The following is a 576,716-nucleotide window of genomic DNA, read 5'->3' as shown; positions in this document are numbered from 1 at the left end:
GAGTGGCAGTGGAATATGGGGCAGAGGATACATGGAGAGGGAAGGTGATATCAACAGGAGGGAAGTTGGTGGTACTCTGTTAGTCCAGGGAGATAATAAAGGCAGGGCAAGGACTGGGCAGTTGCTGAGAATAGTGAAAAAGGGCACAGGATGGGCATTAGCTTGAAGAGGAGGCTGAGCGCATTAGCTTGAATAGGAACCCACAGAGCAGAGGGTGAGATGAGGATAGATTGGGATGTAAGGAAGAGGTTAGAATGTAATGGCTTCGGCTAGACCTCTGGGAGGGGGGGAGAGGCAGACTGATATCTCTATCCAATCCAAGGAAGCCAGCGAAAGAGGACGGTTAGGTGCAGAGACTTCTGAAGTCAGTTAAGTTCTGGTAGAGGGGCAGACAAAACAGCTAGTTTGTTTGTTTGTTGGTTTGTTTTATTATTTGTAATGCGCACCTAACCCAAAGGTAGCAGGGCGCAAGAGCAACAAGAGGATTGTATAGATTAGGTTACATAAGGCACTGCAGATAGAGTACAGCTATAGCTACAGTGCTGGACACAACAGCAACATAAACACAATACAATAAGTCATATTTACATACAATATACAGGATTTACAAGTTTCAAACTATAGTCGAATGTATACAGGGAGGCATAGGAGATCAGCGATATATAGACTAATTGTTATGTTCCTTGATCCAAAGGATGAGATTAGATCTAACTTGTAGGTAGAGAAGGTCTTCCCTTAGTGAGGGCGGGAGGGAGTTCCAGTGTTGTGCTGCTATGACAGGAAAGCTGCTCCCCCCAATCATAGTACGTTTCAATCTTGGCACCAGTGGAAGGTTGAAGTCAGCCTTTCTGGAAGGGCGGCGAGATACTTGTCTGGTGAATCTCGCTATGAGGTATTGAGGGGCAGATTGGTGGAGACATTTGTGAATCAGGGAGACAGATTTGAGGAAGATCTTGGTCTTTCGTGGAGAGCCAGTTGACAGATCTTCTGGCATCTGAAATGTGGGCTTTCTTCGGGAGACTTAAGGCTACTCTTAAGGCATTATTTTTCAAGATTTGAATCTTGTTTATAATATATATATATTGCTACCTATGTAGAGAGCATTACAATAGTCCAGCTTGGACAGGATCAGGGCTCTAGCTAAAGTAATACAGTTGTTAGGTGAGAGGAAAGGTTTGGCTGCTCTGATTAATTTGCAGGTGTAGGAGGTAGCAGAAGCCATAGCATTTACTTGTGTTTTGAAGGTTAGTGTGGAGTATAGATGAAAGCCAATGATTTTACCCTGCTTGGCCACAGCAATAATGTTATTATCGATTTTGAACGATGAATAGCTCTGGCCTAGTTTGTTGAGATTGGATGTAGTGCCTAGGATGAGGAGTTCCGTTTTGTCATCATTCAGGCATAGACCGTGTGAGGCCATTCATGTCTAGTGGGATCTGGCGAGGAGGTTGGTAGGCACTGAACTGCTGTGGGCTCTTTCGGCCTTTTATAAGGTGTGGGGTCGGGCAAGGGTGAGGTGAAGTGGGCCGAGTGACATCTAGAATGGTAAAGTGTCTGGAAAAAGGTGCAGAAGGCCAGGGAAGGGCCTGTGATGAGGAGAGAAGGCCTGCAAAGAATTCCCTAAGGAGAATCTGGAATAGTGTGATGCATGGAAGTCGTTTTGGCATGAGTTCCAGGTTCACCCACAGCCTGAACATTCCAGCAACATGTTCAATATCAGCAAGCGATCTGATTTAGCATGGCTCGTTGCGATATGCTAAAGGTGTGCAAAATCTTCCATGATGTTGCAAAATTATGACTTTATTTTAGAGTTATGTCGCTAGTAAATTTGCTAACAGGAATCAAACAAAAAGCAAACGTTTAGCATTTAAGAGCAAAATAATTGCACGTCTCAAAGAGTTTTGCTTTCACTTAGTTTGTTGAGGAAAACGCTAGCAACCTTCTGAATCCGTTGTTTTAAACTAAAGTAAAACTCTTGTAAATACTTGTCACTTAGTTTGCTCTAATAACAGTGTCCGAATATTTTGCCATATTTGGTCAGATTTTGAAACCCAGAACACCGTTTACGAACTGTATTTCACGCAATTGCACTGATTATATGTGTTCATTTCTGAACGCTTTGCCAATTGAGTGACATAAACAATAGTTAGTACAACATTTTGTGGACTTGCAAAAAGGGTAATTGTCCAAATGTGCACACCCCTACATTATACTGACACAATTTACCCAAACTAAACTGCGGTATTATCATGAATGGCGATCAGACATTCCTAATTGTACTGTCAGTTGTTTAGTTTATGCAATGCGAACACAACCATAGCGGAAACGGATGAAGGCTGGTTGATGCTTTTCTGATAGCATCCAGACGTTCAGAGCATCAGTGGGTGACAGGAAGTAAGCATACACTGATACAGCACAAGTAATAGAGAGTACCCAGAAGGCACACAGAAAGTGCCTGCCAAGGCCAGTGCAGGGATATTTGCCACTCTGGGTGAAAGGTCATGTTGTTGTCCCTCCTATACACGCTCTGTCCTGACTGTAGCATCTTCTCACGCAAAATGGCATGTCCTGCCTACCACAATCACAAGCACCGTTTTGCCATCATGTTTTAGAAATATTTTTCATAACATGGTCAAATCAAAATAATCTTACACACAACCCACCACTCAGGCAGGATCATGGAAAGTCTATGTTACCAGCTATAATTATAAACAATGACAATTATGCATCCCCACACTACTCCCCCTTGCACTAGTAAACCTTACCAACACACAAGCACACGTGCCTCTGAGAGCCAGTTTACTGAGCAATAGTGGATTACTTTCATGACCTACAGTTGACTTTTAAAAAGGGTGTGGGGATCGGCCATCCACTTCCTGCCACCAACCCTGCTTGCTCTCCACCAGCAGAGCACTGTCAGAAGCAATAGAAAACGTATTCACACACAGAAGCACAGCACATATATCAGAAGTTTAAACGGCACTGACATACAGGACATGTACAATATCGGTAGCATCAGAGCAAATGGCCCTCACACAAACATCAGACACAGCACAGGAGGCAGCATTGAAAGCTTCGCTCACACACTGGACAGGTACATCATACACAGCAACACTGCATGTAACTGTCGCAGTAGTGTTATATCGAGAGACCACCATTAACCTTGGGAGTTCCTTTTTCCACTCCCCCCAATCAGGGAGCCCTACTATAATTTGCTTAAGTTTTCTTTTAGCGCTGGCATTATTGAATACTCATACAGAGCCACATATACCTCCCCACCCTCCCCCCCCCCTGTGCCCACAGTGAGCCAAGAACTAGGTCGGGTATAGAAAGAATATATATTTATTTTAATTATAAGCTCAATGAATAATAATTTTGTTCAATCACAGCTGCCACCTTCTTTGTGGCAGAAACCACAGCTACAATTACAAAACACACTTTTTCTACATTTACTTTTGTCTCACAAACATGGAAAACGGGCTAAATAAATGGTCAAAACTCTTTTCTCATGAACCCCATTGTAAATTGCATAATCTTCGCGTTTCTGGCTGGGAGTTTTGTAGGGTCAAACATAGCACAACTTTTGTTTTATGAAAACGAGTTCACTTTCAAGGCATGATATATGGCGTTCCCTCCGCACTCAAAATGTTAGCAGTTTAAATTACAGATTTGTAAACATGCATATGGCAAATATGTCTTCCCCAAAATGTAGCTTAAGAATAGACAAAGGGTTGATTTAAAAACAAGACATACATCACAGGTTCAGTGTTGGATACAGGAGGTATCACTCTAGCAAAGCACTTCTCCCCCACCTCCAAAAACCAAAGCATCAACTACACGCAGGCCAACTCTAGGGAGTAGGGACAGTTTAAGAATTTCATTTTGCAGACCCCCCATCACTTAAAGGTCTGTGTTGGGGAGGATTGGACAGTAAAATGGGGATGATGATTAATTCTAGTTTTTTAGACCCCCTGCACTTAAAGGCCCATGTTGGGGAAGCTGGACAGCTGTGAATTTTCGTTTGTGTGGCCAAGTGCACCCCTTTGTTAAATACAATGTAGCAAGAGTGGTAACAATTGGGAATTTCTTTTTAAGAGATGGATACCTTTTATTTAAAAGCACATTTTTGGGACGAGTATCTTTTGGGTTGAAAGGCCAGGTTTAGTGAGGGTGACAATTATCAATTTTGTTTTGGTGACAAGAATATCATTTGTTTTAAACAAGTTTTGGTAAGGAGTTCAGTTGGGAATTTTCGTTTTACGAAAGTACACCTCTTTTCATTAGGAAATGTAGGCGTGAACAGGAAAACCAAGGCACCCCAATAACTTTAAACTTGAATCTTCTCGCTAGGAGAGAGGATGAAACTTTTTAATACTTCCAAGCTCCCCATGCGTCAATCTATTTGGGAGTTAAATAAATTAATATACATTCAAATATGCTAAGGGTCTACACAATTTAACCCCACCACCCACTAATGGAAGCAAACCCATTATGAAAGGGAATGGGTTAATTAAACAGATTCCCACGCTGACATTGCTGTTGGGCAATCTACTTACTTTTGGAAATCTCTAGGCTGTGTACTCAGGGAGACTGTGCAGGGGTTCGCTCTTCGGGAAAACAGGATTCTGGCCAGCACTTCAGTCAAATGGAATTCCACAGAAATCCTCCCTCCATGGTTCCAGGGAAGTCTCACAGCCTCTGTTTTCTAGTCTCCCCAGCAATATTTCCACCCGGATGAAATTTCAGCAGATCTCCTTTGGTGATTTTTTTGGCAGCTGTCCCTTGGTAATTTGTAGCAGATCTCCCCTCTTCCATAGTGCAAGACTTTTTTAGCTACATGGAAAAATGTTGTAATTAACAAAAAAATGTTGCAATTAACTAATAAATGCCATGATATATATATTACAGGGCCTGCGTTAGCGGCCCTGTAGTTATGGTTACATTCCGCACCCCATAGGAAGAGCACTTTCTGGGCAGTTTATAACCCCCCCCCCCCCCACAGACGGATCCTCACAAACTTTGAAAAAAAAAGTATATGGCCCGTCATGATTGATTCTGCAAAGTTTGGCGTTTGGTGAGGTTTCATGCAGGGGGGGCAAAGTTTTAGGGGGTCTCAAAATGTGTGGTTTTTCCCATACACACAATGGCAAAAAAAGAATTTGTGCACGCCTACAGCAGAAACCGCTGGACAGATTTTCACAAAATTTGCGGCACAAGTGGTGGCTTGGTCCCATAAGCATGCTTTTGAAAATTTGGTGTAAATTCGGCCAGTATTTCTTTTTAAAATGGTCAATAAGTAGGTACAAAAAATAGTGATATCTGGGTTCGGTCTGCGGACTCACTTCCCTGTTCACTCCCCGGACGGGCCTCCGATTTGTCCAGAAGGCAGCGTGATGTTCGTGGACAACAGGACTGCCTACTGATTGGATGGTGAAAAGCGTGAGGTACTTTAGATTTTTGGAAACACCCACCATGTTGGATATGCGGGCAGTGGCCATTGTCCGCAAACATCATGGTAAAAACATATTAAAAAACACAACATTGCACTTGTCAAACTAATGAAACAATCTCTGAAGCGGTGAGGGGTGATGAGGATGGGATGAGATATGGCCTTAAAAAGCCCAAAAAAAAGCTGTTTTTTTCAACTTCGATTGTACATAAACAGTCCAGATGTCCGGGGCATTCCTGTGATGTTCAGGGACATCTTTCTTTTTTCATCCTTCACAATCTGGTTTTCGACCAGGGCATGGCACCGAGAGTGTTTTGGTCTCTGTCATGGACGGCCTGGCATGGACTCAGGATGGGGGTGGCGTCAGTGCTCTGATTTTGTTGGACCTGTCAGTCGCCTTCGACACCATTGACCATGAAGTCTCACTAGGTCGCCTGGCCGGTGCCAGTCTCTCGGGCACTGCCCTGGCCTGGTTCTCCTACTTTCTTTATGACGGTTTCCAAATCCTTTCACTCCCCCCTTCTGCGGCCATGGCTATCTTCTCTGTTGTCCCTCAAGGGTTCTCTGTCTCTCCGGTCATATTCAACATCTACGTCCAGCCCTTGACCAAACTGATATTCTCCGACGGCTTCCTATGTTACTCTTACGCTCACGACATGCAGATCTTGTTTCATCTGGATCTTTACAGCCCTGAGTCAGCTGCCAGATTTCATGCCTGTCTGCAGGCTGTGGGAGAGTGGATGCATTTTAACTGGTCTAAGCTGAACAGTGATAAGACCAAGGTTTTGGTGGTGGGCCCTTCTGCTACGGCTTCTCGCTGGACACCCGCTTTCTGGCCATCCTCTTTGGGCCCCTTTGCTCAGCCAGTCTCTATGATCAGGGACCTGGGGGTTAAAATCACCTCATCCCTATCCATGGAGTCAGAGGTTGGCTCTGTTTGTCAGCGGGGTCATTTCTAGCTTAGGCTCCTGCGGCGGGTCATCACTTACATTCAAGAGCCCCTTCGTGCATCTGTAATCTCTGCTTTGGTTATGTCTTTGTTGAACTATTATAAAACTTTTTATCTTTGCCAGCTGGAGTATGTACTCCACCGACTGAAGGTTTTTCACAACGTGGCTGCTAGGCTGACAACCTCTACGCCGCTCGGCTGTCACACCTCTCCTGTTCTCTGTCGGCTCCACTGGCTGTCGGTGGCCAAACGTGTTCAATTCAAAGCCCTCTGTCTGGTCCACCAGGCTTTTTATGGCCAGGGGGCAGAATATCTTGTGGCAAAATGTGTGCCTTATACTACTAGCCGCGCCTTGTGGTCTGCTAATGCTTGTCTGCTGTCTGTCCCTCAGGCAAGGTACTGCTGCACTGGTGGCCGTTCCTTCTCAGTGGCCTCAGCAGTTCTTTGGAATTGCCTTCCTCTTTCTCTCAGAGCAATGCCTGCCCTTTTGACGTTTCGCAAAGCTCTGGAAACGTTTCTTTTGTAGGCTTTCACTTCCACTGATCTGTGGGGAGCACCAAGATGCCCTAAGGCGAACGTTGCGCTTAATACATTACATTCCATTTCATTCCATTCCATCTATGCCTATTTCTGCATCACAGGGTTGGCGAAAAGCAGTTTTTGGATGGCTTAGACCTTTGGCGCCACTCAATAAAACTGCATTAAATATTGGAATGTCAGTCTAGATCTGACTCTGAATGGTTCTGTAAAGTGTGGTGCTGTTTTGTCAAGAGGGAACAAAATTAGAGGGGTTCCCAAATTATTTTAAAGGCTTGTAAATGTGTTGCCATTTGACGAATCTGCACAAAATATTGTATTCCTAGATATAAATGTTTTTTCAAAGTTTGGTGGGATTTTGTCAAGTGGGGGCAAAATTAGGGGGGTCTCAACATTTTTAAATGGCTTATGACTATCTTGCCATTTGACAAATGTGGACAAACGTTTTTAGAAAGATTAGAGACCCAATCTTGAATGTTTGTGCAAAGTCAGAATGGATTTTGTCAAGTGGGGGCTAAGCTATGTCACTATTTTATGTATGTACATTTTGACAGTTTTTAACAAAAAAAAACTCCTGAGTGGATTTGCTGCAAACTCTTGTAAGGAGCACTGGCAAGGATCTGAAAGCATGGTTTTGCAAATGTGTCCGTGGGTGGTCGGTCAAAATACCGAAAACAAAATCTCGAACTGCAAAAATCTCAAATACAAAATCTCGAAAAAAAAAATATCGAATTATTTATTTATTTATTTATTTATATGTGTTTTTGGGGTCAGGTAAGTAAAAAAAAGGGTTAAAATAAAAAAAAATAGAAAAAAAGGGGGGTTAGGGGGGGAACCCCCCATTTCGAGAAAAAAACGTCATAAAAAAAATTCGATATTTTTTTTTTTCGGTCTTTTGTTTTCGATATTTTTGTTTTCGAGATTTTTGTTTTCGGTATTATCACTATAAACCGTGTCCGTGTTTTATTTTTTGAAAAGTGCCATAATCTAGATACAAAAAATGGTGATATACCTTTGGTGACTGAGGTATAGCCTGTGGCCATGACCACGAGGGACCAGCAATGGGGTCAAAGTGGGCATTGCCACCAGAGACCAGCTATGTGGTATGGTTTTTCCAAATTGGGATAGGTTTGAATGAGAAAAATAAATCTGCTTGTGGTTACAGGGTGAAGTGCTGGATGGGATTGCAGCAAATATGCATGAGGAGGGTCAGCAAGAACTTGAAAGCATGGTTTTGCAAATATGTCCTGTGTTTAATTTTTTTGAAAATGTGAAAATGTAAGTACACAACACAGTGTTATAAGATTGGTGTCTGGGCAATGGACCTGGCTGTCAGCAAGGATAAATGTGTGCTGTAGTTTGAGTATTGGAGCATGTAGCATGGCCGACGCGGTAGCTTTGAATGGGAAAACATATTCTTCTTGCGGTTACAGCCTGAAGTGGTGGACTAGATTACAACAAACTTGCGCGACAAGCATTACAAAGGACCTGCAAGCATGTTTTGGAAATATCTCTTGTGTTTTATTTTTCCAAAGTGTAAGAATGTAAGTAGAAAAACTAGTGATATATATTTGGTGTCTGGGTAGTGGGCCTGGTCCTTGGCAAACGCAAATGTGTACTCTGATTTGCTTATTGGGGAATGTGGCATGGCCAAAGCCCATGGCCCATGGATTTGGAGACTGGTCATGGCTGCAAGCCATGAGCACTGGCCATTGGTTACATTATTAGGGTATAGTGGACACTGAGCTAGAATGCAGGGTAGGTGCAGTGAATAATAGGGGTGGTTTGATTCGGCTGGCGTCATGGTGGAGCCTTAGGCTGTAGGCAATTGAACAATGATTTGCATCCACAGCATGCACTGTTGATAACGACAGACATAAGTATGTGTTGCAAAAAAATATGTTTCTTAAAGGAGGTTTATAGTTCTTTCATATATATGAAAAGAGGAATTATTAATAACTTATATAGAATGAATGTATGTGATCACTGCGCCGCCTGTAACTGCGTCAACAAAAATGTTGACGCCAATTACGGGGCAGCACAGTGATCACATCGATCACTGTGCTTGCATCCCCTGGCACACATTTCCCTTCCCGACCCCCCCACTTACCTTTACGGTGCCACACTTCGGTGTGTGCTGCCTACACCCTGCTATCCCTGTGGCATCAGTTCCTCCCACTAACATGGGTTAGAGCTGATGCCGCAGGGTGCTTTTCTTTTTTTTTTCTTTCTTGTCCCCCGCCTACCACAGTGGTAAGCGGGGGACACCCCCGCAACCCCCGACTCCCGTTACTGTGACCAAGTAGAACGGGCACACCCCTGCAACCCCTGCTCTGCTTGGGTGCAGTAAATGTCACCCCCATTTTCTGCACCCCCAAAGACGCAGTGACAGCGGGGGCGCACAAATGAGGGCGACATTTCAGTATGTTTCCCTTATATACAGTGATGTAACACCATGAAACATTTTCACTTATAAAAACCTATTAAATTGACAGAAAACACGTTGTTAAAGGGATGTTATGCTTAAGATGCATCCCACCCTTGGGACTCCTCTACTCCAGTAGTTCGCCAGTGGTGTCCCACCTTGGGATCACATATCTGGGCCACTTGTTTTTGCTTACTGACATGATTAGGCTCATTTTCTGTTTTTACTGACAGTAAGAATTTCCCAAATTTTAAAGGTACTATATACCTACACATTTATATGTTCTTAAAGGTCTTTCCTTAGAGCTCTGAGCTCATAGTGCACATACATGGGGCAATAAGCATGCCTCAAACACACAATTAATTTGTGTACATGATGATTAACTCTAATGTTATTGTCATTTTTTGGTGTTGTTGTTTCTTTCTTCCTTACTTCAGTTACCCTGTATGTGTCTCAAATTTGTATGCATTGTCCATTTTTATATGTATTTTTCTACTAAAACACTTGTGTGGAAAGTTTTCAGTTATTACCTATTTATTCCATGTTGAACATTACTCAAAACTCTCAAATGGTAGCATCTGTTAAAAAATATTGTACGTCTATGGTGCATGTTGCAACCATTGTCTATATGTATGTATGATTAGGTCCTCTACTAACAACAACACTAGAATATTATGATTTGTTTACATGAGTACATTCTTTAACACATTACGTAGTTCATGATAGTTCTCCCAATCCCCCTAACATATTGTTTCCAACATTATAAACTCAACCCCTTGTAGGGACTGTTTATTGAAATTATTTAAATTAATGAAATTAATTAAAGTTAATGTAATATGTGATGTCATCAGTGATGCCATCTTTCATGTCCTGTGTGTTAGTATTAACAGTGTGCGGTGGTGGCGTTAGTTATGGTTGCTTAGTTTACATAACTGGAAATTTCTGGGGGTTTTCAGTTTTACTTGTAACCATAACATATATATATAAAAACACAAGAAAAAAAAATATATAAATGAAATTCTCAAGCAAATGAAATGATGTAAGCACAAGATGTATGAGAAAGTTGGCAATACACGTTGTAAGAAAGCATTTCCAATATGGCACCCATGTTAACCAGGTTGCAATGCATTTTTTCACATGAAAGTGAAGAGGGACTATAACATCAGCGAAATGTTAAATGGAGATACCTGTTTTCTACGTTTACAATCTGACGAAGCCCGGAAGGGTGAAACGCGTAATTGTTTGTTCTCTCCTGAAACTGCTTGTCCACCGTGTTTTTCTGGCAAAATAAAGGACGTGTGATGGAGTTCCTTTTTGCATCTGGTGCATTTTTACTTGGGAGAAGAGTGCTGCCTAAAAAAGATTTCATTAGCTTAGTTTTTCTTTCTTTGATATAAACGCGGCCGACCGCGCATATAGGGGGGCACTCATGCTCTACATGCTAACTAGCACTCAAATCCAAAGGCAGAGCGTGACGCTTGAAAGTCGGCAGAAACTTTCTTTTTGTCCCAAAGGATCCGCGACGCAGCCACCATTCGGAGAAAACGTTCCATAAACGAAAGGAAGTGAAACACAAGGAGACCAGAAACATCGTGTAAACACGGCTCTACGGCGGCGCTACTCGAGTCGGAGGACCCGGACGGCGCATGTAAGGTAGGCAGTGTCAATGCACGATTGATCTTGTTTTCGTTTCAAGGCAGCTTGTCAATCAAATTGGGCAGACAGATTACCTGTCAAACATATTGCTGTTCCTTAATCGTTTACTTTGGAAACTCTGATGCTATAGCATGAAACTCCCAGATACATGTCAAAAGCAATGAAATAGGACTCAGGGCTAACACTGAAGCATATTGCTCTTTAATGAATCCAGAACTTTCGCACGCAGTAAGAAAGTGAAACTGTACATTGCTTGCAACCAGAGAGATATTTTTACAAATAAGAAATAAACGAGAACAATGATGGACAAGGAGCAAAGTAGGGATGCGGAAGCTTCCGCTTTGTTTAGTGAAAATATCAATGTCAAGAAAGCCATACAACAGGTACAAGGTGGGCAAACCAAGACATTACAGCAATCCATGGTAACTTTGGAAAAACTACACAAAAAAGAAATGAATAAATGGTGGGAAATAAAATCCCTACAAAATTACATTGACAACAAACGGATCCCAAGGGGCTTAAGAATCCTAACAATTCCAACCTATGAAGACCCGGATCCCCAGATGTTACAGGAATGGGGGGATGCCACCAATGAATGTTCTTTCAAAATGCTAACGACCTTAGTAAAATACGCCAAAAGTGACAGACTGAAAGCCCTTAATGAAATCGAGGCCCTTGAAGCAAAGGTTTACACAGGAGCTGAGTCCAACACAGCTAAAGAGTTAAGAATAAAAATGGATAAAAATGTCAGCAAGTACAAAGAGGAAATAAAAGAGAGAGAGCAGAGGAAGTTTCTTTGCGATAAAGAACACTACGGCAGTGGAAGAATATATACCTTTTCCAAAAAATATGATACAGTTAGAAAGGGACTACAGAGTCAAAAGAAAAATCCCACACCGGTAATTACGGATTTGGACTCAGAAACGGAAACAAGTGCAGGCTCATCAACCGATACCTCAACTTCAAGCAGTACCAATGAACCTCTTCCCAAATTAAATTTTTTAGAAGAAATGAAACTCCTACATCAAGTAGGGAAAATTACGCAAGGCAGGAATCAGCCAAGGTACACAAGAGGAAGAACAGACGGGGGACCAGAGGCCAACCCAAAAAAAAGAGGACAGTCAGAAACCCAGCCGACACGCTGTGGCAAGGCCAAAAAACAGAAGCAATAATGACAACTCAAATCCCACAAGTCATTAACTTTTCAGAGAAGATACTAACTGATGCAGAAACCAACATTTTTTCAAAGGGGCTGTCATTCTGTCCAATAGCAAACTTCGACTATGCCCAATGTAGTGTTGACGTGCACCTGTTCATCAGAAAAATCAAATTGGCCAAGTTCTTTGCCAACACAAATTATACTGAAAGATCTAATACTATAGGAATTGAAGTACCATCTGAACTATCGATCAGAGATATACCTACTCTATGCACATTAACATCATTACAAGAAGAAAACGAATCTGTGGCAAGACTAGTATCGCATGAGCTTGAATGGAGTACCAACATACCGGAGGATCTATCCACCAATATGCCGGCACCTAGTCTTTTAAGGAAAAAATCTAAATGTATTCCTCCAAACAACAACATGACATATATAGACCTTTTTGAGGACTTAATTATAGATGATTTAAAGAAATTGGCCTCCGCTAATCAAAAACGGAACCACAATGTGACCTCAGATGAACAGACAGCAATAAACAACTTGAAACAAGACAAATCAATTGTCATTCGTTCATCAGACAAGGGAGGAAATATTGTAATCTTAAATTCAAGTGATTACAAACGGGAGGCCATGCGTCAACTCAATCAAATCAACAACTATGAAAAGTTACCTGCAAATCCATACAAAATGTATGAAACAGAGTAAGATTTGAAACTGTCTAACTGGCAAGCAATGGGCTTACTAACTCCACAAGAAATGACATTCTTATCAAAAGATTTTCCCATCTTACCAATCATACATTTCATTCCGAAAATCCACAAATGCATGAGAAACCCACTGGGTAGACCGATAGCCGCATCAATTGACTCCCTGCTTGAAAATACATCCAAATATCTGGACCATTTTCTTTTTCCGTTTGTTCAAACTATGCCCTCCTACATCAAAGATACGTCAGATTTCCTCCAGCAGATTGACCAAATACCATGGAAACCAGGATATTTGCTCATAACCTTAGACGTTGTTTCATTGTACACGTGTATTGAACATCAAGAAGGCATGGAAGCTGCCAGAAGATATCTATCCACCAGATCTCTCAGTTTTAGAGATCACTCTCAGATGTTACTGGACATGCTCCATTATTGTCTTACTCATAATGCCTTTATGTTTGATGGACAACATTACAAGCAACTATGCGGTACTGCCATGGGTACTACAGTAGCACCGACATATACAAACCTGTTTATGGGCAACTGGGAGGCACATTTGCTGGCTGATAAAACAATGCATCTACATACCAACAAGGTAGCTCTATGGCGTCGCTATATCGACAATTTGTTCATAATATGGGAGGGCAGTGAAACAGAATGGATGTGTTTTTTCAATACCTTGAATGCACAGAACAGCAATCTCAAATTCACCCAACATCATGATCCAACAGAAGTGGTATTTCTGGACATTAAAGTCAAGATCAAAGATGGAGTGATCACTACGGAAACATATCGAAAACCAACAAGTACTAACTCATTACTCCATGCAGATAGTGCACATCTAAGATGCCTCAAAAACAGTATACCATATGGTGAATTTCTGCGTATGAAAAGGAATTGCAGTGAGAGTAAAACATTTGAAGAAAATGCAATTAGAACAGCGGCCAACTTTGTAGCAAGAGGCTATAAGAAGTCAACAATCAATAGCGCATTTAACCAATGTGCCAAACAAACCAGAGGGGCCATCTTAAGAAAAAACAAAGAGAAAAGCCAATTGAAACTACAGGACACAAACATTGACAATATAAGATTCATCACAACGTACAACAACGGGGCCAGAGAAATCCCAAAAATTATGGGTATACATTGGTCAATACTAAAGAGAGATATGGACATAAAAAAGCACATCCAGCCAAATGCAAGTGTGACATTCAGGAAAGCCAAATCATTACAATCAGAATTGCCGCCAAGTCTCTTTGTAACCCCTGTTCAATCTACAACACAGTGGTTAGCAAGCAACCAAAATGGGTTCTACAAATGTACCAAGTGCAAAGCTTGCAAATATGGGATTTCACTCAAACATTATATACACCCTCGGACACAGAGAAAGATAACAATAACTGAACACATTACCTGTTCTACATCTTACGTAGTGTACGTAATTACATGTGACTGTAACCTCTGGTATATCGGAAGCACAAAGTTGGAAGTAAAACTCCGCGTGTTGCAACACCTTCGAGCCATCAAAAATAAAGACCCATCTTATCCTCTCGCAAAACATTTTGAAGAAAAGCACAATGGGGATATATCTTCTTTAAAATATTTTGGAATAGATAAAATATCCCCACATCCGAGAGGCGGCAATCGGGAAAGAAAATTGCGACAAACAGAATGCAAATACATTGTTGATTACCATACTAAGAACCCGGGAAGTCACAACAAAGATGAAGAACTCTATACCTTTGTGGGGGAATAGAACATTCTAGGAACAAGCTGTGTTTATAAATGTCTTCCCACTCAGTCTCTATATGTATCCACAATATCCTTTCTTGAACAAGATATTTGGTTTTAAACAAGTATTAATTTTTGTATACAACTTTGCAAAATATACGGTTTTTAATATTTTTTTAAAAAGCTTTCTTAAATATATTGTAATATATGTGACAATTACAGGTCTCCAGTTTTACAATCCATTAGTCCATGTCTCAGACATCTTTGCATTTTTTAATTGCGCAGATCCTGGAAATATGACGAACAAAAAATCAATTAAAGATAACACCCTTAAAGAATATAATTCTTACAATTGAATAGCCACATAGTGGGACTGATCTAATGTTATGGACACTAGTTCTGAAATGCTAAGATGAAATTTAATCAAATTTATGGAACTTTGTCATTACTGGCCTTCAAAAGAAAAAATTAATGAAAGTTATGTATTAACTGTATGCCATACAAATTGTAAGCACTATGCACTTTATTGAGGCAAATATGGATAATAGCATTTAACTATTATTTTCTACTAATCTGTTCTTTCCTCATACAAAAACAACCGATAAACCAGGCCAACATGACAGCCCATTTAATTTAAGACCATTATCAATCCTTATACTACATATCTATATACCAACGATGGAGAACAATTAGCAATTGTGTAAAATATATGCAAAATGATAACATTGCTTTTAACTTCTAGCACCGTGCACTTTAAGCACTATGCACTTTAAGGTCATGATAAAACATTATGCACTTTACGGTCATGACAGCTGTGTAAACTGTGCAAAATATGTGCAAAATTATAACATTGCTTTTAATTTCTAGCACCGTGCACTTTAAGCACTATGCACTTTAAGGTCATGATAAAGCACTATGCACTTTACCGTCATGACAAAGCACTATGCACTACATGGCTAACATAATCCATCAGCAAATAACAATGGAAGGATTCGGATAGAGCATGGTCAAATTGTTAACACAATATCAATACTAAATATTCTATGCTAATATTATGGCAATAATGTTAAGGTAGTCTCCATGCAGGATCAGTTATTCACAGACTGCCATCATGAATCCCAAACAATCGGAATATTAAAAAGATGTGGTGTTCCAAAAATATCATATGCACTTGTGAATTCAAACAAAGATTATCTATTTATATGATTTTGATTTTGACCGCAGTCACGTCAAGCTTTTGTACAAAAAAAAAAGATAAATTATATAAATGAAATTCTCAAGCAAATGAAATGATGTAAGCACAAGATGTATGAGAAAGTTGGCAATACACGTTGTAAGAAAGCATTTCCAATATGGCACCCATGTTAACCAGGTTAAGTGCAATGCATTTTTTCACATGAAAGTGAAGAGGGACTATAACATCAGAGAAATGTTAAATGGAGATACCTGTTTTCTATGTTTACAATCCGACGAAGCCCGGAAGGGTGAAACGCGTAATTGTTTGTTCTCTCCTGAAACTGCTTGTCCACCGGGTTTTTCTGGCAAAATAAAGGACGTGTGATGGAGTTCCTTTTTTGCATCTGGTGCATTTTTACTTGGGAGAAGAGTGCCGCCTAAAAAAGCTTTGATTAGCTTTTTTTCTTGTTTTTCTTTCTTTGATATAAACGCGGCCGACCGCGCATATAGGCGGGCACCCATGCTCTACATGCTAACTAGCATTCAAATCCAAAGGCAGAGCGCGACGCTTGCAAGTCGGCAGAAACTTTCTTTTTGTCCCAAAGGATCCCCGACGCAGCCGCCCATCGGAGAAAACGTTCCATAAACGAAAGGAAGTGAAACACAAGGAGACCAGAAACATTGTGTAAACACGGCTCTACAGCAGCGCTACTCGAGTCGGAGGACCCGGACGGCGCATGTAAGGTAGGCAGTGTCAATGCACAATTGATCTTGTTTTCGTTTCAAGGCAGCTTGTCAATCAAATTGGGCAGAGAGATTACCTGTCAAACATATTGCCGTTCCTTAATCGTTTACTTTGGAAACTCTGATGCTATAGCATGACACTCCCAGATACATGTCAAAAGCAATGAAATAGGACTCAGGGCTAACACTAAAGCATATTGCCCTTTAATGAATCCAGAACTTTCGCACGCAGTAAGAAAGTGAAACTGTACATTGCTTGCAATCAGAGAGATTTTTTTTACAAATAAGAAATAAACGGGAACAATGGTGGACAAGGAGCAAAGTAGGGATGCGGAAGCTTCCGCTTTGTTTAGTGAAAATATCAATGTCAAGAAAGCCATACAACAGGTACAAGGTGGGCAAACCAAGACATTACAGCAATCCATGGTAACTTTGGAAAAACTACACAAAAAAGAAATGAATAAATGGTGGGAAATAAAATCCCTACAAAATTACATTGACAACAAACGGATCCCAAGGGGCTTAAGAATCCTAACAATTCCAACCTATTAAGACCCGGATCCCCAGATGTTACAGGAATGGGGGATGCCACCAATGAATGTTCTTTCAAAATGCTAACGACCTTAGTAAAATACGCCAAAAGTGACAGACTGAAAGCCCTTAATGAAATCGAGGTCCTTGAAGCAAAGGTTTACACAGGAGCTGAGTCCAACACAGCTAAAGAGTTAAAAATACAAATGGATAAAAATGTCAGCAAGTACGAAGAGGAAATAAAAGAGAGAGAGCAGAGGAAGTTTCTTCGCGATAAAGAAGACTACGCCAGTGGAAGAATATATACCTTTTCCAAAAAATATGATACAGTTAGAAAGGGACTACAGAGTCAAAAGAAAAATCCCATACCGGTAATTACGGATTTGGACTCAGAAACGGAAACAAGTGCAGGCTCTGATTAGCTTTTTTTCTTGTTTTTCTTTCTTTGATACATATATATATATTCAGTGAAAAAATGTTGTTAAAGGGACGTTATGGTTCCAAGTAAAACTGAAAAACCCTTGAAATTCACCAGTTATGGTAAGCTAAGCAACCATAACTCGCGCCACCACCGTGCACTGCTAAGACTAACACCCAGGACATCAAATATGACATCACAAATGTCATTGATGACATCACTGATGACATCACACGTGTATGTACTTCTCATGAAATATGAGTAGAAAGGATTCTTATTATGTTACGAAAAAAGTGTCAAGAATCATTGCAAGAAATATACCCTAATAAGTGCATTGAACGATGCATTGATATAAATAGCATCCTATGATGGGGTTCTATCTAGTATACTAAGCTACTCATACAGAAACATAACATTGTGTGCAGCGTACAAGATGAAGGTATGATATTCGTAATGTTAATATGTTGAATAATGAAATGATAATTGTTTTCTTAATAGCTTTTTGTGTACTGTGAAATATGTAATAAGTAGCTAATAAAACCCATGTATTACATAATTGCATTACTATAGACAAAACACAAAGACACAAGAACACATACCAATATGGGTATATACAGGGAAAGTGAAGTTAGCAAAAAAGCACAAGTAGTAGCAGAAACAATTCATAACTTAACTGATTCATTTCATGCAAATAAATGATTGCTCTGTTTCAAAGCTGCTATTTACCCTATGTATATGTATCACTTGATGTGATTGGACCCTAAGGAAAGTAGTGTGAGTACAATGTATACAAATATGACCATATACAGGGAAAGTACAGCCATAAAAAAAACAACAGAACTATCAGAAAGTGCTCATAAGTCTAGTGATTATCTTTATGCACAAAAAGGATTGCTGTCTTTCAAGCTTGTGTTTTCCCATATGTATATGTTTCATATGATGTGACTGTACTCTAAGGGAATTACTGTAAGAACCTACTAGAAGGATATGTCTACAAATAAAATAAAATTCTTAGTTTCTGAATGTTACTGAAGAAAACCATGTGGCCTAGATATGTCAGCAAAAGAAAAAATAGTGAGCCAGACATGTGATGTCATCAGTGATGTCATCAATGACATTTGTGATGTCATCTTTGATGTCCTGGGTGTTAGTCTTAGCAGTGCACGGTGGTGGCGCGAGTTATGGTTGCTTAGCTTACCATAACTGGCGAATTTCAAGGGTTTTTCGGTTTTACTTGGAACCATAACGTCCCTTTAACAAAGTTTTTTCACTGAATTTCATAGGTTTTTAGTAGTGCAACTTAACCATAACGTCCCTTTAACAAAGTTTTTTTCACTGAATTTCATAGGTTTTTAGTAGCGCAACTTAACCATAACGTCCCTTTAACAAAGTTTTTTCACTGAATTCTCAAATATAGTTGGTGTAAGTTGCTATGCAAATGTAGCAATGAATATTCTATTTCAATTACCACCAATTGTTGACAACATTTACTTACACTTTAGAGACCCATTGTGTATGCAAATGTTAGTACTTCATAGAAACGCAAAAAACAATCCTGACAACACATATAGGCCCTCATTACGACCCTGGCGGAATTCGGAAAACGATGGCGGAAATGCAATACCGCCATCGAATAGCGCTCGGTGCGACTATGACCCATCACCGCAAAGTACGATGCCATTAGCGACATCGTAGTGAACGCCAACGCAAACTGCACCAAGCACGCGCGCGCGCGCCATGCCAAACCGTAAACATCACCATGGCGCAACGGTACGCCAATTCCGACCCCAGCGGACATGTACCTAACGCCATCAAGCATGGCGGAATGCACCATTCCGCCATGGTGAGAAGTACGGCATCGCGAATCAACCGTAAACGGCTCCACTGACTGCCCGTACACCGCTCCCTGCCCACAAAGTACAACTCCCCGTAGGTGCAACGAAGCCACAATGCAACCAGTGAAATGCACAAGTCACCCATGCATGCCAACGAACAAATGAACCTCAAGAGGGGCCAATGGGAGCTGCAGGGCACAGATGGCACGAATACAGAAGCCATCCCAATGGACATGACCACAGTCCCCCACCAAGAAACGCACGCAAACACAGGCACCTGTGACCAGCAATATTCAGAAAATCACAACATTCCACCAATCCACCTGGCTGACCGGCATCTGTTACACAAAAGCTAATCCCCCGCCCCTGAGCATGACACCAATCAAACTGTCATATTGGCAGCCCCGATCCCTGACCTCACGGGCTTCGTAGGCAAACGCGCCCAGTACAGGACCACGCAACAAAACTCCGAAGCTGGAACCCAATGCAGATCCCCTCACAATACATCGCTCCCCAAATAGGAATATGCCACATCACTTGCAAAGAAGAACGCTACACGGCCCATATCAGAATAGAATTTTAATGCACATCAATATCACCAAGCCCATACAGCCATCAGGCCATGAACTCCAAAACACATTTCACCATTGTGGGCTGCATCCGCAAGAAATGACCAGCCACTACTTGTGTGACGCCCTGTTCCCTCATGGTACACAGAGCCACATTCACGTACGAAAAGGCAACATGGAAGCGCACAGAACCGCAGGGCCGTCCCAATGGGGAGGCACTAGTCCAGCTGAAAGGCCGAAATGTTGCTCCGAGCCACCAGTACTGCGTAGGGGCATGTGGCCCATTGGCGATCGTCCCATAAGATCGTAATGCTGCTCCAGTGATTAACACGAAGCAGCAGGTGTCGGGAGTAAAATCCATCTGCAGGAGTGGCATACAGATGGCAGTGGCAAAAGGGGAGGAGATACCTGTCAACCAAAAGAAAAGAAACAGAATAGAATGGCCATCAGAACTACATTCGAACAACTCACTTCAATGATCACACTAGATCCACAGCCATATGCATGCAAGCCCACTCCAAAGGATCATCACCACCCCAAAACCACTTGCGACACATAACTATCCATATCGAGGTGAAAACACCATCACAAACGAGTGTACCTGTGCATGCGCCTGTGAAAACAGAATCCTTCAGATGGGATTAGTAACGTGCATGGACACAAGTGTCTGAAGGCGCGTCGACACAGGGAGGGCTCAACAAGGCCAGATAGACGATGGGCCCACTATGGCAGCCCTGCATCACATAGCGCAGGGGGGGCGGACAGATCCCAAGAAGCCCTGTACATGGCAAACACTGTATCAAATCACCTGCCCATGCATCCATTCATCATTCCCTCATCCCGTAATGAAAACGCCTGAATATTTACTCACATAACATTAGAAATATCCATTGAGTCTGTGCGTTATGCAGCCTGCAAAATCCACAGTGCCCCAGCACGTAATTCCAGTCTAGTGAAGTAACATGTATTTGGGAACGTCCTGCCTTATCGTCCACTACGCAATTGCGCATCCCATACTATTCATATCAATCATAGCATTCTCGCCATGGCCCCTGTCCCAAGGACATTGAACAATAGAACGTTATATTTGCAGTCAGACCTGTGGGCATCTCCTCGCCGCTAGCTGAATACCGAAAGCGCCGCCCTTCGAATTCCTCATTTGCAACATCACGTCGAAGAGGCATCTGTGGCCGTTTGAAAACACTAATTAATCCATCGAGTGCGGCTGTGTGTGAAAATGGCAACTGCCTTCACCCACGAATGGGACGCCCCGCACGTCGTTGCAACTCGGTACAGTGATGAATGAGGGCCCACCGTTACTCGAGTACTACGTTCCACTGACCCTTCACAAGTCTGTTCGCGACTGCACAGATAGTATGTGAAACAATGGGACCACAACAGAATGTACATATCAACCAATGTTACACGGCCATCGGGTACAAATACAAGATTGCAATAGCAAGATGCCATTCCACGAATTGCAGCGTTGTGCGCGGGACGTGCTCGGCCAAAGGGGAGAGCAGTTTGCACAGGTGGAATGAATCACCACAGGTGGAGGCCATTCAGCCTGGAAACACATAAATTGCACAGCCAGTCTCCTCCCACAACCACACCGAAATGCTACCGGCAGGACTCGCGATGTTGGCCCTGGGGGACCTGATAGCACTGCAAGTACTCCAACTCCAAGAAGAAGACGAACACCAACTACAACCGGCCGCACGGAGGAGACGCAGGAGGAGGAGGAGGCCAAGGCAGGGCCAGCAAGGGCCGCCAGCACAGCCACTACCACCACGCAGGCAGCCCGCAATCCCACGCCTCCGAGCACATCCGTTCAACCTCACTGATGAGCAGATCCACACCCTCTACCGTCTGGACCGGGACACCATAACCGCCATTGTGGACATGACACAGGCTGACCTTGTCAGCATGATAGACAGCCCAACCGCCATCCCACCCCTACTGAAGGTGGTGTCTGTACTCCACTTCCTGGCCACAGGCACCTACCAGCACACAGTCGGACAGTTGCATGGCATTTCTCAGCCACTGTTCTCACGGACACTATTGCAAGTGCTCGATGCCCTCCTGAAGCACGCAGACGACTACATCTCCCTACCACGCTCGGAGCTGGAAATTACCAACACGAAAGTGGGATTCCATGCACTTGCCGGCATACCGGGTTGCATTGGTGCCATCGACTGCACCCATGTGGAATTGGTCGTCCCACATGCCATGGAGGCCCAGTACCGCAACCGGAAACAATTTCATTCTCTGAATGTACAAATGGTGTGTGACTCCAACAGGATCATTACACATTGTTGTGCCCGATTCCCTGGATCAACCCATGATTCTATGGTCTTGAGGAACTCTACAATACCACGCTACATGGAGCGACACGCAGGGAACAGATCCTGGCTACTCGGTGAGTCTCATTTCATGCATGATGATGTGGGGTATGTGATTCGGCAATGACCTGGCAGGAAGGGGGGGGGGTGTGCGTACGTAGCAATGGCATTCCACATCATACGTTTCTCGTCCACATACAGGTGATGCTGGATATCCACTGAAGAGATGGCTCCTCACACCAGTCCGGAACCCACGGGACCAGCATGAGGAGGACTACAACCATGCCCACTCACGTACCCGTGTAGTCATTGAACAGGCATTCGGCCTACTGAAGGGTCGTTTCCGCTGCCTCAGCAGGTCTGGCGGGGCACTCCTGTACCGCCATGAGAAGGTTGCAAAGATGGTGATGGCATGTGTCATGCTCCACAACATGTGCGTACGTAGAAATGTGCCCATGCCCCCTGACGCAGAACTGCAAGCACCTGAAGATGGTCATGATGAGGGTGGGGATGTGGCAGCACCTCAAGGAGTCTGCGAGGCACCGGAGGCCCGTGACATTCGTCAGCATCTCATTGATGTATGCTTCTAGCACTCACGCCTGGTGGCTGATACATGGACACGGGACTCGTGGCACTGTGTGTGTCTGGGACATGCACAATATGGACTGTACGCCTATGATGGCCTAGTACACAAAGATCAATGTCCACACATCTCATTGGTTGATCGTGCACTTTTTATGGCATATGTGATATCATGTTGTACACCCTATCGACCCGCCAACACACCCCCTCCACCCTCCCACCTCCCCCCCGAACACCAGTGTCCAAAGATGCTCATCGTCCGTGGGCAGTCGCTATTGCAAGCCCCCTCTGCGGGTATCAGGGGCACCCCTGCCTGTGGAGCGCAGGTTCCTCCCAGATCTACGTTGGGGGCTGCCCTGGACGGAACTTGCAACGGATGATGTCTCTGCCTGCTCACGTCCATGCATGTCCCTAAGGGTTTGCGAGAGCTCAGTGAGCACACGGCGCACTGCGGCAAGTTCAGCACATACGTCTTTGGACGTCGCATGCAGTTCCCCCCTCAGGCTCTCGGTGCTTCTCTCCATTTGGACTCTCAGGCTCTCGGTGCTACTCTCCATTTGTGCCCTTAGTGTCTCTGTGCCTCTCTCCATTTCTGCCCTGAGTGTCTCAGTTGATGTTTCTATGTCTGCCTTTGTGCCCCCACATTCATCGGCATGGTCCTTGAGGAGCGTGGCCAGTTGCTGCTGTTGCACGATTAACTGGTCGAGGGACTGTTGCCTCTGCTGGGCCATGGCCATTTGCGGGGGTGTCACAGAGGGGCTGTTGTCCTCATGTTGCCCTGCCACAGGGCTTGTGGGGGATGGCCAGTCGTCGTCTTGTGGGTGCCCCTGCGTGGTATCCTCATGTGGTACGGGATGGAACAGACAGGGGGATTGGGACAGGTCATGGATGGATCTGACTTCGACATCCCCGTCTTCTGTGTCGGAGCATGCTGCCATCAATGGGGTGTCACCTATGGTGCTGCTGCCACCGGAGGCAGTGCCTTCTGTGGCATCCGTTGGGGGGACCTGTGGTGGTGGTGTTGTGGGCATGCTGGCTGCTGGGGTGCCTGTTGATGTTCCCTCCTGTGTGCTGCCACCTGATTTGTGCTGCTGCCGTGTCTTGATGCGTGCAGCTGAGGTGGAGGGTCTTTGGCCGTCGGTCTTGGCCCTCTTTGCAGGTGTGCTGGTAGGGGTGTCCTGCAGCTCGTCGTTTGGATCGGACCCTGTGGTGGAGTAAAGGAGGGCGAGGGTTATTGATGGGTCTGTGGGAATTGGAATGGCAATGTATCACATGCATTGGGGTGGTACCTGAGGGTGATTTGGGTCGGGGCCTTGGAGGTGCTTTCATTTGTGTGTGGAGTGAGGGTGCAGTTGTTTGGCAGCCTGCAGTTAGGGTGTGCCTGCTGCACGTGTAGTGCGTGTTTTAGGGGTTTTTAATTATTTATGTATTTATTGTGGGTTTTAACGTGCGCTATCAGGCCAATGTGTGTGGACGTTCTCCTGGACATGTGTTTCTGTTGCACTATGGGGACACATGGTGCTTCACATGGATGGACTTTGTGGTTTTGGCATTGTTTCATTAGGCCCACCTACCTGATTCTTCGGATGTCTGCACTCCTTTCTCCATCCCTCCGACTCCCTCTATGCTCTCCATTCCGATGGTGGAGGCACAGATTTCTTCCCAGGGGGTCAGCTTGATTGGTGATTCCGACCCTCCCCCGGTGGCTGTGGCAATGTTGCGGTTGGCAGAGAGTATGCTGCGGACGCGTATCCGCAGGTCGTCCCATCGCTTACGGCATTGCTGTGGGGTGCGGGGTGCGGTCCCCACCGCACTTACCCGCTGTGCCACCAGAGCCCATATGGCCTTCTTGTTTGCGAGTGCCGTCCTGGTCATTTGCGTGGAGAAGACGACGGCAGCATTCTCCTGGAGGGTCTCTGTGAGTACGGTGAGTTCCTCACGGGAGAAGTGGACCTGCCGCTTGCGGTCGCACGCTTTCTTCGCTACTTTTCCCATTTTTCTTGGTTTCGCTAGGGTGGATGACGGGTTGGGTTGTGTCTCAGGGTGGTGATTTTAGTGGTTGTGTGGTTTTAGTGGTTTTATAGGTGTACGGCGGGTTGTTTCCCGTTCCGGGCCCGTGTTTTTACTTCCGTTTCCGTATATTTCCGGTCACCGTACTTTACGGTAGGCGCACACTGCGGTGTCCGCTGTGATGGGTGGCGGTATTGCACCTAGGGCGCCGTACGGCGGCGGTGTGGGCCGTTTTGGGGTCATTTCCGCCATCGCGGACTTTGCACTTCCGCCATGCCGTGGTGCTCGTGCCCGATGGGTCGGAATGGGCCGCACTTTGCTCCTTCTTGCAATGGCGGAAACGCTATTTACGCTGTGGCGGTCCGGTCAGTCACTTTCCGCCAGGGTCGTAATGAGGGCCATAGTGTTTATGGAATAAGACAAGAATTGGACTACTGTGCTGGAATGGTGAAATTAACTATAAACTCACAGGAAGATCCACAAGAATTTTTAATGTACTTACTACAAGTACTGGAAAACAAAAACATACCTATAAAGGAAATCTTCCAGATTTCATACATGTGGAAACATACATGCACTCTGTGCAACAATGTGACACAAGAAGAAATTTTCAATGAACGCTTCAATATATATATCAATACCAAATTGTGAATCCATTCCATTTCAGCAACTTGTACAAAATGCAAACCATGGTAGATTATGCTCTACCTGCAATTCAGATAATCGCTCCACGTTAGTAATACAAACACATAGTAAATACGTAATACTAATGCTTCTACGTTACAATGCAGATGGTACCAAAAACAACTGCAAGCTGACTGGATTCACACATAGTCAAATATCACTTGGTAAGAAAACCTTCACAACAATAGGTATAATCTACCACGCAGGAGCCACAACCAATTCAGGGCACTACACGGCATATATAAAAAAGAAATGTGGATGGTTTGAATGTAATGATAGTACCATTACTCTAAAGCAGAGATTACCAGCAAATCTTACAAACGCTTATTTGATGTTCTTAAAACCAAAAGTTGATAAATAAACTGTATTTAAACCTTTAAGTAAATTTGTGTTAAAAAAATATAAACTGTTAGAATACTCCAAAAGCTATCTAACTGCTCAAAGATTCTACAACAACTAATCAGATAAATGAATACCACTAAATTAGACCAGAAAATACACAGTTAGAATACGCCAATTGGTATCTAACTGTCCCAAAATTATAAATTTGTGTTAAAATAATATAAACTGTTAGAATACTCCAAAACCTATCTAACAGCTCAAAGATTCTACAACAACTAATCAGATAAATGAATACCACTAAATTAGGCCAAAAAATACACAGTTAGAATACGCCAATTGGTATCTAACTGTCCCAAAATGTAACAATATCCAAATAGATAAATCAAAACCACTAAAATATATTTAAATAAATAGACAGTTAGAATACGCCAATTGGTATCTAACTGCTCCAAAAATTTATAATATCAAAACAAATGAAGAATCTGTTACTGCTCCAAAAAAAATACAACAAAGCAAAGTATAAAGCATTAGCCAGAAACAACAAGTGAACACTGAAAACAAACAAACAAATAAACTGTAGCATAACAGAAAAAGGTTTTTTTTTTAATCCAACATGGATTTTATTTTCTCCCACAGACCCAATGATTTTAGCAACAAATACAGAAACTGAGCAAATTGCACAGTACTCTGATTTGTACTCTACTAAATATGAGGGTCGAAAAAAAATAAAAGTATATTGCTTATACAATGTAATAAGTCATTACAAAATACTATTTTCTTTTATCACAGAAATGAAGAAGAAAAACATGGACTCCCATTACTAGACCAAACAGTAAGTATACAATAATAAGGACAACCATAGCAGCATATCACATCCATAGTATCTAATACCTTTGTTCCTTATACATTTGTTTTTCACCCAAAGATATAAGCAAATATGAATGTGATATGCTGCGGTGGTTGTTGCCAGGGCATAGAGTCTTGGGTGCATGGCAAAATGGCCATTCACCCAAGACTCTATGCCCTGGCAACAACCACTGCAGCATATCACATCCATAGAGTCAAACATTTCAACTATGATCTATGGGAAACTTTTAATGTCCGCGAACAATGTGAGTGTTCTTAGAACACTTTGAACTTGCCAGCGAACAATACGGACGCTGTTTTCAGGACACCCCCTACGAACATTTCAGAACAACGCGATAGTTCTTAGAACACTTTCAACTTAACAACGAACAATACGGACAGCGTCCTAAGAACACCCCCTACGAACACTCCCCGGACGCCGCGAGTGTTCTTAGAAGCGTCTTCAGAACACCCCCATTTTGTTTATTTGCGAACATTTCAGGACACCGCGGGTGTTCTTAGAACACATTCAACTTGACAGAGAACAATACGGACAGCGTCCTCAGGACAGCCCCTACGAACACTCCCCGGACGCCGCGAGTGTTCTTAGAAGCGTCTTCAGAACACCACCATCTTGTTTATTTGCGAACATTTCAGGACACCGCGAGTGTTCTTAGGACACATTCCACTTGACAGAGAACAATACGGACAGCGTCCTCAGGGCACCCCCTACGAACATTCCAGGACACCGGGAGTGTTCTTAGAAGCTTCTTCAAAACACCACCATCTTGTTTATTTGCGAACATTTCAGGACACCGCGAGTGTTCTTAGGACACATTCAACTTGACAGAGAACAATATGGACAGCGTCCTCAGGACACCCCCTACGAACACTCCCGGACACCGCGAGTATTCTTAGAAGCGTCTTCAGAACACCACCATCTTGTTTATTTGCGAACATTTCAGGACACCGCGAGTGTTCTTAGGACACATTCAACTTGACAGAGAACAATACGGACAGCGTCCTCAGGACACCCCCTACGAACACTCCCCGGACACCGCGAGTGTTCTTAGAAGCGTCTTCAGAACACCCCCATTTTGTTTATTTGCGAACATTTCAGGACACCGCGCGTGTTCTTAGAACACATTCAACTTGACAGAGAACAATACGGACAGCGTCCTCAGGACACCCCCTACGAACATTCCAGGACACCGGGTGTGTTCTTAAAAGCGTCTTCAGAACACCACCATCTTGTTTATTTGCTAACATTTCAGGACACCGCAAGTGTTCTTAGGACACATTCAACTTGACAGAGAACAATACGGACAGCGTCCTCAGGACACCCCCTACGAACACTCCACGGACACCGCGAGTGTTCTTAGAACAGTTTCACTTTGCTTGCGAACAAAACGGACACATATTGAGTCCTTAGAATACCCCCCAGTCAGTTTATTTAGAACATTTCAGAACACCTGTGATGTCCGCAAACAAATCGAACACAAAAAGAACGTCTAAAACATAAAAAAACACAACTTTCATCCTATCTCATACACTCCCACCCTCCCCAAACACTCCTACACACCAACACACTCTACTAAATACACATTTTGAACAAATTTTCACCGCGCTGTCCGCGGACGTCTGCGAATCCAAGATGGCGGGTGCTACCGAAAAATCTGACGAGCTTCACGCTCCACGCCGTCCAATCAGCGAACACGTTACATGTCCGCGAACATCACGCAAGACAATTGGCCAATCAGGACACTGTCCGCGGAGCGAACAGGGAAGTGTGTCCGCGAACCGAACACAGATATCACTAATTTTTTTTTACCTACTTTTTGGTCATTTTAAAAAGAACTACTGGACGGATTTTCACCAAATTTGCAAAAGCACGCTTTCGGGACCAAGCCGCTGCTCCTGGTCCAAATTTGGTGGAAATCCATCCAGCAGTTTGGGCTGTAGGCGCGAGCAAAATTTTTTTCCCATTCAGTCTATGGGAAAAAAAAAGTTTTGGGACCCCCCCTATAACTTTGCCCCCCCTGGACGAATACTCACCAAACCTTGCAAAAGAATTCAGAGTGACCCAAATACTTTTTTGCAAAGTTTGGTGAGGATCCGTCCAGGGAGAGCGAAGTTATAAGCCACCCTAAAAGTGCTCTTCCTATGGAAACAGCAACTTAACCATAACTACATGGCCACTATATATATATGTATAAATATATATGAGAACAAAAATGGAATACCACCCATAGGCAGCAGGACCGCACACCAAGGTCCGGAGATGCCAAGAAAGATGACAAAAGTCTGTGAGTAAATAACACGGAAGATTTATTGGTAAAAACACAACAGAGGCAGGGTACAAACAGGGACAGAATGTCATATATGTATATATATATATACAGTTATGAACATGCAATTTAGGGGCTGATGCATGGAATTTTTTGTGCCGAAAAACAGGGATTTGTGCGCCATTCTGCCCGCAAATCCCCATTTGTGAAACAGAGATTTGCGGGCAGAATGGCGCACAAATCCCCATTTTTGAGCACAAATAATTCCATGAATCAGCCCCTTAATCTACCGATACCTCATTCTAAAACCCATCAGCTCTCCAATTCTTAAATCTGAGACATTTTTGGGACAGCCAAAAACAGAATTCAGGTGATTTCCAGAAACCGCATTTATATCAAATTTACATCAGAATAACCAGCTTATTACTAGATTTCAAATGACATACAAATGGATGCATTGAGACTTAATTGTTGCTGAGAAAATCACTACTTATGATAGTCCATTTAAAGTAATGGGCAATCTTCACATCTATGCAAATATTAGCTCTCCTTTCTCCAGGCAAGTTTAATTTCTTGACAAGCATGTGACCAGAGCCTCCTGGACTGAATATCTTTTTAAGGCTGGGGTAAAAACCATTAGCCTCTTTGTTGTTTGAAAGTTGGTGGGCAGAGGAGATCCTTATCATGCAGCAGACAGTTCATCTCTGTCCTGGGATGCCATAAGGCCATGGGGAAATCTGGCAGTTTGTTATCTGAAGTTGATCATAATTTTGATCTCAAAACTACATATTTCTTAGTGTTTTTTCCCATTCAGGGCCAGATCTATCTGTTGATCTGGCCCTGTCGTAAATACTTGGAGTATACATCAGTTTGAGATTTCCCTTCCAGATAAAGAGCCAAGCAAGCCTTTGAAAATCTGCCCAACAACAAGCATCAGGGTCTCTCTCGGGCCTAAATTAAATTTACATGTGACCCAAAGAAACAAAGTGGTCTTTTCTTTTAAATTGTTGCCGATATTTTGCCTGTGAAGCATCTTACCTATTTTAATACATTGCATCTTACCAACACACACCAAGGGCCTGATCCATAGAACGTTTCCTATGGCATTGCGCCATTATAAAACACTTCCATGAATCAGGCCCCAAGTCTTTTTCCTGATATCTTTATTTTAGAAGGGGAACATTTCGCTCATGTCCTGATTTAGAACTGCAAAACGCACTTTGCACAGCCATTTTAGTTTCAGTGTTTGAAAACCCTGATTTTCATGTAAAGGGGGCCTTTGCTTTCCTATGCTTAACCATTTACATAACATCTCCATTTTATCACAACTCCTCCTTGTGTTACTGGCAGAAGCACATGCAGTCTGAAATAATAGGCCTATTTTCAGTGTGGACATTTTTTTTAAGGTTGACAGGTCATTTTTCAGGTGGGCCTTTCAGTTAGGTTTGTGTGCACCTTTGATTAAACCCCACATCACAGACTGAGCAGGAACAGCATTGTGAGTAGCAGTGCCAGCTTTGCTCAAAGGTAACCATAACTGTCACTACATAGACAGCAGCACTGCAACGTCCCAAAAAGTAGGTGCTTTCCGCCAAAATACAGTGCAGGGAGTGTCTACAGAGTGTTCTGTGCTGGCGTGCTACTCTTTTGCAAGTCTTTTGTCCCTCTCTCTATAATTTTGGAGGCTTTCCTTGGATTGCGGGACACCCCAGAGACTCCACGCTCTTCCCCGGAGACCCAGAGAAGAGTGTAAAAACCCAAAGCCTCTGGGGTAAACCCGGAGACTGTGCAGCACCCATTGTGACCCCTGACTCAACCACATCCACCGTGGTGGCTGTGAACCCAACTCTATCCAGCCCTCTGGACCAGCCCCACCCGGAGCATAATACTACAAGCGGCTGTACTTTCTTACAGCGAGTCTAGAACCGTGACCCAGGTTCTCTCTCTTCTTTATAAACCTGGCTGCATCGTTACACAGTGCAAGAATTTTAATATTACTGGAAAAGTAGCCATTACGGACTCCGCCCTGTTCCTTAATTCTGTACTGGGGTGATACTATCAAATTACTTCAATCCTGCCCTGAGGAAGGCCTTTACTATTGATGCCAGTTTGGCACGCCGAAACATGATATCTATGTGTGTTGTTCCCTTCGGGAACGAGTCGGGAACGAGTTTATGATTTTCTTCTACATGTTGGCAGACAAACATGCGAATTCAGCTAAATTAATATTTCTTCTCTATACCTACCAGGGTAATTTTTAATACACCCTGGTGGGCCCCATGTTGTAGGAACAATTGGTATCCTGCAAGGATTGTTTTATTTCATGCTCCTTAACAATCCATTTTGTGATGTGATTAACATGGTGCTCTTTTGTACTCTATGTATTTATGATGAGTGTTATGTTTTATGTCTTTCTTCACCTGTTTCAATTGCTTTATTTAATTTTTGTTAAAAAAATTCTGAAAAATTCCGAACATTTAAGAAATTGTGTTTTCAACAATAAATTTATTGTCAGCATTTTCTAGACTTCTTCTTTGGTTTACCCTTAGTGATTTGCTCTGCAAGCACTAGATTCGAATTGTCATGGAAATTTGATTTGAATATTTGACAGAATTCAGGACTGTCCACAGTGTGAGTACCCCTTTGTCAGTTTTGTCTCTCTCTCTATAATTTTGGAGGTGGATCATTTCGGAAGCCCATTAGAAACACTCCCCGCATAGCGGAGCGTCTGCAGGGTGTCTACAGAGTGTTCTGTGCTGGCGTGCTACTCTGTTGAAAGTCTTTTGTCTCTCTCTATCATTTTGGAGGCAGATCATTTCAGAAGCCCATTACAAACACTCCCCGCATAGCGGAGCGTCTGCAGAGTGTCTACAGAGTGTTTTATGTTCAGGGTTCGGGGCTCTGGCACGGGCCTGTCCAAGGTCAGCGGCCCCTTTCTTTGGTCGAGGCTTCCACAGGCTTCTTCCTGTCACACGCAAAACAAAAAGAGTGTCATTGCCTCATCAGTCAGTCCTGACTCTGCATCTCAGGGGATGGGGTAAGAGAAAAGGGGGTGTAGAGGGTGGGGCCCTTAATGTCACACCACAACGCCTGACGTAGTTGCTGGATTTCTTGACTTTAGTGCTTGTATTTCTCTTTGGTCATACTATACTGCATTGACACTCTTTCAAACTCACTGCGACTGCAGGTTTGAGAATCTCTCTTCCCTTTGAGCCGTGTATGTGAAATGGAGTGCAGGACATGACCTATTAACACTTGTCTCGTCCTTTTCTTTTTGACATTGTATCACTGTTAGCATACGAGAGCCTTCATCTAACCGTGGGTCTGTACTCATAATTAAATCCTTACACCCACTTTAAGTTCAATTAAAATCAGCAAATAGACATTCTGAGGATTCTGAGGGGCTAGTTCCTTTGATCCTCGGAAATAATTAACAACAGTATGCGTGGCAAATCGAAGCGTTACCCACTGCGGAGGTCTGATATTCAGCCAGTGGGTTATTCCACAGAACACAATGGTGCTTTCCACGCAGAATCGTCTGGCACAAGAAAACAGGGAAAGATTCCTACTTTCTTCCCCCATCAGCCACCTAAACTATTTAGTCAAGTGATCAAGTAGGGGTGTACGGTGTCTGACAACACCTTACTAACTATAAATGAAACGCAACCCAATAAGGAAAACATGGACAATCCAGTGAGTGAATTTTCATGTCATGTTCTTACAGAAGGGGAACACCAGGCGAACACCATCATTTTTTAGACCTGTGTAAGCTTGGAGAATGAGATCCAAGCATTAGAAAGTCTGTGTGAATGACGTAGTGCATCTCTAGGCCTCTTTAGAACTCAAGACACATCTACTGAGGCGATCCATGATACTCTTAGACCTGAGAGCCAAGAAATAAATTACACTAAAACATCAAGAGATGGTAGTTCATGACCTTCCAAGGGAACGTCTCAATGAGTAATGAGTCAATGGAGGCGGATCTACATTTTTGGCTGCTCTCAATATGGTCTTGCAATCCTTCATTCGTCTCAATGACATTGTATTTTACGAAGTATGACTAAACACAGAGTTGTTGAATGAGATAAAATCACTTCTGATGAATGACTCTCATTTCTGTGTCCAGAAACGTAGCAAGAAGTCTCCTAATCTTGATTCAAACATGCTGCCATCAAAGCACCAAGATATGACAGATGTCCTGCATGATGAAGATGGTGCAAAATCTTCCTCAGACAAAGGTTCATGCAATATTTCCTTATCTAGATAGGCTGTCTTTTATCCTGCTGGAAGCGCTGCTTTTACTTGTTACATATGCTTGCTCTGCACTAGGTACTCTCTAACTTGTGCTGCTACTTTAGTGGTCTCTTGCTTTTAGCCTCCAATTTAGTCCTTTTAATAGTTTATACATTTTATAATCTTGAAGTGCCCACTACCTACCTTCATCTGGACACATTGCCATTATACTGGTAGCCACTCGTTGAGCACCGTAGTTGTAAAAGGCAATCTCTTGCCCTTTTTAGTAAAGAACTACTAGTCCCATCAGACTTGTAGTTCTTTTGAAAAATAAATTATCCCGACAGGCGCATCAGCGCCTGCGCATCGAAGACCGTCTGTAACGGTCCGTATAAGGTACGGATAAGTACGGGCCACATACCTTACTCTATTTCTCTTTTAAACATGGGACTGCTAGTAGTTCTTTAGGCTCTCAAAAGAACTTGTGAAGAGTCAGAGGTAAGACGTAAAATGTTTTGTTAAAACCCCTCTCTTCTTTCTGCCATGACGCTGGCAGACAGCTGGAACAGTAATGCCTGTGCATTCACAACCTCACTTATACCTAGTGTCACTCCCCCAATTTCATCTTCTGAAGCAGAAAACCCATAAATTGTAAGTATACCAGCGATTACTCTTGCTACAATGCCTACCTTGGATGCTGGTGTGGAGCTAGGGACCACTCAATTCTCGGTGCCCTTGCATGCCCCTCTTCCATTAAATACTCATGACCTAGCGATACCCTGGGATACAGACACCCCTCGATCCCGTGAGGTTGCTTTCAAGACCCTCGCGACGGAGGAGCCTCTACCACAGGTCCTTAATGCCAACTCCTCTAAGGTCACATTGGAAAATCCACCACACACAAGTCAAGGGAAATTGAAATGCTGTTTATTAAATATGCGATCCCTTGTTAAGCATGCAGTGGAGATTACAGACCTTAAACAGGAGCAAAATCTAGACATCCTGTTTCTCACAGAAACATGGATGACAGAAACCTCATATCATGTCCTGCTTCTGGTCACCCCTGATGGATACCTTGCCTTACAAACTATTCGGGAGGAAGGTAGAGGAGGGGGGGTTGCCATTATTTACAAGCATAATCTAAAGATTCATACATTTAGCAGGATAACTGTGAAGCTCTAATGGTGAAACTTAACATTTATTCTGTTTCATCTATTACCTTCATGCTTCTTTACTGCCCCCACCCCCAAGAACCACTCCCATGTTCGAAGAACAATTATTGGCCACAATAGAAAAGTTATCTAAGGACTCCACACCTGTTGTTATCCTTGGTGACTTTAATTTTTGGTTTAACAATCCTGTAGACGAAGATTCCAAGGATCTTCTACTGTCGCTGGAATCCATTGGCTTCCAACAAAAGATCCAATCCACAACTCATAGTGGCAGTAAGATCTTAGACTGGATTGTCACAAAAAACTAAGAAGTAATCGTTTTGTCTATAATGAACTGCATTTGGTCGGATCATCACCTTGTAAACTTTCAGTGTCTGACATATCCTTCTCAGGTTGACCCGTTAACTAAGAGAAAAGGTCTTAAATCCTGGTGAAACCAAAAATATTTGACCAAGGCTGCAATTAAGGAGCAGGTAACCCCACTCCTTCCCTCTCTCCAGAAGTATTCCCCCCTTGATGATTTTATTCATCTATTCAGGATGGCTACAAACTCTGCATTTGACTCATTGCCCCCCCTTAAATCAGCAAAAATGAATAAATCTACCAACCAAAATAAATAGTTTTCAGAGGACGTTTTGGCTGCCAGACAGACTAAATGTAAAATAGGACAACGCTGGAGAAAAGCCCCCTCAGCTGAAACAATGCACAGCTATAAACAAGCTGTTAAACACTACAAAGAATACATTTTTAATGCCAAAGCAAAAAACTTCAATACAAGAATTCATCAAGCAACGTCCCATTCTAAAGAAATGTTTACTATCTTACAGGAGTTAAAAAATGCCCCAGTTAATAGCCAGGAACAAGAAAGTAATGCTTGGTGTCAAGTAATCCATGAAGCCTTCACCAGCAAAACCGAAAAACATCAACTGGTTATTAAGGAACAACTAAAGACTTTCTCTATTGATGTCACAATAGCAGAACGCACACTCCATTCTACTCCATCCCGTCCTGAAACGTTTACCTTTAAAAGAATCTCAGAGACTGTGGTTCTTTAAATTATTCACAAACTTAGACCCTCCTCTTATAAAGGAGATATAGTCTTGGCTAAATTATTCAAGGAGTTCGCTGAGACCTTAGCCCCCTGGGTTGCTCACTTTGTAAACCAGTCCTTTGCTGAGTCCTATGTGCCAAGTAATATCAAAGAGGCATGGATCATCCCACTGATCAAAAAGGACGATCTTGACCCTTCAGTTCCAGGTAATTTTAGACCCATCACAAATGTGCCTTTTTTGTTGAAGATAATAGATAAGATTGCCTATAAACAATATCAACAATTTATAGAAGAAAATGACATCCTTGCCAAAGAACAATCAGGATTCCTTGCCAATCACGGCACTGAGACAGCTCATCTGGATTTACAGGCAAACATTATATCTATCATTGAAAATGGTAACCCAGCACTACTCCTTCTGTTAGATCTCTCCTCAGCGCTCGACCTGATGGATCACAATCTACTTGCCGAAAGACTGATTGATTGAATGATATTTTACTTCTATCGCGCTCGTACACAAGTGTTTCAGAGCACGACAAGGCACGGGAGGGGAATAGGGGGGAACAAAATAGCGATCTTACTAGGCCCAGTGACATTGATAATGTGCAAATGCACGGGAGAGGGGGGAAGGGAATGGAAGGGGGAGAGGTGTAAAGTGCGAAGCAGAGGAGAAACAGATAAATAACAATAAATAAATAATAAAGGCAACAAAGAGTGGTAATGCAGCCAGCAACCTGCAAGTGCTAGGTTTAAGGCAGCAGACAGGGTAGGTCTGATAAGTGCAGGAAGAAAAAGGGGGGGCTGTATGGGTACAGATACAGACCCCAGTGCAAGGGGTGGCCCGGAGGCAGTGCGGGAGGGTGGCAGGATGAGCAGGTACCTGGGCCCAAAAGACAGAAGGTGGCCAGGTGCACGGTGCCAAGAGAGAACAGATCAGCAGGGGAGAGGGGGAGTGAAGGCAGAAGAGAAGAGGAAGGTCTTGAGGTGCTTCCGGAACCGGAGATGGTTCTCCTCAAGTTTTAGAGTGGCAGGGAGGCTGTCCCAGAGGGAGGCCTCAGCCGAAGACAGAGATCTACCCCCAGCTCGTTTCTTAGAAAAACGACTGACCCTGTGTGAGTTGGAGGTAGAGGAGCGAAGAGCTCGAGAGGGGAGGTATTTGCGGAAGGATAGCTGAAGGTATTTTGGACCCAGGCCCCAGAAAGCCTTGTGGACAATGCAGAGGGTTTTTTAATTTAATCCTTGCATCCACTGGGAGCCAGTGGAGAGATTTCAGAGCTGGAGAGATACGATCACAGGGCTTGAGGCCAAGGGCAAGTCTCGCAGTCCTGTTCTGGATTAGTTGCAGAGGGCGGAGAGTAGAGGCAGGTAGATTTAGATAGAGGCTGTTACAATAGTCCAAGCTAGAGAAAACCAGGGCTTGAGATACCATGAGCTTCTGGGGGAAGGAGAGGAAAGGCAGAGTACCTCTGAGGATGTGCAGTCGGAAATTTGACTTTTTAGAGACCTCAGAGATGTGGGCAGAGGAGGAAAGGGTGGAATCAAAGATGACCCCGAGGTTCTTAGCCTCGCAGGTGGGGGTAAGAGGAGGTCCAAGGGAGGCCGGCCAGAGAGTGAGGGGAAAGGATGGTGAAGGTGTGCCGATGAGGAGGATCTCCATCTTGCTGGCATTCAGACAAAGATCATTGGTGGCACACCAATCTTGAATGGCAGTTAGGCCATCAGAGATGAGAGAGTGAGAGGATGTGGCAGAGGGCAGCCTGAAAATGAGTTGAGTGTCGTCAGCGTAGCACTGGAAATTTGAGCAGAAAATGGCAATGCAGTGGGCGTGAGTTGCCAGGTATTGGTTGAAGAGCCAGGGCGAGAGATTAGACCCCTGGGGAACACCACAGGTAGATAGGAAGATAGATGAAAGGAAGGTAGCTGATCTACCAGCATCTACCAACTGATAACAGTTGGTAGATTCTCCCCTATCGCAGCAGACTGGTTTAAATCCTTTCTAGGCCCTAAAATGGCAGCTGTTGTCAAGAGGGACTTTACCTCCTTACAAACTCTGCTATTATGCGTAGTCCCACAGGGGTCCTGTTTATCACCCCTTCTCTTTAACATCTTCTCTAAGCTATTATGCGACATGTTACGAAGCATGGGTGTCAAGTTTACAAACTACGCTGATGACACCCAGTTGGTATTTTCATTGTCAGGAGATTATGAAAAAGACGCTCAAAGAGTCAGAGAGGTGTTTTTAGTCATACAAAAGTGGATGACCTCAAACTCCATGGCCCTCAATGAAACAAAGACAGAACTCATGATAATGGGTACTCCTCAGAGACTAAAACTACTAGAGGTTTTATATCAAAGCTTTAAAATTAATAATAGCACTATCACAGTGTCCGATTGTGTAAGAATGCTGGGCATATTCTTGGATTCACATTATCTTTTAAAAGGCACGCCTCATATCTTAAATCCACTTGCGCCTTTTTTACCAGCCTTCTCTGGCAAATACGTCCCTACTCATCTAAGCCCAACCTCTCTGTAATTGCTGGGGCTATAATAAATTCAAAATTGGATTATTGCAACAGTCTTTTAATGGGCACCACAAAATCTAACCTAAGAAAAATGCAAACCATTCAAAATGGTGCTGTTAGAGCAGTAAATGGTCTTAGATGACATTGTAGAACCTCTACTGCTAGGAGGAACCTTCATTGGCTCCCAGTTGCTCAAAGAATTAAGTTTAAGAGTGCAGTGATGATCTTTAAATGCCTTACAGGTGCTGCACCAAAATATCTTGCTCGGAAACTAATAAAAGCCCCCATTAGGAGAAACCTGCATTCTAATAACAACCAAGACTTGCTGCAACCATGTCAACTCTTAAAAAAAATAGGTAATACCAATTTTAACTTCTGGGCGCCAACACTTTGGAACTCCCTTCCTCTGCCACTTAAGAACAGTGTATCTCTCAGCCTGTTCAAAAGGCAGGTAGAAACATGGCTTTTCGATGAAGGTGTAGAGTAAGTCCTCCCCCTTTCTGCCCAGTTGTTTCTGGTTCTTTAACCTCTCTGCTTATCTCCTTCTTTGTGTTTATGTCTGTGTTTATCTGCCCCTGTGAGCGCTTCCTGGCCTGAGGGTGATTTAGCACTATACAAAAATTAACATAGATAGATAGATAGATCAACAAAACTTCCCATTAGGAAAAAGCGACCCAAAACCCAATGTAAAGAGGAAGTTAATATAAATGTAACATAAAGGAAAACCAAGAATATGAAAGGACGACAGAAAACTTCTAATAAAGGATTTTGCAAGTTTCTGTGAAACATTTCACTGGCTGAAGGCACTGCCAATCGACAGAGAAGAGGTGATACGAATTTGAGCGACATCAGCTGTATTAATAATGAGAGTCAAAACACTGGCGATAAAACTGCCAAAAAGGTGAGGTTAACCAAAAGAGTATCCTCAGGGCCTAAGCGACTAATATCGTATACATTGGTTCAAAACTTTGAAACAGATTCAGCAATAAGAAATCATGCACGCGATATTCCAAAACAATTAGGGACACCATTTATCGCGGTTCTCAAGAATGGCGAAAATAGGAACAACAAAGAAACACTGAGAACCCAAAAAAACATGAAAGCCAACACCATCAGGAGTCTGATCCCTTTAATCGACTTAACTAAAAACAAACGTCAACAAACGAAGGCATGCTCTTACCGAGGTCAGCACACTCAAGAGGAAGATATAATAGACTTAGATGTGTGCACAAAGAAGAAAAATCATCAAGAAGAAGAAGAAGTGTCTGAAAGTCTTTTCCGTAAGGAGACTGATAATTTCCTAATTTTCGAATCTATACGCAGCACTGATCATAATATTCCACTTAATAGAAGCAGATTGTTAGCGCTTTTTACCTCCATTCAACAACTGAGCTCAATTTCATCGGCAGATATCAAATATGTACATCTTTTTGACCATCAACATTTAGGGAAATGTGCAGTACATTTCCACTCAAAAATGGTGGAAAACTTATAATTATCAACAGGAAGCCATTTTACTTCAAGGCTTTGTATGCTTTTATGCACGGCAAGCATAGGAAAAAGGCTTGGTCCAAGTTAAGCCAAGGCTTAAAATAGCTCATCACTTCGACTTGAATAGTAAACGAGATGGTTCCCGGAACTATGAATTGCCGAATTGGGGTTGGTTTTCTTCAGTCTTGCCAGCCTCAGCACGAAGCAGAACAGGCTTCATTTAACACATGGAATATTTCAAGTTGGAATTCCCAATGATATAACTCTGTTTTGAATGGGCAAATGAATGAGATGTGGGATAAATCAAACCTCATTTATTTGTAGGAAACATAGCTTAGGTCAAAGCCTGTATGGGATGGTTTTTACTGTTGTCTCTAAGTTTGCGAAAAAAAGGTACTAGGGGTAGGCCAATGGGAGGGCCTATTGCAGCTGTAAAGGTATCAAAGGGGCTGGGTGTGACTGAATTGGTGACCAATTCCGATGCTACATTGATCACAAGGATCGTTGACACAAGGTACCTTACAGGAGTTCCTTTGGCTCTTGTGATCAATGTATATTTCAACCCATTGAGTGCATCCCTTGAGGAGACTCTGAACGAAATTGAGGACACCTTGGATAGTTGTTTAACAGACAATCCACAAGCGGGCATAATTATAGCGGGAGATTTCAATTGTCGTTACTTGGTTAGTGATTTTGAATGGGAAGATCTGAACCAGGGGAAGTGACTAATGCCTGTTGTGTACAACGCAGGAAAAGTTAACAACGGAAAGGTTTGGTTGAAATTTCTCTCCAGATGGGCTTTTACACAGACCAATTTATTAAATGATGGTGTCCTTAAAGATGTACTGACATGGTCTAACACCTTTGCAACATCGGTCATCGATTATATCTTTGTGAAAAACTTTGAACTGAAGCAAATTGGATCCCTTGAAATTGTTAAAACAAACAATAGCAACAATGCAATTCTCCAAATAGCCCTGACAATTGACAGTTTTGAGGAAAATAGAGTATTAATGTCAGAAAAAACATTGGTAGTCTCTAACATGGGAAACAGGGTGGCTCAATACAGGGTGAACTGAGGAGATGTTAACTCAGGGCTCCTAGAGTGGTGGACAAATTTGAGTAACAGTGAAAAACAACTACAAACCCTCCCAGAAAGTTTTTGAAAATTACTTGATAGACTAAAAAAAACAAGGGAAAGAAACTCGCATAATCAAATATGCACTTCCTTCTACCCTAAAAGGTTGAATTATGATATCGCGATCCAAACTCGTAAACGTATATTGTGTAAAGATTTAAGAACGTTAAGCAAATGTTTTGATATGAAGTGGGAAGAGAAGGACAAACATAAAAAGATCATAAGACAACTGTATAAGAATTGTTGCAAATCACATAAAATACAAAAATATATTGAGACCAATAAAGAACTGCTGCATAAGATTGTGAAAAAAGATACGCAAGCCATTTGGTAGTTATAAAATAACAAAAATCAGACACAGGCAGTTGCCCAATCAAGTGGGGTAAGTGAAGGACAGTGGATTGAGCATTTTCTGAGCAAATATGATGCGGATAGCAATGGACCCTTAGGAATGCATAGTCCCTGTTCCCAATCTTTACCACTCGCTTTCGACCACCTTGACATAGAAATAATAATCAGTAAGCTAAAGAACTCGAGAGCAAGTGGCCCTGATGGAGTAACTAATGGAATATTTCAGGACAATCCTGTCCTTTGGGAAGATATTTTGTTTCATTTGTTCAAACATGTAAAATCAGATTACATTTGTCCTATGTCATTGTTGGAATCTATACTCGTTCCAATCTTTAAAAAGGGGAATCAAGTAGAACTGTTTTCTTATAGACCAATTTCCCTCCTGGACACCTCGTCAAAAGTCTTTGCCAACCTCGTACTCAAGGAATTAACATCTTGGGTGAATAAGATCAATTTACAAGTTTACTAAGTCCACTGCAGATTGGCTACAGAAAGGGTGTAGGCACCATAATCAGCAGACTAGCCTTAAAGGCTTGCCTGTAAGATGTAGGGTCTCACTCTGGGCGTACCCTTTATGTAGCAGCGATAGATCTCTCCTCAGCGTTCGCAACGTCAACATTTGTAGATTATGGTACAAGCTGCTGAAATGGATATTGACCCCTCTCTGTTCTGTTGGCATTGCTCCAACTGTTGTACTCAAACAATTCTACAAGAGTAAAACTGAATATCTTGGGGGAAGTGTTGAGGAAAATCCCACTGAAAACTGAAAAAAGGTGTACGTCAAGGCTGCGTCCTGGCCCCCACACTGTTTAATTTTTATCTGGCAGGTTTGTGGGAGTCCAGCAAGGAGTGGGGAGGACTTGTGTCCAAGTGGTCGGGACTGAAATTGAAGTGTATCGCATTTGCTGATTATATATTCCTAATGGACTATACCTCTGCCGGTCTACAGCGACAACTTGACGGGGTGGATAAGTATCTGAAAGAAAACTCCCGGCAACTAAATACTGCCAAATCCTACATAACGGTCAGTACTACTAAGAAATAAATGCAGGGAATATACATGGAAATTGAATAACTCTATAATTCAGGGAGTTGATACGATTCAGTACTTAGGCTATGAGATTGCAGTAAAGAAACAAAGCAAAATAGAAATTGCCCAAATTGAAGAAAAGATTGCATCATGTCTGTCACTCATAAAAATGGTAAAGAGCAAATGATGTGCTTATTCCATGGTTCCGCCAATAGAGTTCTATAATGCTAAAGTTACGCCTATCGTCATCTATAGGTGTGAACTGATGAACATCTCAAGTAGGAAGCTCTTTAATGTATACAAAGGTAAAATCTTAAAACAGATGTTGGGGATTAAAGTTTAAGTCCCTATAAGTGCGATCAGACTTGAATTGGGCCTTACATCTTGTTGGGCCCAGTATATTAGCAGAAGTCTATCTGCGATTCAAAATCTGGAAAAAGCAGGTCGAGAGTCCCTGGGGTTCTTCTTAAATATGTTATTACAGTAAAATACCAACCCATTTTTGACAAAAAAACTGAAAAAAAGATTCGATAACTTCAACATGATGAATGACCTGGATGGCTCAGAGTCAGAAACAGTGTTTAAAAACAAGATTAAAAGGTGGGATAAGTCGATGGATCTCTCGGATCTGAGCCGTTTAAATCTATATATGGGTAAGGAACTTGTGTATCTACCCCCATCCTATTTAAGATCTTATTTAGCCAAATTTCCCAGTTCCCATTACCATGACTGGTATTTAGAATGTCGGTTTAACTGTTTGCCGGCGCTAGAGGTTGTGGGTACCAAGTTGGGTGTAACCTGTGACCTGCGTAAATGCAGAATGTGTGAATCAAACTCTATTGAGTCCTTATTCCATCTAGTGATGTTGTGCCGAGCATTTTCCAACCATAGGGTACGTTATTTTGAACGGTTTGTTCACTCAACGTCTGGAGTGCTGATTAATGATCTATGGCACCGACGTATGACGTCCTCACAAAAGTCACTATTGATAGCCTTGGTAAAAATGCTATTTGAGATATTTGCAGAAATTAACAAACTGACAGAGCAACTAATCCAGGATTTGGCTAAAGTATGTAAATCTATCGCGTGAGATGCACATTTGTTGATTATAATCGCAAGTACTATTACGGGATTCAGACTGTAGTGCTGGTCTATTTGTGTTTCTTTCTTACCTGTTTTTGTGTTTGTGTTCAACTCCTCTGCTTTCTTACTTTTTTTTCTTCTCTCTTACTTTTTTTCTTCTTCTTTTTCGTGTGTAAATTATTTATAATGCAATAAAAAGTGCAATGATTTTATCTTTGTATCAGATTTGTGATATGTGAAATGTTAAAACTGATGTTTAAATTGTTTTATAAAGGTTTATGTAAATGTACAATGTGTACAGAAAACACAAATAAGAAATATACAACAATACAGTGCATACAATTACTACAATTACTACATGGGCAGTAGCAGGACAGGATTTGCTCACAAATAGAACAGGCCTAGCACAGGCACGGCCAGTACAACCCTTCCTCGGACAGGTATGGTGAGGACAGGGCCAGTGCAAGACTCCCTCAAACTATCAGGTGCAGCATAGGCAGGGACAATGTAAGTTTACCTCACAAATGGTTGGGGGAATGGGCAAGCTTCACTCACAAATGGTCCAGCACGGGTAAACTAAAGTGTTATCCCAAAAAGTAGAGCATGAGCATAGTCAATGCAAGTTTCTCTCACAGGTAACTGATGGAGAGGGCCAGTGCATGTTTTCTTCAGAAGAGCGTACAGGTTCAGCATGGACAAGGCTAATATATATTTCCCTAACAATGGATAAATGTGCAGCATGGGCAGGGCCAGTGCAAACATTGCTCTGAAATTGGTACATCATGAGCAGGATCACTGAAAGCTTCCTTCACAAAAAGGTACAGCATGTACAGGGGCAGTACATGTTTCCCCCACAAAAAAGTACAAGGACAGATCCAGTGGAGATCCTATGCAAATGCCTGCTGGTACAGATTGCTGAGGCCAGTGCAAGTTTCCCTTACAAATAGCTGTCTGCAAGAGCCTGTACACATTTCTCTCATAAATGGGTATAATTATAGCGTATCCAGGACCAATGCACACTTCCCTCACACCCTGGTACAACTACAGCAAGTGCAAGGCCAGGACAAGCTTTCCTTACACATGGTTACAGTTGTACCATGGTCAGGCCATTGGAAAAAAGCTTAAAGATGGATACATGTTCCGCAAGGACAGTGCCAGAGAAAGCTTAATTTGCAACTAACAGTTACAGCATGGCTGCTGGATCCATACAGCCTGACAATTCCCACGCGTATGGAGTTCTCTGCATTCAGACACCCCTCTGTCCCAAAAAGCGGCTTTTACTAGCAGCTGGCTAGAAAGAGGGGGAGGTACAGTGAGCATACTGTGCAAAAATGCCTGCTTTCTGCACTCTGTTTCAGCAATATCTCACTGTCTGTCATACTTCAGTGAGGAAATGGAAGGGAGAGGTGAAGAAAATGGAGCTGTAAGTACAACTGATATTAGACACAGACACACACACACGTCCCTTTGGTGCACAACAGCTAAAGCGCTATCCATGCCCCCTATATTCATTCTTTGTCAAGACCTGAGGCGAGCATTGTGTTTAACTCTTAATGCCTACTCTTCAGCAGCTTTCAAAACTTAAAACCTTAATTTTATTTCTTTTTTCTTTAAACTTTCAATATCTCAAATGCTTCAACCAAAAGGGACTACAAATCCCCATAGGTCCACTGTGTTATGTAGTTTTGTCCTATCTTTTCATCTACCAATCCTGACCCAGCAGCCCTTGTCCTGCCTGGGTCCCTTCCTCTTTCTTTTGCTGCTCTTCAAGCAGATAAGTCATGTTTATTTAGCCTGTGTGTTTGATGTGTTAATGTTTCAGTTGGTTGTACTAATATTATAGTCTGTGGCCAAGATTGACAGTGTGAAAGGGATCGTGCCGCAGTTGCGTGACGTTCTTCAGTCGCTTTAGTGCCTTTGATGCTCGCTGGCGTGGTTGTTAGAGTGGGTCGAATGGTAATAGGACAGCGGTCACTTTCAGGTGCGTGCAGAAGTTTTGTTAAGGAACGCAGACCGGAGCCATGAGCAAATGTGCTCACTTGAGGCAACCGGTTAGCGTGGCTACATTTGAAATGGTGTATTCGAGCGAGCGCCTCTGACAAAGGAGACACGCATTTAGAGTAAATGACCCTGAATTTGCTTCATAGTGCAGAGATCGAGCACAAGATGGCTTCTGTGCCCTTAAACGAATGCTCGTCGTGTGAGACATTTTTAGAGTCATAAAGCAGACGATTCCAGGCACCTCAAAGCTGAGGGAAGCCGGAGGGATAGAAAAGAAAAAGGAGAGCAAGCAGCCCAGGTGAATGGACATCTGCTGGACACCCCAAGAAAGGTGTTGAGAGTAATGGGGGGATAAGGCCTGGAAGAGATTACCCTCTTCTACTCCCCCAGGCCATATGAAGGGGGAAAGGGATAAGTCCCAAGATGTCGTTGACACTGTTAGTAAACTAAAGAGCGCATTTTCATCTACATAAGTAGTGCCAAACCGCTTAACCCCTTCACCAGGGGCAAAAAATATAGGTGAAGCAGGCAGAGGCACTACGCCTGATTAAGATGCTGAGGAGGAGGATAATGGTGATGAGGTTAAAAGAAGTGCAGAAGGTTGCACAAGAAAACATCCAAATACCGTAAACACTGCAGCTTAGTGAATGTAGATGAAGGGGAAGTATCAATGGCATGTTCGACCCAGAAGCCATTAGACACCCCAACGTGTTCCTATACACCCGTGCGGTGTATATGATCACTTTCTTATACACCAAAGTAAGCAGCTTCAACGTTGCAGAATGCAACAGGTGTCTATGAACACTTTCATATAAACCAAACAAGACTTCTTGTGGCACTCCTCCAGTTGAACGGCACCAAAATGGTACCGTATATGAGCACTATTTTAGCACACATATTAAACTGGAGGAGTGCCACAAGAATACCCTTCAAAAAAGTCAGGCACGAATGTGGTGGTTGCTAGGTTGGTTTACAACTCATCCTAGCAACCGCCACATGTATTCCGAAAGTGGCGCATTCCTTCTGACTTCAGAAGAATGCGTCACCTTCAGAATATGTCTTAAGAAATGAAAAGGTTGTTAACCCTTTTAACAACCTTTTCGGTACTTAACACCAGGATGAAAATAGGGCCCTCAGTGTCTTTACTGATTCAGAGACTTGAATGACATTTCCAGCAATTAAGAAGCGTTTATATTGTTGGCCAAGTTTTTTCAGCTTTTGCTGGGTACCAAGAATAAGTAGCTCAGTTTTTGAATTACTCAGAGCTAAGGAGTTGGCAGCCATCCATGACTGGATTGCCTGCAACACTACCTTTACTCTTTCCAAGTCAGTGTTATAAGACCCTGATAATTGAATCACAATCTGGGTGTTGTACGTGTAATTTTCAAATTGAACCCCCAGAGTGGCAAGAAGGTCGCACCATGGCTTGGAATAGATATTAAAGAGTAATGGTGACAACCATGAACCCTGGGACACACCACAAATTAGGAAAGTTCTAGAGGATTGAGCACTTCCTTTGACCACATTAGCAGCCCAGAAATTATTTGAACCACTGGGCTGCAATAGGTGAACAGCCAAGAGGTTGTGATCGACTAAATCAAAGGTGGCGGATAAATCCAATAATAGAAGTAGTTCCGTACCACCTCTATCAATTATTTCAGCAATATTGGATTATCCGGAAGTGCAGTGTCAGTCTCATAATTCACACGGAACCTAAATTTCCTGGGAGCAAGAATATTGTGTTGTTCTACACATTTTTGATACTGGCAACATGTTATTTTGTCAAGTATTTTTAGTGTGAAGGGGACGTTAGTGATGGGCCTATAATTTCCTGGATCTGCTGGATCCAGAGTTTCCTTTTTCAGGAGGGGTGTGATCAGGCCTCTTTAATATTGTCAGGGACAAAGGCTTCCTAGAAGGAGCGATTAACAAATCTAGTGACCCATGGAACAAGGGTCTTAAGAAAGTCCTTAAAGAGAGAGGCAGGTTGTGGGTTTCATCTTGGATACAATATCAGTAACTTCTCTTTCTGAGACCTCTTCGAAGACAAATAAGGGGTGCCCAGAGCAAAGAAATGTGCGCACAAATATGGACAGAGGACATCCCAAAACTGGATTGCAGCCATGGAGAAACTTGTAAAAGTGCACCAAGAAAAGACTTATGAACTGTGCATTTCCAATGAAGGAACTGTCTTTGTTGTCTCAAATGAATGATGTGACAGAACAGTGCTGATTCCAGAACTAAAGAACGGCAGAGCAGCACTGATGGACTACTACTGTGTGATTGGCCAACAAGTGTACTTGCACCTCCCGCCCTCATGGAGTGGCTATTGTGCGCTAGCTATGCTACACTCAGCCCTGTTAGTAGTCCCAGAAGAACACCTGAAAGGAGGGCCACTGCCCGACAAAGTACCCACAGTGCCCCCTAACGACCGCATCACAACACATGCTGCCTTTCCCTGAGAAAGAACCATATGGCCAGCTGCAGAGAAAAAAGAGAACCTTGAAATATATATCCAAAGACTCATCAGAATTCCTTCAAGGAATACCTGAAGAATACAAGCTGTTTACCTCAGCGGAGACATTTTTTGCTTCCTTATTGCTACCCAGTGTACAAGCACAGGATAATGCCAAATGGCTCCAAATTGTGTGCTAGGAGCTAGTCCAGTTGGCTAACAACAGTGAGCAGGAGTTCAACAACATAAGGGTCAAGCTGCGTTCTCTAATGCTAATGACGATGCAGAACTGCTACCTCCTCGATATGCTGATGGCGATGGAAGATGGTGTGTGCAAAAAGATAGGGAATTCATGTTGGACGTTTTTACCTTCCGCAGATGTGGAGAATTAGACTTTGTCCCGCGTCATTGCTTCAGTACATGATCTAGGGGCGAAGATGGAAAAGGATGGCTGGCGTCCAAGAAGAAGACTGGTTTACACTCGCCTTTATTTGGGCCCATCCTGGCTCACAACATTGGTGAAGATGCTGGAGCCCATCATCGTGTTTGTTTTGGTCATTTGTTGCATGTGCCAATTGGGTCTCCGGTGTTGTGCCAAAGCAGTGCCTAATAGCGCAATGTTGATGGTTTCAATTGGTGTTACAAAAATTCCTTATAACACAAGGGAGGTAGAGTACAAACTGACCACCTCACTCCCCATATGATCCCTACCCCCTACAGAGATGAAGTTGACCGATTGTACCACACAACCATTGTCCCTCCCCCAGGCCACAAACAGTATATGGAAGTATGGGTAGATTTGGCATGGGATGGAGGCTACATTTACATGACATGTACACCTGAAGAGTATGCGTGAGCAGGAGAAAGCTTACGACATGTGTGGAGGGCATGGATGGCAATAAAGGCCCCCCTACAAAGCTGCAGTGAGAAGAGAAAATGAGCGCAAATATGCAGAAAAATTGTTACTGTAGAAGTAACGAAAGGGGTAATGTTGGGATGGAAAACAGTCTGTGCCACCCCCCTAGGCGCTTTAGTGTAAGGCAAATCCCATAGGTAGCTGTGCAAAGTGCTAGGGGGAAAGAACTGTGTTAAAAAAACCAACACTGATACAATATTGCAGGAATTATAGATGCATAGATTTAGTGCGCGCATATAAAGAAATGCCATTTTGCAACCCTGCATGGCCTTACGGTAAAACATAAGTTTGATGGAGAAACCTGAACAGGCCCAACATTCAGAGGAGAGAAGCCTGCATGACTAGTTCTCACAGAAACTTCCCTTTGTCCCTTAACTGTTTCAATTGCTTAGTATTGCAGAAAGTAATGCACCCTGCAAGGCAATGAGACAGCACCAGGCTCCTCGCAGCGCCCATTCATCACAGCCAGGCCAACAAAAGGCCTCTAACCCCCACCCAGCCCACCAGGAGTAATGGCACCCACCACTGACCCAGTCCAACAGGCAATGCATTCCAAAATAGTGAATGATCCCAGCCCATCAGCTGTAAAACCAATGGCCATAAAAGAACTGAATATGTGCAACCATTTCACCTTGTCCCATAAAACACCCTTTGTAGTACGAGGTACAGGGAAGGATAAATTAAAGATCAAAATGAGGGTGGAAGGCTTGGGTGCGAGGGGTGCGATATAGCCATAGCACAGAATGTGTGGAACAGCATGATTCTATTTCTTCCCTCCCCCCTGGTGTCAGTTCATAAGCCTCCCAGGTGCATGCCATAATGATGTAGTAGTAATATTAGCTCACAAGAGTAGCTTTGGAACAGCAACATGTGAAGCGCCTGACCTTCAGTCCCTGAAGAGATGCGCCCAGCTGACCCACATGGGGAAAGACAGACGGCGGAGATGAGAACCAATCATCCCCTATGGAGCAGGACTTTGGGCCTCATCACGGGTCTGGCGGTAACCCTGCTCGTGAGACCAGCGGGTTGCTGCCAGACTTGAAACAATTACTGTCACCTGACTTCCCAGTAACAACGGGGTATTGCAACCCCGGCGGCCGGGAAGTAAGGCGCTGGTAATTCTGTTAATCCCCATTCCCATAGAGTCTGATAGGACTCTATGGGAATGGGTAACACAGAAGCACCGGCACCGTTAATAATGGTGCCGGTGCTTCCGTTACGGTCTGCTAACCGTGGCCGCTGCACCACAGCGACTCTGGCAGGCAGACCCGTAGTGTGCCAGTCCGGAAACAATGGTACCGGTAGGCTTACCGGCACTGTTGTTTCTCAACCGGCACACATATAATGAGGCCCTATGCATACTGTTTCACCAATCAGTTGTGCGGGTTTAGACCCTATGGATGACGTCCTTAGTGACGCTGTGGACTCTTAGAACTTACTGATGATGATAATTCAGGCAGAACGTTCTCGAGCAGCAGAGTCCTCTGCTGACCCCTGTACTTGTTGTACAATTAAACCGTGTTATCCTTGCAAGCAATCTCTTGGCCTTTTTCCCTAAAGGGTTGTATTCTTTCTGGTGTGAGCATAACAGGGACTTGCCTTCAAAATTTAGTTAATTGTGTTACTTATTTTGCCAATGGGAACTAAAATATATTTTTCCCTTCTCAAATGTGCATAGTGACATCATAAAGCTGTGTCATGGCAACCATCTGCTCGTCAATGAATCTTTAACCAGAATTTTGCCATCATAAATAGAACAATGATTTGCATCTTCTGGGATCATCAAGCCACTTACGTTTGGCCATTTGCGGTGCCCATAATTCAGATGAACATGCCAGCATTTATTCAATGAAGACATGCAGATGGCAACGTTTTGTTGTCGATGTGTAACAAAACCTTTTGTCTCCCAAACGGAATGATGATAGAACAGAATAAAATTATGTTTTACTCCACAGAACTTTGGATTGCGAAAATCAAGTACTGGGATACTGGGATTAAAACATCAAAGAATGGAATCAAAAAGATAGCATGGAATGTGACTGTCGACGCAAAAATTACTACTATGGGTTTGATTATGTCTGCCAAAAGTTTGAATGTTTTGTTTGATGAATTCAACCGTTTCGTTGAATTAAAAAATATAACAACTTGGTAGATTCCCAACCATGAGTATTTATTGAAAAGTGTACGTTGTTTGCAATTTTTTGTGAAAAACAAGTACACTTTTACTGTGTATATGTGTGTGTGCATGTGTGTTCATCTAGCAGGTTTTGCATTATGTAATGTGATGACATAGTTGATGACAGCACACAGTTGGCTACGCTGCACCAACGTCACGAGAAGAGGCCTTGCATATCGGTTTGACATGTTTATGTCAGCTTGATGAGCAGATGTTATGAATTATGGCCGTGAGGGCACTTGAACTTAGGGCGATTGATCAACGGATAAGATTATCACAAGATGGTGGTTTACGACCCTTGAGTTTCGCACCTTTAAATGTCAGAAACTCAAAGGTAAGATGGATTGGAAAAACATTTCTGATCAATCTATATATGCTCAAAAACACATGCCCTATCCATTGTGCCAATAAAATTCCTGAGATAACTTTTCCTTTAAATCAGAGGGTGTACCTTAGTGGATTAAAACAATGGTATTCACAAGATATCTGACAGTGCCAAAAATCACTTCTAGGTTGTAAGCAAACTCTTTGGGCCGCAGAAGTCAACTAATATGACTTCACTGGCGGGCAAAGCCAGTCCCACAGAAGGCCAGCACACAAGGCCTCGAACAGCAGTCTCTGCCGATCTTAGCCACGTTCAGCACAAAGTTACACATGGTTCACATGATGCTCTGATCAACATCTCCAGGGAAGCAGGTAAGGCTTACATGTCCTGCAAAGATGTACCACTGTGTATGTGTTTGCCAACTGCTGCGCCAGAAACGTGCTGCATTTGTCTCTTCTGTGTCTCCAAAATCCCTGTGCCACCCCCTACCACATTCTTCACATCGGCTACAAGCTATGCTAGTCTACTCCTGGATTCACAGTACGCTGTGTTGAAGGTTTCTATTCCTCTTGCCTCACACACTGATGCTGGCTCAGTAAGCCTTCCCAACGCCACCATGCACAGGGTAAAGCATTCTACAGAATCAGCAACTTGCATGGTCTGGGATATTGGCAGCACGTTACCTACATCCAACGCCCCCTCTGGGGATCAACTAAAAGGCTGTCCATCCGCCAGAACATGCAGCAAACGCAAACCCGCTATGCCCTGACCGCCAGCTTCATCAAGGGAACTACATCCCCCGGCAGACTTGATGACTGTGCATGTACATATTAAGATTCCATTATGCATCGTTCAGAGGAGAGTGACTGAAAGATCATTCGGCGCGGCCACACATACTAAAGCCTTGCTGCTCTGCATCTTTGTCCATGCTAATTCAACCATACTAGCAAATGCTGCGGAACGCAACCACATGAGCTATGGCCCACATAAATGGCCGCAACACCAGCCCAGCAGCCACCTAGCCACCGCAGTAGTCACCTACAGTCCACCGCACCTTCCACTTCTCTCCTCCCAGCCTCGCCTATGATCGTTGCAGATTCTATCTGACCCTTGGATCACTTCCAGGAACAATAGACTATGTTCTGGCTTCTGCAACAGCGTACCCAGAACACTGCCACAAGTCACAAAAACAAGGAACTTTTGTCTCAGGTTGCACACAGATCCTGTCACAACCAGGATTAACATTGTGACCCTCAGCCCACCTGCAGCTACCATCAATACCAGGGCAAGTGCAGCCCTGCCTTCCAATTCCTGCAGTAACTGTGCCTATATCTGCAATGTTGCATTGACCCCCACTCTATTATGCACTGCCTGTAACCTGCAACCCTGCCACATGGCTAGTTCCAACCATAATACTCCACCCACCTCCTCACAAACAGTAGCAAGCATAGGGGCAACCCTAAGCCCACAAATGGGACAAGCCATCTTATCACTGTTCCAAAGAGTATCCCCCACCCTCTTGTTGTCTCCAATGGGTGCTCCAACAAATGTAAGCCACTCACTCTGGCTGCTGGTATTGTGCTCAGTATTCTTAATGTGAAGAATGCCACCTATGGAGACATTGCTTTTACAGGCGCAACAATCCCTCATGCCTCCGCCAACTCACATGGCTGAATGCTTCCCATATCCCCTGTATAGGAAAAGGCAGCAGTCGCTCCACATGGCAGCTATCCCAACCCCCTCTCCAAGATACCAGCTACCTATCATCCCTACCTGCCAATCCCCTCCCACAGAGGGCACACCTACAGACCCTTCTACCTCGACCAAATCCACTAAGCCCCTCTTGACCTGCACCCTCATCAATGCTCGCTCCCTACCCGCCAATGCACTAGATATTAATGACCTCATCCCCAACCACAACCTTGATGCACCAGCCATATCTGAGATCTGGCTTCACAAGGGTTCTGGCCCTGCCCTATCCTTAGCCATCCCCACGGGCTATACAATCTTCTGGAACTACAGGCCCGCCAACAGAGGAGGTGGCATTGTCCTGATAGCTAGAGACTCCCTCCCATTCAGACAAATCAACACTTCCATTGAGGGCAACATAGACCTGTTATCGCTCAAGTTCTCAACCTCACCTACATGCAGCATCACCTTCCACCCCATCTACCGCTCACCTGGCCCTTTACAGAATTTTGAGGAAAACCTTCTCCACATCCTGCAGAATAACATTAAAGCCTCCTCCAAAATGATCTGTAGGGTATTTTGTGTAGATTTGGGGGGCTAGCGGTATTTTCTTACCACCGAAAATAAAAGTAATTTAGCAATAATCACTCCTTGCATTCAGATTGGGTTTGGTATTATAGTGGTATCGTGGCTATGCATTATTTCAGTACACAGATAGATTTAGTTGGTATGCATTTTGTTGTGGTATAGTGATGAGCATAATGTCTTATGTCTCATAATGCCTGTTTTATTTGTGGCCCCAACATACAAAACCCCTTTCTTTTGTTTAGACTGTTCTTGTGATCTCTAGAGGCCTCAGGCTTCTGCATTATTCAATAACACCACATTTTCATATGGAGTGCAACTTATGGCTGTTATCACTGATTTATCTACACCAGTGAGCTATGCTTCCATAAAGTATTCACAATAACATGTGGTATAATCACTAATTTATTTACATTAGTGAAACTATTTCCAGAGGCCTCTTTCTCTGCTGACTCATGTACGTCCAGCAAACTATCAGATTGTGTTCCACTCAGAAGTCACACACACATATACACTGAGTGGAACCATGCACACAGCTATTTATAATTACTCATAACATAACTTTTTCCACATGGGATGCTTGGCATATATTACCTAATAACCTCCCCTTTTATCAGGTGATATGGGCTAACTGCACCAGAGAAAAACAGAAGCAAATAGAAGCCTTTACACAGATTGTGATTTACATCAGTTTCATTTCAAAAATCATACATTACCAGTTTTGCGAGGCAGTCTTTTCTAGAATAAACATTAGAGAAATAATTGCAAAATATAGGCATTTCATTAGATTCTTTGCAACAATAAAAAAACAGTGCATCAGTTGACTTGCATTTCTGAATGGCAACATTAGAATGCAGCTATCGCTACGCTGCCTGACTGAAATAGATTTCATTCACACACCGCACTCTCACTTTTTGTAAGATAATTACCAGCAAATTGTAGCTGTTCAGCACGCAAACTCTCTGGGCTGGTCGCTTTCTTTAAATGGCTCAGGGCTTCCTTTTAGAGCACCCGACGAGGACATGCAGTTCCAATCTGCACTCTTTGGTCCTCAAGCTGGTGCTAATTGACTGGAATCTCCAGCCTGTGAAGGTCAGCGGTGCACTGGAACGACGCCCCTCAATCAGGCAACCCCACAGCAACTCCCGCCAAGTCCTCACTGAATCTGTGCAAATGTCCACTGCCTTTCTTTCTCCCCGGGCTGCTTCAAGAGACCTCTGTTACAGCCCCTAACGTGATGCCTGCCCAATAAGAATCCACTATGTCATACCCTCCTTCTTCAAACAATAGCTCACTTTTCAGTAAGAAACTGTATCCACTAATTTCCTGCTTATTCAAGTTTTGTTTCTTAGCAAGGACCGTGAAAAGCACAGAGAAAGCGAAAGGAAAAAAAAAATTCTGAATGTCTGTTTAAAATGAGTTTCAGCCTGCCTCATTTTGCACTTGGAGAACACATTATGATATTAAGAAGTTAGAATCATGTTAGTACTGTTAATTATATTAGTTCATTAATCCTCTAATGTGTCTCCTGCACCAGAGGCATTTCAGGTGAGAACAAAATTGGTGCGTTTTTAAATGTGAAAAAAAAAGATGTGTTTTTGACTGAGTAGCCTGTCTTCATTTACATATCCATATGTTACACCGGCAACACATGGCTTGTTGTACCGCATTATAGCAATACATTGATCCCATGCAGTGGTGCTGCACTCCAAAAACATGCTATATATTGATCCCATGTAGTGGTGCTGCACTCCAAAAACACGCTATACATTGATCCCATGTAGTGGCGCTGCACTCCAAAAACACGCTAAATAATCCTACATATCCCCTCCTTTTTCTGAGAATTTTGGCCATGGTCCAAGTCACAATTGGAAGAAATCCAACTTGCTCCCTTTCTTCTTTTTAAAATGTATGCGTGTTGGGATATCTTTCTCTCCCCGTTGTAGCCACTAACATGAGCAACATCTTCATTTTTACTGATAAAACAATCAACCATCCTCCCATTATTAGCACCAGGACAGCTAAACCCACTATAGAGCGTTCCCCCCAGGTTCCCCCAGGCTCCCAATTAAATCTTTCCACTTCTATTACACCCAGGTTACTAACCATAATATTGTTCTTTCTTAGATTCATTATATGTCACCTGTTTAACCACATATGTTCCACATATGAAACCACTGTGAGGACATGTACCTATATCAGCGCCTCAATGCCTCTGGGTTATATGCACGCTCTACAAATTAAATAAATCAGGCAGCCATAAGAATGGAAGAGAGTGTGCAGAGAACTGCAGCAGCGGCTCATCTGCCATGGGTGTCAAAGCCCTTGCTTTTTATTTTTATTATTAAATGATGCAGTTAATTCTGTTTCTGAAAGGAGGCCTGCTAACCAGACCTCCCTTTAAAAATTCTCTATGCAAAATCTATAGTGCACAAAGATGCAGTGATGTAACTAGTCTACTGACAATTACAGCTCCAGCTTTGCTCTGGCACATAACAGGTTCAAAGGTCACCTGTGCATCCCAGACTGCTGCAGGGACACAAAGTCACTGCAGGCAGAGGTAGCAATTTAACTTCTGCACCTCTGATCAAAATTATAATAACTGTCTGCCTTAATCAGTCTGCTGGCAGGTAAATTATTATATATATAACACCATGCCTGGTTGTGGCATGGTGATTGATGGGAGCACAAAATTATGAAGCCAAAGACATCTGATATCATACAAGTGCAGACTCTGTGGGCTGAGATGTGACACAATTGATGGGTATTGGCATCTAGGCTGAATGTCTCCACAGCTGCCATTCTGTCTTCTTTGATTGTCCAGCAGGAAGGGACACCTCTTTGCACAGAGCATTGAAATTTCCGCAAGGTGGTCACCTTAGAATGGTGCTTCATAGGTAGAACTGAAATAACAAAGACAGCCTCACACCAGGGTGCTGATCACTGGAATGTCATTAAAGCTAGCAAGCTTGAGAAAAGGACAGAGTTAGAGGCGCCAGAGAGGAGAGATAGGCCAGAAGAGTGCTTCCACCATCTTGCTTTCTGTTAGGGCTCTGTTCCTTTTCCTACTCCCTCCATTTCCTGCTAGCAAGGCACACTGGGTGTGATGCCATAAGCCAAAGGGTACGTGTTACAACTATGGTGATTGGAATCCCCAGGGCACAAAGGGGGTGATATTCAGCTGGCCCCAGGGCACACTGTGGCTGCCCTGGAATCAGGACCCTGTCACTGGAGGTGAAGGAAACCCTTTGGTGGCAGCAATGTTCCCTGGTGTGGGAGTGCATCAGAAGGACCCATCTTGTCCTGGAGCCACTGGATGGAATCTTCCAGCAACCTGAAAGTCCAAGAGCCAACGTAATCTCATTTTTAACTGCCTTGAGCTGTTTTTGAGCCACTTCGACCATGATCGATGCCTTTGATCCGATGCAGGACAAGCAGTGCTGCTTTTGGCAGTCCATGAACTTCGAGCATCTTATCTCACCTTCAAGCCATCTCTGCACCATCTCACACCAATGAAGATTTTCCCTGCCATGAATTTAGCACCGGCTCTCTGATGTGAATGCATCTGACTTGAAGCATCCCGAGCACCACATTGATCCAACAGAACCTTGTCTTGACCCGACTCAACTGCATTTTTTACCCACTGTAAGCCATCACGTCACTCACTGACTCAACCCAGTGGAAGCATTGTTTCAACCTGATACTCCTGCTGTGGGAACCCATAAACACACACTGTCTCAAGTTCTGACTAATCCACACAGAGTCCTATCTCGGCGCTGACCAATGCTATATCGCCAGTAGATCAATATGACTCCCTGTGTCTCCACACCAGCTGGACCACAGGAAAGCACATAGAAGCTTGGCCCTATGCTATCGGGTATCCACAAGTAAGAAGTAAGGTACTGTGAAGAGGTTCTATCCCTCATGTCCATTTTTTCAACCATAGTGACTTTTGAAGCTCCCCTTCGCTACCGAGTTCCTACAGGACACTGACATTGGGCCTCATTACGAGAGCCCCCATAGGGCTCAATGGGAATGGGGAGAGAGGTAATAACAGGCAGATTACATCTGGCCCGTTATTGCCTCCCTCTTCCCCTAGCTGGACCCGGAAAGCACGCCTGGTTTTACCAGGTGTGCGATCCGGGTCCCGCGATGGGAAGCTCGTAATCAGCGCTCCCGGAATGAAGGGGGGCGGTCCCGTACCGGCCCCCTTCATTACTGTAGCGCCAGCCTTATAATGAGGCCCATTGTGTTAATTACTTTTCTGAATACACTCTGCTCATCTGCCCAGAGTGCTATTCCACACCAGCTTGTATTTTCTGTGTTTCATTAAAGGAGTGGGTTATTGGTTGTCTTTTTAGTTGTTTATTTACATTGGTATTGTCTCCAAAAAAGTCGAAATGTTCACAGAAACTTGATTGGAATTATTTTGCTTTGGAGTCTTTGTACTATTGCTGTTTTGGTACCTACTGTAATCATCTCACAACCTTCCTGAAGATATAGCATGCCCTCTTGCTGCTCTACCACAAAAGACGATGGAGGTATACCTTTCATGCTCTGTTTTTTTATATGTATGATTGGGATCACTACTGGTTTAGTGGTAATGTGGTTAGTAGGTGATTTTGTCCATACCCAGCTCTGTACTACTGCATAGCAGTAGTCATTATGTCACAGACCAGAGTGACAAGCAGAACTTCAGAGTTTCATGTGTTAAGATGATACCAGTTGATGCTTATCAAGGACTGCATATGATAAGCATATATTATGTTTATGAAAACTAACAATGTTAAGGTTTAGATACAGGGAGAGGGCATGCGGATGAACCAACACAGAAAGAGAGAATGAAAGAGAAGGTAGGATATACAAAGATTAAAAGACGGGGAGCAAGAGAGAAAGAAGAGGCAGTGAGGGAGGAGAAAAGACAGCAACTGCTTGGCTCCCTCCAGGTCTTTCTACAAATTTGAGAAACAATTGACTATCATAAGGATCCATATGGTATTTCATATTATGGTGATTAAGGAAGTAAGATTGCAGGGCCATGCATAAAGAGAATCAGGATAGTTCTGAGCCTATGGGAATGCGGCGTGCACTCCGTCCACCCACATGTACCCTCGACTTGAGCCCTGGTGCTGGTCTGCTAATGGTTGAGAGGGAGGAGACAATGTTCACCTGCTGGGATCTATTAGCAAGGAAGAAGCCAAGGCAGCAGGAATCACCATGATGGATTCCATGGAGTCTTTCAAGTAGCCTAACAAAATATTATGATCTTACAGCCGCAGATAGATCAACTAAGGTCAAGGCAACTGTCAGCCCCTCATCCAGAGCAGAGTGGTTATTTGTAAATATCCACAGGCCCTTAATGACCACACATTTTCAGCCAACCATCACTTGGCTCACAGCATTTGTGAGTGCAATCATGTGGGTTTGGCAATTCAGGGCATCCTTTATTATCTGGATTGGCTGCCATTGTGTAGACTGACATGAGCTACTGTATGACACACAGCGCTTGAGTCTGTCTCCAGGATTGCTGCTCTATAGTGGGTTGCAAGAGATGTACACACAAGGAGGAGGACGCAGACAAGTTATGATCCTGATTACATGCAGACAATTCTTTAGTCAACCTGATGAAAGTTGGCGAGTGATATGTGCAGATTTTGTGGTCTACAGATGTTATAGAATCCTCCTTATTCTTGATATAATTGAACAAATTTTGCATTTGTGTGCGACAGCTCTGGTCAGTCTAAAGGCCTGATTCATGGAAATGTGTGCAGAAATGGTGCAAGGGCTGCGCGCCGAGAAGGACCCTGCACGAGCTGTGGCGCAGAAATTGTTTTGCGTGCCCCGGGTATTCATGGATTCCAAGACGCATTACTAGCCGTCGCACAAGTCACAAGAAGCTGTATGAGGAATGCCTACAACACGCCCCCACGCACACCAAAAAGTAAGCCAAAGGACTAACATGGGGCAAGACTCAGCGCCACCCCAGGCCCAGCATCCAGTACCCGAGATTTTGCACGCCTCACCTCGCAATCCCAGCCCACACCCCAGCAAAATCACATGCTTCACCTCACAATCCCAGGCCGCACCCCACCTAAAAACGTGTGCCCTCCCTCGCAATCCCAGCCTGCATCCCAGCAAAATTGCACGCCTCACCTCGCAAACCCAGGCTGCACCCCACCGAAAATGCGCGTCCTCCCTCGCAAGGCAAGGCCACACCCCAACAAAATCGTGCACCTCACCTTGCAATCCCAGGCCACACCCCACCGAAAACACGTACCCTCGATCACAATCCCAGCCTGCACCCCGCAGAAAATGTGTGTCCTCCCTCGCAATCCCAGGCCTCACCCCAGCAAAATTGTGTGCCCCCTCGTAAGTGTAGGCTACACCCCTTAGAAAATCATGAGTTCCCCCCTACACCCTTGGCACCTATCCTGTCCACATACCCCCCAACTGCACATGGACCACTGTAGTCCACACACCACCCCCAACCCCACTCACCTGTGACACACCCCACAGGAAGCCCCCTCCACATGGCCCAGCCCTCACAGGCAGCCCCCTCCAGACGCGATACCACCCCTCTGGCCCACCCACATATGACACCCCCCACAGGCAGCCCCCTCCAGATGGGACACCACCCCAAGCCCCAAACACCTGTGACACCCCCCATAGGCAGCCTCCTGCAGACAGGACTCCCCCCCACCGGCAGCCCCCTCCAGATGGGACACCAACCCCCAGGTTCACTCACCTGTGACACCCCCCACAGGTAGCCCCCTCCAGATAGGACACCCCCACAGGCAGCTCCCTCCAGACAGGACACCACCCCCCAGGACCAATCACCTGTGACATCCCCCACAGACGGCTCCCTCCAGATGGGACACCACCCCCCAGCCCCACTCACCTGTGACACCCCCCACAGGAAGCCTCTTCTAGATGGGACACCCCCGCAGGCAGCCCCCTCCAGATCGGACACCACCCCCAACCCCACTCACCTTTGCCACCCCCCACAGGCAGCCCCCTGGAGATGGGACAACCCGCACAGGCAGCCCCCTCCAGATGGGACATCACCCCCCAGCTGCACTCACCTGTGACACCCCCCACAGGCAGCCCCCTCCACATGGGATACCCCTCACAGGCAGCCCCCTCCAGATGGGATGCCACCCCCCAGGCCCACTCACCTGTGACACACCCCACAGGCAGCCCCCTCCAGACTGGACACCACCCCCAGCCCCAAACACGTGTGACACCCCCCCACAGGCAGCCTCCTGCAGACAGGACACTCCCCACTGGCAGCCCCCTCCAGATGGGACACCAACCCCCAGGCTCACTCACCTGTGACACCCCCCACAGGCAGCCCCCTCCAGACGGGACACCCCCCAGGCAGCTCCCTCCAGACGGGACACCACCCCCAAAGGCCCACTCACCTGTGACATCCCCCAAAGGCAGCTCCCTCCAGAAGGGACACCACCCCCCAGCCCCACTCACCTGTGACACCCCCCACAGGCAGCCCCTTCTAGATGGGACACCCCCCACAGGCAGCCCGCTCCAGATCGGACAGCACCCCCAGCCCCACTCACCTTTGACACCCCCCACAGGCAGCCCCCTCCAGACTGGACACCACCCCAGCCCCAAACACCTGTGACACCCCCAACAGGCAGCCCCTTCTAGATGGGACACCCCCCACAGGCAGCCCCCTCCAGATCGGACACCACCCCCGGCCCCACTCACCTGTGACACACCCCACAGGCAGCCTCCTCCAGGCTGGACACCACCCCCAGCCCCAAACACCTGTGACACACCCCACAGGCAGCCCCCTGCAGATGGGACACCCCTGACAGGCGGCCACCTCCAGATGGGACACCACCCCCCAGGTCCATTCACCTGTCACACCCCCCACAGGCAGGCCCCTCCAGACGTGACAACACCCCGCAGTCACACTCACCTGTGACACCCCCCTCCAGGCAGCTCCCTCCAGACGGGACACCCGCCACAGGCAACCCCTTCCAGACGTGACACCATCCCCCAGCCCCACTCACCTGTGACACACACAAAGGCACCCCCTCTATATGGGACAACCCCCACAGGCAGTCCCCTCCAGATGGCATACCACCTCAGCCCCACTCACCATGACACCCCCCATGGGCAGCCCACTCCAGACAGGACACCACCGCCCATCCCACTCACCTGTGACACCCCCCACAGGCAGCCCCCTTACCAAAGCAATGCATATATTTTGCTCACCTGAACTTCTGTGGTGTGACAGCACCATGAATTGCAACATGAACTGCAATCAACGAGGTCCATCCATGAGTGGAGCATCTGCTGTCACTGTTCTCAGATAACACACCTTCCTCACCTGATTCTTCTTCCGTGGAAATCACCTCCTCTTTGTGGATGGAATCGTGGATCCCTTCTTCTTAGACGTCTTCCTTTCCCTTGTAGAGATAAGGCCGACCCTGGGAGGTAGCCACTATGCCCACTGGATGCACAGCCTAGGCAGGAGGCTGACCTCCCAGGAGTGGCCAAAGGTGAAAGGAAAAAGCCTGAGGCACAAAAAACACTTCTTTCAGGAAGCAGGACAGATAGGCTTCCTTGATTCCAGTAAGCAGTAGTTTGAATATTGGTGGTTAAGACTTTGGGGTCCAGGAGAATCCAACATTGAAGCCAAGGCTTGATGGTGATCGTAAGTAGAAGGAGCGCCTGGTGAAGATCCCAGAAAGAGAGAGGAGAAGTCCAGAAGAGCAGACTGCAGATCAGGAAGGACTAAGAACTGATGAGACATGTCAGGAAAGCCAACCTGAAAGTGGAGCAGGATCCAGAGTATCTGGCTGCAGAGTTGTACATGTGGAGGAGCTGTGAATGAGAGAGAGAAATCCTGCACGAGTTCTGTAGCAGGATACAGAGCAGAGTGCTGCAGGGGAATGATTTGCCCTTTCCTGTTTTTTTTTGTTGCTTGAATTTCCTTGAGGTGTGCTTTTAACATCTCAAGGCCATGACGTTTGCAGAGGTGTACATGCAGGCATGCAAAGTGAGATCAACTTGCATGTTTGCATGGCGGTGCTCAGGATGGCATGTGCAGGTATATATGGTTTTGGTGTTCCATTGTACATGTGTGCTGTGTCAATGGTACTTCTCTATGCGTGTTTTAATGTGTTCTCCCATGTTGTTTCAGTAATCTGTGATCTGCCGGTGACAGCAGTCCCGAGGGAGACACCCTGCACCTTTTGATGTCCATGCTTGCCCGCCACCAGTCAGTGTCCCTCATGTACCTGTCCTGTCTTGGGAGGATAGCTCAGGGACAACATGCTCGCCTTGGAAGCAAGACGACACGGAGCAACACAGGTTCGATCCCCGGGTCCGCGCTTAGAAACCTCTGGTTATTAAGCGCGTTATTAATAACATATCATATCATATCATACCATAGGAGACACATTTCTAGGTGAAGGTCAGGTACTAATGTCACTGTGTTACCTACTTGTGTGTATTCTCTATGGCTGTGCTTACTGTGCTGTACACTCTCTCTCCCTCTCTCTGTTGTCATACATTGCACTCCTGGGATGATCACGCTCTATTTCCAGTCACCCTCTGGCACCCTGTGCTGCTCATGCAGTGGGTGGTCTCTGCATATTATCTGTATCAATTCATGTGTTGTCATGGATGTGCATGTTGTTTCTGTTGTTACTATGCATGTGACTTCCTTTAGGGGAAGCGTCGTGCGATGGTGCGCATCATAAACAAGGCAGGTGGGTTCCCTGTACAGGTAAGTGAAGGGCATTAGCAGATACTTTTGTGGTGTTTGCATGGGAGCGTAGCACTGTTTGTGTTCACTTGTGATTGACTTGTTTTGTGGGCCACCAGTACTTCTTAATGGGCGCATGTTTCACAGGGTGATCTTCTGATGATGGGTCTGGACATGGTGTAGGTTTGATGGATTTATGGGGCCACAGTTTTCACATTCTAAAATGTGGACATTTTAACTGTTGGGGGCTTTCATGGCTGTTTGGGAGTGGGTAGCATGGCTGACTGTTTGTGGCCTGTGGCAGGTGTTGCTGGTTGGGCTGATGTGTCTCTCATGGCACTTTAATCATGTGTAATGAGTGGCACTTCACATCCCTTGCAGTGTTTGTGGGTTTATGTATTGACGTAACATTTGGCTTGCCATTATTACGGATCAACCATTACGGTGTGCAGCAGCAGTTTAAAGCCACAAACATGTGGGTATTTATGCTTGCTTTTAGGAATGCTATGTTGTGTACCAGCACATTAGTGTTACTATTGTTGGTGCTTTCTCATGCATGTACCATGCATGCTGCACCATGGTGTTTGCAGCTTCACGTTCACCATAGCTGGGTGCATGGTACTGCTGCATTTGATTGAATGCAGTATTTGACCATTTGTATGCTGTGACAATGAAGTCTGCATTGACCATGCTGTTTTGGTTTACATCCTACTTTTTGCATGCATTTACTGTTGCTTTCTGCATCACATTGCTTTCTGTTGTCTGCTTACGTCTTCCATAGCAGTTCCCTCAGAGGCCAGCATGCCATTGTGACATCAAGCATGGTTCTGGTGGGAGTGCAAGAAGTGAGTATTTGTGTACTTGCCAAACCATCCACTGTATCTTCTGCGCCTACTCCTTCACAGTCCCTTTGTAATGCACCTGCATCTAATTTCTTTTTAGAAACCCAGGACATAGTAAACCTACTTGTGACAGGTTCTTCCAACACAACACTCCGCTCCTCTATCCCCCCTACCACTCACCCTCATTCCTCCTTGTCCTCCTTCACTCATGTCTCCCCTGAAAAAGTGACCAGAGTTGTAAACTTTATTAAAGTTTCATCCAAACTGGAGGGCCAGTGTTCATCCAGAATCATCAAGGGCTACATCTCATCTCTGGCACCTGCTCTTGCTGATCTCTGCAAACACTTCTTTGCTGTTTTTTTGTTTCCATCCTCCCCCAAGCACTCCCTTGTGTGCACCATCCTTACAATACCATCTGCAGAACCTTTGTGCCCAGCCAACTACCGCCCCATTTCAATAACCACCTTCATGGGGAAACTGCTTGACAAGTTTGCCCTCCCACAAATGGACGCCCATGACATACTTGTTGGCGGTGTACATGGACACCAGTGTGGATATCAACCTTCCTGAGCCATGGACACTGCTCTCCAGTACACCCATGAAGAAATGCTAGCATCTCTCAATTCATTATCCCATGCTGTCCTCATCCTCTTTGATATCTCATCTGATTTTGACACAGTGACCTATTCCATCCTCATTAAAATGCTCCATGATACACTTGTTATCTCGGAGGGGGCAGTGGAGTGACTTAGCTCATTCCTAACCAACCATTCCGACAAAAACATTCTATGCCCTTTCTCCTCCACTACTTCCTCCACCTGTGGCGTCTCGCAGGCCTCCATTCTTTTGCCATGCATCTTTAACATACACATTTCCCTGCTGCAACGCTTCATTGGCTCATTCGCCCACAAATTCAAGTCCTATACGTACGACACAATAGTCTTCAGCAAAGTTCCTACTGACACACATTCACCCTGAGTGCCTGTCAGCAATCCTGACCTGGTGCACTGCTAATGACCTCGGCTTGTACGGCATCCAAACTGAGAGTGCCCCTATTGGATCCCTGCAGCCTACTTCTGCCATTCACACTGCCCTTCCTCCATGGGCTCACCCCCTGCCCTCTCATCCGAAGGCAGGAATCTTGGAGTCATCTTCGACTAGACCATTTCCTTCACCCCTCATATTTGTGACATTGTCAAGAAGTCCCACTTTCAGCTCTTGCTTCTCAAAGTAACTGTACCCTTCCATACCTTCCCACAGACATGAAATGATACACATGCTCTGGTTCTCTCCAGGCTACACTAATGCAACAGCCTCCTCCTTAGAGTTCCTTTGTCTACCCTGCGACACTTCCAGCTTACACTGAGTAGGTCGGCAAGACTCATCATTTGCCTCGGGCCCAGGGACTGCATCTCTCCAGCACTAGAAAGCCTTCAGTGGCTCACAGTCTCAGCACGGATTACATTGAAATCCCTGTGTATCATCCACAGGGCTGTCTGGGGCCGGGTACCACTCTATCTTCAATGCTTATTGATCAAATACTCCACTTCTATATTCCTGCGTTTCTCTGCCAACTACTCCCTGCGGGTCAAGCACTTTGGTATTGAAAAGGCAGTTGGCGGATGCATTTCCTCTGCGTGCTGCCTTCTGTGTAATAGCCTCACTCTCCCTCTGCATCTTGAGCAGTACCTCCTTAAATTCACAATAATCCTCAAGTCCTTTCTTTCCCCACTTCCTTCTCCCCCTCTCTTCCATGCAGATTTGACAGTTGCCAGAATACATCATGAGATTGCCTGATTTAAGATTGTTTTTCCTTCCTTAAAAGTAATTACAGGCAATATGGGCAATATTGATAGCAATAATAATGTGGCAAACAACGAGAGAGCACCACGACATGCAACAAACTATTACTGTTGGAAGTGGATGTACTGGTACATAATATATACATGTATGATGTTCATTGCCATTCTTCCATCTCTCACAATACGCACTGCTTATTATGTTGGTCCACAAAGAATAGGAGATCCTACATATCGTCCTATGCAGCAGGAAAGTACAGGTATAGCAGTTGTGAGGCAGCCAAGGCCCTATGTGATATTTCCTACTGTAGTGGTCCATAAGGAGATATCTAGCTCTGTGGCAGTTATCCCTAGAAATCCTTATGCAGGAAAGACCCTCATTGATCTTATCACTGAACATCAGATACAAAAATTGAAAGAGAAACAAAAAAAGAGACCTAAGAGAAGTTCTTCCTGAGTCGGTCTGATTTTGTTGTTTGAGTATATTCTGCATCCCCATCTATCTCAGAGTATTGCTACCTCGTCTTAAAGGGCCAAGTGTTGGATGCACAGGTTCATGTGGTAGCAGAGAGATTATGGTTAAAGACACATTGACATAGTGAACTTTAGAGTCCCAGAAATATCAGATATTCCCCGCCATTTAGCTGGAGTAACGTAAAGCTCCCTGTGGATAGCAGTCACTAGTAGTAACAAAATCTTGCAAGTACAGGTGGGACGGGTCCCTCGTTTTCAGGCAGAATCCCCTCCCGATTTCTACAGGAAGCTGAGCAAACCGGAGGCTGTAGCAGCTGGTTGAGGAGGAGAGGATCCCGAGGGTCAAGAGCTGAAAACGCAAATGGTGAGTAGATTGAGTGAAATGGCAAACAAAGAATGAGCATTAAGTGATAACGGGGAAAGAGAAACAGAGGGTTGGTGGGGTATTATTAATTTTGGTTTAAAGACGAAGAGCGTCATAGAAAGTATATGGACAATGAGCGTTCCATTAGATAGCCCAGAGAACCTATGTCCAGGCACATATAGAAGAACCTGTTTTAAAATCTGAAGCAGATATATAAGCGACAAACAAATAGATTATGTTAAAGAAAACAGGTTAAACTCCCTATCGGGAGTCATTTAGGGGCAGAGTAGCCGCGAGGAGCGTCAGCAAGGATTTATGTTGGGGCCGGCCAGTCTGTCTGAGTTTGTCTATGTGTATATTATATATGTTGTATTTGGCAAAGAGATGACAAAATATTGAAGAGCAAGAAGGCAAGAGATTGTGGAGAAAAAATTGAAATTGTATTGTTTATTTATTTAATTGACTGATGGTGTTTATTGAATAGGTAGATTGAAGTAAAGTGAAAACAGAGGTTTTGAGCTGCGACGATTGGTGCATGCTCATATTGTATTATTTTTCTGAGAAGCATTTATTTGTGTAAAATAATGGTAAGTATCAAAAGTCAAGGGTGACTAGTCATAAAGGAGGATATTACTCTGCTTACACACTTGTGTAGACAGCTGTCATAATACGCACCCAAGCTCAAGCAGTATAGTGAAGAATGGGTTAAGGGTACAACAGATAAAATGTTCATGCCATGGTCACAAGGGGATCACTTTCCAAAGCAGTTTTGCAAAATATGATGACATTTTTGCATATATGGGGAAAAAGTTAGAAAAGAGGCTAGCGAGCTTAGAGCTCTCGAAGATCTACCAGGAGGAAAGGAAAGACCTGCCTCCTGATGACTGGATGCTTAACTAGTGCAAAGAGGGGGTGTTGAGCCTTCTGCTCCCCCTACCGCACCTGAAGCAAATGGCAATACTTCAAAAGATGAAGGAGTGTATCCATTAATAGAGCTTATGGCAGCGACAGGCTATAACAATCCAATACATAAGTCGCCTGCATATAGCAGCAACAAGAGTCCAGAAAAGACTCTAGAAAAGGATGTAATCTCTAAGGTCCCACAGGACAAAGAGAGAAGTGACCAACCAGGTTTGTCTTCAGCCATACAAAGAGAAATAAAGAGATGGAAAGGAGAGAAAGACAAAGCTGACTGACCAGGTAGCACTCACACAGAAAGAATGGATGGGTGGTCAGATATTGCTCAAACTTGATGAAAGAGCACTGACAAAGTGAGGCAAAAGGAAGATCAGAATAAATATGATTAAAAAAGACAAGGAACGAGAGAAACAATTGAAGGAAGATAAGGCAAAAAGAAAGAGTTGACAAAGACGGGAACAGCTGTATCAAGATGAAGAGTTGAAAACACAGGAAAGAGGGAAAGAGCAGAGGAACAGACAAAGTATGATAATAGTCAAAGAGCAATTGAAGAACGGGATAGGCTAGAAAAGAGAAGAGAAGAAAAGGAAGAACAGAAAATAAGGGATAAAACAATTCAAAGACAGAGAGATGAAGAAGTGCATAGAGCAAAGGAGAGAAGAGAGATAAAAAGTCAGGAATTGGAAATGGTTAGAGAAGAAGCTAAGAGTCAAAGAGAATTTGACAAAATAGAATGAAAGAGAAGACAAATGGCACGTGACATTGAACGCATGGAGAAAGAGTTAATGGAAACAGATCCAGTAGTGGCATGGGAAGATATAGAAGAGTTCTTCCCAATGCAAGAATCAATGCCAGGACCTTCTAGAATAGATTTAAATGATCATTTTGATATAGGAGCTATTGGAGACAGAATCGAGAAAGCTTATCAGGAGATGAGGACAAAGAATGAATAAAAAAATAACGGAAAAAACAATCGATTTGAAAGAGCTCAGTCACGAGGCAAAGAGGGGGGTCTGTTTAACCTCGAGCATAGAGCCTTGTCTCTGGACAAGTTAAGTTTAAACAGAGATGCGAAAGATGAGAGTCACACTAGTTGGGGACAAGATATGTCAGATGACGAAGACAGAGAAACCTTCTGTGGGGAAGAAGGTACTGGTGTTTCGAGGTGGACAAAGAAGTGAGATGGTCAGATCTGGACCTATTTAAACTGAGAACACCAGAGCCCCTGGCATGGCCAGATCGAACTAAAGGGCAATCCCATAGTGTGAGCAGGGATTCACCAACTTATGTAAACAGGCTAAGGTCACTTCCAGGAAGAAGGCGGTGTGGAACCATTGTCCGTGCTATGGACAGGCAGACGATGGGGGATGGGTGCGATTTTGGGATCTCGTAGTTCCCGTTGTTAGAAAAGGGAGGGGCAAGACCACAGTATATTCTGTGGACCCAGACGGATAAAGTCAATTTAAGGTGTAAACTCCCGACTCTGACGTCGGGTGTGGGAAAATGGATATATGAATTAGAAAAAATGACAGGAGGAAACACATTAGCTATAGGGGACATTAAGGGTCTTCTAGCAGCTATTCTTGGGGAGAGAGCTGATGACATTTGGTCAAGGGCAGGATATGTAGGTGTCACTGCGCAGAACATAGCTCCTGACAGAGCGCTATTTAATAATTGTAGAGTGGCAGTTTGGAAAGCGTTTAGAGTACAGTATCCTGACACGTCGGATATGGGAGTTATAATGGCACACAAAATGCAGGACGGCGAATATCCGCTTGCTTATATTCAAAATTTTAAAGAGCAGTGGTCCTTGGAAACTCGAGAAACATGGGGAAAGTCTATACCAGTGTTCTATCATATATTGTGTCAAGGATTGCAGGAACAGGTACAGAGACAGCGCAAGAAGCTGGTGGGTGTGGAGGCAAAGCCATGGCCAGAAATCCACTTGACCATTGCGCATCATTGCCTATTGTTGCAAGTGAAAAATCAGAAGAAAGAGGACAATAGGAAGATTGAGAAAGCTAAGCTAGCACAGAAGAAGCTACCGAAGTATGTTATAGAAGGGGTGATGTTAACCATTGAAGAAGGGACAGGAATACAGCAGACAACATTTGTGCCACAGGTGAATAACCAACAGTAATTCAATCAAGGAGGAAACAGGGTTGTACCGCGAGGCAGAGGAAAATTCTGTGGAAGAGTAGGCTTCCAGAATAATCAGGGACATTTCCAGAATAATCAAGGTAGCTTTCAAACTCTACAGAATGGTGGTCAAAACATGCATGGAGGGCAGATTAGAAGATTCTCTCCTGTGTGTTAGACATGTGGAATGACAGGTCACATTACACAAACATGTGGAAGCCAAGCCCCACTCACCTGTGACACCCCCCAAAGGCAGCCCCCTTACCAAAGCAATGCATATCTTTTGCTCACCTGAATTTCTGTGGTCTGATAGCACCATGAATTGCAACATGAACTGCAATCAACGAGGTCCATCCATGAGTGGAGCATCTGCTGTCACTGTTCTCAGATAACACACCTTCCTCACCTGATTCTTCTTCCGTGGAAATCACCTCCTCTTCGTTGGATGGTATCGTGGATCTCTTCTTATTAGACGTCTTCCTTTCCCTTCTAGAGATAAGGCCGACCCTGGGAGGTAGCCACTATGCCCACTGGATGCGCAACCTAGGCAGGAGGCTGACCTCCCAGGTGTGGCCAAAGGTGAAGGGAAAAAGCCTGAGGCACAAAAAACACTTCTTTCAGGAAGCAGGACAGATAGGCTTCCTTGATTCCAGTAAGCAGTAGTTTGAATATTTGTGGTTAAGACTTCGGGGTCCAGGAGAATCCAACATTGAAGCCAAGGCTTGATGGTGATCGTAAGTAGAAGGAGCGCCTGGTGAAGATCCCAGAAAGAGAGAGGAGAAGTCCAGAAGAGCAGACTGCAGATCAGGAAGGACTAAGAACTGATGAGACATGTGAGGAAAGCCAACCTGAAAGTGGAGCAGGATCCAGAGTATCTGGCTGCAGAGTTGTACATGCGGAGGAGCTGTGAATGAGAGAGAGAAATCCTGCCCGAGTTCTGTAGCAGGATACAGAGAAGAGTGCTGCAGGGGAATGATTTGCCCTTTTTTTTTTGTTGCTGGAATTTCCTTGAGGTGTGCTTTTAACATCTCAAGGCAATGACGTTTGCAGAAGTGTACATGCAAGCATGCAAAGTGAGATCAACTTGCATGTTTGCATGGCGGTGCTCAGGATGGCATGTGCAGGTAAATATGGTTTTGGTGTTCCATTGTACATGTGTGCTGTGTCAATGGTACTTCTCTATGTGTGTTTTAATCTGTTCTCCCATGTTGTTTCAGTAATCTGTGATCTGCCGGTGACAGCAGTCCCGAGGGAGACACCCTGCACCTTTTGATGTCCGTGCTTGCCCGCCACCAGGCAGTGTCCCTCATGTACCTGTCCTGTCTTGGGAGGATAGCTCAGGGACAACATGCTCGCCTTGGAAGCAAGACGACACGGAGCAACACAGGTTCGATCCCCGGGTCCGCGCTTAGAAACCTCTGGTTATTAAGCGCGTTATTAATAACATATCATATCATATCATACCTAATTAGGAGACACATTTCTGGGTGAAGGTGATTCGGGATTGACACCATGTCGGCGCAGTCAGTGGGTAAGCTTCAGCACTGTCTTGCATGTTGAGCATGCATCATTGGTGTGCATGTTTGATGCATGTCTTATATGTGCTTTGCATGCTAACATGCCGGTATGGTTATTTAAGTGGTACTAATGTCACTGTGTTACCTACTTGTGTGTATTCTCTATGGCTGTGCTTACTGTGCTGTACAGCATGTCATTGTCGATCTCCAATCCAGGCAGTGTACTCCTTAATCTGGCATTTCCTTGCCCTTCACTCTCTGTGTCACTCTCTCTCCCTCTCTCTGTTGTCATACATTGCACTCCTGGGATGATCACGCTCTATTTCCAGTCACCCTCTGGCACCCTGTGCTGCTCATGCAGTGGGTGGTCTCTGCATATTATCTGTATCAATTCATGTGTTGTCATGGATGTGCATGTTGTTTCTGTTGTTACTATGCATGTGACTTCCTTTAGGGGAAGCGTCTCGCGATGGTGCGCATCATAAACAAGGCAGGTGGCTTCCCTGTACAGGTAACTGAAGGGCATTAGCAGATACTTTTGTGGTGTTTGCATGGGAGCATAGCACTGTTTGTGTTCACTTGTGATTGACTTGTTTTGTGGGCCACCAGTACTTCTTAATGGGCGCATGTTTCACAGGGTGTGCATCTGATGATGGGTCTGGACATGGTGTAGTTTTGATGGATTTATGGGGCCACTGTTTTCACATTCTAAAATGTGGACATTTTAACTGTTGGGGGCTTTCATGGCTGTTTGGGAGTGGGTAGCATGGCTGACTGTTTGTGGCCTGTGGCAGGTGTTGCTGGTTGGGCTGATGTGTCTCTCATGGCACTTTGATCATGTGTAATGAGTGGCACTTCACATCCCTTGCAGTATTTGTGGGTTTATGTATCGACGTTACATTTGGCTTGCCATTATTACGGATCAACCATTACGGTGTGCAGCAGCAGTTTAAAGCCACAAACATGTGGGCATTTATGCTTGCTTTTAGGAATGCTATGTTGTGTACCAGCACATTAGTGTTACTATTGTTGGTGCTTTCTCATGCATGTACCATTCATGCTGCACCATGGTGTTTGCAGCTTCACGTTCACCATAGCTGGGTGCATGGTACTGCTGCATTTGATTGAATGCAGTATTTGACCATTTGTATGCTGTGACAATGAAGTCTGCATTGACCATGCTGTTTTGGTTTACATCCTACTTTTTGCATGCATTTACTGTTGCTTTCTGTATCACATTGCTTTCTGTTGTCTGCTTACGTCTTCCATAGCAGTTCCCCCAGAGGCCAGCATGCCATTGTGACATCAAGCATGGTTCTGGTAGGAGTGCAAGAAGTGAGTATTTGTGTACTTGCCACACCATCCACTGTAACTTCTGCACCTACTCCTTCACAGTCCCTTTGTAATGCACCTGCATCTAATTTCTTTTTAGAAACCCAGGACATAGTAAACCTACTTGTGACAGGTTCTTCCAACACAACACTCCGCTCCTCTGTCCCCCCTACCACTCAACCTCATTCCTCCTTGTCCTCCTTCACTCATGTCTCCCCTGGAAAAGTCACCAGAGTAGTAAACTTGATTAAAGTCTCATCCAAACTGGTGGGCCAGTGTTCATCCAGAACCATCAAGGGCTACATCTCATCTCTGGCACCTGCTCTTGCTGATCTCTGCAAATACTTCTTTGCTGTTGTTTTGTTTCCATCCTCCCCCAAGCACTCCCTTGTGTGCACCATCCTTACAATACCATCTGCAGAACCTTTGTGCCCAGCCAACTACCGCCCCATTTCAATAACCACCTTCATGGGGAAACTGCTTGACAAGTTTGCCCTCCCACAAATGGACGTCCATGACATATTTGTTGGCGGTGTACATGGACACCAGTGTGGATATCAACCTTCCTGAGCCATGGACACTGCTCTCCAGTACACCCATGAAGAAATGCTAGCATCTCTCAATTCATAATCCCATGCTGTCCTCATCGTCTTTTATATCTCATCTGATTTTGACACAGTGACCTATTCCATCCTCATTAAAATGCTCCATGATACACTTGTTATCTCGGAGGGAGCAGTGGAGTGACTTAGCTCATTCCTAACCAACCATTCCGACAAAAACATTCTATGCCCTTTCTCCTCCACTACTTCCTCCACCTGTGGCGTCTCGCAGGCCTCCATTCTTTTGCCATGCATCTTTAACATATACATTTCCCTGCTGCAATGCTTCATTGGCTCATTCGCCCACAAATTCAAGTCCTATACTTACGACACACTACTCTTCAGCAAAGTTCCTACTGACACACATTCACCCTGAGTGCCTGTCAGCAATCCTGACCTGGTGCACTGCTAGTGACCTCGGCTTGTACGCCATCCAAACTGAGAGTGCCCCTATTGGATCCCTGCAGCCTACTTCTGCCATTCACACTGTCCTTCCTCCATGGGCTCACCCCCTGCCCTCTCATCCGAAGGCAGGAATCTTGGAGTCATCTTCGACTAGACCATTTCCTTCACCCCTCATATTCGTGACATTGTTAAGAAGTCCCACTTTCAGCTCTTGCTTCTCAAAGTAACTGTACCCTTCCATACCTTCCCACAGACATGAAATGATACACGTGCTCTGGTTCTCTCCAGGCTACACTAATGCAACAGCCTCCTCCTTAGAGTTCCTTGGTCTACCGTGCGACACTTCCTGCTTACACTGAGTAGGTCGGCACGACTCATCATTTGCCTCGGGCCCAGGGGCTGCATCTCTCCAGCACTAGAAAGCCTTCAGTGGCTCACAGTCTCAGCACGGATTACATTGAAATCCCTGTGTATCATCCACAGGGCTGTCTGGGGCCGGGTACCACTCTATCTTCAATGATTATTGATCAAATACTCCCCTTCTATATTCCTGCGTTTCTCTGCCAACTACTCCCTGCGGGTCAACCACTTTGGTATTGAAAAGGCAGTTGGCGGATGCATTTCCTATGCGTGCTGCCTTCTGTGTAATAGCCTCACTCTCCCTCTGCATCTTGAGCAGTACCTCCTTAAATTCACAATAATCCTCAAGTCCTTTCTTTCCCCACTTCCTTCTCCCCCTCTCTTCCATGCAGATTTGACAGTTGCCAGAATACATCATGAGATTGCCTGATTTAAGATTGTTTTTCCTTCCTTAAAAGTAATTACAGGCAATATGGGCAATATTGATAGCAATAATAATGTGGCAAACAACGAGAGAGCACCACGACATGCAACAAACTATTACTGTTGGAAGTGGATGTACTGGTACATAATATATACATGTATGATGTTCATTGCCATTCTTCCATCTCTCACAATACGCACTGCTTATTATGTTGGTCCACAAAGAATAGGAGATCCTACATATCGTCCTATGCAGCAGGAAAGTACAGGTATAGCAGTTGTGAGGCAGCCAAGGCCCTATGTGATATTTCCTACTGTAGTGGTCCATAAGGAGATATCTAGCTCTGTGGCAGTTATCCCTAGACATCCTTATGCAGGAAAGACCCTCATAGATCTTATCACTGAACATCAGATACAAAAATTGAAAGAGAAACAAAAAAAGAGACCTAAGAGAAGTTCTTCCTGAGTCGGTCTGATTTTGTTGTTTGAGTATATTCTGCATCTCCATCTATCTCAGAGTATTGCTACCTCGTCTTAAAGGACCAAGTGTTGGATGCACAGGTTCATGTGGTAGCAGAGAGATTATGGTTAAAGACACATTGACATAGTGAACTTTAGAGTCCCAGAAATATCAGATATTCTCCGCCATTTAGCTGGAGTAACGTACTGCTCCCTGTGGATAGCAGTCACTAGTAGTAACAAAATCTTGCAAGTACAGGTGGGACGGGTCCCTAGTTTTCAGGCAGAATCCCCTCCCGATTTCTACAGGAAGCTGAGCAAATACAGGAAGCTGAGCAAACCGGAGGCTGTAGCAGCTGGTTGAGGAGGAGAGGATCCCGAGGGTCAAGAGCTGAAAACGCAAATGGTGAGTAGATTGAGTGAGATGGAAAACAAAGAATGAGCATTAAGTGATAACGGGGAAAGAGAAACAGAGGGTTGGTGGGGTATTATTAATTTTGGTTTAAAGACGAAGAGCGTCATAGAAAGTATATGGACAATGAGCGTTCCATTAGATAGCCCAGAGAACTTATGTCCAGGCACATATAGAAGAACCTGTTTTAAAATCTGAAGCAGATATATAAGCGACAAACAAATAGATTATGTTAAAGAAAACAGGTTAAACTCCCTATCGGGAGTCATTTAGGGGCAGAGTAGCCGCGAGAAGCGTCGGCAAGGATTTATGTTGGGGCCGGCCAGTCTGTCTGAGTTTGTCTATGTGTATATTATATATGTTGTATTTGGCAAAGAGATGACAAAATATTGAAGAGCAAGAAGGCAACAGATTGTGGAGAAAAAATTGAAATTGTATTGTTTATTTATTTAATTGACTGATGGTGTTTATTGAATAGGTAGATTGAAGTAAAGTGAAAGCAGAGGTTTTGAGCTGCGACGATTGGTGCATGCTCATATTGTATTATTTTTCTGAGAAGCATTTATTTGTGTAAAATAATGGTAAGTATCAAAAGTCAAGGGTGACTAGTCATAAAGGAGGATATTACTCTGCTTACACACTTGTGTAGACAGCTGCCATAATACGCACCCAAGCTCAAGCAGTATAGTGAAGAATGGGTTAAGGGTACAACAGATAAAATGTTCATGCCATGGTCACAAGGGGGATCACTTTCCAAAGCAGTTTTGCAACATATGATGACATTTTTGCATATATGGGGAAAAAGTTAGAAAAGAGGCTAGTGAGCTTAGAGCTCTGGAAGATCTACCAGGAGGAAAGGAAAGACCTGCCTCCTGATGACTGGATGCTTAACTAGTGCAAAGAGGGGGTGTTGATCCTTCTGTTCCCCCTACCGCACCTGAAGCAAATGGCAATACTTCAAAAGATGAAGGAGTGTATCCATTAATAGAGCTTATGGCAGCGACAGGCTATAACAATCCAATACATAAGTCGCCTGCATATAGCAGCAACGAGAGTCCAGAAAAGACTCTAGAAAAGGATGTAATCTCTAAGGTCCCACAGGACAAAGAGAGAAGTGACCAACCAGGTATGTCTTCAGCCATACAAAGAGAAATAAAGAGATGGAAAGGAGAGAAAGACAAAGCTGACTGACCAGGTAGCACTCATACAGAAAGAATGGATGGGTGGTCAGATATTGCTCAAACTTGATGAAAGAGCACTGACAAAGTGAGGCAAAAGGAAGATCAGAATAAATATGATTAAAAAAGACAAGGAACGAGAGAAACAATTGAAGTAAGATAAGGCAAAAAGAAAGAGTTGACAAAGACGGGAACAGATGTATCAAGATGAAGAGTTGAAAACACAGGAAAGAGGGAAAGAGCAGAGGAACAGACAAAGTATGATAATAGTCAAAGAGCAATCGAAGAACGGGATAGGCTAGAAAAGAGAAGAGAAGAAAAGGAAGAACAGAAAATAAGGGATAAAACAATTCAAAGACAGAGAGATGAAGAAGTGCATAGAGCAAAGGAGAGAAGAGAGATAAAAAGTCAGGAATTGGAAATGGTTAGAGAAGAAGCTAAGAGTCAAAGAGAATTTGACGAAATAGAATGAAAGAGAAGACAAATGGCACGTGACATTGAACGCATGGAGAAAGAGTTAATGGAAACAGATCCAGTAGTGGCATGGGAAGATATAGAAGAGTTCTTCCCAATGAAAGAACCAATGCCAGGACCTTCTAGAATAGATTTAAATGATAATTTTGATATAGGAGCTATTGGAGACAGAATCGAGAAAGCTTATCAGGAGATGAGGACAAAGAATGAATCAAAAAATAAAGGAAAAAACAATCGATTTGAAAGAGCTCAGTCACGAGGCAAAGAGGGGGGTCTGTTTAACCTCGAGCATAGCGCCTTGTCTCTGGACAAGTTAAGTTTAAACAGAGATGCGAAAGATGAGAGTCACACTAGTTGGGGACAAGATATGTCAGATGACGAGACAGAGAAATTTTCTGTGGGGAAGAAGGTACTGGTGTTTCAAGGCGGACAAAGAAGTGAGATGGTCGGATCTGGAGCTATTTAAACTCAGAACACCAGAGCACCTGGCATGGCCAGATCGACCTAAGGGCAATCCCATAGTGTGAGCAGGGATTCACCAACTTATGTAAACAGGCTAAGGTCACTTCCAGGAAGAAGGCGGTGTGGAACCATTGTCCCTGCTATGGAAAGGCAGACGATGGGGGATGGGTGTGATTTTGGGATCTCGTAGTTCCCGTTGTTAGAAAAGGGAGGGGCAAGACCACAGTATATTCTGTGGACCCAGACGGATAAAATCAATTGAAGGTGTAAACTCCCGAGTCTGACGTCGGGTGTGGGAAAATGGATATATGAATTAGAATAAATGACAGGAGGAAACACATTAGCTATAGGGGACATTAAGGGTCTTCTAGCAGCTATTCTTGGGGAGAGAGCTGATGACATTTGGTCAAGGGCAGGATATGTAGGTGTCACTGCACAGAACATAGCTCCTGACAGAGCGCTGTTTATTAATTGTAGAGCAGCAGTTTGGAAAGCATTTAGAGTACAGTATCCTGACAAGTCAGAAATGGGAGTTATAATGGCACACAAAATGCAGGACGGCGAAGATCTGCTTGCTTATATTCAAAATTTTAAAGAGCAGTGGTCCTTGGAAACTCGAGAAACATGGGGAAAGTCTATTCCAGTGTTCTATCATATATTGTGTCAAGGATTGCAGGTACAGGTACAGAGACAGCTCAAGAAGCTGGTGGGTATGGAGGCAAAGACATGGCCAGAAATCCAGTTGACCATTGCGCATCATTGCCTATTGTTGCAAGTGAAAAATCAGAAGAAAGAGGACAATAGGAAGATTGAGAAAGCTAAGCTAGCACAGAAGAAGCTACTGAAGTATGTTATAGAAGGGGTGATGTTAACCATTGAAGAAGGGACAGGAATACAGCAGACAACAGTTGTGCCACAGGTGAATAACCAACAGCAGTTTGATCAAGGAGGAAACAGGGTTGTACCGCAAGGTAGAGGAAAATTCTGTGGAAGAGTAGGCTTCCAGAATAATCAGGGACATTTCCAGAATAATCAAGGTAGCTGTCAAACTCTACAGAATAGTGGTCAAACATGCAGGGAGGGCAGATTAGAAGATTCCCTCCCGTGTGTTAGACATGTGGAATGGCAGGTCACATTACACAAACATGTGGAAGCCAAGGGTACGTTCAGAAAGGTCAGTTCTCAAGAGGCTGGACTGCCTACGCACCTGCATATGGCTCAAAGGTAAAGACAGGTTTGCCCAAGATCAGACACAAGCCACAATCACCACGAACACAACAGGCTTTGAAATCACAGCAAGCACCATTGAATTCGCCAGAAAGGCAGTCACAGTGTGCAACTATGAAGATACAGCAGAATGCAAACACAGGACAGTTATTGACGCCTAGAGTAGGGGATGTCACCATGGAGGGTGGGAATCCTTTCATTGGCATAGGCATAAGCATATTCCCACAATAGGACAGCTCACTGGGTGACTTGATCTGTTCAGTACTGTCTGGGACGCCTAATCCTCAAGAGGAACGAAGGGTTGATGTTACAAGGTTGACAATTTCTTTCACCAACGAAGGCATAGTGTGTTGTACACCAGGAATATATTATTTGAATGTAAATTTATTTATTATGGAATTTAAAGGGCAAATAGCCATACGATGGGTACCGTTAGAACCAGAGGTTTTTTATTATGGAGTGCGCATTTTGTTAACATGGTTACCTGGTTTAGTGGGTAAGACTGTGAGAATACCTGATGAATTTCTCTTCAGGCCAGATATTCCTACGGATGAAGAGGACAGTTTCTCCCTTAGAATTGCAAGCAACTGTGGTATGAGAAGAATTGTCAATGCTCATGGGATTTGACGAAGCGGGCAGATAATGGAGCACAGTAATCGTTATTGGGGAAGGTTATAGATTGACTGGGACATATTTAGAGATGACTCATCAGACGATGAGGTAATATTTGAGATGAGTATCACATATTGGATAAGCAGTAATATGTGAGGTTCCACAAAAAATGATGATAGCGCAGCATCGTCCCACATTTCTTGATGAAGACATGGCAAAAGTGCCAGTTTCTTTATGGACTACGGGCCCCTATTAAAGGAGGTTGGAGAAGTAAAGATAAGGCTGAAGCCATGAGCAATTTTAACTCGAGAAAGACATTATCCGATGTCTTGAGAGGCAGATGAGGGTATTTTCAAGACAACATCTGCCATGATGGATCAGGGCATTCTAGTGATGTCAGAGTCACCATGCAATTCTGCGGTGTATCCTATCAAAAAATCTAGGGGGGTGTCATTGTGTTTAATTCAGGACATGCCCCCGATTAACCAGATTGTAGAGGCCAGGATTCCTCTAGTTCCGAGGCCGGCAACAATCATGTGTAGTATTCCTCCAGATGCACAATGTTTCACAGTGATTGATTTGAAAAATGCATTTTTCTCAATCCTGTTGCATGAAGATTCTCAAGATCTGACGTCTTTTACCTTTAGACAGACTAAACTGAAAAGCACAAGATTACCCCAGCGGTATTGTGAGTCTCCATCCAATTTTAATAGAGTCCTGCAGATGGACTTGAGCAATATTGATTTGCTGAGCGTTGTTTTGCAATATGTGGATGATATTTTGGCCTGTAGCAGGTCAGAGGATGAGTGCAGATGTGACTCAGTTCAGTTAATGATTATCTTGGCAGAGAAAGGATATAAAGTGGATAAAGAGAAAGAAACTGCAATATTGTCTGACAGAAGTGTTATACATAGAACAGTTAATTTGGCATGAAGGAAAGAAAGTTAGACCTGAAAGGGCTGAGTCACTTTTGAATTCCTCAAAACTGCACACAATAAAGCAAATGCAGAAATGTTTATGATTATGCAATTATGTAAGAGCATGTGTATTTGATTACAGCTCATACAGGCTCTGAGAAAAGCAGAGGTGAATCAGGAAATATTTTATGGACTGAGGAAATAGAGGAAGGTTTGATGAATTAAAAAAAACAATATGCACGGCTCCAGTTTTTATTAGTATTTTTCATTATTATTTTGAGGAATTCTTTTTATTTTCACACACGAATGGAGCAGTTATGACAGCAGTGCTTATGCAGAGAACTACGTTGGGGCACAAGCCTTTAGCATATTACAGTGGGATTTTGGACACAGTAATGAGGTGTCACTTCCCTTGTGAACAATCGTTGCCAGTTGCCACGTTTGCGATCGAGAAGTCTGCCAGCATATTGATGGGATGTTCCATGAAGTTATTTGCTCAGCATGCATTATTTACTGTTCTGGAGAAACCCAAAGGTACACTGACATTTCAAAGACTTCTGCCTATGACGTAGTCATATCAAATCCAATGATTAAAAGAGTCAGATGTAAGATGGTGAACCCTGCTATGTTTATAGCTGAGACACTTGCAGAGGACGAGCAAGCTCATGATTGCTCCAATTATGGAGAATTCTATGATGAGATTCCGAGGGTGAAAGAGAATGCTTTAGCAGCTCGGGAGATTCTCTTTATTGATGGTTCTTCAAGGAGCTATCAAACTGATAGGCAAAGATATTCAGGAGCCGCTGTGGTGAGTCACAGAGCTAACAGGGAATTTGAAGTCATGATAAGTGCATGACTACCGTCTCACATTTCAGCATAGGCTGCCGAATTAGCGGCGCTGATTATCGTGCTCGAAGACCATGCAGACCAGGGGGTAACAGTGTACAGTGACTCTGCCTATGTGACTTCAACATTACACGCAGAATTAGCATGTTGGAAAAGGAGGGGCTACCTCCGTGCAGACAGCACTCTATTGCAACACGCTGCCTTATTGGACAGGCTTATTAAAGCACTTCAACTCCCAGTAGCCATCGTGATAGTGAAGTGCGCAGTACACACTAAGAGAGCAGATGTTATCTCACGTGGGAATCAGATGAGGAGGCAAAAAGAATTGCATATTCCATCGAGATAATGAATTTGATATGACTGATGTGAATGAAAGAATGGTGGTGATGATGATGGTAAATGAAAGCTTTAATAATTTATCAAAGACACAATTGATGGAAATTCAAGTTGGAGCTTCACAGGAAGAGAAAGACCTGTGGACACGGAGGGGGTGTTCTTTATCCCCTACCGAGGCACTGTGGCGACAAGACAGCACTGGTAAACCGGTGATGCCTATAGCCTTATTAAAGGTGCCGTTAGAACAGCTACACTACCCAGTGCATGTCACTAGGGAGAGTCGTTCTGCAACAATTGCGGAGGACTGGTTTGTACCAAACTTATTAGAACATGTTGCTTTTTATGTAGTAAATTGTATCGTATGTCAAAAGTCTACTGCTGGGCACACATTGCGTACAGTCAGAGGTGTTATTCCTCAACCAAATGGTCAATTTCAGCATTTACACATTGACTATGTTGATGTGCTGCAGGTTTGTAGTGGTTATAGGTATATGATAGTGGTGCTGTGCCCCTTCTCTAGGTGGATCGAGGATGGTCCATGCATACATCCTGACGCCACTTGCACTGCAAAGTTTTTAGTCTGAGAAATATTTCCTAGATGGGGTATATGTGAGGTGTTGCGATCAGACAATGGCCCTCATTTTGTGAATGAGGTATTCAAGCAAATTAGCTTATTGCTCAGTATAAAACACAAGTTTTCTTCTGCTTATCATCCGCATGTGAACAGGATCTGTCAGATGCTCAACTGCCTGCTTAGAGAAAGGATAGCTAAGTTAAAACTAACTTTGAAAAAAGGATGGCTGCATTGCCTGCCCCATGCATTATATGCACTGAGGAATCAACCAGGCTCTTAACATCACCCCACACCCCATTAACTAGTTACTGGGAGGAGAATGAGAACGCCTCTAATTCCTCCATTGAGGACTAGGAGTGATGCCCAGACAACAGCAGAATTGTTAGGAAACAAGTTACGTGCTTATTTAACATGTATGACCGGAAGTGTAGAGGAGGAGCCAAGTACCCCCACCTCAACTGTTTTGCCCATATTGCCTATTTGTTGGGAACCAGAGTATGTGACACACATGGAACAGTTAAAACGACAAACGTCAGAGTATGAAAACCGCACAGTACCTTTAAGAATACCAATACCTAAGAGAATCCAAGAAGCAAGATTCCCAGTGAGGAAACCATATCTGCATACAAGGAAGTATGATAGTCGTTTAAATGAGATTCCTGAAGAAACAGAGCCAATAAACGGTAAAGGCGAATGGTGATGTCACACTGAGTCGAGTTGACGTACATAGAGGATGCAAAGATAAAAGAGAATGAATATATTCTATAAGGCATCAAGAAAGTATCGAGGATAAGTGACATCTTTGGAATCAAGGTGAAGAAGCTTATGCCATAGAGACAATGAAGATATCAAGTCATTTCACACGTGTACAGATGCAAGAAATGCAAGCAGACGAAGTAATCATGAGGCTAGCTTTATAGTGAATAGATTGCAGCCAGCGCCAATATATATATATATGGACAAGTAAAGAATGGATGTTTCCACTACGCATTATAGCAGTGCTGGACTTTAACAAGAAGGCCTCATTTTCAGTGTGTCGCAGTTAAAAAGCAGCTTGAATTAACAAAATGAATCTCGGAAAGGCTAGGTTGGATGAGCCAAAGAAGTCAAGGTCTTATCAAACTGGAGCAAACTGACAATGGATACAAATCGTGTGAAAGAACAGAACTCATGTTCAGAAGACATGAACAAAATAACAAAGACGTCAGAGGTCTATTAGAAAATAGTATTTTAACTGCACAAAAGGCTCGATTTCATGGTCTCCAGTCCCGTAGAAGGATGAAGTTTGACAAACGAGATGGTCACACCTACACATGAGGGCAGAGCGTGCCATCACTCCCTGAATTTCTCAGAGCTGAAGAACACTCTCAAGGCCCAGCTTCAAAGCCTAATTGACAGTTGACCACTGAGATGATGATGGATTGATATGCTGATTGGTGGGAAGCTATGTTTAAGACGAACTCACCAGCACCTGGATGGCCAGCTTGCATGCTGCTAGATGTAAATGGAAAAGTACTGACGGAGGTTAGAAGCCAACCAATTGTATAGGACCGCGTGATTAAGGGTCCTATAGTTTGTGTAACCAATGGATGTCGTTAATTTAGTGACGTTCATAGTAGTCATTTTTAAGGAAGGGCTTAGTTGCCCCACCTGATGTTAAGTAGCCAATTACATTCACTCATTATCTCATAGTAATATGGATCATATACTTAGATGTTCACTGAGAGCCTATCACATTTGCCACTAGGTTTTTGTCGTTTTCCACATACGATGACGTTAGTGATACACAGGTTAATGTCATTGATGACAAATTTTCTGTATAAGAGCTCAGTTTTTATTAAATACTTTGAGTAAGAGGATCGAGCGAGTTTGTTGATGTTCGTTGTTCTCCCTGTTTCAGACAATTGATATTAAAACAGTTATCCTTTTGACAAAACTACCTGAGTCATTTCGATTATTGATGTATGAATAAAATCTGTATCCCCATCCATCTCCAGGGTATTGCTACTCATCTTAAAGGGCTGGGATATCCAGTTCACTTGGTAGCAGGGAGATGATGGTTAAAGACCCATCAACATAAGTAAACTTTGGGGTCCTGGAAATATCGCACAACCTCTGCCATTCCGCTGAAAGGACGTGAAGCTCCCCATAGATAGTGGTTAGTTAAGTACCAAAAAGCTTGCAAGCTGGGTGTGATGGGTCCCCTGGTTTGCACCAAATCCCCGTCCACATCTACGAGATGCTGATCGCACGAAGGTTAAAGAGGCGGTAAAAGAGGTGTACGATCCCGAGAGTCGGAAGATAAACATGCGAATGGTAAAAACATAGGTTGGTGGCAAAATGATGTTATGGGCGATGAGTGAAGAAAAGAAGTAAGATGAGGGAAAAAAGTGTAACGGAGTGAGGTGGTTAAACATAACTTGAGTATAAGAGTATTATTGAATAGATATTTACTATCGTGTGAGAGGCCACGATAAAAAATTACACCTCGGCCTGCGTTTTAAAGAACGTATCAGAAGAAATCTTAATCTAGAGACCCATAGCGGGTGACGTAGGAAACAGATTCGATTGAAGGCAAAACTAAGGAGTTTGATGTAAGTTCTGTATGGAACATTGTTTTAGGGGGTAAGACATGTCCTAGAGAAGAGCTTTAGAGAAGGATATATGTGACCGGTCGAGTATGTTTGTTTGTCTGTACGTTTTATGTATTCATGTATTGATGATGACGTCATAATTGTATAAGATTGTTGATAAATAGAGAAGCGCAAAGTTGAAAAAGAATTTAATTGTTTTAAATTGAACTTGTTGGTTGTTTTTTTAGCAAGATTACATTAAAAAGTGTGATTGAAGGGAGTGGCGCCTGTGACAAGTGGTGCACGCTCATATTATGTTATTTTTCTGAAACATACTTTTTAAATCTGCGATAAAAGCAAACAAATGGTTAGAAGTCAAAAAGTGACAAAATAAGAATGGAGGATGTTACTCCACTTGTGCATCTCTGAAAGCAGTTGCCGAAACATGCATCTAAGTTTAGACAGTGCAGTGTGGAATGGGTTAAGGAAACCGCAGACAACATGTTTGTGCCATTGCCACAAGGAGGGTCACTATCAAAGGCAATCCTACAGCATATGATGACATATTTGTATGCAGCGTATACTGGGAAGAAGCTAGACAAGTGACTAGCAAGCTTAAAGCTTTGGAAAATGTACCAGGAGGAACGAGATGTACCACCTCCTTTAGATTGGATACTCAATGTATGCAAATAGGGGGATGAAGAGCCTTCTGCTCCACCCGCCCGGCTGAAATAGAAGGTGAAAATAAGAAAGATGATGGGTTATAAGCAGTGGCAGGGTACCGTAACCAAGCGTATGAATCACATGCGCAAAGCAGTGATGAGGGCCCGGAGAAAAATACTGAGAAAGATGTCATCTCTAAGGTCCCGGAGGACAAGGAGAGACGCGATAAGGAATGAAGCGATCGAGCAAGCACATCTCTAGATATAGGAAGAGAAATAAGAGATGGAAGGGAGAAAGAGATAAAACTGATAAGTTAGCACTTCTACTGAACGAATGAATGGGTGGTCAGATTTTGCATAAACTAGATGGTAAAGGCATTGAGGATGTAAGGCAAAGGGAAGATCGAGATGAGCAAGATAAAAAGGACAAAGAAAGGGAAGAACGATTGAAAGACGGTGGGGCAAAAAGGAAAGATAGACAGAGAGAAGAGAGCAGTTATACCAAGATGAGCAATTGAAGAAACAAGAGAGAGTAGAGGAGCAAAGGAAATGTGATAACAGACAGAGAACAATCGTTGAGCAGGAAAGGCTAGAGAGAAAAAGAATAGAAGAGGAGGAACAAAAGCTAAGAGATAAGAGAATACAGAGATGAAGAGATGAGGAGATACGAAGGGCAAACGAAAGAAGCGATACGAAGAAAAAAGAAGAATACAGGTTGACAGAGGAAGCAAGGAAAAGAAGAGAATTTGACAATGATATAGAATGCAAACGAAGGCAAAGAGCATGCGTTCTTGATCGCCTGGAGAAGGAAGTAAGAAATCCAAACCCAGAAGTATCATGGGAGAACATAGAGGAATTATTCCCAGAATACAAGTCATTATCAGGCCTGTCTAGAGCAAATCTAGAGAACGAGTTTGACTCTAGGAGCATTGGGGAAGCGATCAATAAAGTTTATCATGAAATGAGAATCCAGAAAGAATCAAAGCGGAAGGGAAAAAATGATCGACTCAAGAGTACACAGTTGTATGAAATAGAGGGAAGCTAATGTTGCACGAGGCCTAAGGAGCTGTCTAATAGACTAATTCTGAATAGAGATAAAGAGGAGAAAAGTTGCACAAGTTGGGCACAAGAAATGTCAGACGAAGACAGAGATACCTTCCGTGGGAAAGAGAGAGGTGACGCATGGGGTCTTGAGAGATGCTTTTCAATGGATAAGGAAGAAAGATGGTCAGATTTAAACACACCTATACCTAGGGCGTCAGAACCATTGACAGAGTCAGACCGACTTAAAGGGCAACTCCATGGTGAGAGGGGGGAATCACCACCATACATCAGCAGATTGAGGTCATTGCCTGATAGAAGGCGGTGCAAGAATATCGTCCCATCGGTGGATAGACAGATGATGAGAAATGAGAGCGAGTTTGGGGCTTCACAGTTTCCCTTGTTAGAGAAAGAGGGAGCCAGACCACAGTATATACCATGGCCCCAGATGGACAAAAACAATTTAATGTCTTCTGGTGCTGGAAAATGGATAGATGAATTATAAAAGATGACGGGAGGAAACAGATTGGCCATAGGGGTCATTAAGGGTCTCATAATCACCATTCTTGGAGAGAGAGCTGATGACGTTTGGTCAAGGGCAGGATATGCTGGTGTTACTACAGTCAACACTGCTCTTGATAGAGCACCATTCAATAACTGCAGAAGGGCAGTCTGGAAAGCGCTTAGAGTGCTGTATCCAGACATGTCTGATATGGGAGCTATAATGACAAAAAAGATGCAGGAACGGGACGATCCGCTTGTTTACATTAAAAATGTTCAGGAGGCATGGGCCTTGGAGACACGCAAATCTTGGGGGAAATCTATACCGGTATTCTACCATATATTATGCCAAGGGCTGCCAGATACAGAAGCAGCTCAAGAAGTTAGTGGGTATGGAAGCAACACTATGGTTGGAAATTCAGCTGACCATTGAGCATTATTGCAGACTCCTGCAGGAAAAGAATCATAAGAAAGATGACATTAGGAAATGCGAAGAGGCAAAGCTAGTACAGAAAAAATTATGTCATTGAAGGGGCAATGCTGACTAGTGTAGACGGATTGAATTCACAGCAGACAGCGAAAATGCTTCAGATGAATAATCAAAGGCAGTTTGATCAAGGTAATAATGGATTTACTCCACAGGCAAGAGGAGGATTTCTAGGAAGAGGTTGGCAAAATAACCAAGGGAATTGGCAGAATAATCAGGGAAGCTTCTAGAATAACCAGGGTGGGTTTCAAAATATGCAGAACGATAACCAAAATATGCAGGATAGGCAGGTTAGGAGACTTCCGCCTATATGTTGGATGTGTGGGATGACAGGGCACCTTGCTCGCATGTGTAGAAGTTAAGGGCTTGTGCAGAATGGCCAGTTTTCAAGAGGGGGGATGTCAAACTCGCCAGCGTATTCGCAGCAAAGTGGAGATGGATTTGCTCAGAATCCAACGATGCAACAGACATAAGCGCTGAGCGTGCAGCAAGGCTTGTAAACACAACAGGTAGCAGTTAATCCACCACAAGGGCAGTCACAGCAGTCACCTATGCAGATTCAGCAGAGCACAGGACAATTGATGATTCCTAGAATAGGCGGTGTCACTGTCGATGAAAGGAATCCTTTTACAGGTAATGGAATGAGGCTGTATCCACAATAGGACAGCTCACTAGGAGACTTAATGTGTTCAATACTATCCGTGACGCCGAATCCTCATGAGGAACCGAGGGTAGGTGTCACTATAGGAGGTTTTTCCTTTTTAGTAGACATAGGTTCAACACACTCTTGTATAAGAGAGGGGAAATTTTCAATGTCTGACAATGCCATGAATACTCAATGTTTTACAGGACGTACAAGTAGAGTTCCTTTCACTGAAAAATTACCAGTCGCTATAGGAGAGTGTGACATGTCGGTGCCATTGCTATATTCGAGGAAGACATTTGTCAATATATTGGGCGGAGATTTAATGACAAAGTTGAATATGACAATTTTGTTTACTGATGAAGGCATAGTGTGTTCAACACCGGGAATGCATTATTTAAACGTGAGTGAATTTGTCATGGCGTTTGCAGGACAAATAGCTATGAGAGCTGCACCTTTAGAACCAGAGGTTTTTCATTATGGAGTAAGCATTCTGTTGACATGGCTACCAGGCCTAGTAGGTAGAACGATGAGAATACCTGATGATTTTTTGTTTAGACCAAGAATGCCTATGCTTGAAGAAGAGGGACAAGTCTTTCCTTTGGAGCTACAAGCAGCCATAGTGCGAGGAGAAATGGCTTTGCTTGATGGAAAGGACAATGAAGGCAGACAATGGTGTGCAGTAATCGCCATTGGGGAAGGTTACGAATTGACTGATGCCACCGATGAAGATCTGTTTAGAGATCATCCATCTGATGATGAAGTAGTATTTCAAATGAGGATTACTTATTGGGTGAGAGCAATCCAACGAGAAGTTCCTCAGAAAATTATGATAGCACAAAAACGTCCTGAGTATTTTGATGAGGACATGGTGAAAGTGCCAGTTTCATTATGGACCACAAGCCCCTATGACGTAGCACTGCTGAAGGGGCTTGGAGAAGTGAAGATTAAATTGAAACCAGGAGCAATTTTACCTCGAGCATGTCAGTATCCTATGTCTCGAGAGTCAGATGAATGTATTGTCAAGAAAAATTCAGCCATGATGGATCAGGGTATCTTAGTGACATCAGAGTCACCATGCAACACTGCAGTGTACCCTATCAAAAAATCTAAGGGCGGGTCATGGAGACTAATTCAAGATTTACGCCCGATTAATCAGATTCTGGAGGCCGAGTTCCCTTTAGTTCCTAATCCGGCTACGATCTTATGTAATGTACCTGTTGAAGCACGATATTTCACTGTGATTGATTTGAAAAATGTGATTTTCTCAATCCCATTGCACAAAGATAATCAGGATCTGACATAATTTACGTTCAGACAAACTTGCCTGAGAAAGCACTCGTTTACCACAAGGGTATTGTGAGTCACCATTGATTTTCAGTAGAGTCCTATAGATGGGCTTAAGTAATATTGATTTAGAAAGTGTTGTGTTGCAATACGTAGATGACATTTTAGTTTGCAGCACTTCAGAGGAAGAGTGCAGACACGATTCTGTTCAGCTGATGATTACGCTCGCTGACAAGAGATATAAAATTGACAAAGAGAGGTTACACTATTGTCAAAAATAAGTGTTGTATATAGGCCAATTGATTTCACATGAAGGAAAAATGTTTACCCCTGAAAGAGCTGAGACTATTTTAAAAACAGTAAAGCCACAGACGATAAAACACATGCAGAGATTTTTGGGATTATGTAATTACGTCAGAGCATGGGTCTTTGACTATAGCTCATATATAAGGCCTTTATTACATGCCTTAAAGAAAGCAAGCAATGCAGGAAAAATTGTGTGGACTGAGGAAATGGAGGAAGGGTTTGACAAATTGAAAAAAGCTATTTGCACAGCTCCAGTTTTAGAGATTCCTAATTATGCTGAGGAATTCTTTTTATTCTCGCATACAGATGGCAATGTTATGACAGCAGTCCTCACGCAGAGAACCACGCTGGGGTACAAGCCCCTTGCATACAACAGTGGGATTTTAGACCCAGGAATGAGGGGTCATTTTCCATGCGAACAATCTTTGGCAGCCGCCGTGTTCGCCATAGAGAAAGCTGCAAGCATCGTGATGGGATGTTCTATGACGTTATTCATTGAGCATGCATTGTTTGCCATTCTGGAGAAACCAAAAGGCACCTTGACATCTCAAAGGGCTTCTGCCTATGAGGTAGTCATATCAAATCCAGCAATTAAAATATTCCAATGCAAGATAGTGAATCCTGCCATGTTCGTAGCTGAGCAAATGACAGAAGGAGAGCCTGTACATGATTGTGCAATATATGAAGAGTTCTATAATGAAATCCCTAGGACAGAATAGAATGCTTTGGCAGGGGGAGAGATTGTTTTCATTGAAGGTTCTTCAAGGATCGATCAAAATGACAGACAGAGTTATACAGGTGTTGCTGTGGTGAAACACACGGTTGATGCGGATTTTCAGTTGCTTTTAAGCACACGATTGCCATCTCATTATTCAGCACAGGCTGCAGAATTATTGGCATTGATACTCACGCTCGAGAATCACGCAGGCCAGGCTGTAACAGTGTATAGTGACTCCGCCTATGTGACGTTGACGGTGCACGCAGGATTAGCACATTGGAAAAGGAGGGGCTACCTCCGAGCAAACGGCAATCCAGTGCAGCACGTCGCCTTATTGGACAGGCTTATTAAGGCACTACAGCTCCCAGTAGGCATTGCAGTTGTAAAATGCGCAGCTCATACTAAAGGGGCAGATTTTATCTCACGTGGAAATCAAGCAGCAGACGATGAAGCCAAGCACGTAACAATTACAGATAAAATAATGATGAATGTTGAGATGCCTGATGTCAATTCATTTTTTTTTGTTATGATGAGCATGTCTGAAAGTTACAACAGCCTGTCAAAGACACAGCTAATAGAGGTCCAGGGGGAAGCACCTCAAGATGAGAAGAATTTGTGGATGTGAAGAGGCTGTTCTTTAAAACCTTCTGAAGCATTGTGGTGACAAGACAGCACTGGTAAACCAGTGATGTCTGCAGCCTTATAATGGGTGGCGCTGGAACAGCTACACTACCCTGCGCACACAACTAGGGAGAATCTTGCTGCAACTATTGCTGAGGTTTGCTGCGTATCAAATCTGTTAGAGCATGTTGCATTTTATGTAGTGAATTGTATTGTGTGTCAAACATTGACGGCTGGGCATACACTGCGCACAGTTAGGAGAGTTATTGCTAGACCTAATGGCCCTTTTCAGCATTTGCATATGTACTATGTTGACATGTTGCAAGTATGTAATGGATATAGATACATAATTCTAGTAGTTTGTCCCTTTTCAAGATGGATTGAAGCAGGTCCGTGTACCCACCCAGACTCTACCTGTGCACCAAATCTCTTAGTGCAGGAAGTATTTCCTAGATGGCGAATATGTGAAGTAAGAGGCCAGACACTGGTCCCCATTTTGTAAATCAGACATTTGAACAGATAAGCTAGTTGCTTGGTATAAAGCACAGGGTTTCTTCGGCTTATCGTCCACAAGGAAATGGGATGTGCGAACGGCTCAACGGTTTGCTTAAAGAAAGAATAGCCAAGTTGAAGCTTACCTTGATGAAAGGGCGGTTGAATTGCCTACCACTGACAATATATGCATTGAGGGACCAACCAGGTTCAGACCACCATCTCATCCCTCATGAGATAGTGACAGGGAGGCAAATGAGGATGCCCCTCACACCTCCATCCAGAGTTAGAAGTGATGCTCAGCCAGCCTGCAGAATTTTTAGGAATGGAGCTAATTGAGTACCTTACCTGTATGAATTCAAGTATCTCTGTCATTTCAGGTCAGCTACAGCGACAAGGGTGTGGGGCAGCACCGAACACAGAAGGAGATGCTTCAACAAATAAATCTAAAGAACTTTGTGTTCCCCAACTATTCCCCAGAGATGCGGTCTTAATCCGCAATCACACAAGGAAGAAGTGGTACGAACCCTACTTCAACTGTCCTTTCATTGTGGAAGACATGATGCTGTCTTCAGTCAGAGTGCAAGGCAGACGTGCTTCGACTTTCTTAGGTGACATCAAGGTTTATGCTGGAGAAACTACTCTGCCCTCACTCCTACCGGAAGCAAGCATCGGGGAAGAACCTCAACACGTACAGTCGAGATCTATAACGACGAAAAAGGATGCAGGATCTGTCAAGTAAAGATAAAGAGTTAATTGGACTGTTGCTTGTTTCGAATGCTCTGTGCAGTCATTGCAGAGTTAAGGAAAAAATCTTTGTTCTTAAACTGCAGGAGTTTTATTGACTTTGGACTGAGGCATGCTTAAGCAAGCCTTGATAAGAAGAAAAATATACCAAATTCTGAGTTTATTTTAGACAATTGGAAGAGGGTGCACTAGCCTGATTCATTTTGCACTGAGTTCCTGTTTGGATTTGCCCCTGGTATTACCCAATGGCAACGTCTCTAGGATCATATTCAAAGTTTTTCTCTTCATTCTGCGCACTTATCCTGCTATCGTTGGGAGAACTACTAGTGTTCATGTTTTCCTTGCAAGGTCCTAAGAATGGTCCCATTGTAAGGAGACTACTCACAGCAATCATCGAGCAAGTTTTGCAGCTTCCAGAGTACAGTGGGAAAAGAGCAAACGCCCCTATCAGCTGATAAGGCACACAGACTGGTTGGTCTTGTTTTCTATTACCTGATTGAAGAATGCCCACAGCTTGTTAATAGGCATACAGATGTCCACACCTTTCTAAGAGAGCCGAGAAATAATGCAGCATTGAACGAAATCTTGAAGGACATTATTATTCAAATGAACACATATTCCGAGCGAACTCTGAGGTCAGAGGAACGGAACACTTTCCTTCGAGGGACAGATTGAGAGGTTGGTGGTAAAGAAAGACTTTTGTTTCATGCTGAAAGAAATTCACCATGTTGTCTGGTCTAAAGCAAATTCGAGGCATAGACTCGGAACTAGTATATGTCGTTGAACTTATATAGACAGTTGAAGGAGATGAAATCTTTCTAAAAGGAGACTTTCTGGAGAGAACGTCTAAAGGTACATTTGCTGAAATTGTTTTTCTTCATATTTGAGAGGCATCTACATTTTGTCTGATGAAGGCTGATACAAGGAGATCGTTGAGAGTTTTGTTCCTATCATCCAGTGAGCAGACAGCAGATCAAGGGCAAAGTGCAGAGTCAAGTCAACAGTTTCCAGAAGTACTACATGATGTTGCAGCATTAAAATGTTTTTTTTCCTTCCTTAGGCAATACACATGGGAAGTGTTAGTAGTAACATAATTATGCCAGATGCTGAGAGACGTCCACGTTGCCCACAAAGTAGATGCTCTAAGATCCCCTACCTGTGCATAATTTACTTTTGCATTTTGTTCATTATTGTACTGCATTCACTCACGGTGCGCACAACATATTACATTGATGTACACGGAGCCAAGACTCCTGTGAATCTTTCTGAGCAGAAGGAAGGTACAATCTTGGCAATTACTAGGCAGCCGAGACCCTATATAGTTATCCCTCTTCCAAAGAAAGATGACAAATTGGCTGAGTCTGAGATAAATGTCCCTAACAGTCGTTCACATGCAAGAAGTGTTGTAGAGATTATTTTTGGACATCAGAAACAGGCTTTGCAAGAGAGACAGAAAAAATGGTAGATAGAAGGTGAGCCTGCACAGGTAATGCATGCAAACACACCTGGTCTTGTGATACATAACCGTAGATTCTTCCTAAAAGAAAGTCACACATGGAGATTTTGTGAGACATTTTCATGCCTAAAAGGTATGCTGAGAGAATGAAGCCTTCTGAACTTTCTCCTACTGAAGTAGCACATATGAACGTACCCAGACCACTGATAAATGTTCCTATGATTGATCCAGTAAAGAAGAGTTATGCTGACATACTTCATGAAATGATTATAGAAGGTCACGCAAGAAGAATGAGACCTAAGAGAAGTACCAAGGAAGATGATTTTGGGCTGAATGATTACCTGGACAGTACAACATACTTGAGAAACAACATATGGTACCAACATATGAAGGAAGTAGGAAGAAGGACCTCAAAGATGGGATGCTTTATGTGTGCACTCCTGCCTTATAGTATGGGGAAGTCCAAGATTTTCATAGCCATTGAAATAGATGTCCAGGCAGCACATTGCCTGTTCCACGTAGCACTTTGCAAACAAGAGACCAGTTCATGGGCTGAGATGCCTATCTCAAATGGGCAACTGAATGGACAGACCCAGATGAAGATGATTATGTGCAAGACACAAAGACAAGAGACAGAGAACACACCTAGAAGCATGTGATCAGGTATGGTAAAGGCTGCTGGGACAGATGGGAAGAGAACAAAAAACTTGGCAGTCCAGGACAATCTGAGGAAGCTGTTCAAAAATGGAACAACAGAGGACAGATGCATATCTGGGGATCAGTGTTGTCTCCAGATGGATGGGAGAATTGAGTGGTAATCTGCAGAGCCTGGGTGATAATTGGTCGCCCTGAATCAACCATTGGTATCATACAAAATGGATTTAAATAATTATGGCCGAGAATTGCCAAGCTACTGACTTGGGTCGAAGATGGAGGAGGACCCTTGCAGAGTGTCCAATTGGAGAGTGCAAAATTGTGCTTTAGAAATAATGTTGCAAGAAAAATGGGAGAAAATCAGAATTGTGGACAAATCTTTGATGTACCAGGAATGAAGATTGGGACAGCAGTGATAATGGATTACTACTGGGCCTGCAGATCCAGTGCATATATAAAATTGACAGAGAATTGGGGAGGACTTTGCTCAATGGTGAATGTTCATGTTCCAGCTTTGGTGATTCCAAATGTGATCTGAATCTTGACAGTTTCCCGAAAGCAGATGCTCGTCTGAGGAAGAAGAGATCTGTGTAACTGATGAAGAGAATAAAGAGAACCAACTAGCCTTTAATGCTATTCCATATGAACACAGATTGTTCAGCCAGACTTCATCAGTGTTCACAATGATTTTCATGCCGAGAATCCAGGTTGGAGCAAATATCAAATGGATGCATATTACCAGATGGGTATTGCTACTGATGAGCAACAAAGGGATTCAATTCTATCAGAGAAGGGATAAGAGCCATATAAGACTGATGAATCTCCAGAACAGATATGTATTGGACATGATCACAGCAATGGAGGTGTTTGTGCGAATATCGGAGAATCATGTTGAACATTCATACCTTCTCATGATGACGTGAATGGAACCTTGACAGAGGCCATAGACATGCTGACAAAGCTACATGGTCAGATGATAGAAGAAGTAGAAGAGATTGCTGATGACAGCTGGTTTGGATCACTCTTCTCTTAGATTCCACAATTGATGGCAGACATTTTCAAGTTCTGTGAAGGCCAGTATCCATGCACCTGAGGGAACGAAGTTCCTCTATCTGAGGAATCATAAGAAATATGTGGGAAGATGGATCTCTTGCAGTCCAAGTGGACAATGCAGACTCATGACATGGATCAAGGACGAGCATGTCAAATCAGCAGGTTGCCTGAAAGGAGTTGTACATATATGGATCCCTAAGAAGCTCTTTTTCAGAAGAGGATGCCTGGATGTGAAAGATGATGTGAGAATGGTTGATGAATCTCTGAATCTCCCAGAGGGGGGTGTACAGGAGGAACCAAGCACCCCCACCTCAACTGTTTCACACATATTGCCTATAAATTGGGAACCAGAGTATGTGACATACACGGAACAGTTAATAAGACAAAGGTCAGAGTATGAAAGCTGCGCAGTACCTTTACGAATATCAAAACCTAAGAGAATCCTAGAAGCAAGATTCCCATTGAGGAAACCAAATTTGCATACAAGGAAGTATGATAGTCGTTTAAATTAGATTCCTGAAGAAACAGAGCAAATAAATGGCAAAGGCGAATGGTGATGTCACACTGAGTCGAGTTGACGTATAGAGGATGCAGAAATATAAGAGAATGAAGATATTCAATAAGGCATCAAGAAAGTATTGAGGATAAGTGACATCTTGGGATCAAGGTGAAGAAGCTTATGCCATAGAGACAATGAAGATATCAAGTCATTTTACACGTGTACAGATGCAAGAAATGCAAGCAGACGAAGTGATCATAGCTTTATAGTGAATAGATTGCGGCAAGCGTCAATGTATATATATATATATGCATATGGACAAGTAAAGAATGGATGTTTCCACTACGGAATTATAGCACTGCTGGACTTTAACAAGAAGGCCTCATTTTTAGTGTGTTGCAGTTAAAAAGCAGCTTGAATTAACAAAGTGAATCTCAGAAAGGCTATGTTGGATGAGCCAAAGAAGCCAATGTCTTATCAAACCGAAGTAACGAGACATTGGATACAAATCGTGTAAAAGAACAGAACTCCTGTTCAGATGACATCAGCAAAATAACAGAGACGTCAGAGGTCTATTAGAAAATAGTATTTTAAATGCACAAAAGGCTTGATTTCATGGTCTCCAGTCACGTGGAAGGATGAAGTTGGACGAACGAGATGGTCACACCTACGCATGAGGGCAGAGCGTGCCTTCACTCCCTGAATAACTCAGAGCTAATGAACACTCTCAAGGCTGAGCTTCAAAGCCTAATTGACAGTAGACCACTGAGGTGATGATGGATTGATATGCTAATTGGTGGGAAGCTATGGTTAAGGCGAGCTCACCAGCACCTGGACGGCCAGCCTGCATGCTGCTAGACGCAGATGTAAAAGTACTGACGGAGGTTAGAAGGCAACCAATTGTATAGGACCGCTTGATTAAGTGTCCTATAGTTTGTGTCATTTTTAGGGAAGGGCTTACTTGCCCCACCTGATGTTAAGTAGCTAATTACATTCACTCGTTACCCCATACTAATATAGATCCTATACTTAGATGTTCACTGAGAGCCTATCACATTTGCCATTAGGTTTTTGTAGTTTGCCCGTAGGATGATGCTAGTGATACGCAGGTTAACGCCATTGATGATGAATGTTCTGAATAAGAGCTCAGATTTTATGAAATACTTTGAGTAAGAGGATCGAGCCAGTTCGTTGATGTTCACTGTACTCCCTGTTTTAGACAATTGATATTAAAACATTTATCCTTTTGCCAAAACTACCTGAGTCGTTTTGATTATTGATGTATGAATAAAATCTGCATCCCCATCAATCTCCAGGGTATTGCTACTCTTCTTAAAGGGCTGGGATGTTCAGTTCACAAGTATCTCTGTCATTTCCGATCAAGTCAAGCGGACGGGGTGTTGGTCTCAGAACGCAGATGAAGACCATACAGCAACCAGACCTGAAGAACTACCTGTACCCAGACTATTTCCAGGTGACAAAATATGAATTAGGAATTTTACGTGAAGGTGGCACGAGCCCAAATTTAATGGGCCTTTTGTAGTGGAAGATGTCACTCCATCATCAGTTAAGGTCCTAGGGAGACGCACTTGGATGCACCTGGGAGACGTGAAAATCTATGCTGGAGAGACCATCGCACCCTCAACCCCATTCGGAAGCAAGCCATGGAGAAGAGGTTCATCACGTGCAGACTAGATCGATGACAAGGAAGAAGGACACAGAGATTGTCTAGTCAACAGACAAAGGGTACATTGGACTGTGGTTTGTTTGAGACACTCTTTGTTGCACTAAACAAGGAATGAAAAGGCTATTATTCTTGAGCCAAAGGAGCGTGTTAACAGTGGACTGTGACGTATTGGGATTCTGAAGGAGAAATGCCAGATCCCGACTTCATTTTCGACTACTGGAAGAGGGAGCAATAAACTGAGTTCTTCCTTACTGAATTTCTCTTTGGAGGCACCCATGGTGGTGCCTGATGGCAACACTCATCTGCTCATTTTTGCTGTTTTCCTCTTAATTTTTCTTACATATCCTGTGCTGGATGGGAGAACTTGTAACGTTCACCTGTTTGTGCAAGATCCTAAAAATGGTGAGGAGGCTGCTCTAAACTATTATTGAGCAAATCCTCCAGCTTCCTGATTATCGTAGGGAGAGTACAAATGGTCCTATCTAACGAAGATGTGCACAAACTACTCAAAATGATCTTTATTTCTTGCTTGAAGAGCATCCTTATCTTGTTGGGCAACAAAACAACACTTGTGTATTTCTGTGAGATCCAGGAATCGACCTGGAATTAATTGGCTGATACATGAAATCTGAGAACCGATCAGTTTACAATCTGAAGCAGTTCCTGAGTGTATGGATGGTATTGTCGAGTGATGACATTGATAATCTACAGGCTTTGATCTTTTACTATTTGCTTGAAACACATCCTCATCTGGTTTGGCGAAAAAACAACTCTTGTATTCATCCAGAATCCTGTCAACCGTCCTGCAATCAGCCAGCTGCTTTTGGAGCTTCTGGAGCAGATTCGACAGTTGCCAGAATACGTCATGAGATTGCCTGATTAAAGATTGTTTTTCCTTCCTTAAAGGTTATTACAGGCAATATGGGCAATATTGATAGCAATAATAATGTGGCAAACAACGAGAGAGTACGACGACATGCAATAAGTTATTGCTGTTGGAAGTGGATGTACTGGTACATAATATATACATGTATGATGTTCATTGCCATTCTTCCATCTCTCACAATACGCACTGCTTATTATGTTGGTCCACAAAGAATACGAGATCCTACATATCGTCCTATGCAGCAGGAAAGTACAGGTATAGCAGTTGTGAGGCAGCCAAGGCCCTATGTGATATTTCCTACTGTAGCAGTCCATAAGGAGATATCTAGCTCTGTGGCAGTTATCCCTGGAAATCCTTGTGCAGGAACGACCCTCATAGATCTTATCACTGAACATTAGATACAAAAATTGAAAGAGAAACAAAGAAAGAGACCTAAGAGAAGTACAAGGGAAGATGATCATGAATTAAATGACTACCTTGATAGTACAGCACATTTGGAAAACAATGGGGGTCATTCCGAGGTTGGAGGTAAGGAATTACCGGCACCGGTAAAGGTGCCGATGCCGGTAATCCCTTACCTCCGTATTCCGAGGTCCCTTTGCGGGTCCTTCCTTACCTCCTGCTTTTAGCAGGAGTTAAGTACGGGACCCGCAAAGGTACTTCGGAGGTAATTACGGTACCGTAATTTACAGTGCCGTAATGACCTCCTTCCCCATTCCCATTGAGCCCTATGGGGCAGAAATGGGAATGGGGAAGGGCAAAAGGTGAATGGGGAATTACCGGTCCCTCCAACCCTGGAATTACTCCATTCACCATGTCAGATTTGAGAAGGTTTCGGAGGCAACCATGGAGCTAATTACTCCATGGTTAGCTCCAAACCCGGAATGAGGCCCAATATGTGGTATCAGCATATGAAAGAGGTGGGAAAGCGAACTTCTGAGGAGGAATGTTGTATGTGCACTCCTGCCTTATACCATGGGGAAGTCTACGATATTCATAGCCATTGGACCTCATTACGAGTTTGGCGGCAGCCATGGAGCTATTAGCTCCATGGCTGCCGCCAAACCGGGCTCCTTTACCGGGTTCCTTTACCGGGTTCCCAGAATGGGTAATTACCGGGCCATTCCGAGTACGGGGGCCGGTAATTCCTCCCTCTGGGAACCCGGGCTCGGACCTTTCCCATTCCCATCTGAGCCCCCATAGGGCTCAATGGGAATGCGAGAGGGTGCAAACAATGGGCCGATTACGAGCGGCCCGTTGTTTGCTCCCTCTTCCCCTCAGGGGACCCGGTAACAATGCCTGGTTTGACCAGGCGTTCCTTAACGGGTCCCACGAGGGGAGTTTGTAATCGTGCGGGATGGAGTTAACAAGTCTGCACCCATTTGCGGAACCCGTTAACCCATTCCGCCGATCTTATAATGAGGCCTATTGAAATAGATGTTCAGACAGCACATTGTCAATCTCACATTGGACTCTGCCTGGCAAGAGGTCAATTAATGGGCAAACAGCATCTTTGGTATGGGATACAGAATGGATAGCACCAGATGAAGATGATTATGTCCAAGACGCAAAGGGGGTCATTCTGAGTTGGGCGGTAAGGGTTACCGGGCACCAGTAAGGAGACCGGTGCCGGTAAACCCTTACCACCCAATTCCAAGGACCCTTAGCGGGAACCACAGAGAACACGTGGTCTGACCACACGACCTTTACGGGTCCCGCTATGGGACCAGGGTGCTGATTACGGGCCTGCTATGCACGGGCCCGTAATTAGTGCCTTCCCATTCCAATTGAGACCTATGGGGGCTCAAATGGGAATGGAGAATGGTTGGTTGAATGGGGACTTACCGGGTCCGCACAGGTCAGAATGTCCCAGTAAGTCCCCATTCAACCAGACTGGACACGGACCCGGTATTGGAGGCAGCCATGGTGGTAAAACCAGACGTGCAGAGCGGGTCCCGCGAGGGGACCTCGTAATGAGGCGGTACGGAGTTAACGGCGCCAGCACCTTTACCGGCGCTGTTATCCCCTTACCGCCTCACTTATAATGAGGTGCCAAGAGTGTTAGATTAAACCCCTTAATGATTAGGGAGTACACATATGATGATAATCACTCCAGTGTACAACAAATAGGTAATTGAGTTAAGGAGTCACTAACCTGGTCTTCAAAGTCTGCTTGAGGAAAGGAGATGCTCACCTGATGCACTCTTTCAATGCCACTTCAAGGGGCAAAAAGAGAATGCGCCAGGGAAACCCTTGTGGGGAAAAAAAAACCTGTGTTGCTTGTGAGCGCAGGTAAATGTAGACTGGAATTGTAGCTAGAGAACATAGTCAGAATCCTGTTGGACCCCAGAATGGAATGTTACGTAGTCGTCTAACTCACGGTATTGGCTCTATAAATGATTTGTAAATAAAGAGAAATGGTTAGTGCGGGAAGACAGTTGAGGAATCCTCTTTCTGGTGGACAAGAAACATACCTCTCCTTCCGGAGGCTGTAACCGTTGTTAAGGAGATGGGAGGCATGCCCTTCGAGGCCGGGTAACAGGCAAGGAGCTTGAATACAGAAATATGTTTAGGGTTCCGAGAGGTGGCAACTTAGCAGAGGCACCAGACAAGGGTGCCCCTGGTCCCTGATGTTATATATTCTGGCCCTGGAGCCCCTGGCAGTGTACCTTCGGCAACAATATGACATGATAGGCATCGAGGTAGGGGGTGAGAAAACCTAATATCCCTGTATGCTGACAATTTGCTATTATATTTGAAATATCCGGAGGAAAATCTTCAATATATTCTGGAGTTAATGGAAAGGTATGCGGAACTGTCTGGTATAGCGGTGAACCCCCCCCCAAAAATCGAGCATATTCCCATTGGGTAGCTACAGAGGAACCCTTCCGGAGCGGTTGCCAGTGTTGCCGATACCATGAGCGTTTGGTTCCTTCCGCTACCTCGGAATATATGTGTATCATACGGTAGAGGAGGAACATTTGCATAAAACCGAGGTGGCTGTGGGAAAAATCCGTATAAGCATGAAGTTTTGGGAGAAGTTGCCGTTGGCAATGATGGGACGGGGGGCACGCTTAAAATGGTGGTCCTGCCTAGGCTCTTACATTTTTTCAGCAATATTCCGTATATGATACCTAAGAAGTTTTTTGCCAAGCTGAATAGTATGTGCAGAGACTTCCTATGGCATGGCACCCTGAATAGAGTGGCGCTATGGAAGTTGCAGAATTTCCATGAGAGGGGGGGTATTAAGCTGCCTAATTTTGAGGCCTATTATGTAGCTGGCCAGTTGCAATATGTGGTCAAATGGCTCTCTGATGAGGCAACTCCCGAATTTAGGGCTGTTTGGACAAGATTGCACTCCGTTTTCCCTGAAGGAAATTATTTGGTTGCCTAGTTCGGAAATGAAGGAGCGCCTGGGAATGATGTTGCTGGGGTGGAAGATGTGGCGTAGAGTATGTCGAATGATGGAGGACCCGTACCCTTGTTCCCCGCAGGTGCCGTTGGTTGCTTTGGCAGGGGAAGACAAGCAGCTAAGGATGATAATCAGGACCTACTGGGAGTCGGTCGGGCTGGTTACATTGGGGGATGTTTGGCAAGAGGGGACCATTAGGGATTTTGAAGGACTAGGGGAAGAGACGGGCTTGCATAGGGGCCAGTATGTCACATACCTAAGGCTGGTGCAGAATATTCGTAAAATCTGGCCTGAGACTGTATTGGAGGAGGACCCAGACGCCACTATGGGGACAATATATGGCAAATCAGAAGGGGGGCATGAGATCTCTAGATTGTATGAGATGGTGATGACCCGGGTTGGAAAGGAGTTGACGCATTTGAGGTTGGATTGGGAAACAGAGGTGGGAGCACAGATGGAGGATAGGATGTGGGAGCGTGCTATGGGATACCACAAGAAGGTGTCAAGAAATGCTAGATTACAACAAATACAGTTGTATATAACGCACAGAGCTTATATGACCCCGATAAGAATATCTAAGTTCGGAAATGCAGGACGACAAGCGTGCCCAAAATGCGACAAGGAAAATGCTGATATGACACACATGTTTTGGTCTTGCCCAGTGATTGAGAGTTTCTGGGGGGAAGTGGCGCAAAAACTAGCGGACAAAGGGGTCACGCTCATTATAGGTACGGCCTGGGCCTGCCTGTTGGGAGGGTTTCCCAGACCACGGAAACTTAAACATGTTGAGAAATTGAAGGACTTGGCATATGTGCTCGCAAAACGGAGGATTGCCATGGGATGGAAGCAGTGTCATAAGCCACGGGTGGAGGTATGGTGGCGGGAATTGCAGAAATGGGCGGAGGCTGAAACGGTGGTATGGCTGGAGGCATGTAGCGTGAGTGGGGAAGAAGAAGTGGGTACCCTGATGGCATGGAGAGTATTAATAGCAGGTCTGTTTGGAACAATAACGAATTCTGCAGACTCAGAAGGAGGTGATACCCTGCCACACGTAACAGATACGGAAAGTGAAGGACAAACAAGCTCTTGAGGGGGGGAGGGATTGGGGGAGCAGTGGTCTTGATTAATTGATGTTCATGTGATTGTTGCAAAAGGCACTGCCAGTTTGGTTTGTATTGTTTGTTTGTTTTAAAAATTAATAAAAACCGTTTAAAAAAAAAAAAAGAAAATATATGTTTAGGGTTGAAAGAGGACAGGAAAAGCAATAGAAAGTTCATAGCGTATCCGTAAATCCCATGTACTGGAAAGGCTAATCCCCAAATATCAATCGAGTGCGGAGGAGTCAGCTAAAGGATCGTAAGTAATGCTGGGTGATGTAGTCGTAACTATGTTAGTCGCACAATCCTTCTAAAACATGAGATTTATATTGTTACCGCTAGCGAGGGAATAGTTAGACTGAAACGGACATGAGGGGGGACACGTACGTATCTGTAAACCCGAACTGCTGATGATCCAAGATCCGAATCTGTAGTGGTGCAAGATAGTCTCCCGCGAAGAAAAGAATGTTTGCTGAGTAGGAAGAGAGTAAGACAAGGGTTCTCAGATGGGGAAATGGAGTTAGGACATAAGAGTCGTAGTAAGCACTGAATAATCGGTAACTTACAAAGTGCAGCCACAAACACGTTCCAAGCTGCAGGAGTGGACTGACACCAGGAAAAAAAGAGAATGCCATCTTGGGAAAAGGAAAATGAACGGAGGATAAGTGACGCCAACGGTGCCGCAGGGACCAGCCTCGAAGACCCTTAGTAACAGCATGCCCCCTTTCAAGGGAGGCGTACCCCGGTTTACCCGAGTGATGCCGGTAGAAGCTATGAACCAGGCGTGGGGCATGAACTGCAGAGGCCGGTTCCCAAGACCGTTCCGCCGGCGAAGCGGTCTTGAAATAGATCTAACGTTCTATGTATGCCCCTCACAGCGTAGTGAATGAGCGGTCCAGCGCGAGACAGGGCCATCTCTTCCCCCACCTATCCCCCCTGGCTGGGCCAGGACTCGAAGCCTCAACCCTGTGAATGAGGTGATGCTCCAACATTAACCTCTCACCCCTCTCGCTGAGCCTGCACCAAGCATGTACCCTCCCCTGTACCCCCGTGACTCACAATGCTACCATGACTCTGCCTGGCGCCCCCAGACTCTGGGCAATGAAATATGGGCAATAAGCTCCTCATCTTAATGGAAATGCCTTTTTAAGCAAGAGTGCTTGCCCTCCCTGAAGTGTACCGCCTCAGCTCACCCCTGACACCCTGTGTGGCAATATATTCTACTCACACAAACAAACAGTAAATAATTGCCTTAGATCTAACAGAATGATAGGTGAATGTGACACCATAATCTTATGAGTCATTTTGCCACCTGGACCCATGTGTTCTCACTTTTATTGTTCATGTCAAATGTTTAAAAGTATGTCTCTCATGTGTTAACTTAGATAGATGATGGTCAAAGTATGTGTGGCCACAAGGGCAACTGTTATGTTATGTAGCATAAATTGTAACAGCTCGAACTTCCACGGACCCAGCACTTCACCCAGATGAGCCCAGCTGACCCGGGCACCCTGCACTGGCACCACGTGGATCTACACCAATCATGTAGCACTGCCCATATATCCCACATAGTATCCAGTCTTCATCACCCAATCCCCACGTTTATCTGCCCCCTATAGCTTACCCCCCGATGACGTTATTTTGTAATAAATATGAATGTCTTTCTATTGTCCGGCAGATCGCTCTCGGAGTTTGCAGAGTTCTCTGCTTGCCCTATATTGGTTTGGATAAACTTTTACCTTTTATCTTTACACGCACTTGGTCTTGGTCTCATTCCCATCCGGGGTGTGTGTGTTCATTATTCACTCTCATTGTGAAGTTTTAAATACCTTTTTGGGAGACGCTCACTTTCAAGTGGTGACCCCGACGTGATTTGTCCTTTTGTTCCTTTTGGCACGAGACGTCCCCCGCCACAGCGGAGATGCACGAGAGCTGCCCACCTACGGCAACCGGTACGCTTGGACGGGCGCACATAGTAGGGTGAGAGGGTACGGGTCCCACGTCATAAAACCCATAGTACTGCTCGCCGGAGCCAGAGGCGCCCATTGAGCATGGAGCAGCGCTGCCTGGACGGACCGGGTCCGAGAGGGTCTTGAATCAAGACAGACACTTGAGTATCAAGTGCGAACAAAATTAAAAGGAGGTGGATGTAGAACGTAGTATACAAGGTCAAACTGAGTTAAAAAGGGGCTCTTAGGTGTATAATAGACACTATCCTGTTTCTTTTTTTTCTTTTTTTCTTTTTTCTTTTTCTGCATATGGCCATTAGGATGAATTAAGAGGATTACAAGTGAAAAGGGAAGACAGGAACCTATCTCTGCAAGGGGGTAGAATGTGGCACCGCATGGTGCTATCCTGACTAGTACTAGGAATAAGTGGAAAATAGAAGAAATCAGTGGGAGTCTCACATAAGGGGAAGACTCGGAGTACAATTTAGAAACACTATTCTTTTTCTTTTCCTAAATCTACGGGAAAATATTCAGACACTTTAAGGGTTAAGGGGTGTAACGGGCTGATGTAAAAGAGATCCATTAGATAAAAAGTAGGGGAAAGAAGACAGGGAGGTGTATGTTACATGTTGTATGTGAATTGTCTGTCGATCAATGTTATGTATTGAATTGGTTATGTCTACTGCGATCACAATGTTTTGGTAAAAGTTAAAATGACTAGGTAGTTGTTCTATGAATAAGCAGTCATTGTAAGTGTGACCTTTCAAAGACTTTGTATATGTGTTATACAGAAGTGACATATTAGTGGTAAGATATTGGCATTGTCAGCATTGTGAGTACATAGCATTCACCCACACACTAGCAGGGAGTACAAAGGGGGGACGGGAAAGTAACATGGGTGCAGAAACACCATTGGCCCATATTTATCAGAACAAATTACATACCCTGGGCACAGATGGATAAGGCCAATTTGTTGAAGTTATTGCCCCCACTGTCAGGAGGTGCGAGTAAATGGATATACACATTCGAGAAACACACTGCAGGGGTTCTCTGGGGTGGTGGTCGAAGCTCCTTACACACAAGATTTGGATGTAACAGTGGGTGGGAAGACAGTGCAAGCACCTTTACTGTACTATGAAGAATCACCAATTAATTTGCTGGGGAGGGACCTCCTCAGCAAGTTCAACATGACTATATCATTCACAGAAAGAGGGATAGTCTGCTCGACGCCAGGAATTTGCCCGATGCGAGTAATGTTGGTAGTACACTCACAAGCCATAGCACCAGAGGTCTGTGGCATACCAGTTGATCCAGACATGTTCATCCAGGGGCTAAAAACATTAGCACGAGTGGTCCCTGAGTTAAAGCGCCAAGAATGGAGAGTGCCCGAAGAGTTTATTTTCTGCCCTGTAGGACGCCCAGAAATAATGCCAGGAACAGTGATGTGCTTAGATTTGCATGCAGTACAAGTGTCAGCACAAAGAATAGCAGTCATAGGAATGGACATACATGGATATCAGTGGCGAACAGTGTTGTGTATTAATGCTAAGATCACACTGCAAGACTTGTCAGATGAAGACCTTTTCACAGATTCAGACAGAGATGGAGAAATAATAATGGAGATAGCGATCCCCTGCGACATCATGATACAAACACGGCAAGTGCCAGTATAGCTAATGGCAGTGGTAGGGGTGCCACCTTCCTTTTTCAATGACGACATGCAACTTGTGCCACATGAACTGTGGATCACAGGCCTGCATGATGTGGGTCTATTGCACGAGGTGACAACAGTAAAAATAAAACTTAAACCAGGAGCGTTGCTGCCCCGGGTAAAGGAAACGCAGCAGCATCATATTTAGCCAAGGGAAACAGAGGTGAGTACATATTACATGTGGTAAAGGATCGTCCGTATGGGTATAATTAAATTCCCATTTCCCAGATATTAGAATTACAAGAAGGGGCGACAGCAGAGGAGAAGGAGATGTGGGAAAAAAGAGGGTGTAGCCAGTCATCCACAGACCTTCTTTGGTGCCAAAACAATACAGGTAAGATAGTGATGCCCCATAAGCTACTAGAAATAGCCTTCCAACAGCTTCACTTCCCAGCACACAATGCCAAACAGCACATTGCCACAGAAATACAAGAAAATTGGTGTGCACCAGGCCTGCAGGAGCAAATATCAAAGTTAGCCATAGAATGTACAAAATGTCAGATATGTAATTCAGGAATGACACTCAGAACACTACGAGGAACATTGCCCAAACCAACAGGTCCATTTAGAGAGCTGCATATTGATTATGCTGACATGGGAGAAAGATGCAATGGGTCACGCTACATGATAGTGGTGGTCTGCCCCTTTTCAAGATGGGTAGAGGCAGGACGTGCGCCCACCCAGATGCAAAGTGTGCCGCAAAGTTCCTAGTGCAGGAAGTATTTCAGCTCTGGGGAATTTGCAACGTAATACGCTCAGACAACAGTACACTTTTTGTCAACGATGTGTTTAAAGAAGTAACAGCAATGGTAAGAATAACACATAAGCTGTGCACTATTTATCACCCGCAATCGAATGGCATGGTTGAGAAAATAAACTGCCTCCTGAAAGGGAGGTTGTCAAAATTATGTTTCACGCTAAAAAAGAACTGGGTGTACTGTTTACCCCTGGCCTTGTTTGAACTGAGAAATCAACCTAGCAAGGACCACCATTTGTCCCCCCATGAAATAGTGACAGGAAGACGTATTTATACTGCGCACTCCCCACTCCGCAGACATTCAGATGCGCACAGAAGTGCCACAGTACTAGGGGAGGAATTTAATGTATACCTCACTAAACTCACTAAGGGGGCTCGCATGATCGCCAGGCAGCTAGCACCCTCATTTACACAAGAAGCATCCAGTGATACAATAACACCAGCAGCAGACAGTCCAAAAGGTCAGCTAATGCCAGGGGAGATGGTGTATGTGTTTCATACATCGGTGGAATTCTCCAAGATTTCATGGCCCATATGAAGTGGTGTACTGTACACCCACTGCCATAAAAGGTGAAGGGGCTGAGATATTGGATACATTTAACAGACGCACGAAAAGCTTATGAGAGTGTAACACAGGAAACAGAAATGGGAATGGATGAAGGAGAAACACAAACTCGATAGGAGGAAGATGTGGTTTCAAAGGTACATACGTGACAGAAAGAAGAAGAGTTAAATGAGTAAATATAATGATGTACATAATAACAGTAATGCAACAAAGAAATATTATTGCCTCTCTCCCTTCCTCTTTCTCTTTCTCTTTCTCTCTCTCTCTCTCTCTCTCTCTCTCTCTCTCTCTCCCTCTTTCTCTCTCTCTCTCTCTCCCTCTCTCTTTCTCCCTCTCTCTCTTTCCCTCTCTTGGTTCAAAGTAATAACATGCTAATGATCAAATAAGTATAAATTGAGTAGCATAAGCAAAGGAAACGTATAAAATGAATGTATATGAGTTGCTTAATGCACTTTTATGTCTCATTATGTAGGAGAAACCATGGCAACAGAGGGGGCCCCCACTGTAAACAACATTAGAATAGATAGAAATGGAAATAGTAATTTTGGCTTGTGTAAATATAGTTATGAGTCTGGTCTGTTTGTATGTGCTGTGATATTTTTCTCAATAATGTTTGGACTAGTAATATATTGGGCAGTAGCATTTATATCTATCGATATAAATGAGGGGGGAGGGAATGGGACGAGCATGATAAAGCAAGGGACACACCTCATATGGGATGGCTTTAAACTAATATGGGTCATGGCACCCACCATGGTGGCACCCAACACACAAATGGTACAAGTGATGAACTGGTATCGCCACGCCCTACTGCCCTGTACAATGCCTCTGAATACAACATTTACGACCTAAACGATCCCAATTCTTCTGAGTTACCTTGGTTATATGATGACACCACCGCTGTAACACCACTAATTGAAACGTCTATAGGTAATGAAACCCCCACAAGTGTAAAGGAAGAAAATGCGGAGAAAGCCGAGAGGTTTATTGCCTCATACAATGAATGGGAAAAGGGGGGGGGAACACCTTTAATGCAGCATGATGCAGAAAAAGGGAGAGTGAATCCCAGAGGCAATAGAAGAAGAAGGAGGGAGGCGGGGAGGAGGAAGTATGATGAATACTCTGGACTAGGATTAGACACAATAGAAGACCTTCAACACCCACACCAGTCTAACAAGTGGTACGCAGACATGAGTTCTACTGCAAAACAAACCACTAACGAGAGCTGTTATGTGTGCTCTCTAATACCCCACGCCTCAGGTACCCCCAAGGTGCTCCCACCACATGAATCACCTATTGCAGATGCCCAGTGTCTCCTTCATCTCACCTTATGCAGAATAAAGAACACCTTCCAGGCACACACAGTTTCTTTTGAAATGCTGCAGAATGAAAAAAACTTGCTATTCAAGAACCAAAGGAGTGGTGTGCTTGAAGGAACCATTTTTAGTGATTAAAGGAACATTGTATTTGGACAATAAATGGCAAGAGGAACAAATTACATGCAAAGCAGAAACGTTGAAGTGGATCGAGAAAACATGATCTCCAGTATGGACACAACACATCACAAAGCTCACTTGGGTAACAGCCGTGGAAAATAAGAACTGTAACAAAACTCTCATCATCCCAGACATGAAGAAAGAGACAGCTGCCCTAATGGACACCTACTGGGTTTGCGGCAAACAGGCATACTTGCACCTCCCACAGTCATGGCGGGGCACGTGTTCTATGGCAGTGGTGCATTCTGCCCTGATGGTGATCCCAGAAAGTCATATTCAGGAAGGGAAGAGGCTGCCGTCTGTTCAAGAACAAGAGGCTCCACAATCAACCAATGAGGCCCCAGTATATGCCCTATCCGCAGAGAACATGCAATGCCCACTATCCAGAAAAAGGAGGTCGTCCAATTACATATCTCAGTCATCCACAGCACTTTTGGCACAGATTCCAGACAGGTTCTGGTTGTTCAATTCCGCTGAAACATTTTTTGCCACCCTCATCCCAAGCATCCAGGCGCGAGCCAACGCAAAATGGCTCCAGATTACTCGCTGGGAGCTGATCCAACTGGCCAACGACACAGAAGAAGGATTCAACATGATCAAGGTGGAGCTTAGGGCCCTGTGGCTAATGACAAAGAAGAACAGATACATCCTAGACCAGTTGATGGCCATGGATGGAGGTGTTTGCCGAAAAATCGGGACCACATGCTGCACTTTCGTACCTTCTGCAGATGCGGACAATGGAACCCTGTCTCACATTATCGAAGCCGTGCACAACCTTGGCGAACGGATTAAGGCAGAAGGAGGGGTGCAGCCAAGCTCGTGGTTAATATTTTTTCATGGGTGCCTTCCTGGCTTGGGATGACGGTGAAACTACTGGTACCCATCATCGTCTTTTTGCTCCTGATTTTTTGTGTGTGCCAGCTAGGGGCCTCATTACACGGATGGCGGTAAGGATTTACCGGTACCGGTAAAATACCGGTACCGGTAAATCCTTACCGCCTTACTACGAGGTCCCTTTGCGGGTTGGGGGATTTAACGCCTGCTTTTTGCAGGCGTTAAAAACCAACCCGCAAAGTGACCCAGGGAGCTCATTACGGTACCGCAATTTGCGATACCGTAATTAGCGCCTTCCCCATTCCCTTTGAGCCCTATGGGGCAAAAATGGGAATGGGGAAGGGCAATGGTGGAAGGGGGAATTACCGCCCCGCCAACCTTGGAATGGGGCGGTAATTCCCCTTTCCGCCAAGGTGGTGCCAGTAATTTACCGGCATGAACCATGGCGCTAATAGCGCCATGGTTCTCCGCCATCCATGTAATGAGGCCCTAGGTCTTCGGTGCTGCGCAAATGCAGTCCCTAATGGTGCGATGATGATGGTGACAGTGGGCAACGCTAAAGGAGTGGCACAGATGACACATGAAGCACAAATACAAACAGGTGAGGATCTAGGACCCAAATATAGAATGGTAGGATTGTACTATGATGGGGACATAGTGGACAGATTATACCACACTACGATAAAGGAGCCCCGTACACTAGAATGGTATAAGAAGGTATGGGTAGACTTGGAGGGAGATGGGGGTGTATATACATGACCTGCACTCCTGATGAATATGCTAGAGCAGGACAAAGCCTCTGTGTCATGAGCGCTACTCCCGAGGGGCCAGGACTGGCCCAGCGCCCTCGGAAGCAGACCCGTCTTCCACTACTCCGGACCCAGCAGACCCCTACGGGGGCCTTTTGGACCGTGTGCTGGCGCCTTTGGCGCCAGGCTCATGAAGGGTTTCAGTCCCGGCGCCATAGGCGCTGGGCTCATATTGATAAACAGTGTAATAATGCTTGGGTGGACTTACCTGAGGCAGACCATGCTGCATATTTACCCAGAACAATCCAGTCTGGTTGAAGTCCCCAGCCATCAGGGCTGGGAGGAACTATTCCCTCCATTCAGGAACTCTTTTCTTACCTGGGTGGAACCGGTGGAAGAACACACACTGGAAGCACTTCTCTGCTATTTAAACCACGCCCGATGGAAAACACGTGCTTCGTGTTATTCTGCAGCAGCAGCAGGACGCTCACTGAGTCGGCTCCTGCATTCCAGGTCCAGAGTCATCTTCAGCTTCCGCGCAGCGACCTGTGGATGAAGAAAGACACAGAACAATAATTACCAGATCCCGGAATCCAGTCACCGGCAAAACCTGCAAAGAATAAACATAAGGTTAGAAAAGTGCAACTCGCTCGCAGCTGCGCCCGCTTACCTGATCCATCCGTGATTGCAACGGAGCTAACCGCGGCCTTCTCTTCGGCAGCTTCTCTGCACATGAAAGGCAAAGGACATAATTAAAAAGGGGCTCGGGTGAAGGCAGTCGCATTCATCTTAACTTACCAGTTTTTGCACGCGCAGAAGCGGCCGCATCAACCGCAGCATCTCAGCACCTGAAAACTAGAAAAAGGACATTATTAGAGGTGCCATTAAAAGCGGCCAACGAACATTATACTTACGTGCATCGGCACGTGCAGCGGCAACGGAAAACTACGCCCACAGCATCCCCGAGGCCTGAAACAAAGGAAAAGGGACATTATTGAGGTGCCCATCTTTTAAAGCCTAAAGACTACAGTATACTTACAGGCATCCGCTCGTGCAGTAACGGCGGCATCGCTCTTCGGCATCCCAGCACCAGTGCCACAACTAAGGCTGCAAAAGACTTGAGCCTCAACACTGAACTCATCCAGTGACGTAACTGGAATCCACGCACCCCTGCACCAGACGCAGGATGGAGAGCTCAGCATTTATACGCCTAAGGTGAGAGCTTGCTGAGACAAGTAGAAAGCTAGGCTGTGGGAGAAACTGGCGATTGGTGGGAGAAGAAATCCCATCAAACAGTGATTAACCCTTTTTCTTCCACCTGCAGAAAACTTACCCTGCAAGTCAGACATTCGATAAGAGGAAGCCCAGTCCTGAGAGTCGTCCGAGCTCTATGCTTCTCAATTGAAGAAACGATAGCAGCCCAGCCGGGATCAGCGCCTCCGTGGGAATCAGGTGAGCGTTACAGAACGCGAAGCCCACCAATAACATCCTACCCAGGCGCTATGGAAACTTCCGACACAGACCAACTGGCCCAGTTATTAGGGGAATTAAGAGCTGAAGTTCATGCTGCCCGCCAGGAAACGAATGCCCTTAGGAGGGAATTGATAATATCAAAAGAACGAACTGATGATCTCGCCAGACAGTTATTACAGACACAAGCGGGGCAAACCCCGCTACCTAATTCAGGAGGGAGCTATATCCCAGCGGCTTCAGCCAATCCTGTTCAAATCAACCTACCCGGAAATGTGCCATTGGCACCGCCTGAACGCTTCTCTGGTGATCCTAAAAGGTTTGCGGTGTTTATAAATCAATGCCGATTGCACTTTCTTTGTAGACCTGCAGCCTTTCCTACTGACCAGACTAAGGTAGCCTTTGTGCTTTCGTATCTTAGCGGCAGTGCCGCTGATTGGTCGATCCCTCTGGTTACACAGGATGACCCGATCCTTTGTGATTTCCTGACCTTCCAGGCAAATATGGAAAGACTTTTTGCAAGGCATTCCCAGGGGCAGGCCCTGGACAACGAACTCCTTTCCCTACGACAGGGCAATCAAGATCTTTTGGCCTACATTGCATCATTCAATAGGCTAATCGTGGAAACCAGATGGCCTGAGGACAAAAGAATCACGCTTTTTCACAGGGGTTTGCGTGACGAACTCAAAGACGTCCTTGCCCAGGTAGTGAATCCTCCTCAGGATTGTTCAGAGTACATTGATTTGGGGGGTCCAATTGGATCACAGACTACAAAACAGAAAGGCGGATCGATCCAGGTTTGAAACACGAGTGTTCCCTAAGCCTCAAAGTCACACCAAAGGAGTTGAAGCTGTCAAACCTATGCAAATTGGGGTTGTAAAGGGTCCCCTAACCCAGAAAGAACGCGACAGGAGACGACAAATGCAACTATGTCTCTATTGTGGACATTCAGGACATTTTCTTCGAGATTGCCCGGTGAAACCACCTAAGAAAACAGTGGGAGCTTCTGATAAGAGTTCTGAAAAGCCTGAGCCGGGAAACGACCTCGCCCGACAAGTGTAGAGGTCCGCTTGCCAAGCGTAAAAACCAGTTCTTTGACCTCGCACTTCATAATGCCAATGGTCCTCGTAAACCCAGAGCAACCAGATCGTTTACATGCAATTAAGGCATACATTGATAGCGGAGCTGTTGGAAATTATGTGGACCGCGAATTGGCTTCCAGGATGAACTTACCTCTTTGTCCAAAGGTGGTTAAAGACGTCATTACCACGGTGGATGGGACGGAAATCGCCTCCGGACCAGTGACCCATACCACTATTGAAGTGACGATACTAGGCCAAGACGGGCATCAGGAGTTAATTGTGTTCGACGTGATCAAGGCTCCTCAATTCCAAGTAATTCTAGGGATTCCTTGGTTGGAGAAACACAATCCTCAGATTGATTGGCGAGCAAAGACGATAAAGTTCCCACAGTGCACACCAACTTGTTATCCACGATCCAACATTGGCCTAGCGTCAGTGACAGCTGACGGTCCACAATTACCTCTAGAGTATCAAGAGTTCCAAGATGTTTTTCAAAAGGAACAGGCTAACACCTTGCCACTCCACAGATCATACGATTGTCAGATAGATTTGCTACCCGGTGCAATTCCCCATTGCAGTAGGATTTACGCCCTTACCGAGCCTGAGACCTTCATCTGCACAGTATTTAGACCAGTACCTGGCCAATGGCTTTATCCGTCCGTCGAAGTCCCCTGCATCCTCGGCTCTGTTCTTCGTACCAAAAAAATAAGGTGACCTCAGAACCTGTATAGATTATCGTGCTCTGAACCAGATAACTGTAAAAAACCGGTACCCCTTACCTCTGATCCCGGAACTCCTTGACCAGGTAAAAAACGCCTGTATTTATACTAAGCTTGATCTCCGGGGAGCTTATCACTTGGTACAGGTCAAGGAAGGAGATGAATTGAAGACGGTCTTTCGCACTAAGTATGGGCTATTTGAATACCAAGTGATGCCCTTTGGACTATGCAATGCATCGGCTGCCTTCCAATACTTTATTAATGATGTCCTCAGAGAGCTCATTGATGTCTGCGTTGTCGTCTACATAGATGACATTCTTGTGTACTCATCTTCAGAAGCTGACCATCGAAATCATGTTAGGGCGGTCCTTGAAAAACTTCTCCAACATAAACTTTTTGCCAAGCTCGAAAAATGTGTTTTTCATGTCACTGAGGTCGAATTTTTGGGATTTATTCTGACACCCAAAGGAGTCCACATGGACTCAAGAAAAGTAGACGCTATCCTCAAATGGCCGTCTCCTACTTCCGTGAAAGGCGTTCAAAGCATGAAAGGCTTTGCCAATTTTTACCGTAGATTTATTCCAGAGTTTTCACGAGTGGTACAACCCATCACCGCCCTCTTAAGAAAAAATAAACGCTTTGAATGGTCCGCAGAAGCAGAACAAGCCTTCCAAGAGCTAAAGGCTAAATTCACCTCGGCGCCAATACTGAAACACCCACGCCCGGACCTCCCTTACATCGTTGAAACCGACGCCTCCAGCTTAGCAATGGGAGCAGTCCTATCACAAAGAGATCCAGAGACTAACCAACTGATCCTGTGGCATTCTGGTCTCGGAAGTTCTCGGCGCCTGAGATCAACTACACCATCACAGACAAAGAGCTTCTAGCGATTAAATCAGCCTTTAAGGCGTGGCGGCATTATCTCCTCGGGGCCACACACACCGTCACAGTGATCACCGATCATCGAAATCTGCAGTATCTGAAAACCGCCAAGGCTCAATCCTCCAGACAGCTTCGCTGGGCTCTATTCTTTGCTGAATTTGACTTTGTGATCACTTATCGCCCCGGCAACAAGAACGGCAAAGCGGATGCTCTTTCCCGAATTGGAATGGGAGATAACGTTGCCAATCCAGAACCTGTACCAATAATTCCTGAACAAAGGATCGTGGGTCTGATTTCTTCATAATCCATTGAGGATATTGAAGAAAAAACTAAACAACTTGTAACCTCACCAGACTTACTGAACTGGTTACAAAAAGGAAAAGATTTCACCGTAAGCAATGACTTGCCTTATTTCCAAGGACGATTGCTCCTACCACACGCCGATTTACAAAGACAGGTAATCTCCTGCTATCATGATTCATTAATTGAGGGTCACCCTGGCATTGCCAAAACCACAGAAAAGGTGAAGAGACACTTCTGGTGGCCTTCGTGGAGAAAAGACATAAAGGAATTTGTGATGTCCTGCGGTGTGTGCGCTCAAAACAAGGGTCAGAAGAAGAGGCCGGCTGGTCTTCTGCAACCATTAGACATCCCACCGTGTCCCTGGCATACCCTTTCCATGGACTTCATCACAGACTTACCCTCCTGTTCCGGGTACAACACCATTCTTGTTATTGTGGACCTGTTTTCTAAAATGGCCCACTTCATTCCGCTAAAAGGCTTACCTTCAGCATCAGTCCTAGCCAAAGTATTTCTTGAAAACATCGTCCGGCTACACGGCTTCCTGTCAGTACTAATCTCAGATAGGGGGAGCCAGTTTATTTCCCACTTTTGGCGTAGCTGTTGTCGATTAGCTCAAATCGATGTAAGACTTTCGACCAGCCATCATCCCCAGACCGATGGGCAAACCGAGAGAACAAACCAGACTCTCGAGCAATATTTACGATGCATGCTACAACAGTCGGAGAGTAACTGGAAGGACATCCTTTGGATAGCTGAATATGCTTACAACAATTCAGTTCATTCGGGTAACGGTAAGAGTCCCTTCTACATCTTGTATGGGATTCATCCTCGAACCTCCATCCTTGATCCACCTCAAGATCTTGGACCTCCCTTACATCGTTGAAACCGACGCCTCCAGCTTAGCAATGGGAGCAGTCCTATCACAAAGAGATCCAGAGACTAACCAACTGATCCTGTGGCATTCTGGTCTCGGAAGTTCTCGGCGCCTGAGATCAACTACACCATCACAGACAAAGAGCTTCTAGCGATTAAATCAGCCTTTAAGGCGTGGCGGCATTATCTCCTCGGGGCCACACACACCGTCACAGTGATCACCGATCATCGAAATCTGCAGTATCTGAAAACCGCCAAGGCTCAATCCTCCAGACAGCTTCGCTGGGCTCTATTCTTTGCTGAATTTGACTTTGTGATCACTTATCGCCCCGGCAACAAGAACGGCAAAGCGGATGCTCTTTCCCGAATTGGAATGGGAGATAACGTTGCCAATCCAGAACCTGTACCAATAATTCCTGAACAAAGGATCGTGGGTCTGATTTCTTCATAATCCATTGAGGATATTGAAGAAAAAACTAAACAACTTGTAACCTCACCAGACTTACTGAACTGGTTACAAAAAGGAAAAGATTTCACCGTAAGCAATGACTTGCCTTATTTCCAAGGACGATTGCTCCTACCACACGCCGATTTACAAAGACAGGTAATCTCCTGCTATCATGATTCATTAATTGAGGGTCACCCTGGCATTGCCAAAACCACAGAAAAGGTGAAGAGACACTTCTGGTGGCCTTCGTGGAGAAAAGACATAAAGGAATTTGTGATGTCCTGCGGTGTGTGCGCTCAAAACAAGGGTCAGAAGAAGAGGCCGGCTGGTCTTCTGCAACCATTAGACATCCCACCGTGTCCCTGGCATACCCTTTCCATGGACTTCATCACAGACTTACCCTCCTGTTCCGGGTACAACACCATTCTTGTTATTGTGGACCTGTTTTCTAAAATGGCCCACTTCATTCCGCTAAAAGGCTTACCTTCAGCATCAGTCCTAGCCAAAGTATTTCTTGAAAACATCGTCCGGCTACACGGCTTCCTGTCAGTACTAATCTCAGATAGGGGGAGCCAGTTTATTTCCCACTTTTGGCGTAGCTGTTGTCGATTAGCTCAAATCGATGTAAGACTTTCGACCAGCCATCATCCCCAGACCGATGGGCAAACCGAGAGAACAAACCAGACTCTCGAGCAATATTTACGATGCATGCTACAACAGTCGGAGAGTAACTGGAAGGACATCCTTTGGATAGCTGAATATGCTTACAACAATTCAGTTCATTCGGGTAACGGTAAGAGTCCCTTCTACATCTTGTATGGGATTCATCCTCGAACCTCCATCCTTGATCCACCTCAAGATCTTGGAACACCCGCCGTGGATCAATTGCACACCGTTATTACCCAAGCTTTTAAGAAAGCGACTGCACATCTACAACAAGCTAAAGAGAGGTACAAAAAAGGAGCAGATCAACACCGAAGCAATGCCCCTCAATACCAGGTTGGGGATCAAGTCTGGCTGTCCACCAAACATTTATCGCTTAAAGGGCCTCGCACCTTCAACCCCAAATACCTGGGACCATATCCAATTACGGCCATAATTAATCCAGTGGCCGTTAAATTAGAATTGCCAACCCATATGAGAATACATCCTGTATTTCACATATCTCTTTTGAAACCCATGCAACCTGGAACCAGATTGACCAATCCTCCAGAACCCATTCAAGTGAATGGGGAGCCCGAATTTGAAGTAAAAGACATTTTGGACTCTAAAATCATCAGATCGAAGCTATTCTACCTAATCGACTGGAAAGGCTACGGACCTCAGGAAAGGTCATGGGAACCCTATGACCACGTCCATGCTCCTCGTCTAGTCCAGAAATTTCACCGAACCTTTCCCGATAAACCAAAACCCCCGGGGAGGACAAGTTTGGGAGGGGCCTTGAGGGGGGGTGCTGTCATGGGCGCTACTCCCGAGGGGCCAGGACTGGCCCAGTGCCCTCGGAAGCAGACCCATCTTCCACTACACTGGACCCAGCAGACCCCTACAGGGGCTCTTTGGACCGTGTCCTGGCGCCTTTGGCGCCAGGCTCATGAAGGGTTTCAGTCCCGGCGCCATAGGCGCCGGGCTCATATTGATAAACAGTGTAATAATGCTTGGGTGGACTTACCTGAGTCAGACCATGCTGCATATTTACCCAGAACAATCCAGTCTGGTTGATGTCCCCAGCCATCAGGGCTTGGAGGAACTATTCCCTGCATTCAGGAACTCTTTTCTTACCTGGGTGGAACCGGTGGAAGAACACACATTGGAAGCACTTCTCTGCTATTTAAACCACGCCCGATGGAAAACACGTGCTTCGCGTTATTCTGCAGCAGCAGCAGGACGCTCACCGAGTCGGCTCCTGCATTCCAGGTCCAGAGTCATCTTCAGCTTCCGCGCAGCAACCTGTGGATGAAGAAAGACACAGAACAATACTTACCAGATCCCGGAATCCAGTCACCGGCAAAACCTGCAAAGAATAAACATAAGGTTAGAAAAGTGCAACTCGCTCGCATCCGCGCCCGCTTACCTGATCCATCCGTGATTGCAATGGAACTAACCGCGGCCTTCTCTTCGGTAGCTTCTCTGCACCTGAAAGGCAAAGGACATAATTAAAAAGGGGTTCGGGGGAAGGCAGTCGCATTCATCTTAACTTACCAGTTTTTGCACGCGCAGAAGCGGTCGCATCAACCGCAGCATCCCGGCACCTGAAAACTAGAAAAAGGACATTATTAGAGGTGCCATTAAAAGCGGCCAACGATCATTATACTTACGTGCATCGGCATGTGCAGTGGCAACGGATATAAAGCCCGCAGCATCCCGGCACCTGAATACTAGAAAAAGGACATTATTAGAGGTGCCATTAAAAGCGGCCAACGAACATTATACTTACGTGCATCGGCAACAGAAAACTACGCCCACAGCATCCCGAGGCCTGAAACAAAGGAAAAGGGACATTATTGAGGTGCCCATCTTTTAAAGCCTGAAAACTACAGTATACTTACGGGCATCCGCTCGTGCAGTAACGGCGGCATCGCTCTTCGGCATCCCAGCACCAGTGCCACAACTAAGGCCGCAAAAGACTTGAGCCTCAACACTGAACTCATCCAGTGACGTAACTGGAATCCACGCACCCCTGCACCAGACGCAGGATGGAGAGCTCAGCATTTATACGCCTAAGGTGAGAGCTCACCGAGACAAGTAGAAAGCTAGGCTGTGGGAGAAACTGGCGATTGGTGGGAGAAGAAATCCCATCAAACAGTGATTAACCCTTTTTCTTCCACCTGCAGAAAACTTACCCTGCAAGTCAGACATTCGATAAGAGGAAGCCCAGTCCTGAGAGTCGTCCGAGCTCTACGCTTCTCAATTGAAGAAACGATAGCAGCCCAGCCGGGATCAGCGCCTCCGTGGGAATCAGGTGAGCGTTACCCTCTGAGGAGTGTGTAGGGCCTGGATGCCAAGCAAGGGAACAAAGCAGTACCTGATGAGAAAGAACGAAGAAGGTTGAGTGAGCTTCAATATTCGTTACTTAAGTAATGAAAGGGGGGAATGTATGGGAGGTAAGGTCTTTAGGGTCCCCCTCCCCTCCATTCTACTCCAACGTGCAGCCATTGACTCACCCAACAGCCATTCATTTACCTGGGCCCGGGATGCGGGATGGCTGCGGGCCGACACATGGGGCTGCACGGCTCACCCTGTAGCATAGTACCAACTCCATTTAGTGACGCCATTAGACTTCATTTTGAAAATAACAGATTTAGGCCTCACTAACACAAGCAGTCTGCAGGGCTGCAGCCCTCCTGACCGCACAAAGTGAGCCCAGCGCTCCCCTCACCCTCCTCCTCTTGGCGACCCTGCTGGAAGCCTGTTCTCATGGGAGACTAGGCACGAACAAGCTACATTACAGACACTGGGCCTCATTACAAGGTCAGTGGTAAGGGATTACCGGCACTGGTAAGGACACTGGTGCCGGTAATCCCTTACCACCCTATTCCGAGGTCCCTTAGCAGGTGGTCCCTTCCTTAACGCCTGGTCTGACCAGGTGTTAAGGATGGGACCCGTTAATGGATTTCAAAGCTAATAACGGTACCGCAAATTGGGGTACCGTTATTAGCTCCATCCCCATTCCCATTGAGCCCTATGGGGGCTCGAATGGGAATGGGGAATGGTTCCCGGAATGGGGACTTACCGGGTCCTACAAGGTTGGAATGACCTAGTAAGTCCCTATTTCGGGAACCCGAACCCGGAATGCATTAAGGGGGTAGCCATGGTGCTAATAGCACCATGGATACCTCCTACCTCGTAATGAGGCCCACTGTATCTTTCACCCTCCGCAGTCCATCACTGACCTGCAGATGACCGGGCTGAAGCTGGGGTCTGAGAAAAACAAGCTGCTTCCATAAAACTTGTCCTATCTTCTCGCAGACCCCCACATTAATGATATATGCTGTGGATGACCCCCAACCCTGTTCACCGTTTGAAGTGGCAGACATGTGTGCTAAACCCGTGTGCCACCCTATTTGACGAATGCAGCTAAGCCATCTGAAGGGACGATAAATTTGCTTCAAGTCCATGAGGTTGATTGTACATTTTGAAATAAGATGGCCCACATCTATCCCATATCAAACACAGGGTTATGAAATGTATGGTCGAACCTTTTCACTACTAATCACGCATTACTGTTGCTGCACAATACATAAAGCAATGTATGATATCCACATATACTCTATGATTTCCTAAAAATGTATTAGTTTACAAATAGACAATTAAGTGCTGCAATATGTATGGTTTTTAATGTAATGAGTGCTGACTGTATAATAGAGTGTCATTTGTAGAATTTGTTTATCCTCTGAGCATTGAGCCAGACAAGTCATATTATAAGTAGACTCTTCCCTGCACCAATGCACACACTAACCTATTTCTACCTCATTTGAATTCATGTTCTATGTATGCCCCTCACAACGTAGTGAATGCACGGTCCAGCGCGAGACGGGGCCATCTCTTCCCCCACCTTCCCCCCCCCCCCCCTCCCTGGCTCCCTGGATGGGCCAGGACTCGAAGCCTCAACCCTCTGAATGAGGTGATGCTCCAACTATAACCTCTCACCCCTCTCGCTGAGCCTGCACCAAGCATGCACCCTCCCTTCTACCCCTGTGACTCACAATGCTACCATGACTCTGCCTGGCGCCCCCAGACTCTGGGTAATAAAATATGGGCAATAAGCCCCTCATCTTAATGGAAATATCTTTTGAAGTAAGAGTGCTTGCCCTCCCTTGCCCACCCCAGTTCAGCCCTGACCCCCTGTGTGGCAATATATTCTACTCACACAAACAAACAATAAATGATTGCCTTAGATCTAACAGAATGATAGGTGAATGTGATACCATAATCTTATGAGTCATTTTGCCACCTGGACCCATGTGTTCTCACTTTTATTGTTCCTGTCAAACATTTAAAAGTATGTCTCTCATGTGTTAACTTAGATAGATGATGGTCAAAGTATGTGTGGCCACAAGGGCAACTGTTATGTAACATAAATTCTAACAGCTTGAACTTCCACGGACCCAGCACTCTACCCAGATGAGCCCAGGTGACCCGGGCACCCTGCACTTGCACTACGTGGATCTCCGCCAATCATGTAGCACCGCTCATATATCCCACATAGTATCCAGTCTTCGTCAGCCAATCCCCACATTTATGTGCCCCCTAAAGCTTAACCCCCCCACCCCCGATGACGTTATTTTGTAACAAATATGATTGTCTTTCTATTGTCCGGCAGAGCGCTCTCAGAGTTTGCAGAGTTCTCTGCTTGCCCTATATTGATTTGGATAGACTTTTACCTTTTATCTTGGTCTTGGTCTCATTCCCATCTGGGGTGTTTCCATTATTGACTCTCATTGTGGTGTTTTAAATGCCTTTTTGGGGGACGCTCACTTTCAGTTCCTTGAATGAGGAATTACCGGGCCATTCTGACCTTGGCGGGCCCGGTAATTCCTCATTCAAGGAACCCGCACCCGGTACATCCCCATTCCCATTCGAGCCCCCATAGGGCCCAATGGGAATGGAGAGCATGCCAACAACGGGCCCGAGCATGCTAACAACGGGCCCGTTATTAACAGGCCCGTTGTTGGCATGCTGGGCTGCTCGCGGGACCCGCTAAGGCCGCCTGATAAAACTAGGCGTCCTTAGCGGGTCCTACGAGCAGAACTCGTAATGAGGCGGTAAGGGGTTGACGGCTCCAGCACCTTTATAGGCGCCGTTAACCCCTTACCGCCAAGGTCAGAATGACCCCCAATATGTCCTGACTTCCTTGTTTGAAGCCTAACAGGCGCTCCTGAGATGCAATGGTAACTTCCTGCCTTCCAAACATGCTCTTCACGCTATTACAAAAGGCAGAATACGAGTCTAAAATGGGGTTGATACTAGTAACTAACAGGGTTGCCCAAGCCAAGGCTGCGCCCATCATTTGTGATATCATATGACCTACTTTATCACAGTCAGTAGGGAAAAAGGCCACCTTAAAGACAAACTGAACAGTGGAAGCCTCTAAAAACACTTTAACAGAATGTGGATTTCCGTCAAACGTCCAAAGGGCAGAGGTCCCGGAGGGACCACAGAGCTCTGAACAGAGCGACCCACTTGATGACATAATGCCACATTCTCCTGCTTAAGTTGTTGTACTTCAGCAGAGAGCGCCTGCATGGCTGTAACCAACTGCTGAACGTTTTGGTCCATCTTGGTTGAACCTAAATCCTACTACCAACGGGTCGACACTGGGTGATTGCCAATAATAATTTTCGGGCGTTGCTATCTGTTAGATTAAACCCCTTAATGATTAGGGAGTACACATACGATGGTAATCACTCCAGTGTACAACAAATAGGTAATAGAGTTAAGGAGTCAGTAACCTGGTCTTCGGAGTCTGCTTGAGGAAAGGAGATGCTCACCTGATGCACTCTTTCTATGCCACTTCAAGGGGCAACAAGATAATGCGACAGGGAAAACCTTGTGGGGAAAAAGACCATGTGTGGTTTGTGTGCTCAGGTAAATGTAGACTAGAATTGTAGCTAGAGAACGTAGTCAGAATCCCGTTGGACTCCAGAATGGAGTGCTACGTAGTCGTCTAACTCACGGTACTGGCTCTATAAATGGTTTGTAAATAAAGAGAAATGGTTAGTGCGGGAAGACAGTTGAGGAATCCTCTTTCTGGTGGACAAGAAACGTACCTCTCCTTCCGGCAGCTGTAACCGTTGTTAAGGAGATGGGGGGTGGGCCCTTGAAACCCGGGTAACAGGTAAGGACCATGACTAGAGAATTATGTTTACGGTTGAAAGAGGACAGGAAAAGCAATAGGAAAGTTTGTAGCGTATCCGTAAATCCCACGTGCCGAAAAGGTAAATCACCAAGGACCAATCGAGTGTGAAGGAGTCCGTAAAAGGATCGTAAGGAATGCTGGGTGATGTAGTCGTAACTATGTTAGCCGCACAATCCTTCTAAAACAAGAGATTTATATTGTTACCGCTAGCGAGGTAATAGACTGAAACGTACAAGAGGGGGGACACGTACGTATCTGCAAGCCCAAACTGCTGACGATCCGAGATCCGAATCTATAGTGGTGCAAGATAGTGTGCCGCAAGGAAAAGAAGGTTCCCTGAGTAGGAAGAGAGTAAAACAAGGGTTCACAGATGGGGAAATGGAGTGAGGACACAAGAATCGTAGTAAGCACTGAACAATCAGTAACTTACGAAGTGCGGCCACAAAGCACAGTAGCAACGCAATGCGGCATCGGTTCCGTGTACAGATGTACTGCATCCGGGTGTAGGGGAGGAGCCCCACACGTTCCAAGCTGCAGGACTGGACCAACACCAGGAAAAGAGAACGCCATCTTGGGAGAAGGAAAATGAACGGAGGATAAGTGATGCCAACAGTGCCACAGGGACCAGCCTCGTAGACCCTTTGTAACAAAGAGTACACACCAGAAATCATGTGATAAGATATGAACAGCCTGGAGTGGACAGAGCTGGAATCAGATGGGAAGTGAACAGAAGGCTTGAAAGCCCAGGAAAAACTGCAGAAGAAATTTGAAGATGGAAGGAAAGAGGCCAGATGCACATTTGGGGATCAGTACTTTCCCCAGATGGATGGGAGGAAGGTGTAGTTGTATGCAGAGCCTGGGTAATAATTGGTTTTCGTAAACCGACTGCTGACATGGTAGAAAAAGGATGCAAACCTTTATGGCCAAAGCTTGCAAAGCTACTGACATGGATTGAAACAAAGGAGGTCCTCTGCAGATAGTACCTCTAGACAACGCAAAGCTGTGTTTCAGAAACAATGGTATGAGAAGAGTAGGAGAGAATCAAAAGTGTGGTTAAATCTTCGATGTTCCAGGAATGAGCGGTGGGACAGCAGTGATAATTCATCACTACCTCGCCTGCGGATCCAGAGCTTATATGAAGCTGCCCGGAAATTGGGGAGGACTGTGTTCTATAGTGAATGTCCATGTTCCAGCGTTGGTGATACCAGGAAGTGACCTGAACATTGATGAATTTCCTAAAGCAGATGCTCACCTGAGGAACAAGAGATGTGCGGAGCTACTAAATCGAGTGAAGAGAGAGTATTATTTGTCAGCTAAGTCAATAGAAGCTTATGATGGCATACCATATGAACACAGATTGTTCAGTCAGACTTCATCGATATTCACGACGATATTCATGCCTAGGATTCAGACTGCAGCAAGTACCAAGTTGTTACAGATAACCAGATGGGAACTTCTGCAGACGATTAACACTACCATAAAGGGATTCAATTCTATCAAGGAAGAGCTGAGAGCCATACGACTGATGACTCTTCAGAATAGATATGTCTGGGACATGATCACAGCTATGTATGGAGGTGTTTGTGCCAAAATCTGAGAATCATGTTGCACCTTCACACCTTCTCATGATGACGAGAATGGCACCCTGACAAAGGCCATAACGTTACTGACGAAACTAGATGTCCAGATGATAGACGAAGTTGAAGACATTGCTGATGATAGTTGGTTTGGATCAATCTTTTCATGGGTTCCACAATGGATGGTGGACATTTTCAAGTTTCTTGGAGCTTTGATAGTGATGGTTCTGCTTGGATTTTGTGTGATCAGAATAATAATCTCGCAATGCAAGAAGACTGCAAAGAGCGCTGGTTGGATGAAAATTATGATTGATGTTGAACCAGGGTGGAAATCCAAAGAGCTGACAGATGAAGACATCAGAGACTATGTGAAGGCCAGCATCCATACACCTGAGGGAACAAAGTTCCTATACCCGAAGCACCACAAGAGGTATTTGGGGAAATGGATCTACTGCAGTCCTAATGGGCAATGCATGCTTATGTCTTGGAATAAAGATGAGCATGTGAAATCAGCAGGATGTCTGAAAGGAGTCATAAAGATATGGGTCCCAAAGAAGCATTTCTTCAGACAAGAATGTCTAGATGTGAAGGTTGATGGGAGAGTGGTCGATGAATCGCCCAGAGGGGGGGTGAAGTGGTGGAGCCAAGTACCCCCCTCAAAGCTCCACCCCCATGCTGCCTATGTGTTGGGAGCCAGAGTGTGAGACGCGTGCAGTGCCAGAGAGAATACCTATACCGCAAAGAATCATGGAAGCAAGGTTCCCATTGAGAAAATCATATATGCATACGCGAATATATGATGGACATTTGAATAAAATCCCAGAGGAAGTGGGAAAAGCGAACATGAAAGAAGACTTGTTACGTCGTGTGGAGTGGAGCTGATGCACCCAGAAGAAGCTGACAGGTATAGATAGATCTGTTATAGAAATTGAAGATGATGTATAGAAGATCGGGCTCGAGATCAAGGTGCTCATGCTACAGAAATAATGAAGAAGATATCAAGTCATTTTACACCTGTACAGATGCAGCAACGCAAGTAGGGCAAAACAATCTTAATGCTGGCTACATAATAAACTAGATTGCGGCGATGCGCCAATGTATATGCATAGGAATATATGGACTATGGATGATTCCACAACACCCTTTAGCAGAGCTTGGACCCAGTGAATAGAAAGGCTTTTCAGTGTGGCACAGTTTTAAAATAGCTAATGAATAAAGGTGAATCCAAGAAAGGCTTGGCTGGCCCAGCGCCAGGATGTCAAGGCCTCCGTGAGCCTGGATGTTCGTGCAGAAGCTACAAAATGTTTGAAAAGAACAAACTCCTGTTTGAGGTGAGGAGCAAGAACATTGAAGATGTCAGAGGTTCATCATATAATAGAGTTTAATACAGCAAAAGGCTCTGAAACCTGGTCTCCAGTCATATGGTCGGATGAAAATAAATACTGAACTTGAGTTGTATCAAAACCAAGAGACAAGTGCGCCTGCACTCCCTTTTATTCCCAGGCACAGAGAACATTCACAAGGCCAGTGTTCAAAGGCTAATTGACTGGCAGACGGCAGAGTGATGATTGATAGCAGGCTAATGAGGTGGGAAGCTATGGTTATGACCAGCCCACCAGCACCTGGGTGCCAGCCTGCATGCTGCTAGCATGTGGAATACTACAGAGGGGCACAAGAGTGCCAACCAACTGTAGAGGGCCACGTAATGAAGAGCTCTATAGTTTGTATAACCAATGGGACGTTGTGTATTTGATGTCGTTCTTAGTGACTTGGACTAGAGACGGGCTTAGTTGCCCACCTGATGTTAGAAACCCAATCACCACCCTCAGCTATATAGAACATATCTATCTATCTATCTATCTATCTATCTGAATTCTTCTATTGCACCACTAACCCAAAGGCCTCAGGGCGCACACAAAAAAGGGGAAAAATAAGCACATGAACGACAAACAACAACAGGGAAAAAGGGGGAGCAGATGGACATAGTGGACTAGGATAAGACAACCTACAGAGCCTACACAAGATATTGGTGGATGTTACCGGAGGCAGAGTAGGAAGGATTGTTGAGGCAGTCTAGAAAATTAGCCATGGCCTGCATCAAAGGGGTACGTTTTTAACTGTTTTTTTAAAGACAGTTAGTGAGTTGCTTTCAGCCGGACATCCAGGAATAGAATTCCACAGGGCAGGAGCCCACATATTGAAACTGGCACTCCCAATTTTCTTCAATGAAGGCAGAGGTTGAATCAAAGAAATGTCACAATTGGATCCTAATATACGTCCAATGGGCTTCTTTTTTATCCTAGCTGTAAAATAGGATGGGGCATCGCCCCGCAGGCATTTAAATACAATAGACAAGCCCTTATGCTGCAGCCGCTGTTGAACAGGTAGCCAGTGCAGGCTACGCCTGGCCTCAGAAATGTGCATATTACGCTTGAGACCAAACACTGCACACACAGCACTGTTCTGAGCCAACTGCAAAGATTTAAGATTGGCCTGAGATGTGCCAATAAAGAGACTATTACATTAGTCTAACTTGCAATTCACAATCGATGCTACAATCAAGGCAAGGTTTTCTTTGGACAAGTAAGGCCTTATTTGCAAAAGAATCTGAATATAGAAATGGCAAGAAGATTTCAAATAACTAATCTGCCGATTGAAAGACAATTGGGGATCAAAAAAGACTCCAAAGGCCTCATTCTGAGGTGGGCGGTAAGGGGTTAACGGCGCTGGTAAGGGTGCCGGATACGTTAACCCCTTACTGCCCTATTCCGAGTCTGCTTTCGGGACCCACAAAGGGCGCCTGGTCAAACCAGGAGCCCTTAGCAGGTGCCTCTAGCAGACCAGGAAGCTAACAACGGGCCTGTTATTAATGGGCCCATTGTTAGCTCCCGCCCCATTCCCATTGAGCCCTATGGGAGCTTGAATGGGAATGAGGATGGGTTCCCTGAATGGGACAATACCGGGTCCTTCAATGTTGGAATGGCCCGGTATTTCCCCATTCAGGAAACCTGGACCCGGTATGCGGTATGGGGGTAGCCATGGCGCAAATAGCGCCATGGCTACCTCCATACTCGTAATGACCCCCCAAGTGTTTTAACAGTTTTTGAGACTTGGATGGTATTTTGGCCGATCATAAAATTGTCATATTTTACATCCGGTCTCTTTAACTGTTGTAGGGTGCCTAAAATAAGCAGTTAGGTTTTGGCATTATTAAGAGCCAACAAATTTGTGGCCATCCAGTTCTGGATTTATGTGAAAATATGATTAATATGCTCCTGATCTTGAAGGTAGTCACCAGTTAGTTTAATAACTATCTGCGTATTGTCAGCATAGTTGGCAAAATATATGCCTATAACCGACAAAATTACGCAGAGAAGACGAGAGTAGATTTTAAAGTGTAATGGTGACAAGCAAGATCCCTGAGGGACACCACATAAGAGAGTAGAGGTGATGGAAAAAGCATTATCTTTAGTTACTTCATGTTACGTGGTCCCAAGAATGATTTGAACCAAGCAGTTGCTTCTTTAGAGCATTTGCCCACTGAAATTAGTCTGGCCGCCAAAAGTTGATGATCAACAAGATCAAAAGCAGCGGACAGATTCAGGAGTAACAGTAACACAGGTTACCTTCATCCACGATCCCAGCAATGTATGATTTTAAGTCCAATAACGTGGTCTCAGCCCCATAATTTGGTCGAAAACCGGATTGCTGGTCAGGCAGTATTTCGTGTTCTTCAACGAAAGACTGATATTGACAGTAAGCAATCTTATCTAAACATTTTAAGATGAAGGGGACATTTGTAATAGGCCGATAATTACCAGCCTCTGAGGGGTCCACATTTTCCTTCTTCAGCAAAGGTGTTACCCATGCCTCTTTATTTCAGGAACAAGTGATTCACAGAAGGACCGATTAACAAAAGTAGTCACCCATGGAGCAAGAGTGGAGATGTATTCTTTAAATAATGCAGCAGGGAATGTATCCCCTTTACAGGAGGTGGGTTTGAGTTTAGAAACTATATCAATTACCTCCTCCATAGAAACTGCTTTGAAAGAGAAAGCAGGGGAGTTAGCACTGCGTTCTGCACTCTTTGTAATAGGGGTAGTATGTCCAGATAGTAATTTAACCTTAGCCTCAATATTCTTTTGATGAGTTTCAGTTTTGTTTGAAAAACTATCATGAATATTTTGGCATCAGGAGCTATCAGCATGAGGTGAATTGGGCATAGTACTGCCCTTCAACTCTTTGATGATTGTGAAAAGCTCCTTAGACCTAGATTTTTCCTTAGCAATCCGGGAATTATTTGGTCTGAGAGATGAGAGTCTTATAATGTCTGACAGCAAGCCTATAGGTGGAAAAGCTTGCCTCAGATGGATGCTTCCGCCATAAACGTTCTAATTTGTGTTTTTGGGCACTTAGATGTTCCCTGGAAGCCAACCACCGTTACTCATAGGGTTTTGTAGTTTGCCACGTAGATTGACGCCAATGATGACAAGGTTTTACTATATAATATATGTATTTTATGAAAATCACTGTGAGTGAGAAGATGGAACGTTTCGTTGATGTTCGTTGTACTCCCTGTTTTAGACAATTGAAAAAAAAACAGTTTCAATTTGCCAACTTCCTGAGTCCGTCTGATTTTGATGGTTGAGTATATTCTGCATCCCCATCTATCTCAGAGTATTGCTACCACGTCTTAATAGGCCTAGTGTTGGATACACGGGTTCAACTGTGCTCATGCTCAGCCTCAACACATGAGATTGCACTTAAATGTATCTTTTATTTTTTGGGGACTTCACCCCGAGATGTTCTCCATTAACTAATCAGAACATTTTCCCTTCCCACCCTCAACTGTACACTTGCACGTTGTGAACACTCACAAGGCATTGTGGGTTCGTCCCACTCACAGTTATTGTCATGATTTCTTTGCCGTATTGATTGTATTATTTATCTCTGTTAGTAAATCATTGGCTACCTTACCCTGTCCCCACCCTGTTGCCCTGTGTGCAGTTAGAAATATTAGATGAGTGCCTAAGAAATGAAGAACAGATGTGTTTATTGATAATTTGCTCCCATGACTGTGTGCAGTGCACTGTCCCAATACTACGCAGGTGATGGCCAGACTTATCATGGCATTGGTAGTCTTCCAGGGGTGTACAAGCTTTTGTTGTGATCAATTATCTGCACATGTGATGTCTTTACATTTTCCTGCAGCATGTTGAGTGATGCGTGTGAACTGGATGGACCCCAGCAGGCCCAAAAGACTGGGGGTCTCCAAACAGCCCTTTAAGATGAGTAGCAGCACCCTCGAGATAGATGGGGATGCAGATTCGTACTCTTGCATCAAATAACTATGACAACTCAATAGTTTGGCAAAAGGAGTCCATTTAATGACAAGTATAAAGAACGGGGAGTACAATGAACATCAGCAACCGCTCGATCTTCCTTCTCGCTTCAACTCCACTTAATTCCAGAAAAAACACAGTATTTATATCAAAAACTCATCATCACTGATACGAAATCTTAAAAACCTAACATGCAACGTGATTGGTTATAGGAAGGTAACTTTAACATAGGTTCTATGACTGTATGTGGTAACGGGGAGAGGGGATTGGATAATCAATGTCAGGTGGGGCAACTAAGCCCTTCCTTCAAAATGGCCACTATAGACGTCACTAAAAGTACAACGTCTCATTGTTTCTACTCACTATAGGAACGTAGATTACATGGTCCACTATGATTGGGTTGGCATCAACCCCACTCATACTTTTCCACTTATGTCTAGCAGCATGCAGAACGACCAGCTAGGTGCAGGGAGTTAGTCTGCACCCCAGCTTCCCTCCAATTATTTTACATTTAATCATCACCTCATTGGTCATGTGTCAATTAATTCTTTGTAGTTTGGCCTCGAGTCTGCTTCTTGGTCTGAGAAAGTTTAAGGAGTATGGGTATGGCAGGGATCAATGCGCAGGTGTGAAATTCTCATCCCTTCCTGCCTGCCTTGTCATGTGATTCAGACACCATGAAATTGGCCTCTTCTTGTGTAATTTCGTGCATTTGATTTAATTCTGCCAGTCTTCTACCATCTGTGGCTTATCTTGACCTTTCTAAACAGGATACTCTGTTCTTTTTCTCTTTAATTGTATACACTGTGGGCATATTCCTGCCCGATACGACCTTGGCTTCTTCGCATGGTTACCTTCAGCTGGGTTTCTTTCCGTCTTAATTCTTGATTTGTTTGCTGCAACACTCTCCTCTTGAGACCTTTAGTAACCTTTCTTCAATTCTGTTCATGTGCGTAGTGGATTTTCACTCATCTATAAAGTGCTTTGGAGCTATTACATGGCCTGCGGTAGCGGCCATGTAGTTCTGGGTAAATTGCTAAACCCATAGGAAGAGCACTTTTTGGGTGAGGTTTGGTCAAGGGGGGGCAAAGTTATGGGGGCGTCCCAAAATTTCTTTTTTTCCCATAGACATAATAGGAAAAAACGTTGCTCATGCCTACAGCCCAAACCGCTGGACGGATTTTCACCAAATTTGCGTGCGGCAGGAGCAGCAGCTTGGTCCCGAAAGTGTGCTTTTTTTTATTTGGTGTAAATCCGTCCAGTAGTTTTTTTTTTAAATGACCAAAACGTAAGGCAACAAATATAGTGATATCTATGTCTGGTCCGCAGACTCACTTCCCTGTTCGGTCCGCGGACTTGCCTCTGATTGGCTGTACTGTCTGTGGACTGGCCTCCGATTGGCCAGAAAAATTCACTGACTTTTGCATGGCCCGCGGACTTCGGGACGTGGCCGCTGATTGGATGGTGAGAAAACGTGAAACAAAAAGCTGCATTTCACTTGTCAAACTCAACAAACAATCTCTGGGGATGTTGGGGGGTGAGGATTGGATTGGATATGGCCATGAGAAGCCACAAAAACAGGTTGTTTCACCCCCCGAAATTCTGCAACCACTCCAGGTGTCCTGGGGCAGTCCTGTGGTGTTCGCGGACACTTCAGTGCCTATTTCTGTATTACAGGTTTGGGGAAAAGCAGTTTTTAGATGGCTTATAACTTTTGCGCCACTCAATGAAACTGCATGTAATTTTGCAATTTTATTCTAGAACTAATCCTAATTGGTTCTGGAAAGTTTTGTGAGATTCTGTCAAGAGGGGGCAAAATTAGAGGGGGGTCAAAAAATATTGTAAAGGCATATAAATGTGGTGTCATTTGACGAATCTGCAAAACATTTGGCAAAACGATTTTGGCTATAGATATAAATGGTTTTCTAAAGTTTGGTGGGATTTTCTCAAGAGGGGGCGAAATTAGAGGGGGGTTTCAACATTTTTAGATATCTTATAACTTTGTTGGTATTTGACAAATGTGGACACAAGTTTTCAGAGAGATTATGGACCCAACCTTCATTGCGGTCATTAGACTTGGTGTGGCGGCGCATGGAGGTGGTCCAGTAGGAGTACTGTCCAGGTAGTCTGCGACTGAGTACTTGTAAAGACTGGTAGGGGGTGTCTGTACTTCCGCTCTCTATATGGTAGAGGAGAGGCACAGAGGACCCCAGCCAAGATTCTCTATTATTGGTAACGTAGTCGAGCAATCAAGGCCTAGCTTCTCAGGAGGTGATGCGGGCTGGTTCTTAAGTACAGTGTAGTCCCCGAACCCCCACAAAGGAATGTCCACACACTGAATTACTGAAAACACAGTCTTTATATAATTAATATTCAAAGGTATGTACACGATCACAATAACTCTCTTTGTACTCGGAAGTCAATAATGATAAATATATACAATTCTAAAGTGGTACCACCAATGTTATCAAATCTCATTAAAGTGCATCAACTGTACGGTTAAAATGTCACACAGATCAATAAGGAGGAAACCAGCCATAGAGATAGGCAGGAACGTAAGATGGTTGAAACAATAGGCAGAATGCTGACCCCTACCACTATGCACAGTTCTGTGTGGAGATCCCCCCACCTGGGCAACCTGTAAATAAAGATATATAGCACAAGCCCAGTCCATATATTATTCAATAGTCTTGTTTCCTCCTATTAAGGTTTTACCCCCCCAATGTACCTGGTGGAGTAGAGTTCTCTGAAGATGCGTCGACCGATCCTTCTTGAGTGACTCCCTTTAAAGCAGGAGCCACGGATCGTCGAGAGGTGTTGAAGAACTCAGCGTTCGATGTCGGGGTATCGACTGCCCTTCTTGAGTGCCCTCCCTTTAAGGCAGGAGTCACGGGTCGTCGAAGGTCTGATGGAGAACAGGTTGAACTACGGCAGTGAAGTGGCAGCTTCGTTCCTAGCGGTGCTCGCCGACGACAGAGCATTGGCATCCTGCAAGGAAGAGGCGTGCGGGGCACCTCAGTGACGATAGTTCTGGACCGCAAAGAGATGATGAAGAACTGTGGCCCAGCAAGGACGTCGAGTCGTTGGCATCTCTGTGGTCCTTATGTGGCGGGAAACCCACCAGTGGATGCTCCTCAGCGTGTCAAAGGTCGGGCCTTCTCCGGCGGGAGAAAGCGGGCGACGATGCAAATGAGAGCGTCCGATGATCAAATGAAGTTCTTAGGCAAACGGGAGCACGGCGGCTCCGGTCGGCGACGGCGGTCGTCGACAGCGGCAGACAACAGTCCGGGTGCTTCTCTTTGAGATTCCGCGGCAGTCCCCGTCTCGGGTCGGCAGCCTGTCGAAGGTCTGTCTACCAGGTCCCTCGTAGCTCGGAAAGAGGGCGCCTTACCAGGTTCTCTCTGGGTCAGTCCTTGGAGTCACAGCATCTTTCAGATTGTGAAGGAGAGCAACAGCAATTCTTCTCATCCAGCAGGGCTTCAAGGTCAAGCTTCAGTTACTCCAGTTATTTGTCGTAGTGGACTTCAGTTTCTGAACACGATTCCTAGCAGTGAGAGGTCCCCAGATATATTGTTGATCTTCCATTCATTCCGCTGGGTCACACTTAAGTATCCAATCACGACTAAGGGCATTCATGCAGGCAGGCAGCCAATCAGGCACACAAGGTATTCAGGCCATTCACTTCTCTCCAGACACTCACAACAAGTTATATGTATTGGGACAAGTACTGAACCATTCAACACTCCAAGCTGCATTCATACCGGTTTCGGGCAGGGCTGTCTCAGTCATTGTGTCAACCACCAGACACTAGACATCCACAACACAGAATGCATATTCGTCACACACCCTATTCACCCGGGTCCCACCCACAGGAGGTACCCACAACATACATCACCGGGAAGGCTCCAGCTAGTCTTGCCGGGCCTTCGCAAAAACACCATATATGGCACTTCCACCCAACAGCCAGTCAGGGGGAAGAGACAGAGTCAGGGCTTCCCAGGACTTTGGGAAAATAAGGTAATAGAAAGCAAGAGGCCACAGGGGCCATTTTGTTTTCCATCAGGAATCAACTGATCCCAATGGCAGGGCCGGGGTATCCCCAAAATGAAGGATACTCTGCGCACCGGTCAGATTCAGCATGGAGCTGCCACCAGCCCATACCCTGCTCTGCGAGCCACCCACAGGTGCCCAAAAACATACACTAGGGGCACAGGGTTGTACCCCCACCCATGGGTGCCATAAGGGTATCCCACGGGTCCGTTCACCAAACCAAAAGAGAGAGAGCTGCACTGCCAGGAGTCCCACATGAACTCCTGCGCGGAAAACACGACAGAACACACGATAAAAAGCAGTAAAGGACAAGGATACAGAGGCCCTGTTCCTCCGATGCATTTTCAGCATCACAGTACTCAGTGCATTTCATTTTGGTAGCTTTAGCCTTTGGTACACTCCCAACAGTAGCAAAGAACTGGCCCACCCATGATTCGATCTTGGTGCTACAAGTAGGCACTTCCTCTAGCTCATCTTCTTGGTCCTCGTCATTGTCTGAGCTTTTTTTGTTGTGAAGGTCCTCCAGCTGGTGGTGGTGGTGGCTCTTGGGGAGGCGGGATGGCAATAACTAATGCCATTTTTAAGATAAATTGCAGTTTTGATAAAATTCTTCCAAGTATGTACTGTGTACTAGATTGGTAATGGATAATGAGTACGAAAAGGTGTAGGAGGTGTGCAAGGGAAATTTTGAAGTTGAAAGTTCCTAGATCAGTAGAAAATGCAGTTCCGAACTGTCCGCGAAGGGCGGATCTTATTGTGAAGTGCAAATGGGTTCTCAGACACGTCATCATGCCGCGCGCCAGCGTATGGTCATGTTGCATTGTCCGGAAGGTCCGCAATTAAGTCAGATGCTCGTAGATGTCTATGCATGCAAAACTAGTTGAAATAAATACAAAAAGTGTATAGAAGTGTTAAAAATTATTCTAGAAGGTGGTAAATGACAGGGTTTTAAGGTGACACTTTGTAAATTGGACACAAATATTGTTATATTTGGTACGTATGATATTAATAAGTTGTAGGAAAATAGCATGCACTGGTATAAATCCATTAAATTCAAGGAAAAAACTTTGTTAAAGGGACATTATGGTTAAGTTGCACTAATAAAAACCTATAAAATTCAGTTAAAAAACGTTGTTAAAAGGACGTCATGGTTACAAGTAAAGTCGAAAACCCCCTGTAATTCGCCATTTATGGTAAACTAAGCAACCATAACTCGTGCCACCACTGTGCACTGCTAAGACTAACACCCAGGACATCAAAGATGTCATCACAAATATTATTGATGACATCACTGATGACATCAGATGTGCATTTACTTTTCATACAAGTGGTTGTGAATATAATGTTGGCAAAAAAGTATCAAGGATTATCGGGAGATGTTTAATAAACTACATACTTCATCACACAATGTAGTGTTTTAAAGAACATTCCATTGCAGTGTTCTTTTTAGTACAGGAACCTACTCATACAGAAATGTAGGTATTGGCTGCAGCATACACCACAAAGGTTCTATATTTGTAATTTTTGCAAAGTTATATAATAAAATGGTCAATGCTTCTGTATCAGACTTTTCCGTACTGTGAAACATGTACTAAGTAGCTAATAATGCATCACTTACTACATATTTCTACTAATACACACAAAACATAAATAGACTACAATGCATACAAATATGGGGCTTATATATGGAGAGTAAAGTAAGCAAACAAGCGGCAGTATCATTAGCAACTGTGTATAATCTACATGATTGTATTCACGCACAAAAATGATTGCTGTGTTTCAGGCCTGCTTCTTCCCCTATATATGTACATCATAAGATGCGATTAAATTCTAAGGAAAGTAGTGTAAGAACACGTGAGAATAGCAATATCTATAAATGTAATAACTTTTGAAAGTTAAGTTTCTGACTGTCAGTAAATAAACCCCCCTGGCCTAGACATGACAGTGAACAAAAAAGAAGGGGCTAGACATGTGATGTCATCAGTGATTTCATCAATGATATTTGTGATATCATCTTTGATGTCCTGGGTGTTAGTCTTAGCAGTACACAGTGGTGGCGCGAGTTATGGTTGCTTAGTTTAAGAAGCCAAAGACCAAGTCGGATGCAAGGTCACACAGCCGCTCTCTTAGAAGACCCAATCAGGGTATGTAAGTTATGTAAACTCTATAAAGCTTGATAGACTCCAAAGTAAAATTGTTTACATATTCAAAAAATAATGATAATAATGAAAGTTCAGTGGTATTTCATAAACATTTTTATCAATCACTGGTTTTGTGAAAAAATACGTCTCTTGGTATGAGGCGTCACTAATATCTTCTTAGTGAGGAAGAAAAAAGCCAATAGCATTTTATGTCAGACCAAAACAATCTTTTGACAATGCACTTCGGATTTACAAATCCTTTGTCAGGGCAAGTCTGCAGTTAACATGTTTATTTACATAACATCCAAAAGAAAGTGTATCACAATGCACATTCACAAAAAAATATAAATAACATACCAATCATTGTAGTGGTAGAAAGATCGGTTGATACATAAAAGAAAAAAGAGAAAAAGAGAAAGAATGAGCAATAAGAAGTCTGTAAGTAATGAGGTTAGCGATGACAAGAAATGCAGAACGCGTTTACCTGAGAAAATTGCAGAATGCTTGCATGGACAGTGGCTTGGAGAACCAGAACCATGTGGTGGGCAGAAAGCTGCCCGGACAAAATCGGCGCCAAGGCGCAGATAAACTGAAATGTAAGAGAGACATTGTAAGGAACCCGGGTGGGATCCGTGTAAGCAGTATGTGTCATAACATCAGGGGAGCTTACCATGAGACCAGCCAGGAGTCGGACTGTTCCTCTCGCTTGCCGGCGTGTAACTGCGTTGTTCGCATTGGAGCGTTGCCCAGACAACGCTCCTTTAATAAACCACGTGATCGCGGCCTAGCGAGGCGCGCGCTCTGGGACAAATGACAGCAAATAGGTTTCTAAGTGATTATTTAGAGCTATAAACTAATTATACGCCTTAATTGGAATATGTCAAGAATTGTGGAAACAAAAAAAAGTAAAAACAAGGAAACTAAAAGCATAGAGATAAAAGAAATACTCCAATACAAGACAAAGTAACAGGGGTGGAACTAGTGAAAGAAGATAAGAGAGTCATAAAAGAAAAATAGCAAATACAAAAGAGCCCTAAAGAATGCTGGGATAATAAAAGAAAGTTGCAAAGTAAATACATAGTAATAACATCTATATCAACATTATTATATATATATATATATGACCACACTGGATCATGTCATCAAACGGCGGCATCTGAGGCTATTTTATGTAGTCATAGGAAAAATCATAGGAGAAATCAGATGCATGAGTCTTGCTGCAAGTACCAACCCACTGTGATGGTGTCGTCGCCTGACGGCACCTTGGGTCCCAGACCGAAGTCCAGGAAACACAACGGGGTGGTCTAAGTCCATAACACATAAGATATATCACAGTAAATAGTTGCTAGAAATTATACCTTGAAGGCAAAGAGATTACAAAATTAAAGAAAACAGTGATAATTAATCTCCTTGTTAATCCCATTGGGAACCAGACTCCCAAGTTTGTCAATCCAGAATGACTCCCTGCGATTCAACCGCTGGTTAAGGTCTTCATGTGGGTTATTTCTTGTGAGTACCTCTAAAACCACAAGTCTAATCTGAGTCAAATGATGTCCATTCTCCAACCAGTGCCGTGCTACGGCAGAGTTGGTGTTAGCATTACGAATACATGAACGATGCTCATTCCACCTTGTTTTAGCCATTCTTGTGGATTGGCCCACATAAAATGTTCCACACGGGCATTTAATGCCATAAATTATGTTGGTGCTGTCACAGGTTCCATAGTTTTTGAGCAAAATCTTTTTCCCTGTTCTGGGATGGTTAATGGAATCTCCCTTGATAACTAAGTTGCAGTTAGTACAGTTCAGACAGGGGTATGTACCCGTCCGTTGGGTTATCGGTTCCTTAAGGGGTGGTCTTGTGTGTACAAGTTCATCTCTCAGATTCCTGCTACGTTGGTAAGCAAACACCGGTAATTCTGTGAATAAATTTTGGACTCTGATGTCATTTTTAAAGATCCCCCAGTGCTTACTGATGGTCTTCTTAATTCTGTTGCCCTGGATAGAGAATTTTGATACAAAGACAGGTGTTTTAAGTTCTATCTTTTTTATAGGATTTTGGGTAGATAACAAGGTATCTCGTGTCAGGCTGTTGACCCTAGCTGATGCTGTGTCCAATTCTGCTTGTTTATAGCCCCGGGCTAAAAACTTCTCTTTCATAATCTGTTGTTGGGCTAAACAATCATTGGGGTCGCTGACAATCTTCTTAACCCTTAGGAGTTGACTATATGGGAGATTTTTGAGTAAACTGGGCTGGTGAAAACTCAGACGATGTAGAAGGTTGTTGCGATCAGTAGGTTTACGGAATTTTGAAGTGCTGTAACACGTGGTCTCTTTTTTGATGGAAACATCCAAGAAGGTGATAGTGTCATAAGAAATTTCTCTCGTGAATTGGATCCGTTTATCTATGTTGTTTAGATATTCAAAGAAAGTATCGAAGGATATCCTTGTGCCTCTCCACACTCCAAAAATATCGTCAATGTACCGGGTCCAAAGGTGAATGTCATTCTTCCAACGTTGGTTATTAAGCACATTATCGGTCTCAAACTTCTACATAAAGCTGTTGGCATATGAGGGTGCCATTGTCGCTCCCATAGATGTCCCCGAGGTTTGAAAGTAAAACTGATTGCGATATTGGAAGTAAGAATTTTCTGAAATTAATTGTCAGAGAGCCACTATGAACTCTTTCTGTGCTCGAATTTCTGATGCTTGTAGCAATAGCCATTCTACTGATTCTATACCGAGGTTATGTGGTATAGACGTATATAGGCTTTTGACGTCTATGGTGAACATCAAATCATCCAAAATGTGTGGTATCACGAGTATATGTCGAAGTTTTTTGAATCAGAGGCTGTAGAAAAAAGTCAATGTAAATACCCAGCGGTTGGTTGATGCTTTCCATACCAGCAACAATGGGTCTTCCAGGTGGATTAGTGGGATGTTTGTGAATCTTTGGTAAGGTGTAGAAGTTTGGAATCCTTGGGTGGTCTTTAAACAAAAAAATGTGGGTATGTTTGTTTATCCAATCTAGTTCGAGAGCTTTATCCAGTAAAGTCTTCAGGTTCTGCTTGATCGTGACAGTTGGATCCAGATCTAAGGTGGCATAAATAGTCCTATCTTGAAGTTGCTTGTTGCATTCTGCATCATAGTCAGCTGTATTCTGGATGACCAGCGCTCCACCTTTATCCGCTGGACGGATAGTTATGTTCTTGTCACTATACAAGTCTTTGATGAGTCTCATCTCGAGAGGTTTCAGATTTTTATGTGGAGGATTCTTGTAACTGATTCTCTCCAAGTCACGGGTCACCAATTTTTGAAAGATGTCGATGGATGGAACAGTTATGGGAGGCACAAAACCACTCTTTTTTCTAAATTCTTGGAAATCTGGACTGTCTGGTGGTTTCTCTTGAACTTCTAATTCTTCAAAAAAGACCTTCAATTTCAATTTCTTAATGAATTTGTAGAGCTCAATTTTGGTGTCGAACCAAGTGGTACCATATGTGGGTACAAAACTCAGACCTTTTTGTAAAGTGTCAACCTCTGGCCTGCTCAATGGTCGGCTGGATATATTAATAACTAGGTTCTCCTTGACTGAAATCTGGTCTGTGGTTTGTTTTTTGTGTTTCCTCCTCCCCCTGCGGGTCCTTTTGGGCGGGCGCCCAAAAAAAGCCGAAGAGGAAGCTACTTGTGCTGCAGGACCAGTTCCTGTGTTGAGCTCCTCAGCCGTCTGTTCCGTGGATATTTCGGGTTCTCTCTGGGCTTCTGAATCAGAACTGCTGGTATTATCTGATGTGTATTTGAAAAGTTTCTTGGGTGCTACAGGGCCATACCGTTCCATCCACGTATAGACTTCATCGTTGATGTAGTCGTAGGTGTCTTGTTTACATTTTTTTAACTTTTTTCTGTTCCAATTCCGTTTTGTAGTCTTCAAGCTTGGTGTTAATATCTAACAAGATGGTATCGTATTCCTCCTTTCCTAGTGTACCAACTAGTTCTTTCTCAATATCTTCGATCTCTATCTTAAGCGTCGTCAAGTTCTTGGAGAGTTCTTGGATGGTTAATAGAATGAGATCTAATGAACATTTGTTCAAGATTGCCTCCCATTTACGGACGAACTCCTTGCTTTCCTTACAGAGGGTAGGTTGAAGTTGTATCCGTAGGCCTCTAGGGATTTGTTGGTTCTTAAAATAACGCCCTAATGTGATCACGTGGTTTATTAAAGGAGCGTTGTCTGGGCAACGCTCCGATGCGAACAACGCAGTTACACGCCGGCAAGCGAGAGGAACAGTCCGACTCCTCGCTGGTCTCATGGTAAGCTCCCCTGATGTTATGACACATACTGCTTACACGGATCCCACCCGGGTTCCTTACAATGTCTCTCTTACATTTCAGCTTATCTGCGCCTTGGCGCCGATTTTGTCCGGGCAGCTTTCTGCCCACCACATGGTTCTGGTTCTCCAAGCCACTGTCCATGCAAGCATTCTGCCATTTTCTCAGGTAAACGCGTTCTGCATTTCTTGTCATCGCTAACCTCATTACTTACAGACTTCTTATTGCTCATTCTTTCTCTTTTTCTATTTTTTCTTTTATGTATCAACCGATCTTTCTACCACTACAATGATTGGTATGTTATTTATATTTTTTTGTGAATGTGCATTGTGATACACTTTCTTTTGGATGTTATGTAAATATACATGTTAACTACAGACTTGCCCTGACGAAGGATTTGTAAATCCGAAATGCATTGGCAAAAGATTGTTTTGGTCTGACATAAAATGCTATTGGCTTTTTTCTTCCTCACTAAGAAGATATTAGTGAAGCCTCATACCAAGAGACGTATTTTTTCACAAAACCAGTGATTGATAAAAATCTTTATGAAATACCACTGAACTTTCATTATTATCATTATTTTTTGAATATGCAAACAATTTTACTTTGGAGTCTATCAAGCTTTATAGAGTTTACATAACTTACATACCCTGATTGGGTCTTCTAAGAGAGCGGCTGTGTGACCTTGCATCCGACTTGGTCTTTGGCTTCTTGTGTATTTTTGAATTAGGGTGTCTCCTTATTCGTCACAGCCAGCTCCTTTTTATAATTTGACAACAAGGAATCTTCAGAGCAACGAAACTTCTACATAGAAACAATTATTTGAGAAATGTGAATATCGTATAGTGGTGCCCACTCTTTTTGCTTTCTATGGTTGCTTAGCTTACCATAACTGGCGAATTTCAGGGGTTTTTCGATTTTATTTGTAACCATAACATCCTTTTAACAATTTTTTTTTACTGAATTTCATAGGTTTTTATTAGTGCAACTTAACCATAACTTCCCTTTAGCAAAGTTTTTCATTGAATTTCATAGGTTTTTATTAGTGCAACTTTACCATAACGTCACTTTAACAAAGTTTTTTCAGGTGTTTATGCATGTGTGCAGGGACACATGTTGATGGCTGTCTTGGGAGTTGTTGTTTGCATGTGTTCTATGTAACTGAGGGGTGAACATGGATCTTCATTTTTTAGGTACATGTATGTATTAGCTGAACTATGTTTCATTTTATTCTTTGTCTGCAGATCCTTTCATAAGGGAATGATGGCTATTTCAAGGAAGGAAATTTGACTGTCAACTGCATGCCAAGGGGCCAGGTAAGATGTTCTTTTATATTGATCAGTATGGAATGGTGAAGAAATTGTCGGTCTATACTGCACTTCGTTTATACACCCCACAATAGGGACATGTTTGTGCGCATAATGCACACTCTGGGACATGTGTGCATATATTGTAATTAGTGCTTGTTGAAGATTGTGTACATGTAGATAGCTGAGGCCATGTATGGCTTGCAGCTCGGACATGATGTTTCAGGATTTCTTGATGCTTACACATTTGACTGGTATGTTGGTTATTCAGATCCACCACAGCAGGAGGGGACCACTACAGTGGGTATGGTGCACAGGGTTCACTGATCAGGCTCTGGCATCGTTAACCTCCTTTCTTTCTGACAGCCCATCCCAGGTGGTACTCAAAGCCTTTCGTTCTTCTATCGCTCTTTCAACCTGTGCCGTTCCCCAGGGATATAACCTATCCCTCTAGTTCTTCAACATGTACATGGCTGCCTTAACGTGATTGCCACTTTCACCTCTAACTTGGGATGCACACAATTTAGCACTTCAAGGGGCCCTTTCTCAGTGTGGTTTGTGGCCACAGTGGATTGGCCCATTGTCATCACTGAATTTTACCTGGGATGTAGCAGGGTTGTGTGCACTCCATAGGGGAGGGATTTTAGGTGAAATATGATTGCACAAGCTGGGTACCTGCAGCCTCTCCACATTCCCTTTACCCAGCCATATGCATGCGGCAGGCCTGACGGTGTGGATGGGGTGCCACCACCATGTCCACCGGAACGCCACGCTGTGTTGCACCATTGTGCAGGACACAAGCTGCAACAAAGATCCTGCAGAATACTGGTGGTGCATAGAGCAACACACCACCAGGGTGGTCAAGGGAGCGGAGACATGACTTGAGCACTCCGAATGTGCGCTCCACTATGCCCTGAGTTGCAATATGGGCAGTGTTGTATCTTAACGCAGCAGGCGTGTTGGGGTTGCATTTTGGCGGCATCCTGTATTTGCTCAGAGGGTAGGCACTGTCCCTTGTAGAGGTGAGAATGGTTGTCATTTGTTGACAGTGTCTATTTGTCTGTGTGCAACATGCATGCATGTGCATGACCATTCCTACTCACCAATGAGCCATGTGTTGCCATGCTTCCCAGCTTCCAGGGCCCGGTGGAGGGGGGACATCCTGAAGATGTAACTATCATGGGTGCTGCCAGGATAGTTGGCATAGACTGAAGTAATGATGCCCTTGGCATCACACACAACCTGAACATTGATGGAGTGCCAGTGTTTTTGGTTGCGGTAGATATGCTCTGTTGCTCGAAGTGGACATAGAGTAATATGGGTGCAATCAATTGCACCTAGCATTTTTGGGAAGAGCGCCTCCCCATAAAAATCCTTGCCTTTCTGCAGATGTTCTGCAGATGTTCTGGGCATATAGATATGCTGGCGGACAGAAGGACGTGATGTTATTATTGCCAACACCTGGTGTACGCAGTGTGACTGCGTGGCCTGTGAAATGCCACCAACTATGGCGGTGGTCCGCTGGAATGAGCCAGTGGCCAAAAAATTCAGTACAGTGAACACCTCTTGAAAGGGACTCATTGCTTGGGAGCACAGGGTGGGTGATCTGAGGTCATCTTCCCACTCTGTGACCAGCTCTAGGATGATATGAAGGGGGAACCTATACCTGGCATAGACCTGGTCATCAGGCATCCCAAAAATGCTGGTCGTTGGGTGGAAGATCCAGGCCCTGGCCATCCTCCTCCTCCTGCGGTGTCCCACGATCACTGCTGCAACAAATGGTACATTCATCGTGGCTGTATATGTGCGTTTGTTGATTGCGCGTTCTTTTTATGCATTTCTTTTTGTATGCTTTGACGTTTATGCCTGCTATCGCGTGGCATAGCTGTTTCGCGATTTACGCATGCTTTTTCGCACGCCGGCGATCCCTCTTCAATTCCATGAATACAGTTGTTTTGCATGCGTATGGGCGGTGTGATTGTTTGACTGAGGAATTTCGCGTGATTTCGCGCGCAGTGGAATTTCACACGTTTTTGCGCACAAATCCCAGATTTTCGGTGCAAATCATTCCATGAATCGGGGCCTAAGTGAAAGTTCACTCACACGCACTTTCCCCTCATGAAATACAAAGGCCAGACTTTTTAAATGCCACCCTCTGAGTTCATGCTCTGCCCACAGTAAAATGAACCAATTCACGTGCAGGAGAGATGCGTGCCTCCCAGGTTACTGCATGCGTTAGATGCAATGAGCGGAAAGACACTCCAAGATGGGCAGGTCTCCAGTGGGAGCTCTTGGGCAATGTGCGGTGGCAGGGCAAGTCTGTGTCAGTATTGTTCTGGGACCATTGTAATTCTGTCATGAAGGAGGCTGCACGACGGTGCCATTATTTTAAAGCATGCCTTCTTTCACGTGCCACCGCAGCGGTCCAACACAAAGGGTATCCTAGCGTGGGGGTATTAATGGACAACGTGTGACGGAATGCACCGTGGCCGGGCGTGCATTGTTCCTGGAATGCAACAGTAACAGCTCCGGCTGGCCCCTGTCTGGAAGATGCAATGCAGGGAGAGTTCACGGCAGAGGGAGGGAGCTCGCATCCGTTGTTTAGTATCAATCAAGTGGTTGCTTGGGAGGGACTAGATGACTAAGTCTGAACAGGCTGGAAAGGGGGCCGGCAGAACAGTGGAGGCAGCATTCTTCGTATTTAAAGCTGCACCACTTTAAAAAAATCTGTTTGCAGACTTTTGTCCCGGAGCTGGTGCTGAAAGGAGAGGAACAGGCTGCTGGCTTAAATGGTGCTAAAACTACATTAAATTGTCCCCTTTCGCGCCGCAGGAGGACGCATGTTTAAGCGTTAGACACGATGATTTTTAAAGAAACCAGGACATTTTTAGTTCTCACGTTTTTATTAGGGTCGTTCGCAGCGACCCGTGGACAAGAAGAGGAGAGTGGTAAGTCGCTTTCTGGCGCCTTCGTTTACTTTAAAGCATGACTTTCAGCTGTGCTGCGCGTGTGGACTTGCGGGATTTCGTGTTTATGGAAAAATAACAATGTTAAGGTGTAGATGCAGGGAGAGGGCGTGCGGAGGGACCAACACAGAACGAGAGAACGAAAGACAAGGTGGGATATACACAGATTAAAAAACGGGGGAACGAGAGGGAAAGAAGAGACGGCGAGGGAGGAAAAAAGAAAAGAAGTTAAGGGGGTGGAAAGGATGGGGGGAATTAAGGGAGGAGGGGTCTACGTGAGAATATTGCACCCATTACTGCAAATCCTGAAATGTTTAATTCTTTAGAACAATGTATGTGACCCCCACAGCCCCCACCCCCACATCGACCCACTTTAATGAACAGCCCAACCCCACCCGTCCATCTATATTTTGGCATACATTTGTTGCAACCGATTCAACATTGTCGTATTTGCAATGATGGTCTTCGGAGTAATGGGGTGATACCGGTAGGGGGGAGGGAGGGAGGGAGGGAAAAAGGTAAGAAAGAAAGGATTGGGGAAGAAAGAAAGAAAGAAAGAAAGAAAGAAAGAAAGAAAGAAAGAAAGAAAGAAAGAAAGAAAGAAAGAAAGAAAGAAAGAAAGAAAGAAAGAAATGAGGGAAGGGGAGGAGGAAAGAAGGGCGTTAGGGAGGAAGGAAGGAAGGAAGGAAGGAAGGAAGGAAGGGAGGGAGGGAGGAAGGGAGGGAGGGAGGGAATAAGGAAGAAAGGGTGGACGGAAGAAGAGGGGAGAGGTGAAAGAAAGAAAGAGAAAGAAAGAAAGAAAGAAAGAAAGAAATGAAGAAAGAAAGAAAGAAAGAAAGAAAGAAAGAAAGAAAGAAAGAAAGAAAGAAATGAAGGAAGGGGAGGAGGAAAGAAGGGCGTTAGGGACGAAGGAAGGAAGGAGAGAGAGGGAGGGAGTGATGGAAGGTGGAAGGGAGGGAGGGAGAGAAGGAGGAAAGAGGGAGGGAATAAGGAAGGAATGGTGGACGGAAGAAGGCGAGGCAAGGGGTGGAAGGAAGGGAGGGAGGGAGTGAGGGAGGGAGGAAGGGAAGAAGGAAGGAAGGAAGGAAGGGAAAGGGATAGAGGTTAAGGAAGTAAGGAAGGAAGGAAGGAAAAGGGATAGAGGTTAAGGAAGTAAGGCAAGAAGGATGGAAGGAAAAGAATAATGAAAAAAGAAAGTAACACACAAAGAAAGATAGACAATGAGTATCTGCCTGGCGTTTTATTTCTTTTTTTTTACCGATGAAAGGGGTGACTCCTTCCTTTCATTGCCTGGTGTATATGCCAAACGTCCACATGGGTCCTAAGTAGAGAGATGATTAGGGGTTCTTACTAACAGAGTTACCACGTCTCTGCAGAGGGAGTGCATTGGGAGGCAGTAGTGGGTGGGGGGGCTGTCTGGGGTGGAGCCCTCTCTGTATTTCAGCTGCTTCCTTGTGCGTCCTTGAAAAGAACATGTCGAAGCACTTCGGTTCGCCCTGTCCCCCTGCCTTGTCTCTGCGGCTTGAAAGGCTGTCTAACTTTAGCTCTCCTCTGGCTTGTTTTCGGAGCTCGTGCTCTGCACTGCCGTCCCGGTAGATTACTCTGCAGTGACAGCGGCGTCTGATCTGTCCCAGTCTCTGGAAGTTCCCAGCCTTGCCTTTCTTGCAGGGTTAGCTTGACAGCTATTCTTCTGTTAAAAGGAGACACCCTCCCCCTTTCTTTTATTTATTTCTTGTATTTAACACTGCATACATGAAGCCAGCAAGCGCTCTGGCAGGTAATTGTGCAGGTTTCGACCTGCTCTGCTCTCGTTATTAATGTTTTGATGCACTTTGGTTTAAGTGTTTAGCCCGCGTTATTGCAGTGCGGTCTGGCAGAGGATGCTTCCCCGCATTCAGGCTTAAGCACACATACACCGAGTGCTAGACAGCGAGGTGCCGTTTACACGCATCCGTACACGCCGTGTGCAAGGTTAACGTGAACGTTTGAGTTAACATGCTAGTGCCATTTCTGTCATTTTACTTTTTTTAGGCGCCTTATTGCAACACTGTTGCTTCAAAGCACACAAGGGCAGGCACGGTTCTGTAATCTGTTCGTTTTTGATTTATTCAGAATATGCATAAATTCCAACACGCCCAATACCTCTTGTGCACTGTGATAATGGCGTGTGCTCATAACTATTTCAATAGGGGGAAAAAAACGTTAAACTCTTGCAGTTTAAAGAAAACTCCCAAAAAACATTGATTGTGAGTTATGACTTCAGCAGAACCGCGTCCAGCACTAGAGTCCCATTTTTGTATTGTTATAGGTTGCAAGGCAACTTTTAACGTTACTTTTCTTGCACACTTATTTGGAACCCCAGCTTGGTATCATTTTTCATTGAATTACATCGGCCATTTTGAATTCGATTCTTCTTTCAGCCTCTGTCCCTTGCGGCAGATGTTCTGTTTATTTATTTATTTATTTATTTATTATTTATAGCGCGCACCAAACCCGATTAAACCAATTAAAGTGGGGGGGGGGGGGTAGGGGGGAGGGCCCCTGGGATAAGGCATTCTAATAGACTGATTATACTACCAGATGTATTTTGGACAAAAAAAACTATTAACATAGTTCTGAAACGTGGTTCTTTTGGCGTGTTGACGATAGGGTTAAATTATAGCATTCCCCCATCACCTCATCCATCCTATATGAGCTTTTTGATGCACTTATGCAACTGAATCAGTATTACTGAGACGTGTCACTTGTTTGCAGAGTTGCTGCTTTTCGAGATTTTTCTAACATGACTATAAGAACAAGTGTTTGTCTTTGTGTAGCTGTTGTTCAGTTATTTTAAGTCGACACGATACATGTAGAAGTCATAATTAGACTGATCTTTTGGGCGCAACTCTGCAAAAAAATAATCAATTTTCCTTTCACTCATTTGAACCCAAAACGAATTTCTAATTCGGTGCAAATATTTGAGATGCGAGTGTGGAAAACGTTAATTTTTTCATAATCTGTTGAAAGAACAACCGCTATTCTTTAGCGACTTCTGGAGTGGCTTTTAGTTTCCTTGATGCAGCGTTTCTGGAGCCGGGGGTCCTAGCCACCTAGCGGCCATTTTGTGTGTTCCGGTACTTTTTGCCCCTGGCGGCATTCCTGTTATAATGTACATTGCACGTTGCCCTTGCCTGCCTCGTTTGATACTGTTCATTTTTCCTCTGGCGCTCCGCGGATTGCACCGGAAATGGTAATCTTCTTCATCTTCCGCGCGCGCCGAGTGTGGGCGGCAACAGCCTTCTGCAGTACGTGGCGCCGCTGTGGTGGATTTCTAGGGCGCACCATGCTTCCTGCCTCGGGCCTTAAAATTGCGGTTCGAGTGCAGGGCATAGTTGTGGATTTCTAAAAGTATTAGAAGAGCAGATACAACTGTTTGTTGACATAGTCTATGGAGGGAATTGGGCTTTTGCATTTCTACCAGTAGATACAGTGATAATGAACCAAATGTCACCTCGCTGCTCAACTTGCTTTGCAAAGCTTCATTTGAAGTTTGAAGCATCACGTGTCCATGATAGATTATGTCTTCCCTTCTCCTCGCGATATCTGTTCAACAGATGGGTTCCAACTGCAGACGCTCACATACCAGATCCATACTGGATGTCTTTCCCTTAACACAGGGTTGTCCAACTCCAGGCCTCAAGGGCGCGATCCATGTTGTATTTTCAGGATACCCCTCATTAATATGCATGAAATAAATTGGCATACAATGATTCTAAATGTATGCACATCTTTTCTGATGCATATTAATGAGGAATATCCTGAAAACCCATCAGGTTTTCGGCCCTCAAGGTCTTGAGTTGGACAACCCTGCCTTAACATGTAATTTTCCACACATTCCCTAAAGGATCTTGACGGGACCCCAAGAACCAACCAGAGTTTAGGCCAAAGTCTATAGCGGCCGTCCTCATTCGGGGAGAACCTAAGTCTGGGCTCTAAAATGGCACTTGTGACTGGCTGAAAAGTTCTCAGTCAGTCTGCTGGTCAAGCTTGTCTGCCCACAGGGATTATTTCCATTTTCTCAGTGGCCTATACTATAATTGCCAAGCCGCTATGGTAGGGGGCTTGTGACATTGACCCGAGGCAAAGCCAGCCCCTGTGCTAAATGAACCATGCTTAGAAAGTTCCTGGTTAAAAAAAAAAAAAAAGTGGACCGCTAATTGTGTCCACAATGCAGGGCTACGTGGGTGCTAAACAATGAGTTTGGCCTGCAATGTGTGAAGACAAAACCATGCGTGCACCGAATTCAAAAGATATAGGAAATCATGAGTAGAGGAGCAATAAAAACATAACTCTGAGACAAATCGCACTCAAAATCTTTTCACTTTTTCAGTGGGGATTTATGTACCATTGATCAGCTAATATTGCTGAAAATCCTATGCGTGTGACCGGCGTCCAATGGAATGCCATTCATTTTGGTTGGTCTTTTTTCTATTCCAGATCACAATATTTCGAAGTTCTCAAGTAACGCATTAGTAGGCGTGGTTTCTCTAAAGAAGGCTTTCATTAGTAGATAGCTTACTTCCCCATGTGTCTGAGCTTAGTTTCCTGCCCTGATACGGGGCGGCCAACACTTGAAAGCATAGACAAGATACAGGCAGAGGTAGACAACCTCAAAGTTGATTTTGACCTGGTTCCTAAACCAGTTACTGCTCCTTGTGAGCAAGGCAATTGGGTTACATGTTTAAGAAATATGTGGAAACATTTAGATGCATTGCACAGTTTTTGAAGTCACATTAGTGGGTTTTTTCTGTAATGGAGGCCTTGTATGCATCCAGTTTGGAGTTTATTGGTAAATCACCTAGGGGTAGCTTAGGATCAATGTTATTCCGCACTTCTTTTAGTTGGAAGCAGGTGGCTATATGTCACTAAATTGAATAAGGTGCTGATACTTATATTGTCCTTGAGGTGAACCCCCTAACCCAGGGTTGTCCAACTCCAGGCCTCGAGGGCCAGATCCATGTCGGATTTTCATGATACGCCTCATTAATATTCATGGGATGAATTTGCATACGATGATTCTGAAAGTATGCACGTTTTTCCTCATGAATATTATTATTAATGAGTGATATCGAAAGCCTTCAGGATTCCGGCCTTCGAGGCCTGGAGTGGACAACCCTGCACCCATATAATTATATGCATGCATACAATTTGCAATGGAAAAAGAAGTATGGTTGTGGGAAGTCGATGGTAAGTAGACCACGAAAAGCGGTGGGTATCTAGAGGAGGAATTCTGTCATGCTCTTATTCATTGTAGGCCCTTTACTCTCAAATGTATCATCTCAGAATATGGAGTGATTCAATTCTTCATCTTGTTGAAGTGGCTCTTCAATGTCTCCCTGAAATCTCCAGCCGACCTCATATTCCCATACATGGCCTTTTCTCAAACCCATGAAGATGAAACTCGATCACTTTCAGTCTTCAGGGATCTGCATCAGCCCACCATGGTATCTTGGATTGCCAGCTCCAGATTCAGGACTGGATGTTGGACACAACCTTTGCATGAGTTCCTTAAAGATCGGGATGATCTATTTCGTCAATCCTATTCTTTCTGCTTGCTCCTTCGCCCTCATATCCCACTGCTGTCGCTCAGCAAAAAAGCCTTGGAGTCATCTTTGACAACCGAACTGTGATTTGCAAACCATATTCATAAGCTCATAAATAACTCTCATCTCCAGCTGCAGGCACTGAGGCACATCATCCCACGATTCAACGTGTCACAAATGTTTAGGTCACTCTTGGTATGGTTCTTTCACCCGAGGGCTATTGGAACAGTATCTTCTCTGGCATCAGCAATACACTTGCACATCAATTAAAGGTTATCCAGAATAAAGCAGGGAGGCTCATTTTGAATCTCAAACCAGAGACCACATCACAGCTGCACTTCCAACCTTACAATGGCCCCCTGTCAGAGCATGCATTGATTTCAAAATCACATTCCTTATCCCCAGAGCTTACGGGAACAATGGACCGCTGCACCCAAGGGAGAAAGCAAACTATTACCTCTCCACAAGGACCCTGAGGTCCTCAGGCTCAAAAGCACATGTCAATAGAAAAGCCACAGCTTTCAGGAAAATAAAACTTGGATTTAGAAGGCTGGGGTCACCAGGACTCTGCCTTTAGAACATTTTGCCTGCTGATTTTGGAGAAGATATTAATCACTCCTACTTTGGCAAAAGATTGAAGACCTGCCTCTTCAGGAAATCCTATGGACTCCACTGTTTTGATTTTATTTACGTGGACTTCCTAGACTTGTACATCCTCCTTTGCAAATTCCTGTATCCCCTGGATAGTTTTAATTTTGTCAAAATGTTTTGCTTCTCTCCCTCATTGATTTTGTCCCTTACTATGTACTAACCCTGGGTTGTTCTACTCCAGGCCCCCAGGCCGGGAACCATGTCGGATTTTGAGGATATCCATAAGATAAATTTACATACAAGGAATATATAAATGTATGCACATTCTTTCTCCTGGACATGAATAGGGATATCCTGAAAACCTGTCACGAATCTGGCCCTCGAGGTCTGGACCAATTCTCCATCTTGCACTTTAGTGATCTCAGTGTTCTCTAACCTGTGAAAGATTGGAATTCACTCCTATCCCATTTCCTCAGAGGGTGCTACCACATGGCTTGCCCATTGGTAGTGCCTTACAAACACCCCAAAACTTAAAATATCAATATTTTGCTTGTCTTTCCATCCACATTCTGTCTCTTATTTTCAAACTTCTTACTGTATTACCTCAGTGTTTTCTCATGTGGATTCTTTGCTTTGGACTGTAACTCTGTTTCTCTGCTTGAGCTTGCCATGGGTTTACGTCTTAGTTGCCTCGCGACAGGGACACAGGGAAAGGCACACTGTGGATGAGTCCATAATCTTGGTTGTGGTGTGGAAAGATGCACTAAAAAACACAGAATATTACTATATTGTTTTAATTGATTTTCCATTTCAACAAGCGATGTTAACATTTGTATTAGCTCTAAACTTCAGAACTTTACTCATAAGACTAAATGTATTCATTTATTTATTGAATATGTGTAGGGCACCTATTGAGCAAAAAGAATTTCCAGGCACCACAAAACATAAGAGGGGGGAGCAGAGGAGCGTTTAACAGTAACTGGCCCTACTAGGCCTTGAGACATTAAAATCGTGCAAGTGCAGTAACAGAAGTCTGGGGGGAGGGGGCAATCAGGGGAAAGGTCGGGAAATGAACAAGGGTAGAGGGAGAAGTGCAGGAGCTAGGGGGCAGCAGGAGTTGAGCAATTGATGAGGGGTGCCCAGGAGGGCAAGTGCCTGTGGAAGCAGGGGTAGGGGTCAACTAGTGTGGGGACAGGGGTGGACCAGACTCAGTAGGCTAGTCAGGGTAGGGTGCCCAAGGGCAAGTGCTGGTAAAAGGGGTCCAGGGGAGGACTAGTCAAAGAAGGGCCTGGCCCCAGTAAGGTTTATAAGGGATTTAGGCGATCAGTCTCAGCAGCAAGTGGTGTCTAGCAATGGAGGCGGAGAGGGAAGGAGATGGGGAATAGGAAGGTCTTGAGAAGCTTCCGGAACGTAAGGAGATCCCGCTCAAGACAGAGAGGGGCAGGGAGGCCATTCCAGAGGGAGGATCCTGCCTAAGAAAGAGATCTACCCCCCACTCTCTGCTTAGTGAAACATCTGATCTGCAGCCAGTTGGAGCTAGATGACCGAAGGACACTAGTAGGGAGGTATTTAGGGAGAGAGAGCTGGATTTAATGAGGTCCCAGGCACCAGAAAGCCTCGTGGATGATGCAGAGGGTCTTGAATTTGGTCCTTGCAACCACTGGGAACCAGTGGAGAGATTTTAGCGCTGGAGTGATGCGGTCCCTGGGCTTGAGGCCAAGGATAAGTCTCACAGTCCTATTCTGGTTTAGTTGAAGAGGTCAGAGGGAGGAACGAAGCAGATTAAGGAAGAGGCTGTTGCACTGATCCACCATGGAGAGAACCAGAGCTCTGGAGACATTGAGCTTTGGGGGAAGGCAAAGAAAGGGAGGATAGCTCAGGGGCAACATGCTTGCCTTGGAAGCAAGGCGACACAGAGCACCATAGGTGTGATCCCTGGGTCCGTGCTTAGAAACCTCAGGGTACTAGGTGCATTATAAATAACCTATCATATCATAAAGGGAGAATGCCTCTAAGGAGGTGAAACTGAAAGTGGGCCTTCTTGGCAAGGTCAGCGATATGAGGTGAGAAGGAGAGAGAGGAGTCGAAGACGGCACCCATGTTATTTGCCTCACACCAGGGTGAGAAGTGGTGGCCCAGGGAGGGCGGGCAGAGAATAAGAGGGAAGGAGGGGGCAGGAGTCACAATGAGAAGGATCTCAGTCTTACTGGCATTAAGGCAGAGATCGTTAGCAGCACACTATGCCTGAATAGGGGTCAGGCAGTCGGGAATGAGGGAGGAAGGAGAGGAGGAACAAGGAGGGGAGCTTAAAGGAGAGCTGTGTGTCATCAGCATAACACTGGTAGGGAGAGAAGGTAGCGATAAGGTGGGCAAGAGGGGCAAGGCAAATGTTGAAAAGCCACAGTGAGAGGATGGAGCCCAGAGGGACGCCAAATGTAGAGAGTGAGGTAGAGGAGACAAATGGGCCCAATTGCACTTGGGAGGGCTGCTTCAAAAGGAAAGAGGCCAGCCAATCCAGTGCCTGGTCCGTGATGGCAATGGTGCCGCAGAGCCAATTTATGAGGGTGGAATGATTGACTGTGTCAAAGCCAGAGGACAGATCAAGGAGGATGAGAACGGAGGTAGAGTTGGAGTCGTGGTTTGAGAACAAGTCATTATGGGTGTTCAGGAGAGTAGTTTCCATGCCTCTGGCTTCTCTGAAGCCAGACTGGTGGTCGTGGAGACAGCCAACAGATTCAGTGTGATAGATTAGTTGGGAGATGAGCCTATTTGGGACATAAGAAGAGAAAATGTACAGGTGTTTCCCCTAGTGGCACAACATCTTGGACATGCATCCGGGTGTACCACATTCCTTTCAAGCAATGGTGGCGCCAGCGGTAACATACCAAATTGAAACTAAAGGCCTTGCAAGCGAGGGGTATTCACATCTAGATGATGTTCTTAATTGAACGTCTGTTTGACTGCCCAAACGGCACAAGCCACCGGAGACTGGTCAAATAATACTAAAAAGTGAATACAATCTGCTAATCTCCTTTTACTATTGTTTTAGCCCTACCGTCGACATCAGAGGCATTAGACCGCAAGTATGTATTTTATTTTATTTATTGTACATTTGTTAGGTGCCTATACAATAAAATGGTGTTTCCAGGCACCACAAGGCTAATGGGGAGGGAGCAAAGGAGTAAATGACAATGGCAAACAAAACAAAAAACAATCATGGTCCTACTAGGCCTTGTGGCATTCGGACGTGCAAGTGCAAAGAAGAGAAGTGCAGAAAGGGGGTAGGGGGCCAAGGTAAGGCAAGTGCAAGTGGGATCCTGGTAGGGAATTGCAGGGGGTGCCAAGGCTTGTGGCCATAGGCTAAGTGCTACGGCGGAGGAGCCCCAGGGTGGGATGCACAACCATCAGGAGTGTGCACGCAAGGGTAGTACTGAGGGTGGGGGAGGCTGCTGGTGTCGACAAGGTGGAAGGGCTGGTAACCTATGAGATTCCTGAGGGACCTGGTCGCCAGTCTCAGTGGCGATGGGAGGATTAGCAGGAAGGGAGAAGGGGGAAGTGGTAGAGAAAAGCAGAGTTTTGAGAAGTTTTCAGAATTTAAGGAGATAGGCTCAAGTCTAAGAGAGTTAGGGATGCTGTTCCAAGGAGAGGCACAAGTCGAGGAGAGAGACCTGACCCCACTCTCTGCTTGGAGAAGCATTTGACAAGAAGACAGTTTGAGGTAGAGGGGCAGAGGGCTATAGCAGGGACGTATGTGGGGAGCAATAGTTGGAGATAGCGTGGTCCCAGGCCACAGAAAGCCTTGTGGATGATGCAGAGGGTCTTGAATTTGATCCTTGCAACCACTGGGAGACAGAGAAGAGATTATAGTGCTGGAGAAATGCAGTCCCTGGACTTGAGGCCAAGGATAAGCCTTGCATCCCTATTCTGGATTCGCTGGAGGGGGTGTAGGGAGGAAAGGGGGAGGCTGAGGAAGAGGCTATTGCAGTAGTCTAGCCTAGAGAGGACCAGAGCTCTGGAGACAAGCTTCTGGGGGAAGGTGGGGAAAGGGAGAATTCATCTAAGGAGGTAAAGCTGGAAGTGGGACTTCTTGACAAGGTCCAAGATGTGAGGGATGAAGGCGAGAGAGGAGTCAAAGATCATCCCAAGGTTTTTGCCTCACAGGATGGTGAGGGTAGCGGGCCCAAAGAGTCCTGCTACCCTCACTGTTAGTTTCAATTTATATTATATATAGCCTACAGTGCAGTCTAATCATTATCAGTGCTGAAGATGTCTGAAAAGAAGGTGCTCATCTCATGTGGAGAAATGTGTTTTAAATCTGCAGATGCTTAAAGTGCCTAAAACGTTCAAAAACAATGTGGATACATTTTTTAATCTAGGGGCACTTTTTTTCACCAAGTCAGTATTGAAGATTGAAATTCTTGCAATCTCTGTGTGTTGCTTTGGTACATAGCTCCTGAATCACAAACGGTTGTCTGGTGCCCTTTGGTCTGTGTCTGGCACATAGTACCGTCAAGTCGCCCCATTCTGCAGAACTTTTTTGCCCTGCCTGCATTTCCATGTCATAGTGGTATTGGCAGAGTCCCAGACTTAGCGCTCTTTTAAAAAATGTGTGCCACATACTCTACCACTTAATCTTCAAATAGGGAACAGAGAGCTCCCACGGTGGTGATTGCAGCTCATTAGAGAACACAACTTCACGGGGGTGGCCTGGTATACCCCCAAAGGTCCTGGCATGGCAGGGGCCGTAGCTAGAGGCTGACAATCAAGCCTCAACTGTGCTGCCTGACTCTGCTAAAGGCTGCTTCTGGCCTGCCCTGGGGGTGGGCGGGTGATAGCCTTGGTGGGACTCTCTTGGCCCTCTGTCGATTTCCCCCCAGAAGGGGCGGGAGCTAGGGCTACCACCCAACGAGCAGCAACCCTTTGGTGTGAAAGGATCTGTTCCCCGTGTGGTAGCCGCGCCTCTCCTGTCACATGCTCAGTAAAGGGACGTTTGCCAAGAATAGAGTGCATCCGTCAATGCTATGGTATGGAATCCAAATACAGATGGAACGAAACATGGGGGAACCCTGACTTAATTAATAGAAGTCATGCATTTTCTTTTGATATAACATCCTGCCCAATCCAAGAGTATAAATGGTTACATAATATTGGAGTGCAGAAGGGGGAAAGTTGCCCCAGTTGAGTGCTCGCCCAGCTCCACTTCTCCCAGTGCATATTCTCTAACGGGGTGCAGCAAGGAATACGGGCACCCCCTCATCTGAATGTGGAGCAACCCCATGCAAACAAGGGCCCACCCATCTGTGAATCGCCCGACGAAGGATATCCTTTTGCACATTGTGTACTACAGAAATGGGGGCAAGGGCCACCGTCTAATTCCCAAGAGCTCTATGAGCTCACAAAGCAGTGGAACCAGTTCCTTGACCCACTCTGTGCCCACACTGCCTGGCATGAAATGAAGAAGCAGGAATCAAAAGCCCAACCGTTCACGCCCTCTATCCTGAGCAGCTGCTTACCATGAACTCCTTCTGATGCCAAAGCATCTCGCCATGGTATTGGCACCTATCCTTGGATGAAGCGTTGTGCCCCTCCCAGTGGACTTCTTCAATGACTTTCTCCTGTGAAGGGAAAGGAATGTTCCACATCCGCAGCTGCAATGCATGGACTTCAGTTGCTCCCTATTGGATACCCGGGCTTGGCTTGGCTTGGCTAAACAGGTATACCCAACACAAGAGCCAAGTTAGGCCGCCGTGCAGTTACTTTGCCCCTTTTCCATCTTTCAGTCTTATTCCCCATTCATGTGATCCCACTGCGACTTTGCTATTCTGCTCCACTGGGCCACTTTCCCTAATTTCTCTTATTTCTGTACATCTGTAGCCTAAAACCCACATTTCTCTAAGTGCTACAAAATCCCTGTCATACATTAATTCATACACATTCTTACGTCAATAGGTGCTATTTGTAGTGTTTTCCCGATTTGGTGTTTTCACTTCTTGAATTTGTAGCAATTTCCTCCCACAGTGCGACCCTGTTAAATGTATATTGCATTCCTACGATGTCTAAGCACCGTGCTTTCCTTATAAAAGCATTTGTTAGAAAAGGACCACTCTGTCGATTAACAAAATCAATATTACGCGTCTGGTAGGTGGTGGCGCTATTATGGTAGCAGATCTCATCTAGGCGGTGCCCGGCAGCCATCCATTGCCGGCAGAGGGTGTGTAGCCACGGGGCACTTAGACATTGGGTGCGGTCTCTATCCAGATTGCTGTCTTTACAATTGACCCATTTTCTGTTTCACCAAAGGGCTGTCTGCCTGGCACCTCATTCTCTCTCTAACTGCTTCTCCTCGCTATCTCTTGCCCTCTGTCTCTTTCTCCCTCTATTCCCCTTTCTCTCACACTCTCCATTTCGCTCCCCCTTTCAAATTGCATGATCTCTTTATAGCATTATAAAGACGGCTGCAGTAATAATAAACTATACATGAGCATCCCGACAAGACTTTGAGATATCTGGATGGACTGCATACTTGATCTGAGGTTTAAAATGTGCTGTTCTCTTTTCATAGGAAAGGTAATTTTCTCATGAACATCTATCACCACATTTCTTTGGGTGCCTGTTATTGAGAGATCCCCATCCTTGTACAAAATGGTATGCTGATGTTGTAGTTATGTAAATTGTCCTTTGAAAATGGTAATTTCTTAGCGGTATTTCAAACATCTCTTACAACGTGTCAACCTTTGTACATCAGATTGTTATTAAGAATGTTCAATACATATTGGTTGTAAAAGATCCTGCATTGGAAGAGAACCTCAAGTGTGTCCGCATTTATGATATTGAATGTTAGGCCCAGAAATAGCATTTTTCTGTCTGTCTACAGGAACATAACTCTACCGTGCCAAATGGCAATTGGCGTCTTCCATCTTGAAAAGTGAAACCCAAGCATTTTGATATTCTTAAACCATAAATTGTATTTGATATATTTTGAATAAACTGAGACCAACCATGCAGGGAAATCAAATGTTTCTAACAAAATTTAGAAATATGATGCAGAGACTCTAAATTTTCTTTTTATTCGGTATATTTTGGTTTACATGCACCTTTGTTACACATATCTTATTAAATGTATGATGTGTGGCCGTCTATAAGAAGCAAAACCACAGAACGCAACAATTTCAGAAATGCACCAGTAAGTAAATGAAACCTGAGGAAATGAAAGACAGAGTCCAATGTCTACTCCATTGATTTTCACAGTTCCATTACCAAAGCTATTTCACTAGTTGCCAAATGCCCAAAGTAACAGTGAATGCACTCCTTGCAATATCATAGGAGGAAGACACTTCCTGCACAGATAGCAGTGTGTCTGCTTTCCACAATATTGGTTACGGCAGTGACAGGATTTACACAGTGTTGGTGACAGTTGAGACAAGAAAGCATACTTTTGGGGCTCAGTTGGCGTGGAAGAGAAGTCTGAGTTTGAAAGTGGGGTTCAAAATTTAGAGTGCATATCTCATGAATGAGGGGTCATCCAGGTAAGGCAAGACTATTTTTTAGAAGAAGTGCAAAGTTTACAAAGTTATACAAAATGTTCTTAATTCAAAATCATTTTTTGCGACCGATGTATCCCAGTTGCCTCCCCTTTCGCTTCGACAACTTGTTTCATTCAATTCCGGAATGTGGGTGATTGGAAGAGGTATTGGAATAAGAATGAGTTGGTTTGTTGAATTGTGTTGGTGGTTTGGGGATACATCTGCAGTAAATTACTCAGAAGTCCAGTCTTCGGTATTGTCATGTTGTCCCCTGTCTTCCATCTTGCCTTTCAACTGACATGTACCCTACACAGTTTCCTACCTCCCTGCCTCCACACCTCCCTGGACTGCTCATTATATGTCCTCCCATTGCAATAAACATTCCGGAAATCGGATGCATGCTGGGGTATTTCTCATTCTTTGACCCAGTATGACTCCTCCCTCACAAAACACTCGATCTAGTGGAGACAAAAGGAGAGAGGGGAGGCATTTACCCTTGGCTTGATCAAGGTGAGTACTGTATCAGGTGTAATCCATTGAGACCGGCTTTGGCCATATGGCGTGCGGGCCTGCCTAAACGATTCTTTCATACCTGGGATTCACTGTAGGGGTATGACCTGCTCAAGAGAGGAGAACACGATGACCTTGCTGCATAGCTGGATGATGATAGGTCTTATAAGTTCTCGCACTTGGTGAGAAGATCAATGTGTGATTTCTCCTATCACTGAGCGATGTATTGATTTTGAAAGCACTGGCTAGTCACTGGCCTAGCGAGAGCAACCTGCTAATGCTGATAGTGCCCTAAAGTGCACAGAGAGTGACCTGGGGTGGTACGTACTACCCCTCGAATCTGATTGGCCACCCCATACACGTGTGTGTGCTCGTACTTCATGCCATCCCTGCATAAGTCAGTGCCCCACTTGGGCCACCCCAGTCAAAAGAGTCTGGACTCACCACTGCTAAAGTGACAAGCAAATAGGCATCAGCCCCGGCTTAGGATCGCTCAGATACACCCATAGGAAAATGGCAATGCTCAGGGAGAGCCAGGGGTTCTGACTCTGTGTCTCTTCTCTTTTTATACATAGTGTTTGCTGGTTCTCTTGCTGTTGGGTAAGTCTTTATCACACTTGCCAACTGCCATTTCCCAAAATATTATCCTGGTCATATACACTTTTCTGTGCCATGATGCTTTTCCTAATAGTGGTTAACAAAGCATTGATACCTTATCACCTAAATCATCTTTCCCCATCGAGGCACAATATGTACTCAGTTTTAATGATTCTAAGTGATTCGGCCGCGGCTGATTTTGCTGCGGTCGGAAAGTTTGCATGAGAATGGTGCGAACTACCATAAGTTCGCACCTTTCTCATGCAAACACACTTACATACTATGGGGGCTGCAAGGGTTTCCCCCACAACCCCTGATCACTATACCGTGAAGTATAGTGAGCGGGGTGCTTCGGTGGACATCCCTTCAGTCCCCGTTTCTTTTTTTTTCACAGGTGTGCTGCGGGGGTGTCCCGTGCAACACCCCGCTCACTATACCACACAGTATAGTGAGCGGGGTGTTGCAGGGGACGCCCCTGCAGTCTTTTTGTTTACTTACCTGTAATGCTACCACCAAAGGTTCGAACCTTTGGTGTTCGAACCTTTGGTGGTAGCATTTTTCGGTCGTATTGTATGGTCGGAACTTTTTTTTTGGTCCAATCGTACAATACCGTTTAATTGACATTGAGTTCTACTATGTAGTTGTTAAAGATTATGATGGATGATGGTTGAAGGACTATGTTAAAATGAATCCTAATTTCTGACAAATAGGTACATATTACATTTGTGCCAGTCTATGTAGGCAGACCATTTCCACAGAAGATACAATTGAACTAAAGAAGATATTCCTTTCCATAGTCAATATTGAGCAGACTCAAAGTTCCTTGGTCTAACATTCATGATCAGCATTCCATGAGAACATTCTTTTTGAAATCAGCCCTGGATCTGTAATTCCTTTTCAGTGGGAGTTGCATGTGTGCTTGTAAAATTGCAGTGGCCTTCCAAACGAAGTGAATCAATAAGCAGCCCCCACTCCCTGCTAAACTGCGTGAATTATAATCCTAACCTGCCTTGTTTCCCAAATTCCCAACTGCAATCTATGTGTACCACTAATGGAGGGGAGTTGACCCCTATGTGCCGGCTTATTATACATTTCTATGCCAATTGAATGAAAATACAATCCCTTCACCCTTATGAAAGATGAGCTATTGTATCTTGAGAAATTACTATAAATTATTCTACATTATTTGCATGTTGTCAGTCTACAAGAATGTATCAGTGACCGACCCCCTCAAATTTAGATTTGCAAACTTTGTGGAGCTGGTTCTGTTTGTCAAGAAGCCATATTTGTTTACAGGTTCTTCACAAAGTTATGCAAAGTGCTATCAGACTCCAACATTTGACTACAGACTGACCTGGTTGTCCTTATGTGTTCATGAAGATACAGACCGAAAGACACAGGGCTTTGTGAATTTGTTCATGAAGAACAGTAGTGTAAATGGAGTTGCAAAGGGTAATGAGTTTTTTAACAAGTTGATTTAAATCTGAGTACAAAGACATTAAAGGAACCGGTTCAGGTGGGTGGGAGCGCAATGGATTACGGAACCTGGGAATTGCAATGAGACATTTGGAAGGAGTACGTTGCAAAGTGAAACTTGACGATGGCAAAGCTAGAGAGCATTCAGATTAATAGGAAAGGGGATGATGTGGCTAGTGTGGTAAATGATCTGGCCTTCATCATGCAACACCATCATAGAAAAGCTATGAACATCGCAAACATATCATTGGGAAGGAGGTCTCAGTTACCGAATGTGGGCAGACCATTGCATACATGATAGTTTTAGATCAGTACAACTATATTCAACAGATGTTTTGTGTCAGAGTATAGTCCGCTTCCCTTGGTGACATTGGCATTTAGCAGTTACAGATCTTACAGAGAATTGTTGGGCAATTTTGTCCAAAAAGTGCTCATTGTGAGCAAAACATTGGCAATCATTGCACCCCAGTGATGAAAGGACAGGTTAGGGTGGTGTGAGACACTATATAGCAATGCAATAACATTTACCAAGTCCAGTTGGGTGTCCAATAAAGACAGAAGCGGTATCAAAATCAGAGGTCCAAGTACTAAGCATACACACACATCGATGGAGAGTGAATAGTCAATAAGTATGAACCGTAACATTTTATAATGTACAAGAGGGTGTGATCAAATCGTAAGAGGAAATCCCAAAGTGTTCAACCTCTCCTGTTTGTGACCCACACATGGGTGTGAAACCTTGATATCCTTGATACTCACTGTTGCTCTCTGCTGACACCATCCAGAAGGTTTTGGCCAATCCTGCTTATTTTACTGAGTTGGACATGCTGAAAATGGAGAAATATACTACTAATGGAGGCATACCCCCATGAAAATTAGTCTTCCAGTGGAGGACACACCCCAAGATTGAGCACTAGAAGGCAGATTCGACACACATAAAACGACTCTTCAACAGTCCTTTCATAATACCTTGGTACTAAATCACCTGTGATAGGATACTTCTACCACACTTCATTGATTAACTTAGTACTGCCTCACTTTCGTGTAATGAGGACCCTCATGCCTATGAGGCACGACCAATCCCTTCTCTTTGCTTCAATATTGTCGTCAAAGATCCCCATTGCTTGATCCATCAGTTACGCTTTGGGCAATTTACTGCACTGTAAGAATCTTGATTGTCCCTCCATAGGACAGTGGAATGATTTTAAAGACCTCACAGATACTGTGTGTGCTGTCCTGTATGACCCAGGAGTCCTCTTGCCATGACAGTCAAATACGGGAAGACAATAAATGAAGAAAAGGGCAATAACACAATTTCTTTAACCCAGAAAGCAATTCTGATTCTACACGTATCAGCCTATATTTGAAGGTTGCGATTGATTCTGCCCGTGGGGAGACCCGGGGTAAATCTACCATTGAGTAAGGCAGGAATCTGCGACTTTGTGCTTTCCTGGTGTTTTGGACGATAACTCCTATGAGCCCTAGCCAGCAGAGTCAGTGGTGAAGGATTATAGAAGTCATAATCAAAAGCATCTGGAGAGTCACAGGTTGCAGACACCGGTGCAAGAAGTTTTGATTGTACGCATTCATTTTAGCTCGTGAGGAATGATTGGTCCTGGAAAGATAAATTAAAGTCACAAGAAAATGAGTTTGACAAGAATGGATTTTTTTAGCCTCCTTGATTGGTTTAAAAAAAAGACATAAAAGACAATACATCGTTTTCACACTTCATCATCTAATCATGTGTGTTGAAGGTGTGTAAAAGAAACACTCAGATTACTCCAAGCTTTGCTATGTATCTCTGGTGGTTCCCTTGGCCATGTACTAGTGAGCAGAGGCTGCTCAACTAGGGAGTTTGGATGTTCATTGCAGGGAGTTCTAATGTCCAAAAGCATAACCAGTGAGGTTGTTAACGAATATGGAAGCCAGGATAGCTGTGCAAGCTAATCTCTTGCCCCAGAGATTGGTGCCGGATTAGCCCTCCATCTGTCACATGCCTCTTGGGATCAGCCCGGCTAGTGAAAGCTCTAATCTGAAGCGTGCTCCCCCCAGCTCTCAGCTTAACTAGGAGTAAGGTCTAGCACTCCTCTTATGGAACAGGGATGCTACCAGCCACCGAAACTGGAACCCAGAGGACATCCCCCCCTTGTCTTATTCAGTGACAATGTTATGCTTTTGCTACAATTATTTAAAATTGGGTTCCGGGGGCTCAAAGCGCATTTGCCTTTCCAACTCACGTTCACAGCTCTATCAATGTACAACCCTCAAACATGACTACTTACTCACAGGTTCTGCAACACATCCATGACAGTTCATGTTGCTCTTAGTGCATACATATCGGGATAGAGAGGTTTGCAAATCAGAAAGACTTCAGGGAGAGCAGCACAATGCATTGCATACCACAGTGTTGTTAATTAGCATTTCACTGCATCAACATATCTCAGAGTCAAGCATGACAAATCATTAAAAAAAATAAAAAAACGTTATTTACATACATAGGGCCTCGTTGCATTATCTCTAAATGAACACAGGGTTCCAACAAATTTGTTACCTTCAAACAACTCTCAATGTCTCTCTCTAATTTCACATAGAATTCAAACACGTGTTTGGTAAGTAACAAGTCTCATCTCTGTAATCAAATCAATCTACATCAATGCTCTAGTCATGGGGCTTCAAACAATTGTTCAACACCCCATGTGGGGTTTAAATCACGTTTACATTGACAAAATCACAAAGGTCCTGTCCAGCCTTATCCTTTCTGCTAAGGAAAATGAAAGTCTAAATGCAATGCTCAATTCACTTAGATCAACACTATTTGAAGGCTTTAGAACCTAGTCTACAGTTTCCAAACTAAGCCAAAAGCTTAAACCATGAAAGCAATTGATAAAGCAATCATTGTATTTCAATACATATCATCATTATATATAATGCAAAGCACACATTCAATGCATCCAACCAAAAAGACCAGAATTGGTGCACAGTATTCAGTCAAGCAAACCCCATTGCATCATGGCTTTAAGGTGTAGCTAAAAGCATGCACTCCCTGCGATCTCTGACAGGATCTCAGCATAATACCATCACAGCAAGCCAGCCAGCCTCTGTATAGGTGCTGGGATGGTATGCATAGGGTCCCTAGTTTGGAAATCCCCTTACCATAAAATGCTGTCATTCGGTGGGCAGAACTTCAGCTTCTGATTGTAACTTGTATGACTTGGAAGTTGCTTGCTTCATTAGTGTGATGTATGTAAATCATGTTAGAAGTACCTCCCTTTAGCAACTTGCCGACTTGTCAACTCTTGGCAACTTGCTCTGAAACATCTAGACATTCTATCAACTCTTAGCAACTTGCTCTGAAGCACCTTGCCGTTCGATCAGCTCTGAGCAACTTGCTCTGAAGCATCTTGCCATTCTATCTGCTCTTAACAACTTGCTCTGAAGCATCTTGCTGTTCTATCAGCTTTTAGCAACTTGCTTTGAAGCATCATGCAGTTCTATCCATGCATATCAAATTGCTCTGAAGCATCTTGCCATTCTATCAGCTCTTAGCAACTTGCTCTGAAGCACTTTGCCATTCGATGAGCTCTTAGAAACTTGCTCTAAAACATCTTGCCGTTCTATCAGCTCTAAGCAACTTGCTCTGAAGCATCTTGCCATTCTATCCGCTCTTATCAAATTGCTCTGATGCATCTTGGCATTTTATCAGCTCTAAGCACTGAAGCATCTTGCCAAAATACCTGTCTAAGCCATAAATCAAGGACTTTAAGTTGTGCTTGTACTTGTAGTTTAAGCAGACTACCTACCTTCTATTCCCTTACCATGGAGATTGAAGTTGATTTCAATTCACAGACTACTCGTATAGCATGTATGCATATGGGGTTCATACATTAACCTGCTCAAAACTATATATATGTAAGCATGTTTGCATGCATGCATGTATGATACGAATAAAATATTTAAACTGCTAATAGAATTAATGGTTACATAAATTATTGAATGAAAGGTAACACTTGAATACACTTTTCTTGCTATGTAGCTTCTTTTGCAGTACAAGGCCAATACAAACCTTCAGGGGCATAACGTGCTTTGAGGTTACCTCTGCTGGTCTGTAGCACATTTGCTTCTATTATGTATAGACTGCCCTCTCTTCAAGGCGTTACATGCAATGCACTACATTCTACTCGGCCTTGTCAAGCTAATGCTGGCATACTATAATGAGGGGAATTCTGACATGAAATGGTATCTCACGTGTTGCTCCCATACCGCAGGGCTGAATGGGTGAATTCCCATGACCCATCCATCCGAGATCCACCCAATGCATAACATTAAACTGAACAATTATTACACCAATTTTGCAGGGTTTGAAGTAGGAGGAGTTTCACCTGAAATGATCATAAAAGTGCAGATGATGGATACGTTGCCATTGTGAAACCACAAACTCATAAGCCCCTCCGCTGGTTACTATTGGCTGCTGAACTTCACCCTTGCTCGATCTAGTGCGATTTCTTCCCAGTGACAGCTGATGGTCCTAACAGTGGGGTATCATAAGAACGATGCTCTGAGTAAGATCTCCTCCTCCCTCGCCCTCTAAATGCTCTTGATATCAGTGCTCATTATTTCATAAATAGCTTCTACCATTTGAAGGACATTTGTAGCTACTATTTAGCTATAAAGTTTAGAACGCAAAATACGTTGATCCAAAACCATGGAGCTGCATAGGAACTGTTCTTTACAACGTTAACTGACTGCAGTCTGGGGTGTGAATTTCATCACATATAATTTCAGAGGCACACATTACAGCTTCTTTCAGTAACATAACTAAAGGCCCATTGTTTTGCTCGCAGGGGAAACACTTCACACAATTATAGTTTGCAGTAAATATGTTTCTTTATAGACCTGAGCTTGAGATTCAGTCTGCACACTGTGATAATGGCTAAATACCATAGACAGAGTAAATGTCTCACTAGGCCTGCCTTGCAAGAGTAACATTCTTTCTGAGTTTGTGGCTCACAGAATGCACAATGATATAGATCAATAATGGTATGCAGTGTTTATAACGAAAGAAAATCACGACGCACTGTTTTATCGACACCTACATAACGATAACACATCATTTTATTTAGTAAAAGTATATATGGGGGTGGGGTAAGGGATTAATAGGGGTGAGAGTAGTTGTTGGGAGGGTAAAAAGGCAGTAGTAATGGGGGGATTGGTGGGGGGCCCCACAAGGACCCCCCAAATAAAAAAAAAAACAACTGTTTTCGTTATTTAGGTGCCATTTTAAAAGTGCGTCGTTATTTAGGGTGTTGTTGTAGAGACATGGAACCATTAATGATGTGTGCATTGATTAGCCTGGCATAGGGGGCATGCAGTCAAAGGGACCTCATCGAATGCCAAGGGGGAAAGAATCCACTGGCATAAACTGCCTGGGTAACCTTACCAGGGCCTGATTTACACAGCATTTTCAATGGGATTTTCCTTTGTAAATCAGGTCCTAAGACTTGTATGTACATTCAAGGACAAGGCACATTCTGGGCGATAAAAGTAAAAACCATGGCGGATCACAGGAAAATGAGGCTCTGAAATCGGGGGCCTTACAACTCATAAAAATATGTCTGGGTCACTGGATTTGCTTTAAGTGTGCATGCGTCAGCAATGAAGTCACAAAGGAAAAAACTGAAAGCTGTCTGAAAGTGCAGCTGCTTTTGCCAAATCCAACAACTCATGGAGGGAGAGTCTGTGACTGTCGAGCGCCCCCCCCTCTTCCATCTCCACACCCCCACGGTTAGTTAGCCTGCATGAGGTAATGAAGTGAGGAAGGGGTGAGGCGGTGGTGCCGTTTACCCAAAGGGAGTTTACTCTATAGTCATTCTGTGTGGCGCACACATCATAATCCCCTTTCTCCCCAGAAAATGTGATTTTTTTTCAACAAATCGATGACATCAACTTAATTTAGACTCTTTGACCCAGAAACAGTACTTAAACTCGTTTAATGTCTAAATAAAGAGGCCAACCTGGGCGCACTCTTCAACACTATTTGTGACAAAGCCATTGATGAGATCACTCAACACATGGACCATGGAAAGCATGTGTGCGGTACAACTAGTGTTAGAATACACTTGTCCCATTCAAATGTTACATTCATTTCTCATTTCTTATTTTTAACCCATTAAAGTGAGCTTAAATAATAACTGGCATCTAGCCATCTGCAATGACCAATAAATCAGAAGTGCCATGGCCATTCTTGAAATAAACTCTGGAAATATGAATTTGTGTTCGTTTCTTATATAAATAAGATATTTCTTTGCACTTTGCTTAGTCTGTGGCCACAGGTCTAAAGGGAACAAACTAACACAGCAAGCACCACGCTGTGCCATAATACATGCCTCGGTGAGCCCTCCTAATAAGTAAAAGCCCGCCAACCTGAGTTGAGGGTCCTGCGCACAGCAAGGGCCTTTAACGAGGGATGTGCACTGCTGTTCCGAATTCTACTGGCCCGCCAGTCTAAAGTGACAATTTAACGAGGGCTGTGTGGCGCCATTACTGCCAGAATGGCCAACCGAGGCATTTAATCACCATTAGCAACCAGCGGTTTTGTTTTGATAAACAGCAGTAGTGGAGGCAGCTTTTGGGGTGGGGGGGGGCAATTAATAGGATACCCACGGGAGGCTGGAGGGCACACTGGGCCACAGGGGTGAGGGGGGGGGGGTGAGGCCGTCCACCCCCACCCTGGCCCCACCCTGGCTCCACCACTGATAAACTGGACCACATGGAGATCGCAAACCTGTTTATCAAACACAAAACAAAACAGTACAAAAAAAAAATGGCCACCATGAGTGAAAGCAAAGGCAGCTCTAGGAAGAAGCCCTATTTTTATTCTCATGAAGGCCATGGTGCATAGGATGAACTGCGCTGGGAGCAGTTGTCTGTGAAGATGGCAAGCGACAGGCACGCTAAGGACACTTCATTATTTATCACAAAATGTGGCAGTTATGGGCTGCATGGGGGGGGGGTGCGGGCGTATGAAGCTTTCAGATTGCACAGAATGGCTACTTGTACCATATCATAGATAGCACATTCTGAGCATTCTGATTGGCTGTGGTGCACCAGAAGGGGAAGGCTATTTATACGGTCATTTATAACAATGTATTTTCTTTGGGCACATACTCTTCTGGTTATATCTAACCATAAGCTATTGCCACCCACAGGATCTAATGCCACTTGCTGCAGGCCTTTAGCCAATGCAAGAAGGTGCTTACACCTCCCAAAGTTATCAGCGACACCTACAACCATCACTTTAAGCATTTCCATTTGTCTTCAAAGTTCTCCATTTTCTGATACATGTAAACAGTTCAACTTGTAAATCACTGTGATGTAAGGCTACAATCCCAGAGCAGTGTCATCAGCCCGCATGGGGGACACCTTACAACATTTTACCATGGCAAGTTTACTTATAGGGGAAGGCACCTACACCCCATTTTGCCCCTTACCCATCCCACTTCCCAACCCTTATTCTCCCACTCCCCTACCTCACTGCCCCAAATCCTTCCTTAATAAAGTTCTGTGAGTTGCCCCTCTGACCAATGCAGTCAGTCTGCTGGGGCAAGATGACAGGGGTGGGCCGGGGGCAAGTTCCCATGTCTCCTGCCTTGAGGTGTGCAGTGGTAGTACTGAGTGTGCCACCACCCCTGTGGACTGCCCTTTCTGATGGTGCCAATGTGTCCTTTGGCATAGGTTGGTGACCATGAATTGTTGTGCATGGGGAACAGGCAATAAGAGGCACAACATGTATCCTGTAGGACATTTAGCAAGAGACTTACAGGGATTTTGTTATTTTATTTATTTTTGTAAGGGTTTTAAGGTTTGTATATGACTTATTACTTGTGTGCAAGCAGAATGGCACATCTGTAAAGGCACTCAGCCACCCTAGTCTTGTCTTTCCATGCACAGGGACGTTTCAGCAGAATAATAATAATAATAATAATAATAATAATAATAATAATAATAATAATAATAATAATAATAATAATAATAATAATCCTTGGAACCCCCGAATGCCTTATACATTCTCACTTATTTCTTTCCGCTAGGTAAACTCTGCTTACCAGAAAAGTAATCGATTGCCAGATGACACACAATGCCATGCTATAATACACATGGTTTTCAGATGTTGCACACACATGCAGTAGAGCGATAGATAGACACACATGACAGGGCAAGGGGTACTTTAGTTTGCCCTGCTGCTGCAGACATCATGAACAGCAGACATCCTGCAGGACCTTCGTCTGCCTTTGCTCTTGTTGCCAGGGCTGGGCACAGGCATACAGAAGGCAAGGGGTATTTTAGTTTGCACTGCTGCAGACACCACGAGTAGCAGACATCCTGCAGGACCTTTTCTGCTCTTGCTGCCTGGGCTGGGCACAGGCATACAGAAGGCAAGGGGTACTTTAGTTTGCCCTGCTGCTGCAGACATCACGAGCAGCAGGCATCCTGCAGGACCTTCGTCTGGCCTTGCTGTTGCTGCCTGGGCTGGGCACAGGCGGGTATAGAAGGCAAGGGGTACTTTAGTTTGCCCTGCTGCTGCAGACATCACGAGCAGCAGACATCCTGCAGGACCTTTTCTGCTCTTGCAGCTGCTGCCTGGGATGGGCGCAGGGGTGTATAGAAGGCAAGGGGCACTTTAGTTTGCCCTGCTGCTGCAGACATCACGAGCAGCAGGTATCCTGCAGGACCATCCTCTGCCCTTGCTGTTGCTGCCTGGGCTGGGCACAGGCATGGAGGCACATTAAGCTGAACAGACCCACAGGCCTGCGGGGGGCCATTAACCTTCAATGCTATCATTACCATATTTATGTAATGAAGGTCCCCTGGGAGTTGTAATTAGGCTGCCTGTGATAAAGTTGTGTTTTCCTTATAGCGCCATCTGGCTGTAATTTGTTACACATTACACTGAGTCAGGGCCAGGGACGAGATATTGAACAGAAAACCTCAAGACCTGCCCGCAGTGATAATTTCAAGCATTCATGGGTTAAACAAACACAAATGTAAACTTTTTGGTGTAAGCTTGATTCGGATCGTCAAAGATTGTCTTAGATACTTGATTAAGCCAATAAAATAATAAACAACCTGGTGAAGTAGGTAGACGGGGGTCTAAGGGGCATGGGGAATGCAGGGGGTGGGGGTGGGGGTCTGCAAGATGCTTTCTTCACATCGGATTTAGGTTTCCACAGTTTCTAAAAGTACCTCTTCATGTTTCCAGGCGGCAGCTCTACAATGTGCCTTTATTATAGGTGTTATCATTTGTTATGGCCCTTGGGAGTTTGTGCATGAAGGTATCATCGCCCTAAGGTAGACATACCTCAAACACTGGCACGTTGGCATAATCCAGGTAACAATGATGGTAAAAATGCGCCCATCACCCCTGAGTCCTTATACAATCTCCTCCATCACCGGCAATTGGCTTTCTTTAGGACTAAAGATTACTCTTGAGCTCTGGTCCTTGGACACTTGGTTTCATCAACATCCTGGACTACATTAGGATCCAACAACTCCCACGCAGGCGCACCTGTACTGACACAGTCAGAAAGGGCCCTGGAAACAGTTCTACCTGCCCCTCTGCTAGCCCCTCTCTGGGGGAAATTCATACTAGCATCATACCAAGAGTAACGGCAATCCATGAATGTCATAGTTGGGCAACATGGATGGTAAATCCAGACACAATGCCTGTGCATCTGGGACATGGCCCTCCTACCGCATCCATTTGTTATTTTACAAGGTACTCAGACCAGGCCCCCAACTCCTACTACCATCTGGGGAATGAACTTGTCAGGAGGCTGGCATGTAGCATGTCCCTGTAATGTGCTGGAGCGGTGTATGGCCTTAGTTTGCTAAACTGATAGTCTGTGAGTGATTCATATGCTGCGGTGGAAGGAATGAGTCTCAGGCTAGAATGCCAGACTCTAAAATGCAGCCTCCGTCTTTGTGGTGACTCTCGCGGTGCCCCGGATGGCATGCACGTTACTTTGTGGGGATCCGAGCCTTTATTTGAAAAATGTATGGCCTGTGTCAATGAGTATTCCCAGAAAGCGCATATGTCTGTTTAGACATCAATTATCTTGCGATAGCATCTCAGGGACTATGCCATTTCTAAAACATAAGCTTTAGTTCATTGTTCTACATACATTATTTTGTAACCTTTTATTCTGTCTAAGTTTGACAGTTGGACTACCAAAGGGTCACAAAGTCGAGGAATAGCATCTACTGGACAACACAGTTTAACATCAATCTTGCGATCACAGATCTATAGAGGCGGGCTCTGTAAAGACATTTCCCGGTGTAGCCAATCATGTGCTCACACTAGACCTATCGTGTACTGACATGGGTTCCATCACCAAGCCGCAAAAGACTCAAAATGGCTCCCATTGAACTAAGTGTCATCCTCAGGACTCTCGGCTTTCTTAACACTGGACCCGTCCACCTCTCTCTCATCATCTGGAAAATCACTCATGTCAGGAATGTGAGATGTTCTTCACCAGTTAAGCGCTCCCAAGTTTGGAAGAAACCAGCGTAGAGGTTGGACACTTGCAGAAGCCGGATCTCATCGGCGGAGTAAATATCCCTCGGATTTAAGAAGTGAATTAGCATTTGAAAGATGCTAAACAAAAACCTCAAATCCCGGATTCTTAGTGCATGGCCAGGCTGCAAGGCTTCCTTTGCCTGTAGGGTGAGACTACACTACCTTCCACCAGCCCCTGAAACGTTTGAGTGTCCAATCTTACACTGCAGCTATCCCTTTTACTGCGTTTGCTTCTTTAGTTTGGGCTATTAGGTTTGGTTGTAGGCATTAACATGGGAAGTGAACATTCAAGAGGGATAGGATGTGAGGAGGGTCAAATAGCCACTGGGTTTTGTTTGGATTGATCAACCACCCATTGATCATTTGCAGCTATTAACATCTGGTACCATTCTGCTCCCTTCCCAGAACTCCTCAACCCTACCCACGATCCCTTTGAGATAGCTCTTTGCTTTTAAGGTGATACCAGTGTTATGTGTTAGCAGTCTTCATTAAGGTAATGCCGTACTTGCATTTGTAATCCTGCTCCTGATGTAATAAAGATGGCTTAACTAACTGTGCCTTTAGTCACTTGATTCATAAGCAGTATAGGTGTATTTGCACTGAATTTAAAACAAGAATTGACAAAGACAACCGTTTGGGATCTTTTATAGGGATTAGGTAACTGGTAGGAAATATTTCTCTTTTAGGCAACTTTCCCTCCATTTCTATGGAACCCCAAACGTTTCTGCTTTTGTTTTTGAACTCTGTCCTGACTTTTTACAGTGACGTAATCCTTCAGCTTCACTCCACTACACTTGTGCTCAATGTTCTGGGGAAACTGACTTGTCCTTAAGGCTGCCAGCACTGGGGAGCTATGTTTCCATTTTCTTGTTACAAGGTATCTATTTTTTGGGTAACATTTTATCATTACACACATGCATCTTACAATGCAGTGCAATGGGGTTTATTTTGTATAACCCTAGACGGCGGTCAAAGGGATTTTTGATTACTTTGGGTGTGAAAGACAAGCTGGTAGCAACAGTTGCATTTTGACGATTTTTGCAATACTTTTCTTTAGCCCTACTGTGTTGACCGTGTTTGGCTACACACTGTGGCTAGTGTCCTAACATGGCCATGGCACACGGTTTTTGCTTGTTCTTTTGGCCATCTTCTTCTGTGGCCTTCTTCCTGCCTTGCCAGGTCAGGAAATTCCTTTATGGTCTTGCAATTGCCTGGGAAAGCCTTGGTTTTTGTGGGCTAGTACAGGGCCATGTGTGTGTGTTCCCAGGAAGTGGGCTGGAACTGTCTGGTCCCAATCCACGTAATGGTGCCTGAATGTCTGGTGTACATGCTTGAAGGAGAACTGCAGTGGTCCTTGGTTGGACCACTGCTGGTGTGCATGAGTGGGGCAGATCTTGCCATCGGAGAGCTGAGTCTGAACACTCCCCTGCCCTTGGATAAGAAAAGGAGTCCTACAGACATGCCTCAGAGATCCTAGAAGAAATCCTGCAAGGGGCCAAATATCTGCAGAAGATGAGTGCAGAGACCGTGGACCCGTCCGAAGAAGCCCTGGCAAACCACTTCTGCTGCTGTCCTGCAAGAGCCCTGTCTGCCAAGAGATCTTTAGAAGTCCTTTGTTGTATCTTCAACCCTGGGAGTGGAGAGAACATCTATCCCAGACACCTGCTTGGTGTCCTGCGAGCCACAGCCTTCGGAAGTGCCCCTGAGCCAATCTGTGGCTGACCAGCTTGAGGTTTGGCAAACCGCACTGCAGATGCAAACTTTAGGGTCTACCAGCTTGTCCTACAGAGGTCGTCACTGCCAAATATCAGCATTCCAACACACGAGGGACCCAACATAATAGGCTGTCTTCGATAGCGACAACTGTGTCCTCTCCTATCACCCTGTAACAGTGACAATTGCCAGAAACTGCCTTCCTGCATCCAGTCGTGTGCTAAGAGGAGGACTGCACCTGAGTGAGCTGCATTCTTCAGCTGGAACACGTTGCACCAGCATCTGTGGCCGACCAGGGATTCACTCACAACCTGCATCTCCTGAGCACAAACGACCATAGGAAATGTCAGGAAACACAATCTCTGGTGACCATATGAAGAGCTTCCAAGTCCCAAGAGAAACCAGAGTACAGGGTGAGTTACTGTCGTACTTACCTGAACACTTAAGTCCCTCTTTAAAGGTTTTCCAACTTTTAAAACTTTTATAATAGTTTGGCTTCCCCCTTGCTAGTTTGCACAAGCACTCTGAAAGCTCTGGGCAATTGTATTCACTAGAATAGACACTTACCTGACTTCTGGACGTGTTTTCCCATTCACAAGACGCTCCTCCTAACTTCTTTTCTGCCTTACAAAACTACTTGGAACTTTGTCAACCTTTAGGGCACAAGGCCTCAGTCAACATAGGGAGGGACTTCTAAAGTTAGTGTTGTATTTCTTGTTGTCTGCCATTGTAGAGCTAATCCTACCTTTCCTTCCAGTATTGTGGGGTGGGGGTATTGTAGTTTTATTACACTGGCTACTGAGACTGTATAAATTTATTGTATTATTAGTTTGGGTGATAGTATTACCTGCTTGTAGTCATTTTATAGTGTTTCCTTGGCCATAAATAAATATAACATTTTTATAATGACTTGTCTAAGTGCAATCCTTGATTACTTACCTTGTGGACTCATCACCTCTTCCTGAAACTTAGCCCTGAACCAGTCTCCATGCTCCTTGTTTGGTTTGACAACAGCTCCCAGAGTTGTCCCTGTTCACTAACTAGGTTGGCCTCCTATACATCGGTCCACCAGGCCAGGATATAGAAACCGAGTCCTAACAGTAGGCATGTTCCCAGCACTGCCACGATATGCCCAGATAATAACACCATGTGGCAGCTGTTGCCACCTTGTACCCAAGAAGCACCATTGTGACAGTGGCTAGAAAATGCCTATCCTGTGCCTACACAAAAGCCAAAACGGATGGCTTTTCCAATGCTTGCTTTTTTCTATCTAGAAAAACGTCCCTTTGGACTTTGATTAGATGTAAATGTTTCCCTCCTTTGTTACCCTCACCGTCCTGTGCCACGAAGCGGTTGTACTGGACTGCACATTAATATATACTGTTCGTAAGGTGTGATAATCATGTGGCATATTGCTTTCATGATCGTTCATGTACGTACAGACAGCAAATATCTTGTGGTGCAAAGCTACACATGGATGTGCTCGCCTACATTTAAGACTATAGCACACCACTGCCACTTTCTATGTGTTCTTTTACTGGGGGAGTCCTCGGTGCGACACGCCATTATTATTCTGCCTCTGGGGTTCAGTAGATCACAGTGGGTTAAAAACAGGAAGGGGAGGGACAATTTTCATTTATTTATTTAATTTATTGTTCATTTAAAATGCGCTAAGAGTGGTGTCTGAGCGTGGTTGCGGGATTCAAACCTGTGTTGCGCTGCGTTGTCTTGCTTCCAAGACAATCGCGTTGCCCCTGAGCACCATTCTCCGATTATACGACACAAAACAGCACGTAGGTTTGCGTCCTAATATAGATATCTTGCAATTTTATTTAAACCATAAGGGTTGGAGGGAGAGCATGGTGTTGAGTTTTGAGCTCCTTAAGGAACATACAATGCCTTTTTGTGGCCTGAACACAGGCACTAAGTTGTTACTATATTTTGGCCATGACTAAAATGTGGCCAAGTGAATCATTTCCTATATTTCATTTTTTTGATCACTTTATTTATTATTTCAGAACAAGTCGTACAAATGAAAGGTGACATCAACATATCCATTACATCAGGGATTTGCACTCAAATTGCAAAATGCATATATTTACTAAACAATCGAATATAACAGTGTTAAGATTCATATAATTAATTAAGCCCTTAATAAACTACTACAAATCTCTATCCCATAGTAACATTTCTAAAATCCAACTACAACAGACAATTTCCTATATTTCTATCCAGTGACACCTGGTGATTTCCCACGGCCGAAGGGCAATATTGCGTTCGTTTAGGGCAGGTTTCCACAGACATTTGCCCCTACTGTGAAAAATGTCTTTGTAGACTTTTCATTTGATGAAACTGTCATTTGTGCTGTTGTCTGTTAGTGAAAAATATCATTCTGCTCTTTGCCTTTTGGTATACATATATTCTTTGCACTGGGCAATTGGTGAACACTTGGTGTAAATGTCAGTGTCACACTTGCCAAGCACCATTGCAAGTTGCCAGTTCTGGTGCCCATTTGCCTTGCCTTGTAGTCTGGGCCCAGAACAGTATGTCTAGCGCTGGTTCGGGAGTGGATTCTGACGTTTTGTGAAATTTCCTTGTATGTGGTTTCATTGTTGTCACTTAATTCATTTTTGCCAAATTCCCAGGTAGACATGGGGGGGGGCCTAGAGGGGCTCGGTCTGGCCCGGGTCAAAACGTGAGCTCTGGCCTGACCCGTTTCTCACGTCAGTGCCTGGCCAAAGAAGGGCCCGGCCAAGAGCCCCTTGATCCCCCTCACAAACCAGTAAAAAAAGCATGCTCCTGAAGTGCCGACCGCACAACAGGAGCATGCTCGCCTGACTTCCTGCCTGTCCCGGCCGCCTAACTTCCTGCCCCACCCCAGCCAGTCATTGACTGCTGGGACGGGACAGCAGAAATTCAGGCGGCCAGGACAGAGGTCAGGCGAGCATGCTCCTGGTATACGGCAGAGGAGTGGCAAATTTAAAGGTAAGCGAAGTATTTGTCCAGACTCCAGCTCCCTTTTCTCTGCCCCAGGCCCCTTGCATCCTTTTTCACATCCCCCAGCCACCTCGCACCCCTTTTTGTGACCCCAGCCACCTCTAACCCCTTTTGATGGCTCCTAGCCCCCTCAACCCCCTTTTCAGAGCACCAATCCCCCTTGAACCCCTTTTTACAGCCTCCAGCCCCCTTGCATCCCTTTACTCTTCCCCAGGACACCTCTCACCTCTTTTAATGGCCCCCATCCCACTTGCACCCCTGTTCTTGGTCTCCAGCTCCCCCGCACCCCTTCCGAGAGCACCCAGCTACCTCTCACCCATTATTCACGTCCCTCATCCCCCTTGCAACCTTTTTCTCAGCCACCTTGCACCCCTTTTTCCGACCCCCAAACCCCCTTTTCACAGCCTCCCGCCCCCTGCACAATTTTCATGGCTCCCAGCCACCTTGCACCCCTTTTCACAGCCCCAGCCCCCTTGCACCCCTTTTCCTGGCCCCCACGCACCCCTCTTCTCTGACGCTTGTCCCCTCTTCTCAAACCCTAGCCTTCTTTCACCCCTTTTCTCAGCCCCTACTCACCTTGCGCCTTTTTTCTAAGCCCCTAGTCCCCTCGCACTTCTTTTCTCATCCCCCTCATGCCACTTTTCTGCACCCAAGATTCCTTTCTACGCACCCCAGCCCAGGCTCTGACACAGACTATCTCTAATACCCTCATCCCCCTACTACACATGCTAAGTGCTACTTCGAGCAGGTGGCATGCCATGATATATAAGACATAGCTATTGTAGCACGATCAGCAGTAGCACATGACAGTGGATATGCTTTCCCGAAGAATTGATGGCCTAGACTATTCCAGGGTGCAGCCGTCAGTCATGCCCGCATATGCCCCGTTTGATCTTAGCCCAAATCACCTGGTTCCCTGAGGATGACTTTCAAGGGGATGTGGCACATGCACATTTTTCTGCATGTCTGAATGCATTCCTTATTTAGATGCCAAATAAAATCAATGTTATGTTATGTTATGTTACTTTGCATTTATATAGTGCCTTATGTACCATTGGTATGGTCTGAAGGCGCTGGTAGGTTGAACGCCCTCGGGAACCGAAGTTCAAGTCAGTAGAGAGAGTAGAGAGAGTCAAAGGTGCTTGTGAGCACCGGATATGTGTGCAGCTGGTGTGGCATTTGTGTAATAGCTGTTTCATAGTGGTAGGTGTGGTGGTTGAGAGATCAGGGGTATGTGTTAATTCTGGCAGGTTTTATCCAGACCGGTTCTGGCTGCGTTAGTCCTGAGGAGGAATGAGGCGGATGTTGTTATGAGAACAGCTATACCGAAGGGTGTCATAGTATCTCTGTGTTCTAGTTGAATGGTGGTGTAAAGAGAAGAGTAAGCAATATGTGCCATTTGCACCCCTAGATGTTCTGCATGCTCAGTGAATAGGCGTACAGTATTATCTGCCCTAGTCTGGTACACCCAAACAATTTATTTTGATTTGAAGCATTTGTGACACGCACAGACCTGACTCAACCGTATAAAGGCGCAGCTGATAAACAAAGATGAGCCATCAAGGAGCCATTTAAAGAGATCCAGTTCACCAGACAATAGAAACACCTGGTAAGACCCCCAGCCACTGCCTTCCACTTATTTAAAAAGCTGGGTCTTAAGGGCTCTATGGAACTGATACAAAGACTCAAGGGCTCTAATATCTCGAAGAAGACTGTTCCAAAATGTAGGGCAAAAGACAGCATAGCTTCTGTCTTCCCTTCAAACACATGAAGACGGGGGGGACAGTTGACAACAGCTGATCTCCTGAGTGTAGCAACCTAGTTCACTGGTAACGGCTGATTTCTTCCCCCCAGATAGGAAGGGCATTGTCCATTAAAGCATTTAAAAACCAGGCATCACACCTTGAATTTAAGTCTATCCTCCGCAGCCAACCAGTGAAGTGTATGCTGAGAAGCCGATACATGGGTAAACCTGCCCAACTGGCAAACCAATCTTACGGCGGTGTTCTGTGCTTTTTGGAGCTTATACAGCTGTATGGCCGGTATCCCCGCCAAGAGGCTGTTACAGTAATCTAGGTGTGTATTCACCAGGGCCCATAACAAAATCAGGTGGTCCTCACCTGGAATAAACGGTAGAACTTGCCGTAGTAGATGCAGTGAGTAGCAGATCGCCTGCACCTTGTCGCTAACCTGATCTTCACTTCCCAGATTATCCTGCCAGAGGTAGCCGAGATTTCTGATCTTGGCAGTGATCTTCAATTCAGTGGCCAGAAAGTTAGAACTACGGAGCACTTTACTGCAGTGAGTAGATGTTTCGGTCCAAACAACACCACCTGGGCCTTGGATGGGTTGAGTTGGAGCTGATTTTCCGACATACACTCACTCACCTCATCAAGGCACTGTTTGACCATAAGGTACATTTCTTCATTGTTACCTATTTCAATGAAGACCTGGGTGTCACTGGCATAGGAATGGCAATTCACCCCATGACCGTGCAGGAATGTCCATTAAGGGCCGCAAATACAGATTGAACAGCAGAGGCTATAATGAAGAGGCTTGTGGTACGCCACAACCCAACGATATAGGGTCCAAAATGAATTCCCCAAATTAGACTTGTTGTTGATGGTCAGATAGAAAAGAACCAAACCATTTAATTGCTTGCTTGGAGACATTACCTAGATCTCTCACACGGCTGATCAGGATGTGATGGTCAACTGTATCAAAGGCTGCGGATAAATCCAGCATCACCAATAGTGTTTAGCTCTCCTCCATCCGTGACTTTTAAGAGATCATCCTGTACAGCCAGCAGAGCGTCTCAGTGCTGAACCTAGGCCGGAAGCCAGATCGAAAGGGATCCAACAGTGACTCCTTCTCCACGTGATCCTGCAGCTGGTGGGTAATCGCCTTCTCCAGAATTTTCCAGTCACGGGAGACCAGCTACCGGCCAGTAGTTCTGAAGACTAGCTGGATCTAAATTCATTGTTTTCAGACAAGGCTCAACAATGGCTTTCTTTAGATCATTTATGAAACTAGTAATAAATAGAGTAATCTCCAGCGCCAAGCGCATCGCCGCGCATGCTGGCATTGGAAACAATGGAGCATTTGCGGGCTTGAGGGCTGCTATTAAGGATTGAACATAGTCCTCTGAAACTGGTCTAAAATCGAACAGAAAAGCAGGCCCAGAGGTCTGAGTTTGCACTGGATGAGGCAGTGTCGTCCGTCTGCGGATAACCTTCGAACAGGAATGAAGGTTTAAGAAAATATTCTCCTGAATAATTTAAATGTTCTCCTTAAAAAAGGTATTAAATACATTGACCTGTACTATAGAAGGCTCAATATCAATTGATTCATGTTAGAAACCCCTCCCCCCAATAGGGCAAGGACCGTCTTTGATTGCTGAACATCTTTTGAGTTCTCTGCTTTTGAACCTGACCAAGTCCATCTTCTACGTTCCTCTATCATTACCTGTTAGCGCTATTCTGATACGTTTTTGGGAATCTCCCTAGCTAAATGCCCGTACTAGGAAAGGATAGGCGAAGAGAGGGCACGGTGGGAAGACGTTTGGATGGCAATTGTTCCTACTGCATTGAACACATTCTGGCAGTTGGGGCTGCAGAGTGCACCGCGTCTGTCGGCGTTGCGGCTGCCATGCTTTTTAGTTGCAGATGGCCCAAATGCAGTCTATAAGGGAGTGGTTTAGATTTAAATCTCGAAATTAAAACACAGGGGTCCCACTTTGGAAGAAAGCCATATGATACCCATGGCAGCAATCCATGAGTTATAGCCACCCTTTGAACTTGAAAAAGGTAGTCTTACAACAGAGGAAGAAACGCCCCGTCTCCCCCCTTGCCCGTGCGATCTAATGACTCCAGGTGTCGGGAAGACTTTGATGCCTCGTATCAGAGCCTCCAGGGGGTCGACTCCACTGTCTGGGTTCAATTAACTTCAAAAGCTTAGTGTTTCTGCTGATCTTTGATACAGAAAACCAAGACACAGGCATTGAATCATGTGGAGGTCTGATGTTTTTACGACTTCTCCATCAGACCTAGTTATATATTGTGGCTTGTGGGGCGCCTGTTTAAAGGAACAGTACTCCCAAAAAGCCAACAGTTCCAAAATATAAAATGACATATTATTTTGAACGTTTTCTTGTAATGGGAAATCCTCTTCAGTTTCCTAACCTTTTACATTAAACTATGGGGACAAGGCTGGGTCATAAAATAGACCACGTAAAGGGAAATCGAACTTGAAGAAATATAAGAATAGAAGTCTGCATAATTCCTGGAACTGATCATGATTTGTGGTACAAAGCGCCTCCAGTAGGAGGAGGGAGTTGCAAACTCTTTGCAATTGCACTGCAGGGAGCCCACTGCCGCCCCAGCTTTGCTGCACCAGTTGAAAAGATGGAAATGTGCGTGTTAAATGTTATGGGGCGGTAACACGGAGTCTAATTAATTGATGTTCTTTAAATGAAAGGCCCCCTCCTTACATTCTGGCACAGCCACCTGCAGTGCCATACATTTGCCTTTGCAGCTCAGTTGCCCTCTGTATACCCTGTGATCATGCATTTAATGTGCGCGGCTGGCGGAAGCACTCGTTTTTAGGATTTGCATTGCAAATCTCTGGTCTGACAAAATTATTTAGAGGTTTGTCTTTCAAAGTGCATAAAGCCCTTTCTGGACGATTGCTAGACCTCTAATAGATAGAACATGCTCAAAACAAGGGCCAGTAAGGCAGAGATGTGGTTATATGTGATCTTACCGACCACAACAACAGAGTGTAACATAACAGAGTGGACAATGCATCGAAAACACCTATTTTTAAAAATATATATATATTTGGGGGCACCCCCAAACCCCACTTTTCCCCACCCGTTTAAAGCCACGCCACACCGTTCCCGATCCATTTGAACCCATACCCCACTACCCTTTATATATTTATTTAATCTTTTCAGTGTTTGTCAGTTTTATTGTCCGCTCTGTTATGTACCACTCTGTTTTGTTCGCAATAAAATGACTGGATGCCAGAGATTTCCATAAGCAGCAGTGTGTTAAAATACAGTTTTCAGCTGTGCCCCGGGCTAGCACTACTCTTAAAGTGGCTGGCCTTTCAGCAAAGCCTTATACAATTCTTATACGCAGCTTACAAGAGCTGATGAGAAAGTAGTGGGAATTTGGGTGTAATAACAATAACCTTTTACGAATTTATATGACATTGAAATATTTATTGAATTCTTATAAAATCGTACCCGTTGGAAGTAGGATGTAGGTAAGGTATTGTGAGATTCTGATAACATCTTTGTTAAAAAATCAAAAAGGAATTGTTGTATGGGTCAGTCGAAATGTGCCTTGAGCATGTTAGGTCTCTTACAAATCTGATTGGCTGAGCTCCCATTTTTGTATGCTCTTCTATGTGAACACAGGAATATTCTCTCAAAGTTTTAATCATGGAAGTATTTAAGCTTCCAAACAATTGAACATCTTTTTCATTTTTGTATCCAGGGGAGTTTATGACTTCATGACTTTCATCCCCTCAAAGTTAAGTAAATGCTGGCCAGGGATGCAGGTATAGCAATGAAGGAGATCTAGGGTGTGTCCAAAAGTGTGAAGGAAGCCCGGGGAGCCTGGACGGTGCATTCAACAGAAGATTGTGTTCTGAGCACCGATGCACCTTCTTGGATCCCATCCTAACTGAAATTCGTGCCCCCACATTGCTAAATACTTAAGGATACTCCTTTTAGTTGCATTCACGTTTAAGCTCCTACCAGAAAGTTTCAGAGTTGCTCTTCTTGTGCAAGATGCATGTGACCGCAGATGTGCTTCTGTACGCAGGTCAAGTCTCCGACAGCATATCCCGACTTACTGTACATGGACTTAAGGCAGATGGAAAAGCTGCCAGCACCCACCTCACTGGGAAAGCATCCTTGCTTCCAATGTTTGGAAAGACCAAGCCAAACATTGACAGCATGGTTATGTGAGACGCTGCTGGTTTCAACTGCCTGTATACAAGCACACACTGACTTTCCCTCTGCCTGCTTTAAGCTTGGGCCTATGTACTAGATCATGCAGACGCCTCAATTCCATTGGTTATCCATGAGATGTAAGAAGCAGATGCAGAAAGTACTCCAAAGTAAAGTGGCCAGTGAGAGGTTCTTCTGGAATTCCTCTGATTGAAAAAAAGGGTTGGTCTAGAACTTGCACACGTTTTCTTTCTTCATATATAGACATAGGACGCAGCGGACTGATCCCACATGGTCATGAAACCCCCTGCCCTTTTAAAATCTTTTTTCTGGAATGTTAATCCCAGGGTTTAGGGGCTGTGCAGTAGATGTGGGTACACAAATAGTGAGTGGGGGACACTCCCTTTGTTCCCATTGCTACACGCAATAATATTATATGGCACTTGAAATGAACTTTTTCAGCTGAAGACTGACATATGTTGAAGGCGTTCAAGAATAGCTGTCACGTGGTGGTCAGGGAATGAAGTCATTTACCTGCTTCATTGGTACACGCGATGTGTGTATGCTTTATAAAGTGCAACCTAGCTGTGAAGCAACACAGCCTTGCACATATGGGTGTTAGAAGTCCGGGCGCAGGGGTAGCAGATGGGCGGCATGGGTAGTGGGGTCCAGAGGAGCAGGATCTCCGTAGGGTGAGAATTAGGGTTGAGTGGAGCGATTAGTGATTGGCCAAATGTTCTTTGAGGAGCAGGGACTTCAGGTCCTTCCTGAAGTTCACGGCCAGTCTTATCTGCATTGGTAACCTGTTCTAGAGGCAGGGCGCGCAACGGGAAAACGACTCTATTCTGAAAGCATGCCCTGGTAACTCATTCCAACTGTGTCATTTGTGCTTATTTGTCAACAAGATGATTTCTCACGCTCAAAGGTAGGTTTTATGTGGCACGTGGATGATGCAAATCTTGAACTCAAATGGATTGGAAGGAGCATTAGAAGATGACGGAAACTGGTTTGGGAAGATTGCAATATCTGGGCCGATTGAAGGGCACATGGGGTGCATTGAGCAGGGCAGTATAATATTGAAGGGAGCCACCATGGAGAATTCAAGAAATAGAAGAGGGTGGAAGTATCTACAAAAGATTTTAAAACCTCCACAATTCTACCAATCTTACTTTCCCACTGGAGACCTGGGAAAGTCCTGCTGGCTGCAAAGAGAACCACCACTTCAGCTCGGCCATCTTGAAGAGTCTGTACCTGCACTGCGGCTCACAAGTGTCTTTTTGATGTACGTGTATATGACTTCACTGAGATACCTGGAGCCAATGACACATTGTGAGGTACTCCCATTTGCAAGTGTATAAAAGCCCTGTTGTAAAAAAAAGATTTGACTAATAAAATGATGCAAGTAGTTGCTTCCCAGAGAGGGTGGTCTGCTCTTCAGACCCCCTTTCATTAAACTTTGAGCCAAATGATTAGTGACACCTGTGCCCTGCTGCATCAGTCATTGTGATCTGCAGCTCCTGCTCTCCAGAGGCGCAGAGCAGGTTGAAAGGTCACAAGTGCACTGTTTGACAACTGCTCCCATACAAACCCGTACAATTTCTTATTCATTTTCTTATTACGATCTTATCAGAATCGTATATGATCTTACCTAAATCCTATTTAATTCTTATAAGATGATTTTATAAGAATTCAATAAGGATTGTCATGTCATATAAGGTTTTATGAAATTCTGAAAATCCGACTAGTTTTTTAACAAGTTCCTATGAGATACATAAGAACCTTATATGGAATTTTTGCATAGGCTGTGGCAGCAAAGTCGCTGTAGGGCTTGACAGCAAAGTCGCTGTAGTGCATAGGTTGCATTTAAATTGGCACCTCTGTTCCAAAACCATAATAATTATGATAAATGATTGCTTGGTGGCAGGATATTCTTGAAATAAACCATATCTACATTTTGGTATGGTGGCTAATAGTTCTCATAATGATTGTAACCCACATCTCATTTGTAACATGCAGGTGTCGACAACGTGAGCCGAGGTCAACAAGGAAAGGGTTGTGTGCATTCTGGTCAGACCACCTAGCGCTGCTCACGAGCTGAGAGATGGGTAGGGAGACCGTGGCCTCTCTTTGATCCTTTGTGAGGTCAGGCTACATCTCTCTTCAGCTGGGCAGCTCCCAGAAGGTGCGTCACTAGGAAACAGGCTTCACAGGGCACACCCTAAACAAAAGGGCTGGCCTCACGCCAGGGTGTTGTATACCAAAGGCCTTGAATTATAGACTTAGAGAAGGGGTTGGATTTAGACACTCAGGCAGAGGAGAAACCCAAACCTTGATTTTCTGTGGGCTTCACTTTCTTTCCTGTCTCCTACATGTCTTGCACAAGCAAAGCATTTTGGGTATGTCGGCTTGCTTTTGTCCAATCCTGGTTTATAAGGAAGGGCTCGCCCACTGCTGACTGCTGTTCATTTTGGACATACAAGGACTTCATTTGGACCTGAATTGGGAGAGCAGTCCTTTCCAGAGTCCTCTGCCAGTGAGGTGAAGTTAGAGTGTTCCAAGGCAGAGGCAAACTCTGCTTCCTAACCATTTGGGATGGACTACTGTTGTGGATTAGAACTGCCTCTCTCTGCCAGCTGCACTGGTACCAAGGCCCCTCACTAGCTAGCCTACTGAGGAAGTGAGTGAAGAGAAAAAGGACCAATCATGTCCCTGGGCCCCTTTTATTGGGACTCACAGCACCAGAAGCAGCGCATCAATTGGTTTCCTGCATTCTACAGTGTCAAACTTTCATCAAACTGTGATTCGACCATGTTTAACTGCCTTCAAAACAGCTGGATGGTGGGTTCTGTCTTTGGCACTTCTTAGAAATTCTTCAAACCGTTGTTGATGCATCATTGAACAGACTCCATGCTGCATCATATCAATCATATCAGGCAGAGCCCATTATCTGTTCAGCGTGAACCACCGGCTCTTTGCAGACTTCAAATATAAACTGTTGGAAGCATCGCGTCAAGCATTAATCCAAACTAGTGGTTGCCAACAACTTGAACCATCTTGCTTTTGAAACGCCACTTTGTCGACCAATGCATTGGGCCATCAGGATCACAGTCTTGATCCATCATCGGACCTCCACTCAAACCGCTGGACGAGTCACTCTTCGACCAGAACGAGTGGTTACCAATGTCTCGAGCTGGCTCAACCTCTGAAACAACCCTTGTGAGCCCTCCGGAGGGCATCATTCAAACTCTATCTTCAAATCTCACCAATCTACTGCTTGGAACTGACTTGATGTCAGCTAGCCACTTGTCCTCACCTGAACCTGTTTCGACCTTCTTGTGCAACTATAAGAAGCCTTTGTTCCAAACCGTCAAACTGCCTGAGAGCTGGAATGAGGCACTATTGAGAGCCACTGTCCCCATGGTCCATTTTGGGGCCTTAATCACTGGTTTGGGCCCTTTTTCCACCCTTATTTTACGTTGTTGTGGTTTATTTTTCCTGTCACCCCTGATACATTACTCACAGAGCTTACATCTTTTACATTGTTCATACTCTGTGTTCTTTTCACAGCGGTGGGTTTTTTGTTATCATTTTTATAGTACAGGTATTGCATATGGTATCTAATTAAAGTATATATATATATTATAGAACCTTGATTGGACATCTTTTCTTCTTGAACTGTTGCACTATTGCTGTTTGCGGTGTGATGTCTCACATTCACACCATTCTAATAGTAAAGCCTTCCCTTGGCTTACTTTACCACAAAGGGTGAAGGAATGTAACTCTTGGCTGTCCCTGTTTTCTCTATATGATTGGGATCACTGTTGTTATAGATATGTGTGAGGGCTGATAGGCAGTTTAGCCACTACTCATCCTTGTACTCCTGCAGAGCAGAGGCCACTTTGTCACACACATGTACCAACATGGCCTATACTAACAACCGCAGCAACTCTCTCTCCATACCAACTTTGATCTTGGAAATCAAGGTAACATTACAACTGCAGGTGTATATCGAACAGACGATTGTATATCACGCGTGCCAGTCAGGTTTCAGACCGTGAATACGTGCATGAGTGGAAGGGGATCACAGACACAGTGCTGTAGTAGGGTGGAAGAAGAGGTAATCCACATGGTACCCCATGGCTTTGTCCTGTCCTCACATTACCTCATCATTTAAATGCATTGTTTGGAGAAGGTCACTGACCGATAGGCCATGCAGTTCCAGGTGAATGTTGGTGATACCCAAATCAACCTTTGTTCAGAGAATGCCCAATGTTCTACTGCGTCAACACATAATTAGCCACTTGATGAAGAAAAGCCGCCTCATTCTCAATTGTTTGAAGCCTAAGTTTGACACTGTCCGATATAGAGGCAAACATCTCACTCATTCACTCGACTTGCTTGCTGATTCAGTCCCAGGTCTGGTGCAAAAATGAGGGCAAGTCACAGCATATTGGAATCAAAACAACCTTCTCCCCACAGGTACATGCTTTTAGGAAAGCCACTTACCTGACAATTCCGTGTTTCTCTCCTTTGGAGACTATGGCTCCTCAGCAGGTGGACCACTGGCATAAAAGATAAAGGCACTGACCTGGCAAGAGGCAGTTATTGTAATAGAAGCTATAGGCTATGTCCTAAAAGCCTCATGATACACAATACATTTCCAGATATGCATTCTGGTATTCACAGTTTCAGTACACCTGCTTCCATCTGAACACACTTGGTTCTCTCTCATCCAAATCAAAGAAGCACAGAGTGAGACAGTGCCTTCCCATTTAAAACACTGGTCTTCAGAATAGGATGAAAAACAAAGGAATCAAACTGTACCTTTACCTGGAAAAAAAGTATAAAACCTGCTGTGAAATAATATGATTGGTTCATGAGAGAGCTGAGAGTAGCATTCAAATTCCTATGTGACACACATATGATGTTTGGGGTAATGAAACATGTGCCCCTCTTAGTCCCAATGCAGGAGTCTTAATGTCAGCCGTTCCATGGCTTTTCACTAGATGAGGTTTTACAGGATATAGGATAGTGGTGGATCTCTTTTCAGACATTCTGCCACCTCTGGAATTCACATAATCCAGCCATAGGTGGACCACACCATCACCTGCTATGTAGGGAGCATCTACAAATGGTCATATTCAGAAAAAAATCATAGAAACCCAGGAAAACAACACTGAGTCAAACTAACAGAAACAATATGTGTAAAAAGGTATCCAGCTGTCTTGAGAGACTCAATCATGATTTGGTGTGATGTTTACATGCACCTGTAAATCGCTATCTCAGAACTGTGCACATCCATTAATGAGTGACTGTGAATCTAAGACAAAATGTGTAATCTATCCCACTGACAAAACGTATTCTAGCTACTGTCCCATACATATATATTTATATATATACATATATATATATATATATATATATATATATATATATATATATATATATATATATATATATATATATATATATATATATATATTACATGGCCACGGTAGTGGCCATGTAGTTATGGTTAAGTTGCTGTTTCCATAGGAAGAGCATTTTTTGGGTGGCTTATAACTTCGCTCTCCCTGGACGGATCCTCACCAAACTTTGCAAAGTTTGGTGAGGATTCGTCCAGGGGGGGCAAAGTTATAGGGGGGGTCCCAAAACTTTTTTTTTCCCATAGACATAATGGGAAAAAACTTTGCTCACGCCTACAGCCCAAACCGCTGGACGGATTTACACCAAATTAGTGGCAGGAGCGGCGGCTTTGTCCCAAAAGCGTGCTTTGCTTTATTTGGTGTAAATTCGTCCAGTAGTTTTTTAAAAAAATGACAAAAATGTAAGTGAAAAAAATTAGTGATATCTGTGTTCGCTTTGCGGACACACTTCCCTGTTCGCTCCGCGGACGGACAGAACGGTGATTGGGCCAGCAGCTTGCGTGATGTCCGCGGACATCTGACGTGCTCTCTCATTGGATGCGTGGAAGCGTGCAGTGCGTCTGGCTTCAGAGACGCCCGCCATTTTTGTTCCTCGCATGAGAGGCTTTGTATCCCGCCTGGACAGTAAATCCCCCACCCTCGCTCATGCCCGTGTCTGTCTCCTGTTCCTCCCACCCCCCGCTCATGTCCGTGTGTCTTTCTCCCTTACGCCCACCCCCCGCTCATGCCCCGCTCGTCTCTCCCAACCGCCCACACCCCCGCTCTTGCCCCGTGTGTCTCTCCCCTCCCGCCGCCCGCACATGTCCGTGTGTCTCTCCCCCTCCCGCCCACCCCCCGCTCATGCCCCGCGTGTCTCTCTCCCTCCCGCCCAACCCCCGCTCATGCCCCGCGTGTCTCTCCCCTTCCCCCACCCCCCACTCATGCCTCGTTTGTCTGTCTCCCTACCCCCCACCCCCGCTCTTGCCCCGTGTGTCTTTCCCCCCCACCCACGCCCCGCGTGTCTCTCCCCTTCCCCCACCCCCCGCTCATGCCTCGTGTGTCTGTCTCCCCACCCGCCCACCCCCGCTCTTGCCCCGTGTGTCTTTCCCCCTCCCGCCCACCCCCGCTCTTGCCCCGTGTGTCTTTCCCCCTTCCACCCACCCCTGCTCTTGCCCCGTGTGTCTTTCCCCCTCCTGCCCACCCCCGCCCACTCCCGCTCTTGCCCCGTGTGTCTTTCCCCCTCCCGCCCACCCCCGCTCTTGCCCCGTGTGTCTTTCCCCCTCCCGCCCACCCCCGCTCTTGCCCTGTGTGTCTTTCCCCCTCCCGCCCACCCCCGCTCTTGCCCCGTGTGTCCTTCCCCCTCCCGCCCACCCCCGCCCTTGCCCCGTGTCTCTTTCCCCCTACCTCCCACCCCCGCTCATGCCCCGTGTCCCTTTCCCCCTACCCCCCACTCCCGCTCTTGTCCCGTGTCTTTCACCCTCCCGCCCACCCCTGCTCTTGCCCCTTGTGTCTTTCACCCTCCCGCTCATGCCCCGTGTGTCTCTCCCTCCCGCCCACCCCCCGCTCATGCCCCGTGTCTCTCCCTCCCGCCCACCCCCCGCTCATGCCCCGTGTGTCTCTCTCCCTCCCGCCCACCCCCCGTGTGTCTCTCTCCCTCCCCCCACCCCCGCTCATGCCCCGTGTCTGTCTCCTGTTCCCCCCACACGCTCATGCCCCGTGTCTCTCTCTTGTTGACCCCACCCCCCCGCTCATGCCCCGTGTTTGTCTCCTGTTCTCCCACCCCCTGCTCATGGCCCGTGTCTTTTTCCTGTTCCTCCCACCCCTGCTCATGCCCCGTGTCTGTCTCCTGTTGCCCCCCACCGCCCCGCTCATGCCCATGTATTGTTCCCCCCACCCCCCGCTCATGCCCCGTGTCTGTCTCCTGTTCCCCCCACCCCTTGCTCATGCCCCGTGTCTGTCTCCTGTTGCCCCCCACCCCCGCTCATGCCCAGTGTCTGTCTCCTGTTGCCCCTCACCCCCCGCTCATGCCCCGTGTCTCTCCTGTTGCCCCCCACCCCCTGCTCATGCCCTGTGTCTTTCTCCTGTTGCCCCCACCCCCTGCTCCTGCCCCGTGTCTGTCTCCTGTTCCCCCCACCCCCTGTTCATGCCCCGTGTCTCTCTCCTGTTGCCCCCCACCCCCTGCTCATGCCCCATGTCTGTCTCCTGTACCCCCCACCGCCCGCTCATGCCCTGTGTCTGTCTCCTGTTGCCCCCCCCGCTCATGCCCGATGTCTGTCTCCGGTTCCCCCCACCCGCTCATGCCCCGTGTCTGTCTCCTGTTGCCCCCCACCCCCCTCTCATGCCCCGTGTCTGTCTCCTGTTCTCCCCACCCCCCGCTCATGCTCCGTGTCTGTCTCCTGTTCCCCCCACCCCCTGCTCATGCCCCGTGTCTGTCACCTGTTGCCCTCACCCCCCGCTCATGCCCCGTGTCTGTCTCCTGTTGCCCCCCACCCCCCGCTCCTGCCCCGTGTCTCTCTCCTGTTGCCCCCCACCCCCCGCTCATGCCCCGTATCTGTCTCTTTTGTTCCCCCCACCCCCTGCTCATGCCCCGTGTCTGTCTCCTGTACCCCCCGCTCATGCTCGTGTCTGTCTCCTGTACTCCCCCACCCCCCGCTCATGCCCCATGTCTGTGTCCTGTTGCCCCCCCTGCTCATGCCCCGTGTCTGTCTCCTGTACCCCCACACCCATCGCTCATGCCCCGTGTCTGTCTCCTGTACCCCCCCACTCCCCCGCTCATGCCCCATGTCTGTCTCCTGTTGCCCCCCCTGCTCATGCCCCATGTCTGTCTCCTGTTCCCCCCACCCGCTCATGTCCCGTGTCTCTCTCCTGTTGCCCCCCACCCCCCGCTCATGCCCCGTGTCTGTCTCCTGTACCCCCCTACCCCCCCGCTCATGCCCTGTGTTTCTCTTCTGTTGCCCCCCACCCCCTGCTCATGCCCCGTGTCTGTCTCCTGTACCCCCTCCCGCCCCCCGCTCATGCCCCATGTCTCTCTCCTGTTGCCCCCCACTACCCCGCTCATGCCCCGTGTCTGTCTTCTGTACCCCCCACCCCCCGCTCATGCCCCGTGTCTGTCTCCTCTTGCTCCCACCCATGCCCCGTGTCTGTCTCCTGTACCCCCCCACTCCGCGCTCATGCCCGTGTCTCTCTCCTGTTGCCCCTCACACCCCCGCTCATGCCCCGTGTCTGTTTCCTGTTGCCCCCACCCCCTCGCTCATGCCCCGTGTCTGTCTCCTGTTCTCCCCACCCCCCGCTCATGCCCCGTGTCTGTCTCCTGTTCCTCCCACCCCCGCTCATGCCCCGTGTCTGTCTCCTGTTCTCCCCACCCCCCGCTCATGCTCCGTGTCTGTCTCCTGTTCCCCCCCACCCCCGCTCATGCCCCATGTCTGTCTCCTGTTGCCCCCCACCCCCTGCTCATGCCCCGTGTCTGTCTCCTGTTGCCCCCCACCCCCCGCTCTTGCCCCGTGTCTGTCTCCTGTTGCCCCCCACCCCCTGCTCATGCCCCGTGTCTGTCTCCTGTTGCCCCCCACTCCCCGTTCATGCCCTGTGTCTGTCTCCTGTTGCCCCCCACCCCCTGCTCATGCCCCGTGTCTGTCTCTGTGTTTCCCCCACCCCCGCTCATGCACCGTGTCTGTCTCCTGTTCCCCCCACCCCCCGCTCATGCCCCGTGTCTCTCTCCTGTTGCCCCCCACCCCCCGCTCATGCCCCATGTCTGTCTCCTGTACCCCCCCACCCCCCGCTCATGCCCCATGTCTGTCTCCTGTACCCCCCCACTCCCCCGCTCATGCCCCATGTCTGTCTCCTGTTGCCCCCCTGCTCATGCCCCGTGTCTGTCTCCTGTTCCCCCCACCCGCTCATGTCGCGTGTCTCTCTCCTGTTGCCCCCCGCTCATGCCCCGTGTCTGTCTCCTGTACCCCCCCTACCCCCCCGCTCATGCCCTGTGTCTCTCTTCTGTTGCCCCCCACCCCCTGCTCATGCCCCGTGTCTGTCTCCTGTACCCCCTCCCACCCCCCGCTCATGCCCCATGTCTCTCTCCTGTTGCCCCCCACCACCCCGCTCATGCCCCGTGTTTGTCTTCTGTACCCCCCACCCCCCGCTCATGCCCCGTGTCTGTCTCCTCTTGCTCCCACCCATGCCCCGTGTCTGTCTCCTGTACCCCCTCCCACCCCCCGCTCATGCCCCATGTCTCTCTCCTGTTGCCCCCCACTACCCCGCTCATGCCCCGTGTCTGTCTTCTGTACCCCCCACCCCCGCTCATGCCCCGTGTCTGTCTCCTCTTGCTCCCACCCATGCCCCGTGTCTGTCTCCTGTACCCCCCCACTCCCCGCTCATGCCCCGTGTCTGTCTCCTGTTGCCACCACCCCCTAGCTCATGCCCCGTGTCTGTCTCCTGTTCTCCCCACCCCCCGCTCATGCCCCGTGTCTGTCTCATGTTCCTCCCACCCCCCGCTCATGCCCCGTGTCTGTCTCCTGTTCTCCCCACCCCCCGCTCATGCTTCGTGTCTGTCTCCTGTTCACCCCCACCCCCCGCTCATGCCCCGTGTCTGTCTCCTGTTGCCCCCCACCCCCCGCTCATGCCCCGTGTCTGTCTCCTGTTGCCCCCCGCTCATGCCCCGTGTCTGTCTCCTGTTGCCCCCAACCCCCGCTCATGCCCCGTGTCTGTCTCCTGTTGCCCCCCACCCCCGTTCATGCCCTGTGTCTGTCTCCTGTTGCCCCCCACCCCCTGCTCATGCCCGGTGTCTGTCTCTGTTGTTCCCCCCACCCCCGCTCATGCACCGTGTTTCTCTCCTGTTGCCCCCTACCCCCCGCTCATGCCCCGTGTCTGTCTCCTGTACCCCCCCAACCCCGCTCTTGCCCCGTGTGTCTGTCTCCCTCCTGCCCACCCCCGCTCTTGCCCCGTGTGTCTGTCTCCCTCCCGCCCACCCCAGCTCTTGCCCCGTGTGTCTGTCTCCCTCCCACCCACCCCCGCTCTTGCCCCGTGTGTCTGTCTCCCTCCCGCCCACCCCCGCTCTTGCCCCGTGTGTCTTTCCCCCTCCCGCCCACCCCTGCTCTTGCCCCGTGTGTCTTTCCCCCTCCTGCCCACCCCCGCTCTTGCCCAGTGTGTCTTTCCCCCTCCCGCCCACCCCTGCTCTTGCCCCGTGTGTCTTTCCCCCTCCCGCCCACCCCCGCTCTTGCCCCTTGTGTCTTTCCCCCTCCCGCCCACCTCCGCTCTTGCCCCGTGTGTCTTTCCCCCTCCCGCCCACCCCCGCTCTTGCCCCGTGTGTCTTTCCCCCTCCCGCCCACCCCCGCTCTTGCCCCGTGTGTCTTTCCCCCTCCTGCCCACCCCGCTCTTGCCCCGTGTGTCTTTCCCCCTCCCGCCCACCCCCGCTCTTGCCCCGTGTGTCTTTCCCCCTCCCGCCCTCCCCCGCTCTTGCCCCGTGTCTCTTTCCCCCTCCCACCCACCCCCGCTCTTGGCCCGTGTCTCTTTCCCCCTCCCGCCCACCCCCGCTCTTGGCCCGTGTCTCTTTCCCCCTCCCGGCCACCCCCGCTCTTGGCCTGTGTCTTTTCCCCCTCCCGCCCAGCCCCGCTCTTGGCCCGTGTCTCTTTCCCCCTCCCGCCCACCCCCGCTCTTGCCCCGTGTGTCTTTCCCCCTCCTGCCCACCCCCGCTCTTGCCCCGTGTGTCTTTCCCCCTCCCGCCCACCCCCGCTCTTGCCCCGTGTGTCTTTCCCCCTCCCGCCCTCCCCCGCTCTTGCCCCGTGTCTCTTTCCCCCTCCCGCCCACCCCCGCTCTTGCCCCGTGTCTCTTTCCCCCTCCCGCCCACCCCCGCTCTTGGCCCGTGTCTCTTTCCCCCTCCCGGCCACCCCCGCTCTTGGCCTGTGTCTTTTCCCCCTCCCGCCCAGCCCCGCTCTTGGCCCGTGTCTCTTTCCCCCTCCCGCCCACCCCCGCTCTTTCCCCCTCCCGCCCACCCCCGCTCTTGCCCACCCCCGCTCTTGCCCCCTCCCGCCCACCCCCGCTCTTGCCCCGTGTCTCTTTCCCCCTCCCGCCCACCCCCGCTCTTGCCCCGTGTCTCTACTGTTGCCCCCCACCCCCCGCTCATGCCCCATGTCTGTCTCCTGTACCCCCCCACCCCCAACTCATGCCCCATGTCTGTCTCCTGTACCCCCCCACTCCCCCGCTCATGCCCCATGTCTGTCTCCTGTTGCCCCCCTGCTCATGCCCCGTGTCTGTCTCCTGTTCCCCCCACCCGCTCATGTCCCGTGTCTCTCTCCTGTTGCCCCCCGCTCATGCCCCGTGTCTGTCTCCTGTACCCCTCTACCCCCCGCTCATGCCCAGTGTCTCTCTTCTGTTGCCCCCCACTCCCTGCTCATGCCCCGTGTCTGTCTCCTGTACCCCCTCCCACCCCCCGCTCATGCCCCATGTCTCTCTCCTGTTGCCCCCCACCACCCCGCTCATGCCCCGTGTCTGTCTTCTGTACCCCCCACCCCCCGCTCATGCCCCGTGTCTGTCTCCTCTTGCTCCCACCCATGCCCCGTGTCTGTCTCCTGTACCCCCTCCCACCCCCCGCTCATGCCCCATGTCTCTCTCCTGTTGCCCCCCACTACCCCGCTCATGCCCCATGTCTGTCTTCTGTACCCCCCACCCCCGCTCATGCCCCGTGTCTGTCTCCTCTTGCTCCCACCCATGCCCCGTGTCTGTCTCCTATACCCCCCCACTCCCTGCTCATGCCCCGTGTCTGTCTCCTGTTGCCACCACCCCCTAGCTCATGCCCCGTGTCTGTCTCCTGCTCTCCCCACCCCCCGCTCATGCCCCGTGTCTGTCTCCTGTTCCTCCCACCCCCGCTCATGCCCCGTGTCTGTCTCCTGTTCTCCCCACCCCCCCGCTCATGCTTCGTGTCTGTCTCCTGTTCCCCCACCCCTCGCTCATGCCCCGTGTCTGTCTCCTGTTGCCCCCCACCCCCCGCTCAAGCCCCGTGTCTGTCTCCTGTTGCCCCTCACCCCCCGCTCATGCCCCGTGTCTCTCCTGTTGCCCCCCAACCCCCGCTCATGCCCCGTGTCTGTCTCCTGTTGCCCCCCACCCCCCGTTCATGCCCTGTGTCTGTCTCCTGTTGCCCCCCACCCCCTGCTCATGCCCGGTGTCTGTCTCTGTTGTTCCCCCCACCCCCGCTCATGCACCGTGTCTGTCTCCTGTTGCCCCCCACCCCCCGCTCATGCCCCGTGTCTGTCTCCTGTTGCCCTCCACCCCCCGCTCCTGCCCCGTGTCTGTCTCTGTTGTTCCCCCACCTCCCGCTCATGCCCCGTGTCTGTCTCCTGTTCCCCCCACCCCCCGCTCATGCCCCGTGTCTCTCTCCTGTTGCCCCCCACCCCCCGCTCATGCCCCGTGTCTGTCTCCTGTTCCCCCCCGCTCATGCCCCGTGTCTCTCTCCTGTTGCCCCCCACGCTCATGCCCCGTGTCTGTCTCCTGTACCCCCCACCGCCCGCTCATGCCCCGTGTCTGTCTCCTGTTGCCCCCCCGCTCATGCCCCGTGTCTGTCTCCGGTTCCCCCCACCCGCTCATGTCCCGTGTCTCTCTCCTGTTGCCCCCCACCACCCGCTCATGCCCCGTGTCTGTCTCCTGTTGCCCCCCACCACCCTCTCATGCCCCGTGTCTGTCTCCTGTTCTCCCCACCCCCCGCTCATGCTCCGTGTCTGTCTCCTGTTCCCCCCCACCCCCTGCTCATGCCCCGTGTCTGTCTCCTGTTGCCCTCACCCCCCGCTCATACCCCATGTCTGTCTCCTGTTGCCCCCCACCCCCCGCTCCTGCCCTGTATCTCTCTCCTGTTGCCCCCCACCCCCCGCTCATGCCCCGTGTCTGTCTCTTTTGTTCCCCCCACCCCCCGCTCATGCCCTGTGTCTGTCTCCTGTTCCCCCCACCCCCGCTCATGCCCCGTGTCTCTCTCCTGTTGCCCCCACCCCCTGCTCATGCCCCGTGTCTGTCTTCTGTACCCCCCCACCCCCCGCTTATGCTCGTGTCTGTCTCCTGTACCCCCCACCCCCCCGCTCATGCCCCATGTCTGTCTCCTGTTGCCCCCCCTGCTCATGCCCCGTGTCTGTCTCCTGTTCCCCCCACCCGCTCATGTCCCGTGTCTCTCTCCTGTTGCCCCCCACCCCCCGCTCATGCCCCGTGTCTGTCTCCTGTACCCCCCACCCCCCCGCTCATGCCCTGTGACTCTCTTCTGTTGCCCCCCACCCCCTGCTCATGCCCCGTGTCTGCCTCCTGTACCCCCCACCCCCCGCTCATGCCCCATGTCTCTCTCCTGTTGCCCCCCACTACCCCGCTCATGCCCCATGTCTGTCTTCTGTACCCCCCACTCCCCGCTCATGCCCCGTGTCTGTCTCCTCTTGCTCCCACCCATGCCCCGTGTCTGTCTCCTGTTGCCCCCACCCCCTGCTCATGCCCCGTGTCTGTCTCCTGTTGCCCCCCACCCCCCGCTCATGCCCCGTGTCTCCCTCGTGTTCCCCCCACACCCGCTCATGCCCCGTGTTTCCCTCGTGTTACCCCCCGCCCCCCGCTCATGCTCCGTGTCTCCCTCGTGTTCCCCCCACCCCCTGCTCATGCCCCTTGTCTCTCTCCTTTCCTCCCCACCCCCGCTCATGTCCCGTATGTGCCCTGTACCCCCCCGCTCATGCCCTGTGTCTCCCTCGTGTTCCTCCCCACCCCCTGCTCATACCCCGTGTCTCCCTCATGTTCCTCCCCACCCGCTGATCATGCCCCGTGTCTCTCTCGTGTTCCCCCCACCACCGCTCATGCCCTGTGTTTCCTTCCTTTCCCCCCCACTCCCTGCTCATGCCCCGTTTGTACCCTGTTCCCTCTCACCCCCCGCTCATGCCCATGTGTCTCCCCTGTGCCCCCCCAACCCCGCTCATGCGCCGTTGTGTTCTTTATACACCCCGCCTTCCCTTTGCATGCTGGCCATCTTGGTAAAAGATTTTCCTTCCTACACCGAGACGCCGCAGCCGTCCCGGCGTAGGAAGGAAAATCTTTTTGTTTTTTTTACCACCCGGCATTCCCACTTTCAGGACATAAGATGTTAGTGGTCTTCATCTATTGAAAAGGATGTTATGGTCACGTTGTACTAATAAAAACCTTTAAAATTTAGTAAAAAAAATGTTACAGGGACGTTATGGTTAAGTTGCACTAATAAAAACCTATGAAATTCAATGAAAAAACTTTGTTAAAGGGACGTTATGGTTAAGTTGCGCTACTAAAAACCTATGAAATTCAGGGAAAAAACGTTGTTAAAGGGACGTTATGGTAAAGTTGCGCTACTAAAAACCTATGAAATTCAGTGAAAAAACTTTGTTAAAGGGACGTTATGATTCCAAGTAAAACCGAAAAACCCTTGAAATTCGCCAGTTATGGTAAGCTAAGCAACCATAACTCGCGCCACCACCGTGCACTGCTAAGACTAACACCCAGGACATCAAAGATGACATCACAAATGTCATTGATGACATCACTGATGACATCACATGTCTGGCTCACTCTTTTTTCTTTTGCTGTCATATCTAGGCCACATGGTTTTCTTCAGTAACAGTCAGAAACTAAACATTTTATTTTATTTGTAGATGTATCCTTCAAGTAGGTTCTTACAGTAATTCTGTTAGAGTCCAGTCACATCATATGAAACATATACATACGGGAAGACACAAGCTTGAAAGACAGCAATCCTTTTTGTGCATAAAGATAATCAATAGACTTATGAGCACTTTCTGATAGTTCTGTTGTTTTTTTTTATGGCTGTACTTTCCCTGTGGGTCCAATCACATCAAGTGATACATATACATAGGGTGAATAGCAGCTTTGAAACAGAGCAATCATTTATTTGCATGAAAATAATCAGTTAAGTTATGAATTGTTTCTGCTACTACTTGTGCTTTTTTGCTAACTTCACTTTACCTGTATATACCCATATTGGTATGTGTTCTTGTGTCTTTGTGTTTTGCCTATAGTAATGTTTTATTAGCTACGTATTACATATTTCACAGTACACAAAAATCTATTAAGAAAACAATTATCATTTCATTATTCAACATATTAACATTACGAATATTATACCTTCATCTTGTACACTGCACACCATGTTATGTTTCTGTATCAGTAGCTTAGTATACTAGATAGAACCCCATAATAGAATGCTATTTATATCAATGCATCGTTCAATGCACTAATTAGGGTATGATATTTATTGCAATGATCCTTGACACTTGTTTCGCAACATTATAATAAGAATCCCTTGTACACATATTTCATGAAAAGTACATACACATGTGATGTCATCAGTGATGTCATCAATGACATTTGTGATGTCATCTTTGATGTCCTGGGTGTTAGTCTTAGCAGTGCACGGTAGTGGCGCGAGTTACGGTTGCTTAGCTTACCATAACTGGCGAATTTCAAGGGTTTTTCGGTTTTACTTGGAACCATAACGTTCCTTTGACAAAGTTTTTTCACTGAATTTCATAGGTTTTTAGTAGCGCAACTTTACCATAACGTCCCTTTAACAAAGTTTTTTCCCTGAATATATATATATATATATAAAACCCCAATAGCAACTGCAGACACTGATGTAGTGCATATTCATTAACTGCTCTTTTTGTGAAATGAAGCACTCAGACATGTATGCAACCTGTGAGGTGCCTTAAAACAAATGCAATGAAAATGTACCATGCAAAATGGAAATATTTAGAAAGATGGATATTGAAAATGCCATGTAGAAGGGCAGGGAAAGGAGCTGAAACATGACATTGTCTAAAATGAATATCAAACTCTCCAAACTAAACTGACGAGACACAAGAGATTGACAGTAGTAGCTTTGAGAGACAGATAGTGGCATTCAGAGACAATGCCATCTTCATCGAAAATGGGATGAACATGAGAGAGTTTGGAGAATTGATTCAATGAATATAAAGTGGTACATACAGAGAAGATCAACAAGGACCAAAGAGCAGAGGATTTAATGGACTTGAGTCTCGAGAAATTTAAAGAAAGAGGACACCACTGAATATACATTTTTTTGGACTATACATTTCCATAAAAGAACACTAGTAGATTTATCAATGTAAAATTACAGCTTTAAAAAAGATAAAACTCATACAAGAATTTCATTATAACTTTCAAAGATTCAAGTGGACATTGAATAAGACCAGTTCATAATGTAATATCTGTCATATTTCCTGTACTTTATGAGTCAGCATTGTTATGAATGACTATTGGATCAGCAAGGCCTAAGACAGGAAGATATGCAATGCATTGACACCAGTGAACCCAGGTTAATTAATGTAGGACAACATTATTCAAAACGACTTCTTGTCAATGTAGGGGTTAAACATTTGCTGCATGATCTGCGATGGAAGAAAGAAGATAGGAAGACGAGAGGAATCTAAGATGGATATTGAAGTGTTTGTGTGGAAAGGAAGAGTTCATGGATAATATGGTCTATGATAGATATTAAATAGTTCACGGCGTGCGGAAGATAGAGGAGGAGTAAAAGAACAATAGCTATGATGGCCTCTATGTGCAGAATAGAAGGAATCTGATGTGAGATTGGGCAAGGTAAATTGCGCGTTCTCTGAGGAAAAAGGAAGGAGCAGAAGGGAAGAAGTAGGAGAAAGCCTTTGATGAATATGACAATATTCATATAGAATAGTATGGAAGTGGAATCTAAGAAGGAGACTTGGTAAGACAGATAATACTCTTTGTTTTTTTTTCAGGATATTGAAGGAGTGTTGCAACCAATGAGAAAATAAAGTCAAAATAGAGTATGAAGGAGTGTCATAGAGTACGTCCCCACTGTAACCCCAGTAGAATTGTTCTGAAAATATATTCACCTCACCTGTGCAACATGGTGAAACCCGAAACAATGCCGCAACTGAACCCCTATACATAGGTTCATGTTAAGTTATGTCATGCAACACTTGTGTATGAGCGTGATACAAATAGAATATCATATCATATCATTTTAGTGATGTCTTGCAGAGAACATTCCTTCACCACCATGATAGACGCACAGGCAGTTAGACATATCATTTACCTAATCCACATCTCATTTGGGAAATAAGTGTGTTTTCAACTTTTTCTTAAATTTGGCAAAGATTGTAATATTTCTAAGGGAGTCTGGCCAGGCATTCCATATTTTTAGAGCTAGTTCTGAAAATGCACAACCTCTCTGTCTGGTACATCTAAATCTTTGTATGGTTGCCCTCAGTGAAGATGAGGAACAGAAGGTCCATTGGCTTACATATCTTCTAACTTCAGCCGTGTGGAATGCAGTGGCCGCCTTTCTTAAAGTCCTATGAGCCATGCATATTGCCTTTCAAGTCTATCTTGGTCTTCACTAGTAAACAGTGCAAAGCACAAATGGTTGGCTCTTCTCAATCAGACTAGAACTTGTTCTGCAGAGTTCTGAACTCTTTAAACTCTGACTAGGAGATACTCAGGCAGGCCCAGACATATGAACTTGGCATGATCCAGATATGACCATCAATAATACAGCTTGAACTCTTGATGGGAGCGCCAGGTATAAGCATGCACTTTTCAGTTGTTTGAGGTTCAAAATAAATGTTCCTGACATTTGTCTTTTGTGGTTTTATGATCAACTTAATTTTAGAAATGAATCCTGGCTTTTTCATCTTATTTGAAGGATAAGGAGATACTTTTAGGCCAAATGTTCTTGCGGGTGTGTCAAGAGGAACAATTACTAGGAGAATCTCTGTTCTTATGTCTTTCGTTTCAGGCAGTTTCCTCCAATCGCTTAATATAATCATGTTCAGACATTGAAACCAAGTTGGAGTTGAATGCAGGATCAGTGGGTCCTTCTTTGAACATCAAATGTGTGACATCAATTTAATGTAATACTCTAATATTGTGTGCATGGATCCTGTCAACTAGTGGGGGGAGGACACATGCAGGCCCTGGCTACACTATGCAATTGAATAAGAAGAAAGTAGAGTTAATTGTTGGGAGGGGGACCATCTGACGTCTATCGGACAAGAAGGAATCACATCAATTCCATACAGTATCTACTAAACCAATATCCGACAGGCCATCCAAGAAGTCTAACGGTGTCCAAGACTCCAACACTGCCCACATCTACTTCTCATCCAAAGCGGAGGACACAGCAGGCTCAATCCCGCGAAGTGGTCATAAACCGGCCTGAGCCTGATTCTGAAATCAAGCTGAAATTGATCAGGAGAGGCCAGACTCCTGCAGTTGCCATGTGACATTTCATTTCAGCAGCTTCGCTAGGAAAGGGCTATCGGAGACTGGTCTGATGTTGGTCAAATCCGTGGGGACTGCCTGAGTTGACTTAAGTAGACGCACCACATGAGCCACTTTAAAGCCACCTGGAACTTTTCCAGTGCTGTGGGGTAGGCTTCGTAGATGTCATGTGTTATTGACGCACATTGGTGATAAAGCTAGCTCTTTAAAGATCTTCTTGGGAAAATATGATTATTCTTTATCTGTTATTACATGTTTATCGAAAACAAAAAGACAAGTATCTGCCATGAATACTTTGCATACACATGTTCATGGATCAGAGTACCAATGGGAAAAAAATCCTGTCTGGTGTTTTTACGAGCACATGTGGAAATTAACACTCCTTGGTATCGTTCCAGGCACATCTGTACATCTGAGTAAGCAGAAAAGCTCGGGCCAGTAAAAACTGTTTGGCAGAGAGCGGGAAATGAAATCCTTTTCTCCATGCAACTAATTATTCCACACAGTATCTGAACACACCCATTTCACTGGGTGCAGGATATCAGTGTATATGAAAGTCCACTTCCAAAGCTTCTAGCTAACCCAATGCCAGGCCCCTCGGGGTTGCCGTAGGGGATTACAGTATCCCTGGGTTTGGGAAAATGTGAACGTTTCTTAAATGTTTTAATGGTGATCTGGTGCGTACAAACCCCCAGAGGCCGCTGTGGGAACCACTTTCCAAGGCAAATGAATCTAGTCAGCAAATGTGGGGGCCGACGGTTTCCAGATGTTCTGTGCTGCTTGTTTTGGCAGAACACTGCAACATGTGCTGGCGCGCGACTCAGCAGCGGAAGTCAGGCACTGATGTCAGAGGCATTAAGGCGAAGGCCTAGTAAGGCAATGGGGAACATGGACGACGGAGCCGTGTGGGAGACCCTACTAGAGCCAACCCCACACGCCCCACCCCTCTCTACTGCTGAGGTGAGTGATTCAGCATCTTGCCCTTTTCTGATGCCGACCCCAAACCATAGATCTCAGGAGGATAGCTCAGCGGCAACGGGCTCACCTTGGAAGCAAGACGACATGGAGCAACACAGGTTCGATCCCCGGGTCCACGCATAGAAACCTCTGGGTATTAAGCGCTTCATATCATATTGTCCAAATCAGTACGTCGGGCTCTGTTTTACTTCCAAAAGAAATGTTTTTCCCAGGCATGAAATCGGACGGGGGAGCTACGTGAGGCTTAGACGTTTTTCCAAAAGTTCTTGAAATGGAAAAACAGCCCTGCTCTCTTCAGCAGATGTCAACTTGGCCAACGTGTGACTATTGAGTTGCAATGTCGCTGTGGCTATACAAGAATAACAGGGCCGGCCGTATGACCGTCTGCAATCCGAGTAGCACATGTAATGCTGTTACAAAACTGACTAGGAGATTATACACCAGGTCACGCTAAACTACAATGAAATGCTCTTTCATTGCCCTAGTGCTAATACTGTGCAAGTTTGCGCTTGCACCGGTGCAATGTTTCTGTAATCGGGCCCCTGGTATTTTGAAGCAAGCCCTCAGCAAACACTACCTAGCGGTGCGGCGGCAGCGACCCACGCCGGGTTATGCAGGATAAACAGATGCAACCTCGCATTTCTGTCCTGGCACCCGTGCAAGTGCCTCTCTCTCCTGAATACACGTGCATCACCAAATCAAGCACTCACTGCAGCTCCCACATCAATCACTCACCCTGCACACCGCAGTGTACCCCGACACTACCCCACCTACATGTGATCGCCCTCAGTTCCTGAACACCAACGCACATCACCCAAAGGTTGCATGCAAACCTGCACTTAGTTAATGGGACCAGCTGATCTTGTAATATTCTCTCTGCTTCCACTAGCCTATCCTCAAATCCACCTTTTTGCTTGCAGGAAGCGAAGCATTAAGGGCCTGTGGTGGTGCGCTCCTGTAATCCCAGCATGAGTCTGAGAGGCTGACGTTGTGGATGGGGGTTCGCGGCTGTTGTTCGCATCCACTGGTGATCTGCGCTAGAGCTATCCTGAGTATATTTTGTATAACCCCAAGTCACCGGGTCTGTGTTCTGTTCCTGGTGAACCCCGAGAGAAGGGGACTTGTTTCTGTGTCAAGTGGGATCTACGAAGTACACAAGCAGTAGGCTGCGCCTCACAGACCTAACCTCCAAAATAATAAGGGCCCGATTCATTGAATTTGCCCACTTCGAAGTGAATTTGAAAAGTGACTGCACTGCCGACACAAACCCTGATTCATGGAACCGTGCAAAGTGTATTTTTGCCTGGCAAAGTCAGCGTATTGTCATTTTTGCAGTACAAAATGACTTTGCCCGTACCATGCCCGGCAAAAATACACTTTGCACAGTTCCATGAATCAGGGTTTGTGTGGGCAGTGCAGAGTCACTTTTCAACAGTGCAAAGTCTCTTTGAACCAGGTAAATATTCCATGAATCGGGCCCTACATCTGTACCAGGAGAAGGACCCTAGGCAAAGAGAAATATGTGTTTGTGCAATAACTTAAATGGAAAGTGATAATGAACGCCTGTAGTGCCAGGCTATTATGCAAGTCTATGCCCCTTGGCACTTTGTTACAGGCGCATTCCATTGAATGATGATGGAGGCAGTCACAGAATGCCTGCTTAGGAATCCTCTGGGCAACAGGGGAGAATTTCTTAGTGTATGTCGGGTGTGGGCACCCGGGGAGGGTGCCCAAGGGGTGGGGGGGGAGCATATGCTGTTACTATGATGTTGGCAACGTTTCGAATGTGAGCCCACATAGTGCTGAGAAAACCAAAGTTAAGGAAAATTGCACATTTTCATAGCTCCACTTTTTTAAAATGTTGAATTGCATTTTTTGAATTTACTTTTGGGAGAAAGTCAAGTCCTGTCCGTCATGGGAAGAAAGACATATTGTCCTTAATTAAAGGTGACGTGTCTTTTAATCATAATTAGACTGACATACTATGCGCCGTGGTTATTAAACGCACTCACTGAGAAGCAATTATGGCCTGTTGGATCAGCGGCCTCCCTCTGCCCTTTCAACACGCGCACTAATCACTGGACCCCGCAGCGTTGCTTTGAATGAGGTCATTATCTCTCTCCCACCCGCGATGGCGTCTCCTTGCGCAGCCTACGTCATTCTTAGCAATTGCTGTCACGTGTCAAGAACCCGCGCGGGGTTGCCCTCTCCGCGCGCACCCGCTTTGCCTCTCAGAAGAGGGGGCTTCGGGGCCTTCTTGAGTGGAAGTTAATTGATTGGCTCCGTTCCAGACCCTTTCTTCACCGTGGAAGTATGCGGCAGGCCCCCGGTTTCGGCCTGCAGGGGCACTTTTTGGGCAGGCTGTTTCTGAAAGCAGCTGCTTCTGCTTCCCGCGCTGCAGAGAGGCCCCTGTGTGGGACTCCTTGCTTTAGACCTGGCTGCGCTGCGTGTCTGGGGAACTATTCCTTCTGCCCCCCCTCACCGCCTAGCCTCCCGTTGTCTCCTTGCCGTCCCATGCAACACATCTCACATCTTTTCTTTGTATAAACCCTCTTGGCCTCCACTTCCGGCACCTTTTTCAGAACCATGTGACTTCCCGGGACTTTCCCTCATGTAATGCAAGACACCCCTTTCCCTTTCCACCAGGGGCGCTTCAGCAGATGCTGCTCACAGGACGCTAGGGCGCAAACCTAGGGCATCATAACTGTAATGGTTCCATGTGATTACAGCGAAAACTTTTATCTCGACCCTAAAATAACGACAAAGACCGATTTTGTTTTTTAATGTGTGGGCCTCCCCAAAGGCCCCTGTTTCCCTGGGTCCATAACCCCACCACAACCCCCGCTAACCCATTTTATTCCCTTAGCCCACCCCCCATAGATATTTTAAATAAAAAAATCAGTACTTTCCGTTATTTTAGGGTCGTTTAAAAGTTGTTATTCCAAATTCGTTATTATCACTGTATACCATCTGCAGACTGTGCGCTAATAGCGTTGGCCATAGAGACCAGAGCCGGTTTTCTCTGCTCAACAGAAACCATTGTCCACATTTGAAAGGTGGTGAACAAAGACTGGCCGAGGCATATTAAGTGGGCAGCAGAAATGAACAAGCATTGGCAATGCCAACAGTTTCCACTTTTGTGTAGGCCCGGGGAAGGCACTTGCCAGGCACTGCCGTAGTGGTATTAAGCGGCCATTGATGGTAGCAGGTGCAAAATGCTGTGAGCACCTGGGCCTCTAATAGCTGTGCCTGGCAAATGCCAAATACTCAAACACAAGCCAACACTGTTTGCTTTACCAATGCTTGTTTTTAGCAGGACTTCAGTGAAGGACATGCATAGTGCTTGTAAATCAAGTCTCTGAAGGCAGACCTGGTTAAGACATTTTTATTACAGCAGTAGCATGTTTACAGCTTTAATTAAGTCATTAACCCTGAGAAGGCTGCATTGAAAATATACTGTGAGGCGATTTGAGTGCAAAGCTTGATGATAAGGCTTTTATAAAGAGAGCTCATAGGGTTCTAATGAGGGGGTGTTTTAGGTGGGCAGGGGCAGGAACTGGGTGCAAATGCCCATAGGGATTCACATGACCATGGGTAGTCAATGGGTGGACAAATAACCAAACAACACCTACATGCTTTGCGTCCCTCCTCATGTGCCATTTCTCTGTATCTGTACTCTAATGCAAGACTTTTGGCTTATTTTAGCACCACCTAATAGCCCAAACTAAGAACCAGCTTGCCCACATTTGGCTCTGGATCCAAACTGAACACAATTGGGCCTAGACAACATTTGATGTCAAGCCTGCATTCTACTGCCCTTATAGGTTTTCACAAGATTTAGAAACAGGGAAAAGAGTATTTGCTCCTTTTCTGCCATCGGAAATGGCGCCCTGGATGCTATGCCCTGCCGCGTTACTTGGATTTATACTGCGCGCTACTGCCACTTGCATGCTTATGTGAGAATTGCTTAATTTCTTCAAAGAGCCCCGCTGTTACATTCCTTCCAGTGGATGTTGAGATTCCATTTGCAACTGCAGACAAGGGGTTCATTCTTTGTTACAGAGACATTGGTCTGCCTTGCAGCAGGAATGCAGCACTGGGCTCTTTTTTTAAAAAAAAACTGTTATGGTGAAGGCAATTCTATGAGTATTGCAAGAATGTTTTCCTTCAGATTCTTGTTTTTTTTTAAATTTGCATTTTGCAAAATACTTTTGGATGGTCTGTGCAAAAATGATTCCTCTAATTCAGGTAATGCAGTGTCTTCTGCAGAGCGCTCAATCTATTCTGCTCCTTTCTCATGTGTAAAGTTATGCTGCACTTCTGTTTCCTTGCGATTTATGAGAAAGCCACTACTTCTGCATTGGTTCTGAGTGGCCTCGTTACAGTGGTGCACCAGCCTCCAGAAACTCTGGAGATTTCCCGTTCTGTCCTCTTACCCTCAGTTATGTTATCTGGCATTTATATAGCGCTCTATATTTCATTGGTATGACCTCAAAGCGCTGGTAAATTGAACGCCCTCAGGGACCGTAGTCCAGGTCAGTTGAGAGAGTAAAGTGTCATAGGGTGCTTGTTGTGCACCAGTTATGCGTGCAGCAGATGCAATTGCCTGATGGTAGCTGCACCCTAGCATTAGGTGTGGTGGTATTGATATCTGTGGAATGGGTCCAGTCTGGTGGTTGGACACCAAAACTGGGTTCTGGCTCGTTAGGCCTGTGTAGGACACGTCTGTGTGCAGCTAGGCCGATTTGTCATAGGATGTAGCTGCATTTTATTAGTGATGATGTGTTCATGGAGTAATGGTTGTATGTGAGCAGCTAGGCCGAAATTGATTGAGGGGTGTAGCTGCACTCTAATTGTGTGTTGGTTTACAGTAAAGAGTAAGCATAGTGAGATGGGAGGTGAGTGTCTGGGTGGAGTTATGATCTAAGGAGTTCGCTATTCCGGATTTCAAGTGTGAGTTTGCTTAATAGTGACTTAATAAGCATAGTCAGTGGCACCATTAGTCTCTCCCATGCACCCTGCCACCTTCCTCTATAGCTCTTCATCCCCCACCTTCCTTGGAAGACAAGAATTTGTTATAATTTTGCCAGTATTTTATTCCTGACCCTTAACAAGTGTTATGCTACTCTATTATGTTCAGTACATTTGAATCCCTTTACAGGGACAAATATGTTTTAAAATTCACTAGTTGGACCATTATCTATCAACATTGTCTTGTTGGAGAAGCCGCCAAACCCATTTTACAGTGGTTTCATTTTCTCCCAAAGTATAGTATGTGGCTTATATTTGAAAAACACTTCTAGGGCCACTGTTGGCTGCCAGTCCACCCCCTGCACAGTTATTTTATTTATTTATTTATTTTATTTGTAAACCGCCTAGACAAGGCCCGTAGGCATGGTAGCGCTGAGACAAGACAAAAGACAGGCAAGGAGATCGTACACGAAGACCAAAAGGGAAAGAGGCGCAATCCAAATGAACAAGTGTCGACCTATCAGGTTAGTGAAAGAGGACAGTTTAAAGATCTCGTTTGAAAGTCGCGAAGCTGGAGCAAGCTATCAAATCTGGGGCAGGAAGTTCCAACATCTGGGAGCAGAGTAAGGAAAGGATCCCTGCGTAACTATAAGATGTTCAGATTTAGGGAGTTGCAATAGATGAGAATGATTTAATCGGAGGACTCTCCGAACTGGCAACCAAGCCAACCAAGTAGCTGGGGCCCTTGCCATGAAGGCATTTGTGAGTGATTCAGAGCGCAAGAAAGGTGACCCTACTCTAAACCGGCAGCCAATGCAGAGCCCTCCTTGCAGATGAAACATTATTGGATCTACGCAGACCCTCAACAGCGGGTACCACCTTGTTCTGAATCCCCTGCAGGTGAACCATTTTGCATTTGCTGATTCCCTGGAGGAGGCTTGCACAATAATCCAGACGAGCAGAGAGGTAGAGATATCAAGGACGGACACTGCCTGCTTGTCTTCCTATTTAACCATTAGCAATTCATATTAATGATCAGGGAAGCACACTGGCCTTACAAACAGAGGGTCAGATTCACATAGGTGTTCACTGGCACAAATTAGGAGATGGCTGTGAGTATCTCAGATTTGCACCTCTTTGCATATATCGTATTGACCAAGCGAAAAAGCAGTGGAATTAATCTACTCAAACAGGAGCATCTGTTAGCTGCTCATGGCCAAATGAGATTCACAGACATTTGCTTAATGGCATCTCCAAGATGCTCCAGCCATCTCACAATTTGCTTCAGTTCTAGGCTTCGTGAGCACGTGCAGATCTGAAATGCTCAAGGGAATCTCCTCATTTGCTCCAGTATCAATGTTCAGGAGCTAAGCCAATAAGGCCAGAGAGCAAAACAATTGCTCTGGAGCAAGTGAGATGTGCCATCGTATCTCCTTCACTTATTCTAAAACAACTTGCCCCCTATCTACAAAGGGCATCTGAATGCGCACATCTCTAATGTGATTAAATAAATAAATAAATAAATAAATAAATAAATGTGCAATCATTTGTGTGCATTTTAAAGCGCACTCCTTGTTCACAAACTGGATGCCCTTAGTAAAGCATAGAAAATAAACACATTCCCTTGCACCTATTTGAACAGGCACAGGGGGGTGCACAATGTACGACAGGGTTATTTATGACTCATTCATGCGGCATGGACTGCATTCCTATCCTACAGACTGGCAGAGAATGCTTTAAAAAAATATATTTTTACATTCGCAATGATGGTCCCTTTAAGGGCCCATCCTGAAATGCACTCTGAGCAGCTACCTGGGTCCTGGGAACCAGTCATACATTAGTCTCAGCAGCACAAAGGGGGGATGGCAAGTGCATCGTTGATGCTGGCACACAGCCACCCTGAATTGTGCAGGTCACCTTTGAGAATAAAGCGACGTGTCTTATTTAAAGTGCCCTAAGTAAAAGTAGCGCATTCACCGTGCTTGTTTTATATGCAGCACTTTTTGAGACTCTGCCTATGGAATCCAATTTACTGAAGGTTTGCACTGGTGCCATTTTTAATGGTGCAGCCTCTAACAGTGGGTCTGCAGCTATCCTTTTTATATATCAATAGTTTATTATTTTTTTATTTTCAGTTATTTATAGTCCAAATTGGTTAATTAAAACCTTATACACTTAACATATAAGCATTTATAAAATAATATTTGATTAAAGCCCAAGCGCACCCTAAACCCAGTTAAGCCTCAGAACTTGGACTCTAACAGTGGGTCCTCTTGGCAGAAGAGGCCCTCGCAAATAGTGATCAAAATACAGGGATATTTATAGCCTGATTCATGGAATAATTTGTGTGAAAAACGCATATTTCCGTGCCTTTCTGCCCGAAAATCCCTGTTTGAAGTATGGGGATTTTCGGTCAGAAAGGCGCGCAAATCTGTGTTTTTCACGCAAATAATTCCATAAATCAGGCAGTTACTTTCTTTGCCCATTGGTTTGTGGTGGACACTGAATTCCCCAGCATACACCAGTAGATTGTATTCAAATAGTGCAGGTTTGAACTATAAGGCGTGTTGTCTCGTGCACCCTTATTTTGGTCAGTCGGTTCCCACATGCATCCGCAATCTATCCTTTGCCAGCCACGTGGCCAGTCTGGCGTCTCTTGCAGCCAAGAGCTTGGCCAAACTCAGCACCTCCCTATGCAGCTGTGAGTTGCTGTGTGACATGCTGTGCTGCATCAGCAACTCCCTCTAAACACACAATGTCACATTGTGTGTGCGGTTTTCTCCCACTGAGGTGTGCGGCATGGATTTGTGCACGATATTGTTGATTCTGGCTATGAGCTGTCGTATTAAGTGAATTTGCAAAGGCCTTGCCAACAGTAAAACTTGTTGACTTGCCTGCTGCTGTCCTGAATGGCCCGATGGCCATTAGCGGTGGCATGGGGTGCAATGTAACCTAATAGGCCTTTATGCCTTGCCCATTACCACCACAGCAGGCTCCCCGAGCAGAGGCTTGTCCTGCTGGATATTCTGATAAACAATACCTACATGGCCATTCTTAAGTTGTTGGTGCACACACAATCTTTTTTTCTATTTTTCTTTAAAGAAAATGCAAAAAAAAAGAAATATAATTTTTTAAGGACTATCTCCCTGGAGTGGTTGGTTCCAAATTGAAAGCCCATGACTAGTCAAACACTATGGAGAAAGACATCCTTTTCCTTTATGCAAAGCACAAAGTAATTGAAATACGATAAATGGGTTACTGATGCTCACCAACTATAGGCCGCCAGCAAAGGTTTTTTATCTTTATCAGATCGGTGAAACACTGGCAGAGGGGCAGATTCACAAAGATGTGAACTGGTGCAAATTAGGAGATGGCAGTGGGTATCAGATTTGCACCTCACTGCGCGTAGCTTATTTGCAAACTATCCGTGCAACCTGCCTCACCTTTGACACTTGCGGCGTATGTTGATTTTTGCTGGTCCGCTCAGTGGCTGGGAGAACAGCATCGTCCCCTCCTCCGCCCAGGTCCACTTGTACTGGTTTTTAAGGCAATAGGAGCATGCCACAGAACTGCGAGATATGCAGCAAAACAAGGGCCTCGTTGGCTGAGGTGAGGGATGAGCAGAGCAGAAAGGGCAAAAAGGACCAAGCCCTTTGCTGCTCTGCTTGGCCCTTTGAATAATTGTTCATCTGAATGGGTTAAGTCGGATGAAAATGCGAGAGAAGTGATGTCTCACAGGGGGTCTTTAGCATAGAAGCTGGAGTCTGCTTTTCACATCTGGGTCCCTAGAACTGACGGATAGCTAGAACTGATCTCTCGTTAAGTATAGGATGCATTACTATCAACATTAATGCTAGCCGTAACCTGGTGTCTGATATTGGGCCGTAGCAAAGATTCCCCTTGTTCCCAGGTGATGTAACATTATAGCTCTATAGATTAAAGGCGGGGTCATTATCGCTGGATAATAACCCTTCGCCCGGGGCTGTAAATTGGGGAAGGACCATTATCCCAAACAATAATGACTGCTTCCTAAGTCTCTCGGGTTATTAGCTCATATTGATAATAGAAATATAGGTTTTACAGTTGTGATGGTGAAGTACAAAAACATTAGTTTAGCAGTGAGTAAAGTAGTGAGTAAAGCAATTACACAGAACTTGTTGGCAAATTAACTGTGTTAATTAAACCGGATAGAAACTGCCACAAGTATGCATATACATCCCGTGGTTTTAAAAATTTATCAATTACATAAATTCAAATATTGGGATCTAATTCTCAATTAGTTGGGGAATGAACACCCCAAGTTAGAAATTGATATACAGATTTGCTTAATATCAGAAATATATCCCTTCATCATGTAATTCATAGACATACAATTTAACAGTATCTCACATAGTCAACATTGTACTAATTTTATACCAATATTACAAGCTCACTTCCAACCATCATAGTTTAAAAAAAAAATGTTTATTAGTTTTCCATGTTTTCAACATACCAATGTACAATAACATGCAGTCAGTCTTTACATATACCAGTTGGATTTACATAGCAGCCATCAACAAACATCCCGACCCTCCCCATCAACCTCAACGTACCCACCCCTCACTTTTCCGTCCTAAGTAAACACCACATCCCCTGCCACTAAATCAAGATGGCAAACAGGCAAGAAAAGCCCACCATTTAAAGGACCTGAAAAGGTCATTTTCACAAAAACATCTTATCTACACAAGTCTGCCACTCATGGCGGCATCTACACTAGTATGCCACTCATGGCGGGTTATCGTAAGGGTGACGAAACAATAAATGTATCAGCCAGTTCCATTCCAGTATCGTATCATCGCTGACCTCCTCCCCATTCATCCTCACTCTCATCCAAGTTACCGTTTCAGCCGGCAACCACCTCTTCAGGTCTGACAACCACTTCCCCACTTCAGGCCCCGTGGAGATTTCCATGCCATTGCAATCCTGCACTTCACCAGCACAAATGCCAACACAGCGCATTTGAATATATGTCTCACGACGTTCTAGCCATTTCTGGGATACATACATACCTGGGGCACGCATCACTAGTTTGTTACGTTTAGGTCATGTAATTTCTTTTACATGCCCTTCCAGAACACCTGCAGCACCGGGCAGCTCCATGCACCATTCCTGCATTCCCGTGTGCGTATCTGTAGCAATTGGAAGTCTGATTCAGAAATATTTGAGCCATCCTCCCAACGGTCAGATATATCCAACGCAGTAAATTATATTGAGCCAATTGGAACCTGGCATGACTTTTTGGGAATAGCAGCATTCTCTTCCAGGAGTCTTCATCAAATATAATGCCTAGATCCTTCTCCCAACTCTCTTTAATGTGAGGATCCTCTTTAGTAAGTAAAATGATCCTTATACCATACAGGTGTGATATTACCCCAGCTTCACCTGTTATGTTGTTAAGAGTGGACACTTGCTCATAGGTCTCTGATTCAGAAGGCAATGATGGCCATTGTTTCCTAGTTATATTCGCCACACCTGCATATGTCAAAAATGGTCCCACCAGCAGATCATACCTGTCCCTTAATTCACAGAAAGATTGTGAGGATACATTTTCAAAAACATCTCCCCATATCACTAGCCCATTCTTTTCCCATCTTTTCAATTTGTGTCCCATGTCCACCTCCATCCATTGGTAGAAATGTATTTGCGGAATATTAGGCGAGTAAGGCTTTTTGATGTCCATTTTTTCAGTACTCTATTCCATAGTGCCAACTCCAAATCTAGAGGCTTGCAACGTTTAGCCACCTTCGCAGAATCCAACTAGAGGATTTCCTTCATAGAGTGTGGCTCAATGAAATGCTGAATCAAACCCATCTCTGGATTTTCAATCATCATATTTCATATTTTTGTAAACTTCACTTTAGTTACATCAACAGAGACCAATACAACACACAGCATAATATGAAAAAATCATGTAACAAGTTCATACAATATGTAATTGTGACAAATAACATTCAGGATATCGACAACTATAGTTTCGGCATCCTTCGTTCTCTTTTCTGTACTTTAGCCTTCATCAGGACCTTAAATTAAATTTAGCAGTTAGGTAGTTACTCTGTATGTACCCCTTGATTGTAACATAATTCCTATAAGTAAAGAACATGACACTGATTGCACAGTGTCACCTAATCTTAATGGTAATATATACCCAAACATCGAATTTTCTTCTAATTATTCCACAATACAACTCTCAGGATGTCAAAACTACAAAAATGGTGGGAGAAAGAATGCCCACTACTCGCGAAACTTGAGGTTGTCCACCACTTCAAACAATATTCTATGTTTATAGCTGCAACATTTACAGCTGTCATCACAGTCAAAATAATCTGAAATTTAGTCAGATACACAATCTATGTTAAGATTCAAACCTCTCACCTCAGTTCAACACAAATCTCTGAGGCAAGTGCTTAACTTTCTGAGCTATCCTATCCTGAGGTGAATGTATCAAGGGAAGGTCTTTTGGCATCTTCACAAATGAAGGTATTTTTATTTATTAAACATAATCTCCAGGTCAGTCTTTTGTTGGTGTATTGTATGCTTCATTTTGAAAAATGTTAGGGTTCAAGTGGCCAGTTGATGATCGATTCTACTATCAGGCTCCATGCTTATAAACAGGAATTAAGGGTGCCTTCAGGCCCCTCAGTTTTCCCTTTTTTATGCTATGGTATGCTCAGCTGTGATTTTAGACCCCAGCTTTCATCATGTGCACAGCCAGTTGGCGCTGACACCTGTCTGGCTGGATGGGATTATGATCCCTGCTACTATATGCTCCCTTCAGATGGCCCTTAGTGGTGCATGGCCTTGCCTATTTCAATAACACCCTAGTGTTATTTGTCAGTGTGGTAAATTTTTTAGGAGGGGTCGGGTTTTGTATCCTTCTCTGACGGCAATATGTAATTGTACATGTGGCCCCCTTCGTTTGGGGTTTGGGGGGTAGTTATGTAGCCTTCACCGACACCCAGATGTGATATGCCATGCCAGCATGTGCTGTCACATTTTGAAATCTATTATGACACTCATGTTTATGATTGTTTTAATGTTTTAATCACAACTAATTACTAGAGTATTATAGAAAAAGGATGCAAAAAAATACTCCCACAGACTCAATGTATTTGTGTACGTTTGCATGTTGCGTTTTGCGTAGCACTATCATTCGCCTCTCTTGGAGTAAATGGACGAGGCTGCTGAAACAAAGAGGAAACGAGTGTGTGCCCCCTTCTTCCCGCGGGCACCTGCAGCTGATACTGAAAGAGAGGTGCCTTGAGGTCTTCCATGACTTGCATGAGGGACTGGGCACCACTGAAGGGAAGGGTCCCATGATTGGGGGTCAATGGCAGAAAAGCTTCTGTTGCTTCGTGCTTCTGGTAGGAAAGGGGGCTGACAGGGGATTGGTGGCTGAAGACCAGTTCACTTCAAACCATAGTAAAGAAAAGCACTTTTGATTCAAGGTTTGACAACATCAGAACATATGTGGATGCTTCTTGACTAAATGGGCGTGGGACATGGTGATGATTCTCTGACGTCACTGTGCTACTGATCTCCAGGTGCACGGTGAATACATCCACCAAAAATCAAATGAATGCATGTGCTGATCTAGAGATTATAAAGTAACACCATGCTCCTCATATACCATACGTCTTGCTACAGTGAGGAACAATTACCGTGTTAAGTTGGAACAGCTGTCATATAAACCCAAATTCTGTTCTAAAATGCCCAACAGAGAGTGTCGCTAAATGCCAGACCACCCAAGAGGAGCCGTCTCCCACTCAGCAGAACATGGGCTGAGAAGGTCAATTTCTCTAACTTGAGAATGTGCTCTGCACACGTGACGCACTCTGCTCTGATGCGTGTTATGTTACTGGGATGTATAGCAGGCACAGTTGTCCTTCGCATGGTCTCCAGACGCTCTGGCGCATCTGGGAGAGAGGGGGCTAGGTTCCGCTGGTGGGGAGAGCAGGACAATGCACGACGGCTTTTTTAGGGGCAAACTATTAGGACACCCACGGGCACAGGCTTTGCTCCGTGCATCATGAGGTTGGCCGCGCCCTGTAAAATCTCCCTGGAACAGTAGTATTTACCAGTCTGCTTAAAATTCCTTTTTGAGAATGAACATTCAACTCTAATTGTACATTTGCCAAACATTATTTGGACTATTTCCCTAACTATTTTATACTGTAGATACAGATAAAAGCTTGCTCCAGGTTCAATCTTGAATCCTCTGTATGCTGTTTGACAAAGATCACGTTAAATATTGACTATATTTGTGTGTACACTTCTGGTAACTTTGAGTTGCCAGATGTTTAATATTGACCATTCTTGGAGGTTGGTGCTGAGCAGCTGAGGTGCCAGAGTGGAGCTGCTCTCAGAATTGCCAGTGATTCCTAGACCACAGAATAGGGCTGGGGCGCATGTGCAGAGGCTGAGTGCAGGCACTGTACTTTATTCTGGTGCAACAAGAACTGCCAACCGAGCTGCCTACGTGTAGTTGCAACATACAAAAAAAGGGCAATTCACGTGCATGGTTCCATAGTCGAAGATACCTTCAAGCGCCCTGATGCCTGCGGCCTACCGGTGCTATATAAGATTACATACATACATACCTTTGTGTCTGGTTGCCCCTTGCTCGTCACCATAGCAAATGCCAGGCAATTTAGCATTGATCCCGAATCAGCATCAGTACATGGAAATGAATCCAGTAACTCATCTTCATCTTTCCATTAAATGCTGAAGAAATTCAGCCTTTCTGACTCATGTTAGGAATAGTCGCGCTTAGTAACACTTGCGTGCAGGCACGTTATAAATGCCACATCATATCAATAGATTTGGGGTATTGTTTTGCTTTTGTCGAATTGTGCAAGTATCACATACAGCAAATATGTATACATTGCATCACACTCTATGGATTTGGGTAAAACGGGAATCATTTAAGAGTACACTTAGCTCTTATCACCCATGGTTCCTGCACCCGCATCACCCAGTGAGAAGCAAGTGGTGTAGTCTCCACCTTTGGGTTGGTTGAGTTTAGTAGATGCCTGACACACCTTCTGCCGCAGATGCCTCCTTCAGTAATACCGGGTATTAGTCCAGCCAGGGCTCATCCAGCTGTGCCTGGCTGTGTGATGTGATGTTGGATTGCAGGCTGGTAAAGGCTGTAGCTGAATTTAAATGCACGTGCCATGGCTTCATTCGAAGGAGGTCGGGCGGTGTTGACCCATGTCATAACATGCATTGCAGCCCTGGTCGAGCACAGCAGACAGGGGTCCAGGATCACTGTCATGCCTTAAGTTATGGTGACGGTTACATAAAACTAATAATGGTGTTTTGAAACCATCAATTGTTTAATGAGTCCAAACACTTTACATCCACCCGGCTACTCAAACCTTTGGCTTAATCGAACCTCTAGAGTGGAGAATATTTTGAAAATGCTAAAACTAAATAATTAGCTTAATGGGGGAGAATAGTAGTTAATGTATTTTTTTTTTTAAATGAGTGATAGATTACTTACAAGGTATGGAAATATTGTACTGTGTAGATGTCAAATCTACAACACTGATTAGTGAGACTTAACTGTCGTATTTTCCAATGACTCAAGACTTTGGTTAGCAGCCCACTGTCCTTGAACTTATCTCTGCTGCTAAGATGCAAGGAAACTATGTGTTCAATGATCTGCATAGCTACATGACTTTTACTACTATTGTTAAGAGTCGCTGATATGAGATTTGATATATTCCGAAGGCTCTCTTTCCTTAAAAACCTTGATGATCTCCTTCAGGAAAGCAATTTACGTAGGATAAGATTGAGCCCTGAAGAAGGGCATGTCCGGTTTAATAAAGCCATGATTGCGTTGAAGATAGATCTCGTGCAGCGCGAGGATTAGCCAGCCTGGAACCTTCTTCTGCTGACGTGGACAAAGGCTTTCGGAGTTCGTTTGACTGGGACCAGATGCTGGCTTTTTTACATTAAGGAAATTACAGTCTGCGTTGAGCAAGGAGAGCTTCGTCGTGCCAATTTTTGTGTCTGACGAAGAACCAAGGGGAATATCACAGCACACACAGTTTCTCTCTCGCAAGTGAGGAGTCCATTGTTGCTGTTATTCTTTCTTCCGAGCAGCCCACATCCAGGGGGTACATGCCCCTCCTACCACTCACAGTGTAGAACATCCATGTGGATCTATTCATGTAAGACATGTATTGTCATTTTCAGGGGCCAAGCTTTAAATGCACAGTTTTCAAAACTAATTGGGTGCATTTAAAACACACTAGCATTGCCCAGAAGTGCATTGAGCATATATCTAACCTCCAGCTGTATAGCAGGTCATGCGTTCGACTGCGGTCTACACACATCAATAGAGCATGGATTAACATGGAGACATAAATCTGCGTTTGGTTGCAATCAATTGACCATGTGCCGGATGCATACAATTAGTCAAGTTACACATTATTTTTAAAGGACTGCATCACTTCCTGTGACAACCTCCAACCTTTTAGCTCTACCCCCGTAGGACCTAACTTTAGTCATTTCCATGCCTTAACCCCCTGCCAGGTGACACCCTTTAGTAGGAAATTCCTAAATCCAGATTTCATTGGCTGTCCTTCTGGCAGCAGTCTTACAGCAGGAACCGCTTACAACTCTGTGGCCTTTTCTGTATTTTCTTTTTCCACACTCTCTGGTACCGCATGGAGTGCAGGAGAGCGGGTGGTTCCTCGCATACCTCAAATGTTTCTTTTAAGTTTCTTAGGATTGTTGATAGATCTGATAGAAGAATTGTGTCAGCATTCTTATTTGATGTGGCTATTTGAGCATTTATTTGATCATGGACCAAGCTCTTGCACGGGCAACAGTTAGTGGCATAGTGACATGGAAACCCTCCTTCCGGACATTTAGAAGGGATGCAAGAATACGCTCTGCTAACACCTCTGAATGCACATCTGGGTATGATAGTCCACAGAGGGCTGTCTACTGTCTCTGCCACAATGCTATCATATATTTCAATGCTTTAACATAGCATTGATCACAAAATACAATAAGATATCAGCACTTGTTATGAGTGACCATCTCAAGGTACCCACCCTATTATGCTGGAGGTGTGGGGCATATGGAAGGACTAAGTGCTGCTGCTCCAGCACCCTCAACAGCCCAGGGAATCAGCTCTGGGTGTGTTCCATAGGTAAAATGCACTCTGATATTTTTATTTTCTATATTTCTGCACCACGTGATGTACAATGCAGTGACAGAATACATTGTTCCTTCTCTGCTATCTTCTTCAAACCCACCCTCCAACTTAGCTGTTCCCCAAGGCAGCTATACTCCATACTCCATACTGGTGAGTTGGAAAGTCAGTGTAGCACATCATAACAATGAAACTCCTTTAATGCTGAACCCCACAAGCACTTTGAAGAGGCCCCAGGCCCAGAATAGCACTAGGCCATATCCCCAGATGACACGCTCTAAACCAATACATTAAAGAATCATGAACATGTTATACACGTCCCACATGAAGCATTAACAATGCAATGCTAAACTATACATGTTAACTAGACAGAGCATGTGTATATCACAAGAGGATCCCAGGGCAGGGATTCTGCAAACTGGCTGAAGGCATGAGTGTGTGCTTGCACTCAATGAAGGCTGAGCATTTTGTGAAACATTCCATCTTGCTCCACATGACAGTAGAATGTCACGGTCACTGAAAAGCCACACGTGCAGCTGCGTGGGAATGCGTGGGATTCATAACGGTAAGCCAGCGGCCGCCCTGGTCATTGCTGAGGGACCGCAAGCTCTCACCAAACGTGGGTGCAGTCCCATACAGCATCTACTCCCATGGAGGCTTACAGGCTCTTCCACAAAGGCCAGATGCATGTTGCCATGGGCACGTTCTATAAGTGTGGTATAAAGGATTTGTGCATGCCAGCCCCCCATCCTGACTTTAGATGGTGGTCATGGCCTTATCTCTATGCAGGATGGAGTGATTGCAGTATTTGACGGCGAGGGAGAGTGGCAGGTAGGTTCTTGGGACCATTAGTCCCCTCTTTTAAGTCGCCTTCTGGGATGCACATTATCCAGCATTACATTTTGACGGTGTTAGAAAATCTCCCAGAGTCCTCTGTGCTGCCATATGCTTCTGCCTGGGCAGACTGTAGACATTAGACTGCAGACTGTAGGATTCCCTGATTTGACTGGTGAACATCTCCTCCAAATGAGGGACCACTCCTTGATTGGTGAACACAGGCACAAAGTATTAAGCGGGCCACACATTCTGTCATTCAAGCAGCTGCAGAAAACTCTGTCATTTAACAGTTATGCAGCCATTGCATAAAACAGGAACACATGGCCATTGGGATGGCAGTGACATTGCTTGCGATATGACGTTTCCTGTATTGTCCAAATAAATACCTGGTTCATGAGTAGTTTTTCTATATTTTGTTGGGCATTAGATTGTGAAGGGGTTTGCATAGGGGATCCACATTTTATTTATAGTGACATGAATGGTGGCTGAGTTTTTAAGTAGCACAGTGCACTATGCAGCTGCCACCTTTTATATTGATCGGTGCAAAGCCTGCCTTAACCTGCAGAGTGCCCAATAGAGAGAAGTCTGCTCTCACTGCTTTTATGCTGCTGGGAGATTAATGTGGGCTTTGAATCACTGCGGTTCTGAACATTTGGTTTAATTCAGCATTGCACATTATTTTAACTTTCCGTTAATTATTCACAAGTTGCCATCATGACACATTGTTATTATGGCTTTCAAGCCCTGGGGGGGGGGGGGGTGGACATGGCCAGTAATCGCTCGGCAGGCTGAGCCATGGTAGACGTGAGCGACCCATCTGGGGTGCGAATGGCTGTCATTTTTTCCTCTGTGTGTGGTGGCTCTGTCCTGCTGTTTCCCCTTCTGGTCTACTTTGGACTTCCTGTGTTCCTTTTCTTGCAAATAATGATACATGGCGTGGCAGGTGGAGGACAGTGAAAATGATAAGGGTTTATGTCGGCTATAGTGGAGTTGGACGTTAAAAATTCTCATCTAGTCACTGTGAGTTGAATTTAGAAGTCACATCAGGTCGGTTTACAATAATGACATATATTGAACAAGTTGGTAATTACAATACACAATCAGATCAGCTTTGAGCTTCTCTTGAAAACAGCCAGAGCCAGCTGCTGCTACCTGAAGTGGAAGCTAGGTGCGGTCACCAGACAGTCGGGTAATGACAGAGGGAATATGTTTTGCTAAAGTGTCTGCGTCGCGCCACGGCAAATCACAATTCATTTGAGTAGTGCTAATCGCTAAGCATGTTGCTATTTCTGATAGCCCAGGTGCCATTGCCCTAAACACTACTTAGTGCGGAAAATGAAAAAGGGCCTTTTCAACATCCAAGACTGCTTCCTCTCCAAGCATGTAATTTCAGGGTAGCTATTCAGCCTTGTATGTTGATATGTTTGCTCTGACTCTGGTGGTAATGTACTACAAATTAGAAGGGAAACAGACTCCTGTACATTAACTACTTTGGAATCAGTGACACATCCCACAAGGAAGGTAACGTGGTGCCCGGGGATGATCAATGCGCATAGATTGTAACTTTCAGTGTACTTGTTAATAAGTTTGCACTCCCATCCTTTTCCTCCCAGGAATCCACATGATTGTCTGAAAGCTGGGGATGCAACAGCATGTCTCCATCTTGGGTGTCATGATTGTCTGCCCGCAATTGTTTACACGTTATTGTAACGAAATAAGTAAAGCAAATTATTATAACAAACCGGTTTCATGCAAATATAAGACTGGTTGCTCAAGTCTTCGTTGGACTTGGCCACAGAGGTTTTCAACTTTTGACTCTGCAGATGTTTTGGACTACATCTCCCATCAGTCATAGCCAGTGTAGTGAATGGCGAGGTATCGCGTGCGTACCAGAGAGCTGCAGGTTGGAGACCCCTGCAATAGGACCTACATTGCTATTGGGTTGAGGTGCTATAACGGAGGCCTTGCTATTTATAACAGAAGGAAGTGTCCACATCACATTGCACCACCTGTTGCCGGTCCTTACGGAACACCCAGAAGTGGAATGCATGAAGTGGAGACCATTATTGGATTTCTCTCGGAGTATCATAATGAGGCAGAGCCATGATGGCCTCCTTGTGCTGGCAGGAGCTGGTACTGGGCCTCATTCCGAGATTGGAGGTAGCCGTGGCGCTAATAGCGCCATGGCGCTAATAGCTAATAGCGCCATGGCTGCCTCCAATAACGGTACAGAGTCCGCCCTCATTCAATGGGGACTTACAGGTCTAGTCCGACCTTTGCAGGACCGGTAAATCCCCATTGAAAATACCATTCCCCATTTGAACCCCATAGTGCTCAATGGGAATGGGGAAGGTGCAAATAACGGTACCGCAATTTGCAGTACCGTCATTTGCTCCCTGGACCCTTTGCGGCTCTCGCCTGGTAAAACCAGCCGGCCTTAGCGGGACCTGCAAAGGGACCTCGGAATAGGGCACAAAGGGATTACCGGCACCGGTGTCCTTACCGGTGCCGGTAAACCCTTTGCGCCCACCTCGTAATGAGGCCCACTGTGTTGTCTGTGGATAGTGTTCATATGCAGGCGACTTACTGTTTGAGGGCAGGAAATCTTTCATGAATACGCAGGATCACAATCTACCCATATTAGATCTATGCAATTCACCTGAGTAGTGTTGGATATTTCCTTTTATTTATTGCCATGTTATCTTATTTGATCGGTCATCCGGGCAGATCCTTCCGATGCAGGTTCGAATCCCGTTAGTGCCAAACTCAGCCTTTCATCCTTCCAAGGTTGATAAATGAGCACCACACACTGTGGGTAATAATAAGCAGTGCTCGGATGCCTGAGGGTTCGGAGCGCTATATTAATGCTAAATTATTATTATAAAGCTTTATTCAAACTGGCGGTACTTGCATAGATTTTCACTTCGCTTTAGTGCCTCAAATATTTCATCATTTAATGCGGCCATGAAGTTGGGCATGGGGCAGGGACAAGAAAGAGAAGGGACACAATCGATGTGTCATCGTGAAGCAAAAACTCAAAATGTGAAACACGCCTTTTATCTGCCAAATATCTGCCCTCCATGTGCACTTGAGGTTGGTGGATTGTTAAAATGCCTTTTATAGTAAGTCTGATCCCAGCACCATACGTTCCAGCATGCAACAGATGTGTGCAGAGGATGGACAGACGGATCAGGCTCAGCAACCACCCATTCATTTTATGGACTCTCTCAGCACTAGGATCTCCCCTGATGGGAACCCTTCAAAAATGGAACTGCCCAGGTATTATAATTACCTAAAATCCCAATTTCCCACATTTATGCTTTCGACATGGTGGCTGGAGGCAAAGTCACAGAACCTGAGGCAGGATTGGGCATGGTGATTGGAATGGCATGCGTTTTCCATCACCTGTTCCACATTGTCTTCCTTCTGCATTGACGGCACACCCATCCCGGTCTCTCAGCAAATAAAGGCATTAGGAGTTCATCTTGAAGCTGGCCTCTCCACGAGCAGAAACATTAAGGGCCTATCATGATCCACGGCCTAAACAGCCAGACTCATTGCGCTCAAAAGGCAGTTCCTCCCACGAGCAACGGCATCCCTCTTGCTAGAGCCCTGATCCTCTCCAATAATGACTATTGCAGTGTACTACTTATGGGTACCTCAAAAGCTAACTTGTCAAAACTTCAATTACCCCCAAAATAAAGCTCTCTGTGCCAATGACCATTTGACCACTAGATGTGAAGCACACCAGCTCCCCAGCAAAGCCTGCTTGGAGTTCACAACTCTATCACACATCATTGCTCGCACATGTACACTCCCTTGTACCTAATTGCCTGCATTAGCCAAACTGTCTCCACACGCTTGCTCATTTCCAGTGCCAGCATCGTACTGGTCCCCCGGCACCTCCCCTGTCCCGCTGCTGGTGGGGCAAACTTCTGCATCACGGCTCCGACACTATGGAATGCTCGTCCAGCCCATATTCGCAATGTACATTAATTCCCTGTCCTTAAGAAATTAGCCAAGACTTGGCTATTTGATAAGTATGAGTAACAATGAGCCCCGTCTATTGTACTTAACTATAATTTTGCACCGCGAATTGCCTATGTCCACCAAACTGTAACATGCGCCTGCCAGTTTGCTGTACTAACCGCATGATACCCCAGGGTTTGGGCGTTGCCACAAATGCCAAAATAAATAAATACATAATCCTGTTCTGCAGAGTTGCACCGCTCTAATATTTTACTGTCTGAACAAAGCGTTTGTATAACACACACTATTTTTGTTGTATATTGCTGTTTCATTAACTTTTCTACACTATTATGTACGTATTTCCTTAAATATGAATGAATTACGTCGTTCTTAGCTTCCAGACAAAATGGCGTGGTGCATGGAGTAGTGCTGAAGTTGCTACGAGTTATGTGGCTTTTGTGTATGGAAATGTGAGTGTTAGCATATGACACACTTGGATGGAATTCTTAACATGGTCTGCGTCGGGTCTAGATAGAAAAGGGAAGGTTATGTGCCAGGACAGCAACGCCAACCAACCAATCCACTAACAATTTCATCCCTCTGCATACACCTCTCAAACTCTAACCAAACACAACCACAAACTTCAAACGCAGCAATCCGCACAAACTTCACTACACCGCAACAACAAAAGAAACCACACATAGACTTGCACAACAGCACACAACGACTACCGGCCGTATAACACCCCAAGCCCAGCCAACGGACCCACCGGGCTGAGGCTGCCATCAGCACATCACTGCTCTCTTGCACTTTTCCAGTTTATTCCAACTAGCTCACCCCCCCCTCCCCCCCTCTCCCTTTTCAGAGCCGCCAGAGCGCCAGGGGACCACTCCGGTGGTGATAGTACACGGTACAAATGTCCTTTAACATTAACATTAACATGTGCATCCGTTGTGGTGTGTCATTTTTAACCTAGGCCTAATTGAGAAGCAAGTGGGGCAGAGCCTCAGCAAGCAGATGTCCGAGAGCGCCGAAAAAGGATGTTTACAACGGGAAGCATGTGTTCACACCACATTTAAGCGTGTGGTGTCTCCCCTTGATGCACATTTGAAAAGGTCAGGCCAGAGTGCTTTTTGAAGGGAGGGGTCATGACCCCATGGAGGTTAAAGAGAAGCCAACGGGCCTTCTTTGGCAGCTTTCATGGTGTGGTGTGCTAATTATATCAAGCATTGCCATTAACCCAATGAACTGTTTTGTTTGCACATACATTAAACGTACGTATAAAACACAACAACAATCTTTCGAGGATATATATTTATATATAGATCTTAAAACTTTATTTTGGCAATTTAGACATAAAAGCGTACAAATACATACATTCAAAGACATAAACATTACAAACCAATTCATAACACTAACAAATAAAAATGCTCAGTATGCGGTAAGTTTCCAGGCGCTATTTCTAATTAGAGATTCCGCAAAGAAAGGTGATCACATTTTAGGGTTTTATATTTATATATACATAACAAACACGAGCTAAATTATGCTTGGTTTAAAAATACTGTAGACAACTACATACATACCTGGTTTCACACTAGCATACGCTATTTATAAAGTAGCACTGCCCTTTAAGACAAAGGCCATTATCTAGAGAAAACAGCTTACATGTGAGCTAATTTGCATACCCACAATGCCTTGCTGATGCGGCTTAGAGCTGGAGGTGTACTTCCAGCGATGGGGAATAGGTGGTGTTGTGGAGTATGTGATTAGGCTGAAGTGGAATATTGCACACCCAAATATACATCTAGTCACCAAATAGTTAAGGCAAAACAATAGATTTGTTTGATGCATCTTAATTAATTTCTTACGAATCCGGGCCTCCCAAAACTGGAAAGGTTGGTGCAAATGTGCTTAATCTTTTAAAAGTTATAAAGTGTGAAAAAGAAATGTTTTTACTTTTTACATTTTTTTTCTCATAGAGCGTTCATTGAACATGCGCTAGACCTATTTGCTTCCATTTTTATATCGAAAGAGTGTGAATGCGGCAGAGATGTGCCTTTTGTTAGTGTGGGGGAAATCAGTCCAGCATTTTTAAAGAAATTGGTCGGAGAGTACAGAACCCCCAGGAACAACATCGTTTATACATCCCGCCTGCTGCATCGCAGCAGCAGAGGCTTTTCAGAAATTAAAAGCCTCCATTTTGTTTTCCCCTACGTGAGGCATTCTCACGATTACTCTCATGAGAAAGAGAAATGACAGCATTCTTAAAAACGTTTTTAGGAGAAGATGAAGGGTATGGTTACCTTAAGGGAGGAGGTTGTCAGAGTTGAAGGGTAGTTTTTGGGCACATTTAAAGTTTGAGGAGGACTGTTCATTAGTTTTCTTTAGTGCATTTTCTGTCTTCTTGTGAGTATAAATGATGTATTCACAAGAATTTGTGCATTCTCGCGAGAAAGTCTTGTGGTAAATTCTCGTACAATCTCGTGAGAAGATGGGAGTGAACTTACAAACGATCACATGCATTCTTGTCTTGGTTCCTCATTATCGCACAGTGGCTGCAGGCAATGGCCGCAGTGCAGGGTTAGTGAGCACAGACCGGTAGTGGGAAAAATCCCATGGGGCGCAGCTCACAAATATACTGATGATATTAAAACTGACATCTGTGGTAATATGAAAAGACAAAAACATTATAACTACAGGTGGTGTGAAATGTAACACAACAAAACCCTTTTAAATATAGTGATAAAACATTACTTAAGAGAGACTCAAGTTGAAATAGTTCAATGCAACAAATCCCTTGCATTTCACTGAAAATACATTAGCTGAAGTGATGGTCCAGTGATGGTTTCAAGCACACAAAACCCTTGAACTTCAGTGAAAATACTCTAGCTGAAGTGATGGTCCAGTGATGGTTTCAAGCAAACAAAACCCTTGAACTTCAGTGAAAATACTTTAGCTGAAGTGATGGTCCAGTGATGGTTTCAAGCAAACAAAACCCTTGAACTTCAGTGAAAATACTTTAGCTGAAGTGATGGTCCAGTGATGGTTTCAAGCAAACAAAACCCTTGAACTTCAGTGAAAATACTTTAGCTGAAGTGATGCTCCAGTGATGGTTTCATGCAACAAAACCCTTGAACTTCAGTGAAAATACTCTAGCTGAAGTGATGTTCCAGTGATGGTTTCAAGCAAACAAAACCCTTGAACTTCAGTGAAAATACTTTAGCTGAAGTGATGCTCCAGTGATGGTTTCATGCAACAAAACCCTTGAACTTCAGTGAAAATACTCTAGCTGAAGTGATGGTCCAGTGATGGTTTCAAGCAACAAAACCCTTGAACTTCAGTGAAAATACTCTAGCTGAAGTGATGGTCCAGTGATGGTTTCAAGCAAACAAAACCCTTGAACTTCAGTAAAAACTCTTTAGCTGAAGTGATGGTCCAGTGATGGTTTCAAGCAAACAAAACCCTTGAACTTCAGTGAAAATACTTTAGCTGAAGTGATGCTCCAGTGATGGTTTCATGCAACAAACCCCTTGAACTTCAGTGAAAATACTCTAGCTGAAGTGATGGTCCAGTGATGGTTTCAAGCAAACAAAACCCTTGAACTTCAGTGAAAATACTCTAGCTGAAGTGATGCTCCAGTGATGGTTTCAAGCAAACAAAACCCTTGAACTTCAGTGAAAATACTTTAGCTGAAGTGATGCTCCAGTGATGGTTTCATGCAACAAAACCCTTGAACTTCAGTGAAAATACTTTAGCTGAAGTGATGGTCCAGTGATGGTTTCATGCAACAAAACCCTTGAACTTCAGTCAAAATATTTTAGCTGAAGTGATGGTCCAGTGATGGTTTCATGCAACAAAACCCTTGAACTTCAGTCAAAATACTTTAGCTGAAGTGATGGTCCAGTGATGGTTTCAGGTAACAAAACACTTGAAATTCGGCTGGTGTTAAATGCTGCACCAACTTAACTCTGAGCCCCTCAGTTGCCAGGCCGATGAGCACACTGATGACATCACTTTTGACATCACGTATTACATCATCAATGACATCACTGCACACAGGATTGCACTGATGACATTACAGATGACAACACTGATGACATCACAATCTATACCATGGGAAAATACTTGCCAGGCAATTCTTTTGCTCTGTTTCAAGACATACGACAAACATATTGTATAGGCGTATGTGTAGTACATGCCAACAGAAACATAATATGCCTGTGGACCTGTTATGGGGGTAAAATGGCGACTGGGCATACCCATTGACTACTTTGGGTGGCCTGGGGCATGGCCAAAGGCCATTGTCGGATAGTGTGGTCAGTGACCATGGCTATAGGCCCTGATCCGTAGCAGAATGACCCATTAGGGCTACTTTGTGTGACATAGAAGGTATGCTCATAATGGTGGTATACTGTTTAGAACGCAAACATGGAAAGGAGCCAGTGGTCAGAAGTATAGAGACGGTTTCATCTCCATCACACATGTAGTTCTCACTTCATGGTATGAACTAATATCATTCGCATCTGGAGCCGGATTGTCATTCCTTTGTGCAAGCACACATTAGATGTGTGCATGCACAGTTACATTAGTGACAGAGTGAAAACGTCTTAGCTATGCTACCCCTGAAGTTGTGCATGCACACTTTGAATCTTTGTTTGCACAAATGCATGGTGAATAGACATGAGTTTGCTTCCTTCCTTTTGCACTTCAGGAAGGAAGTCAAGATAGAAGGAGCTTAAGACCCTGCCCTTCTAGGAGCACCACACAGCCTGATGATGACAGGGAACTGGTGATGATCCTCCCTTCCCTACCCCACCCCCAGTTGCTCTCTTCTACTATGCATGCCTGTCATACTTGTACAGGGCTCAGATGCTTCCTAGTCAGGCTTGTGTTTGATACATTACACACATTCCCACATGCACCAGCAAGAAAGAAAGCATACCTTTCCTCGCCTTCTTTTTCTAGTGTGAAGCTGCGTTGGCATTTAGCAACTCTTAAAAGTCAGAAATAAAAAAGTGAAACGAGTTGTAGGCACACTGCTTGGAGACAGAGCGTGAGCTGACCATTCCCACCCTGTCGCTAGTAACTTCCTGTCAGTAATGAAGGTGGAGATGAATCAAGACACGTTGGAGAAGTCCTACATTTCTCTATGCCCATCCATGCCTGTGTCATACACCCACTGTCCACTAGGCTGGCGAATGAGAAGATGGTCCTAAGCACTTAGTGCTTGGCTCTCTCTCACTTTGTTAGTCTTCCTTACTTATTCTATACATTTGCTGGTGTGTAAGTCTCTAGCTTTACTCTGATCAGATATGTGATATGCCACATGCCTAGAAATTATTATTATTATTATTATTATACATGGTTATTTATAATGCACTTAATACCCAGAGGTTTCTAAGCGCAGACCCGGGGATCGAACCTGTGTTGCCTCGCATCCCCTTGCTTCCAAGACAAGCGTGTTACACCATAGCTATCCCCCCGAGCCGAATGTGGGGGTTGCATGGACATGAACATCAGACATGGCCTGCATGCACCAGATCAAGAAGTACAATATGGCCTTCATGGTGGTGATTGATCTGGGGATACCAGAACAAATAGTCCACGATGGCCTGCATGCCTGCAAGTGGCCATCCGCCATTTGATGTGTCCTTCTGGGTGCGAGTAAGGATATGGATCAGTGAGATAACACCGTGCTGATAATCCAATGTGCCGCTGGCAAAAATAAACTGGTGGCAATGAGAACACTGAAAGGTAGCCAATTAAAAAAAGAGAGGAACTTTAAGAAGTATGAAGCCTGAAATCCAACAGCATTGACCACTGGCTTAAGAGCAATTGCAGATAAGTGTGTGGCCCTGAAGAAAGTGGCAAAAGGAATACAAATTCCACTGAAACCAGTCAACCCCTATTAAGGGATGCCCGGACATTAACCCGGTGCTAATTTTTGCATGTTTTAAATACATTTTGTTCATGAGCAGATGAGAATGGAATATTACAAATGGTTTATAGTCATAGTTTCGACAGTAATAGTTTCGAATGCCATAGTTCTGACATAAAAGTGGTGAAAAAAAAAGTTTTGAATTTCTTTTGGGGTGGGGGGGAGGTGCTTCCCCCCAAACCTCCGTTTTACAATATAACTTCATTTACAATACGAAATTAAAAAATAAAATGTAATATAAAAAAAAAAAAATCAAAACTTTTTTTTCGGCACTTTTGTGTCGAAACCTTTGACATTCTAAACTATTGTTTTGAAACTTTGACTGGACACCTTACAAATGACATAATCACTCCCTTTTGTGCTCACCAATTCGGCCTCCCCTTTTGCACACATTTTTTACTCACTATAGGTACATAACTTTGTTTTGTACAGAGGTAGGGTCAGTGTCTTTTCCCTATCCATCACCTTAGATAAACAACCCACCAGTGCTCCCTAGGGAAATGGTGTTAGCATTGTTTGGTGGGATAGATTAGTGGTAAAACAGTCATAAAAAAGAAAGTAATTCTAACAAAATGGACTGATAGACAACCCATTGTGCCGGACTATATAGGCAATGTATACAGTCTAGCTGCCTACTTTGTGGCCCGTGTGTGTGGATAGTGGTCCTGTGGTGTCAGAGCAAGAAGTAGAAGCTGTCTTGCATGACTCTGTGTGATCCTTAGACACCAGAACAAGAAGTATAAATGGCCTGCTTGACTGTGTGTGATTCTCGACACCAGAGAGAGAAGTAAAAGATGGCCCGAGGACTGTGCATGGTAGTGGAACATAAGAGCAAAAGTTCAGGACGGACTGCATGACTGGGCATGGTCCTGGAACATCACATTAAAAAGAAAAAGGTGGTCTGAATCATTATGTGGGGTCCTGGCCATCAGAACAAAAAGAACAAGTTGATCTGCATGACTGTGCGTGGTCCTGGAAGATCAGAACCAAAAGTACAAGAAAGCCTGCTTGACTGTGCATGGTCCCTGGGGCGCCAGATCAAGAAGTACAAGATGGCCTACATGATCATGCGTGGTCCTGGAATATCAGAGCCAAAAGTACAAGTTGATCTGCATGACTGTGCGTGGTCCTGGAACATCAGAGTCAAAAGTACAAGATGGCCTGCTTGACTGAGCGTGGTCCCTGGGCACCAGATCAAGAAGTACAAGATGGCCTGCATGACTGTGCGTGGTCCTGGAACATCAGAGTCACAAGTACAAGATGGCCTGCTTGACTGTGCGTGGTCCCTGTGCGCCAGATCAAGAAGTACAAGATGGCCTCCATGACTGTGCGTGGTCCTGGAACATCAGAGTCAAAAGTACAAGATGGCCTGCTTGACTGTGTGTGGTTCCTGGGTGCCAGATCAAGAAGTACAAGATGGCCTGCTTGACTGTGCGTGGTTCCTGGGTGCCAGATCAAGAAGTACAAGATGGCCTGCATGACTGTGCGTGGTCCTGGAACATCAGAGTCAAAAGTACAAGATGGCCTGCTTGACTGTGCGTGGTCCCTGGGGCGCCAGATCACAAAGTACAAGAAGGCCTGCATGACCATGAGTGGTCCTGGAATATCAGCGCCAAAAGTACAAGATGGCCTGCTTGACTGTGCGTGGTCCCTGGGGCGCCAGAACAAGAAGTACAAGATGGCCTGCATGACCATGCGTGGTCCTGGAATATCAGAGCCAAAAGTACAGGATGGCCTGCTTGACTTTGCGTGGTCCCTGGGTCGCCAGCTCAAGAAGGACAAGATGATCTGCATGACTGTGCATGTTCCTGGAACATCAGAGCCAAAAGTACAAGAGGCCTGCTTGACTGTGCATGGTCCCTGGGTGCCAGATCAAGATGTACAAGATGGTCTGCATGACCGTGCGTGGTCCTGGAACATCAGAGCCAGAGGTACATGCCTGTGGCATGGGGGAACTATTTGAAGGACTAGCTGGGGTACCCGTTGTTGCCCGTGTCCTGATCGAGTGGTATTTCATGTGCCCTGGAGGATGTTGCTCTTGTCCTCATGTCAGCAAGTCTTGCTTCAGTTTGCTCTGGCATCTCATTTGCCCTGGAGAAAGTTGCTCTCCTGTTTGTTGTGTTTCAGAAGCTCTAGATACTGATTTTTGCTTTGCATCAGATGGAATTTTTTCCAAGGGATGTTTGTTTTTTGTGCATCATGTTTCAGTCACTCAATGGCTTCAGCACATTTGAGAAAATGTCCAAGAAAGATTGATGGATTGTGCTCTCTTCTCATGAATGAACTTAAGTAAACTGTAACCTTGCAGTTTACCATATTTGAAGTGGCGCGATAAAAGATAAAAGAAAAAAAAAAAGATTCCCTTTAAAAACGCTTTACTAAACACTTTAAAACTGTAACAGTAGTAAAACATTTCAAAGGAATAACCAACACATCGAACATTTTGCTTCAGGTACTTTTCCTAATTTTGCCTCCTTCTAGTACCTACTGTAGTGAATTGTGGTGAGCATCAGTAAATGAGGGTGTTTATAGAGTGACTTTTTTACATCCAAACATAGACTACAATCTTGTCCTAGACAAATGAGGAATCCATGCACAATTTGGTAGCAGTGGGTAAACAGTGTGGATTTGTATAGCCGGACAAACATACACACATACATACATTCCGCTTTATACATAAAGAATAGCTCTGCATGTTTATGAAAACCTGTGTGTCTTTTTCATAAGGCCATTCCTGCATAGCCTTGCGTCCAAAGCTGTCCCTTAGATACTAAAGCACTGAATGCAGCAGCACCGCCGAAGTGCAGTCCAGCAAATGGTTCTTCTGTTTTTGAGATCCTGACGAATCCAGAGAGGGTGTACTTATTTACTTATTTATGTGAGTTTTGTATAGCGCTGCAGGCAGCTGTCAGCGGTGCCCTTGGGAAAACCAAACTGGTCACAGGTGTAAATCATGCCAAGAGACCACTGAATAGTCACCGTTTCTCATAGTTGAAAGGTTGAGAGTGAAGGAGCTGCATGCCACATGTTCCGCCATTTTGAACCATATCTTGATATACGATGCAATATCCACCTTTGCATTCCTGTGAGTGAACCCTTTAATTAAATTCGTTGGCTTTCCCTTCATTGTCTGTAAATCATTTGGCGGCTTTTTTGAAGCAATGAAGTATTTATTGTTGGGAACTAAACTGTGCACATGTATTTATTACCTCAGCATGCCATGCACACAGAGGGGTGAAAAACAATAGCTTACAGCAGCTCAATCAAAACAGTGAGCTCAATACACTTGTCCTCTACAGCAGAGATACATTATAGGAGACATTATAGGGTGTCAGCGATGAAGGGGCTTGGCCTATTTATTGGGCACATGGGGACAATGGTTTAATATAGGCTTTCTTCACAGGTGCGTGTCGGTGCAACGTCAAACAGTAAGACTGTTTCCAGCATGCAAACTAATATTTGCTGCGGAAAGCCTCACCACAAACTTGCAGTTGAATTCGTCATCCACTCATCTCCCAGGAGATCTAATTTACTTAGTTGCACTCTGACGATTGTGGGTTACAATCAGGAATAACTCACACCCCAGTGGAGAAGGTCCTCCTATCTATCCCGGCGAGCACTTGCATCCCCTACCCGGGGAACATCTTATTTGGATATGCCATACTCAGCTAGCAATAATTTGAAACAGAAAATAAAATATTTCTTCTATTTCTACTATCAGGCAGACTACACTCGAAACTGAAACAGATATTTCTAGTGTGGGTGGGGCTTGAGCTAGAAATATCAATTCCATTACTATTAGTTAATCGATTTTTAATGTGAGGTCTCTCTTGATAGAAATATTGTTTTCTGTTTCTCATATGGACAGACCTCGAACTAGAAGACATATAGATTGGTTTACATTTAATTTGAGGCCTTACCAGTCTATACACATATCCTTGTTACCTCTAGTGAAGGTGGGCCCCCCAGTAGCATAAGAACCTTTTTTCTTTCTAGAGAAGACCAAAGTGGGTTCCCCCAATTGCGGTAGCAATAGAAAACATACTATTTTTTATTTCTAGCCTGACAGAGGCTCGAAAATATGCCGTATTACCCTACAGAGTCCCGCAGACCTTGGCTGGGCAGTGGGCAGTGGGCATGTTTTAGGGAATTATAGGGAATAACAACCTGAAGTCCCCCACAGGGCCCTTGTCAAGTTATCTCTGACTGAATCAGTGAAAAAGGTAAGAGATTAATTGAGCTATGAATCACCGAATGTTGTGAATGTGAACTGTGCTCAAGGGGTAGTGCATACTTTTGAGTATAGACTGTGACAAGGAAAAGTAGAACTCACGCTAATGTGGCGTTAACACCCATACCGACAGGTCGGATCGGGTGTTAAGGCCATTAGCACTCCCGGTTACCAAAGCAGCAACCCGGGGTGCTAAAATAAAAGTTTTTTCCTTCCTACAACAGGACGTGCGCGGCATCCCATTGTACGAAGGAAAATCCTTTACAAACATGGCCGTCATGGAAAGGGAAGGCGGGGCTCCTAATTGAGCCCCGCCTTCCCTTTCCATGATGGCCGTTCTGCGCAGAGAGGAAGGTGCGCCTGTGGCAGCAAGTGCAGTCTCAATAAGGTAAGTTGTGGGCAGTGGGGATTAAAAATAAAAAAGGGGACGGGGTGGGAGGAAGATGGTGGCGGTGAAGCCAGCCATCAAGCAGCTTGGAACGCAGGCTTACACCAGCGGTTCAAGCCTAACCTCCTGATTGGCTGGCTGCCCACTCCCGAGTACTAATGGAGATTATTGCCCGTTACTGAATTTGTGCAAAAGATGGCTCCACATGAATGTCAACAGGACGAACTATTGCTTTCTTTGAATAGCTGAAAGCTTTGAAAGTCAAGCGCCAACCATCACAGGTCAGCGACTGCTACTGCAGCTGTTCCGCAGCTTGATGGTGGCGCAAGGGAGTCTGTTGATCACGCCTATTGCCTTTATCCTGAGCCTTTGTGTGCACGCTGGCAGCTTCAAAGGTACACCATGCCTGCTCTGCTTATCCAACACAGTGTGTTATTAGAATGATTTAGCCTCCTGCCAGATAACATGCAGCACATGGAGCTTAATCCTCAGATGTCGCCCATCTCTGGCCACATTAGGAAATGAAGAACAGATGTTTGGCCATATTTCAGTCGTATGGAATAGTGCAGCCTGGTTTCAGCAGAGGATGTCAATTGCAGATGGCAGCCGTGCTGTGTAGTCTACAGACACTAAAGTTGTTTGTTCGTTGAACTGACTTTTCTTTATTGATTGGATTTTCCATTGAAGCTTCTTACGAGGAAACATACATTCAATTAAATCAAATCATTGGTAGCGGCTGGAGATATATTTTGGCTTAGAAGCAAGCTAGGCACATTCACAGTTAAATGCATAGCAACGATGGAGCGTGGATAAACAGTCCTTCCAGAGACTAGTCTGCACATGTCAAAGCCCTTGGATTTAGTTTGAGTGCACTGCCAAAGCTGAAAGTCCTGTCCTGTGTCAAAAGTGACACATACATGAGTAACAAACATGGAGAAGACTGACCTATCAAAAAATGCGGGTGCCAAATGTGAAACTTCTAACTAAAAATGCAGGGATGTCCCTGAGGCAAATTGAGGATCTCCGGCATGAAACACATTGTTCAACAAATCTGTAGCAGCTAACCCTCAAACTTGTGTCCCCCAAAACAGTTTTTGGTCAGGAAAGGATCTCTGTACGCCTGCTGTCCGCCATCACGTCAAAGTTCCGCCTTCATACACAGAGGTTGATTGCCTGAGACTCAGGGCATAATTCAGAGATTTCTGCAAATGGGCTCACCCTCCAAGTCTGAGAGCAAAAGTTGGATGGCTCTGCTGCTGCGTTAGGTGGGTACAGGGCCCACCAGCGTATGTGCTGCACCACCCCCACCCGCTGGTTTAGTAATGTCAGCTTTAAATGCTGCCTCATGGATCTTGGAGCGCAGAAGGGCTGAAGGAAAATAACAGTGTGCTGCACCTTTTCTTCGTACCACCAGTTATGTTAACCCTTGAAATCGAGGCACACGCTCCACATTAAAGGTCCATTAAGACGCTACTGGATCATTCGACTAATTCAAATTCCTCTCTAGGCTACAATCCGCATGCACAGAGTTGACTAAAATCCCTTGAGTTCCTGGGTGGTGAGCATTGATCAGCGGAGAACGTGCAAGGCGTAGATTGATCCAATTATGTGCACATTCCAATGGCAATCGGTTGCAGCGCTGTGCTTGCTCAGTTTCAAGCAAGTGCCATCTTGAAATATTCCTCTAAGCCCATCCAGCTTTCCTCCCATCCAGCTCGGCCAAGAGCAAGAAGCAAAAGGAAAGAACTGGGAGTGCGCCGAGCAGACCGTTGCAGATGCCAAACATATGCTGCAAGGCTTACGGTGGAGGAACGGCCTGATCGTGCCAGTACTCCAGAGTGCCGTTGTTCTGCGTGCACAGTGTGAACATGAAGTGTTGCACTGATTGCCACCAGAAGAACAGAAATGTGTCAATGTCCATAGCACCGCTACTTAGAGCGAAAATGCAGAGCCAACACGCGGGGGCAGACTCTAATTGCTGAGATGTCTATTGAAAGGCCCGTTCATCTACTTGCTTGTCGTTTTCTACAGTAATTCCTGCAGTGAAAGCACTCTTAGCATTTAAGATTCAAAGTCAGACAGAGAATCAGAAATGGGATTCCTGGATAATCCTGGAAAATAGAATCTACAATGCGGTATGTAGAATCCTGAACGGATAATTGGAGACACTCACCAACCTTCTTCCTGAACCTGAACCTACTCCTAATGTTCAATGCCAGTTTACAGATATTTCTCTTTAGTGGCTGGGACTTTCTGAATCTGATCCTGTCTTCCTGCAATTGATAGCCAACGACCCTATGGCATCACATTGAGATGTCCATGTGGTGGATTGTAAAATGGGAAAGAAATCTCAGACCTAGTTGCATATTTTAGCTAATATCTTCTTGGAGGAGCAACATATTCCATAGCTTTCTGCAATATCGAAGGGTGCACCCGTCCCCACATAACGAAGAATACATGTAGGTTTTAGCAGTATTTCATATGAACATCGCAACCATAACCACCACGGATTTCCACCTTAACGAGCAACACCTCACGCTATAACCACAATGACACAGAGAAGCCTCTGCCATTGCTCCTCATCCTGCTATATCAAAGCCTCCACAATCTGTGAAATATATGCAGGTACATTATCCCTGCACATAGGATACTTCCTAAACTAACCAGTCAAAATAAAATCAATTCTTGGTCGCCTCAAGCAAGGCATTGCCACTCCACCAGGCCACCACCAACAGTTAGAGGCTCATTGCCAACGTCCAAACCATATTTAATATGTTTGAGAAAATATATTATTTTTTCCCGCCTGCAGAGATGTCCCTGGAAAACCTAACTTTCTGGAGCTATTGCATTAGGGATCCTGCCCTGGGCATGAATACATAGCTGTCCTATTCGAAATTAACACCAATGCTCTAAAAGTAACCAAGGAGGACAACTCACACCTTTGGCCCTTTACCAAACAAGCGTTAGCCAGAGACTCATCCCTCCCCTGATTTTGTTATTTACGGTCTAGAAAACCAGAAAGCAAAAGCAAGATCTCTTCCTGTCAGACTCTCAATAGACTGAAGAATATAGCTCATCACATATAACTTTGCCAGCGACTGGAGGCCATCAGCGACCACAGTCACCTCTCACACGCTTATCCAGACATATCAACAAGAAGCAGAACCAAACCCACCTGCCCATCTCAGTGAATCACATGTTATCCCTATATTCCAGACAGTTTATCTCTGCATAATAGAGTTACTGCCGTCTCGTCATCTCACCATCCTTCTTTACTCTTCCTAGATCAACCATTAAACCTCAACATGAAGGTCAAAAAACCTTGTGAAAGGCCAAAAACTCAGTCCACACCTCGTAACACTACCCACACCCACAGACACATCCTCCCCTTCATCCCAACCAACAACTGTCCTGTCGTAGTTGGATAGATCAGAACACGTGTCGGCTACACAAATAAATATTGGTTGCTCAAACTTAACCAACAAGTGCTTCATTTGTTATTGAAGAGAGATAATGCTCTCAGCCTAATAACATCACCCAGCGCATGTGTCAAGGGTTTCACGCCTGAATTTGCCAAACCTCAACCCAGGACAGTAGAGGACTGTCCTAAGCAAACCCTATCACACGCAGCAGGGTAATCTCTTACTCACACAACCAAGCACAGTGTCCCTTCTAGTGGCCACATTTTGCAGGGGGTCTTCCTCATTGTGTGCTACACCACTGCTTGAAGGTTCCACTTGAGCAGTTATTAATATTATCAAGTTTTTCAAACATAATAAAAGCTCCCTTGCTAGTCCTCATGTCTGTCCTATCCAGTAATAAGGAAAATATGAAAATCATAATTCTCGGAATACTCCAAGTTCAAATAAAATATAATTATTAATAAGGCATTAAAATAGAAAATCACAATCATGTTCAGACAGTGTTGCCAGTATTTTACTGCCTCCCAAAAATTGCCAGCTTTTTCCTTAGTGTCGAAAAAGTCCCTGCCATGCATTCATTGGAAGATGCTAGCTGTAAGGTCCATGGTTCTGTGAGATTCCACCACCCGAATCACATCGGCCGCACTTTATGCAGGTATGATTATGCCATTGGAGCTTCTTTATTTATTTATTATTATTATTTTTTGCATTTTTAAAGCACTCACACAGCCCGGGGGCATCGAGGCACTGTTACAGGAATACGTCTCTTAGTTGCGTATTTATAACGCGCTTAATACCCGGAGGTTTCTAAGCGCAGACCCGGGGATCGGACCTGTGTTGCTTCGAGTCATCTGGTTTCCAAGGCGAGCACGTTGCCACTGAGCTATCCTCCCTTCTTCATCTTGTCCTCTCACCTGTGGTCCCTCTATCCATATGCCAGCAGGTACCTCTGCTGCCTGAGAGTTTCACTTCTGTGCACATTTTTCGATGGGTTTCCCTAACAACCTATTCCTCTGTCCCTAAATGTCTCCTTGCCCAGCCCCATGCCACACCATACTGTGCAGGCTCCCATGCATGTCTCCCCTGATGCAGCCCACTGTTTCCTGGTAACCCCCATTCAGTAGGCCACATATGGCAAACTTGTATATCCGGGGAATTTTCCACCGGTGTGATTGTTGGGCTAGCGTTTTCCGACTGATTGATTCATCCGGTATGAAGGTGCACATATGGAGTTGTTATCAACACAGCCGCTACGACATCGCAGCAATATCTCACCAACAAAAGGATTTTTTACGTGTAATATTCAACACGAATCTGAACTGTTGTCATGTACAGAGGATCCTAAGCTCAACATGTTTAATTGAAGAAGAAGAGTCTGTTAAAATGCCCCAATTGTAGAGTCAGCATTTACTATATTTTGCTGCCACACCCTGGCTGCTGTACTGTGGCACAAGACCATTCAGGTCCCTGATGGCTGGTATATCATATGCTACGGAAATATCTCCTGCCACAGAGAATTGATGGCTGGTGAAGCAAAGCCTTTCCTACCGGAAAACCAATGATCTGAAGCCTGCTATTTAAATATGCTTAGTGTGCAGAGCGAGCTAAAACTGAAGCTGCTGGCACCATCAGAGAAAGATAATGATAGGAAACTGTTTTTAAACATTCTTGCCAATCCCTACTGTGGCGCTACGACATAATGTAGCCCATATGTAAAATATGCACCATCAGCAGTTCTTGGAGTAGCTACATGAGGTCCTGGTGGCCCGTTGCCACAGAAGGAGATATATTATAGCTTTTAGTCGCATTTGTATTGCTCTGTGTAAATTAAGAGACAGCCTGAAAACCTAATCCGATTCATCAAGCAATCAAATGGCATGATCAACCAAAAGTGAGAATATCTCTGACCGTCCTTGTGACGGATTGTCATTTGGCAAGGGTGTAGAACCCCTGGCATTTTTATATCATTTTATAAACTTAACAACTGAATAAAATGATGTTGTTAATTCCATCTCTAAAGGACAATTTGCTGATCAGATTCCCCTTTCATAAGATCCATGTCAAAAGCATAGCGTGTACCTGTGTCCTGCTGTACACATATCCTGATTTTCAGCGCCTGCCCTGCCAGTGGAACAGAGCAGGTTCAGTGGTTACAGGCACCCATTTGACAAATGCAGTGACAGCAAGGTCTCTGAAATGCAGGGACTACCTTTAAGATATGCCCCCCTGTACCACAACCCTGATGATGGTGTCAGGATAAATGCTAAAATACAGCTATGCCTGAGTTAAGGCATGGTGCATGGCACTACTTATAATCATTGCAGCCACATTCAATTTGATATCACACATGTGTCAGCTCCTGTGAGCCAGCCCAAGCAATGGAAGGTGATGTGTATTCTGGCCAGACAGATTGAGCCTGCAAAATGAGGACAGGAACGTTAATGTCCATGCCCCTTCTTTGATCTTTTTGGGAGGGTGGGTAACACCCTCCACGAGAGACAGCCACCCTCCAGGCAGCTGCCCTGGGCCCAAGCATCAAAGGAGCACTCCCATTCAAAGGGAGTAGACTCACAGCAGGGTGAGAAAGGAAGGGGCAGGGTTAAAGTAGTCAGGAGCTCTGTACAGTGGAGGAAGACTTCCTCCATTTTGTCTCTCTCTACCTCTCTCTCTCCTTCCTGTCCACTTCACTTCCTCTAGAGGAAAACATTTTGGGAAGGTTGTCAGAAGGGCAATGTCCACTTCTTTCAAGAACAGGGATTGGAGCACTAAGGCAGGTTAGCTTTAGTCCAATCACCTGTGGACATTTACATTTAAAAGGAGGGTGCTCCCTGCACTTATTTCATTCACTCTGGAACAACACCACTTTTGGCAGAGTTGCACTTTCCACTGAAGTGAAGGAGCAGCTCAAAGGAGAGGCGATCTCTGCCTCCTACCTACTCCCAGGGCACATTGTGGGTTACACTTGCTGTGGACCAGCACCTACCATTCTGCACCAGAATATCCCATGGCTGGGAGAGAAGACCTTGAAAGGACATATCCTGTCCTCGTGCCCGGGAATTTTGGTCTCGCAGCACCTGGAGTGCTCTGGGCCTGGCGCACGCTATAAATAAATAAATACAAATATAGATCTGCAAAGGCTCCTCGTTCCTCCGCCTCAAAACCGGTCACACTGCCATCAAAGGTGAACTTGCCACCATCAAGGTGGAGCTCAACATCTTCGATGCTGAGGGATCCTGCTGGTACTAACGTCGGGCACTCCACCAAACCTTTGAATAATTGCTTGCACAATGAGCTGCTGAACACTACATTGTGTCCTCGCTGAGCCTGTCACCTGCTAGGCTCAAATCATCCCCTCAATGCCGGGACCTGACTTGAACTGCTGGAAAGTCACTTGCCAAGTCTAACCATAGCTTACAGGATGACTCAACCCGACTCGCCTCCGAACTGCTGCTTCATTGAACCGCACATCAGAGGAACAGGATCACCATTTCAACTACTTTCCCCCACCGACTCGAACCACTGGATCATCACTCATCGACCATTGCCAGTGGATACAACCTGACTCGACCTCGAAGAGATCCTAGTGAGCACCCTGACATGCACCTCTGAAAGCTGCCTTCAAGCCACACAGAGCTACCGCATTTGAATCCGCCCGACGCCTGCTTGCAGCTTGGACATTCTTGATCCACTGTGCCCGAACTGAGCTTGATCTCCTCGCACCACTGCTCGAAGCTAAGGTTCAATGCTGTTGAACTGCTTAGGAAACAAAACAAGGTATTATTGACCAATAACTGTATCCTTGGTCCATTTGGACCCTAGAGACTGGTTATGTCTCTTTTGCACCTTTACATCATCTAAGAAACATATCCTTTGAAGAACAGTGTGGTTTTCCCTACACCCCTGATTCATTACCCAGAGTGCTGCATTGTGCTATCTTTTTCTTATTCTCTGCTCTTTTCTCAGGGGTGGGTTTTGTGTAGTGTTTTCCTATTTAGTTATTTTGCAGATGGTGTGTTCTATTAAAGCATATCAATTTTTATAGAATCTTGATTGGACATTCCCTTTATTTAGAACTGTGACAGTTTGCTGTTTGGGTCACTAATGAATCAGATTCACTCGTCTCCCCCTGCCCCTCTCCCTTTAGAGAATAACCTTCCCTTGGACCACATTGCTACCAAAGGGGAAGAAGATGTATTTCTTTACTGTGCCTGTTTTACCTTTATGATTATGTTGGCTCTTGGTTTGTAGCAGTGTGAGAGCATAGTGGGCATTTTAGCCCCTACTCATGCATGTACTTCTTCAGGGCAGAATCCCATTTGTCACAGTCCTTGTTCCCAAATGACAAATGAATGCCACATTTACAGCACCCTGTGAAGTGCGGCCAACTTCGAGCTAAGGGGAAAAAAGAGTGCCACACTTCAAAAGTCTTTCTAAACCAAGACTTTTGGTGGCATAGGTGTCCCTAGAGGGGGGCAATTGCCCCACCCCCATTGGCTGCTTTGCCCCACCCTATTTTATGGCCACCCCCGCTCTGGAAATGAACTCTTTCCAGGGGGCTGAAAGGTGCTCCTTTGCCCAGCCGTCATTCGTGCGTGTGCAGGCTGTTTGCTTTCTTCTGGTCTGAAAGGGACACCACAGGAATCCATGGGCCATGAATATCATTGGGGTGGGGGCCGTCACTGTTTAAAGCAGGCTACCTACATGGTAGGCACACTATTGTTTTCCAAATGTGCAGCTTGCAAAAAAGACAAAAGACATTTCCAAACTGAAACTTGCTTCTTAAACTTACATTCACTAATTGTCTTCAAAATATGTTTATTTTTTATCGGACTATCACACAAATAGCCTGTGATTTTTCTGTCCCTTTATTGTGTTTATTCACAGGATATATTTCTAAAGCTGTTATATGATTGTCAAACTGCTTAATCCCAAATGCATGCTTCTATTGCACTGACAGTAGTTATTAGGAAATTTAACTGTGCGTTCATGGGTGCCAACTTTTGATTTTCACTATGGGGGCAGAATTTCCCCCACCCTTGCATGGATTATAAGCCAGCTACCAGCCCAACCCATGCTCTGGCCGAACACATTTTTATAGCACTTGTGATTTTTAAAGAATTGCAAAAAGTCATACAGTTTGTAGCCAGTTTTAAATATTAACATCTTTGCAGAATGCATAGCATTCTGAATAGATAGATTCATTTTTACCGATTTTTTAACTTTAATAGTCTTTTTGTTTTTGAAGGTTCTGTATGTTTATGTGAGATTAGGTTCACTTTGCTGGTACCTTTTGCATATTTGCAAATCATAATTAAATACTGTGATCTTCATTGTTGGGTATGAGCGCAATAACTAGGGATGGGAAAGTTATTTTTATGTTCAAATCATATAGTACTCTACAAAAGTTTCAAGGAACATGGAGCCAGGTAAATATGCACACACAGGCAAAACTCCACACAATCTCTCACACACACACAATCCCAAAATAGCAACTCTCCAACTATACTTGCTGTTTCACACCAAAGAGCTGACATCTGGGTAAGAGGTGTCTGAATATTGAATACCTTCAGGAGAGGTCTGTCTTTGGCCACAAATGCACATTTAAAATAACGCAGCCATTTGTTTGTGAACACTGAAGACCGCTTAGTGAAAATGTGCATACCACCAGTCCCACCTTAGCACTTCATTCTGCGGCAACAATTGGACCGAGATAAAACAATGGATAGAGGAGGAGGGTTCATAGGTGCAGAGTATCACCAAACAGGTGGATTCACCCCTGCACGAAAGAGCAAAGAAAAACAGCCATTGATGCTGGTGAAAACCTAAATGAAATACATGTTCACATGTGGGACAACTGGCTTGCTGTGTCATGTGCATGCTGCCGGGGTGCCAGGGAGTGTCTGTGCTCACACTGTGGATGACCTATTTAAGCTCAGTAACAACTTAGTTTTTCTTCTGGATCTAGTACACAGTTTTTCCAACACTAGTGCTTTAAAGCATGGTAATGAGCAGTATAGAAAACAAACTATATCAGTCATATTTCATTCCATGGCCTGGTCACCCCACCTTTGCATGCTGCTTCAGAGCAAGGTATTGGAAAGAGAACATTAATTCACTGCCTGGTGACAAAGCAAGCAATGTTGTCAGTGGGTATTGAAGTCTTGTGTGCCAGTACTTCTGAATGCAGGGGTGTTTTGTGGTGGCATGTGAAGGATGGAAAATTAAAAAAGGTTTTTCTTTAAGTTTTTTTTTTAATGTGATGGTGTCCTCTGCTGCTGGTGGGCTCCCAGTCTGCCCATGGTGCAATTGTGTAAAGTGCAAAGGGTTGGGGGCTGCATTCTCTTTTAAGATCCAGAGGCAACACTTCCTCGTGTACTTATTAATGTGGGCAGATCACTCGTCTGCCACATCTGCACAGCTCCTTTTCACCTACAGGATAGCAAGGTCTCTGTTAGGTTGTTGCACTGGGGTGCGGGATGATTTAGCTCTCACACTATGGATAACCTCTTCAAGCCCAGGGCTAAACCAGTTTTTGTTCTGGCTTGGTAATAATGTGTACTAACACCAGCGCTGTGAAGTATGTTAATACGGACTAGAAAAGCTGTATTGGTAAATAAATGTGCTGCAGAATTGAAAGCACAAATAGCAATAAAGACAAGAATTACACCTCAAAAAATGCCTTATTATTCCCCTACATGCCGCTAAAAATGTCTGGAGGTGGTCATAAATTCACCACATGCCACTCCCAGCTACCCCACATGAACAATCCGTCCCCCTGTACACAGCTTGTAAGGTACTTTCAGCCCTCTGGTAACACTAGTTGTGTACCCCTGCTTTAGACCAAGGCATATAGGTTTTTCCTTTGTTGATGGTTTAGTGTAGTGGTCTACAACCTTTGGCTCTTCAGATCTTTTGAACTATGATTCCCATGATCCTTCACCATTGACCATGTTGGCTAAGGCTGAAGGGCGAAGAGATCCAAAAACATCCATAGAGCCACATGTTGCACACCCCTGGTTCAGCAGCTAAGTATCCTGAATTAAATGCTGTTTACATTCTGATGGACATGGTGAAAATAAATGGAAGCACTGAATGGTGCAGGCATTGCTGCGTTCTTAACTTTGTTGGATTTAAAGGGGTATGTTTGCCTACCTGACTCAATTGTTGTTGTTCACTGTGGTGGATTTCGTAGATGATGGAGGTGGTTGAGTCAGGTAGGTACAGGTAGGTACACTGCTTTGCAGTGCAGGTTCCGATAAGGTGCCTGGCAAGGGCCCAGTCAAAATATACCTCCTTTTCTGGATAGGTTTGGTGGAATTGGGGGCCCAGTGATGGCCGCATGTTCGTTTGCTACAGGGACTGTTCACACCATCACAAATGAACCATCTGCTTTTCAAATCAGGGGACGTATAACCATGGCTCCACTGTGTTATTCCCCCGATAAGAACACAACAGTTTTCCATTGATTTAGGTATAATTTAGTGATTCTTTAAAGTAAAACAAGTGATTTATGTTTGTTTCCTTGGAAAATTGATGACCGGACACATTTTTATTTCTTGGAAAAATGTATCATAAATGTAACTTAATGACTAATAGACTGCATGTTCAGAAACCTTAACATATATGGTGATGTAAGTGGGCTGCATTTGCACATCCATGCTTTTCACCCCTTCCGACTCATTCTGGTTTATTCAACCACTATTAGAACTGTGAACTACTACCATAGAATGAGAGAATACATTTGCCCTGTTGAGTATCTGACTCCAGGAGCAATTTCTCAAAGAGCAGAGTGGTCATTTAGGACCTGTATCTCCCAGGTATATACCAACCCTATACAATAGGATATTCAAGCTACTATTACCTGTAAACTCCTATTCTACTGCCCTATGTTAACCCCAAATTACTTGTACTGCGCTCCGTTGCTTCCTGGCCCCCGAATAAGGCTCATGTGGGAGAGATTTTCTTGGAAACATAATTTTGAATGCCATTCTTTTTTAGCATGGGCCAATTGGGCCAGTGAATGGGACAAGGTCATCTTTGCGGCCACAAAACAGATACGAATTAATCAATGGAATCAGTGCCGACAAGAGGGAACATTCCAATAGTCAAACAAATTGGGCATAATTCAAGGAAACTATTTGCCCAGTTTTGTGCTCCAAGTTCAAAAACAAGTGGGCAACACCCCCACATTCTGTAGTTGAGAAGATTCACTATTGGGAACCTGTCCTCACAGAAATCATAGTGAGGTCACATTCCCCTAAATTAATCCACTCACCTACAGAAGGCTGGGGGCGAGCCACAGAATTTGTCACGCCAAAACAAAGCATATCCCCATCCGTAACATAACGTATCTGTGGCAGATCGGCATCTCTTTACCCTGCCTCGGGTCTCCTCTATTGCGGGCCAGCTGCAAGGTAATGCACAATGCTGCCACGGGTTTGCAAACACCTGGCAGCATTGACGTGCTTGAAATGGAAAAGGCTCGTGCAAAGCACTAGCTTTACCATCATGTATGTAATTTTAAACCTTAGAAGCAGGGGTGGAGATCCAACTGCTGCCGTTGCAGTAACAGCCTTTTAAAACTGTGATCATGGGGTGCGTGGATCATGCAGAGTGAGCCAGTGTCTATCAGAAATAGTCAAATTCACGAACATCCCAGCAATGTCCCTGAGCGAGGATGTTTGCAGACTTCAGAGAAGACAATACACCAGATTTGGGGATTTTTCTGGACATATGCCATCTTATCACCCCTCACCTCCCCAGAGATTGTTTCATTAGTTTGACAAGTGTAATGTTGGGTTTTTTAATATGTTTTTACTGTGATGTCCGCAGACTACGGGAACAGTTTGCAAATCCAATATGGCGTCCGTTTCAAAGGTTTTGACGCACTTCATGTTTTTAATTGACCAACCAGCGGGTGTGTATCATATATCTGGAAATGTTACATGATGTCCTGATTGGCCCACAGGCATCTGTGGACACCGAATCAGGAAGTGAGTGCACACACCAAATACAGAAATCACTAATTTTGTTCAACCTACTTTTTGCCCATTTTAAAAATATCTACTGGGCCTATGTACACCAAATTTGCAAAAGTATGCTTTTAGGACCAGGCCGCCACTCCTCGCGCAAGTTTGGTACAAGTTCACCCAGCAGTTTGGGCTGTTGGCGTGAGCAAAACATTTTTTTCCATTATATCTATGATTTCAATTTTTAGGACACCCGTACGACTTTGCCACCCCCTTGATGAAACTGCACCTAACTTTGCAAAATCATTCAGTGATTTTTTTCTGCAAAGTTTGTTGAGGGTTCATCAAATGGCGCCAAAGTTATAAGCTGCCCAAAAACTGCTCTTCCTATGGGTTGAGCAAATTAACCATAACTACAGGGGCGCTAACGCAGAACATAAGGGCTAACAATGGAAATATAAGTCCATCTTCGAGATGCACGATGTTGCCCCTTAGAGCTTGATGGATGTGCCATGTCATATAAGGCCAACTTCAAGATACAATTTGTTGCCCCTTAATGCATGACGAGTGTGCCATAAGGTAATCTCCGAGATAGTTAACGTTGGCCATTAGAGCATGATGATGCAGAGAATACACGTTACAAAATAATGGCCATGCCATGGGAGGATGCCCCTGAGAGCAGGATGGGCATGCCCTGTGAATATCCCTGAGAGCAGGATGGGCATGCCCTGTGAATATAAGGCAATCTGAAAGATGTATAAAGTTGCCCCTTAGGGCATTCCATACAAATATAAGTCCTAAGGCCATCTTCAAGGTACAGAAAGTTGCCCCGTACAGACATTGATGCTTTTCATTGGTACTTGGAGGTTGACATCAACTGGAAACTCAATGTAGAAGCAGTTCCAGAACTTGATTACACTGGCTGAGCTGTGGGTGAGCACTGGTTGAGCCTGTTGTGGTAGACCTCACAGGAAAGGGGAAGAGAGGGAAAGCTACCTCAGCATAGGAACCTGGTGGATTAATGTGCTTTTTTTAAATTTCCACAAACGGTTCCGAAATTGACATTGCACTGAACCACTAGATATTTCCTTTGGCAAAAATGCTTTTGCAGAAGCCCAATCTCTACAATAACATGAATACCTCAGACTCCCTCATAATCCCTGGGGATTAAATCCATACCGTGGGTGTTTGAGGCACACAAAGGATACGTCTGTCCTTCCCCTAAAAGCACTCGTATAGAAATAAAGTCAGAGTCAGGAAACTACAATCCTGGCCCCAGCAAAAATGGGCCAATAAATCCCAGAATTTGGCACCATCATTCTTTTCCTATTCAGGCAGCACTGCTGCGTCAAGTGAAATGATATTCATATGGCTAACTAAATTGGATACATTATTTTTTTTTAAAAACTTTCCTCTCTGTGGCATTGTTCTATCTGCTCTAAATGAGGGGAGATATGTGCCACATGTGCTGGAATTACCAGGGTGAATGATGAAAATCCAATTCGGTTTTCAAGATAACCAAAATAGGCAAACAGTATCCACTGACATGTATTATCTTTGATTAATACCGCAGATATGTTGATTCTGGTTATTGTAAAGATCTGCTAATTTTATCTTTCGAGGGGGGTGATTAGACCCTCACTAACTTATGATTTGCAGGGGTTGTCTTCGGACAAATGTCTGTCTTCATTGGACTTTGAAGGCGGCACAAGGACTGGGGCAGATGGCGTGCTGGGCAGAGGTCCATTTAGGATCTTTGCTCTCCCAGCAGGTCGTCTCGGGAGGATAGCACAGGGGCAACGTGCTCGCCTTGGAAGCAAAACGACATGGAGCAACACATGTTCGATCCCCGGGTTTGGCTTAGAAACCTCTGGGTATTAAGCGCGTTATAAATAACCTATCATATCATGTCAATGCTTCTGATAGCATTCAACATACGATGCAGGTGTACAATTTCCATGGGACATTAACCTATGTACTTATTTTACACACCTGTAACACACTACATGAGTGCAAGGTGGCGGACCAACGAGAAGAGCAAGTAGTCACGGTTAGCAGATTCGTTCTCGATGAGCCAGGTTTTTAGGATCCCTGCTGTGCCTGATGAGGTAACACATCCAATCAGAGGTATAGAATAGCTTGCAATATGCTGCATAATATCTCTTATTATTTGAAATAATTTCACCGGAATATCCTGTTAAAGACGATCACATGATGAAGAGTGTTGCTCTTTGACTGGAAAAGAAGATAATACATATAGAAATGCTGTAGTAAAAATAACGGCAAATCATTTTTTTTAACCGGCCAATCTTTTAGTACAAAAATCACTTCCTTTCCCAAACATAGTCCAGTTCAGGTGGACTGATCAGCTTTATCAAGAGTTGGAGTAAGTTTAGTGATTTCTGCATCAAAACACCATTGTTGCTATGCACATAATGAACCCTTGGGTGGAGTTTAGTTTTTTCTCATCTGTTAATGCTTAAAACACATGTAATGAGTCCATTGCTGACATGTAATCACATAGTTTCTAAGCAAAGATGGTCTCTGATTAGACATGACACCAGACCACCTGCATAAAGAAGTTACGACATCTGGATACTAGGGACAATTTGAGTCAAGAATGTGTTACCACAAGTGACTCTAGCATGCCCCTGATTTGGTCTTCCCTTTTTCAGGAGTATGTCAGATTCACTCATGGAAGATTGTGAGTCCAATCGTGTCTCTTCAGGAGTAGGTCAAGAGTACATCTTGTTTACTAGTGGTAACTTCTTTGTGAATCAGTCCCTCTGTTTTGAGCCTTACTCATTTTATTTATTCAATTGGTTTTTAACAACCCACTTAATACCGTACCTGAGTTTGGTTTCTAAGCACTGATCTGAGATTCAAACCTCTGTTGCTCTACGTGGTCTTGTTTCCAAGACTAGCACGTTGCCCCTGTGCTATCCTCATGTTCAAAGAACATGCTTTTTTTTGTACCTGGCCAATGCAAGATATGGATCGGTTAAAAGGAATATTCTGCAAATAAAAGATTCACTGGGTGAAGTGATTCACGAATTCATGAACACTCATACACTCATTTTTCTGTCAATTACATAAAGAGATAAAAAGGGGAGCTGTGGTGCATTTTTACCACAACGTATTTCAATAAGAAACACATTTTACTACAACTATGCTTAACTATTTGGAATAGCCAGAAAACCACTGATGAAACCTTTATAAGACTAATTCTTAGTTTTGCTATTGGCTTTCATGACCACGTAGGGCCCTTCCTCAGAGGCGAATGAGGTTCTGTAAACTTTCAGCCAAACGGATGTCTATCAGGTCACGCCCAACAATTTTTTGTTATCGAGGGGTCTGTGATGTAATTCGGCGAGAACAAAGTTATATATGTGAGAACCACGGACTACCTCCTTCTCCTGTATTCACAAATTACACAGGCCCAAACCAGTCACACAAAGATTAACACATTTGTCGATGTGTGTAAACCAAACTCAAACACTGCATGTTTTTACACAAGGAACTATGCATTTGTTCATTATACAGATAGTCCCCTGTGTTCAAAGTGTATTGTTTTTAAAAAAAACATATAACAACATCTTGATATACAAACAACAGTTACTCTCATTCTTCATTGGTTAGTATACTAGACAGTGGCATCCTTCTTATGCCATGGAATCATTGATGCTACACAAAACACAATAATTAATCAAAGTTCACATTCATTATTGAACGACTTGGCGTCAGAGCAAGTGAAACACTCAGGGAATTGGGCTTGTTCACAACATAATTTCTTATTCAAAATATAAAATGTATGCATTGATGGGATATTGTCATTCATCATACATGTCATGTATTTCTACACCAGGCGATAAGCCCTTTCTTAGTCCACTAGCCCTATCTCTTCACTGCCTTTCCTCTGTCCCTACACGGTACTAAATGTCTATTACCCCCAAGGGTATTTGTTTTTTCTGGATGTTATGAAAGATGTTAAGTCGACGCACTGCGTTTCAGCCTATAGCTCCAAGGTAAACCCCACCCATGGTAGGTTTCCCCTGATGATTTTGAAAGGCCTTCATCAGGACACACAAAGATTACTTCTTAGCAAGATCTTTAATCTTCTAACCCCTCACATTTCGGATAATTCTTATTCAGTAGACACAGACAGGGACAAATCTTTTATTTAGAAGCCAGTACATCAGGCCGATATTTCTTACTCAATAATTGTATACAACCTCTTATGCTTTCACCACAATCTTGATGTTGGACGACCACACTCTCTAGTCCAATCACTATGGACCCACTGCTTGTGTCTATTGCAGTCTGCATTGATTATATATAGCTTCACGCGTTTTCACTGAGTATCATGCTTTGATGCTGCATTTGGCAAGTGGTCTCCCCTTCGCACAGGTTTCTGGATGCAGCCGCTGGTTTCTACCTCTGGAGTTTGCATGCACAAAGGTGGGCATCTTGGCCTTTCAGTGAAGGGCCAGCCTGCTGCTTGCCCAGCCCTTGTACTTCTTAAATGCCCCTGCAAAGGATTGGTGGTGACGTTTGGGATATCTCCATTTTGGAGATAATAAACAACTACCCTTGGAAGGCATCAACGAAGGAATAGTTTCCCTTCAATCGCAAAGTCAGAGTGTAGCACGCACGCCCCTTGTAATACATTAAATAGAACATAATATAACTTCTTGTTTTACACTTCATTCCGGATTCATCCCACTTCTAAGCACTGTAATAATACCTGCTTTTAATACCCAAGTTAATGGCAGACCTTGAACGAATGAAGAGCGGAATCAGTGCGTGGGAGCCTTCTGGACTAGTGAAAATATTTTATTAATTAAATGACAACAATAGTAGCAATGATAGGACCATGCATTTAGCAAAAGTGAGATAAATACAACATGAAGGCTGTTTGCATTGCCATGTAATATGGTTAGGAACCATTAAGTATCGTGTATAGCTTTCTGCATTTCCGGATGGAGGAAACATCTCTTAATATTCAGGAAGAGGTCGTTCCCTAATAGAGCCTCTACTTCAACTAACCTTTAAAATATGTTTTTCATATGACAAGTTTAGTCTACTCTAGTAAATGGCGACCTTTGGCCTCAGGAAAGGATGGACCGTCGTCTGTGTATTTCTGAGGATGGGAGTGAGCAGCCTGGGCAAGAAGGAGATTCAGTCAAGAACTTCGTGTCCTGTTGACCTCTGGCCCCAGGCATCTGACTCTCAGTGCCTGGAAACCATTTAACGAGCTTATGTGCTGTGAGTGCTCATCGATGGTTCAATAAGTAACCTAGGGATGGGCTCAGCATTGGCTCGAGGCTATACTGTCACACCAACACTTTCAGGATGACACCAGCATCAAAAGAATAGTCAACCACAACACTTAAAGGCCTAAATACCAAATAACGCCATCCAGTGGTAGAAGTGCAACCATAAAAGTGGTGGAACTGTGACTCCATCGGGCCAGGGGCGAGGGGGGGAAGGGTGCAGAGTAGGAAGGAAGGGAGCAACGTGCAACACATTTTTCAAGTCTTGCAGCCATGCTGGTTGACAGCCAATTGCGTTAAACAGATTTTATTTTAGGTGTAACTGCTATTGGGTGGTAAAGTGGAGAAGAGTGCTTTAACTTCCCAATACCGTTCTAGAACGATGAACAAGGTTGCAAGTAATGGAACTGTTAACAGTAAAAAAATAAAAGTAGTGGAACGCTGCTCCCGACCGTTCCCACACACTTTGACCTCTGACGCCATCCTTTAATGTGCAAGCACAGCACTCAGCCTAAACTCTTCCCTGCCATATCATATGTGTGCACTGTTTGCAAAGATGGTTTGGATGCGTATTGATCCATTGGTATGGCATTGGGCAAAACCCCAAACACATGATGTGGTTAGCACATGTGCCTACACAAAGCAATCATAAAGGAGACATTGCATACATTAATTAGAGTAATTAAGTTGTGAAATAAAATGGGCGGCTGGTGCCACATGCCCATATGCACACTTTCTTTACTGTTAGTCACAGAAATGATTCATTTCTCCATGTACGCCTGCTCTCTGCATTATTGTCACCAGCTCCATGCGATGTGCCTGCCTAAAAAAAGTGCATAATACAAACGTGATGTTTAAGACTCCACACCAATAAGGGAAACATTCTGCTGGGTTGTAGTAAATGGTTGTGGGAATCACCTCCCAATATGCACCACAGCAGGGCTGTTTCTAGGGGTGGGCAATGCGGGCAGCTGCCAAGAGCTCAGAGTGGGAAAGGGCACTGCAAAGACAGTTTAAGTCTCTTCCTGGGCTGATTTTTTTACCCAATTAACATCCAAATTGGGCATTGGTATAGGACAGAAGCCCATGCTGACCCCTCTGTTCCCACAGTCTGTGTTTATAAACCATCCGAAACTTTATCCCCTCTTTGTCATTCTGAACACATCTTAACTTGAATGGGACCTTGCAGCCTTTGATTAAGTTGTGACTAATACAGCCCAGAGGAGAGACTTGTTAGGGCTGAGGGAGGAGGATTGAGGAGGCACTAAAAGCCAAATGGGGCTTGTCACATAATGCCATCTGTGAGGGCAAAACAGTCTGAGATTTTTGGTTATTTGTAAAATAAAATAATGCAGACATATCTATCCCGGTGAGGTCTGCTAATCAGTACAGTGCAAACATAGAAATCTGCAGAGCCTTTCTAATGACATCTATTAGCATCTGCCTTGGACTTTGGCAAAATGGCAGTTACAAAGAGACATCCGCGTGCCTGCCAGCAGCCTGATGCAACCTAACGTTTCAGCTGCCAGGGGACTCCTTTAACCATTGGCAATCCTGATCCAAAATTATATAATTGAGTGTTCCGGGAGCATAGTGGCAAATCGAAGTCTACATAGAAGTGATGCCTGGTTTTGGAAATCTACAATTATATCATCCAAAACCTGTTGGTGTCATACCACTTCCAGCTTGCTTGCTAGTGACTAATCTCACTGACAGGGTTGTATGTGTATCAGCGTCTAGGACTTGGATTCACCCAAAAGCCCCTCATTTGATCTCTCTGAGAAGGGGGCACGTTAAGTGGTCCTACGTGGTGCCCATCTGCCAATAATGTTGCCTTGCTGCATGTGGTTCTGCGAGAGAGATGGGTAGGTGTTGTTAGTGGGATAGTGGAAAGACAGATGAAGAAAAACTCGTGGTGTTGACGAGTGCAGGTCGGAAGTACCTGTACCTGTCTGATGATCTGCTGACTGTGTTCCTGGAAGGAGTTATCTACCATGGCAAGTTAGTACTAAGGGCAGCTACAAGCGAAGTATTTGTTTTACGAGAAGTAGGATAGTGTATGGTATGTTTGGCAAACTAGACCTAAAGGGGTTTTGGATGAGGAGTGAATGAGATGAAAGGCTGCAACATTTTAGTAGTGAGAAGGTAATTGCGGGAATGAAGGTACAGGAGAACACAGTGTTATGGGTTGTAGAGTCCTTCTTTATGCGGGGTACTGTGGACTGATCCGGTGCCATGCAGCGTGGGGTATTAGTGTGTGTTTTAAGTGCAGAAGACTGAGTAGTGTGGCTTGAAGTATAATACTCCGGATTTATATAGGATTTCGATTTTCGAATTGAAGAGGATATTTATGTGACAGTTTATGAGATGTGACATCCATAAGTCCTTCGTTGGAGGAGAGGCCTTTGAGATTATTCAACAATGTTGAGGGCTAATTAGTTTCGATTGACATTTTAGGTTGGTTTAGCAAGACACCTTCTTTGTGTACTGCATGTGGTTGCTTGTTGTGTGGCTAATTGCTTTGTTTCTGTAGCAACCGATTAGGTTAATTGAAAAGACACAATTTGAGCTGTATCCCAAATGTCATGGGGATTTCTTCCATGTGGGGATGTACTGGTAGCAAAGCTTTGTGGCCAGGAGGTGGGAATGAGGTTGCTCCCTGTCAACTCCTATCGAGTTCATGCCTGTGATTAGTGCGACATTGCTTGACCTCAGTATCCTGCCAGCTTGTAGTGCTGGAACATCCTAATGAAGGAAAGTGGGCCCTTTCCATTATAGGAGCAGTGGGTGCTGAGGAGGGTTTTGAAATGTATCCACTTCTTGATGTGAAGCCAATGGAGCTTGCATGATGCTATGGACATGTGTTCAGATCTTTTCATCCCTAGGAGCAGCCTGGTCTCTGCATTTTGCACACTTTGTACTTTTTTCATGAAGAAGTCTAGCAGTCCAAGATAGAGAATATTTGTGAATTACACCATTACTGCGACTCTAAAATTCCGACTACGCTTTTACTGCGCTGTCAGCATTTTAGAGTATACCGACTCCCATAGCTGCACCCAAGTGGTACGTGGCTTGCGGCGGTGTCCCAGTAAGGTAAGCAGGGGAAAAGGAAAAAAAAATCTTTTAAGAAAAGGACCCTGCTGCGTCACTCAAGTGGGATGAACTGACGCCGCAGGGGTACAAGGCAGTCGGCGGCACACACAGATGTGCGTCTCGGTAAAGGGAAGTGGGGGGGGCAAAAGTCATCTATCTGATCACTGCGCTGCGCCATAATTGGCATCGACATTTTCGTCAGCGCAGTTACGGGTGCCGCACTGATGATATAGATTTGAACATTTGCATCAGTGCCTTGCCTGCATTGGAGATATCACAGCCATGGGTCTCCGAGTGAATGGTAAGTGTAACACAAAGGCAGAAAGTGGATGCAATTAACCCTCAACAACATTCTGCTCGGTGGGGTGGTGATTGATTGGCTCTGCCTGTCACCTCGCTTGATTGGACAAAGAGGCTCAGCACTCTGTCAAAAGGGGGAGACGGAGCATCCCATCCTATCATGAATTCTTTTTCGTTCTGGCAGCTAAATGGACTGAAGTGTTATGTTCATCCTGATTGGCCAGGATTTCCTTTGTCTTGGCCAATCATGTGGCCTGAATTTTTTGACTCTTCTGATTGATTGAAATGCAAGGCACTCCAACCACTCCACAGCTATCCTAAGAACCCACATCGTCCAATGAAAAAAGGAATGGAAGGGCAGTAATTCCACACCAAGAGCTGCGGCATTTGGTGCTCAATCCGCCAAATCTGCTCTGCATGAGAACACTGTCCTTACCCCTAGTTTTTGATACAAGAACTACTTTTCTTTGAACATGTTTAAGTTCTTCTCAGTTTAGGGGGTTGTGGTAACTGTATAATAAGAGGCATGAAAATAGAAAAGCCGACAAACCAAAACCAATTCTTTGCCAGCTTTTGCGTCATTGATTTGCGTTGAAGCATCTGTTAAAACAAGACAATGTTAGGTGGAAAACAAAAGAGTGAATGTAAGAGGTGTACGAATACTAGATATATGCAATTCATGACCCAATACTATAAATATACTGCATTACAAAGGATGCAATAAAAACACATTTGTATCTCTATACATATATTTTATATTTCGATCTGCAGTTGAAAAGTCTGAGGTATTTGCCCCGTTGTTTGAGAATTGTGTAGGGTGAACAGATGTCCTGTTTTTCCCAGGACAGCCCCTGGGAAATCGCCCTCCCTCCCGAGGTCCCGGGAGTTTTTTAAATTTTATAAACCACGTCCTGGAATTGGAAGGGTGAGTGGCTACGGTCCCAGTTTTTGCTGGGACCCAATTTCGAAATCCCGAAATCCGGTCCGGCGCGACTCTTCCTGTATGTGAATGGGGGGTGAATGCTTTTCATGCCCCCATTTCCACCATGTCCCCATTTCCACCCCTTTACCATCCCTGTCCACTTCCCCACACGCCCCACAAAAGGACTGTGATATTGAAATAGGACTACAAGTGTATTTGTGTTTACTTTAGTCCTACCTCTATGTTCATGGCCTGTCCCATTTTCTAAATCTGGTCCCCCTAGACTTGTGTTATTGAACCTGCACTGGTTCAATACCCGACTTCACCCAATGTGCTTCTTCTTCGATCAGTTATTGATTCCTTTGAGAGATGAGAGTAGTTACTACATAAACTTCTCAAAATTCCATATGCTAACATGAGATGGCTCAGTGGTCTAATGTCTAACTACATACATCTGTCTGCAGCCTGAATGTACAGGTCCAATAATGTGTTTATGTTTCCATTAGTGAAACAGTAAGATCCATGATGGTAACACTTGTCATTGATAACCTACCATGCCATATCCTGCTTCAGAAGGTGTTTACAAAAGAAATAAGCTAATGTAAGGATCCTTCGCTAAAGTAAGTTGGTCACCACTTGCGTCTGGTGCCATGATATCTTGTAAAGGGCAATGCAGATAAACTTGTTTCTCATGAGCCGACAGGCAGCACATGCATAGAGCTGCATACACAGCAACAAAGTAAGCCACAACATCGGTCCATTAACCTCTTAGAGGCCCTCAGTTCCGGTGTCACACTCTAGACACTAACATGTTATGATGCTCTTATTGATTGTGTTCCAGACTGAAAAACAAATCAGAAAGTTACCATTTCATCAAAGTGGCGAATGGAGGATGTTCAGGTCCACATGCATTTTGATGGTAATGTGGGACCTGTAAACCTGGGCTGGAAAGGAAGGTCCTCACAGAAAGTAAGAAACCTCAACTTCTCCCTCAGGGGCCTTTTGCTACAGTTAGGGAATGGTGGAGCTTAATGGCTGAGTTTGTAACTTTGGAATCAGAGCCAAGTTTCATGAACAGTATGCAATTAGTAGTGTGCTGCGCGGTTTGCCATATCATCAGAGATGAGTTAGACCAGGGGACCCCCTCAAGTGTCAGAGAGATGTTTTTGGAGGGGAGATTTGGATGCTGTAATTGTGGTGGATTTCTTGATTTTGGTGGCAGGAAGGACCAGTGGTAGGGAGCAAGGAGTGTGAAGGAGCAGAAGTGAGGGGTAGCAACGAGTGGGTGGAGGACAGCGGGACGAAGAAGAGCATTGGTGTGAATGGTCTGTGTGATGGGGAATATTGGGAAATAGATGGGGCTGGGCCGATACCAAGAATACATTTGAAGACATGAAGATCACGCTGGCATTGATGAAGTGGGCAGAGGCGAGAGAGGAGTGAGGGAGCTATAAGAGTGCAAAGTTAAGACCTTTCTTAGGCAATCAAGGGAGAAGAGAGGGTGACGCATGAGGAGGATGGAACAGTAGTAATGTTTGCTGAATACGAGAGGAGAGTTTTTGTGAAGTGGTAGGTGAGGTGGGCGGGGATCTACCTGATGTTCATTTAATTCAGCCTTGCAGCTGTTGCGGTGGAGCTAGCTCATTGGTGGAGCTTGAGTTTGCTCTTAAAAAAGTGGACACCAAAGTTGTGAGTTTATGAGGCTGGTGTGAGGATATCAGATGGAACGGATATAGGGGAGGTGATGATCGGTGAGGTGTTAGAAGCAGGTATGTAAATATCTTGCAAGATGTGCACATTACAGAACGTAGTGGCAGAGAGGCAATTAGAAATATGTGTGGATAGTTTGGGGGTTAAGGATGAAAAATTGAAGAACATCTGATTGCCATTAGTGAAAAAGTAGTAGGAACCAAAGGATGAGATAAGCGTTCCAGGTGAGGATAACGATTAGTGGTCCATGCGTTGAGCTTTGAGAGACTATGTAGGTGCTCATCCGATAATCTGCACTGCACCACGCTACCTGATGTTTGCACAACTAGATTGTCAAACATGAATTGTGTGTTACGCATGTGTGCTGGGTATAATGTCACTTTCTAATTTCTCCACCGGCCAAGTTCTGGATTCTCTCTTGTCTGAGAATTAGCACCTAGGCTAAATACTCCAAATCCCCCATGGAGTTCGAACTTCATAGATCGAGACTATCACTGCTGCACTCAGTAATTCTGTCAGAATGCATGGCGGCAACAGTAAACACGTTTGCATAGCTCAGGAGCAACGTGCTCGCCTTGGAAACAAGACGACACAGAGCAACACAGGTTCGATCCCCTGGTCCGTGCTTAGAAACCTCTGTGTATTAAGCATGTTATGAATAACCAATCATATCATGTTATTAGGATTTGTACCATGCACTGCTGTGATTTGCATGGTCTCCAGAAACTCTGGCAGATTTGTAAGAGAGTGGTTGGTTTTGGCTAGTTTGATGCAACTGCTAAAAGCGTCAGTGCAGTGCTTTGTGTTGATGGTGCAGACTGGAGGTCACAACAAAACAGAAGAGGCAGGGGATACCAGGAATGTCTTGGTACTATGATCTGGCCTGGATAGAACCTATGTATTTATGTTAACATCATAAATGCTGTGCTCCAGCCCTGTCACTTCGATTGCACAGCTTTTCTTGCTGCCCACAAATTGACTTATGAGGCCATTTGTTTTGCATGCCTTGTTCCCGCAAATGTAATTTGAGTTGAAGACAATCATGTGTCACATCTACACAGAATTGTGAAGATAATCATGCATCACATCTAGATAGAATTGTGTAGATATTAGCCTTGCGTCACATGAAGACAAAATTGTGGAGACCAGCATATGTCACATCTAGATATTGATGCCACTAACCAACCCTACTAAAATAAATCACCCCTCTGCATACACCTCTCCCACTCTAAATAAACACAACCACACCTCTAAAGCACATAGAAACCACACACACTTCACTACACTGCAACAACAAAACAAACTGCACATAGCCTTACAGAACAGCACATGATGGCTACCAACTAAAAAGCACACCTAAACTCAGCAAACAGTGTAAACCGAACTGAAGCTGCCAACAGCACATCACAGCTGTTTTACACTCTTCCCTCTCAGTCCTACTAACTCATCCACCCTCTTGCTTTGCCGATCTGCCAGAGCACCAGGGGACCTCTCTGGTGGTGATAGTGTTCAGTATAAATATCCTTTAACATAATATTTTAAAGTCCTCCAAAAAATGTAGCAATATAGAGGGCGGAGCATCTGCTCAACTAACTAGTCTGCTGGTGTGCATACGCTCTCTAATGATTAATTGTTTATTTCTATCGCGCTCATACACAAGTGTTTCGGCTATCAAGGTGTGCCCTGTCTGAGCCCCAGCTTGTGAGCCATTTTTACTGCCAGCCAGAACTCTGCCCCAGGCAGCCCAGGCCCACTTAAAGCCCTGGGGGTATAGCACGAAATGCAGAATTCTTGTGTTAGGCGGCGACTGTGAAGAAGGTGGCAGAATGCCATGTTGCCTTAGGAAGCAAAACACATGCCTGCCCTGACCCCGCCTAGTAGTGGTTTCCTTTTTGATTGTGATATTCTAATCTCCTGGGGCATGAGATTTACAGAGCAGTCCTTCCTTTCTTTCAGTCAGCGATCCTTTTCCTCTCACTTCCCAGTGAGGCCATAGACCAGGCAGCATCCCTCCCACAAATAAGCCTTTCAAGCTTGATACACGTTTAAAAACATGTTACCACTTGAAATAATCTGTGGTTTACCAGGAGCCACTCTCGGTTCATGTGTCTTTGCAAATGGCAAGTGGGGATTAGTGAAACATGTATATTTTCCAAAGCAAAAACACATATACTTTTAGTACAGAAAACACCAACGCAGTTGTCGATATTAGTATCATAAAACTGAACTCTCACACAGTAGGGCTTCTAAAAACCCATGTTAATTAAGTACACATATTCGGGAAATGGGGTCTTGTTTTTTGCTTAATACGTCTCAGATTCTCAATCAACGTTTTGCCCATGAGTCAGTGCAAGTACATCTACGGTCACAGCATGAACCCCACATGGGGCCCATTGCTCTGCTCTAATGCATTCTGTGAGTGAGTGCAAGCGGGCCTGGTGCAACATTAACAAAGCTGCAGCCCCTGCATGCAGCCCGCATTGTACTCATTGCTCTGCTCTAATGCATTCTGTGAGTGAGTGCAAGCAGGCCTGGTGCAACATTAACAAAGCTGCAGTCCCTGCTTGCAGCCCGCATTGTACTCATTGCTCTGCTCTAATGCATTCTGTGAGTGAGTGCAAGCAGGCCTGGTGCAACATTAACAAAGCTGCAGTCCCTGCTTGCAGCCCGCATTGTACTCATTGCTCTGCTCTAATGCATTCTGTGAGTGAGTGCAAGCAGGCTTGGTGCAACATTAACAAAGCTGCAGTCCCTGCACACTGGTGCCCACTGTTGTTCCCTAATTTAGCTGGGGAGGGATGCAAGTATACCTGATGCCGAGTTAACAAAGTTCTGGATGAACCCCACATGGCCCTCTTCCTCTGCTCTAGTCAGTGGCGTAACACAAAATTGGGTCCCCCCTGCAAGCCCTGCTGAGGGGGATCCCCACCACCGGCACTGGGGCCCCCGCTGGGCATGGGCAGCACGGGGCCCCCTGCACCACAGGGGCGGCAGGGACCCCCGTTACGCCAGTGGCTCTAGTTTATTCAGTGAGAGAGTACAAGCAGACCTGGTCCTGCATTAACGAAGCTGCAGTCCCTGCATGATCCTCAGGGTGCTTGCCCATTGCTCTACTCCAATGTATTCTGTGAGTAGGTGAAAGCAGGGTTGGTGCTGCATTAACAAATCTACTCCTCATGTAGTACTCATTGCTCTGCTCTAATATATTCAATGAGTGTGTGCAAGCAGGCTGGGTGCTGCATTAACAACGCTACAGATCCTGCAAAATCCTCATGTAGTACTCATTGCTCTGCTCTAATATATTCAATGAGTGTGTGCAAGCAGGCCGGGTGCTGCATTAACAAAGCTATAGATCCTGCAAAATCCTCATGTGGTACTCATTGCTCTGCTCTAATATATTCAATGAGTGCGTGCAAGCAGGCCGGGTGCATTAGCAAAACGTGTGTCCCTGTATGACCCTCATGGTGTGTATGGCTCTGCTCCAATGTATTCAGTGAGTGGGTGCAAGCAGGCTTGGTGCTATATTAATAAAGCTGCTGTCATTCTACAATCCCCACATACTGTTCACGAGCTCTACTCTAATGTCTTCCATAAATGAGTGCCAGCAGTCCTGCTGCTGCATTAATGAAGCTGCAGTCCCTGCAGGAACCCACATGGTGCACGTTGCTCTGCTCCAATGTATTGGATGAGCGCGTGCAAGAAGTCCCGGTGTCACATTAAAGCAGCTGCAACTTCTGCACGATCCCCAGATGGTGCAGAATGACCTGCTCTAAAATATTCATTAATTAGGGAAATTCTTGCCCTACTGCTTATAGCACGCCAAATTGCACTTGCCATGATGCAAAGGTTTTCTAATATGGCCCCAATGTTCTTTACACTAGGGCCCACTTTGCCCTAGTGCTAATTCCGTGCAACATTGCACTTTCACTGGTGCAACGTTCCTCTGATCTGGCCGCAGTGTCCTCAGCAGTTAGGAGAGACTCTCCTTTCGCACTCACACAGGCCCCTCAAGCACACATTTCGCACCATCCCCTGGGTGCTGTATGTTCTCTCCTGCACATGTTCTTTGATAGTAAAATGCAGGAGGGCGGCAGGGATTACTCATGTGCACCTGAGATTTCCTTGCAAATCGAGGAACGCTGCTGATGTGCATTCCTGCTCAGTACAATGTTCTTGATATGAGCGAAGTGCTTTCCCCACCTTCTTAAAAATTGGAACGGTCTGAACTGTTGCCATGGTGAATTATTGTATTTTACTTTGATAGGCCTCAGTGCAAGCAGAAAAGGATGGGGTGCTCATGGATATGCGTGGTCGCAAACGCGCCTCTTGGTAGTTAATGCAATCCCGCTATAATTTGTTGTAATTTGGTAACGACGTGAAGGCCTGCAACTAACACATGATGGCCATGGAATGTCTGCATTGACTCGCTCATTGCAGGGGCTAATTATGCATATTGCCCAGTTCCTGCCTGCCCCATGCCAGCCTCTGGGCGGTGTTATTAGTCCTTCACGTCCAATAGCATTTAGGGTTGAAGATGTGTATTTAGTAAGCCGCGTGACAGGGAGAGCGATCACCACAGAGCCCTTTTGTGCTCGGCAGTCAATCACGGAAGACAGCGTGTGATGTCACGTGACCCGACGTTCCACGCTTTCCTAGGCCAGAGAGCTGTTTTGGCTGTCAGGATATGCCATGTGTTTGGGAGAAGGGCACTGGATGTCAGCGCTTTGATCCCATGGAGACATTTTAACGATTTAGCCCCCTTCCAAGTGGGGCGACAGAAAGTCTATTTTAAGCAAAGGAATGCAATTGCCAGGAAATTACCAAGTCGAATTTATTTTTCTAGGGCGGGCGTCTCATCCCGGATAAGATAACTATAGGGTTTACGCTTTTGTTTGTGTAGCAAGCCGAGAGGTTAAATAGGTAACACAGCTTTTGTTTGTGTAGCAAGCCGAGAAGTTAAACAGGTAACACAGATCTATAAATTAAACAAACAAAACAAGGATTTTCCAGCACGCTCTAATTACTCTTAGTAGTCATTCAATTGGGCTCACTTCAAAGTAAGACCAAAATCCCGGCATGGTCACACATTGGTCGATATTATGACACATTTGCCCATGTGCTAATGATGTTTACAGATGTGCAACACTACGCACGTGCACCCACACGGGTGCTGGTGTATGTGCACAGCGTTTGCGCATGTGAAAACATACTGTAACAGCACCTATTAAGCAGAAGTTAAACAGTTTAACGCTGGGTGTTGGGCGTAGAATCCGAGGCACTGGTTGTGGCACTAGATTGATTGGTAGGGTCTTATCACAGTATTTACAGCTGAGGCATCTAGCGATTCCGAGTAAAGCCGTATCTGCTTTTTACTGTGCTTTGGTCTTTAAAGTGGTGGATGGGGAAGTTTAGAAGTGGAGAGATACATTTTTATTAGAACCCTTTTGGGAATTTTGGCCATGCCTCGGCCAATCAGGTTACTGGAATTCCAGGCATTATCACTTGATAATTGCCTGGAATTTTAGCTTGCCAGTGGCTAGGCATGGTACACGTTTCTTGTTGCTCTTCTTTGCTTCTGCTCCTAGAGTCCCTCCCCCACCGCCACCACTTCTCTGTCTACCTTTTTACATCCTAAGGTGACTCACTGCCTGGGGGCCGCAGGTGACAGCAGGCTGTTTCACTGCCACAGCACTCCTTGCAGTCAGACAGACAACGGTGCAGCACACTTCCGGATCTCACAGTGCGCCAGCGCTGGCTCCTCTTCGGATCTTCCTCCATGTTTGTGCGTGGAGTCACATTTCCATACCAACGTGTAACTGTTCATAATTTCATATTATAAACAGACTACCCGATTCAAAAGGCCTTAAAGTCAGCAGATGCAAAAAGCGTTAGCAACATTTGGTGCTACGAAATGCAGGGGATTAAGTACCCTTAGCCCCCCCCCCACCCCCTCTTACGGTCCTCACTTGACCTGGGGCTGTTACGTTCAGTTCCGGGCTCTAAGTTCTCAACATTGCCCAACTCCTCGGGAATTAATGCTTTAGTAACATGCCATTAGCAGAATATGCGTTTTCTCTTGCCGTTGTATCAGCTCAACCAGTGGGAGAAGGTGTCTCATATGATGAACTAGGATGTCAGCCCCACCCCTTGCCCCATATCTTGAACGAATTAGGCTAGGCAATATTCCACTGGTAAGCGATTTCATGTTCTCTTTAGAAGGCACACTTCTTGCAAGCAGGTCAGCTGCATATCATTATTTTTTAAAAGAGAAAACACTGAAGCTACAGTAGCAACGTGAATGAAATACCACACACAGCCCCAAGCGTCGTAGTAGACATGATGTACCAGTGATGTTGCTTTATATGGGATTTCATGGACATCTCTCGTTAAGGGCACACCGCTAAAACAGCCCCCTCTGTCTGAAGGAACTACATCCACATAAACACACAGGACTAACTGATATGACACTTAGGAAGACATGTCAAATTGAGGTGATATAGTTAATTAAAACTCCAAAGCAAATGTTTAGAGAACCAGACAAAAGAGTTAGTACAATTTAAGAAGATGTTGATTAATGTTGTTACTTGTGAGAAAAGTCTAACAAGAGTGCGTAGCAAAGGAATGCGTGAATGGGTTATAAAAAGGCATGATTAATGTTGTTACTGGTGAGAAAAGTCTAACAAGAGCGCATAGCAAAGGAATGCGTGAATGGGTTATAAAAAGGGCACCAAAGGACCATGTATGCTGTGTGAATAAACATAGGCAATAATGAAGCAAACAGTGGAGGGTGCAATACTCTGAGTGACAATATCAACGCCCTGCTCCATTCCCTCCCTATAGCACAGCAGGAGCAGTCCATGTTGACATCACAGCCGGGGATGTGGGGCGTGGACACTAAGTAAGTCAATTGAAACAGGGTGCAGTTGGGATTGTAATTGCAATTGTTTATTTGTAGAGCGCTTATACACAAGTGAAGTGCTTCAAAGAGCTTCAAGGCGGGAAGGGACCGAGGGAATACAGTCCTCATTCTTAGGCCTTGAAGTATCCGAATGATCTAACAAAATTAACTAGCATACTAGGCCAGAAGCATTTCTACTAGTGCAAGTGCATGACAGGAAGGAATGAGCGAGGCGGGGGGTGGAGGGTGGGGGGTAGGAATGATCATACAATCAATCAACTACACTACTATGCCTAACAACTAGTCAGCTAGTGCAGGTGCATGACAAAGAGTGGGGATAGAAGGGGTTTGGGGAGAGGGGAAAGAACACCGAACAATAAGCTACCGTACTAGGCCTGGCGACATTACAGATTGATTGGTGGTTGGTATCACTTATGTGCTTATGCTCGAGTATATAAGGCACAACCAAGCTAGGGAGGGGAGGCAGTGGGAGGACAGGACAGACAAACTTGCTAGGTCGTACAAGTGAGCAGACATGAAGTGCGAGGGAGGGGGACAAGTGCACCCAGTCCAGCAGGGGCCTGGGTAAGTGTAGAAAGGTTGCCCCTGTCATGGAATGTGTTTGGAGTGCAGAGTGCCAAGCAGAGTGCCAACGCCGGAGACAAGTGCACGACTGGTGGGGGAGCCTGGGACCTGTGAGTCTCTGGAGGAGCACCAGGTGAGCAGTCAGCAAACTGAGCAAGTTGGGGAAGAGAACGAAGGAGGGAAGCAGGAGAGAAGAGAAGGGAGGTTAGCAGGGGAGAGGGAGAGGGAGAGAGAAAGAGGAAAAGAAGAGGACAGTCTTGAGGAGTTTCCAGAACTTAAGGAGGTCCGGCTCAAGACGGAGAGAGGCAGGGAGGCTGTTCCAGAGGGAGGCACCTGCAGAGGATCTACCCCCAAATCTCTGTTTGGAAAAGCGGCTCACCCGCAGAGAGTTGGAGGAGGCCAAGCGGAGGGCTCTAGAAGGAGATTATTTAGGAAGAGAGCGTTGTGGATAGTATGTGCCCTGGCCCCAGAAAGCCTTGTGGATGGGGCATGTACATTGGGGGATCGGAGGCATACATTGCTGAAGCTGTCCCTACATAGCTATGTGTTCTCTTCATAGAGTTAAAACAGTCTTAACCTGGCCACAATAGGGAAACTGTAGTCCAGATGCAATGCAAGTATGGGACCTTCTGGAATCTGCAGGTGAAAATGATACAATTATAGCATCATTGTAAAATGTCAAAACTGCTGGTTTATGCAATATCCCCAGTAGTTTTAGAAATATTTAATTTTCTATGGTGATCAAATCACCCCAGTTACCAGAGTTATGCAAACATTTTAATAATTAAGTATTTTTGAGAGAATTAACCAATCCTCCTATCATTTTTAAGATTTCAAGACAAATCTCTTTACTTAATCGTGATATTACGATATTGTCATAGGTCACTGTAGAGTAATTGGCAGGATGTATTTGACAACTAATCACACCAATACAATAAGGCTTCCTCTCTCCATCTGTGGGAATGTGGAATCCTAATGAAGGTATCCTATGTTTTGTATGGTCATTAATTAGGCCCTTTTACTTCTATCTCACAAGATTATCTGATTTCATGCAGAGAATGTTTTGGTTGTGCTCATTGGCTTTCCATATAGGAAGGCAAGATGAACATGAATTTGGGAGGGACACACTTGCAATGAGCTAGACACTTTATAAAAATTGAAAGACTGTTGTCAGTCTTAACAAAGTTGCATTGATGCGGTTTTCCTATTTAAACGGTCTTGGGCCGGAGTTTTACCAAACAACACTGTAGTTTACAATGTATGACAAGTCGGCTGGAACACAGTGCATACTATTGACACATTAAAGGTTTATGAAGATCATTATAAACCTGTAACATATATGGATAATATTGGTACATAAACAAGAGGAATGCAAGGAAAAAGGTAGTCCTTTAAATTGGCAGTAAATTGCAGGTGGTTTGGCACCATTCCTATGACGCAATCAACTCCTCATGCAAGCAATGCACGTACTTGGAGATGCAGAAAGTGCAAAAACATGATTCTATCCTTACAGAAATTCAGAAAGATTCCTCTAGATAGAAGTATTTGCTTTTATTTTTAGTTTTATTTCAAATTATCACTATCAATCTTTCAATAAGGTTCTTGGGTCACATTTCACAGAGAAGCGTGTCATTCGTGTGTGGTTGTCATGAGCGCTACTCCCGAGGAGCCAAGACTGGCCCAGCGTCCCCGGAAGCAGGCTCATCATCCACACCCCCGGTTCCAGCAGACCCTTACAGGGGCCCTTTGGACCATGTCCTGGTGCCTCTGGCGCCAGGCTCATAAGGAACCACAGTCCCGGCGCCATGGGCGCCGGGCTCATATTCTTAAAGTGTGCAGTAGTGATTGGGTGGACTTACCTGTGGCAGACCATGCTGCATACTCACCTAGAACAATCCAAGCTGGGTGAAGTCCCAGCCACTGGCTGGGAGGGACCAATCCTCTGTTACAGGAACTCTTTTCTTACCTGGGTGGGGCTGATGCTAATCCTCTGACACTGGAACTCTTTTCTTACCTGGGTGAGGCTGGAGGAAGAATACGTACCAAAGCACTTCTCCACTATTTAAACCACGCCTGATAGAATTCACGTGCTTTGCGTTATTCTGCAACAGCAGAAGGACGCTCACCGAGTCGGCTCCTGCATTCCAGGTCCAGACACACCCTCAGCTTCTCGAGCAGCAACCTGTGGATGAAGAAAAGGCACAGGAACATCTACTCACCAGAATTCAGCCACAAGAGTCCAGTCTCCGACAACCTGCAAATAAAGACATAAGGTTAGAAAACGGGCAACACGCTCGCAGCTGCGCTCGCTTACCTTATCCATCCGCGATCACACCGGAGTTCACCGCGGCCTTCGCTTCGGTAGCATCCCAGCACCTGGAAGACAAAAGGCATTGTTAGTGGTGTCCGAGCCGAAGGGTTCGCAACTCAGTTATACTTACGCGCTTCTTCACGCGCAGCAGCGGCAGCATCGCCCTCAGCATTTCGGCATCTGAAAGAAAGGAAAAGACATTATTAGAGGTGCCCATTTTGAAGTGGCCACAATTCAGTAATACTTACGCGCTTCTTCACGAGCAGCAGCGGCAGCATCGCCCTCAGCATTCCGGCACCTGAAAGGAAGGAAAAGACATTATCAGAGGCGCCCATTTGGAAACGGCCACAATTCAGTTATACTTACGTGCCACCGCACGTGCAACAGCGGCTGCATCGCCCACAGCATCTCGGCACCTGAAAGACAGAAAAGGACATTATAAAAGGGTGCTCCTTCAGAAGCGGCCTCAGATCTTCTATACTCACGAGCCTCTTCTTGCACAGCAGTGGTGGTGTCGCCAACAGCTCCTCGGCACCTGAAGGACTATTGCAAGCCACAAAAGGACACTGAGCCTAAACACTGAAATCATCCAGTGACGTAACTGGATTCCACGCGCCCCTGCACCAGAAGCAGGATGGAGAGCTTGGCTTTACTAAACCAAAGGTGAGAGTTCGTGGAGACCAGTCGAGAACCAAGAAGTGGGAAAAGCAGAAGATTGGTGGGAGAACTTATCCAACCAGCTTGTAATTACCCCTTTTTCTTCCACCTGCAGAAAACTCACCTTACAAGCCAGACAGTCAATATTCGGAGGTCCTGCCCAGAGCGTCTTCCGAGTTCTACGCCTCATCATAGTCATAGAAGCAACTGTAGCAGTCCAGTTTGAGTCAGCGCCTCTGTGGGAATCAGGTGAGCATTACAGAACGCGAAGCCTACCCATAATCTCCTACCCAGGCGCTATGGAAACTTCCGACACAGACCAATTGGCCCAGTTTTTGGGGGAATTAAGAGCTGAAGTCCATGCTGCTTGCCAGGAAACAAACGCCCTTAAGAGGGGATTGATAATGTCAAAAGAACGAACTGATGTTTTCGCCAGACAGTTATTACAGAGTCAAGCGGGGCAAACTCCTCTACCTAACTCAGGGGGGAATTATACCCCAGTTACTTCAACCAATCCCGTTCAAATCAACCTAACCGGAAATGTGCCATTGGCACCACCTGAACGCTTTTCTGGTGACCCTAAAAGATTTGCAGTGTTTATAAATCAATGCCGACTGCACTTTCTTTGTAGACCCGCAGCCTTTCCAACTGACCAGACCAAGGTAGCCTTTGTACTTTCGTATCTTAGCGGCAGCACCGCTGATTGGTCGATCCCTCTGGTTACACAGGATGACCCAATTCTTCGGAACTTCTCAGCCTTCCAGGCGAGTATGGAGAGACTTTTTGCAAGACATTCCCAAGGGCAGGCCCTGGACAACAATCTCCTCTCCCTGCGACAGGGCAACCAGGACCTCTTAGCCTACATTGCATCTTTTAATAGGTTAATCGTGGAAACTAGATGGCCCGAGGATAAAAGGATCACGCTATTTCACAGAGGTCTGCGTGGTGAACTTAAAGACGTCCTTGCCCAGGTCGTGAATCCTCCTCAGGACTGTTCGGAATATATTGATTTGGTGGTCCAATTGGATCATAGGCTCCAAAACAGAAAGGCGGACCGATCCAGGTTTGAAACCCGAGTATTCACGAAAACACAAAGCAGCGCCAAAGGGGTCGACACCGTTGAACCTATGCAGATTGGGGCCGTAAAGGGTCCCTTAACCCAGAAAGAGCGTGACAGAAGACGACAAATGCAATTGTGCCTCTATTGTGGAAACTCTGGACATTTTCTTCGAGATTGCCCGGTAAAACCACCTAAGAAGACAGTAGGAGCTTCTGACAAGAACTCTGAAAAGCCTGAGCCGGGAAACGACCTCGCCCGACAAGTGTAGAGGTCCGCTTGCCGAGCTAAAAACCAGTTCTTTGACCTCGCACTTCATAATGCCTATGGTCCTCGTAAACCCAAAGCAACCAGAACGTTTGCATGCTATTAAGGCATACATTGATAGTGGAGCAATAGGAAATTACGTGGACCGCGAATTGGCTTCCAGGATGAACCTACCTCTTTGTCCAAAGGCGGTTAAAGACGTCATTACCACGGTGGATGGGACCGAAATCGCCTCCGGACCGGTAACCCATACCACTGCTGAAGTGACGTTACTAGGCCAAGACGGGCATCGGGAGGTAATTGTGTTCGACGTGATCAAGGCTCCTCAATTCCAAGTAATCCTAGCAATCCCTTGGTTGGAGAAACACAACCCTCAGATTGATTGGCGAGCAAAGACGATAATGTTCCCTGAGTGTGCACCAACCTGCTATCCACGACCCAGCATTGGCCTAGCGTCAGCAACGACTGATGGTCCACAATTACCTCAAGAGTATCGAGAGTTCCAAGATGTTTTTCAAAAGGAACAGGCTAACACCTTGCCACCTCACAGATCATACGATTGTCAGATAGATCTGCTACCCGGTGGAACTCCCCCTTGCAGTAGGATTTACGCCCTCACCGAGCCTGAGAACCTTCATCTGCGACAGTATTTAGACCAGTATCTGGCCAATGGCTTTATCCGTCCGTCAAAGTCTCCTGCATCCTTGGCTCTGTTCTTCGTACCAAAAAAAGAAGTTGACCTCAGAACCTGTATTGATTACCGTGCTCTGAATCAGATAACAGTAAAAAACAGATACCCCTTACGTGTGATCCCGGAACTCCTCGACCAGGTGAAAAACGCCTGTATTTATACCAAGCTTGATCTCCGGGGAGCTTATCATTTGGTACGGATCAAGGAAGGTGATGAATGGAAGACGGCATTTCGCACTAAGTATGGGCTATTTGAATACCAAGTGATGCCCTTCGCACTATGCAATGCGCCGGCCGCCTTCCAATATTTCATGAATGACGTCCTCAGAGAGCTCATTGATGTCTGTGTTGTCGTCTACATAGACGACATTCTTGTGTACTCATCTTCGGAAGCTGATCATCGAAATCATGTTAGGGCGGTCCTTGAAAAACTTCGCCAACATAAACTCTTTGCCAAGCTCGAGAAATGTGCCTTTCATGTCACCAAGGTCGAATTTCTGGGATTTATTCTGACACCCAAAGGAGTCCACATGGACTCGAGAAAAGTTGACGCAATCCTCAAATGGCCATCTCCTACTTCCGTGAAAGGCGTCCAAAGCATGCTAGGCTTTGCCAATTTTTACCGCAGATTTATTCCAGAGTTTTCACAAGTGGTACAACCCATCACATCCCTCTTAAGAAAAAATAAGCGCTTTGAATGGTCTGCAGAAGCTGAACAAGCCTTCCAAGAGCTAAAGGCCAAGTTCACCTCGGCGCCAATACTGAAACACCCACGCCCGGATCTCCCTTACATCGTTGAAACCGACGCCTCCAGCTTAGCAATGGGAGCAGTTCTATCACAAAGGGATCCAGAGACTAACCAACTGCATCCTGTGGCATTTTGGTCTCGAAAGTTCTCGGCGCATGAGATTAATTACACCATCACGGACAAAGAGCTTTTAGCTATTAAATCCGCCTTTAAGGCCTTGCGGCATTATCTCCTCGGGGCCAAACACACTGTTACGGTGATCACCGATCATCGAAATCTACAGTATCTGAAAACCGCCAAAGCTCAATCCTCTAGACAGCTTCGCTGGGCTCTATTCTTTGCTGAATTTGACTTTGTGATCACTTACCGCCCGGGCAACAAGAACGGCAAAGCGGATGCTCTTTCCTGAATTGGAATGGGAGATAACGTTGTCAATCTTGAACCCGTACCAATAATTCCTGAACAAAGGATCTTGGGTCTGATTTCTTCGCAATCCATCGAGGATATTGAGGCAAAAACTAAACAACTTGTGACCCCATCAGACTTACAGAGCTGGTTACAAAGAGGAGAGAACTTCACCGTAAACAATGACTTGCCTTATTTCCAAGGACGATTATTCCTACCACACGCCGATTTACAAAAACAGGTAATCTCCTGTTATCATGATTCATTAATGAAGGGTCACCCTGGCATCGCCAAAACCACAGAAAAAGTGAAGAGACACTTCTGGTGGCCTTCATGGAGAAAAGACATAAAAGAATTTGTGATGTCCTGTGGTGTGTGCGCTCAAAACAAGGGTCAAAAGAAAAGGCCGGCTGGTCTTCTGCAACCATTAGACATTCCACCGTGTCCCTGGCATACCCTTTCTATGGACTTCATCACAGACTTACCCTCTTGTTCCGGGTACAACACTATTCTCGTTATTGTGGATTTGTTTTCTAAAATGGCCCACTTCATTCCGCTAAAAGGCTTACCTTCAGCTTCAGTACTAGCCAGAGAATTCCTTGAAAACATTGTCCGGTGACACGGCTTCCCGTCGGTACTAATCTCTGATAGAGGAAGCCAGTTTATTTCTCACTTTTGGCGTAGTTGTTGTCGGTCAGCTCAAATCGATGTAAGACTTTCAACCAGCCATCACCCCCAGACCGACGGGCAAACCGAGAGAACAAACCAGACTCTCGAACAATATTTACGATGCATGCTACAACAGTCTGAAAGCAACTGGAAGGACATCCTTTGGATAGCTGAATATGCATACAACAATTCAGTTCATTCGGGAACCGGGAAGAGTCCCTTCTACATCTTGTATGGAATTCATCCTCGAACCTCCAACCTCGACCCACCTCAAGATCTTGGAACACCTGCCGTCGATCCGTTGCACTCTGTTATTACCCAAGCTTTCAAGGAAGTGACTGCACATCTACAACAAGCTAAAGAAAGGTACAAAAAAGGAGCAGACCAACACCGAAGCTATGCCCCTCAATACCAGGTTGGGGATCAAGTCTGGTTGTCCACCAAACATTTATCACTAAAAGGACCTCGCACCTTCAACCCCAAATACCTGGGACCATATTCAATTACGGCCATAATTAATCCAGTGGCCGTTAAATTAGATTTGCCAACCCATATGAGAATACATCCTGTGTTTCACGTATCTCTTTTGAAACCCATGCAACCTGGAACCAGACTGACCAGACCTCCAGAACCCATTCAGGTGAATGGAGAGCCCGAATTTGAAGTTAAAAACATTTTGGACTCCAAGATCATCAAATCAAAACTATTCTACCTAATCGACTGGAAAGGCTACGGACCCCAGGAAAGATCCTGGGAACCCTATGACTACGTCCATGCTCCTCGTCTAGTCAGGAAATTCCACCAAACCTTTCCCGATAAACCAAAACCCCCGGGGAGGACAAGTTTGGGAGGGGCCTTGAGGGGGGGTGCTGTCATGAGCGCTACTCCCGAGGAGACAAGACTGGCCCAGCGTCCCCGGAAGCAGGCTCATCATCCACACCCCCGGTTCCAGCAGACCCCTACAGGGGCCCTTTGGACCATGTCCTGGCGCCTCTGGCGCCAGGCTTATAAGGAACCACAGTCCCGACGCCATGGGCGCCGGGCTCATATTCTTAAAGTGTGCAGTAGTGATTGGGTGGACTTACCTGTGGCAGACCATGCTGCATACTCACCTAGAACAATCCAAGCTGGGTGAAGTCCCAGCCACTGGCTGGGAGGGACCAATCCTCTGTTACAGGAACTCTTTTCTTACCTGGGTGGGGCTGATGCTAATCCTCTGACACTGGAACTCTTTTCTTACCTGGGTGAGGCTGGAGGAAGAATACGCACCAAAGCACTTCTCCACTATTTAAACCACGCCTGATAGAATTCACGTGCTTTGCGTTATTCTGCAACAGCAGAAGGACGCTCACCGAGTCGGCTCCTGCATTCCAGGTCCAGACACACCCTCAGCTTCTCGAGCAGCAACCTGTGGATGAAGAAAAGGCACAGGAACATCTACTCACCAGAATTCAGCCACAAGAGTCCAGTCTCCGACAACCTGCAAATAAAGACATAAGGTTAGAAAACGGGCAACACGCTCGCAGCTGCGCTCGCTTACCTTATCCATCCGCGATCACACCGGAGTTCACCGCGGCCTTCGCTTCGGTAGCATCCCAGCACCTGGAAGACAAAAGGCATTGTTAGTGGTGTCCGAGCCGAAGGGTTCGCAACTCAGTTATACTTACGCGCTTCTTCACGCGCAGCAGCGGCAGCATCGCCCTCAGCATTTCGGCATCTGAAAGAAAGGAAAAGACATTATTAGAGGTGCCCATTTTGAAGTGGCCACAATTCAGTAATACTTACGCGCTTCTTCACGAGCAGCAGCGGCAGCATCGCCCTCAGCATTCCGGCACCTGAAAGGAAGGAAAAGACATTATCAGAGGCGCCCATTTGGAAACGGCCACAATTCAGTTATACTTACGTGCCACCGCACGTGCAACAGCGGCTGCATCGCCCACAGCATCTCGGCACCTGAAAGACAGAAAAGGACATTATAAAAGGGTGCTCCTTCAGAAGCGGCCTCAGATCTTCTATACTCACGAGCCTCTTCTTGCACAGCAGTGGTGGTGTCGCCAACAGCTCCTCGGCACCTGAAGGACTATTGCAAGCCACAAAAGGACACTGAGCCTAAACACTGAAATCATCCAGTGACGTAACTGGATTCCACGCGCCCCTGCACCAGAAGCAGGATGGAGAGCTTGGCTTTACTAAACCAAAGGTGAGAGTTCGTGGAGACCAGTCGAGAACCAAGAAGTGGGAAAAGCAGAAGATTGGTGGGAGAACTTATCCAACCAGCTTGTAATTACCCCTTTTTCTTCCACCTGCAGAAAACTCACCTTACAAGCCAGACAGTCAATATTCGGAGGTCCTGCCCAGAGCGTCTTCCGAGTTCTACGCCTCATCATAGTCATAGAAGCAACTGTAGCAGTCCAGTTTGAGTCAGCGCCTCTGTGGGAATCAGGTGAGCATTACAGAACGCGAAGCCTACCCATAATCTCCTACCCAGGCGCTATGGAAACTTCCGACACAGACCAATTGGCCCAGTTTTTGGGGGAATTAAGAGCTGAAGTCCATGCTGCTTGCCAGGAAACAAACGCCCTTAAGAGGGGATTGATAATGTCAAAAGAACGAACTGATGTTTTCGCCAGACAGTTATTACAGAGTCAAGCGGGGCAAACTCCTCTACCTAACTCAGGGGGGAATTATACCCCAGTTACTTCAACCAATCCCGTTCAAATCAACCTAACCGGAAATGTGCCATTGGCACCACCTGAACGCTTTTCTGGTGACCCTAAAAGATTTGCAGTGTTTATAAATCAATGCCGACTGCACTTTCTTTGTAGACCCGCAGCCTTTCCAACTGACCAGACCAAGGTAGCCTTTGTACTTTCGTATCTTAGCGGCAGCACCGCTGATTGGTCGATCCCTCTGGTTACACAGGATGACCCAATTCTTCGGAACTTCTCAGCCTTCCAGGCGAGTATGGAGAGACTTTTTGCAAGACATTCCCAAGGGCAGGCCCTGGACAACGATCTCCTCTCCCTGCGACAGGGCAACCAGGACCTCTTAGCCTACATTGCATCTTTTAATAGGTTAATCGTGGAAACTAGATGGCCCGAGGATAAAAGGATCACGCTATTTCACAGAGGTCTGCGTGGTGAACTTAAAGACGTCCTTGCCCAGGTCGTGAATCCTCCTCAGGACTGTTCGGAATATATTGATTTGGTGGTCCAATTGGATCATAGGCTCCAAAACAGAAAGGCGGACCGATCCAGGTTTGAAACCCGAGTATTCACGAAAACACAAAGCAGCGCCAAAGGGGTCGACACCGTTGAACCTATGCAGATTGGGGCCGTAAAGGGTCCCTTAACCCAGAAAGAGCGTGACAGAAGACGACAAATGCAATTGTGCCTCTATTGTGGAAACTCTGGACATTTTCTTCGAGATTGCCCGGTAAAACCACCTAAGAAGACAGTAGGAGCTTCTGACAAGAACTCTGAAAAGCCTGAGCCGGGAAACGACCTCGCCCGACAAGTGTAGAGGTCCGCTTGCCGAGCTAAAAACCAGTTCTTTGACCTCGCACTTCATAATGCCTATGGTCCTCGTAAACCCAAAGCAACCAGAACGTTTGCATGCTATTAAGGCATACATTGATAGTGGAGCAATAGGAAATTACGTGGACCGCGAATTGGCTTCCAGGATGAACCTACCTCTTTGTCCAAAGGCGGTTAAAGACGTCATTACCACGGTGGATGGGACCGAAATCGCCTCCGGACCGGTAACCCATACCACTGCTGAAGTGACGTTACTAGGCCAAGACGGGCATCGGGAGGTAATTGTGTTCGACGTGATCAAGGCTCCTCAATTCCAAGTAATCCTAGCAATCCCTTGGTTGGAGAAACACAACCCTCAGATTGATTGGCGAGCAAAGACGATAATGTTCCCTGAGTGTGCACCAACCTGCTATCCACGACCCAGCATTGGCCTAGCGTCAGCAACGACTGACGGTCCACAATTACCTCAAGAGTATCGAGAGTTCCAAGATGTTTTTCAAAAGGAACAGGCTAACACCTTGCCACCTCACAGATCATACGATTGTCAGATAGATCTGCTACCCGGTGGAACTCCCCCTTGCAGTAGGATTTACGCCCTCACCGAGCCTGAGAACCTTCATCTGCGACAGTATTTAGACCAGTATCTGGCCAATGGCTTTATCCGTCCGTCAAAGTCTCCTGCATCCTTGGCTCTGTTCTTCGTACCAAAAAAAGAAGTTGACCTCAGAACCTGTATTGATTACCGTGCTCTGAATCAGATAACAGTAAAAAACAGATACCCCTTACGTGTGATCCCGGAACTCCTCGACCAGGTGAAAAACGCCTGTATTTATACCAAGCTTGATCTCCGGGGAGCTTATCATTTGGTACGGATCAAGGAAGGTGATGAATGGAAGACGGCATTTCGCACTAAGTATGGGCTATTTGAATACCAAGTGATGCCCTTCGCACTATGCAATGCGCCGGCCGCCTTCCAATATTTCATGAATGACGTCCTCAGAGAGCTCATTGATGTCTGTGTTGTCGTCTACATAGACGACATTCTTGTGTACTCATCTTCGGCAGCTGATCATCGAAATCATGTTAGGGCGGTCCTTGAAAAACTTCGCCAACATAAACTCTTTGCCAAGCTCGAGAAATGTGCCTTTCATGTCACCAAGGTCGAATTTCTGGGATTTATTCTGACACCCAAAGGAGTCCACATGGACTCGAGAAAAGTTGACGCAATCCTCAAATGGCCATCTCCTACTTCCGTGAAAGGCGTTCAAAGCATGCTAGGCTTTGCCAATTTTTACCGCAGATTTATTCCAGAGTTTTCACAAGTGGTACAACCCATCACATCCCTCTTAAGAAAAAATAAGCGCTTTGAATGGTCTGCAGAAGCTGAACAAGCCTTCCAAGAGCTAAAGGCCAAGTTCACCTCGGCGCCAATACTGAAACACCCACGCCCGGATCTCCCTTACATCGTTGAAACCGACGCCTCCAGCTTAGCAATGGGAGCAGTTCTATCACAAAGGGATCCAGAGACTAACCAACTGCATCCTGTGGCATTTTGGTCTCGAAAGTTCTCGGCGCATGAGATTAATTACACCATCACGGACAAAGAGCTTTTAGCTATTAAATCCGCCTTTAAGGCCTTGCGGCATTATCTCCTCGGGGCCAAACACACTGTTACGGTGATCACCGATCATCGAAATCTACAGTATCTGAAAACCGCCAAAGCTCAATCCTCTAGACAGCTTCGCTGGGCTCTATTCTTTGCTGAATTTGACTTTGTGATCACTTACCGCCCGGGCAACAAGAACGGCAAAGCGGATGCTCTTTCCTGAATTGGAATGGGAGATAACGTTGTCAATCTTGAACCCGTACCAATAATTCCTGAACAAAGGATCTTGGGTCTGATTTCTTCGCAATCCATCGAGGATATTGAGGCAAAAACTAAACAACTTGTGACCCCATCAGACTTACAGAGCTGGTTACAAAGAGGAGAGAACTTCACCGTAAACAATGACTTGCCTTATTTCCAAGGACGATTATTCCTACCACACGCCGATTTACAAAAACAGGTAATCTCCTGTTATCATGATTCATTAATGAAGGGTCACCCTGGCATCGCCAAAACCACAGAAAAAGTGAAGAGACACTTCTGGTGGCCTTCATGGAGAAAAGACATAAAAGAATTTGTGATGTCCTGTGGTGTGTGCGCTCAAAACAAGGGTCAAAAGAAAAGGCCGGCTGGTCTTCTGCAACCATTAGACATTCCACCGTGTCCCTGGCATACCCTTTCTATGGACTTCATCACAGACTTACCCTCTTGTTCCGGGTACAACACTATTCTCGTTATTGTGGATTTGTTTTCTAAAATGGCCCACTTCATTCCGCTAAAAGGCTTACCTTCAGCTTCAGTACTAGCCAGAGAATTCCTTGAAAACATTGTCCGGTGACACGGCTTCCCGTCGGTACTAATCTCTGATAGAGGAAGCCAGTTTATTTCTCACTTTTGGCGTAGTTGTTGTCGGTCAGCTCAAATCGATGTAAGACTTTCAACCAGCCATCACCCCCAGACCGACGGGCAAACCGAGAGAACAAACCAGACTCTCGAACAATATTTACGATGCATGCTACAACAGTCTGAAAGCAACTGGAAGGACATCCTTTGGATAGCTGAATATGCATACAACAATTCAGTTCATTCGGGAACCGGGAAGAGTCCCTTCTACATCTTGTATGGAATTCATCCTCGAACCTCCAACCTCGACCCACCTCAAGATCTTGGAACACCTGCCGTCGATCAGTTGCACTCTGTTATTACCCAAGCTTTCAAGGAAGTGACTGCACATCTACAACAAGCTAAAGAAAGGTACAAAAAAGGAGCAGACCAACACCGAAGCTATGCCCCTCAATACCAGGTTGGGGATCAAGTCTGGTTGTCCACCAAACATTTATCACTAAAAGGACCTCGCACCTTCAACCCCAAATACCTGGGACCATATTCAATTACGGCCATAATTAATCCAGTGGCCGTTAAATTAGATTTGCCAACCCATATGAGAATACATCCTGTGTTTCACGTATCTCTTTTGAAACCCATGCAACCTGGAACCAGACTGACCAGACCTCCAGAACCCATTCAGGTGAATGGAGAGCCCGAATTTGAAGTTAAAAACATTTTGGACTCCAAGATCATCAAATCAAAACTATTCTACCTAATCGACTGGAAAGGCTACGGACCCCAGGAAAGATCCTGGGAACCCTATGACTACGTCCATGCTCCTCGTCTAGTCAGGAAATTCCACCAAACCTTTCCCGATAAACCAAAACCCCCGGGGAGGACAAGTTTGGGAGGGGCCTTGAGGGGGGGTGCTGTCATGAGCGCTACTCCCGAGGAGACAAGACTGGCCCAGCGTCCCCGGAAGCAGGCTCATCATCCACACCCCCGGTTCCAGCAGACCCCTACAGGGGCCCTTTGGACCATGTCCTGGCGCCTCTGGCGCCAGGCTTATAAGGAACCACAGTCCCGACGCCATGGGCGCCGGGCTCATATTCTTAAAGTGTGCAGTAGTGATTGGGTGGACTTACCTGTGGCAGACCATGCTGCATACTCACCTAGAACAATCCAAGCTGGGTGAAGTCCCAGCCACTGGCTGGGAGGGACCAATCCTCTGTTACAGGAACTCTTTTCTTACCTGGGTGGGGCTGATGCTAATCCTCTGACACTGGAACTCTTTTCTTACCTGGGTGAGGCTGGAGGAAGAATACGCACCAAAGCACTTCTCCACTATTTAAACCACGCCCGATAGAATTCACGTGCTTCGCGTTATTCTGCAACAGCAGCAGGACGCTCACCGAGTCGGCTCCTGCATTCCAGGTCCAGACACACCCTCAGCTTCTCGAGCAGCAACCTGTGGACGAAGAAAAGGCACAGGAACATCTACTCACCAGAATTCAGCCACAAGAGTCCAGTCTCCGACAACCTGCAAATAAAGACATAAGGTTAGAAAACGGGCAACACGCTCGCAGCTGCGCTCGCTTACCTTATCCATCCGTGATCACACTGGAGTTCACCGCGGCCTTCGCTTCGGCAGCATCCCAGCACCTGGAAGACAAAAGGCATTGTTAGTGGTGTCCGAGCCGAAGGGTTCGCAACTCAGTTATACTTACGCACTTCTTCACGCGCAGCAGCGGCAGCATCGCCCTCAGCATTTCGGCATCTGAAAGAAAGGAAAAGACATTATTAGAGGTGCCCATTTTGAAGTGGCCACAATTCAGTAATACTTACGCGCTTCTTCACGCGCAGCAGCGGCAGCATCGCCCTCAGCACTTCGGCACCTGAAAGGAAGGAAAAGACATTATCAGAGGCGCCCATTTGGAAACGGCCACAATTCAGTTATACTTACGTGCCACCGCACGTGCAACAGCGGCGGCATCGCCCACAGCATCTCGGCACCTGAAAGACAGAAAAGGACATTATAAAAGGGTGCTCCTTCAGAAGCGACCTCAGATCTTCTATACTCACGAGCCTCTTCTTGCACAGCAGTGGTGGTGTCGCCAACAGCTCCTCGGCAGCTGAAGAACTATTACAAGCCACAAAAGGACACTGAGCCTAAACACTGAAATCATCCAGTGACGTAACTGGATTCCACGCGCCCCTGCACCAGAAGCAGGATGGAGAGCTTGGCTTTACTAAACCAAAGGTGAGAGTTCGTGGAGACCAGTCGAGAACCAAGAAGTGGGAAAAGCAGAAGATTGGTGGGAGAACTTATCCAACCAGCTTGTAATTACCCCTTTTTCTTCCACCTGCAGAAAACTCACCTTACAAGCCAGACAGTCAATATTCGGAGGTCCTGCCCAGAGCGTCTTCCGAGTTCTACGCCTCATCATAGTCATAGAAGCAACTGTAGCAGTCCAGTTTGGGTCAGCGCCTCCGTGGGAATCAGGTGAGCATTACAGTGGTATTAGGAAGCTCTGAGCTCCCGCCCCAAATTAAAGAACAGGGGGATGGAAATTGACCCATCTTGCTATCAGCAGACTTTGGTCTTGGGGGGAGTGAGATTGTTCATTGGCCCGTTGGTACGAACAGATATATGTTATTAGTTATTCGTACTTGTAGAAGATCATATGTTATCTTTAAGATTTGCATATTGCTTGTTATCAGCGTTGTTCACTAACCCGTCAAATACAAGACAATGGGCCTCATTATAACTCAGGCGGTCCGGAAATAACGGTGGCGGTAAACCTGCCGCCACTGTTGTTTCCGGACTGCCTGATCCCGAATCCTGCAGGCGGGAGGTCATGTTCCTGCCAGCTTTGACCTGGCGGGTTTAACGCCGCCCGCCTGCAGGCGGCCGAGGAAACACTGGCAACATTACGAGATGCTGCCGGTGTTTCCATGATCCCCATTCCCATCGAGTCCCATAGGACTCGATGGGAATGGGGATTAACACCATTCCACCTCCGTGATTCCTGGAAAACCGGGGTTGTAATGCCCCGGTAATTTCGGGAATCACGGAGGCGGAATGGTAATTCGAGTCCGGCGGTAACCAGGCGGTTTTACCGCCGCGGTTACCGCCGGACTCGTAATGAGGCCCAATTACACTTTATTACAGCATTTGCCAGGTTTATTGAAGTTCATGGGTTTAAAAGAAAATGGCAATATCTTAAACATTTAGATATTTTCTTTATGTTTAGTCCCTCGAATGATCACGAAAAAATATGAGCAATCTGAGATTAGGGATCTTATTTTTCATAATAAGTATTTTTATTTTCATGTTTTGAAAGTACAATGTAACAGGCAAAATTACTTTTTTACATCAATTTGTATTTTATGCGATAATACAATATACAAAGATAAAGTATTAAAAAGGACTTTGCACTGATTTAAATATAAGTACAGAATTTGCACATTAATTTGAAAACTAAACATGAGATAACATTGCTTGACAGGTGGGCACATGACACCAGCCCTAGATATGATTTTTTAAAAAACTCTAGGACAGTACATAGTTTCATGTGCAATCATGGGGCATGCATCTATATTTTAAAAATTCTAGCATTAGGCCTGATTTGCAAAGGAATTTTCAATGGAATTGCTTTTGTAAATCAGGCCCATTCTCTTTGATTAAAAAATCCCACCTACGAAAACATGTTCAATAAACATGCTTTTCCATGCATATTGTCCTAGGTTCCTTGTAGACATGCAGTCGCTCTTCTTAATCACATTTAATACTGCAGTATTTTCCAGAGTAGGTGAAATCTGTAACAGGAAGCTAGACCCAAGCTGATTTGGTTATGGGCTTCCTGCAAAACAGGGTAAAACAACCATGTTTACCATGATTGCTGCTGTCAACCATAGAATGCTCATAGTGTGATTTTGTTCCTTGGCTGAATATAAACAACAGTACAACTGAGGGAACTTAATAAGGCCATTCAAATGGAAGATCAAATACATATGTGTGAGAATACAGGGTTTATAAGGATTTATGGTGCCATGGGCTCCCTATGAGCAATATTGTTATTGTTTGTTAGTAAAATTAATCAATGGGCCTCATTTCACATTGAATATAAATTGCATGCAGGGGACCGCCAGTGTTTGCACTTACGTGCTGTCAACTCTCCAGGATGCAATTGTGAACATTCACAAGATGGAGGGAAACAGGAAAGAGTAAACTCGAGGTGAACTCTCTGTTACTCTTTCATTTTCCTCTACAGCAAGCAGAGCGGAGGTCTTCTCTCCCCATTTCGTGCCCCCCCTCTGCCTTGTCACTGCAGAAAAATGGGGTACAGGGGGAAACGGAGGTGTACAATCATTACACCCCACTTTTATGTCCCAATTTCCCACTACACCTTGTTTGAAATTAATGTGGATATATGTAAGTACAAGAGCTTGGAGTTCAGCAACTGTGCACAGATGCAAGACACACATTCTCCCCTGCCAATCAGAAAGCTAAACAAAAAATCACTATATATATATAATTTTTTTTAAACAGTGTACCTGCATGCTACTGCATGTATTGATAACTGCTAATGTGTTAGACATCAGTGGCCTTCATTTCAAGTCGGGCGGTAGGGGATACAGGGCACCAGTAAGGAGACCGGTGCCGGTAATCCCCTACCGCCCGATTCCGAGGTCCCGTAATGGGACCCGTAAGGTACGTTTGGTCGTACGAAACATACCTTACGGGTCCCGTTAGGGGACCAGGGCGCAAATAACAGGCTTGGCATTCGCGAGCCCGTTATTTGCGCGCTCCCCATTCCCATTGAGCCCTATGGGGGCTCAAATGGGAATGCGGAATGGTTTCTTCAATGGGGATTTACCGGTCCCTCCAGGGTCGGAATGGACCGGCAAGTCCCCATTGAACGACGCCAGAGGCGGTACCGGTATGGGAGGCAGCTAATTGCTCCATGGCTACCACCATACTCGGAATGAGGGCCAGTGTCTCCAAAGAAAGGATGCAGGTATATGATGATGTCAGATGCATAGTGATGGAAGGATTAGGACACTTCGAAGGAAGGACTTGGATGGTTACTGTACTCAACCCGGATCAGTGAAACATAGTGTCCTCATTGTGGCTCATATTTCATGATAGAAAGCCAGATCAATAGACAGATGGAGGGATAGATGAATGGAGAGATAAAAAGGGGGAGGGCTATGCAGGGTAGAAAGGAGTGGTGTGGGGTGGCTATGGTGTGGGAACAGGGATATGGAGGGACACCCCATTAAAAGAAAGAAGCAAACAATTATATGGCCAAAGTGAAATTGGCACAACAAAACAATCCACTTTAAAAATTGTGGTGATTGCACACATGGAATAATGTCTCTACTAAAATAGTGTTAGAACTCATGAAGGGCGTGTGGCGTTTCAGACAGAACTCACAATGAAAATGGGGACGGTCGCCAATTCGGATATTGCATGTGTCACGCATGAAGAATGCATGAATTGTATGGCAGAGGGACAATCAATTGCTATACTTTTGGTGGAATTACATATGAGTTAGATGTAAGGTGACCAGACGTCCAGGTTTTCCCAGGACAGTCTGGGGAAATCACCCTCCGTCCCCAGTTTTTTTCATTTTGAAACCCCATACAGGGTTTGCATGTTTGGGGGGCTACGGTAATTAAAACCGCAATTGTTTTTCACAACACTTTCACAATTTTGAAGTTGGAGGTTTGGCTCGAACCCCCAACCTCTCAGGTACAAGTCAGAACACTTACTGACTGTGCCACAGAGACTTGCGTGGAAATTATTGTACAACAAGCCATGTAATATCAATTAGAGCTAACGCTCTTTTTGAATTAACATGCTACGATTCACAGACAAAACTGCACAAATGAGATTATATACAGTTTATAGAAAGGAGAAGTGCTGGAAATATGGTTGGGGGTGGTTGTGGGGACGTGTTGGGGGAGGGGCGGTAATTGGTTGGCTGCGATGGGGTAGTTCCTCTTTTATGTTGTTGGCCGTCCCGGTTTTTTGTTTTGAAAATCTGGTCACCCTAGTTAGATGGGGCAGGCCACAAGAGGTCGCATTTTTCTCTGCACATTGTGTGTCGTTTCACCAAACCTCACCATGTCAAGCCAGCTCTACTGGTCCTCGGATTCTACTTTAGGTTTAGGAAACATACATACAACTTTATGTGGGTAGGTATTAGCAAGTTGCGTCTTTCCAGCAGACCAATTTCTCGCTATGATCAGATAGCTGACATACCCGATCATGCATTCACACAAAGTAACCGACTTGACATCAGTGCGCAGACTCAGGGCCCTGGACAGCAGCATGCCAATAACATCTGTGGCGCTGCCCGATGACGGGGCACGCACGCGGCGGCGTGACATTGCACGCCACCACGTGCAGTATAAGTAAACGTGGCGTTCCCGGCCACATCAGTGCGAGTCACGTCTTTCCAGCAGACCAATTTCTCGCTATGATCAGATAGCTGACAGACCCGATCATGCATTCACACAAAGGAACCGACTTGACATCAGTGCGCAGACTCAGGGCCCCGGGCAGCAGCATGTCAATAACATCTGCTTACCTAATTACCGATTTGACTAGAACTCAAAACGCTGTCACGTGGTCGGAAAAACAGAAAGATTCACTGCTAGGGAAAAAGGGCCTCACATTGGCACACAAAAAGTACAGGAAATTCTCTTTGCAGCCAAAACAATAAGTCATTCTATTTTTACAGATGCGCAGCAGGAAAACCATTTTACTTCTGGAGAAACAAATGCAATGTACAAACCGCCAGAAGGATCAGGGAGCCAGATGTGAGCAAAGTCGTACATGCGTATTCACTGACCAACACAGGCCAGGCATATGGTGTGTGTTAGAACACTCTCTTTTGTTTTTGGTCAGACCTCTTTCCTTAATTGTTTTGAAATTGCAGCAAAATACATGCTGCAGCTTAGAGTCTGGCCCGTGGAATTAAAGTGAACAAATACAGTTCGTGTTTAGACAATAATATTGAAACCATTTTGCATGCTAGTATTGTTGCACATTGATGCTGAATGACACATTGGATTTTTTTTTTAGTGTTGTGTTAAGTGGGATCCGGAATGGGGCTACCTGGCGAGCAATTGGATTTCAGAGTTTCCTTGCTAGCCAAGTCAAGGACTTGTGGGGCAGAGGACCAGCTCCTGAGAGAGCAAGCGAGGGCATTTCATGCTCTGTGACAACTTTGCCTCAGTCTACTTTTTGAGGCCCCCAGTGAGGGTGTCAACACAATTCTTCTCGCGACCATGAAGAGCACCAACTTACTTCACATACATGTGCCACTAATGCAGTGGTATTCAAACTGTGGGTCGCGACCCCCTAGGGGTCCGCGGGTGCATCCCAGGGGGGCCCTGAGAGCTCAGCATGAAAAAAGATTTTTTTTTTTTTTTTTTTTAGATTGGAAGAAATGGGCAGGGGTGGCCCACATGGGCGGGCTGAAGCATGAAACTGTCTCAGGCAACAATGAAAAAGTGGCCCACAGTTGTAAATGGATATTCATTCCTTTAGTCACAGACTGGGCCTCATTACTACTATGGCGGACCAGTAACAACGGTGCTGGTAAGCTACCGGCACCGTTGCTAACGTTCCGCCATAGTAAGAGTTGTGCTCGTGGGTGCTTGACAGCCCCCGCCAGGTCTGACCTCAGCTCGTCGGATGCACCGGCACCGTTATTAACGGTGCCGGTGCATCCGAGCTCCCCATTCCCATTTGAGCCATATGGGGCTCAAATGGGAATGGGGATCTACCGGCACCTTCGAAAGGGCAATTATCATGTCCGCCTAACTCGGCATGACCTAGTAATTGCCCATTCGCGGGTGCCAGACCCGGATGCAACTCCAGTGGCAGCCGTGCCGGTTTTACCGGCACAGCTACCGCCAGAGTAGTTATGACGCCCACTGTTTCAATAGTACCCAAAGGGGTGCTTTGTGTTAAAATGTAAGTAAATTGTGATATATTCAGCAACAATGGTCAACATTACTAACTGCATAGTTAAGTAACTCATCAAAATGGTCCACATTGGCCAAAATGGTGGCCCATTTTGATTGGCCCAAACTAGCATTTTACATTTTTGGTACAGGCATTGCCCTATAGGCCTGTCCGAGCCTGGCGGCTCATCCATAATGGCAAGAGGCGCCCACCCAGTGGCCCCTCACCCATTATGGAGGAGCTAAGGAGCCAGCCCAGTGAAACAGTGAGCACTCCCTCAGCTGCTTTATCCAGCTAATGGAGTGCTCCTGGGCTGGCTGAACTGTCAAAGGGAAACACTGTTTCCCTTTGACAGTTCAGTTTAGTTCCCCAGCCGCACATGCTCACTGAGCCATGCAAGTGCTGGGGCGTTTTGCTTCGCCAGCATTGCATAGCTCATTGGAAATGCTGGCTGGGGCACTGCATGTCTGTATGTCCGAGGGGGAGCTCCTGCGCCTCCTCGCACATACGGACAGAGCAGCTGGAGCAGGCCGTTTCAGCACCCACACACAGGCCAATGCAGAAGGTACGTTTATGTTCATTGTTTTTATTTAAACATGTGTATGGATGCGTTATGAGTGAGTGTATGGTGATGGATGCTCATGTGAATGATAGAGTGGTGGGATGGGGGAACCGAGGGACTATTGTGGGAGCACAATGGGCGGGAACCATGGGATAGTGATGGGAGCAGAGTGGGGAGAGCCCTGGGTGTGTGATGGGGTGGGGAGAGACCAGCGACTGGGTAGGAGTGGGATGAGGGAGCCCAGCGACTTTGATGGGAGCAGGTGACGGCGCGCAATATATACTGTCCATTTGGCATTTCTGGGGGGTCCCGACCTGCCCAAATTTTGCTCAGGGGGGCCCTGGCCAAAAAAGTTTGAAGACCACTGCACTAATGGTACTATCCATTTTTGTCGGATGGCAACTTCACCAAATTTCTTTTGCCACATTTTTGCTGCATTTTGTCTACCAAAACATGCAGCTGGAAAGTTGGGATAAGTTATATCGAAAGCTGGGGGGTGTGGGTGGTGGTAGTTTTTGGGGGAGGGGGGCTTCCCCACTCTTTGAGGTAAAACGAAAGCAGCAAAATCGGCCTAAAATAATTCAGCAAAATTCCCTTTAAGCAACAAATAAAAAGGTGAAGGTTCATAGAGCCCCCACTAAGATGTTTTTTCCTATCACCATCAACCTTAGAGCACATGGTAACCATGCGTGTGATGGAGACATGGCTGTCAAAGTCCTAAGCAAGTCGACTCCACTACCAAGGACATTCTGTAGATATACTTTAATTGTGGCCACAGCAAAGTCACCACAATTAAACCGACTAAACTGGTTAACTGGCAATTAAGAGGTAAAAGTTTGGTTGCCGACTAAACTATTTCCTCTTCATGATTCACACAAAGAACAAAGCCAAGCTGCAAGTTGGCATAATCAGTACCCGGTCTGTGCCACCTCATTTCAAACACCTACATGTCCTCCCAGGCCGCCATTTGTGGGGCATGTTAGCAGACACCGCGACATGGCCGGCCACAGCACAAAGGCCTCGTGCTTTCTGCCTGTATCATCCGTAACACCAAACAACTACCTGACCATGATTCTATGGTTAGCCCCCTACTAACACTGTACCCAATACATTCTAATGCACAAAAATAGTGTCCTTATAAATTGACCAGAACCTCGCCATCAACCAAGTCTTCTGCGTGATCTTTTTTAGCATGTTACTGCTTCTCGCCCCTCTCTCAGAAGTGCGGAGAACTTTGATCCACATCCATTGACATCCCAACTAAAAACAGTGTATTTAAACAAAGTAATGTTCTTTCTTGCCTCCAGAGGACCCACCATAAAAGAAAAACTTGATTCAGAACTCAAGTATTGTAAATATTGCTTAAATCCATTAAACTCCAGCAGTTACGTCTTCATTTCATTTGAAGTGAAATGCTTCATGACCCAAGTAAACCCAGCCAACATCAAAATGTCAATTTCAGAACCTACATAGCCGTGGAGCAATCCAATGGAAGTCCCAGAACACACCGGCTAAACGCTCCCAGTCCAAGAAGGATACAGCTCTGCAGCCGTTCACAGAGAGGCCCTTGCTCTCATCTCGGACACAAGGGATTGACAGTGATGGACATCGTGGTAAACAGCATAACAACACTGGATTGGTTGTCATCCACCTCAATACACCCGAAACTCTGCCAAGACGTTCTAAAAACATGTGGAACATACACAGTTCTTACTCATCTAAACCCAAGGCATTCTAAAAAGAGTACAGAAGTTACGATCTCATTTTCTCAAAATACAGGTGGCAAGGGACTTACATTAAAAACATCTCCGCAAACATCCCCAAAGGGACATGGATCTCCTCGCGTCAGTCGAGCACCATGTACTTCACCCACCACACAGAATCGCCAGAAGATACATTACAAGACTATTTTATCTTCACGCAGCCACATGTCCTGATGGTCCAATACTCTCACAAGTAATACAACATGTTCTGCCTAATATTAGATTCATGTTTCCCAATGTTATCAGTACTTATGTTTATGTCTACACAGTTCCATTCAGGATTATTACAACAACAAAAAAATTATTAAAACATAACCTCACTTCAGACCTGCCACAATGCAATCTCGCAAAGCTCAATATATTGCTGCTTGCTGAACCCTTGTGAAATCCAGTTGCAGACTAACTTTGGGCTCGTCTGGAATGAAAACACAGGGTGCTTGATTGATCAGCCTTCAGACTTCAGGCATTTGGGAGGTATTGAACTTGCTCCAGAAAAGTGAGCTGGCGGAACAGTGCCGATTTAACTATTTGTTAACTCATCCCTTTTTTTACAAAGTCTCTGCCCACTGTTTTCAGCCACCCCAGGTTGCTGCATCTTTTTTTGTTTTTTTTAATGTGAGGAGGCAACAGGGAGACTCTCCATGTTGCCTCACCCCCCCCCCCCCAAAAAAAAACGTTCCCACTCCCTCCCCTCCCCACTTACTGGCTGGACCGGAGTTTTGTGCTCCGGTCCCGGTGCTCCTCCCGCTCCCAGTCGTCACCATAGAAAAGGAAAAGGGACTTAGTCCCTTTAACTGATGTTGGCAACGATTTTTCTTTTATTTTCATTGGGAGATTGCCGTCATGCAATAAGCGCAGCCAATATCCTGTGAAAAAACAAACTGCTGCCCTCGCCGAGGCACTCACTTTGCTTGGGGCTGCCTCAGCTCGGGGTGGTGGGCCATTACCGGCCTGTATGCCCCCCTTCTGGGGCGTGATGGCTACATTCCATTTCGGAATTTCCACAGTGGGAAGCATGGCGATAACAGCGGCGGAAGATGGATTTCCGGAAAATGGCACACCTATGGGAGGGGGAAGACCCAATTACAGCCCCCCATGATCAAACGGCAAGGTGACTTCTGAGGCTTTTGCTTATATTTAAGGGGAACACGTTTGCGAAGTGGGATTCCTAAGAAACTGCCAATCTCTCCAATAGGTGGCTCTGCTGTGCAGAATCAGCACTCATAAGCTGCATTTAATAAGTACGAATGGCCAAAACCTTTTACTGTAGCAATAAGTGAGTGGGGAGGCCTTTTGAAATATGCTACTCCAGATGCCGGAGTCCTTCAATCCTTCTGACATCTGTTATTCGCGCTCCATTGAGAGGGTAATGAAAATATTTAGAAGCACAAGGGCTGTATATTCCAGCTATTACCAAGGTCAATGTATTGTTAGCCTTTTGTTATGGTTGTTTGAGACACACTTGGGAGGCATCCGATGTGGAAGCTGCATCGAAGCGTATGCACTAGTAGGAGAGGCCATCAGCTTTCTGCAAGCCAATGTGTGCTTGCAATCCACCGAACCTGTCACATGTGCCGCTCAGTAAATGAGGCAGTGGGAAAATTGCCACTTGAAAAGTTTGAGGAAACAGCCAGCAGCTACTCAAGCAAATAACCGTTTTGACCCTAGCATAGGCCGCTGAAAACCTGTGACTGAACCCAAGTGCATTGTGTTCACGTATTTATCTGAACCCTGGTGTCGGTTGTAAACACAATGCGCCTGAATGCTAATGCAGTTTGTTAACACCTGTGCCTGAATTTTACTGCAGGTTGGTTACTTCAATGCATGCACCTGAGTTCAAGTTGTTTACATCTGTGACTGAGCCTTAGCATATTGTGTTTACACCTGTGCCTGAAACTGAGTTCGGTTCGTTTGCATTCTTCCTCCTGATGACTTTGGCACTGCAGTCCAGGCGCTCGTTCTCTCCAAGCTGGACTATGGCAAACCTCTCCTGACTGCATGCCACAGCAGCACCATTGTCCCCCTGCAAGCCAAACCAAACACAGCAGTCAGACTCATCCTCCACCTACCGAAGTGTTCACACATCACCCCAGCTCACGCCCAGCTCCACTGGCTCCCCATAGCCTAGACAATTGCCTTCAAAGGACTCTGCATTGTTTTCAAACCCATCCACCACAAAGCTCCATCTTACCTTCACAACTAACTCAAGCCTATCGCCCACACAAACACCAGACAAGCAAGCCAGCATCTCTTACACATTCCACTCTACAATCTAACGTGCAGACAAAAGCAAGCATTTACCCAGTGGGAAACCAGAGCCTGTAACAGCCTACCTCTTCACATCCCCACTGCACTCTGCATCACAACTTTAAGAAAGAGCCTCAAAACATACCAACTTCCCCACACATATCCCTGTCCGTCCACCTCCCCTGCCACCACCTGTCTACCCTAATCATCCTATCCCACCCTGAACATATTTTGCAACTTCAGTTTCTCTTCCCACCTTTTCAAACGTTGAACCCTTTAAGGCGGTTCCAGATCCTGTGGTTAGGGCCAAATTCCAATAAAATAAATGGAATTAAATAAACCATGTGTCTTTGACTTGATTTCCCTATGGTGTTAGCTGGTTGAAGCATTGATTCCTCCGTACTTAGTGCTGTTCCATATATTAAAAAAGTCAATGGCATTTTTTACTACATACTAAGGGCCTAATTCACAGAGCGTTTTCCAATGGGGTTTTGCCATTATTAAACGCTCCTGTGAATTAGGCCCTTAGAGTTCGTGAGAATTGTTCAGTTTTATTTTATTCTGCTTTGGGTATAACAATGGCATGTTCATGAGGATTTTTTTCCTCCCTATTTGGCATAAGAAGTGGGACATTAGCATGTCTCTACTAGTTGGGTTGCAATGCCCTTGCTTGGTTATCCCTGTTTCTTCATGAGATGATGCAAATGACCCAAATCCTTAGACCCTGCTGGGAGAATATGTGTCACCAATAGCATCCGAAGAGCAGGTCCTTTGACCCTTCAGCTGTCCAACTCATAGAATCCAGCCCCTTGGGATCCAGTTATGCTGCGCCCTTTGACTTTCTCTCTAGTTGCTGTGTTGCGGCTACCAACCGGGTATGAAAGGGGCTTTCTCTGAGGCATGAAAGTTACACTTTTAGAAGGTTTGATACCCTTGATATCAGCTCCATGTACACAATTCTAGGTGCCGGGCAGATTTTCAATCAAATATGTTGCAAATGAATGTTGACTTAGTTGAAGTTTGGTTAATAGGCTTTGCAATAAAGTGCTCCATACTTGGCTAAAACCTAGGCCAAGGGTCTGCAACCTGCAGCACTCCAGTTGTGTTGGACTACAATCCCCATGATCCCTCACAATTGACTTTGCTGGCTAGTACTGATGGGAGTTGTAGTCCAAATCAACTTGAGAGATAACTGCTGATAACCCCTGATGTTCTAGGACAAGGGACTCATCACTGTATTGCACTTTGCCTATTCATCTGCTTGCTAATTGGGAAACATTCGGGGTGGCTGGCAGTACAACAGAAAGGACCAGAAAGATGGCAGGTTAAATGCACATTACTTGTCCAGAAGGAAATAATGTTAAGAGTCTGAAAGCGAGGCTGAAGCAGTGTGCTAGGATTCATTTTAGGCTGTGCAGGCTAGTCCCCTTCCAGGGTCATACAAAGAAACAGATCAACTCCAGCACTGAGAGTTTTTTTTAAAAATAATAAAAATAAGAAATTGCCTCCACAATATGTTAAGTAAAATAGATGTCTTTCGCTCTTGTGGTTCTGGTGTCAATGTAATATTCTAATCCAAATAATGGCATTAAACAGCTGCATTAAAAACAAAAAATCCACCTTCTTTCATAAATGATAACAACGGTACATCTGACATATATGTGAGTCCAAAAAACCCATGCAGTTAATTGGCGCTGTTCTTTTGTGTCTGCTTTGCAGCGATTTGCCCTACTGTCATTCCAAATGAATTGCATTGTTGATAGAGCAAACCATTTGTTGCAGAAACGTTGCACAGGTGCAAATGCAGCCAGTCCGTGGGCAAAATCTGCCCTAGTTCAAAATAAAAATAAAACAATGTTCTTTTAGGGCATGTCTTCGCCAGGGCAACGCTTGCCCCTGTCCTAGTCCTTTGACCTGGTGCAAACATGAAAGTGTAGGTTTTTTGCACTATTACACCTATGCTAAGAGTTTCTGTAGTATTGCCCTTCATGTCTGAAAAGTAGGACACTCGGCTTGCTTTATAAAGCGCTGTTCAATGGGATTGTGCCATTGCAAAAGGCTTCTGTAGATCAAGCCCTCAGATTCCATTGCAAAAGTCTTCTGTAGATCAAGCCCTCAGATTCCATTGCAAAAGGTTTCTGTAGATCAAGCCCTCAAATTCCATTGCAAAAGGCTTCTGTAGATCAAGCCCTCAGATTCCATTGCAAAAGGTTTCTGTAGATCAAGCCCTCAAATTCCATTGCAAAAGGCTTCTGTAGATCAAGCCCTCAGATTCCATTGCAAAAGTCTTCTGTAGATCAAGCCCTCAGATTCCATTGCAAAAGGTTTCTGTAGATCAAGCCCTCAAATTCCATTGCAAAAGGCTTCTGTAGATCAAGCCCTCAGATTCCATTGCAAAAGGCTTCTGTAGATCAAGCCCTCAGATTCCATTGCAAAAGGCTTCTGTAGATCAAGCCCTCAGATTCCATTGCAAAAGGCTTCTGTAGATCAAGCCCTCAGATTCCATTGCAAAAGGCTTCTGTAGATCAAGCCCTCAGATTCACTATTATTTACTTACGATTTGAGGATTTATTCGCAAAAAAGTGTTTGTTTTTGTGTTTCAATTGCAAATGCAAATGACAACGATCTCAGAATTTTCTGGAAGGGGTGATTCATGCAAAACAAGAGAGGTGATGGCTGAAAGGTTTGGAATTAATCCTTACCTCTAGCATTGCTCTGGGCATCCCTCAAGACCATCATTCTTTGCCTGCCAAGCCATTATAAAAGGCAAAGACCATATGCAAATCATCAGTGAGGAGTAGCTTGGGTCACTAGCTCCAGCAGGCACAGGACCAACGTCTGGGCATACCCGTCTCACTCGGGATGAAAGACTTAAAACAAAAGAGAAGCGACGGCTGGAAGGTTTGGAATTAATCCTAACCTCTGGGATTGCTCTGGGCAACCCTCCAAACCATCGTTATTCGTCTGCCAAGCCATTATAAAAGGGAAAAGACCATATGCAAATCAGGCTTGGTCCCACCCCAAAGGGGCAGTCCAGCCCGAACTGCTTGGTCACATACCCTCTGCATGAGGCCACAAGAATCCCCAAACATATTTCGGCCTTGTTGGGCCTCATCAGTGAGGAGTAGCTTGGGTCACTAGCTCCAGCAGGCACAGGACCAACGTCTGGGCATACCCGTCTCACTCGGGATGAAAGACTTAAAACAAAAGAGAAGCGATGGCTGGAAGGTTTGGAATTAATCCTTACCTCTGGCATTGCTCTGGGCATCCCTCAAGACCATCATTCTTTGCCTGCCAAGCCATTATAAAAGGCAAAGACCATATGCTAATCAGGCTTGGTCCCACCCAAACTGCTTGGTCACATCCTTTCTGCACGAGACCACACGCATCCCCAAACATGTTTCAGCCTAATTGGGCCTCATCAGTGAGGAGTAGCTTGGGTTCTCTAAGCTCAGCATGCATGGGACCCACGTCTGGGCATACCCATCCCACTCAGGGTGATTTACGCAGAACAAGAGAGGTGATGGCTGGAAGGTTTGGAATTAATCCTTACCTCTAGCATTGCTCTCGGCATCCCTCAAGACCATCATTCTTTGCCTGCCAAGCCATTATAAAAGGCAAAGACCATATGCAAATCATCAGTGAGGAGTAGCTTGGGTCACTAGCTCCAGCAGGCACAGGACCAACGTCTGGGCATACCCGTCTCACTCGGGATGAAAGACTTAAAACAAAAGAGAAGCGATGGCTGGAAGGTTTGGAATTAATCCTTACCTCTGGCATTGCTCTGGGCATCCCTCAAGACCATCATTCTTTGCCTGCCAAGCCATTATAAAAGGCAAAGACCATATGCTAATCAGGCTTGGTCCCACCCAAACTGCTTGGTCACATCCTTTCTGCACGAGACCACACGCATCCCCAAACATGTTTCAGCCTAATTGGGCCTCATCAGTGAGGAGTAGCTTGGGTTCTCTAAGCTCAGCATGCATGGGACCCACGTCTGGGCATACCCTTCCCACTCAGGGTGATTTACGCAGAACAAGAGAGGTGATGGCTGGAAGGTTTGCAATTAATCCTAACCTCTGGCATTGCTCTGGGCGAGCCTCCAGACCACCCTTCTTTGCCTGCCAAGCCATTACAAAAGGGGAAAGACCATATGCAAATCTACAGAATCTGCCCTTTCAACTTGTGCTGGCCCAGCCGCTCAGCCTCGAGAAGGTATAAGCAGGGTGTGTGCTGGGGGTAGGCCTACCACAATTCGGAGCATGCGCCTCTTTCGGTCCTGTTGCAGGGGAGAGTGCAGTGCCTACAGGGCTCTTGGCAGACTTCTAGCAGCATTTGAAGGCTCTGCATTGAAATGCTACTGTGAAGCATCAGGTATGACTCCCTCCCCCCCCAGGACACAGTGGGTGCTGGCAACTCACATGCATTCAGGTGGTCACTGCAGGCTTAGGTGTCGCGCTGTGCATGGAAGGGCTGCCTGCAGGGTCCCGCCCCGTGAATGCCCGTCCGGGATTCACAGTCAGGGAAATGTGACCGCAGATTGCGCGGTACAGTCTGCATCTCACATTCTGCAAACCATGACTTCCGCAAGGTGTTGCCCTACTATGATAACCATAAATGCGCAGTCATGCCTGCAGTGTCAATGGGAATCACTGGACCCCGCAAACATGCGGCAAATGTAAGGGCGGCCATTTTAGCTAGTAGTCAAGGGCTATGTCGATTGTGTGATGCCGCCAGCGCAGCTCTCCAGACATTTGGGCCCGAGTTACAACCCGTTTTTTCAATGGGATTGCACCATTGTAAAAAGCTTGCTTTAATGGGACTCAAATGTGCCTCCAGCATACACAAAAACAATTTCCATCACTTCGGATAATTTCCCATTAGTAAAAGCTGCCGAGTGCGAGACGATTTAATGACAAATGCTAGTTGTCTTTATAAGCACCACTGTCACCCTCTCCTCGAGAGCTGATGCGGAGCAAAGGGCATATTTTGAGTTGTAAACAAGCGCTTGGAGGGAATCGAAAAAAAAAAAAACTCCCTTTGCTGCAGAAAGGAAGAAAGGAAGACAGGGCGCGGTCGCTGCTTTCAGATGTGCACATCTGCCTATGCTTTAGACGTGTTTGGTAGATGGTTTTATACTGCCCCCTGGTGGTAGATCGAGGAGTATATTAAACAGATACACTGCAGTCTTCGTTCTTTACTTGATTCAAGCATTCGCCACGCTGGCAATTCTTTAATTTCTCTCCTCTTCCGAAGAGAGAATGCACATCGCAAAACGAGTGTCTTGCTTTTCCGTCAAAGTTCACAAATCGTGGAACGAGAGGAAGTGAACCAGTCGCTGGTCCTAGAGCTCAGTTTACTTCACTAAATGTCACATAACTAATGTGTTGTGTTTTGGAAGGTGTCTTGCTGAACCATGTGAAATGAATGTGTATGGGTCTGAAATTTCTTAATTTGCATACCCACAATGCATTCATCACGTGTCTTTGAACTGGAGGTGAGCATCCAGCTACTGGGTGACAGGTGTTGCATTTGTGACTTGGCTCAAATGACTTATTCTTCTTTCGCATTTTAGGTGTAAGGGTTTTCAAGCCTTTTTAAACCCACCATAACTTTGCTGCTGTTTTATACACTTTCAGCACCGCTCCAATCACAAGGGTGTCAAGACTGTACTGCACTGATGAGCCTTAATAAGACTGCTTTTAGTGATCTGCAGCCTTAAGACCCCTCTGCCATGGGTTGGTAAAGCCTTGCATAAGATAGCATTGCCCTGTAAGACTTACGACTCAGGCGGTAAGGGTTTTACGGCGGCGTAAACAGCGCCGACCCTTACCGCCTGAGTACGAGGTCCCTTAGCGCCATGGCGGACTTAACACCTGCTTTTAGCAGGTGTTAAAATCCATGGCGCTAAGGGAACATGGAGTTAATTACGCCACCGTAATTTACGGTGGCGTAATTAACGCCTTCCCCACTCCCATTATGCCCTATGGGGCAAAAATGGGAATGGGGAAGGGTAAATGGGGATTGGGGACTTACCGCCCCGCCAAGGTCGGAATGGGGCGGTAAGTCCGCCAACCACCATGGCGTAAACGTAGTTTACGCCATGGTGGTAAAGTCACGGCCCAGGCGGTAACTTACCGCCTGGGTCGTAATGAGGCCCAAAACTGTTTTCTTGAGCAAAAGCCTTAAATTGGGGAATTTGCATACCCACAATGCTCTGCTCATGTGGCTCGGAACTGGAGGTGAACTTCCAGTGATGGCAACTGGATTGGTTTTACCCTACAAAACAATTGCAGGCGCTCTGGCTTTTTAGACAGTTTTTCTCACAAAGTGTGCTGTATAATGCATTGAAACTTGGGAGGTGTCTCGGTAGGATAGCTCATGGGCAACGTGATCGCCTTGGAAGCAAGACGACACGGAGCAACACAGGTTCGATCCCGGGTCCGCGCTTAGAAACCTCTGGGTATTAAGTGCATTATAAATAAGCTATCATATCAAACACATATTTATATATTTTCCCTAGTGCAGCGTATGGCGTGCCCCTGCAGCAGCATGAATGTGTGTATTGTGCAAGCGTGGTAGTCAAGGCCAGCCCAGAGTGTGGCGGCACCCGCGATTTGTTGCCGAGCTCGGGTGCCCCTCCGCATGGCTCAAAAGTGGGGGGGGCACATTTCGTGCTAGGCCAATGAAAAATGGAGAGGTGTAAGTCTGTTTGAGGGGACTGAATGTGAGAGTGCGTAGAATGGCACGTCTCGTTGAATGGTTGTCGTGGTTTATAGTCACCTGTGTGCCTTTTTGAGAAGACTGTGACTAAGGACAAAGTGTGGGTTAGGTTCCACCCGTGCAGAGGATTTGGAGGTAGCTAGGGGCAGCGATCCCTACCACTATGTTGCTGCTTGTAAATGCAGGTACTTGCAAATGAAAAGTACCTATTCCTCCATTGTGTGCTGATTCCAGTGATGTGCAGTTGATGCTGTCAACCATGGTTTAGTGCAGTTTTGGGCAGCATTTACTTAGTTGCCACATGCTCCTGCCAGGAAAATGAGATAGGATCATAGAATATATTTTGGGCATTTTGCAGCCTGCTGTCAGTCATATTTGACTCTCAAATCTTTTAAGATATGTATTGGCGGGGGGAGTTGTGACAGGTGTTTATGGTGCTCTCCATGAAAGGAGGGAGGGCTACCCTCCCCCCTCCTGCCCCTTATGTCACAGAGTCACCATAAAGGAAACACTCTGCAAATCAGCTGAAGATGTCTTTGTAAAAACCCACAGAAAAATCCAACACAGACATTTTCTCTCTCTTTTCACCCACTGTTTATTTGAAAGTATTTGTTGCAATTACATATTTTACTATGCAAAGTACCTTTAAAAAAAGGATAGACATTTCGAAAGGGGAAATAAAACACGAGATGCACATGGATTGTTTCTAGCTTTTAAACCTTTAACATGTGAATCAGGTTGATATAGTGTGGGGGTTGAAAATATTATAATTTGTATCTTCCATAACTTTATGAGTGTATTTTGTAGTGCATAAATAATGTTAGCAGGAGCAAAGTAGATGTCAGATGTTAGCCCACTTCATCCTAGCATAATCCTGTACTGTCACTGCTAGCACTGCTTTGAGGATCATGGCCACACTCATAATGCTTTACCAATGTCCTCAACGTTCCTTGTCCTTTCAGGAGATGTGGAAAATGTCGCCTGCAAACAAGACGGCCAGATGTACATGAATCAAGATATTTGGAAACCCACACCATGCCAGATATGTGTCTGTGACAATGGCGCCATCCTCTGCGACGAGATCCAGTGCCCGGATGTGACCGACTGTGACAGGCCCACAATACCCTCTGGGGAATGCTGTCCGGTTTGTCAGAACACCGGTGGTGGCATACCCCCAGGAGGTAAGTAACACACCTCTTTTATGGCAGACTATTTTTAGATGCCCCTATGATCTTTGCCAGCAGGAAGCACACATTGAAAAGGCAACTGTGTTGGCTCTCCATTGGGCGGACATGTTCCCTAATTAATTTAGTTTTTACCATTACAATTTATATATATATATATATATATTTGCATATGCCTGCTGGGAGGTTTTTTGGAGTGTTACAACCGTGCAGGGGCTTGTGCGTTTTCTTTATATATATATATGTATGTATGTATATATATATATATATATATATATCAATTTTCTAAACATCATTCAAATACATTTCAAAATGTGCTATTAATAGTTTTTACATTTTCTATACAGAACATAAATGAGACACACCCGTACTTTAATTCGGGTCTGCATGATGGGTTGCTGCATTGCTTAAGGCACACTTGGTTAAGATGTTTTTGTGACACCAGGAGAGGTTTGATAGCTGAAAGTAACACATTCCTTTTCAGGCAGTTGTTTATGATGGCAAAATGTCTTTTAGAAACCACTGTAATATACCAATGAGAATTTAGCACTGATTATGCTGCTGGAGACTATGCATTGCTGCATATATGCAAGGAAAAAAGGCCAAGATCGATAGATGCTTCTCCTACAGATGGCCTAGCACCACCTCCATGAACCAAAACTAAAATGTCTCTTCGACAACAGCTGGTAAAATACATGCATTTACACTTTAAAAAAAAATAAGGTAGATACAAATAAGACAATATACTTTGTTCTATAATCTATGTCTCGACTGAATGCTGGCATACAAAGACAATGAAAGACCATTAGCTGCTAAATATCCATCATGCCAAGAACAGTATCTGCTGTGTTGCTCCCACAAAATAAATTCCTGGGTTTGTGAATGGGCATAGATTCAAATGCATTGCATAGTCCACTATCTAGTGATTGGCTCGCAGTATAACATTTGCTTTTCTGAAGTAAAAAAATAGGGCATCGACAGAGGCGCTCCTGTCACAGTGTCCTACTCTGTCTGTACAGGTACCGATGAACCTTCACACATCAACGTCCTCAGATTGTTTTTCTTCTGACATCATTTGGCAGTAAAACATGGAGCGTAGAGAAACCTTTTAATGACATTACACGTGCAACTGCCAATATGGACATCGAAGCACAGTCCCAAGACAGGACTTCTCGCTTCGACACAACCACGCCTTCGATGAGACGTGCAGTCGAGAGATTGGGGGCCACAGATTCATGTGTTTGAAACACTCTTACAGGCCTTGAGGCCTAGAGAATGTCCCTGTCCATTTACACTGCTTTAATTAGGGCAATGTTGATACCACAAGGCCCACATGGAAAATACACCTTTTGCATTTCTGCCCCAGTGTAATTCTAAATTTCTCTGGAGAGACACACATAAGGTGTGTAATAGTTGTCTCTCACGGAACCATGCTAAAGATCGCTGGTTACATGTCTTTATATCGAAACGTTTATAGCTAAACACACATATATCGAGTATTTCGTAACGAAAACCTGTATACTGAATGCATTTTGTTTTGTTTTTCTTTTTTTGGGGGCGGGTCAACCCAAACCCTCGTTTACCACCCTTAAAAACACACCCCAAACATTTCCCTACAAAAATCAACCCTTTACCCCACCCAATAATACATTTGGTATACAGGTTTTTGTTATAAAATCCTCGATATATGTGCGTTTCTCTATATACATTTTCGATATAAAGACTGGATACCAAGATCGCTCACAGGCATGCCTACAATTGAAACCAAACATTCTTAGGGAGCACCATCAAAAGCGCTGGGCCACATAGACATGCAAGCAGAGTCAGAAGTGGCAATGTCTGACTTTCAGACGCAGGTACTTGAGCTGGGGTAGCAGACATAGGGGCCGGCTCTGACCCCCAAGAGCCTAGCAAGGAGGCACCGTCGCAGAAAGCCTCGCAGCAGGTCCCCAGGTCCCAAGGCTCAACCTCAGATCGAGTTACAGAGCAGTCCCCTGGTGATCAGTAGACTGCTAAAACACACTCACATAAACAGGTACCAACATGAGGGTAGCCGAAAGAGAAGCACTGAGGACTCGACCTCGGTATGGAAGCAAACGGATACACAGTCCCCATGCCTAGCGGTGTCTCTGCTGACCAAGTTACAGACAAGAGTGGGACAGAGGTCCTGGCAAAACATGCACATACATGGAAGGGGGATTAAAACATATGGAGAAAAAAACACTCACTTTAGCTAGGAAAAGAAAACCTTTAGTTTTTTTTAAACCTTTATTTTTAGATTTTACAACAAATAACAATAGAAAACCACCCAATTGGGTGCATCAACAGTTGCTCCCCAGAGTCCCCCCATCACCCTCTACTTCCCCCATATTAGTTGCATACAAAGGATATTGTATCTTCGTGTAGTCAGGATCCTCTGCGGGCAGGACACTTGACAATGCCGCTCAGTAAGTCTGTTGGGATTGGGTTGACAAGGATTCATGATTAGAAAGAGATACTAGATAGAACATGTATGGACCCCTTATGTCGAGGGGGAGCGTGCATGCAAGAGTAATGTTCTGATGAACTCCGATTCCACGTCTTGACAGTATAGGATGTCTTTCAGCCAGTTCGCCAAAGGGGGGCTGGTACTCTTCCCCATGACAAGGCCACCCTCCTGCGTGCGAGTACCAGTAGGAAACCTGTGAGTTTCTTCAGCGCAGGGGAGATATGTCTCGTTAGCCCAAGGAGGGCTATGGTAGGGATGGGCGACGGGTCCTCCCCGATGATTGCAGCTGTAGTCTGCAGCACCACCATACAGAAATGGGACACAGCGGGGCATTCCCACGCTAGGTGAAGGAAGTTCGCTGCTGGAGTGCCACATCTCTCGCAAGAGGCCTCTGAGTCGGGACGTTGAATACATTTTTTAGCTGGGGTGTAAAATAGAACAGTAATACGAACGCAGAACAGCAAGCTTGCAGCAGGTGACATGAAGTTGGTGAGTCTTGGTGCCCGACCGCAAAAATATTGTGGGTACAGTTCCCATACACAATGTGGTAAGTCATACAGCCAACATGTGTGTCGACCATCTGGGTCTTCATGTAAGTGGTTTATCCACTTATAGTGATTAATGATCCAAGAAAAGTGGTCCGATGGGCACCAACCCTGATTCCATGGACCTTGCGCAAATAAAGTTGCCGTACAAGAAGATGATACAGTGAACCCGACAGATGTTGGATACAAATAGCTACTAGCTTGCAGGTCTGCTCCTATGAATGCCAACCCTTGGTTTGGATGTTCGACCATGGCTGGAAATAACACTGGATTTCTCTCCGCACTGTCGGTTTAATTGGCGTTCATACTAGCAGTCCTGCAATCCACTAGCTATTTGTATCGGACATGTCACGTTGGCTGTGTGACTTACAACACTGTTTACGGGAACAGTACCCGCAACATTTTTGGTCAGCAAAGAAATCATTTGCAAGCCAGCGCAGTGAGACACTGTTCATTCTAATTCAGCCTTCAATAAACCCATTCACCCGAGGGTGGAGAAGAAACATAAAGCAGTAGCTCTGACATGTAGGTCAAAGTGCCACTTGTCTCTGATTCGCTAGTCATCACCACAGCCAGAAAGAGGGCTAACACACCTGTATCAGCCCCAGAGTTTCTGCCCAGATTGGGTAAGTGCATGCGCAGCATTCAGTGTCAGGATTGCTCGTGCCACAGCCCTGATGTCAAGGTACACTAGAGCACAGTGGGAACATATGGAGGAGTTAGTAAAAGATATCGCCACAGAAGTTCAGGCATCTTTCCGTGAGATTAGGGCAAAAAGACACATGCCATAATCAAGAATACACTTAATGTGGCAGAGACCAAAGGGCAGCAAGTCGCAGCTGCAACTGTCATAATATGTCATTCCCGGCTAAGGGGAACAGGTTTAAAAACTGAAACACTAGCCACCCTAGTAGACCAGCCAATGGAGGATGCGTCTCTGTTTCCCAGGGGAGTAGATGAAACCTTAGAGAGGGTGAAAAAAGACCACAACAGTTGTCAGGTAGATACTTTCAGCCAATTGGAACATAGACGAACCGATGCTGGTTTTGGCCCAATAAATATTCCCAACCAGCAACCAAGTTGCAACAAACTCAGAGATACCACCGGCATAGGGGCACTCAGCAGCAACACACTTCTTTGCCATCCTTCCTAGACAGCAGCATAGAGCAATGCCCAGGGGAGAAGAAAACCTTCCAGAGAAGCATACTATGCCACTGAACAATGACTCCACCATTCATGTCCCCTCCCATGTCACCCAGTGTGGGGGTCACATAACATCATTCGCCCATGCATGGAGAGAAAAACTTCAGACCAATGGTTGCTAGACACAGTCACATGGGGTGTACTCCATAGAGTTGGAAGGAACTCCACCTTACCTGCATTTGTGCAACAGAAGCAAGCTGAAACACCATCAGAAGCTCCTACAAAAAGAAGCCGAGACTCTACTACAAAAGGGAGTCCTTGAACAAGTTCCTCCACACGAGGTAAACAAGGGAATTTACTCCCTTTACTACTTTGTGCCCAAAACGAAAAAAAACATAAAGTCCCGTATTAGATCTTAGACCAGCAAACAAATACTTAAAACCTCAAACATTCAGAATGACAAGACTAGAAGATATTATTCTTCTCCTTACATGGGGTATTCATGACCAGAAAGATGCATACTTTCATATTTTAATGTTTCCCGCATACAGAAAATACCTGAGATTCCGGGTGGGGAAATGTCATTACCAGTTCAAGATAACTACCTTTTTGGAATAGTGTCAACACCTTGTGTACTCACAGAACTGCAATCAGTGGTAGGGGTGCATATATGTGGGGAAAACATCCCGTCTTCCTTTATGTGCCGATTGGCTCAGAACAGGAGAGTCACAGACAAGCTGCATGTACAGCACTTATAGGACAGCTCACCTACTTTTCAAGTTGGGTTTCACCATAAATTAAACAAAATCAAGCCTGGTACGATCCCAGAAAAATAACTATTCCTAGAAGCCATTATAAACACAGAATGAGCCATTGCTTATTCCAAGTTTTCTTAACCAAAATCCCCTGTATTTAGACAGGTGTCCTGGTAATGGTAAGACAATTAATGAGATAATTATACATGAACATAGTGTACATGGAAGGTCTCAGGGGGCGGGGATCGCTCACATTGATGTCATTTAATCTCTGTCCGCTCTTCTGAACACTTTGCTCATGATTGTAAAGTTTGATCTTGGTAAACCTCTTTGTATCGTAGCCCTGGGTGATTTTAATGCAACATTGTCTTGGATGTATACTACAGTATGGGTTGTGGCATCCAATAAAAACAGATGCAGCTTAGTTGTAGATTGATACATAATACAGATGTGATGCCATGCCTCATCTGGTGAACAGAAATATTTTGCACCCCACAAAATGGCAAACAAAGTATTTCTGTGCACATAATCTGGATAATTTCATAGAAGATATGCTGAAATATGGATATTTAATAAAAAGTAACATATGTTCTTGTCTATTTTTCCTAGGCAGAGGACCCAAGGTAAGCCGCTCAATTATTAGCTATGTTTGTGCTTTGCCACATATAAGTTGCATCACAGCTTTTATAATAATGACTTAGGGATCTGGCCAAATGACCTCTGAATTGTGCGTGTGCCCTCTGCAAAATCGCACACATTTTCGAATATTTCATTTTAGATGCGACAAAAGAGAGGACCTGCATCACCTCACCACTTATATTCTCCCAATGTGAGAGATTTTTGAAAATGTCCATATTTTCAATTTTCAAATATAGAACTTTCTCACCAAAACTATAAATTCAGTTGGAAAGGTTGAAAAATGAATGTCACGGATCATCCCATAGAATTTCAATGGCCCTTCAATGCAGGTATCCTGAGCATGCCTTGGAATCCTGGAGCAAACGATAAACCTACGAGTAGCCTTCTTGATTCCATAGTCATATTGGTTGGTTTCTACTTCATCAACAATTTCCCATTAGTTGGGATCAGGGGTGTTGTTAGGTCTGGAAAAAACCAGGGCCTAAGCTAATGTTGGGACGTGCGGGATTCAGGGCTAGCTATAGCCTTTCGGTTGTAGTCCCTGAGCTTCTATCCAGGGCTACAACCAAAAGACCCGTGGCTATATCACCCTCAGCCCCCCCCCCCACCCCAGCAATGTTTTGGATGGGATGATGATAATTCATTGATATAAAAAGCTTGAATTCACATTCTGCTTCTACAACCTTAGCAGGAGCAAAGTGGAAGAGCTTTGTAGTGTGGCAGCAGGGTCTGACTGGGTGAGACGATTTATATGACCCAATATGACTTACTCACTCTGGTCTTCTACTTTGTCTGCAGCCTACTCTGGTAGTGTCACAAACAAGAACTTGCTTTGTTGACTTTGGAAGAATGGCATGGCATGCGTGATTTTTTTGTTTAAAGCCAACTGTATATGGCATCTCATATACAAAAACTAAAGGACCTATGTTTTGTTTTGATAACAGGGACAGAAGGGTGATCCAGGACAAATCCCGGCTGTAAGTATTCTCAGCATTGACCTTTTTCAACATCTAAGCAGAAAACCTTCTCCCTAATTACACAGACTTTCATAATGTCACTAAGGTTAGTATATGTTTCCAGTTAAAGATAGTTTTCTTAAGCTAAAAATGAAGAGTGAAGGCTCACAGATGAAGTGGTTAAAAAAGTAGGCCTCTTTTAATTTACAAATTCACCCCACATCATAGGGAGGATTGATTGCGAAATCACCCCTAGTGCCTGCCGGAGGCAATGGGGCTCAACCTGAATGCTTTGAAATGACAATAAATACATTTCCTAAGTGTCATAGTGGATGGAAATCAGAACTGTCATTCTTTTATGAAAATACTGCATGCACCGGAAGTGTTACTAGGCCAAAACATAGTCAATTATAATTAGCAAATATAATGGAGGCACAAGTGAATTAGCTGCCTAGGAACAAAGGTTTCCCCAATGAAAGCCTGCATTACATGCTGGCTGCTGTCGCCTCTTCACTCTCGCAGCCACTTCTTGGCCTCTTTTGCCTGCTCCATGACATTGCATGCCACATTTTTCTATGGACATCTGGATCCCCTTTCTTGGCTCCCTGGTCCTCCTTTCACACCCCAATTCTCCCCTTACTCACTAATTATCTTACGTGCCTCTCGCCACTCCACAAGCCCCCTTTACCATTTCGATGGTGGGTCATTTTGCCTTTTTTGTTAGAAGAAACATGTTGCATGTTTTGAGCCACTTTTGAGCCATCGAAAAGGCCCTTAGCACCCAGAGGTTGTGCTGGGGTGCCAATGGCAGTAACCCATGCATGGGCTGGTTCTACTGGGTCATGATGACCCTTGGCTCTTAACTTCTGCTGCAGACCATTATCGCGTTGTAAGGGTCTCCCAGAATTTCCACAATTATTCATTTTGTGTCTTACATACCCTACATTTTCTTTGTTTTGCAGGTATCAGGAATCAGAGGCCGACCGGGATCAGCAGTAAGTATTTTTTTTCTGTTATTTGAAGATTAATGAACATTTGTTTCTTCTTTTTGTTTCCAATTGGATGTTCAGCTGAAGCCGGGTTCTTTGCGCTTCATATATTGAAAGAAGGTTTTAAAGAACTGCAGGGTGGTGCCCTTTTATATATTAAGCCCTTTTAACGCCAACATGCTTATGTTATGAAAGACAATACTGAAGGCATTGGCAGAGGCATAGACAGGGTAGGGCCTGAGTGGGCACACCCAAAGGCCCACCCAAAATCTGTAAATGCCCACTCAGCAGCACAGATACAGATGTTATTGTCATTGCGGCAGGCCCAATTACATTAGCTTCAGGCTCCACTTGTTAGGCAATACTGACTACGCCTTTGGGCATTGACAAGAACCCCGTTCTGCAGAGGATGGCCTGACCAGTTGGAACTTCCTCTGATACAGAATCTGAAAATCTTCATAATGCAATTGAACAACCCTAAATTCTATTGTAATTATCTGAAAAAAAATAATAACTATTAAATGTCTGTTGGGGAGGAGGACACTTGCAACATGACACGGGTCTCTAGTTTAGGGAAAGTTCTGGAGGGTTTATTGGGATAATTGGTGTACATATAAAGAGCTCCATTGGTTAAGGTTCAGTAGGCCTGAGATAAGAAATATTCATACAAGTTCATCAAAGACAATAAAACAGAGTTTTAAACCAGTTGAATGTGCAGTCCATTTGTTAGCATTCGTGTCCTGAAAATTATTTTAACAGGAATGCCTGTCTCTTAACCTAACCACTTTCTCTATGACTTCTGTCCTGCTGGGAGATAGATGACAGGGACTTTGCAGTCAACTGCCCTTCCCAGAGTTGTTTCATGCAGGGGATGGACGTTGAAGGCTAGGTGCTTCCCACAGCAGAGTCATAGAAGAGTAGGCCACCTGTGAACAACTAGTGGATTATCAATATTAAGCTAGGCCAAAACATTTTGGGCAAACTCCAAATCACACTCATTTCTGCAAATTTGGCTTAACCTATTTTTTCAGAAATCCTTTGAGTCTTGGCACTAGATGTGTTTCAGTGTGTTCGTGCAGATTGTATAAGGCAGGCACAGTTCGAATTTTTGGTTAGACTTGCCAGAGAAGTTGAGTTAGCGGTAGACTATTGAAATCGGATCTAGTTGTACGCATAAAATGGGGGTAGACAATCGATACAGGATTTAGCCGGTGGAGTGGTAGAAAATCAGAATAAAATGGGTTGTTTTTTGGGAAATTCCCAGAATTGGTTGGAGGCAGGCAATGCCACCATTTCCCTGACATGCACACTTGCGATATTTCTTGCCATTGACTAGGAAGGAGAAGATCCCAGAATTGGTAATGAGACAGGCAGGAGGTGGCCATTCAGCGGCTGTAACTGAGTGTGCCATGTTTAGTGACTGCCTAGGAGAAAATACTAACCAAGAAAGAAATCCCACAGTGTGTTGGGGGCAGGCATCAGTTAGATTCAGTGGCTGTAATTGGGTGTGCAACACACATGCCATCTTCTTGTGGCCAGTACTAGGGAGGAGAGGATCATTGTGACCACCTTGTCCAGTCCAAAAAGTAAAGGTTAGGTAAAGGAATTAACAATACATCACAAAGGACCCACAACAGGTTTCGCAAAGGCTTTCTGAAAGGGAGAGTAAGAATTTCTGTAACTCCACAAAACATGAAATCACAGTCCTAAAAACAAGATAAAGGTGTGAAATGACTCAAGCATGAACTCTACTCTTCTCTCCTAGAGTGTTTTATCCACACTCTTCCATTTAGCAACCAAGCAAAACACACAAAACGAGGAAGCCGAAAAGCAAAACCTTTGATATGTCCACCAAACCACCCTGAATCTCTCCAAGAGGTATAGTGGCTCTGATTGTCCAACCAATCTCCGTTCAACTTGCAAGTCCAGCGAGACTGAAGTTCACCCCGCATTCATCATTACGTGAATGTATACTACACAACCGCCTGAGAACGACAGTCACTGCTTCTCACTGTGTAGTATAAACATAGAGTCCAAAGTTTTGAACCTTCAAGTCATCATGGATAAACAAAGTTCAATCAAAGAACAGGAGATAACATGCAGTCCTATTTTGCTCACATTTCACATCTTAACAAGCTACTTCCATTTTGAACCTTCTCACAGCAGATCACTCTGATGAATGCTTCTATCTCCTAGAGCTTGGATCACTGCAAGGCTGCATATTCTGACATACTTTAGTACCCTCCAAAGAAACTACAGGGGCTTCCATTGTGCCCACCTCAAGGAGCACACATTCCCCCTGCATTAAGGCAATTAAACTGGATTTCTGGGCCAGACTGAATCAGGTTCCAATCTATATGCCTTATCCACAATGCCTTGCTTCATCAGTGTCCCGCATTTCTGGGCCTCCTTTCATTCCTCTCCTCTGCCTTTGCACCCTCTCCTAATCCCGTGAATCGGCCCACTTCACGCCTGGAACAATGGGACATTCTGGATTTTCCAAACAAACCCATCTCTCTGTGGAATGAGCTTCACCTTCACTCGAGACTTACTAGTAGCCACATTCTATGCAGGAAAAACCTAAACACTTACCTCTAAATCACCCATGTTCTGAGTCGCGTCAAACTTCTCTATCCTAGACCTGCTTCTTAAGCAGCAAGGCACCCTTTTGGAGGAGGACATTGGCTCTCAAATGCCATAAAAAATGGTAACATAACAGAGGGAACAGCTGGGAGTATGGGTATGCTATTGCACATTCGCTCCACCCAGTGAATATCTGATATGATATATGATATGATATGGCATTTGTAATGCGCCTATACACAAGTGTTTCAAGGCGCGAATCTAGAGTCCCAAAACAGGTTCACTGGGAAGACATGTGAAGTAGGGTCCAGGTACATGGTACTCCGAGAGCAGTATGGCCAGGGTTCTAAATGTATGATGGACACATGGGGCCATTATATTTCTCATTCTAAGTGAGGTGTTCATCTTCCGGAAAGGAGGCCCCGTCTGTGGGATTTGGATACCCTCTTCGTTGTGGTGGTGAGAAGGCACGATGAATCGCATAGTTACCAGCTTCCCAGGCCTTTTACCGCCCTAAACAGAAAAGCAGTGGGAATGCCGGCCACATGCATATCAGATGCCATTACAATGAATCCCAGACATGCACACACGCATTTTACAGGTGTAAACGGCAGGCAAGAATCCATGGAGATTCAAGCCGCTCCTCCCACATTAAAGTTAGATTGAGACGGGACGGGATTTCCTGAACAGAGCGGGGAGATGTGTGGGGTGGGTTTTATGCTGCATGTCTCAATTCCATCTATGGAAACCTTTCCAAAATGCAAGGATGGTAATTAACATGCAGAGAACTTGTCATTGCCTGTTTTTGTTATCATCTCTGTCATTTGACACCTCATTTAAATTTGTAGTTCTAAAGAAGCAGATCAGGAGGCCATGTTTTTTGGTGGTGTCGGTAAGGATATAGAGCTCTTTTTCCCATAGGGGTTAATAAGAGTGCTGAACACTTAGTTCTCAGGTGGCGACAGATGCTCTTTTCGAGAATTCCCCAGCGATGCATAACATAACAGTGCCATGCTAATTAGAGAGCAGATACAATCACAGTTTGAATGATTTCAATAATATGGTGCATTTATATTTCAGGGGCTTTCTGACATTTACTTAAAAAAGCAGAGTTTGGTTGAAATTGCAGTATGATGTCATAGTCCAAGTCTTTCTTTCTTTCTTTCTTTCTTTCTTTCTTTCTTTCTTTCTTTCTTTCTTTCTTTCTTTCTTTCTTTCTTTCTTTCTTTCTTTCTTTCTTTCTTTCTTTCTTTCTTTCTTTCTTTCTTTCTTTCTTTCTCTCCTCCCTCCCTCCCTCCCTCCCTCCCTCCCTCCCTCCCTCCCTCCCTCCCTCCCTCCCTCCCTTCCTTCCTTCCTTCCTTCCTTCCTTCCTTCCTTCCTTCCTTCCTTCCTTCCTTCCTTCCTTCCTTCCTTCCTTCCTTCCTTCCTTCCTTCCTTCCTTCCTTCCTTCCTTCCTTCCTTCCTTCCTTCCTTCCTTCCTTCCTTCCTCTCTCATGAGCTATCCTTTTCCTTCCTTCCTTGCTTCTTTCCTTCCTTCTTCTCTCCTAGCCTCCCTTCCCCCTTTTTTCCTAAAAAAAGGAATGCTCTTTTTCGAAATTCCCCCCAAAATCTTTTTTTTGTGTGTTTTGCCCTCGTTGTTTCTCTGTATTTCAAGGTTGAGCCCCACATTCCTGTTCAGTGCGCAGTTATTCCATGCAAACACGTGTTGAATGTGTGCCCCTCCAGAATAGATTCGACGCCATTGTATTGAAATGTGGGGATGTCAGGCCACTCAGCGCACTGTAGAACACGTTGTTATCTTTGCTGCTGACAGCTGGACCTATCAGCCAGGCAGCCATGATTAATCAGCGCAACATCTGAATAAATGCGGAATAAAGAAATGTGCAGTCCTTGTCCTGACATGCTGCAGCCCTATTCAGCCGACGTGCAAAAATGTTTCCCTGTCAGGCGTGTGTGTCATCTACCTGTCCTTCTTTGTTTTTAATATAGGGACCACCAGGCTCCCAAGGGCCAAGAGGGGACCGAGGACCGAAAGGAAAATATGTAAGTGGCTGTGAGCAAATGCATGTGCATGGTCATTTAAAGACAGACACATCTGGTTAGCTGTCTGCATTGAAGCAGGCAAGGACACGTGTAGTTCTGTGAAACAGTACAAGGGTAGCACTGATTTTGGACTGTTCGACACATGGCTGTGTTCATATGTACGGCGTTCATTCATCGCCCCTTTTTCTCCCGGGCATTTTTTGACGAAAATGTTTTGCAAAAAAAATAAAAAACATAAGAAATATGGTGGAGCGGGCTATAAATGGTAGGGCGGGGTGGTGTGGTGTATAGGCAATAAATAATAGGGGTGTTTGGGGATACACCCCAAATAATACAAAAATGTGATGATTTTATTCATGAAAATATTTTCAGCAAAGTAAACGGGATAACTGAAGATAGAACCATATGTAACAATCCTGCTTGACCTACACAATGAATATTTCTGCGTTACCTCCATAAAGTTCCGTTACCTGCAAATATGTGTGGGTACCTTAGCGATGCAATGCAAAAGAATGTTGGTGGGATTCGGAGGCCCCCCTTAAACCATGACTGAAACAGTCTTTTTTCTATGTCTGTCAAGTGTGGGCATGTGCTATAAGGGAAGTAAATACTAATTCTAATCAGACTGAGAGTTACTGGGAGAGAAAGGAAATATGTTTGTAGCGCGAGAAGGCATCTTGCTGGCAATAGCTCAAATACAATTTCTAGTAGGAGAGACTTGCTCGAAATAGAGAAAACATGTGTTTCTTGTGTGTGAAAGGACTCACACTATGCATTGCCCAAATGCCAGGATGACGCCTATCCATGCTGAAAATAGGTCAGAAATAATGATTAGGGCCTCTCGTTAGAAACCACCAATATTTTAAGTGTGCTAGGAATAGTCTTTTATCAATGCATAGTGTGTGAAGTCCCTATACAATTAATTGGACTGTTTCTATTTCTAGCGCTAACCCAGCGCATGCTGAAAATAGAAAGCACATTTCCAGCATGGTCAATCCCTACAGTGAGACCAACCACTGTTAGAAATATTCCATTTATTTTGCCGAAGTGTGGAGACATACCTCGAGCTTCTTCTGGTGGTTGTCCAGGCATTTGTTGGGGCATTGGGCCGTGTTTTCTGGCTCTGTCAATGATGAGAACCTTCCCTAAAGCACAAGGCCCTCTTTCTTTCAGTTTTCCCGCTGAATTGTATGAGTTTGGATGAATCGGTTCAAGCATGACTGGTATCAGAGCTTCCCTCTTACCCAATATCGATTTCCTTTTAACGATTGCTGCGTGCCAAGCTCTCCAGGATTCCATGGCAACGTTGGTGAATGCAGGATCATTGATGTAGCCTCAATATCACGCGCTGAAAGACTCTTCTTGAAAAAGGATGACTGTCTGGCTTAGGTAATGCCCAGAGACATCTGTGTTGTAGATGACCCTTCTTCAACCACCCTGTCCCTTAGAATCAATCGGATAAACCTCTTGAAGTACCTCTTTAACCCCATCAAGACTTATTATCACTGCCCAGCTACACGTGGCAGTCACTCCATTCTTCCTGACAGCAGACTCCAAAAATATCCAATGGTCGGCTCCAGAACACCAGGGAAACAGCTGCCAGTTTGATGGTGGGCCTAACTTAATTAGGCACAGGAGCCCCACACTAACATATATTCCCTTTAGTCTAACCCATAATCAAATTCAAACTCCTCTGTGTCACATTCAAATACTTGGTTGGCTTAGGCCTCCACACCCATCTTCTACCACATGCACAGAAGGCCTCTAATATTGAACTCTCTCCTAAGACGCACCTCTGCATCCTAAATCACATCCAAATGTCTGGCCCACTTAAGCACCCATATCACCATAGCAAGATCATCAACAGGCACCTAAGATCAGGCTGTCTTTCCTCCATCACACCTAAATTTGATGCAGGAACATCTTAGGCCTCATACTCCTACAGCCCGATCTTCAACAGACCCACTTAGATCAAGCCATCCTTCCTGCATTACATATAAATGCTTGCACATCCTAGGCCACTATATAACCCTATTGTCATATCTTCAGCAGGTCCCTAAGATCAGGCTATCCTTCCTGCAGTACATCTAAATGTCTGCCCTTCTTAGACCCACATACCTATATAGCCAGCTCGTCAACAGGCCCCTAAAATAAGGCTATCTTTCCTGCATTACATCTAAATGCCTGACCATCTTAAACTCACATACCTCCATAGCCAGATCTTCAGCAGGCCCCTAAAATCAGGCTATCATTCCTGCATTACATTTAAATGCCTGCCCATCTTTGACCCACATATCTCCATAGCCAGATCGTCAACAGGCCCCTAAAATCAGGCTCAGGCTATCCTTCCTGTATTACATCTAAATGCCTGCCCACCTTAGAATCATATAGCTCCATAGCTTGATATTCAACAGGCCCCTAAGATCAGGCTATCGTTCCTGCATTACATCTAAATGCCTGCCCATTTTAGACCCACATACCACCATAGCCAGATCTTCAACAGGCCCCTATAATCAGGCTCAGGCTATCCTTCCTGCATTACATCTAAATGCCTGCCCACCTTAGAATCATATAGCTCCATAGCTTGATATTCAACAGGCCCCTAAGATCAGGCTATCGTTCCTGCATTACATTTAAATGCCTGTCCATTTTAGACCCACATACCTCCATAGCCAGATCTTCAACAGGCCCCTAAGACCAGGCAATCTTTCTTGCATTACATCTAAATGCCTGCCTACCTTAGAATTATATAGCTCCATAGCCAGAGCTTCAACAGGCCCCTAAGATCAGGCAATCCTTCCTGCATTACATCTAAATGCCTGCCCATCTTAGACCCACATACCTCCATAGTCAGTTCTTCCATTACATACTTAACAGTCCCCTTAGATCAGGCTATCGTCAAAGCCTTGACTCTCCTTCCTGTTAATATGTTGACTGAAGTGCACATTATTAATAGACCCCAAAATGAATGAACAACCACCATTTACACATAAAGAGCTGCCTTCCATTTTCTCCTTCAGCAAATCCCTCAACAAATTTCTGATCTCTTGGCCATGAAGACAACAACCTCCCTCTCTTAGCAGGAACCATGAGTGGTCTGAGCCACTGCAGACTTTAGTCACACCTTTGAAAATGATTGGTTTTATATTGTGGACATTACAAATCCCTTGAATAAATACAACACTGGCCTTCTGTATCATCATCCATTTACTTTCAAATAAAAGCAGATCTACCGAAGGGTTTCACAGTTCGATTCCCGTCCCGTTGTCTAGGACATGGCACCATTAATTTGAAAATGCAGTGCAAGTACAATTCTATATGGCTGTGCACACATCCGCGCAACAGCAGTCATGTGTAACTAAAAGAAAATTCATTGTAAAGGCCTTATGCGGGCAATAATTAGATGTCCTTGAATGCTCCCAAGTGACGCAAAAACAATTGAAGGCCATCCCTTCTAAAAAACCTTGTGGATTCTTTTCCTCTGCCATAAAGGATGGTGGGGCCCATGCACGCTACACTTATAAAGGCCATTTCTTTTCTTTTTCTGGGGTGAGTGGTCCTGCTTACAAGCAGAGAAGCTTTTTTTTCAAATTCCAGTTTGCCTGCCCATACTGGGCCGGGTGGATAGCTCAGGGGCAACGCACTCGCCTTAGATGCAAGATGACATAGAACTACACAGGCTCAAACCCCGGCTCCGCACTTAGAAACCTCTCGGTATTAAGTGCGTTATAAGCCTTTGTGTGTGTTTGAGGGGTCTGGGACTGTCTGGGGGCCGTCCACATCCTTTGCTGCAAGAGAGTCTGCAGCTGGGTGGATGGGAAACCAGTAGTTGTCCCTGACTGGAAAACTACTGGCTCTTTGAATATAGCAGATCTTTTCCATTGGTGGGCTTGGTCTTGCTTCCAGATTCTAATCGGGATTAGAGGCGGACTCCTGCAGACAGTCTTTAGTTCTATGTTGGCGAAAGAATCCTACGATGACGAGCAGCCTGCTGATGACGATTTCTGCAGTGGTCAAGCATCCTCACCAGTCACCGGCCCGGTGAAGCCCTGCTCCTTTGCAAGATCTTAGAAGAGCCTCACCGGGGTTTCCGCTCTTGGACTAATCGACTCCTTCATGGGCTGCCTCGCCAGAGACGTCGTTGCTCTGTGTTTAAGCCCAGAGCGTTGGTGGTTGTCAGCTTGTGCCATAAGTCTTCTTCTCCCGAACCTTCCTAGCATGAAGGGAACCTGTCCTAGAGCTGCTTCTGACACCACAACTGGAAGATCGCCTGTCTTTGCCTGCAAAGATGACCTTCACCAGTACTCTCTCCATCCCATGAAGCGTCCTGAATGGGTCTGCACTGCGAAAGTCTGCATTCTTCCGCCTCTGGTGTTGCATGTTGAAGTTGGACCAAACCGGAAGAAGCACTCAAGCCTGCAACCCCTGGGCACCCCTCACCCATACAAAGGATGGAACATGCTGTCTCCAGCATCGCCCCAGATGATTTATGATGTTTCTTTGGAAAATCAGAGCTAGTGGGGTAATTAAACACAACTGTTCCTATCCCCCCTGTCCTCCATAGGATAACTTTGGTTGCATAGCACTTTGTCTCCTAACTCCCTCTTTACAGACCTTTGGATGTTGAACTTGGGTCAAGTATCCTACCCCTGGGTTTGTGTTGGAAACTGAAAGTGAGAGGAGGATTTACCTGTCTTTGGACAAATAGTTATTTCACTTTTAAATAGTTTTGAACTGTTTGAAATACCACACACAAGCCTATTTCATCCTTTCAGAGATACCTTTCTGGAGAAACTTGTCATGTAACCTGTGCCTTTTGAGCACTACGCCTCATACATCTTAGTGTCGAACTTCCTAAGTGAAAGGGATTTGTGATTGTGTTGGCTCTATTAATTTTAACTGCAGCTGAATACTTGCCTGGTAAAATTATTGACTGATACATTGTAAGTGAACCTTCTGGTGAATGTATATATTTGTGATATATGGATTTGTGTGATAACACTACCTGCTAGTTTCATTTCTTAGTGTGTTCTTATAGGCCAAACAAAAAACTATATTTTTGTACATACTGTCTAAGCTGAATTATTGTGTGTTATTCTATGTGAACTCATCAGGACCCTAGACCACTGTCACTCACTCCTACGATTAAGCCTTGACTGCTCTCCCATGGTCGATGGATTGGGTTTTGGATAAAATCTTAGAGACTCCCTGTCTCCCCTTACTATGCATGCCTCCCAAAACTTTCCCCAGGGTTGATGTTAGTATTCCATCTTGACACAAGTCATCACCAACACATTTTACCTACCAGCAGCTCTAAGTCCTACAAATATTGATGCATCAATATATTTCTTGCTATTGAATTATTTCAAATCTTTTCTATATAGTGAACACAGCTCCAAGTGCATCAGCACCTGCACAACAAAAGACCTGTCAAGCAAAAATAAATATACAATTAGTAAAATACGGAAGAAAATATAAAATAATTATCAGCACTCTGCAAAGGAACCAGGAACGTTTACCTAAATAACTGTCAGAAGAACCAACCAATTTTATAGCAATATCTTGAAAAACAATGGTTAATTGGTTCTTTGAAAAATGGTAAATTGGTTGCCACGAGGAACCATACCAGTACATAGGGACATCTTCTGAGTACAAGATCTTGGGAACCTGGGGATTCTGAGCAGAATCTGCTCACAGAGTCTTTGGCCCACCAGCCACCAAGATACTTAGTTTGGCAGCAAAGAATCAAGGTGTTCTTGTTGGATCCCCCTTGACTTCTAAACAGATCGCACTGCAGCCGAAATTCAATGTGGTTGTTTCAACCCGGGCAGTAAAGGCCACAATTTCTTGGTTGAAGTAAGCAAGCTGGCACCAGCCTGAGAAGCTTGAGAGTGATTTAAGTAAGATAAAAGGGACAGAATTGTTAGAATTTGTGTAATCATTACGATTGGCTTTAGACATTTTAAAGAAGAGACTTAATGCAGCTCTCTCTTAACTTCGTTATTTTTGTATAGGTGTTAAAATATGTACATTTAAAATATGTTCATTTAAAATATGTAAAGTCTGAGTAGTACAGATTATGAATGCTTCAAGATGGGTCGTGATAGGACTGGGTCAGTTATAAAATAGGAAAGGTAGCCGGTGCATGATCAATATTGCTCTTTACATGGCATACGATGATGAGTAATACAGATAGGTTTTTGTTCTCTGGTTGGGGAGTAGATATTTACTGGTGTACATCAATACACAGTAATGAAGCCCCTGGACATTGGTCAAAAGAAGTTGAATTGCTGTGCAGTGGGGAAGGGTGTACATGTCAATTTATAGACAATTACATCCGAGCTAATCGTCATCATTCCCCTTTTTGAAACAACAAGGACCTCCAGATTGAGTTGAGTTGTTTAAATGCTGCTGTTATGAGATTTGTCAGAACCATCACTGGAGTGGGGCTCTGGGAAGCTAACCTACCGGCAGTGCAAATGCTTTCACACTAAAGGCTGACCCAACAGCTCACTTGGCAAACAGGCTGAGCCTTAAGAGATCAGGAGCTTGGTGTGAGGTGCACTTGACATCAAGTGAGCTTAGCAAGTACTATAATGTCCACACAACAGTATATTACAAATATGGCATTTATTAAGAGCAGAACTGTATTAAAATTAAAAACACTACACTAAAAAAAAAAGATATCTACATGCATAACAACAGAATTGTATAACCCAAAAATGGCTAACATACCACTTTGCTGCTACTTTACTATTGACAAAGGAAAAAAGACATGTACAATCTTGAAGTGCTTAAAGTAGGGAGGCTTTATCATAATCAAACTTTATTACATCTGATTTCTCCAATAACAAAAGTAAAACTATGAAACATAACACAAAAAATACATAACAAATCCACACTTCATTCCCACACAAATGTAAAACTAGACACAACGCAATACATATAAGATCTTCATGCCAGTTATATTGTTCCTGTTCATTACAAAAATAGTGCATCCTGATAAAACTTTATATTGAATTGAGTAAAATAAGGTTTTAAACATTTTCTACGAAGGGCAAATTTCTTTTTACAAAACAGTACAAAGTGGCAGGCATCTTCAAGAGCTCCAATATTACAGTGCATTTCTTGTCAGGCAGCGTCTTGTCCCATTATCTTGCGTCTTTTAAAGGGAGCATGTTCAACTGAGTCATTAGCAGCAATCTTCTATGCTCTGCAGATTTTATGGCACATGTTTCGCCTCCCTGCATCATAATTAGATAAAGAATAGCCTACATTTTCAGCAATGGTAAGGTTCTCACTTTATGTCTGCTCAACTCTTGATTGTGCCTCAGTGCTCTCTGCATCACAGTCATTTTTCAAATGAATCGGAAATGACCTCCGGGTCATCTTTGACTCCACACTTTCCTTCGCTGCACACATCTCAGATGTCTCTAAAAATTCAAACTTCCTACTGCACCTCCTCAGAGGTACTCTGCCTTTCCTCTCCTTCCCCCCAAAGCTCATGGTCTCCCAAGCTCTGGCTCTCTCTAGGTTGGTCTATTGTAACAGCCTCTTTCTAAATCTGCCTGCTTCTACTCTCCGCCCTCTGCAACTAATCCAGAACAGGACTGTGAGACTTGTCCTTGGCCTCAAGCCCTGGGATCGTATCTCTCCAGCGCTGCTGAAATCCCCCCATTGGCTCCCAGTGGATGCAAGGATTAAATTCAAAACCCTCTGAATTGTCCACAAGGCTTTCTGGGGCCTGGGTCCAAAATGCCTTCAGCTATCCCTCCGCAAATACCTCCCCTCTCGAGCTCTTTGCTCCTCTACCTCTAACTCCTTCAGGGTAGGTCATTTTTCAAAGAAATGAACTGGGGGTAGATCTGTCTTTGGCTGGGGCCTCCCTCTGGAACAGACTCCTTGCCACTCTAAACCTTGAGGAGAATCACCTGTGGTAGCACCTCAAGACCTTCCTCTTTTCTTCTGCCTTCGCTCCCCCTCCCACCTCCTGATCTGTTCTCTCTTGGCACTGTTCACCTGGCCACCCTCTGTCCTCCGGGCCCAGGTACCTGCTCACCCTGCCACCCTCAAGCACTGTCTGCGGGCCACCCCTTGCACTGGGGTCTGTATCTGTACCCATACAGCCCCCCCTTTTTCCTGCACTTACCAGACCTACCCTGTCTGCTGCCTTAAACCTAGCACTTGCCAATTGCTGGCTGCACTGCCACTGCTTGTTGCCTTTATTATTTATTTATTATTATTGATCTGTTTCTCCTTTGCTTCAGACTTTCCACTTCTCTCCCTTCCATGCACCTGTCCTCTCCCCCTCTCCCATGCACTGCGCGTTCTCAATGTCACTGGGACTAGTATGATCGTTGTTTTGTTCTCCCCTGTTTCCCTCCCTTGCTTTGTCGCGCTCTGAAACACTTGTGTACGAGCGCAATAGAAATAAAATATCAATATCAATATTAGAAAAGTGTACTGAGTAATGTCCAGGTAAATAATTTCGATCCTTCCCTGTACCAGACTTATTTATTGACCACAGGGGACTCTTCTACCCATTAGCTTATTTATGTTGGGATTTTCCGAAAGGCCCCAATAACCCTTCAGAAAATAGTAGGCAAACCTTATTTTCGCCTGGGATGCTATGCTTGGAATTACCAGTTTTAAATGGATTGCACAGTTGGGGGTACTTTGCGGAAGGATTTCTTCTATTCATTGAACAGATTTTGCAGTTGCAATAGGTGAAGAAATAAAGTATTCCCAATACATTAGAAGTTAGAGTAGGAATATTTCATAAGTTGAGTCAGATAGTCAGACATTCCCATCCTCTATATCACAGCCAGAGAAGCTCCCAATCCACACTACCAACTGCAATATAAGCATCCACAAACGTGCAGGAGAGTGAGCCAACTCTCCTTACGGCGGTGATGTTGATAATAGTGCGTGCATGGTTGGTATGATCTTCAGTAGACTTATTTTGTTTGCTAACTTTTGCCGTTTCTGCCCCCATGTGATCTAGTATATACCCGTCTAACCAATAAGCAATCAGTTTCACCTATATTGTATTGTCACTATTAAGCAATGTAATTGACAGTACAATTGGACAGAGAAGTCATCTTTCCCTTTCATAGGAAATATATTGCCCGCAGAGCATCACCAAGAGCTGCAGGATCAAATACCAGTTGATAATTGTAAGAATCCGTAATAGATAATGGTGCAAACATGTTTGAACATTTCATATATGTTCTAAGACGTATATCTTCTCCTGCGGATTTCTCAGAGGACATTTCTTTAATTGCAGATATAGCTTCAGTTAAAGTGATCAGCTGCTGAATCAGATAGACAAGCCAGATCTAGAGTCCATACAAGAAGTTCATTCTTGGCCTGCAGGATACATACCTCCTGCTGATGGAGATTACTATAAAACTTAAATTGTCCAACATGTTGACCTTCTCTTTCGTTTCAAGCCGGTCTCTCCTTGTAATTGCATAGATTGTATGCAGGCTTCCATGGTCAGAAGCTATGTTAGCAAGGAATCTGTCAATCCTTTCCAGATAGTCAAAATGGATGCTCAAGTTTGCCTGAAGATAGGCATCTGTTTCATTAGTAATAAGAGGCTTCATTTCAGCACAAGCCTACTCCAAACACTCCAAGACCATTTGCAATGCACTGTTAGAATGGAGAGCATAGGGCTTAACATGATGTGTGGAAAGGGAGTGGGAACTACCTGTTGCAGCCCAAATTCCACATCATCTTCAGCCTCTCCCTCGGGCGTGGTATTTTCTGTCCAGCGCCCGGACCTCGGTTTCCCCCATACACCACTTCCACTCTATGCCCCCTGCACCTTCATTCAAACCCACACCCATCCCTTCACTTACCTTTCTTCTCTCTGTTCCCACTTTCACTCTGCTGGGCCACCTGCGCTAAACTTAGAAATACCGTGATGGCAGCCATCTTCAGTTGGTCGTTTTATTTTAGAGAGAATCGGACACAAACACACTGCATGGGCCATTTCCCCTTAGAAAAGAAGAAAACAGCGACAGATAACCTAGGGCGAAAGCCCTAGGGTGTTAATATCATTACATTTCTAGACGATTCGATGTACATGGCTGTTAACGACCAGGTATGTGCTGGACTAAGGATTTAATGATATATTATGTGACTTGACAGTTATCTTCCTTTCTTGCTATAATCTAGTTTCCATAGCACATTTCCGATAAGCGGCAACTGTCTGCCATGTAAAAGCATTGGATGCATCCCACACAGTGCCATAGCTTGCTGAGATCCCTTTGAGCAGGATCCATTCTGTGATCTGAACAGCTCCCGACAAAACACATGATCTTGCAGAAATGTCCAGTGAGAGGGGAGTGCACACACACCAACCAGAGTTAAGATAAAGCTTGATAGATGAGTGGTCAAACACCATCAGACCCAAAAATCACATTCTGCCCCATCACCCATTCTTCACTGATACTTATGATGCCAATGCATTTTAAATGTCCTCGTGGCATACATGAAAAGACTAGACATGTGCCCACTTAAGCAACACCTCGCAAATGTCTGATAATGTGTGATGTACAAGGCTATCAGTAAGTGTCTCAGGCTTCCTACTATTTAAGCAATATGCCCCGAGTGGCGGGGGCATTACCTACTCAAGTAATGCCTGGGGCCCATATTTATAGGCCCGAGCGAAGCAAGGGATCCGTTTTCCCTTTCCATGGTGGCTTTCAGGAGCGGACGTGCTGGGAACAGAAGCGTTCCCAGTGCATCCGCTCCCGAAAAAAAAGAAGGTAATTGGGTTTGGGAGGGAGGGGAATTTTTTTTTTTTAAAACCTAAATGGGTCCCTGGTGGGGGACGATGGAAGCCTCCAGCCGTGTGCAGGCTCGGAGCGGGGATGGCCTCGCTCCAAGTCTCTACATGGCTGGAGGCTGCCATCGTCCCCCGCCGGAGAAAAACAGGCTAAAGGTAAGTGGGGTAGAGAGAGAGGGAGGGAGGGGAGGGGGAGGACAAAAAAAAAAGAAAACATACCTGAGTCGCCGGCGGGGGGCGAAGGCAGCTTCTCAGCTGTGGGGAGGCTCGGAGCGGGGATGGCCCGCTTCGAGCCTCCTCATTGGCTGAGGGGCTGCCACGCCCCCGCCATGGAACAATGGCCTTGGAATCCCGGCCGAGAGATTCCCAGCCGAGTAAGGCCTTGCCGAGGGCCAATCAGAATGGTTCTTTCATTCTGATTGCGCCCTCGCCGAGTACTAATGTTCCGTATTGATATAATATCTCCAATTATACCAAACATTTATTCTAAAATCTCTGCACACAGAGATTGGCCTAGTTCATTCAAACAATTCAAGCAGCAATTCCTGACAACAATGGACTTTTGTGTTCGAATAGGACCTATATTGATGCTGATGTGAACCTCTGCCCTTAGTACAACAGAGAAGCAGTAATCCCCAGACCCATAGTATCAAATCACCCAATGATGTATCTATATCTGGCGCTTTGAAACACATTTCAGTTGTATAAGCGCCTAACAAATGCTCAATTAAAAAAAATATATACATACATTGCAAAACCCTTTTCAGATGGACTCTGGGCAGTTCCTACTACAGAGACCACGCATGTCTGCTCAAGTGGTTTGTGACCTTCCAATTGTATATGGATCTTAGTGCTGTGGATGCAATTAAATGCAATTACATGGTCAGCAGTGCTTCCTGTTTTGTAATGGAGTGGGTTTGGTCACTACAGTTGAGTGAGTCCACCCGTTTATGTATGAGGTAGGGGAATAAGTGCACCGAGGTGAGGTGGGCGTGGCATAGTATGGGGTCTTGGAGGGGGATCCCCATCACAGAAAATAAGCGGTCATCAAAGGTTGCTCGAACTGAGTTGACTGAACCTACCATATTTCAAAACAGCTCAATGTAATCACGTGCAACCAATTAAACACAGCACTTCTTTCATTGCGCTGGTTTAACTAGTTTATATTGAAATTTAGTATATTAAATTAATTGGTGACACAGACCGACTTTATACTTGTAGGCTCTCATTATAGGCTTATCGGATCAAACTAAATCTGTAGTTAATATAAAAAAGAATGATAACAATCCGGATGTCAATTGCAGATTTTGTAAATTAGCACGAGAGACATTAAAGCATTTGGTGCTATATTACAAAAAATGAACTTTTTTTTAGAACTACTCATCTGGGACCAGAGTTTATAAAGAGACCGAACCAAAATTCTGAGGAGTGGTGGAACGTAATGACAAATGGAACAGTTATGAAAATAACCTTTGCTTTAACAGCTTATCTAGGAAAATTAGAAGGTCTCATGGCTGAATAACGTGTGCTGAACGATAATAGGCCTTCAGCCCAGGACATTTCGGAAACCCTCGATGAAAGTGAAATTTTATTTCGAAAAGATGGGAAACGTTTGGAGGACTCTAATGATGTTGAATGTTTTGAAATGTTTTGGTGAATATTTTAAAAGTTTGTAATGAACTATAAAAAATAAAAAAATTATAAAATGATAAGCTTGGCAGGATTTGTACAATTATGATATGTGGCACGTGCCATTACCTCATTTTCTCTTCCTGATTACAAGAACTATGCATTCGCTTTCGGGAAATATTGCATGCAGCATTTCTGAAAATCTTCATCTGTTTTTGTATTTCTTTTTTCCATTTCTACTCTCGCTTTAATAATGGAAATGGATTGTGTATTGCGGCAGATCATAAAGCTGCAGCAGGATTGTGTGTGCCTTTGTCTGTATTATATTGAAAAGGAGGTTGACAGTGGGCTCACAGATAGGCAATTTTTCATCCCCTTTGCGTGTCCACATGCAGAGATTTAGGGGGGAATTCACAGATTATTTGCGCCAAAAAAAACGGGATTTGTGTGCCATTCTGCCCGCAAATCCCCATTTGTTAAACAGGGATTTGTGGGCAGAATGGCACACAAATGCCATTTGTTTCAGCGCAAATAATCCATGAATTACCCCCTAATTCATGGATTATTTGCACCAAACAAAAAACGGGATTTGGTAATTCATGGATTATTTGCGCCGAAAAAACCTGGATTTGTGCGCCATTCTGCCTGCAAATCCCCATTTGTTAAACAGGGATTTGCTGGCAGAATGGCACACAAATCTTTTTTTTTTTCGACGCAAATAATCCATGAATTACCCCCTTATTTTCTTGCAGTAAAGTTCGGTGCGTTCCTTCACTACAGGAAAGTATCAACCCAAGGCTATTCACAGCAACAACAACAAGGAAAAAATAAAAAAATAAAAATGTATGTATATGTTTGTCTTCTGGGACCTGTGCTCCTGTCTAAATTAGTGAGTGAGTTCTGCAGCATGTGCTGTCCCCCAAAAGCCGTGTGTAATGTATCCAGTCAGAGTTCTCAGGAATATATTTGTGGGTTTTTTCCACGTGCTTCTCCACATTTTGTTATATGAGGGTTTCCTCAAATCGCGTTTCATTGTAAAACAGCATCTTAGGCAAAATCAATGCTTGTGCATGGACATTCTGTACACATTCCTATCAAGTGTAAGCAAGTTAGATTGAAAGGTTAGTTGAATGCACACAAATATCGTAGGAATGAAGATCGTCCAGTTAACTGCCATCCACCAGTTTGTCTCGGGTAAAGATGCGTTGGATTGTTGTACATTTGTGAAACTAGAAAGAAAAGGCTGGAAATAGAAATGTTTAAAACGATTTAACATGCAGCACTGGCAGAGGGGAGTGGATAAGGTTGAAGAGCCCTGTGGCGAGGGCATTGGCCTGTCCCTCCACTCTTGCATGGTCCTCATGTGTACCCGTAGGTCTTCCCCGGACTGAATCCCCAGAAGACTTGAGAGGTTTGTGGGAACATAGAACACTCACACATGCCTGCCCTTCACAAGTCCTTCTAACTTAGTCATCTTCCAATTGCAAGCTCAAAACTGGGAAATGCGTTGTTCATTCCGGTGATTTCTGTTCTGAACTTTACAGGGAGAGTTAGGTCTCCCCCTTTTGTATTAGTCACAGTACATGTTACCTGAACCTTACTGTTTCAAAGTGATGTTGCCCAAGCACATGGTGGAGCCTTTTCTCCTCACCTTTCTTGATTACTGTCACGCCTAAACAGCTCAATCCCCAATGTAGCGTTATATCTATGCAGAACTATGTTCTCTGGAACAAGATGTCTGAGCCTGTGTGTATTGACAACAGTTGTTGTGGTTGTTATCAAAGCTGCAGTGCAATTAACCGATTGAGCAGGTGCACAGAATGACTGCCTAGCAACGGTGGAGGTGGATTTTGAGACCAGGGTATTAGGAGGCTCTGGAGGGGGCTTTGGGATTCTAAATCATCCATGGTCAGTCACAGTGGGTGAATGTTTTCAGTGGAGGTGCCTAAATATATCCCCAAATCGACGGGTGTGATGGAGTATAGCGATGTAGCCCAACATTTTGTAGGAGGGTTTAGGGCATTCTCCCGGAGAAATTATTGAAAAAATTTTTTTGGGGGGGAAATGGTACATTTTACAGTACATTTTTTGAAAAAAAGGTGTTAAAAAGCCATACAATACACAATTGATTCTCTAGGGTAATTCATGAAACAATCCAATAAATGCCCTGTCACCAACAATATATACACATATTTTATGACATGTTCATGAAGTGGCATGAAGGGGCGCCCACAGTCTATCTATGCCGGCCATGAAGGTGATATACAGTGGCCATTACTGGAATGAATACATTGTAGCCCCGTTAAGTGATACACAGAGAATATTACTGGAATGAATACATTGTTGCCATAGGTTCATGAAAGTGATTTACAGTCTGCAAATCACTTTCATGAGTATGCAGCCAAAATCAATCCATGCTAGTAATGGTCAATGTAAATGACCTGCATGAGGCTGCAACCACAAGCATGCCAGTAACGGACACTGTCAATCACTTGCACCAATCTGTGGGCGCAATCAATCTAAGCCTGTAACTGCAGATCATTTGCGTGAGGCTGCAGACAATCGTTGCAAGTACTGGTCTTTGTATATAACTTGCACATGCTGGCAATGAGCACTATACATTACTTGCATAATGCTGCAGCCATTATATGCCTTTAACGGTCAAAGTAAATTACTTGCATGAGCCTACCTTCAACCTATGACACTAATGGTCCCTTTCAATCACTTGCTTGATTCTGTGGCACCAATCTTCCTATATTGCTTTACATCACTTAAAGGAAGCTGTGGCCATAGCCCACACACTGTGGCAATGAATGTCACTGTAAATCGCTTTCATGAAACTGAGCCCAAAATCAATATCGTTATTCATTGCTACTGCTCCCACCATGGATTTAATTCGAAGTCACACTCAGACCTAGACACCCACATACTGAGACACATGCTTGCACACACACGCATACGCCCTCACTCTGACATTAACATACACAGACATGCACCGCAGTTTCAGTCATAGCTCTTATTTGTGCACACACATACACTGCACGAATAACATTCAAACATGCAACCATGCATGCATACAGTAAAAAGGTGCACACATGCAGAGGTGTAGAGAGGGGATGCTGGTTGGGAACACATGTAGGCAGTGCCCTGGAAGGACTTCAACACATGGGGTCTGCTGGGCACTGAGTCATCTCTGCAATCAACATTCTGGTGTACATCACACAATCTACACAGCACGCTCCTCTGCACACACACTTTATTACTTTTTTAAACTTAAAGTCAATGAGGCCAGCTCAGCAGGAGTTGGAGGCACACAAGGAACTGGGGAGGGGCAGTGACCACTCTGCCCCCCCCACCCGTGCTGGCTCCTCCACTGCCATCTATGGCAATACTGCATTCAACTAACACCTACTGAACAGTGATACATGCACTGTTCTATAGTAGTCTACATTAACAAAAGACATATGAGTTTATATATATATATATTTTAAATGCCCTTACCACCTCTTCTTAGCATTTCTTTGGGTTCCATGATATATTTTACAAATAGTTGCTTTTTCTGGTAAATGATTTTAAAACTTGGATCTGATGTTTTATTTTGTATCCCTAGGGAGCACGTGGCCCTCCGGGGGTTGATGGAGAACCAGGTATTCCAGGACAACCAGGTGATCCTGGTCCCCCAGGACACCCCACCCACCCGGGCCAGGTAAATAACCTTTTTTAAATTGTCTGTACTAGTCATATCGTTGTACATTAGTCCCTAGTCCTTCCCTTTGTTGTGCCAATTTATAGGTTATTTTAGTTTGACAAACATACATTTTATGCCCAATACGTATTGGACTGATTGCGTAGAGAAGGCTGATTATGTATGCATATCCAGGCTCCTTGTCACGTTCAGCAATTCTATGGAGAACTTAATCCATTCCATGGGATCGTTTTGTGGAAGGTGTTGCACTGCACTCATTCGCTGCAGCTTTCTTTCTTTCTTTCTTTCTTTCTTTCTTTCTTTCTTTCTTTCTTTCTTTCTTTCTTTCTTTCTTTCTTTCTTTCTTTCTCGGGCCATGCCTAGAGCACTACTAGAAGAGTGGTGCCATGCAGCACCATTTTGTACCTAAAATCTTCAATTGTGGCCCCATTTTTAAGGTGGGGCTTTGCCAAAATTGTATTTGGCATGGGGTGGCATGCATGTTTACACATGCCCTGACTATTATGTGCAGTGGGTATTCTGAGGAAAACATTACCAAATGCTATATATTTACTGCACAGTTACAAAAGTACATTTTACCCTGCCTTCAAAGAATATAGCTGGTACAAAGGGTCCCATACTGTAACAAGTCATGGGAAGTTGGAACAACCCAAACATTAGCATGTAGAGCAATGTTCTCAATAAAGAAATAATGTCACAGCAATTCTCTAGTCTTTCCCTCTCTGTCTTTCCCTGCCACTCTGTCCCTTACTTCAGCTATTGATAGATTTGTTCGAAGGGATCTAAAATTGTGTACAATAATTATATGCCTGACTACTGCATCGGGGGGCTGCTTATTAATGACAAGTATCACACATTGTTTTATAAACAAGTTGAACATATGTTCATGTAAATGTAGTTAAATAATTTGCATTTGTGCACTTTTCGCAAACTAAAGAGTTAGTCATTTTAAACATCCCAATAACCAAAACGATACATGAATCTGAGTCATTTGTCAATAAGGGGACAGCTTGGTATTTGTATTAGTTTTGCATGTATTTTACTTCTGTAGCACATTATGTCAAGGCATGTTACTAAATTAATGAATTGGTACAGAAATAGCAAAGGTGGGATAAGACAATAGGGTACAAAAGAGGAGAAAAAAGAACAAAAGAAACCATCAAGAAGAAATGAGCTGATGAGCCATAGAAACAGTCAAAATGAAAGTTAAACAACACGATGGGTTGTTACAAGACACAAACCAGCCAGCACCCTAAACTTGTCTTGTATTCTCAATAAAATGCTATTTGCACTAACATGCATTGTAATTGAAGAGGTGCAATTGTAGGAAATTGTAAGAAATCATGAAGTAAGCAAAGAAATAATTTACAATCCTATAAAATAATCATCTTCATGTGTTTTTATTCGACAGCCATTTTCATCACAGATGCAAGGGGGCTTTGATGAGAAATCGGGGCTTGGTTCTCAAATGGGATTGATGCCTGGATCAGTGGTAAGAACATAATAAACCTCAAGCATTCTGTAAAAAGGTCACTGTGAACATGGTGGGTACGAACTATGACTTCACATCTCATCTTGTAGAATTATCTGTTAAAGATGTCATGTAAAACAGTGCCATAGTTGTAGTCACATTCCACTGACAGGATGCAATGCACATCGGGAGCCTCAAGAAGGAATGTAAGCACCAGGCGTAGCAATGTGATTGTGGCATGAACATTTTTACACCTGTTTTTTCGATGGAGTTTCAAAATGATGGCGGCATGCCTTTACATGGATGCATTTGCAGCTTTATGATTTGCACTGGTATATTTGCATCTGTGCATATGCATTGGATTTGCACATTTGCCAAACAGATCTAAAGAAGGGCATGGGGGTAAACAATGTATAGGGATAGGGATATGGGGCATTGTCCTGCATGTTTGAAGGTGCACATGCACAGACGCAAAGATATGAAACTGAACATATGCATTTAATTACAAATGGAAGGAGACCTCGCTCGTTTCCCCCTATTTAGATGGTCTGCGTCGTGTCAGTGAACACATCATCTTTGCTGTTGTGAATCCAGAGATTCTGCTGATGAAGGGAGGTCTGTTAGGTCCCATTCATATCGTCTACTATGTGGGGAAATGGAGGTTTATTGGAACTGGCCTTAACTGCCTTGATTTGAAATGACTTCTATTGTGATACAGATGTTTAAGATGCACAATTTAAGTTTCTACATAGGTATTTTGTAGTCTGCGTTTTTACACTTGCTCTTAAGCCTTCACCTAGATTGCCACATGCATCCAGGTCCTAACACGTGTAGAACTACAAAGGAACGTACCCCCAGCTCAGGGCTCAAGTCGAGGGTACACGCGGGGGGGGGGGCAGAATCCCCCCACTTTATTCAGAGGGTGGACTCAGTCCCCCCAGGGACGTCATTTAGGGGTCGCCAAAGGTCGCAACTGCGACCCCTGAGGTCTCCCTTGCGACCTCTGTGGTCTCCTTTGCGGCCTCTAGAAAAAAAAAGAAAAAACAAGTTTTTTTTTTTTTGTAATGCAAGCTCATGGGCTGTGGCCAGCACCATGTGGCTCTTTAGTTTTGGAGTGGTTGGCTTACTTGTTAAAGCCCCTTAAAAAAAAGAAGAAAAAGAAGAAAAGGAGTGACACAAGTCTAACACTTTCAGCACTGACCCTAAATAAGAAAGATTAGGAATACCAAATAATGTGTCTTTCTGGAATTCTATACAATAATTGCTAGACTCATTAAAGGTTTATTTCAGGAACACTTCAGGGGGTGGGTCACTGATTTAGTCTGTTCCTAAACGCCTCAACTCAGCCTTTCATCCTTCTGAGGTCGATAAATGAGTACCAATACAGGTTGGGTGATTTTGGGTGTATATTTTTTCTATATAAAGCGCTTAAGCACAAGTGCTATATAATAACACATCATTATCATTTGGTCATGGACGTCTGCTTGCATTCACAGTAATTTGGTAATATGGGCCTATACACACTGATCTTAACGATACTCATGGGGATCCATTCATGTAAGAAATGTACATCACATTATAGTGATGTGATATAACAATATTTTTTGTAGTGTACAATGCTATGTGATAGCACTTCCTGTTTTGTCAACGGGTGAAAGGTCGCGTTCCATCGCATCCCGCGATATCACTTCAGGGTGGGGTCAAATGACATCACTTCCTGTGATGTCACCACGGGGTCAAGGGTCGTGTGATGTCACTTCCGCTACCCCTGGCATTTTGGTGAAATGACGTCCCTGAGTCCCCCCCCAGGCTAAAAGAGACACATTGGATGTCCTCTTTGAATTTATGAATTAAAGCAGACCTCTGGGATCAAACCACAGTCTTGAGGTTTGTAGGCTGGACACTTTACCGCTGCACTATATAACCTGATAAAAAATAACAAACAACTAAAGGTGACATATCCTATTCCGGCACTGCAAGTCCCAGGGAAAACATTTGTATTGATTCTTCTAGTTTAAAACTTTCACAAATGTAAACGTTTTTAAAAACACTATTAGAAGAAAATGTCCTCTCTTGGTTGTGTGCGAGTGTTGATTTTATGAAAGGAAAATGCCATTCGTCCGATTCAGTTTGGGTGGTTATGCAAAGCCAATTTAATGAAATGCGCATATTTCACCTTGATGTGCTAATTTCTGGCGACATCACATCCCATTGCATTTGTTGATGAGTCCCTCCACTTAAATTTTTAGGACTTGACTCCTGCCCCAGCTTTGATTTGTACTTCCATGTCTATGCAAATCATATTTTAAAGATCACCTTAAACCGTGGTGTGACAACATGTGTTTATTAGTTTATTATGGAATGCCGCAAGGTGGTTAGGGGATGTCACCTCTTGGTGAAAATCAGTGCAGGGGGAGACCTCTGCACAAGAGCAGCGGACAACGCTTGCTCCAATTAAAGTCCACTCACATCAATAAGTCCAATTCCTGTAAAGTGCGAACACACTGTATATTCCATTTCACTTAAATTGCTGCTACATTAGTAGGTAGAACGTAAAGTGGTTTTGTATTGATGGATCCAGTTTGATTAAGTGACAGCTTTAAAGATAATACTCTCTTCTTCTCCAAGCGGTCAATATAAAATGAACCAATACAATTTGGACAATGGCAGGGAGCATCATGGGACATGACCCACAGGCAACGTTACCCTGTCTTGCATGGGCATCTCTAAATATTGGGAGTAAGCATATGCCTCTGGTTGCCTTAGAGACATGGCACTATTATGTGAAACACAATAGGATTTGGTCCATCCACAGCACACGTCAACAAACACTCGTAGTGATAAGCAATGCTTTCAATCGGTAGTGAAGCCAGCAGGTGGCAACCGTGAGTCTATAGTTCATGCAATGAGTTGTCAGCTACTGTGTTTGGAGAGGTTCTATTCCCACCAAATGTACTTTTGGATAATGGACTCCCTCTGATAGTAGCTGTGTGTTATTTTTGGGGAAACACGCCTTTGTTATTAACCCAGGCGGCCCTTGTACAACAGGTGATCATCTATTTAGTATGAGAATGTCTTCCAGGTAAACAAGTACACATGGAATAAGGAACCAGGGAAGGGGTTTAGACTCCTGGCTGGACCACAATCTAGAACATGCTGGAGGGTCACAAAATACATATTAGAGTTAACCCCGAGGTTCGACTTGCAGAGAAATGTTTGGAGTTCCAGAATTTAAGTAAAGGCTCTACTTTAGATATGCACTGTCATAAATCATCTGAGAGGGGCAAGCGGCACATCAAAAATGTGCAAACGATGAGCCACTTTTTCTAGAGCCTTCACCATATAAATCCGAATAAGCAGGTCAAACAAGTCATATAATATACACAATTAGCCATTTCACTATACGTGATTTAACCACCTGTCATTTAATGTATTCTTTACAGGGTCAAGTTGGAACAAGAGGACCTCCAGGGTTGCCAGGAACACAGGTATGCCACTCCTCTTCCATCGATATGCACATCAATTCCAGAGTCCACCTAACTCTTATAAAGCTATTTTCAGGGCAACTTTTTTCAGATTACCGCCATCACTCATTCTCACTATGCTGGTCATTTGCTAAAAATATAATTCTTATTCAGGCTATTTAATGTTTAACAAATTACATTTTCTCTCACGATCAAAACTAGAATCCCTCTAACACTCTGTCAGCTTCAGTCAAAGCGTTCACTTTCTCCTGTTTAACACCTTTCACATCCTTAATGGTCATTCCTGATCTCCTGCACAAAGTGCTTCACTCCACTGGTCTCTACATCCGGTTTCCCAGAGGCCCAACCACACCAGGTGTAAATAACTCCCCTTTCCATCTACTCCACTCAATTTCATTTTGAACGGATATCCTAAAATGGGTACTTAGCTTCGCTCTTGATGACAAGACAAGACTTGGAAACTCTTGCTTTATTCATACATCATTCCAAACAAATTGCATTTACACACACATGCACGTGGCATCACATCACTCTCTAATTCCCCTCATTCTCTATTTTACAACTTTCAATTCAACTCGCCACGTCAGTCATTGGACATCAACTGTTGTCATTGTACTATAAGACGCTTCTTATAACCCCTACTCGCCCATCTTCCCTACCTAACCTTATTGCCCACTGCACACGAGTATGAGACATAATCAGTTCATTAAACTACTTGCACCATAGATGTCCTTGGGTGTGAATGGTCTCTTTCCATATGAAAACCCTGCTAAGAGGGCACTTTCCCTCCTTCTCTACATGAAGATCACCCCCTCTTCTAGTCATCTAAGAATGTTACTTAGCCCAGATAAACTCTAACTCACACTGCACAAACCTCTAACTATCGATACAACTAGAACATCTACTTTGGAACCCTAAACTCCTCTTTTATATGCAGGACTTTTTTTCCTTTTTTATATATTTTTTTTGTTCTGATATATTGATATTTTAACACTTTCCAACGCATACTTTGGACTGCCTCACATCTTCTTTCACCCCTCATATCTTCCCCAAAACCCTTTTCATGCACAGCCAAAGGCTTACGCGACAATTTTTCTGATGATATCCACTAAACACTCTGCTTACTTCTTTTCACTTTTTCCCAAACCTTCATCTTCTGAGCTCATCTACTTTGTCTTTCACAATACCACCTGTCTCTCATTCATTACTCTGTCCACGCAGCCCTAATTATGAACCTCAGCGGACGCCCTATCACCACGCACAGGAATCTGTGGTCTGTTCCCACCAAAAATAAAATTGGGTCAGCAGATACACACATACTGATTCATATGCTGAGTAATGCGTGGGCCATATAGTAAAGGATGGATGGTCTGAGTCACAAAAAGGTATGAGTGACAAACTCACGACTTATGCGGAGTACAGCAGAAGTTGGTCCGGAGAAAGTTACTCATAGTAACTTCTTTGTCAATCAAATAGTCCTCTAAAACTTTACATCAAGAGTAAGCCAGATTGGCTTCAACCCCATGGAGCCTACTGTGTTTCTACTTATTCCATTTCTGAAATCACTAAGTGTCAAATACATGTGTTATGCTCCTCATACATAGCTCGTTTTTTTGTCAACATGACTGTTCCTTGACCTCCTCATAGATTCATTGTAAATACTTGGAACAGGTTGGTATGAAGTTATACAGTTTTAAAGGATACGTTAGAATAATAAATGAAAAGCCCAATCACAACACAAATTGTTAATTTTTGTAATCAACTAATATGTCTATTGGTTTTAGGGCCCTGTTGGTCCATCAGGTCCCTCGGGTGATCACGGAGATCCAGGTGGAATGGTAAGTTAATATAAAAATCTATATTCATTTTGAACTACTCGAAGTTCATGCACTGATGCCGAAAGACCTCATAGGTACCAAATATATTCAAACATTATTGGAATATATATTAATTTGTCTAGTTTGGGAATACAAACAACCATATATATCTAACATGAACTAATCTGAATTCCCATACCAAAACATTGCCTACCCATCTATTAGTGGATCATTGCCATTTGCCCTTTTGTATATAGATTCCTGGATGTCAATACAAATTTGGTGGTGGCATTATTTAAAAAATGATGATAATTCCATAACCACATTTTGTTATGCAGCAACAGAATTATCGTCATTTAGAATGCACCACCGATTTCTGACTTGGACCTTGAAATGGAGGATTTATCTTCATCAAGGTCCTGGTGGTGAGTCCTCCATTTAAGCTTCAAAATCTGATGGAATTATGGTGGGCAGAGTTACAGTCTCTGACAATTCAGCCAAAAATGGACCCCAAAACAAAATGTACACTGTCATGTTGCTACTCAAAATTTGACAGCAAATCCGACAGACTGCGTGTCAGTCAGTAATTGACTTTGGTGGTAATTATGCTGAAAAATGAAACTCTTAATAAAGCTCATTGTGTTTTCATCCACCAGTTGTGGGAGTAAATGAAAGAGTTATGCAACATTGTCTTAACAATGTTTTTGCCAGGAACAATCAGCTAACATATCCGCTTGCAGATGTGAATCAAATGCATTTCTGTCAGTGACCGTTCTGCGCCTTATGGTAGCACTTTGAGTTAAGTCTCTGGACTATTTAAGCTTTCATTCTTTGTGAGCATATTGCAGCTGGTCCACATATGCACAATCATACAGAGTGATGATTATAGAGAGAGTTAGGTAACTCCTCCCCCCGAGCAGTGAAATCTGGATCAGATGGTACTTCCCTGGGAGTTGTTTTAGGGGGTCGCTGTTAGGTAGAATGTCCAAATTCTGTGATATTCTCGAGTTTCCCAGCACTTTATGCTGGACTATTGGGGTTTTCTGACTCCCATGTGTGAAAGGGAATCTTTTTCCTCACTCACCCATTCTTGTTTTCTACTCTGACAACACTTTTTGGGTTTATTTTTATGGAGTCTACTTTCCTCCATATTTTCCTATGGCATCTGTAATATTCTAATGTAGCACCAGCACCTTATGTTTAGTGCTATTGGAAGCTCTTTGAGCTTCCCTCTTTGAGTTTCATTTTAATTTTTTTGTGAAAACTACTGTTCTCAAGGATAGGATGCTACCTTTTATCCTACCTACCCATTTCTTGTGAAACCAGCACCCCAAACCTATGTAGAGTGCTGAGGGGACACTTTGTGTCCCTTTTCCCATTCTCCTGTCACTTTTTGGTTACAGTAACAAATCTATCTGAGTAGCTTGTGGCAGTGGATATTTGTATCTACCCATTTTGTGAAACTTACAATGCAGGCTGCATTCACAGCCGTGGTAACAAACACATGGGACACCATTGATCCAAATGGACTCCTGTCTTCTTTTTTCACCAACCCACAATTGTTTGTTCTTTCTTGGTCCTTCATCTGCCATGCTGGGTGGAGGAGGTCCTAGTGTGTCTTTCGTCTTCACTGTTATCCCTTTGAAAAGCCTGCCTGAAGGCTCCACTGTGTCTACTCCACGACTCCACAAGCCTTTGTGTTCCAGTGTGCTTGCTTGGATCCAGTTCTAACTGGGAGGCTAGCTGTGCTGCAAGGACAGCCCCCACCACATGTTTAAATGAAAACATGTATGGTGAAATGCTGGGTTCCTGCATAAAAGGCGAGGGTCTTAATGCTGAAGCCAGAGTTGACCACTGGAAGATCCATTCCAAAGAGGAGAGATTGACCACCGGAAGATCCCTTCCAAAGATGAGAAGAAGAAGGACATCTGTAGAAACCTCCAGGTCCTGCCAGAGCCACCTGGGTGACTGATGCTACTCCAGTCCCCTTTTCCAAGTGACAGGGAGGCTTTGATCCAGATGATTTCCTCCCTTAGACTAGTGGAGCCAACCAGTCTGAGGATGACCTGCATTTGAAGCCTTTCCCACAACATGCTGTGACCTTCACCGGCTGCAAACCACCAATTCCATATAGCCTCCGTGCAGTGCATCACCTTACAAAGGAAGAATACTCCTGAAACTTTGGTGGACTCCTTCTGGGCAAGATTCCACTCCTCGAAGTCCCCTTAACTGAAGGTTAGACCGTGGAAGCAAGCTGAATCGACCTGACGATAACCGTTCTCACTGGTGCTTTGAAAAGGGCCCCAAAACCACAGAACCAAGGAGAATCCATTGCCCAGAGCCTCTCCAACACTGCCGCTGCCGCTGCAAAGATCTATCCAGCGTTCCTTCTTCAGTCTGCCTAACCAAGAATCGAGTTACCGGGTCTACTGCTGCTGAATCGTGTAAGCGTTGTGCTGCATCCTCTTCTTCACGTTCAAGTACTGTGAGACTCAGGGTAGAACTTACCTAGAATAGATGTGCTGCTTCTGCTCAGCCTTACCTCCCAAACCTTTTGGGTAGTTCAGGCCTACAGTAAGAGTTGGAAACCCTATACACTGAAAGGAGAGTCCTCTGTGGTCCTAATGTAGGTGGACTTTAGTAAAACTCCCTAACAGTCACTCACCACCCTTGTGTGTAAGAGAGATGGTGAGTGTGCAACATGGTATGTCAGTGAAGCTCTGAAGAATAATGGCTTACAGTGAGGATTCTGGAACAGGGCCTGTGTATTATAGCCGACGATTAAGCCATTGAGCACCTAAGTGAATAGAGGCAAACAGTGGGCAATGAGTGATCGCTTGCTAGTAAATGTGCTAAAACAACGACTTATTGCTAATGCCATGCTAGGCAAGGGTTATTGATAGTCTGTTTCACTAGCTGCCATCACAGTCAGACACATCAGTTTACATGCATTTGCTATACAAATTCTCCCCTTCTCCACAGGGAATCCCTCTGCAGGGATGTTGGACCACTCACTACCAGCTTTCCTTTAACTTATTCATACATTTCAACTGATTCTAATGCTAGTGGCGCCTACAGCTGCGAGTGGGATAGAGGATCCCAGATTACAGAAACGTTGTGCAAAGTTGCACCGTATTACGACTAGGGTAACATTTGCCCTAGTTAAAAAAACATTGGGGCCGTTTTGGAAATCATTTGCACTGTGACAAGTGCAGTTTTTCAGGGCATAAGCACTAGGGCAAGTGCACCCCAGTGCAAACACTATGCACTTTCAATGCATGTCTGCACCAGGGCAGAGTTTGCCCCAGTGCTAATACGGAATGGTATAAATGGTACAAACTGCACGTGTCTTCTTTGAGCGCGGCAGGCTTCATCTGTTCTGCACTCATGCTTGAGGGTCATGTTGGTCCTCGAATGGGTGTTGAAGATTGTGTTTTTTTTCCCGCTTACCACTGCACTTATTTTATGTTTATTTTGTTGGGCATTTGTATGGCGCCTATACACAAGTGTTTCTAGGCGCCAACAAGTGTTTCCAGGCACCTTGTAGTAGTATGTAGTAGTATGTGGGACTGACACTGCCTAAACAAAGTTTAATTTTCTTAATGATTGGGCTCCAGAAACGCAGTCTACATGCTCAAAGCTTCGCTGGTGGCTATCCCTCTGCAGTGAGGTTGGGATAGAGGGGCCCAGATTACAGAAACGTTGTGTATTAAGTCTACGGTAAAGTTTGCCCTAGTTCAAAAAACATTGGGGCCGTTTTAGAATTAATTTGCACTGTGATAATTGTCACGGGAGGATAGCTCAGGGGCAACGTGCTCAACTTGGAAGCAAGATGACGCGGAGCAACACAGGTTCGATCCCCAGGTCTGTGCTGAGAAACCTCTGGGATAACGCACGTTATAAATAACCTATCATATCATGTAATATCCAGTACATCCTTAATAGCAAATAGTCGGCCCATGGCAGGACACTTATAAAGGGAAAAAATGTGCCACTGTTTGATGGAGAGTCAGGGATACTGTCTCTTCAAAACCTGCTGTTTTAAAGGTTGAACTGGCACACATGCATGATTTGTGGGACACATCAATGCCAAGACGTTTTTAAAGGTTAGTGGGGCCACATTAGCAATTCATAGGCGAAAGCCATAACCTTTTCAGGGGTAAAAAGCAGCAATCCTAATCTTTCGCTCAACGAGTCTGCCCCTGTTTCTACCAAAGTGTGACATTTCCAAAACTTAAAAGATTTTTCTTGGAACAGCTAAAAGCTACATCGACTGAATTCCAAGATGGAAGAGGCCTTGGTCTCCTAGAAAGTACAGCCTGATCCGTTTGTTTCCGTCAACTTCCACTTGAAAGAGAAGCCTGCAGCTGTTGCAGTCCAATGGCGAGCGACAGACCTGCTGGACTTGGTACCAGCCGTACCACTGGTCCCTCATTCATTTTGATTAATTAAGACTCCAGTGGCCTCTGTGAGCTGCAACCATGGATGCCATTCCAAGCTGAGCTTCCTTGCGAGGGCCATTACCATATATGTGGCTTTTTCAGGCCAACCCATACAAGGGTTTGTGCATTAGTCTGACTTTAAATTAAAAACATAAACTTCAGATGAAGTACAATATAGGAACAATTTCTCACCACACTATGTCAAGAATTGAATGCTTCATAAATCTGCATACATACACCATATTTCTTCAATGTAGGATTTGCTCCATAGTGGATTATATAAGAATCATGTATTATTCAATCAGTCCCTTTTCAAAAAGAGGCATGTTTCTGGCAGGGTCCAGCACAATTGCAGAATGAACAATACGGCCTGTGCTTTCTGTCTGAGCATGTAAAGGTCATACATGGCTGGGCAGGCGTAGGCCTACATGTAAAGAAGAAGGTATTACCCAAATTGTTCGTTTACAATTGTTCGAATGACACAATTGTTCGAATAATAGGGGTCCTAATTGACCTTCTGCACAATTGACCGTATGGTCATTTTAATATACATTATGGGTTGGGTTGGTGTAATAATAATATAAGGGGATTTGGAGGGGGGTTGGGGTGGGGGTTGGATTGGGTGGGGGGCTGCGGGGGGTTTCCCCCCGCATATATATCCTAATTGACCGTTTAAATTCGGTCAATTGTGCAGAATTCGAACAATTGACATTCGAACAATTCGTATACAACCAAGAAGAAGTGAGTGTAGTCCTACAAGCCTGACTACTGTCAGACCTCGCCCATGTTAGCAAAGGGATTGGAGAGTGGGTGATTGTGTCTGCACCTTTAACAGATCTGCTCCAGTTGGAAATAAAAGTACAGGTTTCAGTGGAGGTAGGAAATGAGGTCCAGAAAAAGTTCAGGCATGTTAGGGCTTTACACAATGGTTAATAGTATCATTACAGAGAGAACACTAGAAGCGGATTCTGTGTTCACTTTTTTTTTTATAAAGAAGTGTATTTGCAGGGTTTTGAAAAGTTAGGCCCTAATTGAAAACAAGCATTGGCAATAGCAACAGTTTGGGTTTTTGTGTAGGCATGGGAAAGGCACTTGCCAGGCACTGCCGCAGTGGTATTCATTGGCCATTGATGGTAGCAGATGCAAAATGCTGTGAGTAGCTGGGCATCTAATACACAAGCCACAACTGTGGTCTTAGCCAATGCTTGTTTTTAACAGGACTTTAGTGAAGGACACACATAGTACTTACAAACTGAGTGGATTAAAGGAGACCTGATTAAGCCATTTGTATTACACTAGAAGCGAGTTTACAGCTCCAATTAAGTCATTAACTCTCAGAAGATATCTTTAGGAGAACACTGAGAGGCACTTTGGGCTTGCTTTAATCACGCCTTACCTTCAAACTTTGTACTCAAAGAGTTCCCATGAGGAGGTGTTTTGGGCGGGTAGGTGCAGGAACGCAATGGGAATGGCCATAGGGATTAGCATGACCATGGCCAGCCATTGGGTGGGCAAATAACCAAACAACACTTACAAGCTTTGTGTCCTTCCACATATGACATTTCTGCCTATTTATACTCAAATGCAATAGTTTCAGCTTATATGTGGTACTAAAGTGCCACCTAATAGCCCAAACCAACAATGCCAGCTAATTTGCTCTGTGTGTCGCTGAATGCTGCAGCATTCGATTTCTAGGCAATAGTGTCAAATACAAGCGACACACGATGTAAGAGGTCAACAATAGGTCAGTCTTTCGCGCAGAAAGCACACCCTGGACATGACCGCACATGCCTTGTTGCGGACGCACAATAGGCCATTGGGGCCGATAAAAAGTGCCATTTCCAGCAGCCTGGCACAGGGTGGATAAGCAATTGCATAATGCCCTCGTGCCTATGCAGAAGAACATGGACACCATTTGCCATCGAGCTAGCCAAAGGGATCTTTCTTTAAACTTATATTTTTTACTAAATACTTTGTGTTCTACATGACATTCATTGTATCCTGTTGCATTTGTTTCCTGATTATTCTGACTGCAAATGTGCTGTCGTTTTTTCAGGGTCCACCTGGCCCTCGTGGCCCAGATGGTCCTCAAGGCAAACCTGGCGAAGATGTAAGTATGAAATAGGTGCATGCATGTATAACTTTAGATTGCTAGTCCATATGTTTACATAGTAAGACTGGTATGCTGCTCTGCTCGAGAGATCTCTGCCTAGGGGCAGGCACTCCTGTGCACTGCCAGGATTCAGACAGGTGTTGCTAGGCACTCACTAAGACTAAGGAAGCAAACAGAGGGGAAGCGCGGCTGTGGAGTCCAGGGAGACAGGCCCGCCATCTTGACAGTTCTCTCAACTTTACATGCATCACTGCACAATTGTGGATTTTGGTAATTGAATAATAAACATGGGCTTAAACACCTCTGGCAAGAGTTCCATTGCACACCCTAGGCTTTGTTTATATATACCTTAAAATCCCAACATGTTACCCTATTGTTCACTTTCACTACAAAATTGTGAGCCGTGGTTTTGCCTTCTGTGTGCCCTATGAACTTCACGTGACGTTCAACGTGGGACCACGCTGGGTATTAGCCTATTTGACCTAAAACAATTTCCCTAATGACCAGTTTGATCGAATTCTGCATCAGTGATTTGATCTTTGGGGCAATTTGGTTGCATATATTGCAAAATACCAACCCTCGAGAGCAGGGGCTACAGGGGTATTCCCCAATCCCCATGTTTGATATTTTGCAATTTTTTCAGGTACAGGGGTGTGTCCCGCTTTCTTAAAATTAGAGGTGAGGGAAGAAAAATTAAAAAAATAAAGTGCGTTTAAATTGGGCCCCTAGCAGATATAATGCGGTCAATTTGCCACATTCGAAATTAATTTGGTTATACACACATTTATTTGAGGTCTGTGCAGCCAGTCCTTATAACATTGCAGAAGTAAGGTCCACATTGCAAGCTCCAAAAATACAGACTTATCGGAAAACTAGTACAATGGTGTTCAATGAAAATGAATCTGATTTCTTTCAATGTAAACAATGCATATGCTACGGCAGAATCATCACTATTTCAAGTGGCACTTAAAGTAAATCTTTTTAAGCAATATTTTAAGTGTTGTTAGGGTGGCACGGTTTCGCCAAACTCTTAAGGGAAGCGGAAGTGACGTCACTCAGCTGTTGCCTCCCCTGTGCAAGCACACGATGCAACTGCCTCCTTATATGCTCTGGAGAATTGGAGACTGTATAAGGTTAAAATGGCATGGACAGGAGACAAACCCTATTTTAAAAATGGGAAAAGCTAAACACATACTTGCAATGTATAGAATGGTAGTGAAGGCACGCCCCTGAACGCTCACTCCAGAGAGAATACAACCCGCTAGGGAAGAAAGGCCCAAGTCGATCTTGTAAGGATAGTTTAATCTCACACGCAGATGAGAGCAACAGTAAAGAACTCTGCTGCTAAGAACGTTCTGCCGAAAAGTAGTACAAGCAGAACCATATGAAGCAAAACATTGGGCCTCATTCCGAGATTGGAGGCAGCCAGGGGCACCAATACCGGTACCGACTCAGACCTGGTTCAATGGGGACTTACCAGTGTAGTCCGACCTTTGCAGGACCGGTAAGTCCCCAATGAAAAAGGCAATCCCCATTCCCATTTGAGCCCCCGTAGGGCTCAATGGGAATGGGAGGGAGCTAATAACGGTACCGCAATTTGTGGTACCGTTATTTGCTCCCTGGTCCCTTTGCGGCTCCCACTAAGGGCGCCTGGTAAAACCAGGTGCCCATAGCGGGACCCGCTAAGGGACCTCGTAGTAGGTAGGGTGCACCGATATCCTTAACGGTGCCCGGTATCCCTTTGCGCCCTACTCGGAATGAGGCCCATTGTCATAGATGACGCAATACCTACAGTAAAAACCTGGGCGGCTGATTGGATGGTCCTATACATGTACCACCTCTATTCATAAGGGATGGCAGTTTATTGGTCCCAGCCCAGTCCGTCCGTCTTCCATCACTTGGGTGCTGCAGGGCTCATCTTCTAACATTGAAGGTCAGAAAACAAATGAATTATGCTCCTACTATACAGCTTGTTTTATCACTCATACTGTGCTCTTGGCAGGCCTCGATATGGACACACAGGAGCTTCTAGGGCACTCTAACCTTCACACACACATTTCACTCATTCCCTTCCTGTGCCATCCGACTTCAAGGTCTCCACCCTCATTTTGAACTATAGTGTATCCCTCCCAGTCCCTCGCAATACAAATGACACGATTGTTGCTTTAACAATATGCCCTTTCCATCCTCTTTGAACATTTCAGGACTTGTTACTTTGGGATTGGTGGTCAAAGGGCACCTGGTGCCATGGAATTCAGGGATCTTAGGGTTTAGTCAGTTATAACTTGTGGTCACCCAGGAATGGGCCGGGTCATGCTTTGGCCAGTGTGAGATAACATGCACATCAGGCGCCGGTCTGTGATCATGGCCTTGTAGGGCTCATTCCTCTAGTGTATAAAACACATCAGTGCAACACTGTTAGAACAATGAATAGACGGTATGGCGGGTAGGGGTGTGAACTGTCCCCATGGAAGCTCTGGCATGACTGGAGATTTATGTGGCCTCATGGATTGGGGCCTGGTGCATGCAATGCTGCATTTACCACGCAGGCCTTCCGTTCTACCTAGAATTACTAATATCTACGCAAAATAGGGATGTTGCCCTCGCCTTCGGCCACACCATGTAGTTAAACTGTAATTGGTGATATTAACCTGGGGTCCTGCTGGATGGGAAGGCGTCCCTCTCTTTGTCATGCTGTGCCCGCTGGCTCATCACAGTGCCTCTCGAATGCATCTCGCCTTACTTTAAAGCTCCTTTGGGTAGGTGCGGGGCTTCCCCCTTCCCAAAAGTAGCCAGAAAGGTCACATCAGGAGGGCTACACATCAGTCACAGGGTTTGCACGCAAAAAGATAAGGGCCAGGCTTGCCACCAGCAGCTTTCCCAAATGACACACTCGATTACTGTGCAATGTTCTTTCTTCTGGAGTGCTTTCCATCCTATTCACAAACTGTCTGGCTTGGTTTCAGGATAAACGTGTTTCAAAAGGTAGGGTGGCCCACAAAATAATTAAACAAAATATGAAATAACAGCATATTTCATCTAGTAATGCTCAAATGGAAAGCCACTCAATAGTATGCTCAGCAAGAGGCCACGTGAGCTGGGCCGAGAAGATAGCTCAGGGGAAACACGTTTGTCTTGGAAGCAAGACAACACATAGCAACATAGGTTCAAATCCCTGTCTGCGCCTTGCTTAGAAGCTGTTCTGAGGTAATTAAGCATGTCATAAAGTACAATTAACACAAAATGTAACACTATATATTAGGCTGCAAGCTGTTCAGAAACAAGACATTTGTGGCTGTCTCCTGGAAAAGTAAAAGGAATTCTGTCCAAACCCCACACACTGCTTCACTTGGAAATAGTAGACAGGTGTGACATGACCGTGTGAAAAATATACACAAATGCTTTCTTGACAAAAAATGTCAGTCAGTGCAACTCAGACTGGTTGTCTAGGCTCAGTAGGTAGATTGCCATTACTGTATGGTTAGTTACAGCCATTTTGAGGTTCAGCCAGACATACTCGAACACCCCCATCCACAAGGGCACTTGTCAGAAAGATGCATAGGACTCGTCCATATATTTGTGTTGCCCAGCAAATGTAAATGATTGAGTCTCATCTGGGTTGTCATATTCATTTGTATTTTCATTTCTCTACAATAGGGTGAGGCTGGAAAACCAGGTGCAGGAGGTGAAACAGGATACCCTGGTTCTGCGGTACGTATAATTATGTTTTGCATAGTCAGATCTGTTAATATCTGGCATCACCACTTCGGCCGTATTGCAGTAATTGTACTGACAGTGAAAATGGTGTTTGCACCCATTTCACCTAATATGACACCCAGACAAGCCTAGGCCCTCTGACACTACTACAGTGGTTAATTTGGTACAGTATGAAAGCATATTACCACAACACTGTGCAAAGAATTATAATATAGGCGTATAGACCGAGGGAGGGATCATTGTCACGGGATAATGAGCCACCACCACGCTATGGCCTGAGATGAAGCTGAGGGCCATGTGTTGGACATGGGTCATTTTTCCAAGCGAAAATGACCCCTCCTGAGGTCTTTAGGGCCATTTGCACATAATGGTAGTAGCAGTACATGTTTGAAGTTTAGTGGGGAGATTAAAAAAAATACTTCAATAGTGAATAAAGTATATAGACAAGAAGGGGGTCTTTATAAGTTTAGAATTTTAATTGCAAACTTGGTCACACTGGAGCAGTTTTAATATCTGCATTCATTAGGTATCATGTAAAAGTAAACAGGCACGCTAAGCTAAAAGAAAGCGAAAGTGATTGCTTTTTTTCTTGTGTGTTAAGTAGGATTTTGCGGTCACAAAAACGGTCCTCCAAGAGAGGAAGAGTCTTGTTGAAAGAAATCTTGCCTGGAAATTGCATTGGTAATTCCCTGTCTTCTTTTGAAGGCAGAATGTTCAGAATGCAGTCAATACCAGTAGTTATTGACAGCACTCTGAACATTCTAATTGGCTGACAGATGGTCTATAACAAACTCCATGTGCTTATTTGTAATGTGGTATGTGCTTGAGTACCATAAAGCTCCTATGCAAGCTTATGTAGGGATTTTTTGCTTTCGTCTTCGATACAGTGAATGTAACTTTACCAAGTAGTAGAACATTTCACTTGACATGATGTTTTTATTTTTATAGGGTGCAAGAGGATTTCCAGGTGCTCCTGGACTTCCTGGTCTTAAGGGTCACAGAGTAAGTATGATTTTTTGTTTCTAATGCGTGAATTCACAAATAGGGCTGTCCTCTAGTTGTGTGTGTCTATGTGTTTTTGTGTGTGTGTGTGTGGTGTGCTGGGAATTACAATTCATCTATGTACCTAATAATGACAGCTATGGAGACAGAATGAATCCCACACCCGTCAATTTCCTGTTTCCCTGACTGTAACACACGTGGGCGGTGAAAGTCATTATAGATAAAAGGAGCAACAACACATTTCCATTATTGGATTATATTGAAGAGTTGTTAGTATGAAAAAGAAGCATGCTTCGTCCCACAGAAGCAACGCATAAAAGAGATACTGTATGATAAATTGTAATGTATAACTGGCTAAAGTCAACATGACTTGCTATTTCTTTCTATGTTTCTTTTTTTCTTGAGATGTCTGCTCTACTTAAGCATTAGCTCACAGGGCACTGAGTAAAGGCAGACAGAGAAGGTGCCCACAAAGCCGGACTCAATCATCCCGAGCAAGCTGCCTGCAAAGACCAACTTAATAGCCCCAAGCAAAGTGAGGGCCGTTAAGGAGGGCAGAGGCACTCCTAAAGGCTGGCCGCATTGTCCAGCTTCCGAGTGTGCTAAAGCTTTTGTCTTGGTGGCATGGGGTGCCCTTGGCTTCAAAAGAAATGCATGGGTGACAAAGTTAGCTGTAACCTTGGGCTGTGTTGCCATGGTGAATAAACCCTGCATGAGTGAGGAGAGCAGAAGCTGCGTTGGCGGATGGGGCAGTGGGCGACAGCGGGTGTATTCATCTGCCCAAGGTGCCAGTGTCCAGCGACTTTGAGGAGGCATCATGCATGGCACAGCCCCGGTTGGTGCAGAGATGTTGCTGGGTGGACCACTGAGTCGATATGCCCGAGGTCTTGGGCCCACAGGGTTGGCCCAGCCACTGAGGGGCATATCACCATTAGCACCCATGAAGTATGCTATGTGGTTGCTAATGTGTTTTTTAAATGGACATTTTTTTCTTTCCGTGTATGGGACGTCTCATGGCGTTCCATTCACAGAGGGAAAATACTCTACCAAAATGGCCACCATGGATTAGGAACTCGGGGCTCCGTATGGAGCCCCTCGTCAATTTCCATGGTGACCAGAGTGGGGACGGGAGCTGCAGTAGCTGTGGTGGCAGGAGTCACCACTGCAGCAAAAAGTTAAGTGGGATTGGGGGGAGGTTGAGATGGTGCGCGGGAGGGGAAGCCAGCCATCAGGCAGCATAGAATGGGGGCTTTCACTGGTAGTGTCTAGCCACCTGATTGGCTGGCTCCCCGACCCATGGTGCTAACGAGAGATAGATGAGTCGGAGAGCGATTTGCCTGCTGCCTGTTAGGGATAAAGGAGAAGGGTTGCAGCTGCACCTGTAATGGCCGTTTGGTAAGGCTGTGTTGACAAAACAAAGGCCAGGAATGTGAAATTGAGCAGTGCCTGCTCAACAGAAAACAGTGGGCCCCAGGGGTCACAGCAACCGTCAGTTGGAGAAGAAGTGGCAGTGCCCAGAGAGTCCTGGTAAGGGAAACTTTACGGTGGCTTAGTCATGCAGGCGAATTCCGGCTAGCAGCTCAAGAAATTCCTCGAACCTGGTTGGCTTGCCCGGCAAAAAACTCTGCTAAAAAGTTTGCTAATATAAATTATTATAAAATGATGTCATAACATGGCAAGCTAGAATAACAGTTTCATGATTCTGTTATTGTCTCTATGTTAGTATGCACTTCTATCACACTAAAAGTCGTGAAATCTGAAAACCTATCGAGTTTGAGCATGACCAATTCATTTGTATATTTGAATTGTTATGTAATTGCTTCCTGCCTGGTTCCATTGTATGCAACTGTATCTCACTTACCTATCTGTGGCCCGGAAAGGCGCAACACTAAACTACAATAAATTGTAAAGCAGCCTAACAGCCTGGTACATTTCATTGAATGCATGTTCTTATCAAGCACATTTAATAATTATTGTAATATATTTCTTTAAGGGGCATAAAGGATTAGATGGTCCGAAAGGTGAATTTGGAGCAGCTGGTTCAAAGGTATCTATTTTACAATAACATTTGCTTTGCATTTTAGAAGTAATTTTCAATGGCAGTAATCAAAAGTGTATGTGAATGCAAGCAGTGAATTATGCTGTGAGAAAATACTTTGATTTCTGTAAAGGACAGGCAGAGGTTATTGAGAGCAGCAGCAGTCTTCGGCTCTGGTGCTGTTCGCATGAATGTTATAATGTGTCGCAGCATCATAACACATTATGGAAAATAAAAATGTGTCTGAAAATGTCCCACGTCAGTGTAAAAGTGGCCTAAAATGGCTTATAATGAAGGCACACGTCCACACCTCCCTGTACTTGCTCCCCCTTCTCATTGCTTATCCCGCGAAAAACGTAAACAGACGTCTAAGCTTTTGATATATATAACATTTTACATGCATGCCCTCTGTCCACTATAAAGGCGCTTTTTCCACAGCCCTCCGATAAGACATCTAACACCATCTAAAGTTAAAACAGGGTTTCCAACTGAGAGTAAAGACCAGACCTCTCTATAGTAGAAGCTATGGCAGGACATCCAGGCTTAACACAAGGGGGAGGGGATGAGTACAACTAATCCCAACACTTAACCCCAAAGAATACACCAGACTGGTATACTATGAAATATACACATTTGTTAAAATCACACGTATACCCCCTATTAGTTCAAATAAGTATAAAACATAGTATCAACACAGAGCATGTATTAACATAGTAATGGTCAGTTAAGACCCAACCCACACCTAACCTACATCTGGTGCCCAGTAGCTGGTGGCAGGCACAATACCAGGTAAAGGAGGGGAAGGAAAAGGGAACGTTAGACCATACAAATGCACATTTATAAAGTAATTAGCAGAACCCAAAATGCCACATTGTAGACCATCACCATAGATCCTATTTTAACTCTAGCACATTAACATATATTTTACAAATGCACTCCAGGCAAGAATGATAGCCTAAGATGGAGAAAAGGGGCTTAATACGTTATTCCCCCAAACCCTGAAGACCGATAAAAGTAAAGGTATTATAAGGCCGATAGTGCCAGTCCCATAAGGTCTTATCGCCCACTTGTAAACCAGAGTCAAACTAGATGTATTCATTGTAATAGAGCAGTTTCAAAGCCAGGAGTCTAATACCAATAATTCTAAAATGCATTGTAATTATCCTGTTGTTTGGCCCAAAACTCAAGCATCCAGGGGAGATCCAGAACAAATGTCCACATACAGTTATGAACCTTCCATTTCACATTTGATGAGTTTTAGGTGAATTCAAAAGTTCACACCATAGGAATCAATAAGACAAAGGCCCTCATTCCGAGTTTGGTGGTAGTCATGGGCCTCATTACACGTAGTGTGGTAAACCATGGTGCTAATAGCACCATGGTTCATGCTGGTAATTTACCGGTACCGCCTTGGAGGAAAGGGGAATTACCGCCCTATTCCAAGGTTGGGAAGGCTGTAATTCCGCCTTCCTCCATTGCCCTTCCCCATTCCCATTTTTGCCCCATAGGGCTCTATGGGAATGGGGAAGGCGCTAATTACGGTAACGCAAATTGCGGTACCCTGAATAGCACCCTGGTCCCTTTGCGGGTTGGTTTTTAACGCCTGCTAAAAAGCAGGCGTTAAAGTACCAAGCCGCAAAGGGACCTCGTAGTAAGGAGGTAAGGGTTTACCGGTACCGGTGCCCTTACCGGTACCGGTAAACCCTTACCGCACTACGTGTAATGAGGCCCTATGTACTTAAGTGCCACATAAAACACAGGAGAGTATAGCGCAGTATAAAAACAGTAAATGGCCAGTTAAATCTTAATCTTTACCGTACAATGCAGGCCCCATACCTGCTGGCAGGCACTACACATATTCGGCCACATTCCCAGAAAATAACACAAATGAAAAAATGCCTGAGGATGTGTTTTTTCCATTTTGTTCAGTACATAAATGCTTTGGTCACCTTATTTTCAAAGATGGCATCCATATTTTGGGGGTGTTGGAAGCAGCGCAAAAGACGTGCTAGACTGCCCTCTTGAATACATTAGTGTTGGGAAGCTTTTCTAAAGTCCAATTATTTAGGACTTTATAAGACTCTCGTTACTTGGAAATCCAGAACTCCAACTCTTAGTATAGGTCTGTACCACTTAAGCTAAGGGTAGCAATGACAGAACAGCCAGGCTTATCTTAGGAGGGCGAGAGGGCTGTAGGAAGGTACAAAGAACTTGGAGTACACATATGGACCAAAGTAACATTTATACGCTCTAGGCGTTACATACAAATAATGGTTTATTATGTTTATAGGCAGGCAAAGAAAATTATTTTAGAAAGGTAAGTACAATCATAAGCTATAAACACAATAGAAAACCAATGCAATACTTCTGGTAAGTACACCACAGTGTAAAAAGACTTATAAAATGCAGTATGCAATTCGAGGTAAGTAAAAACCACTTGGTGGTAAACTTTGTAGAATATTCTGTCTCAGGAATAAAAGGAAGTTACAAGACCAAAATAAGCAGGTAAGCACTTTTCAACACTTCTAATAATGTCTTTAGAAAGGCCTTAGGCTTTAGAAGTCCTTCCCCTTCTAGGCATGGGTTTGTATCAGAGTCAGAAGGGGACACTGAGCATCAGGGGCCTGTTGCAGGCAGAACAGGATTAGGCACAAGCTGTAGAAAAGCCACAGTTTCAGAGGATTCTTCTGTAACAAAAGTACTGAGCTTTTTGTAGGTAAAAAGTGTTTAGGGACTTCATAGAAGGCTTTCTGAATTCGAACCAGCATTAAGCCTGGTCGAACGTGGATGGGCGAACTCCCAAACGTAGGAATCACCACCCTAGTCAAAAAGGAGTGACATAATGACTCTAGGTAAGTATTACCTCAATTCTCACAGTATCTCAGCAGTGAAGAAGATGATGCAGGCAGACACCCTCATGTTGCAGCAGCTGCAGTACCTGGTCACCGGATCTTGGTCTTCTGATGAAAGAAGGGACACTGGAAGGGATTTTGCAGCAGCAATCGAGTGGAGGGCTGCCAGCAAAATATTCTTTGTAGCTTCAAATGGCTCTGTGATTTCATCACCTTTTTCGGATACCTGATGAAGAACGGTTCTCGTCCGCTTTCTTTGTCCAGTAAACAGGTGAGGGGGCTTCAAGGAGTAGAATCCTGCCTCTAGAGGTCCAGAAGGAGTCCACTAAAGTGTCGGGTGCATTCAATCTTCAGAAGATGATTCACTGCACACTGGCCACCGGTCCCAGGGTATTGGCAGTTTACAGCCCAGGGAGGTCACAGCTCATCGTTGGATGGCTTAAAATGCTCCAAATATTGGTCGTCTCAAGACTGATTGGTCCCACTAGTCTAAGGGAAAGAGTCAGCCTTTTCAGAGTTCCTCTGTTGCATGGAAGAAAGGGTCAGCACATCAGAGGGTACTCAGCGGGCCTCTACGGTCACTGGATGTAGCTAGAGGCATCTTCTCTTCTTCTTTCTCTTTGGATTTAGTGCCAGTGATTGACTCTGTCTGTACATCAGGAATCAAGCTTTTCATACAGGAACCCAGCCAATCAGCACTCATGCTACATTCCCACTTTTGGGGATTGGCTGTCTTGTTAGGACAACCAGCCTCCCAGTTGGAATTGGTTATAGTCCGACATATCAGAAGACAAAGAATTGCAGAGTTTTGGAGTCTTCCCCCATTTATTGTCCTCACAGACACGTTGGAGCCTAGGCAGGCTTCCGAGAGGGATCTCGCTGAAGACAAAAGTCAAACCAGGACCTCCCTCGCCCAGCACGGCAGAAAAATGACCAGGAAAGGACAAGCAAATGAGAAATAGCATGAAAATAATACTCTCATCATTTTGGGTCAATGATGACTCTTCTCTGCACTACCGCTGATGTGAGTACAGCCTGAAAGTAGGAATTGCATGAAAGTATGTTGTATAACACCACGGCTAATAGCCATTCAGGTTTGCCTACAACTGCAACCAAAAAGTTACAGGAGCAGTGATAAATGGGATAAAGTGTAACCCCTCCACACTCCACTTAAGGTTGGTGTGCTGATCTCACATTATAAAAGTTAGAAAGGATGCTAAATATGCCCCTGCCTTGGGAACATATGTTCCTAGAAGGAAAATAAGAGATAATAGAAAGGGAAGCCCAAGGAGCTTCCAGCCAGACAGCTCAGAGAGCGATGTGTGCAGCAAACAATGCCTATAAAGCTGGAGGAAAGCGTGACTCCAAAAATAAAGTATGGAGAGACACAAAAATGACTCCCACTGCCAGAGTCAAATAATGGGTGAGTAAGGAAAAAGGTTCCCACTCACTCAGGAACACAGACAAAAAAACACACAAGTCTAGCATAAAGTGGAGATTTGGCATACAATTGTAAAACTCTACCTAACAATTAGTGTGGGGAGCACACTTCCAAAATGAATGTATTACAGGCTCCCACCAGAATATGTGTTTGAAGACTGCCTGCAGGGATCTTCTACCACAGACCATTGAGACCCCTGAGGGTAAGCATATGGAGCAGCCCATCCACTGAGGACCCAGGTGTAGGGACTCACATTATTTTCTCCCAGGAAGTAGGTTCCCAGAAAATGGGGCAACCTGGCAAGTACAAATCTTCTTTTGCAGAGTGGGATAAAGGATCCAGTCACCCAGAGACTTGAATCCTGAGCCAGCAATGACCCATATGGTGAAAAAGAAGAACACTCAGTCTGCGCATGTGTGGGACACATCATCCAGAAGTGGGATCCGGGATGGAGATGCCTCCAGAGGAAGGAGGAAACTGCACATGGCAGTCCCCAGTGGTTATCAGACAAACACGGATGGCACACATGCACAAACGGCCCGTTCAGCATGACAACAGTCGTGCCAATCAAGGATACTCCAGAGAAGCAGATTTATTTGAGTGTTGGTGGTCTACCACCTTTCCAGGGGTGGCAGCTTTCAACACCAAGGTGGGACACCCTGGCAGTAAAATGGCCTAGAAAATGCCCCCAGGTTGGAAGGCCTGGGCACAAGCAGAAAATAAGGATGAACAGCAGGATGACAAAGATCCAGGAATGACCGAAGCACCTGAAAATGCAAGTGGAGCACAATAAAAATACACCATTATGGAGAGACTGAGCTTCACAATTACCTACAATGGTACCAAAAACCTCCAGCCAGTAAGCAGGACATATATCTATAAACGAATTAAAAGGTAATGTAGTTAGTGGCATTTGGCAATGACCATTGCATGAATGAATGGATGCAAGGCTGGAAATTGATGACCACGATCTGGGAAATTAGCCTGCCCATAATAATGCGAGGAAAGGGTTCAGGGATCAGCCTTCAGCTTTCATTCCCATCACTGGACCACCACTGACAGTCTGATTCCTAAATCGGGCGGTGGCCCCGTGATGGTAATCAGCCACTAGGTGTAGTATGGGCACTATCCGATCAGAGGTGGAGTGACAACGAGCTAACCTCCACTAGCCCTTGTGATAGCTCTGACAGTCCCATTCTTAAATCAGGTGGTGTCTCTGTCTTCGAGACCAAAGGTCAGGAAGTGGAGCGGAGACCGGGTGGATTCAATTTCTAAGAAGCATATGACGAAATCCATGCTTCTTTCTGCAGAAAGAAATGAAGTTATTACCATTTATTGGCCCTGAAGCACTTTAAGATGAGAGCCATATGCCATTCCAAAGCATCTCAGTGGAGAGCAAGGAACACTTGAGGAAATGGTGCATACAATTGCTTCGGCAACACATGTTTGGATGTTTGAGGATACAGTCCTGGAGTTGGAATCCTTTAAATCGCACCCTGCCAACACATTTAGTTCGCAAAATGAGTCATTGTATTATTATGCTGGATGCTTGCTGCAAGTAGCGAGGGCAGCTGGGGCCAACTCAGCAGGTGCCTCAGGGTAATGCAGCAAGAAAGATCACATCTGGAACCAGCTGCCGTGGCAGCTCCCCAGCACAGCAGTAAAACAGTGGCCCTAGTTATGAAATGGTTCCCAGGGTTTTGTCAAGAAATGTACTGCACAAATCTACTTGATCTGCCTTTACGGAATGCAGTTTTAAACAACAAGGCACTTCCTTGAGGCATAACCCTCACGCCCTTGTTTTTATTTTTTATTTTTTAGTACTCAAAGCGATGCCCTTGTTTAATATAATTTTTTGTCTAATGCAATATTAAGAGTTGGACTTCACATGGCAACCATTTGCTACACTGAAGTGTTAGCCATAGGGACCTTGCAAGACATTCAAAGATGGCCGAACTTAAGGTCACAATGCAGTGCTTTGACATCATTTCGAAAGCTGCAGCAACTGTCAAAGAACACAGATAGTTAGAATTCCCCAGAATGTGTCATTGCGATGTACTCGTAAAGTACACAGTTATGTAATAACTGTTTATTTTTATTCACTTTTAATTTGTTTTGCTTTTGTTTTATATTCTAGGGAGAATCGGGGCCAACGGGACCCATGGGATTAAATGGACCTGCAGTACGTATATTGAATAATATATCTTTTGTCACCACCCTTACCTCCTTATTTGAGATATATATATATATGTATATATATATATATATAATAGGATGATACTGCATGTAAATGAAAAGTGGCAAAGCGATTTATTTATTTGTTTATTTTTAATACTGCTCATGTCGTATAAATTGCTCAGAAAATGTACTGTGATCAGCGTGACATGATCCTACTGTAACAACACACACAAACCAAAGCAGAAGATAGCAGAGATTCGAGGGAAACTCCAGCACCACGTGAACATTCATGCTACCCACAAAACAAACAGTTCTGGGAATGGCCGAGGAGAGGATATCACAGCCCAGAGCGCATCCCTCATCTGTGAACGAATGCGCAGTTATTGCCCATGCTCCCACTCTCTGTTTGTCGCAATCCAGGTGCAGGAGAAATCAAGGGACTGCAAAACCCTTAGGCTGCAATTCTCAGTCCCTATAACAAACTGTTCTTGCAGTGTAAAGCCAGTACTGCAAAAATGACTTTCTACTGACTTTCACTGCAAAAATACACTTTTCACAGTTCCATGAATCAGGGTTTGTGTCGGCAGTGCAAAGTCACTTCCAGCAGTGCAAAGTCACTTTGAACCATGCAAAAAATTCCATGAATCAGGCCCAAAATATCTGCAACACAGCCATGCAAAATACAAAATCGGATACTAGCGTTTCTTCTTAGCATGTGTTTAAAACATGATACACTCTTTACGAAAGCATTGACCATTATGATTTAAAATAAATACTATGGTTTAGTTAACTAATATCATCGCTGAAAACTAAGATAGGGCCTTTTGTAAAAGCCTTTCACGTATGGATGCTCAGCTTTTCATCCTGTAGGCGTTTTAGACTTCGGCTCCCATTAGCCCAATATAGCATAATTTATGGTCAAAGATCATGGGAGTTGGAGTGCAAAGCATCTTCTGGCCCACAACCTAAGCAGCTTTAAAAGGGAGACATGCAGATGAGATTGACAGCATGGGTTTACTAGCCCTTTTTCATGTTTCTGTTTCTTGTCCATGACATGCCACACAGGCTCTCGAAAGCAGTATCTTCCGTGCAATGTTTAGAAAAGAGCACCTTCCAATCTCGCTGATCACTGTCATGAAGCTAACAATGTCATAGTTCTATGTGTTTGTTTTCATTTTAATATTTTTATCATTAGAGTACTGGTTTGTACATTTCTACTATTAAACATATCTTTCATACAGGGACCCCGAGGCATGCCGGGAGAAAGAGGGCGTCTTGGGCCACAAGGCATGCCCGTAAGTATGACATGTGTTTTGTTCAACTGCTGCAGTTTGTATATGTTGGCCTTAGGTATTCATGAACTACAGCATTTTTGTATTAATGAATCAATACTATGATGTTCATTAAGGAGCTAACTGGTCATGATGGTAGAAAAATATAAATGTGTGCAGTTCACACGTCATGTGTCTATGACTTGCCATATTCCGACACAGGTCTGCTCGCCTTACCCGCACAGTTGCAGGCTTACAACATTGCGCAATGCTGTTAAGGATGCCGGGAGATAGCTGATGTACTGTTTTCACTACTACTGGACGGGAACGGGAGGTTACATTGTGGTAAATTTCATCGAATTCGAATTTGATTAATTTTTGTAATCGAATTTGGCTGAAAATATATGTGGTTGGGTAATCGTTATGATTAAGGTAGGGGGAAGTCGGAGGAGTGCGCGGCGTCTCCCCCCGCATATATTTGCTGCCAAATTCAATTAAAGAAAAAACAATAAGACAAATTAGGTTTCGATGAAAAATAAAACGATGAAATCACATAGAAGCATACGGGACACTTGAAATAGACTCCTACCCACTCTTTACCAAACCTTGTCCTGCCAGGTTTTAGCCGAAGTTACTTGTTTGCTGATACATTTGGAAATCCCAGAAGATGATGTAACTTCATAACTGTATTGCTATGTATGCAATTGACACAACTTGTCTTGTTTGGCTGTTATCGCTAGTGCACCATCAAGTGACTGTGCGCTAACCATAGTACCGTCGTGCTCCATCTTTGATCAACAGGTTCTCTGAACGTCTGCTGAAAATGTTTCGCCGACGTACACTTTGGGCGAATTCTTTTACTGATTTTCTTTCAATTTTTGTTACCCTAAAATGCGCAATCTCACTAATTACCCCCACCTGCGACCCCAACATATACCTAACCCCCACTTACCATATGCATTTTACAGCAAAACAAGTGGGAACAAATCAGTAAAGATGCATTCGGCGAAACTGTAGGTTGGCAAAAGTGGGCTAGACCATCAAATATTAGACTTGATTATTGATAAGCCTATTAAACGTTCACGCCTTGTGTTTTATATTTATAAGCACGTCACATACATTGTTCTATTCTGCCTGAGAAATCTGAATTTTTGGTGGGGCACCCCCGACCTATTCATTCCCATCACATTAGAAAACATGATGTTCTGCTATAAGTTCCTATCTTGGAGAGGGAGTCTGCAACGCTTATCCTTCAACACTCTCCCATTCTGAGGATGGGAGGGAGGGCAATATAGTGTGGGTGTGTGAGCCTGTCTGCTGTCCTTCACCTGACTCCGTACTTCCAGGGTAAAATAGTATTTTGCAAAATCCAAGGGCTGACTGTAATTTAATGGCAGAGGGGTGTTTTGCCCATATTTTCATGTGTTGACAAGTACTGTAGCTTAACAAATCATAACATACCAAAACATAGCACAAGGTAGTCCAGCATAGCATAGTACGTCAATGCAAAGTAAATGATTGATCTATTCTGAATGTTCCAGCGTCTACAGTCTTTGCCGCCATTGCTACTCTACATAATGACTCTTCCTCTTCTTTTCCGTCAATTTTAGGGTTCACGCGGGACATCTGGTCTTGTTGGGCAAGCTGGACCAATGGTAAGTGCCATCCTCATATGCATGTTTCTGAAAGTATTCATGTCCGCTGTGGTCTCCCAGCACACACTGTTGCACCCTGATGGAATCAAAGAGCCTAACCATGCTAATTTTAAGCAATTTCTACAAAAAACAGTTTCTAGAAAAATAAACAAAGCCGCAACTTGTTAAGAAAAAGTAACTGGTGCAAACAATCAACTATTAAAATCAATAGGCTCCACCTTACTTTAAAAAGAACAATAGTGAAATAGGTTACGTTACAGGGGTTGTAGCGCGGTCAGCAGGATGAAAGAATCAACATGAGATCAAAGCAGGTCCCCCTTGCTACCCAGAATCTTCACTACGGCATGCCGGTTCCCGAACCAGCCGGCAGCTACCTCTGTTCCCGCTCTGAGCGATTTGACTCGGTAAAAAGTATTGTTGGAAGAGACAAGTGTGCAACCAGGGGTGGACTGGGAACCAAAAGAGGCCCTGGAAATAATTTTCATCAAACCCAACCTTTTTCCTATGAGAACATTTGAACATAGTATAGGTTACAACACAAAAGAGGCCCAGCGTGCAGAGGCATACCAGGAAATCTCCAGAGTTTCCTATAGGCCAATCCGCCGCTGTGTGCAACACCCCCATCTCTTGAAATGGTGGTGACTGCTGACCTGCAGCGCGAGGAAGAGGATATTCGGCCTGCCTCACAGAAGCTTTGCAGTGGTGCAGGTCGCTTGGTATTGACAATGGTGACAAATTTGCAGCAGTGGGGAAAAAGGCATTTGAACAGTATGTGTTAGCGTAAGGCCGATGTTTCCTCCCATGCAGCAGATGTTGTGTATAGTTTGTGTAATATGGCCCACTGCTCTTAAGAATGTCCTAAAGATTGCTTGCAAATGTGACACAATATCTCTGGACGAAATGTCCCTTTAGTACATAATTCAAACTTAACAGTAGCCTAATGGCAGACGTGCCGGCCCAACTGAATTGTTTGGGTTGGTTTTCTGAGACAATGTGGGCTGGCTTGATGAGCTAGTGCACTGGGCAGCTGTTAGTTTTAACCAATGTTAGTAACCCAACTAGACCTCCCAGCAGTACTATCGGAAATAAAGGTCCCGCCCCATGCCGCCAGCAGTTGTTCCACTAGTGCCTGTTATTAGCAAGTGGCCATGGTCATGTGAGGCTCTTCTGTGCAAGACTGAGGGAGTACTTTGACAAGGCAATCATAGCAGCTCTAAACAACTTTGCATGGAGGAGGGCCTGCTGGTTTTGCTGGCAAATGTTCCGTATTTACGCTTTCTAGCTCCGTGTTTGTCACCTGAACTAAGCAAAACATTTTTGTTGTTTTGGGATTCAGTTGTCATGCTCGGGAAACTATGGAAAATGACTCGCGGTACCAGCTGGGTGGGCGTAACCCATCAGCAGATGGCATGCCATAGGAATTCCCGTGTTTGAAGATCACGGACTAGCTTGAAACGGATATTATGATATGATAGGTTATTTATAACTCGCTTCATACCCAGAGGTTCCCAAGCACAGACCCGGGGTGCTTCCAAGACAAGCACGTTGCCCCTGAGCTATCCTCCTGAGCCATTAACCTCTACTTAGCGCTAACCACGGCAACGAGGCAGCGTCAGTACATGGATTCTGCCGGGTGGAGACAAGCGCTTTAATATGTGGCCATAAGTATTGACCCACAATCACTAATCCCTCAAGTTTAGAAATAATGGATTGTGCCAAATCGTGCTGATGTCGACATTTGGTGTACCAATTCCTCACCTGCTTCACATGCACTGTCACATATGTTAATTAGGCAGCCCTTCACTACTGTGATTAAACATGACATTTCAAGTTAGTTGGAATTCAGCCCACTTGTCCTTTTAACCCATTGTTTTTACCCAGGCAGCTGTTTGAGTTGTAGCTCGAGTGTGTTAACTGAGGTGTATGGTGTTCTGCGATATCACAGCATTACTCAAACTGTAATAAACATATGTCTAATATATGTTTTTTATTGCACAGGGTCCTCTGGGTTTAACTGGTCCTCCTGGTTTTCCAGGTGCCCCTGGCACAAAGGTAGGAACCACTTATTGTGATCAGGAGCTATTTACAAACAATGAAAAATGTAACATAAGACAAACAGTTTATTAATGTTGAATAATGTGGCACGTCAGTGATGAATATTTGCAGTGTCTTGATAAGGTTCAATGAATTACAAAATACACATACTCCCTTTCCTATATTGGCGGCCATCTTGATTTCTGGTTTGAGTGGAATCCATTTCCCTTAAAAAAAAGCCAAATCACATTTAGCTTCCCCGAAGGAGCACTAGGGAACCCCTGGGAGCTAATAGCGTTAACGCCCACATTCTGGGATGTGCAAGGCTTGAGCCTACCTCAGGCTGGCAGGCCATTACCAGCCATGGCCGCTCCTGAATTCGGGGGATATCACTATCATTTATCTTCTCCTCTGAAAGTGTAGGCAGATCTACTGATGCTCTCCCATGCAAGATTTCCATGTATACATCGGTGTTCTAGTTGGGACAGTGTCGGCGGAGGATGATCTGTCATGCAAGCGTTCCATGTATTAATCTGTCTTCCCACTGGGACAGTCTAGCCAGAATCTGTGCTGATGCTCTGTCATGCAAGCTTTCCATGTATTAATGTGTCTTCCCACTGGGACAGTCTAGCCAGAATCTGTGCTGATGCTCTGTCAGACAAGCTTTCATGTACACATCTGTCTTCTAGATGGGAGAGTGTCAGCTGAGTCTATTTTGGTGCTCTGTCATGCAAGTGTTCCATGTATTAATGTGTCTTCCCACTGGGACAGTCTAGACAGAATCTGTGCTGATGCTCTGTCATGCAAGTGTTCCATGTATTAATGTGTCTTCCCACTGGGACAGTCTAGACAGAATCTGTGCTGATGCTCTGTCATGCAAGCGTTCCATGTATTAATGTGTCTTCCCAATGGGACAGTCTAGACAGAATCTGTGCTGATGCTCTGTCATGCAAGCGTTCCATGTATTAATGTGTCTTCCCACTGGGACAGTCTAGACAGAATCTGTGCTGATGCTCTGTCATGCAAGCGTTCCATGTATTAAGGTGTCTTCCCACTGGGACAGTCTAGACAGAATCTGTGCTGATGCTCTGTCATGCAAGCGTTCCATGTATTAATGTGTCTTCCCACTGGGACAGTCTAGACAGAATCTGTGCTGATGCTCTGTCATGCAAGCGTTCCATGTATTAATCTGTCTACCCACTGGGACAGTCTAGCCAGTCAGGCAAGCTTTCCATGCATTCATCTGTCTTCTAGCTGGGACAGTGTCGGCTGAGTCTATTTTGATGCTCTGTCATGCAAGCCTTCCATGTATTAATTTGTCTTCCCACTGTGACAGTCTAGGCAGAATCTCTGCCAATGCTCTGTCAGGCAAGCTTTCCATGTATACATCTGTCTTCTAGCTGGGACAGTGTCGGCTGAGTCTATTTTGATGCTCTGTCATGCAAGCTTTCGATGTATTAATCTGTCTTCCCAGTGGGACAGTCTAGCCAGTATCTCTGCTGATGCTCTGTCAGACAAGCTTTCCATGTATACATCTGTCTTCTAGCTGGGAGAGTGTCGGCTGAGTCTATTTTGATGCTCTGTCGTGCAAGCTTTCCATGCATTCCTCTGTCTTCTAGATGGGACAGTTGTCAGCTGAGTCTATTTTGATGCTCTGTCATGCAAGCATTCCATGTATTAATCTGTCTTCCCACTGGGACAGTCTAGCCAGAATCTGTGCTGATGCTCTGTCATGCAAGCTTTCCATGTATTAATCTGTCTTCTCACTGGGACAGTCTAGCCAGAATCTGTGCTGATGCTCTGTCAGACAAGCTTTCATGTCACATCTGTCTTCTAGATGGGAGAGTGTCAGCTGAGTCTATTTTGGTGCTCTGTCATGCAAGTGTTCCATGTATTAATGTGTCTTTCCACTGGGACAGTCTAGACATAAACTGTGCTGATGCTCTGTCATGCAAGTGTTCCATGTATTAATGTGTCTTCCCACTGGGACAGTCTAGACAGAATCTGTGCTGATGCTCTGTCATGCAAGCGTTCCATGTATTAATGTGTCTTCCCAGTGGGACAGTCTAGCCAGTATCTCTGCTGATGCTCTGTCAGACAAGCTTTCCATGTATACATCTGTCTTCTAGCTGGGAGAGTGTCGGCTGAGTCTATTTTGATGCTCTGTCGTGCAAGCTTTCCATGTATTAATCTGTCTTCCCACTGGGACAGTCTAGCCAGAATCAGTGCTGATGCTCTGTCATGCAAACTTTCCATGGATTAATTTGTCTTCCCACTGGGACAGTCTAGCCGGAATCTCTGCTGATGCTCTGTTAGACAAGCCTTCCATGTATACATCTGTCTTCTAGCTGGGACAGTGTCGGCTGAGTCTATTTTGATGCTCTGCCATGCAAGCTTTCCATGTATTAATCTGTCTTCCCACTGGGACAGTCTAGCCAGAATCTGTGCTGATGCTCTGTCATGCAAACTTTCCATGGTTTAATTTGTCTTCCCACAGGGACAGTCTAGCCGGAATCTCTGCTGATGCTCTGTCAGACAGGCCTTCCATGTATACATCTGTCTTCTAGCTGGGACAGTGTCAGCTTAGTCTATTTTGATGCTCTGTCGTGCAAGCTTTCCATTTATTAATCTGTCTTTCCACTTGGACAGTCTAGCCAGAATCTGTGCTGATGCTCTGTCAGGCAAGCTTTCCATGCATTCCTCTGTCTTCTAAATGGGACAGTTGTCAGCTGAGTCTATTTTGATGCTCTGTCATGCAAGCTTCCATGTATTAATCTGTCTTCCCACTGGGACAGTCTAGCCAGAATCTCTGCTGATGCTTGGTCAGGCAAGCTTTCCATGAATTCATCTGTCTTCCCACTGGGACAGTCTAGCCAGAATCTCTGCTGACGCTTGGTCAGGCAAGCTTTCCATGCATCAATGTGTCTCCCGCTCTGATCGTGTAGGCAGAATCTGTACTGGTGTTCTCCCATGCAAGCTTTCAATGTATTAACCTGCCTTTGAGCTGGATTAGTGTAATCAGAATATCTGATGATGCTCCCATATAAACTTTCCTTGTAATTCAAACTTGGACAATGTTGGCAGAATCTCTGTCGATGTGCATTCTATAAGCCTTCCATGCATTCATCTGTCTTCCAGCTGGGGTAGTGTAAGCAGAATCTCTGCCGATCCTCACTCTATAAGCCTTCCATGCATTCATCTGTCTTCCAGCTGGGGTAGTGTAAGCAGAATCTCTGCCGATCCTCACTCTATAAGCCTTCCATGCATTCATCTGTCTTCCAGCTGGGGTAGTGTAGGCAGAATCTCTGCCGATCCTCACTCTATAAGCCTTCCATGCATTCATCTGTCTTCCAGCTGGGGTAGTGTAGGCAGAATCTCTGCCGATCCTCACTCTATAAGCCTTCCATGCATTCATTTGTCTTCCAGCTGGGCTAGTGTAGGCAGAATCTCTGCCGATCCTCATTCTATAAGCTTTCCCTGCATGCATCTGTCTTCCAAATGGGATAGTGTAGGCAGAATCTCTGCTGATCGTCACTCTATAAGCTTTCCCTGCATTCATCTGTCTTCCAGCTGGAGTAGTGTAGGCAGAATCTCTGCCGATCCTCACTCTATAAGCCTTCCATGCATTCATCTGTCTTCCAGCTGGGCTAGTGTAGGCAGAATCTCTGCCAATCCTCATTCTATAAGCTTTCCCTGCATGCATCTGTCTTCCAGATGGGATAGTGTAGGCAGAATCTCTGCTGATCGTCACTCTATAAGCCTTCCCTGCATTCATCTGTCTTCCAGCTGGGGTAGTGTAGGCAGAATCTCTGCTGATGCTCCCTCATATAAGCTTTCCATGCATTCATCTGTCTTCCAGCTGGGGTAGTGTAGGCAGAATCTCTGCTGATGCTCCCTCATATAAGCTTTCCATGTACTAATCTGTTTTCTAGCTCTGATAGTGTAGGCAGTTTCTCTGCTGATGTTCTCTAATGCAAGCTTCCAACGTCAGGCAGAATCAATTACAGATTGGGACTACAAAATGGAGGGCTGAAGCTTTGGAATTTCAGCCAACGCCACAATGGCTAGCTAGTTGCACCTTTTAATCGATATCAATAAATGAACAACTATTAATGAGGCAGATGTATGACGAAAGGTTCGCTACTCAATGCACATACACCCACGTTATGTTTGTAATGTGCACATTTATAAAATGCACCCCATTCACACAATAGAAATAGAAGAGCATATTTCTCAACCTTCCCAAAACCTTTGTGAATTGATCGTACATGCGTGACTCCAAAATGTTCACGCAGGTTGGGGGAAATGTGAATAATTAAAATGTTTGTTTCCTTTTGTGAATTAGGCACACTTTAATCATGTCTAAAATGCACATCTGAGGTGGATGCCAGGGATTTTGTGGCCTAGTGTTCCTTTAATCGATTGACCCCTATTGTGCATTTATGTAATATACTGAATATGGCGATATTGTATTATAGTGGGCGGTATACAATACAACGGAAGCCCAGCACTTGTTTTTTGTGCAAAGACTCATTCCGTATAAATTCTGATGAAAGACCACAGGGGCGCATTCAGACTTCAAGAAAACGGTACACTCCGAACATGAATATTCAGTACTAAGTCAAAATCCTTTAGGCTTTGCTAAAGCTCTAGTCAACAGGATGCGAAATTGACCAACGAATGTGGACAGCTGTGTCTTGTATCATGGGGAACCTTCTAATTTTCAAGCAACAGCTGGTGCAAGCATTGGCAGGGTCCTCCATTTCTGGGTCAACAGATAATGAATCATAAACTCATCCAAACAGCTTGACATTTCTTCACGTCAAATTGCTTCGGACACAGTTGGTCTCCCAAGCATACTTGTCGCAACAAGCAACCGTATTACTTCCTCAAAAACCCTGAAAAAACTCCCCACCTCCCCTTATTCAATGGGAACAGATTAGTATGTTGGCTTCTGCCAAACCCGGATATTTTTCGAAATCCTCTATTTATGAATTCCTATAAACAGCAGCTGTCGGAGCGCGAGGCCAATGGGTCACTTTAAGCCAGTTCCCCCAAAATCCCATTTATAATCCAGTTAATTTAAAGATGTTTGAGATTGAACTGGCATCCAATGTTAAACCTTTTAGATATCCTCAGACAGTGCCATGTCCCATCTTTTTTTGCCCCCCCGCCGGGCCTATGTGATTCTCTCTCCTCTTTCTTTGTGGAAAAAAAATCTACCATCAGAGATAATATAAAAGCTGAGGCTGAGGTGTCACCTATTGAAAAGGTGTACATTGAACCCCCTCCTGCTTTAGGGACGTGCCCACTTCCCCTCATTTTTCAGATGCTGACATTCTATTAGCTATTCAGCACCTTAAATCTGCCTCCCCAGCGGATGCCATACCCCTGCCACTTTTAAAGGAATTGTCTGGCGATATGATTGCTCATATCTCCTCTGCGGTTAATCATTCCTTTGCCACGGTTGTTATCCCACCCTCCCTTAAACATGCCCTGGTTATCCCCTGTTAAAAAAACCTCCTTGGACCATGAAGTGTTAGCCAATTATCGGACTATTTCTCTTTTGCCATGCATGATGAAAGTAATGGAAGCTTTTGTCTCCCCTCTGCATTCCAATTTTCGCGGTACTTGGACATATTTCAATTTTTTTTCCAGCCGGGGCAGGGCACTGATTCGGTCCTGAATTCGGTGCTTGACGACCTGGTTCGACCTGGCACGCCTGGTGGACCAGGGTGGTGTCGGAGCCATCTTGCTTCTAGATCTGTCTGCGGCTTTCAACATGGTCGATCACTTCACCCTGGTCTCCCGTCTGTCCGCCGCTGGTCTGTCTGGCTGAGTCCTTGACTGGTTCACGGCCTTTCTTGCTGACCGATCTCAGTCGGTTTCTCCCCCCCCCCTTTCACTCTCCTCCAGTCTCCCTAGTCTACGGGGTCCCTCAAGGATCAGCACTCTCCCCGATTTTGTTTAATGTCTATATTAGACTCCTTCTCCTTCAATCTCATGGTTTCCACTATTATTCCTATGCGGACGACACCCAGATTCTAGTCCGGTTGGACTTGACTCAGTCTGAGACTGCTGCGCGACTGAGGAAATGTCTGGAGGAACTAGGTAGTTGGATGTCTTCTAACTGGCTAAAGCTCAATGCTAGTAAAAAAAGAGGTTTTGGTTGTTGGGACCACCTCCCCCCAGTTGTTTTGAACTGCTGACTTCTGGCCTCCCTCACTTGCCCCCCTTCCTATGCCCGTGTTGTCGGTCAGAAAAATGGGGCTTAAACTTTCTTCCTCCTTGGCCATGGAGGAGCAGGTGGCGGCAGTATGTAAGACTGGCCACTTTAAACTCTGGGTCCTACGGAAGGTTCTTCCTTTTATCCCCACAGCTTGCCAAGCCCCGGTGATGGCTGCCCTAGTACTGAGTGGTCTGGATTATTTTAACTCGCTTTATTTGAGGCAGCCTCTTTACCTAATTAAGTGATTACAACTTCACCAAAATGCAGCGGCGAGATCCATTCTCCGCCCTTCTTTTGGTACCCACATGTCCCCTCTACTGAGGCAATTACATTGGCTCCCCGTTGAGGCCTGTGTTATGTTCAAATCTATGTGTATGGTTTATCGGATCTTCTACGGTATTGAAGCAGAGTATCTGCAAGCCAAATTTGTACACTATTCTCCCACTCGATCTTTACGTTCCCGATCAGCCCTCCTTATAGTTGTTCCGTGGTTTAGGCAGACCCGGTCAGGAGGTTGTGCCTTCTCCATTGTAGCCGCTAATGCATGGAACAAACTGCCATTTTCGTTGAGGAGTACTGTTGATCATCTTGGCTTCCGGCGAAAACTGAAAATGTTACTGTTTTAAAACTCTGCAGTTTGATTCATTCCGCTTCTTGCCTCCAGCGCCATGATGCCATTGGCGAACGTGCGCTTAACAAGTTCCGATAACTTAACATAACATAACAGATGTGACCTAGCAGAAGACCTATCAGGCACCTTCAATTCGCTTAGATAATCATCATTTTAGATAGCCCAATAAGTTCTGGATCTCTAGCGCATTTTGAGATAAGAACATTAAAAACAATCCTCTCATGTGAAAGCCCCTCCTGGGGTACGCTGGGAGGTTCTCTATTCTTCATGGTTTTTGGGTCCCGTAGTCACAGAGCAGTGCCTTTATCTTATGACCCTGTAATAAGCCCAGCCTAAGTGACAATGTGTATGTGAAGAGCAGAAGTCTACGAGAATGACCTATACAATCACAAGGTGCTGCTACTGAAAGATTAAGAATGGCCCGGGGCCTGACACAGCTTCAGTAATGCCCTCCTGCTCAAGGTGATGGACCCATCACATCTGTGCCAGGCCTCCTCTGGATGTTGTTTAGCCACCGGTGATCTTTACATGTAAGCAAAGTCTTGACAGGGTCTTAGCAATGTCTATTGGGGTTTGTCTGCCTCCGACCTTGATTATCTGGCTCATGACTTCACCTGATTTTGGGAAAGTCTTCTAGCTGGATGTTTTCTCTGGCCTTGTGAAGGCCCTCCCCGGGACGCAGATCAAGGCCGCATGGAAGGCTTAATGTGCCACCTTCTTCTTGAGCAATGCACCCATCATCTGTGGTGTGCACCAGCTTCCTGTGAAGTTTGGAATGAAGCTCGACGAGACTGTGATGTCAGGTGAAGCCCTGAGTGGCCTAGAACCCAATTATTTGTGGGGTCTTTGTACCTGCAGGTATCAACACATCTTGATAAACCACACTTCCAAGAAGACTCTTGTCGTTAACACTGACGGCCACTACAGGTCTGTCCATTCCTGAACTCTCCCCCATAAATCCCTCGGCCACCCCATTGTTGAGCTTGTCTGTGGTTCACGTCAGACCTACTTTCCTCATTTGTGGTTTCCTAATTGTATTTTTGTATTTAAGCTCAGTTTAATTGAATGATTTTAACACCTTTGTTTGCCTTTTAAATGCTGCATCGAACGGGGAAACTAATGAAAAATGTATGATGAATAATGAGGATAAAGACACCTGGAAAAACATTGGAAAAAATGAGCAGTTTGGCTTAGTGGCAAAGCGACCCCTCCTGTTATCCCGACGTGTGACTCGTTTATACCGTGCCAGCAAACAGAGAACACTAATAAGGGGATAACGCCCATTATTCAGCGAGGCACTCATGCGGACTAACATGAATGAATTCCAGCGACTCCTAATGACATGAGTGAACTGTCTACTGGACACCTACTCAACCTATTAATAAGACACATTGATACATCAAGCCACCAAGGCAGCTCACTGGGCTAATGCATCCACTGCAGATATGTTTGTTTAATCTGAAGTGCCAGGTTTGAATACCGGTGGATACTTAGAGCCTCTCATCCTTCAGTATTGGATAAAATGAGCACCATTGAGTTGGGTAATAATAACATCATTCAGCAACCCTTTGTGATGAGTACTGTTGTAAAGTGGGCTTTGTAATTGTTTTAAGTCTTATTTAATGGCAACCATTGGGAAACAGAATATTTCTTGTCATGGCTGGATATAATAAGACTGAAGAGGAATCTTATGTGTCGAGTTGTGCTACCCAGACCCTGGACAGAGAGCTGTGCCATGGCCTCTCTGCTGAGAGTCAGGACAGTGTCACAGTGTCGGCCTCTCACTTGAGATGTGGACCAGTGAACCGGTAGTGCAGTCACAGACGGAGACCTCTGAGATGGACGTGGAAATTGTCAGGGTGGGGCGTCTCGGCCTTAGGGCTATGGACCTAGCCCCTGAGATTACCAAGAGGTGTGTGGTTTTTCTAACACCATAGAAACCGGAAATGACGTACTAAGCCAACAGGGGAAGGAATTTCTTCCCCCTTCACTTAGCAGAGCCTCCGACCAGTCCATTGGGGCAACCCAGGCCCCTAGACAGAGCTTCTGTACTGTTATTCCTCAGTGGGTAGGATTGTTAGTGATCCAAGAGAGATCTCTGGTGAGGAGATCCCACAGAAAGTGTCACTGATCTTTACCCTAGTGATGAAAGAGAGCATGTGGTGGGCAATGAAACAAGTTATAAGGACGCATCATTTTCTGCAACAAATTGTCTTTGTCTTAGAGGTCAGTGCTTCTTTCTACAAAGCTTAATCAACACAAGAGAGACATTTTGTAAGGATGCGAGTGCAACTACATACCTGGTTTAACCCTTATTAGAGATCCTCACTGCAATATTGCCTTAGCAGCTTTGTGGTTGGAGTATTGGGCTATGTTTTCAACACACCAAGAAAACGATGGTGGGTTTAAAAAGACTTGAAAAAAACTGTTCTACTTTCCACCATAAATTTGAAAGTAGAACAGTCAGGTTGAGCCAAGTCGCACATTCCACAATGCCATCTAGTAGCGATCTAAGACAAAGACAATTTCCTGGAGAAAAAGATTTGCATTTGGTCTAATTTGTATACCCACAATGCCTTGCTGATGTGGCTCAGATCTGGTGGGGGAACTTCCAGTGATGGCTACTAGATGGCGTTGTGGATTATGTGACTTGGCTCAAATGGACTGTTGTACTTTCACATTTCTGGTGAAAGATATTTTTTTTAAGTTTTTTTAAACCCACCATAACTTTCTTGGTGTTCTGAAAACATGGCCACACACACCAACCACAAATCTGTTAGAGCTAAACTGCAGTGATGATCCCTAAAAAAGGTGAAATCAGGTATGGAGTTGTCCTGACAGCCTTACAAAATGGCTCTCTTGTGTTTTTCACACTATGTAGAAAGTTGCACTGCCCTCTAAGACCAAGACAAATACCTGGCGAAAAAGATTGGATTTTTGCCCCGTTTGCATGCTCACAATACCTTGCTGATGTGGCTCAGAGCTGGTGGGGAACTTCCAGCAATGGCTACTATGTGGTGTTGTCGAATGTGTGGCTTGGCTCAAATGGACTGTCCTACTTATATATATATATTTGAGAGAGGGTGGGGGGCAGTGTGGCTAGAGCATTTCGTGGATGGATGCAGGCTGCTCTGGCAGGAATATTCCTTTGTCTAAAGGAAATGTGAGGAAATCATGGGGTGAGTCAGAGAGGGAGCTCTTTCCCACATGGAGTATCCGAAGGTTTCCTCTTAAGGAATTGTTTATTCTTCAGGGACAGAGGCCCGAGATGTTCCGGTCAGGAAAAGCCGGTTGGCACATTGCCAACAAACGCTACCGTCACTCACAGATACAGAACCCCTTGTGCAGCCCTGAGAAAGGATGAACACACGCTATGAGCAGAATAAATGCGATAGCAATTACTGTTCTTTTCTTGCAGCATCCGGATTTCATATCTTGCTGTTTTACCCGAGTTTCATATTTCTGCTTTGCCTCCAGTGTAATCGTTTGTCAGGCAAAACCTCCCCTTTCTGGCATCTGAGAGAGGTCAAGGCATACACTGCGTTGCTGGTGCATATGACTTTTTAAAAGCCCAGGAGCCTCATTATTATAAAAGAGTTCCTTGTGCAATTGGCGCATTGTGCGTTTTGCACCACAGAAGGCGCAAATACTTAATGCGCGTCTGTTACCTTTGCATCTGCGCAGTCCACATAGACCTTTCCTTCCTTTGCGCTGGGCATGCCACGTGCCACATGCCAATGAGGAAAGCTGAGCGTGAGGGCACATGCTTAGTAAAATCAATGGATGCAGACTGCATAGCAGGCCCTGTGGGTGTAACACACACAGCGCAGCCGCCGCGAGCGAGCATTTGAAGGGGGCCACGTGAGCCCTCTTAAGGTCCCCCAATTGCAATTTACAGACTGCCACTACCCCGTATGGGGAGAGCTTGGCCGTCTTCAAGTAAACACACTGGCTTGACGCTCACTAATGATGTCAGAAGGAGCCCTGCACTCAGGGCCTTAGTGATGATCAAAGCTGCACCATGCAGTGTAAAAGCTGCACCATGCAGTGTAAAAGCTGCACCATGCAGTGTAAAAACAATCAGACACAACATCCTTTCTGGTTAACAATATTAACAATAATACTACTACTACTACTAATAATAATAATAATAATAATAGCAACAATTATACTTATTTATTTATTTATGTATTAAAAATTCTAGTAAACCATGTCACATGCCCGGAGGCCTCCGAGCGCAAAAACACACAACAAACAAACAAAACATAGTCAATTCAAGGAGAGCAAAAGCTCCAGAAGCCAATGGACCAAAGAGGAGGGAGCAGGACCAATTAATCAGGGGATTAGTCTGTGTTCTTATACAGCGCTTCACGACAGACATGCCGGGGTTCTGGGCACCCTAATAACAAATATCATGATTTACCCATTTTTAATGGCATTTGATTTATCAACCTCAGAAGGCTAAGTCAGCCCTTTCACAGGATTCAAATCCGTAAAGTGCAGGTCGCTCTCATGTCAGAAACCACCACCGCTTTACCCGTGTGGCGATGCACCATTTGCAATGGACCTCACAGCTCATGACTGAGCCTGGCATAGACTGCTTGGAGACTCCAGCCCCCGGCTTTCCAATAGGAAATGATGGTCATGACTTAAGGCGCACCTGAGATGGAGATGCTGATTGGGAAAAAAGAACTAGGAGGTGGTTAAGAGACTGCCCTGATTCCTAGGATCTAGATGGCATTATAAACAAAGCCGAATAGCATTATCGCTGGGCCGATACACTTGGTGCTAAAATACCAGAGTGGTAAGACTTCTCAGCGGCAACGCTCATAAGTAATATGTGTAGTGGGGATACTGCACGCTTCAACGCAGAAAGCCTGGGAATATGTGCCTGGCAAGGTAACAAGGATCAAGCAGGTTCCCTTTCCCTACCAACAAGAGCAGTGTCTGCAGCAACCCCCATCAGCAATAGCCAGCAGAGTCAATGGTGAGGGATCATGGTAGTTGTAGTCCAACACATCTGAAGAGCTGCAGGTTGCAGACCCCTGAACTAGAGGCTTGGACCATCTTCATTGGTGTATGTGGAACTTCTATCAGGGAGCAGGCAGAGCACAATGTTCATTAAATTCTGGTATGGATTAGGCTAGAGTATGTTTGAACTACATTACGCAGTCTACAAAGGCATCGCCGACAACGCCTACAGTGCTGCTTGATCACTGTAACCAAGCCCTAGGCTCAATGAAGCCGAGTTGTGTTTTCATAATTCCCAGAGGCGTAAACTAAGCCGTGGGCCAAAACCCTTTGGTCATCTGGCGCATGGTGCATTTGACAAGCATGCATTCATCGTTATTTTAGTACAAAAAGATAACACAATTGCAAAGATGGCCGGTAGGGTCAGAAATGGTGCACAAACACGTAGCCAAAAAGACAGCGCATAACAGCAGCTTTTCCCAGTAAAATACAGCATAAACAGAGACAAATTATTTGGAGCGCCTCAGCAATATAGCACAAACCCAAAAAGAGCCAGAGTCGAAAGAGTTACCCAAATGGCTGTGAACAGGACACAGTTACTTATTGGAACAAATAGTGCTATATGAATTTACCCAGGAAGGAGAGTACAGTAAACTATGTTAAGTCTGTGAAGTTTGTTAGTTTTTCCACCCAGAGAGCCATTTGTGATGTCAGTCCACCAGAGGGCGCTGCCAGAGCTAGTCCCTGATTAGTGGGGGCGGTCATTTTCCTCTTCAGGTAGAAGGCCTCTGTCTCCAGGGAGCAAAGGTGTATACTGGGGACCTGCTATGTACAGTGGACATCTGGCACCTGCAGATGGTTTCCCACAAATACATTTCTAGATCGTCTGATATAAATATCACCATTTTGTTTCCTTTACTCCCCGGGTCTGAACTACAATTGTGGCATTCAGAGCCATGGCGAGAGAAGGTGAGGTTGGATTTTCACATGGGGAAAGCTTCCATACCTCTCTGCTGTCAGTAATGTGCAGAGTGAGGTGCAGAGGCACTGGCAGTAGAGGATGTTCCTACCAGTGGGAGCTTTGCCCATCGTCGCGTACCCCCCACTCTACTGCAAGGTGCTACACCACCTACATATATAAAGAGAGGCAAAGCTAAAGTGTAGATGCTAGAGGTACATGAAAACGATTTATCACATCAGGGACCAATCACAATTAAGATCAAATTTTAATGATAAATCATAAAAGTTAAAACAACCAATTAAATGAGGTGGTCCACAGTACAAAACATACAGTATTCAATATAAAACCATTGTAACCAGAGACTTAAACGTATTACACATTTATTCCAAACTGAAGTAGGGTTCTATACAATTTGTTTAATAGGTACCCCCTTGTGCTCTTTTAACACACTGGTTTTGTCACTAGCCGAACTAGTTTGTTCACGTAACTTCTGTTCTAGTTTAGTTTGGTTTTATATTGAATACTGTATGTTTTGTACTGTGGACCACCTCATTTAATTGGTTGTTTTAACTTTTATGATTTATCATTAAAATTTGATCTTAATTGTGATTGGTCCCTGATGTGATAAATCGTTTTCATGTACCTCTAGCATCTACACTTTAGCTTTGTCTCTCTTTATATATACAGGTTATTGTCCACCTGGACATAGACAAAGTATACATAGCTAACTGTCCTTAGCTATTAGTATACCAGGCTTCCTCCCAGAATAAATTGCTACACCGCCTACAGCCATGTCGCACGAAAAGCCAACGCATGTAGTATGAACCGTTTAAGGGCCCTTGCTTTGACCAAGCACGTTACATACAATCCATTAACTTTGGAAGTAGCCAGATTTATTTGAAGTTATATTTTATTTATTTATTCAGGGTGTTCTAAACTGATACTATCAATCTGCGCCACTTCAGGGTGGCAAGTGTGAAAAACAAGGAGTTTGGGAAACAGGAGGCACAGTCAGGAGTGACGGCAAGATGAGGAAAACAGAGGCCGGGGGTGCAGCGCTGGCCTGGGAGCCCGGCTGGGGGTGCAGCGCTGGCCTGGGAGCCAGTGCCAAGTTTGTAGAATGGTTACATCTGTTTAGGTCAGGGATCTGCAACCTTTGGCCATTTATATGTAAAGGAATGCAACTCGCATCAGCCCAAGACAGCATAGTCAAGGTTGAGGGGTTATGGTACACACAGAACCCTGGTTTAGGCTAAGGATCAGTCGGGCTGCCCTCTTTCGGATGCTTTGCAGTTTTTGGAAGTCTCTTTTAGGAAGGCTGATGTAGATATTGTGACGGTACATAGCTTTTTAGCACTAGGCCATGGGTGGTTCGATCCGAGAACAGAAATGTAACATTGAATTTGGGCTTGTAATTCCTCTCTCAAAATTATTATAAATAGTATTTGAGCTGCAGTTGTACAGCAATTTTTTTTATGTAAGCCATTTTAATGTCAATAGTAACCCGGAAAGTATTACAACACAATCCACAGTAAATTTCATTTGTCAACAGTAAAGCATGGCATTTATCATTAATTTATCATTAATTAACAATACTTAAACTCAGATTTGCCATCTATGTGTTGTGATGACTCATATACCCAGAAACCGCTGTGACCAAATGTGCAGCAGGAACGTCTAATTAGCCCAGCCTCCCTGCCCACCCCCATCCCTGGCACAGATGCTAGAAAGTCGTATTACACTTCATATATTTCATCATCCCAATGAGCCTCTTATGGATGCTTCAACCTACCCTCGAATTAAGGTTCTCCGTCCTGATCAGCCAGCCAGCATATGGAAATAAAGCACATTTCCTATAAAGAGGACTTGCCTCTTCTCTGATATCCAATAGCAAACCAACTGCACTTTAATGATTCACACCTGCACATGTTTTTTTGCAGTCTCATCCAGAACAGGACTGCAAGACTTTTTCCTTGGCCTCAACTCATCCAGAACAGGACTGGGAGACTTGTCATTGGCCTCAAGCCCAGGGATTGTATCTCTCCAGGACTGAAATCTCTCCACTGGTTCCCAGTGGCTGCGAGGATTAAGTTCAAAACCGTCCGCATTGTCCACAAGGCCTTCTGGGGCCTGGGGCCTCAATACCTTCAACTCTCTCTTCCTAAATATCTTCCTTCTCGAGCTCTTTGCTCATCCGCCTCCAACTCCCTCAGGGTCAGTCGCTTCTCCAAGCAACGTGTTGGTGGTAGATCTCTTTCCTCGGCTGGTGCCTACCTCTGGAACAGCCTCCCTGCTGCCCTCAAACTTGAGGAGAACCATCTCCGGTTACGGAAGCAACTCAAAACCTTTCTCTTTGCTTCTGCTTTTTCTCCTCCTCTCCCCTGCTGACTCCCTGGCTGAAACTGAAACTGCACTGGTTACCTGGCCACCCTCTGATCTCGGGTCCAGGTCCCCTCCCCCACCAGTCGCACACCTGCCCTGCCTTTCTGGCAACCACCGCACTTGGGGTTTGTTTTCTGTATCACTACAGTCCCGCCACCAGCACTTGACACCTAACGCCTGCACTTACCCTTTACCCTTGCACTTGCCACCTGCTGGCCGTACTTTACTTATTGTTATTTATTCTCTTATCTCATGTACTGCGCTGTCCCCTCTCCTTTCTCCGCCCCGCACGTACCCCCTTCCCCTCTTCCCATGCACTTGCGCGATCTGAATGACACCTGGCCTTGTAGGATCGCTGTTTGTCTTCCCTCTGTTCCCCCTCCCTTGCCTCTTTGCGCCTTGAAACGCTTGTGTACAGGCACATTATAAATGCCATATCATATCAGACAGTCCATCACAGGACTCAGACGGAACTGTTCATGGCCAAGTAATAACACTTTTGATGTGCTTGTGTCATAATGTAGACCACAGGAATGACCTTCGAGTTGACCATGACGTCCCTTAGAGCAGAAGAGCTACCCATCACCAGTTTTATGTTGTGTCAAGGTGCCTTTGCATTTAGGTTCTCAGCAGCACTGCCCACAGAAAATGCTGTGCTGCACCCACTCAGCTCCCAGATAATACATCCTCCGTACCCATCCATGTATGTGCTGTTCCTGTGGCAGCATTGTGCAGGTCCAGGAAAGGCAGGGGGTGACAGTGGAAGGGTGCATCACTTTGATCTTTGATGGCTCAGGGCGGTTCTAGAAGGTGGGGTCTCCTATCTAAGGATGAGTGGAAAATAACTTTGTTGATAACCAAGCAATGTGAATTAACGTAAGTGTGAGATGCATTAAGAATGCTTGTCCAACAATGTCTCTTGTCCGATAAGAGACAATAGGTTGAGGAAAGGAGATACGGGGGAGAAGAGGAAACCGCATAAGTGTGGGCCACAAACAAGACATATAGGTGAAAGCCCAAGGGAGAATGGCAGGGGGACCAGTCAATGAGATTGGAGAGCGAGTGAGAGTGTGGGGAAATTAGGGACAGCCACATGGAAGCCAAGCCCAAGGGCTCTAGTCCTGAAGGTCGCCCCTCAAGGCCGAATTGCAGGAGTTGCCAGTCAATACAGTGCCAGGCCTTGGTAGCCGGGTGTGTGTGCTTGGAATGTGAGGCAATGGAACAGCCATTTTGCATCAGCCGCCGGGCGGAGGCGATATCGGCAGCGAATATGGCATCAGAGCGTCCAGAGCATGAACAGGAGCCCATGCGAATTTGAGATTTTTCCTGAAGTGGAGGTAATTTTCTTGAAGCCTCTTGTTGCCTGGAGAGGAGTCACACGCTCCAATCGTTTGCCACCCCAGTGCTTTCAGGAGTATTTGGAGACCAGAGCTTCTATTTATTTGTCCTCCCTACTTTGCAGATATAGGTACAGATACGAGCTGAGGATAACAGTTTCATGCGTGTGGTTTGGTCTGGCAATGGCATAGTGAAGACAGAAAGTGCAAAAGTGTTTTGGATTGAGGACAGTCAAGGAGTGGTGTAGATCAGAGCGAGCATTGCTTCTAAATCAGCCATCACCTAAAAAGCACTTTGCTATTTGCAGGCAGCAGTGCATGCGCTGTGGTTCCCAGCTTTTCTTTCAATTCAAGTAATACGCTATCTGTACATCTTAAGAGACTGGTTAAAGGGTTAACAAACGCGGTCATAACCGGGTGACCCTAGCATGGCATAAGTATATACGCGCGCGACTCTCACAGAAGGCTCTTGAAATGGCTAAACTCATTCCAGTTGACATGTACCACGTGGTCACCGGAGCAGGACGTAAGCCGGGCATATGGCGATTGCCACTCTTCCGGTAGGAGAGCTGGCCTCATTAGCACCAAACGATGCCTCCATGTTCTGGGGGATGCAATGCTGATCAACGGCCCTGTGTGCCAAACCCGGCAACGGTTTGCATGGAAGATTCTTTATTTCAAAGGGGGCAGGTGGCACATCGTCTTAATTCAAACCTGGTAATTCAGCACAGCCTAGGGGCCCGATTCATGGAATATCTGTCTGGTTCAAAGTGAATTTGCACTGCTGAAAAGTGACTTTGCACTGCCGACACAAACCCTGATTCATGGAACCGTGCAACGTGTATTTTTGCAGGGCAAAGTCAGTGCATAGTCATGTTTGCAGTACAACATGACTTTGCACAGAAAAAATGCACTTTGCACTGTTCCATGGATCAGAGTTTGTGTCTGCTGTGCAAAGTCACTTTTCAGCATTGAAAAATCACTTTGAGCCAGGCAAATATTCCATGAATCGGGCCCTGGACGTCCAGTGTTGCATTTTTCTGGATGCTAAGTAGGTGGTACTTATTGCTTGGTTTCAAGAGGGCTTTAAAAAGGTCTTACTCTTTCTTCTTCGGCCACCCCGTTTTTTTGGTTGCTTTATTGGGCGCGCAACACATTGCGTCAGTTTATGTGCACAAATCATTGTTGTTACCACAAATAAATCAGTTCCTCTTGTCTGCTTAATGGTGTATCCTTTCTGATGGCTTTCTGATGTTATTCTGTTAGGGTGATGCTGGTCCCACGGGTGCACGCGGTCCGGAGGGTCCCCAGGGACAAAGGGGTGAAACCGGGACTCAAGGACCAATTGGATCGCAAGGCCTTCCGGTAGGTACACTGGACTCTCACGGTAAGCCAACCCGTAGCACTGAAAAATATCACATCTTTCCCTGATTAATGAACACCCACAGCCCTCTTTTGACCACAGCCTATTAAACTGGTTTAGCACTGAATATTAAAGATCAAGGCAAAAGTTGATGCGCACATATTGATATCATATGTGCCAGGTTGCAATTCGGTGTCCACATAATAAGTAATGACTGTATAACTATTATTTTGGAATGTTAGCCTTGTTGTTGAGTCACAAAGCACATGGCATTGCCGCGCACCAGCTTAACATGGTGAGCGCAGCAACTGGCACCATATCGGCAAGTTCTGCTGACCAATAGGCCTGTGGGTGTTTGGCGCTATATAAGAATATAATAGATAGATAGATAGATAGATAGATTGATAGATAGATAGATTGATAGATTGATAGATAGATTGATAGATAGAATATATATTGGCAAATGGGTTAAGGGCTTCCTCCTGATGGAGTTGGCACTAGCGCAAGGCAAAACTCAACAGGCACTCAGGTTGCTAGAAGCAATGGGTTCAAATGTTGCCCCTGCGGAGGGGTGGGAGGCCGATTGAGAGGGGACATCAGGTAATACCACTTGGCTAACGCGACAACAGTCTTGCTCAGGCAGGCTTTTCATCTAACCAGCCGCAGCAAAGGTGGTTGCGGATCGAATTTTGTGTTGTCTCTCAACATACACGCCAAATAATAATACTCTTCCCTTTCTAGGGCGCGCCTGGTACAGACGGGTCTGCCGGAGCTAAAGGGCCCACGGTACGTATCCCATTCACGCGGTGAGTTTGAGGATTGTTGCTGTGGCCGCATTTTTACTTGCTTGCTGACTCGCGACATCTAACTTTCGCGATGATGTTCTGAATTTGACCGAGTAGTCTCACTAAAAGCCCTTGCATTGTGTTAAAGAGTCATGAGAGAAAACAAGACTTTTAGAAATACATTTTCATAATTTCAATCGGTCTAAGAAGTTCATGTCCTTCAAGTCAGAATAATGTAAGATGGCAATGTGAGCCGATTTTTTCTCTTTTTTTAAATCAGTGTTTTCAGACTAAGACTGGCCTCATTGCCTCACTGATTATAAATGATAGTCAGAAAATCAAGATTCACGAGAACATGGAATATTTGCCCAGGTCAAAGTGAACTTGTACTGCTGAAAAGTGACTTTACACTGCCGAAACAAACCCTCAATTATGGAACTGTGCAAAGTGTATTTTTTCAGTGCAAAGTCTGGGCAAAGTCAGCGCATAGTCATTTTTGCAGTACAAAATGAGTCTGGAAACATCCACTTTGCACGGTTCCATGAATCAGGGGTTGTGTCGGCAGTGCAAAGTCGCTTTGAACCGGGCACATATTCCATGGATAGGCCCACTGAGTTTCAATGAAGAGCAATTGCACAGCGCATCTCTTGGTTATCCTGGAACTCTGACTGCACGCCACCTTTTGTTGGGTTGATAAGCCCAGTAACACCGAAAACTAATCCTGGTTGAATATGTTCAGAATAATCCCGAACCACTCACATTATCATGGAGTTTATCTTTCATTAAACCCAGCAATGTTACTCTCGATGTTTGGGTGGGTGTCAATTGCTTTTTCTTGCTTAAAGCCTTGCGGGAGACGGCATGCACCAGCAGGGTAGTTCAACACTTAAGTGGGCTTTTCTTAATCCATGAAGTGGAGTGCATGCCCCCGCAGTGAAGTGAGACATTGTGGGCTTTGTTAACCCCCTGTGGTGGCGGCACCTTTCTACTGTGCCTATTCCATGTAAGCACTGGATCCTAACACGGTCCTGACCTGGAATGGACGCAATACAAGGAATGCTCTTTCAGGTGTGTGTAATATTTGTGTCTAAAATCTAAGCTTGTTGCAGAAACTATTGTTGAAACATTTTACATACTTTTTAGAATATATCTTTTCTGACTTTGTTTTGCAAAACTGTGTTTTCATTGCAGGGAACACCAGGTGTCGGAGGTCCTCCTGGGCTCATTGGTCCACCGGGGTCTGGAGGGCCGCAAGGAAGCACTGGCCCACCCGGCATTCGCGGCTCTGCGGTAAGCACAACAGTGTTTTCATGGAAGAAAAGATTACATATTCAGCTACAGTTAAGAATGCACTGCAGTGCTGCGTGAAGTCTACCAAGTAACTCGATCATGAATATTATTATAATAATTGAGTGATTTGTATAGTGCTTCGTACTAGGTTCTTCCAGTTTCAAAGCACTATAATGATCAGTTTCCCTATTATTGCCCACTCGCGATACTCAGGTTATCAACTTCAGGAGGGTGAATGGTTGACTCGGTCCGACCGAGGATTGAACCCAGGTTGTACAGCATTGTGCTGTTCAAAAGGCACCAATAAGAACAATTCTAAGTAGTTGTTGACATGCACAACTAGCTATTTACTGGCTGTTTAAGTAAATGCAGCGTTGTGCACTGAATTTTGGTGACAGACAATAATATAATTGACTATTAATAGAGGGACATCTGTGAGCCTGCTCAGTGCATGACACTGACAAGCCTTTGAAATTGAAAGACATGGGCCCTCATTACAACACCGGCGCTAAACCATGGCGCTATGAGCACCATGGTTAGTGCCGGTATTGTAAAGAGTCCGCCATGGTGAAATGGGGAAGTACCACCCCATTCCAAGGTTGGCGGGGCGGTACTTCCCCATTTCACCATGGCCCTTCCCCATTCCCATTTTGGCCCATAGGGCAGAATGGGAATGGGTAAGGCGGTAAGTACGGTACCACAAATTGCAGTACCGTACTTACCTCGAAAGTCCCTTTGCGGGTCCCTACTTTAAGGACTGGTCTAGACCAGCCGTTAAGGTCGGGTTCCGCAAAGGGACCTTGCAATAAGGCGCTAAGGGATTAACGGCGCCACAGCCTTTTACGGCGCCGTTAACCCCTTAGCGCCAGGGTCGTAATGACCTTCATGGACATGCTGCTGTAATCCCCTAACCATTTCCAGCCGCACATGCGTAAGTGTTCCATCTCCTGTCATGCACTGAGTAAGTTCAGAGCATTGGATCAAGCAGATTTTCATTAAGGTTCTTCCAATGTTCTAGTTAGCTTGGGTTGGTTCAAAGAGAATGATAAGAGCATCAAGACAGAAATCTGGAGAGCAAGTTAACAGGATTACAGAAATACAATTTGCTACCTCACTAACCAACTCATTCCCAAAAGGCCTAAGTGACTACCCAGAGAGGCATTGAGTGGTATCTACCAAACGGCATGACGTAACAAGACGTACTGTGTTTCACAGGCCATATTTTGAACTGGGAACCAGTGTCCCTCTTGGGATAAAAGTTGGTTAAGGCTTTTTGGTATGTGATTCAGATTTTATTTGTTGATCAAGAATGACAATACGACTGGATTTCGGAGACGAGCAGTGTTCCCCGATGCTTCTAACCACGAGTGTCATGCTCGGAGGTCATTCTGCAATTGTCAGAGAGGAAGGTTTGTGCCTTGCAGGCAAGCACATACATCACAACTGTTCTGCATTCTTTGCAACTATAGTTTTTAATCAATTGGATATGGGCCCATTGATAATTACCTAGAGACAATATTGAAAACTATGATATCGCCACGCATAGTTCCATCCACCAGAGATGTAGGGCGAGTTGCACCGTGTGTCAGATAAAACATTCTTGATGTCTTCCAGCAAGGGCTTCAAGTACAGTGGCTAGAACGATAACATGTTGCATTATCTAAATCATCTATTAACAATCTCTCATGCCACAAGTCTTCCTACCACCAGCATGCTGATATATATCGGATGACGTATATGATACTACACTGACAGACATGGAAGTCTACTCTAAAGGCTCCACATTGTTCTTAAGGGACATCCTTGTTTAGGCCCCCCCATCATAGTAAAACTAAAAGCCCTGGTAGTATTACAAGCCAAAATACATCCAGCCTCTCTTGGGGTGGTGCAGTATGACAATCTGTTAGGACAGTTTTTCTAAAGTCCACCTACACTATTCATAAAACCATTTCGGAGGCAGTAGAACAACTCCACTCTTAGTATAAGGCTGTACCTACCACCTGAGAAAGTGGGAAGCATGGACAGATCAGCCAGGCTTATCTTAGGAGGGAGAGAGGGCTGTAGGTCAGTACAAAGAAATTGTAGCATAGATATGGTTCAGAGAAACACTGATACACTTAGTATTGTAAAAATAACGGTTCATTTTAAATACACTAGGCCAAGAGAAATGGTGGGGAATAAGTACTGTTCACATAAGTTATAAACACAATTTTAAAAAAAACAACTCAATACCTATGGTATACAAACCAAAGTATACCCCTATTATGAATATTATTCAGCAGCTCAAGGTGAGTCAAACCTAAAGTTATACATTGAGGAATGCAATATGCTATTCTTGGGGAATAAGACCAGGTGGGACATTCAAGGGTAGTAGACCTTAGTGGTCATAACATTCAGGGTTAATCACTTTTAGTATCACATAGTTGTACCAACATGATTTGATTTGATTGATTTGTGAATTTGTAGCGTGCATACCCTTGGGGGGACCTAGCATGAATGCATCTAGGCACAGGGTGTTCATCTATAATTTGTCGCAGTGTTAGAGGGGAGTTTGAATTACTCATATATCCTATACTAGAGAAATAGGTACGTTTTCAGTTGTTTCCTAAAGGTTACTAGAGATTCAAGGAGTCGAAGGTTCAGTGGGAGAGCATTCCACAATCGAGGACCAAGGACAGAAAACCGTTGTTCGCCCCAAGTGGCTGTTCTAACCATTGGAATCTGCAGAAGTTGCTGATTTTTTTACAAGTATATAACAAGTATCTTTCTACATATGTAACTTTCTTCTATTATGACTGGATAGCGTTAAACCGCCAGTATTTCTTTTAACACAGTTCAGATTTAGTAAAGTAACTCATACTTTCTGGTGGGGCCTTAAGCCACTCAAGGATAAGTATGTATTTTTTATTTTTTATTTATTTATTGCATTTGTTACATGCCCAAACCCGGGGTAATCATGGCGTAGGTTGCATCGAAGACTTATCTGGTTACCAATAATGTTACAGTAAGGACAGAAAATATTACAGAAAATGGAATACATACAAGGTTACAAGTTATGTTGCATTAAAGACAGAAATATTACAGAATACAATAATGAGATACATGAACAGAGTGGAGGTGGTCAAACTGGCCAAAGTAATAAGGTCATGGTTAAGATACTTCTAGTTACATTTCCAGAATAGCCAAGTTTTGATTAGCCTCTTAAAACGCTGATGAGTATGAACACAGTAAACTATTTTAGAAGTGCACTAAAAAATTCAGGGAAAGCAAAACCTAATTACAGTTTAAGAAGAGCAACGGCTATAAAAGGTCAGGGTAACCTATGGTATGTGAACTATCGGCTACCTAACAGTTATACCAAGGATACTCTTCAGAAGTGTATAATACAATTCTAAGGGAAGTAAGAACTTCATGACTATTTTATAAGTGCTCTACAACAGTTCAGGGAAAGCATAAACCAATTGTACACTTTAAGAATGGCAACACTATTCAAGGTAAGTAAGTAATCTAGTATATTTTTAAGAATGACATTTAGCAATTCACAGGTAAGTAATAACTCATAGGCCCTCATTACAACACCGGTGCTAAACCATGGCGCTATTAGCACCATGGTTGGTGCCGGTGTTGTAACGGATCCGCCATGGTTCAATGGTGAATTACCACCCCATTCCAAGGTTGGCGTGGCGGTAATTCCCCATTGAGCCATGGCCCTTCCCCATTCCCATTTTCGCCCCATAGGGCTCTATGGGAATGGGGAAGGCGCCTAGTACGGTACCGCAAATTGCGGTACCGTACTAAGCACCAAGGTCCCTTTGCGGGTCCCTACTTTAAAGGCTGGTCTAGACCAGCCGTTCAGGTCGGGTCCTGCAAAGGGACCTCGTAGTAAGGCGCTAAGTGTTTAACGGCGCCGCAGCCTTTTACGGAGCCGTTAAACACTTAGCGCCAGGGTCGTAATGAGGCCCATATACTTTTAAGAGGGGATACAAGCAACTCAAAGACAAGTGTTAACTGAAAGAATGTTTTAGAAATGCACTAAGGCAGATCAGGGAAAGCAAAACCCAATAACACACATTTAGAAAGACACACTGTATTTGAAGGTGGGTAAATCCTATTGGTAAGCTTGTACACTCATTCACAAATGATAACACACTACCAACACTATTACTTTTCAAAATAGTGAAACACAATTCAAAGCTAGTAAAATAACTTCTATTCTTTCTAAAGGAGCAACAAGCAACTTAAAGGTAAGTATCACCTTCAAGGACACTTTGTAACTTATTCTGCACAAGAACCAAAGTTACTCAACAACTCATTTACAAGTGGGTACTTCCAAAACTTAGTATATATTTCAAGATAGAAGCCTTATCATCAAAGTCCTTTCCTATTTCTAGAGCATGAGTTTTCTCAGTGCAGGAAGAGGGACCATAGTGGACTAGGAGCCAGCAAATCGGAAAGTTCAGGAAAGTCTGAGCCCCAGAGGATATTGCTTCAAATAAGTATGTATCACTTCAAAGTTAGTTGAAAAGTGGTTAGGGACTTCACAGAAAGCTCCCTATATGCGTTCCGCTGTTAGGCCTGGGCGAACAGTATGGGAAAACTCCCAAACACACAAATCACCCACTCAGTCTCACAGGATTCACACAAGACTCAAGCTAAGTGCGACCCAAGCCAACACAATACCTCAGCAAAGAAGAAGAGCTTGGAGTTGGTCATCTTCCCGAAACAGCAGCACAGGACCCGCTCCCTGGATTCTTGGTCTGGTGATCGAAGAACGGATACTGGATGGGATCTGCCAACAGCAGTCGACAGAAAAGGCATGCAACAAAGTATTCTTCAAGGAGGCTTCTAGCAGCTCTGCAGTTTTGGTGCCCTTTTTACAGGCACCTGATGAAGAACGAATATTGCTGGTTGGATTCTCGTCACTAATCTGGTCCTGCACTCTGTTGAGGGAACTTCAAGGATTCAAATCATGTCTCTGGAGGTGCAGCAGTAGCCCATCAAAGTTTCAGCAGGAATCAGACTTCAGAAGATGTTACTATGCACTAAGGCTTGAGCTCCCCCGGTATTGGCGGTTTGCAGCCCAGCAAGGCCCCTGCATGTCGAGGGATGGCTAGTTTTGCATGTCTTCCTGAGACTACTGGGTCTCACCAGCCTCTGGGTACGATTCGTTGCATTCGGGACCCCCAGGTCGATTGGAAGGAAGGGTTACTTCAGGCTCCTGTTACACAGCAGGCTCTACGGTCACTGGTAATGGTTACAGCCGTTATTTCTTCTTCTTTCTCTTTGGATTTGGTTCCAGTGGACAACTTGTCTGCAGATTCCAGGATTGGAGTATTTATCAGGAAGTACAGCATAACTTCGGCAAACTCTCCATGTACTTTAAAGAAAGGGGCTGCTGGTTGTCCAATCAGTACAGCCAGTTCCCCAGTAGGAACTGGTTCGTTTCAGGCAAGCTGGAAGACAAAAGGCTGTGGAGTTTTGGACTCATCCCTCCCTTCCTGCCGTCTCAGACACTCTGGAGCGTGGCGGGGGATACAAAGTATTCCCACCAAAGACAAAACTTCAACCAGGGTCTTTCTCACCTAGTATGGCAGAAGAAGACCCATGAAAGAAAAAGCAAATAAGAAATGGCGAAAAAAGAAGAATCCCAGCATTCTAGCAGAATGATGACCCTCCTGTGCATTACCGCGGCTGATTTGACATCCTGTGAGTAATAATGACTAGAAGTCATACATGTAGTCTCACTGCCACCAGCCATTCAAGTTAACTTGCAATAGTAATATAAATGTTACCAGGTAAGTGAGAAAGGGAATACATTGTACATCCCCCGGCACTCCACATAAGGCGCAGTGTGCTGGCTCACTATATAAAATGTAATGAGGATGCAAATCCCACTTTACTTCGTTGGAACGGTAGTTCACCCATGAAGTAATAAGAAAAATGTAAACGGGATATCCAAATGGGCAACCCGGCCTATGCCCAATGTTCTAAGGAGTTACAAATCCATACACAAACTATTCAGAGACATAGAACGGTCACCCATAAAAAGAATACAAGACTAGGTGGGGGGGGATTCCCACTCACCGAGGGACAAGGACGAATAATCACCAAATCCAAGAAAAACGTTCTGGGGTTCACACAGGTCGGGAAGATTTATCATAAATATGAACAGCTTACCTAACACAATCGAGCTGTGCTCTAGTTTCAGCAATACCTCATCATGGCAATACTTTATATGTTAGACAAATGGCTATCGTCACTGTCAGAAAATGTTGTATGGCAGGCTCATTCCCATACAGAATCTCAGCCTACAGAAATCACAAATCAACAATCCTTTAAAATAGTACATTCTGAACATTAAACCAGCAGTCTGGAGCAATGCAGCATGTTGCATGCATCTGAACCCTAGTAGAGGGGTATGTGACACAGATGGTCTAGTGGCCACTCAATATAGAAATCAAATACATTGGCTATACACAGATTATATTGCATAAAGTTTGCAGTAGGTCAACAGCATTGTCTCCAGACCACACTACATAAGGGCTTTTGCACCCAAGCAAAACTAGAGAAAAACGACTTGCCATCCACTCCATCTACTGTAAATCACTTAGCCATCTAGTATGATATGACATGATATGGCATTTATAACACGCCGATACACATGTGTTTCAAGGTGCGACAAGGCTAGGGAGGGGGGACAAAGGGAGGAGCTACAGGTCATTGGGCGGTGTTCGTGCTGGTATTGAGATTCCCGGATCCCCCTTTGTTTTGATATGATTGTCTCTACTAAAACTCCAAGGGAAACCATCTCAAGCAAAGGCATTATTTGTAACTCATTTATTGTTATTATTTCTACGACCTGAATGAGCTTGTTCATGGTTTGAATGACCGCTCCCATTCTTAGCTCTTATCTGATAGTTTTGGGAGACCTTTTGGAGAAGGTTGTGGGTTTATGGAGCGATTTGAGTGTGATTAAAATTCCACATCAAGATGTAAATTTGGATTACAATTAATATGTTCTCAAGATTGATTGTTTTTATATTTCGTGTTTTACAGGGAGACCCTGGGGTTGCTGGATTTAAAGGAGAAGCCGGTCCAAAAGGTGAACCTGTAAGTACAACATGTGACCTGCATTCTCTTGTATTGTGAAAGATGGATGCAGTGTAGAAGGTTTACTCCTGAATTAAGAAAAATAAATTTGCTTTAGGTGGCCCTTCTTCCTGGTTTTCAGATGTCTTTTCATAAAACAAATACCTATAGGTGTGTTTCTTTAAAATTGAATACTCAATTATAACATTATTTCAGTACCTCTCAATGCTATTAAAAGACTAGCACAATTCTGTTTTGGTACTGTCCCAAGAGTGTAATTTAAGATTCCCAGCAAAAAATATATTATTAAATGTATCATTTCTGTTACAAGAGAATGGCTCAGTCGTGCTTCTAAGGAGGCCTTGTTATGTCCCATTTAAGAACAGGGCCCCCATCATTCTTTGTTATGAAAATGGAGTGTCATAATATTAAGAAGATATGCACTTTTTATTTGGAGAATAAGAATTAATATATATTGTATGGACCTACTTTAGAAAGATAATTAAAGAACATCTGATGGTTTCAGGTCGTATTGAGAAGAGAACATTGGAAAACATGTCTAAACTAATAACTAAATCCACTTTACATTGTTAATAGGGCGAATCTGGGCCTCAAGGCGCAATAGGCCCACAGGGGGAAGAAGGCAAACGAGGCCCACGTGGTGACCCCGGAACTGCAGGCCCTGTTGGTCCAGTTGGAGAAAGGGTAAGATACCTCAGACATTATACATGCATTTGATCAGAGCAAAGAAGGCTGTTGCTTGTGGATTTGTTCTCGCAATAGTCGGTTTGACAACTACCTGAAATATTCTCAGCACCAAAGAATGAGTATGGAAAGGTTACTAGAGAGCTGCTGATTTTGGTTATTGCAAAAGGTAAGTCCTGCAGGCTTCAGCCAGCAGAATATTGTGAGGTTATGAGAGTGAACGTCCTAAACTGCAACAAGGGCCCCCTGTGATGTTTGTATTTTCCCTGAACCTCGCATTGGCCCATGCCTTGCATTAGGGCAAATGCAGCATCAGACTCTGTATCCTGCACAACAAATCAGAAGCAAGCTTTACTTAGCAATAGAAATAAAAGTCACAGCTAAATGAAAACGGGTCCTGAGACTTTCCTAGAGCCAACAGGCTGGAACCGTAACCACTCTTGCCTCAGCTGTGCTAAAAATCTAGGATCACACCCTAAAGAGTCTACAAACACCACAGACTGCTCCGTCTTCCACTGAGACTGGTGTATGTTATACATACAGTAGCTGCCAATGGCATATAACCGTTCTTACTGGAAACAGTAGAAACAGAGCTGAACCCTAGTGCCGACTTCCGTTTATTTGAACCAGTAGCCTGTCATACTGGGTTCTGGTTGCCCCACTTCTCTGTGGTGGAGGATGCTTTCGCTTCTCGACTGTTAACTGTTGTCCAACGTTCGCTTCCCACCACCAACTAGCTCCTGACGTGTAAGCCAGCCTCCAACCCTCTATGTGCACCCCATGATCCATAAATTGGCACCTGCCACCATCCATATACATTACCCCTGTAGGCATGGGCACTCTGCTCACTGCAGCTGCCTAACCCATGACATTTGTACTCGGAACTTGCTGCACACAACTCACGACTGCACACCCTGTTGATCTACACTGTGACCTAATGCTATTCTATGCACTTGTTTGCACTATTATTTGCATATCTGAATGCCCCTGATTGTTGTTCGCTGCACCTAGCTACACCCACTCGGTCTACCCATTCTGAACTGCTTGATACACCTAGCCACCTCCATTGCCACTGAATGCCTTTATTATTGAACCCTTGCACCCTGCTCTGCTTGGTACACTTGTCTCTACAGGCCTTTCCCTTGTGAGACCGTTGATGCCTCAGTTGCTATTATCAGCCTGCACATTGCATTTTGCCTCATTTAGTGATTTTCAAATCTAGGCAGGTTGCCTCAGTTGTTACTATCTGCCTGTACATTGCATTTTGCCTCATTTTGTGATTTTCGAATCTAGGCAGGTTGCCTCAGTTGTTACTATCTGCCTGTACATTGCATTTTGCCTCATTTAGTGATTTTCGAATCTAGGCAGGTTGCCTCAGTTGTTACTATCTGCCTGTACATTGCATTTTGCCTCATTTTGTGATTTTCGAATCTAGGCAGGTTGCCTCAGTTGTTACTATCTGCCTGTACATTGAATTTTGCCTCATTTTGTGATTTTCAAATCTAGGCAGGTTGCCTCAGTTGTTACTATCTGCCTGTACATTGCATTCTGTCTCATTTTGTGATTTTCAAATCTAGACAGGTTGCCTCAGTCGTTACTATCTGCCTGTACTCTGCATTTTGCCCAGCAACAGCCCGTGTGTACCCCACCTGCAATAATCCACATCTAGGCCATGCATGCCCTGTAACGCGATTTTGCATGCCCTGCTTCTGATAACAGCACTAGCCATGCACACCTTACACTGCGACAGTTGCACTCAGACTATCTGACCTCTGCCTCAGCCCACGCGTGCCTCACTGACATAGACAGTGTGCCTCATTACGACCCAGGCGGTAAGTTACCGCCTGGGCCGTGACTTTACCACCATGGCGTAAACTACGTTTACGCCATGGTGATGGCGTAAACTATGTTTACGCCATGGTGGTTGGCGGACTTACCGCCCCATTCCGACCTTGGCGGGGCGGTAAGTCCCCAATCCCCATTTACCCTTCCCCATTCCCATTTTTGCCCCATAGGGCATAATGGGAGTGGGGAAGGCGTTAATTACGCCACCGTAAATTACGGTGGCGTAATTAACTCCATGGTCCCTTAGCGCCATGGATTTTAACACCTGCTAAAAGCAGGTGTTAAGTCCGCCATGGCGCTAAGGGACCTCGTACTCAGGCGGTAAGGGTCGGCGCTGTTTACGGCGCCGTAAACCCCTTACCGCCTGAGTTGTAATGATGCCCAGTACATATTAAGTACAGTACATGCCCCCGGCTGACCGCCAGACACCCAACCCCCATCTAGATTGCCTCCACACTTGACACCTCCCACTGACTCCTCATCCAACCACAACAAAAATGTTCCTACCAGGCCTATACTCAATACTGCTGAGAATTATTCTCCATCTTATTCATTCCGCCTGCCACCACAACTCTCCCCTTAGCTCAACCACCATAGGCACTCCTCCACCACTACCCACTGAGCCAGATGACACAATCATGCCAATCCAATTCTCTCTACCATGTACTTTTGCTGAAAGAAACTTCAGATTAAGGTCGAGACTACCTAAAATATACAAGCCCCTAGCCAGAGACTCTATCCAGTCCAAACTGACCAACCGATCCACTACCACAAACCCCTGTGCCAACCTCATGCCAAAAAATCTCAAGCCAGCCCACTGAATACCACAACCAATCACAAACCCCACAACACAACAATCATCCCCACCCCCACTAAAACCACTGCCGCACACTTAAAATGTGCCCTCATTAACGCACGCTCCATAATAGCCCATGCTACCGATATAGCAGACCTCATTCTAGCAGAAGACTTAGATTTTCTAGCCATAACTGAATCCTGGCTCCATGCAGCCGCAGGTCCTACCCTCTCGCTAGCCATCCATGATGACTACACCATCCTCCGAGCGGACAGAACAGATTCCAGAGGCGGGGCCTGTCCGTAATTGCCAAAACTCACCTCAACATTAGACTCGACTCCTCCTCGCACCTCCCATCATGTGAATCACTCACAGCTAAACTGCCTACTGCCAAGTCCCAAACGATATCCATTCACTTACTCTACAGACCGCCTGGACCCTTAGGTTCCTTCGAGGAAGACCTCAACACCATCCTCAGCAACAACCTAAAAAACTCCACCCAATGCCTCCTCCTAGGGGACTTTAACCTAGGCTTCAAAGACCCCAAAAACCACCAGGCCACCCTCATCAACAACACTCTATCTGAACTAGGCTTTACCCAAAAAGTATCTGGCCCCACCCATAACAAAGGGAGAACCCTTGACTGGGTAGCAGACTACAACTGCACGGCCACCATCACCAATAACTCCCACCAACCATGGTCCGATCACCATCTCCTCTTATTCACACTCGAAGCTTCGAGCCCCACCACCAATAATGCGCTTACCATAGCCATCCCCACAAGAAGTAAGAAAAATATCACAGTGGAAAAACTGATCCCTCTCATCCTCCCAATGCTTAACCAACTCCCTGCTACATCCAACCCCTTTGACATGGTAGAAAGCTACTACAAAACCATGCACACAGCCTTAGACACCATTGCCCCACTAAAACTAAGAAAATGTAAACCGAAAAAACACCTCAACCAATGGTTCTCCTGCCACCTTAAAGCCCTTAGATTAGGAAAATGCAAATTGGAACACGCCTGGAGACAGTCTCCGACAGACCACAACAAGACAGTGCTTAATGAATTAACGTCCAACTATAAAAAAGAAATCATAGCTGCCAAACAAGAGTCCTACAACCAGAGAATTGCACAATCCAATTCAAGTACCAAGGAGCTGTTTACGATCATTAAAGAACTGGAAACACTGGTTCTCATCCCCGACACCTGCGCGAAGGACAAACAATGGTGCACTAGCGTCCAAAACGCCCTAAACAATAAAGTCACAGGCCTTCAAACTAAAATCAAAAACAAGAAAGAATCCCTAGCCAAACCAACTAACCCCACTAATACCGCTCCACACCCCATACCCCAACACCCCCTACCCAACCCCTCTCGCTTCAACTTTACCAAAGTCTCCACTCTGGAGGTGGAAAAAATCATTCTCAGCCTTAAACCCTCTAACTGTCAGGGCGACCGTTGCCCCCCACAAATCATCAAAGACCCGGCAAGAGACCTCTCGCCATTCATCACCAAACTCATTAATGCCTCCTTCACCACAGGTACCGTCCCCAGTAACCTCAAACAGTCCTGGGTCCTCCCCCTTCTCAAAAAGCCCTCCCTTGACCCCTCCATCCCAACCAACTACAGACCTATTACCACCGTCCCATTCCTGCTCAAGATATTAGACAAGACAGCCTACCAACAAATCCAAAAACACCTTGAAAACAACTATCTCCTAGGAATTCGGCAATCAGGCTTCGGACCCCAACACGGGACAGAAACGGCCCTTATGGACCTGAAAGCCCAAATTGACACCCTTAGAGACAATGGGAAAACTGCCCTACTACTTCTCCTGGACCTCTCCGCGGTATTCGACCTAGTTGACCACAAGATCTTATGCAATCACCTAGACTCAGCCGCCCACTTCTCCCTAGAAGCTATCGGCTGGATCGAGTCATTCCTCAGCAATCGAGCCATGCGGGTCTTCTCCACCTCTGCTGCCGCCGACCCTATCCCCATCACATGTGGAGTCCCTAAAGGCTCATGCGTCTCCCCCACACTTTACAACATGTTCACGAAGCCCTTGTTTGATGATCTAGATGGTCTGGGTATCACCTACATTAATTACGCTGATGATACGCAGATCCTCATCCCGTTGACGGGAGATTACAACCATGATTTGGCCTTGGTGAACAAGGTGTACCTCATCATCCAGGCATGGATGGCTTCTCACAGTCTATGCCTGAATGATGACAAGACCGAACTCATCATCCTCGGTTCCACCACGAACCTAACCAAACTGGACCACAACTACACCAGCTTCATTATAGAGGGGAACCCGATTAAGGTAGCCAAAGAAGCGAAAACCCTAGGAATATACATCGACTCCTCCCTCTCCTTCCATAAACAGGTCAGCTCTATGGCTTCCTCTACAGCCTACACATGTAAGCTGATAAGAGAAGCCAAACCCTTCTTATCCACCCAGAGCTGCATCACGTTAGCCAGAGCCCTGGTATTATCAAAACTGGACTACTGTAATGCCCTCTACGTAGGAGCTAGTGAACTGGTCACTAACAAAATACAGACGCTACAAAACAACGCTGTTAGAGCTGCGCTCAGTATCCCTAAAAGAGAACACATCTCTGACACTAGGAGATCCCATAATTGGCTCAACATCACAGACAAAATGTTGCTCAAAGTAGCCTCACTTATACACAAATGCCTCACCAACGCAGCCCCCCAGTACCTAGTCGATAGAATGAGCAAATACATCACCAGTAGACCTTCTAGAACCTCCAATGCAAACCTGCTCATAGTTCCCAGATTCAAGCGCACCAAAATAGGTGGCAACAGCTTCCAGGTGAAAGCTGCCCAACACTGGAACTCCCTACCACCACCTTCCCTAAGGACACCACAAACTTACACACACTTCAGACGCAACTATATCCACTGGATAAAAACCAATGACCACTAACACTATCCAGCCCACCACACGCTGCACAACTTGTAAATATACTCTTTGTAAATTTGTACACTTCCTGCCTTACCTGTATATTTTTGTAAACCCTGTGCCTCCTTTGCCTACTGTAAATGCAACATCTAATGTAATTATAACCGTAACTGTAATGCACAAGCAACCTGTAACCAAGCTTTGAATAACCTTGCTGCTCCTGCGCCCTCATACCCTCGGGTCTGGTGCACACTACGAATGAATAAAGTAAACTAAACTAAACTAAACTGTAGTCACTCTAGGTGGGCTGAGAACACTTAGAAAGCGCCACAAGCTTGCCTAGATCATTGTGCTGACCATAGGACTTGAATACAGGCCTGACGAGATTCCATCTGGCAGTCATTATTGTGGCTGTTATGATAGAGTGATGCGCCTATCAAAAAAGTCACAAGAAAGCCAATCAATCTATAAGAAGGAATGTTCTCCTTATGCGCTCTACATTGCCAAGTGGGAGGACTCACAGCTGAGGCGCCATCTTTAAATGGGTGGGAATGTGAACGAGCCCAGCTATTGGAATTGTTTTATTCTACATTTGTGAAATGTAAACAATACAGGTTCACATAAAAGAGACAGCAGGCTCTAATGTTTGTCAATGCATTACTATAAAGACCATAGTTAATGGTTGTCTTCCCCAAACACACCTTCTCTGAAACTTTCAATGGTGAGCCCTGGCAAAATAGTAATGTTAATGGATGGGAACTGACAGTGATTTAAGTGGGGTGAGAAATCGTCGAAGGGGGGAGGGCTGCAACGAGGCGGCATGGCCAAAATTATGGGTGTGGCCCGAAGTGCCCCGAGCACACAAGAATAAAAAAGAAAAGTTGTTGTGTTACTTTTTTTTGTATTGTCTATGCTGGGGATTCAACCGGGCCCTGCAGGTGACAAGGCAGTGTTGAATTGCACTGTGCTGTTTCATTGGTGTGCAATTCATTTTGTTTAATTCAATAGACTGTGTCCAGCCGTCAATTGAATGAAAGCAATGGGATCCAGCACCTGCAAAATAGCACAGTGCAATGTAACACTGGCTTGTCAACAGCAGGGCTTGTGTTCTTATCCCCAGCACAGAAAGTAAAAATAAGGGGTTGTCGGGGCTGTCTGGGGTAATGTGAGCCCTGGTTTGATCAGGGTTTTGAGAGACTGCTGGGGCTCAGATCTGGCTAGGCCTGGCCCACCTAAAGCCCTTGACTGATTTTCTGTATAACAGCGCTTTTCTGCAAGCTTGCAGTGTGCGTGTTATCGCAAGAACGCTACCTCAGAGGCAATCCACTGCTTCGAAGTAAGGGATACAAGGAATTTCAAATGGTGCATTCTGGAAAAACATCCCTATGCCCGAATTATTTGGTCAAAGGTGTTCAACAGCCTTAATGGCGCAATTCAGGAAGCTAAAATGCATACATACTTGAACTCAACAATGTGCAACATATGCAAAATTCACCTGATTCATGAAAGTCAAAAGACAGAGACATCTAAATGCAGGTCTGTAGGCTGCAAATGCATTCGTTGTGCGCATGTGCACCAACACGGCACTAGATGGGGCATTCGCCTTTGTGCAGAGGCACACCCTTGAAAAGCCAAAGCATAATAAGTCTTCCTGTTTTCACTCTCTGTATCTTGTGCCTCTTCCTTCCGTGTCTCGGTGGGGCTAAGGAGTGTTTCACTTCAACCAGTGGCGTAACACAAAATGTGGGGGCCCCCCTGCAAGCCATGCTGAGGGGCGCCCCCCCCAACTCGGCAACAAATCAAGAGTTGTCGTACACTCTGGGCCGTCCTAGATTATCACGCTTGCACAATACATATGAACATGCTGCTGTAGGGGTATGCCGCACACTGTACTAGGAGAAAGAATTAAATATGTGTTTTAATGCATTATACAGCACACTTTCTGAGAAAAATTGGCTAAAAAGCCACAGTGTTTGCAGTTGTTTTGTAGGGTAACACCAATCCAATACATGCAAGTCACCAACAGTGCACAGGAACAATAAAGCTTTGCTATTAAAAATGCCATGCCACATTGAAAAACCTGTCCCACTGGCAGCACAATGTAGACCAGTGTAGACACGTAATAACATTACAGTACAGCATGCCAGGCCACATTTAGACATACCTAGACTGGTTGCACAAAAAGGCCAGTCAAAGCAATAACACTCATCAAGAAGAGAGCCCACATTGAACCCTGGGTCTCGGCGTCCTCTAAAAACACGGCAAAACTCTTCAAAATCTGCACGGAACTGGTAAATCCTGTTGCGGTCTCCACCTCTCCTGTTCCTTCCCAGGCCCTCTGTATGGCTCTGGCCTCTCACTTTTCTGCTAAAACTCAGGACATCCTGTCCACTATCTCCTCTTCTTCCCCCTCTTCCTCTCTCGGCCCCCCTTTGGCCAGCTCTACCTCTCCTCCTTTCTCCTCTTTCTCTCGGACAACACCTGACAAGGTTTCTAGACAAGTCCAATTCATGAAAGTGTCGCCCTAACAGGTGCTCCCCTGCTCCTCCAGAACCATCAAGGACCATATTTACACCCTTGCTGCAGCCTTGGCCGATTTCTGTAATCACTCTTTCATCACTGGAACATTCCCCTCTCCCCTTAAGCACTCCCTTGTGCACCTACTCCTCAAGAAGCCGTCTGCCGATCCTACCTGTCCAGCAAACTATTGCCCAATCTCCATCACCCCTGTCCTGGGCAAACTCTTGGAAAAAAGCTGGCCATCTCCCAGCTTACTCTCCACATTGAATCTCTTGGTTGTCTCCATGACCATCAGTCTGGCTTCAGAGCTTCCAGAGGCGCGGAAACTTCTCTCCTGAACACCCGTGAAGATCTGCTCTCTAACCTCGATTCCAGCATTCCTTCTGTCCTAGCCCTCCTTGATATTTCCTCTACTTTCGACACAGTCAACCACGCAATCCTGATCAATCGACTACGTGAGAACCTGGGCATCACGGATCAGGCCCTGGAGTGGCTGACCTCCTTCGTCTTGGACTGCCCTTCCCAGGTCCAACTTGGTCCCTTTCTCTCTGCCACCTCTCTCTCTACCTGTGGCATTACCCAGGGCTCTATCCTCTCACCCTGGTTTTTCAACCTCTTCTTGGCCCCTTTGGCCCACCTGATCTTTACCTTCTCCTCTAATTTTCAGTGTTATGCGGATGGCACTCAGCTTTCCTTGAGGCTCCTCTCATCTCTCGCTCATTCCGGACTGTCTATCCGTGATTCAGGATTGGTGCGCCTCCAACAATCTCTGCCTTAATGCCATCAAGATGGAGATCCGTCTGATTGGGACCCCTGCCCCTGCTTTCTCTCTCTCACTCTTGCCGCCCACCTTGGGCCCTCTTCCTTCGCCTTCCTGCGAGGCAAAAAACCTGTTGTGTCATCTTCGACTCCACTCTCTCTTTCTCTCCTCACATCTTGGACATCGCCAAGAAGTCCCACTATCTACAAGCTGCTCCTCCTCAAAGGGACTCTTCCCTTTCTCATTTTCCCCCAGAGACTCACTGTCTCCAGAGCCCTGTTTCTCTCTACGCTGGACTACTGCAACAGCTTCTTTCTAAAGCTGCCTTCCTCTACTCTCCACCCTCTGGAACTAATCCAGAAAAGGACTGCGAGACTTATCCTTGGCCACAAGCCCAGGGATCATATCTCGCCAGCCCTGAAATCTCTCCACTGGCTCCCGGTGGTTGCAAGAATCAAGTTCAAGACCCTTTGCATTGTCCACAAGGCTTTCTGGGGTCGGCCCCACACTACATCCAATGCTCTCTTCCAAAATACCTTCTTTCTCGAACCCTTCCTCCATCTACATTCAACTCTCTAAGGGCTAGACACTTCTCCAGGCAGAGATTGGGGGGTAGATCTCTCTCCTCTGCAGATGCCTCCGTCTGGAATGGCCTCCCTCCCCCTCTCAAACTTTAGCGGACCACCTGATGTTCCGAGTACAGCTCAAAACTTTCCTCTTCTCCTCTGCTTTCGCTCTCTCTCCCTGACCTACCTGACCTACCTGTCTGCTGTACCGACTGGTTGCTTGGCTACCCTTAGAGTCTCACTGAGTCCAGGCTCTTTCTTGATTAGTCACCCTCCACTGCCTCCGGCCTACCACGCACTTAGGGGCTGTAACTGTAACCCTACAGTCCCTTGTTCTCCTTGCAATACCCAGAAACGCACTGCCCTGGCTGCACTTACTCAGAGCATTACTGCCCTGTTTTCTCCTCCCCTCTTCCTTGCACTTCCCCCCTCCCTTTCCCCTTGCATTTCTCATTCTCGCATTTGCACGATGTGAATGACACAAGGCCTAGTAAGATCATTTGTCTTGTCCTCCCTCTATCTAACCTCCCTTGCTTGTCGCGCCTAGAAACACTTTTTGTGTACAGACGTGTTAAAATATAGTTGTATCATATCATTTTATCAGAGATGCCCAAAAAAATATTCAATGCCGCAGTAAGAAACGGCTAGACTGGCAGCACCAAATGCCAGTCTAGCCAGGTAATTACACTTAGCACGACTGCTATATAAGAAATGCGCAGTTAAGAAAAGTCATACCAAACTGAGGAATAACTAGACTGGCTGCACCAAAATGCCCCTCTAGCCACTAATACCACATATCATGCCTGCTTAGCCTGGACATGGACAACTATTATGATTTATTGCACAATCTCGCCCCCCACACATCCCCTCTCCCTCCCATGCACTACCCCAACCTCCAAAATCAGCTCCTTGGCCCAGAATTACCTTCACGTCCCTCTTCTTGTCCCAGAGCTTACGTTTGAGGGTCCATGCCTCACAGGTAAGCACTGGGATGAGGAAGAGTGGGATTAGGAGTAATGAAGATACAGGTAGCTAAGTCAGGCATTACCCCCATGTACCTCTATCTCATCCCAGTACTTGCGTATGAGGCATAGTGCCTCATACGCAAGTATTGCCACATGCACAAGTACTGGGACAAGGAAGAATAGGGCTAGGAGTAATGACAATTACCAATAAGTAATTAAGGCATTAAACACAAGTAGGGGCTTAACAATATTTAGTTGACTGGGCTGCAACACTCACCCTCAGAAATGTTGGGCTATGTTGACTCAACCTGGCTGACCTTCAGAGCAGTTGCCGGACAGAACAGGACACAGATATAAAACGGCACCTGGGTTTCACTGTTAACAAGGGCCCAGCAATTACTATCGTAAAGCATTTCACTGTCAGTACCTGCATTCAAATGCCACATTTTTTAAAGCAATTTAAATTGTGATGTGGGTTTAGTACTTTCATGCCAGGGAAGTGATTGGAGGGTAGAAAGGGACCAGGAGACCGTTCATATTCACAGCAGTTCATAAGTGGGTGCTTTTACACTTAAAGGAGAGAGTTAACTGCTTGTAACATTGAAACTGCACTAGAATAGTCTCATTAAAATGCGTAAAGAAGTTGGATGCCCCCACACAAATAAGTTTTCCCCTCCCCCAACGCCTGCGAAGTTAGCGCCTCTCCCAACATTTGAAGGATCAGCCCCCCGAAATGTAGGTTTTGTTGCGGTCCTGAACACAGGCACAAACACCATTCACCATATACACGCACACCCAGCCATCCGTACATTTAAGTGTGCACTCTTTCATCATACAAGCACACCCAGGCAGCCATCCATACATTTAAGTGTGCACCCTTTCACCATACAGGCATACACACCCAGGAAGCAACCTATACATTTAAGTGTGCACCCTTTCACCATACAGGCACACCCAGGCAGCCACCCATACATTTAAATGTGCACCCTTTCACCGTACACGCACACACACACCCAGTCACCCATACATTTGTGTGCACCCTTTCACCTTACACTCACACAGGCAGCCACCTACACATTTAAGTGTACACCCTTTCACAGTACACTCACACGTCATGGGGTTGAGAGGAACCCTATTACTGCAAAAAGACATTGTTTCTTTTTGAAATCACTTTGATTTCAAAAGAAATTATTTCCGTGAAGGACCAAACCATAACGGAAATAATTTCTTTATGAAGGCAGAGTGACTTCAAAAATAAACTATTTCTTATTGAAGTCCTAGGGCTCCCCACCCCATGACATGGAGGCCCCCAGCCTGGGGTCTTCCATGTCATGGGGTGGGGGGGAGCCCTAGGACTTCAATAAGAAAGTTTCTTTTTGTAGTCACTCTGCCTTCATAAAGACATTATTTTCTTCATGAAGGCAGAGCGATTTCAAAAAGAAATAAAAAAAATTAAAAAAAAGATTTTGAAAAAATATTTTGTTTTGGTTTTTTTTCCCCAAGTGGGGCCCCCTCCCAGGGCATGTGCTAGCGGGGCCCCCCGCACCGCGGGGGCTGCGAGGTCCCTGTTACGCCAGTGACTTCAACCCCTTTTTGAAGGGCATAGATTCAAGCATCTACAGGCCTTGTTTAAGTTGCCAACCTTTCACATTTTCCAACGGGTTGCAGGGAAAAGTTTCCCCTTTGCAATTGGCGCACTTTTACATTTTTCACGGTGAATCCACCCAATGGCATTCAATTGGTGATGCATAGAATCTGAGTGTCCCCATAATGCTACATAAGCATTTAAGGCCGTATAAAGGTCCATATGTTCTGAATAGAAAATGACCTGTACACAATTTTTACAGTCATATTTAAAAGATTTAAGTCCAATTAATGCAAGGCTTTCATTGTTTGAAGAATACAAAATGTGGCTGTGTTGTCATCCCACCTGAAACCTATTTCATTGGGATGAACTTCCTCTTGTTCAAATGTGATGTTTTTGGTTGTTTTCTATTATCCAATCACCATTGTTTCCAGATGTCTGGAACACGGGTATGATCCCTATTCTACGTTGGTAACATCTGCATATTGTTTAATGTGCCTTATTATTTTTCTTACCAGGGTTCTCCTGGAAACCGTGGATTTCCTGGCTCAGATGGCCTTCCGGGACCAAAGGTAAATGCTTTGCAACATCATCAGTTTCTTAACACATACACATGCTTGAAGAACTATGTTATCATCACAACTCAACAACACCGCCTAAACTCTGTCGCCAACCCAATGAAAGCCTTCTGTTATGTTATTGTAGTTTATCAAAGGTGCTAAAAGGCTTCTTGGCGCTAATTGCTCCCTGTCCCTTTTGCGCTGGACAGCCCGCTGGAGGAATGGCCGATCTTTTGAGTTTCTCCTGAAAGCGCAGTGCTCTCAAATGTTACCCATCTGGGAGGGGAGGGCAGTCAAAATGGAAGCCACTTGGGGGCCAAGTCTTTACCACTCACATGGTTCAAGCAGATTATTTGGACAGCCAACAACCTATGTGTGGCCGAACACATGTGCTTAGCGGGTGCATAGAGTAATAGGGAAATAATACAGCAATGGAGGACAGGCACTGACCAAGGCCCAATGCACAGTGCAAATGTGTGCAAAGAAGAGAGGCTTCCAGCATGGAAGCCAGTACACTATGTGCAAAGCAGATGAAATGTTATGGTATAGTATGATACAGGATTTATAATGCGCGCATTCACTCATAGGCATTTAGGCTCCGGTGTTGAGGAAGACATAGGGAAATGGGAAGTAGAGCCATCAACTGAACAGCCAGGTTTGTACACCTTCCTAAAAACAAGATGGCAAGAAATTACGACAATCTGAGGGGGCAAAGAGTTCCAAAATGTGGGGCAAAAACGGGTTCCAACTCCAACACAGTTTCAACAGGCAGTAGGGACATAGAGGAGGTTTAGAGAAGATTAGTGGAGAAGTGTTGAAGGGGAATAAGGTAACACAGTGTCCCTGAAAGAGGGGGCTGGCTAAACAATGCATGCTACAACAGGCACCGGACCTTTAAAGAAGTTTCTGCTCCGAACAGTCAACCATTTACATAAATGAGATGGGGACGGATGTGATCTGACCTGCAGACCCCAGTAATCAGATCTCTGTACAAACTTCAGATTCTGAGTAAGCAAAACCAGAACCCTAAAGTGAAGGATTGTGAAGATTAGATGGAAAGTAGGGGAGCATATGACTAAGAATTGTAAAATGTTCCAAATAAGACTTTAAAAGAGAGCCAATCTGGGATGATATTGAAATAAAATCTAGATTGTGCAAAGAGGGAGCAGGAGAGGAAGTCACATCCAGTTTAGGGGGCCACAGGAAGATTTACTAAAGCTTTGTTCTGCTACCTATCGCAAGTACCAAGACTGGTAGAAGAACTAGCTACAGCCTGGGGGAAGCCAACCTGGAAAGGATTGAGAGAGTAAGTGGACTCAAGAAGTACATGGAGCATTGTGCTGATGTGGAATTCCAAATGTTTACCAGACAGTGGGAAGAAGAGAAATAGGTCAGAACAGTACGAAAATGGGGCTGGGGGATCTCCAAAAGGGGAATAAGCATGGCTTGCTTAGTGCTCAGAGGACAGTGGCAGGTAGGAGTGGGGCATTAGCAATATAAGTGGCAGGGCGATAACGTGTCCAAGCTGGGCCATATTAGAAGACAGAGACGGAGCAGAGGGGGAATCCCGTTTGATGCGGGGAGGAGAAACAGAGCTGTGGACTCTGAGAACCATTCCAGGTGATGGAGAAACACTGTTGGGCAGGAGGGAGAGAGGGGGAGGAAGTGGAGGAAGGGGGATTGCAGGTTGCAGAAGCTGCAATCACTCATTAAATAGTGTTTATTTTAGACTCAAATAATGGTGGCAAGTCCTTGCAGAGTCTTGCGGAGGGGCATCTTCTTCATAATGGCAGATGGGTCAGTGAGCATTTTGGGATTATCAAAAAAATGACTTATAAATACTTTTACCAACAAAATATGACATACGTTCCTTCTCTATAAGTTAGAACAAGAGTGTATAACACTTCAAGGACTGGGCTTTAAGATGATGGGATAGAAAACAAGCTAATGCTGGCGCCAGATATGTTCAATAGGTTATGTCTTCTCTGTGTGTGACACAATGAACATGGCAGAAGCAGCTTCGTTAACCATGGTGATTAATACTTTTTGAGAGTCCTAGAACATCTGAAGCTGGCATAAGTTAGCTCGGAGAGGTGCATAGCAGAGATGTTGGAACGTTTGGCTGCAAGCTTGCAGTGCACTTGCAATCTCAAGGATAGTAGCGTGAAGACAATGCAATGCTTACAAGAGATACAAGGGATACAAATGTTGCATTGCCTCTTGCGCATGGAGGCTGGTCTCTAGCATGAAGCGCAATATGAAATCTCACTTTAAATTATTATTATTATTTATATATATTTTGTAGGCCAAAATTTAGTATCATGTCAGTGTCATGATCAGGAAAGTCGCTATCATGTCAATCAGTACAAAGATTCAGAGAAGAAAGGGATTGGTCTGGAGCCTGAATGCCATGGATTCAATAAGGGAGGTATGGGAAATGGGTAGTAAGGGTCCAATGGTCTGGAAAATGATGGGAAGGCCACCGCTACATGTAGAGGGCCAACCGGTATAAAGAAATTTGTAAATGGCCAGAACAGCCAGACTCCAGGGTGAGCCATGTTTCTGTCAGAAGCAGGACACAGTATTAATATTGCAAACATAATTAATAATAAATGAAGGGGGTAATGAGGATGCAGGGAGTTGCATAAGGAAGTGCGTCGATTGCAGGAATATCCCAGAAAGAGATGACATGGAGAGTTTGCTGGGGCAGCGTATCCTGAATTTCGTGGAGAGAGGAGAAGCTGGGACTTGAGCTGGGAGTAGTCATGAGGCAGGATGGTGGAGTAGCCACATCGTGGAGCGCAGTATAGCAGCCTTGAAGCCAAGACCTGAGGGCACTTCAACCGGTGCTTCAAGAAGTCACATTTCTATTGCCCTGTCTAGACTGGACTTGACTGTGTCCATAACAGGCTACGTTCTGTGTGTTTGATCTCAATAAAGGAAGAGGCGTTTTAACATTTCCAACCTGGAAATTGCCAGAAATTACAGATTGAGGAACCATAGGCACGTAGCTGTCAAATGGGACACCAAGGTTCTTCTAGGTAGGGAAGGAATCCTGCATCACCCTTTCATTTTCTCATGTTCCTCTTGACTTTTCTTAGATATGACTTTCATTTAATCTCGGTGAGACTGATCAATTCTCTAATGTTAGAGGATTTTTTTGTATATATTAAAGTATCATAAAATCACTCAGTAACGTGTCCAACAGATGCATGCACGTCCATAGTTAAACAGACAACAAACAAGGCACCATGATGCCGCAAATCCGGAAAATTCTTTCATTTCTTGAATCCAGTGAATGTGGGCAGAGGAATGCCTTAAATCTTTCTATTATTGATGAAGTGCAACATTTTCTATGGGCCGTTGGCTGGAGTTTTAATTGTATTATGTTTGCATGCAGAGTGTTTCATGTAGCCCACTCTGGATTCAGATGTCCCCTTATTCACTGACTGCTTCATTACTTCCTCAGGGCGCTCAAGGGGAACGCGGCCTTGCAGGGTCTTCAGGCCCTAAAGGTAGTCAGGGTGATCCTGGACGTCTTGGGGAGCCTGGCCTCCCAGGTGCACGGGTAAGATGGTCTACTTTTTCAATGCAAACTAAACATCACTGTGCAAATGACTGCCTGGGGTCTTTTTTATTTGTACAAGAAGCAGTCAAGATGCAAAACAACCATTCCATTAAAAGGTACAAATTGGTGAAAATCCTCAATATGAGGCTTATATTTGTGTAGTACATTTAGCATTCTTATTTCTGTGCCAGTTAACTATTATTTGGCAAGATGTACCAAAAGGGAAAGTCGTTGTGCTCCCTTTTCAGCTTATAATTCATCCTATGGTAGAAGAAGGGAAACTCATTCTAGAAATTGTGGCTGGTGTTGTCTCGACCCTGCAACCTAAACTGTGCCTGTGGGATTGCGGTGTGAAGATTCAACTCAATGGGCCTCATTAGGACCCAGGCGGTAAGGGGTTTACGGCGGCGTAAACAGCGCCGACCCTTACCGCCTGATTCCGAGGTCCCTTAAAATCCATGGCGCTAAGGGACCTTGTTGTTAATTACGCCACCGTAATTTACGGTGGCGTAATTAACGCCTTCCCCACTCCCATTATGCCCTATGGGGCAAAAATGGGAATGGGGAAGGGTAAATGGGTTAATGGGGACTTACCGCCCCGCCAACCTCGGAATGGGTCGTAATGAGGCCCAATGCATTTTTGTGCCTGTTTATTATTTGAAGGTTTCATGAGTAGTGCCAGGCGACACCCTCAAAATATATTGCTAGGCCCCAATACGCTTCTATGCCACGCTCCCCATCTACACCTAATGCCCACACTTCGCCCTACGGTTTGTATTAAGTTGTTTTTATTTCCATTGCAAAAGTCCTGGAAATACAAAAAAAATCAATAGACCTACCGTTCTGCCGGGAATGTATGTCTTTGCTTCTTTTGCATTCACTTTGTACATTCACCTCTTCCTACCTTCACGTCTTCTGACATTCACTTCTGACATTTACATCGTCACCACAGGGGGAGACCATCTGTAACCCCCTCCTTTTCTCAAACATATTCTTCCCCCCAACCTTTCCTTGACTCCAACACTAACCCTACAGCTTACCTTACCATAGCCATTGCCACTTTGACATAGTGCAGATGAAGACGAAGGTAAGTAGAAGCGAAGCTTGATGAATTAAATGTCTGACAATGTGAATCTAAAAGAAGTTAGTGTAGAGGAGCTTTTTTAAGCGAAAGTAAATGAGGGATAGAGGGATACCTTCTGGGAGTTAAAAGCAAACCTTTCTAGAGTAATCATCAGGAAAGGTCCAAAGTTTGCAGGACATCAGACTTCTAAGTAGGCCGTTTGATTTATTTCCGGCTTAGTTCTTCCAGGACTACACATGAGTGAGCAGCCGGTGAGACTAGATGCTGTGCTTTTTTCAATAGGCTCGAGCCCATCACGTTGCAGTGGCCATTTCTGGCATTTTTTTATGGGGGGAAACCTCCATGCCCACACACCTCCACCACTACCCCACTACCCTTCAATTTTTTTTTATTATGCCCAAACTGACCCCACCCCTAAAAATTGCAGAAAAAATGCAGGTAAACAGCCGTTTCATCAAATGCGGTAAAACGGCTGCAATGAGGTGGGCGGGTTTGGTTTCCAAGTGGACTGCACTTAGGTCCAATCAGTGGAATCTATTGCATCAGTAATCAATGGCCACTATGTAAAACTATGTAACCCATTGGTATGGCAAACCTTTGCATAGAGCAGCAACAGAATAATGGTGAACCTATACTCTAGTGTGAAATTACCCTACTTTGGCACCCTTCCTGATAACTTTTTGTGGGCATCAAAATCCACTTGAGACTTGGTTGGGGAGGTCTACCCCTACTTCCACTAGAAGAACATGCATCCATGTTGAGGCGTAGGCATGAGGAAGACATTTACAATAAGAGCTGGAGATCATTTTATTAACAACATTCTGAGAGCTACTCAAAGACAAAACAAAGGGCCTCTTTACGAGTACTGTGGTGTGGTAAAAAGTGGTGGTAAAATGGCAGTAATTCTTACCACCATGTTACCGCTATGTGTTTTGGCAGTAAGTTGGATGATTTTCTGCAAGCTGATCAACCACCTTACCATCAGAATTACCACTTATGGTAAATCCATAAAAAATATGCATGGAATCCTTTGGACTGCAAAAATGGGGATTTACTGTGCAGTGCTGCCACTGGTTATGTTGTGTTAATTCGACAGGGCTGCGAGGTGGTAATGGTAACTGATTTTGGCAGTAAATAGGAAGATTTACTGATGATTTACCACCCAACCCATAATGAGGCCCAAAGAGATTTACTGTAGTTAATGTTGCTGATTGCCCTGGCATGCTTATGCACTAGACAGCAATAGGTTTGAGCACATCCTCTATTTAGACTGGCCTTGCACTTTAGTTTTAAACCGACCCACAATGTTCTAGCATCTGACCTTATACTTTCTTAAAACCTTCAAATTTGGATCATATTTGCTGGCTGTCAAGAGGATTTGCTTAAACATTGGCTGTGATTTTGGGTGGGGAATATCTGTGGCTCAATACCTGAATTCTGAAATGTAAAAATGCACTTTCCATTGTCACTTTCACATGAGTCTGATACATTACCTTTTTAGGGTCTTACGGGAAATCCTGGTGTCCAAGGAGCAGAAGGAAAACCTGGACCATTGGTAAGCCTATGCATTTTTTCCCTTATGTTCTGTTGTATATGTAATGGGTTGATGATTAATCAGGACTGGAATATTGTAACTATTATGGGTTGCTTAGTGACAAAATATAAGCATTTCCTGAACACAGATAATTGGTTTTTGCCTGCTGATGTAGAAGATAGAAGCAAGAAAGAATAGAAGAAAAACGAAAACCTTTCATATATATATTTGAGCATTGTTTTGTATCATTCCTGTTAGAGTTTTCATCTGAGGAAACAACAAAATACTTTGGGGGTCATTTTAATAGGTGCAACAGGTCCCCAACATGCAGCTTGTAAAAGAAAAAAGCAAAGGCAAAATCGCCTTCACGCTATGTTGAGATGTGTAAAGGCCTCCGACAGTTAGCGATTGTGAAAGACGTTTACAATGGAGTCCTATGGAATCCACCTGCTTTAACAGGTGGTCATTTCATGCAGATTCCACAGGGATCCATTGCGTTACTGCCAGCATGGACATCAATGGTGGTGGTACTGCTGATGCATTTGTCAGAGGCAATGGGAACAGCAGGTGGAAATGTAAAGTCTGTCCTGCTGCCCAACTCCATGAGGAAAATTGTTGCAACTCCTGTGCATCAGTAAACATGGGAGTGAAAGCATATCACCACTTTTGCCACCATTTTTACTTTTACCCGGGACCCGCAACATGACCCCCTTGCCTTGATGTCATGACACATTATATATCTGACTCATGAACTCAAAGACATACTGCCACACCCATCCACGTACATTTTATCACATTCTTTAATACACATTTTGACAATGTAATCATGCATATCTGCTTGTACCAAAAAATATCTACATATCACTTACTCAAAACTTGATTCTTTTGTTCCAGAAATCATTTGAGAAACATAATTCACCAATTACATTTGCAGTAGATTTAAGCTTGATGCTTTATGCATAGTGAATATCCTTGTGCATCATAGGCTTATGTTTTACTTGCTCAGACCATAGAGATAACTTTGTTAAACCGTATAAAAAATTCACCATGCCTTTTCATCTGCATTCTGAATCATGCATTGATGGGATATTTCTCTTCATAGGGACACATGCAATCTAAACACTGTTTTCTTGAACTAGCACTGATTGGAGGCTTAGAATGCTGTCGCTTCCAGCATGCTAGGCCTCCTATGATAGATGCGCCGTAAGGATAGCTCACTTTCAGACCTTTGAAATTGTGTTAACAACTAGCATTGTATTCTTGTAGGGGGCCGCAGGAGAAGATGGCCGACCTGGCCCACCTGGTCCAATCGGAATCCGCGGTCAACCTGGGACTATGGGCCTTCCTGGTCCAAAAGGCAACAGTGTAAGGGCAGAATTGTGTAAACATTTGCATTCGATTTTGTCTTCACACAACTGGGAACATATGTTCAGGCATAATTCCAATAAATGTCATTACTGTACTACTAGGGCGATCCAGGAAAGGCAGGAGAGCAAGGCAACAATGGTGCCCCAGGGCAAAGGGTAAGTGCAACATCACTTTGCCAAATTTATATTGTAATGTTTGGATATCAAAAGAATTTCCTTAACTAATTATACATTTTCTTTAGGGATCCCCTGGCAAAGATGGTGAAGTTGGTCCTCCTGGTCTTGTTGGCCCATCGGTAAGTTACCATTTGAACAAATGTGGTCATGGGAAATTGTAGTACAGTTGACACATACTGTATAACATAATAATGAGCAATGCTTTCTACATTGTTCACTATTCCTACCAAAACTATACAGCTAATGTTTTGGGTGGTGGCAACAATCTACTTATAATAAAAGGGCAGATGTATGTATGTCCAATGCCGTCATGCGAAGTAAAGGCTTCCCGAACCACAGAATGCTCTTCTAGAGGGAGGTGTTGCCTTTGGATATACAGTGGTCCATTTCGCATAGCTTTGCCTGTTGTCACCACTAGAGGGAGCTGTTGGTTTACGATCTATAGTGGTTATACTGGGTCAATGAAAACCTGCACTTTGGCCTGTGTACCTGGTCCTGTACGCTAGTAGAAGATAACAGACCCCAAATGGGATGGCAGCTCAGATGACGTGTGAATAATGTGTATGTTCAGAGATATCCAGTTAGTGATGTTCCATATGTCTAGAAGAACATTTTTTGAAAGCTAAGGCAACATTTATTTTAGTTCAAAAACAAACATCATGAACAACTAGCAAAGAAAACAACTAAACACAGCAGTGTCTACGTCGTAACTTTCCATGGCAAATATCCTTACTCCCATTTATTTAATGAAAGGTTGCTAGGTGGATCTACCATTTCCCTGTCATCCAATTGGGCCAGCTGCACTGACCACACAACTAATTTTGCCACTCCCAAATATCTGTTTTCAGAGTTACTTTATGTGTACATGCGTACATGGCAGTCAGCGTTTAGTCAATTTGCATTGGGGGAGTGCAAAAGGGCCGCAAACACGCCCTTATGCCACCTTTTGGCTCTACCCCCTTTTCACTATAAAGCAGCAGGAACTTGTCTATGTTTAAGTGGAAGCGAAACAGGTCCACTCCTTCTTTTTATGTGGTAACTCAAACATGATCCGTATTGGTGCGCATGTTCCTCATAAAAGAGCGGAAATGCAACAGGGACCCCGTCTTTGAGGAACTCGAGCATGAGCACCATTCGAGGTCCTGCTCTTTTGCACTCTGCCGTGCAAATTGAGTAAATGCTGCCTAAATGCTGCTGGCATGCAGCAATTACAAAAAGCCTGTCAGACGCCATAGGAATCCCCAACATTTGTAACGGGCATGAACATCCATGCCGGAGCAAATGCTGGGGTATTTGTACGGAGGGGGAAGGGAGCGGTGGAAATGTAAGTTGCATTCTGCCACTCCTCTCCGCCATACAAATACATGAAAATGGGCTGTAGTGTGGCTGTACGGCATAAAAGCTTTATGCAAGGGTTTTACGTCATAGATTCCAACCACGGCCCATTTACAAAGGGCTCGGCATGAGATCCGTTCTCTTTGCCTTTTGGTAGATTCCTAACATGCTGTTTAATGGCTAGTAAACCAGTATGTATCTGTGCTTACAGAACGTTATTCATTTTCCCCAAAAAGCAGATTGCTTATGGTTTTAGACATCTGAGCAAGATATTTTCAAAGGATATCTCAGAAACTAGTATACATTTTTAGGCATATTGCACTATTACAATGCTTTGTAAATATCCTTTTCAGCAAACATATGCACACTTTCCTATTTCATATGGACCACAGTTGGTCCAAGTGAAGCCACACAAGTGCAGTCATTTTTTTCATACGTTTTTACAGAGTTTTAAGTGTGGAGAGTTCTGGAAAGAGATCTTAGAACATATTTCCTTGATTCTGGCTTTGCTTAGATGTATAGAAGACATTTCTAATCAGATTGGATTATCTTGTTTACAATGAAATTGCTGCGGTGGGATCTTTAGGTTGAATGCTTTTATTTTGGGGAAAATGTTATGTATTGTATTTCTATGTATTGGTGGCTGTGTCTTTTAGATTTGTAATATTTCTGCATATCATTGTTTTACTTGTGTAAGGTTTTCATGTAACACCAAGGACACAATACAAAAAAAGTGCAGTTATATTTAGAGGCCAGACAAAGCCAACCAGATTTGCCCTTTGTTGTATATATTTATGGAAAACAATACAGAGGGTTCAGCCTCCCCCTCAATCAAAAGCGTCACACCAACATAACTCCGATGCAATTCAATCTAACTCTGCCTGTGACTCACATAGAATCATGTAGATCCCTCACCCCTGTGCGCTCTGAGACCCATTGGAGTGCTTTCCAACAATTTAAATAAATAAATAAATAACCCATCAAAATCAGACCGGTGTGTAGAAAGAAAATATAATTATTACTGAATAGGAACATTTATATTTGTACTAAATCACAAATCACACCACCACGCTCTGGGGCTACAATTCTTTTCTTTCATAACAATTCCCTTTTCAAGCAAATTGGAAACATTAGTTGATGACAGATCACAGACACTTTAACCCCACAACATGTACAGTTTCCTTCATTGATTAGTTCAACCCTGGTTACACAGAAACACAGATCTATAGGATACTTCCAATACCTGTGTCACTCACAACATACAAAACTTTGCAGCACCATGGACTTGACAGAACAATTTAATTGTACAAAATATTTTGCATGAGGTTCACTTTTAATAACAGGCAGCAGCACCTTGAAACATGACCAGATCATACGCTTGACACTATATTTTACATTAAGTTCAATTTAAATAATAGGCAACACTTTTCTATTTGCAAAAGCAATTTCACACATGTAGCCATCTATATTTTTATCTCCCTTCGTACTTGGCAATGCTTTACAGTATTAGCGCACAGCAGACGTGTAAGATGAAACACTTTTTATATATATGGAACCCTTCTTCCTTCACCTCTACACGATGCAGCATCTCTCTTTTATCGTGAGTCATATCTCTGGGCATAGGGAAAGGACAGATATCTGGTCAGATGGACACTGCAGGTTTACTCATGGATACCTCCAGCCTCAATTCCCTTTGATTTGTCTCTCTGTGTATGGGTCCCAGCTTCTGTCTTTCCCTGGTTACCTCCAATTCCTGTCTCCCAGGCCATCTTGGTTTTTCCAGCAATTCTCCCCAGCAGGTCCCACTGAGATGATATCAGACAACTCTTCCCTTTTCCCATTGTGCGTCACCTTGTGAATGTTTTCACCACTCCCACAGAAGTGTCTAAATTATGAGATGCCAGCTCATTGGCTCTTAATTAACTATTTTCCATCCCCTTGAGCCTTGCCTAGCCCATTTTCTTTGATTTCTCCCTGCAGCCGTTACCCAGCAGCAACTGACTGAGTAAGTGCGGTTACGACCAGGGGATGCAACTATTACTGCCCCCACTGAAATGACCAACCCAGTCCCACCTTATTAATTTTCTAATAACATTTGGTCCAAAGTACACTGCCAAGAGTCTTTTATTATTGTAAAAATACCCTAACCTATATCAACAGATAGCCACCTTCGCAAGTTGTTGCATTTGCTACTGTGCCCACATTGTAGGTGTCTCTCCCACTATCCTAGTCTAAAATTCTTAAGTCTCGCTGCCTCTACTATTGTGCCCCCATTCTAGGAATCTCAAAGCTAGCTGTTGTTGCATTAACTACTGCGCCTACATTTTAGGAATCTCAAAGCTTGTTGCTGCTGCTGCACTTGCTATTGTGCCCCCATTTTAAGTGTTGTTGCATTTTCTACTGTGCCCCCATTTTGGGAGTTTCTCCCACTATCCATGTGTCATAATCCTACGTCTCGCTGCTTATGCAACTGTGCCCCCATTCCAGGAATCAAAAAGCTAGCTGTTGTTGCATTTACTTCTGTGCCCCCATTATAGCTGTTTCTCGTAATATCCTGGTGTCACAATATTAGGTTCCGCTGCTTCTACACTGCGACCCCATTTTAGGAATCTCACAGTTTAGTGTTGCTGCATTGACCACTCTGTACCCATTTTAACAATCTCAATGCTTGCTGCTGCTACACTTACTATTGGGCCCCATTTTTAGGTGTTGGTGCATTTTATACTGAATGCCCATTTCTATAAATCCCAAATCTAGCAGTTGTTACATTTGTTGCGCGACTTCATTTTAGGTGCTTCTCCCGCTATCCACGTGTCATAATCTTAGGTCTCGCTGCTTCTGCTACTGTGCCCCGACTTTAGGACTCTCAAAGCTGTAGCCCCATTGGTACAGTAGCAGTGTTTCTCCCACTATTTGGGTGTTCCATCTCTAGGCACCATTGCATACACCACTGTCCCAATTCCAGTTTTCTAACCTCTGCTGCATCTACTAGACTTTTGTGACTTGCTCCTCCAAATACCCAAGCCCAGCACTACCGACCTGTAGTGACCCACCCATCCCCGATAAACCCCACCTGCCGCAATGCTCCCCTTCACGACCAGGGCCATTACTCCCAATAGGACAAAAACAGAGCGTAAACCAACTCTTATCTGTGCCTGAAACAATGTCCCTGCAACTATGCAGCCACCCAAAAATCCAATCCAGAACACAACCTTCCCACTCTCACTTCATAACCAACAAATGAAAGAAACATTCTTTCAAACGAATACACTCCGTGCCGCGCCTACCGCTGCCTTGCTAGCACCTTCATTCTCAAACTCCATCCACACACCACCACTCCCCTCTACCCTCGGCCCCAGAAACATCACAATTTCCAATGCCCCACTTCCCTCATGTGCTCACCACACCTTTGCAACTCCCTCATCCCCTAACTCCATCCATCCACAACCACGTCTCCATACCCCTAACCCCAGAACCATCCCCCACCCCGACCGCACACTCCCCTCACATTCTCACCTGACTGCTGCCTCTCTAGCTCCACAATTTTCAATCCCCATCCACACACAACAGTGCTTCTCTACCCTTAACCCCAGAACCATCCCACACTCTGACGCACCTACTTCCCTCATGCCCTCATGAAACCGCCTCCACCCCTCACACCAAAGAAGCCACCTGGCACACCACAAATCATTCCCACCCTCCATGCCCCCACCCACCTGTGCTGAGGCCCCACCCTCACACAACACGTCCACCTGGTCACATGCCAAGAATGACCATCACCTCTACTCCATCTCTCACCGCACTACCTCTGACTCCAAAGCCAGAGGAGCACTTTGATGCTCCAAACAAACCCCCCAACAGCTTCCAGACCCCATCCCATAAATTTCATGCCCCAACCCTCTCAGATCCGTGGACATCACCGCTACCAACATCCCCAAGAATCACTCACAACACTACATCCAACTCCAAGGCCAAAGGAGCCTGCTGGCACTCCTTACACAACCCCCACACCACCACCTTAGCACCTGTCCCTCCACGCAGATCTTCTCCTTGCAGATCTTCACCCCAGCTCTCAACCCCCCATGCCTCAGCTTAAACTCTGCAGTCCGTCTCCTCCCCTCAATCCTGACCAATCACTCGTTCAGGGAGTGCTCCATGTCCCTTCAGTATCCCCATCAGCCTGCCCACTCTCCCACCTTCCCAACCCCCCAATTCCTTCCTACCTCGACACACCAATTTCTCACCTCCCGACAATACCCGGCATGCCCCCAGCAAACACTCCCAGCTCACACCACACAACCCCCTAGCCACCACCATTTCATCAGCCCATCCATGTAGAGCTTCACCCCATAGACCTTCACCCCAGCCCACGCCGCCCCATGCCTCAGCCAAAACCCTGCAGACCCTTCCCGCCCCCCAAACATCACCAAGCACCCTTTCATGGAGATGTCATTGTCCCTCCTCCAACCCCCTCACCCTGCTGACAAATCCACCCTCCCACTCCGTCCTACCTCACCTCACCCTTTCCCCACCACAAGTCACTACCCAGCAGCCCTTCAGCAGGCCCAATCCGCCCACAACTCCATCCACCTCACTCTCCCCTAAACCACTCTCACTCTCCATCATCCTCACCCCTCCTCCCGAAGACATCCCCCATTCACCCGCCTTCCCTTCTCTCAGCATGGCACTGCTTGCTCTCTCCAGAACTATCACCTCATCCACCCTCCCCTTCAAACCCCCTACCCTCTCTCACACACCTCCTGTGCCAATATGCTCAGAACTCAAAAATAACAACTGGCCCTCACCCTCAACCATTTGTCCCTCTCCTCGCCTACATCAGTCCTCCATCCTGTTCACCCACAGGCCAGCTGTCAGGAATTCTCTGCTATCAACTCCTAGATTGTTCCTCGTCAGACACAATCGCTCACCTACCACCTCCTCATCTCCACCTCCCTCCAGACCTGCGACCAACCCACCATCCAGTCGATACACACCCAGGGCACAACACCACTCACTGTCCACCTCCTCCTTCCATTCAACTACCTTCATCACATCCAAAACAGCCACAGCATGCTCTCTCTTCCTGCTTCCCCCCATCCGCACCTCCTCTCCCCCCAAAATCATTAGTGAATACTCATACTGTCCCGGCATCTCCTACCACCCAGCCACCCGCTGCCCCTGACTCCCTCCGACTGGCCACCTGGGCCCATCATGCCCATGCTGCCACAAACACCACTAGAACCACTTCCTGCCACCAAGTCACATGCCTCTTATTCAATGCCCGCTCCGTGGCCAGAAACCGACACAGCACTTTCGACGTTCTGTCCACATAAACCCCTGATCTCATCTTCATCAGTGAAACATGGTTCAGAGATGACTTTAAACCAGTCACACACTAGGCTTTCCCTCCTGGCTACACTCTCATCCCCCACAACAGAGCCACCAGGGGTGGCGGTCTTGCCACCCTCCACAAATCCAACATAACCATCTCTCTCATCGAAACTTAGCCATGCACAGCTAACTGCAAATCCCTTCTGATCAGACACTCCCTCTTGACCACTCCCTCACACAGTTTCCTACTCAGCTACAGGTGGCCGGGATACAACAGACTTTTTGCAAACAATCTCTGTGACTCACTAGGTACCATCCTGGTCAACCATCCGGCACTCACCCTACTGGGAGACTTCAACATCTGGTTTGATAATCCCAACAACCCTATGACCCAACCCTTGGTTAACAGCCTAGAGGCACTCAACCTCGGCAGGCACTCTACTGGTCCCACCCACACTGGAGGCCACACCCTTGACGCAATCTTCAACTCCTCTGACCTCGTATCAGTGTCCACCCCCAAACCCCTCCTCTGGACTGACCAATCAGCCCTACCCTTCTCTATCCACACACCTACTCCACCACCCCTTGTGCACCCATTCTCACCAGAAGACCACAAATGCTGGAACATGGTCAAGGTATTACCTGACCTAGCTGAAGCCCTACTTCACTCACTCACACCCACAGATAAACCTCTACCTATTGAATCCTTTGACTCTTGGCTCAATGACCCACTCATCCCTCTCACCACTTCATGACCTGCCCGCACACAAAAAGGCCAAATCCCCAAATGGTTCACACCCACCTGAAGGATGTCAAATCCCATAACTGCTCCCCGAGTGCAAATGGCGAGCAAAAAAGTTTCCCTGTAGCAAATCCCTGTTTGCTCGCCATCACCGTAACTACAACACCCAGATCCAAAAGGCCAAACAAACCTACTATAATAAAAGAATCCAAATCTGCCACAACAACAGTAAAGAGCTCCACACAGTGATCTCAGAATTTGTGAAGTGCACTTGCACCATTGCCCCTACCATGCCCACAAAAGCACTCTGCGATTTCCTCTCCCATTACTTCTACAGAACAACACTTGACAGCACAGCCACCCTTAATACCAAACTCTCCAACCTCACCCCCTGCCAACTCTCCCTGCTCAAGATACCCACCCCCCCACAGCACCGACCTTCAACTCCTTCAAGCAGACCTCGAGTGAGGAAATTCTCAATCTAGTGTCCAGCAGCAGACCCTGTTGGTTGCCCCTTGACCCCTGCCCGGCCCCCCTCCGCAAAGAAATCTTCTCCTCCAATTGTGCTGGGGAACAGGCTAGGTCCATACTCAATGACTCCTTCACCTCAGACTCCTTCCCAGACCCCTTCAAAGTCATGCATGTCCCTCGGCACTCCCTCTCCACCACCAGCACAGTCAAAAACTTTGGATGCATATTGGACTCTGGCCTCACACTGTCCCACTAGATCAATAATGTATCCAAATCCTGCCACTACCACCTCAGGCTGCTGAGACGCATCTTCCCTTATCTCTCTGACCCCAACAGATGGACCTCCATCATGTCAATTGTCATACCCAGATTAGACAATGCAATTTCCATGTACCTAAGTGCTTCAGCATACCAATTTAAGAAACTCCAAAGAGTCCAAAATGCAGCTGCTAAACTCCTGCTTGCTCTTGGTCAAAGAGACCACTTCTCGCCTGCTCTCTGCACCCTCCACTTGCTTCCCATTAGTCGAAGAGCCATTTTCAAAATCCTATCCATCAGACACCGAGCAGTGCACAAGTCTGGCCCATCATACCTCCAAGAGAAGACTATACGCTACCGCCCATCATGCACCTTTGGCACCAACCGTATGGAATTCACTACCTCTCCGTATTCGTCGCACTCAGGATTACATAGGCTTCCGTAAAGCAGTAAAAACATGGCTCTTGCCAAATCCATGAAAAATCTGCTCAAGGCCATAAACCAATCCACAATGACCAAAGTCCAGTGAGAACAAGAATTAGCTCTAACCTGAAACATAACATGCGAGCCATGGAATAACGCTAACCAATAAATTAACTCTCCTGCCTTTTGCAGCTAAAAGCTACAAACACCGAACACAGCCTCTAAAGTATTACTGGTGCTATAATATCAATAGAGGTGACCCCTAGCCAGGAATAATAACTAATAACCCTGTACCGGCATGACAGAAGCAGCTATGCTTGGCCAAATGCTCACAAGAGGTCATATATAACCTCGAAGTACTCACCAACCCAGCTTGAAATTCTATAAAGGAGCTGGAAATAGGCCCGTCTCCAGAGTGAAATCCATGACAACGAACCCCCAGTGCAGACTCCCCCGGTGCACTGAACTCCATAACCATCCCATATAATGGTGCCACCCATCAGTAAACGCATACACTCATTGGTACCGTTAGGCATACCCTCCACTTTTCACCAACAAACAATTGAATGCAGCTACACCCCTTGATCAATTTGGCATAGCTGCACACATACCTACATCGCTCATATAACACCTCAACAACCTGGTAGAACGTAGCTATACCCCACAAAGAAATCAGCCTAGCAGCATAAATAATATCTTGCACATGCCCCACAGCAGTCAGCATGCATACTCAGAGATCACCCTCCATGCTGCACACTTTACACTGATCTCTCACATCTACCAGACAGCACTTAGCACTAGAACTCAGCCAACATGCGCATTCCACACTTTGAGATCATAACAATGGTACATAAAGCACTATTCTAATGCACCATAACATAACATAACATTTACCAAGCTCAACTTCTGGGAGTGCTCAATCCATCCAATTGAATTTACATTTCCACACATTTCAGTTTCGCACTTAAAAACTAAAACTACAAAATGGCAAATTTCTCTATTTTCTAACTAAACCTAACAATGTATCAATTTTTGAATTAGTCTTATCATGCCAGACTTAATGACATGAGTCCCATGTCGGCACAAAGTTGCAGATTTGAATGACAGTTTTTCATAAATTACTGAAAATGATAAAAGTCAGTGGGCCTCATTACGACCCGGGCGGTAAGGGATTACCTGTACAGGTAAGGGCACTGGTGCCGGTAATCCCTTACCACCCAATTACGAGGCTCCTTTGCGGGTCCCTACCATAAGGAAGGGACCCGCAAAGGGACCTTGGAGTTAATTACAGTACCGCAATTTGTGGTACCGTAATTACCGCCTTCCCCATTCCCATTGAGGCCTATGGGGCAAAAATGGGAATGGTGAATGGGGAATTACCGGCCCGCCAACCTTGGAATGGGGTGGTAATTCCACCATTTACCATGGGGGACTCCAGCGTCAACCATGGCGCTAATTGCGCCATGGTTTAACGCCTGGGTCATAATGAAGCCCAGTGTCCAAAACTTTACATTCAGTTAGTTAATTCACTAAGCTACTATCTCCCAAATTCTCTGCTTTGTGACATTTTCCAGGAAGTCATCATCACATTTCAGGTTGTAACATTTGTTCCCACAGTGAAATTCTTAGGAGAGTTGTCACTACAGACAGGTCTGTGCATACGCTTTTTAATCATACTTGGACAGTATTGGCTGATTTATGAGTGCCAAGATAATGAACAAAATATGATCATCCATATAAACCTATGGCAATCTCATAATTTTACATATTATTAAATTATAAACAGTAAATTTTGTTTCTCCACTTACATGTAGGTCCAGACATCTGCTTCTTTTTGTTGACCCAGGCTGGTATAATTCCATTAACATGCTTGGGTAGTCAAAGTCCTGTAGAGTGATCTTATCTTCCTGGCCATATGGTATACCTCTGCCCCCTCAGCATCATATGGCAGTCTCCTGGGGCATGTCTTCTGTCAGTCAGCCCAGGGAGCGACCACAACTTGAGATTTAATTCAACTATTTTCCAAAGTTCTACCCATTAAGAGGGCTGTCTGTTTACGGAGTTATTTAGCACCTCACCCCCATACATTCCTTGTTCATGAATGAGTACAGCCCCCACTGCAAAAGAGATTTCTAAACAAACCGGGTAGCCGAGCTGAAGCCTTGCATCTGATGGGCATGTGTTCAGAGACTGGGCTTTGGATCTCAGTGTTAAAGTCAGCTCTAATGAACAGAAATCTGTACTTTAAATGTTGCAATTTCTTTCAATATACAGGAGGCTTGCAGCACACAAACTTCGTTTTCACCTGCAACATGCAATCAATGTCCAACTTTAAATTAGACTTCATATTAAACAGGCACAGGCACTGAAGCGTTACTTGTAAACAGTTCCTTCCAATCCAGCTGCAATTGTCTTCCTTTTTATGCCAGCTTTTCTCTTTTAGAAGAATGCATTTCAGTGTCTCCATTACCTGTCATGGAAAATAGGCCTCATTTCTTTCAGCCTTGGCATTTGCACATGGCACACTTAATTTTAGTCTTCCTGTTTCTGACTACACTGTTTGTGTATTTGGCAGTGTTGAACTTTTCATTCTGGCCTTTCAGTGTGCCAGTCGAAAGTGTGCTTTCACATCCCAGGACAGTAGTTCTGAATGTTTAGGCCACAGTCAGCCAAACGCAGTTCCCTTTTTTCTTGGGGCCACTTTCAACCGCCACACCTTAATAATTCTTAGAACCTTTATGGGCCATATTACAGAACTTTTGAATCAGATGAAGAGCATTGGGCAAACCTTTATTTTAATTAAGGTTTTCACCAGGGCAATATTTACCCTAGTGCTAGCACTAGGACAAATTTGTCTCAGTGCAAAATGCATTATAAAAATATTTATTTGCATTAGGGAAATGTTTGCCCTGGTGCTAATTGCACTTGCACTGATGCACGATTTCTGTAATATGGCCCTGTGTACAAAATTCTGATTGTGCATTGGAGCATAGTAATGATTTTTGCATAAAGGACTGTGTGTGTACAAGAAAATGGAAAAAATCGAGGTTTTAAAATGTATTACCTATAATAGCTTGACATAACACTGGGAATTAATCATTTAAGTTGCATGGCTTCCAAGATGCAATTCAGACAATGGCGATTGGATACCAGGAAGCCATTATGCAACATAGCTAAATATGTTTATCTAATATTAATTATGTATTATCATCCACTCTAGGGTTTGGCTGGTGAAAGAGGAGAACAAGGACCTCCAGGGCCAACAGGTTTCCAGGTAATTTACATCTCTGTTTTTTGGTTGTTAACAAACACAATTTATCACTATGCAAAAATGTTATAATTACACATAGAGCCAAAATGTGTGATAAGCAGATTATGGTAAAATCGTATTTTCAAGCGAAACAATGATTATTAAGTGGATCAATAAAACAATCTGTGTTTATGTTTGAATCCTATCCTACCAAATATTAGGGGTTGCTCATATACAAGAGACACCCTACACCCATGAAAAACTTAACATAAATAATAACTATTTGGTCACAAACTAAGACATGGGAATGTTTTATCTTTGAAATAAAAGAGACAATCACAAGTAGTTCTTTAGAAGACGGTCGTGAGCAGTGACTGTTTTTCAGGTGGTTCATCAAATGTTAGGCATATGGCCGTATGGATTCTTGTAATTTTTTTATCAAAAACATTATCCTGACCTCTCAGGACATCGAAGAATGCTTCCTTTCTGAAGGTCCTCTAGTGACAGGTGTGTTTATTTTGCAAAAGCCATCTACGTTTGCTTAGAATGGGCGTGACATTTTTCCCAAAAGCACATGCTGGAGATGTTTCACGCTTTTCCAGCAGTCTTCAACCTTTGTCGCTCCAGGTGTTTTGGACTACAACTCCCAATAACTTTAGCCAGCGTAGTTAACGGCGAAGGATGATGGGAGTTATAGCCCACAATATCTTTAGAGCTGTGGGTTACAGAAACCTGCTCTATGCTGATGTGATGAGTGCAGAGTGACTTTTGCCACACTGTTTGGATTCCCATAGCTACCACCTATGACATTCTAGTAAATGCACATCTAATTGTGTCCCTTGGCAAACGATGAAACTGATGGGATGGCACATGGCATTGGCTCAGATCAGCTATGAAGTGCAGCTATGAAGTGCAGCCAGCACTTAAGTCTGGTGTCTCAACAGCACTAAGTGAGACCTGCTCCCTGTAAAATACGAGCATTGAAGTGTTCCCCCAAAAGGGACGTGGAGGAAGCTGATGTGTATATGCCATTTTCTAGCCGGTCCTCATCTGCGACACCCCGCCCAATCATTTTGGTTACTCACTTCCCCAATCATCAGGGTCTTGAGCGAGTGAGTTCTGGACCACATTTGTATAATGTGCTATGCGTTCAGTATGCTGTGTTAGTTGATGACACATCTGATGAGCGATGGAGGTGTTCTGCGTGGCCCATTTTCTCAGCAGGCCACCATAAACTATAAATAACTCGAGCTGCACTCCCACTTTCTAGTTGGCATCGACCCATCTGTGGAATGCGGGAACAACCTGAGCGGCAAGAGGTAATATCCCTCATTTACAAAAACATTTCTCAGCAGGCATGGAGCAGTAAAGTTGCCAACTTGTCCAATTGAAATGGACTATTGCCAATATGCTATTTGCTGTGTGTATTTGTTTATTAATTACGCTGTATAGTTCGGAAATGCATTCACATCTTTCTGAAAGTTCTTTAAAGTTTTCCCGAATACAGACTTATCTGTGTAATAAGCAAAAACATGCCATGACGAACTGTACACTTTCGGCCTGATTCACAACGCGTTTATGAATGGGAAAATCCCATTGAGAAACGCTTTGTGAATCAGGCCCTATGATGATTTCATTCTTTGGAAAATGGTGTTGCTGTATAGCAGACATGCAATGGTGGGTAAGCACTTGACGTAGCCAAACGTTTTGGCTTTTTAGCCTTTATGTAGGCATTGTATGGTCTTTTCCCACCACTGTTTTCTGGGTAAACTACACTCTCGGAATCCTGCAATGTTGTCTTTTCTAAACCGTCATGGCAACAATTGAAAGAGAACAAGACCGCGGTTCCACCACTATGCCCCGTTCTCTGTGCGTAGCGTGGTTGCACTCGTGTGGCCCGCAAAAGGCCCCTAGCCGCATAGAACCGGCATCGGAGCATTCCAAGCTATGTATATCCATTTGCATTGCAACACTATGCATGCAGAAATCTACAAACAGCACATAAAGTTTACATGCTGTATTCAGACCAGTCTACACACTCAACACTTCACCATGTCAATGACAACTATGGGGGAGGAGGGTGCTCTTCCACCAGTTTGACAAATTGCACGTGATAGGTTTCAGTACATCAAATTCTAAGGGTATCATCCAACGAACTGTTCAGGACAAAGATATTCACCTCCACAACATATAGGGCCTCATTATGTGGTAGGACGTAGCCATCGTGCTATTAGCACCATGGCTACCCCCTTACCGCATTCCGGGACCAGGTTCCCAAAATAGGGATTTACCGGATCATTCCAACCTTGGAGGACCCGGTAAGTCCCCACTCCGGGAACCATTCCCCATTCCCATTCGAGCCCCCATAGGGCTCAATGGGAATGGGGATGGAGCTAATAAGGGTACGGCAATTTGCGATACCGTTATTAGCTCTGAAGTCCCTTAACGGGTCCCTTCCATAACGCCTGGTAAAACCAGGCGTTAAGGAAGGGACCCGCTAAGGGACCTCGGAATAGGGTGGTAAGGGATTACCGGCACTGGTGTCCTTACCGGTGCCAGTAAACCCTTACCACCTACCTCGTAATGAGGCCCATATTCACCTTAGGGCCTAGTAAGATCGCTGTTTTGTTCTCACCTGTTCCCCTCCCTTACCTTGTCGAGCTCTGAAACACTTGTGTACGAGAGCAATAGAAATAAAATATCAATATCAATATCAATACCTCCTGTGCATTTAGCTGGATGTTGAGGTCCATGTCCTAGTAGCAGCCACTGTGGGCCTAGACTGTTCAGCAGTCTTATTATCCACCAGTGATTAGGCCTTTGAAGGAAAACAGTTGGTTTGTTTTATTCTACTGGAACTTCAGGTTCTAGAGGCAGTGTCTATGCACAATAAGGGCCGGATTCACAGTGTTTTTCAATGGGATTGTGCCATTATAAAACGCTTCTGTGAATCAGGCCCTAAGTCTTTTAAAGTCTTTTAAAGCTTCAGGTTCTAGAGGCAGTTTCTACACACCGAAAATCTATTAAAGTCCAAAACGCAACCCTAGCTAAAAGGCAATTCGCGGAGGCTTAAAGTCTTGAAGAGCAGAAGAAGTCAAACGTTTCTGTGGATACTTTCTAGTCTCTATGAAAGAAGATACAAGAAGTCTTAACCAACGTTGGCGATCCTGTTAAAGGACTCGCAAAAGGAACACTAGCATTGGCTTTAGTCAGAGGTAAGACGGGATTGCCCTAGACACCTCTACATGCCCTCCAACGCTCTGGAATGACTTTCTGGAATAAGTTAAGGAATACCTTTTTCCCCACAGTACCTTAAGTTTGAGGAAAACGTGTGCTTGATGCTTCACGATGTTGCAGCTTTGGACCCGATCTCTAATAAGGACAGCCAGACCTCCTGTTGAAGCTGGTCCCATTCAGGCTCTCTGGCAGACAAAAGACAGGGGGTGGAAAACTCCTCAACCTCTTCCTGCCTGCCCAGACACTCTGGAGCGTAGGCGGGGACACCCAAGGGTTCCCACCAAAGGAAAAACACACACACAGGCCTCCCCCTCCCAGAATGTAAGAAGAAGGGCTGACAACAAACAACCATGCTAGTAATGGCCAAAAAAGAAGGAAGACCCCAAGTTAGAACTTGGGTGCCCCTAATGTGCACTACCGAGGCTATGGACATAGCCTGCAGTAGATAAATCACACAATAGTAGTTAGGAAACGTCCACGGTGACCAGCCATAACTAGGAAGTTGTCTATGGGACTAAAAAGACACAGGAGCAGAAAGAAGGGGGATTGTAAGTAGGTATGACCTTGGCACTCCACATAAGGTGGTGTGTGCCAATCTCACAGACTATACATTTTAGGAGAGATACTAAGTATCACAACTGTCGTTACTCTAGGATATAGAAAATAATCTTAAAGGAGGACCCTAAGGGTCCCTGGCAACACTGCCCATAAGGAGCTGCGAGCTGCAATAGTAAAATGCAGATGCCTTTAAGACTTATGGAGGAAAATAGACTGCATAGGACAGGTACAATGCAAAGAATAGAGTTCCAAAAGACAGAGCTCATAAGAATGAATGAGTGGAAAAGCACCCAATCATTCAGGATTTCTGAAAAAGTTCCAGAATTCCAGCAAAAAGTGCTGCGGGTCTCACTAGGAGAGAAGATGAAGCATACAAATGATACACCCCATTTTACAGAAAATGTGCACACATGCAAGTGAAATTAGCACTAGGACAACAATTGCCACAGTGAAGAAAACATATGTTATACATTTAGGCACCAGGACAAAGGGCTAGGATATGGGAAAACATTGGCTGGTGCCAAAATGCATTTAAAGAATATTTTATTTTCCAATAGCTTGATTAATACATCAGTGAAAAGTTTCTGTAATTCCACAAATGTATTTGTTTTTGAATAAACATGAGAATTGTATTAAAGCAGCAGTGGCTAATCCCCTTTGACTACTTATTACAAGTACCCGTTGTCTCGGGAGGATAGCTCAGGGTCAACGCGCTCGCCTTCAAAGAAAGATGCTGCGCAGCAACATAGGTTCGATCCCGGGTCCACGCTTAGAAACCTCTGGGTATTAAGCGTGTTATAAATAACCAATTACAATTACATGTTTCTGGCAATGCTTTCATTATAGAGTGCAACCTTTAGGAAACTTTGGACCTGGCCAATTTAAATGCTGCTACACAAAATCCAAATACAGCAACCGTGTGTGTATGTAGTATGCATCTAATGTTAGAACCTTTGCCATCTGCCCCATATTCCTGATTGTTCTTTCCCATTTCAAGAACGTGTTTCTGTTCGTACAGTTATCTTTTTAAATTTTTTTATTTGGGACTTTTCAGGGTTTGCCTGGCCCTCCAGGGCCTCCAGGAGAGACTGGGAAGCCAGGAGATGAGGTAAGAAACTTGACAAGGGATGCTCAGATTGATGTGAAATGTGTAAATGATGACAGATGTGATATATGGGACCAATGAAGGAAATCTGCATTTACCTGACTTTCTTTGGCTGATTTAATCTATATCCCTGTACTCCTGAGATTTTTTTGAATTTACAAATATAAATCTCGATAGCAATAGGGACTGCCCATCCATATTACTGCATTGAGACATTTCTCTTTCTAAAGCATATTGTCTATTAAGACCCTTTATAATAACTTTGATGGAATAGGTTTTGCTGGGATGAAACAGATCACCAACATATTTGGTAATTTCTATGTTTGTGTTGGTTGCTGTGCTTTACGTGGATAAAAAATAAGTCAATCATTTTTAAGTGCTGGAACCATTTAATGATAAAAATCAAACATTGTGTTAAGGTTCTCATTCATTCCTAACAAGCAGTTTAAATTAATTAGATGTTCAAAAACATATTAAAGATGAGTTAAGTGCAATTTAGCCAAGTTTTCAACTTCAGAAAGTGTTGCAAATGATAAAAAAAATGACAACTTTTTCATCAAACAATTCCCAGATATAGTCCATTACACTGCACATTACATTTGTTATTTACATCATTAAAACACATTTTGTCTGATAAATATTTAATTCAATTATTGTTCAATTGTGTATGAAACATTGCCACTTTTTGAAACATATGAAGATTTTATGTTAACTCTATATTTTTGTAAAAACATAATCTTAACTCAGGATTAAAACTCCCCTTACACATCTTTTTAGGATGTTACAAATATTGTAGGAAATAATGCTAATCATTCAAATGATTTCAATTTTTTAAAATCTTGTTAAACATTTTCATAGTCATTTCTAATTATAAAAAACATCAAGGGGCTATTGGAATTGTTAACATACTGATTTAGTTCTAAAATATTCTTATCAAACATGTTTTGCTAATTTAGAATAAACTAACTTGCAAACATTAATATGATACTTTAAATTAAAATCAGTGAATACAAAATGGGAAATGTTCTGAAAATTAACTATACACATATTTTTGAAGATCTCTAATGTTTACACCATTTTATAAATCCAAAATACTTTTATAGAAAATTGTAATTAAAAAAACCTAATAGATTTTCAGTCATTCAAGAGGTTATTACACGAAAGGACAGTTGGAAATGAACTACCATTTCTAGAAGTTTGTCAGGGCATGGTAGAGCAGAGATTACATAGAATGTCATGGTCTGCAATGGGCTTCTTGTTGTGCGGGGTGATTGCCTGCCTTACCTTTCATGGAACCATCCCATCATAGACGCAGGCACTCACCAGAAAAGTCTGTAGAAAATCAATGAACAGGACCCAAGCTCAACCACTGGCAAATTGTTTCAAATTGTCTATCTACGCATAGGGGGTGGGATGAATCTTTGAAGGGTTTCTGGATCTTTCGTACTTATGTAACACTGATAGGCCAGAACTCTTGGGGCATTGGGCAGGGATATCTAAACAGAGATTAGGTGATTATGATAAGGTGCTATTGATGTTGTGGAGTACAGAGTTTCAATTTTCTTCTGGAAGAAACACATTAAACCATCACAGAGCGTTTTGAGCGAGAACCTATGAATATTTACCTTTGGTGAGCTCAAGCTATTAGAAAATTCTGAAGAGGTCTTTGAGTGTACAAATGTTTCAGCAATTTGTTAAAATGCTTTCTCTGCTTTCAGAGAGAGCATGTTGGAACCCCTGTCGTGGGTACAACAAGCCATATGGTTGGATAGGTAATTTCATGTTCCGAAATGTTTTGCTTCAGTACACTCCGTTGCCATTTCATGTTCAGGAGATTCCATTAACCTGCTAGTGGGTGTCTGTTTTCTTGGCTAATGATGGTGAACTCCAGGGGTGGGGTAGATGGGAGGGCAACTCAATCAAGTGCCCAAGTAAAAGCTATTTCAAGATCATCCAAGATAGCAGAGGGTACAATACTAGAAAATGGTCTGGTGATGCTAGCCTGATTGATTTTGATGTGAATTTTGAAGTATCAGATGGTGATTTTGAGAGCTTAATGCACAGTGCACTTAGTATAATCATTTGTCTGAAAAGGGGTTTGTGATTTGCCCTAACAACATCAATGTATGTGTTCTAATTTAGATTGGGCATCACTGAAGTCCCAGCACTCCTCCCCTCCCCCCCAGCCGTCAGGCACGTCAGGCAGCCATAGTTTTAGCTCCCTATCCATGTAACAGTGTTCCTGAATGTGCTCAGACCACACTTAATAAACACATCAAAAGACAGTCTTTGAATATTTTAACTAGCCACTTGTTTTCAACTCAGAAAGGGTTTTGTTTAATGGACAGAATATGTTACCATATTTGCTTCCCAACGTTCCCTTAAAGCACTCAAAGTTAGCAAATTGTCTTTACATGTATTCAGTAGAGGCATGTTCATGGGGCAGATGTTTTTTGAAGTTCAAAACATAGAAAATGACCCAGCACTACTCTTAAAGTGGAGTCCCAATGAAGTCTAATATCTTAAATATCAGATGCTTATGCATGTTGTTTACTTCTTCCAGTCTCTCTGACAGCAAAACCAATGAGATGTAAACTCCCATACACTTCTGAACGAATGAAAAACAAAGTCTATCCTTGCATGGCTTTGATACGAAAATTGCATATAACATTGATCAAGTTGCCTTCAAACGTAAGAAAATATGACAGTGGTCTAATTCAATGCCACATTATTGCTCGTTGATATATATTTTATTTTCAGTGTAATAGAACTGTCTGTCAGTGTTTCCTTTGAAGCTTTTAAGCTGCTCCCTTGTAAATGATTAACATTGTCTCCTTAATTCAATTATTTTTGTTTAATAGGGTGTACCTGGTGACTCTGGAGCTGCAGGTCCTCTGGGTCCACGGGTAAGTATATCATTCACAGTACATTCCTCAAATGAAGCCTGCATGGGTGGTTGTTTGTAATAATGCAGTAATTAGCGTTTCAGAAACCGAGGACAAGTTATTTAAGTTATTTTAGGAAGTTGTTCTCCTAGCCCACCCATTCCCACTTCATATTATCATTTTGCAAAATAGCAATAATCTAAGTGGACACTGGCTTCCTTTGAGCTCCGTTTAAAACGTATGCTAGCCTTGCACATGTGATGGGGCAGTGATGCACGGAATAGCGTTATACATTTCTTGAGTTTTCAGAATTGCTGATTCATATTACTACAAGGCGGCATTCTGATCAATCAATCAATCCAATCAATCAATCAATCAATCAATCAATAAATCAATCAAGTAATTAAAGCAGTTTGTGAATTGACTAGTCAGTCATAATATCAAATAACCAAGAATCTAAGCAACAAGCCAACCCACTTACTGGTCAGTTTGTCATCAAATCATGTAATTTATAAATGAGTTAGACATAGGAGATCCCTACCATGAGTGGTCTAACTACACATTTCACAGCACGTTGCTTTATTGGATGCTGTGTGAATATATGTTGACTCAGCAGAAAGTAGACAGCCATTTTACTGTGGGGCCTGGGGCAGAGGAGAACAAAAATAGGAATGGAAAATACATCCAAAAAGCAATCAAGCAATCTTTTTGGGGCCTGCCAGGTTATGCAGCATAGGAGTAACGTTCCATTGTTGAATGATCAGCAGAAAATAGGGAAGTACTATAGAAGTGAAAGGAGAGTGGTTAAAAAAACAAAACAAGGGGAGTTCCCTTGGTGTCAGTACTGACGCTGAGCGTGTTCAGAGTCTATGGATGGAAATCTGCCTTCAGCAAAACGCTAAATCTCTCACACAGTTAAGGTTAACATCAGATCAGGTAAAGTTCAAGAAGGACCTGACATTTTAAGGTGACTGAAATGCCCCTTGCTGGACTGGTCACTACATTAAATTATATTTAATGGATACCTCCCCTACTTAAAGTTCACTGCCATTTCTCTACACTCTGAAGCTAATGGTTTGGGCTGAAATAGGGCAACTGTCTTTCATTTAGGCCTGGATGAGAAATCCTCACAAGAAAAGCATTATCAAACTCATGAGCAGATCAGCTGGCAGACATTGTGACGATATACAGACTCCATGTGAATATAATGACCTAGGAGTGCCTACAGGCACTTTAGGCAAATGAATGACCTCTTACAAGAAAGGAACTGTTACATTACTGCAGCATCCAAATACATGTACCTGTTTCCTCGGTGACGTGTGGAGTTCAATGTGATGTACACTAAAATCTTGATTATCTGGCACCAATGGGGACCAAATGATGTCGGATAAGCGAATAAGCGAATATGCTGCATGACCAGGTGTTGGTATTCCAGATGCCAAAGTACCATAACATAGAATACTGATTAACCAAGCTTGCTGGCCTTAACTGGCAGTCTGCTGCCTGGAATTTCAGTTATCAGACCTCAAAATGTTCCTATACAGCATTTTACCACCCTGAATGCTACCTTTACCTGAAATTATTGTTATTGGGAAATAAAGCATTTGAGTTACTGAAGTGCCATATAACATACCTTTTAATGTAGTTAGCTTTGTTGCTATTATTGTTCATTGACTGTTACATTGCATTAGTATGTTTAAACCATGATATTGTTTTTGTGAAATGTCTGTAGGGAGAACGCGGAAATCCAGGTGAGAGAGGTGAACCAGGTTCCTCAGGACTTCCAGGTGAAAAGGGAATGGCTGGAGGTCACGGCCCTGATGGTCCCAAGGTAAATCCTAGCATAGGAATGTGCCTGTCTTCTGTTCAGTACTAACTCGTTTTAAATATCCTACTATGTATTGCAATATGTTACACAAAATGTATCAAACTTACACATTGGGCCTCATTATGATCCAGCGCTAAGTATTTAACGGCGCCGTAAAAGGCTGCGGCGCCGTTAAACACCTAGCGCCTAATTACGAGGTCCCTTTGTGGGACCCAACCTTAACGGCTGGTTATACCAGCCGTTAAAGTAGGGACCCGCAAAGGGACCTTGGTGCTAATTACGGTACCACAATTTGCGGTACCGTAATTAGTGCCTTCCCCATTCCCATTGAGCCCTACGGGGCAAAAATGGGAATGGGGAAGGGCCATGGGGAATTACTGCCCCACCAACCTCGGAATGGGGTGGTAATTCCCCATTCTGCCATGGCGGACTCCAGCATGGACCATGGTGCTAATAACACCATGGCTTAGCACCCGAGGCCTAATGAGGCCCATTAACAACGAGTCCAATGTATTGATTTTATATGTGATACAATTCATGCATATATACCAGTATAATTAGGTCAGCCATCCTAAAAGACTATGGGCCTCATTACGAGTATGGCGGCAGCCATGGAGCTATTAGCTCCATGGCTGCCGCCAAACCGGGCTCCTTTACCGGGTTCCCTGAATGGGGAATTACTGGGCCATTCTGAGTTTGGAGGGTCCAGTAATTCCTCCCTCTGGGAAACCGGATCCGGACCTTCCCCATTCCCATTTGAGCCCCCATAGGGCTCAATTGGAATGGGAGAGGGAGCTAACAACGGGCCGATTACGACCGGCCCGTTGTTAGCTCCCTCTTCCCCTCGCGGGACCCGGTAACTTACCGGGTCCTGCAAGGGGACCTCGTAATCAGGTGGAATGGTGTTAACGGGCCAGCCACCATTTGCGGAACCCGTTAACCCGTTCCGCCTGACTTGTAATGAGGCCCTATATGTAGGACGTACCATAATATTACTGTGCCCTATTCAACTATAATCTCTGGCTCTAAATTCACACTAATGCAATCTAAGGATCAGGGAGCTAACCTTGTTAACTGTAGATCAAAGTACCCGATTCACAAAGCTTTACCAACCATGAGAAAGACCTACACCTATTAAAAGTAGTAACTGATAGTTTAATGTACACATGATTGACAGAAGGACTTACCCGTTAGTTCCGTCTTAAGTCATGATTGCAATCAAGATGGACGTTTGGTTAAGATCCATACAGACCTACAAATGTGGGAGTTAACAGGGGCGTGTGTGTGAGTTGTGGGTGTGTGAAGAGGGTTTGTGATTGGCAAATACATAAATGCTCATAAAAGGGCCGTTTTAAGCACATCCACAAAAGATCAGTCTTCCCTCAGGAACTGTTGTGAGAACTCTTATGTTGCATTGAATGATTCTGGATATGATGTTTTTGGAGGGCACACCAATGTAACAGAAGATTTACCTCAATAAGTTGCCTTAGTGGCAAAAGAAGGGACATGGAATGAGGAGATATTTTAGAATGAGCGATAAAATTGTCAACAGTGTTTGCTTACATATATTGTTTTCCTAAATCTGATATAGGGTAAGTTTATATTGCCATAAGGTAACACCAGATCAGACTGAATCCCCTATACATTACACTGATATTTCTAACAATCACAAGTTTGGCCTCATTCCACTGGGGACTTTGTGGATACAGTCAGTAGTTTCATGTTAACATCAGGCCAAGACGCAAGTTACATCTGCTTTACTGCTTTAACATCCAGCAAAAAATGTCTCTACCAGACACTGTACCAGAGCTGTCAATCTAGATGCCCAAATCCATATCTGTACGGACTCCACTGCACTGTCTTCATTATTACTGTACACAAATCAATAGCAAAACCTATACTATCTATCAAGCGTGCTCACAGACAGATGCTGGGCACACCTTACAATAAGGACATGAATCCAGACAAGCAGATATAAGACTATTCTTCTGCAATGAAAGAAGAAATGCATCTGTAGAATTCTCCCCAACCCAGAGATCCCTTATTAGGCCATTCTCTATGTTGAGATGGAGAAAAGTGCCCTGTTGCATGTAGTTTGCACTCAAAGGGCCTCATTACGACTCAGGCGGTAAGGGGTTTACGGCGGCGTAAACAGCGCCGACCCTTACCGCCTGATTCCGAGGTCCCTTAGCGCCATGGAGGTTTTAACACCTGCTTTTAGCAGGTGTTAAAATCCATGGCGCTAAGGGACCATGGAGTTAATTACGCCACCGTAATTTACGGTGGCGTAATTAACGCCTTCCCCACTCCCATTATGCCCTATGGGGCAAAATGGGAATAGGGAAGGGAAAATGGGAAAATGGGGATTTACCGCCCCGCCAAGGTTGGAATGGGGCGGTAAATCCGCCAACCACCATGGCGTAAACGTAGTTTACGCCATGGTGGTAAAGTCACGGCCCAGGCGGTAACTTACCGCCTGGGTCGTAATGAGGCCCAATACCATGGTGTCTATGACAACATCTTGATAGCATAGCACCGATAAATCATATCGACAGACCATGGAAACCGGAAGTGCAATAGTGCATAACTTGAATATTCAGCTTGAGATTCACACCTTATCCTTTTCATGCGCTGAGAAACAGTACCTTGCCAAATTCTAAGTTTAAGGTATGAGGAAAAGATGGGCTTGTGATATGGTTAAGTTTGCCACCAGATACTATATAATTGCTTATATGGATATGAATGCTGGTAGATAGATAAATAATAGGGCGACGGTCGCCACCCTATAGTTAAGGGGAGACGTGAGTTCCAACGGATATAAGAACCAAAATGCTAATAACATTTGAACCATGCAATGGATTTCACTGAAACTTTGCAGAAAATGTTGTACGCGCTCCTTCCCTCCACCCTCCTCCCCAAACAAAGCACTTTCAGCCTACTCCACATTAATTTTCCCAGAGGTACATTTTTGCTCCAGTGCACAGTGAAAACCGCTAGATGGATTTGGACCAGGTCTGAAACAACCTGGGCACGAAGTGTTGACTCGTAATCCTTTTGTGGTTTGGCGCTAGTCTGTACATTCGTTTTTTTAATATTTGAGGGGAAAGGAGGTGCCCCCTTCTGCCAAAAAATAGTGATATCCCCATGATGCATTGTGACAGAGAGGCTTTTCAGTTGGAGGTGGGTAGGGACCGAGTTTGCAGTACAAACATTTACCCGTAGCCACGAATATTCAGAGGAAAAGCCAAGGTTAATGGCGAAAACTCGAACGGAATTGAAAGTGTTTCACACGGAACGACAAGTGTTTGAGGGAGCATGAGATGAGGCTGGGGAGACAAATATGTGTTTGTAGGAGTGGAGGGACTTTGTCAGGAGGAGAGGGGCACCTGGTGAGTGAGTGGGGGTCCCGGGACATGTTTTCTTCCTTCTAATCACAGCTATGAGATGACTACATGTACTTGCGGCTATATGTAGTACAATGGTATTATAGCCGCGGGTATTGGGATAAAATATTTAAAAAATAAAGAGATTTTTACAGTCACAGTGAGGGAGGTTGGGGGCTTAAAATAACTGGCCATGCACAAAGGTCATGGCCAGTGGCTTGGTAGCATTTTAACGGATGAAGGCCTGGTAGTGTTGTAAAAGCAAAAGCGGGCACGGCCGAAAGCCATAGCTAGTGGCCAGATTGTGTTATAAAATATAGAGTTGGCTGCGGCCACTGGCCATGGCAAACGGCCATTGCTTCTGACTTGTTAGTGTTTTAAAATATACAGTGACCACGGCCTTCAGCCGAAGGCTATGGATTGTGGCACATTAGTTCTTTAAAATATACAGTAGCTACGGCCGAAGGCCCAAGCCTTGTGGCTCGTTAGTGTTTTCAAATAAACAATGGGGAAGGCCATGGCTAGTGGCTTGTTGGTGCCGGCTAGTGTTGTAAAACAAAAATTGGGTGCCGCCATGGCTTGTGGCTCGTTAGTGTTTGCAAATTAACGGTGGGAATCCACAGAGTTAAGCCAGTCCTGGGATTCCCAATGCGCTGAATTTCATGGGTTTTGTTGCATTAAATGTAGTCACCTTAACTGCACTTTAACTAAAGAATGTTCATTAGATAGATAGATAGATAGATAGATAGATAGATAGATAGATAGACCAGCTAGATATGCAACAGATGTGCAACAGATGTGCATATATCATCAAGTATAATTTTTTGGGACAGACATGCTATGTAGGCAAATGTATATGCCAGTACTGCTCACTTTCAAGATGTCATTGGTAATGGTGCCTATATTTGGGAAAGAGTACTCTGTTGCGAAACATGCTCTATAAAAGCATATTAAATATGTATTTCCGATTTCAGGGCAGCCCAGGACCCTCTGGGACTCCTGGTGACACAGGTCCTCCTGGTCTTCAGGGTATGCCGGGAGAAAGAGGCATTGCTGGAACTCCTGGTCCAAAGGGCGACAGAGTAAGCAAATGTTCTTCATTGGTATTTCCTTTCCAGTTATAAAGGCTGGGGTGTTTCTGATATCTCTGGGAGAAGCGGTGCATACATTCTCAGCAATGGACGGGCATGCTGTGCTGATCTGGCCTAGCTTTCCATCGGTGCTACCCTTTCACTTTAAAGTTTTTATCCATCCTGTAAACATTTCTCTGGGTGAAATGAAACCATCTTCCCCATAGTAATTAAAATATACTTTTGTCCATGTTTTATAGGGTGGAATGGGAGAGAAAGGCTCTGAAGGCACAGCTGGAAATGATGGAGCAAGAGTAAGTATTTCCATCTCGTGTTAAAGTCTGTCCTACCAAATTTCTAATCTTACATGTGTTTTGTAGCAATCATTGCTGTTTTTCATAAACATGTTTATGCACATGTGAGCCGTCGCAGTTCAGCACAGAAGAAGCCATGCATCAAGATCTTCAACTCCTGGGAAAAAGACAACTGGAAAGTACTTAATCCCAGAGATATTGGCCCCAATAGTCAAGCAGTGGCATCTGGGAAGACTAAAATCTCCCTTACCGGTGGGACGTCATACAACATATTCAGGGCGCATTGGTGAGGCATTAGTCTCTCACATAGATTTCTGAAAAAACACAGGCCCAGTGAACTGCAGAAATAATTGGGATGGGCTAATGTACAGAAAAGTAGGACATTTATGGAAACGCCAAGGATGAGGTAACCAATTACTCAGAAAACCCCACATGGTCATTTTAACATAAGATCTACGACCAAGGAAATGCACAGCTATGCTCAGATTATCTCTATGTCATCTGTTAGCTCAGCGGTGTTAATACTGTACAGCTGTTTCTTGTTTTTTTTTAATCACACATTATAGGAACGACTCAAAACCATTCTTTCATTGGGCAGTGGATTCATACATTTTCGGCAATATTTTGTTCTGATGAAGACTGCCATCAGTTATGAGCTAACATCAGGTGGCGCTGCATTCACTGATGAGGGGGGGTGCATTTATTGACAGCAGCGTTGGAGCCCCAGAGGCAACCCGACCGAGAGCGCTTTACTCCTTTTCCCATAATAGGAAGTATTTTACCACTGGCGCAAATGGAAGAGGATGGCTAGCCTTTATCATACCACATGTTTCATTATGAGGCCAATGTGTTCTGTAACATTTGCCGCAGAGAGTTAATACAATTTGCTTCTTGAAGAAAGTGGACAGTGAACTGGACAAGAGAAAGAAACAGAATTTGCCTTCATTGATTTAGTGCATCACTGCGTACCAGAAGACATGACATATTGCTATATGGCGCTTGGAGACTGCCTCTGGGTGGTAACGGTGCGTGGTATAAATCAACATAATGCAACATCGTAAGCACATCCGCACCAATGCACAATCACACATGCATATTGTGGTATAGTACAACCATTTTAGTCATTGCTAAAAAACGTGAAAAAAATTAAGACGAATGAAAGAATGATGGTTGCAGTAATTAGACAGTTCCTGTGTTCAATGCTTAAGAAAGGTTCAAACAGCTTCATTTATTCCTATAATGGCAGGATCGCAAGGGGTGCCTCTTCCTCGAATCTTGGGAATTATTTGGTTTCTCCTGGTAGCCTGAAAAGGTGTCCGTATTTTGATGAAATCGTCTAGGGATGCTTGGGAGGTCTGCCGCTTGGATCCTTGAGGTTCAGTGATCTCTATAAACCTCTTAGTAAGAGATTAATGTACTCTCGGTCTAGTAAGTGTTCATACAATAGCACTTGGAAGAAACATTACAGGATAGCAAGGAGCAATGGGAGCCCTGGGTTAAGCATATACAATGATTCTATAAAGGGAAGCCTGGGGGCCAGGAAGAATGTAGTGATGAGACAATCCCTTCTACCCTAGAGCAGCAAAAGCAAGCATTGCACCATTTGGACCTCCATCATCTGGGGATTTCATGTGAGGAGAGCGAGATGGAGATTCTTTTTTTTATTATTGGTATAATACAGTCATACAATGACTTTTTTATACATACACTTTAAGAACCAAAGAATGCAAATCAAACATGGCAAGTACATGTGATGGACAGGACAAATACAGCTGATAGTGATACAGTTTGCGGTTGCTGCAATGCTCTAATTTGTTGCTGTGCCTGGAAGTGACTGAAGTCTAAACATAACACAACCTTCTAATGGAACTATAAAGCCCACTATAGTGTACAACGCTGACTGTAGAAAACCTGGAGCTGAAGCTTAACATAGCCTGCAGGTCCTTACTGGCCAATATTGCCTTTAAAATGGATTTAACGGTTATTACCACAAGCCCGTATATCCAGGTGCGTACTTGTGTAAAAGGCAACGTTGTTTAGATCCAAATGCTTGAGTACAAACAAGTTTCCCTCATTAAAAAAAAAATATGTATATATTTATATATATATGAAAAATCAAGGGAGCTTAGTCACAAACGAAGGAGACCCTTTTCTATTTCTAAGGGAAGGAAGGATAGCTCATGGGAGGAAGGATAGCTCAGGGGCAACACGTTTGTCTTGGAAGCAAGACAACATAGAGCAATACAGGTTCAAATCCCGATCCCGTGCTTAGAAACAACTCTTTGGTACTAAGCGTGTTATAAAAGAATAATTATAATTATTTCCATTAAGGCAGAGATGAGCAGTAGGTGATTTTCCGCAGTCAGAAAGGAAAGGATTTGCTGCAAATAGCAATTCTGCCATTGGACGTGCTAACAACTGTTATTTATTTTATTTATATATTTATAAAGCGCCAAAGCCCACAGGCATCGGGCGCATACGTAGACACAAGAGGTCTTCAAAATTACAGGACAAAACATAGATGTCTAAGCTCATTTTTCAAGAAACGTGATTCACAGGTCAGCCAGACGCATAAAAGGGCGAAATTATTTGAACAAGAACGATTTTAGACGTTTCTGGAGCAGCAAGTGGCATGTTTCCAAACGTAGCTCCATGGGCAGCTCATTCCATGCTTGAGCTGCACGGACGGCAAAAGGACGCCCAGAGCCTCTAGCACTTTTACATCTGGGAACAACCAGCTGCCCACTAGTGCTGGATCGGAGCAGTCTGGAAGGTGCGTACGATTTCATTCACTCCTTAAGATAGACAGGTGCATCACCATTGACACGTTTGTGGACAAGAGAGAGGGCCTTAAAACATATTCTTGCTGACACAGTCATCCAATGGAGATTCTTCCTAGCATGGGAAATATGTTCTTTCTTAGGGATGCCACAAATAATTCAGACAGCCTCGTTTAGCTTGCCCCAAACAAGGGCAGTACAATAATCGAGACGTGGCATAACAATTGCTCTAACCAGGATTTCTTGATTTTTGAAGGACAGAAGTGGTTTGGCATGTCTCAACACCTTCAAATGGTACTGCAAACTGCCATCCATACCATCTACATGTGCGTCAGAACCGAGAGAAGATTCAACATGAACACCAAGAGTCTTAACTTTGTCCATAATGTTTATGCAGTTACCTTCGATGTTCATATGAGTGTATTCAGAGCCTATCTTGACTCTGGCCTGTGTAGAGCCAAAGATCATTAGTTCAGTCTTGGCACTGTTCAAACACATCCAATTGCTGGACCTCCACCTTTTTGCTGAGCCATAGATGTAATCTAGTCTAGCAGAGTCATCCTTCAAGCTTCCGCTTAATTCCATCAAAAGTGCGGTGTCATCGGCATAGTTTGTAAAATGGATTGCCAATGTGGTTAGGAGATCACAGAGCAGCTTTACATGTAGATTAAACAATGTGAAGACAAGCATGCTCACTGCGGGAGCCACAACGTATTTGCTCAACACCCGAGGAAGTGTCACCCCAGCACACCCGTGATTGCTTATTACTGAGAAAGGAACGGATCCAATTTGTAGCCTCTCTGGAGCACTCCCCGATGGTAGCAAGTGCATCCAATAGACATTTATGATTGAGCATGTCAAAAGCAGCTGGCATATCTAAAAGTATCAGCAGGCCCGACCCGCTTTCCTCTAGGACATCAAGCATATGTGTCTGGAGGTCTAGTACACCACTTTCTGTTCCATGGTTAGCTCGAAAACCAGATTGCGTCACAGGTTGGAAAATACCAGAGCCTTCAATATGTCATTGAGGCTGGGAGATAGCTACCTTATTTATGATTTTCAAAAGAAACAGAGTGTTTGTGATGTGGCGCAAGTTGTTTGGAACGCTTGGGTTCAGACCAGGTTTTTTTTGCCTGAGGTGTAACCACAACTTGTTTCATGGTATCAGGGATGGAGCCATGACTAAAGGAGGCATTAACAAAGCATATCACATAAGGAACAAAGATTCTAGGATTACACAGGATACATGTAGAGGGAAGACTCTCGCCTGGACAACAGGTAGGGCGCATGGATCTTAGAAATGACCATATCTCATCTTCAGTTATTTGTTTGAAGAAAAAACTTAAATCTTCTTGACTTACCAGAAACTGGATTTCCTGATGAATGTCATTCTTCAGGGGATTATAGATTCTATCACGGGCAGCGGTGATTTTGTCAGCAAAGGCTAGTTGTACCATAAAACAATCCTTACTAGATGGAAAGAAGGACTGGAGCTGGGTCATAGGTTTCTCGAGGTTTCTATATATCTCGAATAATGTTTTGTGTTATTTCCTGCCAACTCAATTTCGTTGTTGTAAAAATTCCTTTTTGCATCAAAAATGTGTTTTTTATAGGCTTTTTGTAACATTTTCGAAGTTGCCTTATTCTCGTTAGATTGGTTTTTCTCCTAAGTCCGTTCTGCCTGACTTTGGTCTCTTTTTAAGCTAGCCAGGTCATGGGTAGACCACAACTGTATGCATGTCTTGTCTCTGACAGTCTTAGATTTTTAAAAAAAGAGTGTAGGCAGACTTTTCATTTGTTTGGCAAATTTCCTCTTCCTGAGAGAACCACAACACTTTTTACTGGACTCTTTGGCTCTTTTCTTGTTCTCCTGAATGAGAGGAGCCTTTTCCCCGCTCATTTATTCCTTTTGCTCTGAACATGGGAACCCTGTTCATTACGTTCTTACTTTGTTTTATGGAGTCATGCTTTCCTCCATACTTTTTAAAGACGTCTGTGCTTCACTTTTGCAGCACACAGCATCTTTTTTCCAGTGTTGCCTGGAGCCCTGTGGGCTCTCCTTTTCATATTGTTTTAATTTCCTTAAGAACTACTGCTCTCAAGGTTTGAGGGATACCTTTTATCCTTGTTAGCTTTTCCTTTTGTGAGATCAACACGCACACCCCTGTGGGGAGTGTTGAGGGGCTACCTTCTATCTCCCTTCTCCTGTAACATTTTTGTTATAGTGACAGGCATACATCTATGGCTGGTGGCAGTGGATGTGTTGTAGTGACTTTTGTGCAATTTATACTTGCAGGCTGTCTTCACAGCTGCGGTTATGCATAGAAGGTTAACCATTGACCCAAAATGGTGGCATCTACCTTTTTTTTTTTAGCAATTTCTTGTGTGTTTGTCGATTCTTCATCCTTCTTCTGCCACCCTGTCTGGGAGAGGTCCTGGTTTGAGTTTTGTCTGCGGCAGGAATCTTTTGTGAAGCCCGCTGAGGCTCCAGTGTGTCTGTGAGGAAAGTAAACAGGGCAGGATCCTGAAACTCTGCTGTTCTCTGTCTTCTGGTGTGCCTGAGAGAAACCAGTTCCCACTGGGGGGCTGGCTTTCCTGATTGGAGAGCTACTTGCCCCTTTCTGTAAACTGCAGGGACAGTTTGCATAGGATGAGTGGGGGTTCCTGATAAAAGGCGTGAATCCTGAGGCAGAAGTAAAGTTGACCACTAAAACCGAAGAACCGAAGAAAAAAACAACCAGAGATGCCTACAGCACCTTCCAGCAACCACAAAGAGACCACTGCTGTCCTGACCCTGTTTTCTAATCAACAGAGGAGCTCTGAAGAGTATGACTCCTTCCCTTTGGCTGGTGAGACCAATCAACCATAAGATAGACTGCAGGACGAGCAATCCCACGATGCACTGTGACCTTTCTGGGCTGCAAGCCGCCAATACCCTGGCATCTCTGACCCTAGTTCAGTGCTTTGTCTTCCTATGCACAAATCCTCCCAGAATTGTGGTGGACTCCTGCTGGGCCTCCAGATGCACGTTCTGTTTTTGACTGCTGCTGCAACATCCCTACCAGAGTCCCTCCTTTCATTTCTACAACTAAGGAACAGGAGACCGGTCCACCGCTGTAGCACTGTGAAAGAATCCAGCTGCATCTTTGTCAAAACTCATCTGGTACTGTGGGACTCAGAATAGTACATACCTGAGTAATTCTGTCACTCCTTTGTTGCTTGAGTGTTGTTTCCGGTGTTTCAGTGTTCTCCCATACCGTTCCCCCAGGTCTAACGTGTGTGCGTCCATGAGGAGATTTTCCCAAGGCCCCTGAAAACTTTTTGACCAACAAATGCCCTTTACTTACTTATAATTGAAGGATCCTTTGGAACTTTACTGTTTTTTGCATCTGTGCCTTGTCCAGGGTCGTACTGGGACAACAAATAGGCCCGGACACCCACAAAAAAGTGGCCCACCCCTCGCCTTAAAAAAGTGGCCGACCCCGCGCCTCAAAAAAGTAGCCCTCAAACCATCCGTGAATCGCGCCAATTCACGACTTTTTGGAAAATGCTACTTATGGAGGGTGCATATGTCTGTCACATTACAACACAACTCATGAAATAACATAACTTTGCATACAGCTCTGTGACAGGGTCCACAGCTCCGAGGTGCAGGAGTGGTATGAACCAACCCCCCCCCCACTGTGGTTTTGGGACCTGCTACAAGTAGGTGCTTATACAGGGCTCCGCAACCCCAGCAGGGAAGGAGGGTTAGGGTGACGAAGGTTGGATAGGAAGAGAGGGGTGGGGGGAGTAGGGAAACCAGAATGAGGTTTAGGGAGAGGTTATGGATAGGTTGGGGATGTTAGGGTAAGGTTTTGATCACTGCACATGCTTCAGCGAGCTGTTACACTCATAGAAACACATCCCTGCTTCTGACTCTACACAAATATACAATATCATTATAGCAGTATACAAAGGCACAGCAACATAATAAACACACATGAGGTAGCGCAGCACTTAACTTAGGTTAGTGTCCCTTGTTGTCTCCTGTGATTTTGTTGTGCCAGGATGTGTCGTAGCAGCTGTTCAAATGCTGCAAGAAAGTCTGCCCCTGCCATATCAAATAGCAAAAAATAAGCAGCTTCGTTAGATTTTCCCTCCCCATCCCTCCCCATCCCGAGGCAAGAGTTGCCAGAACAGCAACAACTCATAAAAGTGCAAAGGGCCCAGCCCATGCGCTGGGTACTAATAGGGCTGCACGCAGTACTACTTCTGCCAGCGCCTCTATGGATTAGGCCCAATGGAATGTAACATGGCAACAGGAATTATTTTAAATATAAAAAAATCTGGGCCAAGTTGAGGTTTAAACATTTTACATCAGTACATCACCACCACTCACCAGTACTGCCCATCATCCCTGCACTCAAAGAACAGTACTTAAGGAATGAGGAGACTCGTGTGACCACCTGACGACACGGTGGGTCCTTCACTAAAGTTCTGGTAAAATCAAGCATTGGCAAAGCCAACAGTTTTTGCCTGTGCATAAGTATTAGGCATTTGCCAGGCACTGACTGCTATCACATGCCCAGGTTCTCGCACCATTTTCACCCCGGCTACCATCAATGGCCAGTTAACACTATGGCATTGCTGGGCCTACCCAAAAGCCACAACTCTTGGCATTGACAATGCTTGTTTTTATTTTAAGTGCCTGGGTGGCCAGTAAAGCAGTGCATCAGGTCACCACTGGGGTGCTTGCTGAGCTTTGGCTGCGCTGGCTATGGAGTGACAAGAAGGGCTTGGGTTGGGTGTGACGTGGGTGTCAGAATGATGGAGAGCGTGTCATAGCGATGTTCGTGTACATGCAGAACAGTCCCACACATCAATAAAGTATTACCTATCCAAAAATGCAGTCCCTCAGTAAGTCACCCCAATAGGGTACTATTATAGCAGTTATGACCTAGGAGTAATACTCTTAAAACTAATGCACGTTAAGGTCATATGATTTTAAGCTTAAAATATGATGTCAAACATTTAGAAAAATATACACATGGAAAATATTAACGTCAGCCAATAAAAATGGACATCGCTGTTTTTATTTTAAAAAGTGATACATAACAATACTGCTTCTTTTACGCTGTTTAGAGAGCAAACACACGATGCATTAGAGTTCTCAAAGGTAACTCCTGTGGGTGTGCTGTCTGTCTTAACTATGCCAGTGGTTGTTGGGGAGTAACAACACATGCATATCCCAGGTTAAACAGAAAATAGGTCAAACATATAGCAAGAGTTAGGGGCCAAAAGCGTTAACACAGCACTGCACAGCTCAAAAAAAAACAAAGCCACAGCTATTACTCACCTCATCGCAGCCGTTCCTTTCCGGTTTTTCATCTTAATTCCACAATTGTTAAGTAAAATGTAACAGGCAGGGGAAGGAGAAAATCCAGACACTTGCAGTTCCCTTTCAATGAGAGGAGCCGTGGCCCACAACAAGCACAGCTGCTGCATCAGCCTACCACCTGCCAAAACCACGGGTCACAGCAAACAGAGAACAGGCCAAACACACACCGCCTCTTCCCCCGCTGCCACACAGCAGAAAGGCACAACCCAACACAAATGTAAAACAGGCACCACGCAAATACAGTGCCTGTCCTAACGCAGCACGGAGAAAGAAAGGTAAACAACTTCCCCGCCCCCCTAACAGGAATGTAAAGTGTAGGCTAAGATGAAAGTAGGGGGTATCTTTTTATGTTTATTTATTATGGATGTTCAGACTTGATTCATTTGCATTAACCAAGCATGAATAACATACATCCACAGCCCAGTCGCATTCTCCCCTTCGCTGTGCGATTACTTAAACCCTGTTCAGTGAGCGCCAGTCAGGCATGAATGCCTCACCAGAAAACTGACCATTAGGACTCATCGGTGGAAGCCTTTCCATGACTGAAACGTTTGAAGACAGGCGGGTTTTCATGGGTTTCATGAAAGAAAGCTAAACTGGAAAACACCAAATCATGGCTGAAATGAACCTTCCATTAAAATGCATCATTCCCTTGCTGCCCAGGTGCCGCTCTAATTAACTGCTGCTGCCTTTCAATTTTCAACAAAAGGGAGCTTCTTTTCAGCGTAAACGTTTCCTTTAATGTATAGGAGAGGACAATGCATGGCAATGAGCAGAAACAGACTGTGTGAAACAGACCGTGCTACAGTGACCAACTTTAAACAGAGAAAGAGAGGAGGGAGGCCGCAGGCCGGCCTAGAGGCTCCGACCTAAACTTACTTGTTGTCAGGTCATGTGGTTCCAAGTCCCTGGTCCAGATCCGGAAAGAATCTGAAGATAGATGATAGAGAGATCACAGGCAGCAGCAGGTGCCGTGATGGTCACACTGTGTCTCAGTCTCTGCTGCTGGCCTGCTGCTGCATGGTGCCTGCCTGCACCTCCCTCGCTGCTCTGTGCTGTGCACGCACACAGAGACTGCCTGCCCAGGGCCCCTGGCCCAGTGAGTGCCATGCTGACACTGCCTGCTGCTGCAGACTAGTGCGCACACTGAGTGCTGCCTTGGACAGTGTGACTGTGTCCAGATGTGACCATGTCTCTAACTCGACTCGTCTTTGCAAAATTCATGCCCAGCACTGAGCAAGAGGCCCATGTGCATTCTACATCCTCAACTCACACCTCACACGTGACATCACTACGTCACAGAATTAACCCAGTCCTCCGGCTCCTCCGAACTTCTGGCGCCGCGGAGTGCTGCTCCCTTCCGGCATAATCATTTAATTGGTTAATTTATATCCCTCCCTTCCCCGGCGGGCCCCAGCTCCAGGCACAAGTTGCTTTCAACTTTGCATGCAAGTTCAACACATTTGTTGTACTTCTTGCAAAGTTGAAAGCAAGAAGTATTTGTCTCTCACCTCTCTCCCTCCGTTTCTTTCTCCTCCCTCCTCCCAACCTAACTTCTTTCCGAGTCTTTGATACAAGAAAACATAATTATTATGCGGCCCAGCCCAGCACTCATCAGCCAGCCCCAGGTGTTACATTAGCACTAGCATTAGCAGCAAGCTGCAAGCTGCAAGGATAAGCAAAAGTGCTACCTTGACTGCTCACTCGCACGCACAGCCTCCTGGCCCAGGCTGACTGGCGTCAGCAGCCACGCCGGCCCAGGCCCGAATTCCCTTTCCCAGCAATTATTTGGACCTGCCCTGCACTGCGGGGGGGGGGGCGAGGGTCGCAATGCGAGCACAGACCACCGCCGCACCGCGGCTGCCCCAGAAAGTGGCCGCGGCCCGGCTCCTAAACTGCATCTGCATGCATGATGACATTTGATAAATAATTCAAAGCAAGGTAACAATGTGTAAACACACGTTGTTACCTTGCTTTTATGATGCAAAATAAATGTATTTTCGAGATTACAACAACAACAAAAAAACGGCCCAGGGTGGCGTGAATAAAAAACCGGCCCCCAGGTCCTCAAAGTACATCGGCCAGTGGCCGATCGGCCGATGCGGCCAGTCCAACCCTGGCCTTGTCTGCTTTCCCTCCAATCTGACTTTGAAGAACCCATACCTAGATAGGGGCGGACTGCAAAAGCCATAAGGCCTTTGTAAAGTAATACAAGTCTTTTAAAGTACTGTTCTGCTATTGTTGGTGTTGCTTAAACTTTTCATTCCTACAACAGAACATTTTCTAACAAGTGATTTTACTCATTGTTGAACTGTGTTCAATTACATGTATATTTCTTAACGCATGGTATACTCACCGGAGTATTGCTTTAATTTGATATTGTGTTTCTTAGTTGAAATAGTAATTACGTACCTGAGATTTAACGTTAGCCTTGTGCATATAAAATAAATAACTATTTTACTACAACTACACATGTGTAAGAGTTTCTTTGGGCCTATGTATTTACTTAATTCCTTGTACTTACCTAAAGCTCACATCTCCCTCCTAAGATATGCCTGGCTGCTCTGCCATACTACAAAAACATTGAGGAATACAGACCTATATTAGAAGTTGGGGCCTGTACACCAAGGGATAATTTTATGAAGTCTTACCACAGGTAGACTTTACAAAAAATCCCCCAACTGTACCATTTAAAAGAAAGTGATAGGTGTGGAATTCTGAGATTGCTCGGACTGCTGCACAATACTGGTGGTTATTGCCTGCATTCTGAGCAATCTAATTGGGCAGGATGCAACTCATGAGATTCTAATTGCCATTTTAGCACCATATATCCCTTTCCCTTTAGAGTGAGGCCGATGAATAATACGAAATCAAGCTTGAGGACTGGCGTGAACGCCTTTACACAGCTCTCATTGACATTACCTGGGCCGATTCTGTTTATACTTATTTACAATGGACCAAAAATGGAGCTGTAACATATGAACTTAGCACAGACACAACCCCAAAAGCAACTATGACAAGTTTGGTTGCCAACTTGAATGAAATCCATCCATAGAAATGACGTGCTCCAAATACTGTATCATAGAGCGCACTTGCCCTTGATTGAGATGCTTGTGAAGTTGAATATTTTTTGGCATCATTTACTGTAATAATTTGATTAATGATTTGGGTGTAATTATATAAGCAACTGTGCAGAGCTGCAAGCAGGCGTAAAGGATACAGCCTTAAGGGAAAACTAGGGAGGCAGAACTTCGGAAGCATTTATGTTAAAAGCACGATACATTATGGAACTGTGATTTGCAAGCACATATGGGATCCTTCGATCTATTGAAGTACATATTTCAGTTTGCTCCCTTGTGTTGATGAATTTGATTTTCGTTTGCTAGCTGAACTGCCATTAACTCAGCGGGTGTTTTTACTTGTCATAAGCACAAATAAATAAAAAAAGAAAGCCCTGGGAGACAGGGTTTGCTTCGTGAATGGCTTACTTTGTTAACAGACTCCAATGCTGTTCCTTCATGTGGTCGAAGTCAACGTATGTTTCTGACTGAAATTGCACTTCTTCAGGGATCCACACAATATTTTATTTTGCAGATTTGTGTATCCACATTGTGGTATTCAATCTTATTTTTTGGAATAATTCATCATGCCAATGTTGTCAAGTCTGTAACTCAGTTGCTGTCACTGAGTTACTGGCTGGAGAAACTTGTCCTCAGGAATGTTTGTCAAATCCCAGAATTTCTACCATTGTCTATATTTGGTTATGCATGGGCTGGTGACAGACACATGCTGCCCTTCGATCATGTAGCGTGAAAAAGAAAAAGAATAAAGAGCAACCTTGCCATATGCAGGGTGCTGAAAGCTACACCAACTTTTCCTATCACATAATAATTACTGTCATGTTTGATTACGAAGGGCCAATTAATGGAAATGCCTATGAAAGAAGTATTGCAGGTTGCCGTGACTTATAGTTTGGACAATGGGTGAATGATAATACAGTTTTATTATATGTAAAGCAGGCAGATTCTCCTTAAAATAATTTACGTAGACTGAGCTTGTTTTAGGCTGCAGCAGTAAGTCAGTGGTTATCGCATTCAAAAAAGTCAAAAATATTCTACTATCTCCATACGCAAAACCCTTGGGAATATTTGTTAAGCCGGACGTCCTAATTTGGGAACTCTAGGGCCCCTTTTGTGGAGACCATTACCATGTTGCTGTTTCCCCCTGTCGTCTTTTGGTCAATTGATCTATTTTGGTGGCGAGAGAGACATCTCCTGAAGTCCCTCTGCCACTGAGTCCCATTTCACATTATATATTAGATATATATTGTATTGGGTTGCCCCTAAGGTGCCCATTGCTAGGGGTACATCTCAGGCTTCCCATTTTGCCCTTTGGGTATTCTATCACCCTCCATAGGTTTTAGGGAGTAGGTTGGTGGTAGCAACACTTTAGTTTTGGCTTCATCAGGTGTACAAGCCATTTAACTGCATTCATAGCACAATCTAACTTTTAGTAGCCAATGGAGTACCGGCCTCCACATTCGTCCTACCTGGTTTTTGCCAATAGACGTGCATGGACAAGCTCGTTCACTTCTTGTCAGGTTGTCTTTCGTTGAGTGGCAGTCTCAGTGACCAACCAGCATGGTTGGTCATCTGACCCTCCACCTCAGTCCCTTTTTGTGAGTGGCTGGTTGGCCTGCCGCCAGCCCCCTTTTTACAGGACTATGTCGGTTATGCTTTGCCGCCGTCTCCATCTCAGTTTCCTGTTCTGCAACTGATAATGCAGAATAAAATGTTCAGCTTTCTGCTGGCTCATTTTATGGGACCCCCTGCCCTTTTTGCTTTTTCCCCTCTTCTTTTTTAAAAAAAAAATGTGTTAATTTACTTGGGTGGTCATAAGGACTTCTAATGGAGTTCCTCTGCTACTACATCCCTTTTTTCTATACTTAAAGTATTTGGTTTTGGGTCATAGTAAAACTAGCACTCCTGGCTAAGCTCTGATCTACCCAGGTGGGTTAATAATCAAAAACAAAAAGAATGATCAGGTGACTGAACGTAGTGTACACACCTCACGCCATTTTTACAAAGTAAATAACAATGTTTCAGATTACGAGAAAACAATAACAAGTGGTTGTCTGGAAAAACAAATTTTCATTTTTACCACATGATTTAATACTTAAAGGTTTTGATACAAAAGTCTTAACAGGGCATTTTTCAATTCAGAAACAGTATATCGGAGTAATACATCAATATTTGTCCAAGCCAGTTTGCCTGGATCACAGTACGGGAAAACATGCATACACTCTAATAACAATCAAAGTGGAACATCTAAGCACGTGGACAATGTGTATCAGATTACACAGCATTTACAGTGTGAGTATTAACACTTGCCGGGGAGTCGACAGAACAGTGTTTTGGCTATTCAGTAGCTGATGTTTAGTGCTGTGGTTTGACTGGCCTTCATCAGGATCGGAAGAGACAATTGTGGTGAAGAACATCATGTTGATCTTGTGTATTAGTAATTCCATGGCGTGCTTCTAGGACAGAATTACTGCTCTCTGGCTCCCAAGCCAAACTAAACAAACTTGACACCAGATACAATTCCTTTAACATAGACAGCATTAATATTCTGGTCTCCAAAGAAGTAAAGAGATTAGGTTTTTATCTCAACTCATCATTAACCTTGACCAAGCAAGTAAAAGCGACAGCCTCTGCTACAGCCTACACCTGTAAACTCATTAACACTAGTAGACCATTCCTTTCTGCAACAAGTTGCCCTACACCAGCCAGAGTACTTATTTTATCCAAATTGGATTACTGTAACACACTCTACCTAGGTACTAACAAGTGAAACCTGAGCATTCTTCAAGTACTGCAAAATAATGCACTCAGATCCACCTTTAATATACTGAGATCGCACCACATATTAGGAACCAGATGAAACGTTTGCTCGCTCTCAATTAAGAACAGAATATCCTTCAAAACTCTCACACTTACTCACAAGTGCCTATCTAATCTAGCGCCTAAATATCTGACAGATAGATTTATCAAAAAACAATCTGATCAGCCCACCACAGCCACTCAACTACACTGCCTTTGAGACCCTCAGAATCCCGACATTTAACCTACAAAAATCGGGGGGTAGCAGCTTCCCTGTCCTAGCTTCCAAATTATGGAACTCCACCCCTACAGCTCTAAGATTGGAACCATCATAGTCTCGATTTAGGACTCATGTCAAAAGTTGGCTCACTGAGAATCAATAAATCCATCCTGCCTGCGACCTACGGTATAGCTCCTATGTTTGATATACCTACAATCGTATAGCTTAACAACATATTACCATGTACTTTAATGTGTTCTATCTAATTTGATGTCTCTTCCCTATTGCTGTATATTTCTGCTTTCTATATTTCTGCTTTGTGCCTACCTCACCGTGTTACTTGTTTTATTCTGTATGTACATATTGTAACCATTTATTGTAACCTTGCAATGTACCATAAGCTAAAGACTCTGGGTAAGTCCCTCGTAACCAGGACTAATGTCTGGCAGAGGGACTCCCAGGACCCCCCTTGTCAATTTCCATAAGCAATGCGTCCGTTTACCTGATAGTCAGGTGTGTTATATAAATAAACAATACATACATCTAAATCGCCTTACGCACTGGTTTGGCACGCTTCTTTGCTCTGGTGCATTCGGGCGCGCTGCTCCCAAAGCAGGGTGGCAAGTCTCATTAGCATTTAGTGAAGCTGTGTGGTAGTGAAGCCCTGAGCCATTGTTTTTTCTGCAGCAGGCTCTATGTTTTTGTTTCACACCATCTTCACAGTCCTTTGTAAGAGAGCCTATGTGCACCCATACGGGTAAATATGATCTCACCCCCAGAAGGAATGCTTCTGAACATCCCTTAACATGTGGCGTACACGCACACATGTCTAATTGCAAATTATACTTTGGCTACAGCAAATATGCCCATATAAATGCTGCCCGAAGCAATGATTAAGGTACAGCATGTTGATCCTCTGAAATCCTTTATTTTTCAAGATTAAATCATGTTGTTTGAGGTGGCACTTCACGTCCAATGCAAATCCTATGTACTGCTCTCCTAGGCATGGATGGTAGAGACCAACATGTATTGCATACCAGGGCCCTAATATAGACACTTTGCCCTGGTTAAAGTACAATTTGACATGGTACTGGCACACGGGCAAAGAGTGCCCTAGTGCCAAAATGAATCCAATGTACTTTTCCACATGGCAATGTTTTCCCTGCTGCTAATCCCAATCCTCATGAGGGGCATGGCAAACTTTGCCCTGGTGAAGAACTGCTTTCAAAGCAAACGTTTTGCACTAGGGTTATTGGTGTGCACAATTGTAGTTGCACCGGTCACTGCACATTTTTTGTAATCTGGCCCCAGACCAGGACAAGATGCTGTTCTATTTATGCTCCAAAAATGCACTGCTGTAGCAAAATGAAATGTGTGTGTTTTTGATCATGCAGTTTATTATACATAAAACAGATTCAAATTAGGAATACTAAGCAAACATCTTTAATGGCACCAAGTGAACTGGTCACTCGGGTCTTTGCAGATGTACACATTTTGATAACTGCGTTGCTGCATTTAGCAACCTTTCCTCGCAACAAACAATATGATTTATATTGCATATCCTGTGCCTATCCTTTACAAGTTCTTACGTCTTAAAATAGTAAAAACAGATACATATCTTTCAATAATGAGTCACACATTATGTATTATATTAATCATATGCAAATACTGTTTCATGTTTTCAAGTCGGTCAGGTAACTCTGTGGGTTAATGCTGCAGTTGCAGAAAACTACATACAACTTGCAAGTGCCTTAGCATTGTACGCTTCTGTGTTTGATGACATAAGTACAATTGAGTTGGATAATAGTAGTGCATGTTATTTAAAACACCTTCAAGTTCAAGACTGTGGCGGGATCAAAGGATTGGCAACCAAATTGCACCAGCAATGAAGCTGCCTTACAATTACAACACATGTACATACAATTGCACTATTTCCAAAGGAGAAGCCCGTACAAACTTTGGTGAAAGTATGAACCACCAGAACCACAGTTACTAGGAACTCTGTTATGCGTTGCTAAGTTAAAAAAAAAAGAAAACATGAGTAAAATGATTTCAGTTGAAAGAAAAGCACTAGAGGGAATTCAGATTCGATGCCTGCCCACGCAAAAATGCCTGACAAGATTTGTGCAACTCGCGGGAAACTAGCAACGTTTGGATCTCCAGATGTTTTGAAGAACTCCCATCAGCCCTAGCCAGCACATCCAGTTGTCAAAGGTCATGGGAGTCGCAGTCCAACACATCTGGAGAGCCAAAGTTTGCAGACCCCTCAGCTAGTGGGATTTTTGGAAAACATAATTAGAACTTTGCATGAACTTATATGACACCAAAATACTTATTGAATGCTTATGTGATCATATGTTTTTGAGATAGGATCCTTATAAGAAAATCAATAAAAATGTGTTGCATGGGCAGGTGTGTAGCATAAGCACATCTACTTCTGGAAGTATCATCGATAGCACACATGTAGTGATATGACCCCAGACACCCTAGAATGGGTTTCCAATTATTTGGTCAAGCACGCATAAATTCAACCACACAAGGTCCAAAATAATTTGGACTGTCTAAGGGCTTTTGTTGAAAGAGGAAATACTATTGACTGTGGAAATGACTTTGCTATTTGTAATTTGATAAGATCGGTCTGACTTGTGCATCAGGGAGATTACTCTTTATTTGATCCCTGAACCTGTGAAATGAAGCATCAATCTACTTGCCAACCATACAAGAATGTCTCCTGGAATCAGTAGCCAGAAGCAATACATCAAAGACTCCTAGAGTTTGTATTGGATGTGATCTTTACCATGGTTGTGAATTTCTATTTCCAATCGATATATCCACGGTGTGTTTGTTGATTTGTTTTTTTGGATCAATAGATACATTTCAAAAAGATATGTTCACCGCGTTTCTGTTTATTTGTGTTTTGGATCAATAGATAGGTTTCAATAGATATATTCACAGTGTGTTTGTTGATTTGTTTTTGGGATCAAGATGCATGCCACTTCCAAGACACTGAGATGCATGAGTGCAGTTGAATGTGTTATGTCAATTACCAAACATTTACTAATTCTTTCTTCTGGTTTTGACAGGGTCTTCCAGGTCCACTTGGCCCACCTGGACCATCAGGTCCAACTGGAGAAAAGGTACACCATTTTAAAGCATTTAAAGTCTGATTCAATGCTTCCAATTATCTTTACATACGTGTACAAACATCACCCACTCATGCTTCAGTGACTCACTTTGATTGTGCCCTTTGCAACTAACACATTATTTCATTTCTTAAGGGTGAACCTGGTCCCCGTGGTGTACTTGGTCCTGTTGGTTCTCGAGGAACACCTGTAAGTAAATATCTCGTTATCTTTTAATTATACTTTTTTTTAGTCTTAAGGTATGTTTAATGCACACACCCTACTCTTGTTTAGTTGAGTGAGTAGTATAGGGCACAGATGAAAATTGCCTCATGACACATATTTCCAAAATAAAATTATACACAGAGGTAGCAAACAAAGCACTCAGATCAATGATTTCTTTAGTCTGCAAAATGTGAACACAGAGCACGCTATGAAGCCAGAAATATGACGCTGCAAAAATGCTGGCAAAGTATAGAACATCTTCTGTCACCACCGTTTAGTGACAAAGTGAAGAATGAGTGAAGCAAAGAATGGGGTGAGGTTGGACCCTGACTGGCACAGATGAGTGTGGCCACATTACAAGAGACACACAACCATATTTACATTTTCCTACTTCATATGTAAGCAATAAATATTGAGGTTGGGTATTTACTGCCAGGTAATGGCCCACGGGATGATCTGGCAGACCTGATCAAAGTGAGGGCCTTAACCTGGGTCACAATGGCATTACTGGGGAAAGTCTCCACCACCAAGGGTTTATAGCTATTAGCAATTCAGCATGGTGTTTGGGGTGCCAAAAACTCTGAGGTGTCAGTTTCACAAGTAAAAATAAAAAACACAGCAACATTCATGGTGGGCAGAGAAGAAGGAGAAAGTACCTACTTGTAGTCCATTCTCCCTTTCCATGGTGGCCATTGGGGACAGGAGGTGAGCAGGTGATGCAGCGCCCCAGGAGGCCAGAGCTGATGGAGATGAACATCCAGCAGCAGACAGAATTAGGTGAGTCATTTGGGGAGAAGATGCGGGGAAAGGCATGAGAGAAAGTACAGTGGGGAGCCATGCCAGAGTCTGTTAGATACCCAGGAGAGAGATAGAACCCTTAGACACATCAAGTAGCTGGATATTTGGACCAATACCAGGAGACAAAGTCCACACCTTGTACATCCTGATTGGTTCAGATGCTTAACAAGGTTACCTCGCACAGGCACATACAGCAAATTGCAGTAGTAATGTTTGATATTCGTCCCCTTCTTCTCCTCTCAACATCTCCTCTCAACACTCAAGCACATAAGCGACACTGATGAACTGTCACTGGCTGATCGGAGTGGCATTTAAAACGTCACTGCCATTACATTCTAATATTTTTCTGATGTTTTGATTGTAACACCTAAAAATGTGTGATCCTCTGGAATTCTTTTCATACATATAGAATACCTTGATTGTGGGGTGTGCGTGTAGATAAATAGTTGGGGGCGGGGGGCGTATGGTATGTGGATGATCACGAGGATTGTGTTTTCTCCAATGAATTATGTTGGATATGTTTTCACCTCTTTACTCCTCATGACCTTGCAAATGTGTGGCGTTTCTCTGCAAGTAAAACTCTTGACCTCCGGAATGTTGATAGCGGTTGATGGTGTTGCTGCGTTGCTGAAACTATCTCTCGTGATAGCAGTTCATTCATCTATTCGGAAGGAACACTTTCTTTGCTGCACCAAAAGCCCCATTGGCAGTGGAAGGGGGCAGTTTAGGTTCATGCATTATACGAACAACATTGTTTTTATTTGTGTAAGTTGGGAGTCATCTGCCTTTATGACAATGCCCAATGAGCCGGGGTTGACTTTTGGTGGGTTAGTAAATCCGAGAATATGGAGTAAGTGCCGCCTCACGATTCCAAACCTCAAACCCTAGGGAGTTAACCTCTTAGCATCTCTTTGGCAACCCGTTGGCAGAATGCTGGTATTAAATGTGCAGCCCCATTGAGAGATGTCGGCCTCATAGCTGCTGGTCTAGGGCACTTCACGTGCTGAGCGATCTCCTCCGCGGATGCACTGATGGATGCTTGGGGACATTCCTCACTTGATTGGCCTGTGTCCGAATATAGAACAAGTGTATCAGCAATCTGCCCCTAGGGAAAGTATAATGTAGATCACCCTGGGGGCCACAGTGTTTGGCAAAGCTCTTACGGGTCCATGGAACTTCTACCCACTAACCTCCACATGAGTGGAGTAAGCAACACCCCTCCCACCCAAGGGATCCCCCAGGCATAAATTAGGTTGCCACGGCTGGAATCTGTATGTGTGTGTGTGCATTGGTCCACTCTCAACCAGCCTTATCAGGGTTCTGACATTATGAGGTGCAGTGTTTGCATTCACCGGTATACCACCCCCTCCCCCCCCAGCCCCTGTATATAAAACAACAACTTGGAGGCTGTAACTATGTACCGAGAAAGCACCAGTCTCTATGCTAGTGCGTGGTTGCTTCGATATTACCAACTGCCCCAAATTGCAATATCTGCAATGCCGCAGAAGTGTTTGCACCAGTTATGTAAAATAGTGCATGAATATGAATAGACTTGTGTTCTGCTTCCAGGAACAGTCCATTGTTGAGGCAAGTTTAGCCAGCTGCTGTTCATGCATTGGTCTGGTGGTCATCATTCGTCTTCATTAGCCGACCTGTCTATACTATAGTAAGCATTGTAATAGAGCACTTCCATGTTTGGGACATAATATTTATCATTGTGTTTTTTGTCCAGGGTTCCCGTGGTGAGAATGGCCCAACCGGTCCTGTTGGTTTTGCTGGCCCTCCGGTAGGTGCTATCTAGAAATATGTGTGTATACATTCAAATTTGCTTTACAATGCTTACATTTTTTGTACACATCTCAAATGTTGGTTCGCATGTGCACAGAGAGACAGAGAGAAAAGGACCACATGGAAAGCAAGGTTTACACATTTGGATATCCGATCCAAGCCTACATGTAGGGACGGATCTTTTGTCTAGTACAGAGATTGTTTGGGCATAACATTTACAGCACTTTTATTTATTTATTTATTATTTGCCATTTTTGTAACACCCAAACCCAGGGGTATCACAGAGTTTTGTACAACGGCAGGTAGAATACATAGACATGCAAATAACACAGGCATAGAATGACAGAATTAGTTACTCGTTTTTGTCAAAGAGCCAAGTCTTGACACGTTTCTTGAATGTAAGGAGCGAGTGCTCATTACGGATGTGTGCAGGTAGGGAGCTTCAGAGTATGGATGCGTTGACGCTGAAACTCACACCACGAGATATTTTGCTCTTGAAGCGTGGGGCGGTCAGGAGGGGGCAGGCACATGATCTGAGTGAATGTACTGCGACAGATTTGGAGATGCAGCTGTTTAGGTAAGAGGGGGCTTCTTGGTGGATGCAACAGTGTGCGATAGCCAGTCTATTGTAGGCTACACCTGCTTTGACAGGGAGCCAGTGGGATTCTCGTCTTAAGGCTGAGATGTGGTCAGAGCATCTCAGACCAAGGGTGGTGGCGCAAAGTGTCTTATTTTGCAGTAGTTGGAGTTTGGCCAGGTTGGTGGAAGCTGTGCCCATAAATAATACATTGCAATAATCAAGTTTGGATAGGAGGAAAGCGCGGGCTAGAGTGAGCAGATGCTAGGAGAGACGAATTGCCTATTGAGTGAGATAAGTCCTGCAGTGTAGGCCGTTGAGGAGGCTAGGGCCTTGATCTGTCTTGTCATAGCTAGTTCGGCTTCGAGGTGGACTCCTAGTGTTTTTAAATGTTTGAGGAAAGGGATGTTGGACCCATCGATACAGATGGAAGAGAAGGAGGGGTTTAAGTGTTTTAGCCGATAGGGTGAGCCAATAATGAGGAGCTCGGTTTTATCATCATTTAGGCATAGGTTGTGAGTGGCTATCCAGTTTTGGGTAGTGCTATAGATAGCATTGATAGTGGAGGTATCTCTGGCATGGTCACCTGTGATTGGAATGAGTATTTGGGTGTCGTCAGCAAAGTTAGTGTATATAATCTTCCTGGCATCGAGCAGATCAAAACAGGGTTTTGTATATGTGTTTTAGAGTGTGGGCGAGAGGCATGATCCTTGCGGCACACCTAGTGGGGCAGGGATGGGGTCAGCTTCAGATTCCCAGATGAATACTCAGGTGGTACGATCATACAGAAGGGACTTGATCCAGGTACAGGCTTCGGTGGAGAAATGGATATGTTGACTTTGGTGGAGACATAGTGTGTCATGATCGACTAGGTCAAATGCAGCAGAGAGTTCTAATAGTAAGAGTTTTACTAAGTTGCCGGAGTGACGGATGGGGTCCATTTGGATAATTAGATCCAGCAAGGCCGTTTCTGTGCTGTGCTTTGTGCAAAAGCCAGAATGCCTATTTCCAAGAAGGTGGTTTTCCTCAAGAAAATGTTGGACTTGGCTATAGGAAAGGTGGTTTAGCATTTTCAGCAGGAATGGGACTGTTGTGATATGTTTGCAATTAGTAGGAATAGCAGGTTCAAGGATGTTTTTTTTAAAATTCAGGCAGATTTGTTGTTGGCACCACACTATAAGTGAGCAAGGCTTTAGCAAAATCAGTGATGGTGGGTACAAGCGTAGAAGCACAGAGCTTAACAATGTGGGCCGGGCAGGGGTCACCTTTGCAATTGGAATGGTACAGTGTTTGAATCTTGTTGATAACTTGCGCTTGAGTAACTAGAGTGAAAGCGAATGTGGGGGTTTAGGTAGAGGTAAGCAATTCTTTTTTGATGGAGAGGGCGTCTTGAATCGTGGTACACCAAGCGTTGTCGGTGTGAGTGGCGGTGATGGGGGGGATAGGAGTCTCGATTTCTCTAAGGATAGTGAACAGCGTTATACTGCTGGAGGTGGCGTTCGAGATTCTGTCATTGAGGCTGTTGGCTTTACAGGTGATAACTGCTTTCTTGTAGCTAAGGGCAAGAGTGGCGAAGGCTGAGCAGTTAATAGCAGTGGGCTGTTTCTTGCAGATGTGTTCTAGAGATCTCTTATCTCTGCGAAGGCATGCTAGATCATCTGAAAACCAAGTTTTGTTGGGTTTGTCAGGTTCAGGAATTTGATCCGGGCGAGCTGGTCAAGGGCCTGGAGTAAGCGGGTGTGATAGATATTGACGAGGTCATGCTTTGTTATGTTCTGAGCAGCATGAGAGGAGCTGAGTGAGGCTGAGAGCAGGGGCATGAGGTCCTCATTTTTCAAGTTGCGAGTGTTACAGATGTGTATTGTATTGTTTTTGTTATTCATATATAGCACTCTGTCCCCATTCAATGCGCTCCGTAGTTGTAACACCCTTGTGACCACAACCCATGTGTAGGAGGTTCTAAGAGTTTAAATTAAAAGATGCTTGTCTGCATTATTGCCAGGTTAGGACTTAGGTGGCTAGCTAGGGTCCAGTAAGCAGCCCGAAAGGTCAGGCATGTGGGTGGGCGATGTTGGTGGTTTAGGATCATGTGCTATTGCTGAAGATTCGATGTGTGCCCACCTAGACCAAATTCTTTTTTGGTCTTTGTTGCTGTATGCAAGTGGCAGAGGTGTTGAGGTACGTCAGGGGTTCAGTGTGGATGGCTATGTGTGCTGCTAGACCAGAATGGAATAGCCATAGCTGCAATCTATAGTGCATGGATGGGTGGCCGTGCCTGTGGCCTGTGGCCTGTGTCCACAGATGTGGTATAAGGTATACATACTGTATGCTTGGATGAAGTTCGACTGCAATGTTCTTTTTCTTTGTCCAATGCAGTGAGGGAGAGACCTGGAGGCAGGAGAGCACGGGGATGAGGGAGGATGATAGGGGGGAGGGAGAATGATAGGGAGGACGATAGTTTGTTGCGATGTGCCTCGGCAGAAGCTGCCGGTATTTGTGAGATATTGGCGTTTTTCACGGGAGGAACAACGTTTATTACGGTGTACCTCAGTGAATGCTGCCAGCATCCCTGGGGTATTGTTGGGTAGGAGTGTTGTTGTGCATGGGGAGGGCGATAGTTTGTCATGGTGAGCCGCTGCCAACACTGCTGGCATCCGTGCGGTATTGATGGATAGGAATGTTGTTGTGTTTGGGTTCAGCAATATAGTTTAAGGAGGGGGAGGGTTTCATTATGAGGAAGGGGAAAGCTAAGTCTTGAGGGCCTTTCTAAATGACAGGTGATTTTCCATATTGTGAATGTGTAGGAGTAGGGAGTTCCAGATGATCGGTGCTTGGATGGAGAATGAGGATCCGCCCAGTCTGGAGGAGTTGTAGAGTGGGACAATTAGGCGAGATGCTGTGCCAGATCTGAGACTCCTTGAGGGGTGATAGCGCTGAATTTTGTCTTGAAGGAATTCCGGGCCTGTGTTTTGGATGGCCCAGCGGGTGATGCACATGGCTTTAAAGGTAGTGCGTCGACCAATCGTTAGCCAATGGATGACTCTTAATGTAGGGCTGATGTGCTCTCTAGGAGATAGGTCAATGAGCAGGCGTGCTGCATTTTGGATTCTTTGCAGTTTCCTTAGTTGAAACGTTGGTGCGCCTAGGTAAAGGCAGTTTGCTTAGTCTAAGCGGGAGAGGATGATGATCTTGATGGCTGAGAAACGGTGAGGATAGGTGAGGTAAGGGAAAGTACGCCTGAGAATCCGTAGACGGAAGAAGCAGGTTTTAGATGTGTTGGGAGAGAGATAAGTCCATATCCAGTGTGCATCTGAGGTTTTTCACAAAGTTGAAGGTTGCCAGTGAGGGTCTTAGGGATTGCGGCCACAGCAATGGTTGGGAAAGGAGCGCTGTTTTGCCGCAGACTAGGATTTCAGTTTTCCCAGGATTGAGGATGAGGTGGTTGGTCATCATCCAGTAATCAATATCCGCGAAGCACGATGACAGATCTGGATGGTTGGAGCCTGGCGATTTGGGGATTTTAATGATGATCTGGGTGTCGTCTGCATAGTTTAGCAAGTTAGATAGTGGGTGCCGATGTGTGCGGGCAGAGGGTTTAGATAGATGTTGAAGAGTAAGAAGGATAGGGATGCTCCTTGTGCAATCCCTTTTGTTACTGGTCGTGATGTGGAGGTGAATGGGTGGAGGAGCATAATTTGTGAGCGATTAGAGATGAAAGAGGAGATCCAAGAGAGGGCTGTGTCTTTGATTCCTAGTGTTTGAAGCCTATCTAGTAGGATATTGTGATCAATGGTATCAAATGCGGCAGAAAGGTCAAGGAGGATGAGCATAGCAGAGCCTTCTGCATCAGCTGTTTTTTTAGGTCGTCCCAGAGTGACACTGGTGAGAATTTTTTTCCTCCAAGTGGCGTGAAGCTAAATTGCGCAGAATCTAGGAGGTTGTTGGCCATGGTGAAAAGGCCAAGCTGCTTGTATGCTGTGCAGTCCATGAGTTTGGCCATGAAGTGGGTGTTGGAGATTGGCTGGTAATTCTGTGGGAGGAGTGGGTCAAGTGTAGGTGTTTTGAGGAAGGGTTTGATATAGGAGGTTTTTAGGGTTTCCGGGAAGGATCCCATTGTGAGTGGTTGAGGATTCAGCTTGCTATTCTGCATGCACCGGTTGAGGCTTGGATATTTTTGAGGAGGGTGGGTGGCCAGCGGTCCTCAGGGGAGCCTCATGGGTGGCTTTGTGTTAGGAGAGAGAGGAACTCCTGGTGTGAGATGGGGAGAAAGAGCTGAAGGTTTGTTTCGAGGGGGGATTTAGTTGAGGGTTGGCCTGTGGCTGGGTAGGTGGTGGGGGCACGTGTTCCAATTCAGAGATGATGGCGGAATGTCTGTCAATAGCGACATTGTGGAATTGTAATGATAAGGTATCACAAAGGGTTTGGGACACAGGTGGGTAGGGGCTGGAGCCAGCCAGGAAGTTGAATTTGGAAATTATTCTATGCAGTTCCTTGCTCGGGTTGCGAGCGTTTAAGATTCTGTTCCCATAGAATGCTTTCTTGGTTTTTATGATTTCCAGTCTGTTTGCTCTAGTTATTCTTGAATAGGACGGCATGACACATCTGGTAGTCTGCAAGGTATAGACATGAAGTGGATAAATGAGTGGTCAGACCAGGGAACTGGATGGATGTCCGAGATGTTAATGATGACATTGGTCGTGAGGATCCAATCAAGGATGCAACCTTTAGAGTGCATGCAGGTGTTTATGTGTTGGAAGAAGTTCATGTCGCAAAGGGCAGTTGAAAGCACTAAAGCTTTGGTGTCTGTGGTAAAGTTGTAGCCCAGGTTGAGGTCTCCCAGGATAATGCACTAGGTGGAGTCTGTCATGAAAGGTGTGATGAGTAGGGGTAAGTCGAGGTCAGGACAGCTGGGTCCATTTGTTTGTCTGTTGATGAGGAGCAGGTTGAAGGTGGCATTAGGGTCAGTGGTGAGCTTCAAGAGCAGCATTCCGTAGCCTGGGGTGGAGGGTAGGGTGCACTGTCTGATCAGTAGGGAGGATTTAGCTATGAGAGCTACTCCACCTCCTATTGCATTCCGGCGGTCGTATCTGAAGATAGTGTAATCCGGAGGGATGACCAGTCAGAGTAGAGGGTCAGAGGCATTGTATACCCATGATTCAGTGGTGGCTATGATGTCTAGGTGAGACTGTAGGATGAGGTAACGGATTTTGATGGCGTGGGCACCTAAGGATCTGGCGTTGATGAGAGCACATTTGAGAGAATCAGTGTGCATGGGGCTGGTAGGAATATAGTCAGGCTGAAGTGTTAGGTCAGGAGTGGGTGGGGTGTGGGAACCAAGCCTAGCTTTTCTATTTACTCCTAGCATGGGGTGGTAGGAGCTGGTGAGCATTCTGGAACACAGTCTATGTAGGCAGAAAACACCTAATATAGGAGATGTGCTGTCCTGGGAGACTTGGGGGTAAATTAGGCTCATGAAGTAAGGGTCTGGAGCAAGTGGAAGACTGGAGCAAGGGATGTTGCAAGAGGAGGGTCTTGCATTAGAACTAAGTGGAGATCTTAAGGCCATGGTAGGGTGGTTAGGAATTACAATAGGTGTCTCGTGCTGACCATTGGTAGTGTGATAGAATAAGGTAGGGAGAAATAGAGCAGGTGATGGAATGGGATGGGTAGATAAGGGCAAATGGGCAGTGAGGGGGGATTGTGCGAAAGGTCATAACACACAGGCTCGGAGCGGAGCGTGGGGACTTTGAAGCAACTAGGTGCAGGCAACATGAAATGTTTTGTGCACTATGAGGCTTTGGGGCCAGGTAATGCTCGGGGAGGAGCACCTTAGCAGCATGATGTCGTGTATAGGGCAGTAATGCATTATTTAAGCCAGTTAAGGGATAAGAGGTAGGCAAAAAGACATTTGCTATGGGGTCATGGAGAGGCATTGTAATATCAGTATGTTTTTCCCATGTTGCATGTCAGGCAGTTAAACATTTTTTAAGCTGGTTAGAGAATATGTAGTAGTCAAAATCACATTTCAGTAGGATCATAGAGAAGCATTGCAATACTAGTACAATGTTGTACAAGAGGTGAGACATTGTAAATGCAGTTCGTATGAGCAGAGTCAGGCAGGAATACTGTGCCAATTAGCTCAGAGTAGCGACTAGCATCGGCCAGGCGGAGTTGCAGGGACAACAGTAGCCGTGCCGAGAAGTGCTCCGAGGTAGGAGGTTGCATTAGATTCGGCAGCATTACGGAGGGCGGCGGCCAGGGCCCCACTAAGGAAGTGAAGGACAGTTTGGTGAATGAGCCAGACGTGGCAATGCTGAAGATCACGGCGTGACGAGCTGGCACTGATAGAGTGCTTGGTACATACCGCAGGATGTGCATGGAACAGGGGAGAGATGCCATGACTGCAGGTCGGTACGGGTACAGCAACAAGTCGCTGAAGTGGTATAAGGTGGCAGGAATCGAGTGAGGTTGGGAGGGGTTCCACCGGAGACCAAGGTAGAGCGGTGCCAGGACAGAGCAGCGCAATGGGTTCCCAGCACATGGAAGTATTAGGCGCGGGATAGCCAGAGGTGGGTGCCAACATGAAGAGGAGGCTGGGGGACAGGATGCGTGGAATGTCAGCTTAGGAGGTGGAATCATGGCCCTGAGTGGTAAAACATTGCAGTGGCATCATCGATAGGCAAATCAGGTTAAGCAGATGCCTGCGGGTCACAAGTGTGCAGTAACGAAGAGTCAAGTGAGATGCAAGTGCCCCTCCTACCTTGAGAAGTTAGATCTCGGTCCTGCAGATGTGTGGGAGCGGGAAAAAAAATGACGGTGCCAGAGATCAAGGGCAATCCGGCAGCCACAACCAGACAGGGTATGACAGGCTCGATTAGCCTTGTGCCTGGGCCTTTGGCCTGGGCCGGCTTTGCCTGCCGGCTCAGGCAGGGCTCCTCCATAGGAGAGGAGGGCAGCCAATCGGCAGCAATGGAGGCAGGCCCTGGGACATCTAGCTTCTTTGGAAAGGATGCCGGAAGGCCGGCAGCCATCTTTACGAGATTATTTGACCTCATGGTGTGCAATGGAAGGCACGGAGGATGTGAGGGGCACCGGAGCTTCCAGTGGATGTTGTTCCCCCCTAGTAGAGATGTGGAAGGCACAGTGCACGACAGGCTCGACTGGGCTTGTGCCTGGGCCCTTGGTGTGGGCTGGCTTCGCCGGCCAGCTCGGGTAGGGCTCCTCCATAGGAGAGGAGGGCAGGCAATCGGCAGCAATGGAGGCGGGCTCTGGGACATGTAGCCTCTTTGGAAAGGATGCTGGAAGGCTGGCAGCCATCTTTACGAGGTTTTCGACCTTGTGTGTGCAATGGAAGGCACAGAGGCAGTGGGGGGCACTGGAGCTTCCAGTGGATATTGTTGCCCTCCAGGAGAGATGTGGAAGGCACAAGGCACGACAGGCTCGACTGGGCTTGTCCCTGGCCCTTTGGTCAAGCAACATCCTTTTGTATAAACAAGGGAAGTGTTTCTATCTTTACAATAGAACACAAGACTCACATACATTGTGTGTTTGCAATAATATTTCATTTTTTTTCTTTCTTTCTTTCTTTCTTTCTTTCTTTCTTTCTTTCTTTCTTTCTTTCTTTCTTCTTTCTTTCTTTCTTTCTTTCTTTCTTTCTTTCTTTCTTCACTCATATTCTCTTTTCTTTCTATATATCGTTACCTTGCTTTATGCCTTTCAATTTAGTTACTTCTACCTTCATTTATGTCTCCATTTTTATCTTTTGCTCTTTATTTCACTCTTTTTTCCTTTTTTTTCCTTTCGTGCTTTCCTTTTCTTGTTGTCACATTCCCGCTTGCCTTTTCGGTCTCTATCTTTCTCTTAATTTCTCTCACCATCACGTTATTTTTTACCTATATTTATTTTTCTGTCTGCTTCTCTCTTTCGGTTCACATTTGAAAAAGTTAGTAACTTCAGATGGCTTTGTACCCTCACCCTGAAATAGATTCTCACATTCCCACTACCTCTAGCAAAAGTAATGAATGACATCACATCACACCGCTCTTCTCTGAATGTAAGTCCATCACTATGGAACACTGGGCTTGGAGACACAAAGGATGTCCACCAGAAAGTCACAGTTTTGAGCCCTGACATCTTTATAGTGCACCTCTTAATGTTTGCTTTCAGATGGGCTCTCTTCCCATGGGTGCACCATTATTGAAACTGACGCAGGGTCAATTTAAAACGCCATCCTTCAGTAGTTGTGAGTGCATCACATAAGCCACCCCTGACCCCTGTTACTCCTGTGCTCTCCTGGATCTGCTTATCTTAGATGTGTAAGTTAACACTTCACATATTATTGGATTTGTGTCACTTTCTTTAGATGTAAAGGACACAGCATTTTATTTTGTGTTATGCAGTTATTGTCAAGGTCGGGTGACATTACTTCTCTTGGGGGGGCCCACTGTGAATGCAATGGAGGGATCCCAGGGGGGAAATTAAGGCACAACATAATCAGTTATATCGAAGTTCACAATTGTCGAGTTTCTCTACCAGAGAAATCAACATGTTGCCACGAAAGAGAGGACACTAAACACGTTGGAAGCCTATTAATGAGAGTACTTTCTGATAGATGGAAACCAAGGAATCCACTTAGAATGTTGATCAATGCGCTTTGTGTGGATATGTCCATGCCCTATCCTTCCGAATTGTTCAGTGGCTTCAACTGCAGTTGAAGATATTTAGTTGGAAGCCTGTAAGTGGCCAGTGGTAGTAGCACTACCATTTCACAACTATGTTCTCCTAGAAATCACTTTTTATCACATGTGGCATTGAGGTTTAATGAGTTTTCATGCATATTTCTATGCATTGGGCTTCATTACAAGTTTGGAGGACTGGAAATAAGGGTGCCGGTAACAACGTACCGGCACCCTTTCCAGACCGCCAAACTAAGAGTCTGCCGGTAGGGGCACAGAACTCCAAGTAGGCCTGACCTGCCGGGAGTGCAGGCCCCTACAGGCAGTCTTTTCACTGAAGCACCGGCACCGTTAACGGTGCTGCTCTTCAGGTTTCCCATTCACATGGAGTCCTACCATTTCGCCACCGCCTATGATATCCCGGTTGCATCGGGATGTCACATGGCAGAAACAGTGTTTCAGGGTCAGCGGTAGCTCGTCACCTACAGGTGGGTTTTACTGCTGATCCTGTAATGAGGCCCATTGTTTCCTTACATCAGAAACATGGCCCTCATTACGAGTATACCAGTCGGGGAAAAAAGCGCTGGCAACAATGGTTACCAGCACCTTTTTTGGGCCGGCATAACCTGCCGGTAGGGGCAGTGAGCTACCGGCAGGCCTGACCTGCCTGTAGTTCAGGCCCCTATCCTTGGGCTCATTACGAGTTCGGGTGTGTGGTAAAAAAGGTTGGCAATGCAGTGGTAATGGAGCTACCACTGCATTCCCCCTGCGTTACCACACTGCCAACTACAGTTTTGGAGGTACGCCAGCGGTAATTCGTCCGCCTCACCACCCAAAAAAAGGCAAAATCCCCATGGAGTCCTATGGACTCCAATTAATGGGGACTGATACTGCCTACCACCACTTGTAATCCAATGGTATTACCACCAAGATACCACATAAGGCTGATTCCCTCAACATTGATACATTAGACCCTGTGAATCCTTCTGTGTATTTAACATTGATTGGTAGTGTATACTGATATGCACATTATTATGCCTTTCCCTTTAGGGTCCTGATGGGCAACCTGGTGTCAAAGGGGAACCTGGAGAGCCTGGACAAAAAGGGGATGCAGGCTCACCTGGGCCTCAGGGTCTTTCTGGATCTCCTGGTCCCCCGGTAAGGGAGAGCATAGCATCTTTTTTGGAGATTGTTTTTTTTTTGTTTTTTCAGATCATAGCATATGTATTCTGACACGCATCATTTCTTCTTCCAATATAGGGACCTCACGGTGTGAATGGTCTGAAGGGAGGAAGAGGAACACAAGGACCACCTGTAGGTGACATTCTAAAGCTGGTTTCTGTTAACGTATATTTCTCTAGAAATACTTGTCCACCAATTTTAGCACAAGAATGAAAAGTCATCTGCATGTGTCTTAGTAGCAAGGGTGTGCACATGGGACGCATGTTTCAGATACTGATTTGCATCCAAGTTAATGATTTGCATATTTTTACATAGGGGGCCACCGGATTCCCTGGATCTGCAGGTCGTGTTGGACCTCCTGGATCTGCTGTAAGTAGAATGGTTCATTCTTTTGTAATGATTGCTTCCTCCTTAAAATGCATTTAGGGTTGTTGTACTGAGACTTCTCTGAAATGAACTGATATTTAGATAAAATAATGATTTTTTGTATTTTTTATTTTGGTTTCCAGTGTACACAAAGCTTGTGAGTCATTGCATAATGTTAACTTTGAAGTATGTAGCTACCTTTTGTAGAGGTTACAGGTCACCGCCTGCTGCTGCAGAAAATCCATGTTCTGAAAAATGATGAAGACACATGTTAACAAATTACTGATGCAAATAGTCATGGTCATACAAAATAAATAGATCACAATCTAAAATGATCTCAATACCTGGGTTACAATTGATAGATACATGTCTTTGTCAACATAGCTCTGTGCAGGCTTATTTCAATGTTCTTTGGAAGGTCATTTAATGCTGTGTCACGTTGGTTGTGTCCTTGAGGTTAGCTGGTTGGAATGGTTGGATCAACAATTCACTGTTGCGCAGCAGGATTCAAGGGATCTGGTGGTCGATCCTACATGTTGATAAAATAGGCAGAGATTGGAAATCATGTTTTAAGCATTATGGAATGCTGATCAATAAATGATGCTTGAAAGGCCCACTTTAAGCATATGTGAGGACATTCCTGATGGCCAGAATAGGTTATGTCTGGGGGAATTGCAGGGGATTATGTTGGCTATTGCCAAACTATGTCCCCATTCTATCCCTCTGCCCACTCTTCCCCTTTTCCCCCTCAGCCCCATCCCCCATAATACCCTTTCATCTGTCCACCCCTTCCTCACACTACTCTAAACCCAGCCACTCTTTCTTGTCTCCCTCTAATCCAACTCATTCTTTCTCGTCCCTCTCTACTCCAACCCTACCTCACTCGTCTATGTCACACCTCTCTCTTTCCCACTCACACCCCCCACTCTACCCTCACCCATCCCCACCTCACACCACTCTACCCATACCTTTCCGGCCTCAACCCTGCCCGCCCAGCCTTCCACACCCACCTTAATTTACCCCTGCCTATCTCCATCAGCCCACCCTCCCTATCTCACCTCTGCCCTAACACACTCATCCTAGCTCATCCCCATACTATCCCACCCACCCGCAATCTAGCACAGCTTTCCTACCTCATACATGTTCACCCACCCTTCTAAATCCTCCCTTCAAACACCCATCCCACCGCACACCTGATAATCGCCAACAACCCACCCACTCTAGCTCATCTCTGCCTGTCCCCACTAATCCTAGCTCCATCATGCATACCATGCTCATGCCTGCCTACCACGCCCACCTTAGCGCACCCTTTCTCCCTTCCACCTTAGCTCACCCATACCCCCACCACCTTAGCCCACCCTTACAATCACCATGCTTACCATCAAACTTCAAAACATGGTGTTTGCTGGCAAGTACCATTATTAACATACATAGTAACATAGTAAAAACCTTCTGTACACTTCAGTGAAGAGAATCTTTCTACATGTGTATTACAAAAGTTGTTCTTCAGCAAGTACTATTTTTCAGACATGTTTGGAATTGCTGGCTAAGTAGGGCCCAAGTATTTGAATGTAAAATGCAATAAACAACTACAAGCGCCAAAATGATTGGCTTTTGCAGTACTTGTTGGCTCATGGCACATTATATTATGGCTTTATATTCGCAAGCATCAGGACTGCTGTTCATTTGATGGGCATCCTTAGCCGCCAGGTAGGATAGAACATTGGAAATAACACTGTAGCTTTAAAATGAAGTTTTACTATTTGGAATCAAACCCCGCTGCTTCGAGGAGCCGTGTCAACCTAGCAATCTTTATTATTAATATCATACTTTTCCTCACCACTGTCCTTTGGCATGGATGAAGTCAGGAGTGCCAACAGACTTCTGTGTAATATTAAATCATCTTCGTAATGCCTATAGGCATTAAAAGGAAGAGGTCCTGAAAATGGTGTACAATTTTTAAAGAGCATATTCCAGGATACAAGTATCTTTGTTGGCTCTGTCCTTTGGCCAGAAGAACAACACTGGTGGCACTTAATGCTGGCAACTGTCTGCCAGAAGATTTGTGCTTTTCCCCCACCCGATTCCCATCAAATTGTTTATAGGACCGTCATGGTACAACCCACACACACTGGTGGCATTTCCTTCTTTGCATTTTGTGCTCCAGAAGCAACGTGCCAGTGTATAATCTGTGGTGTCTGCCCTCCACCAATCAGATTGGCTACCACTTTGTTTCCAGATGTCTGTAGTGTAGTTTTGCCATCCAGCTGCTGGCATGTTTTTGTGCTGTGCACAGCAGAAGAGTAGCACTATGTCCATCATATGGACCAGTGATCTAGCTGTGCACCACCCTGGGCTTGAAGGGACGTTTGGGCTTAACTTCAGACACCAATGTTTAAATCAAGAGCGTATGTGGTGATTGGGTTTGTTAGGCATGGCGCACTTTCACGCAGAATCCTGCTTTATTTCGATCCTACATTTAGCCATAAACCCCCGGGAGCATTCATGCTGAAAATTACATTCTGTCACAGTCTAAGATGTGTCTCTAATTTATCTTAGTTTCATATGCTGTAGTCATGAACCAGTCAAACCAAGGATTTCCAATTATAGTCCAGTACACGGAGCTTGGCGTTCTAATGCCCTGTGGCCCTCAAGCAACACCAAAGCAAACCTAAGTTCCTTATCGAGATACGCCAATCCCCAATGTTGAGTCATTTATGCCTGGGTGGTAGGATGGGGACAGGAAGCTAACGGCTTGCTGCACCAGTCACTGGATATACATTTCACTTACAAAACTGCTCAACTATTCAACTGCTCTCCTCAGAAATATGAGCTGCGTCATAGCATTAACCTTGGCGGTTGTGATGAAGAAAAGGATGCTGGCACGTTCAACCGAAAATCAAATCGTTATTTTTATTTACACACATTATATTATTTAGGAACCAGTGACACCGCGAGAGAAGGATAGAAACGCTGTGAGTGAGAGAGTGAAATGAAATACAAAGACAGAGTGAATGAAAAAGAGAGGGATGCAGAGACTAAGAGAAAATGTGAGAGGTAGAGATAAGGAGAGAGGACGAAAGAAAAAAAACATATATATAGAGAGCGAGAGAGAGAGAGAGAGAGAGAGAGAGAAAGAAGGGGAGGGATGGGTACAGACGCACAAACAGGTGTTTACTCAGTCTCCTGCTACCCCTCTAACTATGGAACCTTCTACTTCTACTTTTTTAGGGAGCGCCTGGCCCTGCCGGCCCTATCGGTGATCCAGGTAAAGAAGGCCCGCCAGGTGTTCGAGGTGAACCTGGTTCTCACGGGCGTGTTGGAGACCGAGGCCCTGCTGGACCAGCTGGTAGCCCTGGCGACAAAGGGGACTCTGGAGATGATGGACAAACAGTATGTTTGAGGCTGTTCTATTTGCTCAATTCATAGTTTGGTAGCAACGCGCCCATATTCTGAGCTACTGATAGAGTGCGGATAAAATGGGTCGGTTCAGACTGACATCAGTTGGAACATAGGTGAATACACCTGCATCCTGCGGAATAGAATATAGTTAATTTCATTGTTGCTATATATTTCACCATATGCAATATATTTTGGATCTTCTACGTTCTTGTAAATTCTAATCTCATGGACCTGTTAGATATTGTATAGCTTGTTTCTGTTCAAAAGCAATCAAAACTTTTCTATAAATTACCTCTTAGACTTACCTAATTCTTACCTTGTTTGAAGTGTTCACCATTTCATTACATCCAACCTACTGTCTATTCCAGTATATATATATATATATATATATATATATATATATGGAAAGATACAATATTGAAAATGAGTGTGATAAATTGAGCTGTTTCTAGAAGCCACTATAACGATGACCCTTTAAATCATGACTTAAAGGTTTGTGACACTGTATATTAAATGGCTTGGGGATTTCCCTCACCTTTCCAGTACTTTATCTCTGGTTACTGGATGACGGTTTCAATGTATTTTTTTCTATGATGTCTTTTAGGGCCCTGATGGTCCTCCTGGGCCTTCGGGAACAACTGGACAAAGAGGTATTGTCGGGATGCCGGGTCAACGAGGGGAACGGGGTATGCCGGGCCTGCCAGGACCAGCTGTGAGTCACATTGCATCCTTCTTCATTAACCTGTAATATCTTCCATGCGGTCATCAGAGTAACACCATAGTGGACGTACCCATGCCAACCTAAATTAGACAGCATTAACATGCGCTACTGACTGTATGAAAGCTATTAGCATATTTTAAAATACCAATGAATTAACAGTTTACAAGTCCCAGGCTACTATGCAAGTCTATGCAAAAAGGGCGAGCATACTCGTCCTTGGCATTTAAGGGGTTAATGTGGAAACTATATTGCCATTGTAGGAATGCAATGAATGAGTGCATTGCTGCACAATGCAGTGACTTGGAGAGATTACACTTGAAAGATGAGAAATAGTCATTGCAGATGGGGACCAAATTAATACATGTCGTCTCACTTAGCACATGTGCGCAGCAGATCACTAATTTGAACGCAAGATCAAAAAGCACGGTCACCCAAATGTCGGCAGGGATAGTCCTGAAAAATGGTAGTGCGCAGATTTTAGAGCTGTGCTGACACTGGCATTGCAGCATAAATGTCTCCATAGGTTTAAAAATTCTCCATGGTCCCTTTTTAGAATTTCAACCCACTTTCTTTAAAATTCGCACTAAAGTGAAATGCCTTGTTTTCAGGAGACACTCCCACTTTAGAAGCAGTCGCGTGCATTTGCTGTTCCTACTTCATGGGGTGACTCTGAAGGCTTACCGATTGGAAAAGGAGCTCCATTAGTATAGTTAGGGCACATTGAGGGGCAAAGGGCATGGGATATCTGCATTTCCCAGCGCCGACACAACCTAAAAATAGGAAAAGGGAATAATTGCAGGGATATCCTCAAAAACAATCACATTGCTGTTTCTAAACTTATTTGCTCAAAAGAAGGCCAAGTAGGGACACCATCACTTTAGGGAAGTGAGGGAGGTGCACAGCTCAAGTGTGAGGCTCAAGTGTGAGTTATAAAGGGGTTTAGTACAGCTCCAAGGCATCCTTACCTTGGGTTTTGCTCCTTCAGATGGGATTGGGCTCCTATTTAGTAAATTGCCTAAATCTGACTCCTTTGTCATTGTAGATCTTTCATACAACTTAGAGCAGGTAGTACAAAGAGAAAGTGTATTAAGGGTGGTCCCACTGGAAAGCCTTCATGCATCACATTCAGCCTGAGTTCCATAAGGTACAGACCAACAACAACCCCATCCTCTCTTAGAGAAGAGATGGATTTCCCTTCCAGCAATTGCTAAGTGGCATCTCTATATTGGCATTTCCATTGCTATCATACACATGGAGGCTCTCTGTAGGACACCACTTAGCTTTAGTGCATCTGCCTTAAGTCATTGCGAGAATGTAAGTCCTGTTGTTAAATATTAATCATGCTTTAGTGAAAAAGAGGTTTCTGCAATAACCAGCGGCTGAAAGTAGGTTATGTCCCGCACATCAGACACAAGACCCGTTTCATTTGAGACTTTCTCTGACCAGGTTTCCTGATTTTTCCCTTATTTATCAGTGGCCTCAGCTGTGCACATCTGTTCGAACGTATGTCTCTCTCGAGTCAGCGTCCCCTCTCTCCCCATGGGAGTGTCCTTGCACAGCTGCATTTGTTTGCTGCCCTGGTCGGTGCCAAACCTTGTCCCTTACAGTGACGTACAACCTACTGTACAACAGCGTGTGCCTACATTGAACGCCTGTGTAAATCCACTACCGAGTTTAATGGCCAGACATTAATCCTGCAAGAGATGCTTCCATGCATGGTTCTGGCGAGTGCCTGCTGCAGAGTGAGCTACAGTGGCAAAAACTAGGAACGTCCTGTGAATGGTGACTAATAGGCCTGACCCCACACTGGAGAGAAAGCTCAGGTACAAGACTTCCTAAGTCAAATGTGGCAGCCTGACACTGATTTAGTGGCTGTGAACATCTTGCAGTACTTTAAATGTCTGCAAAGCGAAGTAACACTATGGCCCCATTACAGTGTTGCTGGTAGGTGGCGGGTTACCAGCAACACTGTAACATTGTTTCCTCCGCCTGACTTCCCGGTGCCACTGGGATATTATGGCATGCGGCAGAAACAGTAAATCCCCATTCCTGGGAATGGGGTCACTGAAGCATTGGCCTGTTGCTAACAGTGCCGGTGCTTCAGTGAAAACACTGACGGCAAGGGCCCCTGCCGGCAGGCTCTTATTTTGGCAGTCCTGAAAGGGTGCCAATACGTTGCTACTAGCACCCTTATTTCTGGACCGCCTAACTCATAATGAAGCCCTACGTCTGGGATAAGTGCTTGAACTCAGACCCCAAATCCCTATTTCACATAAGGGTCTGCACCGTTACCATGTCGAAAGCGGGGCTTAACCCTGAAGCATATTTGAAGAGGAATCATGGGGAAGCTCTGCTGGTCTCTTCATGCTCTAAGGCTCTGTTCAGGTACGCTTCTGATGACCACGATCTGCTAGATATCTGGGGACACACCAGTGGGAGCTGAGAAACTGATGATTCCTTGACTTGACCTGGTGGACACTGCAGAGTCCTAGCTCCCAAGAAAGCCTTACTCCAGCCTTCCTGCAGTGACCCAACACGAAGAGGCAAAAACGCTGGAGACGGAGAGCACCAGCAGCAGACACAGCTCCAGGCCTGTGGTTGCCACCAAAGAGAAAGAACAATCTACAATACAAAAGCAAGCTATAGTTGTTGTTGGGACTGGACTGGGTCCATTTCCTAACTGAACTGCCTCCTTGGAACTCTGTCTGCTTCATAGTTCCCTGGGGTACAATTTCAGTTAACCGCTCAGCTGCACCATATCCTACCTATAGCCGCTGTACTTCTCGGCCCAGCTGCATCACCATTTTCTCTACAGCACTTTCTCTTGATTGAAAGATCCTGCTCATCACCACCAAAGCTGCTGCTGCATCCCTGGAACACAAAAACAAGCCTTTTAGCATCACTATGAGCTTTGCTACTGTCGACACCCTTTCTCTCTGTGCCATTGCCATAGGATTTGCTTGTTTGGGACTTGGCTGTGTTATTTATTGATTACAACAAACCACTGCTATATAGGTAACCTATGCACACAAAGAACATAAAGTACCATACACATTTTCCATCTAAGTCATTCATGACCAACCAGCCATAGAGCCATAACCATCCTCTCATTCCATAGTAAACACAGGTGAAGTTGTATTGGTTATTGATGCATAGGTTCATTCTTCATTTCTTCGTATAGAAGGTTCCGCTATGCACCTGACTGGTGAACCTCTATTAACGTACTTGGCACTTATATATAATATATGGATAAAGAACATCCTTGATTGCGTAAAATTCTTCATTGTTTTACATTTCCTCTCAATAGGCCATTGATATCACATCTTATCGTTATAGGGAACTCCAGGGAAACAAGGCCCAACAGGTCAAACTGGTGATAAGGGACCACCAGGCCCTATCGGCCAACCAGGTTCTACAGGCCCAGTTGGGGAGAATGGTCCAGAAGTAAGTATTGTCTTGATTATTGTACATTTTATTTCATTTGTGCTGCATGGACCATCAGGATAAAGGCCTGGCTGAACAGCCATAGTCATGTTTTACTCCATCATGCGGTCTCATCAGTGGAAGGCGGTGGGGGAGGGTAGGTGGAGGCTCTAATTCCCCATTCTCTTCATTTATAAAAAAAAAAAAAACATAACATCATCAGGTTTTTTATGGAAAGAATTCCTTCATGCAAATGGAAAATGCATTCATAAAGCAAAGGAGCGGATTCACAAGTGATGCCATGTACTCTATAACCCATAACCTGTTGTACTTACATGACTGATTGGGTGATTCACAAACATTTCCAACTTACTAAATTATGCCTGTCATAGTATACATGTGAACATGTATGGTATTAATGCACATTGATAGCACACAACAGTTTTCTTAAACCACTGCCTATATAGTTTTTGCACTTCAAATGATATGTACATGCAACGTTCAAATAGTTGTGGGATTTAGTAACATATTCTTGACTTTGCTTTTACACTGAATGTTTTCCCTTCCTGTGCACCTTATCTGACAAGGATGCCCTTTTCCTTCGTTGATTTCATTGGTGATGCTGTGAGTGGCAGGTTGTCAGCTGGATTGGAGGCTGCTGGCCTAAGGCATTGCTGTAAGGGCTCAATATTGCAACTCTGCATTGGTGGCTTTTTTTTCACTGGCCCTCCTCTTAAGCCCCGGTGGTATTCTTATGAAGTGCTGGTGAACGTGTCAATAGTGCACACTTGCCAACACCAATAGAGAAGGAATACCGTTGGTAATATTTCGCTTAACAATGCCACACCCGTTGGGGCAGGGCCACATTTCACTCGATAATATTTTCTGCAATGAGAATATATGTATTGAAATTGAATAAAAGACCTTTCTGTTTTGTTATTCCTCTTAGGGCTCAGCTGGCAACGATGGTAGCCCAGGACGGGATGGCACTGTTGGACAACAGGTAAGGGAGCATTTACATATTACCATCTGTGCCCTTTGTTGACTGCTTCTCGTTTTATGAAACCCAGGCATTTTTGAAGAACAGTAAAGTATTTATAATTCAGGGCATTAACATGCTGTGCGATATTTCTTATTGCATTTACGAGGCAGCTGAGGTTATGATGGATCACAAGAAGTTTAGCCATATGCTATTTTGATGCTGACAAATTATTTCATTATATGGCAAATGTAGAGTGATAACCATTCTTACCGGTGTTCATCATTGGATTATATTGGTACTGTAAGAATTGGTACTGTGAGATATTTTCCCCTGCCACTTTTCTGTTAATACCGGTTTATATAATTGTGGCTTCCTTGAGTAGTCATCAGAAGACTTAGTACTGCACTAGGCACACACCAGATGTTACCACTGTTTATTGTAAATTGACTAGATCACACAATAACAGACCATTACACAGGCTTCTAAGTCCATATTGTTATATGAAGATATTTCTTTAACTCAGTCAACAAGGTAAGGGGCATTCATTCCATTGGTTATAAATAAGAACAAATGAAACATATTCAAGGTATAAAAGGAAGCATATTCCAAAATCAATCAGTAAAACATAAATTCAACCATGCATGCTGTTAGAAAAAGAAAAACAGAACATGCAATTTCACACTGACATTTTACTTTGGTTTCTAGAACCCTAAACTAGCATTCGTTGATAATGTATGTACCATGGAATGATATCCTTAGTCACTTCCCCCCCTGTTTATTATTAGTAGATTGGGGAAGAAATTAGGACACACCCTGGCAAGCACCTTAGTTGGTTTATGAAAGCAAATACATTTTAGAAACAGTTTTGTAATGTATTTTAGCTGCACTATGATGTGCAGTCCCATCTGTACTAATTGTACAAGAATTTTAATCCTTTTAATTCATTTTAAATTTTGCTAATGTAAGAATGCTTTAATGGTTAATACTGCTGAATAAAGCTTGCCTGAACACAGAAACAGCCTCAACTTGTATTTACTCTTTGCTCCTTAACTAAGGTCGGGTTAGTCTGAGGTTAGAGTTAATGGGCTCTCTTGCAGGGCAGAATTATTTGCATAATCAATTTTGGTTCAGGCAACTTCTTTGGTCTCTAAGTAACCTAGAGATAAAAGGAGCTATTCCTTTTGATTCAGTTTGACCTGGCCAAATCACCCCTTGCAAGAATGTCCAGTTTTTTGGACCGTATTAATACTCACTTGAGACCCTTGTATTACCAGCCCTTCTGACCTACTTGCCGTTTCATCACCTGTCTCAGTACCAGTCACAGCAGCCCCACCTTCGCCCTGTCCTGTTGAGCTGCCAAGTAAACAGATAATCACTTCGCTCACTGCAACTTTCAAGGCTCCAGCAACGCTTGGCAAAATGCCTTCTGCCCGAACAGCACACCTACCAAATGAGGAGCCTGGCTTTTATCACCAGAGGAAAGCCTTCCAAAGTTCTAAAAACAAAGCCCTAGTTCTTGGCTCACAATCAGAACTTGTGATATCTCAGCCCCATTCTTTTAAAAAAAATCTCAGCAGAGCAGGCTCCAACGTGCAGCAAAACCCAGCCCACAGACTCATACAGAAAGCCAAGGTCAAAAGCACCCAAAAGCCAAGAGCTACACCATAAAGACCTGCATTCCAGCTTGCAGCCCATTACATGGCTTTCTCAGAACCCAGGCCAGGACATGTAGATGTTGGGACAGTTTTTCTAAAGTCCAACTAAGGGCTTCACAAAACCATACATCTGAGGCAGTACATAAACTCCACTCTTAGTACAAGGCTGTACCACCTGAGAATGAAGTAACATGGACAGAGCAGCCAGGCCTGTCTTTGGAGGGAGAGAGGGCTATAGCTTGGTACAATGAAATTGTAGCATACATATGGTCCAAGAAAACACTGAAACACTATGAATTGTGTTCAATAAATGGTTTATTTAAATAAAAGCAGGCCCAGATAAATCTTAGATAAATAGGTACTATAGCATGTCATATATACACAATCATAAAAATAAACTCAATACTTAAGGGATACAACCCAAAGTATAACCTTATTAAGAATAGCAATCAGCAGTTCAAGGTGAGTCCAACCTATAAAACATTCAGAATGCAATCAGCTATTTTTGGTGAAGTAAAACCAGGTTGCATTTACTATTTGAATACAGTCAGTAATTCAAGGGTAGTAGACCCTGTCAGTCATACAGTGACACTCAGTTAATAAATCACATAATAAACCAACCCTGTTAAAAGTATAATTCTTGCAATATTACTTTTTAGAACTCTGTTCAGAGTTAGTAAAACAAATCATATACTTTCTGGAGAGGCCTAAAGCTACTCAATGACAAGTATTAACACACAATAACTATTTTTGAATGCACTCAGCAATTCAAGGAAAGTAGAACCCAATTACACTTTAAGAAAGACCCAAGGTCTGTCAAGGTAAGTAATGGACCATTTGACTATTTTGGAACTGCTCTAAGCAGTTTCAGGGAAGGCACACACCAGTCTTACAAGTTAAGAAGAGCAACAGGTATTGAAAGTAAGTAACCATTTACTTTTAAGAGGGACGTCAGATGCAAATAATGCCTGAAGGACTGTTTTAGGTCTGTATAAAGCAGATCAGGAAAAGCAATCCCATGTGGTACACTTTGAGAAGAACACAGTGTTATTCAAGGAAGGTAAACCCTATTGGTAAGCTTGTACACTCATTCAGTTAAGCAAAGATAAACAGCACCATCACATATTACTTTTCAGAAAGGGGAAACACCATTCAAAGTAAGTAATTCAACTTATATCCTTTTCAGAGAGCACACTACAACTCAGAAGTAACTTAAGGACACTTTGTAACTTCTTCTTTCACACAAATACTGCCCCACTTATTCTTTGAGCAAGTAAATACTTTTATACTGGTTATACTTTTCAAGACAGAATCCTTTTCTTACCCAGTCCTTCCCTAGTCTATTGCATGAGTTCTCTTAGAGGAAGAAGAGGGACCCTAGTGGACTAGGTGCCAGCTGTAGGCAGGTTGAGATAGGGTTCAGTTGCAAGAAAGTCAAAGTTCCAGAGGTGATCTTCTTTAAAAAAGTAAGTACTCACTTTCAAAGTTAGTTAAAGTGTTCAGGAACCTCTGAGAATGCTCCCTATATGTTTTCCAGCAATAAGCCTGGGCAAGTGGTATAGGCAAACTCCCACCTGCAAAAATCACCCGCTCAGCCTCACATGATGTACCCCAGACTTAAGGTAATACACAAGCCCACACAGTACCTTTGGAGAAAAGAAGAGCTTCAGAGTGGATGCCCTTAGGGTGCCGCAGCACAGGACTTGGTCCCTGGAATCTAGGTCTGATGACAAAAGAACTGGAAACTGGATGGGAACTTGCAGCAGCAGTCATCAGATGAGGTTTCCATTAATGGATACTTCATGGATTCCTGTGGCTTCAGTGGATTCGGTGCCTTTTTACAGCAGCTTGATGAAGAATGAATATTGCTGATCAGATTCTCTTCACTCTCTCGATCCTGCACTCTGGCGAGGGGACTTCAGGGATTCAGATTGTGACACTGTAGAGCCAGAAGGAGTCCACCAAAGTTTTGGTGGATTAGGACTTTGGGAAACCACGCACCACATAATGGCTTGAGTTGCCAGGGTATTGGGTTTTGCAGCCCAGCAAGGTTACAGCACATTGTGGGATGGCTCATAAAGCAGGTATTCGTAAGACTAGTGGATCTCACCAGCCTTTGGGTAGGAGTCTTCATATTCAGGAACCCCAGGTAGATTCGAACAAAGGGTTACAGCAGGCTCCGGTTACACAACAGTCTCCCCACTCACTGGAAATGACTACAGCCATATTTTCTTCATCTTCCTCTTTGGTTTCAGCTCCAGTGGTTGATTTGTCAGCAAATTTCAGATTCAGAGTATTTATCAGGAACTACAGAACAACTTCTGAAATCTCCCCCAGCATTTTACCGAAAGGGGTGATCTGGCTGTCCAATTGTGACATCTGGCCCCCCACTGGGAGTGTGTTCCTTTCAGGCAAGGTGGAAGACAAAGGGCTGCAGAGCTTTGGACTCCTCCCACGCTTCCTGCCTTCTCAGACACTCTGGAGCCTGGGTGGGGAATTCAAAGGATTCCCGCCAAAAGACAAAACTTCCACTGAGGTCGTTCCTACCTAGAATAGGTGAGTTGGTGAAAAAAGAAGACAGGTAGCCATTAGGTGACCGATGTGTCCTTTATCGCAGATGCGACAGCAGTCTGCATGTCAATATCATGAAAAGTTAGTAGAAAATATCCACTGCTACCAGCCACTCATATGGGCTTGACACTGTAACAGGAGAATTGAGAAAAGGGATACAATAGGCCTCATTAAGAGGTAGGCGGCCGCGGAATGAACGGACCGGCACCGTTCATTCCGGGCCGCCACATTACATGGTCTGCAGCGGGTCCCGCTCTGAACGCCTGGCCAGATTAGATGTGCAGAGCGGGACCCGCTGGCAGACCAGGATGCCATCATTAACGGGCCCATTGTTAGCATCATCCCCATTCCCATTGAGCCATATGGGGGCTCAAATGGGAATGGGGGTGTACTGGGTCCCGAGAATGGGAATTACCAGGGCCGCTAAAGTCGGCATGGCCCGGTAATTCCCTATTTTTGGGACCGGGACGCAGTTACCTGTTTGGGGGTAGCCATGCTTCTAAGAACGACAAATGAGGCCTAATGTGTCCCCTCAGCACTCCACGTAAGGTGGGGTCAGCTGATCTCACAATAAAAGCACAGGTAGGTAATATTTATCCCCTATCCTGGTAACTTAAAAAAAAGTACAGGAAACTAAAAGAGGGAAGCTCAAGGAGCTGCCAGCAACACTGCACAAAGGTTGCTACATGCTGCGATAGTAAAATACAGATGTCTAAAAAATATGGAGGAAAGCAGACTCCATCAAACATAGCCAAACAGGGTTCAGGTAAAAACCAAAAGTGCTGAGGGACTCACTATGTGGGGAGAATTACAAACCAGATGGAAATTCTACCTAACAGTAGCGAAGGGCGATTCTGGTGAAAATGGGAACAGTGAAAATGGTGAAAATGGGAACAGTACAGTTTTGTCCACCCAAATCATCACACAAATTCTTAAGGTATTTAAAAATGGCATTGTCAGTGAACACAGATCTAATAATAATATATTTCCATTCACTATTAGTGAATGTATGCCATAAGTGCATAGTATTCTAGGTGAAATGAAAATGTACCCTGATGTTGAAACTGGCATTGAAAATGAAACTCAATACAATAAGGCATCAATTTGTGATGCCAGGGGTGCCCTATGTGTATCTGTAATGGTGTATCTCATGTATTCTCTAGATTAGGTCAAAAGACCTTTAAAAAAAAAAAAAAAAGATTGATTTAGAAAGACGGCACAGAGCGGTCTTTCTAAATTGAACTGTGACGCCCCTGCCGCACACAAGTGCGCCCAGGGGCTGACGGGCACAGGAGTTTTGGGTAAGTGAATGTGAGGCTGTCTGTGTATGTACGACCTGTGTGTGTGTTTGTGCGTGTGTGTGTAGTCAGTGTGTGTTCTGCTGAGGAGGGGGTGGTGGGTGGGGAAAAGTGGGGTTCGGGGTTGTGAAACCCCCAATTTAGAAAATAATCTAGAGGGGTTGGGCAGGGCTAGGGGAAATAAGTCACATTTTAAAGCCGACACAAAAACAGGCGAAAAAAGTCAGTCTTTTTTGTGTTCTATCTTTAAAATGCAGAAATATGACATAGAACCGATGATTCAGGTACACAGTCAGTTGCTGCTCAGAATAATTTATAACAGTTCCTCAAATTTGGATTATTAGTTAATACTGATAATAAGAGGCTGCACCACTTAGGTGGTGAGTTGGCCCTCAGGGTTTATTCTGGCATTCGCTCAGTGTGATTAGTGTACGACCTCACACTATTTGGAAAAATTACCTTCTTTTAAATTGTATTTCCTGTTACTGACTCCGTGTGTTATCACGGGTCATCAGCGCCTGACTGGGAATTCTTATCATTTTTGGTTGTGCAATCAGCATTCTACTTTTATACATTTATTTGACTTTACTATTCTTGTTATTTAATGTTACTTTTGTTGTTTTCCTTGACCTGCCTGCAGCTTCCATGCTGCAGTCAGCGTGAGGCTGCCTGGCCTCTCCACTCGCACCAGGCACGCTCCCGTGGCAAGTCTATCTTTCCTTTTTCACATGCATGTATTGGGTAGCGGCTGGCTCCTCTCTCACTCGCCTGGGCGGCAGATGCCATATGCATATTTAAATGTCACCGGAAGCTCCTCAGCTTGGTTAAAGTCCGGCCAAAGTCAGTCCCATCTGCGCTCATCCACGCTTCAGGTGGGCTATGGGCATCCCGGATGGTGGTCCTAGTATGCTGCACTCATGCATCTCTGCTATTATGATGGCTTCCTCAAAAAACGTGTTTCCCCTGGGCTGGCAACATGACATCGCGGACATGCATCCTGTGCCTGCTGATGGGAACTTACAGGTGAAATGCTTGCTCTTCAATGCTCGCTCACTTCCTGTGCATGCTCTCAATTACTACTCTATCTTGCAGGACCATCTTCCTGACTTGGCATTTGTAACCGAAACATGGCTTGAAGCTTGTTCCGTACCTTCTCTGGTTCATGGCGTGCCTGCCGAATATCGGATTTTTCATTTGGACAGGGTTCCTGCCAGGGCTGGCAGCGGGATTGCTTTGATCTCTCACACTAATTTGGAGGCTTCATTGTTTCGGGTCGTGGTTTCTGCCACTCAGACTCTCCACCTTTCACTGATCTACCACCGCCCTGGATCTGACCCGTTGTTTTCTGCAGCATTATCTGAACTGGTGGCTGCTCTCAGACTACAGTTTGAGCTGCTGTTGGTCCTGGGAGATTTTAATTGTCATCCCAATGACCCCAGGGACACACAGACAGCTTGCCTTATCTCCACTTTCTCGGAGATGGGCCTTATCCAGTCTTTAGTGGGATCCACTCACCACTCAGGAAATACTTTGGATCTTATCATTTTCCCTCCCTCACTTGTTCTATCATTTGCTCCATTCTCTGTGCTATGGTCTGACCATTTCATTATTCCTTTTTTGTCTGAGCTTCCCTCAGCATTGCCCCTGGTGCCTCTCCCTTGGCCTCCTAAAAGACAGTGGGGAAGGATTAAGTACCTTCATAGTACTCTAGCCCTCACTCAGCGACAGTGAGGCGGATCTCCCTGTAACTTTCAGACTACTGGCTATATCTCCTGCAGCTGATGCTCCCCCCCTAACAATTTGCAAACCTTGTGCTCGGCCTTCTGAGCCATGGTTTTCGGCCGATCTGGCCAAGCTGCGGCTTGCCTGCAGGCCAGCCGAATGTAAGTGGTGCATCTCGTACTGCACCCCATCTCGCCTTGTTCTCCAGCAGGCGATAACTTCTTGACAGCTTGCCATCACACAGGCTAAATGTGCTCTTTAGCCTCTCCCGTGGAAGCCTCGGTCAACTCCTCTAAAGAGCCTTTTAATGTTGTCTGTTCTCTTTGCTCCCCTTCTTCTACAGTGGTGGCCCCTCCCAAAGGCTTCGTGACTCTTTGTCTATTTTCTTTGAGGAGAAAATCTCGACCATCCATCAGAAAATATCTGATACATATGTTTCACTTCTACTCTCCATCAGTCTAGGCCCTAGTAAGCTGGTCTTCTTTTCCAGTTTTTTCTGAGGCCAATGTGGTCTCAGGAGCACTTGCTCTACATCAGCCTTCCGGTCCATCCTATTCCTCTTAACATCCTGAAGGACATTTGCCCCAGCATTTTGCATCTTCTTATGGCAGCGGTTAATGCTTCCTTTGCGTCACCTCACATTCCTTCACATTTTAAGCATGCTCTGATTTTTCCTTTGTTGAAAAAACCTAAGCTGTTCTTTCCAATTTCCGACCCATCTCCCTCCTTACTTTCCCTATGGAGCTGTTGGAAGCTTTGGTGACTCCACTTCTTTGAGCTTTTCTGGAGGACTCTGGTTGCCTAGATCCTTTTCAATCTGGATTCCGGCCTGGATGGGGAACAAAGTCAGTTCTTATGGCAGTGGCTGATGATCTTGCTCAAGTTGTGGATCAGGGTGGCATGGTGGCTCTGATCCTGTTGGATCTTTCTGCTGCATTTGACACCGTGAAAAATGCCATCCAGCTGGGGAGACCATCCGTGGCTGGTTTCTCAGGCCAGATCCTGGAATGGTTCACCTCCTTTCTTTCAGGCTGAACCCTGCCTCTCTCCTCCTTTCACTTCGGCTGCTAAGCCTCTCGCATGCAGTGTTCCGCAAGGCTCGGCTCTCTCTCCTCTTCTTTTTAATTTGTACATTCAGCCTCTTGCTATTTTTATTCACTCTTTTGGCTTCTGCTGTTTCTCCTATGCCAACGACACGCAGATCTTGGTGCAGCTCGATTTGTCTCTGGTCCTGCCTTCTGCCAATTCATCTTTGGATGGGCAGGAACTGGGTTTGCCTTGACGTGATAAAACCGAAGTGCTGGTGGTCGGCTCTTCCTTGGCCACTCCGGGGTGGTCTTTGGCCTTCTGGCCTCCTGAGCTGGGTCCCGTGCCTGTGCCCTCGACAGTTGTTAAAAATCTAGGGGTACAATTCTCTAGTTCCCTCTCTATGCAATCCCAGAAGAGTGCACTGCGCCAGTCAGTACATTTCAGGCTGCGGATACTGCGGCAGGTACCCCCTTACCTCCCTGCTCATCTTCTTGCTTTAGTTGTGCCCTCTTTAATATCAGGCTCCCTTGACTACTGCAAAGCTCTGTATCTGGCTCGGCCAGTCCATCTGCTCCAGAAGCTACAGGTGCTGCAAGATTCTGCAGCTTATTGGTCAGTAGAGAAACCTAGATTCTGCTCGACCACTCCGATTCTGAAAATCTACCCTGGCTCCCACCGGCCAAGCGCATTAAGTTTAAGGCCCTCTGTGTGGTTCACTGGGCTTTCTACGGCAGAGGGCTCAATTACCTGCAGGCTAAATGTTGTCCTTATGTTCCTGCATGGGCCTTTATTCCATTTCCTCCTTAGGGTTACGGTTCCTCGCTTTAAACTGGCTAGAGTGGGGGGGACACCACACTTTTTCAGTCACAGCTGCTCTGCTATGGAATGCTTCCCCCTTGTTTCTGCGGGCACTAACGATCACCTCTCCTTTCGGCTGGCTTTGAAGACCCACCTTTTCACTTCGAAATAGGCTTTCCTTTCTACCTTCTTCAATGTACAGTCCCTGACCCGGTAGCGCCATGTTGCCCATGTTGGTGAAGGTGCGCTTTACAAATTCTTATTACATTACAGTACAATAGTACTCCAATAGTTGGCATAAGTCATCATTCAACGAACAGCCTCCCTGGTCCATGGGACCAACGAATGGGCCGGGTGATTGTCTATGCTTTCTTGATAAATTGATTTCAGTGGATCTTTTTCAGACCTAGAAGTCCTGGGCAAGCAGGGCTATGTCTGGAGGGCTACATCTGGAGGGCTACATCTGGACACCATCTGATGTCTATGTACTGAGTAGATGGGGAAATAGGTACATGGGGCCTCATTATGTGTTCGGAAGCAATCCGGTGGTAAAGCCGTGGAATTATCCCCATATTCATTTACCATTACTACCACTCAGACACATGGGATTATGAGTGTTGGCGCGCTCGTGTTAGTCCCCATTTTTGGAGTCTATTATGAATTTTGTGGAAATACTGCAAGCAGTAATTCTGGTTTTTGGCAATAAAATGGCCGATTTACTGCAAGATTTTTCGTAAAGGCACATCCTCCACCTTACCGCCAAACCTCATATTGCAGTGTGTTAATGCTGCAGGAAAGTGGTAGCAACTAAATCACTGCCACTTTACTGCCATTGTTACTGCACCACCGTACTCGTACCGAGGCCCGTTGAATGGTGCTCATATGTCGCAAATTTTGAATGCCTCTGTGCTCTTTACCATTAAAGGCATGGTCTAGTAAAACATTTTATTTAAAAAATAGATAGGCAACATGTGCCGCAAAAGCAAAAGCCAGCACAGGAGGGCATCCATTTCACAAAATGGATGCACCCATGTGCTTGCTTTTGCGAATTTTGAGCTTGAATAGCTCAAAAGTTTACATAGGAAGTTTTAAAAAAGAGAATGCTAGTATTTTTTTTATGTTGCCTATCTATTTTTTAAATAAAATGTTTTACTAGACCATGCCTTTAATATTGGTTAAGAAATGTCACTGGGCGAAGAATGCATTATTATGCCCTGTTATAAATATTATACAATGGCGGCATGTGCACAATGTCTTATATAGATAGAATGCGCTTGCAATGTCTTCATGATGCCTGGGGAATATAATCGAGAGGAGTAAAGGACACAGCATTGTGTGAACATGTTTTCAAACACACCCTTAAAAATGACACCCGTCCAGTTTCAAGTGGTTGATTTAAAAATATATTTTTTAGGGTGATCGCGGCGAACCTGGTCCCGCTGGTCTACCAGGTTCCCAAGGATCTCCAGGGACCCCTGGACCCATTGGTGCAACAGGTGAAGCAGGACAAAGAGGTGACCCCGTAAGTATTGTTGCTTAAATACATCAGGACAAATTTAATTTACATTGTTGCATTCTATTCCGTAAATCCTTTATGTCCTTTGTTTTAGGGATCTCGTGGAGCAATGGGTCCATCAGGACGTCCTGGCAAGAGGGGTTTTCCTGTAAGTATTTTGTTAGAATCTTCTAGAACGTGTGTTTTATAGAAGGCCTGTTTTGTCATTGTGGCTATCAATATTTTTGTTTACTTTGACATAGAAATAGCCAGTAAAGCCTAGGCACCAACATCCAATATCTGCTTACAAACACAGCTATCCCCGTAAAAGTATCAAAGCTAATTAGACATCGGCTTACGCATTTGTCGCATTGCCATGTTTGATGATTGCAGCCTAGATCATGAGTTAATGACTCACTGTAGATATAGTTACTGATTTTCCAGTGCTCAGGTGTAATGCCTCCAGATATATTTCACAAGATGAAGATGTGTAGGTTCTTGCCTCTCAATGTCACTGGGCCTAGTAAGATCATTGCCTTGTCCCACCTTGTTCCTCTCCCCTGCATCATCGCACTTTGACACAGTTGTGTATGGGCGCGCTATCAATAAAATATCATATCATATCATATATCATACCCCCCTCTTTACCACTGAATACTCAGATGTAGTTTTCCATGGTTCAGCATATCAAGCACAGTCATGCTTACTGCTGTGGAGCAGGCACTGTAATGCAGTCAAGCTGTAGAATTTTCAAACCAATTGTGTTGAAGGCAAAACAAATCACACTCTTCAATGGTAATCGCTAACAGGAGAGCTGAGCAATTTAGTTTTGCATTCCTGAAACCTGCGGCCAAATTAGAATCCGGCCAGCATCCCATCTTCTGGGAGTTGCACACTGCTAAATCTTGAGTATTTTGGCACGGATCAGAAAAGCTTGCAATCGTGATTTTGGGCGTTGTCACAAATGCAGAAGTTCTCATCCTTATAATTCTTCATATAGGGACCACAAGGCCCTCGCGGTGATAAAGGAGACAACGGCGAGCGAGGAGAACGTGGTCAGAAGGGTCACCGAGGATTCACTGGACTGCAAGGCCTTCCTGGCCCCCCTGTAAGTATTCCTCTGAGTAGGGGGCTCTAGCCCCAGATTCAGCTAAGGATTGCATGAAAAATGAATGCAGTTAATAACAGCAAATGCACTCCTGCGAGAATGTATCTCCCAGCCTCATCTCATAAATTAGAATATAGCGTCTCGTATAAAGGATATAACAAGTAACCATATGCGGATTAAAAGGATTCCCCGTCATATGATAATTTGTGTACGTGGCGGTTGGAATAAAGTGAGTTAACATGTCGTTGCTTAATGTGATGCCCGTTGGGCAGTATTTTGCAACACACCTTGACCTAGCCTTCTTCTAAGAACCCCAATACAAGTAGATACATAAAACTGGGGGTTTATTAATTTTACTCCATCGCAAACTACAATAATATATTTCTTAAAAATAGAATTCCCATACAAGAACTCCCCAAAAGGGATTTGTGATGTTTTACTGAAGTCCAAAGAATCACAGCGGAAATTAGCATGGTGGGTTACCTTTTTACCATATTGCATTCAAAATAACCAAGAAACAGTTTTTACATCGTAGCGCCACTGGCCCCGGCCTACCCTACTTACTTTTCCCGGCCGCTGCTGCCTCTCTTGTACCCCTGTGACATCAGTTCCGTCCCTCTAACGCAGCAGGTTCCCTTGTTCTTTTTTGATTGTCATTTTCTTTTTCGAGTCCCCTGCTTCCAATGACAAAGAAGCCGGGGACACCCCTGCAAACCCTGAAGCCCGTAATAACAAACATGGGGAGCGAGGGATGCCCCTGCAACCCCCGCTCCACGTGTTCAGTATTTTGGGCTTCCGTTTTTTAGTACTGGCCACGTTCTGCCAAATGGTACATAGACCCATTATTTTTTACCTTTTGGGATGTTTCCCGCAAAAGTGCCCTACTTAAGAGATCTGTTTCATTTGCTTATTCTCCTAAGGGAGGAGATGCTTATCCTCAAGTAGGATCGAGATTCCTTGCTAATTGCTGCCCCCTTCTGTTTTTATAGTCCACTTTAGTAATTTAAAGCTGACTGCATTGTCTCCTCCTTGAGGCTGTCAGTAGAGAGGAGACAATGATGTGAAGAGCATAGACCGTGCAGCCGCCATTTTGTTGCCTGGAGGCCAAACGGGAAGTGCAGAGTGTGTGCTTTATCTACTGCTCAAAGCTGGTGTTCTTTGCTCCCCAACTGGCACCCACAGAGCAGCAGCACATCCTCCCCTTGGTATGCCACAGTGCCCTCACTTATCCCAACTGCTCACATTCACCCTCCCAGTCCATGTCCTCCCGACATGCACTTACCTTGTACTCCATCCTGGTTCAGCTCTGCATCTATGCTGTCACACGTCGGTCACCATGGAACCTGTTTGGGACTATCTATAAAACCATTTTCTATTTCACTTGGCAGCACCTTTCCTTGGATGTTCCTATTTTATGAAAGAACGTTCATTGTAAGTGTTAGCAGCAGTGATGCCATATTGGTGTGATCATGGTGAATCACTACACACGGGACTATTAACTTAGACAATAGGCATTTACCGCCTTGATTGGCCCACCATTGAAGTCATTATAGCCTAAGTAATGGCTTCTGACTTGTACCGAAGCACCAGGCGTGACATTGTCACTTGGAACGGCATGTCAGACCTGACAATCAGAGTATGCTTATTGCCACAAAGAAATTACTGGTAGTACTCCTGATCTGTCCATGGGAAGGGACTACGCGATACATGAATAAGTTACCAAGAGTAACTCTGACCTCCTCCTGGAAAGAAGAGTCAGAATTAGTAAGAGTTCCTTTTTTGTGAATCAAAAAGTCTCCCTCCAGGAGTAACTTAGAGTTACTCTTACTATTTGTGGTGGATCAGCCTCTTTATGTTTAACTTTGCTTAAGTATGTACTGGAGCGAATGATAAAGAATGACAAATATGGTGCTAGGGAGGATGTACGAAAGATAAGGGAATTTTTACTTTTTTAACACATGCTCATGGGGCTTCTTCATTTAGGGCCTGATTCACAGAAGCATTTTATAATGGCACAATCCCATAGGGAACATCTCTGTGAATCAGGCCCTGAATATGCACATACTATGCATCATTTACTACAGAGTGGTTCATTATTATGGCTCTTGACTATGCTGTGTAGCTGCTGATCATCTAAAAAACTATGCTTCCCAGCTTCCTGAATTCTATTCTTACTGCTGAGCATGAAATGGTACACCAGAATGTTGTTGCACATTGCACAGCTTGGGGGGTAAATTCGCAAAATAAAAGCAGCTCTTACAACCACCTGAACGGTGTAAATTACACATGAGTAAATAATGCACTTGATTCACGAAAGGAAACATCAAGCTCATATTACTGAGAGCTCCCTGGATCTTTGTGAATCCATTCAATGAAACTGAACTGGGCTGATTTACAAGGGTTCAAAGAAAATTCACTTTTCATATTTTAACCTGGCACGTTTTACCAATGCGTAATTTACACATCAGATTATTTTCTAATGTGTCTCTCCTTTTCTTAATCAGCTTGTAAGTACAGATGGACAACCTTGATAAAGTTACACATTCAAATGCACCTAGAACAAAATCTGTTTCCACTTGCCCTGATTCATTAATTGGGTACAGCCCTCTCGCTGGAACAGCAATATGTTGAATACTGCAAACACACTGTGAACAATTATTTTACCCTCTCTGTATAGTTGATAGATTTGATCCTATATGACTGGCTCATCAATATGATTGCATGGTTGGTTAAAAAACCAAGTAAGTCCACGTGTTGATTTTATTTCAATTGATTGGCATATTGTCTACAAGGATTCACACATTTCACTTATCATTTGTTATGTCATGTTAATTTGATTTACACTGTACACCGCTGCCTTTTTTATCGTCTCCAGGATCTCTGGCGGATCTGAAAAGAAAGAGGCGGGTGGAGGCAGAGCGCAAGAGCGCGCCTGCTGTTCTGTTGGTAGTGTCAGTTTGGGGAAAACGGTCATTGTGCGTTGAGTTTGCTTCCAGGTGGTATGGGTTGGTGGCCATTCGGGTGTGTCCATTTCTATAATTCTATGTGTGGCTGTGGCATGCGGTTGGCGTGTGCATTCGTGGACAAGATGGGGATTTTGCTGCATGAATTTAGATTTGTAGTAGTCATGTGTGGATGTTGTGTTTGTTTGGTGTGTGTTGTAATTGCAGGAGTATGGAGAGTTATTAATACAGTTAATGGTGGCAAGGGTGACCCTTTGGATGATGTTGCATATATTGTTTGGTGTTTAGATTGAAATTGTCTGTGTGGTGGTTAGCAATATTTTGTTTCTTATCACCAAGGTCTTCTCACCGCTGTTTCTTGGCCTTGGAGTCCCGAAATTAGATCTCGTAAATTCGTGGTGTACCTCTTTATATTGAGGTTGCTTGCTCCTTTCATACTATCATTTGGCTTTTTAGGCCGGCAAATCAAAGAGGAAGGTTTTTAATGATTACCTAAATGACAGGTTTTTGTATATTGTGCATATTTCCTTGTGGAGAAAGTTATGAGATGCAAGAGAAGGCTGATCCACCATATTTCATTTTCAAATATTGTTTGTGTTCCAGATGCATGTCAGTGCTATATCTCAGGGTGCTTTTATGTCTATAGATGGAGATTTTATCTTGAACAATCTCTGCTCCGGGTCTGTGAATTGATCTGTGGATGATGCAGAGTGTTTTGAAGTAAATGCTTTTTTATGTTAGCCAGTTTGGGGTCTTGGTGATGGTGTGATGTGCCCTCTCTTACCAAGTCTGAGGTGCAGTGTTGCTGCTGCATTCTGTGTCTATTACAGTTTTTTGCTGAGGTAGTTCCGGCATTCCAAGTTAGATGATGTTGGCATACTCTATTCTTCACATGACGAGAGGGATGAGGACAAGTGTTCTGTGGGGAAAAGGGGAGAAAGGAGAGTGTCCACTTGATTGTGCATAGATGGAAGAAGCATGTGTTCCCTACTGCATTCACTTGGGGTCCTAGTGTTAGGACGTTGTCCTATCAATATTCCAAGACTTTTGACTACTTTGGATGCTTCCTGTGTCGTTTCCATTTCGGTACGCCATGGTATGTGCTGTTGAAATCGGGGGATGTTCAGCATTGTCAAAATCTATGCCTTGTTGTGGTTGAATTTAAGGCTGCTGCGGTTTTATCCAACTATTGACTTGCGAGAGGCAGTTGTAAGGGTTTGGTCTATCTCTACACTGATGTTGAGTCTTTAGATGATTTGCTTGTCATCTGCCTAGACGTAGCAGGTAAGACCATGTCCTTTGATGAGTTCATTAATGGGGTCATGTAAATGTTGTGAGAGGGATGAGCTTTGTGGAACCCCACATGTGGGTGTGGAAGGTGTTGCGCTGAAAGGTGGTAACCAGGTGATTTCAGTGCCTTCTGTCAGGAAGGATTTTATCCATAGTAGTGCAGTGTTGCTAATCCCTGTTTCTTTGATTCTTTTGATGACGAATATGTGGTGGACGGTTTATAGTCAAAATGTTGAAAAAAAAATGTCGACAAACAAAAATGTCGAAAAAAAAATGTCGAAAATAATAATGTCGACATCCTATACTTATAATGTAAAAAGTCATTTTTTCGAAAAAAAAATGTCGACAAAAAAAATGTCACTTAAAACTATCAACACCTCACCCAACACCCCCCTGCCACCCCCCCACCCCCCCCCCACCACCACCCTCCCACCTCTCATACTCAACACATTCTAATTATATATTTATTTATTTATTTATTTATTTTTTTCAATAAATAAATAACCAAAAAGAGTATCATTTACTATTGGGGGGGTCCCCCTCCCAACCCCCCCTCACCCAACACCCCCCTGCCACCCCCCCCACACCCCCTCCAACCACCCTCCCACCCCTCATACTCAACACATTCTAATTATATATTTATTTATTTATTTATTCTTACAATAAATACAAAATTTCGAAAAAATATCGAAAAATGTCGACATTTTTGTTTGTCGACATTATTGTTTTTCGACATTTATTTGTCGACATTTTGACTGTCGACATTTTGACTGTCGACATTATGACTGCACACCGTGGTGGACTGTGTCAAATGCAACTGAAAGGACTAGTAATATGAGTGCAGAAGTAATGTAGGAGACCAAGATAATGTTTATGTTGTCTCAGATGGAGAGTACTGCTGATTCCCTTCCTCTAATAGGACTGAAGGTGATTTGTGCCCGGTCCAGTAGATTGTTGGTCCATGTGTCAGGATTTGTCCATATACAAATGTTTCTAGGAGTTTCATTGGGTAGGGGATGTTTAGCAAAGGTCGATAACTGGTGGGGCTGTCCATGTTTCCTGAGGGATCTTTCAGAAGTGGTTTAATATGGGAAGATTAAAAGCTCCTTCCTACGGTTCCTTTTGTCAGCGAGTGGTTCACGAGATTGCAGAAATAGTCTGCCAGTGTTCTTTGCTGAGGATTTCTTGTAGATGTCTGATGGGTAAGGGTGTACTGGCGAGCCAGCTTGTTGCTTTCCATCACTAATTTAGTGAAGTCTTCTGTCTAGATATGTGTGAAGTAGTCCAGTCTTTTGGTTATCTCTGGAGTTGGGTAATTGGCAAAGTTGTGGATTGGGTCCTGGAGCTAAGAGCTGACAACATTTTGGATGTTTATGACTTTGTTTTAGAAGTGTTTTCCAATGTTTCACCTAGTTTCAGTGTGGGAGTGGGTGCATTATTGCAAGCTGCTGGCTTTCGGATATCATTGATAATGTTTGACACCTCTTTCTGTGTGTTGCACACTTGTGAGATGAATTCGGCGTAGTGTACTTTTTTCACTTTCAGGATTTCAGATTTATAGAGCCTTATCTGTTTCTGGAATGCAATTCTGTCCTGTTGGTTGTCGTTTTTCCTCCATGCTTGATCAAATCTCCTGTATGTTTTCTTCAGCTCTCTGAAGCAGGGAATTAACCATCTGGCAGCCATTTTCTTTTGTGAGGGGGAGAAAGGTTTCTTTGGTGCAACAGCATCTGGAGCTTATGTGATCCATTTTTGGAGTTTCTCAATTCTGGAGTGTGTCCAGGATTGTGTTTGGTGATTTTGTGGATGCAGACTGGTGTTGAGGGATTTCCATTTTCTTTTCTGAATTGCAATTATGGCTATGTGGGAGGACATTACTCATGTTGGAGTGTGAATATTGAAGGGTATAATAAGGTGGTTGCTTCAAAGGTTGTGCATTGGGGTGCAGTTGTAACTAGGTTTGCACCACATGAAGAGATCCTTTAAATTGTTCATTATTTTTAGTTAAGTTTTACATAATATGTGGAGAATTAAATATTCACTGAGTGGCCTGGAACATTTTGAAAAACAACCGTTACAGTGTGAAAGTACAATACATTTACAATAGGCTGGCTAGAAAGCATGAGCATGAGGGATTGGGCAAAACTATAATCTGTAGAATTTCCTTGGGGTTCTTCCAATTCATATGAACATTTTTCACTATGTTTGAGATATGAGGTTCTACTCGGTTCGAACTTGCATCACTATAAACCCACGCATGTAGAAAATCAGAATCAGGACAGTCAATGGTTGTCATTTAAAGAGAGAAGATCAACTCAGGCTTGTTAGCAAATTGATCTCTAGGATACTTAGGTTATACTAGAATTAATTTGATAATGCCTATGCAGAGTTAGATGGCAATTTTATTTATGGGGATGTGATTCACATGTCTGAATTCAGGGTTGGGGAAGAGTAAAACCTGCTTAAATTTGTGAATTTTGAGTGACTATGCAGGACAGCCCACTTGAATTTGATAGGCATAGAAGGAGAGAGCACTGAGAGCCACACATGCATTTACTAAGCATAGAGGAAAGTCAAAGCACTGAGAATCTCATGTATATTCACTAGGCAGAGTAGAAGGCTAAATACTGAGAACCGTGCATGTACTTTGTAGGCAGAGTAGAAGGTCAAGGCACTGAAATCACCATAGGTATTTTACAGTCTAAGTAGAAGGAAAAGTACTAAGAAGCTCACATGCATTTGCTAGGCATAGAGGAAGGGCAAAGTGCTGAGAACCATGTGCATTGTAATGGCTGGTCGAAATCCCAGCTGTATTCTCAGGCCTTGCAATTGATGGGCTGACCTCAAATCCCACCATGAGACCCACGACAGGGTTTGAACCCTCATGAAATCTTACACAAGAGGAGTTACATTTTGGACAGGGATCATTATGTGAAGTTTGAGCACCTCTACTGAAAAGTTGGCAATTCATCTATCTTCTTTTAAAACAGTACTTTCTTTTTTTTTACTAGGGTCCAAATGGCGAACAAGGCAGTGCTGGTATTCCAGGACCCTTCGGTCCCAGAGTGAGTAAAGATTTTATGAGTAAATATGTTCCCCGTTGCCTCAAACTTGGCACTTCTCTGAAGCAGCTTTTAATTAAAAATGTGCTTTTACAGTCGAACAATTTGCTACCAGAAATGTAGTGATTGAATTCTAATGGGGGGATGTTAAGATTTTTCATTGTATTCATTGTATTTAATTGATTAAATGAAATCTTTAAATTCTACTGTGTGTTGCACTGTTTGGTATTCACCTTATTTTCTTAGAGTATAATGCCTAATGATGTAGACACAGATTAATCTTATATCGAGACTGTATGTGATGTTCTGGGAGGTACCACAAGGTCGTTCCATTACATTTCAGAAAGTGCAATTTTGTATTTAAAGATTCCTGCAGTGAAGGTGTTTTTGAAAAACGTAGGGCCCTTAACAGCAAAAATCACAGTCCACATACTGGCACGCATTTGTGGATGGTATTTTACATATTGGGAAGAGAACTTCTCTGTGTGATGGTAAAACCTGGGCTGGGAGAATTTACTGAATGTAAACCATCTCCTCCAAAGGAGGCCATGTACACCCCAACCCCATATTAAAGACCTCTATAAGTTCTGTGGATTTGTAGCAATCAAATAATACAAATATTTCCCTTAACATTCGGTGATTCGGTTACCTCAGTGCTGCAATATATTTCCAATTGCTTGCCCTGACTCTTATTGTATTCATTTCAAATTCTCATGAGGCAGAGCACATTTAGAAAAAAATGATTTCTAGAAATAAAGTGAATTTGTGAAACTGTTTTGTTGCTTTTATAAAGCATTTTTATACAATAATCAATTCCATATGAATCCTCAAAATATAGCCATACTTCCATCCACAAGGATGCAGTTATTTTCATTCACTCACCATAGAGAATGTGTTAATTATATACTGACGCCCAATGAATCTATGTTAACCATTCTTTTCACAATCATTTACAAGTATTAAAAACGTATTTAAACGACACATTGGGCCTCATTACATGGTTGGCGGTAGCCATGGCACTATCAGTGCCATGGCTGCCTCCGAAATCATTCCGACTCCGGTCTGGTGGATGGAGCAATTACCGGTCCATTCGGAGGTTGGCGGGACCGGTAATTCCCCATTCACCGGAGCCACTTCTCATTCCCATTTGAGCCCCCATAGGGCTCAATGGGAAGGGGGAAGGCGGCAATAACAGTACCGCAAATTGCAGTACCGTTATTGACCCCGGTATCCCTCTGTGGGTCCCGTCCTTAACTCCTGGTAAAACCAGGCGTTAAGGAAGGACCCGCTTTGGGAACTCGTAGTTGGGCGGTAAGGGATTACTGGCACCGGTGCCTTTACAGGTGCCGGTATTCCCTTACTGACCACCTCGTAATGAGGCCCATTGTGTTTCTGCCTTTACTTCACTAAGAATAAGGGGGACACGCCCCTTCCCAGTGGTTGTCATCTAGCCCCATTGGTGGGACCAATATGCTATTCACATTAAGACCTTGAAGCATTCTCTCCTTTTAAGAAATGTATAATTTTATCATAAAAAAATGAGCTGTGATCCAAAAAGGAAAAGCGTGTGGTATCTTGAAGTGCAACCAATATTTTTCTTGAGTGCATTTAATTTTTAACACAAGACATTAGCCCTTAATTCACTTCCACCAATAAAAAAATAGAAGACATTTATTTATTGTTTTTCTTACCAGAATTTATTTAATATTAAAGACATTTGTAAACAATGAATTAAACTTACTAAAACACATATTTCATGCTCAAATGAAATAACAGCATGAAAGGATTATACTAATAGGTGCTGAATATGTAACTCGCTAGCTATAACAATTTTTTGATTTTTAAAAAAAGCAATTGTTAAATAGATATTGTTTTAGGGACACTTGGATTTTTTTTGAATAGTTTGTGACATTAGAAATTAGTACAAAAGGTGATTTATAATATATTCATTTTCACATCGTGAACATCTAAGTTAGAACTTTCATTCATTTTAAGTTTGGGAAACCAGAATTATTTTGAAAGGAATTGAAGCATTTCCCTATACATTTTGGAAAATGCAAATATGAATAAATGGTTTCCTTAACATTGGAATTGTTAACAAATACATTCCAAACTTTTTAAACATTTGAATAGTTATTAATCTCTGCTTTTAAAGTTAGAAATAGTAAAATATTTGAAGTAGTTATGAAGTATTTCAAATGTTATAAATATGTTTAGAATGTAGGAATTTGTTTACATTGCGTTTAGAATATTTTAAAGAAGTTGCAATTGTTTTGAAAAAGCTTTCCACATTAGGAATTATTTCAATATATGTTTTCAGTGTATATATCTTCAAATATTGAACATGTACGTGAATTTCTTTTTCTTTTTTAATGCTATAAATAGTCAAATATTAATTCAAGCATTTTCTATTAAAAGTTAGAACATGTTAAACAGCATTTAAACATAGCCTTGAAAGTTGGAATTGATACTAAAAACAATCTAAACTTGTTTCAGCCTTTTGAAAAGATGACACTAAGACTTTATTCTGATGTGTAAATGATGGGATTGGTACTTAAAGTTAAAAAAGTTAACATTCCTTCAAGTTGGAATTACTAAAAGGATTGAGTTAGTTACAAGTGTGTCAAACTATTTTAATTTTAAGAAAGGCTTTACATTTTTGGAATTGTTTTTAGTAAGTTGTAATTGTTCTTGAAAAAAGTCTTTGGCCATAGTAATTAATTGAAAATACATGTTTTCTAGATATATGTTCAAAGGCTGACAATACTACTTTATTGGTTAAATGTATTATTTTAATAAATATACATAATTCAAATGATACTGTAGCATTTTCAAGTAAGAATTTTCAGAACCTTTTTAAATTGCCAAATTTGGAATTGGTAAAATGATCTTACAAATACTTCAAATGTGTAATTGGTTGATAACGTTTCAAATGATGTTCATGCATTACAATTAGTTAAAACCTATTACAACATTTCTTTACTGTTAAAATAAAACTAAACATTGTGAAGGATTGTCTAGTTAAAAGAACTTTTGAAATGGATACTAATTCTTAAAGTTATGAACAATGCAGCATTTCATGTTAAAATATATATGAGCTAAATTATGTCTTTTAAAATAATTCAAGTGTTGTAAAAACATAATGGCAAAATGTTACTTATAACTTCTTTCAAACATTGAAACAATATTTAAACATTTCAAAAGACTACTTATAGTTGCTTAATTCTTCTTAACATTACAAATATATATTGCAAAAACAGGTATTTTGCTTTTACCAAGGACTTTGTAGTTGTTTTTCTATAAAGTGAAAACATGTTTAGATGCTCTCAACAATATGATTACAACCAGATCAAATAAAAAAAAATTATGTTGTTTTATTGAGACCTGCTATTAAACTAAATACCAGTATATTCTTGACTTTATTTTTAAGCCGACAACCTTAGTCACCTGTTAACTTTGATTGGTTAATGTTTAGTTAAGTACAATTGCGATAATTAACTGTGTCTATATGAAACCAAAAACTTTTATTCCAAGACTGGTTCATGGCACTGAGTTCAATTTCTTGAGCACATCACATTTTCTTAAAAAGTGATAATTCTCAAATTCCATACTGGCCTATAGTTTCTACGGATGTTGATTGACATTAAATTCTGCACTCATGTTCAAAACATTTTTACATTGAAAATAATAATCATTTTACATAGTATGCCGATGTCAGTTCATTCAATTAATTATTTACTGTTTAATCCTTAAACCTTAGTCAAACCTTAGTGAAATTTAAAGGCTATGTTTTATAACACAATTGTGGTATGTACCGCTGACAAAGAAAACTTTGCACATCAGATTAGATTTATTTTTCTGTCCTCAACGTCCACCACAATGACCCATAACTGACAAAAAGCACAAGATGAATTGTTGCAGCAGACAACAAACTAAGCAATAGCATGCATGTAAAGTACAGCATTGAACTCTTGCCCTGTGTACAAACACAAACACTGCCTAACCCTCCACCACCCACCCCATACACACAAGACACACACACACACTCACGCACACACACATAAACAAACACTCGGTTACACCAGTAAGGGACTATGCCAGAACATGGTCTAAGACAGGGCCAGTGTGTTAGACCCTTTCATCAGACCCCACTGCACCCTTTCATTGCAGCTACGGAATTAGTGGGCTATGTCTGGCCAGTTACCAAAAATAGGGTGGAATTCTAAGTGGTCTAAAAATCATGGCTTTTATGTCTCTCAAACTAAGTATGTCCGTGAGTTGTAGGTATCAAATGAGCATGTACAAGGGGCCCTGATCTCTTTTTCATTGGGAATTACTCATCACAGAAATGTTTTATTGCACACATTAAGGACTTTTGACTACAGGTAATATAGAAGGACCATTGTTATCCTTCAGTCATGCAAAAATAGGCAAGATAAATTGTGTGACACTGCCACATAAAGAATTCTGTTTTACACAGACAACCTTATGTCAGTTTCTAGAAAACAATAAAATAACTTTAAAGTCACTTAATTTACTCCCACTTTGTTTGGAGTAGATCTACTGAGTCATTGTCTAATAAAATTCCCACATTTGACATTTAAATAAAAAGTGGTTTGACAGTTACAAATAGTTAATATTTGTTTTAATAGTAATTTGCTTTTCAATTACGTAGGGCCCCCCAGGTCCAGTTGGACCCCCAGGAAAAGATGGCAATGCAGGACCGAATGGACCCATCGGACCACCTGGTGTGCGAGGAACTGTTGGAGAAGCAGGACCTGAAGTAAGCAAATACCAGTCAAACATATTTTGGTTGCAGTTTTACAAGTGTATCAAATATTCAAGTTAAAAGGAACCAGTTTTTAACATGCAGATCAATTGCCTCTGCACAACCCATGCTCCCTACTTACTGTTACTTTGTCAAACTTACCTTAACTCCTGATGGATCCTCCACTCGCCCGTCCCCCTGTGACGTTAGCCTCCTTCCTCAAAAGTTGGAAGGGCCTTTCGTCACGGGGTCCTTTTTTTCTTCTTTTAACTTTACTCTTCTGGAGTCACACTCCTTCCGTCGGAAGCGGGGGACACCCCCACAGCCCCGACCCCTTTACACCAAACATGGGGATCAGGGGACACCCCCACAATCCCCCGTTCAGTATAATGGGATTCAGGATATTTGTTTGTGCTGAATGCATGCAAATGCGCATATTGGACATTATAGTTCATGATATCCATTCATTTCTTTCACTTACCTTTATGCTGAAGTTGGCATATGTAAAGTGGGACATAATCAGCATAATTGAGATAGCAGTTCACTTACTTGGATTATTTTGTTGAAACCAAAATGTTATGCACTGTTATGGTCTAGTTTTAAAATCACACAAGATACAGGTGTTGATACCCATCTGATGAAGAAGACTATGGGACTTTGTAAGCTGAGGCACTGTCCCATCTCTTCATAATATTTTCATTTTGTCCAATAAAAGTTACCAGAACTTGTATCATCATGCTGTCTTATTTTAAAAAACGTTATTTTGGGATGCATAGCAATTTGAATGAAGAATCATGTACTGTACACTTACTGAACAGTGTTTCATTGAAGTCGGCCTAAACGTGTGACTATTACTGGTTGTATTACTAGGGTCCTCCGGGAGAGGCTGGTCCACCTGGCCCACCTGGCCCACCTGGCCTCCTCACAGCTGCCATTGATGATTTCATGAGCAACTACGATGACACTATGCCAGAGCCACCTCCAGAGTTCACAGAAGATGAAGCGGGCCCAGACACTAACAAAACGGACCCCGGAGTACATGCCACGCTAAAGTCTTTGAGCAGTCAGATTGAAACAATGCGAAGCCCTGATGGCTCCAAGAAAAATCCGGCACGCACCTGTGATGACCTCAAGCTGTGCCACACTGCAAAGAAGAGTGGTATGTGCAAAGCATGTCTGAAACTGTACAATGAATGTTTGCATTTTCCATTCTGCTATTCGATTTCTTCATACTGTAGCCCTCCATTAAAAGATGTTCCTAAGTCAAGTGAGGAGGGCACATTTCCAAACAACTTGCCATGAAGCCCTAGGCTTCCCTGGGTAGGCAGTTGCATTCAGAGAATTGGATTGCCCTGGCAATGTGGAGGGATGTCTATGTATGTTTACATTGATGAGGCCTCATTCCTAAATATGTTTATGTCTGTGCCTGAATAGTGCAGGCACAGGTAAAAAAAAAGAAAGAAGAACCACAACTTGATTTGCATATGGCTCGTGGATCTTTGATTGTGTGTTCTCTATATGGGCACACTCATTGAGAACTTGGGGGTGAACCCAGGGGATGAGTCCGGCCCTCATGGGATGCCATTTGTGATTTGCGTGGGCATGTGCCTCTATACACACACATCATCAGGCTCACCCACTGCCTAGGCCTGATCAAATTAAGGGCAACACATTCTCATGGAAAGGTACTAATCAGACAGGGGTCAATGGAAAATATAGTAATCAATGTGATCCTTTTGAGCGGTATGAGTTGTGCAGAGATATCTTAAAAGCTGTAGTATTAGGCCAGCTTCTTTAATTGCATTCAGAGACCAATGCATGTAGCAATGTGTCATACATGTAATCATGGAATGGTATGGATTGCCAATCAGAGCATCATTTCTCTCTCCATTGGGTTGGGAGAGGGGTAAGATGGAAGGCTCAATTTCACTGGGGCATGTTCATTGTGATGTATTAAACCTATGGTAATAAACAAGCCTAAATTAGATAAATGAGTGGATATTTGGCAGTATAATCATATGATAGGATATGGATCTTATATATATAGATCTAAATAGAGGACTGCAATGAACTGAGAATGAGGACATTTACGGAAAAGAGACAGCTTTTATAGAAGTTCCCCAGAAGGTCACCTTTTGGAATTCAAAATGCCACTAACACATTTCCGGGAAAGTATGACGTTGGTTGTCTGATTTCCCTTTGGGAAACAGAGAAAGAAAGAAGCTTTAGTTACTCTGGATAGTATGTTTAATGTTAGAAGTAAAGCTAGAAAAGCTTCCACAGAAAATAATTCTTAAAAGTGGAACGGTTTTGATATGAATTAGAATAACAAAGTCACATTGAGGTCGTTTAAATTAAATTGAATATATTGTTATCTGTCTTTCTCAATCATGGGTGCAAAGTGTTTGTTGCATTGTTAGTACATCTGGGGTTTGAGAACAAATGTGTTTCTTGCTTCTTTAGAACATAAGATAAGAATGCAATGGCATTTCTGTCTGATTTGCATGTAGGACATTTCCCAGATTCACACTATTTGGTGGATCAAGAGTTTACTGTTAGGTAGAATTTCCTTTTTTGATATAATTCTCCCCACTTGTGAGCCCCACAGCACTTTTTGCTGAGCTCTTGTTTTTTTTTAATCAGTTCTCCTAAGTGAGTGGGAACCTTTTCCCACACTCATTCAGTCTTTTACTTTACCTTTGGGGACATTTCTTCACCCTTTTTGGTTGTATCTTTCTGGAGTAATGCTTTCCTTCAACTTTTTAGGCATCTGCAATTCATTATTACTTTTTGGTTGTATCTTTCCGAAGTAATGGTTTCCTTCAACTTTTTAGGCATCTGCAATTTATTATTACTTTTTGGTTGTATCTTTCTGGAGTAATGCTTTCCTTCAACTTTTTAGGCATCTGCAATTTATTATTACTTTTTGGTTGTATCTTTCTGGAGTAATGCTTTCCTTCAACTTTTAGGCATCTGCAATTAATTATTACACGCAGCACTTTCTGTGCAGCGTTGCTGAGAGCTCTTCAAGCTGGCATGTTTGTTTTCCTTGTGATGACTGCTGTTTCCAAGGAGAGGGGGATACTTTCTATCCTACCTAACTTTTATTTATATGGAGTGCTGACGGGACACTCTGTATTCTTTTTTCCACTTCTCCTGTAACTTTCCAGTTACAGTAACAAGTTCATCTGAGTGGCTGGTGGTAGTGGATATGTTCTACCGATTTTAATTATTTTTTCATGCAGTCTACTGTTGCGGCTTCAGTAACGCACACAGTGCCTGTCTTCTTTTTGATGACTTGTCCTTTCTTGAGCAGAACAAAAGGGTAATGGCTGGAAGGTTTAGAATAAATCTTAACCTCTGACATTGCACTGGGCAACCCGCCAGACCATTGTTCTTCACCTGCCAAGCCATTACAAAAGGGGAAAAAACATATGAAAATCAGGCTTGGTCCCACCCCATTAGGGGTAGTCCAGCCTGAACTGCGTGGTCACATCCCTTCAGCATGAGACCACGAGCATCCCCAAACATGTTTCGGCCTTGTTGCGCCTCATCAGTGAGGAGTAGTTTGGGTCTCTAGGCTCAGCAGGCACGGGACCCTCATCTGGGCATACCCGCCCCAATCGGGGTTGCTATAGCAAAACAAAAGGGTGATGGCTGGAAGGTTTTGAATAAATCTTAACCTCTGGCATTGCTCTGGGCAACCCTCAAGACCATCGTTCTTCACCTTCTTCTGCAATTCTGGGTGGATGAGGTCCGGCTCCCTCTTTTATCTCTGCTGGGCTCTCATTGGGAAGCCCGACCAAAGGCACTAGCATGTCTGGGAGGACAGGAAGCTGGCAGTACACCAAACCTGCACAGGTATTTGTCCTCCATTATGTCTGATTGAATCCAGTTCTGACTGGGAATCTGGCTCCCCACCCAAAGTTTGATTTCCCATGACTGCTGCTGCATAAAGGTGAGATTCCTGGAGTAGAATGAGAGAGTTGACCCATGGAATGAAGAATCAGAGGAAGAAGAAGGATGTCTACAGCCACCTCCAGCGACCATCAGTTATTGCTGATTAACCGCTGCTTCTCCAACCTCCTCTTCTGATTGACAGGGAAGATCCAGACTGGATGACTTCCTTCCCTGGACTGGTGGGCCTAACTAATCTTGAGACAATGTGCATTTTGAGCCTTCGCTCAAAGAGCTGCAACTATCCTGGGCTGCAATTCCCCAATACCCTGGGACCTGGACCAATCTGCTGTGCATCTTATCCTGAAGCGTGGTTTCAGCTGGAACTTTGTGGGCATTCTGTTGAGCCTACAGTGACTCTTTCCTACTTGGAGATGACTCCCCTTCCAAGTCAGGGACCGAGAAACAGAGAGAAGTCTGCTGTGTGACAACCATCGCTGAACAGAAGCCTGTGTCGAGTCCCAAGGAGCCAGTATCCTGAAGAACATCTGCGGGACATCCCATCACAAGAAGCTGACCATCTGCTCCTGCCAAAAGTTCCTTCTTCAGCCTCCAGACCAAGAATATGAACAGGATCTGCTGTCACCCTACCTGGCGAGATACTGTTGACACCATCTTCTTTCTTCACAAAACGGTACTGTCCCACTCCTAGGTACTTACCTGGGGGCTTGCTGTGTTGAATCAGAATATTTTTGAGCTTTCAGAGACACATTGGAGTGGGCAAACCAACTGTGTTCTTCCAGGCCTAAGGACACTGGTCATTTGGTCTACACTCCTCCAAGGGATCAATCTGACTTTCCTGAACCACCTTTTAACTAAACAATTTACCTACCTGCAACATAGAAGAAACCTGCTATTTTGACAACTTTGAAAGTATCTGCCTGTCTTAGTTCTTCCGTACAGGGGCCCTGTTCACCCAGTGTCCCAACTAACTTTGAGACTGTCATTCCCAGATAGGGATGGACTTTCAAAAGTATAGGCTGCCTAAGAGTACTTACCAGGATCTTTGTTGTTTACATTAAATGTTGGTTATAAGAATTTATTTTCTTAAAAGTGTATGCTACTCTAACTACGTACCTGTATAACATCCCAGAGTGTACTATTAAACTGAGTAATGCTTAACAAAAGTCTTACTGTATATACACATATGTGAATGTGTTTACTTAACTGTAATTCTAATGCTGTGTTAGCTGCCTTAGTGTTCATAATAAATAACTATATTTTGATAAAACTACTGTCTATACATGCATTCTTGACTATAGGTCTGCACTGAGGTCTTTGTACTTACCTACACCCCTTCTCCCTCCTAGACTAAGCCTGGCTGCTCGTCCATTGCTACCAAATGTTTTGTGTAGTTCAGGCCAAACCTAAGAGTTGGAACCCTGTACTTCTAAGAGTGAGTCTTCTATAGTCCTATCACAGGTGGACTTTAGTAAAATTCCCTAACATTCATTGATCGATTTCACTATACTTTCTGGGTAATAGTACTGGGCCAATTAGTTTGGGGATGAACTGAACCACCCAATTTTGGGTTGTTTGAAGGTTTGCAAAATCTTTGCTCTTTTACTGGAAATGTATCCAGAAAAGTTTCAGGTATAATCTTAGGGACCTGAGGAGGAGGCTAGGTGGCTGCCATGACCCACAGGGCTCTATAACATGCCCAACTGCCCTACTGGAGCTTGGCAGGCACCCTGCAGTGCAGTGGGGCACCTTAAAACGTCTTTCCTATTCCATCCCCAATATGGTGGAAATAGAAAACAGAGTGTGAGTAACATTTGGATGCTGGGTGGTGCATCTGTGGGCCACTTTCATGATTACTGAGGGTCCTGGTACACACTCCCAAAACTGACCCATGATTATTTATGGGTCATCAAACTTTTGGATTGTCGTCCGTCGAATATTCATTGGTCATTTTTGGAGGATGGACAACCAGCCTTTTTAGGTGATTTTCATTGGCATCTACAGATGAACATTTCATAGCTGGTCACACAATGTCATTGTCAGTTGTTATCAGGCTAATGTTGCTTTTATGTTGTATTTTGTAGGAGAATATTGGATTGATCCCAATCAGGGCTGTGCCGAAGATGCCATTAAGGTTTACTGCAATATGGAAACAGGAGAGACTTGTATTTCTGCCAACCCTTCAAACATACCTCGCAAGACATGGTGGGCCAGCAGGCCTTCGTCTGTCTTTAAGCCCATATGGTATGGACTAGATATGAATCGAGGCTCACAAGTAAGTCGATTTCTATTACTGAGCAACTTTGCAATATATTGGCACCACTCTGTTGGCAGTATTCATTAAATTGTTGCATGCTGTTACATGTCCTGATTTTGCTTTGACATTAATAGTAGATCATACAGCATCACTTCTGCATCCAAGGAAGAATTGAGGCACTATGGAATAACAATATTTCGATTGAGTTCTCTAATATTTGAGCTCCAGGAAGTCTTTTATAAATCTTTTTAATAACAAAAAGAACCCACACCCACCTCGAAGACAGTATTGCAAATGAAGTCGGAGCAAAGAGCCTTTCTGGTCTGTTTGTGAATATGGAATAGCTGGAGAGGCCCATTCAACCGTGCCTTTACATCATATTTTGACATTCCAACTTGTCCACCTAAAGGCAGTTGTGTTTCTGAAGTCCTAATGTCTATGGAAGTCCTAGTGGAAATATGTTATGTTATGTTGATTTATACAGCACACTGCTACCACCCAGGGCCTCACGCGGCTCTGGAAGAAACGGGGGTGGGGAGGTTAGTGAGTATAGGATGAGAGGATAGGTTCAGAACCAGGAGGAACTGGCATCTGTGCATGTTGTTTTGCATGTGGGAGTTGGTGCAGAAGGCCCTATGCATCGTAACCGTATGGGTAAGACTCAGTGCCTCCAGTGTGTGTTAGTGTTGGTTTTAGTGTGTTGTGTGGTGTTGGGGTGAGTTGTGATAGTGCTCACTGGTTAGATAGTGTCCATAAGGGATCCAGAGTCGTGGGTGGCCCTAGCTGTAAGACTGTCTGGTGTCTTGGTGTGTACTTGCATGTTGTCAATTTTATGGACTATGTGGGGTTGTTTACTCTAGGTGTGCTTACAGTATCTTAGAAATAGTTGGTGTGCACGCAGAATGATTTGTTTATGTGTAGTGTGGATAGCCTAAGGTCTGGAGTAGTGCTGTTGGTTATGAAGGAGGAGCATGAAGGGGAATTGGGTTAGTAATTCTGTCGGTGTGTTGGAATATCCTCGATGTTCACATCTGGAATGCCCAGATCATATACCCAAAGCAATTCAGCGCCCATTTGAATTTAAATCAAGCCATATAACTCTATTAAAATGGAAGCTAAATTCTTTCTATTGTCTATGTTGTTTAGATCTGCAATACTATGTAGTTTCTTGTTGGGACCCTCATTTCACAAGCTGTTGCTAAACCGGTCTCATAAGAAACCCAGATGTGATGTTACTTCGGGATCTGGACACCTGGATCTTCAGGGACCATTTGCATGATCCCCTCTAGCCTTCTTTGCTGAAGCTGTACCAGATGTGCGACCCATGGCACCTTAATGCTGTTCTAGTAGCATGCATAAGCTGCCTAAGCAATGATATGCACTCATTCATTCAATGGCCTCGGCACTAAACATATAATGGCTATGCTGTTGTTAAACTCTCGTCACAATCTTCTACTACATTATAAATAGTAGAATCCGCTAATACAGGTATCTTTGATTAGTATGGCCATGCTATGTCATCTGATATCATTTTGAACAGGAAATGGTTACCCATGCCTATAACCTTAGTGCTGATGTTTATGAGTTGCCAATTGAAAACCAAGTATGACCCAGAATCAGTAGATTGTGAGGAAGGACACATCAATGACCAACTAGAGTGAGCGGATGATAACTGATCCAAACAACTGCCTTCTCTTCTCCCATGATTATCCCCATAGCAATGTGTGTCAATTTTATGATCTTGACCGTGCATGTCCTCATAACAGTAACACACCAGTCTTGCAGATGTCATTTAATGGGTTTGCACTTCGAACCTTAAGATTTCATTGCAAGAATTCATTGCAAACACTCAATGCCATACCCTGAATCAGAAATAAAAGTGCCATGCCAAAATCTATAAGTGTCACATTGTCATTTTCGGCTCTAATAGCCTTTCAGGAAGTCCCAGTGTCACCGAACAAATTTCAGTCACCAAAAACATGTTGTTATATGTTAAAAGATTTAAAAAAAGGTATCAGGCCCTCCTCTCCAGAAAGAACATGGCATGATAACCTGTTCTGAGATGAGAGTTTGCAGCACACGCTTTTTGCTCACTGTACCTTTCACAGATGGGAAATATCTATTTGCATATCAGTTTTTGTACTGCCCACAATGGCAGTCCAGCACCGAAATGCTATGGGAATTCCTCTCTGAACAAGAGTACCAACAGCAACTCCATACACGTGTTTCAACCTTGTTGGACCGTATCAGTGAGGTGAAGCTGTGCCTCTATGAGCAAAGTGAGCAGGGAGTCCACGTCTGGTTGCCCCCAAGTAACTCAGGGTGACCAATTCCAAGTTCCTTGATAATATTTCAAAAAAGGTAGCAGGCGCTCCTCTCCAGAAAGAACATGGCATGATAACCTGTTCTGAGAGGAGAGTTCGCAGCACACGCTTTTTGCTCACTGTACCTTTCACAGATGGGAAATATCAATTTGCATATCAGTCTGTGTCCCACCCACATGGGCAGTCCAGCACTGAAATGCTATGGCAATTCCTCTCTGAACAAGAGTACCAACAGCAACCCCATACACGTGTTTCAGCCTTTTTGGGCCTCATCAGTGAGGTGAAGCTGTGCCTCTCTGAGCACAGTGAGCAGGGAGTCCACGTCTGGTTGCCCCCAAGTAATTCAGGGTGACCAACCCTGACTGGTGACTGAGAGAGCAACAGTCAGCAAGAATTGGAGCAGAAGACAATGGCATGGCAGAGGAATGGGGGGTGGGTGCTGTTGGTACATAGCACAGAAATGTCCATGCATAGCTTTGCAAATATATTATATCTCAGTATATTCCAGTTTGTTTAGTGATCTCTGAATTATTTTCCAATTTCATACAACAATGTGTGATTCCAGCTTTCAAAACATAGCACAGTGTAAATAATGTAAACAAATGCAACCGTGATTGCATTGGACTAAGAGTGTCCAGGCATCTGTAAAATAAGCCTACAAATCTTGAAGGTCTGCGAAACAAAAATCCATGCCTTTATTTTCTCTGATTTGCTTTAAAGTTCCAATCATAAAAGCTGTACCATGCCAACTTCACCTCATTAATAGCATACTCCAAGGACAGCCAATACAAACAACATTGTGAAAAGAAATGCCAACGTTCAACAACACCAGAAACAAATTGACTTGCAAGAATGGAAGAATGGCCTCATTGGACATCATCATAGAGATACCACATTACAGAATCACACCACCGGTAGAATGTAGGTTTTCTTAAAGCACAATCGGTCTTAGAAAGAAGACAGAGTACATAGATAAAGGTTCTAAGAGGGAGCCTATGGCTGAGACAATGGGTCTGCCAGGAGGCGAGATGTTATTTTTATGAACTTTTGGTAAAATGTAAAATGCTGGCATGGTAGGATTGGACCTCGTCAAAAAAGTGTGTTCATTGGAATCAATCCATCCTTTGAGGAATGCGTGGTTCGTGAGGCTGATCATTTTCTCTTTTAGACGTGTTGGATCCAAATCTCATTTTTTATAGAAGGCTGGGTTATGCAGGTGTTTATGGGCCTCTTGTCTGAGGGAGGGGTAACCAGTTTTCCCTTTTGACTGCACCATATATGCTGTCTTCCCGCTCCAAAACTGGTCTCCCGATAACAGAAAATTGGGAAGTACCCATATTTACACTACTTTGGTGTGACAGACACAGATGTGTCCAGGATGGGTTGGTTGCAGTGGATATTTTTACACCGTAGGTTTTTTACTTTTTACACGTACATTTTAGCATTATACTGCATAATCCCTTTTAGGGTTCCAAATACTCTACGAGGGCTGTGCCACAATTCTTCTTCTTGTCCTTTGGCCATGTTGGGCCTTGACCTTCGTCTTGCTCTCTCTGGTCTGGCATTGCCATATATGGAAAGCTCTTTCCCAGTCAAAGCCTTTGCTTTTCTGGGCAAAGTAGCAGTCTGTGTGTGTGGTCGGATATGAGGGCTGGGTCCATCTGGACCCAGTCAACATCCAAATAGTGTACCTGTTGCAGGGAAGATGTTGTGGCCAGAGGCTCTCCATGATTGGATAGCCACTGTCAGTTTGATTGATGCAGATCCTAACCATTAGTGGCTTAGAGATGACTCCAGTCCAAATCCTGCATAAAAGAAGGTCTCCTGCAGTGATTCGATAGATCATCATGGAAGCCAAGTCCCCTCCGAAGAAGTGCAGCCCTCTGACGACCTGAGCACGACTGTTTCTGTGGACCAGCATTACCTCCAGCTAAATCCCAGAAGACCCTTGTTGAGGCATCAACCCTTGGACTGGTGGAAACAAGTGCTCAAGCATCCATGGCTTCTCAGCCTTCTGAAGTGTCCCTGGACCACCCAGTGGAATGACCAGCTCTCTCTGAGTTCAGCCTTGCAAATATGCAGATCTTCAAGTTGTGGAACAGGGTATCTGTCTATGTAGTTTCAGCCTTCCTGACCAAAGAGAAGTTGTGCAGGGCCTGCTCCTTTGATGTCATAGTGAGGATCACTTGTCACCACCTGATCATGGTCACTCCCACTGAAACCTACCTTCTTCATGTCTTGGAGGTCTCCTAAGGTTTCCTGCTCCATGGAAGTCTTCATCCTATCATGTCAAGAGCTTCCAGCTGTCCAGAATCCAGAACCATCTCATCAGAGCACGGACCAGTCGACTAGGTGGACACAATCATGATGCTGAAAGTGACCTCTGCTCCCACCGCCCGGGACATCCCAGGCCAGACAAAGACAGGTAAGTGGGCCAGAGAATTTAGGAACCCATGAATTGGTTGTGGAAGAAAACAGAGTATGGGTGTGAGTTTGGATACCTATTCTTACCCCCCTCCTACCATAGGTTTGTTTGAGCATAAAGTCCTAACCCTATATCTCCCTTTCCTAAGATCAGTGGCGGTATGGGCAATGATCACCCCTGGACTTCCCCTAGGAGGGTGAGATTGGGAGCGAAACTTGTAAGAACTTGACTTACCTTTTTATTATGCTTGTAGTACATGTATCTGCAACCATTGGTTTATAGTGGATGTATATGTGTGCATAGTAGTAATTGTGTGACAATACTTATCTGGGGCGTTCATTGCTTAGAGTGTTTTCAAAGGCCTAATAAATAATTGTATGTATTTCTACGTCTTCTGTCTATCTTAACTTAGTGGGGTAATCTGTGTGTATTTCATTTAGGCCTAGACCACTCACACACCCTCCTGAGTCTAAGCCTTACTGCTAAGCCTTACTGCTGTGATTGAGTGCTTGATTGAGTTTGGCTAAAAGTAAAGTGTTTGTGCACTGTATCCAGAGCACCTCAAAAGTGAATGTGTATTTAATAGTAGTGTATGTTTTTCTTTAATTAGCTGTGGCTTTTCGTTAAGCGTTGTACAAGGCCTAATAAAAATAAGTGTATTTTCGTACATTTTGCCTAACTTGTGTTATTAAGATTGCTCTGTGTGTACTTAAATGAACCCTTCACCCCTCTCACAGTCTCCTGCAAGTAAGTCTTACTGCTCAGTCAGACCTCCTTAAGGGTTTGGCTAGACATTCGTGTTTTCTCCCTGTTTACTACAAAGGGGAGACCTCTCAGAATCCACTCTCAGGGTTGATTCAGAAAATCCATTTTAACACAGGCCAACTACATTATTGTGAAAGAAAGGAAAATCATAATGAGGGGAACATATACATGTCTAATGCTTTTAAATGCTTTATGACAAGTGTGGTTGTAGGAAGTCATGTGGGCAATGGGACTTGAGCTGTTGCTTCTGAGTGAGCAATCGAGATGAGAGCTGCTATAATGGTTAAGGATCACGTCTAGAAGATGGGACACACAAGGAGGACAGGTAAAACAATACAGAGTAAAGACCCAACTGATAAGGGAAGTACTTGCTTAGAGCACTTAACAATTGGTGACTTGTTAAAAGCTTTGACATCTGAATTTGAAAAGAAAAGTACTGTTCTATGTATGTTGGCTGTGATATGCTGATATCAGGATAATTCTCTTGTTTTTTTTCCAGTTTGTCTATGGCGATAGCCAGTCACCCAATACAGCTGTCACGCAAATGACATTCCTGCGCCTTCTGTCGAAGGAAGCGTCCCAAAATATCACGTACCATTGTAAGAACACAGTTGGATACATGGATGACAGAACGCAGAACCTAAAGAAGGCTGTTATCCTCAAGGGCGCCAATGACCTTGAGATCAAAGCAGAAGGAAACAACCGTTTCAGATACACTGTTCTTGAAGACACATGCACCGTAAGTGGTTTTTTCATTGTTTTTTCATTGTTTTTCACAGAGATCTACACTGGGCATTCAGAAAACAGAGGACATGTGGCATCATGCCTAGAGCTCAATAAAAATATATAGAATGGGTGGTTATCATTCATGGGTATATATTCTACAAGTGTTTCCAAGTGCCTTCTGGTAGACAATGACCGCACACCTTGAACTGGCTTCGATGCCACTTTGAGCTCTGAGGTGGAATATGCCCTGTACGTGATAGCTATCAATGTACAATTGTATGTTGTGTGCCGCTCCTGCGCGTCCCTCTTCCGCACGCTGCATTGTCGCAGGAAGTAGCATTGCAGGGGTAGAGTAGGAAGGAATGAAGGAAACATTAACAATATAAATTAGGACCTCCTTCACCTTACTTCCTTTCCTGCTCTTCAACATTAGACAAGTACCTAGCCTTCTGCCTTCCTGAGAAACCATGCAAGAAAAAGCCTGGAAAAAGCTGTATTCCGATGCTGCGATGTCATAGCAGTGAATTCTGATTTTCATAATGCTCTGCTGTGACGGGTTGGTCAAGGGCAGTTATAGCTAGTGTTTAGTTTCTCCCCTGTATGGCTACATTGGGTGCCATCCACAGGGCAGTGCTTTCCAGTCTTGCGTGAATAATTGAAATGTTCCTCCAAAAATCCACAAGAACAACCATTGACAAATTGTTTATGTCCTCTTATTCTATCCACTGAAATACAAGTTGCCGACTAGGGCAGGCTAAGGCTAGCCTACTACTTAGGTAGGTTCAGCTAGGACTGTTCTCTGTCCATTCTCTTGGAACATCGGTTGGATTACGTGTAAAGATTGGATTGGGCCTTCTGAAAAATATCATGATAGCCCTCATATACAATTCTCTACAAACATCACATTCATGGTGCCTGTCTCAAACACAGTTTACTGTGTGAGTGCAATCTTTGCCCTCAATAGTTGGGTTCACCTGCCTTCATTTTTCGTGTAATATCAGCTCGGACAAAACCTGTTTAGTCTAAATTTGAGCTTGAGTCCGCCTTAGGGGTTGTGTCTCTAATAATGGAAGTAAAATAGCACAATAGCAGTATCAAAAAGTGACACCTGTAACCTCACTCGGCTATGGAAAACAAATGTATGCAATTGCTTTATCTGGGCTGTTTGATAGCTTGGTTTATTCAATAAAGTGCCTATATTGGTACAATCATTTTTAAAGCCATCGATTCCCAGATACACCTACACATGTCAATTTCAATGGAGCACACCGGTGATTTATAACTTTGTCTTTTTTTTCTTTTCAGAAGCGGAATGGAAACATTGGCAAGACTGTCTTTGAGTATCGAACACAGAACGTGGCACGCTTGCCAATCGTTGATATTGCCCCAGTGGACATTGGCAGCACAGATCAGGAGTTTGGAATTGATATTGGGCCAGTTTGCTTTTTGTAAAAGACAAAAGACCAACACATGGACACAGGAACACAGACTGACAGAAGTTAATCCTGAGACTCTTGAAATACCGGCTGACGACAGATCAGCTTTGTACATACAGATCTCCATTTGAATTACCTGGCCTTCCGAATATTTATTTTACTTACAAACTTAAATTTTTTAAAATAACTTTTAGTACGGTAGTGCAATTAAAAAAGTCCAACAATTTCATTTTTTTGTTTCGAGTAAATGTTAATTTTCAATCATGTGTTGTATTTTTTCTCACATTACTACAGTGTATTGGAAATTTTACACAACATTTATAAAGACTGGATTCAACATGGAGTACTTACATTTAAGAACATCCAAGTCTATGGTTATATTCTTGTGTCGAATTCGAGTTATTATTTGACAATCACCACATTGTGCGATATGTGATAACATCATGTATTGCACAATAATAAGGGAGAGTGTCCCAGGACCACTTGACATTCTATCGAATGGGATTCTTGTCAAAATGTTTTTGGGACGTCACCCAGTGCAATGTTGTTCTTGTACATGATCTATCATTCTACATAATGCTATGGGAATGTGGCACCGGTGGACTTCTCTTTGTTTAGAAAGGGGCATGAAGAGGTGTAGCCAGGAGGATTCACACACATCGACCGCTGTGTGTATCATCCTCATTTCATGTCCAGGAACACTAATTCCACATCCACCTGTTCACATCTAAAATGATCTAATGTGCAATTTTCTTGGTACTTGATATTAACGTGATCTCTGTTAGGAGTTGCAAGTGTGCTAAATTGTGCCTTTTCTAATGAAAGTTTTTATGCTGTTTGATAAGTGCAGCCCAGCTTCTATGTCTTGGGATTGGAGGTTTCCCTGTTAACCAAGATGTTGTTAGATGGAGAGGGAAGGCATTTGAGTTCATACTTCACCAAAGCCACAGATTGGGTCAGATGTTCTAAGAAGGGGGGTACAGCTTCCCTTTAACCGAAGTATATGAAATGCTCAAAAGTTCTTTGTACATCTTTGTCCAGTGGACAGAACACATCTGGATTCACTAGTGAATCAGTGTCTAATCAAAATTGGATGAATAATTTCCACAGGTGAACCATGTTTGCAATGAGGTTGAGTGCTGCGATCCGCAAACCACACACTTAAACATTTCTTCTGACAGCTATGTTGAAACAATGTCTTCAGAAATGTGTCCCTTAGTCTAAAAGAGTACCGGAGAAGAGTTGACAGACTAGTAGTACATTCAATGTTGATCAAATAACTTTTTAGACAAACACATTTCTATACAGTATCAGAATCTTGGACATTTCATTCAATCGTGAATATTCAGGTACAAAGGGATCCTGCATTTCTTAGCATAAGCTACCTCATCTCGGCTAGTTGGGATGCATGTCATGTTTTTTTATTGTTGTAGAAAGAATAAAAGGTGCTATCCTTCTGTTGTAATTCCAAGAATATGGAGTGAGAGAGAGAGAGAGGCAAGGAATGTATCTCATGGTGCTAAAACGTCTTTTGTAAAAAGCCTGAACAACGTTTCTATTTCATGTACCCACACCATTGTGAATGCTTAGATTTGCATGTCTTCCTGTACTGGAGAGGGCAGTTTGCATTGTATTTTCATTGTTGGCTGCATAGTAAAATGTTTTTTTTACCACCTGCAAGTTTTATCATGTAAGGCATACAGGTTCAAAATTACATCACTGTTTTTTTTTATCTCGTTATTGGAAGTTTTCTTTCTTCTCTGTTTCCACAATAAATAACTGGGCCATCCCAAAAGGAATGCCAGGAGCATAGTTTTATTCATGTCTCATTGCAAAGAATTTCATTAAATACACGCTTCCTGTTATGCAAGTGGTTTCCTCATTGTGGAATTACTTTGAGCATAACCCATATCCATCAAAAGGTTAAATCAAATACCCGTTTTTTTATGTTTTTAGGTGTACCCATCTAGATTATAAGGCCATATTTAAAACAGTATTTTCAAAATGTAACATGTAAGCTGTATTAGTTCCAGATAAAGTGTTTCATCACATCCACTGAAAAGTGAGATTCAAATGAATTGTTTGGTTTTATACTAAATAACACTAAGCCTTGAATGTCCAAATGGTTAAGGGACCCTAAACAACATTAAAGCATGCTGTGTGATTCACCACACATTAGTCTATAGGTTTCTTGCATAGAAAATATGTATTGGTGTTTGGTGACAGATGCAGTGGCTGATATCTGTAGTTAGTGAGATATGACATTTGTTATCAACTACAATATAAAAAGTAAGGTATGTGTGTGCTTGTTTCCCCCCTTCCACCCCCACCCCCCACACATTCATTTCTAATGATGACTATGTGTCTCTTGAATGTGTGGTGGTGCCATTATTCTCTTGCTTCATTACGACCGTGGCGGTCTGGAAATAACGGTGGCGGTAAACCCGCCGCCACCGTTGTTTCCGGACCGCCTGATCCCGACCCCTGCAGGCGGGAGGTGATGTTCCCGCCAGGTCTGACCTGGCGGGTTTAACACCGCCCGCCTGCAGGCGGACGAGGAAACACCGGCAGCATTACAAGATGCTGCCGGTGTTTCCATGATCCCGATTCCCATTGAGTCCCATAGAACTCAATGGGAATGGGGATTTACACCATTCCGCCTCCGTGATTCCCGGAAAACCGGGGTTGTAATGTCCCGGTAATTCCGGGAATCACAGAGGCGGAATGGTAATACGAGTCCGGCGTTAACCAGGCGGTTTTACCGCCTCGGTTAACGCCGGACTCGTAATGAGGCCCAAGGTCTTATTTGTACTTGAACATTTTCTGATGTCTCAGATACTACCAAGACTGTGCTTCTAGGTGTGACTGATTACACTGAACCCCACACCATTGATGCAATGGCAGCCTGACCCACACATCGAGTCTATCAGGATTTCTTACAAGAGTAATAATAGGTTTTACAAAATTCATCATATTTCAACAAAAATCATCATGTAAGTTTATATGGATTATCTGCAATAAAACACAATAACATCAGTATAAAATAAAAAATTATAATAAAAATCAGTATGTTCAATATACTAAACATTTCCTTTGACCACTCATGCCCTAATTAATTTGATTTTTATCTGCCAAGACTTTCGCACGTAATTTGAAACCGCAAAGACAACTTCATCTTTGCACAACATCTTACATATAGCAAATGCATTTTGTAGCGAGTACATGTGATATTCGTAGAAAATTGGAAGCAACAACAACATACTTAAGACTCCGTGGGCCTCATTCCGAGTATGGCGGTAAGGGATAGCGGCCACCGCTAACGAGACCGGTGGTGGTATTCCCTTACCGCCATACTCCGAGTTCCCTCTGCGCCCTCGCCTTTAACGCCTGCTTTGAGCAGGTGTTAAAGTCGAGGGCGCAAAGGGGCCTCCAAGCCAATAACGGTGACCGTAATGAACGGTCACCGTTATTTGCATCTTCCCCATTCCCATTGAGCCCTATGTGGGCTCATTTGGGAATGGGGAAGAGCCTTGGTGAATGGGGAATTACCGCCCCGCCAACCTTGGAATGGGGCGGTGATTCCTCCATCCACCAAGGCGTTGCCGTTCCGGGTACGGCGTCAACCAAGGCGTTAATAGCGCCATTGGTTAGCGCCGTACTCGGAATGAGGCCCCATGTTTGGAACATTCCAAACAATGAATTACTATTTCTCCAACTGGGAAGCAAATAAGGGCAATGTTTGGCAGGTCAATGTGACCATCGGTAAGCTTACTCAGCAACTGGAAATGCATTCAGTCTGAATTTTGTGTACAGCAGTCTAGTAAAAATTGGAAATATTAGTTCCAGGTAACGCTTGTAACGATTTTAACCCAACTTCTAAAAACCGTAGTCGGTTGCTCGAAAGTTTGTTTCACTAATTTGTTTTATAATATTGTTAAGTTGTCCACATTCTCAGTTCCCCAGAGTTAACTTCCATATAAGACAGCAGATAGGGATTGAGCCTCATAAATGTCTAAGACTATCACAGATAAGATGTTACACTGATGAGGATTTAAAGTTCCAAGTACACCTGGGTGTAGCTTTGAGTCAGCTCACTCTTTAAGCGTTGCAGACCCACTTTCCCTCTTTATGGACTCTGATCACCATGATGTCTGATGTTTGCCTTGATTTTATGGGGGCACACCATAGCCACCATCTTTGAATAATGTTTTTAATAACCTTCTGCCTTTGCAGAAGTCTAGGACAATCTCCTGTTGCTTTTGTAAACAAAGGAGCCACATTATGGACAAGCCGGTCCGGAATAAATGGTGGTAACAATGATTACCGGCACCATTTCCTGACGGCATACTCTGTGTATGAGTCAAAGAAGAACTATCAATATGATAGATATATAAGAGATATTAAAAGAAAACTAAGAGCTGATATTCGTAAGGCAAAGAAAACAAGTGTTACCCATGAGACCCTCCATGAAACAATTAGAGCCCTGAAAAATAAATATAGAGCTAAGCTTAAACCCAAGAGGAAAGAAGACACTATCTCCTATTGTCAGAAAGCAATTCAAGCAATTTGCTCTAAAAATACCAGAAGTATCTGGGAAATTCTCAAGGAAGCAAGGGGAGGGGGAAAATCCAGATGATAAATCCGATAGGTGAACAACAATGGATTGACTACCTAAACAATCGGAATAGCAAGATAGCCCTGGAAAATACTGGCTCAGAAATCCAGCCTCCCTTGAAACCACCAATTGAAAATTTCCTATGATCAAATTGTGCTTAAGATCAAGAGTCTAAAAGCATCTAGGGCCCCGGGACCCAATGGATTAGCTAATGTGGTGATCAAAAGTAGACCGGAATTTTGGGCAGGCCTTTTAGAGATCTTGTTCAATAAAATATTAGCTGAAGGAAGAATACCTGCCTCCTGGCAGAAAGCAATATTATATATACTAGGCAATGTTAAATTCAAAAACAATTCAGGTAAGTAAAAACAATTCACACAGATAGACATTTAGACTAGATATTTGCTGTAGCAATACTCATTTCAAACAGATCTTTGAGGCAAATCATACATTAATCACCATTTACTGAACTAGCAATACTGGTAGGTGAACAACTTTAGGAAAGCTTTATCTTTAGAAGTCCAACCCTATCCAGGGAATGGGAGTATCAAAGGTCAGGTAGGGACACTGTGGGACCAGTGACCATTAAGAGGCAGAATAAAAGAAGGTTGATACTGTCAAAGTTGTCAAACGCACAGGAACTGCTTTTCATAGAAGGTATCAACTATTGACTGAAAGGGTTCAAGAAGACTGGGTAGACCACATGAAGGATTTTAACCTAAAGGACAATTGTCTTAAGGTCTGGGAGAAAACAGTTGGGTCGTCCACCTCTAGAATGAGGAACAAACAATGTCACTGGCAGAACCCATGGGAAGGCAACAACAGCTCCGATTCGGATCTCTGACCACATTGACTGGAGGAAGAAGATATTCAGATTCTTAGACAGGGATGCCCAGAGGTGGATCTTCATGACACTTGGGTTTTGAGGCTTGACACAGGTTTTGGAGCAGCAATGGTTGTTGCCCAGCACACCTTCTTCCTTCTCTCTGTCCTTGACTCTTCTGAGGAGACGTCTTTAGTCAGGGTGGAGTCACTGTAGGCTCAGGAAGATTCCCTCATGTTTGCAGCCAGAACTGAATTCGAAAAGATGATGCACCATAGCTGTGCCAGATGTTCCAGTGTATTCAGGTTTTGCAGGCCTGGAAGGTCGCAGCACTTCATAGGATGGCTCAGACTGCAGCTGGTCTCGAGTCTGGATAGGCCCACTAGTCCAACAGAGGAAGTAATCTGGTTTGGATTTTCCTAATCTCACAGAATATAGGGCTGCAGCAGCAGTGGTCACTCAGTCAACTTGGCAGTCGCTGGAGGTAGCTGGAGACGGCCTCGTCTATCTTCTCTTGTGGAATGGATCTTCAAGTGGTTAACTCTGGCTTCAGCATCAAGACCCTTGCCTTTTATGCAGGAACCCAGCCAATCAGCATGCATGCACAATTCACACTTTGGGTGGTGGCTGTTCCAAGGGGATAGCCAGGCACCCTGTTACAACTTGATGCAAACAGACACACGGAAAGACAAAGAAGTGAGGAGTTTTGGTGTTCTCCCAGCTTCCTGTCCCCCCAGACACACTGGCGCCTCTGGGCGGGTTTCACAATGGGTGCCCATCAAAGACAAAGGAAAGAGCAGGACCTCCCCCAACCAGGTTAGCAGACGAAGGCTAAAAAAAAGGCAAGCCATTGGGACTTGGCGATAAAAGAAGAAAGGCACCATTTTTGGTCAATGGAGACCCATGTGTCCTTTACCACAGCTGCGGCAGCAGCCTGGGTATGAAAATCACAAAAGGTTGGTAAAAAACATCCACTGCCACCAGCCACTGAGATAGACTTGCCACTGTAACTAGAAAGTTACAGGAGAGGTGAGAAAATGAATACTATGTAACTCCTCAGCCCTTCTCATAAGGCGGGGTGGGCTGATTTCACAAGAAAAAAGCATAGGTAGGATAAAAAGTATCCCCCTATCCTGGTAACTTTAAGTAAGCACAGAAAAATAAAATACATCCAAAGAAGGAAGCTCAAGGAAATCCCAGCAACACTGCACAGGAGGTGATGGGTCCTGCAATAGGAAAATACAGATGCCGTTGAAACAGAGGAAAGCAGACTCCATCAAAGTAAATCAAAAAGGGGCTTCCAGAGCCACAGAAAAAGAATGAGTGAGTGAGGAAAAAGGTTTCGACTCACTCAGGAGAGTCAGAAAAAAAAACAATAGTCCAGCAAAAAGTGCTGGGGTTCTCACTAAGTGGGGAGAATTAAATTCAAGATAAAAATTCTACCTAACAAATACAATCTTCCCTAAGCCTTCTTTCAATTACTTGGGTACTTTTCCTGTGTTTTACTCATACTGGTAATCAGGAATGTGTTGTGTTATGTACCAAACTGTTATTGATTTTTCTCTCCCATGCTAAAACTAAATCCTCTGCTTCACGTGCCCTTTGAGACAGCTTTGATTGTATTCCTTCACAGGTTCAACTGAGGACTTTTCTCTCCTCCATCTCATTCTCCACATGTGTTGTACCTCAGGGATCTATCCTCTCGCCATCGCTTTTCAACATTTACCTTGCCCATCTAGCCCATTTGATCTGCACCTTCTCTCCTACCTTCCAGTGTTATGTGGACAACACAAAGCTCTCCTTCAAGCTACCCTCCACTGCCTCCTCCTCTTCCTCTCTCATTCTTGGGGGTCTATCTGCTATTCAGGCATGGTGCACTGCTAACAATCTCTGCCTTGATGCCAGTAAGACTGACCTCTCTTGACTTGCTGACTGGTTCCTCCAAATTATTACAGGGTACCAGGCCCTCCTTGACCAGTCTACCCCTCCACTTGGTTTCCCTGGACCTCCCACCCCCTATTCTGCACTTGCCCTTCCTAGCTCCCTCACTCTGCACTAGCCTAGCTGGGCCTGCACCCAATTGATCCCTTTCAGCCCCATCCCCAGAACTTAGCACGTGGACATTCTTTCCCTTGCACTCTCTGCTTTCCGCTGGCACATGTCCACCTGGCCTCCTCTTGGCACTCGCATAACTCATATGCCCGTCCACACTGACCGGCACTTCCCCCCTCCGCTCTGCCCCACACTTCTTGTTTCTGCACTTGCACAATCAGAATGACACAACGCCTAGTACGACCGTCTTTGTTTTTCTTCACCCCACCTTACCCCCCTATTGTCTTATTGCGCTTTGAAACATCTTTTGGTGTATAGGCGCATTATAAATACCCAACAAATTAAAATAAAATTTCATTGGCATGCGGAATGCCAATTAAATCAAATTAAAATAAACGATTGCCAGGGGACAAGGGATATCCTAGTTCTGTGTTGAGCATGTGGGGGACATCTTCTAGTATAACAGGAAATACATTGATACAGCTTTTAATGACTCATTTAGTAGTACCTGTGCTACAGCAACCAATACCAACCCTCACAATAGGAATGGGGTATCCAAAATACAGGTTAACAAGATATTATTATGAATGAATGCATGTCTGTATTGAGGTATTATTTAAAATACCCTTTGTTCCTCTTAAAAGCAAGTTGTTTGTGCAGGATATAGATAAGCAATAGAAGTAGAAATTTAGAAAGACATTAGAAGTATTATTAGGCCTTTACTTTACTTTACATGTTAGGATCAACGAAAAGCTGGACAGTCAAACGGCACCTTAGGGTACGATGTTTGACAGGTAGTACTCCAGGGTTACCTTAGGACTTGAAAATGCACCCAATGTTTAAGATAGGCCATTGCTTCACCATTGGTAGGAGAAAAACGTCCTAAACTCTGACTCACAGTGAGTCCAATGAAATTTTGTTTTCACATATTTTACACTGACATATTAACTCCAGTAAGTCCCGATCCAGGTCAACCCTGGCTGTGGTATCTGGTCATTGCATCGAATGCAATACCAAAATGCCTTTCCATCTAAAAAATTGTTTCGGAAAAAAAAGCATTGAATGCATGTTTTTTTAAGGTAAAGGGTTTAGTTTCATTTTAATGTTTTTTAAAGGGTAAAAATGGGGTTTTGGGGGGACCCCCATTAAAAAAATGATATAAATTAATGCATTCGATGCAGTTTGATTCGATGCATTTCTTTCGATGGAATGGTCTGTCGATGGTAAGAATTCGATGGAATGACTATAAACCCTGGCTATATATATATAAGTACATGCAATGCTGGGAATAATATTCCAAGACAAGGGTACCCCAAATTTCAACATAAGAGTAAGGGGATTTTCATCAGCTGGTAGAGGAACGTAAGAAAGATGAAAGCTAGGTCCTGACCTCTGCAATCTAATGGGAAAGTACTGCCGTGTACCTCATGCTCAAACCCTTACTTCAGGACCATATGGAACCACACCACTGCTCCACCCATTGGCTCAACAAGCACAGTATAGTTCTTTACCTTCTTGACTTTGTGTTGATTGTGAATAGCACTTGCTGACTACTTAACCACTTGACCTTGTGTATGCAAAACTGACTCTCCTGCAAAGCCCTGGCAGTGAAGAGCATCCTCAACCTCCTACTGAGTAAAGATCATCTAACATGCCTTTAAGCCACTATCCGATCACTTGTACTACTTCTCTCCCAGGTCTACTATGCTGCCTGCAAAAGTAGCTGCACCAATCCTCTGTATTATCAGGTTCTATTTTAATTCCAACAACATCATCCATAATGTGTGCACTATTCTCTTAGGTGGGGGGCTGCGGCTTTCACACCCTGCCTCTTGAAAGCTGGTCAATGACTTTGACAGCTCCTTTTGCCTCCAACCACAGGCTTGGCAGTGGGGTTTGTGGCACTGTAACAACTTGTGCCCAGAGGAAAAGCTTGGGCACAAGCCAATCATAATCTTATGCTGACTCTGGCACTAGTTAGATAGCTGCACTTTACCATTAACCCTACATTTTACTACTGACTTTTGAAATTAAATGTCTATGGATTATCTATTTACTTTTCTACTGATTCGTATATGATGGAGAAATGGCACTGATCAAATACAATCCACCACAATAATTCCACCCAACAATCAGGGACAAGAGACATTACTGTAGGAATTATGTATTACTTACCTAATTTAGACAGAAAACATTTGGGAATGTTTTCATTAAGTGCTTGATTATATGTTGTTTGCACACTACTTAAGTGCTTGAATTCTCCATTTACTCAACAACATGCTTAGTACTTTGCAAGTCCTTCTTTATTTAGAATGGCTTCAGCTTGCTTGTGTTTGTCAAATAAAAATCTATTTTTATTGTCTAGAATATGTAGTTTTTGAAAAATATGAAAGGTACTTTTCCTTATGTTTGCATGAAAAATAGCAATAAGTCTTAATTGCTTGTTCACTTTAGTTTTCACCAGAATTCTGCTGCCAGTAGGCATTCATTGCCCATTGACCTATCCCAAATTATATACTATTAAGAGAATAGACCAATTAGGACAAACACCCTCTTTTGCACTAATTAGTGAATACCACAGTCCTAAATTGAAGCACGGGTTACTTCACACAGTAAAAAAATATGATTACAGTGGAGACTGATACGGGATAGAAATGTTTAACATAACATAACACATGTATTGTGCCTCAAATCTACTTTCTGGTGATTGTGCGTTCAATACGATTTAATATATAACATCCAGGGTCGGACTGGGACAAGAAATAGGTCCGGTCACCCCTCGTCTCACGACCCTTGGCCTCTGATAACATCACCGGAAGTGATGTCATTTGACCTCACCCCAAAGTGACATCCCGGGAAGTGATGAAACACGACCTTTCACCCCTAAATTACTGTGAATCCAAGCAAACGACCAAGGCCAACTGATAATATGTTATTGTATAACAGTTACACTTAGCTCTTTTTTATTGAACAAATATGCGTACAATATCACCCAACCTGTGTTGGTACTTATTTATTGACCTAAAAAGGATGAAAGGCTTTTTGAACGAAAAAAAAAATGAAATAAGTATATCTATTTTTTTCTTCTTCCAAAACGACCCAGGCATGGCCAGAAACCGGCCCCCACCCCCAGGCACGAGGGGCCAATCCGACCCTGATAACATCAAATTAACTCAAATTGACTTGCTTTAAGCAGGTCCCTTATCAGAACAAAGCCAATGAAAATAATTATTTTTGTCAGATACCACATCTAAAAATAGTCCAAAAGAGAATGGTGTAGAGGAGCAAGTGAATGCATTGTCCCTAGTCAACACCCCTTTCAGCCACACCCTGTTGGAAAGGCAGACGAGGAGCCACAATTGAGAGCCCATGCACAAGCTTATGCAACATTTCCATGCAATGTTGACTATATGAAAGATGATATGCACTCAGGCAGCCATTCAGAAGATACTCTCATGTTGAAACTGTGGAGGAAAGCTACCAAGAAGGATGTCCCTTGCCGAGTTGCCGGAATGGAGCCATGAATAAAATGGTGCTCAACATGGATATACGTTAAACTAATTCTAATAACAGCAAAATGATGTCCCAAAGGAGATGTATGAATCTATGCTGAAACAATATGAAAATACTTAAGAAAAACAATGAAACTAGAGCACTAAGAAAAATATGTGCTCCATGCTGCAGTACGTGTGAACACAAAGAAGAATGAAGAGACCAACTGGTCAATAACTGTAAATACCTTAAAAACGTAAGGTAGAAGGAATACATAGAAGCTTGCTGTTGAGAGGTATCAAATTCAATGTCTCGGACAACCATTAGAAGAAGATGGACGACGGCTCATGTCAATCAACCCAACTACCTCAAAATACGAGCCCAGGGTCTTAACGTGGAAAGATGATGAAGAATCTGTTTTCCTTGCAAAAATAGGGGAATACATTGGCTCACAACCAAGGAAGCTATTTCCAGAGATGAAGGAAAAGCACCAAGGGAGTCTATGAGCAGACCATGCCCAGGGACATATTTCCCAAAGACTGGGAGGAGCAAGAACATTTACTGATGCCAAGTATTGGATAATTGAAAGGGCATGGAGTTAATAAGGGATAGAGTGAGCAAGTCTCTAAAGGCCAAGAGGAGCAACTGCATCTAGCATAATTGTTTTAAAAGCACTGTTGATATGGACAATTTTGCGGTCCTGTAACACGTGATGAAGAGCTCGTAAAAAGGGGCTATTCCTTAAGACTGAATGTCCCGAGACAGTGCAGACTAGCAAGGTCAAGCTTCAAATAGAAGACACTGGCATGAGGCCTACCAATGAGAGAGGGTAGACTAATTGGGGAAAACAAGCGGAAAGCTGACGTATCTCCAAGCACCTGGGTTTCGTATCTATGTACGTGCTGCTAATAAACCGAATGTCCAAGGTTGGATTTGGGTTGCCAACCAATTAGAATAGTCTGCCATGCAATTTTACAAATAATGTTGCAAAGTAATATTCCGTTACCACATTTTCTGATATGACGAGGGCCTTGCACCATGTGAATAGAAGTAGCTCAGGGTGTGTTTTACAGACAAGAGACCGCCAATGAGAGAATAACATGCATATATTCTAAAAGTAGATATGATCCCTTAATCCAATCCCACCCCTCGATAGGTTTTTGCAGTTTTCCACATGGGAGGCCATCAAAGATGACACAGCTAGCATTATATAAAATACAAATGATCGAAAACATATTGTGAACTTACATGTCGATTTGATGAGTGTTTATTCAACCTGCTTTATGATTAAAGCAGTATTTTACCATCTCCTTTGAGTTTGTCCGGGTTATTTGGTATGAGGTATTTTCTTGGTAATTCCATCGAGCACACAGATGCTTCAAGGTACTAGAGCACAATGCCAATTCTTGTCTATTATGCATTGAGCTTATATCCAAAAGCAGTAATTTAAAACATTGATGATAATAGCAAGTAAACACAAACCAAGATATTTTAATATATTTAAATGATGTGGCCATAATGCAGCTCTTAAATAACATGTTGTAAACCAATTACAAAAAGCCTTCTTAGAAAAACATGTGGAGCAGAACATATCTTCATTGGAGAGATGTCAAATACACTGCAATGAACAGTTTTGAAATATGTCAGAATCTGCAGCAGCATTTGACCATTCTTGATAACCCAACCTAGAGGATGTTTTTCATTGAAGCTAGAATGAATATGCTCCGGTGTAGTGTTGGATGGGGGAGCTCGGGCCACATGGAAAAGTGAGCAAGCCTTTTGGGACATCGTAGAAGCACAATTATTTTTCACATGCTAATTGTGGTATTATCCTCTTGCAATCCACCCCCACCCACCAACCAGCACCTATACTTTTCAGCAAATATGGGCTTAATCCAACAGGATATGTGGCTGAAAATCTGAATCACAACAATCATCCTATTCAGGATCTGAAGCATGACAATGCCAAATTAAGAGACAAATCAAAGTCTAGTACGTTCTCGGAAACCAGTGCCATTGATTATTATTTTCCAATCACTTGAGGCATGGAGCAATGCAAGTCTAATACTTTCATTTCTAACCACTTCATTCTTGAAAAACACCCCATCTTACTTTGCATTGTCTTCGGCCACGTCTCTGGATGTTGATGACAGAAGATCTATTTGGTTTTAGCCAATCATTTTGCCTTTTAATCACCTGTTTGCCAAATGTTTGGATGTCCTACTATGGAATTTCTGCTAAAGAGGCTTGCTGTAATTTACAGTATGAATGATCTTTCTTATGGCCCTATGTTTACACATGTTCCTTCAGATGTTTGTGAGCCAAAGAGGGAGCCACAGACATTGATTGAGTTGGTCATATAGATTGACATTTATCTGCAAGAAAAGGGCAAAAGAAACATCTAATCAGGCCTTAATATTGTATTTATGAATATATGCAAAAGTGGCAATGTGAATCATTATTCTAAGCATTCTGCACGTATGTATCTGAAGAGCCAATGCTATTTAGTGGCCCACTATCGTCTGATTAGCTGGCATAGCACATTCAACTGTGATTATGTTTGCATTGACAGCCATCATTGAAATTGGATGCATCATTATGAAGCTTATCTCATATAGTTGTCAGCAGGAAAAGAGATCACCCACATATTAGGAGGAAGGACCAGTAGGGTGTTTGGCTTCCTCAGTTACTCGGCTATTTAATATTTGCCAGTTCTACCCTTGTTTATTCCTTGCTTATGTTAACAGATATGTTGTATGTTTGTAGAAAGTTTGGATGTGCCAACCCCTTTTTGATTATGCTACATCAGTACCGTTCTTGGATCACCCTTAGGGCATTAACTTGTGTGCTTGTCTGCACTATTTCTGCTGCTTGTTGTTTGAGGTTAATTAGCCACTTTGCTTTTGTAGCCCATTTTGGGAGACTAGATTATTAATTCAGTTGGTCTCCATATGCACATACCTAAGGAAGGGAAGAATTTTAGATTGTTCATATTTTTTCTGGTTAGCCAAACTAAAAGTGTTCCTTTTGATCATGTTATCAAACCACCACTTCCTTTGTTGGTTGATGGCAACGGGAAACACAAGGTTTTTTGAAGTTTGCAATGCGCATGTTGCTCGTCAGTTACAGTGTCTGTTGCATTGGACAGATCAATTGACTACTGAAAGGGTGTTGAAACCTCCCACACTTGCTCATTATCCATCAGTGATGCAAGAATTGTGAAGGTGGTTTTCTGAATAATCTGTGGTTCCTTGGGGGTGTTGTCATGATATGCTCTGTTTCCAGTATCACAATAACTACCTTGAGTGTCAAATAACTTAATGTTAGTTTATTAATGGTTTTAAGGAATGGGGACTATGGTACTATGGTGTCATCAGCTAGTGCCGGTCACTTCATGCCTGCCATCATCTATAGATTACATCTTTGTCACCAAATTTGGCATCTACCCTGGAAGATGAGGAGGCATGCATCCTGGCAGCCCAGTGAGTGTTATCCACACAGATCTAAGAAGCATGTATGGCAGTGCATGTAGCCTTTTGCTTGCGTTGCAAGTACTGGCTTGAGAGTTTCCAATCCACAATGGTGACAAGGTACTTCTTCCTTGACAATGCTCCAAACATGACAGGTCAGTTGAAAACATGTATTCAGATAATATTTAATAAAGTGCCAAAAGAAAGCAGCACAAACATTATCATTTTACATATAGATACTTCTTTAAATAAATCACATACAACTAACACATACAAGTAAAACACTTTGACAAATCACAAAATAGAATTCATTAGTTGTTGTTGTCAAGCTTTATTTCGGCACAGAGGCATACAAGCATAAGAACATACAATTGCATAACGCCTCTTAAAATCTTAAATACAAAATTGCTCCTGACATCTTACAATTAATAATATCATCTACAGTTATTTTTTTAAAAACAACACCAGCTAGCAGCAAAACGTTAGAATACAGAGATTAGAAGTACAATTCTGTTTAAAACAAATACTTAAAATGCCTTGACTCCACAGTGCATACAGAAAATGTATACATCTACTGATCCATCATTAACGTAATCACTGCCATCGGGCCACGGAATCGCTACTAACCACTCCACAGTGGCTACCCAGCCCACTCTACACGGGTCCATAACTTCTATAATCGCAAGACCGCCGCCATCCCTAGCAAGGATCCTTGACCGTTCAGCCTTGACAAAGACTTCGGTTGAAATACGTGTTGGCTTTTCTCCCATGCACCGAGCACACCTTGTGCCAGGACCATAGTTGCATTAATCAATGAATAAAATTGAATCTGTGCAACTCGAACAAGGTGGTTTGTGATGTCATGCAACAAGTAAACAAAACCATGTTTATCAACACAATCCAGCGCCACTACTAACAAGGTTTGCCCACCCACCAGTGATGGACTCATCATTAATGTACTCCTGGCTACTGGGTCTAATTTTCCTGCTTCTGTTGATGTAACGTGCAGTGGCAAATACCACATGGTGATAAGTTGACAGTTTGCAGAAGTTGAATGCACCACTGGTGCGGCAAAACCCTGCTGTTATGAAAATTGGATTTAAATACAATTGTGTGAATATTTGATTGAGGGACTTTGGACAGATCAGAAGAAAATGAATTACTGACTTATGTATAGCGACACAGACTGGGCATACTTTGTTCACGTTGAGTCGCCATGATTTTGTAAGTGGTGCCAAAGGGAGTATCCCCAGCCTAAACCGTACACAAATTTCCCCTTTGAAACGGTGGGCTGATATGATCTAAGTAGCTCCAAAACCTAGTACGAGTTTATGTAAAAGGTAGTCCAGGCCCAATTGTAATCTGTTGGCTGCTTCTACCAAGCAGCTCCTGGATATCACATACATGGTTTGTTTTATTCTAGAACGAGTTCATTTGAGTTTAAGGGTGACTCCCATACAGTGCATTTGCCCAAAGTCAATCGAGTGCCGTTATGTGTCTTATCAAGTTGAACTTCTTACACCCCTCGAGTGACATCAAATCAGCCAAAATCTTCCTTTGAAACTCAAGACCCTGCACGTGCCAACCCCATAACCAATGCAATACTGGTTTCAATGAGATGGAGTCGGCCACTGGCATGACATCTAGCTCGATACCTTCGCATTCTGAGGGAGCACTCAGAGGGAGCATCATCAATTGTTTTAAAAATGTACACTCTGTGATATCCAGTGCCCATGTGCTTACACAACCCCAGATTTCCGCCCCATTTATTGAGGCTGGTATGGTCAGTTTATTGTGCAAGATTAAAGCCGGGGAGACTGCACCACTCCCGAGCGTGTTGAAATAGGACTTGACTGCACCACTGTATTTGCTCAAATTTAAATTAGACTTTTCTATCTGTGCTGTCCATTCTCTGATTTCCTGGAAAATAACCCCTCAAAAGTCAAAAACCTCACTTGCTCCAGTGTGGTACCATCTATTTCCAAAGATGAAGAGCAATGTTCTGGGCGTTTTGGTCTGAAGACCATCGCCTTAGTCTTCTCTGTATTTACCATCAACTGGAGTTTTTTATATTTACTTTAAATGCATTTAGGGAGGTTCTCAAACCTTGATGAGAGGTTGCAAGGATCACAGCATCATTGGCATAAAAGAGGGTTGGAAACCTTTCCTTGCCCAGCTTTGGGCAGCCCAGACAACCCTCTGTTAATCCATCAATTACCTTTTGGATGTACACACACAGTAGAAATGGGACAATCACACATCTGTGTATTACTCTCTTTTAACATCTAAGGGCACTGTTAACCCCCCCCCCCACTTCCCCAAGACCATACTTCACTTCTGCAGTGTTCCCAGCGTAAAGTTGCTGCACTAACAAGATCAGAGAAGCTGGGGCATTTCTTTAGTGCAAGATTTGCGAAAGGAGCTTTCTCAAAACACTGTCAAACCCGGTTCTTAAGTCTAGAACGACAGCGTAAAGTTTGACCTTAAGTAACATGATGTATTTATGTATTAAAAGAAACAAGATCGAAGCATTGATCCACAGTACCCTTGTTCCTCTGGAACCCTGCCTGGAGGTTGGTGGTTATATGATTATTATCTGCCCACTCCTACAATAAGTTTAGAGTAATATTTCCGAAATTTTGCCTGAACTGTCAAGTAAGGAAATTGGGTGGCAGTTAGCTGGTGAATCCCTCCCGCCCTTTTTATATATTGGAACCAGCAGGGCCTGTTGAGAGAAACAGGGTACTTTTCGTAGCCTAATTATGGCATTAGAAATTGTGCACTGGACCTGCGCCCAGATATTATTTGATCTTTGGATAATTCAGTTGAAACAAAATCCGGGCCCACTGCCTTGCCACTTTTTTGTGACTTTATGGCTGTTCAACATTCTTCACACTGACACTAAATTCTACTAGACCCAATGGGGATGGTTCTATATACTGGCTAGCCACAGAGTGATCTTGGACCTGGTCTTTTTATAAACTGCTGAAGTGGGACCACCAATCCTCCCCTATAGTGCTACAAATTAAAACTTGGTCATCCCTCTGGACCTATCCAGAGACTAATTACCAAAAAAGAACATTCTTTTTTTTTTTTTATTGAAAAACTACAGTTTTGACAAAAAGAAAAAAACTTTTGTTTCAAGACATCGACACATCATTTCTTTGCAATAGGCACAATAGTCTACCGGCATCTTTATATGCTACTGAGATTTCAGTTTAGAGTGTCTTTATAGTCCAAATGAAACTTCAGAAGCATAGTTAGGTAATTCACAATGGCACATACATGTTTGTTGTTTTGTCCAGAGGAAATCATGACCCACCATGTTGCCATGTTCTCATCGAAGGGGGCGAATTCGCCTAAATAGGTAGTGCGCTGGTCGCATATTGCTGGACAATTTAGGATTAAATGTTTCAGTGATTCTACAGCAGCAGCACAAAAGCTACATAAATTATTATTTATATTGGGGTGTTTCCTTTGATATAGGATTTCCTTTGATTTCAAGGTGTTTAGCCGGAAGCGTAGGAATTGCTCACGATAGAAACAAGTATAACATTGTGACAGATATTTGGCTTGGCAGTTGAGTTTTTTTTTAGCATTACCTAGCCATTGAGAAGTTGGAATTGCTAAACGTTTTTCAACATTAACGATCCACGACCACGCATCAAATTTTCTTTTGGCAAGTTTGAGACGAGAAAATAAATCGAAGTTATTGATTTCTGCAGCCACGATCCACTCTTGGACTTTATTGAGCCATTGCTCTAACAATCGGCTGTTGTGTGAGTCGTCAATAGAAGTAAATATTTTATAGGCTGGTGCCCCACTCACCTCTTTTATTTTCCGCCATAGCAAGATGGACTTCCATATCATATGGGTGAAAAGGGAATTCAATGATAATTCATGGCGTATCAAGATGATTGACACACAGTCCGGAAGGTTCAAAACTCGTCTCCAGAAAAGCCCCTCTAGTTGGTTCCATTTTTGCTCACTGATGTTCCAACCGGCTTCAGCGCCGAATGTTAAGATAGGAACTACCTTATGAAGGTAGAACGTTAGAACCGGAGTTAGCAAAAATTTTCCAAAGGTATTATTGAGCTTTGCCGCTTGGATCGCCAATCGTGCTGCTTTCAGTTTTAGGACGCTTAGCCACTGCTCTTCACAAATTGAATTGTTAAACTGGATACCAAGGTAACGGATTGAATTAGTTGTGGATAATCGCTGTCCTCCAACGGCCCAATTAAATGCACAATCTTTTTTTTTTTGCTAGTATTTGTACCTATTGATAGGATTTTCGTTTTGTCTGGATTGATTACCAGCTCATTAATGGTTAGGTAATCAAAAAGACAATTTAAGAGCCGTTGTAGGCCGATCTGAGTTTTATCAATCAATACCAGATCGTCTGCGTATGCAATATAGCGTATAGAGGACAGATTTAAACTTGGGGGGAAACAGTGTGCCTGCTCAAGATGCTTCGGGAGATCTGCGAGAAATAGTTTGAACAGGTCTGCGGCAAGCGGACAACCTTGCTTCACTCCCCTTGTCGTGGGGATACTGTCTGATAAGTCGCCGTTGTTATTAAGGCGAACGCGAAATGAAGTGTTCGTGTGGAGAGCCATTATTGGGATAAGGATACCTTCAGGGCAATTCCAATTAATTAATTTTTTCCAGAGCAGTTCGCGATTAATGCCATCAAACGCTTGCTTCATGTCAATGAAGGCTAGATGTAGTTTGGATTTTTGTTTTAGGGCGTCGAGTTTCAGGGCTGTTAATATAGAGAGATTTACGTCTACTCCTGTGCCCTTTGAAAACTCTGTTCGACGTACATCAGGAATTCCTGATTTTTTAGCCCAGGATGCCAGTTTCACTCTCAAATTGGATCCGAATAGTTTACCGATGCAGTCTAAGAGAGCAATGGGCCTATAGTTTTCGCGAGCCTCCCAACTGCCCTTCTTATGAACCGGGATCACAATTGCAGTAAGCCAGGACTCAGGCACTCTTTGTGCACTTGAGATGTTTTGAAAAAGGCGCTCAATAAAAGGGGCCCAGATTTGTGGATTTATTTTTAGCATCACATTACTAATCATATCTGGCCCAGCAGCGCATGAGTTTTTGAGTGTCTTAATAGCATCCACAATTTCAGTTTGTGACATTTGAACATCCCACGGCACTAGTTTAGCTTCAAGAGCTAACATCGGCATCATAGACTGGATATTAAAGACTGATGTGAAGTGCTTGCACCAACTGTCACCAGTGATCGTATTCTGTGTTAAGTTTGTACTTATTGACGGCCCCATATTCAAGATTTTCCAAGTGTCTCGTGTGTTCTTGGTGACCAACAACTTCATCATGAGTTCAGCGCGGTCTTGCTCGACGATGAGTTTCTGGGATCTAGTCCAGTTTCTATAGGTTGCTCTTCTTGTTTTGACTTCATTACGTATAATTGTCCATGAGACATTTTTTTTTTCAAACTGCGGATGTCACTTCTTAACTCTTTTTTTTTGGCATCCATCACTTTGCTAAACCAATGATTATGAATTGTAGGTTGACTAGGTACCGCGTTGTTTGTTGTTTTATGTATTGCTAACAGCGGCATATAGTCGACCCCACTTGGCAGGTTTATCAGGTTTTCCGTTCTTCTTGATGCTCAATCTTAGGCGATTGCCACATGGATATGCCTCGACTTGCACCGGATATCAGAGTACAGATTTGGGCCCTGGCAATAGTTTTAGTATCCTATGATCGCTCTTTGTTGAGCTTATGGACTGCAGAGAGCTTGTCTTTTCTTCAAGATTCCTGGACACCCAGAAGTAATCAATAATACTGTGCAAAGATTTACGATGCCATGTCGGTTGAGCCGGCATATCACCTCTCACTCTACCATTCAACATCACACAGTTATGCGTCTCCATTAGAGTGTACCAATGTTGTTCCTTCGTACCTAGATCCTCATGTACGAGATGGCTGCAGATGTTAGACTGAGGATCACACTTGAACCAAGACCCATTTAAGTCTCCACAGCAGATGATTGTCAGGTTATGATATTTCATCAGCGCGTCATCCATTAGGCCACTGATCGCAGAGATGTAGTCCACTTCTTGTATTTTCGCTGGGTTCCAATAACAATTTATCAGTAGCAGGGAATAAGAGATGTTTGGATTTTCAGTCTTTGAGTGCATTATAGAGCCTTGAATATATGGGTTTGGATTGACACAACTTGGGCTAGACCAATTTTGCGACAGTCGTATCATGCTCAATAGTCCTGCACTCAGGCGCCTTTGTTTGTTTTTAATGGCCGGGTTGATCATTGTGACAAATCCATCTCTCATTGGTGCATCGATCAACCAGGTCTCTTGTAAGCAAGTAGCAAAGACATCATCTAAGGGGACCTCGAAATCCTGAAGCAGATGATAGTACCCTTGTGTGTTCCACGATATGATGGAAGAGGTGACGTCCTTGTAGCATAGTCATGGCTAATCCTGGTTCCGATTTCTCTGGAGACTAGCTTTTTTTTTCGGGTGTTTGAATCAGATGGTTTCCCCTCAGAGAACATGCTATGACGTAGAGATCTCACCTCTGCTGGATTTATGTCGGCCGAACTTAATACCGACTGATTGGAATCACTGGTCCAGGCTTGCTTTTCTGGTTCGACCGAAATATCAAAACCAAACAGCAGTAGATCTTCAGCTGCTTTGAGGAGTGTATTGCATACACCTGCTGCGTCTATGTGTAACAGCACAGCATCACAGCAACGTTCATTCACATATTCAACGATTTTAATGTCATCCGAGTTTATCAACCGCAGAGGAGGGATATGATTAAATAGACGCAAGACATTTGTTCGATTCAGATTCAATTCATTGTCGTCTTTATGGATATTTTGTAGCCTCAATTTACACCTATGATTGTTTTGTCGCTGTAATTGCAAAGCTTGAGACCTCCAAGTGGGACGAATTTGCTGGTTACGTTGCTTTATAGTGAATTTTGGGTTTAGACTAGATGTAGCAGCCATGGAGTCTGAATCAGCCTTATGAGAAATGATTGAACATTGACTTTTCTCTGCTTGCCACTTCTCAGGTGAGCGACTTTGCCTTAAGTGAGTACCTTTCGATGACCTCTGCATCTCGAGCGGATTTTCTTCACTGGCATCATGCGATAGTTCATCATCGCTCGAATTTGAGTACGTAGAAAGATCGCATAGGTCTGGCGCGTCTGATTTTAGATGACGACACGTGGCACCTTGTTTCAGAGGTGGTTTCAAAACACACGATTGTGTTGCTGAGAGACCGTTCACATCCTCAATGTTGTGCTTAAAAAGCCCCAACCGCGGGGGAGTAGTCAGGTTTCTAATGAACCTTTTCGTGGAGGTGTGTGTTATCGGTTTTACTTTTTTAGCCATTGTAGTTTGCTTTACAGTTTTGGCTTGAACTATGGACTTGGATTTTATGCTAGCTGTATTTGAGTGTGCAGAGCAGCTTGCAATTTCGTTCTTTTTACAGGTCCCCCAAAGATGCCGGCTATGGAAGGTACACTTTCCTGCACATCAGCTTGTATTGCGGCTGATGTTGCTCGCGATGTAACTTGAGATGGCGGCTCCACTGCCACTACTGCCGACATGGCGTCTGACGAACCATGCTGGTTGACCCTAGCCAAGATGTGGGACGAACCAGCTGCAGCTGAGTGAGAGACATTTTGACTTATCACCTGCGGGACAGTGGGTGAATCATTTTGAAATGTCACTGAAACAGAGGAAGCACCACATTGCTTCTCAGCCTGCGACCTAGAGAAAGCGTTCAGCGATGGTACTGTACTATGCTTGTCAGCTTTAAACTGGGTTGAACAATGACCTGAGTTGAGTAGGGGTGCAATCTCAGTCAGAACTTCCAAGAGACATTTTAACTGAAGATCATGTCTCTCCTGTTGTAAGGTGACGAGGTCATTTAGACAAGAATGCCAATGCGAGCTTACGTCTTTTCCTGCTTGCACATCTTGCTGGATGAACTTAGTAAAGGAATCAATTTGGTCCAATTTAGATGTGAGATTCACTAATATGGCCCCTTTGTCTCTGATTGTTTCATTTAGCGACTCATACAGCTTAACAAACGGAATCATGGCTTGTGACGACGCCGCTAGCACATTGTTATGTAGCTGTATTGCAGCACCCACAGTTAGATTGATTTTTGAGTTTGGTGTTTTCTGTCCATCTTTAACTGGAGTTGGAGCTATTGGGTGCTCGAGGCCGGACGTGGAAGCTTTTGATGGAGTGGTTAGTAGTGTTGAAAAATTTGGACCTGGTGAACAACTGCTGCCTTCTCGTTGTTTCGCTGTACTCGACAAGTACAAAGGTTTGACTTTTTCTTGGTGACCAGGACACGGGGTTGTTTGAGGTGTCAATGTAGATGTGGCCAACAGGGTTGTAATCGGATGTGCCACAGGTTTCTGGCCCATATGAGTCATCCGAGCATTAAAGTTCGGACGATCATTGGGCAGGCGCTGCTGGACTGGAATATCGTCAGACAAACTGTTTTGTGGCCGATGTTGTACTTGCCTGTCCACTTTAGGTGCAGAAGGGGCCAATATTGCCCTCTCGGGCATGCCACTAGAGATTTGGGGTTTTTGATGCCTGAAACAAGGGAAATCCAATCTGTTGTGCCATCAAAGGGAGCATGCTGCGTGGTCAGTGTGGTACTTAAATCAGCTATGGTGAAGAGGTTTTCCGGCTCATTATTTGCATGCATTTCAGAACGTTCGCTTGCATCAACCCCCCCGGACCGCAGGGAAGATAGAAAGTGCCCCCGATACGCCTGCTACGTTGGCTTTGTCTTGCGTAGCCGACGTGGCGCTTATAATTTCGGCGTCTGTAAGATCAAAGGGGGAAATTAGAATTCAGGTAGAGGAGTTTTCTCAGAATGCGGGACCTCTGCCACCTCACCATCGTCTGGTAACGTGGGAATCGGTGCAAGGTCAGTAAGGGAGAGTAATACCAATGGTCTTGATGCAGATTGGAAGGGTACTGAGCCTACTGGTATAGGGATAGGAATTGGAATTTGATCGCAAATGTCAGATCCACCTTGCATAGCAGTAGGCTCAGAATGGATCATAGAGTCATCAAGGTGCACTTGGGCAATAGTCTGAGGCATAGCTAGAGAGCCCACAGTCATCGCGCAGGCAACAGGCTTACCTTGTAGCTTTTTGCTTGCAGCAGCAACTACAGCAGAATTTGCCGGCAGGGCAGTCCAGGGAATTAACATCCGACATTGCTGCAGCGTCTTGTGGCGCGTCTGCGGCCCGCTCGAGAGTGAGGCTTTTGGCGTGGCAACCATCTCCCCGGTCGCCTCCGGGCAAATTGGTAATCAACCGGACTCAGCACCCAAAGCCCAGCGCCAAACAGCAGCAAAACAGTTCTTGCCGCCAAAAAAATGCGCTGCCCTTTACTCCGCGGCCGGGCACAACGCCGCAAGGGTGGCTGGGGCTGCAATTTCTGATGGGGAACAAGTCACGTGACCACACACGTGAGCGCCGATGCGCTCCGCCTCCTCCAGGAAGCGAGCGCAGAGTTTTCACGGCAAGAGTCTTCCAAGACTCGCAGTGCCAGCGCCAGGAAGCAGAGTTCAGGTAAGTAAATGTTCCTTCAAAGAAAAGCAGCTTCTTCAGCTACACAAATGCTTATAACGGTGCCTGTGCATCCGACATGCTGTGCTCGCGGGTGCCTTTCATTCTGCCAGGTCAGACCTGGTGGAATGAAAGGCACCCGCGAGCACAACTTGGAGTTTGCCGTTTGTATCCGGACCGGCAAGCTCGTAATGAGGCCCAATATGTTAACCAAGTTAGCCTCTGGGTTTAATACAGAGGTGGCACAGAGACTTCAATAAAGATAGTACCATACTGCCTTCATCCCATACTTCTCTTCATGGATCTCCAACTTAATTTCATCCATTAGTCATTGTATGCCAATCACTTGTCATGCTTACCTCTTCCAAGACTGAAATGATCTATCTTCCTGTCCAGGATGCCTCTCCCAACTATCCTCTCTCATTTCCTTTCTGATCTTCTTTCCTTCTCCCTAAAGGCTCACAACCACGGGGTGCTCTTCAACAGCAATTGTAAACCACACCAGTTTAACACTTCTACCACCAATGCCACAATGTTCAACCTGCGAGCAATCTGAAAAATTAGCCCTCTTTTTACCTACCACTCCACACAATCTATCATCTCTAACTGCATATTCATCGGCCTCCTCCTGGGCTTTCATCTGTACCCCTTTATTTATTTATTTATTGGACATTTGCATTGCACCTATACACAAGTGTTCCCAGTGTTTACCTCCTTCAATAACATTCTCAGCTTTATTACTCAAACTCTGTACAAGATTCTCTGCTATTCTCCAAACTTTGACTAAAACCATCAGACCAGTAGGCTCTCTATGCACCAGTGGTCTCTTTCCATATGGTAATGGACTTGACCCTCTCCGCTAGCTACTTCTATCTACAACTATTTCCCTCCTTCCACCAAACTCTAGTGCATTTATCAGTGTTTCTGTTCCTCACCCACCATGTTCATCCTCTTGAAGCTCTTCCTTCACCCCGTAGCCCCTCCACCTCTGCAATGTCATAGCCCTAAAATCAAACACTTTGGGCCTCATTACGACCCCGGGGCTAAACCATGGTGCTATTAGCACCATGGTCCATGCCGGGGTCCTCCATGGTGAATGGCGGAATTACCGCCCTATTCCAAGGTTGGCGGGGCGGTAATTCCACATTCACCATGGGCCCTTCCCCATTCCCATTTTTGCCCCATGGGGCTCAATGGGAATGGGCAAGGCGCTAAGTACGGTGCCGCAAATTGCGGCACCGTACTTAGCACCAAGGTCCCTTTGTGGCACCTTACTTTAATGCCTGCTAAAAGCAGGCATTAAGGTCGGGTCCCGCAAAGGGAACTCGTAATCAGGCGTTAAGGGTTTAACGACACCGACACCTTTTACGGCGCCATTAAACCCTTAACGCCAGGGTCGTAATGAGGCCCTTTGCCTGCATTCTTGCATTTAATGCTGCTTTCAATCTCTATCCCCTCTGCCTGGAAGAATATTAATTGATTATCTCAGCACAACTTTCCACCGAACCCTAAACACCTCCTCCCATGAAGTGACTACCCCCATGTACATGCCTCTCTGTGTATTTCATTGCAGAAACCCCACATACTGCTCTCTGAACCTGTCCCCATTTCCTGTTCCATCCTTCCCCCATCCTCCACGGTTACTTTGTCAAATTGATAACTATGTAAAGTAAGACATTCATTCAATGAACTGCTCTGGTCTCTGGTTGAAACACAATCAGCCTCATTATAAGTATGGCGGTAAGGCAACAACGATGCTGGTATCGCTGCCGGCACCGTTGCCACTGTACCGCCATACTACGAGTTGTGCTTGCGGTTCTCGCTCCCCCGCGCCTGGTCGGACCTGGCGGGCAGTGCGGCACCCGCGAGCACATCTCGTGGATGCACCGGCATCGTTATGAACAGTGCTGGTGCATCCAAGCTCCCTATTCCCATTGCTGGCACCACGGAATGGGCAATTACCGGGTCCGCCGAACTCCGACATTACCTGCCCATTCGTGGGTGCAGTTAAAATCACGGGTTTGGTGGCTGCCGTGCCTTTGTTACAGGCACGGCAACCGCCAAACCCGTAATGTGGCCCAATATCTTTGCAATAAATACAATAGATAACTTAGTTGTGAAAAAACACCTCAAATCTTTAGGTTGATCTTAATCATACATATTCATATTGTAATTCTTAACTCTGGGATCCTTAGATGTGTGTTATTATGTTTTACTGTATGCTGTGTAACAAAGTCCCCTGCCTGGTTCTTGGGGTGAAGGGTAGAATCCCTAGTATGGGTAGGAACTGCCACCTAGTAAGAAATGCAGAGACAAAGTATGATCCCCTGAATCACCCCAACACAGCCAGTCACATGCAGGGGGTTGTCACCTAGGTGAATCTGCAAATCTATGATGCTGTCCTGTTAATCCACAGAATAGGCTACCCTCTCTTGGCAAGAGGCCCCACAAATTAAGCCAGATGTGATAAGTGTTCAAGGTAGATATGAGTTATTAACTTCAACTGACACCAGGGCAGTGTGGAGGGCATGGGGAGCCCAAAGCACAGTAAGATAAAATGAGGAATAACATGCATGATCCTGCACACACAGAAAACCTCTGGTGTATAGGATGTAAGCTGTGAGCAGGGAAACCGAGGAAGAGTCACAGGAGCTCATTATGCTCCACGCCGTCATTTGGCGGCTGGGAGTCTTTAGGTGTAGACATACATGTAGGTGGCTTCCTGCTACCAGATTTTGGTCATTTGCAGTATGCAGTGCAAATGTACATGGCTGCCTTTTGCCATGCACATTTGCACTGTGCTGTGCAAATGAGTAAACATTGTCTGCCATTCATGCATGGCAGACACCATTTAATTGTAACCATTGCATCCCATTCAAGCATGTCAGGCAACATGCGCAATGGATCCTCATGGATCCCTATGGCGTTTGGCGGCTTTATGCTAGAGCATAAAGCTGGCGGTCTCCATAGGCTTAGCCAGCATTTGCACTGACATGAAAGTTCCTGACTGCAAAAAAAGCAAAGGCATGTATGGTAGAGAGGAAGAGAGGAATATAAGCTGTGGTAAGACAAGTTGTGTTCCGCCCCTCCTCTTTGTCATACAAATGAATGAAAATGAGCCATGGCCTCAATGGAAAGCGTAAAAGCCTTACACAAGGATTTTAGGTCTTCTATTGACATGAGCCCTGCAGAGCATCTGGATCCTCCACAGCAATTCTTTCCTGCACACACACACTATGGGTATCCAAGATGGTGGTCCTCCATTAACAAGACTTGGTCTGCAGACCAGAGGAAAGCCATGGCAGGGCCTCCTGAGTGCAACTTGAAACACCTGTGTATAGGCGCGTTTCAAATGCCATATCATATCATAAGGAGGATACACAGAGATACACGTTAACAAATTCAGTATCAAGGTGAAAAAAGGTACAGCCATCTGAACATAGTTGAGTGAGAGCAGCCCCCAGGGGTAGAGCCGGTCTCTTTTTATGGGGATACAATTATCAAAAGGGTGCAGGAGTCTGGAGAGACTAGGGGGGTCATTCCGAGTTGGGCAGTAAGGGTTACCGGGCACCGGTAAGGATGCCGGTGCCGGTAAACCCTTAGCACCCAATTCCGTGGTCCCTTAGCGGGAACCGCAAAGGACGTGTGGTCAGATCAAACGTCGTTGGCGGGTCCCACTAAGGGACCAGGGTGCTAATTACGGGCCCGCTACTTGCGGGCCCGTAATTAGCGCCTTCCCCATTCTCATTGAGCCCTATGGGGGCTCAAATGGGAATGGGGAATGGTTTACTGAATGGGGATTTACCAGGTCCTCCAGGGTCGGAATGACCCGGTAAGTCCCCATTCAGCCAGACCGGACCCGGACCCGGTATTGGAGGCAGCCATGGTGCTAATAGCCCCATGGCTACCTCCAATCTCGGAATGACCCCCTAGAGGTGTGGTACAGAGATTATACTGGAGGAAGAACGAGCTGGGAGGACAGGAGGAGGCTGGAGTAAGTAAGGTTGCAGAGTAGTGTAGAGGAGGCTAGAGAAAGGAAGTTGGAGGGATGGAGGAAGAAAGACAAGGTGAGAGAGTGATTCAGAGGAGGAAGGCACTCAGGAAGAGGTGGAAAATCAGGAGGAGTTGGTGATTCACGAGGCAGTGGTGATTCCAGGAGAGGAGCTTCTGATTTGAGAAAAGGTAACAACTGAGGAGGTGGAGGGAAATAAAGGGATGGAGGGTAAGGTTTAAAAGAAGCCAAAAGACCAGGAAGTGTAGGAGGGCCAGTTGGATGAAAATAATAAAAGAAGAGATAAATATTACATCCAGATGGTGGGAGTGGACTTGTGAGAAGGCAGGCAGTGCAGCATAGAGGGGATGGTGGTTTGTGGGATGTTTTTACCCATGCATCCAAGCCCTACCATAAAACTGTGCAGTACTGGCATGGAAAACATCATGATGGCCAGAACTCCCCAGAGAGTGCACAGGGAAAACATGAAGAATAGGCTGCCACCCATTTTTGCCTATGTTGTGAGCACAGGAGGGCACTGCCTAAAAACACCATTGGGCTACACACACAGTAGCCTGAAACCATTGGGAATGGCAATGCTGATTGCCAAAAAGCAATTCAGAACTGTGGGGAATTCATTTTCTTAATCCCAAAAATGGTTGCATTACCAGTACTCACCACTATCAGAAAGCCAGCGTTTTAAAACCACCAGACCTTTGTGTAAAACTGAACAAATGAAACAAAACCAGACCAAGGAAAGACTTGCTAAGAGGTGGATACAATGTAAAACTATATTCTGAAATGACTTGAAGGAAGTAATTATTTAATGTATATGTAAAAATTGTAAGTGATTTAAACTGGGAACAAAAAGTGACATTTAGCTGAAACCTGGCTTAATGAAACTGGATTCTGCCTGACAACTACCCCCGACAGGAGTTGAAACCTGCTCAGCCACTCTTCCCCTTGCCAAAAGGAGTTGACACCTCTCTGATTAGATTAGGGGTGGAGCACCTGGGAACTGGAAGGGACCGAACAATGCAACTTCCTTGACTCAGGCAAATGTTATATTGGGGGCGTCGTAAAATAGCTTCCTCTTGGGAGAAACTGGGGGGCAGCTGTGCCTCTGTGAACAAGCTGGCTTGGGGGAAGTGGATAAACCAGTTATTCCACCATGTGATGTGGGAAGCCACGCCCCCTTTTGACCAGGGCATAATTTTAAAAAAGATGGATAATTCATAGTACGGACTTGTCAGAATTATAGAAGTAATACCATTATTCTTGTGATTTTTCGGTGCACATTTTAAGAGGCGTTAGGAGCCTGTGGTGTATTCTAGCTAGCAGAAAATAGGGTCTCACTCCAAATGTATGCATTTTAAAAATCTGACACTTTATCATCTGTAACCCATATCCCTGGTGCACATTTGTGTAAACTCTGGAAAGGTTTAGAGGTTATCTGGTTGAAAAGGGGAGAATACTGTCATCAGTGGACACGACATTGTACAAAGACAGGGATCGGATGGTTTGGTGCTACAGAAAATATGTTAACTGGACCTATAATATTAGAAAAATGGTACATAGATAAATATGTATTTGGGTCAGAAATAGATTTGTGTGCAATCTGACAAGGGGAGGTTCCTCTGACCATAAAACCTACAGCATCACTCTGACTCACATTTCCTTCCCCCAATCATGGGAGAAGGGAGAATTGGGCCAATGACAAGTAGAGAGGGGCAGGCTTAGCTAGGCCCAGGCACACACCCATTTTCAAAACACATAAAAAGAGACTGCTGGGACAGGTAGAGAGATTCAATTCCATTTGCTGCGGAGCATGCTGACCGACGACTTCACATCCAGAGATCCAGACTTCAAATCCATCAATCTCCAGAACCTGTAGCAGAAATTAACTCCAGAATTTGGAGCAGAGAGGCCCGAATCCTCTTCAGCAGGCCTCAAAACTAACTAAACTATTCAACAAGCCATTTGAAGATTTGCCGAGAATTTTTGCAAGAACCTGTAGCAGTACCCAGAAAGCAGTGTTACATCCAGAATCCAGAGAGGCTAGACCAGCAGAGCAGAGCTGACCCAGATCGCTGTGAGCAGAACCAGTGCCTGATTGACCCGCCGAGCAGAAAGAACCGCAGCCGGACGTGTTGACCAGATCCGTGACGAGGCCTAGTTCAAATTTATATTGTGAGTACCTAGCAGAACTGTGCAGAACCAATCTCTTAGTTAAAATAATCTAATCCAAACTATTTTAACCTATGTAGAACTGCCTCCTAGACGTGTCATCTGTCATTTTTAAAGCTGCTCAACTGTCACCTACTCCTTATACTTTTTCTGCAATCACGATTTACGCACTCGCGAAATTTACTGCGATTTGTGATTTTGGCTCAATTTCTCCACTTGTCAAAATAGCAGCTCCATTCTTTCTTTTGTTATAATCCATTGCAACTTGGTAATAACTCATAGAGCATTGCTAAGGTGAGCCTGAACTAATACCAACACGCATCTCCCACTCACCCTGAATCTCTAGAGGGAATTAAAATCAGTTGGCACATTTTCCCATCCATTACCATCACATTTAAAAAGCATTTTGGGCCTGTGTTTCAAACTCCTACCTGTTTCCTCTAAGCTTACTGGGGGGGAACTGAATTTCGTATTGTATTTGATTGCATTCCTGAGAACTGTGTGCTCCTCTTTCCATCTCCTTCCATTTCTTACATTGCATGGGGGAGGGGGTGAATTGCCAGAGAAAAAGTGATTATCTTATCTTTTGCTAAAATCATATCAAGTATTTCTGTACTGCATTTTATTCCTCATTGCTTTTCCCTTGAAATCATAAAAGTATTTTTGCTACTTTATCCATCTTATACTAACTCCTCATTGATTGTAAAGAAGTGTGTTAGTGCCAGATTACCCATTGTTGATCAACATCATATGGCTAAGTGTACTATCAGATATTAATTTATTATAAAGTGTGATATATATATATATTGTTTAAATTCTCAAATAAACCTTTTAATTTGCAAAACAAACCTACTTCTTGGCTCAGTGGGGTCAGGGGGATTCTAAGAGGGGGGTGTTATACAAGAGTTGTCATCCAGAGTACTGAACTGGATATAAAAATACATCAATAAGGGTTTTCCTCAGCATCCCAGACTAGGCATTGACTTAGCTGTAGTGTTGATTGAATATCGCTTACAAAGTGGGGGCTCGTCCGGGATATTCTGGGTTAGATTTACCACTTGTGCAGATTAATACAGTGTGCCAACTGACCAGATACACATATCCGGTTAGATCGCCACGCTGTTTTACACTGTGAAAGCATCCCTCAAAGGAACGCTCTAAGGAAACAGTCTGTTTTGCAAAATAAAATACAAACTTCTGTAAGTCAGGAAGGAACTCAAATTCCAGAATGACAACTTTGGTAGATATGAAAATAGCTAGAGAGCACTTCTTACATAAGCTATTTGTGAGAGGAGAGTGGACTCATCAGGACCAAACGGTCTGGTTGCAGGCAATTGCGCAACAGGTCACTGAAAAGGGTCAGATATATGGGGACATCAGGGTCCCCTACATGTGGCCCAGAGTGAACTATATAAGGCCCCTAAAGCCAAAGATGAACATATTAAAATTGCCAGGATAGCGGCATATTTGTATCTATATATGGGAGCCATGCAGGACAAATGTGCTGAAGGCCAAAATCTGGCAAATAGGCGACAGGTGGCGTTAGAGAAGGCCCAATCTAATCTGGACTCTTCTGAGCAGAGGCTGCTCAGGAGCCAGGAGTCTGAAAAGGACAGCAGACAGTACATCACTAAAATAAAGGAGGATATGGATGTGCTGCAACAGGAAAAGGCGGACCAGGATACCAGATTTCTGGCCTTGCAGAAGGAGTACCAAGAAGGTTTGGACTCCCTACTGCAGAGCCAGAAACAGCTGGAGCAACAATTAGATTTCAATAGGGCATGTGCCGAGCAGGTAGTCACCCTGCAAAACCACCTAGATAGGGTTAAGGCAGAGAGCAATACACTGATTTTGAAAGACCTGGATACCCAGGAAGAGTTTGACCAGGAGCGCCAGAAAACTGGTGCCTTCCAAAGGCAAAGGGACAACCTGGCGGCACAGATGCAGGCTCTTAGTCAGGAAAGGGATACCTTAGGCCAGGAAGTCTGCCACTTAAAAAGGAAACTGGAAGAAAATCACCTGGCCCCTCCAGGGACTGGGTGACCTCCAAAAAGAACACCAGAACTTGTTAGAGCACACCAGGAGGGTGGAGGATGCTCTGGCAAGAAAGGAGCAGGCCAATAGGGACACAGCTCAGGAGGTAACCCTCCTGCAGCAGAGACTGGCCCAGTACTCCAGGACCAATCAGGAGGCACAGAGAGAAAATGAGGCTCTCTGTCAGCACAATGATAGGCTCCAGCAACAGGTAGCGATGCAGGAGAGACTGATAGAGTCTAGTAAGGCCTTAACTGAGGAACTGAAAGCGCAGGCACTTGCATTGCAACAGGGAGCAGGGGCTGATAGAGACGAGGTGCGCTGGGAAAGGGAAACGCCTGAGCATAACCTCAGGAGGCCTGGTACCAGAGGCCTTCATCTCTCCCAGTCCCTGGACTCTGCCACCCCCATGTCCCCTCGCGCACATGAGCCCAGGGCCACGGAGATGGCAGATTACTATCCAGCTAGAAGTATGGGGCTCATAGGCCAGTACCTCCCAGGAATGGATGGGCGGGCATCCGGGTATGGGCACCCAAGCACAGTGCAATTTAGTGGGGAACCCGAGGAGAGTAGGCCCATTAAGTGCATCCTGAAAACCTCTGCCCAGTTAGGTCAGTGGGGGGGGTACCCATCAAATCCTGGCAGCAAGGAGGGGTCTGAAGACTCCTCTGAGCTTTACAGGACACAGGAGACCAGGTCCCCACATTCTGCCAGCCATTCCCAGGCTCGCAGAATCCGGGAAAACCTGGAAGATCAGACGGGCACCTCTGGGAGCAGCGCTTCTGAGTCGGAGGATGAATGGACCAGGGTTACCCGAACCAAAAAGGCCAATAAGGCAAAAAAGGGCCTTGCTTAAGGACCCATTGAAACAAATAAAGGCAATAAGAAGTGTCATCATGCCTTATCATAAGAAAGTGTTCTGTTTGGGAACACTTGGAGCTCTATGAGCAAATGATGGAGACTTTCCATTTGAAGGACAGCCAAAGCTGTATTCTATATGTAAAGTGGACCTTCTCACCAGAATACTCCAGTTTCTTTGCGGGGCTGGAGGATCAAAACCATTCAAGGTGGTCCACATACAGGGCGGCCATATTGAAACATTTTTCTGTGCACAGAAATCCTCAAGAGGCTCTCAAGGCAGCCTACAATTTGCAATGTGGGGAGGATCAGGCCTCACAAGAGTTTGTGCAAGAATTAAAGCGTGCTTTTGCGCAGACCACCAGAAGGGTGCGCACGGATAGCAGAGAATTTATCAATACGTTTTTCCATGCCTTACCCAAATACATAATGACCCAGCTCGTGAGAGATTTTCATGAGAAAAGATCTTTAGACTGGGTCATTGAACAGGCTACCCGGATCTATGAAGTGCAGAAGCCTATCAAAAATAAAAATAACGCGCCGAAAAACCCCAAAACCAACAGCACCCCTGCTGCTGCCAAGGTGGCAAAGGTAAAGGTTGCCCCCGTTTTAGATTTGGAGATGGGGGGGCCTAAAAACCTGCCTGCACCAAATAATTCACAGCCCAGAAGGCCCTCGGGCCAGTCACAGACAGGGAGTCGAGGAGGTAGTCCCACATATGGGGATCCCCGCTCCCCTGACTAAGTCCCCGCTACAAGGGAAACCGACCAATCCTGGGTTATGTGTGGACTCCTCCAGCCCAAGGGGGGGAGATCCAGCCAAGCACCTAACCCAGGGAACTTCCCTCCCAACTTCCCACAGGAGGGCAGAAATTCTCCAAATCCTGGGCACAACTTTTTCCCCAGGTATCCACCCAATTTCCAGCCCCAAAATCATCCATCCTTCTTTCCCCAATTCCCTGAGCCCAGACAACCTAATCCGGGAGAGGGGAGGCCAAGGGTGGAGGGGTACCAAAATCTTCCCATTCAGGGGTACTACCAGAGAAGGGATAGCTACCCTTCCCGGGATCAGCCCAGGGGAGAAAATAAAGCCCCGTATCAGCCTGAGCGGGTTTCACAACTTGAGCGCCAGGTCCAAAATATGGCACGGGATCTGGGTCACATACTGAGGGCTCAACAGAACCCTCAGATGAGCATGCCACCGCAGAATGCCCCAAACTCTGGACCTGGTGCTCCAGAACAATGACGGGGGCAGCACCCCGATAACCCACCGGTTCCCAGGGAGGAGGCACAAGGGGAAGGGGGGTGTAAAGCCTTGGCGGAAGCTTCCTTCCCAACTTGTAAACAGCCCCTGGAAAACCTGGAACCGGAAACAAAATCTCCTACCCCTGAAAGTCTGCCACCCAAGGAGCAGAGAGGAGGTAGGAGGAACAAAGGACCCAAACAGACCCACTTTGTGGAGGAGGTACAGGTCTTCCAATTTGAGGGAGAGGGATCCTCAGAAGATCCTGGGAAAAGGATCTTCTCCTTCAGAGATGGGGGTAACTCCTCCCAAGGAAAAATGGGTCCCAAGGGATGCCAATTCAGACTGGGGAGATGTGGAGACTGAGCTACCGCCGCCCATCATCTCATCCCAGAACCGACAATACAAAAATCCTGTGGGTCAAACCCATCCTGAGGACTGCCTCCAAAAAGGGGGGGCGTGGCCCAAAACCCGAAACCATTTCCAGTTGCCAACTTTTTCTTTCAGATTCCCCAGGCTCTCCACAGAATTCTGCCCAAATCTCTTCACTAGCAATGTCCAAAACCAGAAAGTTAGCCCACCAGTTGTCCAAAAATGTGCATTATCTGTGCCCCCTTGAGGAGAAGGAGGGAAGATACTATGCCCCGGTACAAGTACAGGGGCAGGGTACAATTTTGGCACTGGTGGACACTGGATCCCAAGCTACCCTTCTGTCCAAAAGGGCCTTTGATGAACTAAATGCAGGAAGGGGGGAGAATTACCGTATTCCTCTCACCTCTCTTCCTGGACAACTGCAGAACTTTGACGGGAAGGAAATTCCTGTCGAGGGGACTGCAGACTTGGACATTAAAATTGGGCGACACAAGGTGAAACACCCGGTCATAGTAGTGACTCCAGAGGGCACCCCTTGTTTACTAGGGAATGACCTCCTGAGAAGGTTGTCACCCCTAATAGATTGTGTAAACAAGGTCCTCTGGACCCAGACTAGCCGACCAATAAAATTAAAACAGAGTGTCAACCATGTTAGTTTAAACGGCACCTGCCACATGGTTGAACAAAAATCTGACCAAGTAGAATTTCACTTCCAGAACAACCAAACTCCAGACGTGACAGTAATAGCAGTAGGACAACAGACTGGTGATGGGGGGTCCTCTCTATTTCTGAAAATCAACCTTCCTTCCAGTTTAAGGTGGTATTCCACACTGGAAGGAAACACCCTGAAATTCTTTACTAATCCACAATCAGAAACTCCCACTCCTATATTCCAGAAAAATGTGAAATCAGCTCAGCGCCTGGCTGATATTCAGCAAATTGGAGAGCAGTTGTTCATCCCTGTTCAGTTAAATGATGGGAAGGACTCTGTTCTCGCTCGAGTGTGTGTGAACAACGGTAAGAGCTTCATCAGCGAAGCCATGTTCCGCCAACTCCCAAAAGATCCAGCCATTCCCACATTCAAACGGATAGACAAATGGGAAATGGACCTGGAAGCACCCAATTCCAAACATCTCCTGCCAAGCAGGTGTATGCTCAAAATCTCCATTGGCAACAAGAGCATAGTCCATAATTGTTGGGTCGTGCGAGACGTAACTGCCGCCTTTTACTTAGGCTGTGACATTCTCAATCGCTTTACCATTAGTTTGGACCTAATAAACTTCAAAGCTTGGTCCCGATTAGCGGATAATCCCATGGGCTTTGATGATCCAGAAAAAGCATTTAGGTCAGCTCAATTGCTACCTTATGCAGTTGAAATTCAGATCAAAGAGGAAGTCACCATCCCAGAAAGGACCCGACAATTCTCCCTGGAAGTGAACGTTAAAAGAGGACAAACATTGAAAAACCCTGATGCGTATATCCATCTAAATGCTTCTCTCCAACAGCAAGGGTTAGGGGTAAACCCAACACCGTTAGCCAACATAGAACATGACACCATTCCAGTAGAGGTGGATAACAGCGACTTAAAGAGTATTACTCTAGCCGCAGGCACCATTATTGGAATGGCGATTGATGACCGACATTTCTCCATTGATTTAGGAAATGAACTGTTAGGACCAATCCCCAAGGACTGTTTTGACAGTGACAGTGAGGACAATACAACACCAGACAGGATTTTCACCCGGCATGGGGGGAACTTCCTGGTGTACACTTCTTGCCCTTATGGTAAGGAAGATGTGACTTGTGACTTCAGGAGGGATGAGGTGATTTTCCAGGTCCATGAGGGCTGCCTTTCCCACCTGAAGCCTCCAGTCCAAATCAGCACTCTGACCAGGGACTTCTCCACCCAGCTGGAGGAGGCCGCTGAGATAGCCAAACCAGAAGTCTTTCCAGGCTTCAGGCAGATGGTGGAAGAGAGAGTCAACCTAGCTGATGCCTGTGTGACTCTGGAACAGAAGCAAAAGTTGAAACAAGTTTTCTTGGATTTCCAAGATCTCTTTGCGGTAGACTCATATGACTGTGGTCGCACCGACATCCACACCACAACAATTCCCACGGACCCTGGAATGACTCCAGTGTTTGTGAAGCAATATCGCTTGCCTCTCGCATCCATGGAGTCCCTTACTGAAATAATTAAGAACCTTGAGTCCCGGGGAATAATCCGTCCAGTACACAACACCTTCAATAATCCGGTGCTGGGAATATTGAAGCCAAACGGCCAGTGGAGACTCTGCACCGACCTTAGGGAGCTCAACAAACGGGTCCATACTTCCCGTTGGCCTCTTCCCTACATTGACCAAGGGCTGGCCCAGATCCAGGGGTCACAGGTATTCACTGCAATAGACCTGACCAATGGGTACTGGACCGTGCCTGTCAGTAGGGAGGACCAATACAAACTGGCTTTTACCTTTGGGGGCCAGCAGTACACATGGACCCGGACTCCCTTCGGATACCTCAACTCCGGCAATGAATTCAACATTTTCCTACATAAGGCCAAGCCCGACCTGGGTGCGAGGGGTAACCTGGCTTATGTAGATGATGTCCTCATTAAAAGTTCATCTGTGGAAGAACACATAGCGGAGATCCGTTATGTTCTGACGCAGTTGAGGGCCGCCGGAGCAAAACTTTCCTTTCAGAAAGCACAGTGGTGTAGAGCCCGTGTTAATTTCTTGGGGCATGAGATTACTCCTCAGGGTCTCTGTCCCCAAGAAAAGAAAGTGGAAGCACTTCACAAGCTGAAAGACCCCACAACTCTGCAGGAACTAAGGAGCCTCCTTGGCCTGACTAATTACAGCAGAAAGTTCATTGAAGGCTACGCAGAGATCACTAGACCCCTGATTCATCTCTTGAAGGGGGGGTCAAGTGGGAATGGGGTCCAGAACAATCCGAGGCAGTAAGACAACTCAAAAGAAGCCTCTCACAAGCGCCTTGCCTAGCTTACCCTGTCAGAAACAAGGAGTTCTTCCTGGAGACGGGATTCGCTAATACGTGCTTGATGGCAGTATTATACCAAAAGCATGACAAGGTCAATAAAGTAATTTCCTATGCGAGCAAAACTTTATCCTCTGTGGAGGAAAAATTCAATGATTGTGAGAAGGCACTCCTGGCAACGGTGTGGGCATTGAAGAATTACCGCCCGTTTATCCAGGGGGAACACATCATAGTGGAGACTGCACACCAGCCTCTGCAATATCTCCAAAGTGACAGAATCCGGGCCGGAAATGTGAGTAATTCCCGAATTACTTCCTGGATTCTGTCAATGCAAGGCTTTCCTTTAGAGGTCAGATATGGTCAAAACAAGAAGAGTCCCCTCGCGCAAGGTCTGGCTGACTTGCATGATTGTGCCAGAGAAAACTGTCTCGAGGACGAAAGTCTAAAAATCAAGGACAACATGGAGGCATACCTTAATTCCCCAGACAAAGTCTTTGAAGAAGACAAGTGTGAGGGAATGCCCACTGTCTATGTGGACGGATGCTCTTACCATGTTGACAACAACGGGGAGAAAGAACTGGTGGCCGGCGTAGGGAATGCATGGGTGAATGAGTCCCCAGAACCCTCCGCTGGATACAAAATTGGTCCCCGAAGTAGTCAGGTGGCAGAATTGATGGCTGTGCATCAAGCCATCCTCACTGCTGTCCAACACCAACTCCACAAACGGGTCATAATCACAGATTCGGATGTACGGAACGGGTTCGTGGAGCACCTGGTTAATTGGAAAACCAGAGGCATGTTATGTGCTAATAACAAACCCTTGAAACATGGGAAGTTAATTCAAAACATTGATGATCTGGTCACCTCGAATGGGATGACCATCTATTGGAAAAAGATCAAGGGTCATTCCAGAGTAGAGGGACCAGACAAAACTGGAAATGACTTAGCTGATCAGCTGGCCAAAACCGGGGCCATCCAAGGGGATCTAATTGAGATTGAGTCCCTGTTGGGGGAAATCCAGGTCACTGCTATCACTAGGTCCCAGACAAATGCTCACAATGATCTTTCAATTGCACAATGCAGTAAGGAGACCCCTGATGCTGATTTAATTACAGCTCAGAAGGGGGATCCAATAATTGGTAAGTTTTACCAACACATTGAGGACCCTGAGAACTTTCCCTTGACGGATACCGATTACATTGGGAAAGAGGACCTTAGAGTGTTGATGAAATGTCCAAAGATGTTCCGGATCCAAGACGGGTTGTTGGTAAGGAAATCCCAAGCTGGCCATGATCAGTGGGTGGTTCCTACCTCATTCCGAAGCCTGATGTTAAGTCACTCCCATGATGCGGCCACCGCCGGTCATAGGGTGTTTCATACTTATTGAAGGTGTTGTGTACTTGAAATCTTAAGAGAGGTTGCATACTGGCCACACATGGGCCAGGACCTCAACCAATATTTGAAGGGTTGTCTTGTGTGTGCACAATTTCAGCCAACATCCCTCACACACCGGGCGCCTCTCCAAAAGAGGGAAATGACACTCCCATGGTCAGATTTACAAATCGACTTTTTAGGCCCTGTAATCCGCTCGTCTAGAGGAAACAAGTACATGTTGACCGTTACATGCTTGTTTACCAAGTGGGTGGAATGTCTCCCAGCCCCAAACTGCAAGGCAGAAACAGCAGCTGCCCTGATGATTAACCACATCTTTTCCCGTTTTGGTCTACCTCAAAGGATTGAGTCAGACAGGGGTAGCCACTTCACCAGTGAAGTAATGACAAAGATGTGGGAGCTACTGGGTGTTAAAAGGAAGCTACACATTGCTTACAGGCCAGCTTCTTCTGGAGCAGTGAAGAGATACAACCGAACCATTGTGAGCATATTGAAAAGGTTTGTGGCAGATTCTGGGCCAAGTTGGGATATCCGATTACCTCTGGTCCTAATGGCCATCAGATCTACCCCTTGATCTGCAACTAAAATGTCACGATTTGAGTTGATGACGGGACGCAATATGGTGCTTCCCCAGCATTCGCTCTACAGAACCCAAGAGCAAACGTTGATAAATGCCTCCACAACTCATGAGTATGTGGAGAATTTAAGGAAACACCTTCAGCATGCTTTTGCCTATGCTCAACAGAATCTAGAAAGATCAGCCGAGAGCATGAAGACCCACTATGATTTAAAAACTACCCGAAAGGAATATAAGGTGGGTGATCGGGTCTATCTATACAATTTCCAAAGGAACCAGGCCAAACAGCGAAAATTCTTGCCTACATGGAAGGGACCGTTTAAAATTATAGACAAGATCTACCCTGTTGCCTATAAGATCTGCATCCCCAAAGGCAGTCTGGCGGAAGGGGAAGACAAGTGGGTACATATAAATCAGCTAAAGTGTTGCCACAACTGGAGGAATCCACTGGAATCCCAGAGGAGCCGCTCCAGAGTAATTCAGTTCCAACCCTAAAATATTCCACATATAGCATATAAAATTCTGTGATCCTTGTATATATATATGTTCTTGTCTCCTAATTTAAAAAAGAAAATGTATATGTTCATATCTTCTGATTCATAAAATGTATATGTTCGCCACACCATTAATAGTGGTGAAGAAATGTCTACGAATAGGTATTGCCGCTTTGCTTTATCATCCTAGGAGAGATGAAACCATGGAGACTGACCAAGGAGGACGACCGGGGACCGGGAGCAGAGACCCGAGGGGCCCGGGGTACCGCCCAAGCCTCCCATCAGGACCAGCAAGGAGAACTGATTGATTGACTGGAGGGAGGAAAAGATGCTGAACTGTGCCATCCATGGAATTGGAAGAAGAGGAGGCGAACATCCCAGATCTTGCGAGTTCCATCAGTGAAAGGACAGAATGGCCATCGCAGGAGGGGGGGGCTTGTGGGATGTTTTTACCCATGCATCCAAGCCCTACCATAAAACTGTGCAGTACTGGCATGGAAAACATCATGATGGCCAGAACTCCCCAGAGAGTGCACAGGAAAAACATGAAGAATAGGCTGACACCCATTTTTGCCTATGTTGTGAGCACAGGAGGGCACTGCCTAAAACCACCATTGGGCTACACACACAGTAGCCTGAAACCATTGGGAATGGCAATGCTGATTGCCAAAAAGCAATTCAGAACTGTGGGGAATTCATTTTCTTAATCCCAAAAATGGTTGCATTACCAGTACACACCACTATCAGAAAGCCGGTGTTTTAAAACCCCCAGACTTTTGTGTAAAACTGAACAAATGAAACAAAACCAGACCAAGCAAAGATTTGCTAAGAGGTGGATACAATGTAAAACTATATTCTGAAATGAATTGAAGGAAGTAATTATTTAATGTATATGTAAAAATTGTAAGTGATTTAAACTGGGAACAAAAAGTGACATTTAGCTGAAACCTGGCTTAATGAAACTGGATTCTGCCTGACAACTACCCCCGACAGGAGTTGAAACCTGCTCAGCCACTCTTCCCCTTGCCAAGAGGAGTTGACACCTCTCTGATTAGATTAGGGGTGGAGCACCTGGGAACTGGAAGGGACCGAACAATGCAACTTCCTTGACTCAGGCAAATGTTATATTGGGGGCGTCGTAAAATAGCTTCCTCTTGGGAGAAACTGGGGGGCAGCTGTGCCTCTGTGAACAAGCTGGCTTGGGGGAAGTGGATAAACCAGTTATTCCACCATGTGATGTGGGAAGCCACACCCCCTTTTGACCAGGGTATAATTTAAAAAAAGATGGATAATTCATAGTACGGACTTGTCAGAATTATAGAAGTAATACCATTATTCTTGTGATTTTTCGGTGCACATTTTAAGAGGCGTTAGGACCCTGTGGTGTATTCTGGGGGGTTGCTAGCGGAAAATAGGGTCTCACTCCAAATGTATGCATGTTAAAAATCTGACACTTTATCATCTGTAACCCATATCCCTGGTGCACAGTTGTGTAAAATCTGGAAAGGTTTAGAGGTCGTTATCTGGATGAAAAGGGGAGACTTCTGTCATCAGTGGACACGACATCGTACAAAGACAGGGATCGGATGGTTTGGTGCTACAGAAAATATGTTAACTGGACCTATAATATTAGAAAAATGGTACATAGATAAATATGTATTTGGGTCAGAAATAGATTTGTGTGCAATCTGACAAGGGGAGGTTCCTCTGACCATAAAACCTACAGCATCACTCTGACTCACATTTCCTTCCCCCAATCATGGGAGAGGGGAGAATTGGGCCAATGACAAGTAGAGAGGGGCAGGCTTAGCTAGGCCCAGGCACACACCCATTTTCAAAACACATAAAAAGAGACTGCTGGGACAGGTAGAGAGATTCAATTCCATTTGCTGCGGAGCATGCTGACCGACGACTTCACATCCAGAGATCCAGACTTCAAATCCATCAATCTCCAGAACCTGTAGCAGAAATTAACTCCAGAATTTGGAGCAGAGAAGCCTGAATCCACCAGCTGAATCCTCTTCAGCAGGCCTCAAAACTAACCAAACTATTCAACAGCCGGGCGAGCTGTTTGAAGTTTTGCCGAGAATGTTTGCAAGAACCTGTAACAGTACCCAGAAAGCAGTGTTACATCCAGAATCCAGAGAGGCTAGACCAGCAGAGCAGAGCTGACCCAGATCGCTGTGAGCAGAACCGGTGCCTGATTGACCCGCCGAGCAGACAGAACCGCAGCCGGACGTGTTGACCAGGCCCGTGACGAGGCCTAGTTCAAATTTATATTGTGAGTACCTAGCAGAACTGTGCAGAACCAATCTCTTAGTTAAAATAATCTAATCCAAACTATTTTAACCTAAGTAGAACTGCCTCCTAGATGTGTCATCTGTCATTTTTAAAGCTGCACAACTGTCACCTGTCAATTCTGCAGCTGCAAGCTGTCACCTGTCATTCTGAGTTTACTTTAAATCCGAAAAACTACCTTTATTTAATCGTCCGTATCTCTGGAACCGTTTGTGCTAGGAACGTGGTTTACCTTTCCTCTGAAAGCTTAGAATCTAAGCTTTCCAACAAGTCTAGAACCGACTCCTTATACTTTTTCCACAATCACGATTTAGGCACTCGCGAAATTTACCGCGATTTGCAATTTTGGCTCAATTTCTTCACTTGTCAAAATGGCAGCTCCATTCTTTCTTTTGTTAAAATCTGTTGCAACTTGGTAATAACTCATAGAGCATTGCTAAAGTGAGCCTGAACTAATACCAACACGCATCTCCCACTCACCCTGAATCTCTAGAGGGAATTAAAATCAGTTGGCACATTTTCCCATCCATTGCCATCACATTTAAAAAGCATTTTGGGCCTGTGTTTCAAACTCCTACCTGTTTCCTCTAAGCTTGCTGGGGGGGGAACTGAATGTCGTATTGTATTTGATTGCATTCCTGAGAACTGTGTGCTCCTCTTTCCATCTCCTTCCATTTCTTACATTGCATGGGGGAGGGGGTGAATTGCCAGAGAAAAAGTGATTATCTTATCTTTTGCTAAAATCATATCAAGTATATCTGTACTGCATTTTATTCCTCATTGCTTTTCCCTTGAAATCATAAAAGTATTTTTGCTATTTTATCCATCTTATACTAACTCCTCATTGATTGTAAAGAAGTGTGCTAGTGCCAGATTACCCATTGTTGATCAACATCATATGGCTAAGTGTACTATCAGATATTAATTTATTATAAATTGTGATATATATATATTGTTTAAATTCTCAAATAAACCTTTTAATTTGCAAAACAAACCTACTTCTTGGCTGGCTCAGTGGGGTCAGGGGGATTCTAAGAGGGGGGTGTTATACAAGGGTTGTCATCCAGAGTACTGAACTGGATATAAAAATACATCAATACGGGTTTTCCTCAGCATCCCAGACTAGGCATTGACTTAGCTGTAGTGTTGATTGAATATCGCTTACAGGAGAAACATCAACATGGGGGTGGTTGAGAAAAGAGTCAGCCAAGGATGATTGACAACTCCCTTTGCTTGAACACCATGACAACAGAAATGATCCACTTTGGCACCCTCATCCTTCTGCTCTTCCCTTCAATTTGCTGCCTTCAAAAGGATCTCTTCCTTCTCTTGTCTCTTCTGCTAACAACTATGTCCTTTTAAACAGCCTGTTTTCTTTCATACCTCAGATACAGGATCTCATGACAAACTCTCAGTTCTCGTTCCATGTCCTAAGGTGAGTCCTTCCACTCGGGATTATGACCCAAAGTGTTCCCGTAACTTCAGCAATGGTTTTCTCATGCCTTGACTATTACAATCGTTTCCTGATGGACCGTCTCAATAATCTTGCTCAACAATTGCAAGTGATCCAGAAATAAACAGCCAGGTTAATCTTAGGCCACAGAGACAGAGACAACATTAAGCTGGAGCTCATTTACAAGTAACGGCTTCCAGCTAGTACAAATATTCATTTCAAGTACTTTGTCCCATTCACAGACTCTACTGAAATATGAATCCACTTTATCAAGGCATGAGGTAAAAAAGGTGCCTTCTAAGATCTTCTAGCTTCAAATTATTGGCTGGTTACTGTTTCAAGAAAAGGGATTTTGGTGGCCAAGTCTTGGGTGCTGCTTGTTCCACCCTCTGGAATGGTCTTCATTCTGCAATCAATGTTCTGGAACACCACCACTTGCACAAAGGAAATATATCATTCCTGTTTGGGAAGCCTTACTGAACAGAAGTGGATTTGAACCTGACAAAATCAAATGCTCTGAAGATTATTCTCTCAGGAAAGTTAATTATGGGTTTCCTTTACTATTGAGAAAAGGACCATAGCAGCTTAATGACTGCCAGCCACTTTGTACTTTTAAGCTTGTGTTCACTTACTTGCTCTTCTCTCAGTGCCCCTACCCTTGCAATAACTATTCTGATTGTTTTCCAAAGCTTGTGAAGACCAGAGCCCATCATCCCTCTCATTGCTTTATAAGTGCTATGAAAGCCATTGCTGGTATTTTGTAAAACATATAATAATAGAAACAAAGAAAGGCATGTCATATGCATGACAGAAGAGAGGAGCTGTCAGACGAGTCAGGTTAAGATAGGAGAGGGGTGGGAGAAGGAAAGCTCCGGTAGGAACAAGAACGCCATTCTTCAGAGGGAAGGCAGAGTATAGTAGTTTATTGGGGAACAGAGGCAGATCCCTTGGACACGATGAAAGCATGCAGTACCACATCCAGCTTGTAGACAAGTGAAAGAGGCCCAGCCCTTGGTGGAAAGTCTGACATCTATGAAAATGATCTTAATCTGTCTCCTAAGGTGGAGGCAAGGGGTGTCCCTGAGGGCTGGATATCCCCACCCGCTGAGTGATGCACGACCCAGGATCAGCAAGGGGATATTCCCCTGGTCTACCTCACCCTGGGCACATGTCAGGCACTTGTCAATTAGCCTCTGCCCCTTTAATGGACTCAGGTATTCGAAGTACAACAGATTTAAGGTAAAGACATGAGGCTAGTTGTGCTTGTACAGCATCCTTCTGAGAGGGTACAAACTTTACTGACCCAAAAGAGCATCTCGAACACGGAAACCTGTCAGTAACAGCAGAAACTTGTGAACAACTACATACCTGGTGAACATCCAGCGAGGGCTACTAGGTGGCATTGTGGCATGTGTGATTTGGCCAAAATTAATTGTTCTACTTTTCCGTTTCAGGTGAAAGGTTTTTTCAAGCCTTTTTAAAACCACCATAACTATGCTGGATATATAGGGCCTCATTACGAGGTAGGTGGTAAGGGATTACTGGCACCGGTAAGGACACCTGTGCCGGTAATCCCTTGCCACCCTATTCCGAGGTCCCTTAGCGGGTCCCTTCTTTAACGCCTGGTCTGACCAAGTGTTAAGGATGGGGCCCGTTAAGGGACTTCAGAGCTAATAACGGTACCGCAAATTGCCGTACCGTTATTAGCTCCATCCCCATGTGGAATGGTTCACGGAATGGGGACTTACTGGGTCCTCCAAGGTTGGAATGACCCGGTAAGTCCCTATTTCGGGAACCCGGACCCGGAATGCGGTAAGGGGGTAGCCATGGTGCTAGTAGCACTATGGCACTATGGCTACCTCTTACCTCGTAATGAGACCCATAGACATTAATTAAAGGGCGGCGCTAGTCGAGGTGACACCTATCATCTGCAGGAAATGCAAATATTCTATGTATAACAACTTTTGAGCAATAGACGGTTTAGCACCAAATTTTACAAACAGAATTTGTTACCAGGGCACCCCAAAACTGAAATATTTAATAAAAATCTGTGTCAATGTTCAAAAGAAATAAAGGGTAAAAAAAGGGGGCGGTTCACTTTTTCATTCATTTTCCCATCGCGAACACTAAGATTTTAGATAATAAGTCACTTAAGTACACAGTAAAATCACAGTAGAATTAAAGGTAGTAGTACACTTGGGGCCTCATTACACGGTATGCAGTAACCATGGCGCTATTAGCCGCCGGTATTTTACTGTGTCTGCCTTGATGGATGGCGGAATTACCGCCCTATTCCAAGGTGAGCGGGGGCGGTAATTCCCCATTCACCAAGGCACTTCTCCATTCCCATTTTTGCCCCATAGGGCTCAATGGGAATGGGGAAGGAGCTAATTACGGTACCGCAAATTGTGGTACCGTAATTAGCACCAAGGTCCCTTTGCGGGTCCCTACTTTAACGGCTGGTGTAGGCCAGCCGTTAAGGTCGGGTCCCGCAAAGGGACCTCGTAGTAAGGCGGTAAGGGTTTACTGGTACCGGTGCCCTTACTGGTACCGGTAAACCCTTTTCGCATTCCGTGTAATGAGGCCCTTAGTAGTACACTTTAAATCACAAATGTAATGCAACACAAAAGTTAGTGAAAACAAATAATACTAATAAGCAAACTTAGATTAGCTCTTGCACCTTTAGTTAACTCTTTCTTAACCACTCTTCAAAAGTTCAACCCTATGCTGAATGAGTCACAATGAGTCAAGGGGGACACTTGGGGTCCAGTGACTAAGGGCTGAGGAGGAAAGAGGTAGGTAAGAGCAAACAGAACAATGTTTATGAAAATGTCTTCAGGTTTGCAGGTAAGTAATGGTTCATTCTGAGAAATTTGGAGCCCAAAGGGTTGTTGACCCCAAGGGGACTCAGGGTGCCCTGTAGGGGGTTGCAAATAACATGTTACCTGCAGCCTTCCAAGAACACCTGAACAATGCAACCTGTACTTGCCTATATGAAATAGCCTTCTGATGCTCATCACATGTGCCTAGGGCACTAGCCTACAGAGTTCCTTTGCACATGACTTGATTAGGCATGCCAATACCTTAGGAAACATATAATTACAGTGTATTTATACACCCACTTGCGCTAGCACACCACCTACACCTACTATAGTAACTGCACTAGTTAATCAACCTGTGATGCTGACCCGCGCGGGCCCTGAGCAGAAGACCATTAGCTTCCTTTAGCCTACCCCTGACACACTGATTATACCACCGGCTCTAGACACTGACTAGTCTATAGCACAGAGCGAGTCTAGCATCATACCAATCGCCATCTGGTGTACCCTATCACTACAGAAAACAATGTATGCTACCACCCCCTGCCTAATTACTCTTTGGATTATCTTTACCTCAACGGTTGCTCCATTACACCATAAGATTACCTTGAATACGATGACTAGCAACACTTACCTTATGAATGAAGAACTTTGCAGCAGCAGGTTGGTCCCCAAGGAGAGGCGACAGTTGTCCCTAGTTCGGGTTTCTTGGATTGGACGGCTGAAGAATTAACTTTGGAGGGAAACAATGTTTGCACTCAAGCAGTCGGATGCCCAGCAGTTGATCTTCGTGGCACTGGTCGGTTGGAGCCCAAAACAGGATTCAGTACAGTGACAGTTGTCATCCAGGAGACTTTTGTTTGATTCTTGGTCCTCAACTCAGTTGAGGGGACTTCAAGGAGTGGGAAAGTGTTACTGCAGGCCCACAAGGTTGTCCACAACATTTCAGCCAGATCTGCACTTCACACGATATTGCACAGCAAAATAGCATGGGTCTCAGGGTATTGGGAGTTTGGAGCCCAGAGGACCACAGCCCTTCGTGGGATGGTGCATAATGCAGGTGATATTCAAACTGGTTGGTCTCACCAGTCCAAGGGAGGAAGTCATCTTCAAGACATATTCCCTGTCCCTCATAATTCTGGGTCAGAATGGTCACGCAATGGCTCCGGCATTTGCTTGGAAGTTACTGCAATGTCCTTCTTCAAATTCCTCCTTGGATCCTCAGTCCAGTGGTCAACTCTGAGTTTCAGCCCAGGACCCTCACCTTTTATGCCAAAGAACTGGCTGATCCACCGAATCACCATTCAAGCCTCTCATGCAAATCTGGGGGGCGTCTGTCTAGGGTGACAGCCAGTATCCCAGTTCAAATTGGTTACAGGCAGACACACTGCAGGACAAAGATATTGGGAGTCCCCCACTTCCTGTCCTTTCAGGCACTCAGAGCACCTCAGCAAGCTTTCCAAGAGATGCCCACCAAAAACAAAAGACCCATCAAGACCTCTCACACACAAGAATGTAGAAGACGGCTCAAGTAAGAACAAATCATCATGAAGAAATCTTATAAATGTACAGCCACAATTTTAGGCAACTGGTGACCCCTATGTCCCTGTACCTAGTGCAGTTGTGAAGACAACCTTTGGTAGAAGTCCTCAAAAAGTTGTTCAAAAAGGTACACTGCCACCAGCCTGTCATATGAACTATAGTGAGAAAAAGGAGACAATGGCCCTCATTACGATGGTGCCGGTCCGGAAACACTGGTGCCTGTAAGTCTACCGGCACCAGTGTTTCGGGACCAGCACAGTACGACTCTGCGGGCGGGAGCCTTCCCGCCCACCAGGTCAGACCTGGTGGGCGGAACGGCACTCGCGTGCAGAGTTTCACGGAAGCACCTGCACCGTTGTTAACAGTGACCGTGCGTCTGTGGTCCCCATTGCCATGGAGTTCCATGGAGTCCCATGGGAATGGGGACTTAAAATTTACTGGCGTCTGACTTCCCGGCCGCCGGGGTCAGATTACCCCAGTGTATTTGGGAGGTCAGGTGCCGGTAATTCATTACAGTCTGGCAGCAACTTGCCGGTTTTACCGGTACGGTTACCGCCAGACCCGTAATGAGGTCCAATGTATTATCCCCTCAGCACTCCACATACGTTCGGGTGTGCTGATCCCACCAAATAAAATACTGGAGGAACAAAAGGGTGTCCCCCTGCCCTGATAACTGTAGTTCACCCAGGTAAAATAAAAAGGAAATCTCAAGGAGCTTCCAGCAACACTGCACAGAAAGTGCTGTATGCTGCAACAGTTTAAGGTACATGTCAGAAAACATGGAGGAAAGCATACTTCAGTAAAAGTATCCAAAGAAGATGAAAAGGGTTACCAAGTACAGAGTAAAAGAATGAGTGAGTGGGGAAAAAGGTTTCCATTCAATAAGGAGAAATAGTCAAAAAATCAAATAGTCCAGCAAAAATGCTGGAGGTCTGACAAAGTGGGAAGAATTACACTCAAGAAGGAAATTCTACCTAACAGAAATCCTTCGCTGGTTTGGTGAAAATCCATCCAGTAGGTTTTTTTTTTTATTTTGGCTGTGAACGGGGTGCCCTTTGTACCCAAGAGGTTAGTTGTATCTCACATAATAAATTGCTGGTGCCAAGGCTTTCAATTTCTAGATTCAAGATCTCAATTTTTTTTTTGAAACTGCCCTAAAATGTTAGAATGGATGTAATTAAGATAGTGTTGTGGCTAGATTGCACATGTGAAGGTTTGGGGCATGGTCACAGGGTAGTTTTTTTCAAGCATTTTTATTATCTCTGGAAGCTTTGGATTAATTTCAAGTGACCGAAAAAAGATATATTGACACAATGTTTAGTGTCATGGAACACAGCTTCAGTCGCAAGATACTGCAGCAGCTGTGATAAGGCATTTAGCATCCACTGTCACAGATGGCTTAAAGAATACTCCCACACTCTGAGACAGTTCTAGGATGTTTATTGATTGTACGATGTTACCTTTGGCTGCCCCTCTCTCTCATCTAAAACATCAGCTCCTCTCTAACCCAGGCTTCTCTAACCCCCAGGTTAGTAAATATCTATTACTGACCTCTACTGTCTCTCTTACTCTGGATGTGAAGAATCCAGTGGCTAGTAATTTGCCTCTTTCCATATGAGGGTTTGCATTTGCCTTTCTATTTTCTGCATCTGTGAATACCACCAGCTTGCTAATTACTGTGCTGTCTCTCCACACTGCGCTACTCACCTATAATGCATTTATTCCCGATCCTTCTCTGCTCCACTTACTCATCTCTCCCTACATTTTCTCCAACCATGCTAAAATATCCTCCTTTCTTATACCTATTCTAAAACTAACATCTCAAAACTCCCACTGCTCATCTCTCTTTCACCTACATCCAACAAACAAAGCCGACGAGCTAACCATACCTCCCCTAACACCTATCCACCTCATCTCTCTTGCTCAGAGACTCAACCTCTCTGTTCTTCCTTTCCTGCATCAACTGAACACTGCACTCTAGAATGTTCAGTCTGCATGTAACAAAACGGCCTTCATCACTTACTACTTGCTCACCAGCTCTCCTCTCCAAGACCTTCTTCCTTTTACTGAAACCTGAATTTCTCCATCTGCCACTGCCTCTTTGGTGGCCCTACACAACTCCAAACTATCCTTCATTCACTCACCTCATTTGACTGGAAGAGGTGGAAGAGGTGGAGGGGTTGGAGATCTATTTTATTTCCGACTCAGCACCTCACAATTCTCCAATGCCAAGTCCTCTCCTATCTCTTTTGAAATTGCCATCTCTACTATTGCTGCGCCTCACTCAGTTCACACCATCTATATCTATTGCCCTCCTTGTCCCACTGGACCATTCTTTAATAAACTCCGGCAACTCCTTCATTCTCTTTCCACTAAACATCACCTTATTCTCTTAGGTGACTTTAGCCTTCCATCTCCAATCACTTCCTATAAAACTGAACTTCAGTCTTCTATTAGTGACCACGCTCTCCATTCTATTGATAACCTACCTACCCACACCGGGGGTAACTCTTTGGATCTCTTATTCATCGCCACTTCTTAGCCACTAATACTACTGTAACACCATCCCTATCTGATCACTCTATTGTTTCCACCATCATCTCCTTTCCACCCTCTGACCTCTCCTCACCCCTTGTCTCATGTATTACTAAAAGGAAATTGTAATCTTCTGCCATTCCTCCTTTTCTCTTTGACCTACAGTTCTCACTCTCCCCTTCACACATGATGCCTCTTCTACTAACAGTGCTTTCTCCATCTTCCAATCCCTACTAGATTACACATTCTCCTCTCACTTCCCACTGCTAACTTTCACCCATACGTCTCAGCATCCTCAACCATGGGTCACCCCATTCACACAGTCTCTCCGCTGTGACATGTGACTGTTGCTGCTCAAATGGCGGCATACACATTTGCATGAGAACCTGCCACTCTGCCTGTCTGCCCTGAACTCTTGCATGTCCTCTCTTGATTGAGCGAAAAAGGAATTCTACCGCATCCTCATTGACTCTCATTCCAACCATCCTCGCCGACTACAGAGCATCCTAAACTCACTCCTCAATCCTCTAAAACCTATGACTATCAACTCCACTATCACAGCTAATGACTGTAAGGATATTTAGCGCGTTACAGCACAGAGTACAGCACTACTGCACAAGTAGCAATTTTTTTGCATTGCCACCACAAGGGTGCGGTGCATCGCTATATGGGTTAGCAGATTAACAAGGAAAGACAGGCTATTCAGTCAAAAACGATTTTAACATATAAGATGCAAATCTATTTTTACAGTTAAAAGCACATGTGCTCATTTAAAAATGCACACTATTTTTCACCTGAAATGCCTATGGTGCGAGAGACACATTTGAAAATTAACAGCTAACCTATTAACCATTAACCTGACTAATAGAACCTTATTTAACATAACCCACTAATAAAATGTGTTCTCCACTGCAGAATTAGGCATACTCTGAAAACCATTTAAATGTGTGTGCAGATTTTTTTTTCTTCTCTTCTCTGCCTGATTCTCCGTGTTTTTGTGCACAGTAACTGCAGGAAGAAGGAAGTCAGATTTGCAACAATTGCAAATGTATAAGCAAGCTATTGTTGAAGAGTAGGAGGATGAGAGATGATGGATTTCATTGGGACACGTCATACAGAGGGCTGAGAGGAAAGTTTTAGTGGGCAGTAACGGGGAAAAAGAGAGGGGACATTTTTCTGTACTACTGGGGAGAGGAAGCTGGCTGTGGGGCTCCTGACTGAATGCAGACTCCTGTGTCCTGCTGCAGTCGAGATTGGGGAGAGCTGAAAGAAGGACCTTTCCACTGGCTGAGGCATTCCTATCTGCAAAAGCTGAGAATTCCAGGCAATGACCCCGGTTTGAGAAGGCAAGCGTTCCTTTTTGCTGGAGTTAATCCAAGGGAGCCACATTCACAAAGAGAACAGCCAAAGAGAACAACTAAAAAGATAAGGTAATGAGAAGTGTGGGAGCTGAGTGTGTACGGTAATATGCAGTCAGTGTAGGATTCCTGTGCGTGTCTTAATCAAGTGCTAATGTTGCAATTTGAGTTCTGTTCTCCGCCACTCTCTTTGCAGTGTGTCACAGACAATGCTTTGACTGTACCATTTTATTTCTGTAAAGAATGAGATTGTGTTTAAATACAACTTTTATAATACAGAAAAATATTTGAAAACAGACGGGTGATGTTTATTGTTTACCATTACAATGCTGATGATGTGGGGAGATTTTTAAACAGTGCAATGGTCATTTTAAGACAGATGTGTGGAGGTACATGAGCCAACGGGAAGAGAGACTCTCTGAACATAGCTCCCTACCGTATATAAGGTAGTGGAAATTACCACAAGACTACCACATATAGCTCTCTGTCGTAAATAAGTCAGTGAGTTCGCCCATGGTGGCACACCAACACTATCACTGGAAAATGTGGTATTCCTAGAATGCAGGTCTGAGGTCTCTCTAGTGATCACACGAAAAATCTAAGCAAAGATAAGGGATTCTGGACATTGGGGCCACAAATAAAACAAGGGAATTATGCTCACCAAAATACCACCAACCACGTATACCAAATATGCAGGTCTGGGTGCTGAAATAATGCATGTCCATTGTATTATTGTTGCACATGGCCAAATCTGAATACAAAGAGTGATTATTGTAAGTTATTTTTCGGCGGTAATAAAATACCGTCAGGCCCCAAATCTCCACAAAATACCCTACATGACCTAGCTGAATAATTCACTGCAAACATTTCTAAAATTAGAGACTCTCTCTTGACCTTCCTCACACTCCCTCCTCCTACATTGTACACTCTGCCTACTCTGCCATCACCCTCCACCTATGTCTTGCACTTTAGTCACAATAATACTGAAGAAGTCATATCTCTACTGATGAAGGCTAACCTTTCTTGTGCCCCATCAGACCCTCTTGCTATTCAGCTAGTCAGGCCTTGGCCATATTAATGGCCCTTTTGCTCACTGAACTGAACTTTGAATCTGCTTGCTTTCCTGCTCTTTTCAAAAAGGCCACTGTCATCCCTCTCCTAAAAAAGCAGGGTGTGGACCCAAACTTACCAGATAACTTTTTGTCCTGTTTCTCTCCTTCTGCACTATTAAAATGTGCTTGAAAGGGTTGTGCTCGACCATCTTGAACATTTCTTAGAAATGCACAACCACCAAGACCCCCTAGAAGCAGGTTTCCGCTCCTGTCACTCCATGGGAACTGCTCTCATGAATTTCTCCAAAGCCCTTGCCACTGCTAAGCACTCCAACCTATCCTCTATCATAACTTGATTGACCAATCCGCGGCCTTTGACACTGTCAATCACCTTGATCTACTTAATACTCTCTTCTTGGGATTCACGATCAAGCCCTTGCCTGGATAGAATCCTACCGGCACCTCGCCAATTCTCTGCCTCCTGGTTCAACAACACCTCTCAAAGGTTTGCCGTTATCCAGCCAGAAAATCTGCCGTAATATTGGCAAATGGTATTACGGTCCCTGCTGCCTGATATACTGGTATAACCAGCATATTACAAGTGGCAGGAATACGGGTGAATACCCTTTCCTTACAGTCCAATAGGACTCCATAGGGATTTGCCTGTATTTCCGGCACCAGTAATACTAGTGCTGCTAATATCAGCTGTTTTTGAGGGTGGGGGCCTGATATACATCCAGCACTTGGCTGCAGGTAACTCAATTAACCCTCACCAGCACAGTGTAGTTTGCCGGGCCGGAAAAGTGCCAGTAAATGTTATTACTGGCACATTTATCCAGACCAGCAAAGTTGTCTGTCTTGGGTCCTCTCCTCTTTACACTCTACATCCCTGCTCTTATGGGGCACTCATTTCCTCCTTTGGCTTCTTGTATCAATTCTTGGTGGACGAAACCCAACTGTTCTGCTCTTTTCTTGAACTCTATCAAAATGCCCAACTGTCTCTGCCATTAAATATTGCATGACTTTGCACTCTCTGGTGTTAAACTCTACCAAAACAGAGGTGCTCTTCTTCCCATGCAAATACTCTTCCCCTTCCTATCCAGATCCCATCTGACATTCTTCCCTACTCTTTTCAACTAGAAACCTCAGTGTCATCTATGACCCATCTCACACCATCTCTACTTTCATCACCAAAACTGCAATGGCGGCTCACCTCAACCTCCGAAATATTAGGAACAAAAAGCATCTCCTTCCTTTCAACACTGCCAAGTGTCTCTTAACTACTCTTTAATCTCTAGACTGGACTACTGTGCCAGCATCCTCTTTAGTATTTCCAACTATGCTTCCGTCCTCTCAACAAGATCATTAACTTCGCTACCAGGACTCTCTTTGAACTCCCTCACTTCATACCTACTTCCTCCTAGCGTCACCAGGCTGGATCGCTGATAATGCAAAACGGGCCAGTATTTAAATTGTATTTATTCATTTATTTATTGAACATTTGTATGGTGCCTATACAGCAACAGCTGTTTCCAGGCACCACAAGACAAAAGAGGGGCAGGGGACAGATGAGAAGATGACAATAACAGTTCTACTAGTCCTTGCGAAATTCGGATCGTGCAAGTGCAGTAAAAAGAAGTGCCAGGGGAGGGCGCTGGTCAGGGCTGAGCGGTGGGATAGGGAGAAGGAGAAGGGCGAGAAGTGAAGGAAGGACGGGGCCCAGGGGCTGGGAAGTACTACAGGGAGCCCCAGAGGGCAAGTGCCAGGGGAATCAGGGGTGGGGGTCAACAGTTTGAGGACACGGATGGATCAGACTCAGTGGGCTATTCAGGGAAGGGATCCAGAGGGAAGTGCTGGTGAGGGGATGCAGGGGAAGACTGGTCCAAGGAAGGCCTGGGACTGGTCAGACTCATAAGTGAAACAGGCAACCTTTCACAGCGGCAACAGGAGTCTAGCAAAGGAGGAGGAGAGGGAATGGGAGGAGAAAGGAAAGGTCTTGAGAAGCTTCCGGAATTTAAGGAGATCTGTCTCAAGTCGTAGAGAGGCAGAGAGGTCATTCCAGAGGGAGGCTCCTGCCGAAGAAAGAGATCTACCCCCACTCTCTGCTTGAAGAAACATCTGATCTGCAGAGAGTTGGAGTGAATTTGATTTGATTTGAGTTATTTATAAGCGCGCACACAATGAACTGAATCGAATCCTGGTGCAGATGGAATAGACTAATTAGAAAATGTACTCGGACAGACATTAGTACCATTGAAATTCACAGGAAGGAAAATTAAGCTTTTATTTAAAAAGGTGGGTCTTTAGACCCGCTTTAAAAGCCAGGAGGGAATTGGTCCTCCTTAGATTCAGCGGTAGGCTGCTCCACAGTCTAGGCCCAGCAACTGAGAATCTACAGTCTCCTCTTGATAGACAGTTAGTCCTTGCAATGGAAAGCAGATGTTTGTCTTCCGACCTTATGGCCCAAGCAGGATAGTACAGACTCAGTTTATTCATTAAGTAGCTTGGTGCCAGACCATTGATACATTTATACACTAAACAACCAAACTTAAATTTGATGCGGTCCTCTACCCCTAACCAGTGAAGGGAGCGGCATAGACCTGAGGTTGGGGTGCTTTAAGCTAACAATTTTCCCTTGCATCTAACCTGCCTCTGCCCCTCACTTTCTCTGCCTCAACTGTAGCCAGGGGCGTTGCTAGGGGGGACTAAAAGGGCTATAGCCCCTGATCTTTTGGTTGTAGCCCCTGATAGAATCTCAGGAGCTACAGCCAAAAGACTAGCTAGCCCCCAGTCCCAACAGTTCCAACATCAGCTTAGCCCTGGGTCTTTTCCAGACCTAGCAACTCCCCTGACTGTAGCCCTTCTTCCATCATGGTCTCACCCATAACAAAGCTGACAGTACCACCTACCTGCACTTACAAATGTCTGATGTTGGTTGTCCTTAATCTATGTCCACCCATGTATTGTCCCCAGTCACTGTTCCATTTATTCCCCCCTACAACCTGGTCAGAATGTCATTCAAACACACCCCATTGTAAGAAGCTCACTGCTTCCCGTCAAATCAGATTTCTTATCTAGTATCTGTTCTTTTGTGATCAAAAGAACATTGTCCCTCCCTGTATATATAAATAAATAAATAAGATACTATACTCTAGCCCCACTACTACTCCATCCTCCATACTACTACTCAAACCCCCACACTATTCACTCCTTCACTCTACTACTGCTGTCTCCAAAGTACTACTCATCACCGCTATTCTTCACGCCTCCACACTAGTACTATCACTTCAGCCCACCTCCTACTCAGACACACTTCTTTCATTCACACAAATACTTCACATATACTACCTACACCATCTCTCCTCACCGCACTTGTTACCGTACCATGCACATTCGCCATGCAGTACCACTTGCACTCACTTACCATTACCTCACCTGCTCCAGAACTACGTCCACACTCTGCTATGTCTTACGTCCTGCTGCTTGCCTCTTGGTCTGCCTGCTCCTCCTGTGATCACACCCAAAAACAACTGACAACTTCCTGCTTCCTGTTACCGCCTGCTCCTGCAGTTAGTTCACTTGCCCTGGCCTTGTGACCTATCTTCTCCGCCAGGGAGTCGTTGCGAGCAGCAAAGATACTAAATAGCGGAACAAGCCCTGCACCTTATCTCGGTTGGGTCCTCTGTACAATACGGATGTCGGCATAGGTAAGATACTGTCTAAGTTTGTGTTAGAGGTCTGTGTTCCAGGCTCCCCTAAGGTATGTGCAGTATCTGTGGGGGCCTGCACTACTTGGTTTAGTCCCTAGTGGTCTGGGGGCCGATCGCTGTCTGAGGTTCTTGGTTACTGAAGCAGGGGGGGTGCTGTGCAATCTGCCTCACAGCCAGTTATGCATTGCTGTAGTTTCCCTGCTCTCTGTCTCTGACTCAAATTGTTCTTCAAGCGTTCCACTGCTAACAGCCAAAGATGCCCTAGAATGTTCTGACCACCACTCATGTTTAGGTAATTAGCCGTCCTTTTATTTTTATTCCTGTTACTTCATTGCTGCAGGCATTAAATGTCACCATGATTCCTTCGTTTCAAGTTGCCATGAAGTGAGTGGCTAACGTGAGTCAGCTCACGCAGATGCATTCTTTTGTTACATCACAGATCCAGAGTCATCATCCAGACTCTGTGCATTTAGTTTTTAACCAGTGGGTTTTGATTAAAATAAGGAAAATGCTCAATGGGTTTAATGGGTGGAAGATTAGTATCTAGAACCTGATTAATTATATTTATCTGTCTCCTCTGCAGCTGGATGTTAGGGAGATTTATCAGTTTTATGCTTAATCCCCATTCCTAGTTATAGCCCCATCACTTTTTGCTGGATTTCTGGACCTTTATCTTTCTCTCCTGAATGAGGGAAGCCTTTTCCCCCCTCATTCATTCTTACTTGCTCTGACTTTTAGGAACCCTGCTCTTTTTGTATTAACTTATCCTATGGTGTCTTGCTGTCCTCCATATCTCTTAAAGCCTATCTGTGTTACACTTTTTCAGCACACTGCATCCAATGTACAGTGTTGCTGGGATCCCTTTGGGTTCTCCCTTGATATTCTTTGACTGTCCTTAAAAACCACTGTCCTTAAGGACAGAGGGATACTTTGTATCCTTCCTAGAAATTTAATTTATGAGAGAACACACATCAGTGCATGTGGAGTGCTAAGGGGATACTTAATATCCACCTTCTCTCTGCTCCTGTGACATTTTGATCACAGTGACAACCCTATAGATATGGCTGGTGGCAGTGTAGGTGTTATACCAACATTGGTGCTATTTCTTTTACCACAGACTGTATTAGCCACCTTGGTTATGCACCTACGGGTCACCTAGGTCCTAATATGATGGTTGCTTTCTTTTTTTGACTGTCATTTCTAAGCCCTTCTTCTACTATTCTGGGAGTGGGGTCTGAATGTGAGTTTTGTCTTTGGCGGGAACCCTAGGGTGTCCCCACCTAGGCTCCAGTGTGTCTGGGAAGGCATGAAGCAGGGGAGGAGTTTAACACTCTCTTGTCCTTTGTCTGACAGAGTGCATGAATGGAACCAGCTGCCACTGGGGGGCTGGGTATCCTGATTGGATAGCCACCTGTCACTCTCTGTAAACTGCTGAGAGAATTTGCAGAAGGGTGAATGGGAACTCCGAATAAAAGGTGAGGTTCCTGAGACAGAAGGCAAGTCAACTACTGGAACAGAAGATCCAAAGCTGAAGATGACCAGAGTAGCCTGCAAGCCCTTTCAGTAACCGTGAAGCGACCACTGCAGTCGTGACCCCGTTTTATTATCAACAGGGGAGCTTCAAAGAGGATGACTCCTTCCCCATTGCTTATGGGACTAACAAGCCCCTAGACAAACTACAGATCAAGCCATCCCCTGAGGTGCTGTGACCTTCCAGGGCTGCAAATCACGAATACCAGGCGACCTTTGACCCATTTGCAGTGCAACGTCTTTGTGTGGACGAATCCACCCAGAACTTTGGTGAGCTCCAGTTAGACCTCCAGAGGCATGATCCCACTCACGCAATTCCCCTCACCAGAGTGTAGGACTGCAGAAGTAAGAAAGATCAACCGGACGATAACCATTAATTGTTGGAGCTGATGAAAAAAAGGTGCCACAACCAGAGACCGAGTGAGAGACTACAGAAATACCTGCTTAGGGTCCTCTCTCTCGACTGATGCTGTGGGATCCCATTCAGAGCCCTTCCTTTTGTCACCTGACCGAGGAATCAGGAGACCGGTTCCATCACTGCTGCACAGGAAAGAATCCAGCTGTATTTTCTTCAACCAACCTAAGGTACTGTGGCGCTCAAGGTAGAACTTAGCTCAAGTCGAATAGTCGCTCCAGTGTGAGTGGAGTGCATTACAAGGTGTTTGGGTGTCCACAGATACCTCTGACACAGGCTTAACAGCTTGGGCTCTCTTAGGGAGTCCTTTGCAGGGTCCCTAGACATTGGGCTATCTTGCTAGAGTATTTCATTTAAGTCAATAAAGTATACTGAGGATCATTGCCCTTTCTACTGCTGCATACCACTTTTGCTCCCCAGCTACACTGACTTTGATGAAGTCTTGGATAGTTAGGGATTGGGATACCAAAGCATTATAAGCCTTTACAAGTGTTAATACAAGGTAAATCACTGCTACAGTGTTGAATAACCCTCCTCTTCCTTCCTAAAGACTATTGTTTGAGTTACATTTGTAAATTCATGAAAGTGTAATTTCTCTGTAACAAATGCAGGTGCGCACCACTACTATTTGTATGGTAGAACTGTCATTACCGTCATTTTCTGTAACAAATGTAAGCACGAATGTAGATTACCCCTGCTATCTGCGCAGGGAGTATTAATTCTATTAAAGACTAGGGAGGCGAGCATTATGCTTCATCTTCTTTTATTATACTCCTCAGCAGTTCAACAACACATATCAAACTATGGAAAAATACCCAACAAACTTTTCCATTTTTTTTTTTTTTTTTTTTTAAACTACAACCCCCATGAGTCTCTGTAGTCTGTACTCCTTCTACCAGTCCTGATCTCCTTCCTGTACTTAGGCTCCTCCTCTGCTTTTACTCGCTCTGATATTCACTCCTGTCCAATAACTGATCCTCGTCAACGGTGCGAAGAATCTTCCGAACTTTAACTCAACTGCCGGTGCACACCCGGCCTCCTGCTGGACTTCTCTACAGCTCTGTCTTCAGTGATTCTTCTGCTCCTCTCCTATGAAGACACAATAATAAATTTTAGGGTGGTGCGTATGTACTGTACTCTCGCATATAATTTCTCAACATTTTATACAGTACATCCCTCGGGCGGGAATTTAATGCTCGCCTCCCTAGTCTTTAATAGAATTAATACTCCCTGCGCAGATAGCAGGGGTAATCTACATTCTATGACAAGACAGGAGGCGAGCATTATGCTTGTTCAAAGCTTCCCCAAGACCGTACTAGCCAAACCCTCTGCTGGCTTAAAATAAAACTCTTTAAATGTACGGTCGCTCGCCCAATCCGCTGCTCTCATTATTTCACTTAAAGGCACTCCTGCTCTCGCGGCTGACGAAGCCATCGCCCCTCTCACTGAATGAGCTCCATACGTGTCCACATTCACTCCAGCTGCCTGCATGATCTCTTTGACCCATCTGGCTATGGTGGCTGATGCCACAGCGTGATAAGGTTTCCTGCGCGCTATTAACAACTGAGTAGTACTAACTGCTCTGTTCTCTGCTGTTCTGCTCTCGTACTCTTTAATGCATCGAGCTACACACCATTTCGAGTTGCCCGGAAAATAAGGATAATGGACTGCCAAGGTGCCTGTCTTAGTCCTCCTGACTATGGAGAACGTAACTCCCTCTGGTCCGAAGACTCGTCTATTAATCTCTAACGCCTTCACGTCCGACACTCGTTTACATGAGATCAGACACAATAGCATAGCTAATTTACCTGATAACTGTCTGAGAGAGAGGTATCTATCTGCTGGCCAGTCTGATAATAATCGTAGCACTGTCGCCACGTCCCATGTAGTACTATATTTAGGCCCTGGAGGCGCTCTAAATCTCGCTCCTCTAACGAGCCTTACAACCGCTGGATGTTCCCCCGCCGGAACTCCCTCAATTGGCATATGTCCCGCTGATATAGCCGACCTGTACACTCCTATCGTACGGAAAGCTTTCCCGTTCTGCAATAGCTGCGCTAGGAAATTTAGGATCTCCACTACAGGTGCTGAAACGGGATGAACACTTCTGTTCTTGCACCAACTCGTCCATTTTGCCCAAGCTGCGTCGTAGCTCCTCCTAGTGGAAGGAGCCCAGGATTCAGCGATAAGCTGCGCAGCCTGCTCCGAAATTCCTGGCAGAGCCCAGCGTCTCCTGATATCCTGCACGCGACTAATGGGAGTGTCCCTCTCACTCTCAGAGGATGACACGACCCAGCTGGGTCCGTGAGCAGTCGCTCTCCTTCGGGAAGGACTCTGGGAACGTCTGCTGCTAGCTCCATTAACGTTGGGAACCACACTTGAGACTTCCACAGGGGTGCTACTAATACTAGGTCTGCTTTCTCCCTCCGACATTTCGCTAGAACTCTGCTCAACATCGCGAAGGGGGGAAAAGCGTAATGCGGGCCCCCTGTCCACTCTTGCAGAAATGCATCCGTCCCTAGAGCTCCCGGATCTAGCCTCCAGCTGTAATATAAGCTCGTCTGCGCGTTGAGCCGGGAGGCGAAAAGGTCCGTATGCAAGGGACCCCACTCCCTGTCTAGTCTTCGAAACACCTCTGGGTCCAGTCTCCAATCGCTGGAATCTGTCAGGTAACGGGAGTTCCAATCCGCTACTACATTCAGTGAACCCGGCAGGTACTCCGCAGTCACTGACGTTTCTGGCTGAAGGCAAAAGTGCCATAAGTCCTTTGCTAACTCCGCCAGCATCTTGGACCTCGTGCCGCCTAAATGGTTTATGTACCTTACTGCCGAGATGTTGTCCATCTTCAGCAGCACACAAGACTTCACTCTCCCTCTCGTGAAGGCCTTGATCGCGAATGATCCCGCTAGGAGTTCCAGACAGTTTATGTGAAGCTGGAGCTCCTCTTCGCTCCACTTGCCTCCGGTCTGTAGGCTCCCGCATCTGGCTCCCCAGCCTTGCCGGCTGGCGTCGGATTCTATGATTAGATCCGGCTTGTCTCCGAATATGGCACGCCCATTCCAGGCGTCCATGTTCTTTAACCACCACCTCAGCTCTGTAATGGAGTCTTGATCTAGAGGTACCTGTTGGTGATATTTCAGACCCTGTTGAAGATGCTTTATCTTCAGCCTCTGCCGTGCTCGGTAGTGTAGCGGCCCAGGGAATATGGCCTGAATGGATGCTGCTAATAGCCCGACTATCCTCGCCAATGTCCTGAGGGATACTAGTCTTCGCTCTAGGCATACTCTGATCTCTCTCTTTATATCTCTCATCTTCCGCGCTGGTAGCTCTAGGGTCGCTTTCTTTGTGTCTAGCACAAACCCTAGAAAGTCTAATCTCTGCTCTGGTATGGTATCTGATTTCTCTATATTCACTAGGAATCCTAGCAATATCAGAAGGTCTTGTACCCATCTCGTTTGGTATATCAGCACCTCCCGATTCTCTGCTAGCAGCAGAAGGTCGTCTAGATAGATGATCAACCTGACGCCCTTCTCTCTGATCGCCGCTGCTACGGGTTTCATTAGTTTTGTAAATGCCCAAGGCGCCGAAGCTAGCCCGAACGGCATCGTCTTGAATTGCCAGAACTGTTTGCGCCAGCGGAAAGCTAGGTAGGGTCTGTACTCCTCGAGTACTGGAATCGTGAGATAGGCATCCTTCAGATCTAAACGCGTCAGCCAGTCTCCTTCTCTTAGGGAGTCTCTGAGCTGGTGTATGCCCTCCATCTTGAAGTGGCGGTATACGATCCATCCGTTCAGCTCCTTGAGATTTATAACTGGGCGCACTTTCTCTTTCCTGTGCACTAGGAACATATTGCTCACGAATTTGGGCTCCCTCGCGCACCTCTCTATCGCCTGTTTGAGCGCTAGCTGTTCGATCTCGCCGTCTAGCCATGCTTGCTCCTCTTGCGCTAGTCTCTGACCTTGTGGCCTGTGCCGCTGGATTGGGGTTTCTATAAAATCTAGCTGCAGCCCTCTGACGGTCTGCAATATCCAGGAATCGCTTGAAATCATGCGCCAATTTACTAAAAACATGCGCGTCCTCCCACCTACTGGAGGGTACTGAGTCGCTCTCACCTGGCGTAAATCCTTGTCCTCGGCCAGTTCCCCTGCCTCTGCGACCTCTAGGGAATCTCCCTCTGGACGGGAAGAATGTATCCTGGCTCTTGTTCTCCCAGTATTGAGCTCTGGGATTATGGGGTCTTCTTCATCCTTGAAAACGACCGGCTGCGCGACCCCGACTGCGGCCGGTCCCTCCAAAAACTCTACTCGGAAAGATTTTGCGGATCGAAGCTTGGGCTTTCTCTAGGGAGGCGTATGTACCTACGAATCGCCCCATCTCCTTCCCAAAGGTCTCTCCAAATAGAAGGCCTTGCGCCCCTTCTCCTGCTTCATATGATGATAGATCGCTGAGCTTCGAATCAATCTTGAGTAGACGCCCCTTTCTCCTCTCTGAAGCTATGGCGCAATTCGCATTTCCGAGCAGACAGACCGCTCTCTGCGCCCATCCGGCGAGGGCCTCCGGGTCCACTGCTTCCCCAGTGTCCTTTGACCTCTCTGCTAGGTCCATTATCTTTGCCAGTGGCCCTGCCAGGTCTAGGACCTTCTCCTGGCAGCTTTTCCAGGACCTATCAATTCCTTTCCGGGGGTCCTTATTCGTCTTTGACACGAAGGTCAGCATCTTCGGGTCGAGTTCGGGGGCCTCTGCTACTTTGCCCGGGAGATCCGGTCGCGGACACTCTGCCCGCAGCCGTTGCCTCACTTCCTTGTCTAATGGCTTGCGCAGCCTGGCCGTCATGTACTGCGCTACTCGGGGGGACGGCTGCCACTCGGTGGACCTTGGATTCCTGATGCTGTCTGGGTCAAACATATCATCCTGACCATCAGTCAAGTGTTTCTCTTTCCGAGCTCTCTTGCCCCCACTGGGCTGGACCCAGTCTTCCTCGGTCTCCTCGTCCCCTTGCGAGGTCTGATCCTCCCCTTGCTCCTCCTCCGAGCCTGGGTCTTCTCCAGTATTGTCCTCCCCTGGAGAGGGGGTCATGAGGTCTGGCACTGCCTGTCGTCGTAGATAAGCCTCCTTCAGCTTTGCGAACGCATCAGGCACCTCTGGGGCCTCCTCTTCTGCCCCGTCCCAAAAGCCCCGGGGGTCGGTAGAGGCTTTCCTCTTAAGGGCTAACTTACTCCCCTTGCGTCCCTCTATCAAGGGATCTGTGGGCGTGCGCTTGCGTTCTGTGGTGCTGTCCTCAGGCTGCGAAAGCATAGCTTCCAGTGTCTCCAGCCTTTCCTGAAGGGGCCTCACGCCCTCCGCCACTGCATCAATGAGGGAGCTCCCTAGCACTTTTTTGAAGCTGGCAGCGAGGTCCTGTGACTGCTCCTCCTCGCTCCACTCAAATTCTGACATTTTTTTTTTTTTTCTTTTTTTTTTAAAACAGTGCTGTGTGCCGAATTACCTGAATCAGGTGTCTTAGCACGCCCACTGCTCCCTCCAGATGTTATAGAGACAGTAGGGTCCCCTACTTGTCTTCTTTTTTTTTTTTTTTTTTTTTTTTTTCAGTGGCTGCACCTTGCTTGTCCACAGTTCAGTGGTTCTTGAGAGGAATCCTCTCCTCAGTAGCGCCGGTTCTCTGCTGGGAGCAGTATCGTTATTATATTCTTTTTTTTTTTTTTTTTTTATATACACGTGAGCTGCCGTGTGATGCTTTCCTTAGGCACGGAGCTCCCGAGCGATCAGATCGCTGCGGTCTGGCGCTTCCCTTGCTCTGGGGAATCTTAATCGAATTCGCGGCGTCTCAAAAGCCGTGATCACGGAGTCTACAGCCGTCGCAGAATGTACTGCGCGGCATTAGGCTCCTCCCACCCGCGGGTGGGGGCTGCTCTGCGAGCGTCGCTCCTCGCGCTTCACGCGCGGTAGCTCCGCCCACCCGCGGGTGGGGGCTACCTCTGCGAGAGCCGTCTGGCGGCCACGAATCATTCGCGAGCGCCGGCTCCTCTAATGCGAGGGCGGGCCGGCTCGCGAGTGTCCCGCGGCCTCAGCCGCGTAGTACGCGAGGCCTGACTGGGCCCCTGAGGTGTCGGGTATGCGACACGGGGCCGTCAGTCTCGCGAACCGGATTTCTAATGTGAAAATCCTGAATCGTCCGCTCGCGTGTACGCGAGCCCTTTTGAAGTAAACCCGCTTATGCGTGCTACCAAGAAACTACTGTCTGAAACACCGTTTTCTTTTTATAAACTACAATCTCTCATACACTCTATCGTGTCACAACTCATTTGCTGATGATCTCCCACTCTCACACAGGCATTTTATCCCAGTCATACAGAGAGTGGAGAAAAGGTACTTATCTGCTTGAAGAGCAGTAAAAGAAGAGGAGGAGCCTAAGTACAGGAAGGAGATCAGGACTGGTAGAAGGAGTACAGACTACAGAGACTCATGGGGGTTGTAGTTTAAAAAAAAAAAAAAAAAAATGGAAAAGTTTGTTGGGTATTTTTCCATAGTTTGATATGTGTTGTTGAACTGCTGAGGAGTATAATAAAAGAAGATGAAGCATAATGCTCGCCTCCTGTCTTGTCATAGAATTGAAGCAGTCACCTATGAAAAGTAATGTTGATAATTCCTATGTGTGTTGGTTAGTCTAAATAAGTATTTACTTACCTTGCCTTGTGTATGTATATTTCAATGTAACTTTCAGTGTGTAAGAGTTTCTTTGGACTATTGTATCGACTGGGCTCATTGTACTTATCTACAGCTCGCACCCTCCTCATAAGATAAGCCTGACTGCTCTGGCATTCTACCAATCCTTTGGGTAGTACAGGCTTATACTAAGAGTTGGGGACCTGTAAACCAATGGATAGTGTTACAGAGTCTTACCTCCTAGTGGACTTTAGGATAATTCTCGAAACACTGGAGTAAACCAGAGGTCTGGTTACTCAAGAATTAGAGCCCTCTCAAATCAAGAAGAAAAGATGCATTGATAAGATACCCTTGCCATATTGGAAGGAAGGAACCCTGGACAGTGATGTATTTAGGCTTTCTGCTACCCTAAGACCAAATAAGTGCATGTGCACCCCAATTATACTCCACCTCTGCCAGACTCTGCACCTTCACCATTTGCCACCCCTTCAGCAAACCCTGTCTGCGCTGTCCAAACTACACTCCTTCACCCCCCTTTTGTCCCCAATGTTGGCTCCATAACATTATAAGTAAGTTTTTAAGGCTGCAGGGATTGGAAGGTTATTGCTTCCTCTCTATTAACCTGTCATCGTCTATGTTAGTTGAAGGAGGATTTTCAGATCTCTGTTGGCCAAGATTTGGAGGAAGGCAGTGCGTTCTACAGTTGCATGCACTAGAGGTAATCGTAAAAACAAAGAGGTGATGGCTGGAAGGTTTAGAATGAATCTTGGTCCCACCCTAAAAGGGGCAGTCCATCCCAAACTGCTAGGTCACATCCCTTCTGCACAAGACCACAAGCATCCCCAAACATGTTTCGGCCTTGTTGGGCCTCATCAGTGAGTAGTAGCTTGGGTCTCTAGGCCCAGCAGGCATGGGACCCACGTCTGGGCATACCCGTCCCACTCGGGGTGACAAAGCAAAAACAAAGAGGTGATGGCTGGAAGGTTTATAATGAATCTTAACCACTGGCATTGCTCTGGGCAACCCTCCAGACCATCGTTCTTCGCCTGCCAAGCCATTACAGAAGGGGAAAGACCATATGCAAATCAAACTTGGTCCCACCCTTAAAGGGGCAGTCCAGCCCGAACTGCTAGGTCACATCCCTTCTGCACGAGACCACAAGCATCCCCAAACATGTTTCGGCCTTGTTGGGCCTCATCAGTGAGGAATAGCTTGGGTCTCTAGGCCCAGCAGGCACGGGACCCACGTCTGGGCATACCAGTCCCGCTCGGGGTGGCAAAGCAAAAAAAAAGAGGTGATGGCTGGAAAGTTTAGAATGAATCTTAACCACTGGCATTGCTCTGAGCAACCCTCCAGTCCATCGTGTAATGGCTTGGCAGGCGAAGAACGATGGTCTGGAGGGTTGACCTAAGCACAACCATGCATAATATTTAATATTGTAAAATTATGCATCATTTTTAACCATTACTTTTCTGGAGGGAAACCCCTCTTTTTTGCAATGGTTTGTCATGTATTTGAATATAAAAGTGATTGCTTTAAACAGTGTATGTGTGTGTTGATGAGAAAGAACTCCAAAGATAATGTCAAGTGGAACCAATAAAACCGGTGAGGTTTTGGCTATTCTGCATGATAAAGAGCATTTTGGGAAGATAAGAATGACCAAAATGCTTTATATCTGTCATATATGTCTGTGAGAGTTGTATGACTGAATCACTAAATACCTAAATCAAATTGGGCTTGATAAGCTTTTTTTTATATAAACAAAAGTCACCATAACAACAAAGCTTTTGCAAATATCAAGCATATATACAAATGTTGCCATCAAAGACTTTAGCTGTCATAGTGGAATGACAACTAACAGCTCAAAATGAATTGTAGTATTGTGGACCAGTCAAACTCAGAGAAGCAAGAGTGGCTTTATATTTAGAAATTGACAACTAGTAAATCGAAAATAAAATGCTGCGCTTCTGGCAATCTGCTGCCCTAGGCCTCTACCTAGTCCGCCTTGTAAACACATCTATCACCATGGGTATGATATATTGTGCAAGAGTTCTGTCTTGCT

General features: G+C 44.6%; 1 protein-coding gene across 1 annotated transcript; it reads left to right on the top strand.

Annotated features, from left to right (window-relative positions):
- Positions 1–144,562: 144,562 nt before the first annotated feature.
- Positions 144,563–510,950, top strand: COL5A2 (collagen type V alpha 2 chain). The gene is made up of 54 exons (XM_069615629.1): positions 144,563–144,821; positions 297,746–297,964; positions 303,508–303,521; positions 304,482–304,514; positions 305,456–305,488; positions 310,055–310,108; positions 326,143–326,238; positions 327,650–327,730; positions 331,153–331,197; positions 332,979–333,032; positions 339,510–339,563; positions 343,224–343,277; positions 344,232–344,285; positions 346,279–346,332; positions 352,754–352,798; positions 354,036–354,089; positions 355,676–355,720; positions 357,719–357,772; positions 375,532–375,630; positions 376,370–376,414; positions 377,605–377,703; positions 384,760–384,813; positions 385,390–385,497; positions 397,989–398,042; positions 401,500–401,598; positions 404,184–404,237; positions 405,483–405,581; positions 405,686–405,739; positions 405,826–405,879; positions 417,541–417,594; positions 422,420–422,473; positions 425,332–425,376; positions 427,088–427,186; positions 431,541–431,648; positions 431,897–431,950; positions 449,293–449,346; positions 449,488–449,541; positions 452,087–452,140; positions 462,445–462,552; positions 462,655–462,708; positions 462,892–462,945; positions 466,174–466,335; positions 466,949–467,056; positions 470,402–470,509; positions 471,438–471,491; positions 481,958–482,065; positions 482,154–482,207; positions 483,039–483,146; positions 490,411–490,464; positions 495,137–495,244; positions 496,100–496,388; positions 501,232–501,422; positions 507,418–507,657; positions 508,950–510,950. Exons 1-54 carry the CDS (start codon positions 144,734–144,736, stop codon positions 509,094–509,096), a joined length of 4,473 nt encoding a protein of 1,490 aa, XP_069471730.1. The 5' UTR covers positions 144,563–144,733; the 3' UTR covers positions 509,097–510,950.
- Positions 510,951–576,716: the final 65,766 nt, after the last annotated feature.

The sequence above is a fragment of the Ambystoma mexicanum genome, chromosome 9 (assembly GCF_040938575.1).
Source record: "Ambystoma mexicanum isolate Mex_15411 chromosome 9, UKY_AmexF1_1, whole genome shotgun sequence".
NCBI lineage: Eukaryota > Metazoa > Chordata > Amphibia > Caudata > Ambystomatidae > Ambystoma > Ambystoma mexicanum.
Note: the sequence above shows the minus strand (reverse complement) of the source record. Positions and strands in the feature narration are given on the sequence as shown.

Coding starts and splice junctions, on each gene's coding strand:
- COL5A2 (XM_069615629.1), top strand. CDS start 144,734: ATGATTTTTAAAGAAACCAGGACATTTTTAGTTCTCACGTTTTTATTA. Junction 422,474..425,331: donor CTGGGAAGCCAGGAGATGAG/GTAAGAAACTTG, acceptor TTTGTTTAATAG/GGTGTACCTGGTGACTCTGG. Junction 462,946..466,173: donor TTGGACCTCCTGGATCTGCT/GTAAGTAGAATG, acceptor CTACTTTTTTAG/GGAGCGCCTGGCCCTGCCGG.